This window comes from Nipponia nippon, unplaced genomic scaffold, assembly GCF_047370975.1.
Source record: "Nipponia nippon isolate SJK-2023a ecotype South Korea unplaced genomic scaffold, ASM4737097v1 scaffold_3, whole genome shotgun sequence".
NCBI lineage: Eukaryota > Metazoa > Chordata > Aves > Pelecaniformes > Threskiornithidae > Nipponia > Nipponia nippon.
In genome coordinates, this window is record NW_028262347.1 from 60,698,081 (window position 1) to 61,274,796 (window position 576,716).

Below are 576,716 nucleotides of genomic sequence, written 5' to 3' on the forward strand. Positions count from 1 at the left end.
CAGGAAGCGCCCTGCTGCGTATGTTGTTAACCCAATAAACCTGAATTTTAAACCGACACACAGAAGTGCCCCATGACTGGAAGTCACCCACCTGATGCTAAGAACAAGATAATTACCTCCTCCCCCATGAAAATTAATTTGTGCACCCACTCAAGTAGGTAACTGACCTAGTTATATGTAGAATGTTGTAATTCAGACTGCTTCTTCAGAGACCTTAATGGTCTGAGAAAACATTTAGATACAACTTCTCTAAACATTTGAGACAGTATTGACCGAGTAGTCAGCAAACCCGATGTATTTTTAGAAATCAACATCCTCGAAGAGCAGCAAATTAGCTACAGTGGAGGAAAGACTACTGGGCTATCAAGCAAATTGTAGTTATAGCAAAAAACCCCCCAAAAACCTAGTGTTTGAAGAAATGCTTAATAAATACGTTGGTGAAAAACATTTAATCGTAAGAATACATACATGCATGCAATTTCAACAAAAAGGCCTGAATAATTTGGATAGTGTCTTGCTTCAGTTATCAGGAAACTTGAAGTGAAAGGTAATATAGTTCACAGTTCGCGGCTTCCAGATTACGTCTAAAAATTACATTTCCCTTCTTTTTTCCCCGAAACAGTTTTGTTTAGAAATACGTACCAGAGCAACAGCGTACACAAAAGACAGACATACATACCTATACATACAATTTTATTTTATTAACAAGGTATGTCATTACTGAACAAGGCAACTGGGAAATACAAGGACTGGACATATATATGAAAATTTTACAACTTGACAAAAAATTGGCATATGACTTATATACAGATGTGATTAATAAAGGTTACAACTCTACTGTAATTGATTAAACACAGTCCTAAGCACTTACATTACGAAAATATGAAGTTGATCATACAGAGGTCAAGTTCTGGAATCTAAAAATAATAACAATTTAAAAACTTCAAAACCTTCTATGTCCATCCGTTTTACGTAACATCACTACAGCTTTTCCTACTACCATATACATGAAAGATTATCAAAAATATATTGATGGGTCTATCGCTAATCATGAATGTTTATATTTACATTAAGTTAGCAAATTCTTCACCAAATCCTTTATATACAAAACTTAATTTGCCCCTTTTGAAAGAGTCATTAAAAAGTTAAAAACCATAGAAATGCCAGTTAGAAATAATGCATTCCAAAAATTGGACTTGCTTACAACAACTGAGAACAATTGAAAATAATTTATGAAAAAGTATGCCATTTTAGTACAAGTACTCTCACAACACTTTAGTTCCAAATCAGAGTAGCAGGAATTGTCCTCTGTGTTCTTTGAGTAGTAACTTCTCTTCCAATAATGCTGCAAGAAAGAAGAAAAAAATTATTCTTAAGCAGTTTGTCACGAATCTTTGAAGGCCGCAGATATATTTCAAGGGACCAGTATTCTTTCCCCCCTTCTCAGTGCAGGAAGCCCTGTCCCCATTTGTACTGGCCCAAATACTCGGAATTCTTATTTCTTACTCCTTAGAGATCAAAAGGGAAAGGAGGGGAAGAAGAAAAAAGAAAAAAGAAACCCAACGTCCTCCGTACTTTGGTGCTATTCAGAAGGTGCGCATCCTTTTGCCAGCAGTGTTTTTGAGTATGATCTTGGCTGATTTTTGTATTTGGCTATAATGCTTTTGCAGCATGCTTTGAATATCCCTAACAAAATCAGTCTCCTCTGCCAAACTAGAAACCCCTCCAACCTGACTCTCAATTGAAAAAGAGTTTAGACAGGAACCAGACGTTCGCTCTGCAGGCACTTCTTCTACACAGACACGAGCACCTAAGGAATTCTGCAATACAAAATATGGATGCTGAATGAATCTACACATACTAAGGATTAGACAGCTACTGAACACGGACTCTCTTGGAATTATGTTTCACTCAGGCCCATCCGAGTACGAGAAATCAGTTTGAGAACACAGAAGCACAGTTTACAGTGCTTCCAGTATGTGAGAAAATAGCAGATGCATCAATCGCTAAGGTCTGGGCTCACTTCAGGGGACAGGCATTATGGAAACAATGCTGTGGTTCTTCACTGAATCAAATCAGTACAACACAATTGTTCATAATGCACCGCATTAACTTTGTCAAAGTGCTGACACCATATAACAAGCAAAATTAGATCTTGCTGTCAAATCCAAATGAAGCGGATTGAATTTCCCTTTTTATCTCTAGAGATGCTGAAAGCATCTTCTATACTTGCTGTATGGAATTCTTATCTTCCAGTTCCACCAGTCTCTCTATTATCTTGCCTATGTGCTATTCTTACTTATTCTTCAAACTCCATAATGATCAACGCTTAACTTGTTTTTTGTAAAAGGTAAGGATGGAATGGCATCTCAATCACCTTTAATCTATGCAGCCACTCCTAGTCTTGAAAACTTGTCCCCTCTTGTTTCAGACAGCCCTCCATTCTTTGGCTTTCCTCCTAAATAATTACTCTTTAACTTGTCTTTCAGGTCATCTTCCTTATTCCTCTCAAATCAAGCTCGCTGGGGGAAGGGGTATAACATCTTTGGCCTCCTCTTTTCTCTAGCCTGTTCCTAAGTAACTTTATCCAAAACACAAAATCCAGTTATCTACTCGATTTCACAAAAATCAAACTCCTCCTCCAATTTGCTGCTTCTCTCTACACATTTTCACACCTGTTCATTATATCTATCTAGCAATGCTGCCTCCTCCAAATTCAAGTACTTTTCACCACGGTTTTCTTTGACAAACTGGCAATCTGAGCATCCTGCTTCAGTTACAGACCAATGACAAATGCTCAACTCTTCACATCTTTCTTGTCCCTACATCTTTGCATGCAGTAACTACATCAGCATTTTGCAGGTTTTCTGCAGTCTCTCTCTAAAATGTGTTCTGCTTAGCCCACTTCTATGTCTAAAACTCTAATCCAGGCCCTGAGCCTTTCCTTTTAAGTTGTGTTCGTCTTCTGATTCAGGTCACCATACATTCACACAAACCGTGCTGCTGGCACAACGTAAGGTTAGATGCGGGAGCAGAGAGTAACTGAAGCTAAGTAAGCAGCTCTGCTAATGAAACCAGTTTATCCATCGCCCTTTCATTAACACCTTGATCTGTGTCTGATAACCTTCGGTCTGGTTCTATTTTTATAACTGCTTCCTATCTCATACTTTGTAAACTCTCTAGAGCCAGGATTTTGTATTGTTTGTACAGTACCTGGGACTGAAAAATTTACAGCAATAATTTAGGATCCTTTGCATTGCAGTGACATAAATGTTATCATAGACACAAAATCTGTACAGGAATTTACTCATTAACAGTGTAACTTTAAGGTGTCTCAGATCTTACCAGTTCAATTTGTGCTCTGTCGCTGGACTTTTGGTCCAACGCTCTGAGTTTCTTCTTCTGGATTTGGGCGTTTCCCTGCACTAATGCCAGTACCAAGGGCCGTTCTTCCTGATAATTTAAAACCAGTATTTACATTAAGACTCTATTGCACCTTTATATATTCAGGAAAAACGTTTCGGTTTTTTGTTGTTCTTTAAATTACCTGCTTGCAATAAGTGTGATTGCTGATTGTCTCCATGAGCATAGTGTAAGATACTACTTGCTTGACAGTAACCTGTTCAGATACAGTAGATATTTATTATGATAAATAAAATTTAGAACTGCAAGCAAGCGTACAATTACATTCTCTACGAGAACAAAAAGGAGCCAATTGATTTATTTTCCATCGTCAAGAAAAATCCTGCCAGATACCATCCTGAATGCAGAAGAGTTCTTATGCAAAAAAAGCCTCATGGCAGTCTACAGCAGTTAAATATATATGCACTTATATATGCAGAGTGAACAATATTAAGTGCGTACATATTTATGCACTATATTTGCAACAAGCAGAATGTTTATATATCAAAACACTTTAATCCTAAATTGTTATAAATTTTAACATTTGTTCTGCCAAGTCTCCTCATCCTTTTTATTATTCTTTTATAGCAATACTAGCAAATCCTTAGCATAACTAAGCTGGGGCGGGGGGGGGGGGAGCAATAACTTAAAGATGCAAACTATTTTCTGGTTCACGTAAACTATTGAATGGCAACATTGACACTGAGTGCTCTGCATAAATAGTGCAAATTAGCAAAAGCAGTTGCAAGGTTTCTTATTCTGAACAGTTGTGCTGTTCCGGTTATGTTCTGTATGCTTAAACAAAACAGAGATTACAGTCTTTCACGATCAGTAAACACACAACCTCTGTTAAGACTGCGAAGAAAGAAACAGTTGTGCTAAATTTGATTGCAACTTTGATCTATCACAAACCACAGCTTAAGTTTCTGTATAAAGTAAGTAAAAAAAGTCTGCCACCACAATATGAGAATATCCACACAAAACTGTGGAAATTTATTATATATGGAAAGAGTGGTAGTGAAATTAGGGAAAAAGATAACATGCAAATTTTGCTACCAAATACACAAAGTGAACTTCTTTCTTTCGTATCTTTCATTTGAAGTAACCTGGAATAATGTTTATTAATTTTTGTTTAGTCACACTTGTGGTCCCTCCCACTCAAAACATACAAATACTGTTCTAGATAAGCATTTTAGAGATAAAAGTGACAAGACAAGCAAGTTCACTCTAAGAAATAATTTTTATGTTTCAAGAACAGAAACAAGACCAGTTCAAGTTGTAGACAGCAGCTGCCACCAAAAATCTATCCACGTTATTTTGATGTTTTGTCTGTTTTTCCATAGTTGCAAGGATTTGGAGATCCTCTACAGACAGGGACTGCCATAATACCTTGCTGCTGAATTCCACTTGCTCCTGTATGAGAGTCTCCCAGGGCACACGGCTGAACAACTGTATGACCATCACCAGTTCCCAGCTGAGCTCCTGGAGAGGCAGGAAAAAGACTTAAACATACCTGAAGATACAATTCCAGTTCTGGAACTTTAAATGTTGGGGTTTTCCCCCCCCCCTTTTCAAGAGGTAGACTTTGATTGTGGTTGTTGTTTTTTGTTGTTTTTTTTTTTAAACCACCTCAGAACAGGTCCAAAGCTCTAACGCTTTTGTCTTTCCAAATTCACTTGCAAATTCAGATGAATACACAGTAACCTCCTACAAAATGGATACATTTCTGATCTGAAAAGTGTTAAGTACCTGTATACATTTAAGTATATATGTATAAACTTTAAGGAGAAAAGAGTGTACATAACATTAATTTTTTTAAACTAAGCCCTTCCTGTCTTCTAAATCTCTGAACTTAAAAGAAACAAAAGCTCAAGCACCCAGCTTTAAGGAGTCTAGACTTTAATTTTTCAAGAGGAACTGTACTGGCTGAGAACAATAAGGTCCATCTTCCTCTGCAATCTGCTTCTAACCTTGACTAAAGTCTAAGGAGAACACAAAGCCAGTACATTTCCAGTTCTGCTGTATCCTTTTACAATGAGGAGCCCGAGGTGTACATCGTATTCAGGATGTTGATGCACCATGGATTTATACAATGTTAATACTATTTTTTTTTCCCTTAGTAACTAATTAATGCTAGTCTTTGCATGTTACAATAAGGATGTTAATAGTCTGAAGTAATCTTCATCAAAACTGTATGATAAATTCTATATTAAGTTTTTTCAGACACTGTCCACCATATTGTTGTTGACATTATGGAAGAATTAAATTCCAGTAAGCAATCTAATGCTAGCCTTAAAAAACTTTACAAATTAGCAGTTCTGACTTGAAAATTCACAAATCAGTCCTTATTACAAATATCAGGATGCTTGTAGACTTCTAGAAGAAAGTCACATTCAAATGCTTTTGAAATCAAACTATTTGGTACATGTTAGTAAGTAATTTTCGGGGGGGGGGGGGGGGGGAACAGGTTAAAAATTCTTACATGTTTGAGATTAAAAAAAGAAATCTAAAGATGTCTTTATACCAATACTCCCAAACTTACTGAAAGTGTTTGTGATTTGCACTGAAAACTGTCTTGTGAAAACAGCTCTCTTATAATACATAACACCAAGGGCATTATAAAAGAAGTTTGTGCAGTTCATTTCCAATAATTCTACGTATTGAAAGAATTTGACTGACCTCCTGTACTACCACAACCAGAAATGCTTTCTCCTGGTGAATAGCCCATTAGGCCACCATTTCCATTTCCATTTGGATTAGAAGGCACTGTTGCAAGAAGACCTAAGCAATGAAATAAAATATATAGCCATAAAGAAAGACAGCAAAAAAAGGTTAAGTGTAATGTGGTTTTTTCCTCACGACAGCCAATTCTCCACCCTCACTCTGAGTGGTTTACCTTTATAAAAAGAGAACTCTCTGTCTTGCCTACTTCTCGGATCTTGCCAAGTAATTTTAGTTCACAATTACTTCACAGGCATTTTCTACATATTTTTCTGCATAACGTTTCCAAAATTCATTAGTTACACGTATTCGCTATGTTGCATTGAAGTGCAACGCATCCTGATACAATATCCAATATCTGACCACACTGACTGCTTACACATTCCTGAGCAATACAAGTGCATGCGGCTTACCTCTCGGAGCAAAGGGGACAGCCTTTCCTAACTAGGAAGAATGCTACCAGAGGTTGCACTGGTCTGTATTTGAGCAACAGCATTTGCAAATGCAAATACAGTATGGTTGAAGTTATGAACCACATTAATTTTCTAATCACTGGTATTAAAACCTATCTGTACGAGTATCAGAATGCACAGAAGACCCAGTTTAACCCAAAAAATTCCAAAAACCCACAGAAAAAAAAAATTTTGGGTAAGATTTGGAAAGAGGCACTCCACTCAAGCTCTTTCTTCCCTTTCTTGGTTACATCTAATATTTTCATTTATTTGGATACACAGCCTTGGTCACCAGACTGAGCTCACACCTGATTACCACTGCTATGGGACAAAATTATTAATTGCTAGAAGGTAAGAGAAGTTTTCAAATAAATAAAGCCAATAGCCTATAACCATACCCAGTCCTCTGTATCGTGAAAGCTGCTGGTAGATTTGTTTCATCCTCTCAATATTCAGACGGCTTGCCTCTGCATGATTTACCATTGGTTTTGGATAATTAACTCCTATAATACATTTTGCAGCCTTCTGGACGCTCTCTGGGGCATTCCAAGGATCATAGATGTATTTTGCAGGGAAACCTCTGAGTACTGGCAAGTAACGTCTAAAAAAAAAAAAAAGGTCATTTTAAGTATAAACCCACCTGACAGTTTAAGCAACATCCATGCATCACTGCAACTTCTGGATTGTGATTTACCTGATATAATCCCCATTTGGGTCAGTTCTTCTGCCAAAACCCACTGGACAGTAGCAGTGAAAAAACTGCTGAAAGAAGGAACTGCAAGATAGCCACATCCAGCTCCCAGCATTCACACTCCAATCTGCGTCAAGTAAGAGCTCTTCAAAGACCTTAAGAAATTACAGCAACAAGTTAGTCTGAACATGGCACACCTTCGAGACACCTACTTTTTCAGGAACTGTTCTGAGTTTCTTATTTCAGCAGAGGAAACCCAGCTCTTCAACGCAACAATACTCTTTCTTACCCGGCAACATTCACAGAACGCTCAGTACGCAATTGCAAGTACTTACCTAAATGCCGAACTCAAGAACAAAAGTGTGAGAGCCTGTTTGGCTTTCACCCTGTAAAAAACTAGTAGACATCTCAGAAAGCTACAACCCAAAAGTTACATATTCTTGCATAAACACATCCTTAAAAAATAAAACCTTAAAAGATGGCTGGAGCCTGACTGCTTGCAAGTGGCATTTGTTGATTTCAGAAGAATTGCTTCATCACATTACAACTGAGTAAGATTTGCAAACTTCCAGAAAACAGGGAACATACAAAGCACACTTCAAACTCAAATTGTCGGTCTGAATACCTCAACTTGTGCAGTGCCTTTCACTATGCAAGGAGTCCCAAGAGTAGAATTCAACAGTTTCAAGGTAGCACGAGCATTCAGAAATTGTATTCTTGAAGGCCAATTGTTAATCTAGTAAGTCACAGTTTTGAGGATGCACACTTAAATTCCTGGAGGTATATGAACCACCAAGCATGCTGAGGAATGATGGGACAGATAACGAACTCTGGTCTGAAGACAAAAAAAGTCTTCTCTGGTAATTGCTACCCCTATTACATTAAAAATAACCCGTGAAGAAGTTGAAGATTTATGAGGGTTTTACTTTAAATCTGGAGCTCAATAGTTATGAAACATTCAAGTTTCCAGCATTGATTGTTTTTTAATTAACACAGACAATACTAACTTGTATAAAAAGAAGTTTCTCTGCTCAGTCAGAGCAGATAAGATTTATCTTAAAACATTTTTAAAAACATTTTAAATAGAAAGTGACTAATAATGTAGCAAGATCTTTAGATGAACATTAAGTGTTATCACACAACTGTTCCACTAGATGCTGCCATGTAATAAGACTTTGGAAATAACATGGCCGTGGAAGGCCAGATTAACTTTTGCTAGCTACGGACGTACGAACTAAACATCCTTCCACTGCACAAGTCTGGGCCCTCCATATATCTGTATTATTTCAAAAGAGCAAGTTGGCATTTATCTGTAATATACAGCTTTGTCATTTGGCCGAGTTACCTATCTGTGTGCATCTTCGATGTCTTTATCTATGAACTGCAAAAGGAAAATTCCTAAAGCAGCTTATGTTGTTGTGTAACCAAGACAATTTTTTTTTTTTAAATGAAAGGTGTTTGCTTACAACTGATATGTTAAGAAAGGTGAAATTTCGTAAGATTATATACATATATAAAGATGAGCTCACAATCTTGATGGCAAGTAAATTCTTTTCTAGATTTCAGAAATAAACTATTTTTAATTGCTTGTCATTGCTCAGTAAAAGATGTGCTGCCCTTCTAAAAATGTAAAACTGATTTGAAGGCTGAGATTAAGTTATTCCATTCTTTTCTTCAAAAGACTGACACTTGTAATTTGAACTTCAGCATCTCTTGGACACTTGCATAGAAATTAATTGCACTGAAACTTCAGTGAAATCATGTTGCCCATACTCACACTTCTAACATTGAGCGAAGGGACAGAAATTGCAAAAAGGACATTCTCAGCTTTTAGTTTTCCCCCTTTAATTGACGCGGTGCTTTCCCTTTGCAGAGAAGCAGATGCGAGATGTGAACAAAAACTGTTCACACAGTATGACTGGAAGAAATTTGAATTACAAGAGTAATCCATGTTTATTTGCCAAGATTTAGGAAGAAATCTCAAATTTAAAAGAATTTCAGACCTATTCTGACTGCAAAAAACAGTAATATTCCAATAAAGGGGGGCATTCAACAGGCAAAACTTCAGCACCGCTGGTTTATCAGAACTGATTTAATTTTGGCCACAGTTTAAGGTTTAAAATTCAACTTACACCATACAGTAACAACAATTCTAGAATGACTATCTGAACCTTTAACAGGCACTTTAAGAAATTTAAGAATAAGAAACAATACCTTCATTCCTTCTTCCCAGCTAATCCAGAGGTCACCTCGAGTCAAAAAGCATGCTACAGCATGTCGGGCTAAATGGTGAATCCAACCTTCTTGACGAAGCTGCGTCATAATTGCATCGATCCAAGGAAAACCTGTCCTGCCTTCTGCCCACTTGGCCAAAGCCTCAGGATTCTTATCCCATGGAATTTGAACACAGATAGGATTCCCCTCCATTTTATCAAACCGTGGATTGTTAGTCGCCGCTGTGTAGAAAAACTCACGCCATAACAGCTGGCCATAGAGGGAGAGGGGAGGGGAGCTGTTCTTTTTTACCTGAAGATCATCATTAAAGGAAAAACATTTTATTAGGAGAAGAAGTAGGGAAAAGTCATGGCATCTAAGAATGTGTAGCTGACTACAAAGAAATCATACCTTTTTGTACAGATCCGTTAACTTGAAATAAAAGAGACGACAAGACAAACAGCCAAAGCGGAGGTAGGGACTAAGCCCTGTAGGGCTTGCCAGAAGGGAATTTGCATTCATTCGTGGTCTTTCAAAGTTCGCTACCCAAGCCTTACAAAAAACAAAACAAAAACGACACAGCAATATCAGGCTACAGACTAGGTAGCAACTTGTAAACATAAAGGGAGAAATCATGCACTGCCTACAACTGAATCCAAACACTGGACAGATGATCACGTTACCTATGATATCTAGGGGTTCCTCTTGAATCAGTGGAATCTCTAGAAGATAATTCATCTCAATGCAGAAGGCATGAACTGTCTTCCAGAACTACCTATCCTTTTCTTTTAAATACAGAGGAAACCTAGACAACTAGCAATACGTTAGCTTTTAGAGAAATTCCCCTTCAAAGTTATAAAAAGTATGTTTCAAGTAAAGTTACCTCCAAAGAAAAAACAAAACAAATTTTTTAGTAGAAAATACTATCACAGACTTTGTCTAAAATTCAAATTAGAAGACAACCTGCTATCATATCTTAAAACTAAGAAACAGCAACTTGATTTATATCATTATATCCAGGCCTCGAGTTCAAGTTTGTGGTTTTGGTTTTTTAAAAATGACTCGCCCAATTCCTTTTACATTCCATTGCAAAGAGCAACTATGTTTCCCAGATACGTCATACTTCCAATGATTTGAAACATACCTTTCGTTCTAAATGTCTTTCCAATCGTGTGAGAGCTTCTGTTTCTCCCCCTGGCCATACTGCAGAAGGCAGACCATCTGTGTCAAAACCTGAAAAACAAATTGAAACAAGCAAATTCCTTGTTTGCTTATACTGTAGGGCAACCAAATTCTAGCATATTGACGCTTGACTACATTTTATTGTATCTTGATAGTAACTCTAAATTGGACACATGGCAAAGTACAAGTTTTAAAACAGTGTGCAAACAAGTCTTATCAAAGCACATTCAATACCTCTAACTTGCAGCAAAATCCAATTTTTACTTTTACATTTACATTAATTTATGTTACAAGTTTTACATGCTGAATGGTCTTACTTCAATTCCACTTCTGTTTTTTTGCACAAAGTGACCTTTCTATCATTTTTCAAATTATTTTCAAGTTCTCAGCTCTGTAATATATGGGTTATCCCAAAACCACAATTTTTTTTTTTAAATTACTACTAGGAAGCAACAATTGCTATTGTAATTTACAGAATGTCTAAAAACTTCTTCCATCAAGTTAAAAGCATGAGTGCTATCTTCAGTATATTCCTAGGTTTCATTGACCTCGACTTAAATAACAGATGGGGATTATTGTCAAATTGATGATAAACACATACTTTAGCCGCAAAAGAAAGATGAAAAGAACGTAACAAGATTTCTTCCACACCCCCACACCTCCCCCAAGACTGTTCACCAGGTGCATGAGGTAACATTTCTGCCTATAGTTTAACCACTGTATAGTGAGATCTTCTCTTCTTAAAAAGGCTTTAAAAGCAAGATCTGTTGTACGAAGAGTTCAAACGGACTAGACAGAGCAGTCAGAGCTTAGCCAAGATCTGTCCAGGCCCTTTTGTCAGCAATTTGGAGGTCATACCACATTTGCTTTACTTCAGGGAGGGGAAGGGGAAACCGGAAATGGTGGGGGGGAATTCACAGGACAACAGCTTGATACTATTCCTTAAAATTAAATTTACAGAAACGTAAGACTTTTTTTTTTTTAAGAAGCTTCTAAAATAATTATTTGCTTTATTATCTTTTTTTTTGGCATTGCAAGACAAGAGGTTTTTTTAATTAACTTGTAAAATGACAGATTAATGACCTGAAGCACACAGATACCAAATGCATTTAATACCAAATGAAGTATCTAAAGACCATTAGTAGCTTAATGATTATTTGGTACCATGGGAAAGTGGCTATGCTGTATTACATGAAGCCAAACAGTGCTTAGTGTAGTTTGAGCTATCTGACTTCCCATTTAAAAGAAAACAACTAAAATTTACAGAGTTGATTATCCTTTTTTGTTCCTTTTGTATATCATAATTGGCATCAGTTTTAACAATGGTTATATTGTTAAAACTTATAACCATAAGTAGAACCTCTCTCATGGTTATTTTAAGTATTATGCTTTTAGTGGTAGATTACATCTTACTTGTTTCACAATGTCAAAGCAATCTTAGAACATACCTAGCTCTTCAAGTGATGGGACGCCGTATTTCTCATCGTGGTCATCAGAAACTGGAGTAGTACATTTTTCCATTACTTCTGGGGTTATAGTCTCCACTGGCATCTCCAGTGGTTCCATTCTACTAATTAGGGTCTGGAATCGCTTGTAAGTAAGAGGAGGCTGTCCTCCATTTAATTCTATTATTCTGGATTAAAAAAAAAAAAAAAAAAAAAAAAGAAGAAAGAGAAAAGTAGTATGTCAGAGAATAGTATATAATTTTTTAATAAAATATACACACCTATACACACAAAGAGAGAAATATCTTCTTACCTGCCTCTAGCATGTTATATAAAATCACAGATATACATGGTAATCCACACAGTTTGAACTTGTAATTTTACCATCCTTTTTCCCCACTAGGGAGACATATAAATTAACTGTTTATAACCAAGTCAATTATTCTTCATTCCTCAGTTGAGGAAAGTCCCTCATGAACAAGTAATGAATATGGACAGCTTAAGGCAAAGAAAAATACAGATCAGCAAAGCAGATGAGAGACTATAGCTACATAAAGACACATCCAAGTCACCTGCAAGACTATACTATTTGTATAAAAAAACCCCTATTTTTCTATTCTGGTATCGAGAACAGTAGTCAGTATTACAACTGTCTTAATATGGGGAAAAATTAAGATGTAGTTTATACACAGTGACTGTTGTAAAAACACAGTTTCCATATTTTGCATTGTCACCTTAAATATATCTAAAATCTCAGAAACAGGAAAACTTCAAAGAAATAATTTACAAAGTGGTAGATGGAATCAACTGTTCATTTGCAGGGGGTACTTGGGTGGGGACAGAAGAAAAGGAGTTTTCAATTCAGGATTAAAAAAAAACATGTATTGATTTCAAAGCAGTAAATAATTCCCTTTCCCTTTCCTCCCATGTGTCTAGCTGCCCCTCATACATTGGCTTGTAACAGAATAAAATGGGCAGCTACCACAATAAATTACTCAATGTTAAGAGAAGCCAAGTCATACTTTTGACTAGTTTGCAGATTATGTTTCTATAATAGGGAGCTAATACTAATCCATTTAAACAGATCTGTGGAAAAAATATAAACAAGACATTAAGTAAGGCAATGCAGATATAAAACAATCCCCAATTACTTATTGGATACATAACTGATAGGAAACGGTTCTTTAAAAAACAAAGGACTTTCTACTAACTTGTGTACAGCAAGTCAAATACGGACAGTCTAACAAAACAACTAAACAACAACAGATCTTATTTGGGAGAAGTTACAGGCATGTTTGAGTAACTTCATTATAAAAGACAGATAATTAACACGACCACTATTTTCAAAAGAACCCCAAATCAAAACCGTATTTCAGATACAGTTATGTACCATTTTTTGGAGTTGCAAGGTTCTACTCAGTATGTAATAAAATTTGGATAGATGGATAAAAAAAAGAGAAACACAAAACAAATTTGTAGTCTTCCTAACTATGAAGTGCTCTGTGCAGAAAGTAGCACACCATATCTAACCAAATACTACATAACAATGATACTTTTTTTTTTCTTTTTAAAATCAGAGGTAACGGTAACTTACTTGTCTAGGTCATATAATGTATGGGAAATTCGAACAATGACCTCCACTCCAGCTTCACTAGCCAGCTTCTTAATCGCTGCATCTCTTTCCTTCCCAAATGGTTCAGAATCATATTCAATAGAAAGTTTTGCAATATTCCATTCCTGCAACACAAAACAAAAATGTGCTCCTTCAGCAACTCAGTTGCTTGACGGAGGGTGAGGGAAAGAAGGGGAAGGACAGGGACAAGATGGAACACCAGCTATTACCTGCAGATAGTTGTCAGAGATACACAAAGGCCCAAAATACATTCAGGCACCCAGACTCACAAAAATAAAGTCCAATGTTTTGGCATCTAAGTAGGAATCAAACATAAAAAAAGCCTGTATCTGTCCCATTACTATGGGTGCACACAGTAATGGGAAAACTTCTGTGCAAATTTTGAAAACTCATCACTAACTTTAGGATCCATATACCTTAAGACACACAACAGAAGGGAAAGATGACAGAGGCTGTCTTCTGGACATTGATCAGCAGCAGTATCTTGCTCTGCAGAAAAAGTTCTTCACATATGCCTGTCAACTTTAACAGCAGAACTGAAGTTTTGGGGGGGGGGGGGGTGCAAAATACCACCCCACCCCCCACAAACAAAACATCACACATGCTCCTTCCCTTTTCCAGACCCCTACCGCTCACCAAGCAGAACAGACAATCTTCAAATTCTCAATTAGAACAAAAAATAATAATAAAAAAACCCTGCCTCCAAAAAGGAGGTAACCTTCAAGTCTAATATCCTTTATGTCACAGATGCTGTTACCACGGCCAATGGTAACAGGTGGGGGAAAAGAAGTGAAGAAAGGGATCAACTAATGGCTAAGGCTTCTTGCAACAGTAGGAAATTGGAAAGGTGAAGTATATACAGAATGATCCTAGAAAGCCATCCTGCCAGTCAAACTCATTAGAAATATCTTTCTAATCCCTCAGAATCTTAATCAGTTGATTTAAATACACCAGCCAGACTATTTCAGAGAACTGGATTTACACCAGAGAGACAAGGGGCACTCTACGCTGTTCACCTAGGGTGTTGTTTCACTTCTGAACTCTAGCTCTCTCCCAGATGAAGCCCAGACACAACCCTGAGGATAGGTGATTCCAAGGAGAGCTTGCTCTCCGAAAGAAGGCTTGGCTCCTTCCATCATTAAGTCTGCCAAGACTGACCCAGCAGGCCCTGAATCCTCAAGCAACCTCCTACACCCTTATACAACATTTATTTCCCATTTCGTAATGTAAAACCACTGTCTGACAAGTTGCAGCACATATTTCTCTAAATCTTTCTTTCCTCTGGCATATTGAAAAGAAAACCATAAAAAACGTGTCCAAGAGCCAGAGCCACGTCCCCAAGGGAGCCAAGGAACTCCGAGACAAGTGCTACGTGATGTGAATGCACCCAGATCACATCAGCATGAGCTAGGCACTTAGAAGAAGCATGGACACAAATCACTTTGCACATACTGGCGGATGCTTGTAGCAACACCGATGCATTTTAAGAATTACAGATTGTTCCATTTCTATTTTCTTTATCAAGCCAGTCCCAAAGAGCTAGAGATACAGAGCAGACCAGGACAAATTGAAGAGAATGAGGCAACAACCAACCAAAACTTGACTGGTTCAAGTTAACCAAGAGGCATCAAGTGGGTGCCTGCTACTAGTGGAAGTTGCATCTCTGCATTCAGATGGAACCACCATCCTCAAGTAACTTACAAAAAACCCCAACCAACCAACAACAACAACAAAAAACCCCACAACAACAAAAACCCCAAACAAACAAAAAACCTAAAAGAATTTTGCAAAGACCTCCAAAGTCCACTGGTAAAAATATTCTGTCTCTATGCACTACTCCAGAGGATGACAGCCTACTGCTGCTATCAGCAGCACTGCTAGCTAGTACCACTGAAAACATGTGACACTGAATTCAGTGTCTTAATGGAAGCAAAGCTGCTCTGAAGGACTGGAAAGAGGAAAGCAAACAGCCACACCTATGCACACGTACAAATGAAAGAGCCTAAAGGTCCTTGAGGCCTTTTGCAAGCATAAAGATAGATCAGTGCTCTGCCTTTTGAAGGAATTGTTCTTCAGCCTGTAAAAAGGAGAGCCCTACCAAGAAACAGCTGTGAAACATTCATCCCCAAGAAATCCAGAGATGCTGGCATCTGTGATAGGGCTTCTGACACAAGGCTCTACAGAAGTTCCACTATCTCCTATCATTATTTACTTAAAGTTATCTTCTCCCAGCCAAAAACCATCTACATGTGTTCTTCAGGGTCAGGATCATCGCTCACCTTTGAGACATTTAATGAGGATGATCTGAAAAACTTGGTTTAGTATTATATGCCCTTCACTGCGCTGCAAGTACCTGATGTACAGCTATTGCCCTGGCAAAAGAGGTACAGCTGTTGCTCTGGCAAAAGAGGCTGTGAGATTAAGGATATGAGATAGATGCATGTTCCAGGTAGTCTTCCACCAAAAGCTGAAGAAGTCCTCAAGAGCTTCAACAATAACTCTTATTTGTTTGAGGACAGAGGATGTCCTGAAAAGCGCCTCAGTGAACAAATACATGATAAAGACACTTTTTGGTAATTTGAGGAACCGGAAGATATAGGCAGATGTGAATGTTCTTTTTTGATTGCTGTGCACTATCTACATGACAAGTTATTTTCATTACCTTCTCAGCACTAAAATTAATATTCTGAAAATGTGGCACTCCAATGCTGTTAGGCATAGAAAGATCAGCCTAGAAGCAATACCTGAAACAGGAATTGTCAAAGTAGCCATTAAAGTATTTAAGAAAACTTGTCACAGGTCACTCAAATCCAGAAGGCAACACACACAACAGCAAGATCTTTGCCCCTATTTAAATGCAATCAAATCAAATTTGGCAGGCAGATATAACTAGCTTGAATATATAGGGGATCGCAAGCAGCAACTAATGTCACAGTACTCCTGCAGGAAATTCTTCACTGAGGGGAAATCAAGAAAAGACCAGTCAAGAGTATCATCCAGTTAGCATTTCACAACTAAAGCACAAGAATGAAGACGGAAATTTGAGTTTTGGTTGAGTTTTCAGCTTGATGTTGAAGACTTGGGAATAAAAATCTTGAACAGATGATCTCTTTGGAAAAACAGATTCCCCCCCCCCCCCCCAGTCTTGCTCGTCTCAGTCACCTCAATCTAGTCATTCCATAAAACCTTCTAAAAGTCAATCTGCAAAGTGTTCATTTTTGCTATCCTATTATAGTATTGTTACATTAAATACACTATTATCCATGGAAGACAAATTAGTATCAATAACAATCCCCCACAGCTTTAATTTGCTCAATAACAAGACCCTTTCCCACAAAAGCCTTAAACACCTTTGACTAGAAATTGCTTTTTACCTGCACTATGCTTTTACCAAGCCTGCTACCAGCAAAAAGCTTATTAAATCACTTTTAATGGCCAAAAAGCAACAGCAGCAGATATTTGGCGTAAACAAAACATTGCTTTTACAGGTCAGGCTCTGAACCTGGATTCATGTGCACAGAATTATATTTCAGTATTTCAAAGGGAACTTGGAAAGGAAAAATTAGCAATATACAGTACCTATACTTAGCAAACCATTATAAATCAGTTCAATTTCTGGCAAGAAAGAAACAAAAAACTGTGAAGTCTAAGAGCGACTCAGTTCCGTTGGCGATATACACATTAGAGGGGAAAAACCCAAATCTAACAAAAACAACCTTAAAGAGAAACTGCAAGGATAGTTAAGTATTTGCATGGATAACAACTTGCACTGAAGTATATCGTAGAAGAAATGATTCCTAGTTGAAATTAGTTTGTCAGTCATATTTGTGGATAGAAACAACAACTGCAAGGTGGCATTTACCTTAAAAAGCCTGGGGAAAACATCTGCTGGCTGTCCACGAATAACAAACAAACGTGAATTCAGTTTCCGTAGATTGGCATCAAGATCCTCAAGACATTGAAGGAGGAATCTGCAAGGAATTATAAAGAAAACATTTATTTTCTGAGGCAAACCAGACAATTTTACAATAGAAAAAGGGAAGTAAGAGGAACAATCCAACAAAAATTATCAGACCTTCAGTATTTGGTGCGTATTTTGGCGATGCATGCACATTCACATCCTAATTACACTTAGCTTACAGTAGTTCAATACCATATAACATATTCAACAATACATAATTCAGAAAACCAAATTGTACTGTCATTTAAGTTTTCACCTCAACACTATTCAACTCTGGAATGGACTAAAACATGCTCAAGTCTTAACTAACACTAGAAGTATCTTGTCACTCTAAAGAAAAAAGCACACCACAGAAAAAAAAAAAAAAAAACAAAAAACAAACAACAAACAGACAATCAGCTGTTGGCATACTGCTACTAAACTAATCCAAGTCCTTCTTACAACACAGCAGCCTGAACTGTTACTAAAAACAGTACACCAGAGGACTACATGGTCACAACTATCCCCTTGGCCTTCATTTATAAAAACAGCCCTCTATATAACAAACAATTTCATGCATCTTGGCTGTAACCTCACCTGAATTATTTAATGAGCAAATCGGGGAAAAAAAAAAGAGGGGGGTGGGGGGCAGAATGGGGTGCTGCAAATCTTCAAGGGAAACAGGTAGTTGCAAAAAGGATGTTGAGACAGGTTCACATGTGCAAAGATTTATTAGTGGGTACACTAACTATTAATAACTCCAATGGTGAAAGTGGTTTGAGGGAAGAAGTAAAAACAAAAGGAAGGAGACGAAAAATGAAAAGTCTCCCTTGTGGCCAGCCAGAGAGATGCTGGGGGTCCCCAGATGAGTGCCCTTCCCCTGGACTCCTCTCCAGTGTAACAAGTGGCTCCTCCACAGTATTCTTCCTCGAAGTAACAATACAGTTTTCACCAGGAGCTGCTCAAACCCCGTCAGCTGTTCTTATGTGCAACGCCGTTGGCACTCACCAAAGTGCGCGTTGATCAGGGCAGCCGCTGAGTCAGAGCCTGCCGGTCATTAACCTCTGTGCATGCACATTATTGGATCCCCTGCCATAAACCAAAAGCTACACCCAAAGGGGGGAAAAAAAAGAGGAGATTCCCACGCTGCAGGACATTATTCCTGAGAGAGCCTGCTGTTAAGACACTATGTGCAGGTGCAAGGCCACGGGGATAACGCCACAGGAGCAACCGCCCGGGACCAACACAGGGAAAGCAGCGCCACAGAGGCCTGGAGACCCTGCGCCCGCAGCCGGGGTGAAAGGGTGTGGAGCTACCAGGGAAGGGCAGGCTGCACAACTGCAAGCGCCCAGAGCGTTGCAAAGACGAAGGCACCGAGCAACCAGGTTTACTAAAATCAGGAGTTCATAAAACACCTAGGTTTTTAAGAATGAATCCTAAAAACTAACCAGTTACAATGAAAATGCTACACCTTCTAGGAGGGGTATAGCGTACATGACTGTTGTACACCTACCAACATTTTTTACATTTTTCTAGAGATTTAGCAGTATATAAGCGAAGCCTACCTAACACACATTGCCTCTAACTTTATATGGAAAAAATTATAAAAATTAATATATAGAAGGCTGGCATGAAAACTGCCTAGCTGCTATTAGATGCCAAAAATGCCTGGCTCACTTGACCTGAAAGGATAACAGAAAGCAAGCAAGTCTGAGAGGAAGCCAGTGTACAAGAATACAACTGCTTCTTGGCTGGCAACTGTGCTTATATGTTTAATTACTGGGACAAGCCAAAAATGTCCAATTCTTTCACTTTGCTAAATTTGACTTTGGAAAAAAAAAGCTCCAGAGTAGCAAGATCATGAAGGATATGCTGTGTCTAAAAAAACTTCTGTATGCTCATTTAGTTATAAACCACACAGGAGTAATTTTAAGAATCAGGTGAGAATCAGATATGCTTCTATCAGAGAGAACTTGGGCCCCATGTTCCCAGGCCAAAGTCACTTCCAGATGGACTCTGAAAAGTACAGCTTTGTTTTATCATTTTTTTGAAACCTGGAATGACAGACCTTACCACTAATCTCATCCACCTGAATCTTGCTTTCAGAGCATGTGCCTTCCCTTATACTTCACAAATTGCTATGAAGACAAACTGCAATAGTGTCCCAGATGCCTTTGGAACAGTCCAGGAAAGGCTGGGGGTTTTTTGTTTGGTGGGGTTTTGTTGTTATGGTGGTTTTTTGGTGTGGGTTTTTTTTCGTTTTATTTTTGTTTGGTTGTTTTTTTAACTTTGTATCACAGAATATAAGGAAAGGGTATGAAGAGAAATTGGTGACATAAAACACTCATAACTATTCAAAGTAAAAATCTGTCTTTCAGGAAATTGTTCGGGTTTTTTCTTATTTGCATCTCAGTTCCCTCTAATTGCTCAATCTCTTTTCTTCCTACCTTACTGACCATAACATACAACTTCCAGTCTGGACTTGGCACAAAATCCTATTCAAGAAGATTACATGCACTGACCCAGTCTCCAATTCACATCCAAGATCCCTAAACTTGTCCTTAATACTGTTTAATCTCTATTTTGTTGGTTCCCCAAATCCCTTCTATTATCTCTCTTAACTATCTCTTACCACTCTCCAGCATTTCAATCTCCGTAAAACTCACTCATATATTTAACAAAAATAATGGCGTAGACTCAAATTGTTAAATATACGTAGGAAGGAAGCCAGAGAGCGGCCAGGGGGGACACACAAACACTACCCCTACCTGAACAAAAACAGACCAAATGAAAAACAGCCAAACCACAGCTTGAGCTGCAAGACTCACTGAAAGCACATTGTTCAAAAATAATAGATCAAATGAAACCCTAGCGACCCTACGATATCTATAGTAACAGCAATGCAGAAGAATACTGCTTTTGACTTCCAGAACACAGATTCAGTTAACAAGTGGTTACTCAGAATAAGCATGCAGTTTATTAAGCATATTTGAATCTTTCAGTTGGACCAAATATGTTCTAAGACAATGTGCTGCAAATAATTAATCATCTATTTTGTTTTCACCAACTATATTTATGCTATACCACATCTAACGGCATTTTCTCATTAAAGTGTTAATAAAATTTGTCTAACAAAAGCCTTTACACGGATTTATAGAATCATAGAATAGTTTGGGTTGGAACGGACCTTTAATGGTCATCTAAGTCCAATCCCCCCTGCGACGAGGCTTGCTCAATTAAAAATGAACCTTCTTAAATCATTGCTTTTAGATACAACCCCTACCAAGAAACTTAATAGTTGAATCAACTACTTGTCATAACCAAAGTTTTCACCTCCTCGTTTTCTCATGAGTACCTTTAAAACTTGCAGAAGCAGCACAGCATCTTTACTGTGGTTAAATGCATGCTAATTAACATCTAGCTTTAGGTATATCCAGATACAAATTACTCTGAATTTAAGGAAGGAAAATTCTACCTTTCAGAACTTCGGCATTCATCCAATGTGTTAACAGATACCTGTGTGAATAGACTTAAGTGAAAGGAAGTGTTTTAATTATACCAGCTCCCTGGGACAACTTCTAATTCCTGCACTTTCTCCAATTTTGGCATGGCATTGTAACGCACTGCATTTATCTCCTGTCCTAGCAAATTAATGTTTCATCTATAACATACATATGTATGTCAGGGAGGAGTAATAACATCTACAACATGCACACCCCCACACATATTAGCATACTAATAGAAAAATAATAAAATAATAATTCTCAGCATTCAGCACACTGTCACAGTGAATTATTACGGGATCTGGAAGAGAAGAATTTTTAGTTTTCCAAGGTATCATTTTGACTGGTACCACTTGTTTGCAAGTGAAAATAGTTCTGAATTACTCTAACACCATGCAAGGGCACTTGCTGCAGCACAGGAACATGCAGGGGTTTTGCCCAGTGCAGATACTTACACAGAATTAAGAGCAGCACTCTAGGACAGGCAATACAAAATTATTTGAGCTTTCTCTCTGAAGAGATACACCAAAATGCTCACAAACATGTTCCTTTCACAGTATAAACACAAACGAAAATTAATGGCAAATTAGCCTGTGAACCGAAACAAAGTATGAAATCTCCATCTCATAAAAAGTAATTTCTTTTCAGTATATGAGCTCTTGAGGAAAAGTTTCTTCATAGCAACTATGAAGTAAGAGCTACTAGCCTTGAACTCTATTGTACTTTACACCAAAGTGTGGCAATTAGGAGCTATTTAAATCTCTCCCTACAGTAACAAGTCATGGTTCCAAGTCTGCAATCTAAAACAACTTTTTCCTCTCAACCTAACAGTCAATGGGAAAGCACTTTCTTTTGCACTTTTAATAAATATAAAAACTACATTACATGACTTAAAGAGACACAAAAAGCATGCACAGATATTTTTTATCAGATTAGAGTATCAGTCCAGGTTTCTGCAGCTGGTCTTCAACTTCCCTTGGACAAACCAGAGGAAGGAAAAGCTCACCATTAATTTCACAGTAGCAAACTGCGTGAGGTAAATGCATGACTGAGGTGATGGAGGGAGGCAGAAAATATTTATTTATTGTAGCACAGGGAAGATGCCACTGCAAAGCATACCTGTCTTCAAGCAACATTCTTAGAGGATGTGGGAAAATAATGGAAGATTGGCAAGGAGGATTGTAAACACACTCAAGTGACTTGCAGCTGGGGTGTAGAAAAACACATCTATCATACTGATTGTTGTTTAGTCTTGTCTGCTTGACAAGTAGAACATCTGTGTTGAGATAACATAGGCCTGTGATAGGCTCAGAGGCACCCTATTGAACATGCTTGAGATTCCTGCCCTGCTGTGGGAAAGATCAAACCACAGTGGTAAACTACGCCTGTGTGAATCCCTGATACACAGGTGAAAACCGCAGGTTCGGCGATCCTCTAGCAAGAGCCGAGCTCTGCGGTGCCTGCGTTCCTGCTTGTGTGCCTCTGCCCTGGTGCTGCTTCGGGGATCCTCCGTTTTGCGAGGTAACGAAAATTAAATTTACTCTTTGCATTTCGTCTGTGGTTCTGTGGTTGTTCTTCCATCCTGCCTGTGTCGGCTCACATAGAGGCCATTACACACATTTTGCTCACAGTCATCTCATAACGATTTCAGAATTTTCACGAAAGCTTCTGAAGATCACATGCACATAAAATCTTAGCTGTTTAGTCTAAGAAACTCCACGATCTTCCTTGCTTCCAGTCACGCAAAGTCTGCTTAGGGTCTGAAATCTAAACTAGACGTTCTGCCCCCATGCATCTTAAGAGTGACTGCGAGAAACTGGCTTGCATAATACAGATCATAATTCTAGCTATGATGCAACTGAAGTAAACCGGTACCATCAAGGCAGAAATTAAAGAAGTTAAATAACTTATTGTTAACACAGTTATCCATTAACAAAATTAACAAAACTAAGCACTGTATCATGCAGCCTTCCTGGCTCTGCACTAAAGACTTTCTCCAGGGAAGAAGAAGTCAGGAGCAGTCTGTTAAAAAGGTAGCATTTTTATTTAGGAGGAGACTTGCAAGAAGGATACTTATAGACACACCATTTAAGGCTACCATTAAGTCTTGTTTGGGGTTATTTTTAGGAGCAACAAGCACCCAGAAGCCGTAATCACGCAGCACCATCCTCACCAGTATGAAATTAGGACAATTGCTGGGAATTGAGGGGTTTTAAAATGCAATGACTTCTCTTTCAGGTGTCATTCACATCTGAAAATGGTGGTGCTAAGCCATTAAGGATCAAGAAACTTCAGTTCCAGATTTTTTTCTGAACTGATCCAGATTCTGAATTTAACTGTTAGGCAAGGCAGGAGTGTTAGAGTGCACAGCCAGTACCACACAAAAGAAAGGAATCTAGTCAGGCTTCTTCATTGTGAAAGAAGTTTAAAAAGTTGAGCGAAAAAGAACAGTGCTAAAGCTTGTTTCATTTCTAAGCTGAATTAACATTTTTACCTATGACGGGTCAACTTCCAGCAATCCATCCAGACTTCTGTCTAACCAATCTTTTTGCATACCTTCTATCTACGCACTAGGCCTCATGCCAAACTACTGATTACAATCTCTCCAGTGAAAGAAAAGCACTATCAAACAAGAGATTATGTCGTTATGAATATTTGATCACCACCCAGACTTTGTGTATCAGAATCATCTTAAGCAGCATAACGTCTGCTAGTTTTATTTTCCCATTCAATTTTTTTTTTCAATGTTGCTATGTGATATTCCTCTTTCAGAGTTTAGTAGAGCTGGATTTAATAAAAAGAGAGAACATTACATACCGTATAACACCAACCACATTTTTTTTATTTGAATGAGTATAGTTTACAGCATTAGACTCTGATCGTATTAATACATTATGCAACATTTCTTTCTCTTCATGGGAAGAGGGAGAGAGAGCACCTTTCTTTCATACGTATCTGCTATTTTGCCATATGTTCAGCTAGGTTATTATGGAAGTCCAGTATCATTGAGGTAAATATATTCCTCATACTAGCTTCTCCAGGAATCGTGAGGCAGTTTTCATCTAATACTGAAACAGATTAAGAGACACTGAGAAGTATCTCAAATTTGATATAGCTATATACAAATATTAAATATTTTATCAGTATATTTTCCTGTTCGATTGCCAACCAATGTGTCTTAGTGCGAGCAGTATATTCTTATGAAACTATAAGAAGATTAAGCTCAGACAGGATTTAAGTGTTATGTACACTCCACAGCATCCTTTGGCAGCAAGCCATAGTAATATTTTCCTATTACCAAATCAAGGTCATGGAGGCATGCCTTATTATATTACATTGTTTCAGGGAATACCGCATACAATTTCCACATCCTAAAAAGGTATACAATAATAAATTTCATAGAGGTATTATCCTTTAAGCTTATACACAAGAGCAGAAAAAAGTTCACATTATTCAACTCTACATACTTGAGTGAAGTGGCTGTGGGAGCTAACTAATCTCCTGCAGGGTTTCTCCATAGTCAGTGGAGAAAACACAGCTCCTTTAGAGTGCAATTCAGGACTTCAGCATCTTTCATAACTTAGTAAGAGCTGATCTGCGTGCAAAACCACAACCAAACACAGACCGTGAAGTGCGTCACTTGGCTTTTCTCCTCTAATATTTACTACTGTTATAATCTTCAAGCCAAAGCAGAGCTTTTGGAGGAAGAAGGCAAGATACACCCAAACCCACGTACAGCCAAAATACTCGTAATTGCTGTAAAAGACGTTCTTAAAAAACAAATTCAGCTCTTTGAAAAAGCAGGAAAGAAAGGGCTGTGAAGAATAATTGAGAGAAAGCAACATTTAAAATTTAATCTCTTCAAGTTGAGTCCTTTTGGGTGCATCTTTGAAACTAAGTAGTAAAGACCATCTCACATATGGAGTGGGGCTAGAATACCAAGCAGCAAGCACTATTAACAAAATCATTTCCATTTGCATCTAACCTAGCTTACACTGGACACAAAGCTAGCATTTCCTTACATATTGTTCCTCATTAATTTCTTTCCAACTGAATTACCTTTTCAAGGTTAGCGTTCCCCAAAGGAAGGAAACAAAATTTTTGTCCTATTCAAATGACAATCTGTAATTGGCTCCTATTTTGTCAACCATACGTCACAGCAAATACTGTATTTAGCTTCTGTAAAGATCTTGATCTTAACTTCACATTCAAAGGGCACCTATTATTCATCTAAACTATTCCCATATAACTCGCAACAAACATCTCAAATTACTTGCTTGTTACAAAGGTCAGCCTTATGGTGATATGAGACTAAAACAGGCTCACAGCTTCTTAAATCTCTCCCTCGGTGTCTTCCATTCTTTAATGTATATATTCTGTGCTTATTTTTCTCTAATCGTCTAATTCCAATCTGATAAATCAAAGTCCTTACTATCTGACTTTAATTCCTTATGCCTACTCTTTCCAGAGAGAAACTAGTTGGATCCATAAAGGAAAACCCAAGAGCAAACAAATGTATTTGCAGTGGGGACAGCTGGGGAAATAGGACCTAAAGGCAAATTACAAAACTAAGTTACTTGAGAGTACAGACATGCTCATATTTAAATACATTTAAAACTCCCTATTCTCATGCACCCAAGTTCTCTTATTTAAATGAGCTGCTCATAAGGCTTGATGTAATTAAACCAGAGCTGGCCTGCTTTTTCTTCCTGCCACTGAATAAAATAGTTCAGCCACATTATTTTCGGCAATCTAAGCTGTCCATGAGAAAGTAACAGCTATGGCTCATTTCAGCAGAGCAAGGGTGAGAAGAGCACTACAACAAGATAGAGTCTTGCAATCTGATTCTGAAGGATCAATTTTGTACTGCCCCTCATTTACTTTAATAAAACCCTTTTACTTTCCTCACATTAAAGTGACCTTTTCAAGGTTATAATTACTGCTAAGAAGATTTTGCACAGTTTTAAGTTTCCCAGAAATGAAACCCTGTGTAAAATGAATATATTTCTCAACTACACTGTATAAATTGCAAGTCCTTAAGGTATAATCCCATTGCCTCTGGCTTCCCATATTGAAAAATCTATTAAACTAATGGAAGAGAGTTAAGGAAAGAGCTGAAATCTACTAGCAAGCACAGAAATTGGCAGAAAGTTTGGAAAACTGGAAAAAAAAACCCCTGAAGCTATTCCTGAAAATCTTTAATTAAAACTGACTGGATTTCATCTCTGTGGTGCTTCCCTTATGGTGGTCAGACATTCAGCGTTATCCTAACTTCCCACTGCTACTCTTATGAAACAAGAAGGCCAAAATTTTCTGAACTGGTCTTTCAAAACTGAAATTAGTCCTTTATATCTGAATCCAAGGTAAACACAAAGAAAATGTGTTCAGGTTTTTGAGTAATAATCATATCAAAAGAATCAACATTCTCTAAAAAAACCCAAATAACTTAAACACAGCTTTGTTTATTAAGCTGCGCAAGTCCAGAAAAATTCCACTTTGTCCCAAACTTTCTTAGTGTACAAGTAGACCAATGGAGGTAATGGTTCACTTCATGCTGCAGAGACCTTCCATCTCAAAGTCTAGAGCTGACGAAAAAGATGCACGGAGCTCAGTAATGTAAGCCCTGGAATATGAAACTATATTAAATATAGTTCAAGACATAATAGATGAAAAAACTCATACAACCTCTGGATAAACCTGCTATCTTCATCTGCCACAACTGCAGCAGTTCACTGCAATACTGAAGGTCAGGAGCAACACAAAGTACCTCACTTGAAGTAACTAAATTAAAAAAGTTACGTAGTACAGTTAAGTGGAACATTCTGGTAACTAAAGTGATATTCAATCACCTCTGCAGAAGTGATAGTAGTTTAGATGAAGAATTACTTTATGAAGAATGAAACCTTTATTAGAACTGTATTTTTATATTTTCCTCATTTTCCCTGTCTACCCACTCCTTTCAGAAGAATGAGTTACCAAAATTCACCTCCTGAACACCAGTCACAGATTTTTTTATTACTTTGACTGTTGAAAGAATAAAGGTAGACAACTGGAAGACATCATCCTACACAGGATCACTTTATTTTTTCCAGTTTGCTTGTGCCAGGATCAAAATTAATAGCAACACAGAAGATGCAGACAGGAACACTGCCACTTTAAGGGGGGGGGGAGAAGGGGAAAAAAAGGGGGGCGAGCACAAAGCCCACCTTCCTGAAGATGGATAAACTTTGTTGGAGACAAAGCCCTTAAAATAAGAGCAGCTGAATATCAAAACAAACTGTTACCATTCCAGAAAAGAGATACTCCTAAGAAAGATGATGATTTTTTTTTTTTTTAAACTCCAAAGTTATTTCTATAGATAAAAATGATAGGGGAGCATTCGTAGGCTCTGAACTCTGGAAACTTAATCACCATTGGTAAGTATTATTGCTATGCTGAACCTTCAAGCAAGAAGAGATGTTCCCCACCAGAGGACAAACTGAAGAAAAACAAACCTTATTTGCTTTAATCCCCTTATGTCCAACACTAAGGGGCATGACCAAAGGGGAAAAAAAGAGGGGGGGAGGTCTACAAAGGCTGCAGCTTTCCTTACTACATGTCTCATAACCCGATCATTTCCTTATGCCACTTGTAAGAAGAACATTTCAATATGAATCAACAGAAATAGTTTCCTAAAGTAGGTCGTTGCTGCAGCAACCGGGCGCTGTTTGGACTACTCCCTGCCACAATGACCTACTTTTCCAGTTAATATGTAACCGCTGTGTCGTAGTAGGAGCCCAATTTCTCCTTCCCTCCCGAGCCGCTCCGAGAGGATTCCTGTGCCGCAGCCGATCCTTATTCCTAACCAGGACAGAGAAAGGCTTCGAGCAGGTACAAGCAGCGGGTCGGTTCCGCTCCCGCGTCGTATCTAGAAGCGTCGGCTGCTAAAGGTTAAATGAAACCCAATATGTTCTTGGAGTTCAAGAAGTACTGAGCCAACGTTCAAAACTGGAGGGGCTGATAAAAAAAAAAAAAATAGAAGGGGAAGGTGTCAAAGCGAACAGCAGCTCGCGCACAGCGCGTCCCCTGCCAGGGCCAACAGCTGGCAGCAAGCGTCAGCACAAACAGCCTGCTTCAGCGCTGCCTCCAAGCACCCGCTCACATCGTTCATTACGGGTCTAAATAACATTAAATCCACATAAAAGAAAAACCCTCGTGAATGACAGGTAAAGCTTGCGCGTTTTTAAACCCTGTTCAAGCCTGCGTGGAGAGCGGAGCGGGGACGTGCGAAGGTACCGCACAAACCCAGGAAGTAACGCTGACGATTACTTCATTTCCTGTTTACTGTTGCTGTTAATGACCATTACCCTTGCGAGAAAGGAAAAAAAGATTACCAGTGCAACTTTGCATTGAACTGTATCTTCACTTCATGAAGAAAGAGATTCTCTCTGTAGAAATAAGCCTACAAGGCTTCAAATGTCAATCACGCTGACTTGTGCGTAAGTATTTTTTTGACCAATTTATGCAACCCCTAAGTTCAAAAGCTTTCATTCAAGGTAAAATTCAAGAGGCAAGCGCAACAGACTAACACTTCCAAGGGAAAGACAACTCATTCCAACAAAAGGCAAGCTACGCGTTACACCACATAGTACATCCTAATGAAAACTTCAGTTAACAGAAAGATTCTGACAGGCATAGCTCATACTACGAAAGCAGAAAAACAAAGCACACGCAGCAAAACTATCCAAGGCTTACTTTACCTTAAGTCTTCTTAAAACTTCTAAGTTCGGCAGGAAAAATACTGGAATTGATGATAATACTGCAAGTGGAAAAGTTTTTGAAATTTCCCACACACTTTCACTTGGGAACAAATCATATGTAATGAAATAATTACTCCTGCAAATCTCACACTCTACAAACAGAAGAGCAAAAAAAAAGCAACTAAAAATTATTTTTACTTTACCATTGCACTTGACAAGCTGTACAGCAGCAGCTGCAAAGGTAGGATTCTGGAAAAAAGATGGACTAGTAGAGGGAAAAAAAAAAAATAAATTGCAGAATTATGAAAAAAATCAGAAAAGCTGCTGCTGCAAGAGCAACCTCTGATCACTAGTAACACTTTTCAGTTTGAAAGTGTGACCTCCAGTGCCAAAAATGCAAGCTCTGTTGTGCTGTCTCATATGGAAATCATAAAGAACCAGAGTAAAACTTTCAGTAAACGCAGCACTGCAGAACTTTTCTTTAGCAAACTAATACAATGCTTCAGAGTTGGCACTGAAAAAGAGAGGTTGGTGGAGTTATATTTGAAAGAAAGCAGAAAGCCAAAATCTAAAATATAAAAAGAGGAAGATCCACATTATCCCCACAAACCCATGATTTTCTTCATGGCTTGGAAGAAAAACACACTAGCTCTGAAATAAAGTACTTCTCACCAGTAAATCTATTGGCAACTAGCTTACAGAAAGGAAATTTCAATCAAATAAAAAAACTCTGCGCACTGAAAAACACCAGGACTATGTGATCAGTACTAATCTTTATACAGGTCTCCTCAGATTATGAAAGCCTTGAAACGAAAGGGGAAAATATACCACAATGAAAACTGAACTATCAATATCAGAGAAATTTAAAACTTTTTCCTCTGTCATAAACTGGTGAAACTACACATTAGTAGATGTTTCCAGGTGATACCAGTTAAAGAGTATGCTGGAGAAAAGAAAATGAAAAAGTCACTCATAAAAAGTAATTTAAAGAAGCATTTGCAGGATTTGGGATATACCACGTAATAGCAGTAAACAGCAAACAGCTATGTTGTCTAGAAAGAAACACACATAAAGCACAGTAAACTACATCTTAAGCCTGCCATCTACTGAAAAATAATGATGGAAAGTCACAGGAATTATCCCTAGGCAACCCAGATAAACAAATAATTCAGATGACACCATTGCTTGATCACCCTCATTAAGACTTGGATAGTTTCAACTTCTTGAGTTCACTACTAGCAAGACTTACGAAAACAAAGAACAAAACCAAAATGCAGCCTCCTCCCCAAAGAACCTTCTGAAACCTGGATGGCAAAAATTACTCTGTAGAATATTTTATTTTAAATGCATATCTCAGTTTTGCAGATGTAGAGTCATGCCTCTCCCATGAGAAGGGAATAAGGAAAACAATAGTAGGCAATCTCTGCTAAAAGCTGTATTGTTCTCTTTTTCTACTTTAAGACTCCTAGAAAAAAATGAGTTTGTTTATTCTCAAGAATGTGAAATATGAATAGGAGGAAAAAAAAAAAATCACTTGATGCCATAGAATTTACAGACAGAAAATTTCAACTCAGAGGAAACTCAGAAGAGAGCATAGGAAAGAAAAGTTTTACTTCATTCTTCAATTAATCCAATGTATTGGAAATCAAATTATTAACTATTTTTAATGCCAGTTGCTCTATAAAATGGAGTCTTACAATTCTCTGTACACTTCTCCAGTACTGCAGAACTGCACAGATTGTGAAACTGAGATAAAGCTTGCCATGGTATTCTACATCTTCAGTGCACAGCAAAATTGTAACCATGCAGACCATGATCATGTTTTACAAACTATAGAAGGCACAAAAACCAAGAAACCTACGTGAAGGAGTTACCTCTTTATTTACTTATCTTTCTGATGAAAGTTGCCCTCCTATTTCTGTTCTTTCGATCATTCTTTTGCCCCTCTCTCTAAACTGCACCACAGTTCACCCTTTACCTACAAGGTAAGTAGAACATTGGCACTGGCATTAAGGACAAAAAAAAAATCTGCAAGCGCTGAACTCCACAGGTTCCTTACTACAAAAAGTAAAGCATTTGCTAGGTCATGGATTCCACACTTTGGATAGATAACAGATAGAAAAATCCAAGTTTTCCTTACAGGAATTGTTCCTAAGTAGCCTGTGCTGTAGACACTTCATCTCCATCACTGAAGAATCAATAATAACATGTATTCATACTTCACAACTTCCTCATTTGAGCTTAAACAGATTTTTTTGCAGTGTTTCTGGCTTTCAGTTTGAAAGGATAGGAGTTTGTGTCCTGAAAGGAATCAAACTTATAGTGCAAAAATTTTGCAGCCTTTACTTTTCACAGCTGCGCAAGAGTCACAAACATACTAACAGACATCAAAAGGAACGCATGTGACTGAACAGGAAAGGAAATGCTTTCCTAGAAATCCAAGAAACACTGAGATAAAGTAAGTTTCAAAAGCAGGCCCAGAAAACTTCTCTGGTTTAGTTGCTGGGGGAAGCAATGCGTAACACAAAAGCTCGGGTGTACGTGACATCACATGCCTGTCACCACAGAAATTAGACTTGCAGGACACACCCTGACCCATGTTCAGCTGGAAGAAATCCCTTCTGCCTGTGGTACTCTGGGCAGGTTCCATCCTATTGCAAGGAACTTGTTGCACTAGCACTTTCCAAAGAGATTATGAGCAACAGTTTGACACCTGAATTTACTTCTGAAACCCTGACTATTATCAAATTCTTATTTCCTACCCAGGTTTACCAATACAGACTTTCAGACCTTTCAAATACCAACACAATTTAAAAAAAAAAATAAAAAATCGAAGTACAGAATTTAAGAAAAAAATGCATATTTTAGGAAGCTCTGTTCACTGCAGCTCAGCTACTGTCTAAACTAATGCTAACAAAGCTCATGTGTTAATTTTTATCATCTCTCCATTAGTAATTGGTATGCTCTCAGATTCAGAACTGTTCCAAAGTATATACGTGTGGACTTTTGCCACAGCTGTCTCCATTTACGTACTTGAAACAGAACATTGCAATATTGACCTCTTTTCCCCAGGCCTTTCCAGTCTATCCTTCACCTCCACTAAACCTTTATTCCTGCATAAAGAAACATTTGCACACACAAAACTCCAAAGCAGTGAAAGCAAATGCTTAACGGTGACCTGAAAAATATATGGAGGCTTCGGGGTTAGAAGAACATGGCAATTATAGTTCACCTGTTGACCTAGATTGCAAAGAACAGGAAAGCCAGAAGTATACAGAAGCACACAAACTAACCTTGGTCGACATTTAAACTGGAGTTCTGAGGCTTTAAGTAAAACATACTGCACCAAAATACCATAAAGTTCTTACCCCAGTAATCAAATCCGATCCTTTCCTAGAGGTAAGCAAAGGCACAGCTATTAAACCTGCTAACATGTGATATGCAAATTACTAAGCCTATAAAACACAAAGCCACATACTCCCACACTACGTACACAACCGATTCATGCTCAAGCTGACTTTTGCCCTTTTAGGTCACTATGGGAAAGTCACAAAATTTCCTAAAGTGAAGAGTTTCTTTCAATGTACAAATTAATATATCACAGACTTTAGTGTAACTTTTACACTGAAAAAATGGTTGACTTCACGGGCAGCTTGACCTTCCTCCTATCGCGGGTTATATAACTAACCTGAAAACCTGCCAGGCATTGAGAGGGTATGGAAAGGAATCATTTTCCTTGAAAATAAAGGCTGCTGTGCTGTAGATAAACACTCAGAAACCAGAAAAGTTCAGGTGGTACAATCATGAACAGCTTTTTCTGCAGTACTGGCATAACGAAGTGTGTTTCAAGAGTATCTGCCATTTGTAGGAAAAAAACGTATCTTCACACGCTGGGGGAAAAAAATACTTTATTACATGGAAATAGCCAAAAGAGGCTGACAATACATACAATAATTTGCTTTGAAGAACTGATGCAGAATTCATTAACACTGCCACATACTGATCAGTTAAAAAAAATCTGTATTCTTGATTGCCTAAAAAAAGCTGCTTTTGCATTCACCACAGATGGTGTTTCTTGGGGGTTATCACCCTCTCCTTTTATGACCAGAGGAGGTAACACCACAAGTTGCAGACAGATTACCTTCCCCTGTTCAAATAAAGAATGCAATCTATTGATACTGGGTAAAATAAAACAAAAATAGATTTCTGGTCCCAAGAGAAGGAAGGCTGAAATAATCCTACAGAGTTGTTTCAAGACCGCATTTGTCCCTTGATACTCAATCTCAAAGTCCACACGCTACTCTTACGTATCGAGAACATTCTACCCAGATCTTCTCTTGATATCCTCAAACCTGGAAATCAGTAACGTAAAACCAGGTCTCTCAAACCTCAAAACCCCTTAACCTGAGGAATTTGATTACTTCAAGATCAATTTTGCAATCAACAAGCAAATTGTATAAATGCTCACTGGAATTTTTCTGGCCTGTAACAACCGCTACTTGGAAAAAACAACTTATTCAACACTACATATAAAATTGGATTTGCAGTACCGTGCTCTCTCCGGGCCACACAGTGCAGACTTCTTGTCCAAATTAATAATAGTTACATTACAGAATCTGGTGATACAAGATCATTCACCAAAACAAGCAAACAAGCATAGTGTAATTTCTCAGCTGGCAGTGTTATTTCTCATATTCTGACAGTTTGACAAAAAATAAGTCAGGCCTTTCCCCTAACACAGTAAAAAGGCCAATACTTACTTTCGACAATATAAGTTCAAAAGCTGTCAACAAATGGCAAGCCACAGAAGAAACCGATAATCACCTTACAAAAAACAGCTAGTGGTTACTACCCACATGAACAATGCTGGCCACAGTTACATGGCCATTTTAATCTGGAACAAGTCCATACTGCCACTGAAAGAATGGTACCTGCCCTTCCCACTCTTGCCTCTTCACTACTACTGCTGTGACTTTTTGCTGGCACCATCTACCACAGAGCTAATCCCACCAAAACTGGTAACTAATCGCTTTCGGACAGAATGATGAGCTAACCTGGTCCACCACAGGGCTGCGTGCTATCATGAAAGGGTGGAACCACCCCTTTCATCAACACTACAGGATTAAAACCATGAGGACATACGTCAGTGTGGTTCAGTGACATACTTCGTAAATCATAGGACTAGATCACGTAACACCACGAACTATAGAGGGAATCGCTGAACTGTGGGCACTTTTGGGATAGACAGGGCTTTCTATGAGAGAGGACAGGTGGGCAACCCAAGTGTGCGGCGCTGGAGGGTTTCTCCAATCTAACCGCCAGTACCACAGAGCTCTCATCTGAACACGCGGCTTCTGAAAACAAGTTACCACTCTTCGATAACAGGTTTTGAAACGTACAGATTAATCACCCTCAATTTAGTGGGCTGGTTGAACAAAAGTGCTCAAAATTGCGCACTGAGCTAGAGTTGAAGCCACTCATTAAAAGGTTTGACGGGTACGTCTAGAACACAGCACGGGAATACTAAGGTTCCCTTGTGGACCTGTTACGCCCTTGGCTATAGCAGCGGAATTCAGCACAGGCTACCTACCCTGTAAAAGAAACCCCAAAGTATCTACAGAATACATACAAAACTAACGTTACTCCCAAGCCCAAGGTATGTCTAGCTTTGTATATGAAAAACCATGAGCCTTGTCTCTACTGATACTTTAGATGATTGGCTTGATGTTAAAAATTTCATAAATCAAAGAGATTTTCATCCTAAGTGCTACACCATGAAAACAAACTTAAAAGGGATGTTTTTGGCAGGGAAGTCGTAATTATTTTGGCACGCTCCTTTTTACATACCAAGCACGTCACCAAAATTAACAAAGTACAATACACAAATTTTGCCTGCCTGAATTACAGATATGATATCATTTAATACTGAAATCACTCATAGAATAATTCTATTGACAAACTTTCTTCACCAATCCCACATCCAACAAACAGGTCTCTACAGGACAAATCATTTCCAACATAACCTGAAACTGTAAGCACATTTTCAAAACCAGATGCACAGAATAGCAAAATTTAACAGATGCTACAGAAGGATGTCCAAGTGTTAATTTTTTAAAACAAGCTCCCATTTCTATGAATTGCAGTGATTGTCCTGGAAATGAAACTTTTTTTTTTTTGCTCAGGTTTTTAATTTTTAATATGCTTTGAGGTATGAGTGTTAAAAAAAAAAACATCTTTTCTTTCTCCTAAATCAACAGGACTATCTGCAGCTAACTATCTGGACAACAGCAGCTAACTTTGCAGGATGTTGAACACATCAATATTCTCACAAAATCTACTAGATATACAAAACAGATTTTATTACTCTTATTTTAAAAGTGAAAGTTGTTCTCTTCAGGAATTATTAAAAAAGAAATGCAAGGATTGGCAAGATTAGACTATCTGTCTTTTTAAATCAATTGCTGCAAGCAAGTCTTTCAAGTAGCATATCAGAAACATACATACGCACTCAAAAAGACAAACTAAAAAAGTAAATTATTAGCCAAAGTAAATTCTTAGGCAGCAACTAACGGAATGTTTGCATTTCTTTTTAGGTATTGTGATCAATTGCCACTCTGTACTAAAACCACTGCTAAATGAAACCCTGCCCTAAGCGATATTGCTAAAGATCCCATTCTCCTTAATATGGAAAAGTCTGTGAGCACGTACAAACACATTTTTTCATAACTAGGTAATGGTTACTTGTTGGAGTACGTAAGTTACATTCTTTGTCTACTCTGTTGACACAATTAGATGCACATTAGTTCTGATGCCAGAAGTTTAAGGGCAATTGACAAAACTTTATGAGAGCGTTAGAGTGATTTTCCATTTAGAATCTCCCTCCACCATTTCTCCATCATCTTTTACTGCACTGAATAACCTCTCTCTTGCAAGCCTTGATCTGTGAATGGCACTGGAAAACTCATTATATAGAAAAAGCATGTCTCAATGGAAGCACATCTTGATTTATTTGACAGCTTGAAAGAAGGAACAATAAGAAGAAACAGAACAGAACCAGAAAAAAAAAAAAAATTGGGTTGAGGAAGGCCCCGGCGTTTGTTACGTAGCATTCATGATTTTAGAACAGGTAGGCTGAATGCCAGGAGAAAGGAGGTCAGTAAGACCATGTGACTGCTTAGTAATTAGACTTGCTCAATAGTGGAATTACACAAAAATATTAGTTCATGAGTGTTACATGACTGTTTAAAGAGAAAAGTTAATCAGAAAGCATCTATGTATTAAAAGCTGCTATTGGCCAGATTTAAAACACATTTTTTAAAGTGAGCCGTAACCGGTGACTCTGCAGAGGGACAATATTACTTCTAGCAAGAAACTAAACCTCCTGGTTTCTCGTATTCTTGCACCATTTTTCCTCATATCCATTGTGTTAGTCATACTTTGAACTCTGACAGACAAGAGATTTTCCCTGGGCATCAGGACCATACACTCACCAGAACATAAAACTCTCAGTGTCAATCAATTCAAACTAAGAAGAAAGGACCACTGCAAATTCACGCCAGGAGATTAAATTCGACTCATGTTCCAAATGCTGAAGGGCTTCTGCTCTTAATCTCAAATAAAACATTTTTTACTAATTCAACACCCTACTCCACAGGCACGTAAGCAAGGATCTTGCTGACGGTCATCAAGTGACCAAGCAGATAAAATGCTTGATTATTAATTGCAAAATTAATAACAACAAACTGCATCGTAAGTCTTGTGTATGCATACTGTGAATGTGTGTGTTACCGTTGGTTAAAAATAACTCATTAAAACCGCTGGAACCTAAAATGGATTAATTACAAACTAGTAACTGTTCATTTAAATAAGAATTTATTGAGATCACTCTAATAAAAATACAGTCTAGTACCAGTTATTCTATAATGTTATTGTACTTTTAAACTTGAAAAAAATCCAGAGATCTCACAAAACTGGGCTATGAAGGCAGCGAGATTTCCTGCTCAAATCCATGTGCAGCATGTTCCTTGAGGGTATTTAAGTCCCAGGAGGCTGTTTGAAGTGCTTTGGATAGGGGAGTTGTAATTTGCCCTTCTTCTGGGAGATCTTCGGGCAGGGGGTGGTGGTGGAACACACAAAAATAAAGGACTAAAAGAAAAATGCTGCTCTTCATTAAATGAATAAATAAGCCCACATCACCAAAACCTCAGCCCCTCTAACCAGCAACTAAAAAAAGATGGTTTTCTTCAAATGCAAAATGCGGTGCAGGGACTAGATGTCTTTTAGGTCATTGAGAACACTGCTAAAGTAAGCCAGCTAGCAAGTACATCACACACAAGTGTACTCAAGGACTGTATTAGCTAATGATCATATTAAATAGTCATTGAAGAACCAGGGCAGTAGCACTGAAGACATGAACTTCCTTTTGCTAGAATCAAAGTTCATATTTCTCTATCGTTCACTGGCTCAGAGAATATAACCAAAAATGGTTTAGTATTTCAATTGCAAAACACATTAGAAACCTATGAAGTATTCTTAAGACGTGATTTCCTAACACTTAGACTTGCACCAAGTGCCCGCATTCTTTTAAAACTCAAACAGTCGTTCATGCTTCATCCACAAAACTAAGACCTCTGAGCTTTCTTTATAAAGTCAGAATTTGTCATTCAAAAAAACCCTATCCCCTTCAGAACAAACAAAAAATTTTAAAAGCCTCTATAAAAGAAACGTACATCATGAACCTCAGATAAGGGAAGTATCTAACAATTATTATTCTTAAGTAGAATGAACGTTATTTTTGTCAGTGAAAATGGAATAACCATCAAGTTAAAGTTCACAGAAAGCATTTTTAGTATTTCCGTCTTCTGAAAACCAGAAATAGCACCATAAGGAAAACTTCTCAAAATTTGAACAAAACACCTCCAAATGTAAGTCACCTTGCTGGTAAAATATTTAGTGACCTGGGATAGAAATTATTAAATCTGAAAGAAGCAATTCTTGAAGAGAAGTAAACTGGACTGAAACCCAGAGCATCTCAACTTTGTCATTCTTCTATGAAGTGGTGTTAAGCCAAGTTTCATTGCGCTTGTTCCATAATTAGGCAACTCTTCTCAGCATGGTAGCCTGGGCAGGCTAAACTCACAAGCATTTCAAGTTCCTGACATTAGATGGACAGACGATAGAAGAACTCCACTGCATTATCAGCCCTTTATAAAACAACTTCCAGATCCCTACTGATGTTTTAAGTAATCTCACAAGGTAGGTACACACAGAAGTCCCATTAACCTCTGCCTTATTATGGCACGCATTTAGCATGGAAGCGCCAGCCACAACTCCGCAATAAAGTTCATTTTTGTATTAGGTAGGACCACAGCTGGCTTGAAGGTGTAGGAATAGATCTGCACGCTCTGGAAAGAGACACTACCTACCCTTCCCCGCAGGAAAGATACCCTGAGAAATTACTTTTGAACCACTCAAGCAGGTCAACAGTTTTTCTCCCCAGCATGGAGCCACCCCGTGCCGGCGCGGGGTTTCTGGCTGCCCAGGGGCGCCGAGGTGAAGGGGACCCTCCGGGCTGCTCCTCCCCGCGGCCTGCAGCCCCGCCGAGCCCCAGCGCGGGCGGGCAGCGGGGGCGCGCTAGGGCGCTGAACCGCCGCCCTCGGGAGCGGGCAGAAGAACCCCCCCCCTTCCCCGGGAGGCCGCAGCCCCGCCGCCCCGCCCGGGCCCGCACTCCGCCACAGCTTCCACCGCTTCTTTTCCCCCTTCCTCCCCCGCCGCGGCAGCCGCAGCCCGGGCCGGCGCAGGGGCTGGATATGTAACACCGGGGCGGGCGAGGGAAACCGGCGCTGGTGGCGGCCCAATCGGGCGGCGAGGGGAGGGGATGGCGGGGAGGCAGCGTGACCGCATACATAACGCGGGGACTAGGGCCCCCCCGGCCGCCCCCGCCGCCCCGCACTCACCGCCACCTGTTGATGCCCACGTTGGAGGAACCGGCGAACCAGGGGTCCAGGATGTAGACGCAGCGGACCGTGTCGGCGCCCTGGATGCACTCCCGCAGCGCCGGGTTGTCGTGGAGCCGCAGCCCCTTGCGGAACCAGTGCACGGCGTTCACCCCCATGCCGCCGGGCCGGGGACGCGGGCGCTCAGCGGGAACCACCGCCGCCGCCCGCGGGACCGCTCATGGCGCGGCGCCGCCGCTCGGCGCCCGGGCGAGCAACGGCCGCCGCCGCCCCGCGCGGAGGGGGGGGGGGGGGGGGGGCGGCCCGAGCGGGGCGGGGGCCGCGGGGCCTCTCCTCGGGCGGCTCTAGGACCCGGCGGAGACGGCGGGGGCGGCCGCCCGGCGGGGTCGCATCACCCCGCGGAGCCCCCGCGCCGGGGAGAGCGGAGACGGAGGGAGGGAGAGCGGGATCCGGCGCTGGCTCCGGGCGGCGGTGGGGTCCCCCCTGCCCGCGGGAAGCGGCCGTCGGTGCCGGCCGCGCGCGCCTCGTGCCAGCCGGCGGCCGCCGCCTCGCCGCTCGCCCTGTGACTCTGCGCCGGGCGCCGGGGCTCCGCCGGGCGCCCTGCCCCGCCCCTCGCCGCCGATTGGCCGGGCCCTCCCCCACGTGACCACCGGCCCTCACGTTTCTGAAGTGTGTTTACTACCGGCGGAGGGGGGAGGCGGCGCGGCGCGGGGAGGCGCGGGGCGCCACCGGCCCCGCTCCCGCGGCGGGGCGGCCGGCGGCCGGGGGAGCCGGCGATCTCGGCAGGAATCCCGCCCGCCGGGGCGGTGCGAGGCGGCGGGCCGCGGCGGGGAGGGGCGCCGGGGGCGGAGACCGCGGGCTCCCCCCCCGCACCCCGGCTCGGGGCGCCGGGACCCGGATGAGCACGGGGCTCCGAGGCGGCTCTGGGAGGCGCCGATTCCGGTCAGGAGGCGCATGCGCGCGGGCCGGCGGCGCGCGCCCGCTGACCTGTTACGTATCGCGCCCTGCGCGCGCCCGCGGTGAGGGCTGCGCCTGCGCGGCTCTCCTCAGCCTCGGGCAGCGGCGGCGCCGCCCGCGCCTGTGGGCCGGGTCCGGGCCCGGCCCGGCCGATCGCACCCCACCGCACCCCGTCCCATCCCGCCGGGCAGAGGCCAGGCGCTTACGTAGGCCTGTGCCCCCGCCGCCCACCCGGCCCCTGCCCCTGCCCGAGGAGGGAGGGCGTCTCCCCGCCCGCGTTCCTTAGAGATGCGCGCTGTTGCTTACAAAACGGACCGTGGTGTTGTCGCTGCCCGCTGCAGTCCTGAGGTGGCATAAAAAAAGCCGTAACGGAACCGCTGAGCAAGAGGCAGAGGTGGCTCGGCCGCGCAGCGCGTTTTCAAGCGAGCACTGAGCAGCGGAATGAGTTAAAACGGTCTCTCTAGCACTGTTAGTACAGTCATTATTAGTAAATGGTGTATATCTAACGTCTTCGCTTTTAATTACAGAGCTCAAAGCGACGTCTGCGTGCTGCCGACGCAGCAGGTCCCCCTATACCTTCCCTCGTGTTAGCCACCAGGCATGGCTAACGACTGAATGAGGCGTCGCACTGATAGGACTCAGTAGAGCAATTTTGACTCCTAACAGGGCAGCTCTAGATGCAGATCTGAAAATAAACCTCCACCTGTGGATTGCAACTCAAATCTACGACTTCCAGAGTGTTCATAGACAAGTGGGTAGCAACAGCAAGAGGGGATTCATTAGAAATAACGGCTCTCAAGTAAAAGGCAGAGGGCTGACATCAGCAGTACTGACCTTTCTTGACTTCCAGAATTCCAGAGCAGGACAGTACTTTAAGAATTGTAGTTGCTCTTTCTACTAAAACATTTTTTCTGCTAAGATGCGCAGAAAATAAAAGTAAAGTCGACAAAAAGAGACGTGCATCACGTGTTTCCCTTCACGCTTTTCTTTCCTCACTTTGAATGACTTAATAAAATGTCATGAATGATCGAGGCATGCTCGCAGCAAAGGCCCCAGCCATGATTAGAATCCCTTTCTCTTTGGTTTCATACAAAATTTCTTTCTAAAGAAAGTGTGGAGGCAGAACTGTTCTTAAGCACTGACTTTAACAACGGCATAAATTATTATGAGTTTTTCAATTACTACTTTGTCATATGTGGAACATCGTATTCCACAGCTCATCATTCTGGTCCAAGAAGAACATACGGGATCCTGTCGTGTACCCTTGCTGCAACTTAAAGCTGGCGTAGTTGGGTCATTGTAAAGTTGAGCACTGTTCTCTCAATTAATACAAAGTACATTCTTCCTTGCTCGTTTTTTTTTGTTTTTATTCTTGAGAAATGCCAAATATTTGGTGAATAATTTTCAAAGAAATAAAATAGAAATCTCAGTAGTTAATGACCACTTTCCATCAAACTTTTAATTCTGTCATTTTTGAGCACATCAAAGAAGGTAGATTCCTTATTTTCAAGGAAAGTCACCTCACAATATAGTTTTTATTTCAAACTTTTAAACTGCTTTTTCATACTCCTTGCGTTCCCTGCTAGCTCCTTACAAGCCTGCGACACTGAAGATGGCCCTGAATGAAGTCCAGCATCGACTGATCTGCCTTCTTGGGACTACTGAGGTGGAAGCAACCCTCCCTCCCTAGACCGTAGCGTTCCATAACCAAATTGCAACCATGAAAACCATCAGTCTATGAGCCCTTTGTCGCCACAGACTAAATAACAACTGTCGTATATCAGTAGCATATCATTATGTCAAAACACCATTCAGCTCTAGCCATACCTTCCATGCCAGGCGGTTTGTTCTTGATTTAGAAGTGGAAGGAAGGTGAAGAATATATTAATTAAAATGTCAGATCTCAAGGGAAGAGTCTCTCCAAGTTAGTAGAAAAAGAAAATAGAATCACAGTTAATCAAGGAACTCATACAAGTAAACCTCACTACCGTGTTCTCTTGTGGATAACTTTTTTAAAGAACATTATTGCTAATTTAGCCCAGACTGTGATCGCAAAAATCAAGAGAGTGTGGGGGGGAGTTGGAAGGGAAAAAAGATAACATGAAGGCATGAAATGACAAAAACATAAAGGAACAAGTATACAATACATTGTGTATTACAAATTAGAAGCATTTTTTTTAGATACGTTTTTAACATCATTGTATGTCATTTATATTCGCAAACATTGTTAATTGTTCTTGAAACAGCAGTTATGTAGGAGACCAAGCCTGAACGGGGTTCATAGAGCACGGTTTCTTTCTATAGCAGTTCTCTTCGTCATTAGATCTTCTTCACAGATCTAATACAGCCTCTTGAAAACGTAGCTGACAAAAGAAGTGTTCCCAGGGAGAACAGTACTCCTTTTCACTCTCGGAAGGATGTCACTGTGCAGACCCAGAGTTAGTTTAAAAAATCCTAACATGCCTAGAAAAATCCTTCTAGTCTAGCAATCATTGATGCGTCTCTGCTGATTTGTAACTCTAAGTTTGGAAGAGAAATAAAGTAGGTACAGCTGGAAAATATAAGATAGAGGAAGATGATTCTCACCATCACAGCTCATTTAATTTCTGAAACACTACCAGACAGACACTGTAAATCCAGTGCCTATGTATATGAATTTCATTCTTTTATTCTGTAATAAGTGCAGCGATCCTATGGAAGAAAATACACTGATGTAAGCCAGGCCTCCCAGCATCACATCGGTGTTGCCTCTCACCCAGATTTGGTCCTGAAGAGGTTTTTCAGGTTACTGCTTTCAAAAAGCGTAGCAGCGTCGCTGCAGAGATCAGCGCCTTTGGTAGCAGGAGCCCGAGGGCTCCGATTCCCGGGCGGTGCGTGCGGCGAGCGCTGCGCTGGACAGGGCGCCAGGCCTCGCCAGCACCGCGGGGTCCACTTCAGTTCTGGATCAACGCAAGAAGCGGACCGCTGCCGTCTTAGCGAAGCAACGGGATCAGCTGCTTCCCACCAGCGCACAGGCGCTCAAGCAGCTTAATTTTCAAATGTTCGCTTCTTTGCTATCATAATACTTCAAGACGATCGATCTGCCAATTATTTTGATTTTTATGTACTACACTAGTTCTCTCTTGAAAGCTGTTCAGATCCAACCACCTTTAACTATTTCTAATCACAACAAGGTCTGCTTTAACAAGTGGGAGACCCTCAGGTGATTTGCCCTCAGGCAGACTCCGGCTCCCTGCCCGCCCTTCGCTGCCACCCGCCGCGGCCGCCACATGGTACATCCTGCCCGCCTCCCCCCCGGGCGCTGGTAGGGCCCAGCGCGGCGGCGCAGCGCTCCGCGGCGGCGAGCCAGGTCAGGCGGAGCGGCGGGGTGCGAGCCGGTCCCGGCCGGCTCCGGCCGCCTCGCACCGGCCGCGGTGCCGGGGTCCGGGGGCGTGGGGCGGCGGGTGCCTCAGCGGCGGCCCGGCCGAGCACCGGGCCGCTGAGGGAAGCCTCAGGCGGGGCGCCGCCCTCGGCGGGCCGGGTGACGTTAAGTTTGGCCTCCCGCGCTTTGAGGGCAGACGCGGCCGTGTCGTAACAATGACGACGGCCTGAAGAGCAGCGGGGCGAGATGCAGGGGGAGAAGCTGCGCGGGTTTGTTTTTTTTTAAATGATGCGTGGTTGGGAAGGAGACGCTGGGGCGCGAGTCCTCGTTGTAGGCCGCGAGCGACGTTCCTGGCGGGTGACCCCGGCAGTAACGGCAGAAACGGGCGGCGGTGGCGGCGGCGGCGGCGGCGGCGAGGGTCGGGGCTGGGGAGCCCGTGGCGGCTGCAGGAAACCGTCCTCCTCCTGCCCCTCCGCCCCGAGCGGAGCCCAAAGGGAGAGAAAGGGGGTGTGGGGGTAGGGATTGCTCGGCTGGCCGGGCTTAGGTGGCCGGGCTGCCGTCGCTTGCTAGCTTTCCATTTTCTCTGTACTAAAAACACGATGAGCTTTGGCTTAAATAGTGCTGTGCTTCCTTGAGCTTTTTTTTTTGAATGTGACTCCTTTCCTAGATATAAGGAAAAGCCTCTTCCCCCTGAGGATGGTCAAGCAGTAGAACAGGCAGCCCAGAGAGCCTGGGCAGGCTCCATCCCTGGAGGTCTGCAAGACCTGACTGGACAAAGCAGCCTGGTCTTTTCCCGTGGCTGACCCTGTTTTGAGCTCCCAAGGTCCCTTCCAACCTGGATTATCCCAGAATCCTCTCTATTTTTTTCTAGAAAGCTTTATGTTGGTCTAGTGTATTTGTGTAATCCTTCTTTACCTTATTTCCACTAGTGATGCAGAAGCAGGGATTCATTTTTTGTCTGTAAGTGCAAAAGTGTGAATGCTTACTCTACTACGCATTAATCTACAAAACTGCTATTACTGCTCCAGATTTCTGTTCAAATCCTATTGACACCGCTCTCTTCTAGGTAGACACCTGTTCTTCCTGGTTAATTCAAAGTTCAACCCAGGCATTTAGTAGTTTCAATTAATTCTCTACAGTCTACTAAGACCTGGCTACAGTTTGCTGTAATGAGAATGGTAGTGAGCAGCATACAGTAGTAGTCATACCGTTGCTCTCTTTAGTGAAAGATTTTGTGAAAAACACAACATGACCAAGAGATTGGTTTGCTAATTTTCAAAAACGTGAGATCTGAGTCTCAAAATACATATTCAGAAATTCAGAATTTCTGAATGAAATGAGGGATGAATCAGCTGGTTGATCCTAGTATCCATTTCCTATAGAAGATATACATAGGAGTCTCATTAAATAATGAAACTTATAACACCCCTTTACTCTGTAGATATAGGTCACTGCGAGTGTGCTAGCAAGCAGGATCATGGATAACTTCCAGGTAGATATTAGTTCACTTCCTTATTGCTGTTACGACACCTGGTGATAAGAGGGTGCTGCTGGCAGTGAAAGCAAACGTCTTGTCTAAGCTGGCTGGTTTTTTTTCTTAATCTCTCAATTGATTTACAATCCCCACAGCAATATGAGTAGGTAAGAAGTTACAGTGGGGTCCTGCGCATTAGAACAGTCATCCAGCATGAGCTTTAAGAGAACTGTGAATTCTTGGAATAGGTTACATACCCTACAAACATGATACTGTCATCCATGGACTGTGAAGTCCACCAAATCATAATCATAAATCATAACCAAATCATAACTCATAAATCATCTTCTCAGTTTCTATAGAACACTATGACATTAAAATCCATTCACCTTATTTTGCATGTTATATTTTGCTTGGTGCTTTACAAGGGCTCCTGAGTACCCCAGTCAAATGCAGTTTAGCCAATAAAGTTTTCCTTCCTTTTATAGTATTCTATGTTTCTGCATGGATAATCCTCACTAACAACAAGGAAAAGAAATGACTACGATGTCAAACATTTTCCGACAACATAAAGCTTCTTTTAAGGGAACATAACAATCATTTCCATGTCAGATCTTGGAAGAGCACAATTTACTGTATCAGAATTTTTTAAAAGCTCTAATAGATAAAATGACTGTATTTTAAGTGACTGCATTACTCACAAGGCAATTTTGCTTAACAGCAGGATTACACGTGGAAGTAAAAGTCATGGTTAGTTATTTTTCCAGTTTGTACTTTGGAAGTATCATCTGACATCCCAAACAATTTTAACAATACTTTATTTTGCTGGCAGTCTCCAGCTGAGCTGAAGCATTAATGAAGAAAGCCCTGATCCTTCAGAGATTTACTTACTCTGACTAGACCCACTAAATTCAATAGAACTACTCAGAGTACTCAGACACAGGCGGTTGTGCCGCTGCCTGTGGAGGAGAGGCTTTAGTTTGCAGTCCCTGTGAAACAGTCACTTCTTCAGGACATGGAAAGGTCAGCACATGAAAAGTCTGTGACGTACCTACACTTACCGTGCTTTTAGGGCTGTTGGGGAAGAATGGCTTGTTCTGCGGCGGAGCTTGCTGGGCAGCTCTTCGCAAGTCACAAAGTTTGTGAAGATAAAATCATTAGCCTTGGGCTTATGACACAAGCAAGCTTCATTAGGCAATCGGATTTTGCCTCAGAGAGTTGAAACAATACTGAAAAACAAGTTACTGATAAACACCTGTTAATAACATAAGCTTGCATAGAGGAAATTATTTTTATGTCTTATTCTGTCAGTTTATGATGTAGTAACATAACAAGAGTCCAGCTTTTAGAAGCTGAAAAATATCAACAGCAAAGGTACACTTTCTTGAGATAAAGTATTTTACCACTGGAAAATATTTAACCTTACCTGGTAATTAGATAGAGGCTCTATCACTTAAGTTCTCTAAACAAACCACGTATTTGCTTAAGAGATGAGCTATAAAGAAGATTTTAGGGGTCTCATATAGCTGTTCCTGCGATAGGCTTCTTGATCTGTTATGGAGGAGATTAGACTGCATGATAATAACAGTCTTTCCTAACAAAAAAAAAAACCAAAAAACAACAACCCACAAAAAATAATTTAACTTAATGCTTACGTAGGTACCTTTTGAAGCGTGCTATACTTTGGGAGAGGTGAAAGCAACTGTGTAAGAATTGTCAAATGCACAAACTGTATTTTTTTTTCTCATTTTCAATTTGAGCAATTTTAAGCATGTTACCAGCAGCAGCAATTTGTGCGAGTATTTCACAGACCAGCAGTTCTCCCTTTCACGCTCTGTGCTTCCAAAAGGTTGTTACGAAAACACCACCTAGGAAGTTAAAGATACACTTGATGATACCTTTCTTTGCTTGCTGCGGCTCCTTTGGCCATTGCAGAGCAGGTGGCAGCACACATGCTATTGGTGATACCTGGCAGTCAGTTTGAGCAAAGGTGGGTAGGGGGTTACCCACAGCTACCCTGTGGTTGCTGTGTGGACCCCAGCACCACCACGCACCCATTCCGCAGGATGCACAGGGACTCTGCCGACTGGGGGAGGCTGGCCGCGACAGGAGTGACCTGGAGACAGAAATAAGGTGTCCGTGCAAAGGGCAGCTGTAGCTGCAGGCAAGGGAAGGCCTGAAGATGTTACGGTGTACTTGCTTCCTCCCCTGAAATACCAGTGTGCTTATTCAGAACCCAATTAACAGACTCAGCTAGTGAAAAACACATACGTAAAGGTTTCAATGATTTTTTCCTTAATTGTAACAAGAATGATTTGAAAATGCAGTTAGGCTACAAACTGCTGCTGAAGGAGCACTGGGGGTGTGTGTGCGTGTGCGTCTCTGACACATGAAGGAACAAGTCATGCTCCAAACAATGCTTGAGAAGTTAAGCTAATACATTCAGAAGGGTTAAGAAAGATACTTAAGCTGCTTTTTTAAAAATTCATTTAGTAGAATTACTGTCAAATTAAATTGCACAAAACATTTTTCTTATATAGTATGAGCGAGCTGTAATGTAATTAACAATGTTAGCTGCAGGAAATGGCTGACAGTTTGGTTGTTGTATGACTGCAAGCGTTTATATGGACAGAGTGCTGCCCCCACATCAGATCTGTTTCATCTGCGTGTTACTGCTCCAGTGAGGCATCCGTCAGAACATTAACCTTTCAAAACTATTCCCCCCCCCCCCGCTTTTGCGTGAAAGCTGAATTTTGTGCTAATAATAACAAACAGTATTGACTGTAATTTCTTCTGCCAGCTCAGTCTAAATATCAATGTCTCCGAGCATTAACTTGTGCCTTAAATGTGTTTTCTTATAGATGTTCTCTCTCCATAGGGCTGAATCCCACAATGTTGAGAGGAGTCACTCACGGTGCAAAAGATACATTTACTCTTCTGTTGGCAAGAGCTCGGTACTGTAACCCGGGCGTGAATTTTTCATCAGTATGGACTGAAGTAGCAAACAGAAGCTTCCTCATACATTCCACTTACACAACTGATACAAAATCAAGAGAGGAAAATAAAAAAACCATTGAGAGTCTCTACAGATTGTCAGTTGACATTAAGAAAATACGCAGACTAAAAGAATGGGTCCTTCTCCAGGATGTGGCCTATGTTAAAGAAATTGCTGGTATCTTACAAGAAATGGGAGCAGATGAGACCGCTGTAGCCAACATTTTAGAACGCTGCCCAGAGGCAATTCTCCATACCCCTGCAGAGATAAACTCTCAAAGAGCTCTGTGGCAATTAGTATGCCAGAATGAAAAACAGTTGATTAAATTAATAGAGCAATTTCCAGAGTCTTTTTTCACTACTGAATATCATGAGAACCAGAAGGCAAATATACTGTTTTTTCAAGAGTTGGGAATTAAGAATAATATCATCACCAGGTTCTTGACAAGTGCACCGAATATTTTCTATAATCCTGTTGAGAAAAACAAAAATGTGATTGAGACATTACAAAGAAGTTATTTAAGTTTAGGAGGTTCTGATGCAAATATGAAGATCTGGATACTGAAGTTATTGAGCCAAAATCCATTTATTTTATTAAATACCTCCACCGCAATCCAGGAGAACTTGGAATTTCTCCAGAAGAATGATTTCACTGACCATGAAGTTCTGCAGCTGCTGTCCAAACTTAAAGGTTTCATTTTTCAACTTACTTCTACTACTATGCAGAAGAGTATGCTTTTTTCCAAAAATGTCTTTAAGTGCAGTGATCAAGAATTAAAACAGCTAGTGCTGAAGTGCCCAGCCCTTCTCTACTATTCCGTTCCAATTTTGGAAGAAAGACTTGAAGGACTACTGAAGGAAGGAATTTCTATAGCACAGATTAGAGAGACACCAATGGTGCTGGAGTTGACAACGCAAATTGTTCAGTACCGAATTAAAAAACTCTCTGCTTTGGGATATGATATAAAGAATGGAAGTCTAGAAAGCTTGAATGGCACTAAGAAAGATTTTGAAGTCAATTATGGTAAGATACAATCAAAGAAGGAGAGACCAATTTTTAACCCTGTTGCTCCTATACGCATTGAAGATTAATTTGAATGCTGTACTTTAAATTATACAAAAGAAAATTATCGAAGAGAAAAGAGATGATGGTTCTTTGAGAAGAGCTGAAACAGAAGTAATCTTAACCAGGTTATAGTTTGACACCGTACTTTGTCCTGGAGCAGGTCTTAGGCACAACTTCATTATACAATTGTAGCTTTCTAATGCTTTCAAGTAGTATCATAGAACCTGGTTAGGATAAAGATTGCCTTTTTTCCCAGGGAGCACCTCACATGTTTTTTTGGTTCTGTTACATTTCCTTATCTAACAGGGCATTATCTGCTTTGGATTTTCAGCTCTGTCACTGCACAGTCCAGCCTGTAGTAGCAATTAGTACAATCTTTATCTGAGAAAGAGAAAAGGAGGGTTATTTTTCCAGAACTGTTCATCAGCCCACTGGTTCACTGACTTTTGGAGTTCCCTTCCTTATTGCTGCAGTAAGTAGCTCTAGCTCCCACATCCTGACCTGCAGCAGACTTGACTTCTTGGATAGGAAAGCCTAGCTCGAGCGCAGTCTGAGAACAGGGGCAGGACATAATATTTTTTATTTAGTGACTGCTACAGTATGTTTGTGTACAAACCATAATGCAAAGAAACTACGACAACCTCCTCTACCTTTCTGAGACTTCGAAATTTACTCCTTTTGCAAAAGGTCTGGGGCAGGAGGAAATATATTTATTGATATTGTCTAGTTCTTAATTTCTTCTTTTCTAGCAAGGCTCAGGGAGAGAAAAGGTTAGGGAGAGACTCAAGTGAGTCTCAAATGATTGTAGGAGAAAGGAAAAAGTCATGCTTTTATAGTAGGTGTAACAAAACTCTAGTCTGTAAACCACTGGTGATTAAAAATGACTACCGGATTTGGAAACAGCTGCCAGAGTTTCTAAATATATGGGTGACACCGCTTCTCAGATAACACCGTACGGTAATTGTTGGCAAGTGCTGGTTTTCAAAATAGTAACTATCTGACAGTGTTTAAGTTCTCAGGATTTTATTTATTTTCATTTATGGGCTGTGAATAATATAAAATAGTAGCATCATTGACGATCATCTCAATGGAATTAGGATCATCAGTGATTTTTTTTTTCTCAGACAGACTTTCCTAAGCAACTATTCCATACACATTCCCTCTTGACAGCAGGAGAAAAAACACTTACACACCCCCCTCACTCCAGGCCATTCTTCAAGGTCATTTTTAACAGACATTTTGGCAGCAAATCCAGGGTTCACTTTTCTTAAAGAGAAGTTTTAAATTGCTGAGGAAAGCTGGTATTGAATTACTTCTTTAGAGGGTGGGCTGCAAGATGATGATTTTATATAGCCTGCCATGTTACCCGCTGCGAGCTTGGAAAGGGCTAGAAACATCTGGTTAGAGCAGTGCCAAGATCTCCAACAGCTGAAGGTCTTAAACTCACCGCCATGCAGGCGAGTGTGGACGTGACAGCAGCTCGTGGGAGTAAACGCCGCTCTTGCAGGAGCACGTGTGGCAGTGGCGAGAATTCAAGAACGGGCAGGTATCACCAGCACAATAAAAGTCAGGCTGTGTTACTAAGCCATATCTTTGCTGACTCTTCAAAACACATTATCGTTTTTTAAGAGGAAACTGGGAAGATAGCCGTATTAAAAATGCACAGGAACTTGCCTTTGTCACTTTCTGACTGTCCTTCAGTGCTCAGCTATTAAGCAGACCACAGTATTATTTGAATTCAAAAGCATCCTTCCCCTCCGACACAAGGGGGCATTTCAGCTCTCTGCAGCTATTCATAATACAATCTGTAATGCTGAACCACAGAACTGATCGCTGGTTTAGGATGAAAAGGAAACCGAGACGTAGAACAGTGTTTTCCCTGAAAATTTTGTTTCAGCATTTTTTACAGGTACCTGTTTTTAAAGTTCCTGAAACGGCTTATTCCCCATCACTTACAGTATTTCCAGTGGCAATGAACAAAACAGGAAAGGGACATTATTTCCTTAATTCCTTAACACAGCCTGAGTTACCACAAACTCATTTTCCATTCTGAATGTTTCAGTTTCTCCTCCTCCCCTCTCAGAACAGAAGCATAGGCAGAAAGTCATTTTCTCTACCAGCAGACTGAAAAGTCATTCAGTCCTTCATTCATAACTCTTATGCCTGGGACCTGTTTCTCTCTTCTTCACAGGATTCATTTATAATAAAACCTGAGGGAAGCTCCCAATTACCAAAACGTTGTATTGCTGAAATCCGCTTGCTCGTCTTTTGCCATTACTCACAGCAAACAGTAACCAGTTTATACCATTTAAGTCTGGCACGTAAAAGCCTGTAGACCAGCCTTTTGTTACATCGTGAGCAGTCAGGCATACAAGTAGTCTTCATAAACATTTCCCCTTTTGAAATGGGGGCTGGGAAAAGGAGAGTAAAATAAAACCACCACGAAAACAACCCCAAAACACAAGAACAACCCCGCTCCCCCTGAAAATTTCAGTTCCATATTCCATTCAGCTTACTATGATCTTAAAAGTGGGTATCCCCAAGCCTCGGTTCCCAGGAAAAAAAAATTAGTACCAGGGATTTTGTGTTGTGTCTGTGCACAGCCTACGCAGTGAAGTTACAGTTTTTGTTAAGAGCTGGTTGGCTCTATTTAGATGCAGATAAAAGACACTCTGGGGCATGATACTGTTGGAAGATTTATACCTAAGTATGCCTTTCTCCACAAATTAACTAAGGAAGCTTTCAAATGTCTGAAACAGCAACAATTTAATGTTTCACAAGTGTCAGGACAGAATCAGAACAAGTTTTTAAGACGAAGCAAGTTTCATAAGTGAATGGAAAATATGCAGGATATAGGACAAAGCTCTTTTCGAAAACTAAAACCATATGCCATGTTAAAGTGTTTCAGTTACAAGAATTCAGAACTACTACAGGATATGTTAAGAACAAAACATAACGAAGTGTTGGCAGCTCTAACATTGCTTATCTCAGACCACACTTGTTCTGCATCAAGTTTCATAGTATAAAAGTTAGAGAATGTCATAAAAAAAAGGGGGTATGGCCAGTTCGACATTTATGTTTTCAGAAAACGATTAGAAAGGGTTTGGTTGAGTGTCACAAATACCACTATGCTGCAAACAGGTGACTCTCTAAAAGAGTTCAGTGGTAGCGCTCTGGGGATGCGTCTACATTGGAAACTGCAGGGGAGCAGGACCATACTCAATTATTTGCTGCAGCTAGATTGCCTCCAATATCCAAGCTAGCTCGTTTCTAGAGCTAACTGCTATCCTTAAACTACACTATGTTCTATGTGATTAGCTTTTGACTATAAAAACCAGTTAAAGTCTTCCATTTGTTGCATAAACTTACCTCATCACACCCTTGCAGCAGATTGGAGCTAAGCAGCTGGTGCATCTAACAAACAGAGCAGACAATGCCATTTGTTGGGTTTTTGCTCTCCCCACCGCCCCAAATCCCCATGCTTATGAATACCATACTACCAACATATACAATTACTGATATCAAATAAAGTTGTTCCAGAGTGCAGTTGAGTACCAATGGCTCAGAGAGACTAGGTGACTACTGTACCATAATTCACACATGGTATACTTTCAACACCCATGAACGTAGGACTAAGTTCTAGACAAGCGATATGTTTTGATTTTTTTTAATTTCTAAAAAGTCTCCCTGTATATCCTTCTTGTACAACCATAGCCACTGAAAAAGTAAGCTTACGTGCTTAGAAGTTCTCTGTAGGAACACAAGTTTTTAGAAAATACTGCATACGCAACATTCACAGCTGCCTTCTATGGGCTTCCGAGGTTACTTATTTGCGAAGTCAGTACACACACAAAAAAAAAAAAAAAAATCACCAACAGCTTCTTTAAGGCAACCTCAAGCTGTGTTGTTACAAGTGCATTTTGCCTCACGCTGCAGAGGACCTACAGATGTTCCCATTTGAGGTGTGTCAACATTGGAATCTGTCGGTATACAGTTTACTTGGATAACGTTTTTTAAGGCCTCATCTTCCTTTTTTGGTTTGTTTTAAATAAAAGTATTGCATTTTACTCAAAAATCAAAACGCAAAGTATGAGAGAAAGATGTAGTGAAAAATTCCTTGCATTTCCTTAAACAGAGCAAGAAGCTAACCTGGCGCATCACGGGAGTTGAGACAACAGCTTTGCTAGTTCTTCACTGGTTTCCAACTACACAAAGGAATTTCTTTCAAGTCAGAGAGTTGTGCTAGATGACCACAAACATCAGCCCAGTTTTCATTAAGCCCTCATTTTTTCTAAAGTCTATAAGAAGTTTATTAGAAGCAAGTTTTCACTTGCAGGAGATAGATGCATACCATTAAATACACCTGAGATGGAGCAATCTTGTTTTCAGTAAAAGTTGACAAGGTTTCAGATATTGAGATTCGTAAAGAGAGTCTAAAGCTCATTCTGTGAACTGCACTGAAACAACAGGACAGTTCTTTACACAGCTTCACCTAGTAAAAAGACTTTTTTTTCTAATAAGGCATTAAGTTAGTTCACTCTTTATGATCCCTTCTACCATGTTGTCAAACCTTCTCACTTCTATCTCCCACTCTCCTTTCCAAATTCTGCACGCCTCCAGTTCTATTTGCTCCAGTCCGCACTGGCAGAATGCAGTCACTGACAGTTTACAGGCTGCCTGCAAATACAGTTCCCTAACCGGAACTATTCGGCTACGTCCAACAACGGCGTTAGGCAGCTGAAGGATGCCTGGCAGGAGGATGTGGAAACCACTGAGAACAGTAAATGGCATCTCATCATATTGATGGTATGGCAGAGATTACCAAGTTTCTATATTCACATTTTAGTCCAAAACTGCAAAAGACTTACAGTAAATGAATATTCCAATATGTATTATCCCTTCAGATACACTTACTCACTTCTATAATTATCAAGTGTAACATTTCACCAGATACAAAGCTTCAATCTAGGCTCTAATAAATCTTCATACTCTGTGCTAGCCAAGCTGCTTCTGTCCTTTTCAGATAAAACTGAGTTACTTGCACAGCTCTTTAGAAGATAAAGTGTCTAAGACACATGGCTTCTCATGGTCCAAATCTTAGCAGATTTCAATCCCACTGATGTAATATTCTGGAGAATCAAGTATGTCTCAGTTCTGGTTTTAGTCAGACTTATCCTTTTTCTTTCCTGGTAAAGGCACTTTACTTGCAACAGCAGATCCTACAGCTGTAACACCTCCAGCCACAGCAGAAACACTTCCTTTGACTAGCCCCACTCCCATTGAAGGCACAGATGTGACCGCTGTTTTGGTGATTTCCAAGCTCTTCCCTCCAATCCAAGCAACACCCCCGATTGTGGCTCCAACAGCTCCCTTCGTGACGCTGAAGAGGCCACCAGTCACACGAGAAAGCATGCCAGGCTGCTGCTGCGGGTGGTCTTTTAAGGAACCTAAGGAAGGAAACAAGCAGCAGATCAATCCCAGTGCTACGATCAAAGCATTTTCAAAAGAAAAGTTATTCCTAAGTATTTCCTTTTCCAGCCTAACAGCCATTGCACATACTTACCCTGCCGGTTACTTTTCTTGGATGCTCATACACCATCATAGTTCCAAACAAGAAAAAACACTTTGCTGCAGCGAGACATACCTCAATGCTGTTTTCTAAAACACAATACAATACTGAGCCTACAAATATCAGGTATATAGCTCCCAGATGGTTGTGGGTGATAAGCTTTTGTCCTCTGTCTGTGTGCACCGTCACCTTCCCAGACTCTGGAAAGTCTCATGGCCAAACTAGCCTCATTTCTGGGCTTTATTAAGGGGTGGGGGGAAGGGGACAACAATACACCCTCCCCCCTTCCTAATACTAAGATTTAGCACACAGAGGTGGGGACCTCCAAAAGCAGCAGCACTACCTTGCTGTTCAAATCTCTAAGGAAGGACTGGAAAAAGTTTCCTGGAGAAACAGAGCCAAAGGTTTATTAATAAAAGAGAGCTGTTCTTTGAAAAGAGCTCACCTTGAGACAAAGTGGTTTCTTTCCTTAAAAATTACTGTTTTGAAGATGGGTTTACAAGGGTTGTGTGCCAAGGTCAGGAAAGAGGGAAAGAAGGTTACAAACAGGAACAATCAGAGGAGTGAGAAGGACAAAACTGATGGCAGCTCTTCCCTGTATCACTTCCTTTCTTCATCACGTACACAAATTTAATTTTCTTCCCAAAAGGCCTTTTCTGTAATTTGGATAGGGAAGGGAGGAAAGAAAAGTCCAATGGCCAAATAAGCTCATTAAATACCAGAAGTGGTCCCGAAAGACATTAACAATAGCAAGAGTAACAAGCTCCCAACAGAAGTCCCAATATGATGCACCAAACCAAATCTCAAACCATAGGATTTCTGCAGGCTGACCATGTAAATGTTTTTTTCTTTTTAATGTTATGTTTAACCTGCACTTTGCACAGTTTCTTGCTATATGCTGTGTAAGTAAATTCCTAGTCCATATTTATGGTACAATTACATAGCCTCAAAATAATAGAAAGTATTAGAGTAATAGAAAGACTCCCAGAATTAGCCACTTAGCCTTCCAATAGTTTAGTATTACTTCATATTTCCAAATGTAGGCTTCAAAATCCTAGAGATACTTGCACCTTGCCTCTAAAGGGGAATTAAGACAATTCCATGCCCCACTACTGCATAAGCATCATCTAATCTTCAAAGAAATAGGAAGATGAAACAGTATGTTAATGTATTTAAGCACACAAGAAAATATCACCCACTGCACCTATAAACCAGTAGCCCTGACACGCATTTGTCTGCAAGGTATTTTCAATGTGAACCTTGAAAAGTCTCTGGTCTTCACAACAACATTGTATAGGTAAGCATTTTGTCAGCTCCTGTCTTGTCAATTCCTCACCAACCCCCAAACGCTTCTCAAAAAAGTTCCCGAGAGAACCAGTTCACAGAAGTAGGGTCAGAATTCCACAGTTCTTCGTATTTTCTAGCCACCTGTAGATAACATATGGGATTTAATACACGTTTCCCTTTCTTAGAAATAAACAGGGGGAACTAAGAAAAGAGCAAATGGAACCACAATGGACAGTGCTAGGGAAGAAACAAACGTGAAATAAAGAGGTGAGGGAATCAGCAACAGAACAAACATGCTTGGAAGAGGATGAGTCTAGAGAGGCAGGGGAAAAGAAAAATCAGATCTAGATCCACCAGAGACCTGTATCTAGCCCCCGTCAACGCATTCACTCTCCACTGCGACGTGCCTTAGGAGAACCAGCAAAACAGGTCTCTGCCTCCAGCGCCCTGACTGCCGACAACTTGCGTTCAGAGGACATTTTCCAAGAGTCACTTCCCAGCACTCATCTACCACAAGATGAAAACTAGGCCGAACAACTTCCCATGCACCTCCAATGAGTTTGTGATAGCGCCAGGACTGACCCAGCACTCGGAATTCATTAAAAAAGTGTGAAGTTTGGAGTTCCTATGTGTGTGCCCAGAATAATTCAAACAAAAGATGCCATCTAAATGAGAGAATTTCTTACAAGTTTGACAAAAATTTAAAAAAGCAGAAAGAGGAACACTGCAGCTGAAGGGAGCAAGAAATACTAAAAATGCTTCCAGCTTACACTAGTCTCTCTTGCTTAAGAAATTGATATAGATAACAGAAAGGGTCATGGAAACTGGAAATATAAGCGACAACCTTTTCCTTAAAGCAAAGTAATACCCTTGCTGGTTTATTCTAGGCCAGTAGCTTTCAACCTGGACATCTCCAGCAAAAATGCATTGCCAACACAAGCGCACAGAGATCAGAATTTCTATTTATATACAGAAAGCCTTTAGAGAATCACACTCAGAGAGAAGTCTATAGAGCCTGGCATAAAATCACTGTCTAGGTATTATTCATTAGAGGATTCTTGTGACCAGACTTGCACACCTTGTAAAAAATTTGGTCAGAAAGTGGCTCACTTCCACCTAAGTGGATCACTGTCATCAGGGTGAATGGGAGTAAAGTCTTATCACATTGAATTTTAAGAGCTGATTTCAGTAAATCAGACCTAATATTAGCAAGAAAGGACCCATCATAGCTAACTTAGAAAAAATAACGAGAGAAACAAACAAAAGTAATCTTGACATGTTTTTCCTCACATTACTTCAGGTAGCCAATCCTTTGACAACATCTACTCTATTTCACAAGTGTAAATACTGACTGTGACTTGGTGTATTAATAACTTCTGGTGAAGGCTGACGCATTTCCATTTCACTCCTGCTTGCATTGTCCATTAGATCTAGTAAACGCCCGCAGCTGCAAAGAGTTTTTATTGCTGGTTGATTTCTATTCTAGGATACGCATTCCTGGTCTCGTTTCTAACCAGCATGAGAAAGAAGGTAAACCAGATCATTCCTAAATCTAGGGAGAAAATGACACGAGTTCCCTGTTCAGGGGTTGGCTCCACCACGCCACCTTGCAGCCAGCTTCCTGCTGAAAAGAGTCCAACAGCGAACAGGAGTTTGAATGAACGTAGGTTGCAAAGGTTGGAGCCACTTGCAAAGCAGAAAATAAAGCATTAGAATAGCACTGCTCACAGAAGGCATGAGCACAAAAGCTTCTCCTACATACGTATTTCTTTAAAGCCTTTGGGCACCAAGCTTGTCAAGCGTGATTTGGACAAACTGGAACTATTTATATCTTTACGAAAAACTGCAAATTGGTTTTGGAATTGAGCCTTTCCTCTAAGGATTTTTTTTGGCAGCCTGCTCAGAGAGACGATCTTCTTGCCAACACTGAACTGGTAGCCTTCCATCCACATTTGGCCATCTTTCTACAATGGTGTAAGTGTATTGCATATGAAGGCCTTGTATGACATTTAAAACAGGGATATTCTTCAAGGGTATTCCAACATTTAAACTCATGAGGCTTGAAGAGTGCATGTGAAACAGGAAAAAGCCTCTTCAAGGATGGAGTTTCCATTAAGATGAGCTGTGTTTCATTCTGCTCCCTCTACCCACACCAACTCTCTCCATCTATTTAGGCTTCATATTCAAACTGGTTATTGTCACACTGAAAAAAAGATACTGTGCAGAAGAAAACAAGTCTCAATTGCTCACAAATTTCAAATAAAACCTTGCAATACCTAGTGATGATCAGACTCTGCTGTTATGCTCTCAATCTGGACAACCTACTGAATATTCCAGGAAGATAAAAAATGCCCACCTGTTTCACTGCTTTCCTCAAGAAAGAACTGGTTGTAGTTTTCCAGTCAGACCACTGTTCACTTTCTATAAGTGAGATTTAACATGTATAAAACAATTCAATCTTTAAGGTAAAATAAAAAAATTTTAAAAAGACAGAAAGAAAAAAGCACCTTAAAAATTAGACTTGAAGATAATACACATTAGGGCATAGTTTCCAACCTGGCATTTGCTTTCAGAAATGCTTCTGGGATTTTGACAACCCCATAAGAGCTTAAGAAGTAAGATTTTTGTCCTCACACCATGGTACTGTAACAAGTTCAAGTATAGTAGAGCTTAAGAACCACTGTGCCAGGAAAATCTATTTCTCCTTTTCCTCTCATCTCCTTGTACTTGTGTTTCCTATCTAATAGTTGTTAAGAATAGAGTGAGCTATTCCACCTTAACCCCTTCTGCTACAGTTAGTGGATAATACTGTTGTTCAAGTGAAGTAAATTGTTCAGTTATACACCATGTAAAAGCTGGGGAAAAAAAACAAACCAACCAACAAACAGAGCTTTAAAGGGCCTTTATAAATTGAAGAGCAATGAAACGAGAGGAATTGGGACTCACTGACCTACATCCACCACATTTGGTCTTAAAGCAAGAGAAGACAGAACACAGACAACCTATGTGCCAAGAATGGCTTTTGACTGAGTATGCTTCCAGTCACATTATGAACACAGGGCTCTTCACAGTCCGGCTGTTCCACAGCCCGGAAGGTAACTCTGCTCATTTGCAACTGCATTTCCTCCGCAGATCTAATAACCAATTTAAGATTCATTTGGTTCAGGAGACCAAGATGCCACTGCATTACGAAGTCAAGTGTGCGTTTGTTTGTTTCTATGAAACCATGAGATTAAGTAAACAGTTAGAACCACAGTTAATTGTATGATGGAAAAGGGTCTCCAAAAGTAGTAATAAAGTTCCATATATTTTTAAACACATCTTGTTTAAAAGTCACAAGCACTATGAACTCAGCAAGGTGTCCTAAAGTGAAGCTGGGCTCTTTCCATCTCACGTAATGAACAGCAGAAATAAATACCCATTGGACCAATTCACATCTCTGGAAACTGATCTGCAAATTATATCCTGCAGTATCTGCCTATCTTCTCTCTATTTATCAGTACAGTTGTTTACTGCATTATATTCAGTGGCCTTATTGTAATCAGGATAATACAGAAGTGAACAATAATCCAGGCCCATCCCACCCCAGGGTTAGCTTACTTACTGTTACTTAAATGAAAGTTAAAGCATTCAGCTTGCAGATCCATTTTTTTTTAAGAGAGAACTGAACTTCTGATGAATTTCTATGAATTTGCTTCATATTATGAAAACCAATACATACCTTCTGGTGGTTCATCATGAAGGTATGATGGGACTTCCTGTTGATTTTTGTCCGTTTGATTCATTATTGCCTAAAAAAAGAAATTCACATATGCTATACATCTTTTCCGGCAAAGCATAAACGTAATCCATGAATCCAAAATTCAGGTAATTTGAGTTCCACAGAAAAGGAACTTCTTTTTCGTTACTAGATAAGCTAGCAGCTCCTGCCAAACTACTGCTCTTTTTATTATTGGACTATGCTTTTGCATTCTTCAACCAGACTCAATACTTGAAAAAGGAGCCCTCCACCAGGTCAGCAGGCTTGGCGAGAGCTGCCACTCCACACCAAGTGCATCTCAAACCTAAAAAGCAATCAGGAAGAAAACCAGTATGAAAATAAAACAGCCACTGCCATACAACAGCTTATGTTTATGTACTAAAAAAGAAAAGCCTAGTGATCATAGAGGTGGCGGGCACTAGAAAAACGAGAGCAGCATGCCTATAAGATCTGTTAGTACCTGGAAAGCAGTAGTTTAAAGAAACAAGTCCTTGCAGCAGAATTTGAGTAAATGCCATGAAAACAAGATGGAAGAATTGTAATGAAAACACCCCATTTATCTTGTAGCAGTATTGCATACACAGGGTGGCAACAGCAGTAGAACTAGACTGTTTTAACTCTGCACAAGCTTTCCAATGAAAACATTTCAGAAAGAAAATTTCTTTACACCAAAAGCTGTTTCCTAGAGCAGTTCTAGAGCAGCAGTCCCTGACACTGAGGGGAAGCACAGGAAAAAGCTCAAATCAGCAGCTCTGCTTACTACATTTTCCCTTCGGAGGGGAAGAAAGCAGTATCTAGTCCAGGTTTCCCTCCTGCTTTCCTTCCCTGCCAAAGTGTGCCTTGGTGTTAAGTCCTGCCTCCTCCCCTGAGCCCTCCTGCCAATCCTGCCTTCACTCCTCAGCAGGCACAGAGGTGAAAGGAGAAAGAAAACCAAGTTGCATTATACCACTCCGCATCCTTCTACCTTCTTGCCAGCGACCTCTTAGTTCCCTTCTCCCTGCACATATACACAAGACTTAAAGTCATTTAATTTCTTCCAGGAGTCACCAACCACCACAAAAATAATTCCAGCCTCTCTTGCTGTGCCCAGATGTCTCCGTACTCCCCTGGGGAGAAAACAGTGGCTGGAATCTGAAGAAGGGATGAGGAAGCAGAAGCAGAACTTGAGGGTGGGAAGACTCACCTAGAATACAACAGCTAAAACCCTCACAGTATAATTATGAAGTCAAAATATCACCGTAAAAACCAGCACCCACACACTAAATGATAGATCTCTGGATGCGAAGCAAGCCTAAATTGAATATTAAAGAGTCCTCACAATCACCGCTAAGGGTATCAGATCACGACTCAGAAAACATGGGTACCTTCACACAAGAAGCTGAACAGAAAAGCAAGCAAAAAAAATCCTACTACCAGGATGGCTGATGTTCAGCATTGCCATCATAAGCACCTCTCAAAAGCCAGAAATGCAAACGCAGAAGCTAAGAAATAGGAAAGTGAGTAGCAACACATCACTAAATACATGAAGGCTAAGAAGCAATTTGAAAAAGTATCAGCTATGTAATTCCTTGTTCTTTTATTTAATCACAGGTCAGTAAGTCAAGAGGCAGCGGGGGAAGAGCCTGACCAATCACAGGGAGCAACTGAGGGCAATCAAGTTCTGAGAAAGGACTGGATTCAGATACTAGGCAATTTCTTTGCATTCATCTAACACAAGCTGGAAGAAATATAACGATTTCATCCTCCCTGTGTGAAGTTACATGTAGGCTGTTGCTTTTTTCCAACCTGAAACAAAAATATCAAGCACTATAAGAAAGAGAAGGCAGACACTGTAAGAAACGGACAGGCCTGACATAATTTTATCAAAACGTCTGTCCAAAGCCGAAGTAACTGTGTTTCTACTTAACGTAGCCATTTTGTTCATTAAGATGATTTCACTATCAGGAATTTGGAAGGAGCTTTTTGTTTGTTGCATTAGGGAAGGTCCTAAAAAAAATTAAAATCACAACCTAGGAAGCCTTACTTCAAACAAAGGAACGTGACCAAAATAGTTTTAAAGCAGACTCAAGGGAAACACAAATTAATTAAGCCAGACATAAATTAATTTTTATAAAGAACCACCTCCGCTAATATATTTGTATCCAGCCTGAATGTAACTCGCAAAAGAAACCCAGATGCAATTGCTTGTTTGAGCTTCCAAAAGTTTCTGTCAACAATTCCTCATAAGAGGAGTTCTGTTCCTCAGAAGAGTTATTTAATCTTATGAGGAAATACAAAATACTGCCAGAGATTATCAACAAGTTTAGAGAGGAGCTGGAGTAAGTTACCAGTTTTGAACATGGCAGAACACTAGAAAATGTCACAAGGCTCCACACAAGTTTTAATACTTTCCAGTATTAAGAAGGTATTGGACACTGCAGCACTGACAGCAGATACAGTCCCGATGAAGTACCGAGGCTCTATTGCACTGGGCATCATACAAGAATTTAATTAAGACAAGACCTGTCCAACGGAAAGAATCAGAGTAAGACTGGCAAACAGGTAGCGTGGGGAAAAGATGCCTTCATAACTCTCCATAATCTAGGTTGGGCCACTGTCAGATTTGCTTGCAGTTCCTGCAAGGCTGAATGAGCAAAGCAATGTATTGGCAGGGGAATTTCACAGCAGAGTTTCTAGTTTAGTGGTAAAGTATTAAAAAAAAAAAAAGCGTAAAAAAAATTGCAGACTACATAAAAAACAGTGACAAGATTAGATATTCCCTCCCCTGCCACCTTCCTCAGAACCTCACAGTTACGTAATTCTTGACCACAGCTACTTTTTAAAAAAGTTAGACGGGGATATTACACAATATATCACTCACATGCCATGATTTAACACACTTCCAACTCCTTCTAAACCACAGAAATACTTCACTCACAACTACACAGACCACAGTGGTCTTTTACAGCTCAAGCACCAGTAACCTGCTGCTGTCAGACCCCAGAAGCCAACCAAGTACTACCTGGGCCTGAGAAGAGCAGCTAAGGGAAAATAAGTCACTGTTGGTAGGACTGAATTTGTTCTACACGAAGGGAGCCTGCAGGGGTCTGCAGATCAGAAAGTTGAAGACTAATGTATGATGTGTGGGCCTTCATGTGCCTGGAAGCACTGCAGGGATGCTTCAAGAGATATGCCTAACCAGCTTGTGCTAGTTTTTACTCACTGTTCTCCTACTGCATCATTGTGAGTGAAAACAGAATCACACCACTGTCAGAAAAGGCTCACAGCTTGATTCAGAACAGTACTTGGTACACAAGAGAGCTCACAAAGTACAATTCAAGTCCTTCTGTTTTTCTGTAGAAGCTCTCCAGTGAATTACAGAATCAAGACCAAGATCTGACAAAGGACTTAAGCAGACAATTTTAAGATATCTAGGTTACAGCCTGCATCATGAACGCTTGTAGCCAATTTAACAGGTCGGGAGACTCAAGGGCCTCTGAAAAGTGATCCAAAATCCTGTGTGCTAAACAGGGTGTAGCACACCTAGTGAAGAGGAAATACTACGCACAGGAGCATGTCTTAAACCTGGCTCCCCTCCAGAGATTTAAGGTGAATATTTCTAATAACTGGAGGTCAAAGGCCTGGAATAACTGCTTGGTGGCAGATGACTTCATCCAGTCTTCAGATGAAGAAGGCAGGAATATAATTTTTTTCTTCAAAAACTGGAGTTCAAAAATCAGAAACCACTCACTATCTTTAATGTAATACCGTCAAGGTGAAAGCACTCACAGTTCAATGCCTCCTTCGTCTAACAAGATCCAAGCTTGTATGTCCCACGTGGCAGGAGTCCCCTGGTCACCAGACAGTAGCGTATCCTAAGGGAGGTTCCTCTTCACCCTCCCCACTGAAGGTGCGCCCCCACAAAGAAGAAAGCAAAATTCATGAGACCCAATAGAGATTACCACTCAGCTAACACCTAAGGCACCGATCTGGAGGTGCAAGGGTAAGACTTTTGTGCAGAGAATTAGATCATTCATATTATTGATTAAGGAACTTTGGAAACCTAAGTTGGAAGCTGCAGAGTCAAAGTCCCCTTTGCACTGAATCATTAGTCACAATTATTACTGGTATTGCAAGTGCATGCAACAAGGCAAAGGTTTATCAGAAGCCTGAACTTTGAAATTTATCTGATACATTTTTCAGAGTCTTCTTCAAAGTATGGTAAGACTGGCTAAAAAAAAAAAAAGGGAAAAAGAAAGCAAGCAAATAGATCTTTCTTTGGCATTTTTATCCTGTGATGCCAAATTCAGTGTCTTATGTCACTGGCGAAAAGCCTCCAACTTCATTTAACACCTGCATTAAACGACTGCATGGAATGAGGTGGGATCTTGATGAGTCCGGGCCGAACACATACGGACATTCAATGAAGCAGACACCTAGCGCATCAGTGGCACTCACCAGTCCCTTCTTCATCTGTGCAGATGAATACATAAGCTTTGTATTTTCTTATGTTAAGAAGTGGAAGCAAACCCAGATCTTAAAAGATATTTCAAACAGGGACACATGTAAACTACTTTCTGTGTGGTTTTTTTTTTCTGTGCACTTATGAAGGTGCTAGTCATTCAAGAGATAAGGGATAACGTCTCATCTTTTTTAACAATACATTAAAGTATGTATCAAACTTCATACTAAAAAAATAATAAAAAAAATGGAAGTCACTCTTTCAACTGGTTTTAAAGAAGAAAACACACTTTCATACTGTCAGAATATGAAATATATAGGAAGCTTCAAAGTTTTACACAGTTGTAAAGAAAGAAGTGGTTTAGAAGAAGATTTTTAATTCAAGAGCTACTTATAACATTAACACTGTTATAGGACCCTGAATGAAAGCGCTAGGAAGCTCTGGAGGTAACGGTACAGCCACACGTACATTCACATCAAAGCTGATTAAAATAAAACTTTCTCACCAAATATATTCTTTCTTGAAGACGTCCAGTTAGTCGTTTCCACAAAAGTATTCTGCATACACCTACAAGAAAAGTAGGAGGTTAATGACATCTTATGAACAGTGCTACTGCCACATACCTGCCATGGGAGTACGGCGGGAATCATAAATACAAAGCCCCACGGCAGGGGAGAAGCACACTCGGCACGGCCTTACGATGCCAAAATTTTACGAGATTTAACTCACCAAAACACCAATGCCTTCTGCGTTCTCAGGCAACGGAGATAAATTTACTTGCTCTATATGCTGTCACGATGATTACTACGAAGTGCGGTAATCAATGTTAAGACACAACCTCTCCTTAACGAGTCTGCAGTTCTTGGACAGCAATTTGTGTAAAATTTTAACCTTCCATTGAGAAGTGGGCTCTAACCATTACAGACGTGTGTGCAGCTTCCTGAGCTTCAGATGATGCTCTTGATGCCTTTCTGACTTTACAGACAAAAAGCCCTACTGTTTCAGCACAGCAAACCTGGCCCAAGCAGCAGCCAGTAAAAACTGGCTTGTTTCAATGCCACTACTCAGATATTTGCAGGCAGCAACGAAACTACCCAAGGATGGGGCCAATTTCAGCTGGCAGCATAACGCTGCTCCAGCAGGCTGCAGCAGCAGCAGACAGCGCTGGAACTATTCACCTGACAGAAGTGCAAACAAACCGATCGCCTCGTCTTAGTCCACCACAAAAAAATTATCTTCCTTCTGCCCACCAGCTATGCAGTTAGAAAGCTTGGCTACAGAGCTGATGGAGAACAAAACAACCCTTGCCACACGCACGGCTCTCCTTCCCCTCTTTCCACGGCTGCAGCAGATTTCAAAATGAACCTGATGTCTTTCATGTACGTGCAAAAAATTATTTTTAGGGATGATACTTTAAGAAATGCATTTTGGAAAGAGTAACAGTGCTCTATTCTCCAAAGTAAACAAGGAAATAAGCATGAAACCAAAAAGGTAATCCCACCCATGGCTGCTCTTCAGGGTACTGCTTGAAGCTGCACAAGCGACCCCCGACTATTAGCTTCCCTGCTTTACGCCTTGGATTAGGGCTTGTAAGACGTTAGGAGTAAGAGTGCTCAGGGCTATTAGTTCTCTCAGACAGAACCCTCAGAGCACAGCCGATATGGAAATGTGTTTTTCAGTTAGATAATGCAAGGGAGACAGTTGACTGAGCTTCTGCAAGAAGAAAGAGTCAATGCTAACAGTGCTGAAGTAAAAAAAAAAAAAACAAACAACAAACAAATCCAGGCACGTAGAAAGTGTGTAGCTAAAAACCAAGAGCATAGCTGACATTTCAACAAGCCTTCTGTTTAAAAACCAACTTTCAAAATTCAGATTTATATACAAAGCCGGACCGGCTTGGAAGCGAGCATGCCTGTTTCAGAGGAAAAAAAGACACAGTTTTCAGGGAAAGCCTACAGCAAGTTGATCAGAAGTTTCCAGGTGTGAACCACAGCTTACTTTTAAAACTGTAGCAGGACGGGCTACAACCCGCCCCCCCCAAAAGACAGCAAGTCTGCCATAAGAACTATAAACACCAGGCTCACAGCACGCAGGGTTCGGCACACAGCCAGGAAGGGAATGCAACATACCTGTATTAAAAAACAGACAATCACACACCACAATTAAAGGCAAAAAAGGGGGCATATCTCCTGGGAGAAAACAAACAAACCAACCAACCCACCCAACCTTAACTCTGCCCAGGACAATACAGCATCATATCTGCCTATAAGAGAATCCAGTATTTTTCCATCACCCTCAACTAAAGTATGGATCAGGCTGCAGAAGAGGCGCTAGGGAACACCCGATGTTGGCAATCAAATTTTCTCCAAAGCAAGGATTCGCAAGATACCAAATCAAAGGCGGCAGGAACCCGAATTCCCCTTTTCTAGTCCTCCAAAACTGGTTTCTAGAAATTAAACGGTAAATCCCAGTAAGGCACAGGACACAGCTTCGGAAGCGCCAAGGACACGCTCCATTTCACCAGTCCCGTCAGCCTCCACCTCCTGCTAGCTCAGCTTTCCCAAGCAGAGCCTTCCCCCTTTCTTCTAATGCTTTCCCAACGCCCGAGCTCCACGCCCGCCTCAGCTCTCCTTTGCCATGAGGCCCACGATGACAAATCCTGACAGTGCCTAACAGCCAGGGAGATAAAGCAGCTGCTGAGCTTCCTTGCCCCCCGCGCTAATGAAATAACGAGCCTTCTCCCTAGCGCCCACCACCTGTTTGTTGGCTCCCGTCTGACATTTAGACCTGTTCACTTGCCGGACAAGGACCGCCTTTCAGTTTTTGCTTTTGCAACACGGTCCATTTCTATACTGAGGAGGCAACACCAACTCTACTGAATGTTTAACCACACCTTAACAGAAAGCTTTAAAAAAAAACACAACAAAAAAGCCTGGATAGTATTTCCTGAGCTGTCTTAAAATCGATGTGCATACAAACCAGTATTTGTGTGCTAAATTAAGCTATCTTGTATGGACCCTTCTAATTATACAGAGATATGCTGCCCGAAGCAATGCTCTGGACGCGCTGAAGCAGGCTACGGGCGCTTGGTACGTATCCTCCTTACGGAGCGACATCCTGATTCAGAGTTCTCATTTTCAGCCCGGTCAAACGAGCAGAAGGAAGCGTTTAATTGCATCCGCAGAGGCTGTCTATGAGCTTCGCACAATGACCAGAACCAGCTGCACGGCTAAAATAACTTGGATTTATTTCCAGGCCACACCACACAAACGCCTCAGCTAGGTGAATGCTGAAAGCTAAGCTGCTCCCAAACGGTTTACAAAAAACTCTTCCAGACTCTGCTCCATCAAGCTGGACTTGAGAGAAACGGATGAAATACAGAGCAGGTTACTACAGGAGACATCCGAGCACAGCGAAGTTTAAAGAGAGAAACCCCGAAACAAAGCTCCCCTGGCCCGGAGAGGTTCACGGGGGAGAAGGCGCCCAGCCAGGAGCGTGGCCAAGGCGAGCGCCGCTTCCTCCGCTGCCCCGCGGGCAGGCGGGAGCCGCTCCGCCACGGAGGCGGGGAGCGCGGCAGCCGCCCCCGAGCCCGGTCCCGGTCCCGCACCCGAGGAGGCGCCGGCTCCGGCCCGTCGAGGCCCAGCACCCCCCTCGCTGGACGGCCCAAGCCCCCGCAGCCCCCGCCACGTCCTCCCCTCGCAGCTACCTGCCTCCTCGGCGGAGCTCGGGAGGCGGCCCGGCAGCGACCCCCGCCCGCCTCCCCCGCCGGGCCGGCCGCGGGCACCGCCGGGCACCTCGGCAAAGGGCGGCGACACTGACGTGGCAGCCAAGGCCGCGGCGGAGCCGCTACGGCCCGGCCCGGCCTCCCGCCCGCCCGCCGGTGCCGCGGCAGGAAGCACAAAGGCGGGCGGGCGAGCGAGCGCAGCCGGGGGCAGGTGGCGGCGGCGGCCCCGCTCCCCCGGGCCCGCCTCTCCCGCCGGCGGCTCCGGCGGGGCGCGCCGGGTCCCCTCCCGCCTCCTCCCCCAGAAGTTTCCCTTCCTCCGCGGGGAGGAAAGGAGGGGAGGCAGGAAGGGCGCTGGGGCGGCTGCCCGCCCGCCGGGCTCCCCCGGCCAACGGCGGAGCGGGGCGCCGCGGGGCCGGGCCGGCAGCGGCCGCTCAGCCCCCACTCACCGCTCGGCTCGGCGCGGCGCGGCGGGGCTCCGCCGCAGACTTCACTCCTGCGCCTTTCCGCGCTGCCGACGTGGCGCCCGCCGCCGCCCGCCCCGTCGGCGCCCGCAGACCCCGCCCCAGCGCCCGGCGCGGCGCGGCCCCCTCGGCGGCCGGGGGGCGCGCAGGCGCCGCCGCTCCCGCCCCCTCCCCGCCCCGGGGCTGCCGGGGGCCCCCGCGGCGTCCCCCCGCGGCGGCCGCCTCCTGCGGCGCCGCACGTCCCTGCCGGCCGCCCTCGGAGGGGCCGGGCCGCCCCGGGAGGCCTGCGCAGGCCCCGGCCCGACCCTCGTGGCCCCCACAGGCCCCCGGGCACCCTCCTCCCCCGGGCGGCGGGGCGGGCCCCGACACGCAGGGCGCGGTCCCCCCGAGGGGCCCGTGCGGATCCTGCGCTGAGCGGCGCCTCCGTGGCTGGGGCAGCGAGGTGGGGGAAGGAGCGGGGTAGCGGTGGGGCGGAGGAGAGGAGGAAAGGGACGACCGAGACGCTGCGGGGTGCGGGAGTCCGGCCTGCGGCACTCGGCTGGGCCGGGGGGCGCCGGGGCCGAGAGGTCGGGGTGCCCCGGCCGCGCCGTCGGCTGACGGGGGCGGCTGCGGGGGCTCCCTGCGGCAGGGAGCAGCCCCGTCCTGCGCGGAGCAGCGCCCGCTGCCCTGCCGGCGGCGTGGCGTGGGGCCGCCACGCTGATCCGAAGGATCGGGGTTTGCGTTAAGCGGGGTTTACGTTGAGCATCGTTTACATTGCACCCGTTACCCCAGCCATTATCTGAGTGAGCGGAGCTACTCGCACACAACCTACAGGGAGTAAAGTTGTAGTAATGACGGTTTAAGGGCATGGCGTTCTAGGTCACTACCCCAACATGGATAGCTGGGGAAAGACAGGTTTTCTGGCGCTCGCCCCCTTCTTCGGGAGCTCTCCATGTGCATCTCTAAGGATCTTCAGGGATGAACAGCGGCTTTCAGGTTTGTTGGACAAGGAAGCGTTGGGTGGCCAAGGGAGAGAGGGAAGTCCCAGGTACTTCGGATGTGAGTTTAGAAACAGATCAACTCTCACCAGCGCAGGGATATGAAATACCCCATGAAACGCCTCACAAGGTTAAAAAACTTGCGTCGGCAAAATGCTTCCTCCACCCGGCTTCATGCTTGACTGCTGCCCTTCTGTCCCACTCTCCTCTCTACGAAGAGGCACGTATGGAGGATAATCATCTTCCCTGGACTCCTCCAAAATCGTTAGTTCCTGTCTGAAGTGTGAACTCATCTCCTACATGGAAAATACAGAGGAGCACCCTGTTTCCACAGATACCTGTGTAAATAGGCCTTTTCCGGGCTCTTTATCAGTCCCAGCTTCAGCAGTTTACCTCTGGGTTATTGCAGGGGGATGTAACGCAGGTGCGAGGTGAGGGTGAAAGGGGTCTCTCCGCCTCAGCGCATGCAGATCTAGTCGGGCGTCGCTGGACAGTTGCAGGAGCATCAGCGTGACCTGTCAGAGCCGCGCTGTACGGGCCTTGGAGGGGTTTGCTGGTGACAGGGGCTCGGTGTTCCCAGCCCACTGAACGAATACCAGCCGTGTTCTTTACTTTGGCACTGAATGGGTGAAAGCACGAATGCAGGAGAATCCAAGTGAAAAAACGAGGGCGGTGTCTGGTCGGGAGCACGCCTTGGGATCTTTCAGGACATGGAAGGCACACAGGGTGCACGAATTAGTTGTGGTCTCTGGAAATGCTGCGCAGGCGCACAGGAGTCCTGCTCTGGGATCTTGGTTTCCACCTGGGAGGACAGGTCAGCGGCTCTCCGAACTCATACAGTGTTTACCTCCCAGGCATCGCCTGCCACTGTTGCCATCTTTTTGGTCTTTGCCATAAGGGGATTTTCCTATAGCTGCTACTCATCCCTTGCCCTAGGGCCGAGGTGCACACAGCGCTTTCTTTAGTGCGGTGCTCTGCTTCACATGCAAGGCCTGTCGCTTCACGTTTCTGGTGGTGGAAGAAAGAGTTGCTGCTTGAATGTTTTCTCCGTAACAGAGTTAATCAATCACCCATAAACTTCATAGTATGAGGCACCGAAGAATGTTTTGCCTCCTAGTAACTGAAAAGTAAAGGCATCGCAGAGATTAAAATCTCTTCTTTTTCAGACTCTGAAAGACTTAGGATGGCACAGAAGGACTTGGGTTGGTGAAGTGTTTTGCTGAGCAAGCGGAAAGAGCCAACTTCCTCGTAAAACCACAGCCATTGGCGGTGGAGTCTCACTGGCAGGTGTAATAACTGAAATAACTTCACGCTGACATCTCTGCAAGCAACAGAAAACAAATGAGTGGCGTCCCTGTTACTTCGCTAAACCAACGATGAAGCTGAGGAAAAGGTTTTGGTTGCAGAGATGCCATCACTGTGACTATTTTTGCTCTCATTTAATTTTTCATGCGTTGAATATTTCCTTCATAAGTAATCTCAAAGATGGTCCACTGCTGGTATATTCAGTAAAGACTTCCTCAGTATTTAGTCTTTATATAGTCTTTATGAGAAATAAATAACCTTCTTTCACTGGAAATAGCATATGAGCAGCTTCTTAACAATTTTAAAGTGGAAAAAATACAACATTCAGTCTTCCCCCGTGGAGGAGTGGTTCCTTCATTTAGATTATAGATTTTTAAATTTTGTTTGTGAATGCACTATGATTACAGATGCAGAAAATAATGGAAGTAAGGTCAAAATATATACATTTTGTATTCCATTATGATGATTGTGGGTACTTCTACTGCTGCAGTAGCTCTGGGGAGCTGCAGCCAGGGTTGGAGTTTCACTGTATTGGGTTCCATGTAGACCTAGGAAACAGCTCTGAAAGGAGTCCTTCTCTTTCGGTGCAGGACTTAATTTAAAATGTGACATGTGTCTCCTGAACTAGGCCTCACAGTTTCATTTTTCCTGTTGCAGGTAGCCGTTGTGACAAGTCAGAGCTGTGGAGAGAGCATCAGGCTCTTAAGTCTGGTGAAGTCTATAGGCGTGTGAGTGGACAGCAAAATCCAGCTGGACTGTTTGTTCAACAGGAGACCTGAATGAGGAGTGCAACAAGAAAGCACGTGAGATACTGCATGTGCAGTTCTTTTTGGTTCATTTCTGGAGATAATGAACTGTAGCAGCCAAAGGTGAAGGCCAGAGCTGGATATTATGGGGTGCCATCTCCTAATTTGTATGCCATGGACACGAATACATCCCTATCGCAGATCCACGCCTATGGTGTAGTGGAGAAGGATTAGCCAAGAACTGTGCTTTTGCAAATTAGAAATATAATTCTACCTTGGGGCTTAAAAATGGGTTCCCTGAGAAGATAACCTAGGTTAATAGTGTGCTGGAAGGAAGGAGGCAGGGAGGGAGGAGGGAGATTAATATCCAGCATTTGTTGGTAGTGAAGCCACTGGCTGACGTTATCTTACTAAGAAAACCAGACTGGAATGAAAGAGCAGTGTACTCCACTCAAATGTATATAATGTCTTCATTGCAGATGAAGAGACATGCTTAATTAAGTGTGATGTCTTACCTGCAGATGCATCTCGTCTCATAAAAAACGAAACTGTCTGTCTGCTAGGAGTACTGGGTGACTGTGGCATGCAAGGGAAGAAAATCAGAGACATACATTGGTTGTACAACATTTTCGGTTGATGTTTCAGAAAGTCACAGATCAAACATCCTGCTGAAGTAGCACGACAGTGCCGGGTACCAACTGAAAAGCCAGAGTATCCTCATTCCTTTTTGTAACAGAGCTGACTGCAGAGTTATACCAATACAAATTGGGAATAAGCAAGAACAGATTTTAAGTTTTAGGCTGTTGACTGTTTGGAGGTATCTTTTCTGTTACACGTGCACACACAAGTTCGAGCCATTATCACAATATAATTATACACTTAAAAAAATTATAAAGAACCGTGGTTTTGCAGATTGTACTGTCAGCTCACTACTAAGCCGTTAAAAAACTGGTTCCAGCAGCGGAACTATTAATGAGCATGTTTCAAGAAGCGTACGCTTTGTGATTACTTGGCGCACTGCCTCGGTTTAATTAAGATTTTAAATTTACATACTGCTATTCAACCATATGTTGCACTAATGTTTATAAAGGTGAATAGATTTTATTGTCCTCATTTTATAGGTCAGGACACGGTGTCATTTTGGGTTCAAGTGACAAGACTGAAGCCACCCAACCCCTGAAGCAGTCTGGATCTGTTGCTCAACCTGCAGGGTGGCATTTCCTCCATGCAACTGAGAGAACGATTGGGTGGACGTTGACAAACCTGGAACAAAATAATTTCAATAATACTATTTGGTGGAACTATAGCACTCGGTTTAATCTATTCATTAAGGCTTGTTGCAAAGATCACAGAAAAGCTTCAGATCTGTGGAAATGCAGTGGCCAATTTAAAAACGTACCTTTGACAGGAAAATGATCAAAGTAATTGAAGTGATTTCTCAGAGTCTTAAAGAAAAAAAAGATTATAACATAATAAGAAACAGTATTGTTCCTCCTGTCACACTTTCTTTATATTATCAGCAATTACTTGATGTTCCAATCTTGCAAGTCTTATGAATATGAGCAGTCATGAGTAGCATGAGCAAAGTTTGCTGAAACAAATGAGCCTGGAAAGGTCACATCCCTGCCTTGAATAAATAGGTATACATGGGAGTATTGCTGTTTAGTCTCCTAGGTGTGGCGTGCTGCATAGAAATGCAGCAACTCCTTCGTTACAATTTGGGGTTTTTATCCAGTTTTAAATAGGAAGTCCTTCTTGCTGTTTTCCAGCTGCGTGCTCTACTTATTAGTGTGTTTTCATAAGCTTTTTGCTCTTTTTTATGAAGGTGGAAGGTTGACTGAGTTAAGAGTTGGGTGTGTGTTCACCCACCTTCATAGCGTCTAACCTCTGAAGAACATTGTTGGCACGGCAACCTCCCCCAAGAGACTGACATTTAAAATAACAAGCTGTGCTAAGCATGAAGTCAGTCCTCAAGTCTCTCTCTACCGTGCCTCCATTTTGTTATGAAATAGAACATTAACGTTATCAGATTTACAGATCTACAGAGCAAGAAGTCCTTCCAAAAAAAAGCGAAGATAAAGCCCAGGCCTGTAAGGGCACCGAGCACCTCTTTCCTTGCTTTTGCCTCCCAAGGGGTCTCTGCAGAGCTGAGTACATACCTTCCGTCAGTTTAATCAGACGTTCAGCTCCCTGCTCTGCTTCCTTATGCTTCCCAGTGGACTGATGAGACACCCAAGCATTTGGAAAATCAGGCAGGTATCTCCATACTTTGTTACAGCTATTTAATTACCGGGTTATAGATAAGCAAGTGCTTTCATGTAGTCTTGGTACCTTCCAGAGGCGGCAGCGAAACAACAAAACTCTCCACGATCTCTCTTAAGGTCTAGTAAATGGTCTGATCATTGCTAGCTGTTAACCAGGAGAGCCAACAGATTGCTGCTGGTCCTCAGGGTGTGCAAATCACAGTAGTGACGTGCCAGAGACTCTTTTAGCTGTTATTGTGTTTCTTCCTACAAATGAAAATACAAACATGAAACAAAGAGTTGTAAAACAGGTGTGGGAATACTCAGAAAAAGTACCTTTGTTTCAATTCTGAACTATAAATCACCTATTTCAAATAAGAAGCAAGATAATATTGACACTGCTAAGAAGTGAATACTTTACAACCCTATGGCTTTCTAATGCTGTGCCCAATCTCTGCCTGATCGCTCCATACCTATAGCTGGCATATTGCGGGGATAAAAGGAACATTCAAAAGTAAAGGAAGCCACGTGGTTTCACGAACACTGGACCCAACCCTCTGAACACCGTCAACTACAATCCCGTCACAACTAGATGTAAATTCTGCACGAGGGTTTTGTACCCTCCTTCTCTATGTATAGTTTCCTTCCTTCTCCCCATTTTTCTAATCAAACCCTGTACTTCCTTTAATTCCTTTTTCTCTTCAAGAAAAGAATAAAAATAATAACAGTGATGATGGCGTAATTCATTACTTGCATTTTATAGCACTGACTCACTCCTGTAATGCAGTTAACAGCCTGTAGAAGACACAGAACTCCTGTGTTGGAACAAAGTGGTGGGATTGCTGTCCTTGCTTAGGGGACATGCCAGTACGACTCTTTGACATCCCGTGGAGCAGACAGGCTGGGTGTCGGAGGTGGTGCGTGCAGTCAGCCTGAACTCTCATGGTGGGAGCTGCAGCTTTGCAAGGTCCTGCCCTGGGTGATTTGGAAATTCTTGCTGTGCTACCAAGAAGGGGAGTGACAGTGCAGAAAGGTGGTTGTAGGCTTGGGGTTACAAGGACTTACGCGTTCTTATCTGCCACGCAGCGCACTCGGTGACTTTGCAGTTCTGCAATCCTTTTCCCTTCGTTAGTCATATCCCATCATTGACCCGCCATTAACCACTTCCCATCGTTAGCTACGCTGTTGGCTCTGACCCTGTTTTAGAGTTCAGGCACTAAATAATGATAGCCGCCTCCGCCGGCTTGGCTGTGGGTCATTTCTGAACAACATGAAGTACCTAGAATAAAAAATTAAAAAAAGAAGTTGTTTTTCTGAGTAGAACCATGGAACAGGTAAAGCCTCACAAGAATGGATCATCCTTAGAAAAATATAGCGCATCATATTCACTGTGCATTATGGGGAGTACGAGGGAGATGGTGCCATTTGTTAATACATAGACCCAAGAGAATTAATCAGACATGTAGAAAGGGAATGTTCTGACTGCTTATTGATTATAAAATGACAATATGATAATTTTGATTATAAACTGCAAACATACTCTCTAAAGAAACACCCTAATATTTCTAAGCAAAAACACCCAGGTCAGTCCCATCTCTATACATATAAAATCATACACCCTGGTCAGTGCTGTTCCATGTGTGCTGACGTCTTACGGTGTCTGGAGCAATGAGTAGAGAATGAATTGCCCATAAATCTTAAGAACTCAGGAGCCAGAGGGCAAGTAAGGGAAAGTTAAACCCGCTTGACATTTAGTATTTTTTAAGTCCTGTGAATTTGGAGGCCTGTGTCAAATTTGGAAAGGTTGCGGCTTGCACTGCTGCAATAAAGGGCACTGTCTCCAACTCTGGTCTGGTGTTTCCTCAAACAATTTGATGTGTGAGCTGGGAAGTCCCTAAGCAGCAGCTGCTTCTCTGGTTTAGTCTCACAAAAAAGAAATGAGAGGACAGGTTGGGTCTGTCTCCTGCCAGCTTTTCTGCCAGACGTGAGCAGCTCAGGAAAAGCAGGGCCCACACTCAGCTGGCTCTGCCAAAATCTAGGGGTGAGCCTAGCAAGGAACCATCCTCCTCCCCACCTGGACTTTGAGTTCAGCCCAGGAGAGAAGGACAAGCCATGGTGAGGAAAAATAAAAACTTAGTTTTTATTTCCTGATTCTTTGGCCCATCGCTATAAGGGCAGATGAGTTACGGGTCCCTGCCAGCACTTACACAAGGCATGGTCTTGACCATATTCAGGAAGAGATTGCCTTTTAGCATCGTACTCCAGGCTGAATTACCAGTTTCTGTAGGAGCGTGCTGAGAAGATAGACCCTAAAGTACTCACGAAATACTTCTAAAATTCATAATGGTCTAACCCCTGCAAATAATTGGACTCTAGTCTATGGTTTAATTTAAAAATACACGTTTTTTGCTGTTGTTTGCACTTGGAACCCTAAGGAGAAGTTCACAGAGGCTACAAGCTCCTGTAGAGGTGTAGGTTTCTCCATGCCTGGTTGCGTTGCTTTTTCACCCCCAGGCCCTCCCGGCCAGCTCAGTCTCTCCAGATTCCCTTCTGGAGCAAGCCGCGTTGTTGCCCTGAAAAGGAAGGCTGGTTATGAACCCAGAGAGGTGAAATCACCTGGGCTAAAGCTGGCTTTGCTGTGCAAAACCCTTTCCGTGCAGCATTGCATGTAAATCAATAAAAGAATAGCCTAATGGGTATAAACTTATGTAAGGATTAGTACATCTAAAGATGATATCCAGCAAAACTGCAAGCACAGATGCTTTTTATTCCTAATCTAACTAAGCCCTGATGACATAAGGCATTAAACAAACCTAATGCTCGAGCACAGACATACACATTAAGGCAGGTTTGTCTTACATACTCTCAGCTTGATTCTTCTTCTGTTGACATGAGTTTAGATATGGAATAATGTGACTGGCTCATGCCAATACATGGAATGAGATCTGGCCTGCCACAATCCATCTTCAAAGATAGCAGCAGCAGATGCTGGAGGGTCATATTTTTTAATCAAGCCAGCAGATGGCATTCGTACACTTCGGGCGTCCCTGCTCCACACCTCCCTTTGCAGCAGCACAACATGGTTTCCCTTTACTAGGGGAGACCGAGTCCCTCACCCGAGAATATCTCCCAAATCGGTAAAGAACTTTGCTTTTATAAGGGTAGGAGTATTTCCTGTACGTTGTCCAACCTGATAAATTACTGGACTGTGAGGATTAGATATTTTATCCCAGAGATTAAAATTTACATTAGATCTCACGGAAGTAAACTACTACATACAGTCTGTCTTTTCCAAAACACTTTGGTGAAAGTTGGGAGGTTTCCAAGCAGCTGCTGTCTCTTAACTTTTTAATATTACCTTTTCAAAGCCATTTCATTATGCTGAGTTCTTTGGATTGAGCAGTGCATGCACATTATCTAGAAACCTAAAGATTTTACGAACTGAATAATTGCTTCATTTATCAAGTGTCACCGTGGCCAGTTTGCTGAGAGGGAAACAGCACAGAGGTGCACTAGAAGTGGTTTTTCAAGAGTGAACGTAAGACCAGAAAAGATACTGCTATGGTCCCAGTTTTTCAAGGTTCACAGAGAACAGTAGGAAATAGCTGAGCTTTGACTGTCCAGCTCATTTCACCTTGCATAGCAATGAATCGCAACAGGAGGAATTAAGTATTAAAACAATTCTGACATGACAAGGAACGCTGGTACATACGAGAAAGCAAAATGATTGATGAGCCTCAGAGAAACCAACCAAACAGATACCAACAGCCAAACGGAGGATTTGAAATACTTGTAAATGAAATATGAGCATACATGTACTTCTGCCTTCTATACATCTTCTAAAGGACACGGTAATGGGGGAGACCTAAGTTTTATAGTAATATTGGACCTAAATTATTCCTGATGTCTTTGGGAGTGGAGATTTTATTAACTTTAGTGAGTTCGAGATTAGACTTTATGCGAGCACAGCTCAGAGAGTCAAATGCCAGACTGGAAGAAGGGAAAAGCTCTCTCAAACCTCCCGAAGATGTGTATTGGTAAACCCAGTATTATTGTAAAAGCTCTAAGTGGAAAACCTGTGATGGAAATGAAACTGAATAGTGCAATACTTGTGTATATAGCTAGATGGCTGCAATGACACACTAGGAATGTCCAGATTTGCTAATTCCTTGTGGATTCTACTTTTGTTTTATATTTTGCTTCGTATAAAACAAACTTTTCTGTCTTCATTTTCTTGACTTTTTTATTATGTACAAACTCCATCTACTTTTGTCATCTGATTCTTCTAAATAAAGTTAATGAGCTTTAAGATTTGCATCAAATGATTTTGGGCAATGACAATTTAAAGCTGAGACTGTATTTCATTTTTAAGTGAAATATTCAGTCTTTATTTCCTCTACGTAGCTGCTTCTTCAACTGCTGAAATACAGAGAGATGTTAAAAAAAAATTAAAGGAACTATACATATTTAGAAAAATATCTTTTAAAAATAATTTTCTGGCAGGCAACCTGTTTTTACCATCATTTTATAACCTCACAGAATATTATCTCTTAGGAACTCTCGTATTACCTTTCGGCAGTAAATTGGCACAAAAGAAAACTTAACAAAAAGATGAGAGAAGCGTTGGCGGGCTTGGGAGGGGGAACACATCTTAGTAGCTTACACAGGCATTTCTGAACTTTTTTGGGGGGGGGCTTCTGTGGGTGTGTTAGTTTAAAAGATTAAAGTTTGCAATCTGCACTGAGAGGAGAGTTCTTGCTAAAGTCTGTATACCAAAGCTGGCTGTGAATTGAAGAACTGTTGTAATTAGATTACTGTAAATACAATAAGAAACTCACTCCTGGTGGTCTGGGGAGGGGTGTCATAGGGCACTGGAGAATTGTGTTGGCAGGATTTGGGACAGTTTGACTGAAAGCAGAGAACACAATCTCAAAATCCTTTTAATCTTTTTTCCCCCCAGTTCTTTGGGGATTTGTTTGTCATTAAGCAACAGTCAAAAGATTAAGGAAGTATAAAATGACATTAAAGCTCACAAGTACTTCTATAAAATTATCAGTGCTAGTGTAGTCTTCAGCAAGGATTGCTTCTGCCAAGACTTTCTAGAGCCAGGCAAAATTAAAAGAAAAGAAGCAGGCAGGCACAAAAGCAAACCCCACGACCGTGGGCTGGAATACCGCTTTTCTGCTAGTCCTTCGAACGCGCCGTCTTCCCAAGTACGGCGGCGGCTGTTGCTATGTGTCTGGGCTCAACAAGCTTAAACTTTGCATGGCCCATGCTAAACTAATTTGAGTCAATTTGTCTACATCATTTCAACAATCGTTCTGTGCATTTTGAATCGTACATACAACACTGCATGATAAAGGCCCACCGAGCAGATGCCGACTGCTCATTCTGCCGTGGTCTAGCTGTTGCTAGTTCTTCACCATGGTTTCTCCATATCCTAGTGACAATGTTAGTTTTTCGATGGTGAGGTTAAGTCTGTGCCTGGCTAGTTGAGACTTTTCTTTACAGAGGACAGCTCCTATAACAACTGCCAGCTCTAAGCATGACCTTTAAAAATGAAATGAGGGAGTGTTAACTGGAGTATTTTTTTTTTTAATCTCCCAAGGGAGTTCAAAGGAATACAAGGAGATTTTGCAAGTAAAGTTTTAAGCCTGCACAAAAAAGAGACACCAATATCAGAAGCTCTTATCGCAAGAAAGCTGATCTAACCTGCTTACAATTAAATAGTTTCAGTGTAATGGGTTTTGACTCATTTGTAAACATGCACTTTGTAAGACAGTTTTATTTTTGAAACTGAAATCAAACAAGAATAAAGAATTCAAGCAGCTCCACTCTGTGCCTAGGTAGTATAACAGGCTGATCTGCAGCTCGTGCAAATCAGTATAGCTGCAGAGGGAATTAGCTGCATTATCCCATTTTCTACCAGCTAAGGATTTAGTCTTTGAGAGTGGAGCATCATGTTTGGAAAACTCCAGTATTTCATGAGTAAAAGAGCAAGAAGGAGCAGTAAAAAAATATACCACATTCTCATGTATGACAAATCCCTGCAAGAGGCATTAAAATCCATGTGTTCTGTAGGGAGAGAAAGCCTGTAATTAACGTTTTTATTATTCTTGGATTGGCTTGATAGTTCCTCTGCAAGCCTCTGCTGAAAAAGGATTACCTGGTGAGTCTTGCCAATTTGGAGCCCTGTATAACTCCAGGGACAGGCTGGCTGTTTTTCTCTCTCTCTAACAAACTATTGAGGATTTTTTGCTAGACCCACTAAATGTGGCAGCCATTTTCCTATAGCAAACTTTGAGATAACTTTCAGTTTTATCCGTGTTTCCAAAACAACATAACTCTGCCCAAATTGCCAAAATCTGAGTTGGGATTAAACTTCAGTGTTTTAGTTAATTTTTTTCCTTTTTTCTTTTTCTTTTTTTTTTTTTTTTTCCCTAAAAGACAGTTAGGGTAGCCCCTCTGTATTAACCAAAATTTTACTCTGATGAAAAAGAAACAAGGATATAGTGCCTAAGGAGCCACTTTTTCCCTCTCACAGAAAAACGTCAGTGAAAATCTTTCAGTGAGGTCCATGTTCCAGGAAATGTTTCAATGCAGAGGCTTTTTTTTCAGCGTTTGCTCTCCAGATCATAAAACCAGAGAGATGGGAAACATGGGCAGCTCTAAAAAAGAGCTCAGTGGCTCTTTTTAAAATTCACATCCTCCAGGCATGTGTTCATCGCACTCTGATTTGAATTTTAGGGCTCAAAATAAAGTTCAGTACTTTATTCAAATTCAAATGAACTGTGCTATGCTCTGGCAGCCTCTAAGGATGTGGCAGGCCTGCAGCCTCTCAGAAAGTGGAGACTGCAGCAGGAGCTTGCAGACTAAATCCTGGCTGCCCCAGGGCAAAGATATTCTAAAATCTCTCTTTTCAGGCAAGCTAAGCAGTGTAAAGGTGCACATGAAGACCTGAGATGGTCCTTACTGCAGTGCTACAGCTAATAAAAAGATGTGGCAGAGGGCTGCGCATTAGAAAAGGTGGGTCTGAGTTTGGCCTTCCTGCTGATGGCAGTGCTGCAGGAGCGCTACAGCATTACGGTAGTTCCTGAATTTTGGGGTGGGGATGGACACACTGGATGTAGATGCTGGGCCAGAAAGCTGAGCTCCCCTACGAGATCCAAGGGAACAAAGTATCTACCGCTGACGACAGAGTCAGTCACTCAAATAAAAGCAAGCTGATTGCAGAAAGGTTTATCAAGAGGCCTTGAAAAGCAGTATCAGGAAGAAATCTGAATCTAAATTACATGGGTTTATACGATAAATGTGGGAGATGGTGAGTGCCCGAAGCTAGAAAAGGTGGTGGATACTGCAATGACTGTTGGACACCTCAACCCAAAGTGCCACCTGCAGCTCTGGCCTGAGCCTTCACTCCTTTTGCAAAGCCTCTGGGAGTCACAAAACCGGGGAAATGCCTATATTTTTCAGCAAGATAACTGAAGTGAGAAGGCTGTGTTAAATCCCACCCTCTCCTGGGCATAGGTGCCATGACAAGTACAACTGGTCTCATGGTAGACCAGTATCCTCCTGAGGCCATTGTTGTCCCCATGTGAAGATGCAGTTCAGCACTGCCGGAACAAGTCTCCATCCAGTCAGGTATTCTCCTAAAACTGGTGCTTTTCTTTCAAAACGTTACCTAATAAACAAAACACTTCTCAGTAAGCACTCCCTTTCAGACAACTGATACTCCTGGAGCCACTAGAGATGTTCATGTCAATAATTAGAAAAGTCATCTGAGCAACGTTCCCTTCCAAGAACTACCTGAGCACAATTTTTACCTTATTTGTAATGCTCTTTCCCTGAGCTTGATTTCCCAGACAGTAGGCACACAGAGAGGAGAGCAAAAGTAGATTAACATGGCAGGAGTTAGTCACTGATTATCAACCCACAAATTATGCAACATCCATAAAACTTCTCGAGGGAAAGGTGTCTGGTCTTCAGCACTCTGCTGGGAGCCTGTGGGACCCGACTCGTTCAGTCCACGATTTACCCCTTCTCATGTGGGAACAGTCACAAACGTCAAGATGGAAAAAGCAAAAATTTGCCAGATTTTTCTCAGAAATGGAAGAGATCCCCGTAGGGAGTCATGGGCCGCCAGAGCCAGTCTCAAATGGTGTTTTGTTCAGGCGGCTCCGGCAGGAGTAGCCCTGTGAGAGTGCCAGGGCAGCGCTGGCCTTGCTGTCTGCTCTGGGGGTCAGCCTCTTTGGCAGGCTGGGAATACAAAATATGACAGGGCAAATCTATCCCTAGGAAAGAAGAGAAAAGTAAGGGGCTAAGACCAGACAAGGTTAAAGGCACAGGTTTTTGGCTCGTAGTTTCCAAATAGAGATGCAGCTGATGAAGACACTTAAAAGAGACATTTCAAGCATTTTATGTGCATGTGGTGACGGCAGCCAGGGTTGGGTCACACATGGACACGGGGCTTCTCAGCTTGGTAAGTGACCTGAGAGGAGACGCAAGATCCTGAGGCCAAAACGCTTTGGATCTGGGGGAGCCCACCATGGCTGCTGGAGCAGGGAGATCAGACCCTGTCCGAGGCACTGAGATTTTTGCTGTGAGCAAAGATTTCAGCAGTGAGCCCTCCCTGTAGCCCAGCAAGGCTTAGCTTTATGCCATAAGCAAGTTCTTGAAGTGCTTTTCTGCCAACATTGCAGCCAGCTTGCTGCCGGGCAGGCTGCCGCTCAGAGGGTACAGGGAGATCGGGAGCTGGGATGAGGGAGAGGGATGAGGGCAGCCCTAAGTCTCCAAACTGCAGCCACCTTACCTCAGGGCTGATGTGTGAGCGCTGTTGTTGAGATCCCCAGTGAGGAAGCTCTCTTGGCTGGGAGAAGGTCATCCATCCATTGGGCATCTTGGCTGCCCACTGCGTGAAGCAGGGGCAAGAGCCTCCTAGGAGCCCCTGGTGCAGGTCCTCATGGGAGAGGTGGTCCCGTGCCAAAAGGAAATGGGACATCGGCCCTTGGACCATGGTTCTTCGGAGGTGTTGTGGTCACAGGGGCAAGTGGAGATGGTTCCCCTTTCTGCCAAGAAATGAAAACATAATAAGCACCTACGAAAAGGGAATTTGTTTTCACAGGATATTGCTCTTCTAAATGAAAATGCCCACTGTGAAACTCTCACAGAAAATTGTTTTTTCATCAAAGTTGTTCACCTTACCCTACCTAGTACCTTCACTGTGACACCTCACGATGAGTAGCAACTTGTTACAGAAACAGTGCCACTGTCTCCACAGGCATATCCATGAGGAACAGATGGTGGTGTTTTGCATAAATCGAGTTACCAGAATCTGGTTTTATAAAGCAACAATTTAACCAGTTGGTGCCATGCACTGTTTGTCATACAATGAGCATAAAACCATGCAGTTCTTGCATAATAAGGCTAGAGTGCTAAGATTTTTAATATTGTTAAGATGCTTGGGCCTGGGCTAAATGTGATACTGCACCTTATCTGGGGAGCAAAGCATTCCTAACTCTTCCTGGGACTTGCAGAGCAAATCTCTTGCATTGAAAATCCCAGACTAATCAAAGAATCACTTTTGCAGTTAGTGACGACCAAAACCAAGAAACCAAACAAAGTGCAAGGCTCCAGCAAATGCTCCATGTTTAGTGCTGAGGGGAAGAGGGAAGATGGGGGAAGGATGACGGTGCTTCAAGGCTGCTGGAAGGGAAAGGAACAGTGGTTCGCCCCCAAATGGTCAAAGCCAGGGGCTTCTGGCCACTGCCACTGCACTGTCCTGGTCCAACAGTCTAAATCAGTTTTTAGAAAGAATATATTTGTGGAGTTTGAAATTCCCCTCGGCATTTCTTGCTCTCAGTGCTAAGTTTTGTCAGGGTGTGATGCTGTTCCCAAGTGCTGGCCAGACCATGTCCAGCACACTATGGCAAATGTGTTTTCTGTGCTACATGCTGAGCACCAACGCTGGTCTTATTAATGCACACAACATCTCGTATTTGAACTGTGTAAACTGCTTCTAACAGCTCCTTTCCCCTCTTTGTTCAAGCAAACAATGGCCTTTGGAAATTTATTTTAATGCTGCCGAGACCAAATTGTTATTTAATTTAACAAATGAATAATTCTCCCTTCCAAATCCCCTTTAGCTCTGCATGTATATTACTTAATAGCTTATCTATACACCTATCAAATTCTTGCTCCTCTGAAAGAATACAATGAGCGACCCTTTGCTTGTACAGCAGATTAGGAGAGGGAAAGGGGGATATGGCTCCTCTCTCCATTCCCATCTTGCCATACAGAGAAAGAGCATACTTTGGTTTTCTATGGACCTGTTTGCCAGCTTTTTTGGCCATGAGATACCAAATTTGGAGCTGCTTCTGGGAAGACATTTGTGATAAGGAATGCAACACAGGAAACATATTTGCATCAATAACCCCTGCCGATAGAATAAATTATAAAGATATTTTGAATCATTTGACTTAAAAGTTACCCCATTCCTTTTTTTGCTTGTTCTATGCATTTGGGATTCATGGTTGACTGTCTAAAGGCCCCCGCACTGCAGCCTTTGCATACCTGAGGAGCTACGTAGGTGAGCTGTAGAAGACAGTTTGCTCAGGACCCCCTATTTTAAGAGCTGGGAGCTGACCTTACCTCCTTTCGCTGCATTGCACTCCACTGCCCTCAGCCAGAGCTTTGGGTTTGCCCAGGAACCTGTGCTCCCTCCTGCAGGTAAAGAGCAGCCCTGGCAGCACAAGATGAATGTGAAAGCTGAGTGCTCAGCTCCAACAGAGAAAAGAAAAGCCACATGTGCCATCCCTGTAGCCCTATTAGGGCCTATATTAGGGCCCCTTCCTTGGGGAGCCATCGTGAAGAGCGTGCATAAGCAGACACTGAAGGAGCAGAGGAGAGCGGGGTGCAGAGCACCTTCATGGGCATTAGACCCCCTTGGCACAGATGGGAACATGTTGTCTCAGCCTCTTTACAAACTTGGGCATCACAGCACGTGTTACCACACGTCGCATTTCCAGAGCTTTTTCAAAGCCAGCGATGGCACCTTCCCTTCACATCACTATACTTTTTGAAGGCTCTTTACTTTCATGATTTCTGCAAGAAATTTCCTGACAGATTTCTTCAGGAGTGAGCAGGGATAGCTTGTGTGTGTATATATATATATGTATATTATACATGCTATTATAGCTACTAGGATTATCAAAAGCAATATTTTCACCACAAACCGGGAAGGTGCAGGCTCTCCATGGCAAGGAGCGCTGTGAACTGCCAGACCTCGCTGCGTGCTCTCTTTTGCCATGGCACCATGACCGCACATCACCAGCGCAGGAGCACTTCTCTTCCTGGAGGACCAATGCGCTTCTTCACCCTTCGCCACCATGGCCGAGGTGGGTGCCCAGGCTGCAGTGAGGTTAACCTGCCCTCACCTAGTGGGGCCTGATCAGGTGCCCACACTGGCCAGTGGGGCTCCACGGCCTTTGAGTTGGGCTCCTGTGAATGAAGGTAGGCAGAAGGGAGTGGCAGTGCTGGCCCAGCTGAATAATCTCTCTGCCTGCCTGGAGGGGGAAAAAAAAAAAAAAGAGGTTATTAGGAAATTAATAGGGTGAATGGAGGGGGTGGGCAACCCAGCTCAGCTTGGTGAGACCTGGTTGCCTTGAATATAGAGCCTGCGTGGCTGGGAGGCTTCTCTCAGTGATGGGTCAGGAATCCTGCATCTTCCCTGGCTTTACAAAAATTACCTGTGGGGCTGAGGGCAGTGGAAAGCAGCAGCTGGGCTGTTCTGCAGGTATTTCAGGTATTATTAGCCTTGAGAGCATGAAAAGGTGTCTACATGGGACCAGAGAGTGGGCAGCATTGGGAGAGCCTGCTGGGTACGGACAGCACTTCAGCCACTGAACTGCAGAGTTTTTCTTATCCTCTCTCTTTCGCCTCTCCGGCTTCTCTTCAGTCTCAGGCTGACTTCTGGATTCATTCAGCCTCATTCCCCAAATCCTCAGATCTACAGAAAACATTTTCCAAGGCTTCTGCCCTGTTACTTTCTAATTTTAGAAAGGGACTTTCAAATAAATAAAACCATGAAATAATACTGGAGGGTATACAGTAGGACTTACCATGTCAAATTACAAATAAACTGAAAACATTTAACTTTAAGAACAAACACCCCCATCACACACACACCCCCCTTCACCCTGCGAAAGGCAGCATTAGAAACATTCTTGTATTTAGGTAAAAATGTGAGGCCTAAGCAGTTAAAAGGCAATGTGCTCTAAAGCTTCCCTAATCTATTTTCCTCCAATTCTTTCCACCTCTAAGAAGCTTGTGGAGTTAGTTGCCGATTAACATTCAGGAAGATTGTACTCTGTCTCCAGTTCATTGCTCTCTTGTTGGCTTATTGTTATTCAGAGCCCATTTATTGTAGATGAGCCATTCATTTTCCTCTAATTGGATGGGATTGGATTTCACTTTCATTGTTGGATGCATTGAAAACCCGGGAGGGGCTGCAGGGATCAGCCCAGGGCTGGGGAGATTTAACTCAGCACAAAGTTTAGGTTGCAGCTGAAAGAAGCTGCAATTTTTTTTTATGTGCAAATGCCTCACGGCTAGAGTTGCAAGGTCTCCCTTGTGAGCCCAAACACCTTATTGCATAACTTATAGTTTTGGTATTTTTATGTAGTTCCTCACCAAAGCACTCATCACACGGGGATTGCTAGGAAGATTTCTGAGCGTCAGAAACTCCGCAAGGGCTTTGCACCAATGTCCCTCCTGTCAGGATCCAACTGGCTTTATGACTCTCTCAAATGTTTGGATGAAATCTTTTCACAGTGATCGGATCCTGCACTGTAACATCCTCCCCTGCAAATCTGCTCAGATTCGTTTGGGGTAATACAAGGGTCTGCAAGCAGAAGGTAATTGGGAGACTGCGCTCTGCAGTTATTCGCACCACAAATTACTCCAGCAGCTGCTGCATCCCCACCTAAGGGCAAGCCAAAGGCTGAAGAGCCTGCCTGGCGCTGAACCACAGCCCGGTTTTGTGGTAGAGCCACAAGCCTGGACCAAATCCATCTCTCCCAGCCATCTCATAACTCACTCTGAAGTGTTGGCAGCAGAGCTAAAAATACATATGGGTACCCGCACGTGGGTGTGCATGTCGCTCACCCGGCGAGTCGCTGTGCCATGTGGGAGCCCCCTTCCCAGTCGGAAATACAGGATGGCCATGGTCATGGCATGGGCAAGGACAGCACAGCCACTCTGGGCTCCTGGGCTGTAGCATCTGGCATCTCACCACACAGCTCAGGGGCTGCTGGGAGGGAAAACAGCCCTCCTCGTCCCCTCAGAAAACCACATCTGCCGAGAGCAGGTCTCAGGATTTAACTGCCTGAATTAAAGGCAGTATTAAAATTAAACTCAAGGATTTAACTGTCTAAAAAATAGGTGCCTGATCTACTGCAGGTTGCTTTGGAGTCAGTGGAGAGATGGGCACCCCTGGGAAGTGAGCGATGCCTCCTGAGATGGGTCTCACGGGTGGGACAAGCTGCTCTCTGGAGCAGAGAAGCAAGGAGATGCCTACCTTAGATGCAGCCTTGAGCTCTAGCACATCCCCTAAACGTCTCCTAAGCATCCCTAAACTCAACTCTAAACATCAGCTGGCAAGGTAAACCAGGGGTTGTCTTTCTGGGAGAGAAGGTGGAGGGAAATGAAAAGGAGCAGGGAGGCAGTACGAGGCAGTACGGCAAAACTACTGCGGTGTGTTGGAAGGGTTAACATCTGGCCTCCTGCAGATGTACATCTGATGGGGACCTGGGGGCTGGCTGAGCTGGGGTATTTACATGGGAAATTCTCCAGCAAACTGCAAGCATATACTTCAGCCTTTCCCTCAGCGGGGGCCCATTTTGCACCTCTCTTTTCTTCTGGGGCATGGATTTTCATTAAACATGTAGGAGTGTCATCCCTCTGACACCTTTACTCTGCTGACAGATAGGTTTTAAACTGGCCAGCAAGTTTAAAAGCTACCAGAGGGGGTACAGAGAAAGGAGGGAAACACGTGTACCTACACACAGTGACGGTGTGATTAGAAAGCAGGTAATTAGAAGGATGGAACAGTTATCAAATAAATTATTGAGAAAGACCCTCTGCTCATGCACACAAGAACCAGCAAGACCCATTTCCTGCAGATCCGTGCCCAGCTGCTGATACCACCTAAGAAGGTGCCAGCTTGGCCCAAAACCCTACGTGCAGTAAGGTATTTGTTAATTTCTTTTTCATGTGGATCCTCTCGTGTTTTATAAAGGCTAAGTGCACACTTGAACCCTTCCCTCTCATAGAATCATAGAATCGTTAAGGTTGGAAAAGACCCTTAAGATCATCGAGTCCAACTGTCAACCTATCACTGCCAAGTCCACCACTAAACCATGTCCTCGAGCACCAGGTCTACCTGTCTTTTAAATACGTCCAGGGGTGGAGACTCAACCACTTCCCTGGGCAGCCTGTTCCAATGCCTGACTACCCTTTTGGTGAAGAAGTTTTTCCTAATATCCAACCTAAACTTCCCCTGGCACAGCTTGAGGCCATTTCCTCTCGTCCTATCCCTTGTTACTTGGCAGAAGAGACCAACCCCCGCCTCGCTACAACCTCCTTTCAGGTAGTTGTAGAGAGCAATAAGGTCTCCCCTCAGCTTCCTCTTCTCCAGACTAAACAACCCCAGTTCCCCCAGCTGCTCCTCAGAAGACTTGTTCTCTATACCCTTCACCAACTTTGTTGCCCTTCTCTGGACACGCTCCAGCACCTCCATGTCCTTCTTGTAGTGAGGGGCCCAAAACTGAACACAGTATTCAAGGTGCGGCCTCACCAGTGCCGAGTACAGGGGCACTATCACCTCCCTGGTCCTGCTGGCCACACTATTCCTGATACAGGCCAGGATGCCATTGGCCCTCTTGGCCACCTGAGCACACTGCTGGCTCATGTTCAGGCAGCTGTCAACCAACACCCCCAGGTCCTTTTCAGCCAGGCAGCTCTCCAGCCACTCTTCCCCCAGCCTGTAGCATTGCATGGGGTTGTTGTGACCCAAGTGCAGGACCCGGCACTGAGCCTTGTTGAATCTCATACAGTTGGCCCCGGCCCAACGATCCAGCCTGCCCAGGTCCCTCTGTAGGGCCTTCCTACCCTCCAGCAGATCGACACTTCCACCCAACTTGGTGTCATCTGCAAACTTACTGAGGGTGCACTCGATCCCCTCATCCAGATCATCAATGAAGATATTGAACAGGACCAGCCCCAACACTGAGCCCTGGGGAACACCACTTGTGACCGGCCGCCAACTGGATTTGGCTCCATTCACCACCACTCTCTGGGCTGGGAGGTCCAGCCGGTTTTTAACCCAGCGCAGAGTGCACTTATCCAAGCTGCGTGCAGCCAGCTTCTCCAGGAGAATGCTGTGGGAGACTGTGTCAAAGGCCTTACTAAAGTCCAAGTAGACAACATCCACAGCCTTCCCCTCATCCACTAAGCGGGTCACCTTGTCATGGAAGGAGACCAGGTTAGTGAAGCAGGACCTCCCTTTCATAAATCCATGCTGGCTGAGCCTGATGCCCCGGTTGTCCCACACGTGCCGCGGAATGGCACTCAAGATGATCTGCTCCATGACCTTTCCCGGCACCGAGGTCAGGCTGACAGGCCTGTAGTTCCACGGATCCTCCTGACCCTTCTTGTAGAGGGGTGTCACGTTTGCTAACTTCCAGTCATCTGGGACCTCCCCGGTTGACCAGGACTGCTGATAAATGATGGAGAGTGGCCTGGCCAGCTCCTCTGCCAGCTCCCTCAGTATCCTCGGGTGGATCCCATCTGGGCCCATGGACTTGTGCGCATCCAGGGGGAGGAGCAGGTCGGTGACTGTCACCTCTTCGACAACTGGGACTTCACTCTGCATCCTATCTCCGTCTCCCAGCTCAGGGGCCTGAAAAACCCGAGGATGACCAGTCTGACTATTAAAGACTGAGGCAAAGAAGGCATTAAGTACCTCAGCCTTCTCCTCATCCTTTGTGGCAATGTTTCCCTCTGCATCCAACAAAGGATGGAGATTCTCCCTGGCCCTCCTTTTGGCACTGATATATTTGTAAAAACATTTTTTGTTATCTTTAACGGTGGTGGCCAGTTTAAGTTGTAGCTGGGCCTTTGCCTTTCTAATCTTCTCCCTGCATAACCTCACAACATCCTTGTAGTCCCCCTGAGTCTCCTGCCCCTTCTTCCAAAGGTGGTAGGCTCTCCTTTTTCTCCTGAGTTCCAGCCAAAGCTCTCTGTTCAGCCAGGCCGGTCTTCTCCCCCGCCTGCTTGACTTACAGCACATGGGGACGGGCTGCTCCTGTGCCTTTGAGACTTCCTTCTTGAATAACATCCAGCCTTCCTGGACTCCTTTGCCCTTCAGGACTGCCTCCCAAGGGACTCTGTTAACCAGACTCCTAAACAATCCAAAGTCTGCCCTTCTAAAGTTCAGGGTAGCAGGTTTGCTGACCCCCTTCCTTACTTCTCCAAGAATTGAAAATTCTATCATTTCATGGTCGCTGAGCCCAAGAGACCCTCCAACCACCACATCGCCCACCAGGCCTTCCCTGTTTGTAAGCAGCAGGTCCAACGGGGCACCTCCCCTGGTTGGCTCGCTTACCAGCTGCGTCAGGCAGGTGTCTTCCACGCACTCCAGGAACCTCCAAGACTGCTTTCTCTCTGCTGTGTTGTATTTCCAGCAGATTTCTGGTAAGTTGAAGTCTCCCACGAGAACAAGGGCTAGAGATTGTGAGACTTCAGCCAACCGCTTGTAGAAAACTTCGTCTGTTTCCTCATCCTGGTTGGGTGGTCCATAACAGACTCCCACCAGGTATCTGCCTTATTAGCCTTCCCTCTGATCTTTACCCATAAGCACTCAACCTTATCATTACTGTCATTGAGCTCTAGACAATCAAAACACTCTCTAACGTACAAGGCTACCCCACCACCTCTCCTTCCTTGCCTGTCCCTTCTAAAGAGCTTGTAGCCGTCCATTGCAGCACTCCAGTTGTGTGAGTCATCCCACCATGTTTCCGTGATGGCGACCACATCATAGTTTTCCTGCCGCGCAATGGCTTCCAGCTTCTCCTGTTTATTGCCCGTGCTGCGTGCATTGGTGTAAATGCACTTCAGTTGGGCTACTGATCTCTTCTCCAACACAGGCATGCCACCCCTAGGCTCATCCCTAGCAAGCCTGGTTTTATCCCCTTCCCCCTTCGAATCTAGTTTAAAGCTCTCTCAATCAGGCCTGCTAACTCCTGAGCCAGAATCCTTTTCCCTCCTCTCCCTGCATCCTTTAGTTAAATTTTAGGTAACTTGATACCTCTGAGAAATCCACCCATCACCCACACTCGGTGGAAGGAGACCAGCAGAGACCACAAGAGCCTGGGGGGGAGGCAGAGGGACCCACGTGCCAGGGGGGTTGAAAATTAGAGAATTAACACCAGTCCCAAAGACCAGGCTCTGGCTGAGACACAAGATATTTAAGACATTAACCATTAAAAGTGATAGACCAAGCAATGAGGACAATGTGCAAAGGTGCCTGAAGTTTAAAAAAATATTAAAAACAGGAGGTAAAATTTGACCTGTTGTTTGCTCAGAATTTTTTGTTTAAAAGGACAATGGGAGACACTATACCTAAAAGGCTTTGACGTGAAGACCTGCATTACAAGTAACTGGTACAAAGCACAGACGTTTTGAGAGCCTGCAGCCCCATGATAGCACAGGAAACACCAATGGCAGCAGCAAGCCTGGCTGTCCAGATTCGAAGGCGAGTTGACCAACCAAAGAGCTTCAGGTGACAGCAAGCCCACGAGACGTCACAGTCTGTCACTTCAATCTCCAATTATGCACATAAAATATTATTTTGGGTTTTTTTCAGCTTCATTAAATAAATCAGTTTTATATACCTTCTTCCTACAGAGATATTTGGTGGTTGTCAACTTCTGGCTCTTGGTGGTTCCTAGGGTCTTCGGGCCGCTATTAAACAGTCTGTGAATGATAATTAAACAAAGCAAGTCTATGAGCTCAACAGCCGCTATCCCGGGTTTGCACCTCCCCTGGAAAATTGTGGTGGTCTGCAAAGCAAAAATTACAAAAACCATCTGCTCTGGCTCCCACACAGCCTCCCCTTAGCCTTCCCCTGAGTGTGCTAAGCAGCACAATCGTAAATCATCTCACTGGGTTTTTCAGGCCTCTGCAGATATGTGGGTTACGGGCACTGAAGCTGGCCACAGTCATGGTCTCACCAGCACTGTACGGAGGGGATCAACTCCTTATGGCTAATGGTGCTTTCCTGTATTCCCTGTGCAGGGATTATGGAGCCTCTGCATATCTCATTGGTTTTAACCATTACACACCATCTCTGTGGTATCTCCAGCACTTTCAGATTGTTTTCCAAATCATGGATATAGACATTGAGTCCCCACAGGTCTTCCAGGAACCTGTTGGACATTTTCCTTGGGATGATGTTCTCGAACAGCAGTTACAGCTCAGATACTGCTGAGCTACTTATGGTCATGCTATATGCACTGCACCAACTTTAGCATGACTTTTTCTCATAATGTTACTTCTTACTTAAGCAGGGATCATGCATTTCCACCTTTAACCCAGCTTCAACCCAGCTTCAGGAGAACCTTTGTCTGTAAAATCGTATCAACCCACATCAGTGAACATCTCGGTTGTATCACACACTCAGAGTTCAGGTATTTTTGTCTTGTTTTTCTCCATTTTTTTTCCAACTATCAACTACAAAGAGGCAGCGGGACTCACGCAGTGAGTCACCATCGCAGGCAAGGATGCTTGCTTCCCAAAGTCAAAACAGGGCAGCATCAGAGAAACCAAAGTGCAGGTGGGGAATCTCTTACCTCTTCTGTCCTTGGGCAGAGCTGCCTTTCAGCTTTTCCTCTTGCACATCAGGCACACCAAACTCCACTCTTCTCTAAAGAAAAGCAAAGCCAAACCGCTCATCCCACAGCTACAGAAACTCTGGGAGGTATTGACCTCTACTGGTGCAAGGGCTTTACCAATCAAAGTCTAGCAGGAATGGTAAAAATTATGAGCTTTTTAAACTCTTCCAAACAATTATAGAAGGAAATGAGAACTTTCTGTGCCATTTTAATGTCCTCCTGTTTTAGTAAAAATTTGACATGCCTGTTTTATTCCATTTCAGGATTTTTTTCTGATTTCCTGATTTTGCCTTGTCTTTGTTTACTTATTTTTCCTTCCTCCCATTCTTAGAGAATTTACAGAGGTTAAAAAGAACACATGCAACCAGGCAAAAAAGGACTTGAATACTAAATTAAAAAAACCTCAGTGCGGGCGAGGAATGAGAGAAGTGAGAAGGTGAAAAAAGAAGAGCAGACGATTCCTAAGAGCAGGACATCCCACCCCAGACTGCACCTCCTCACCCTCCAACTGCAGAAGCAGAGGTTATTTGCAGACTGACTGCCTCTCCTGGCCTTACCTCCTACCAAATCTTTATTTCCCAGAAAGCATCTTTCCAGGCCCAAAACAGGTACCAGGAGTGTCTGGACCCTGGTTCTCACCGGGCAGATGCAGAAGCTACAGTGGCACTGAGGCAGCCTTACCCGTACTCTTGGTGCGCCTCTGGGAAACACAAGGTATACTTACAAAGGCATTTTGCCTTAGGCTGGGAAGAACCGTCCTCATCTTCCATAGTTGTCCAAGAAATTACAATGAACAAATGGCTCCCTGTCGCTCATTATTTTATTGTGGGTTTGCCTCCATGCGAACAAGCTGCATCATGACCTAGGGAATGAAAACTGCCTGATTTTCGCAGGTTTGCAGGCAACATTGCCATTTCCTCACTGCAGTAATTCAAGCTCCCCATTCCTATGCCTCTTACAGCCCTGTCGCTCCTCTCACCGTGCCTCAAGAAGGGCCCCAAGCCTTTCCATGGTGTGCCCAGGTCCCCCATGGCCAGCCGGGCAGGACCTTCCACAGCCCCTTGCGGGGACAGCCCGGGGGGGTTCCGCCTCCCAGCTGGCCATTTGAGGGGTCCTTTCTATCTGAAGCATAGGGCTAGGTCCTAACATACATTGCTATGAATAAAAGACAGGCCACTAGCTAACAAATAACAAAACCACCACAATCAAAACATCTGCTTATCCTTGGGGTGTATCTTCTCTGGAGAGGATGAGCCTCGCTGTCGACTCGGCTGCAGCGCTGCCAGGGTGGCGAGGACAGGCCAGCCATTACCCTTGGGGCTTCCCGAGGGCAATGGCCCTTCTGCCTCTGCCATCCCCGGCCTGCTGGGGCATGGCTCCCACCAGCTTTCCCCACCCCAGGGCTTGGGTAGAGCGGTCTCTGCCGGCCTCGTTTCTTGCTTGTACAGGTGGGCCCGTGAAGGGTCGTGTCTGCCACGTTGTGTCAGCCGCCTGGGCCTGGCTCACCGCAGTTAATGGTGGGAGGCCTTGCAGGGCTGCCAGGACACAAAATGATGTTTTTTCCTACAGCTGCTGTCCCCAGGAAGGGGAAAAGCATCATTTTTTTACCACGGTGCCTCCCAAAGCCATACCAGAGCGGCCCTGGGGAAAATCCCTGTTAAAGCGGGGCGTGCCGGGAGCGAGGCCGCAGGGCGCCACTGTGCCGGGCAGGAGCCACGGGGGCAGCCTGGCCCGGCTCCCCAAGGAGCAGCGTTCACCAGCACCCCGCCGGCCGTTTTGTCCCGGCCTTATTTATTTGTTATGAATAATTACAGCTCCCCTTTCCCCTCCCCTCCGGCCTGGGCACAAAGCAGCCCGCTCCCCAAAAGGCAGTGGCATGTAAAAGTTTGCTGTCGCATCTCCATTAAACTGTATGCTCTCCGCCCGCCAGCAATAATGCACTTCAGATAATTCGTTGACGCAATATATTTTCCAGGATAGGCTTTTGTTTTCTTTCTTGGCTGCTCACCCTCTTTCTGTGGTCAGTTTTGCTCATTTCTCTTGTAAGCTGTCTAGAGGCAGAGAAAAGGCTTTCAGTTTTAAGCAGTTTCCTTTTCAGTCCCCCTTTATTGAATTCCAACCTCCATTTTTTTTTTTTTTTTTTTTTAAGCATAGGGACATCATTTATCTTGGACTTTAAGTTGCGGGGGCCTTCAAGGGGCTTCTTTTTTTCTTTCCCAGCTGCATTTGTTGACACACAGTCAATCTGTTTTTTGCCTTCGTTCCCCCTCTTCCCCCCAGCAGGCCATAAAGTATCGACAGCTGTGCCCTTTATTAGCATAGCCATTTTAAGCACAACAAGGGGGAAGAGACTAAATATATTACAGCCATTACCTCTGTCAAAAAGTGACAATTTTAAAACATTTTAGCTTTTCACTGGGAAAGCCGGCAGCACAAAAGAAAGTGCTATAATTTTATTGTAAATGCTTTTTAAATATGGGTCACTTGGCCATAATCAATAGAAAGGATGGAAAAGTTCAAAGCTTGAGAACAGTTCAGGCAGATAGCAGAATTTTTTTTTTTTTTAAAAAGGCTTGTCTTTAAAATATGCTAATTGGGGCAAAAATACAACAGTGAGAAGCATGCAAAATAAGATCTTGTTCCTGACGGTTTTGTTTTTTGTACAGCTCTGTTCATGCTTTTCCCATCTACTTATAAGTGTGTTTTACAACTTGGATGGGAATTATTCCTCCCCAACAGGGTGTTATGAACATTTTGGGACTGAGAAAATGGGAGGGAATCCAGACAGTCACTACTCTCTTCTCAAAAAGGGAAAAAAACCCCAAACCCTACTGTTTTTTCAAACGCCTTTGGAAGCGTGACATGCCACAGCACTGATTTACCAGGAAAGATCACTTCGTGAGGATAAAATAATCCTGAAGCCTTAGAATCCTGGTAGTTTAGGTTCAGGTTTGGATTCTCACATTTTCTGGTTTTTATATGGCAGAAACTTGTATTTTAAGCTTCCAGAATGAGGAATTGGCCTTTTTGATTAGATGAGGACTAATGCCCACAGTCAGCATCTGTTATGAGCTCTAAAAGGTAAAAGAGGGCTTACAGATGCCCTGAAGCCTGTGGATCTTGGCTGCTTTTGTTTTAATTTGTAATGGGTTTATCAGGCAAAGAGGAAGGGGCAATCTCAGCAGGGTTTATTTTGAAAGGCTTCACCTTCCTCTCCATTTGTAACATCTGGGGAGAACTTATATGTCTTTTCTCTCTCTTATCTGTACCTCCCTAATTACAACTTTTGCTCGAGGTTTCACCCTGCTTTTTAAATTTCAGAGCATATGTAAAACTTGGCTTATACCGAGGCAAGTTGTTAAACAGGCTCCCAAAAGCAAAGCTGCTTTAGAGGACCTATTTAAGCAAAAGTCCTTGAATTCCACACAATACGCAGTACCTATCAGCTGTTGCGATGCAGCGTTTGTCTTGGGGTGGTTCCTGGGGGCCCATATCCCACTGCACTGAGCACTCTCTGAATTTGCAGGAGAGAGCGAGCGAGCGAGCGAGCATCCTGCTCTGGGAAGAGTGCGGTCCATGGCGAAGGGGAAACGGGAAGGAATTCTCACCACCCATCTTTTGGCAACCAATTTAGCAGTTAAATGTAACCAGCTGGTCTCCCCAGGCTCCCTCTGTAGTCGAGGGAGGGAAAGCAAAGCTCCTGCAGAGGGTCATTCAGTGCACCCAAATTAGCCTTACTCCGAATTGTGCTCTCTCTCATCCGTGACTGGAGGAGTTTGAAGAGACTACCCGGGTAATTTAGCCAGCTAAGATGGGTGGTCTGAATAATTCCTTCCCCACCAACCTCTAAAAGCCTGCCTAGGTACCCCACAGAGATTGGCATGCCGTCGGAAGGATCGATTCCCAAGCACGTCAGCAGTTCAGTAATCTGCGCTCATGCCTGCTCTAGAGAAAGCCAGGATGCTCGAGGAGCTTACTTGATCCTGTTGGACCCTGTAGCTCCCAGTCCAGACAGGGAGCTGACCTGAGCCACGCTGTCAGGTGATGGTGTTGGACTGGTTGTGGCGATGGTCAGGTTTTGGGGAATTTTTCTTTTTCCCCACCTGTCAGACTGCATCTGCTGTCCTCAAGCCTGGCCAGAGGCCACTGAGATGGGAGTAGCTGCGGGACAGCCTGGCCCTTAGAGGTGTCTAATGGTGGGATTGAAAGTGGCTCCGGTGCTGCATAGACAGGAGACATGGCTGCTCCTACCTCCTTCCCAACGAACGAGTTTGGTCCCTTCTTGTGGCACCCCCTCTTCCTCATCCTCACTTGTACAGAGTGAGGAATGGGGGCTCGCTCTCAAGAAGGAGAGCAAGTCACAGAGGTACGGGCGCACCTCCAAAACGAGGGACAGACATGCCACAGCCAAAGCGTTACCGATTCTTGCAACCAAAGGCAATACCCCAATGAACGCACAGCCTTCTATGGGGCCAAGTGACAGGTAAAAGCAGAGGATTAACCGGACTCACCTGCAGACAGTGATGCTGGTGGTGAGAGAAGGAGCCCTGACAAACACTCAGCTTTACTGCAAGTAGGCAATTACCACCATTTTCTGTGCCACGCAGCCACCTGCATCTCCCCCACCCCGCCTGCCCTGGTGACCCACAGGCAGTAGGAGATAGGGAGGGTGGCCTCCCAGGTCCCACCTCCGCCAGGCAGGGCCTCTGCTGCCCTCGGGTCACCCCCAGGCAGCTGGCTGGCAGCAGGGGTCGGGAAGGAGCGACAGCGTACCTTTCCAGGCTCCTCTGCCTACTCTTCAGCCAGCGCCGAGCTGCCGACGCCAGAGCCGCTTCCGCATTCCCAAGCACACCCGGCTGGAGGATACATGGCAAGGCTAACAGAACACGGATTTTGGAGAGAACCGACTTCAGGATGAGCAAAAGTTTTTGCACGAAGAAACGAGGAAAGGTTCCCTGTCACTTTTCATAAGAGCCAGAGCCATCCACGTAACCAATACGCTAACATAAAAAAGATTTTCCTTTGCCAGATTAAATTGTGCGTGCCTTTTTTTTTTTTTTTTTTTTTTTTTCCTGAAAGTGAGCTACATCTTTGTACTACTACTAAATCATCATTTTTCCATGCTTGGACAGAAAAGAATCTGACCTGGGCTGCTGTTTAACTTGCTGCTCATCAAAGACCGGCAAAGTCTGGCTCTCAACTGTTTGAACAGCGGAACAGTCTTTTTACAGCCAGCCTTATTTAAGCACAGGGTTTTATTAGCTGTTTTGTGGTAATAAGGCGAAGGACAATGTTGTGGAATGCTCCTTCAGGAGATTTGGGACCTTGTATACTTTGGGGTTTACTTTCCTCTCTTGGACTAGGACGCTTGGCAACCAACTAATACGACAGCTTCATTGTAATATTCTTTTCCTTAGTCACCTTTGACAACTAATTTTTCACCCAGATAGAGGAAAATTATTGCTTGAAGAACCATAACAGAAATATACTAGTGGCCAATTTTTCTCTTTTTTTTTTTTTTTTTTTTTTTTTTTTAAGCCATTGCAGATTTTCAGGTACTTGGAAAAAGTCCAGATAAAGGGTGAAAAATCTATTTTGGCCACACACAATATACAGCAATGTTGTATACTCAAAACATCGAAGTTAATGTGATTTTCCTCTTTGGCAAATTTCTTTAAAGTTCTGGCAATTTTCTCACAACAACATTTTTAACGGATTGTAAACGGCCCTTTTTCCTGAAAACCACTTTTGGGGCACATAAAGTTTCAATTAGCATTTGAGAATACCTGCCAGGAAGTTTTCATGAACGTTTAAACAAATACATCTGAGCTATTTTGCAAAAGAACAAAGTATGCTGACAAATTTCAGCAATTTCCCATCATCTTTTGTTTCATAACTCTAATGGGAAACAAAGAAAAGCAAAGCTTCCAAATCATCGACGAGCTTTAATGAGAACTGTGTTACTTCGGACTGCGGATGCCAAAATAAAGGTTGAAACACAAATTTTTGTATTTGGGATTGACAGTGAAAGGCTTTTTGGGAATGAAAGGTACATGTCTCCGAAAGCCACTGGCTAACACTTCTAGTCACCACCAGAAAATCTATTGACATTTTACTCAGAAGAGTTCCTTTTGCCAATTACAGTATTTTCTGCGTCAACTATGCTCAAATGTTTTGAAGGAAAACCGAAAGCATATATTTATATAATCAAATATCGTTATTTCATATAATACAGAATAACTCATGTAGGATGCATTAGTCAAATACATATATAACGACTCTATCAGAGCTACTGCTAGCAGAGGCAGCAAACCTTTCACGGCTCTCCAGGCTTCAGGCTACCGGGTATTAAAACGTTGCAGGTTGCAGCAGAGTCTCACGGTCACGTCTGAACAGGCGTTTCGGACACTCGTTCAAATGCAGACACGGGACCTCTGTGCGCTGTTGGGGAGGAAAGAGAGAGCGTTCCCCAAGCTGGTCAGGCTCGCCGAGCAGTTTGCCGGTTTAAATAAGGTTCAGTTGCCCAAGGCTCCAGTTTTGGAGGTTCAGCTTTGAAAATAAACTCGGGAGCAAATCCTAATTTCACAGTAAACAAACAGTTCCAAGGAGGTGTTTTGGTTTTCTTTTTTTAAACCACCAAATACTCACTTTACTTTTCTCCAGACTCCCAATCCAAGAGAAATCTTAACACACGCGTCGTGACTTGGAAGCGAAAACGCACGTCATGCAGCACCCAAGGAAGCAGACGCACTGTTGTGTCGGAGGAACTTTGTTCCAAGACTTTCCCAGATCTCCAGCCGCTGCAGCTAAGGATGGATCTATGTTACCTTTCAAAGATAAGCCAAAAAATCTTGCAGCACCCCTTATGCAAACTGTCACCTCGGAACAAGAGATGCTTTGGGATACTGCACCAGTGGAAGTTATTAATTTAATTAGATCAACCTGCACTCCCACTACAGGCAACCCAATTATGAAAATCACTCTTGAGCTGGAAGATTCAGGCAGAACCTTCTATGCTTGGTCTTCGTTTTTTTAACTGAAGCAGCATCTCATGTCTGTAAAACCTACTACGAGAATGCATTTTCCAAGGTAAACTAAAGAGAAGAGCTGTTCATTGCAACGATTGTTGCCCGGCTGCAACTGGCAGGAGCCAGACCACAAAAGCCTCGTGCTATACCATTTGTAGCGAGGTCCCTGGAGCCATTACTGTTTTGTTAATCTCTTTAGCCAGCTAACTGGAGGAGCACATTCTACAACTTGTAAAGCAACAAACTGAGGTTTTGCTCTTTTTCATGCTCTGTACTCATCCCTCTATAGCAACCCATATAGAAGCCTATTACTGAAATAACTGCTTCTCCAGCCCCAAGAAATAGCCTCAGCTGATACCAAGACAGGACTCAATTCCTCATTAGCAGAGCTAGTTAAGTTTTGCTCCTCAGGGAGGGTTCATAAATTCTTTGCGCTTGCAGTGCACTTAATACTTGCCTGTGCTGGGCTCAGAGTAGTCAGTGGATGATGCTAAGCCCAGAATTACATTTTTGAGATGCAGCTCAGCATACTTTTTGCTCCTGGACAACGCCTCCCTCCCCGCTTTGGATTCATACATAATAGGCGTGATTACAGCATTATCCATCCGTTGATGGGTTTTGCTTTGGCTATTGCTATGTGGCAACAGTAGCTGGCTTCCCTTTCCCCCTATGCAAATTGCGATGCTCCATGCGGATACAGCAGACAGCGTAGCCCAGGTAAAGTCATAACCCAAAACATCGATGATTTTAACATTCAGAAAGGTCCCTGCTTATAGAAATGTATAGAATTGATGTCCCCAAGTTCCCTTGCTTGTTTGTTTTTTAAAAAAAGGGGCATTGCTATGGCTGGGCAGTGTCCTTTGGGAAAAGATATTTACCGCTGAGAGGACAGCAGTGCATTATTTCTTTTTAGTCCTCTCAGAAGGCTAAGGAGACCTGTGGAAGCTCCTGACACGGGAAACCACAGCATGATTCCATACCAAGCCCTCCCTTTACAAGGCCTCTGAACACCAGCTTCCTTAGTTCAGGGAACCAGTGTCAAGTTGTAGGAAACAAACTGGAGAACCTTCACCAACCTCCGAAAGGTTCGCAAGGAGTGGCATGTGTATGCTTCTGAGCAAAAAAAAGGAATTACAAACTAGGACATGGATTATTCTTCAGGTAATTCATGCTGGGAGAAACACACAGGGAAAGAAACCAAGCAGGCAAAGAGGCAACGACAGCAGTGCAGCACGCCTAAAACTTTAATCTTTGTTTTTGAAGAGTACAGAGTTGAAAGTGACACTTTCTTCTCCTTCCCACTTTCCCATTCCCTATCCCATCGCTTCCTAAGTTCTCCCTAAAAGGAAATATTTCTTTGTTGATTAGTTTAACTTCCCTTCAAGTGAGGCATGCCCATTAATCTCCAAAAGTAGGCCCCAATTCAGTAAAACACTTGCACATGCACTTCACTTCGGTCCACTCCCATTCATGGCAACATTTAAGTGTACATACTTCAGCGCTGTTTCGAATAGGGATGTTTTTACTTAACCAAAGATGGGGCGGGGGGGTGGGTGGGGTGTATATTTGTGTGGTCTTAATGGGGGAGGGGAGGGAGGGAGGACATACAACATACATCACCTTGTTCCCAATTTAAAGGTAATTTTAGCAGCAGTCAGGGACTGACACATTGGTAAAATCTTAAGCAGCAGCTTAACCACAGAAGGGTGTAGCACTAAGAAATCCAATGACATTTTAAAAAGGGCAGCTCTGAAATCATTGCTGAATACCAGTTAAAGCAGCTTCACAAGGTCAGTCAGACTTCTAAGTTTAAATACCCTCTGCTCCTAATGCCATTAAGCAAACACGCTTCTTTAATTACAATTATATAAAGGAAGAGACTTGCAAGACAATACAAGAAAATAAAATACCAAGAATGGGAAAACCTACAGAGTTCAGAAAACAGGATTCTGGAAAATTAAAGTGTTTGTATTTTATTTCTACGTTGTGGGCTTTCATTTTTTTATCCCTTTGAAATACGTTTAGTTTTAAATTAATAAAGATCATAAACTAATGAATTGATATGTTCTTTAAACAGACATAATAAAAATTCAGACATTACACCGCAGGACCCATCATTTAAATAGCCCAAGAATAGAACAGTTAAAGTGATGCTGGCTAACGTGAGGATGAAATGCCTAGATAAAAGATGTCGTGGCTCTAAGGAAAAGTGTGGATTAGAGGAGAATTGAGAGTGAAGCAGGTGATGCTTTAGTCTGAATCTGAACTGTCTTGCTTGTTGGTATGGTACTGGCTGACTGCTTCTTCCAAAGGAGCCATTGTACCATCCGGCCGCACTCCCATTGGTTTTATAAGCTCATCTCTGTAAGAGATTTAAAAAAAGAATATATATTAGCATATGCACACATATCAATTCACATGTGTATAATACAGTCACATACAGTACATGCTTTAGTACATAATGAGCCTTTAAAAGGAAGTTATTTCTGCTAAAACCCTCTGTTTTGAAGAAAGAAGAACAAAAAACCTTCCAAAATAGGTGGGAGGGGAAGCGCAGGACAGATAAAGACTTCATTCATGTAGGCCAGACCTACTTAGCCAATTAAAGACACCATGAAAAGTCAGTGCCTAATAGGCTCAAGACAAGGAGCAGGTTCACTGTTTTAGATACACAAAGTAGCTTTTCTTCTAAGAGTTCTCTGACAGCCATTTCTTCCTAAAATTTCACCTGCCATTCTGGCCAATATATGCCCAGGCAATTAAAACAATCATTTGATACATATTCATCTTGTTGCAGGAAATAAATCGGTTACGAGAACAGACCCTGCCTACACTGCTGCTAGGGGTGTGTAAGTACTTGTTGATTCATTTAAAAAAAGCCAACTGATTCTAATACTATTGCTTTTGTTTGTGGTAGTTTAATTACAGGATTGACAGCCATTTTAATCTCTTCAAAGCTCCAAAGGCCTCTCGGCAGCTAATCCAATTATATCTACTCCACAAGCTACAGCCTCATCTAAGAGATGATTAATTATTGATTAAGCCAATCAAAAAGTATTAGCAAAGATTTATTTAATCCTTACTTTTTATCACCTCATTTATATGTGGATTATGGCAAAAGCTGTAAGGGCAAAGATAACATTTTGATTTTCTGCTGAAAAAAAAAAGGAGAATACCTCTAAATATTCAGGAGTCACCTTAAGTAAAGGAGCGGAGGCTTGATGTCAACTTAGCCCTCGCTTGAAAGGCAGCCCAGTAAAACTGCGGATTTAACACACATATACCACCCTCCCGAGCCACAGACAATAAAACTCCATCACTCAATGGGGAAGGCAAAGGCATTTCACCAGCTCTCTGCCTGGTCTGCACTACTACCCTGGCTGAAAAAAGAAGGGAAAAAATTGCTTATACACAGCTGGCAATCTAACCTTAACACAACCATTGGAACAGCAAGAAAGGCAACAGCTGAATTACATGGCATGCATATGCCAGATATTGTACAGTCAAGCAGCTGTTAAGTCTCCAAGAGTCATTTTTTGCTCAGGAGGAACAGAGACCAGCAAGAGAAATGCAGCTATTTGCACCAATGTGGCAACCAGATACGACGGTGATAAGCTCACAAATCCCACTGCCTGCGGCATTTCAAAACATGAGAAACTGGACCTGGAGAAACTGCTGTGGTTTGGCTAACCAGGCCTGGGTGGGAAGCTGGCGGCCAGGGAAGGACATCTGTAATGACCACACTCAAAGAGCACAGGCCGGACTCTGCCTCTGTGTGTGTGTAAGAGTAGGATCTAAACAGACTGGAGCGAGCTGGCCATACTTGAGGACCAGCAGCAAGTCCTCTTCCTTCAGGCAATGAGATCTCTAGTATGCAGATTCTGCCCAAATGAGAGCACTGTTAAGTTGACAAGTATCTGCTGGAGATGTGTGCGAGGAGAGATCAAAAGAATACTCAAAATCAGATTCGAAAGGCCTTAAAAATTGAAGACTTTAGATGTAGTGTCCAAACAGGACCAGAACCCTCCCTGCCTGCTGTAGGGGTCCCCCGAAGGCAAAGGCGGAGTGCTTTGGAGTTGCATCTAATAGCAAAGACTTTTTTCACAGGAAAAAACCCTATACATCTAAGGTCTTTTTGGCTTCTGAGCTTTAAACACCATAATACAAAACAAGTGTCCTTTGAAATCTGTAATCAGTCTTGTAACAATTCTTCAGTGCCACTTACTCAAGTTCAAGCCTCAGTAGTGATCTAATACACTTACTTTTGCAGAAGAATAACCTGAAGAGTAAGTCCTTGCTCATATTTTTTAAGTCCTAAAAGTAAAAACATAGCCACAAAGAACGAAATCACCTTTGCTTCCCCTCTAAGCTGAGAGGATCCTCGATTTTTGTTTTAAAACTCACAACGCATACTCTCAGGTTGCAACATTTTACATTGCAGCCAGAAGTCACAGAATCACATAATTTACTAGCCATTTACAATTTATTATTGGTAATAAATAAGTTATAATGGCTAGTAAAGGATAAAGAAACAGTTCAAGAAAAAGGAAAGAGAAACACAGGAAAACAAGGTCCCGAGGTCCCCTTATGTGGGGACCTCCCTCTCCTCACATAAGGATACTTATAAGATATCTGTAAATATTGCCAAGAAGTCCCATCTTATCATTTGTCAATTATAAAGAAATAGCTCCTTCTCTGCAACTTCTTCCCTTTCACATCCTGCTACACACACTCCAGAACTTGACAGAAACTTTTTCTCTCCCGGCGAGTCATCTGCGGAGACGCTGAACACCAGATGCAACAGACAAGACACATCCATATGCACAAGTCTTGGTCTGTGGTTTTTGTGGGGGTCTTTTGGGGATAAATGCACCAAGTTTTGCATGACAACGTAATGTAGAAGTCTGAGTCACTGAAGTGCGTTTGTATCTTCTTTCGGGATGCTCAAAAGCCCGTTTCTCAGCTCGCTGTACTCATGTCAAAGCGCACCATTATGATCTGTGCTGTCTTGCATTTGAGGTTCATTCCCGATGCATTTCCTCCTCTCTAGGCTTTAACCACGAGCTAGGCTGATCTCGCATTTCATAGAATAACAAGGATGTTTATCAATTACCTTTCTGTTCCTGCATGAGCTTCCTGCTTTGCAAGTCCTTGAACAGGATGAATGACGGTTGTTACAAGTTTGCTGTTCTTTCTCTGTATTAGGAGGCCGAACTCCATACGTCCTTCCTCAGACAAACGCTGCCCAGTGAAACTGAACTGTACGAAGACAGAAATATTCTAGGCCACCAAAAAAAGAGGTAGTAGGAGACGCAGGGATCAGCCTATTTTTTTCCTAACCATAATCTAGTCCTAAAATGGTGTAAAACATGGCATCCTTTCACCAGTGAAGACTTGACTGCAAGCTCTGAACACTACATGAGCTTACTCCTGTTTTTCAAAGAGGAAGAACACAGAGGGAGACAGATGAAAAGATCTGGGCTACCTACAAAGCTAGCTTCAGAAGTCTGGAACAACTATCTGCTAAATAACAGAATTTTGGGTAGGATTGCAAGAGGCATCACGCAGCTAACTTCAGTGCCACACAAGAGCCCACACAGCTGACCCTTACCTGGTATGAATGGTCTCAGCTCTGCCAGCCTCAGCAATGTGCCCACTTAGCACCGGCTGCTTAGAGATCTCAACTGAGCTTTGACAACTTGGGCTAGCTGAGGATGTGCTTACTGTTTAAGGTGAGATACAAGTGGCAAGGGAAGCACCAGAAACCGGCACGTATAGCCTCAGAAGACAGTTCACTATCCAGAGACTAGATGTTTATGGTACATCTATAGGGGAGAAGAGAGATGGCTTCAGCCCAGTAGGTGGCAGCGGGAATACTTCTGTATCCATGAAGATATATACAAGTACACAGGGTGCATATTTATACATATTTGAACATCCTTATGTGACCTCCCATATACTCAAATACACCTTCTTGCAACATTCATTTTTCTAATGCAAACAAAGCATTCTATTCAAGTGTACTTAGAAACACACCATAATTAAACAGCTGGTAAAATACATTCTCTTCTTCCACTTCCAGATCTCCCAAGAGTCCCTTCAAATATATCTATACAAGTTCTGGCTTCCTGCTTGCCATTTAGCTTGATAACGACTCAAAAATCATTCCCTTGTTTTGAAGGGTAACTCTTTCTTGTCTGCTCTATGTGCTACAGGGCAGTATTGACACATGGAATTAATGATGGTGTCTGTAATGAAACAGCCATCATGTAAACACCAGTCTGCTCCTTTGATAAAATGGCATGTTAGGGACCTATTCACCTCCTTATAATTGAGTACTACATAATAGTTCCGATCCTTTCATGTAACATTACTTTGTTCTATGATTAGAAAGGGGAGGGAAAAAAAAAACCCTACGTAACATTGCCTTCTTCATTCATCCTATGATTAATTTTGTGTTTTTAATGAGTATAGTTGCTTATTGAGACAGGTTCTCTTACATACTCGTTTTGTTGACTTCTGTGCAATGTACAACAAAACCCAAGCTGTGATAATTGGAGACCATTTCATCAGCAAAAGGATTCTTGCTATTAATGCAAGGTTGGCTTGGAAAAAGCATCCTGACATTTTAAATTAGTCAATTAATATACAATTCTACCTACCATTTATAATAGAAAAAATGTTAGCATTTTTTGCAGACATTTTAATTAACACAGAGTATTTCCAATAATCTATGATAGAAACAGACAGAATATCATACAACACTGATTTAAGGTGTCTAACTCGATATTTTGCAAAAATGAAAAGTTGAGTTAAATCTTTCTGCAGATTTGGGGAGTTTTTGAAAGCTCAAAGATGTGCATCACATACAGAGGACACTGATTTACAGTCACCAAACAATTCTCAGTGAATCAACAGGATAGTATTGACCCTTACTGCAGACAAAGCCCATACAGTTACTTCAGGGCCAAGTTCAGGCATCCAGCCAACTACCTAAGTAACATCCACATCTTCCAAGAGCTGCAGTAATCAAGATTTTTCATCTTCATTTACACTTATATATATAAAAATGATTTTAAAAAGTAATCTCATCCAGCCAAATTTGAGCAAAATATTAATTTCTAGGAAACCTTTTGTAGAACCCAAGTCTATGTTAAAATATCGGGGCAGGGGAAATGAGTTCACAAACAATATTCAGCTTTCCTCCATACATTTTGATAAAACAAAACTGAGTGATTAATTTTAATTTAGCCTTGTTGATGGTCAATTACCCCATGAACAGGCCTAAACACCAACAACCTAATAGAATGGGAAAACTTCGGAAGTAAGACCTGAAATGACCAAAAGCATGGATCAGTTTTACATCACCTCAAAGCAGTTTCAATTCTTCAGTGCCAATGCTGAAAATAAAGAGAAACCTGGAGAGCAAAAATCCACTGGCATCTTAGGGAACAAGGGAGAAAATGCTACTTTATTACTTATAGTTTCAACAAACCTGTACAAAGGGTACAATGTAAAGAGTTAACAGCCATTAACGAAGGCTATAACTTTTCAATGAAGGAGTACTGTTTGGCAAATTTGTTTTCTGAGTTCAATCTGTCATCAGGTAACTTTTCAAAAACGATACAGAGCCCGTCAAAGCCAAATCTAGAACACCCCAGGAGGGACAGACTGGCCCGATTATCCTCATCAGTCAGGAAGGGAAGCAAGTTTGTCAGTCCTTCAACTTTTTTTTTTTCCCCATACCTTTCTCCAATAAAAGCATGCTAGCTCTTCAAAGCTTAGCTTCCATTACTGGGACAACGTACTAAGCAAACCAGTTTTGCTGTACATCACTTAAGTTGACTCTAAGCTCTTGTCCAAGTTACACAGATAAAGTTACATAAACTCGTTCAAGATTAGAAGAAGGAGCTGTTGGTCCCTGTCCAACTTCCTCCTCTCTTACAAGCAAAGCACCGCACCAAGCCGAAACGGCTCAGTTCATGGTATACGTCCCTCCTACGGTGACAACAACAAAGACCAGCAGAAGTAGGAAACCTGCCACCAGCAGTCTGCCTCAAAGCAAGATTCAAAACCCAGAATCAACTGAAAACTCCCATCAAAGCAACCTCCAGTTCACATTTGTAGGTTGCAAACTAAGGGAAAAAAGTGCATTCCACTGGTAGGTTGAGTCTCTGAAAACTCCCAGCACCGAAGGGCTCAAGCTGGAGGAAGAAGGGTTCAATTTCAAAAACATGGAGGGACTCCCACTACTATCAGCATGTTACTAGCTCTTTCTTCTTGTATACAAGACTGGCAGCTTCCCATTTTATTTAACATCCGCAAACCCCACAATTACACTCAATTACATTCATTAAAAACATCCCACGGCCTCCCAAAACCAAGTCTTACTTTCTTTTTCCTTCCTGCCAGCATTCTGCTCCCCCCCCCCCCATTTTCAGTAAGACAAAAAGGGTGGGAAGAATGGTCAAGTGATTTTATTCATGCTATCACAGCACCTAAAGGGGTCACATCAACAACACTGTCCCACAGTAATCACTATACTAAAAAAACCACAAACAAACAAAAACCTCACAACAAAAAGAGTCCCCAGCCCTGAAGAGTTTGCAGTCTAAGTACTATAGAAGAAACTGCAGGTGGATGTAACCGACACAGAAAGCCCAAGGTAGCAGCAATGCTACTGGCCAAGAGGATAAGTAGCCACACAGGGCACCAGCTGCTTCCTTATTGTCAGTTTGTAGCAGGCAACACAGCAGGTGTCTCCAAGCCTCCAAACTGAAAAGGCTCTTATGCTACAGTAAGGCCATTTGGACTTTTTGTGTAACTGCTATAGTGATAGCAACTGACTTGTCTTCAGTCTTAGTTTATCTCCGGTCACAATCTTCCTTTTAAAAAAGTTTTAGACCATTTAGTCATTTTATTGTGGTACCCCTAACGCTCAGCATCTTAATTCTCTAGCTTACATAGCAATCATTGCCATTTTACATAGTAGTTCAATTAAGATTACATGTGCATTGCATTTTCTTCTCTTTATTAAAAAGACTGTGACATACTACACTTGCTTTCCATGCAAATAATGTGAAAAAGTATCCAATTACTTCACTGACAGTCTCAGATCAGTTGTTCCGAGATCCTTCCCTGCTTTCGCTTCTGCTTATAATTCAGTCGTTGTCAGCTAATATAAAATCCAGATTCTCCTGTATCTTTTGCCATATTCCTAATCTTTAATAGAGATGTAAAAAAACTGGTTTTCCGAATTTCTCTCAATAGATCTTGTTATTTGAATATCTACAGACTCTCACAAAACACAAACACACTTCTGGCTGCTGAGTTTTCCCATGTTTGAAGAATGATCCACTTATCTATTTACATAAATTCCTACAGCTCAGTTCAATGGTAAATTAGTATTACATTAAGTGTTCCTCAAGAATGTAAAACTTTGCTTACACAGAAAAGAAACTGCAAGCAAACACTCCAATATGGCTACAAGTATGGGGGAAGAAAAAACAGCAAATTCTAGGCATATTGAGTCAAAGAGAAAAAAGGCTATAGCTAACAGCACAGGTCTGTTCCCTTTTTGTATGTAGAAAGTTATAAAATAATAATCAACTTTCTTTATCAATAATGTACACCTTTATGTCACATTAAGTACCATTTTCTTTTATGGCATTATCTCAGTCATTTGAAACAAATTATAAAGGCTCACTTGTAATCCAGTTCACACTTATTCTAATAAATCCACAATAATTCTGAATTGCAAATTCCCTTTTAATTGATCTATTATATAATCTATTGCTTCTGGTGACAACGATTTTCACACTGTATTTGTTCTTCATATAAACAGCAGACATAAGCAGTTACCATGAGATGCTGCTCGTTGACTTGGGGAAAATGAGTGCACTTGCCTTGGGCTTGGGTTGTGTCCCATACTTTAAAAGGAGAAATTACTTTAAAAGGAGAAATTCTTTTCATTATTATCAGCCTATCCATTTAGGAGGCAGGTCTCCTCACCACCAGATCTTCCTGATTCTGTCCAGTCCTCTCCAAAAGGTTTCCTCTGAAGTCCTGTTACATACCGCTCTTTTCTTTGAAGGGCTAAACATTTTTCTCTGTAGTTAAAGTGACCCTAATCCTGCAAAGAAGTCGATTCTAGCACTATTTTGAAGCACTAGATCTTAGTAAAGAGTCAGGATATGAGCTGCCTCCCTCTAAAGCAGCTATCTAATAGAATACCTGGAAAGTTTATCAAACATGTTGACAAGCTTCATTGCTTCATATTCTTTTTGTTCTTCTGTCATTTCATCCATCGGATTGGGCATCGGTTCTTCTAAGTGACCAGTGATAAGGTTAATGCTGGAGGTGGAAAAACAATACAGTTTACTTTTCTATAGAAGTATGTATGTAAATTTTCTCTATCTATTTTCTATCTTCTTGGTAGGAGGAAAGAGGAACCCACTAACAGAAACCAAGACTAACACTGTCTGAACTGCACATGCAAGTTTTTACTGTAAATAGCCAACGTTCATATCTATACCTTTTTGTAGCCCTTTCCCATGAATCAGGATATTATCTTGTTGATTCACTGCATTAATTTCTTGTAAGCTACTCAGAAATGCACATTCCACTAGTACTTGTTATGCTATAACCCCTACACAAGCAGTTTGAAAGCAGGGGAATAATGATGGTAATAATGATTAGTAATAATGACATAGTAATTAGTAATAATGACATAGATGGGAAACAGAATGACAGAAACATGTTTGCAACTAACTCTGTACAGGCTTAATTTAAAAAATATAGACAGGTTCCAGTTACATATTCTTATTCATGAAGAACCGTTGAATTAGTTTACCGTTCACCTCCCATGATGATTTTTGCTCAAATCAAATTAAGGCTACTTTGAGAATTTACAACGCCAGTTATTTTCACTGTTAAAACAAGTGAATGGCGATACAGAAATGTTAAGTAACAAAAGCAGATAAGTAGTTTTAAAGAACACTTTCAGGGCAAATTACCTTTTCAAGCAGTTGAATCACAAACATTTAACGGCAGTACAGAAAATCAGATGCATAAAGCAATGGGCAATTGTCTTGAATGTTTCATTTAAGTGTCAGCTTTTATGACTGAACAGATGTCATACTTCTACTTATATGAATATAACTGAATGTTAGGCTTTTGAAAGAAGAGCAGAGACAAAAGAGCAAGAAAAAAAAATATCCTGAAGAGCAGAAATAAAAAAGAAACCTCCTGTTCCGAGTTCTTTTCTTAGCATAGAATCAATATAATTCCTGTAACTTCTCCTACATTTATTCCTGTCTTTCATTCACGTTTCTTAATAAGACTCTTTCAGTGAGCCACAACCCCCTGTCATATACCTAATCATCTCTGTGTAATTCAAGCAAAACAGAGTAAAGCGGAAAAATAACATGCTTCAGATGCCCCCTATCAACAACTTCAGAACCTACTTAAAATGGCATCAAATCATAGATGTAACATGACAAACTGAAACCTTTAACACCAAATCAATTACAATTAATAAAAATCAACAGACAGAGCTTCTATATGATCACTGAATCCTTCAGACAAATACATTGGATTTCTGAGGTGTGACTTCTACAAAATTTTTTTTGCTCCGTCCATATTTACCTATGCGACTTCCTCAATTCTTTAGGAAAATTTTAGTACCAGGCAATCTGACTGATTGAAACTAGGCCTACTGGTTTGTTCCTTTTTTAAAGTCTCGCTTAAAACCTTAAGCTACATCTGACACCTTCATTTTCTCTGTTACAGAGCTACACCTCACAAACAATAGTTAGTAGTTTGGCAGCTTCCTGTGAGGTCCTGGAAAATCTGGGGCAAAAGCCATCCTTGCTAAGTTCGTTACTGTATTTTTTTTCTCTAAAATTTGCTCAATTTGTTCAAAAATCTCTTTTCTCACTTGAATTTTAAGTAGTTTTTCAGACTCATAGTCTGTAAAGAAAGGGTCGTACCTGAGAACTCCCTCAAACTTCCTCATAGTTACAATGACGCAAAGAATTCCTTTAGCTTTTTTGCTATGGACTTGCCCCCTTTCTCTGCCTACTTACATCTCAACCATCTAATGACCATATACATACTGCAGGCTTCCAGCTCTTGATGAACCTGTGAAGAAGGTTCTCTTTATTCTTAAGGCCTCCAGTAAGCTGCTCTTCAAAACCTTTTTGGCCTGCTTTGTTACTCTTTTACAGTATCGTCTCTGATAGCCTTCTTTACTCTCATCTAACAAGTCCAGCTTTTTAAGGATCCATTTAAATGCAGAACACACATGTACTCTGAACCTCTAATACGCATCTTGAAACTGCTCCTAGACAAACATTTCTCATTTTTGTTCCTTATTTCTTTTTGACAAGTTTTCATTTTTACATAGTTCCCCTTACTGAAGTTAAACCATTCTCATAGTGAATTTTTTTTTTTTTTGCAGCCATCTCACTATATGACAGTCACTGTTAGAGGCTGGTTTCTCAATAATTAGACCATGAAGTCAACAGGAGACAGCAGTTAATATAAGCACATGTAATTCCAAAACAAAAAAATTATGTCAAAACATCTAAATTGCAACAGGACTGAAAGCAATACTATACTTTGGCTTTGCAGACTTGTATTCTTCTGTATCCGTATCTTCGTCATCTGAGTACCAATGATCTCCTCTTCCTCCTGCTAGCAGGCCCCTTGCTGCCAGCAATCCTGCCGCGTTACCATAGCCTGTATATTTTAACAGGCTATCAACTGCAAAGAGCGATACAGAAAATTATTCAGCTATATTCAGCTACAAAACAAAAACCAGCATAGTGTTAAAAGAATTGAGAGTTACAGCAAGAGGCAAATATACTAATTACAGCAAGACCTTATATAAAAGGGAGAAGAAGAAGTAATTTTTACCTCTCTCTTTACAAAGAACAAAAAGAAATTCTGCTGCAATTTGCTTTACTCCAAGGTCAACATGTGTCATAAGGCGCACAAGCTTGTTCCTCACTGTTGTGCCAACTTCTGGACGATTTGATACATCTCTTAATGGAGGCAATACCTAGCAGCACAAGAGAAGGAAAAACAGCATAGAACGCATGGCAATACCTATCCAGTCCTTGCAGAAAACACAGTCAACAGAACAAGAAAATACTGTAAGCTCTGCTCCTTCAAAAAAAAGGAATAAAATCAACCCAACTATGCTTACATGCATTATTAATGACTCTTGCTTCTTAACACTCAGGCCTTCTGGTCTGCCATCCTGGGCAGAAGAGTACTCAGTCCCAAACACAGACTTTAAAAAGAAGACAACTATTAGGAGTTTAAGAGCACAAATGAGTGTCCCAAAAGAGTTGGCTAACAGGCAGCAGTAATCTCACGCTCTTTGTTTCTTCTGTTTTCCTCAAATATCTGGCAAAAGCACTAGAAATACCAGCTTAAGGAAACTTACAATATTAACATGATTTGTAATTTATACAGAACAATGAATATACTTCTAGTGAAAAAACAGGAAAATAAGTCACATTGCAAGTTCTACTATCATGATTTTCAAAAACTGGCTCTACGTGTATAGAGGAAATGCGTACTTCTCCCAGAAAACACTCTTTTAAAGGCTGAAGCTAAGTTTCAAAAAGATTTTGGAGAAAACACTATATAACATTTCCTCAAACACATTATTTTCTCATTAAATGTCATTAATATTGTTAACTTCAACCCTCAAGAAGGGCAGGAGGTGCCTGAAACATGGCTGGTTTTGCAACCTAACTTCCACCTCCTTGTGCGTATGCATTCAGACTCAAAACCTACGTTAATTTTTTCACATTCGCATGATATGATATCATCTGCAAACAAATCTGGGTTGTAATATGAAATATTTAATGGTCTGAAGACTCCTGTAAGAATTATGGATCTTCAATGTTTTACTAGGGAATGAAACCAAAGATGTCACTAAGAAATTGCAGGTCCTTTGTCTTCTAGGTAGCTAACGTAAAAATGTCATGTTCTGTGCAAAATTACTGCACAATTACTACTGAAATCAGACTCACTGGGAACCGATACTGAAACAAACAAATGCTACAGTATTGACTACTTTGAAAAAAACAGATCCTGTCTTTTTCAAACTACATATTCAAACGATTAGCGAAAACATTTTACTTTGTCCCTGCTTACTTTCCCCAATGGGGATAGTACCATAACTGCCATTTCACAGTGTGTTGTAAGAATGAATTAATGTTTTAGAATACTCTAATACTAATACAGTGATGAGTGCCATAGGACAGTCCATGAAGAAATTAATCATTCTGTCTTCAGATCAGAATTTGAATAGTGCACAATAAATAAAGCCTAAGGCCACACTTAACAATGAGGATAATTCAAAATATCAAACATCCGGTCATGCAGTTAGCAGCATCCAGCCATTCTGTGCACTATATGAGGCAGTGGTCCTGTGGTAAGAGACAGCATGCAATTATATCCTGACATCTAGATGCCGAGATGTCGTAAAAACATGCAGACAACTTCATTTTCTAACTTCTGAACATTTGGCTCTGCAGCTTTTTTTTTTTTTTTTTTACTTAACTAGGAAAGAACTGCTGTGAACAAAACCAATAAAAACACCAAGACGAGTTTCTTAAATTCCTCAAAAACACTTTTCTGGTACAGATGAAAGACACAGAAAATATATGCAAAATACGCTCTTTTCCATCATAAACTCCATTTATGAATTCAGGCACAGCTTTGATCTGGGAGCAGCATCTGAGATGCAACCCGAAAATCACTGCAACTTAGGAAAAAGAACATTTCTCAGCTGGTTTCAGCTGTCTCTCCCTTGCTCATCTTTTAACATTTCTCCACTCGACTTCAGGAAAAGCAGCAGAACAAACAGAAAACACCACACCCAACCACCAAGCCATAGAGATTCTTTAGATCTTTAACCATGGCATGGAAATCCTTTTTCCTGTAAAAAGCCTACCCACAGCCTGTGCTGTATTAAACAGCTCTTTTAAGAGACCAAGTGATTAAGCGTGCCTCTCTTCGGGGACAGGGTTTTACTCTGACAGAACAGCTGATACACAAGTTTCAGTTCCAATGACTCCTGCCTGCTGAGGTCAAACTAAAACTCAAGCAGAACCCATCGAAACACCTGTAGCCTCACTGGCTACCACACAGCTTTGCAAAGTTTTATTAACTGCACTGAAATTTTTTTGATATGCTGGAGGTAAGGGGGCAGACCTCACTGAGTTCTTTGCCCCTGTGTCACACGATCCATGGTGACCCACATTAACACAGCTTTACAATACCCCTAATGTTACTATTTAACAGCTCTACAAAATGAATCGTGGAACTTAGGCAATAATATCTATTGATTTACATGACTGAAAAATTATTTCTATAGCTGACAGTTGTCAGAGACCTAACAGAAGAAAATACTGCAGAGAACTTTGTGGGTAATTTAACATGAAACCATTCATACTTTTAAAGTATCCGTGTCTTGCACTGATGTACAAACCTCAGAAAGTTTATCATTAGCTTCATATTCAAATTTTGACGAATATTTTACTTACCTGAGCTTTGATAAACTTCCTGATATTCCTATGAGTTCGGCAGCACTCAGTTAATAAACTGAGAACTGGAGTCAGACCTTCTCTATAGCTGCTTCCCTAAAATAAAACCAAAAACAAATAAAAAATTTTTAAGAGCAAATTTTTCTTTTCAAAACCTATGAACCCTTCAATAAAGTCCTATATGACAGCCAAAACATGAACTTCACATAGATATAAACAAAGACCCAAATATTTATCCTCACACACACACACAAGCAAGTATGCTTCAGATATTCACAGGAATTTGTCCTCAGTTTTGAGGTGTTTCACAATCTAGAAGCAAGAACATCTATATTTGTGCTAAATACTGTCTGAAAGGTTTGTAAGAAGCTTTACATATGTGCACTTTTTGCTTTAATGAAAGAGAACCCTTTTGTGAAGAATGTTTGCAGCCCATACCTTGTCTATTCTCTTCTCCATGAAATCCAGTAAAATTTGAATTGCTCCCATATTCATACCATTGTATTTTATATCTGTTTCCTCTTGGGATGATGGACTAATAAGAACATCCAAGCAAGAAACGGGAATATTGCTTAAGAGGTTGATTGCATTGCTGAAACAGATCATAAAAATTCATTATTCATTTGGAAGCAAGAATTAAGAACAGTACAACTCGCCATAAAACTGTTTGTACAACTGCAACCAAGAAGAGGCCCTGCAACTCAAACAATGCTTTATTTTCTACTCTCTGGGTTTTAAAGAAGGTGGTGTGCATTATCGCCCGAGTGCTGGCTCTTGGAACAAACAAGGAAAAAGAAAGACAAAAGCTCCAAAAGCTATACTGCAGCAGTGCATTATTACTTCCAGCCCCCACAGTATCCTATCCCATAGATAAGGCACAGCTTCCAGCAGCGTCTTGCAGCAGCTGATCTTGCAGGACAGCAGGGGGAACTCTCACATTGATTTGCAGCAGTCAGTTTTTTCCTCCTTGAAACTTAAAACATTTTACAACACTTCCATATTACCATCATTAATGTGACAAAGTGCACCATAGAAAACATTTCCTCCTCTAACAGTGGGGCATGGTGGCAATTTCTCAGGTCCCCTGAAATGTTTTCACTTTTACTTAGCTTGTAGTGTATAGAAAATACAGAAGGCTTTTAACACGCTAAAAAAAGATTCAGGTTCATTTACCAAGCACTACCTTCCAGTAACTAGCAGTCTTTGCCTTCTACAAAGCACAAAGAGAAGCGCTTCCCAAATATCCATTAAGTGATTTAAATCAGACCACAGGGTCCCTCCCTCCTCTTTAATGGAGTAAGATGGAACCTACTTTGCAAGAGTCTCTTGTATGGTACACATCCCTTGAGTTTGCCATCTATCCTGTTCTCATTATACAGACTTGCATTTGTACTCTTCCTGAATATGGGGCTAAATTACACAGATGCTGCAAAAATTAGAATTCTGTCATTATTTACTTGCTGATGCCCAACTGAACTTATAAATGGATATATTCCGAAATACTACAGAACTATTTAGGCTTACATATGCAGATCTCAAAGCTATCAAGGAAACTATGAGCACTGATGCTTCAAGGATTGGCGAAGTGTTCCAAGAATAGAGAAAACTTGTCAAACAACTTCATTTAACACTTTTAATAACATCTACTTACAAGCTGCCCTCAGTTTTTATGTTATTAATACAATTCTAACAAAGAATTAGTAAAAGGGAAAGCAAATCGTGGCAATCAAACATAACAGGACTTCTAACAAATGTGCTGGTTTTGGTCTGATCAGACTGGGTGGCTGTTCCACATTGTGCCATCTCCCTTTTGCTCTTTTAGCAATTGAAATTCAGACAACTTCTACTTTTTGGAAAGCTTGTTTCTTTTTGTTTTGTTTCTAATTCCTGTTTAAGATACATCTTTTATATCATGGAAGTTATTCCTCTCCAATAATTCAGGAATAGTCAGAAACAAAACAGACTGAAATTCAACAAATATTTGGTGGCTTCATGCCTTTCACCAAAAGTTCTCTTTTTACCAGTTTCTTATTAAACAACCAAGTTCCCAAACACCTACAAAATTAATTTTCTGGATCACTGTGTCTGAGCTATTCTTTTCAATAAATGAAGCCCGGCTTTCTGATCTTTGTCACTCCACTGACAGTTTTATTTGTGGTAGAGGAGTGTATGAAATTCTCCAGCTACCAGGAAGTCAGTGACTATGCACAGATCTGCACAATAGTGTTTGCATTCCTACTCCAGGGGGTAGAAATACTGTGTATATTACTCTCCCCTTTTCGGCTTCCTAGAGATCATTAATCACTGGGACATGACATCCACCCACTCATGCTCCCAGCCCCCTCCTGATATGCAAATTCAGAAGCAAAGGCCTATTTAGAGCTGCTGAATGCCTTGATTAAAACCTTGTTAGTGGGCAAAAATGGCACTCACTCTAATATGTGGTGCTTTAAGCTGTTCATATTCAAACGTTGAGTAATGACATGACAGAACCACAATAATGACAACAATACCAGGTACTAAATTAGATAAGATATTTTTATAGGTAACTTCTGCTTATTTATTAGAAATAGAGTCACACTGACAGTACATCACAGCTCAGGGCATGTATCCAACACCTGATGCTCACATAAAATAAATCCTCAACTTACACATTCAGAGCACAAGCGTTCATACAATGTGCTTTAACAGGCTGTCCGAACCCTTCATTTAAGCATCTTGCATTCTGCAGATACACAAACTTAGAGAAGTGCAAGCAATCAGCAGTTCTAAGAAATGTACTTATGCCTCCCTAATGCTTCATAAAGTTCATTCAACACTACTTATAGTTTATTCCATTTTTAACATTATTTTCCTAATTGCCTTACTGATAGGCTCCAGGTGGAAAGCAGAGCGAGAAGTTGCACTCTGCTCTCCCACTCACACCTCATCTCTAGCAATAAAGATTGCACGGTCAGAGTCCAGCATACTGAACAGCCCAAATGACAACACAGCCTCATTTTTTTAGCTATGCTATGTTAGCTATAGACTGCTAACACAAGTTTACTCATTCATTATTGTAGCTGCTATCAGGAATGAAAGTTTTGCTTGATCAAATACATCAGGGGACTGAAGTGGGGCCCTCTGATCCAGGCCCCTGGTCCCTCTGAGGATTTGCAGGGGCATTACTTCTGACTATACCTTTTCTATTCCAGAGCTGCCTTGTGATGAACAGTCTTGGTGGAAAAGTGTATTAAATTATTCAGCTTTTATTGCATCCTGTAGCATTCAAAGACAAAACTCAGGTTCTGCAAGCAGGCTGAAGTATTTGAATCACAAAATTTAAAACCTGTGCAGTGCTCTTCTAGCATGTTAAAAAAAAACCCTCGAGTATGACATAAATCAAGATTGAATACTACATGCAGCAATACTATACTTGCATTCTTTCTTCTATCAGCTTGAGCTAAACAAACCACAGTTAGCTAACAGAGGGAGAAAGTTGTTTTCCCAGCATAACAGAAAGACTGAGGGAGTGCTACACTGAGTCTGATGGAGAAGGGGAAACAACTGCAGTGAGACAAGGCAGTGATAACCATCCCCATTTCTTTTCTGCTTCCCCCTCTCAGAATTATGCAGAATCGTCGCCTTGACTTGGTGTCTCCATAAGGTCCACGTGGGCAGCATCTCTACACAAAATACCCCTTCTGACTGAAAAAAGCAAGGACAGAAATCACACCAATCCTACATGTTCTCCACAGCTGTCTACTTGTATATGTAAAGCCCTTTTTGGATCTCATCTGCAAGTGTTTACAAAAGCTAAAACCAAAAGGACCTGTGTAACATGCATCCTTTTGCAATAGCACAAGATAATTAAATTTTACAGCGTGATATATTTTACAGGGTGATTAGACTAGTCAGATTCCTGGACAAGGGAACAGAACATGTTTTCACGGGAAGAGCATCAGCTGTGTAATAATTCACCAGAATATCAGGCAGTCTTGCTATGTACAAGATCAAATGCTAAAGGCTGATCTCTGTCTTCTTGTAGTTGTTGAATTTATCCAAATCCATTCAATTTTCCCAACAGTGGGGAACTTATTCCCACCAGTCCCTCCCTTAAAGAAGGATGAGAGCGCAAAACACCCACCATAAGCAGCAGCAAAGAGAAAACACTGCCTGCCTTTCAGGACACACTCAGCACTAACTTCAGTCACGGCAACTACTGCAACAGGATCCTACATTATTCCAAACTAGCCTGCACCAACTGAGAAGGGCTCTGAAGTAGGATTTTAGTATTCACCTACTAAGACTGTTGATCTCTAAGGGCTTTCCAAGATTTTAATCAAGTTCATTTAACACTTTCAAGATTGCTGGGTGTGAAAAACTATATCCTTCTTCCCAGAGACTACTGGTTCAGTAGATCGTCAAAAGATCCTACACTTAAGACACACGGACATCTCTGAGGAAGAAAATGGCAACACTAACTTTCATTGCCGAGAGATAACACAGGATAGTGTTTGAAGCTACCGTACTGTCAGGCTCTGTGAACAGCTGACCTACTTGGATAAAAATAAGGCTGTCACGGAAAAAAACCCCAGTAACACTGAACAGAGAACCACCACCTCACTAAAAATACTCTGAATTTTGATCGGATTATTGGCTGCAAATACATAACAAACCGCTGGGTGCAGAACCGAGGAAAAAAAATAAACACACCTAAAACTGCAAGATGATTCACTCATCTTTGAAAAAAAAAAATATTATTACCAGGGAACTGATATTTTTACTTTCAATAAAGCAGCCTAGAACTATTGGAGATAAAATACCAACTTGTTACTTCCATCCCAAACCATCAGAATTGCAAAAGTTACATACAAAAATCTCAAAATGCAGTTCTTCCACCAGCTTCTGTGCAAAACAACAGAAGTTGCATTCCACTTCAATTTGCACTACCCCTAGAACTTCCATATGTATTTTCATCCTCAGTTACATACACACACACAAAAAGATTTCAAAAAGGTCAGCTTCATTATTATTGATCAAAAATAACAATCTTGCCAGCCACTTTCTCTCTGGAACAGCAGACATGCTTAAACAATATTTCAGGCAAACAGCTTTCATCAAAACGACTAATAATATTTTACTCAAAAGTATTAGTTTTCATTGTTTCTCAGCTTTCCACTTTAGATTTTAGGCAAAGCAATTTTTTTCCCTATTTTTTTAAAATAAATAACCTTTTAAAATAGATCGGTTCTGCAATTCTACTAACCTGTGCAACTCTTCAGTTTTGTCTTCAGTAGGGCCCGTGGTTAATAAGCAGTGTCGAAGGATGGCAGCCATGTAACGAAATTGATGAGATTCAGTCTATATAAATATAAATTATGAAGATATTTTTTCATTTTGAAGATTGCAAGTGGGGGTTTCAGGTCACTAGAATAATAAAAATTAAAGATGGAAAATACCTATTAGATCATAACATCCATCCCTATCAATAAAAGGACTGTACCTTAGAGTTCACTGAATGCTTAATGCAATGTAACTGTCATATGCTGGCCTTTTAACTAGGCCTTGTAAAAGTCGCTGGGGACTTTTTTCCAGTTAAATGAACCTTCACTACCAGAAAACCCTGTTACAAGCATTTGCTCAATTCCACACCACTGTTCCTAAGATACCACTACTATCTTCCTCCCTGTATTTACAGCCAGCCGCCTCTTCATCCATTTAGATTACATATGTTCTTCATTTAATTTGCCTCCTCCTCACTTAGACCTTTTGCTGCCAACAGTTTCATTCCCCCACCCAGTCTGTTTCTTTTTCTAATTCACTTGCTTCTGTTCCCTTGATACCTTTTCTCCACTTCGTTAATAACTTCTCTACTCTCAGCAACCTTATTTGCCCTACTTTTGCTCTCCCCAAGCAATTCCCCCTTCCAATCTCCCACCGGACAGCAGCCACACAAAAGTACACCGGTAACTGCAATCATTTAACCGTGTGTATCATCGTCCTCGTCCTTTTTCATTAGCTCTTCTTGGCATCCATCATATGTTCTGGTGTGTTTGACCTAGCACAAAGCGTCCCAACGCACCTTTTGGAAAATCAGCATCCAAATCTGCCAGCTGCACGACCTGTGGCTCTTGTCTGGCTTTGCTACTTTGAAACCATCTCCAGTCATTATATACTGGTGTTTCAAATGGTTCTCTCCCCCTTAGGATGGATCTCATTTAGTTTTCTACTCACATGCCTGACAACTCTACTCTCCTTTTATTTTCCATCCCGTCTACTGTTTGTAATCTCTTCAAGTCCTGCATCTTCAGCCCACTTAATTAACATGCTGTTTACTCTTCTTACAGCTCATTAATATTTCCACAGAGATACTTGCTAAGCAGAACGTCACCTAACACATCTGGCAAACAGTTTACAACTACTAAAGTGCTCTTTATATTAAAGGTTCCTTGCTTTTAGGAACTTCTAGTAAAGAGTTACTACATAAGCTTTATTTCAAAACACAAAATAAGCTGCTTCTGCCCCAGAATATCTTAAATTCTCATCCAAAAAAAAAAAAAAAAAAAAAAAAGGTTACTAACACCAGAATTTCCTCCACTCTGAAAGAAATTTTCCTGACAGTTGCATGCTTGGGCTCTTTGGGGAGGAAAAGTTTTGTGGGACAAAACCTCCCCCATTCCACAGACAGCAGCCACACGAAACCTCATCAGGTAACGCCACGACTGCGTGCCACCTCCCGCCCGCCTTTCTGCGGTAAACTGGGCTTTCCATCTCTCAATATTCCCAGTGTTTTATGAGAGCATACCAACTTCAAGATCCAGATTTCAAGAGCTTACTTCTCAAGAGGTGAACATGTAATATAGCTTCATTTTCCAGCTAAACACCTGACATTATTTCCTCCACACAGAAGAACTTAATCACAAAGATGATACTTCTCCAAACTCTGACCTAGCAAACATTCATATAGCTGTCTTACATGCTTGACTTCGGGTAATTTTTTTCCACTCAAGTTTCTACCTCCAAAACAATCGCTTGCCTATACAAAGAACTTTCTCTGACAACGCTAAAGACATTTTTAATAAAGGTCTAAGTCAGGAATATAAACAAACGGCCCTCACTTTCTTTATATTTCCTTGAAATTCAAAGTATTAGCCTCTCTGATTTTTTCCGCCCACTCACTCAATCTTAAACTTCAGGATTTCTTATTCAGTGTATCCTTGAGACATTAAAACAAAGAATAAGCTTCAGGCTCCTCTCAAGTTTTACATTCCTTAATGTTATGATTAATGTCGCATTTGCTGTTTAGTCCAATGCAGTAAAGAGAACAATTATTTGTCAGTTTTAACTACTGTAAACTTCTGCTTAGCTTTACATGCTGCATAGTTACAAAGCCCAGTGAAAAGTTAACAACACTGTTTTAGAGACAATATGATGTGGACTAAAAAGAAAGATTCCCTATATAATTCTACTACTGTAGCACAGACATATGTTATTCAACAAAAAAGTTACCCTTATCGTTTCTGTTTATAAATTTAGGGATGCAACACATCGGAAGCATATTTGTCTAAGAAAAAAAATAGATCTGAGGTTATAATGAAAAAAACAAATGTTATTCATAAGACGTAACAATGAGAGTGCATTTGGTTCTCGTACTTGACTTCATCTTAAAAGATCACATTTAAGTCCAAACCTGGTGTTTGGAGGATAAGAGATAAAGTTATTAAAAACAGTTGATCATCGTGCCCAGAAAAACAGAAGAAAACCAGGGAGACTTCTCAGCTCTAATTATGACCCTATTGCTATAGTCCACAATCTCCAGAGATGTGGCCATCTGATACACTTACATTAAAAACTTTTTCCTATCCACCTAATTATTAGTGAACAGCATTTATTTTCTTTTGGAAATCTAAGACTCTTATGATATAGTCTTCTTTGCATTTTTTATTTGAAAACGTACAGTTCTAACTTGCATTATATAATCCAAGCTATTCTCCCATGACACAGAAAATATATGGATTAGATTTTTTGCCTAAGTAGTAACAAGAACAAGAGAGTTATTTTGATATTCAAAGCAATGAGCATTAAAGACTCAACATCTCTTGAAAGCCCAAGATCATCAATACATGACACAATTAGAATTCAGACAGAAACATTTTCTCAGACTGATTTTGCATATAGAGAAATTATGATGCAACATTCCAAGAGTGCCTTAGCTGCTATTTTGAAAAATGCAGTCATATTCCATCAAAATTACAGTAGAAAAGGTTAAGTACTAAAATCGTTGCTCTGGGGCTTGGACAACAACTGCCTCTTGTGTATCTACCTGCTGGTTCTGGCTCTTGCAGGCTAAACAAAACAATTTAAAAAACACTTCAGCTGAGCCTTACCTCGCTGTGGACATTCCAGCTGTCAAGCGTTACATTAAAAAGAGCCTTTAGTGCCTCAATGGCACAATCTGTCTCTTGCAAAGACAGAGGAGGCCTGTCACGATCTTCTGCTGCTTTATATTCTTCCGTCCATCTTACACTCAGGGAACTTTCCAAAGCCTGAGTCAAAACTTGCACCCCTTGTAGTTCCTGACGCAACTGCGATCTAATATCTGTGTGTAGAAGCGACAAAAGGAAGAGGAGACGCAAATCAAAGCATTTAATGTCATCAACGAACTGTTGGTCCCTGCATTTTTCCAGAAGATTGCAGAGCATAGCTGCAAGATTCAGTTCCAAACTGAGCTTCTGTGCAACAGCACTATTAAAAATTATGTTACAGAGGCATTTTAAAGCTTCTACTATAACAGGAAATTCAGACACTCTCTCCAAAGGATCTTCCACAGTGTCCAGCTTTGCTAGCCTCATAAGGATCTGCATGTTCCTCTTCGTGGTTACAGGCACTAAAACCTTCTTGTCCCTGGAGAGAATCCGGAGGGCCTCCAGGCAGGCAACTTGACATGAAGTTTTTGTGTCTTTTTCAAGGATGTTTAGAATTCCCTCACACAGTTTCTATGCAAACACAAACAAACAAAAAAGGAACAGTTTAACCATCAAAATACTGGTGGCAATAGGAAACTACTTTTGCTAAGCTTCCATGTAACTTTTGAGTTTTCAGCTGACTTGAGAAACTAGGTATTCTGTATTAGCTCTTCAAAATATAAACTATTGCAAAAGACCCCCAAAGATCATCCAAAGCAGCTTTCCTCATGGATACAGTCCAAATACACCAACATTGGCAAAAGCATTAAGCCAAAATGGCAGATGCTATCCACCATTACCAGTTACGAAGTTTTCTCAGTATCAGGACTAAAAACTTGAGTAGCCAGAGTGACAAGGCTAGAGAGAAGTGAAAGGTTTTAAAAATACATCAAAGTAGAACAGTCACACTGACAGTACCTGCAAAATTATAAGTTGAGGTTGTTTCAGTCAGGAGGCTGGGAGAAAAGAAACCAAACCAAAATAACTGCCACTCAACATACAAGTATTAGTACTCCATGTTTGGTAACAGCTATAATTTGTGTTGCAACTTCTCCCACCTTAAGTAAGATCCTTAGAAATGTTACCTCTGACATAGAAATATAATGCAGTTTTATTGGAAGACTTAGGCTGTAGCAGTTTTACCAAACCAGTAAAACTGCTGCTTTGTCAACACGTTGCTCTTGAAGTTGAAATACTTCACTGATACTTTATACCAACATGACTGCAGGGGTAAACATTAATCATATAAATGCAGCACGAGAAAATACAACACTCCAAGAATCTGCAGCTCAGAACAGTAACCTCTGAATTACAGAAGTAACAGCATTACAGAAGATACAAATAAACTACCAAAGAAGCCAGAGTAGCAATTGAGTTGAATAGCCCTAGTGCATAAGTCTGCTTAGGACCTGAAATTCATATTGTGGTCTCAGGTAGTATATGTCAATAAGAAAGTGATTAAAAAGAAAGTATAGAAACACTAGTAAAGTAAAAAATAGTTCCTGGGGAACGGTCTCTGGAATTGCACGTTTCACCACCACCACAACAAAAAGGTGGGGAGCACAGCAGCCCATCATCCTGACCCAGAGTTCAAAACAGAAGTTCCACTTGGGACATCCAAGTGAGTTTTGTTACTGTGATCACTTACAATTAAAGCCAAAATAATGAAAAAAAAAAGTTAAGTCTAAAGCAAATCTAGAACAGACACTCCAGAAGAATAAGGGAGAAAACAACACAAGTTTTCAACAATGTTAAAAGACAATCTGTAAACAAAGCAGACAGTAGGAACTCACAATATGATTTCTAGTATGCTTGTCCTGGGGTGAAGCCCACCCAAAAGCACCACCCAGGCAACCAAGACCTTGCCTACATCTCCACAGCCCCGACTAGATTAATCCAGTAAGAGTCTGAAAACAAGGAGTGAGCTCCACCTCTTACTATCACACAGGCAACATGAGAAATCTTCATCAGAATATTATAGACACTGCAACAGTATAAAACCCACATTTGACCACCTGTACAGGCATATAGGTACTTACCATGGGAATTTCATAGACAAGTACCTGGAAAAAGATACTCAAGTACAGAGTTTTCAGAGTTCTTCAACATTAACCTAATGCTGCTCCCACAGATCTGTACAACCCCCTGACTTGAGCACAGTATGCTAGACCTGCACTAAATATTTCTGAAGGTGGCATCTTTGAAGTGTTTTTTAAAAAATGCCTAGGAAACAAAAAATGACCAGTCTAGATCCACAGTGAAATTAGCTGGTCACAGCTTACAAGAATTTTGTTTCTATTTTTAAGAGAGTTTTCCATACAATTAACTTTTCTTTGCAAGCTGAAGCAAGAGTCGTGAAGTCTGTTTGGTTTTGAGGAGTAACACAGAACTGAATGGACAGTTCAGAGAGCGCCAGGGAAAGGCCAGTTTATTCTGTTCCCTGTTTAATCACATTTCTATTAGACTTAGCAGTTATAGTCTTCCTCATTGACATCAGCTGCTACAAGGTGGTCTGTAATAATTTACCCAAATTCAACGGCTGGTTCACCAACTGGACCCTCCCTCTCTTCAGGAACTGTGTAGCAGTACCATATTAACAACACAAGAAGCCAAGTTACCAGCCTTCCCCAAACCACGATGCTGAATGAACACTTCAAAGTCATACTGGGCCAGACAGACTGCCTTATCAGTAGATAAATACAGCACAAAAACATATCTGATTTTTCATTAACAGTGCTGAAGGTTGCTTCTAGGACTTCAAATACCAAGAATCACTTCATAAATTATCTGATCCGATCAATATCCACTGAAATTAAGGGGAGTTTCCGCTCATTTTGTTAGCAGCAGAGCCTATACACCTCTTGCATCTGGCGCTCTGGTCTTTAATCTCAGTCAGATAAAAACCTGAACACTCATTTGACTACAAAGAGACCAATCCTCCCAAATTCAGACTGATTTTTTTTTTTTCCCATAAGTTGCGCCCACCTGCTGCTATGGAAGTGCCACTGCAAAATGTCAAAAGCACTGCAGGGGAGATCCCAAAGGGCACCAAACTCCCACTGACTTGCCATGCGAGGTAGAAGACTAACCCTCCCTCCATACGTTTAAAGACTATCCTTGCAATTTAATTAAAGATTATAAAAAACATTATCTCATGGCTTCAAATCTTAGTGAAACGCAGCAACAGAAGATTCTTAACTCTGAATGACTGTACTACAGATAGATACTAAATAGAACACAAGGGGGGGTTTTCTGAGATTTAGTAACCTACTTACAACTTAAAAAAAACAAACCATTGGTGTGCTTGTAAGGTGCTTCATTTCCTACATGTTCGTGACGCCTCGGCTGTGTAAAAGATTTCACAATATAAGTAAGGCTAGGATTTATTTTTAAAAGCACTAATTACACAGTCTTATGCATACTATATTAACAACTAAGCCATCACGCACTTAAGAACAGGTCACTAAGCTTCCTAGCCATTACAGCAAAATAAAATTTTTTTAAGATGTAAGACTCACATAAGTGAAAAAAAGGTAGGAACTGCTGACAAAGCTCTCTGAAGTTAGGCCTTGGTGAGCCATCAAGAGTGATTTTAAAGGAACCAGCATCCAGTTACGAAACTGCCACTTGCAATACTGCTGAAATCCGTGACAGTGAACCACTGCTGGATGATCTCAAATGCCAATAGTTGCTTAGGGAAAAACAGACCATCTAATTATAGTTGAAGAGTCATCCATGGGAAGTTTTGAAGCAAGGAAACAAAATTCCTCCTATTAGGAAACTGCCTTGGAGACAACTAAAACCAAATGCCATACAGCACATTTTCTGCTTTCTCCTTGACGGTGTGAGGGTAGTGATGCACAGAGAGAAGAGAAACAGGAAAGGATGTGACCACAAAAGCACTATTACCCTTTTCATTTTCTTTAGGTAGTGCTTTTTCTACTGCCCTGTAGGCCATTAACATGGCGTAAACTAAGGGGCACAGATATTATTTATTTGGTTGGAAATGAAAGCAAGTGAAAGAATTCAGACAGTAAGGTACCTCCCCTTTCACAAAATATATGATGATTGTCCTAGTTTCAGCATTTTATTGCTATCCCCTAAAATACTGTACGAATTTAACATTTATTTTTTTGAGTTCTACCCTTTCAACATTCAGAAGGGAGTTAGACTTTCATCATTTGTGCTACAGTAAGAAGTGTTTTTCATATACTTTTCCACAGAATCAAGGCAGTTTCTAGTCTTTTAAAACTTTTTTAAAATTGTAAAATACATTCACCACTTTAAAATTCAAGAATTCTCAGCTTTCGTGCTAACAGTAAGGTTAAGGCAGAGCAATACACACCATTCCTTTTGTCTATGCTGTAGTGTAACAGTAAAACATTTTAAAATTTTATTGTGTGTTAAACAGAAAGCCCAGAAACACCAATTTGTCATCTTGTGTTGACGAGTAAAATATTAATCCATTTTGGTCCTTTATCCTGATAGCATAAACACTTGATGCTGAGAAGCAACATGGTCCTGTAGAAAAAGCAATATCCTGAGATACAAGAGACCCGCATTTTCTTCCTTGCTCAGCCACAGACCTAGTGTGTGGCTTGGGGCAAAAAGGTATCATCTCTTTACTTCCATTTTTTTTTGCTGTCTTTGTTTACAGGCTAATTAAATTGGGGGGAGGGAAGGTGGGGGAGAGGAGAGGGGAGCACTGTAAGTGCTTATTAGCAGGTGCTTTTATTTTCCGGGCTCAACCTCAGCTGGGGATGCTAGGTACTTGTGAAAAATATGGTACTTCACGATCTTGCTCTTTGGTCCTGGGGTGCCTGCATGTGAGGTCCTTTTCCACCTCCTCTGTTTGTGTTTGAAGATGCTTAGAAAGCACACTTGACCTATATTCACTTTTTTCAATTCACAGACCACTAAACTTTGGCGACATTATGTCAGCTGCATTTACTGTAGCTTCTCAACACCAGAGTAATAAATGTCTTCGTGAGAAAAGGAGACAATTTCCCTTTATTTGCTTCTTCCTCTTTGGCAAATAATTCTCTTTACTTATACTGGCCTTTGGATTACAACAGGAACACGAGAATATAGTCTCCATTCTGCAAGTATTCAAATCCAAGCAAACACCACTGCTTCAGTGAATATAGCATTTAATTTAGACACAGATTATTCAATGCTAGAGAAGCTGCAATTCAAAGGCGAACAACAAAAGTTCTGCTAAACATTACAGAAAGAGTGCATACTTTATCTCTTCTTTCCTGCACCTTTATTTTTGAATTATGCCATAGATGCTGTAAGTACCAGGAGAGGCACGCTTCTCAGCAATCAAGTTTAAATTTAAACAACGGAAAAAGAAAAACAACCTGTTGTCAAATTGACTTGGAAATACACGTTGCTCCCATTTTGCACTTTCCTCAGTGACAGAGCATATTAGTAACAAAATTGCCAGAAAAGTCCATCAAGAACAGAAATTCTACAACAGCAGAACACAGGAGGTGTGCTTAGTTTTGTATCACCTTCACTCATTTCTCAAGATCAATGTTCTTAAGACTTCTTTGTATATTCCAAGGCATAAATACATCCACCTTGATGGAACAGCAATAAGCAATATGAATATGTCAGACTTATGAAATTCTTACTACACTGGTTAGGCTTAACTTAAACAAAAATCAAGCTTTTTAAAGAACAGCCCACAAAAATCAAATAACTCCTCCCCACTCTTCTTTAATAGCTGGGAAAGAAAAGTCACAGACCTAACAGTGAGTGCTTGCTCACTCTTGTAGCATGGGTGAACCAGAAACCGCCATGTCTTTGGCCTCCTCCAGTATTAGGTGCCAGAGCACATCATTTATTTAGGAGAATGGGAACATCATAAGTGGTACCAGGTCATGCTTTCCTTCTCCTGCACTGGCTTAAGTCCCTCTAGTTCACTTTGTCTTCTGACCCATGTTTTTCATCATTTTCAAATTTCAATTTTAATTAAATTATCTCTAGGGGTTCAAGAGAAGTACGTTCTTAATTTAATTCAACCTAGTTCTGCAGCTGTTCAGTGGTGAGAATGGTTAATGAAATCAACTGTAGTGCCAAACACAAAGTTCACAGGGAACTGTAGTTGCCCAACAGGTTCAGAGTCACAGAAATGTGAAATTCTGCATAGCTGCACTCTCAGCAGCCCTCCTTGCCCTCCCCACTGAACAGGGAGAGAGAGAACCCTTTATAACCTCTGTAACCCAGTGGTGAAAGCGTTTTAAAAGGAGAGGTGGGTTTCACTGGCTTGACATAAACCAGTTAAGTTGGGTTTTTTGTTGTTTTTTTTACATCTCTTAAGAGATGTAAAAACTGAAAAATGCTGGATGGAAGTGGGCAGGACCAGAGGGAATTAGAACAAACGCTTAGTATTAATGAAGGATACTTAGTAACTTTTCTTCTCTTACAGACTGGTAGTCCCTAAGGGGTTTCAGTAAGGTCAGAACAATAACAACAACAATTAATACTAAGATACCACACAGTGCGCCCACAGGAGTGCTTGAGCTTGATATTTTTATAGGACACTCACTAACAGACTTTAAAAGCTTGCAACGAAGTTACTGGGAGGAGAAAAGTTCCGTGCCTTTGTGGCTGCAGGAACCTTCAGACCTCCCAGAAGTGTCACAGTGTCACCAGCACTATCTAATAACGAGGTTCTTCTGAGATTTAGAGCATGACAGCATCTTGCTCCGTCAACATACTTCACTGCTTCCATCCTTCCAAAGTTCAAATATGGTACAGTCCACAGCCTTAAGGAATCTCCCCACATCATTAATTTAATTAGGAGAGAAAGTCCCACAATACATTTGATATGATTTACCACCATCTATTTCAACACCTTTAAAACATTCAGCAATGCAGGGGAAAAGATTGTGTTGGTGATTATCTTCCCACTAAAGGAGGCCTTGAATTTTAGATTGATTATGTTCAAATTGAACCTGAACAATAAATCAAGAAGACTGATCTCAAACTTTAAAGATTTATATTACAGGACTGACCTAACACAGTAAGCTAGAGCCAGTAGAGTAGAAATCAGATGTTGTAAGTACTGCAAAAGGTGAAACAGACAAAACATAAGGAGTTGAAGAGGAAATATGTCAATCATGAAGACCCTACCATTTCAGGTAAGAATATGGCTTATGAGTAATATTCTTACATTTGGCTGCTGCTTCCTGTTTTCTCCCTTCCTCCCCCAAACTCAGCATCTTCATCCAATTTAGAAAGTCAGTCTTACTTGCTGTCTTGGACAGATTTACTTTTTCTGTTATATCACCTAGGCAAACAGTGCTGTAGCTCCTTCCAGCTGTGGAATGCCATGGCTACCTAAGGAATCAGTACTGACAGAGGTTTCTAGGACACAAACAGTGCTGTGATTTTCTTACCATTTTAAGTCTGTAAACAGGACAAATGTGTTGCTACTTCAGAAGCAGGATTTGGACCCATCAAGGTATAAATAATGGAGAACAAAGCTATTTACTGAAGAGAATGTGGTTCTAAAAAAAAAAAAAAACAACTTTGTTTTGTATTAGGACATGCGAGGCTTGAGCTGAAGTGCCTGCTGTGCCACATGGAGAGGGAGACACTCCGCCTGACACCTCTCTCCAAGGTGACTGCCCAGTCAAGTTACCAGATACTTGTTTTCTGGAGTTGATTCCAGCACAGACCTAAAGAACCAACTGTTTGTGTCAACCATGCCATGCTGCTGTGAAGTGTTGCCGTTCTGAAGACTCAACCTTTTCCAGCAAAACACTGTCAAGAACTTCTTGGCTAGTTGAGACAAATAGTTTAGATTTTTACGAGCTGGTTAAGCTCCTCTGAAGCAACCACACCGCCTTAATTCCAGCTGCTATTCCAGAACCCATTTACCTCTAGTTCGCAATTTCTCTCCTGTTTACACACACAAACTGAAAAGCGGCTTTCATAAATTTGTATTTTTTATTAGTATGTAACAAGCAAAGAAGGAATGGCACCTTGATCTGCCTGGTATCTGAGTAGATCTTACAGTACAACATAGGTTGCCAACTGATTTATATCCATAGCACCCAACACATAGGCCAATGAAGACACATACATCATTAAACAGAACCACCAGGACAAGTAACAGCTCGCATTACAATCTTGTGTTTTTTATCATCCTGTGATGTATGAAAGTCCTGTGGCTATGTCCAGATAGACAAGCTTGATAGCATTACCTCTCCTCCTGCCTTCTAGAGGACACAACCTACTTTCCTCCTGGAGTTCAGTATTACAAACTCACTGCTGATTCAGCTAGTTTACAGCCTAAAGCATCATGATTTGATAGCCATATTACAGCAGAACAACTTTTGCTGTCCGATTTACCCAGCTTCTATAGTCAAGCCATAGTTTTGACCTTTGTCTTTCATATTTTACAGCATGTCACTGTTGTATACGCGTTGCCCTCTCCCTAACAGTATCCAGCCTAGAAAACTGTAAAGCCCAGTTACGCCTGCGTTACAATACAACTACACTATAGACACAACCTTGCTGTAATTCTAAGGTCATGGCTGAAGCAGTGTGGTGAAGCAGAGAAAAAAAACTTGTGTTGCTACTGTTGATCTTTTACTTGCATTCTTGCATAGACACGAATGACTGACAAGAAAGTCTGTGAGGCTTGCCGGAGTAAATAACTAAAAGAAAATTTACTCCTATGCATAAACAAACCCAATTTGTTTACTCCTATGCCTGAACAAACCCAAACTGCAGCAAGAGACTGGTAAGAAGCGTGTATTGCATTCATCAGGTTATGTGGCAAATTTCCAATAGCACCAGAAACCAAAGACAAAATCCTGAAGTCCCTCTGTATTTGCCCCCATATCTGAACTTCAAGTCTACTACGTGACTTCATTACGGATCGTGACCCTTTGTCTGAACTCTCTTTCATTGCAATCATTCTGAGCTAATAGCAGCAGAAGTGCACATCCTGTCAACTCAAGCGTATTTTGGTATTACTAAACAAAAAAGGGAACTTGTTTCTATATGAGGCTATATCATGAAGTCTTTGAGCAACCCCCATTAATTTTGGGGATAATTCCAGTAGTTTGCTCTTAGCAAGAGCATGGTACCATTCTACCTTTCAATTTAAAGCATTTTTATTTTTACCTTAACTGAAGGACAAAACGAGAACGTTGAATGTTTTACAGACACTAAGGATATTGAGCAAATATACAGATTAAAAAGGACACACATAGTCCTGTCACCACATTACTGAACGTCAGCTTCAAGTAAAGCCACAGATAAAGCCAAATATTTAATAATTGTATGTAGGTCTTTTGAAGCTTTAGGACCATAGAATTTTCAGTGGCATCTGTTCAGAGGTGTGTTTTTCTTATCTACTTCCCAAGAACCATGAGGGCAGATTCAGGAACAAAAACACCCCACAGCTTTTGATTATCAAGTATGTGCACACAAAAGCTGCCTTTATAAAAGTGACTCACATCACATATGATTAACATATTTTCCAGTAAGGAAGTAATGCTATGAAATGCAATTTTAAAAAATTTTAAGGTTTTTTTTTTTTTTTAGAATAAAAAATTGTTAAGCAGAATTGTTAAGTCTGCTTACTGTCCTAAACACTCCTTGATGAGCTTTGTTCAGCTTTAAGTTAATGTCACAGAAAGAACAATAATTTGCCCAGAAAATGTGTCAAGAACTTAACCAATTAAGTAATAATTCTATCAAGGATTTTCAGAATACTTCTTAGCAAGACAGAAGCCACAACCAACTACAGCAACAGGCTTAAAACATTGAATAAAACATTATTCAACTGTATGTACACCTCTAAACCGTTCAGCTCACAAAACTATAGAACATACTTAAGTGTTTGTCATACTGGCTATTGCTCAACTACAGCTTTAAACACTGATTCAAATTCCCATATCCTATAATAAATTAAATGTATTTTCCATAAAAACCCTGTTTTAACATATATCTGTTTTAAACATATATATGTTTTAACATATATCTAAATCCCAGTCACGAAAGCTACATGTATCAGCTGGGGAGGAGAGGGTGAAAGAATCTCATGAAGTCTGTAACAGCTGTTCTGTAAGATATAAAAAGGAAAGCAGGGAAAGATGTTTTCAGAGAGCTCCCAGGACTGTAAACCAAACCTATTCTAAAGGAAGACTGGGGAAGGCTTCTAGGCCACATTCCTGGTTTTATTTTGCTTTGATTTATGAGAGACAACAGCAATATATACCGCAAGTTTTATGTAACTCGCACTGTGACTTTTGTGCTGAACTGCATACTTGCACACAAGAGTGAAGTCAAGCTAAGAGGTCTTCAAGTCACCTGTGTAATAAACAACTGCCACTTATGTTTACCATACACATAACTGATCATTTTGTAAATGCAAAGAACAGAGTCTTATCCCACCTGTTTCTACCAGAAAGAGACTTAAGACCTGAAAATATTTAGGTTTTGCACAGAATCATGGAATGAACTGACATGTGTCTAATATGAGACAAGCTATCCTTGCAGGAATGTTGCAATTCTGATTTCAAGCTTTGCGTTTATTTCAGAAATAGAGGAAACATGCAGTCTCATTCACTAATGAATATTTTCTGAATAAATATGCAAATCAGCCCAAAAACTAATTAGAGAAAAGAAAGGAAGGGTCTTGTCATTCCATATTATGCCATAAAAATAACAGAAAAAAAATAAAAATCAAGGGCAGCCCAAGCTTTAAATGCGAGGCTGTGGATGGGTCTGAAGGGACCTGTTAAGCCCTGACACACCTGTACAGCTCCATGCTATAACACACAAACATTTCCCATCTTTTGAACCTGGCATGCACAGTACACATTCTGATTACAGCTACCTTTGGATTAACAGGCTTCTGTAGCTTTGTCTCCCTTACAGCTCCATAGCTTTCTTCTGTACTTATCCCTTCATCTTAATCTCTAATATTCTCTAAGTATCTAACACAGACAAGAAATTGCTATCTGCTGAGAGGAGGAGAAAAGCAAAAATGCACTGCAAAATGTTTATCCCAGATCCGGAAGAAGAGTATCTTTATTCCCCCATCCCAAATCTGTACCCAACAACATTATTTATAGGCTTTTCTGTTACTACTTTTATTCAAGACAGGGCTTTTTGTTAGGCAGATTTGTTTTTCAGAAAAAAGGGAGAATCGGTACTTGTCATGTCTATTGCACTAAAGAAACAAAATTGAAAACAGAAGTTTGTAATCACTAATTGCACCTGTTCACAATAACAGATAAGTTAAGAGACTGCTCTTCCTTTGTTATACTTTGAACCAGAGCAGGTATGCAGCTCGATAGTCTATTTTACCTACCTTTCTTTTGTCTTCATCTGCTGGATCAAATCTGAAAATGGCCCGATTCTGTAAGAAAAGAGAAGAGTTTGCATGTTACATGAACATCAGTTGCCAAGTACGTAATACCTGCAAAACTGTTATAAAACTTTAGGAGTCTGGTTGAAAGCAGCCTCAGATAATGAGGCCATAACCATGTCAATTCATGTCCTTTCCCATTCTACCCAACAGCAAGAGCTTCAGTAAGTGGCTCCAACTAATGATTTCACCATTACCTCACTACTGGTGCAGAGAAAGCCTTGACCCATGGGCTGTGTTTCTGACACGAGTTAGCAACTTCACACATGGCACTTTACAAGGTGAAAACCATTAGCTATCGTCTTGTGTCTAACAATGAGTACTTATTTCCTGTTAAACACTTCAAATAGTAATTGAGTCTAGTTCTATGTTAGTATCCTGAAGCATGTTACTAGTGAAATACTACTCATACGACACAAAGTTTATTCTGCCAGTCAAAGAAAACAGCAGTAATACCAAAGAGGTATTTTAATGACATTTTAAAACTTCCAAGCTAAATGATTAAGCATAATGAACAACTTCTAAAAAAATAATAATCTCCATTTCTATTATTTCTAATATACAACTTGCTACATGATGCAAGTGACTGAAAAACAAAAGCGACCCTCCATAGCATGTTAGTGGCCCCTTACCTTACATGACACAAGCTCACAATTACACAGGAAGGCCCTGGACATCTACCCTACCATCAAGGGTTACCAGTATCAGTTAGATCCTTGAGGATGGTAGGAAAAGAATTCCTTTCCTTTCTCTTACAGGGCTCCCAATAACACTATTGAACAACACAAGTTCAGCAAGATGCCAGCCAAAAGCAGGTGAACATTAACTGATGAGCAATTAACCAAGAGAAGGCAACCTTTGCATTTGCACATGAACATTTTCGGAATTTTACAAAAGAACTGTAGGGACAGTAAGCGGTATAAGCACTGGAGGAACAGAGATTTGGAATAATCATTGCAAACGGGACAGCATAGAGTAACAAGAACAGACCTATTAACTTCTCTCATTATAGTTATTCTACAACCACCTGCACCTTAGAACTACACTTAATCCATCCTTTCTCTTTAATTAAAGCATATTTAGCTTTTTCCAAATAATAAATCTGAAGAAACCTAAAGCCCAGAAGAGGCACGGGTAACGATCTGGAACCTGAAGTACTGTGCCCAGTCTTTGCTGGCCCACAGGCAACATATCTGAGCGAGTAACACTTTGCACAGAGAGAGAGATGTAAGGAAATATTAAGGCAAACGTCTTAACAAGAAACACAGTAAGAGAAATGTCATATTGAGACAGTACTAAAAGATTTCAATCCCACTTCAAAAGCATTATTTAGCTACACACGTAACTCCAAGACTTCACTCAAAGACTTGAAATGCCAGAAGAGAAACCACACCAGCTCTCACTCTGTCCTTGAGAATTCAACTTATGCCTAAATAATTCATCTGAGGAAGCTGCTGAGAAGGCATAAAATCCAGTATAGCAAAATTAAGAAACTATGTTTGTGTGCACTTTTTGACTGAACACATTTAACAAAGGGTCATTTTCAAGAGTAAAGACAGGAGATAAAAGGTTCCCACAGTCAGAATCCTTCCTCTGTACCTTAAAGGTCAGTAAGTTAAAAGTTAGATGTGTCTAATGAACTCTAGACCTACCAATCCTTCAGAAAAAGTGTCCTGCAACTGCATCAACCTCTACATTTGAATTTCACGTGCACAAAGGCAGCCTACGTCAAGACTGTTGCTCAAGCTTCTTCTAGAAGCTCAAGTTTGAGTGAAGATATCAGTTATTGCCATTGTTAGACTTAAAACATATTGCACATGAAGACAGCAAACTTCAAGCCATCCCTTGAAGGCTGAAGAATAACTGTACATCAATCCACATTCATTTGGCTTCTTCCCTAATCACAGAGGTAGGAATCTTTAACTAAAAACATGCATGTTTGTTCCTGTAACAGATTCCTAAATTTCCACAGACACATAGTTCAACACAACTCCATTTGAATTACATCCAAAGCCAAATGCCGAGTCAGTACCAGCTTCAGGGACTTGTGTGCCAGTCACAGAAGTGTCTACACAAAGGACAGACACCTGATGGGTTGAGATGTGATCTTTAGAAATGGACTATACTGCTTTACTGAAATCTAGGTGTCAAAATGTCCCTATCAGAGAAGGGGTGGGGAAACCCACTTAACATCTAGCTTCACGCCAGTTTCTACTTCCCAACATCACCAGAAAACCCCTCCACTTCTTGGCTTAGCATACACATATCACACTGTAATGGCAGTAGACACTAGGTACTGTTTAATACTCATCAGCATTAAAACTCAACCTGTTATAACCCTGCTTTTAGCTGTCTCCCCTTTTCCTTTTGCTTGGCCAGAAACGCAGAAAAATCAAGTGAGGTTTGGCCACCCATTTTACACGCGCCAGCTACTCCTCTGCACGCTGACAGGGTCCCCGCCGAAGCGGCGCGAAGGCCCCTCTCTTCCCCCAGGCCAGCTGGACCTGGCGACCAAGGACTGCCCGCAAAGGGCAGCGCCGCGGGCAGGCGGGCAGGTACGCGCTGCTGTTATCCAAGAGGCTTCAGCGTTATTCTGTCCAGCTTCCTCCAAGAGGCATAGACAGGTTAAGAGAGCTTTGAGGCAAACTTACGCTGCGGAATAGCTCTTTTTACAGCTTGATCACCAATAACCCGCTATGCTACACGTCAGGCTCGTAAAGCAGAGACAAAGCAGAGGGCACGGGGGGCCAAGCCTGGCAACGGGCTTGACCTGCCCGCCATACCGCCGGCTTCGTGCTCCCGGGAAAGCCTGCTTTCCCCCAGGCGCTGCCCGCCCTCACCACCCCGGCGCTGCCGCGGCGCCCCGCACAGCCTGCGGCCGCAGAGCACACGGGAAGCGCAGGGGACGCGGGCCGGCCACACGGGGCAGGCCGCCCCGGCGCCGCCAGCTGAGGGAAGGGCAGCAGAAGCGGTGGCGGCAGGGGACCGGCCGCGGAGCCGAGCCCGTGGGGCAGCGGCCGGAGCTCCGGCAGGCCGGGGGAGCGGGACCCCCGCGGCCCGGTGCCGGCGGTGCTGCCGAGAGCGGGGCGGGGCGGCGGCCCCGGCGGGGCGGGGGGGGCGGAGGCGGAGGGGCCGGCTCGCCCCGCGGGGGGAGAGGGAGGACGCCCGCCCTCCCCAACGGCCCGTTACCTCCTCGTTGTACCGCGCCAGGACCCGCTCCACGGCGTCGGCGCCCGCGCGCCCCTCCACGGCCTCCAGCACCGCGCCCAGCTCCATGCCCGCTGCCCGCGGACCGCCGCCTGCCCTGCCCTGCCCTGCCCTGCCCTGCCCCGCTCCGCTCCGCCGGCAGCGGCCGCCGCCCCGCCGCGCCCTGACCTCCTACCCCGCGCCCCCGTGACGCGACGTGACGCAACGCTCCCCTTGGAAACCGCCCGGATTGGCAGGCAGCGCTCGCGCGCTATTGGCTGGAGGCGGCTGCCGCGTGCACCTCCGAGCCCTCCTATTGGCTGCCCTCCCGCCCAGTCCCGCCGGCAGGAGAACGCGGCGAGGGGACTACAGCTCCCAGCATGCCAAGCGAGGCGGCACTGCCGTGTGCGGCGGGGCCTGCGGGCCGCTGTGCCGCGGGGCACGATGGGTGCTGTAGTCCGCGCCGGGCCGCCCTGACCGACGCCGGGCGAGAAGGGCGGTGGAGCGGGCTGAGGGCTGAGGGTTCGACTCCCGAGCGGCCACCGCCGGCCGGGAGAGTGCCCTCGGGTTGCCTAGCGGCACAAAACACACCCGACACAGGCCCTCCTCCTTGGGCTTTGCTGTAACGTCTGGCAGCAAAACAAAACCCTTTTTCTCAAGTCCAAGTGGGGAGGGTACGCGAAAATGCTCCATTTCCATTCGGAGACGAAACTGCCTCTCTGAGGGACGTCATGGCTGCCTTCCCCAAACCGCCCGTATATCCTTTCACAGAGGGGTCAATATACTTTTCGGAGGGTGTTGATGTGGGTGCGAGAGACCGGGGGGGGGTGGTGCAGAGCGGAGGTGCCGCTGCCGTGGTTTTTGCGGGAGGGGAGGGTGGGCCGCACTGGCCCGGCCGGCCGAGAGCCGGCGGTGACCGAGCAAAGGTGAGCTATGCCGCGGAAGACCTCCCCAAGGCCTTACATTTAAACTACAGCTGAGACGATACGTAGTACTTCCATACTCAGGGTGCCCTATAATCAAAATTCGCTGTCCAGCTAGCAGAAGACGATATATCAAAGTTACCAAAAAAAAAACACGCTAGTGAAACTTCAGAGGGAGCTGCAGTCCTTGAAGTATTTATAAATTCAGCAGCAATTCAAGGAGGTACTCCGTGGTCATGAAGAGAAACCTTTCATCTCACAAACGATCGGCTCCATGGCGGAAAATACCAGAGGGGCGGGGAGGTTTCATCTGCGGATGGACGGCGGCCCCAAAGCGCGCTGAAGGTGCTAAGACGGGTTGGTGTATGCCTGTGTGTGTTCGGCCCAACCTGGGCTCTGAATTTTCTGGTTAGGGGTTTCTTGCCACAATGGGTTGAACTGAGATACAAAACCAGAACGACGTGGTCGCTGGCCTGCAAGGAGCAACAAAATCCAGCCCACAGTACATAACCATTTTGTCTGAGTCAAGTCCATGTGTGTATTAATGCAGCTTTTGAGAGAAACCCAGTAAAAATAATCCTTTGCTTGTTTGATTTACAAGTCTATAACAAAGCGTAAGCCTGCTTATGTTTACTTCACAGCACAGCTAAACACTCATTTTACTTGTACATTGCCAATGAAATTTTTTGTTTAAATTAAAAAAAAACCTAAAAAATAAAGACTAGAAAACTGTTGCTGCCCTTTAAAGGCACATTGTTATTCATCATCAGTGCGTTTTAGTTTCCACTTTAGGTAGCATATGAAGGATTAGGATTTCAATGAAAGAGGGGGACAGAATAAATTGCATCCTCTACCAAAGAACTGCCAAACCTTTTCAGATGGGTGCATACCATGAGCCCTTCCCATGTTAGTCAGCTTTATCTAAACCTTCCAAAGCAATGTCTGCCCCTGAATTTCATGGGTTTCAGGGTCAGTCACAACAGAATTGTGGGGCTGGGGAGGTCAGAGGCCATTTTTGTCAAAGGGTAGTGACCTTAGCAGCAAGAGGTAGCCTGACAAAAACAGGATTCATGCTAGTGAATGGAGTTCTCACTGCTCTTCCCCCGCTGAGTCTTTTTTCTACCTGGTAATGAAAAATCTTGAAGAATTGTAATGGATTTTTATATGCATGCTTACATACGTGTTTGTGTGTGTGTATACGACTATTCAAAAATATTATATATGTTACATTAGTTATGCTATAATACATAATATTACAATATACTATATTGTTTGTTACATCTATCTTTTGTTATATGTTTTAGCCCATGAAAAAGATCACACTTTTAATAAAATGTTTATTTGTTGTGAGAAGAGAGGAGAAAGACAGAAAGTGAGCAAGAAAAAAGAAAAAGAAGAAAAAATAAACAAGAAAAAAAACAAGAAAAAAGAAAAAGAAAAAAGAAATAGAAAAAATAAAAGGAAAAAAGAAAAAAGAAAGGAAGAAAAAGTGAAAATGAGATTGAATATTTTGGCATGTGGTATAAAAGCTTCTTCAGAAAGATTTGTGTAGTCACATATTCACTTTATATACACATAAATACGTGGCTAGGCAAGAAACAGCAGTTTCAGTTACCACGGTCAAGGGAAGGGCTTAATTAATAGGCTGCAGGCTCTGACTCAGGAGGTTTGGCAATTTGTACTAGGATGATTTAAGAGATTCCTGCCCCTAACTAGCCATTCTACCAGAGGTTATCATCCTCTCATGAGCCGCTGCACTTCACAGCCTGGTGTATACCACTGTGACCTGAGAGCTGTGGCAGGTTATATTAATATGGTGGGTTCTGACCTGTGGTGGTCAAGGAGGGGGCCTGCTTTCCCTTGCAGCGCTTCTGGTGCAGATGGTGATGGTGACCTCTGTAGAGCTGTGTTCGGTAGTCTATATATTGCTCCCCATGAATGTCCGTCCAGTTTAAATTTCAAAGCCTTCATCAGGAAGCAGTTCAAAGGTAGTTGGAAGTGCACGTTCAGACTCCTGTGGCATCAACACAGCTTTCTAAATGAATTAAAGAAAAAAAAAAAAAAAAGGACAGACTGTGGAGGTTCTTTTGCAAAAGACTTTCAAAGCCCTATCTGACTGACGATGTTCTGTGGCTCTTTGTTATGAGCAGCTTTGTGGTGCTGCTGTTGGTCAAAATTCCCTCTACCAGGACTTCGCGCACGGTGTTACAGTTCTCCACTCCGCAACTCTTCATTATTTCTGGGGCTGGCACCGTGTCCAATATCCATCCTCCTTCCTGAACAGTCTCCCTCGGCTCTTCAAGTCAGGGTAACTGAGTTGTCCCCAGATGTGTTGCAGGATATGACACATTTCTCTACTAAAATAGTCTCATTTTCTCCTCTCTTTCAGTCAATGGGGATTAGACTTTATTTGGTTTAACAAGTTATCGTAAAAAATGTAGGAAGTGCTCCTGGTTTCCCTTGAGCGGTGCTGGGGTTCACCTCCTTCCTGATCTTTCCAAAGACCCAGCTTTGCGTTACTGGTCAGTTCTGCCCACAGACATCTCACCAATGCGTCTGGTCCTTGGAGGGACCGTGGCAGGTCATGGCCAATAGTCCATCAGGTAACTGGAGATTAATCGATGTTCTTGTAAATAAGCAAACAGGGTCACAGCGGGCTCTTGGCAGATGCGATGCGATGCAGAGATTTGGAATTTGTTGAGGAAGAGAAAGTGGATTTTTCTATTCTAGTGACACTACCTTTCCCATACTCATTTCTCACAGCCTTGATGAGGCAGATATTTCTATGCTTGTTAATAATTAATAGGCCAGAATCAATGCTTTGATTTAAACAGCTTCAATAACAAAATGCAAAGCAGGACTTTGGTCTCAAACACAGAGTGAGTACGCTGGCTTGGGTGAGCAACAGCATTAGGACTTAAACCAAAATATAAAGTCAGCAATCTATTCATAGCCTTGAGCACTTTCAGCTGAAAGCACAGCTGTAGGACTACTCATTTGCTGTGAGTTATAGATGTTCTCAAGTCTTTCGTTGGATAAAAACATGCATTGTCACATTTAGGGTTTTTTGAAGGTTTGCTTCAGTATTTAAGTAAATTTAAATGGTATCGATTTAATTTCAAGAACTTTATTTGAGTGTGAAAATCCCTCATATATCTTGCACAACTGTACAAATAACACTTTTGTCCATTTTAGGCATAAACATGGTTATCATCACACTGGGTGCTATCAAAGATTTTATTTACAAAACAATTACTAAAATGCCTGATGTCATATTTCCATTTATTTATTTCTTACCCATAGGGTAATAGGTCCACCATAATTGCTTGGTGCATTTTATAATACAGAAGAAAAAGCTATGTTAATAAAATCTAACAAAAACTCACAAACAGCTACAAATCTGACAGAAAATGTCTAAGAAAAATTCTCCCCAAAATACAATACATTTTTCCACACATACACAGTACAGAATAAGTTCAAAGGCACAGCTTTGAATTTTGCTTTTGTAGAAGTATATAGAATTATCACCACGTGAAGGAATTGAGAGAACAGTTTCATACCTGTCAATAGGTAATTAAATGAATAATCATGTCTGCATTGTCATTTTCTTTACATAATTGCTTCATATCATCATATTTAACATATGTGGCTCTGAATCCAAAATCTTCCCAGTCCCCAAGTCCCTTCTTAACCTTGTCATTACTGACCAGAGAAATTAGATTTTTCCAGATTGTGCAAACTTAACACAAATACATATATAATAAGAACAATAGTCAACTTAAGGCAGTGTATAATTCAATGCTACATGTCTTCTCTTTTGTAAAGATCAAACTTACTGGATCAACAGAAAGGTGCATCAATATACAAAGTTAGCTGGAAACTGAAACCTACAACAACACGTCTTTTAAGGAGCCAGATAGAGGAATTGATATGAACAAGTGATGACTTGGCAGAATGGTTTTTAAGGAATGCATTAAGAGCTTAAAAGAAGAACAGATGACAGAGTTTTGCTGAGGGTGAATTTTCTGTCTTTAATTCAAATTATAAATAGGTCCCGTTCCAGTACTTTTTTTGTAAGACTCATTAACATTTGTCAATAAGAGAGGGGGGCAAAAATGGCTCACTCAAACTGACATCACACAGGGTTGGCCCACATGCCAGAATTAAAAAAGGCACAGATTGGCCCAAAAAGTGGTCTAGAATAGCACAAAAATCTTTTCCGGCTACAGGAACATTCAGTCACACCTGTCTGCAATCTGCCCACATTATGAACTACGTTTATCTGCCCAGGATCTTTTCCATCTTCGCCTCCCTTGAAGAACGTCCATGAAAAGTCCCACATAACATAAAGTTTTTAGAATTCTTTTACGTATACGGGCTTAGCTGATACCAGTCATTTTCATTTAGCCCAACCTGTGGTGGCTTCCCCATTGATGTAGGCAAAGCCGGGAAAGTGTTGCATGTGCTCATATTCAGAATTTCTGCGCGTAGTCAAGGGGGTGTACATGTCACTAGAATTTCCATATCTTGTGGAGTGCATGGATGGGCTCGTGTAGCAGGAGTTTGCAGCTGGGACCTCCGGCCAGCGAGGAGTCACTGGTGTGGGATGCAGCCTTGGAGTACTGCTCATCAAACAGGGCTCCATTCTTGATGTTGGGCTGTTGAAAGGATACTACAATAAAACCAAAGAAAAACAAATTAAAGATTTATCCACCACGTACTTAATTTTAAAATAAGGGCTGGTGCTATCACGATTCCGTGTTTAACAAAACCAAAATCATATGAATTAGCAGCCCTCTACAACTACTCGGTAACATACCGAAGGTGGAACATCAGATAACTAGTGCCTGCAGCCAAACCAAAGTGTCAGGGAAAGTCTTGCAAAGCAGTCACTGCATTTAAATATTGAATTGATTTATCAAAGAGCTAGGTACTGGCAGGTATATCTGGGAGCAGAAAAATAAATTGAATTAATCTAATGTTTTTCTGACAGCTTTTACTTGGAAACTTGCTATTCAGTAAAAAACAGTATAAAAAGTCCCAACTCCTGCCCACTCAACTGAGTTTTGAGGGAGGAGAGTAAAAGGATCTTTATTACTGGAAAGGTGTCTTCCCTTTTAAATGTTCACAAGCCATCCTGCCAGTTTCTGCAGAAAAATAGTATGGTCTGGCCTCAGAGCGAGCAGCTAATTGGAGATCTTGTGAAAAGAGGCAGGCAGAAGAAGAATCTCCCTATTCCCCAGCTGTTCGCAGTGACAGTTGGAAACTAGAAATCAAAGAAGTTCGACCAATGCCTCCCAGTAAGGAGAAGATGTGCTGAGGATAGGATTGGCAGGAAAACAGAGAACAGCTTTTGCCCTCTATAGCCACAGGCTGCCCAGCAGCAGAAAGTAAACTGTGCTTATGAGTGCTTGCTTAACGCGTATTTGTCTTATTGCCTCTCTTTCGGGAGCAGATCATCTGTGTGCTGTGCCTAAGAAATGGCTGTCCTTGTTTTGCCCTCCTATTATCCATCTGCATCGCAGAGACGGTTAGGATCCCTGTTCCCCTTGACCAGCCATGTGTCTTCAGAGCTTCTCCGTTTTACACACAAATGCGTCCATACACACAGGGCTGTACCTTTTCTACAAAAAGTGTCATAATTTTAAATTTCATGATCTTGGATTGTTTGACACTGTGGTATTTCCTTAACTAGAAAGCTGTCACCAAAGTAGGGCTATCGCTTCTTCTCATGCTTACACACCTTACAAGCTGCACGCCGAAATTTTATATGGCCGAGGACTGTAAAACCCCTTCCCCATATTTTGGAGGGTCATGGAGAGAAGAGCTGCTGTAGTTGTTCCTAGGAGGGAGATGGCAGTGATTCCCAAAGGGTCTCATTACTCCACTGCCGGATGGGGCTGGGGTTAATCAGTTGCGTAAGCGGGTCCCCAAGGCAATTACAGCAATGCCTCCATGAGGAGTTTCTGCTGACTCCCTCCAGACCGCAGCCAGGAAGGCAGCCCTGCCTTGGCAAACGTATTCAAACACTTCACAAGCCTCAGGCAGCTCAAAAGCCACGCGCTGGCCATTTCTAATTAGAGAGGAGGGAGAAGGCTATTTTTGACCAAAATACTGTAGTTAGTGATTTAGCATATTCCATGGCGTCCTGGAGAAACAGGCCAGTTAGCAGATGAGAGAGAAGAGAGTAAAGCTGTACAACGCACTATTTAGCATATACTTCTCAACGCCACAGAGACTGTGGATTTACCTGTGCAATCAGCTGCTGAAACAGGCAGGTAAACGGCAGCACCATATTGGAGCATCAGCACTTCAACTGGTACTGCGAATACAGCTATCAGAATAAGCTGTATTGGCAACACTGGCAACAAGTCTACACAAGATCATCTAAATTTCCATCTTCACCCCAGCAAAAGGCTTTTCAGTAGGAAAATTCAGCAGAGCTTAGGCACTGACTGCAGAAAGCCTTATATTCCTCTGCAGAAGAATCACGTGTGCAGACTTGCTTGCTTTCCAGAAGCTTTTGCTGAAGAAAAGAGCTGCCTGTGCCCAGCAGCAATGAAACTCAAGCTTTGAAGTTTTATATGAGGTGATTTGAATTTAGGATCATGGTTCTCTCCTTTAACTCATTAATTAAGGACAGGGCACTCTGTTAAAAGACAAACAACTTGCAAGTGTTCTAAGTAAATAGAAGAGGTTCCAGAAAAAGTTGAACAATTTTCATATTTTTAATGTTTGGGAAGCTAGCTAGTAGATTTGGGATGCCGCTTTCCTGGTCTGCACCGGCAGTACACCGAAGTAATTTTCATGCTAGTGCCTGCTGACTGCCTTCACCAGAACATCTTGGTGAACAAAGCTCCTGCCATAATGAATACAGAGGAGACAAGTAGTTATGTTATTCACTACAGCTTCAGAGTTGAATTCATCTCACCTAACTTTAGTTGTCAAAAAGTCAGGCATCTAATAAAAGTGAGTCATTTGTGCCCTGTCTACAGCCACCAGAAGAATTTATCAAACCTCGACATAAATATTTAAGACAGAAGATGAGCGGTCCTCAGAAGATGGCTCTTTTCTTCCTCCTGCTACATGATATAATCCATTAGTTAGGTTGGCTCAAGTTAAATAATAGTCCCTTTTCCATAGTTGTCAAATCCATAAGCTGTTTTTTCCTGACTGATCTCAAATGTCCCACTAACGACTGTGTACAAAATGCTTTGAGATGGTAGGAGTCAGGACCAGGATGGATCATTGGGAAAGAACCACACCACACAAATAATACATTTTTAACTTTCTGTTTTCTGTATGCCACCTGTGGAGCTGCAAGATGTGGGCCAAGCTAGAAACATTCTTCTTTGTCTTCAGTAGTGTTTTACTTGATACCAATTATCATGGTCTTTGCCTTTATTACCCATTGATCTATACCTGAAGTCACTGTAGATTCTTGTATTAAAGAATATACTCACAACAAGATTAATCTAGACTTTTGCTATAACGCACCAATGATTATCTCTTGTCTTCTTCCCAATGTGATATCTGATCTGCTCTGTTGTTAACCATAACAGAATCCATTACCATCCTGACTCAGTGCAATTTTCCTTTGAGGTTGTGAAACTGAAGTTGTGACTTATAACAGGGGAATTACTTGCTTTCATACCCCTTACAAATGCCAAGAGAAAGCCCTGGCTTCAGCCAGGATAATCTGCTCCTTGATAATTTGTAGACTGCAAAACTTTCCTCTATAAGCAAGAAGAACAAAATGAACTCTGGGAATATCGTGGTGGGTCTCCTGGTTGTACATGGCATTATGTGGGGAAGCCACATAATGTCTTTTAGGTAGTTTGGACCTAAACCTGTGCCGTTGGGGGAACGAAACCTTGGCTCCCAGAATGAATTTCAGGATGCACTGAAGAGGAAAGATAATCCTTCTCCCATCTGCAGTCAAGAGGCCATGCTAAGGCTTACTAAGAAGGCAGGGCTAATGGCTGTGCATGAGGAGACAGGATACAGTGTGCTGCTTTTCTTTTTCATCAAGCACACCCCGATGCAGCTGTGTTTATGAATGTGTCATGAATGTAAAAAGAATAATTGCTTGAAAATGACATGGACCCTAAATATCTAGTATTTTACAATAAATTCTGTTATGACTGAATGCAAGATGGAAAGTTTTGTAATGGTAGGTCAGCTAATCGCAAATGAGTCAGTGACTTCTTTTTCCCTACAGTGAAGAGACTATTGAAAGACAATATTTTTAAAGTACTCATTGGCCCCTGCCTGACTATTAACTCACCCAATGAAGCATCTATTCAGCCTTGTTGGAGTGTCCAAAGCATAGCCATCTGGGCGGATGCCTGCCCATGCTGCCTGAATCACCTTTCACACTCTACATCCGGTTTAATGAAGAGTGCTTAAGCACGCTGAACTCAAAACACTGGGGCCTAGTGATCTTTGCCAGATATAAAAGCGACGTTTGTTGGAGGGCTCTTGACAGGAAATTACCATTTTCTGGGTTAACTCACACTTGCTGCTACTGCTGCTGTTAGACCTAGACAAGAAGCCCTTTAAGTCTGGGAGACTTTGAGCAGATTATTGTTCAGGCCTTGCCCAAAAATGTAAAATTAATTCAATTTCTTTTAGTATTATTTTAGAAAATACAATGTTAAATATGTCCTCCCATGCAGTCAAGACTGGGTTCCTGCAGTGCGAGGACGGAGAATAATCTCTTTATTCTTATCCTCAGTTCACTTACTGATTATGCATGGAGGTGAAAGGTGTCTCTGTCCGAGCAGCAAAATATTTTCCTTATGAATGTGGCTCTGACTTTACATTGCATTAGCTCACACGTTTGCAGAATGCTGTAAGTTAACGTTGTATGTTAGCCACTACTTTAGGACTTGCAAGTAACTCGTACCAGAAATTATAGCAATTGCAAAGAACTGGCTATAAATTAACGTCATAAAAATACGCTTAAAATCTCAAAAAATGACATAATCAAAACTATTGATGGATTGCATTTTTATAACTCTTAATTTGATCCTTTTCTCCACAGATTGAAGCTTATTGAATATTAGTCTGTCAAATAGGTTGGGTGAAACTTTCAAGTCAATCTAAGTGATTTTGGTACTTTTGGGAGTGGCATTTGGAGCCTTATGAAAATGCTATTTGTAATTATTTAAAAATAATGGAAGACATCTGTTTCCTGTTGCATTCAATACATAATTACTTCAATTACATTCTAACAATCTCAAGTCTGTTATGAAGCCCTACAGTTCGGAATGATGATTCTTGTTGCATGGGTGGGATTTGGACAGTATTTTTTAGTTTCTGTCATTACTAGCTGTTTGATGACAGAGTGGTTATTGGGAAGGGTATATTATTCTTACTGCACTGGTGTAGTCATGAGCTTATACTGTGTGTGTGCTGGAGGGCCAAGAACTTTCCCCCTTCTTTTTTTTGTGAAGTAGATGGGCCAGAACAACATGAATAGACAGTAAAGCATGGGCTCTGTCTGGGAGAGGATTTCTTTGTCTCCCCCACTGTAACAAAAACCAGTTACTAATTTCTTCCAGTACTGCCTGCCCCCTTGTAAATCCTGCTGTAGAGGCATATAAAGGGAAGTGAAGACGTGGTTGGGTAGAATTGTGGCATGCAGCATTGCACAGAGAAACCAAGTGGTGCTGAAACTCATAGGGCATTTCTGGGAAGTTATGTGAGACCACTGCAGTCCTCAGAGCAGTTTAGGAGAGTCAGAGTACAAACACGGCTTAAAGCTCCTTTAACTATGGCCCCAATACTGTGCTCTGTGCCTCTGAGAGGTGCAGATCCAATCTACCGCGTAACAGCAGATTGTACTACTGCAGCATTTTCCAGACTGGTGTGTTCTGTCCAGACCACGGAAGTAAACTATGCTCTTCATAAACCAAATCTGTCAACAACAAAACAGCAGCGCAAGCACTTGCTGATAAAAATGTGCTTCTCCCAGTCCCAGAAGTTGATTAGTGCCTCTTGAGGGCAGAGCCCCAGTTCAGGAACAGCTGACCCTGGCTATGCTCCTGAGCGCAACAGGAGATACCTTAAAAGCAGGGTGGAAAAAAAACCCAAACGCTTGTCTTTAAGGTGAGAACTGCATCTCAAAGAACAAAACTAAAGAACAAAACAAACACACGCTACTATGCCACTTCTGTGGCTCTCTGTTAAGTATTTCCACCTGAGATACACCATTTGCAGCTGGTTGCTCCATTTTGGAAGTGCAAGGGAAGAAAAGGTAAAATAAGGCTGTATGTAGCGCGGGGTCTAGGAGTGCTTCCCAGATCTAAGTGGCTGATCTGGCAGCTTCTTGACTGAGTCCTTCCTACCTACTCTGGGATCAGGTTTGCACAGACAGGCTGGAGGGGAGCTGCAGCTCCAGCAGGTTCCCTGCTCAGCACAATTGAGAGAACAGGGTGTTCGCATGCTCCCCAGACTAGACCTGCCCTGCAGTGCACATGCAGTCCTTAGATAACTCCTGTGTGTAGAGCATCCATCACAAGAGAAACTGAACAGATGATAACTCTTAAGTCTGGAAAAGAAATGACAGGAAGGAGGTGAGAGGAATGATGCAGATCTATAATGTCTTGAATGGCGAGAGTAGATAAATAGGGAATGAATATTCCCTATCCCTCATCACCCAAAAAACATAGGGCACCTAATGCAATTATGAGATAACAGACTTAAAATTAACAAGAGAACATATGTTTCATGCAACCCATCCCCAAGTCTTTAAGTACAAAAAAGCTAAAAGGACTAAAAAGCTCTAAGACAGCGTAATGGAGAGCGGTTTACTACAAAATACAACAGTCCAGCTGCTGCTTCCCACTCAGGATGTCCCTAGGTCAGCACTTGCCAAAGACAGTGTGGCTATGCTGGTGAAAGGACCATTCTCTACTTACCCTATTTCTAAGACTTTTCCTCCACACATTTGTTTCTGGCCATTGCTGGAGATAGGACTTGGATAAATGGACCTACAATATGATTCACTACAGCCATGAATTAGAATACTTACACATATATATCGTATGTTTGCCATTTTTCATACTGCATGTACAGTGATGCACATTCACATGATGTGCATCTTTATATGTTACCAGATATATTAAAATATAAAAATATACACTGCTGCAGATTTCCCCAATTATTCTTCCTACTAAAAGTGTTATCCTTGTGATTTACAAAGAAAAATTACTGCAGCGTGAATTGCTTTGTGTTTAAGGAAGAGGTGGAATGATATGAATTGAAATATTTATGGGTAGCCTGAAAAAGGATCAAGACCTATCCAGCCAGGGTGAAACTTGCAGACAAAAGCTGTGATCAAAAGCCAGTCAAGTGTACATTGTGGAGGTGGATTAGGTGGTGACATTGTGAAGGCGTTACCTTTGAAGGGGGTACCCCTCTGCTTAAACTCAACATAGGTTGATAAGAACACTCAGAGGCTTTTAGACAGAGTTGTTGTCTATTTTCTACCCTGACATCTGGTACATAAAACTGCAGAGGCAGAGAACTGACAAAACATAGTGTCACTATAGATGTGTTTATGTACACGCATTACACAGTCTTCTGTATGATGATGAAGTAGCATCATAGGATTGTATGCACTTCTGCACTATGGCATAGAGAATTAGGTAGTAACAAATCAATCTGTACATCGTTTTTCTTTATTTGTGTGCCAGGCTCCTGGCCAGTAAGCCAAGTCAAGAAATGAGCAATCAGGCCTGGAGTTACAAGGAAGCAACTGTTCTGAAAACTATTCACAGATGCTGATGAAAGAAAAAAAAAATTCGGATCAAGACCAAGGTTTGAACAGACTGTCCCTGTCAACAAAATGACTCTTAGCCATCAGTGGGAATTAGTCAGCCTATACTGCCAGAAGGAGCCAGTTTTAGGCTTATGCTGGGTTAGTAGCTGCAGATATTACTTCAGCAGTACATTTAGTCCCTTATAAAGTTTTTTACAAGCCCTCTCCTCCATTTTTTTGCCTTCTTGTGCATCTGAAAGCCACTGACCTTTATGAAACTATAGGATACTTATCAAAATTTCTATTTAGCCCAAAGTCACAAGACACTTATCGCATTCCTCTGTGAGCCAAGGTAAGCTCCAAGACTGTCTCAGAGGTGGGAGATAACAATAACCTCTCACCAGTCTGTTATGGGACGGGGCGTGAGTGAGCATGCAGCTGTGACACATGGTGCTTCAGCGGTATCAGCCTTAGCGACTACTACTGTCTCATTTCCTCTAACACTAAGGGATTCAAATTATCCAGAAGCCTCTCACTAACGTGGACTTGCCACTGATCAGGTGAGTGAGGCTTGGCTTGGGACCCCCATCCGCACTTTTCAAAAGCTGTACATAATACAAGATCTACAGCTGTGTGACTTCTTTCCTAACACAGCCCCACTGTAAAGATTCCAATGACAAAACCACAGTAGACATCTTAAAATCAATACAATACAACCATCATTATTTTGTCAGGTTGGGATCAACATGCTGCATGTTGGCAAATACAATTTAAAGGGTCACTCATTCCCTTCCCCTTTCCCAGCTGTTCAGTTCCCCACTTCCACTGTATAAAAGTTATTGCCTCCATCCCCTTTGCTCCAGTTCCGCTTTTTTTTTTTGTTGATGGTCTGTAAATTGTATCTGTGAAATGATCCATCTTAAAGTTCTACTAAACAAACGAACAAAAAATCAAGCACAGCTCTCTGTTTTTTTTCAGGAACATTTCTCTGGGATGGAAAATAGCCTCAAAATAACTGACTTGATAAAACCTGGAGTATGTTGCTTTCTTCCACAGAGACAGATTGGACATGGTGTTCTTTGAGACAAAAATAGTAATTTATAACTGCAGCCTAAAACCCACCTCGATTACATGTCACCTGTTTCGGCTCAGACCCCTGTCTGAGACAAGGTCTCTCACTGAATCCATGTTTGTAGAGAAGAACTTAGCCCACATACAGATTTTTTTTCTTGGGAGTTAATCCCTAGACACTGTCCTAAAGAGCATGATAGAATATTAGCTAAAGTTGAGCCAGAGTTCTATATTTGGACTGAATGTAGATTATAACAAAGAGTTCTTTTGAAGAGTTATGGTCAATGCCTCCTCTTCTCAACTGATTATATTACCACAGCCATACACATTGCATCTCCTCCAGTTTCAGTATAGTGGCAGCTGTTTATATATTCATTGCAAATTTGGCTTCCTGTATTTTGATTTTGCAACGTCATGAGTCCTACTGCAATTCCTTGTACCATGTTCCCCTCAGAAAGTCTGCTAGAAAAAGAGTGGAATTGTCGTAGTTCCCTAACGTTTTATTAGGTACATCTTATGAACGTTTTTGGTTAAAAGTAGCTAAGAAAGGACTTATCATCAGGACAGGCATTTCACAGAAGCTCACTTAGCTTTAAAAAGAATGTCAGCAAATTCCATATTAAACCATTCAAAACTTTTAGATTATTTTTGAAAGGAAGGTTTCAGTTTGTAGCTCCTTTCAATACAGAATGAGCGCATTGAGAGCTTACAAGCAGCATGAGAAAGAACATGCTAAACACAAGTTGAAATAATTTTGCTCGCAAGTGTGATCATTAAACCATAGCTGTTCTTGTATGTTCAGGACAGTTCAAAGGCTAGCAAGAGAGGAAGAAATGATCTGACATCTGCACTTGTAGAGACAGCCTACTACAGTATGAAAAATATTTGCATGATTTTAATGTATGTTACTATTTCCATATAATGTGTTAACCATGACATGAGTAAACTAAAAATGTGTTGATCTTGATTTGCTTTATTTATTTCTTGCTTAACTTGTGCTGTCTATGCCAGTGTGACAGACAGTTGTCAGAGGGCAGAAAGAAAATCCTTGTGTGGGTGATAACATTCCTAAACAGTAAAAGCCTAATTCTCTGTTTTACACAGATTCATGGCCTTACAGACCATTTCAGAACCAGCACTCGTATGGGTTTTCTGCAGTAAAGGATAAGAGAGAGTAAAGAAAATTGGTAAGCCAATTTTAAGTCAAAAAGTGATGCATTCTGGAAAACATCTTGAGATAACAGGGTAAGGCCTGTACTGAAAAAAACAATGAATACAAACCTATCACAGGACACTGTAATTAAACCTTCACTCACTGTTCCTATTGAAGATACAGCAGCTGCAACAACCCTCAAACAAATCCTGACACCTCATGTAGTGTGATGGAGCAGGTGTTACACAAATGGGTGAGAAGTTGTAGACTTGTTCTTTCCATAAGCTAGGGAGCCATTGTTGAGCTGGTCCAAATGAGCATATTGGGTTTGTATAGGACAATCTTCCCAGCAGATCTCAAAAAGCTTTAAGGGGATCGATACCGTTATTCTGATCTTACAGCTAGGGAAAATGAAGCATAAAAAAGAGAAATGACTACTCTGAGATCACCTAGCAGACTGATGCCAAAGACCAGAATGAGATGCAGGTTTTGTGTGTTCTAGTCCAAAGCACTATCAAATTCACATCTTTGCATCTGGTATGAAACTGTTCCAGTCGAGTGATGATAGTTAAGCATGATGTTCCCTAATATACTTTTATAAATTTCCAGTAGATAAAACATAAGAGGTGCCATATGGATGGAATACCCCAATGCCATCTCCTCCTGCCCGTACCTGCCTTTTGCAAATCTTCCAGCAGAGAGCCCAGAGAGCAGCTTCCTACACTGGAGAAGCACCAGTTGCATGATGTAATAAAGCATCGCAGTGGCACTACTTTTGAACTGTTGCTAAATATTATCTTCACACTTAATCTGTGCTGGTTCCTACTAGCACAGTTTTGTGAAGTGAAATAGTCCTGAAATAATTACTGACATAATTTCTCAGCATTACAGCAGGAGACTACAGCATACAGATTAAACAGAACCTCTTTGCAGTGGCATCCTGAAGTTATTCAAACTATATGCAGAACTCACAATTTTGGCAAATTCCTAACCATACATATTCTCAAAAGCAGAGGCCCCAGAAGAATTCACTATGGCCTCTGCATCTACTTTCAACTACATGAAAACACTTCTATTTCTTGTTGGGAATCTCTGCCTATTCCCAACACCTAAGAAACATGCAATTTAATCATTTTTGGTTTAGCTACTCCTTAACACAGAAACACTTTCTATGATCCAGGCTGCTGGATTTTAGAGTTAGTACTTTAAATTCACAATCTAAAGCTACTTCTGATAAAAGAATTTCCACCAAAATGAAAAGATATCTAGGTAATATTAGAAAAGAAAAAAATTAGGGACCATCAATGACTAGACTGATGACAGCTTATTGATCCAGACAGCTAATATGCTGATAAATTTACAAGCACAACTTTACTTAAAATGTTATAGCAAGCATTGTCAAGTAATAAATCCAACTTACCTGCGAAGAGCTTCTGTGGTAAGCTGAGTAGTGAAGTGGTCCAGAAATAGCAGTATCATGTGGTAAGGATGGATACTGACTCTGCATTGGATGGGGATGCTGGTTGCTATAGCTACCATAGTTGTAACTTCCTGTGTATCTAAAATCCATTTAAAAACACTATTTAGTACGCATAATAATTGTATTCCCACTAATAATTCTAGAACTTCTATGAAACATACAGTTGCACTTTTTTCAATAGGAGAATGATATTTTAAATGACCTTTTAAAAAAAGATATTTCCCAGCTCAGCTGGGAAGCAGATGCCACTTAGTGAAATTATGTGTTTAGCACAACAACAAATAGAGTGTCTCAGCATGTTTCTGTGACTAGTTTTAAATTGCCGACTCATTTGTGCACTCTCTAAGGAGAAAGTGTCTTTCCCTTTTATTATTATTTTATTGCCATGTTCCTAGTAAATTGCTATCCAGGCTGAGGAAGTATGGTAAGACTTGACTTAAAGAACTACACTCTGGAGTTCAGCTCCTTGCACTTGGGTCAGATGTTCTTTTTTTGGGAGGGAGATGTATTAATTTGCATCTGAAGCATACAATGTACAGCTTTAGAACAGCTGACTCAAGAATAGAGTGGGATTTGAGGTTGGAGAACCTGCCTACTTTCTTCTTTTATCCCAACCCTTTGTCTAGGGACAGCCAGGGGTAGAGGAGGGAGCAGTTTCCTTAGCTGTAAGAAACTGCAGGGTCAGTGTTTGTTTGCCACCATTATTTGGGCCATTCGCTAGGAGAAGATGCATGGACGTTTTCTGCAACCTCCCCATCTTTGCCTAGCCATGTGAACATTTGATGCTAATTCAGCACAGAAGTTTAAAGGTTCTTAAAATAATGCTATTGAAATCATAGAATCATAGAATAAAAGAATGGTTTGGGTTGGAAGGGACCTTAAAGATCATCTGGTTCCAACCCCCCTGCCATGGGCAGGGACAACTTCCGCTGGACCAGGTTGCTCAAAGCCCCATCCAGCCTGGCCTTGAACACTTCCAGGGAGGGGGCATCCACAACTTCTCTGGGCAACCTGTTCCAGTGCCTCACTGCCCTCACAGTAAAGAATTTCTTCCTTATATCTCATCTAAATCTGCCCTCTTTCAGTTTAAAATTGTTACTCCTCATCCTATCACTATGCTTCCTGATAAAGAGTCCCTCCCCATCTTTCCTGTAGGCCCCCTTTAAGTACTGGGAGGCTGCTATAAGGTCTCCCCGGAGCCTTCTCTCCTCTAGGCTAAACAACCCCAACTCTCTCAGCCTGTCCTCAGCCCTCCCCTGGACCTGCTCGATGAAACACAATGAAACACAAACCATGATAAACAAACAAACAAGGTAATCAATTCATTGTGTGAGAGAGAAGGCAATTATTTGTACAGACTTATTCTTTTTCTGGAAAGTTCAATGTAATTTTTACACTGGGTACAGTTTAAACTTCTGTTATTCTTTTGATCTTATAATGGTATTCTAGAGATACCATGTCATGTCTTGTACCAGACAATCCAACAGATTCCAAATGAAATCAGAGCACCCCTTCTAAAAACCTTTTCAGGACATAAGGCCCTATGTCCATCTTCATTGTTCAACACTGAGCTCTCATTCTGATATTCACTGGGAAATATGAGCGGTTTTCATAATCTACCTCAGACAAGCTGGTGTCCACATAATACGACTTTGATAGTCTCTCTGTGGAGAGTGGGGGAGAGAGGAATGGCTGTTATGGAGCTGTTGCACACTGTTTGAGGTAGGCAGACATTTTGTGTTTTAATTCCTTCAACACAACAGACTGGTAAATAAGATCTGCAACAGACATTTTTGGCAGTCTGCATAAGCCTGACATTCATGGTGCAGCCTTCTCTGCTTGAAGAAGATGCTCACCTATCTAGTCCCTCCTGTAGTCTGGGTTACCCTTGGAGTCCCAAACAAAGCCAAGTCCTGTAAGGCAGCGTTGGCACTTCATGCTTTCTCTAGTCATTAAGGATGCTATGTCCTAGTCTGGAAGCTATTGATCTTGTCTCCTTCTTTCAAACACTCATCACATTTTGCTAAAATATAGCACTTTAATTCACTTGAGCATGGCGTTATGAAGTTTCTTATCCTAATCTCTATTGTGTATTTTTGGTTCAGGAAGCTTCCTCTTTCTCTCTTCAACTTCAGGAGAGAGAGCACTGAGGACCTGAGAAGGAGATGACCATGCTCCTTCAAGGTTAGTATTCTTCTGCCTATCTGAAAGTGCTTGGCTGAGGAACACTACATCTCTCTAAGAAGAAAGTGCACCTGAAAAATCCAACAAAAACGTTTTCTGCCAAGTATCACGTCTTACAGTGCCTTCTGAACCACATCTATAGCTACTGAGTAGTGAGGATAATACACAGATGGCATGTCTTTGAGGAAGTCTAGCTGGGAACTAGCAGTTACTCTAGAGTCTAGCAGCTATGATTCAGAAAGAGTGGTCAGCTGATTGTACAAAGAATAATGCAAAAAGTCCTGCATCTGGGATGGCGTGACTCCTGCAGTGGTACAGGTTGGGGCCATTTGGAGAGAAAGCAGCTTTGCTGAAAATTGCCTAAAAGTTCTGGTGGACAAAAAGCTGAACATGAGTCACAGCATGCCCTTGCAACAAAGATGACCAGATACATACTGGGCTGTATTAGCAGGCGTGAAGACAGCAGGCCTAAAGAAGTCATTATTCCTCTCTATTTGGCACTTGGGAAACCACATCTGGAGTGTTGTGTCCTGTTTTCAACTCTCCACTATAAAAAGGACACTGACATACTGGAGTGAGTCTAGTGGAGGGCCATCAAGATAGACAGGAGACTGAAGCATGTGACTTACAGGAAGAGAACTGGGTTTGTCCAGCCTTAAGAAGAGAGGCAAAGGGATGATCTACAACTATCTAACAAGAGGATACGGAGCAGCTAGAGCCAAACTCTTCTCAAAGGTACAGTGATAGGGTGAGAGGCAACAGACACAAGTTGGAACAATTGGAATTCTAATTAGATATAATGATATTTTCCTCTATTAATACCACAGATCTTCCATTTACAGTGTGGAGAGTATCACTGTGGATTTAGAAGATTTACTGGAGTGAGCTAGAGTAGATTATGAACCTTGTGCTCTTCTCCAGTTTCACAAATCTGTGCTAGTATTGCTTGCTATAAGGCTTGTTTTAATAATGGGGAACAGATCATGTAGCCCTTTCTTCACTTCTGGTAACATGCATTTGGCTTTAATCAATTTTTATTTTACAGGGAACAGTTTTTATCATTGAACTTACATTTTATTTTCTATAACTGGCCAGAAGCACAAATAAAATATTTGCACAATCAATTCAGTCTGTATTTCAGTCTGTAACAGTCTATATCCAAGTCTCTCTTGGGAGCTACTAGGGCTTTACATTGTTCCAAGGCTTCAGTTCTTAAATATCTTTACATTGTGGAATATTGTGGTGTAAACCGCTCTGATCTTTTAGGTATTCTCTTTCTATCTCAAGGTGCTTTGGAGCCTCTATATTTCACAGAGGATCATCTTTAGTGTGCAAGATTGGTAGGAAGCCCAGGAGAACTGCTGTTAGGAAACTTTCGGGTATGCTGGGTGGCTAAGAGTCTGCATTTGGTGGGAAATGCACCTACAGCAGGGGAAAGGCTCGTGGCCTCCATACTGCTTATGCTCTCTACTGGGCCCTTTTGCATGGGAGTGAAGCTCAGTCTTTGGAGCTATGGCAGCTGCTTGCTCCATTTCGCTCTTCTCCAGAAACCTGCAAATCTTAGTGCAGACTTTGATCTCTCTTTCTTTTCAGGGCAACCATCTGTTTGAATCTAGCACACAAGGTCTCTTATTTTTCCTTTTCCTCTCTGAAGATAAGGTTCTTTAATGCTTTTAAACAAGCTCTGTCTTGAATCTGTGACTGTACCTTCCGTAAGAACTATATAATGAGTCTTATGCTTCAGAAGACCATGGGTGAGGTCACTGGATTTCCCTGCAGACATTTCTTCAGGAACATGTCTCTATAGCCTGTCACATTAGATTCAAATCATATAAAAACTGAAATACCAATATGCTGATTTTGCTATAGATACAAAGTAAGTACAAACTGTAATGATTCAAAAAAATTTAATAGTACTATATAGAGGGCAAATGAGATCAGGAAATCATTGTGATAGAAGCCACGTAAACATAGATTCATAGAGAGGCCCTATGCCTATGAGCTTACAAAGTCAATTCCAGAAAAGAAGGCAGATGTCACTGAAATGTTTAGAAGCATCACCAAAATGTTTCTATCCTTCTGTCACACATAAAACCAAATGGCAAAAGAAACCAGATTATAGAAGTCTTTGTTGCCTTTCAGAAAAAGTCCCTTCACCCAGATAAAAAAGTTTCCTCAAATCACCTACCAAAGGCAAGAAATTCCTTTAGTAACAATGAAGTCTCATACGTGCATACATATATGTTTATATGTATATGTATACACTACCTTACTGTGGTCTGTTCCAATTCTTGCATCCTGTTAGCTCCTGAACCTCCCTGCTGCCCTGTTTCTGCCTCCACCAAGTAGTCATATTGCTGGGTAGGAGAGATGTTCCATATCTCCATATCCAGGTTTCTGCAGGAAGGGCTTAGCAGTGACATTCCAACCCAAATCCAAACCTGCCCACATCCAAAAGGGAAGGGGATGCAGGGTTCAAATTAACCTACTGTCACCCTGCCAAACAGTATGCAATCATCTTCCACACTGGGAAAGCACTTCTGCAAGGGTAATGAGTATAGAATGAGACTGAGGAACTCAGTAAAGTCTTTTGAATGTCTTGCTTCATGTCAGCATCTGGGCGCTTGCTAATCTTGCTATGTGCCTGGCCCCTCTCCATCGATTATTTTGTGATTGCTTCTTTTTAGTTATGGATATCTATGAGTTATACACTTACTCAAATGAGGATGGCACAGAAGAAGTGTTGCTGGATGAAAAGAGCACTGAGAGACACAGCCTGTGTTTCTGAAGTTTTCTAAGATCAAATAATGTTATATAAATTTCTACTGTAATTATTTTAATTGAGAGCCTTGAGCAAATTTTGGTGAAGGAGATTATTGTGAAAATATGGCTGTTTTTCCAAACTTTGGACATTTTTGATTTGCAGGTTTAACAGTAGTCATGGCATCATTGAGGCTGGAAGAGACCTCTGGAGATTGTTTAATCTAACCCCCCTGCTCAAAGCAGGGTCTGCTAGAGCAGGTTGCCCAGAATCATATCTAGATGGGGTTTGAATATCAGCAAGGACAGAGACTCCATAGCCTCTCTGGGCAACATATTCCAGTGTTTGATCACACTTACAGTAAAACAAGTTGTTTGTTTGTTTGTTTATGTTTGAACAGAATTTCTTGTATTTCAATTTGTGCCCGTTGTCTCTTGCCCTGTAACTGGATACCACTGAGAAACATTTGTCTCCATCTTCTTTACATCCCCCACCAGGTATTTATACACATTGATAAGACCCTCCTTGAGCCTTCTCCTCCTGAGACTAAACAACCCCAGCTCTCTCAGCCTCTCTTGTATGACAGATGCTCCAGTCCTGTAATCATCTAAGTGTCCCTTTTCTGGACTCACTCCAGTATGCCCGTGCCTGTCTTATACTAGGAAGCACAGTATTGGATCCAGTGCTCCAGATGTGGTCTCAGCAGTGCTGCGCAGAGGAGAAGGATCACCTCTCCTGAGACATGGTATAGTAGGATAGTTCTTTGGACACATGTAGCCTTTAGGATAGAACATGGCACAGGAAAACAGGAATCACAGGAGAAATCTACTGAAGCTTTCTCTTTTATAAAATATTCTGCCGGCCTACTGTGTTTTTAAATAGAATTAAATGAGATTATAAAACTGAGACAATATAATCATCCAACAATAACAACAGCCAAAGCATAGTGATACCAGCAACTTTGCAATACAGACTTACTACATCAAAAAACAGATTTCATTGCATTTCCAAAAAAACCCTAAGCATACGTTCATCCAAAAACCACAAAAAAACCCAAGCACTGGGAAGTGACTTACCCGTGTTCTTCTCTGTGGGGATAAACAGGTATCCGGTGTGTGACAGATGATGATGGTACATGTGGACTTCTCATGCAGGGCAGCTGTTGGGAATTTTCAGCAGGTGACCCAGCAGCTGTTGTCACAGTGTAGGTGAGTGACCACGTATAGGATTGCATAGCTCCTGCAGACAAACAAGCATTAAAGGAATACAGCTAACACGGGCTGTCGTTCACAGAGGTGTTACGCTTTGAGATGGTTACAGGACAGCAACCTAATACTGATAGAAAATAGACACTGATACTGGAAACAGCATCAATCAAAGTGAACAAAGAGTTATGTCTGAGGCATAAATAAAAATACAAGTAGATCAGCTTGAGTGTGCAAAGATCCAAAGGTAAGAGACATATCTGGAATAGCTCAGACTGTGAACTTTTAGTGTGGTATTGTAATTTGAGGCTATCATTTTTCAGAAAAACTTGGATAGGACTTAGAAATGGAGTAACACCAGTGCTAATATTTCTCAGGCATGATGCACCAAACCCTGAGGTCTCTCTCACATGGAGGGGGCTGCTGGCCTGTTTAGCTCTGAGGCTGATCAGGCCTGGAGTGAGGCAGGAAGTATGATCAGAACAATGAAGGATTAGAAAAAGATGGGTGTTAGCCAAATAAATTTCTTGGATCCTTTTGCAGTTTGTATCTTCCACCCAACTAGGTACCAGCCTTTGTAGTGGCAATACAGTGGTAGCTCTTCAAATTATAACAAATATATAGACAGAAATAGCCTAGCTGTTTTCTTTCCGCAAATAATGTTTCTTTCTTCTTTTGAGGCGGCAGGGACTGGACTTAATTTATTTTTTCATGTAGAGCATTTGTGGGAAGAGCAAAGCAAAGAAGTGGGTTTTCCATTTTGCTTGGAAGGTGCTGAGTTTTTTAATCATCCTGATCCCTTCCAGGCAGGAACTCCAGATTCATGAGCCAGCTGCTGAGAAACCTTTGTCCTTTGCACACACCCCTTTCACTCAGGAGGCTGACAGATCCATTGTTCCAGTATAACACAGCTCTTGCTGGAGGTCATGACCATACTGGCTGAGATTACCCTGCAAATGAGGACCAGAACACTGAATTTAACCCAATGCGAACACTAGTTTGGGGGTCTCTGGGCACTCTTGACTCTTTTCAGTAGCTAAAAGGAATTGCAGGAGGTGACTCGTTTTTTTCAGTGTGGATTCTAGGACTTCCTGTAGTATGAAAGGGCCTAATTCAGGGGGGAAGTGATTGTATTACCAGGTCTGTGTCCACGCCATGGCTTTGGGGAATGAAAAGCCTACCTCAGACATGCATAATTTTCTTCAGGTGTGCGTGACTTTATTTGGCAAAATCAGACAAATAATTTTTTGAAATGGGAAATGCTTAATTCTGGGTGTGAACGAAGGCATTCTGAGCTTCACGAGGTAAGTACAGCTTGAAATACTCCAGCAGGGTGTGATTTAGTGCTCTTACAGTAGAGACAGCCTTGGATGTGTTACAACCAAGGATATTTGTGCTAGGACTGTTTTCACATGCCTGCATTTTCTGTCACCGACTCTTGAAGTTTCTGTTTTTCATGTTCTCCAGTTGAAGAGGACCATTGAGATCCCTGAGACCAAAGAGGAGGCATACACATTTGAGCTAGCACATCAGTGCTGCTGTGGCTATGAGCAGTCACAGTTCCTTGAGTTGAGGAGAAGTGTTTAAGGAAGCCTACCTTCACTAGAAAATACAGTTTATGTGGAAGGGGACAAAACTGCTTATACGGTCACCAAATAGCTTCATTTGAAAACAAGAGAAAAACTGTTTTGAAAATATCAACAACTTGTCTGCAGAATATTTTGGTGAAACATTTCAATTTCAAAAGGTCAACATATTTTCCTAGCATTATTTTCCAAAAGAAAATTTGAAACTTTGTTTCAAAACAGGCCTAAATTCAAAAGGCAAAAACAAAGAGAAAAGAAAGAAAAGAAGGACAACAGATGGTGAAAAAACCCAAATACTTACTTTTAGGTAACATTACTGGGTTTTTTTTTCACTTTTCCACTTTTTAAATTCACCATAAACCAGAAGTTTTACTTTGACCTGAATTTATTTTTTCCAAGAAAAAATTTGGCCATTGAGCCAAAAATCTCATGACCTTCCTAGGTCTAACAAGAAGCGGTAATAACAGGGCCAAAAGATCCTTTTCATTTACGAAATATGGTTAATTTGACTGGCCCTAGCCATTGTGACAGCCTCCTTTTCTTTTTTTGAAAAATAGTAGGGATCTTATCTCAGTCTGAAGAAAATGAGTCAGTCCAGGACAGCAAGTTGTTTCATGTGCTCCCTGTGGGAAGTCAGACTCCTTGGATGAGAGGACTCGGCCACTCCTGGCATTCAAGTCTAACTGGCAGCTACCTCAGTTCAATTTTAAAATAAATGTTTAGGGTATAACATGCTTTGTGCCTGTCCAGACAACACGGAAACAAATACAGAGAATACGTCTTGCACTGGAAGAGTTGTGAATATCTTTGTTTAATTTTCCTAACCAAGAATTGTCCCTTGTACTACAGGACAGTACTTCACACAGCTGCTCTAGGAAATACTCGCTTTCTTTTGGCAGTTATGGTTTAGAAACAAACGTATGTTCGGTTTTACTCTGGATTTACAGAGTGACAGAAAGCTGTTTAAATTTTTTTTTCAGGATGTTCTGGGGAATCTACAGTTGCCTCACTTCTCTTTGCCTTTGTGGAAGGGATGCCATTATTTTCAGTGACCTAGTCACAAAGACAGAGAGGAAGGACAGAGAAGACAACAGATTTGCAGACGTGTGTATGTATATATGGGGTCAACCAGGATACTGCCAACATTGTGTTGGGCAGAAAAGGAGGAATGAGATAGAGTCTGAAAGTTTTTCATAATTAGCTTTTTGATACCCGCCTATGTCCCGGCCCTATATGATTAATTTCCTCAGCTGGCTGCAGAATTGAACTCCAGGAGATGAAGTCTCTTTTAGATATGACTGAACCCAACTGAACTGCTTTCTGAAATAAGCAAAAACAATAGTGATTGAGCAACATTTTGCTCTGCTTTGTGTTCTGAACATGCAGGGTTTGATTAAAATAGGGAAGTTCATTTATTATCACTCTTTTTTCTTTTCTCTTTTAATGAAAAAATTGATTTTGAGGTTACTAACCAAGAGGCCATCTGACCTGTAGGAGAGCCAAATATAAATGGAACTGCTATCAGTCCAACAACGGCTCCATTGTCATTGGTGCCATCATGTACACCAGTGCAGAAAGAAATAAAAGTTGCTTCAGGATGCTGCATTTTATATTTCCTTTATGCTGGAGTACATGACCACCCAGGTACAAGCCAGACACTCACAGCACTGTGTATTATGTCTGATAGTAAGCAGTACTGTCAACCTCAAGCAATCAGAAATCTGGAGTCAGACCCCCATTCTGCCCCCACACAACAAAGAGATTATCTTAACTATCAGCTTTAGAAAAAACACAACGCTTCCATTTGGAAGGGGAGAATTGCCTTTTGAAATTGGAACCCTTGACTTTTACACTCTGTAGCTATGAGAATTAAACTCTGATTGTTGAACAAGAGCCAATGTTCTCATATATTCATATGAGTCCAGGAGCTAAAGCTTTAGGAAAAAAACAGAAATTTGTTGTACTCACACACACAAATATGAGAGGTGTTAGCTCTGTGCAAGTATCTCCTGTGCCAGATTCCCAGAACTTTAATACCTAGCCTAGACTTGGAAGAACAGTGACCTTAAATGACCATTGTTGACCCGAAGAATTATTTGACACATATGCTTATTGAAACTAAACAGTAAACTGCATAGATTAGTTTACTAACATATTAGGAACTACTTACAATTCAGAGTTCATTTCAGGTTGTCTAAAAGCCATTGCACTGGCAAATGAGTAATCACAGCTTTAAGAGGGGCTTTTAGAGAGAATAACATAGTCAGCCATATAGCTATCACTTTTATTACAATATTGTTGCAGTTTGAACAATCATTAATCTGGCCTTTGTGATTTAGAAAGGATGGAGACTAATTATCCTTTTAAATGTCTAGCTACTCAACAAAAAGTTTTAAACAAAATGTTAGCTGAGCCATGCCAGATGTTCTACCACAGAATGCTATATATAGGATTTACCTTTCTTTTGCCCAGCATCATGTAATTGCAACAGTTTAATTTGATGGTTTTGTGCTGACCACTGACTGAAGGCAAAAACGTTAAAATGCAAGTTTAATAGTTAACTTTTATTGCCAATGTCACAAGGAAGAAAGAGTTAATGATGCTTTAAATTGGGGAACTCAGAGCTAGTGGTAACCAGTGGAACTAGTTCTCAAGATCCGCAAAGCATTTGCAGCGGTTTACATTTACCTCATAAGAGACACATAAGAAAATCAATAGAGTGTAATTTAAATATATCTGCCCAGAACAGAGGTTCCTGTTCCAAAATATTCCATATATTAATGCCATGAACCTGTATATGGAATAGTTTGATTATACATAATACATCTTCAGCACTCCTATTTTAAAGTATAGCAATTTCCTATAGCTGAAACATGGTTGTTATTTTATACTACTTTATGTGAATGAACCCTGCATCCCATGGTGTAATGGTTAGCAAACTAAAAAGGTGATCAGTTTATCTACATGATGAACATGGGAAATGGAGGTATTACTAATTGCCCAAATTAAGACCAGGAAATAGCCACATACTTATATTTAATCTTAACCAGACCACTACTTGCATTGACAAATTTGGCTTGCACTATGCAAAAATGATTTTCACACTTGCAAAAGTGTGCACCAGACCGTAAGAATAAAATCCAATTCAACCAGACAAAAGTTTTTAAAACAACCTAAAAATGAAAAGCTGGAAAAAACAGAGAGGTAAAATCATCAGAAATAGGTTTCTTGCCTAAGAAGTTCTGCTATGGGAACAACTATGTCAAGTTGTCCTGCCTGTACTGTGGGAATACGTCCTTCAACCATTATTCCCAAATGATCCTGTTTCTGGCTTGAGACTTCAAACTAGCAGACCTTGGCCTTACCAGGACATAAAAAATTAGAGAGAGTAGGAGAATAAAACAGACTGTAATAAAATAATAAACAACATGAAAACAAAAAGAAATTGCATTTGTAATGTTTGTGTGAGTCCATTCCCTTGCATTACTGGTGGGATTCAGGAAGGATAGGTAAGATTCGTGCAGTTCCCAGGCCTGCCTAGATCTGCGCCTGAGTCAAGTACCTAAGTCAAGTAACCTGAAGGTGGAAGCCCAGATAGCTGACAAATAGGCTATTATATAAATATGGAATAAACTTTGGGTTAATAGTTATGATGTCACATAGAGTTACAGTCTCTGCAGCCTAAACCGAAGTCCCTCAAATCTCCATTCCTGTCAATGCCACTGGAGAGTACGCAGTTCCCTACTTTTCAGTCTTTTACTTCTGGGTACAGTTCTGCATCATACTAAGTTCTGGTTATAACATCACAACGATCCCATTGGGCCACAATGTCTACACAGCAAGTTACTCACAAAATCAAAACTTTTCCAGACTCAAACATATACACCACCTCCAGCGCTGCCTGATCCAAAGCAGTGTGCTCACCTGCCATGTCTCGGAATCATGTGTCTCTTGTCTAACTGTTCTGGAGGTAATACCATCCTATTTCCCATTAAAGATGGTATAGTCTCTGACAGTAAGAAAACTTTACATTTCGATGTAGGGACAAATGTTCTTAAATCTCTTTCCACCACAACTACGCATTGTACTTCCCTGTGGCCCCCTTGAAAACATGAAAAACGTTTGTCAGAAAGATTTATTAGTCCTTTAGCCACTGCCAAGTTCTCCAGTGTGGTAAATTATCACTTTCTGACATTCCTTCAAGAAGGTTTTGTAACTTGTCTAGTACATCACAAAAGTGATCGTTTCCACATTCTGATTATACACCCATTTCACTAAGAAGCAGCAAAGCTGGAATTGCACTGCCTGGAACGCCTTCTGAAAGTCATTCACATTTCTGCCTTTTTTTTCCCCATGAGTTAAGAAAACACTGTCTTTTGATCACACAGGCAGACTGTCCTGCCCACATCCAAAAGGCAGTGAGTGAGTTTTACATTAGAGTACAGAGGGTGGTTGCTCATTTATACAGAACAAAACAAGAAGGCAGTTTTGTGCTTATTGTTTTCTGACAATCCTGCCCACAAATTGAATACCTTTAAGCACAGATTTTTTTAATCTGTGGGCCCAACAGAATACAACTACCTCATGAGTTGCCATAATAGAGTATGCAACTGAAAATAGGCGTCAGACATGTAATTCCTAGTCTCTAACATCAAAAGATGAAGGTTATCAACAATGTGTACAACATTCCCAAGAGAAACTTGCACAGCTATTTAAACATATTTGGGTCTCAAATATCATAGAATCATAGAATCGTTTAGGTTGGAAAAGACCTTTAAGATCATCAAGTCCAACCGTTAATGTAGCACTGCCAAGTCCACCACTAAACCATGTCATCCACCATGTCATCCACCACATCTACCCATCTTTTAAATACCTCCAGGGATGGGGACTCAACCGCTTCCCTGGGCAGCCTGTTCCAGTGCCTGATTACCTTTTCAGTGAAGAGATTTTTCCTAATATCCAATCTAAACCTCCCCTGGTGCAACTTGAGGCCATTTCCTCTAGTCCTATCCCTCGTTACTTGGGAGAAGAGACCTCCTTTCAGGTAGTTGTAGAGACCGATAAGATCTCCCCTGAGCCTCCTCTTCTCCAGACTAAATAACCCCAGCTCCCTCAACTGCTCCTTGTAAGATTTGTTCTCTAGACCCTTCACCAGCCTCGTTGCCCTTCTTTGGACACACTACAGGATTTTAATGTCCTTCTTGTAGTGAGCGGCCCAAAACTTAACACAGTATTTGAGGTGTGGCCTCACCAGTGCCGAGTACAGGGGGAAGATCATTTACCCACTAGGAATGCCTGAACCACTAGTGGTTCAGGATTTTGAAAACCTCACTGAACCTTAAAATATGTGGCATATTTCCTTGAAGTATATAAAATATTTCAGAGAGACTGATTGCTCTTGAAGTCATTGAAGATGCTCAGAAGTGCTATAATCATAAATAATTCTTTTGGGGCATTGCTAGAAATATGAAAAATTGGACTGATTTTTAAAACTATTTAGAAATAAGTTGACAGGTCTGCTCTTCTGAAGGCCTCAGCTGCTGAACAGATTCTGATATGCTGAGGTCTGGGATCTCCTGTTAGGCCTTTGGACTCCAAATATCAGATCTTTTTCCTGTTAGATTGCACATCATGTTTGGATACGGTGAGAAGGCATAACTGATACTTTATACAGATTTCTGTTTGGGAAGGCTTCTCATCTCTTGAAAGCCAGCACATCATGTTCCCAGGCTCAGTTTCAGGTGACCATGTGCAAAAGCCATCTTCAAGCAGATCCAGCTGCCATACGCCTACCTACCTGTTGTAGCTGCTATGACACCGTACTCTGGGGACTGATTGCTGACAGGCGAGGGGGCAGAGGGCACTTCCACTGAGGTGGCAGATTTAGCTGGGGAGAATGGCACTGGGGAGGGAGTTGGAGGAGCTGGTTCACTGAGAATAATTTCTTCTCGTAGTTCTGCTGCAGGATGAGAGAAAAATAATCAAACATAGTTAAAGGTAGAGTCCAGGAACACTGAGAAGCTAAAAAAATTAATGCAATCAGTTATGTAGGCTGTATTTCAAGAAACGCATAGCAGGAATCACAAATCTTTGAAAGAGTACTTCTATAACATTCAGCATTACAACCTGCAGTGTACCTTCATAAGACCTCTTAAAGGAAAGTGCTGTTTTTCCTGTTGTATAGATAGGAAACTCATGCACAGACAGCTTAATGTTTACAGTCTTGTAATATGCTATTAGATACCTAAAATTAGGAGTCCAGTCTGACTCAGGCACTCCTACTACTTCTAGAGACATTGGAAAGAAACAGGAATCTCCAGGGGATTCCAGTGGCTTTTGGCCATGACCTTCTCTCTTCATTGACTAAAGAGGATGACACTCTGGATAGTTCCAGCTGCTAGGGCTATGTGGAAAGTACACAGGGATAAGCAACTTGTTTGTCAAAAAAAGAAGAGGCTATGGCAGGGCAATGAATTAAATCCAGGTCTTTCAACACATAGAAGATATTACCCTAATCACTGAAACGTTCTTCTTTCCATAAATCTACAGGGTGACAAACTAAGCCACAGCTAAAATGAAGAGTGGAACTTTCTAAAGATGACAGAGGGGTTAAACTTGCTAAAATTAACAGGAGATGCAAGGATGGTAGATCACTGAGGACGCCTCATTACAAGGGGCTGCCCGGAGCAGAGAGACTAAGGGCAATCTCTGTTCACTTCTGTTCTGGTGAGTCAGCGCAGAGTGAGTGGAGCAGGACTCGGAATCTGCTTCTGTACAGGCACTTAGAACATAAGCATACCAGAAATGATAGCTTTGTTTTTTCTCTTTGCTCACTTCTCCCACCTCTCCCTCTTATTTAGACTGGTAAAATCCATTAATATCAGTGAATTTTTTTGGTGTTAAACCAGGGTGAGAGAGAGAATCAAGACTGGGTTCACTGAAATACAATGGTGGCTCAGACAAACTGAGGTAAAAGGCTCAGTACCAAAATCTCATACTGAAACACCAACGGTGTGCTTAGGAATGGGGTTCAGACACCCAGAGTTGCATCATGAACCAGGCAGGCCTCTTTCAGAATGCATTAACCAGGGACGCCCCCCTCACAAATGACTTACTTATTTCAAATCACGATGGAACTGAGAAACACTTTGCTCCTAGATAAGCCTCACTGGGTTAGATGAGGATAAAGAAATGTTCTAACACAGAAAATAGTGAATCCAGTGGAACAAAACAACAAAAGATGACTAAAAGAACAAACTCACCTGTGCTTCCTTCTCCTTTCATTGCCCTCATTAGCTCATTAGCTCTCTCCTGACAATGGAGTGATTCTAGCAGGTACAATACGTAGTCATCAAACATCAAGTGAATAAGGTGAAAAGACCCTGGTAATAAAGTGAACAAACAAAAAAGCCATTGACTGTCTCAATACACTCATTAAACCAATGATTACGGTATTCAACACAAACAGTACTGAGTAGGACTGCCTCCATATACTGCTATCAATCACTGAAGTTTCTCTCTTACTCAAGGTAAGAGAGGTCAAAGCAAAACTGGGGACTAGCAAACTCTGTTCCCGCCTGGATTTATACAGGCTTATACAACCAATTATTGTCATTTAGGGTGCAAGGAGGCTGCCTAGCTGAGAGCTGGGACTTGGGAGTTTTCTTCTCCTACATTAGCATTGAACCATTTAGACAATTATACTACAGTGGAACTGTTTCCTTTTATCTAAAGGACCAGATAAAAGTTTCTGTCAGAAGTAGAATCCTGAACTGGCTGCCTTAGTGACACATCCTGGTGTGAATTTTCTGAACTACCTGTGTCGTTGGACAAAGAAATGAGAAACTCATCAATAGGAAGGCAGAAACAATCTTCCAAATCTCCTGATGGTATATCTCCAGTGCGTTGCTTGGACTGGATGAGACATCCATTAACTGCCAAACATAGAGGCATTAGCAGCAATTGTGGATGTCTTAAATGGAAAGACTTGTGCCAAAGCTTTGCTCTGTCATACTTCTACTGCATTATCTTTTCCCAATTATCAGTTTGAATCATATCAGCAGCGTAACATTTGGCCTGTTTCTGTGCTCACCTCTGAAGATGCCATGGATACTATCTCGTAACTGCCATGACAGGAATGTGAAAAACTTAAGGGCTGAAGGACTAAAGGACTTAAGGAAAGAGTATGGACAAAAGAAAATGCAGGGGATGAAGTCAAAAAACACTTTGAAAATTAAGAGTAAAAGGAGATTATATGGATAGCTATCTGCCACATCCTCGAGTAAGATTTGAGTACAGATGGAGACATTGCTAACGCTGTTAGGAGGAAGGACTGGGTGATGCTATGGACTAGAGTAATGGAAATGAAATTTAATAGCATGCTGTAAGAAGTTCTGCCCTTAGAGATTTATATCATCGTCTGATTTATATAGTTCCTCTGTAGAAACAGAAATTTTAATAGTATTGCACAAGGCACTGGTAAAACCTCACTTAGAATATTGCATATAACTCTAGCCACTCATGTTCAAGAAAAATTAGTACAAGATGAAACTGGTGTGGAGAAGATTACCAGGAGGATGCAGGGAATGGGTAGATTTTAAATGACTAAAAATGCATGGCTGGATTCATTTTGCAGAAAGGAAGTGAGTTGCTTCCCATAATTTATACAGAAGGATACATGTCAGGGATGGTGAAGAAATGTTTGCCCTAGAGCACACATAGCCACAAAAACAGATGTGTAAGGAGAGACCATAGATGCATTTCAGGGGAAAATTAGAGGAGCAAAGCATCAAAGCTGAGACATTGTGTAGTGTCCTTCTGAAAGGAATAACATTCATTTGCAGGGGAAGGCTGACAAATATCAAGATGGAGTTTGGTCAGTTTATGCAATAGACTCCATGACACAGAGTACCTGTAATAGCTCCAGACAGGATGTGATCATACAGTGTTTTGTTTTTTGTTTGTTTGTTTGTTTTTTAAAAAAGCTCCTATGTATATTTAGACTTGCATGGAATATTTAAAACATGTTCATATAAGTCATTAAATAACTCTGGCAACTGCAAATGCAGTCAGGTTAAAATAATTGCCAGTCCAGCAGCTAGCTTAAACCAGAGAAAGATCACCAGCTGAGAGGGAAACGGAGATCAACTACTGCCAGACAAAAAAAAAACGCCTCATCTAGATGTGTTCCTTTCGAAATTCCATTACTACATTTTGAGGAAAAACACTTCCATGGGAAAAAGATGCAACAAGTATCAAATTCAATCAAATTTCTTAATGATTGGTTTCTTCACAGGAAAGTTAGGTTTATCTTGGGATACTAGCTTTTACCACAACAAAGCATAACTACCCCTACTCCAACTTCTCTACCCAAACATACTGTTGAAGGGCAGAAGAAGTGGTTTGAAAGACCCTATATCCTTATACAATTCTAGCTGGCAATCCAGCTTTCAAAACGACTCTGAGCACATTCTTTTTCTTTGTGACCCGGATGGTCTCTGTGTTTCATTCTCTCACTCCACGCCTGCATGGCTTCTGTCGTCACTGATATGAGCTGAGCACACACACTGGGCGGTGAACATGTGCCTCTGTGTTCTTGGGCAAGGCAGCACAGAAGACGGACATATGTGATTGCAACACCTTTGCTATGGGGAGGAAATCTTTGCCTGTTGATGAACCTGAAGCATTCAGTTTTTCATTTGTTTCACATATCTGTGCAAATCAAAATGGTAACAAGTTTCCCCAGCCTTGCAAGGTTAAATAGTGGAGATCTTCACTTAACTACTGCAGAGAATTTGTCTTTAGAAATCTTTTGGGCTCGAAGTCTTGTTAAATAATATCCTATTCAATTTAGCAGTGCAATAAAGACAGCAGACTTGGCTGATCACCTTGTTACTGACCTAGGATTTCCACAGTGGAAACCTAGATTATCAAGAATCTCCACAAAATGCTCGCTCTTCTTCTGACTACAGTTTTTCAGTGGAAAGTTTCTATTGACTTTAGTGCAGTTACTACCGATAAGTATTTCCAAGGTAATAAAAACAGGCCTAAATGCTGGCAAACTTCATGTGGTGGTATAAAGCTCAGTGTATTTAGTGTTTCCCATCAAACTCCTTGCTCAGCTTTAATTTAAAAAAATTTTCAAGGAAAGTTGCTTGTAGTTTCATAAAAATGTTTGGAAGTGCGAACCCTAAACACTAAAATGCTAGCAAGCAAATGACAAAAGCCCAAGATTTGCTATTTTTAAAAATGTCTTTGTTTTTGGGGGGTCTAATGCTTTATTTTGAAGAGTTGGAGTTGGCAATACTGAATGCAGCATTTAAAAACACTCCAGTGCCTTTGTCACTCTTTTGAATTTCTCTCTTCCTCTCCTATTATTTCTCCCACTGTGTATTTTTAAACTCTGTATAGAGTTTTTGAGCCCAGAATTTGCGTGAAAGACACTAGACAAACAAGTTGTTGGTACTGAATGAATGCAATATTTTTACATTTTTAAATGAGTCAAACGAAATGTAAGCTATAGAGTGAAACCAGTACCAGGGCACACATTTCAGCTACACAGTGAATAGCTATTCAGCACAATGTACATTAATTTATTCTGTGTTTGCAAGCTACTGTTTTTCACATGAAACTATTTGGTTCTTTCAAGTATATCTTTAAGTACTGAAACAGATCCAACTGTGGCTGGCAAACCATACACTCTTTTAGGAAGAGGTAAGAAGTCATTCAAGAGACTGTAGTCACAAGAATAAATAGCATTTAGCTCTAATTTTCAGGCGTTAACAGAAATCATGCCAATGATTACCCAGTTAATGTACAGTAAGTATCACCAGCTATTAACAGATACAGCAATTATGTGTAAGTAGCAAAACAACAGTGAGATTTCCAGATCTGGAGAAAATCATGGAGCTTCTATTACTAATTAGTTACTTTATACACTGGATGCATTACCCAAACACTGCCACCAACTGTGCCTTTGATATGCATAGACAGGAAGGAGGGAGGGAGGGAGGGAGGCAGGCAGAGAGAAAAAGCGAGAGGGAGCAAGAGAGGAGCTTTTTTTCTGCCAAGGATTGTTTCAACCTGCCCATGCCACCATGCTTAAAAGCTTTGCAGAATCAAATCTCTGTGCTAGCCAGCCCAGTGCCAGGTTTTCCAATTTCCACCAATCAGATTTCTGTATCATGTACTTCAAAGGTAAAAATATACTGTCCTGTATGTAGTAAACATCCCATTGTTTAACACATTGGTTTACTTTTAAAAAAATAATTACACTGTGAGCATCTGAGTCTATATATTGCTTTACGTGGAAAAAATAATTAAAAATCAGTCCATTGAAACAGTTTCCAATGCAGTAAAAATGTAAAGCTTTTTATCTAAGTTAAGAACAAAGGTATATAGGTGTAAATATTTAGAATAGTAAATCAGTCTTTGTTTCTCTCCATAGAACTCACTTAAATGCACACATTATTCTGAAAAGCTGGAAGGAACTGTCTTAAATTAAGCGCAGAAGACCTGCCATCTAGGTGTGAGCGGTTAACATTCAGGGGTTATTCTTTTGGAACTTGCTCAACTTTAATTCATGAACAATGTGTCAAATGGCCTTGCAGCGAAAGAGTAGCGTCATTAATACAAATTATTACAAATTTGTGTCCGTGGCTAAATAATACTTGGGACATTTGGGGGGAAACAAGGTAGGGATAGCCCAGGCTTCTGCCTGATAGGATGAGGATATGGTTTTGGTATCATTCTCCCCTTTGAAAACCTGAAGACTCAGATCTCCTCCTGCATCCAGTGGAGTTGCACCTGAGCAGGGAAAACTCCACCCTGTATAAACAAGGGTTAGAACAGGGACTGAACCAACGCTCGTCACATCACCTCCCAGGAGAGAACCCGCCCAGCAGGCTGCAGACCTCTGCAGCTCAACAAATGGTTACGTAGTTTGTACAAAGTGAAACAGCTTCAACAGAAAAGATGAGAAAACCCTCCCACAGGACAAATCCTCTAGCCTTTTGGTTAGAAATCTTGCTGTGGCAGTGATTAACACTGATTCAAGACTGCTGAGGTCTAAGCACCAAAATATGGCAGATGCAAAAGACTTCTCTTTGATTTTGCTTTTTTTTTTTTAAATAAAGAAATATTTCTGAATTGATTAAAATCCCACACTATGTCAGCTTTGCACTGAGCATGATGATTTTTTTTTTTTAAACTCTTGCTTCGGTTACCAAATTGAAAAGCAGTTATTGATCCAGTTCTAATTATAACACCAGACACCCATGAAATACACATCAGCTATGACCAGTACATTCTTTCCCTGACTATGGTTACATATAAACATAACGAATTTATGTTAAAAGGCGTGTGTCCATGTAAGAAGGAGAATCACACATTTTGTATACACAAATATTCTCAGTGAACTAAAAAGACAAAGACAAAAACCTACAAATTTAGCTGAGCAGTTAAAGTTCTCAAAAATGAAAAATTCAAGACCCAAATTTATAACAGAGACAACAAGTAAGTTGTTTTAGTAGATCTGATATATTATATTACATTATAGTAGGTCCCAAACTCAAACCAATGAATAATTCTTGATCTTCACATTTTCTCACTACATGGCAGGTTCATAAATGTTTCTGTTAATAAGTAAAAAATCACAGCTGAGGATCACTCTACAGACCTTCCAGACAACTGGTGGTCTAATAACTATTTGGGGAATCCCTGTTTGATTAAAGATGTTTTGGTGACTGATGCTTTGAAACAGAGAATGCTTGATTAGGTTACAAACATATCCTGAACAGCAATAAAAATGATGTTGTAATGTGCAACTCGGCAGGAATAATGTATCCTTAGGGGTACTTTAATATCAGCATTTCATGACTTGTAACAGTGTAACCTCAACACTGCACTAATGCAGGATGTTTTTTCATTTGTTGGGTACCAGTGTGTTTCAGAGGTTGGGATTATGTCTGCAGAGAGAAGTGTAGCAACCCAAAGTGCTAGAAAACAAAATTCAGCATTTATTCAACACTCATGCAAAGAGATTTTTGAACACTGGGGGAAAGTATACTGTTAAGCAGTATCAGCTACTTTTATGCCCACAACAAAAGAAAAGCTGCAGTAACTCAAGGAGAAAATGAGTCCTAGAGGAGGTGGAAAATAGCTGTGACCAGGATACTGGTGCTGAAAACACAAGCTAGCAGATGGAAATTGTGATCATCTTGGGGATGTGCACTATCCTGCTGTCTAATGGTGACTCAGTAATACCTGTTTGGAAAACTCTTTACAATGGGAAGCCAATGAAAGTAGTTTCAGATTAAAATATAAATACAGATTCTATTGTGCCTATCTTTGATGGTATCTGAATTCATGCTATTAGATGGTTCTAAAAGCATAAAGGACATTAAAGCTCAACTGGCAGAAAACCTTGCAGTTGTTCAATGCAGTGCCTTCGTAAATTCATTATTTGTCTTCTACTGACACATTCTGACAAATGTGCATTTATAAAAAACATCCCTTATGCAAAATCTGGTCCCAAGTGATTGTGAATGTTCACACTCATGACACAGCAGTACATTTTCAATCATTCCTGCTTTTAACTGATTTTAATCTGAAATGTTTGCATCCCAGGATTCAAAACAAAGCCCCTTTTGAAACTGTAAAAAAGCAACATGCTTTTTCATTCAAAAAGTAAAAGTCTGTTTTTCCACCCTGACTGAATTCTAATAGAATGGAAGAGAATCTGTCCAGGGCATAGAAATACACGCGTTTTGCAAAGAGTAGTTTAAAATGCTATGTCCTTTAAAAGCAGAGCTAGCAAAGTGGTTTGCTGGAGAGCTTTTCATCCACTTCAGTGCAAAGTCATCTCTCTTAGCATAACACATGGTCAGCGTGGTTCGGGTAACCAGGCTCACTTTGCACTGCAGTGCATTAGGCAACGCTCCTGTAATCAACTCCTCCAGCTGACCTGCGACTGATAACTCCAGCTACTGGCTAACAACAAACAGAAGGAAGTTGTAATGTTTTCAGCTCCCCTGGCTAGATCTTGAAGACAGACATCTGTCTGAGCATTATTTCCAAATGTCAGTAGCCCCAACTCTTTTTTTAATAGGGCCCTGGGCATGTGAAAACTGGTTATGGTTTCACTTAAACTGTACATTACAAGCCAGGATACAGATATTTTTACTGTGGCATGCAATTATTATAACAAAATGAAAGTACCAAAGCTGGGTGCACTGTGCAAAGTCATGTCCCGAATCACTCGAGTGCCAAAACAGGACCACATCAAGAGGAACTGCTGAGCTACTTTCTTCAAAGAGCCTTGTCTCTTGGCAGCTACCTGCAAGAAAACAGATATATCTGACACGGAGAAACTTCTATTTCTACCACCCAATATAGCTGAATGATGCACATATCTGTCTTCTTTTTTTAATACTGAAAACCTACTTACCGTTATCTTCACATTAAAATATACACTAAAAATTTTAAAAAGACAAAAAACCTTACACAGAAAGTCACCTTGTAACTATATACAACCTCCAGGAAGAGGAAATCATAAAGTATTATTCAACACCAAGAGTGAACTTTCTTTATAAATGATGAAAGGGCTGCCAAAAAATTGCTCTGATCTTCATCTTAACCTAATTACTTACACATTCATTCTTGCTTCCTAGTCATGGAAGCAATTTATAATCAAGAATGCTTGATATATACTGAAAAATTATATTAATATTTCAAGTAACGTTTACTATTGAACAGAAATTTTTTTGTTCCTTCATGTTTTTATTTTTGTGAATTCACGTACTCATTTTACTGGCAAAAATACTTTCCAGAAAGCACACTTTAGGCATCAACTCTTCAAAAATTTATTTACTATAGCCATATATGAGTTAAAGAATTAGGTTCATCCAATTAGCTAATAAAATTCATGTCAAGTTCTTCATGAAAATTAACGGTTATGGTCTGAATTTCAAATTGCGTTCCATTGACTAAAAGAAAAGTTCCCCCAAACTATCAAACTATTCCAAGTAATCTGGGGAAGTATCTGTTGTTTTCTGTATGGATCTTTGCAGCAGAGAGAGATGCAGCATATTTTTTAATTTTTTTTCTACTTCTTAGCTCTAACAACTGGAATGAAGAGTTGAAATCCTAATAGAACATAATAATACAAAGTATAGTTAGTGACAGAAGTTAAAATAGTCAGTCATATAGTTTCATACTCTATGCAAAATTATGGTGATGCCTGATCACTTTTGAAAATATTTTTTAAAGATTTGTTAGTAGGTTTCTGCATGCACTTAAATTAAAATAAAATACAAGTCCTTGGTATCCCAAATGTATATAAATGAATTAGCTAGCCTAAATATCCCTTTCATTAAAATCTTAAAAGGCCAGACTAGATTATGCTTTTTCTTTGCACTATGTAGTTAGGATGACTCTGAACTCATCTCTCCATACCCCTGAAATATTTATTTGTTTGAAAAACTCAACCCTCTTCCATTCTTGAATATCATCTTTTAGGATAGACTAGACAAGAGCAGAAAAAAAGCAGAATCCTGAATGTGAGAAGTTCTCATACTGAGCATGAAAACTGGTGAGATTTTGCCCACTGCTGCTTTACTCCTACTTGTGACCATTGCCTGGCGCTTTTTTTTTTTTTAATTTTTGCTAAAAATCTATGACCTGAATAAAACTCATAATGCACATCACTGACTCCTTAGTCCTGCTTACCAACCTTTACAACGCATCTGTCCACCATGGAATCCAGCCACTCGATGTATGACTCAATGGGGGACTGCTCCTCCAGAAGGTGATCAAACTCCTGATATACTGGCAGACAAAGAAAAAGTATCCCACCTCAGTACTTGGATTCCATTTCAAACAAATGAGAAACAAATCACAAAAAGCTGCCAATAACATCGCAAGTTTGCTGTGGTTTTTATAATTGCTTAGCTATAGCAAGTATGTCTTTCTTGGTGCTGACCCAATAAGTTTGCTTGGTCTTTTATCTTGTTTCTACTGAAAGTGATGGAGTCATTGGAAGTGGTATTTTAACGTGAGCAAATCAGGAACTATTGTTTAAAATTAATCTTTTGATTTAAGCTTCAGCTGTCCGGTGTGCCCGGAAGTGAAAAGTTTATGGTGTTCTCTACGAAGAGTGCGAAGCTAGGCCTTGACCCTGGTGATGAAAAAAGGTCATGCATGAAATTGATTTAGAAATGCATAAAGAATCTTCTAAGCACTGAGTGGATGAGTATTGTTGATAGGGCTTTCATCTGTATAATGCTTTAGTTGCAAAAAAATGATTTAACTGCTGCAAATCATCTATTTGCAATGCCAGACACATACACAAAGAATTTCCATGAACTTCTGCTTCTTCAAAACAAATTGCTACCAATGCACAAATGCTATACTGAATTTATCAAGAAGAGTTTCCAAAAGCAACCTGAATACTTTTTAACCTCTCCCAAGTACACAAATTCATATTTTAATATAGAAAGTAAAAACAATCACGTCATTCAACTGCAGCTCTTAAAACTGCAAGTCTGTAGTTTGTTTATGAGAATCCATGACTGGAAGACAAAGAATGATGTCCTTTGGCACCTTAAGAAACTGTTCTTCAACTCAGGTAAAACAAAAAGGCCCAGTAAGCCAAGAAGAAAGATACTTTCTACCTGCTGTGTTACAGGATGATCTCAATGTGCTATGCATTTCCATTTTTGCTTAATTATAAATAACAGGAAGAAGGAATTTCCCACCATAGGAAAGATAGTGAGTGAGGTGGAGGAGGCAAAGCTTAGAGATGATAGCTAGAGAAGCGAGCCAGAGAGGCTACCTGAGAATAATGCAAAGAACTAGCTCCCTGGTCTCCAAGTTGGATCAGCAAGACAAGCAGGAATGCATTTGCTTCACACCTGACTTTAACTTTGTTTAACTTAGACTTGCAAAGGCTGGATGGTCAGAAACATCAGTTGGGGAAGAAGGGAAATAATGATGTTTGGGCCACCCTTATCTTGTTTCATTGAATGGGCAACCTCTCTTTATTCAGAACAGGATCACAGAGAAATCTAAATGTTGTTTCCTTACCTGAGTATTTGGCTGGACAAAAACTGCCTGTTACAACAGATGAAGTAATTCATACGCTGTGCAAAGAGGGGAGCAAGAGTGGAAAAACAAATCAGTTGCCTGCTTTGTTGCTGGAGCAATGCAACTGTGTACAACGACCTATTTGAGAAAAGTAAAAGTTTAGCCTTTAGTGACTGTTAAAAATACCTCAACAGGATCTGAGAAAGAGGGAATAAAGAAGAAACCATGTCAAAGACAGCTACCATAGCAGAGCAGGAAAGAGCTTCTCTTATACCCAGTGATTTTTTTCTGTTTTTCTCTAACCTTGCTTATAGGCTTATAAACATTTTTTTTTCCAGTTACGGTAGCTGGAAATTGTACTTTCTTGGTTATTAATACCAAGAATGTGAAAGCGAGCCTTAATTCCATGTCACATGAGTCATACAGAGTGTGATCTTTGAAAAGATCTTTGGCCAAGTAGAATAAACATCAAAGATGGGGGAAAAAAATTAAGTTATAGAATAATCTCTATACATATCTGCACATCTCAGCGGAATCCCATCTCATGATGAACATTCATATTAGGTTACCATTTCTGGGTAATTGTTTATTGGACTATATGGGCCTAAAATATGGAAAAACGTGTTCAAATCCATTAGCATTCAGGAAAACTCCATTTGATTTGATTACATGTACGTAGCACATAAACAAAAAGCTTTCCTAAACAGTAAGGTTTTTCTGAATGAGAGCCAAACCTGTTGCTGCTACTAGGGATTATAACTTTGAGAACTCTTTCTCTTTTGGACCGTAAGAGGATGTTGGGTAGATACTGAAAACAACAGATGACAGAAGGATGCACCCAGCTTCTGGACTCCAGTCCCACTATATGCTACCTCCATGTCAAGTTTCTATCTCCTCAAAAGGGAAGAGGGCCATGTCAGGAAATGAATCAAGGGTTAAGAAGGAGAGGAAAGAGTACGAAGCACCTCTCACTGGAAAACAGAGCTAACAGAGAATGCAAGACCCGTCCCTAAACTGGGGAGAAGACTTCTAGTGTCAACACGGTGGGACGAGTGCCAAAGTCAACCTTGCAGGGTCCAGTGTGAATGTGAAGGTGTCACCCCTCCTCTTCCCAGCCACTCACTGCAAGAGTTACCCCACCAGCAAACCTACCCTTGCAGGGCTCCCACAAGTGGCTGCTTGGGTTGCTCCCCATTAAGGTTGGTTCTGGATAAAAGATGACTGGTCCTCCTCAGGAGAGAGACGGCAATACAACAGGTGGGTTGACAGGGAACTGAGGTTATGAATGATGCTAAAGACAAAGCTGGTCACCTCTGATGCCTCCGAGGGACAAACCCGGTGCGCTTAGGGTTACACCTAAACTTACAACCACGCACACTTGTTGGACAATGCAAGTTAAATTTTACATTTGCAAAAGATCTTTGACTCTAAAACCAATTTGCCAGCATCTCCAAAGTCACTTTTCAGTTCATGCCTTTCACTATACCAGGCAGAATCTACATTAATCAATGAGCTTGCTTGATATGGGACTTCTATTTACTCATAAAGGTTCAGGGTAAAAGCTTACCCCATCAAATTATCTTGTTTATGAAAACACTGTGTAAAATGGAGATTTTTATAAATAAAAGTTTACAAGGGACTCAAATACACAGTCACTTTAGCATCAAAGCCATTAAAAAGACAACTCTCCTGCAATTCTACAGCAGGAGAGACTGGAGTTTATCAGATTAAATGATTAACTCATAGATTTAGTTTGCTCAAGTTCATAGAAAAAAATCCTCCTGAATTTGGGTGCAAGTTTTGTGCCGCTGGCCGTTCTGGATACTAGAAAGAAACTCATCAGTGGAAGAGTGCCTAGATCTATGCCTCAAAATATAAGACCTTGACAGGGCTTTGCCTTACATTTTGATAAATGTCTCTATATTTTCTTAAGCCTCCAAGCAAACCAATGGCTGCAAAAACAGTGTTACTTTCACTGAGCTTTGTTTCCAGCAGGAAACCAAGTTCACCTGGCTTTATTTGAGGGTTTTGCTCTTACATTGTATGATGAGCTTTCTGTGTTCCTCCCGTGAGTCCTCCATAGTATAGAGGGTTTGTTTGGTAATGCTATTCAGATCCACATTCCTCCAGTCCTCGAGCATTTGAAATGTGATGTCTGCACTGTGGATCACCGTTCTTGATGCCTGTAATCCAATCCAATCTATTCATTAGTTCATGGTTTATTAGGTTAAAAAATAGGCTTTATCCCCTTTTACGCTTCCTTAGCTAGGCTCACTAAGTTGATTTTCCTCATGGACCCCCACCCACCAGCTTGATGTCTTAGGGACATTACAGGGCCCTCTAACCACAGAGAACTCCCGAGTCATTTTGCCTAATCAACTGCAAGTATTTTGCTTGCATCCACCACAAACCCTGATGAGCAACCCTAATCTGGTGGTGCTGTTGCTAGACTCCTTAATCTCTAACAGCTCTGTTGGTTTTCTTGACCAGCTTCATTTCAAAACCAAAAAGCAATAAGAAAAATCAAGCCAAAACCACACAAACCCCACTCGGGTTTGCACCCTCCCCTGTCCCAAACTATGAAGACTCTTATTCTTCCCTCAGCCACATGAAAAGGCTAAAGCTCATTTGTCTCCACATCAGATCTGCTTCTTGGCTGGTTGAGACAGGGGTCTGCTGTTGATAATGGGGAGGATGGGCTGAGAGGAAAAGAAGTGACACAAGGTCATGGTCATATAACATACACCAGATCTCTGTAAGTTAAGCAGAGATGATAACCCGCACTAAGGTTATCAGCTTCCCCAAAGAAATTATGCATTTGAAGAGTCCTTCATGTAAGCAAACTGTTTGATCCCAGGTCTGATGCAGAAGTATCTGTATCTTGATTTCCTCTGAATCCCTATGCACCTCCAAAGTTCAGTGATGATCCAAAATGTTGGGGGAAAGATAGCACTGGCATCTCTGCCTCCACCACTAAAATAATGAAGGAAGAAATCTACAAAGAAGTCATTCCAGGAATGTTTTCTTTTCCTCAGAGCTTCTTCCTGTGGGCTTCACCACTAACAGGACTAACCTGGGGTGTTGGATACACCTTCCAAAAGTGGAGCTTTCAGTGTGACAGGGGAAACAAACAATCTGCTCCAATACATGGGTGAAACATCAATGAATTCAATGCGTCCTCCTCTTTTTTGTACACAGGATTTGGCCTCATGAATTTTTGATAGGTAATTGTGATCTAAACTAACTGGTGAAAAACAAACGCTTCAGAGTATTTTTTATATTAATTTGCTATGGTTGCAAGAATATTTCTATTTAAAACCCCAGTGGTTCAACCATTTTGTTTTTTACTAATTTGCATTTGATTTATAATATACAATTAGAATTTGAATTTTTTGTCAGGCATATAGAAATTTTTCTTGCTTTGCAATAGGCCTGATACAAACTGCTCTGAAACCAAAGGAATGCCTCTCATTTATTTCATGGAAATGAACCATCTCCTCAAATCAAATAATATTTTTTTTTAAAATAAAAGTTCCCTGCTGAATTTAATTATCAGGGGTTGCTAGTTGTCTAGAAAAGCATTTTTTGCTGATTACTTTTTGATTTTGTAAAGATGGTCATAACAAATATTGGAGACAAACTGCTAACATGATCTCTTCCTCTTTGGGGAAAGTCCAGCCTGCCAATTCATAAAATTATTTGAAAAATCAGTAAAAATGACATTCAGCAAACTTGGGTAACTGAAATATCATAGAATCATAGAATCATTAAGGTTGGAAAAGACCTCTAAGATCATCGAGTCCAACCGTTAACCTAACTGCCAGGTCCACGTCTAAACCATGTCCCTAAGCACCACATCCACACGTTGTTTGAAGACTTCCAGGGACTGTGACTGCACCACTTCCCTGGGCAGTCTGTTCCAATGCCTAACCACTCTCTCCGTGAAGAATTTTTTCCTAATATCTAATCTAAATCTCCCCTGGCACAACTTGAGGCCATTTCCTCTTGTCCTGTTGCTTGCTACCTGGGAAAAGAGACCGATCCCCACCTCGCTACAACCTCCTTTCAGGTAGTCGTAGAGAGCAATAAGGTCTCCCCTCAGCCTCCTCTTCTCCAGACTAAACAACCCGAGCTCCCTCAGCCACTCCTCATAAGACTTGTGCTCCAGACCCTTCACCAATTTCGTTGCCCTTCTTTGGGCACACTCCAGCACCTCCATGTCCTTCTTGTAGTGAGGGGCCCAAAACTGAACACAGTACTCAAGGTGCGGCCTCACCAGTGCCGAGTACAGGGGCACTATCACCTCCCTGGTCCTGCTGGCCACACTATTCCTGATACAAGCCAGGATGCCATTGGCCCTCTTGGCCACCTGAGCACACTGCTGGCTCACGTTCAGGCAGCTGTCAACCAGCACCCCCAGGTCCTTTTCCGCCAAGCAGCTCTCCAGCCACTCTTCCCCCAGCCTGTAGCATTGCATGGGGTTGTTGTGACCCAAGTGCAGGACCCGGCACTGAGCCTTGTTGAACCTCATACAGTTGGCCTCAGCCCATCGATCCAGCCTGTCCAAATATTTACTTGGCAGAGATGATTTAGTGATGTCTGTCGCCGGAGGATTTGTGAGAATCTTCTGGACACTGCAGGAAAGAAGAGATACATATTTACATACTGTGCCAAATAAAGAAAATTATTTCTGAAAAGACTAAATTAAAACAAGAACAAAAAAATATATCCAGTTTCCTATACACAACTGTGGCTACATAAAGTTCATTCAAATAGCCCAGTTTTAACTTAGTTTAAACTTTGACCTAAAAACCTTAAATCTGGATGCTCAATCAGTTTTACAGAGGCATATTCCAAGCAATGATTTATAGATGCTGTGAATAATGAGATGACAAGAGAAATGTAGAGGACAATGGAAAGGCTCCACTTGTTCAGCATAGCAGATTTTCTCTTGATATACAAAGGAACAGAAGACCAGAAAGAACTATTTAATAGAAAGAAAAATGTTGTTGCAAGAACAAGTGGAAACAAAATAATGTTTTTTTTTTTCTACATTATGTGCAGAAATTAGAAAAGGTTGCTAAGTCTTAATGCAAACAAGTTTTGGAGGAGTCTTGCGACTGGACTAGTAGGAGCTAAAATCAGTTTCAGGTAGAATTTGATCAAACTTTCTGAAAGAGATTACATGACGTACTAACACGCTAAGGGGTAAGATGGCCTTGGAGGTACTTGCCAGTCCTCTGCTCCTATTTTAGCTCTTTCAAAGCAATATGGACCTTGTATTAAGATATTTCCTATACTTGGATTTTAAAATGTTGTATTGTACATCTTTTTTCTGAACTCTGTGACTCTGGAACTGCAAACCTGACCAAGGCTTGCAGTCACTCCTGTCAGTACCTCCATTGGCTACGTACGCTATCACAAATTCTGATGAGGAGGAAACAACTGCAGAAGCAACAAAGGCTCATGTAAAAGCCAGGATGCTCTCAAGTTTTTCCTTATACTAAAATCACCAGACACTTGCAGATCTATCCAAACAGGCATTAGATGTGGCCACAGAGTAGGTTTACCCTCTGTACTGTACACAGAGGCAGTTAAAGAGTAGATTAAGAATGACGACAAAGTGTATTGTCTGTCTCTTTCTCTCTCCCTGTAAAATCAGAAAAGATTTTGCTGTTGCAGATTCTCAATATTTTTGAACTGACAAAGATGTGATAAAGCGCATTCTCAATTCTGACTTTGTGTAATTTTTAAAATAAATTAGTAAACAATGCAAAAATTTAGTTGTTCCAATTTACATCCTCACTGTTCTCAGTAAAATATACACCTAATTTTCCATGCTGATCAAAATAGCTAATCCTTCTCCTAAATTAGTTTTTTTTTTTTCTCCTTTAACTTTGTGGTGTGGAATTTAGTGCTCATGAAAGGCAAAGAATTGAGAGCCGTGAAATAAAGCAGGCTTTATCAATAGGTGATGTGCACTGCAGGCATCTACAAAGCATGTCTGAAAAGGACTAGTGCCCTTTCCTGTGGTGACAGGGTAATTTGATCTCCTTCATTTTTAACTCTGGCACTTTTTGAGTAAGGGCCTCAAGCTGTATTCAAATTGTGCTAGCCTAAAGGTTTGTTTAATAATTTCCTTTGCCTAATATCATCCCTAATGTTTGCTTACTATCAACAAAATTAATTTCTTATCAGAATCCACAAGAAAGGAAAAGCAATTCTTCTCGTTTTGAGCAGTGCCTCATTTCACTAAATGAAATTGGTTCTCATGAACAAGTGGAGATTGTAAGTGAATGCAAGATTTATAATGCTGACAGGTTTTAATTCCTAAAAGAACACTAGTCTCGCCTCCCATTAATTTGTAATTCAATAAACACTATATACATCCCAGGTTAACAGGAGAGAGATTGGGCAATACATACATTCAAATTTGATATTTCGTAGATTTTCTGGTAAATCGTGGAGAGCTACTTTCAGCCACTCATCCAGTTGCTTTGCAAACTTTCGGATCACCTGCGTCAAACTGAAAACAGAAATCACGACATCAGAACATGTTTACTCTGTGCTTTATACTAAAAATCTGTGAATGTGTGAAGACTACGGGTCAGTTATTTACAACTCACTATTATGTAGAGTTGCTGACATATTTTGGTTTGTAGGCGTGAAGAAAAACTTCTGAAAATATTTGCAGGAAAAGGAAAACATGTTACTTTGTTCAAAACCTCACAAAGAGTGAAAGTCTCTGTACTGCACTGCATTCATACTTACAAACAGTATTCTTAGCTTAAAATAAAATCATTCCCGCTCTGTACAAACATAAAACCATAAAATCACAACTCTTTAGAGAAGACAATAGATCAAGCTTTGGATTTCACCTCAGCTATGCCCACATTTATACAGATGTACACAGGGATGTGCACGTGAAGCAACAACCAACTTTGCTGCAGGCGGGAGCCAGTGAGTGGGTGATGATGGTGGGGAGGAATTTCCAGGCCAAGCCCACAAAGGTGGGGGAAGTGGGGGTGGCGCAGGACCTGCCTGCTTAGCTCTGCACAGGACAGGAACTTTCCCAGACAAGTGAGATTTCTCTCTTCTCCCTTACGACCCTTTCCTGATGGCTCCATCATTTCCTGCTAAACTTGGTAGCCAGCTCATTCTGCTCTTCTTCTTGGAGCTGCTCAATATAAAATAACAGTTTCCAGGAAAACTTGCAAGGTGTTGTGCAGGGGAGCCTAACAGTTGGTTCTGCCAGACCGAGCTGCACTGCATGTAGCAATACTTGAGAGACACAGATGAGAGAGAGAGGAAAGATGCAAGGAGCTTTCCCTCTTGCAGCTAGGCAGCTTCTGTTTGTACTCCTAATGCTCTGCACTGAGAACAGAGTTGGTAAAATAAACATGGCCATAGGCCTGCTCTGCTCCTCGCAGACACCTAACAGGACAGGGGATGGATGACAACTGCTGTACCCAGTAAAAAGTGGCTTTTCTGGACAGCCAACATTTGTTCCCAGGAAGTCCCTCAGAGGATTCCGGCTGAGTCAGCAAGATTTCCTTCAGGAGCTTCCATTGCAATGAGACCCTTCTTCACCCCCTCCAGTGCAGGCTATGGCTTAATAGCCACAATCTGGCCCTTTATATGCATTACAAAAGTCTATATTCACACTCAAGTCTCTCCTTATTTGCTATGAAAGAACTAAGCAGCTTGAGAAAAGGACTGCTGTTCTGTTTAATCCTTCCAATGAAATAGATTTGGGGGGGTGAGGGGCAAAGCCTGTAAAAATGTACATGTCTTATCAAGGAAAGCCCATGCTTATAACAGGTTTCTTGTGGAAAAAAATACTTTACCTATACTTTAGCAGTCATACAGTGCACATAGGAGAGCAGAACAACATCTTGAAAACATTTGCCATAATTAGAGCCACTTTAAAATCTTGAGGGCCAAATATACAGCACCAATAATAAACTCCTACAGCAATATTCATAACAAATTACTCAACCTCAGGAAAACATCAGTCAAACAGTACTAAAGGTGTACGGATATATTTAGAAAAAGAGTTTCCTGATGCTCATATTAGGAAAATCAAAGGGGGAAACAGGTTGACTGCACTCAGTGATTATACTTTTTGCTGGGAACTGCTGATCTCTGTCCTGCTTTACCTATATAAACAAGGCTTCTTGGACTCAGATGAGCTCCAGGTAGGAAGAGAACAGCTGAGATCCACCACATGGAATGGAAAAGTGAATTTAGCTTTGAAACAAAGCAGGCAAATATTTGTTAACATTAATAAAGTGATCCTAAAATAAGCATGCATCTGTTCTTCATGGGATAGTATTTAAATTAAAACAGCTTGTCCAAGACTTCACAAGTATGATCTTCATGTTTTACACTCCTGGCAAGCAGAATAGCAATTGGGTTCCAAGAGTGTAAACAGAGACAAATGCTTAGGTTGCAGTGTCTGAATATGCACGTGAGTATTTACAAATAGAGCAGCCAGGCCAGCTCCTTTTGTCACTATAATTCAGAATATTGTTATGCTGTTATCCCAGACTAGCAGAAAATTTTGAATTCTGAAATTTTCAGAAGATAGTGTGTCACTCTGCAGCCTGCAGATTTCTGATATTACCTGAAAGTTAGGGCATGACTATCAGCTTCATGTTAATAAGCCAAGAAGAAGGTGGTATCCTTTATCACACAAAAAATAACAAGTTTTTCCACAATACAAGTCTTGTTAAAATCTGAACATTTCTTCAGGAACATGTCAGCTCTTCAACTCCTTTGAATTGACACTGTGATTTAAACTCAGGAAACAGGTGGCAGGAAGCAGCTTTCTGAGAACTGGTGCCACTCTTGAAGAAAAGACGTATAACAAAGACAGCTGAGCTAAAAGTGGTCAGTGCTGCTAGCTATACTGACCTGTCAGGTAATGCTTGTAGTACCGTTGGCATCAAAACTCCAGAAATTGCTTTGTACAGAATTGAATCACAAACTCCCACTATATTCACTACAGTTGAAGAACCCAATACAGGCAGCATATGAGGAGGCATCCCTTGCCAAAAGTGCAAAAGAAAACTTTGAACCTGCAATCACAAGAAGAAGCAGGAATGTTTAAGTGAAAATAACTAAAGGCCACAAAATTCCATTTTCCTTAAATGACCCTGCTTACATAGCATTTGTTTCAACCCCAGAGCTTGACTGATGGTGTACAACACAGGCAAGGCATATTCCTTAACTACATAGGCTTATACTGTAACACAGTGCACAATGGGATAATCAACCAAAAGGTGAGGAGACACTCTGAGTTGGTGACAGGGTGTCTTTGTGTTACTACAGTATAGAGACCCATGGGAACCACCTTATTTTTACCTTCCATCAATGGCTGGTGAGTGTAACTCTTTGGCTTCCACATGTCAAGCCTTTTTCTCTCTCCTTGCTCTCTGTCTCTGTATACAAAGGAATGCAATCTAGGGCTTGGTGTAGGGAGGGAGAGGAGGATGGCACATAGCTTACAGGGGTCAATATACCATTTTCTGTCTTGATTTGGGAAAGAAACACTACATTTTTAGATTTCTTCTTTCCTCCACTATGAAGGAAAGAGGAGAAAGAATGGAGAAAGAGAAAAAAGAAAATGGGGAGGAGATTTCAGACACAGCAAAATATACCTCTGAAAATTTTCATTTAGGAAATAAAGGTGTTACTCAGTGAATGATATGATCAGTTCTACAGGGGTCAGAACACCAGCATTCATAAGTGATAACCTTTTGCACACAATCTGTACTGAAATAAGTAACCACACCAGGTGCAGTAAAGAATATTTGCCGTTTATATATTGTTGCTGCTGAGCCCCTTCCCCACCATTGATTCTGACAAACAGATTCCCTAACAAAAAGTAACATCCTGCTCTTAAGAAAGTATTCTGAGACTCATCCAGCAAAACTTCCTGAATATGTGTCACATATTTCTCTACATGGAAACATACAGACTGGGTACGATGACTTAGAGGAGCCTCAGCTTTAAACTAGAAGAGTGTGAGAATTAAACAGTTAGGAAGAAAAGCTGGGAATATCTTGCCATTGTTCAGAACGCAGAGTCAAAGACCCATTTCCTTTGATTTTTTCCAGGTCCTGGATGTCATTTTTGAATCAGGCCCTCAGCATCTCCATAGTCAGATTTGTTTTCCTGGACTAGAGGTGTTCTCCACATATAATATAAAAGTGCTTGCATTCCAGTAATATTTTATTTTTCAGTTCTAATTATAGAGCTGTCTGCACGCACTGCTGGAAAACCCTCAGATTCAGTCAGATATGCAGCAGGTACAAACCTTATCCATCTCTAATGGATTGTATCAACTGCTGAGCAGTGTGTGTGTTCCTAGCTGCACTGCAGTACAGCTGAGCAATCAGGGACTTCAGCTACAGCTTTCTGGGATGTCTGGGAGGCTGTAGGCCCCCCACTGCCCTGCACCATTGTTAATAGACCAGCAGAGCCCACCATTTGGGCTGTGGCACCTGCCCTGGGTTTGTGCTGAACACTCAGAGGAATTCCTTCAAACAGAGCTCAGGCCCAACTCGAAGCTTAGAGAAGTGGTGGTGGACACACTTCTTGAGTTGTAAGAACTGGATTGTCCAACATCTTGTAAGGGGATATTGCTACCTTAATCTTGCTGGAGAATGAAGAGACAAAACACATTCCCATTGCTTTTGTTCCTCTAACTCGCACAGTGTTATACGTGAGATTTAACGCTATCAGCCACATATTATGTACTCAGGTATAGCTATTGTTCATTATTCATGAAAAGGATTGGCCACCACAAAACCATAAGTTTGTAATATCGCATTCAAAATAAGCTCTTAGATCCATTAATACCTTATGTACCATTAAATTACAACTGTAGTTTCCAACCATACCTCATCAAAGTTTGCTCTTATTACAGTGTCTAGTATCCTCTGACAGTGAGTTCTATACATCATAATAAAGGTAGAAACCTGAAAAAGAATGAGGGAGACACACAAAAGATCGTTCTACTTTAAGAAATCCGCTTTTAAAACTATCAGAATATAGAGCACAATAAAGTAAGTTTTTTCTTATCTGACCTACGCACAATTGCAAAAATAATGAAATCGGTTAGAGTCTAGTTAGATTAGTTAGATTAGCTGTAAGATGAGTTTTCTTCTTAAAAGTAAATTCTCCCTTTGAATTCATGGATTTTTCTATGTCAATGGGGATTCTTCAAATGTAAGAGGAGCAAAAAGCCTCAGTGAGATCAAAGACGAGAATGTGGCCCTAATTAGGACATAAAGAACTATAAAACCCTATTCTTTTGTCCACTTCACATTGATACTACACATGTGAATAGCATCAGAAAACTAGCAAGCTCAGCCAAGAGCGGCCAGAGCACTTTTGTCATATATGCAGATAGGATTCTCTTGATTTCTAGTCTAGAAGGATAAGAAACGCACTAAGTCCCTCTCTGCTCAAGAAAGCATCAAAACTGTTTTTCAGTTTGCCCTCAAATGTGTTCGCAGATTAAAGAGCTACAACATATTTAAAAACAGTTACCCTCAAACCTCACCTGCTGTATGTAATGTAACTTTAAAAAAAAGTGTGCACAGGCTTTAGAAATATTGTATAGCTGATAGCGTCAGCTGCCTATTTTAAGGGAAGATATTTCTTCCTGTTATATGAAGTAATTAAGTCCCCCATAAATAAACTCAAAGCATTATTAAACTCACTCTAATTTAAAGTCTTTATATTTTAGATAAAGCTTTCATCCAGAGCAGGGAAAAAAAACCAAGACAAGCCGAGAAAAGATTTCCAAAGTGTTACCTTCTCCTCTGGCAGACTGGCTGGCAGATTTAGATCTTTGACATTTGGAAACTCTGGCAGTAATGTTCCCAGTTTGGATCGTGGTGAATACGCCACTGTCTGTTTGGTTACTTCTTTTTTTCCTGTTTCGTTGACCCAGGCTGCTCCTTTTTTAGAATACATCACATCATAATACTGGGAGTTTTCTTTCACTGCAATTCCATAATAATGGTACCTGATACATAGAGATGTATATTTTATAAAGCAGATTGTTTTAAAATTAAAAAAAAAAGATATGGGGATAAGAGAAACTGATAATGCTAATGATTTCTACAGCAAAACAGACTGTGCGATAGTTTATATATTATTAACAAGCATTGATTCAGTAGCAGAACATTGCGATAATATATTGGGCTTCCAATTTTCATTCCTTCTGCTAAAAGTAGCTGTCTTCAGATTTAAGAAAGCTGACTGTGTTGCAGGGCAGTAAAATAATGGACTTCCATTTTTCTTCTTCTTATTAAAAAAAAAAGCAACCTAAAGCTACTTGTTGGCAGAGCTCTGCTGTGCAGCTGCTCCTTTGGTTTAGCAATAAGCAGAGGTACTGACCCTCTGGACTGGCCCTTCTCTTGTTATTTCAGCTCCCTGATTCTCAGACTGTTGAGGGCTGGTTTGGTCCTTGAAAATCCTGAGTCTTTATTGCAAATGAGTTGATCAGAAATGTTTCAAAAATTGAAAACACTTCAATGAAAAGAGGGGAGGGGGGGGAAAGGCTTGTGCTGGAAAGCAATGAACGGTAGGAAATGTACAGTTCAAAATTATTTGCTTCATAACTTAGCATCAGCACTGGGCTTAGATCAGCGAGGGATACTACACAACACTGTAACTCCATCCGTGCAGACCACAGTGGGAGTTACATACTGTGGCTGTGGTATAAAAATGGATTGGTGGCCTTGCGGCACAAGTTTGTGCTACAACTTAGCTTTATTATAGGTGTCAATGGAAGCACTGATTATCCAGTCTCTCTCTTGCATCGAATCAAAGGTAATCTTATTCCTTCCATAATTTGCTAACTTTTATTTCAGTTTCTCAGCTGAAGGCATCACCAACCTATCAGGTAAATTTTTAATGATTACAAAAGGCATCACAAGACTGTATTGCTCATATACTTTTGATGCACCCTACTTTCCTAGAGGGAATTTTCAATGATCTTCCAGTTCTCTCCTTACAGCCTATCAGAAGCCTATCAGACCATGACGAGACTTCTGGATCCCACTATGGTGGCAGGAGAAGTTACCATCTCCAGATGTTTGTTGTACTCCCCAGACAGTTACTGATTTCAGAGTGCTGACAGCAGATCTGTTCACTTGAATGGACCCAAGTTTGCTTTAGGCAAAATAAGCTGGTTTTACAAAGGTCATCAACTAAATCAGTGAAAGACTAGCATCTAAGTCATGGCAGTTTAAATGAACTCAGGTGACATTTTTCCTTTTTTCACTCACAGTCATTCACCCACAGGTTAGTGCGTGTCATAATCTCCAGCACAAAGTGGTGGCAAAGAGCTGGAAGCCCTAATCTTGTCTGCCAGCACAGATAGTCTGGGAGGAGGCCTGGGGAGTTGTAGCAAACTTCTAGTACGTGGCTCCCTTGCCATGCCCGCTGAGGACGTTCCATGTTGTCCATTAAAAATAAAAGCTATCTTGAACTCAATATTGAATAACCCAAGTGAGATTTATTAAAACGTTAGCTAACATGGTACGAATGGGATTTCCGAGCTTCAATACCTTAGAAAGCCACACTATCTGCTCCAAAACTGTCCACCAGAGCTTAGGCCAAAATGCATATTCCACACCAGAAACCAGGCTCCAGATCAATCCTAACCTCTTACAGCTAATGGCAAGTTTGTACTAACACTGGGGTTATAACACCAGCTGTAGAAGTTTGGCTTTTTAGCTTGAGTGGTAACAACTCCAGCTTGCAGTTCAAGTCCCCAGTTTGGTCTCTAGCAGCCGTCATGCATGCATTGCGTCTAAGAGCCATAAAGGTCACATACACCCTGTGTGAGATGTCTGGGGCTGGGGAACCACAGAGGTTCCAAAAGGAAATGCTGCAGGGAGCTAGCACCACAAATGGCTGAGGGAAAGGAGGGGAAAAAGGGAAAAGGTTACAGCAGGCAGGACTGCAAAAGTTCTAGATGGACTGAGAGGTTTGTATAACTTAAACAGGGGTCAGTCTCTTATATTAAGCTTCCTCTTAAATCAATTCAAGAAAAAAATGAATGAAAGCCTGGAAAATGTAGTAGAATTTCATTGTGCATTATTTAATTTCTGGTATATTTCACTTGGCAGTAAACTACATAAAAGTTTTCCAGGTAGCTTCAAAATCATATAGACAGCAACAGCCAAATTAACTTTGAAATTTTTCCAGATAGCGTCCTCCTTCAGTAATTTTACTGTCCCAAATGGCAAAAACTCACTGGTGCAGTTTACTTTATCTCTTATTCTTTTTCAAGCACTTTTCTGTATTTCTATCAGAAAAAAACCCAACTTAATTCAATAAACAGGGCTTGAAAGTTTGATCTGTAAAGAATAACATGCAGACTACACAATTATTTTTGTGGTAAATAGTGGCATGCTTTTTCCTCTCATGGCTCTCGTATCTGCAACATTCCTTTAAAGAAAGAAGTAAAATTCCCTTCACACCATGTAGTTTCCATCAGTTTAACTAACCTCTTGTGTACATAAGTGAGGAGTTTCAAACTATAGTACAGAAAGAAATCGTCTTTTATGTTTAGCTGCCTTCTCATGGCTCACCTGTGGTGGAACTGTTTTTAAGCTCAGTGCGAGAGAACAGCTGCATGCTTACAGCAATAAACCCAGCTGCAAAAAGAAAGCCTCACAACTGATGACCAAGAGTATAGCACCATTGTAGCTCTGAACTTTGTAATGTTACAAGGCAGCCATGCTATAAAAAGACTGAAGGCAGAACAGTGTGAAGTCAGATAATCTTAACCACTTCTATGGCTGAATTTTCTTTGGCAGTATCAGGGAAGTAGAATGAAAATCATAATGGCAGCAATCGGTCAGCAGATCAAGAGCATCTTGCCCCTCTGAGAGACTCCTGGAGCTGTGGAAGGAGGTCCAGTTTGGAAACACAGCAGTGCTCGTGCCTTTCATTAAACAGGAAGACAAATAACAAAGTTGTAGCCAATGTCAGAGTGATTTGATGGCTTACAACGGGTACTCTCATACCTGTGCTTCTATAAAGCAACTTGTGCACACTTTCACTCCATCTTTATGAACTTCCAAAGAACTTATATTCAGTGCTAAATCCTGATTCTCTGAATCCGGACCTATTACGCTTTCCTAATATGCTGTTGGACTAGCCCAGAATTTGCACCTGAGAGATTTTTGGTAGCTCCGTTATGACTGATGTTATGGTAGCTCTGAATTTGCATTTGGGAAGAGAGTTCAAATCTTCAATTAGCTGCTTAAATATGACTGCTCTAGAAAAAGAAAACTGGGTTATAAAAATTAGGAGAATCTCAAGATGGGGGAAGGGACATCTGGTCCCATCAAAGACATACTGCTTAGCATGGACCACCTATTAGAAGAGCACAGTAAAATTAATTTTAATGGCATTTCCTTTAGCATCTTAATTTCTTTTTTCCTTTAAAGAGTGAGTCATTCTAGCTTTAGTATGTAAGTTCAATTCTCATAGCATATTTGTTTCTCAGCATTTAGCAATATTGTGTTTCTAGGCTTTGTTTTGAAAGACAAGCTTTACCAGCAACATTTTGCAAACATGCTGTCCCAGGTTTTCAGTTCTCCCTCCATAGTTTTCCACTTGTGATCTACAGAAACTACCCTTAGACTACCCTGTAGGATTCTGTGAAAGCTAATCAAGAAAAGAATATATATATATATATATATTTAGGGGGCTTATGTTTGCCATAAAGGGATCCAAAGCTCCATTGGGAAAATTTCATGAAGCCCACAAGCAGAAAGAAGTATAAAAACATCACTGTATCCTCTTTATAAATTGGTAGAATCACATCTTGTCAACAACTGGAAAAAGTCAAATACTCCAGGAAGTGCATTGTTCTTTCTGAACCAATTTCTCATTCTGGAATTAGGATGAACTGTGTCCAGGAAGTACCATCTTTTGGGTAAGGCGATAAACTAATTCCTTGATCACTTAAAGATAGGTTGGATTTCATTACACAGGAAAAATGTTGGTTAAATCCAGGTTTGTGGACAATTTCAGTTTAGGTCAGTGTATGTTCCTACCTAAATTCCACATAGCTTTCTGCCATTTGTCCTCTAAACTGAAACATGATGTTAACCAGCTGTCATTTCCCAGCCTCCAACAGGAGCTCCATTACTCCTAGGTGTGAATGTCCTTTACATTGTGTAAAGTGAGTTGAGATGAAAAACATTATAGGAACAATACGGAAAATATCGCTGATGATATCAGCAAAAAGCCTCCATTGGACTACCTTTGCAGGATCACTGCTGAATCCATAGGACAATGTAAAGACTACAATGGAACCTCATTCAAAGTTGGGTTTTAAGTCTCCAACTGGACAAATTATTTCCTGATCTTACGCTATCCTATTCAGTAAAGCCAGAGCAAAATGAGGCCCAGTGTGAGATGATAATAATACCATACACTGCTTACTTTGATTGGCCTCTGGTTCCAAGTCTTCTTGTTGTTAGCTGTGGAAACTGTTGCCTTATGATCTGCAAATAAATAGAACTGATATTAGAAAAAATTGAAAATCACATTTACTAATACTTAATTAGTAAGATTTTTCTGTCTTAAGACAGAAAAGCAGAAAAACTGTACTGCAACGTCAGCAAAATACATGGCAGGAGAAATAAGAAAGCAAGTTTTTTATTTTTTCCATTACTGAAAGAGGGGAAAGAGACTTCAAAATTCAGTATAATTCCATTAACTACCATTAACTTAAATAAAGACTTTCTGAAGTTACTGGAGTAGAATACATTTCCATAAAAATCTAAGATCAGTTCTGCCTCTGAACTAAGGAGAATTGTACTTGGAATTGTCCTACTATTTATATATGTCAGTGTGCAGGATCAACAGACTTACAAACTGTTTTGCTGCAAATAGAGGACACTCCCCTTTTGAGGATTTTGGAGGCGACAGTCCTTTAAAGACCTTCACAATCCTGCCATTAAACATTCCTTTTTCTAAAAGATAATTCCCTGAAAAGATTTTGGTATTTGACAGGAGCACCACTTCTACCAGGAAAGACTCACTGTTGCATTTGTAAAGATAGCTCATAATCAATTTATCCTCTCTGGAAAACAAGTGCATCTCAGAAACAGCAGGGTATCATCAAGAATCTGGGCTCTAGTCTGTCAGCAGAGATTAACAGAGCATTGCTACTGTAAAAAAAAATTTCTTTAGTGCCAGATGCACTTAAGGAAATGGATTAATGAATGTAGATTGTGCCTTCAGTAATCAGAGCCTCTGTCAGCCAGGCTAGTCCACATGAAAAAGCTCTGCTGTAGTTGCTGGAAAGGCGGCGCTCAGCACCTCACAGGATTGAACCTGATTCTCAGTGTGGTCTGGAGTAGGAGGAAAGTTCTTCTGGCAGAACAGCCATGCAAGAAAGACTGCAGTAAGCCTTGAAGATTCACTTGCAAAAGGAATTTCTTCCTTTTTTAATTTATAATCTATTTTAATTGTGTTTTCATTATATAAATTGCTAAATGTTTCCTCTTTGGGGAGACACACAAACTAATATTAAAGGAAAACAGGCATATAACATAGAATATAGCTGTTCAACCAGAAGAAAACATCAATTAAAACTGATTAAATAATATAGATTTTTTTCTCCATGAGCCATTTTGCCACTGTGATAAATATTTAATCCTGATTGATGACTGAAAGCTCTGGAACACTTATTTGGATCAAAATGTGCTATATAAATAAGGACTTTACAATGTCACATATTTGACCATTTCTTCAGTAAGATTTTTTTTCTTTTTAGCAAATGTACAATCAGCTTCCCTTTGTATCATGTAAAAATTGACCTGCGTTGGTTTCCAAGAGCTTTGCACAACGTGGCTGATGTCAAAAACACAGCGTAGACTCCAAGTCTCTAGGTTGTTCAGCTTTAATTTCTGGAGCAAAACTTCAGCAAACAGTAAAACACTTTTGTGGAGCTGTGAAAGTTCAGCCTAGCTGTTTGATAAATGAGCAGACAGGCAAGCAGCCCTTCTTTCTTTTTTTGTATGGATTCAATGAAGCCTGCCTAAAGAACACCACATGCTGTTCCAGCTACTGATCTAACATTCCGCAACATCTCAGCCTTCCAAATTCCCTTTAATTACACATTAATCCCACCCCTCTCTCTTTCATTTTCTGCAGACAGGGTTGGGGGCTCCACAAGGCTGTGGGAAAAAAGGCAGTGTTGAAGAACTACTTTCTGAGGATGGTTGTTTTGGGTTAGGGTATTTTTTAGTTTTTTTTTTTTTGTGGCAGTTGTCATTCAGAAAATACCATTCCTCTCCAAAAAATTGATTTTACAGCAGTAGACTCAAAAGTAAATATTAGAGATACTTTTTAATATTAGAGATACTTTTACCCTATTTTTTCTTTTGGAACAACATGAACCCATATTACTTTCAAAGTCTTTCTAGTAGTGATGAAGTGTTACAATGCACACTGTAAATGCTACTTTATGAACCATATGCCGTGGGAGTTCCTGGGATTTAAATAAATCAGCCAATTTCTACATACCAGGGCAGAGGTAATCAGGAAAAGAGAAGAAAAATGGAGGAGTTGATCAGATGATCCCTTTTTCTTTTCTTTGTTTCTTTTTTAAATCCAGCATATTTTAAACAACGAGATACACCTTTCAGAATACAGCTGAATATATTCTTTTCCAATAATTAAAAAAAAAAAAATCTAGGAAACCTGTGGAAAAAAACGTCAAGACTTTTTGATCTAATGCTGCATATATAAAATGTGTATAATATGGCATACTCATGCTTGGGTGCTGGTACACATGAGCATAGGTATTTATGTTTGTGTTTAGAATAAAACAAGTCAAGTACTAAATGAACTAGCTGTTCACATAAATGTTTATATTCAGCTACATTTATGCGAATCCCTATGTAATGATATTGCCAAAGGCAGTGAGAATTCCCTGAAAGGAGGGAGGAAGTCAGATAAGGCAGGACAAAATGGAGTTCACTGTGTGCTGAAATCAATGGAAAAAGCAGAGTGTCCAAAGTGTTGATTTTTAAATCACACTTTCAGCCTAAAAAGTCACCCTATAAAATACATCGTCATTGTGTTTTATGTTTATTAACTTTTAAAGACCTACAGAGAAAACGAGGTAATTTTACAGCTGAGTGGGGAGGGAAGGAGGTTCCTAATTGTTGGACATGAAAATTCAGGTTCGGATCTGAAAACCAAGTTGGATCATTTTCTTTTCATCACTGCAGTGGGGCTGCACAAGCAAGCGAATCAAGACCAGACCACGCAGTTTGAGCTGCTTTCTGAATGGAGCCCAGTCCCCGTTCTCACAGCAGCGCTGGCTTCTCAACAGAAGCAGTGGTGAAAAGATCTCATGGGTGGTATCCAAGGGAATTTTGGAGTGAACGGGCCTTTTACCATTGTCCTTCAATGGAACTGAAATTTCATCTCATACTTCTCCAAAGTGACCACAATCCAGCTGCCCAATGAGATCTGCTGAGTAACAGGGTACAGGTTTTACATTTTCCAAGTAAAATTCCACCTAAATTATGTGGCAGTTTTGACTGTTAGGCATTATTTTATGTTACTTTGCTTTTTGGTTTTGAGACAGATGTACACCAGGAGTTTCACATGCAAATAACTTCTATTCCTCCTGTATTAGCCTCAGAAACCACTGCTCCTTCAATTTCTTTCTCAGTTACTAAACTTCAGTTGTGTTCTCCATCTCTTTCTTCTGTGCCCTGCTCAAGACCTGATCTTGCCTTCTGCCTATAGAAGATCTTGTATGTTTTTCTTGATTAAAAAAAAAAAAACACATTAAGAACTGCCTTATCTTTGTGCAACTCCATGGTGATTGCCTACCGTATACGTAAGAGCCTGATAAAAGTAATTACATTATAAAACGACATATATATAGTTTACATCTTTTCAGGGGACTAGTATATCCAGGTCAGAATTTGTTTAACCATTTTGCAGACAACCCTGATGCATAGTTTTAGGAATGCCTGCGCAGGTAGAACATGAGGGGACCTTTTTCTTTCTGACAGGCAGTAACCTTTCCACTCTGAATGTATGGGGCAGCCAAAGAGAATGCAGGAAAGAGAAGTCTTCTCATATCATTCTCTCAGAGATTACAATGCTGGTAGTATAACATTCAACATATATTGCACAGATCTTGGAGCTAACAGGAATTTTATCCCATTTTGCCTTTTTAAACCTAGTAGAGGTGTCTGAATAAACTCAAATTAAATATCTAGTTACTTGTATTTTGGGTCGTTCTTAAAATAATGGAATAAAAATTAAATAAGTTACTTAAGCATCCATGCAAAACAGAGAAAGCTCTATGAGCAATAACTAGTAAAATGCACTTCCTCTGTAAAGGTCTGTATTGCAGTCTGCACAACCCATTAACCTTAGACATGACTAACTGCAGGAGTTGTTCTGTTACCCGCAAATGGCTGCAAAGGTGCATTCCTTCTCCTGATTACTGCCAGCTGTAATTTCTGCCACTGCATCTCTCCTCACATCTCCAGCATTGACACTGCAATACAAGCAGAGCCAGCCCCAGCTTTAAAACGAAGAATGTATTATCTATTCTGCCTTCATCCCTACACTGTGACCCATCACGCCTCATTGCATTCACTACCAAACTGTGAACTTTATGTTTCCCAATTATTCCATCTAAATTCTTCTATGATATGAGATGCCAAAACAAATCGGGGAAAAAAAAACCCAAACCATCTTATAAAGCATCTTATGCATCTGTCTTCATGCTAACAAATAAGGATGGAAGAAACCAGAGATGTCTGGAAACTTCTGAAGTAATTTTTTCCTCCCTTGCTGTGTCAAAATATTAAATTTTTCTCTGGGGGCAATAGGCAGAGGATGACTTTTAGAAGACTTTTCCCTGGAATAATTTAAATTGCTGCTTTTCAAAAGGCATGTTCATTTTGTTAGCGCATCTGATCTAGAGGGATGTTATTCTTCATGACCCTTGTTCCTTTCTATTTGAAATAATTCTGGCCATGCTTCTAGAACTTCCCAGAGTAATGAAATAAAATCAAATTAAGTTGCAACCCAGCATTTGTACTCTGCCAGAATGAGAAATGGATTTCAGGCTCCAGGCTCTGGAGCTCTGGGAGGTTCTAGAGAGATTCTAAATACGGTGGAATAAATTATCTTTCATCTGATAACAATTCTTCATAACAGGGCCTGGCTCTATTTATCTCAATTCAAGTTTCAAGTCCCATATCTAGAGGATATGCTTTGCTTTTATGAAGTCAGGTACAGAAGATCTGTGTTTATTTACTAAAATCTATTGTAGTGTTTCAGTCTTAAACTTCTTTGCCATGGCAGCAGGAAAGAAACCAGTGATGCCAACACAGCTATGCTTTCATTATTCTCACCACTGTGAAACACAAACAACACTGATATCCTCAATCTTATATGGTAAGTGTAGGATTTTTAGGCTCATTCGTCTTTGGCCTGGTACTGCTCCAGCTAGATCATTCTGGGGTTTCCCAATCTGCTTCACTGCTTTTGAAAATCCTGCCCTGAGACAATCTGTTATTATTAACACCTGTGCTAACAGGTACCTTTTGGCTCAAAGGTGGCTTGGAGCTGGCTTAACAACACATTACCTTGAGGAAAAGGTCAGGAAAGCTTTGCCCCAAGAAACATCCACTGATAGGAAAGAGCATAATCAAATTAGTCCATTATAAAATATCATTCCCATCCCCCAAATCCACCAAACTGTGCAAAGAAAAGGAGAAGAGGTGTGACTGTGTCTATACCCTCTCTACTCCTTGCTCGCTTACTTGCATGGCCCAGGAGAGAAGACTGTAGTGTACGGGTCCAGTATTCTTCACCCCAGATCTGTTGCCTGTTTAGATTCAATAACCTTCCCATTTCCCTCCACTCACTTTCATCATTTTGTGGAACAGGGCATGGTCTAGCTGTAGGATAAGATCTTGTTTCTAGCACTGATACATCTCAACTGATACTGCAAGTCAGAGAAGCCTGCTGGCACTTTCTGAAATGCCTGTGCCCAATTCTGCCTGCTGCAGGGATCAGACACCATGAGGAACTCCAACTGAACTGGACTCTTCAGTGAAGCTTGTGAGACCTCTCTTCAAATTCATCTATGTACAATAATATCCTCCTTCAGCAGCTCCACTGGCCAGATGGGATTCAGCCTAAGGCATGATCAAACAGATTACTGCATCCCAACAAAGCTGCAAACATCGAATGCTCTGACTCAGATGCTTAGCTGAGCTGCAGCCACTTTCAGTGCTGACTTGCTGAAGCCAAGCAGATCTAAAACCCTGCACAACTCCCCCTGCTCTGTACTGATGCCAGCACACTTACTGCCATCACCCAGCATATCTGTGGGAAAAGGCTGAGCGCCAGCATGCCTGCACTCTGGCAGACCCCGTGCTGTAAGAACAGCCTCTGGGACGTGTTGACAAGGCATGAGGTAAAGCAGCCCAGAGGCCGCTCTACTTCATGCTGAAGACCTAACTAGAAGCCAGATGCTTGAAGCGGCAAAGCCAGTAAAAATCCATTTGCTAAAGGGCAAGTCTTTGGGAAGGGGAAAGTCACTCCAAAGAAACTGAGGTGTCCTTGCTGGTTTTCTTACTCCCTAAGCTCAAGGAGAAAAAGGCAATAGTCAGCAAACTACAATAATACAAGGGATCTGGGAAGCAGAGTCAAGGGTGCAAAGAGCTTTCCAGCTACACAGTAGGATCCCCATTCCCCACACCTATATGACCGCTTACTTCTGCGGTACTTGTGTTATTATGGCCTCCTTAGAGGAGCTTGGCCTAGAAGATTCTGCATCTGGAAGAAAAGTCATACTGGTGTTAACTGTCCTTCAGTCAGGAACCTTAGCTGTTAAAAAGGGATGAAGGAGAAGCAGGGACTGCTCAGATAATGCAGACAGTCTGATATGGTCCTTCGATGCAATAACAGAAACCACATCCTCAGCTTTGGATTGATTTTTCCCCAGTTCTATTTTTCTTTCCTATATTGACTAGAAAAAGTCTAAAAAAACCATCCCACATGTAGTAATTGTTCATAATAAATCAAGTGCTGTTTTAGTCTATCAGAAGAGAGCACTAAAGAGTAACTTTGACTTTGCTATACCAGTTACTATTGAGACTGCTTAGGAGCAAATTGAGACTACAGGAAAAAAAAAATACATCTTCAGGAGAAGTATTTCCTTATGCGCTGCAGGCAATTCCAGATGTGTGCATTTCAATAAAAAAACAAAATAGAATGCAATCACATTGCAATGTCATTATCAAAGAGGTTTCAATAAGGCTGTTTGTCTGTCCTTTTTAAACGTCAAATATAGATAGTATGGTAGCACAAAACTTTAAATCCTATTTATGCTAATCATGCTTGGAGGAGCAGTCCTGCTGGCAAAACTTCTGGGCATAGAGACAGTGCACAGTGATAAAAGAGGACTCTGGCTGGTACAGCTTGTACCTCCCTGGAGCAAAGCAAACTGTTGGGAAAAAAGCACTTTTCTGCTAGTATAACTGTGCCTCAGCCCATTTTTTGGAAATGGGGTGGAAATATTGGTAAAAAACGTAAAAGATCTCTTTCCTAATATTACAACTCTATTGTGGACTTTACCCTTCTTTATTTAGTGAAATAAATTTATTGGAATCTAATTTTCCACTTACAGCAAAGCCAGTCAGGAAGCAATAGAGGCTGTAAAATTCATGTGAGCATGCATCCATGTTAAACCTCCTTAGGCTGCCAAAGTGACGTAAAGGGACGTCAGGCTGGGGGAGAGCCACCCTGCAGTGTCAGCATCCTTCGTTTTCTTTTTCAAATATTAATTTACTGTTGCTTGTGAAAAGACATGGCAGGAAAGCACCAAAGGGAAAAAAAGAAAAACAAAGGAGGAAAGTATTTAACCTCCAGAGGGCATATGGGAGTTGTGGGAAGAACACCTCATGAGGATGTAAAAGAGGTTGCACCACAAGAAACTAAGCATTCTGAGAGATACGGCAGGGTCCGGGAAGTGACCTAGCACTGAACAGTAAATTTCAAGCAGTGAACTGAGGACATGGAGGATAAGGGAAACCAGTGCGGAGGAGGAAGATAACATTTTCAAGAGGCTTGATTAAGAAAATAAGGTTCATACAGGATCTCAAAAGAAACAAAGAACAAAAATGAGTGTTGGCTGAGGAAATAAAAGTGAAAGAGAAGCTCAAAGACCTGCCAACCCAGCTGAACAGCTGGGTGACATGCTAGGAGAGAACCAATAAGCCTTATGGAACCCATCCATACGCAATATGAGGGGCTTGGAAATTCTCAAAACATTCCTGCTTTTTAAGTAACTTATTTGATTCAGTAAAGGCCCCAATTTGGAGTGATGTAGTGTTTGAAACTCAGTGAGAATAATGTGTCAGAGCCTTCAACCACCATAGTTCCTAGCTCAGTGTATTAATTATCTCTGGCATTTTATGTTAACATGTTGCTCAGAAAAAAAACCTACACCTGCTCAGCCCTCCCTGCTGCAGGCAGCGGCAGAACTTCCAGCTGGAAACACCTTAAACTGCTCTCCGAGTGCACAGGGTCCCAGAGCAGAGCCTGAGGCATTTGCAGCACAGGGCTGAGGGGCACAAGGTTGCAGTCTTTTTTAAGTGACCTCAGCAACAGGGCTTTCGGTCCTTCTGCCTGAAGACTAATTCACAGTCCAAACATGTTCACTGTGAGAAAGCTTTTTCTTATATACAACATTTTATTGTTAATAACTCAGTGACATACCCTGCCCTTCCTCACTGTACTTCCCTGTCTTCTCATGGGCTGCATGGAAGTTTTACATATTCTGCTTCACTTTTGGGTGAAGTCATGATCCCATTGAATATAATACGTTTTGCTGCCTACAGTAAGAGCTGAAATTTAACACTGGAGTCTCCACTTGCTGATGCCGAGCTGTACCCAGCAAATACAGGGCCCTCCCTAGTCACTAGTTAAAGTTCATGTGTAAAAGAGTGCTTGGTCCTGTCTTTTGCAAGCAAGAAGCAGCTTTGCAATGACAGCCTAGGTAGCATAGCTATTAGCAGATTGGCAAACACTAGTATAGAGAGAACTGCCTGTAATTTTCACATATTAATTGGGTGAGTAAAGCACTAAAATCTTGGCTAATATATTAAAGCTACAGCTCCTTTTGTCATTATAAGAATATATCACATTAACAACCATATTAGAGTCTTTCTTATTTTATATGTACTTTAAGTGGTTTAGGAGTATAGGTTGTTTTTTTAAAGGTGTTTATTTATACAGTAATTCTGTTCTCTCCTCTTCTTGTTACTTCCGTTGCTATTAGCCTGGTTTCCTCAGGAAGCAGTCTATGAGATATTACTATTTCTCTGTTAATCTCTCCACCCCCCCAGACCAATTTTTGTTTCACTAATGCAATATTACCAAATGCCTGAGGTCCAGCCCATGTCCTAGAAGTTTAATAGAAAACACTGGCTGGATAGTGGGAAGACTATATTGATGTTAATGCTGAGGACAAGACAGGGAGGAAATCTCAGCCTTCTGCCGGGCACGGCCTGACTGGACAACCATGAGTATGAGGCAACCAGTCAACACTTCTGTTGCTCTGAACCAGCCACCCCATGTGCTCCTTCCTGCCCAGCTGTGGGGGGAGGAGAGGAAAAAAAGACAGGCAAACAGAGAGACAGACAGACATGAAGAAATCTAAAAATAATGTAAAAAGAAGGTGCAGCAGATGTGTGAGAAAACTGAAAGAAGCAAGACCTTGATGTAATAACCGGGACCTGGAAAAAATTGAAAGTACTGCAGGGAAACATGGAGATATTACATAAGGTTTAGGTGAGGCTACAGATTTAGGGAACATAGGAGATGGTAGCAAACAAGGTCCATTAGTTCAGCTGTTCATGAACAACTTGTCTGTTCTCCCTTCCATGCTCTGCTGCGGATATATTTGACCTACATCAGGCTTAAGAAGTAGACATGGGCTGAAGCATTGTCTACAAAACCTTAATCTGGAGAGATCACTTTCAGGCAAGTTTCACATGTCTCCAGTGGCATCTTTAAAAGTGAAATCGACACTGTTCTGTTAATTGAGATGCAACTGAGTATGTAACAATACATTAGGGTGTTACTTATCGCAGATTGTTTTAATGTGCTGAACGCCACGTCTCTTTCTAAAAACTACCAGGCTGTTAAAGAAAAAGCCTAAATGTTTAACATTGCCCACAGAGCTAAAGTTCAAAGATGAATCATAAATTGTGTGGTCTATTGAAAGGCAATCTGCCTACAATTTCACAGAACAACTAACTCCTTTCTCTAGAGGAGATGACAGCTGCAGGGCTCTTGATGGTTCCCAATGAGGACAAACATGTCTGGGGTCTCCGTTTCAGCAGCTAAGTGCGGAAGCCCTCAAATAGCACCTATTTCACTGCACTGCCTCCAAGGCATTCATGCAACACACATTGCCAATATGGTATTTAAGTCACATGATAACAACTCTGTTGGCTAAAACTTCATCCGTGTACCTGCTCCTAAGGAGAAGCTGACTGCAAACTATCGATTGAATGAAGTGAGTGTCTGCCTCGCAGATCTTCATGACTGTGCAGTACATTTTCTTAGCAATAATAGGTTGGAAAGAATCCTTGGGGTCTGCTCCGGGTTCTGCAGATGCAGAAGCCTGTTTCACTTCGCTATTTGTGCCGGTGTTGTCTGAGGTTCCTGGACGCACCTGTGCAGAAGCACTAGTTTGAGATAGTGCTAGGATGATTCTGTATGGCTTCCTCTCCACAAAAAGGGAAAACAAATTTCATGCATCACTGCTTCAGAACTTCATTGCAACCAAGTGGAAAATGCTTGGAACACAGCACATGAAAAACACATTGGAATGACATGATTTTTGGATGGAAGACACTGTACCTGTCCTGCTAGGTCAAGTACTCCTACTGATGAACAGGTGTACACGTACGAAGGGCAGGCGAGGAGGAGGATGGAGTAATATACAGTGAAACAAGACTGCTGCATACTGAAAACCGGTGAAGTCCCTGCTAAATTTATGTTCTGATGAAATAACTTCAGAATATTTACACCTTACAATTTACAGAAGTTTTTAGCAGCAGCAAAAGTAGCATTGTGTAAATTTTACCCACATTCCAAATGTGCTAGCCTGCATGAAATCTTCTTGTTCTCAACTACTCCTAAATTACGTGTTGCCATCATACTCACCACTTAGTAACAATAATATGTACAACAGAATTTCATTCACACTTATGCAGTGTATTTAAACAGAAACCTAACACAGAATGAACTGAGCTATGCAGGTCTTTAAGACACAACAAACATAGCAATGTTACAACATGGTACATTTTACTTGCCTTGCCAAACTGCCTACATAAAGATGCACTATGGAAAATGACACCTCATTAAATACGTTCTTCTCCTTCACCTACTCTTTACACAGGCACTTACTCTTTCCTTCTTTGAATACCCAGCACTTCTATAGAACAAATGTTGCAAACACTAGAAGAGAATAGCTTGCAGGACAATTGGCTTCAGATTCATGCTTGCAAGCATTTCAAAAACAGTGGCAAACTCTACACTTCGTTTTTTTTCACAGCCTACGAGTTTTAAAGGCCTGTCATGCATTCTATAGTAAAATTTCAGTTTTAAATAAAAAATTAAAATATAAAAATATCATCCTATTTTTCACTGAGAGGAAAACATCACCTGACAAGCAAATCCAAAGTAAGAACTTTATGTAACATCCTAGCCAGCCATTAACATCTGCTAGTGCAAAGCTAGCACATAAGAGCTTTACTGCTCACATCTGGACAATGCACAGCTGCATCTGTGCTAAGAGTGTCTCCCCACTGTGAGTCTGGAGATCAACGCAGTGGCTTTTACTAGAGCTGGACTGGAAAGCAGAGGCACAAGGAATCATAGTGCAAAGATAACTTGGCAGCCTGTATCTGCAGGGCCACACAAATGCCATTAGATGCTTTCTGGACTTTCACATCTGGAGGCATTGTACTCCACTATGTGGGTTTGCCACTGTGGGCTGATAGTGTTAATTCAGGGATCTCCATATCATGCTTACAAGAATGGCATAGACAGGCCCCAGAATTAAATGATTGATATTTTACCCTTCTGTTTTTAAAAAAAATGTATATTTGTTAAAGCAGTGCAGGTCACAATGCAGATGTATTTACACTGGCTTGTATTCAACTTTGAAGCTGCCGATATTGTATACCATGTCACTGTCAGCTAGTCTGGGGCCTAAAGTCATAAAAAAATTCAGTGTATTCTGGAGCTGAGTCATGATTAGAAATTATTCCAACCTTCTAAATACTTAATATCTTAGCATTTGTCCAATAACTTGAATATATAAGAGGTTCCATTCATATACCTCTATCTCTAATGGTAAATGATGATTTAATTCTTTTCAATAATCCAAACTTACCTGAACCGGCCGAGAGCTCAAGGCATCATATGCTCTTTAGACTCACCTTCCCAAAGCTGGCAGCATTAACAGGTTGCGTGTCATTTTTCTCACAGAAGTCCAAGTAATGCATGTAGAGAGCGCTTCGAGGAATGCAAACACCTTCTGCAATCTCATAGTTCTCCTCCAGCCTTAAAAAGCAAATACCAAACAGAGAGAACTGCAAGTATGTTGGATGTCCTGTATGGTAAACAGTATGCAATGCTGCATCTTTAAGACCAAACATTCTGGCTTCTGCTTGTCTACTAAATTTTCTCTGCTTTGTTCCTAAGTGCTCCTTCCAATTCACTTCCATAACGCTTACTTGCTTCATTTGGTTCATGCTTGCTATCAAAAACATAGGCTGTGACTTCTCACGCAAGTAGAGATCAGCACAAAGGGCTATGGAGTTTTGACCATCCTCCAAAAGTGCTATTTTTAGAAAAAAAATATACTAGTAATCTGTTATACCCTAAAAGCACCCTGCAGTAAACAAATATATGTACAACTACAAAACAACAAACATTCACTGAGGGGAAGCAGTTCTTTACAGGACCCTTTTCGCTCCTGTCTAGCTGCAAAATTCCATACCTTGAGGAAGCAGATGTGCAAGTTATTTGCAAATACTCAAGAGTGTGCACAAAATCATATCTGTATAAAGTTTTCTTGCTATTGCTTATGGACAAAGTGAAAAAAGAGTTCTGAATACAATGCTGAATAAAATAGTGAAATAACATCCTCCTCTCCCTTGCAGAAACTATTATTATTCATTTACACATGCAAACACACAACTATAAAATTTTAAATTATGCATCAAATATATTAATAGGCATATGCTTCATCTTTAAAATCTGAAACTGGGCTCATTATAAATCTATAGATTAGAAGAAACATTCCTTTGAAATGACATTTTTATGACTGCTGATCCAAAGTTCAAGAGGTATTTATATGCACACTTAACTTTAAACCAGAATTAATCTTGTCATCCATGGTGTGACTCATATGCATATAGTTACATGTATGCTTGTCTGCCTTGCTGGTTAGGAGGACAAGGTAGGTGCAACTTTCTCTTAAACATGTTAGAAAATTAATACATATTCTCAAAAAAAAATCAAGTTTTACGGTAAATAACCCCCTGTCATTTGATAGCTGTAGAACATCTTCCAAATATCTAGTTTCTCTCTTTCATTGCCTTTTTCAGGACCTACCTACCTTCCATTTCAGTTACCGTGATCATTTGTGACTGCAAACTATTTTAATAAGATATCCGGCTAGATGAATGGAATCAGTTTGTATGGGCAACATCTATTCTTCCTTGGTTTCTACAGAAATATCATCACGGCATCTTTCCTCAAATTCATAGCGCTTTAACAAAACCTCCTTTCAAAACCTGGAGAGTTCGTTTGTATACTATAGCTACTAATTGGAATGTCAGCTTCCGTGACCAAGACAGGACAGAAAGAAAAGCAGTTAATTATTTCTGTTCATATCTGATGAATTTTTCTCTTTTTCTCCTCTCTTTCACAGAGAGTCATTAGTCTGACACTGAACAATGCTCCATTATACCTGAACTTTTTTTTTTAATGATCAAAAAACCCATCTTGCTCCACTTCTTTTATTTTCCTGTCTTTTATTTAACAACTTTATCATATTTTGAATTCAGCTTCATTCTACAGTACTATAGAAAGATAATGAACTCAATCTTCTATCTAACAAATCATTATCAGAAATAATATATATATAACATTTTAAATGTCCTAATAAAGCCATGTGAAATCCAGCAGTTCACAATGAGACCTTTTGTACCACTACAGTGTAGCAATAAAACCCCTAATCCTTCCACAAGAATGACAATTTTATCTGTCCCTATTACTGTTTCCCCCTATACTTATATACTTCTAGATTAAATGAAATTATTCTATAGCAGAGTCAGGTCTCTAGTGTTGTTACAGACTTGTGCTTAGATACGAAGGCAACAGAACAACTGCGATGTTACCATTACTAACCACATAGAGGATTCTAGAGCAGATTAATTTTGATGCAGTATAATAATTTCCATGAAACTACTAATCTGGGGAGAATCCATTACCTAGCAGTGCTTTACCTTCCTCTTTTTTACTTCTTTTTATGAATGTTGCAAAAAATAGAATAGTTTCGTTGACTTTAGCTTCACAATACTGTTGTTATCTGGAGCACCTACACTGTAAGCCACCAAACTGCATGGAATTGGGCTGTCCGTGCTTTGAATAATTCTGTGTTTGGAGAAGCAGACATACACATGCACACACACACCCCCCAAACTGAGGTAAAATAAAGTTTCACACTTACAATTTGGTCAACCAGTTCACTAATGAAATAATCATGAATGTTTCAGAGCCACATGTTTAGCAAGCTATAGCATTACAGATAATAATGAACACAGGAACATGAGATAAGCACGGGATACCAAGTATTGGTATATTCATGCTTTAATGGTTAAATTCAAGCTGGTGCAGTGTCACCAGTTATGATGTATTTGGCAGTAATGCTACATTTACCAGGCCTTTCTCTTCATTTTGTGTCATCTACAAAACAAAACAATAACATCATTCCTGTTTCCAGGAAAAGGATATTTAGCCAGGCTGACAGTCATCCAGGCATGCTTCTGGCATCTTCAGCTACTTCTTCCTCGTCATCATTTGTACTGTTCAGGGTATTTTGCCTTTGGAGAGGTGTAAGCATTAAGGATAGACGCCCGTGGGACTAATGTTGTTCACTCTTTTCAGCAAGATGCCAGACAAGAAATAACTAATAAAGGTGATGGCAATGAAACATGTGACAAAATGTACATATTTCCCTTATTTCTTGCTTCACTTTCCCTACTACTTTCCTCCTCCTCTTTTTCCTTGCTACTGACGTTTCCTCTGTTTCTGTTCTCCAACACACTCTTGCCTTCATCAGCTATAAATGATAGTAGCACTAACAGTAAAAACATGACCAAAAACTTTAACTTGGCCAACACCAGACACTTGCAGACAATTGTGGTGCTTCCATTTGCCAGAGCAAGGCAAGTTTGGTACCTTATCCTGAAATCTGGTCAATAATTTACCCCACCACTTCCATCACTTGAATCTGGCCCAGAGATTCCACTAGGAGGGTAGGACACATGCTTACCCAGGGCACATTCAGGTAAATTTAGTCTTCTGTGTTTCTTCACTGTGCAAAAACTTGGTCTGAGGCCTAAGCAGGCAAAACATGTCAAACATGTAAAGCTAAATCTTCAGGAAGCGCTCAGAGCAGCATTTGTACAGTGCCGACCATGATAGTTTACTGACCCATGGGTTCCTAGTACAAATAACCTGATGGTAATGTGTCAGTGTTTGCAGAACAGTGGAAACTCGACACCTTCACACAAAGCAAGCTTCCTACTTTAGCACTTTGACCACAACTTTTCAGCTTGTAATTTTATTTAGTGTATCAAATGCAGTAGCAGTTTCTCCAGGCAATACCAATTCAAAGCTGCAGTACCTAGGCTGAAAAGCATATGGAAACCATCAGAAAACTGTTCTATGGTATGGCTACTAAGCTGGGAAACTTTTACCTACAGGTCTATTAATAAATGAGCCAATCGTATAATTCAGTTTGACACCAGCTAAAGAAATTAAACTTGAAAACTTCCTTGTTTTCTGTTCCCTCATGTATTTTTGGGTGGAAAATTGCATGGAGGAAATTGCAGATACTCCAAAAAAAGACTCAAAGGGAAGAATATCTGACCTCCATAAATGTGTAAGAAACATAACACAACAGACAGGTAGTAAAGCCAGTACACTAGCAAGGGGGAAGGGAAGATGTTGTAAGCAGCCTTTTCAGAATCAAAATTCTAGGATCTATTGCAAACACTGCTGAATGAGCATTAGTGTGCACACTGCATTCCAGCAGGGCTCAATATCCCAGGAGTTTAGGGATTTACTAACCTTTATGACTGAGGAAGCTTGAAAGTATTTGGCAAAAGACTGTTTACAGTATTTGCATGTTTTCTGTTGGGAACAGTATCGTTGGCATGTTCTAATTAACTCTGACTTCTTGGCTACTACGTTATTTGCTCCTGTGGAAAAGACTCTTAACTGACTCTACTGCAAAATAAACATTATTCTGAATTTGGGACTGGTAAGCCTTGCCTGCTATTTTATTTTAGCCAAAGTGTTCTTTGTTATCCTGTTTGAACTGTGTTGAAGTTGTTTGAGTGAATAATAGAAAATAATAAAATACATCTATGACATTTCATTATTATTTTAACAATTTGCTCTCTGTCTGTAGTCACTCCCCTTCTTTATTCACTTTTCTTGAACTTCCGAAAAACAGCACTTTGGTGAAACAAATAGGTACAAAGAAGCAATAGTTCAGAATGAAATGCCTCTATTTATATTTGCACATCTCAGTATTTGCACTGGAAAGTGCAAGTTTCTGCAAGGCAGAACACTGAATACTTGCAGCAACCTATTATCAATCAACCCACAGGTTTGTTTTTGTTTTTTTTTAAATCTAAAATTTAACTGATCAACTTTAAAGAGCAAATATAGATGAAATAATCTATAAACCTCTATGCACATTTCTAAGAATCACAGAATTTCACAGGCAGAGAAAAAGAGTAAAATTCACTGAATGAATTATTCTTTGCTGTTTGTTCAGTTAGATCTCCCAAGAGACTGACAGAAGCAGAAAAAAAAATTTGCTAACATTTTGCTAAAACCCCACATTTTTTGCCAATAATCTATCTTTTCATCCAGAAAACTATGAGAATTACTTACAGGTGAAGTAAATGCCTTTCTTTAAAGACTTGAAACAAGCTAAAGAGCCAAAACCACTGCTGTAAATCACAGTGAACTGCACTTGTTCATTTTTCATAGCGCAGTAGACTGACTCACAAACTTTCTTCTCCCCATCCTCTCTTTCTCTTTTCCTAATTATCCTTCCTTTTTTCCCCTCACTGAATTTGCAAGGGGATTTTCGCAAATGAATCAAACCTCGAATTCTCTCTCTTCTTTTGTTGTCTTCTATGTTAAATTACAGGGATCTCATTTTCAGTAAAGCAGTCAGTAAAGGTGGGCTTCATCATACACTGAAGCAAACGTGAATCCTGAAAAAAATCTCAGTACTAGTCTTCTTTTTGTAATAAATATGACAAGGATGGCAAACTACAAATCACCAGCTGGCAAAGTGGCAAACAAATATGCCAAGTAGATTTTCTAAACTGTATCAGAGGTTTCCTATGTTCAAACAAGTCCCATAAGAGTAAGACATTTGTTGAGAAGTGCTGTACAGGATGCTAATGAGCAGATTAAACACATACAGTGAAAGTATCTTCAGAACTGTATAAGATGTTCAACACCTCTGTTCACTTCAGCTGGAAAAAGGACAAGAAAAAACACTAACAGGTTTCCTTGATTTTTTTTTAAAAAGGCATCTTACCATTGCAGTGTAGCTGGAGTTGAGTGTGGTTTTGATGCTCTGTTATTTTCTTTTTCCTCATCTGTTAAGAAACAACAAAATACTATGTAATTTCAATAGGAATTGCTCAGGCATTTGTAAACTGGTAAGGAATTAACTGATCAAAAATGTTCTCAAGTGTCAAAGTTTTCCCAAAATATTTGCTAAATTGTGGGGATGTAAATAATGATGCTCCCTAAGCTAGCATCTATAGATACTGCTTAAGGCAATAAAGCTTGCAAACATCACTGATAGCAGGAGCAGAGCGGTGCATAGGAATAACAACATTGGAAAGGATAAGTTTATATGAAAAAAAGCAACTTTTAGACCTCTAGCAAGACGTCAGAACATAAAACCATTTTCACCTGCATTAAGGGAACAGTTGCCTTATTTGAGTTTTATACTCCATGAGGCATTTAACCTAATGGGGTTCATCCACTGTTGTGATCCTAACATATATATATATACACTAGAAGTTTACAAATTTACAAAGATTAATTCTGAGCAAGAAAAACTGAAATTAAAAACATTCTATAATATACTTTATTCCTTTTCAAGATAATTTTTCTGATAGTATTCCTCATTAACTGTTTCCAAGGTAACTCTCCGATTTGCTGACTTTCCAAAAATTTGAATAAAAGACGGATAAAGAAAAAGAGAATGAAAACAAAACTGGTTTAAAATACTGGATTTTTTCCAGTTCACATTAGTTCTTTGAAAAAATTTAAAAGTATATCTAGAATAATTCCTATTAAATTGTGATTTCTGAAGCATATAAAACATTCCTAAGTGAAAGCTGAGAGTGAATCACAATCAGCATCTCCAGAAAGGTATTCTTTGGGAAACACTGTTGTATCAAACACAGTGTGGTATTTTAATATATTTGTCCCTGATGAAAGCATTAAGTGTAGAAGGCTTTGATACCTAAACAACGAGGTAAACCACTGTGCCTGTACACCATGCTGCAAGTTTCGTTTCTTCATACAATTAACTTCTAAAAGTTATTTAAATGAGCCTTTAGGATGCTGAATCTTAAGGGAGCTGGGCTATCTCCTCTGAACATCAGACCCCGTTGTGGAGGCCTTTTGTGCAGTCCCAAGAACTGGCACACACAAATAAAACCCCACTTTGGAAAATGCTGTCTTCAGCCCTCGTGCCACAATATTTCTTCCGTTACATATAGGGCAAGTTGTGTTAACCGAACATCCTTTAGCCTGTGAGGCCGGTCCCCTGAACGTCAGGAAAATCCAGATTTACAGTTACCCGCAGACACTGCGAGCAGCCCCTCTTCTGCATCTGCATGACAATAGGCCTCTAATTATTGGACCGCACACTCCTTCCCTGCCTTTCAGGGGCCCGCTTTTATTCAGCGCATAGGACCAACATACACATTTCAAATCACTTTTAAATTGTGTTTTTCATTTGTTTTTCCTAAACAAACGGTCGGCATGCAACAAACCTTCGGCACACAGGGCTTGAATGCTGAGCGGCCGTGGCTGCCGCCGGCTGCTGACGCTCAACAACAGCCCGGCAGTGGGACAAACGCCTTCTCCGTAGTGGGAGGCAGAGCTGTGCAGCATGGATTTAAACCACTGGGTGGATAAAATAGTCAGGGCCGTCCCCTCTCCCAACACCGACTGTTTTGCCCTTCTTACCCTTAACTGACAGCACAGACACTCTAAGAGCATGCCTGACTCCAGCCTTCCCTGGGGAGGATGGGGCGGCCATGTCTGCCCTGCTCTGAGGTGGGAAGAGTCTTCTGGCTTGGGATTCACAGTTTTCCAGGCGACAGGACGAGGGAGCCCAGCTCGGAGGTGGAAGAGCGCCTTCTGGGAGGGCGAGTGAGCCCCTGCAGGCAAGGCCCTGTGGTTGCCCTGGAGGGGCAAGAGGCAGGCAGCCTGACCAGAGCCCGGTCCAGTCCTGCGTCCTGCTGTGGCTTCCCCACCGTCCTGGCCAGGGTTGAGGGGGAGTCATGGCAGCTCCCCAGGCTCAGGGCACAGAGGCTGCTGCAGCTTCCTTCACCCACGAGCAGGCTGGCCTAGCCTGCCAAGGCCCTGTGGGTGCCCAGCAGCCGGTGGCCTCCCAACCATTCCTGAAGTAAAAGTGAAAGGGGACTAGTTATAAACGGTCTGTCTCAGCAAAGCGTTGCAGGGGGTACAGTGCTGGCTGGGGCGGGGAGCTTCCCCTGCTTTAGTTATGAAAATCACAGCTGGCAGCCATGGGGGTGCGCAGGCCTCGCCAAGGGGGACCCATAACACAGGGCGCTGCGGCGCCTTTCTACCGACGGCAGGGATTCAGGCCTTTGCTGTTGCGGGGAGGGAGACGCATGTGGGGGACCAGTCCTCCTCCTGTGCGCCACCGTCTTCTTGTTCAAATTAAGGTTATTGCTTCCCAGGCGAAAGTCATCCATTTTCTTAATCAGTATTTTCTATGTCAGTGTCAAAGCCTACCATCCACTGGTCTAAGTTCAGTATACAGTTGGTTTCTACCTTGCTGGAAATTGCGAGGGGGATGCAAATTGGAAAGGCTGAAAGTCACTGATCTAAATAACCGCTCCTCTAACTAAGGTGTAGAAATCCTAAACCTCTGCCTGTGAAACCAAGAGGTACTACTCCCTCCTCCCCGGAATAAAACTTTTGATTATCTTTCTTGATTTAAGAGGGCTAATAGTCAAAGGTCTGTTATTAGATGGCTTTCACCTGTGCTAACTAGACTTAATTTTCGCTGGATATGTGGCACTATCAGACATCCAGCCAATATCTAAATTATACAATATTGGAGTCTTTACATCCCTTCCATCCCTCTCCCAGCTGTTTTTCACTCGCATTAAGAGTGAGCACCTGTGAGCAGGTGCTTTACCTAACCTGCCCTCAAACACGCTACATGCCAGCCGTACTCAGCTCCTTCCATGTAAGGATTTGTTTTAACAACACAAACTAACAATGAGATCATAGACTGCAATTTAAATCTCCCTTCTCAGGTATGTCTGCTTCCTGGCGATCCTTCTTCAAGATTCTTCAGCATCACCCACTAACTGTCCCTTAAAACCAAGAAGGAGAATGATGGACTTTGAACTTATTAAAAAAATTCTTTAAGCACCATTTTCCATCAAAATATTACCCATTGAACAACTGGATTTTCAACAAAACTACTTTTTTCACAGAGTTAGTGCTTGTCTCCCCCAAAATCAAGTCTCTACAACAAAACAGAACTTTTGTTCGTTTGTTTTTGCCAACAGACCAGCTGTCAGCCAAAATGGTTCTTATTTTTACCAGGTGTTGGCCAAAATATTTATTTTCAGAAGACTTTCACTTTTTTATTAAATAGATAGAAAGAATTGGACATGGTATAGGAATGGAGGGGACCTAGAAATACAAACTTTCAGTATTACTTATACAAGCACTTTCTTTTACCTTGTATAGTTTAACAATATAGTCTCATCAGATAATTAACTAGCAGAAAATAATAAATATCCCTATTCCTTATATTTTAGTTGGTAGCAGGGCACTTAACAGCTTCCCTACTGAGCAGGGAATGTTTTGTGTACCTCTTGACGCAGGTTTGATCCCGGATCTCTTTGTACAGCATGAAAGAGGTAAGGAATGCTGTTTGCCCTTACTTTTTGGCCTGTCATTTTATCAGTCCCCATCAGAACAACACTGTAGATTAAAATGAACCCATACCTTTTAAAAGTCAATACTTTTAAAATCCAATCTATTTTGTAAAGAAAGGAAATAAAGACACTGAAAAGAAGCCTTGCTTCAAGGCACTGTCAAAAAACAGAGCTGGCAGTTCTTCTGTGACAAATGCAAAAGGACTTGAAGTCATGAGAAGAACCCCTGCTCCTGATGCACAGCTGCAGGTGTTCACACATATGGCAGCTAAACAGCACCTCAGGGAGAAACGTTTGCTAATGTGTTCACTCCACTGCCAGCAGGAGGACTACCAGCATTCCAAGGAAAGGTACCTTCAAGGTACCTGATTAGGTGGGAAACCTGGTACTCGTCCCAAGCTGAAAGCAGATAATAGCTTAGACAGTTGCAAGTAAAACTCTCAGCACGGAAGAGGCCTGCAAAGATATTCAAACCTGGGATCATCAACGTACTAGAAAAATAATATTTCTTGGCTCCCAGAGGTATCAGAGAATCTTTTTCTTCCCAAACTCTATGGAAGTTTCTTTGCTAACAGCTCCGTCTTTCTCCTTTCAAAATTCTGTTTCAAAGCCACCAAAGTAGAGTTCTGTTTGTACCTTGTGCATATGTTTGTGGCTTTCCCTGAACGCTCAGTAGTATCCTCTAACTCTGCCGTCTGGTTTCAGGTCCAGCTCAAGGGATTTCTTACTTCTTGGAGCAAGACACGGAGACAACAGGAGCTATGCTCAGCACCTCTTTAAGCATGCTGCCTTAAACACACTAAGTGGAACATGCACAAAGTGAAGACCCTCCATGAGTACACCTTTTTCTAAAATGTTGATGTTAGTCTGTTTGTCATAACTAAAGTGGAGTTAAAGCTCTGCTTTCCACTGTGGACATAATGCAAGAGTCCTTTACCTTCCAGTGCTGCCTCTGTGTGTCTCAGAGAACCTCTGAGGAGCTAATATGTTATGAGTAGCTTTATATGGATAAAATCCTTCCCTTAGTTCAGGTAGGTCCACACCTTTCAGAGAAATAGCCTCTTCCTCTGTAGCTCCTGCAGTCCAGGTTCTGACTCTTCTCAAAAGTGATTTGCCCTTAGCTAAAATTAAGTGACAGTAAGAAGCTACCTTGTCTCTTACTTACATGTAGCCATAAATAAGATTCAGGCTCATTAGCATGTATTCCATGCTTTTAAAATAGTGAGATTTTTTTAAAACCCTCTGAGAATCATGGGAGCATATTTCTAATTGAGTAAGTATGATTGAAAAAAGAAAGAATTTTCCCCAAGGAAAATGTCAATGAAATCAAGTAGCTCTTTTTTAAACATTTTTTTTTTCAATGGAAGAATAAGAGGTTTAGTTCAAACATAATAAGAAACTATTGGATAAATCTTCCATTTCAGCCAGTTTGAATATGGATTTTGAACACTGCTTTTGAAGTGCAAAAAGTAGTCTGAATCTTTTCTTTTATCTCATATGAACTGTCTACACATTCACATTTCTAAACATGCAAAAAAATTTGGACAAGCAACCCTTCCACTTCATCATGTAACGTCGTGACTCCTTCCCCAGGGAACTGAAATTGAAACTTTCATAATCCTTCAGTTGTATTCTTCCAGAGCCCAATTTCAATTTGGAGAATCTGGCTCAATATGAAGTACACAGAAAATGTTTGGGGCAGGGGCAGGGGGCAGGGCCGGTTTCAGTTATTGGATATGAAGTTGTACCATTCCCTTTTCCTGGGGATCTTTTGACTAACATGTAGAGTGTGGAAGCGGTGGAAGGAAAAATGTTTAAAAAACTGGAAACTGAAATAAAAATTACCTAGAATTTTCATATTAGAGTGTAAAAGCTGTATTTGGGGAGAGGTCATAAAAGGTTCCAAGAAGGTAAGAAGTGCCCCAAGAAGCAGCACGGCCATGGGAATCCACAGCTGTGAGTCACTGCTTCCCTTCACAACGTGACGCAGGTTCAAGAGGCCTGGAGGTGTCTGGATGAGAACAGAAGATTGCAAAGGACCCCTGCAGCCTGTGACCTGAAGTATGGTTCTGTAGCATACTTCAACTATAGAAAAGGAGACCAGCAAAACTATTACTCTTGTCCTAAACCCCTATGAACTCTAAAAACATCCAGGAAAAAATAGTCACAAGAGCAAGCATGATACTGAGTAAGAACATTCGCAGTTCACAGTGCAAATTCTCAAAGTCTTCACTGGATGCAAGGCCAAAAAAAAAAAAAACAACCCCACAACAAACCCACAACACCAAAGCCACATTTTCTCTGGTAGAGTCTAGTCAACAGCTACCTAATGCATTTAGAGACAAAAAACTAAGTAGTCAAGATAAAGATGGATGATGCCTTCTTTTGGCTGCAGATGAAAACTGGACCTCCATTGACAACAGCAATTTGACCATCGTTCTGAAGAATTCAAATAGGGTTACATAGGTTTTCTCAAAACATTTTGCCTCCTGCTTTTTGTAAATGTATGACATTCTTGGTTGGTGTGTGGGCACTGTTAGAAAAATGTTACAACGAACTCAAGGGCTGGAAAGGAGCACACAGTACAATGATTTCTAAGGCGAAGCTTCTAGTTTGTTCTGGATTTCACCGATTATTGGTCTTCTTGCTGCTGGGCAAGTGGCTTATTTTTCTTCCCTACTCCTTCCTCTTCACCCTCTCCCCCCCCCTCACCCCCCAAAACAAGGATGACTTTTCAGGTGGATTAGTTCTCTTATCTGCACTGCAGAAACGCTGGTATCTGTGCAAAGGAATCATCTGGAAGAACTGGCTATTAAGAAGGAAGCTAGATGAAATCAGCTCTCACTCTCATTTGGGTTTCCATTATATACTGTGACAATGTCTTCTGCACACAAATTGTGTGATAAATTCATTTATATATTTGTTTTATCAGTTCTAAGTTTGCCGCCTTTCATTATCATCGCTTGGCCTTTAATTCCAGTACCAGAAAACAGAATGAACAACGATTGTGTCTTCTCAATGCCATTGTCTGAAATATCTGCTCTTGCTAACCCACGCAGGTCCATTTCTTACTGTCCCTAGGTATGTGGAAGTTTTCTCATGCTCACATTCAAACTGAAAGAACGTGTAACAAACTACCACTAGTTTTGCTACAACCTGTTTAGGGTAACAGATCTAGAACAGAACACAGAAGGAGACTTATAATTATGATATTATAATTTTTTTAATATAGCTAGTGGTGCTAAATAATTACCTTGACAATACTGTCTTGAACTGTGAGTCTAAGGAAAAGCTCAATCAATAGGGTTGAATCCTGAATTCTGAACCTATTAAGAGTCTGAAGTCACATCTCATTCATTACAGATTCTTTCTATCACTTTCTCAGTAGCATCAGAGTGAAACGAATTTTGTCTCACAGTCTCTTAAAATGCAAATTAACAATCAGATGCTTTTTGGTTTTCACTACAATTCACTACAATTTTATTTTTAAAGAGAAACTCATTTCTAATTCCTTAATTTTTAAAACCCCCAAAACTGTCCAAATTTTATTGTCTGTCTTTAAGGATTCTTATCCACTGTCCCTAGCTTGGAAGTCATGAATAAATACCATGTTTCTAACACCTCCTTTCTGCTTCAGAAGAGATATCGCCTCAGAAGAGAACCCTGGACAAATAAGAATAGGGCCCCATTATAGCAAATTCTGCAATCCACTAAAACACTGTGTTGCAATGCATGTAGTTTTACTGACATCAAAATAAAGTAGTTCTCTTAAAATGCAAAAAAATGTAAAAGGGACATTCAGCAATTAAGAAGTGATTAAAAATATATTTCCTAAACTTATGTGCCTGAATATAATAAAAATGTGAGTCTTTCTGAATTAAGGAATTCAGTCTGCATTAATATCCTGTAACATGAACTAACATGAAATACAGACAGGAAAACTAACGTGAGGAGTATTTTGCTTTAGGCAAATTAAGTAGAACAGAAGTTGCATAAACAGGGAAAAATAAGAGGTAAACTAAAAATTGTCTTACAACTTTAAAAAGAAACAATTAGGTTATTTTAAGGTACTTTGGGGTCTTTTTAATTACCTGCTGTTGTTAAAAATCAAGATCTAAAGTCACCATAACTAGAAGAGATAAGAAAAAATAGCTATTTTAAAATCAGCTAGATTTATCATTGTTCCCTCTCCATGGCTAAAAAGGAAGCAATATCATGATTTAATATGTGATTTTTTTTAATCTGATGATTGTTGAATTCTTAAAATAAAGATTTTTACATGTGTGAATTGATATAGTAGTATTGTAAAACAGCACAATTTTTCCTGTATTTTAACCGCATGGTGTTCACCAGTGAAAAGCAAAACAGATGGTTTTACTCATGAACTAATACTAACAGCACATTTTAGAGGTCATCCAACCTTTACTCACTGACACACAAATTCTTCTGGTTGTTTTAACTAATAGATAGTATTACTTCCTTTTAAATAATGCAAAACAGCAAATATTCCAGAAAAAAAATTAATAAAACCATTGGATGTGTCCAGGGAGTTGACTCTTCAAACTACAGAGTACTAAAAATATCACCAAGATGTAGCAATATATAGCAGGAAATTAGCACTGGGGTACGTTCACACTCATTTTAAATAAACGACAAGTTACTTACTTTCATCGTTAGAAACATTCCCCAGAGAGGTGTGACTGGAATAACGTTTGTTTTCACTTTCATTGAGACATCGTTCAATCCAACTCTCTGCAAAAGAACAAAGATGCTCTTTTCTTGTGTTTGTCTTTGCATAAAAAATAAACTTCCAACATATAAAAACTAAATGACACACTGGTTTTCAACAGATGGTGTTCTGTAGCATGTCTGTTAAAACATGTTCAGTCTGAGATTTTTTAGCAAGAAAATCCTTTCTTGCTTTCAAACTTAGCTGCTGCTTTTTAGTTTCATTTTTTGTTTGTTTGTTTTTAAACAACAGAGGCTGAAACACTTCCATGCACCTAACAAAGCTCCTCAGGATATTCTCTCCCCTCCCCATCACATGATACATTAAAAATGTGGGCAACTGAAACACATAAATTGCATTAATTTCCAAGTCTTAGTCTGGCAAAGACTTATGTACTCGAGTATTTCCACTGGTTTTGAAAGAACGCTTCATGTGTGTAAAATCAATCATTCATGTGAATTTTTGTGACGGCAGGGCTCAGACTGTGCTCTCTGCAGCCCAGTCCTACAACCCTGTTCACCCTGGTGGAGTCCGAGGCCCTACCGAGATCTTTTCCCACGCCGGTACGAGTCCAACGTAGCGAGTCAGCGGCCGCTGAGCTACTCGAACCTTTGTCGCTCCACGATGGGTACTCAACCACTCCTGTCCTCCCTCTTTCTCACTTCCAATTTATTCCTGCCAGTCAGATGAGGTACAGCATTACGTTGATTTGACTCTGCTGTTCCTCTTTCCCAAAGCTATAACATGCATCCCCTGATGACTTCAGAGGATGCACCAAGCTCAGCAGAATTTACTGTTACAGGTCTTCCGGGCAAAAGTTGCACCTTCCTATGTGTTTCCTTGGACAAAGTATGAAATATGAGTCCTTGAGTTTGCCTGCAGTCCCTGGATATTGCTACAATAAAGTGACCTCCCTCATAAGATTATTTTTCAAGGGCGTGCCTGTGGGCAGAAATGAACTTACGCTCACAGAGCTCCCTGTGGTCAAAGCAAGAAAGAGAAGGGATAGGTGGGAAGGCTGCAAGGTAACCCCACAAGCTATGACAGGAAACAACCCCGCTGAGAGAAGAGATGCACAAGAAATAAGGGGAAACAGGCCTTGCTGTCAGCAAACTGCCAGAGCCAGAAACACCTTCAAAGACACGGAAATGGCTGCAGATTCCTTTCCATAAGCCGCCCCCCAGACACATCAGACTACCAGCACAGCGCAGGCAGCAGCCTGCCAGCCAGAGAAAGCCCATCGCAGCAGCAGGCTTGAAGGGGGAGCAGAAGCCCAGTGTCTTGGGAAAGCCGCCCATCTCGTTTATAAAAAAAGTTGGTATGACTTCATTTCAGCACTAGATGCCAATAAATAAATATATGCATATAAATAGTCATGGCCAAACATGTCCTGCAGAAAAAAATGCTTTTTAAACCCAGACAGTTGCACAAACTCGTGTATATTACTCTGTACACACGCTCCACACTGCCACACAAACAAAAGGGCAACGACATCAGTGTAGGGGTTCAGAAAGGTCTGCTGAGAGCCCTTCAGAGTTGATTTCCAGGCCCTGCCACGAGATCCCAGGCACCGTTGCTTTGCGCACTTCTGGTTTTCACACAGTGTAAGAGAGGTTATGGTAGCTCCAGGCCGTTCCCTTCCCTCTGCCTGTTTGACTGTGGTAAACAACAGGCTGCGGTGCTGCCTTCATCGGTACAAGCATGCCCCTGTGTGCGTCTTCCTCATTCACCAACAAACTGCCCTCTGCCTACGGAGCCTCACGACCACGCCGCCTCTTCCCTATAGCCCGCTCCTTTCAGGTACTTCTCTGAAAATCAGCAAAAATAACTCTTGTTGTCAACACATTTTTCAGGATATTTCTTCTCCCATCAAATTCAACGCAGCCTTGTATAAAAATCACTTTAAGGTTGCTGACCCCACAACTTCAAACTTGCCAGTGAGGCCTGTTCTGTGTAATCAGCTCCTGCTCAGTTACTAACCCACAAGCCTGCAGCGACTCTGACTTCGAGGCTTTCCCTTCTCATGCTGCTCAGCTGCATCGGGTGGGGGTGTATCACCTCCTTGTCTAGCGGCCAACACGACGAGATGGCTGCTTCGTGCCAGATTTCTTTTACTACCCTAAAACTGAGCTAATAGCATCTCTCCTCTCCCGTTGTAGTACTGTGAGCTGGGGGACAGGAGCTTGGATCCTCACAGATCACTACGAGGTGAAGAGAAACTTGCTGCTGAGGACAACATCAGAGAGAGGTGCAAGAAGCCTTGAGAAAGATTACCCTACTCCTCCTCCTCCTTTCAGCGCACAGCCATGGCTGTATATAATTCCCTTGGCTCCGAGCCCAGCTGCAGGGAGTAAAAGCAAAGGCGGCTGCCATTAGCGCCAAGGAGAGACCGATGCCCAGCTCTGCCCTTTCTTTTCCTCCCAGCACCGAGAGCTGGGAAGCTGGGATGCATCCTCTTCCCTCGGCAGCAGGGAACTGGCAGCAGCCATCTTTAGTCACGTTCCCTGCCTAAGTAGTAGGAAAAAACCCTTTTTAAGTATCATTCGATAACAATTTTCACCATCCTTGTTCATGTACTGTCCCCAATAACTGCGTATATCCCCCTTTTTCATCGCTAAAGCAAGCAGTTAACACTGCAAGAGATAAAGTCTCTGGAGCAGGGCGCAGTTACTGTTTAATTATGTGCTGCAACTCCTTTGGTCCTGAATCACCCCAGTTCAGCTTGCTGCAGCCTGAGTCTGGCTTTGTCTTTGTGGCCTTGCATTTAAATAGCTGATAGAAATTCTTCAAGCCTGAAAAGATACACGACCTGTCTGGCAGCAAAGAATGAAGAAAACTAACTCTTTTGAGCAAAAATGTCAGGGAGTTTATGGCAAATTTGTCAAATTATTTGGCAGATGACAAAATGTGACAAAACCAACTAGCTATTTAAAGGCTGTATTATCTCATAAACTGAGTGATGTAAGTATAAATAAATAAGTATTAATAAGTAGATTTTTTTACTGTTTGTATAAAGAAAAAAGTTTTTACAAAGCTTTTAACTCCCAGTATTAATAAGAATACCTTCAGGCATTAAAAGACAATACAACCACAGTTTTGCTGAAATTGAAAACATTCCCTTCAGAAGCCCACAGATCCCATATACGATAGCACCTGCCTAAAATAAAACAAAAACAAAAAAAAGAGAGAGAGGCAGAGCAAACAAAATAAAAAGTCAAAACTAATCTGATTTTTATCTCTTCTTTCTGAGTTAATACCGGGTAGAGCCCTGTACACATTGAATGCTCTCGTCCTCACGACACGCGGGTGTACAGCCCGGCTGCACTGTTGCCTGTCCCAGGCAGTCTGGTTGCAGAGCCGGAGAAGAGACCCATGGCTAACCCTTGGCATCCCTAGTCTGAGGTTTCATCACTTGCTCCCAAGGCTGACGCCAATCACACTACACTGCTGTTCGAGAAAAGGCATTGAGTCACACGGTATGGAAGGTTTTATATGATTAAAGCCTGAATTATTGCGCTTGGACCTTACAAACTTCTCATAGACAGGATTTCACATCGGGAACAGTCACAGAGTAATGGAGAGTTCAGGTGGTTCATATTAAGCAGAAGTTAATTATTATTAATTTCATATTAATTATATATTATTATTAATTTCATACTAATTATTATTAAGTTCATATTAAGCAGAAGCGCATATCAGACATGATAACAATGATGAATCGTTAACACAACATGAAGAAAACCCAATTTTCTAGTGGGAAGCGCTTGTGAGAGCAAAAGAAAATATATCCTGTCTCATACAGGGTGTATTTTTACTCAGTGTTTTCAGTGTATCAAGTCTTAAGGCGTTTCCCCTCCCTGCTCCCTAGGACTCCTTCCCACCCCGAGCCCCAGCATACTGTACCCTCAGGTGTACCAGCACAGTGGCAAAATAAATAAATTAATTAATATCTAGTAGTAAAATGTAGTGTAGTCACATGCTGATAACTGTACTGTGACATGATATGGAAGCTATTACAATCTTATAAGCAAAGAATGCAACTAAGGTGTATTTAATGGTACTTTGAAGATGCACCTTTAAATACTGTATCAAGTATTTAATTTTGCAAGGATCAGAAGTAAATTACAATGAAGCACACAACTATGTCCCTCAGCCTTATAATTTTTGTTATATAATTTTGTATACCACTAAATACAAACACATTGTATCTTCTGCAGGATTCCAACATGAGGGAAAAGAGATGATTATTGAAATTAGAATAATTTTTCCAGTGCCAATTTTCTGACAGAATAATTTATCATGACACAAACAAAAAAATATAAATTGTTCCCAATGAAATGCTGAAAAATGTATTAAAAAGAACTATAGAACTATTTCTGGCCCTCATTCAGCGTCTTCTCTTTTGCTAAGACTGACACATCCACTGAACCTCAAGCATGAGAGTATTCCTCTTCCATTAAATCTGTCTACCACACTTTTAACAACAGAAGTTTAAACTGAGATTGTTTTTAAAAGCTGCCAGAACAGAGGCCTGCATGGCTCTCCCTTGTCCCCATCACGGCTCTTCTCTTCACACCAACAAGCATATTTTTACTTGTATGGTGCTTCAAACACGGAGCTGGGAAGGCGGGCCTGGGACTCCCCAAAATACAGGCAAACATGAGAGCTGCTCAGGGGCAGGAGCATTCGTAAATGATCAGGAAAGAGGAGCATGACTTGGTTTTTTAAATATATCTTTGACAAATTATTTTAACACATTATCTCGTTCAGAAGGAAGGCTTTGCTCCTGGAAGACACCTCTGAAAGGCTTCTCCCTACAGAGCCTCATTCAAGGTGAGAGAGCACAGCAGAGGTGCCTGCATACTGCCAGTACATTTAATGAGATAATTACTCTGTCTTGTTTGTATAATGGTTATGGGCTTAGCATATTTGCAGACCAGAAAAGAAAGCATTCATTGCTCCCACATGTGCATAGCCATAGCAAGAGCAGTGCGAGAGCCACCTGGGCTCCGCTCTGCGGAGGGAAAGAGGAGGTGGGCCTGATCGCAGCCGGCACTGGCTCCTGCAGCTGTGGTCCTGCCGGGAGGGTTGAGAGTTGCTGCGGTATTAGCACAACCTGTAATCACATCCTCTTCTGGCCTTTGAGAGCCACCATGTCCTGCTCAGCACCCAAGCAGGATGGCAAAAGCAGCTGAAGGGGCTGTGCCGCATAGCTGGGAAGTGAGAGTACCCAGAGCTGCTGGCTACAGCCCTGCAGCCACACACACACACACACACGTGTGTGTGTGCGTCCTGAAGGGAGATTAAGGGATTTTATGAGCAGAATGAAACTCTGTGGTCACCTAATCTGAGCTGCATTTTGCCTTGCCTCTTTACCCTACAGTGGTACTAACTGCACTGGTTTTCCCCAATTCTGCCATATCCTCTGATCTGGATGTGGTCGCATCACTGGCATAATTGTGAATCGCTATTTTTTACTGAAATTGTACAAGATGAGAATCCTTATGTTCTAGAAACATAGCCTGTGGTAATCACAATATCAGTCTGCACAATCACCATATGCTTATTTCACCACAGCCCTATTAGTTGCACAGAAATCCCTCTCACACACATTTAGCTCTACGTTGGCTCCCATACTCCAAACTTTAAAGCAGTTTGCCAACAAGCCTGACAATTTACCTCATGCTCTGCACAAGGACCAGCATTTCTTCCACAGAAGTCTGCTTGCCACTGAAATAGAGCTACCTCTGGAAAAAGAATTAGAGATTTGCCAGGACCCAAACTACTACCTGAGCCATGTACCAACTTGGATTGAGCAGCTGCAACAGTCCAACTCCTTATTTCTATTCACAGCTGCTCTTGTAATTTTTCCCACAGTTTCTCAAGGCAAATGTAGAAAGAAAGTAGAAAGTAATTTTGAGCAAAGGCATATAAAGTGTAGATTATGCAAATATAAAGGGACCACCAAATTTTAGTGGATTTACAAGAGGACCTGTTGGAAAAATGAATACTCAGAAGTGATGACAGACTTAATTTCACAGTTCCTGCGACAGAGGAGGAACTCCTGTCATGCATATGGAGTCTTAGCACCCCTCTGAGTTATTTGTTCGTTGTTCTCAGAGGGAAGAGTTACTCATCTCTTCCTGCAGCATGTCTGCCAAGTGTCTCAGTACCAAGCTGGCCAGCAATACTGCCTAGCTGCTCATCTGATCTGTTAGGCCAAGAGAAAGTGGTTGTGAACAGCAGATTTAGCAGGTAAAAGCAGTACCTCGGAGGCTCAGGAGGCTGACCAAAGGTCATGGAACCTCCCATTTCTAGTTTACTAGCTCATGGTACTAACCACATATCACATCTATGACAAAAAATTTCAGTGGCGTTGATGGGATGATATTCTATATCTTTTCTTTTTTAGGAAAACCATCACTGCCCTGACAGCTTCTTCTGTTGTCTGTCTCAGCATAAATGCTGAGGTCTGCATGATCCATCGAGGCTTTTCTCTGCAGAGTTTGTCTCGCTAAACATGGTCTGAGACACGCCACCACCCAACAAACCTTCTGTTCATGCTGTCTGTGTGACACCATTGCTGTGGACAGAAAAATTCTAACCTCTACAGCTGTTAAATTCACAAAGTCTGAACAGTCTGTCTGCTTTGACTACCCATTAGTGTGGTGCAAACCTAATTTCTACCTGCCACATGAATGAAAGTAAAGCAAAAAATTAGCCAGTACATTCAATATTTTCTCTGGTGCAAGTGAAAACTACACCTTCTAACAGTTCAATGTCTTGGTTCAATTAGTTGTGTCAACTTAGAAGACAAATCACTAGTTTAAAACAGTCCCTTAAAGGCAAAAGAGACTATCCCTTTCTGTCAGGGGTAATGATTAGGAGATAAACCTGAAGTCTGACCCTCAAATTATTAAAAGCTTGCTCTAGTACCTGCTGCACATCACACCTGCTCTGACTAGAACCAGAGGATTCATGTTCTGCATCTCCCACACACCTTGCAGCACAGCACTGCTGGTTACAGGTACATCCGCCACCTGAGAAGCGTAATGCTGCTGGAGTGCTGCGGGGGCTGGTTACAGCAGCACATTCAAAGCTTTTTCAAGAACCACACTGTTTGAAAGCAAGCAAACAAAAATCACCTTTTCTCTGAAACCTCAATCTACTGTAAACCCAAGACCTGAGCAAGATCTCCTAGCCTGGCCTCTGCACAATGTTATGAACAACTGTGCGCCTGTAACACGACAGGGCTTGGCAGCCACTGCCTCCCACGGAGGGCATTAAACTTAGCAAAATCAACTAAAATCAAGCAGAACAAGCTATTAGGGACAGCTAATCACACACACGGGGATTTTCTAAGATTTAGGCTTTCATAGGTGATATAATCTCCCTCCTCTCCATTGTCAAGTGAAATGTTTGTGAGGCCATATCAGGGCCATCGTCCAACTGCTGTTCCCTCCGATTGCTCCATCACAGACACGCCTCGTTCACAAAACAGCTCCTCTTTGACCATCGAGGTGGACCTGCCACACAGAGCCTGGTTTTGCTCCTCGCTGCCTCATTCCGTGCCATCGGGTGGCAAGGCACATATCCTTCAGTCGGTGCGTGCGAGCTGTCAGGAACATCTTCAAGCTCCACAGGAAATCATGCCAGTGTCCTACTTGGTCCTGCATAGCCATCTTCTGTTCTTCCAAGAGACCTGCTCCTCGGGGATGACAGTGACACATGGCCTTGGTGCAGATGGCAGAGCCGCTACCCTGACAAGCTGCCAGATACCTTGGTGCTTTGTTTGCTAATCTAACTTTTTATTTCGTTTCCAACAGGGCAAAATGTAAGGCACTCTTGTTGCAGTTCTTTCTTTTGTTCTTGTTTCTTGGCATACAGTTCTCTTGGAACTATTTCAGGGTTAATGGACATTGGTCCAGGGCACTTACTAGATGTTCGCAGGAATGTTTTTGTCCTTTTTCTTTGACTCGTGATTCTGGTGAAGCATCGTGAAATTCACCATGATATCATAAGAGTGCAAAGAATGACTCTCTTGAAACTGTGAGAGCTCCTTTTTGTTTTGTTTAGCCAGGTCTTTGCTCCTAGTACTGATTTTCTGTTAACCCACGTGATAAGGTGTATTAAAAAATTTGCACGCTGTGTTCAAATGATATAACAAAAAGCACCATAGTTCATTGTCTTTTGACTCACCTAGAATACTTGGGTAGGAAAACTGGAATTTAGGAGATATTGCTTTCTTGTTGCTCTGTGTACTATGCAGAAGTTCATCTAAATGTGATACTTTCATTGAAGTATTCTGTCAACAATATTCCTCATTAAGAAGCTGCATCCCAAACATAGATCAAGGACACTCAGGAACCCTAGAATACAAGATTCCTCTCAAGGACACTCAGGAACCCTAGAATACAAGATTCCTCTCAAGGACACTCAGGAACCCTAGAATACAAGATTCCTCTGCATATTGATTCTGGGATTTAGGGCAGCCTCCAACCTGGATCAGACAGGACTTCAGAGTCCTATCCATTCCCTTCTCCAGAATCACAGATCATATTGGTATCGCATTTCCGATTCAGTATGCATGTTAATTGGGAGTAGCCATTTCCCTCTCCCAGTCACACACAGATGCTATCTATCATTTTATTTTGAAAAGTAAGTTTCACCAGACCAGTAAATACCCAGTTGTTTTTTGCTCCATCAAGGCCATTCCTCATTTAACAGGGAAGAGAACCTCACCTGGTCCAACTTCAGTGCAGTGACATTTTCTCAATTTCACCTAGGATCATTTAAGTTAGTGACACTGGTATCTGACCAATGCAGCTCTCCCAGGGCACTTAACTTACATGGGTGCGTGACATGCAGCCAGCCTTTTCATCAGTAGGATAATAACACCTATCACATGCTTTCCAAGCACCAACTTGGCATACAGCAAAGCGTACCCTCATGCCTCTACAACATGATGAGTTATAGATCCTCAGTCCTTCAAGGTCTGCTGCATGAACCAACGTCAATGCCATCATCACCGTCTCCGATTTATCAGCAATGTTTCCTTCCAAGACAATGCAAACACGCCCCTTGATTATTGCCACTCCTATTCTATCCCAGAATAAAGGACAGCTCTTGATGCCCTTTTTGCCCCAGATTTCATTAACTTCTTATGCTATAGAATTAATGTGAGGCGCACTAGGGAGCTCATAAGAGGAGGGCCTTCACTTCTGGGTACCTATCACAACATCTCTTATACTCCTACCCTACAGCACTCTCCACTCACTGCCTCTTGGGTTAAACATTTCCAGCTGCTATCACGGTCCTTCAGTTCCCCAATGTGCATGAGAAGACACGGGAGTCCTCAAATCCGTAATTCAGCTCCACTTCACCAGTGCACAAGGCCGGAGTCACTTGGACGAACAGGAAGTCTGCAACTCAACAAGAAACAGGATTTGCATCAAGTACCCATGAAATGCTTCCCTCTGCCTCAGGAGCCAATGAATCCAGCAGAGAAGCCAATTTGGCACAGAAACGGTCGTACGTCAGTAAGAGGGGCCCACAAAGATGACAAAAGAAAAAGATGTGCGATGGGTGGGAGATGCAAGAAACACTAGCTGTGGGGCTCAGGGAGGCAAGAGAAGAGGGAGAAGGCTGGTTGTTGGAAAGGAGGTGAAAAAGGAAAGGACAGGAAACAAAAGAATGAATGGCAAAGAAAAGACCATGCTCAAAAATAAAGTATAGGAGAAAAGAGTAACTATAGAGAGGGGATTTTTTTAAACTCAGAAGAAAAGAGGTCAGCTCCTGAAGGAATAGGACTACAGTAAATATTTCTCATCAGAAACAGCATCCAGTCGGCCAGATTGAAAGAACAAGAGAAAAAGACAGACAGACATATATGTGCAAAGAAAACTCAGGTGTCAGGATGTAATCATAGCAGTAAGAAAGAGACAATCACTTGACTGGAGAAGAGTGTGAATCAAAGGAAAGAGACACTGTATTTATTCAAATGGTGGCCACTAACTTTTCCTCACTTTATGCACATCTATTCCAAACCTAGCAGTTGCTCACTACTGTCAAAGGATGCAGCCATTACATTACTCACAACCATTTCTGTGAGCAAATATGGCACTAACTAGACAGAAACAAATTTCTTTCGGCTCTCAACATGCACCCAGAGAGTATCTGCATACCAAAACTAGCAGAGAGGACATTAATAAATCATCATAACATACTCCCACAGAGATTGGTACCTCTCAGAACTAATCTGTGTATACAGAGCAAGCATTTCATGCTATTAAGTTTACAGCCTAAATGTGCTTGTCAGAAAGCCTTCACTCAGTCCTGTTGTGCCTAGACTTACAGATTCATAAACCTTGTATGAATTTAGTCCCTTCCACACTGTCTTTTCCCTCCCCTTAGAAAGTACTATGAAACTGTACCAGTGCTTTTAAAACTAGGAGCCTGGCTTTTCTGAGAAGCCTCCAGTCTCCTCTGAACAATATGCAAAGCAAACTCAGGGAGGGAACATGAGAAAAAAGAGAAGTCTTCTTTCCTCCTCCTTTTTTTTGCCTAAGACTCACCAAAACAAGAGTCTAGTATTGAATATTCAGCACTGAATACTAACTGCTCAATAGACGGTCTGTTTGCAGAGCTCAAAGTGGAAATGACCCAGCAAGGAGGAGAGGTGAACACGCTGCTCCATCCATGTGATTAAACTGCTCTGTAAATGCAGTCCTCCCCACCTCATTACAATGGAGGCCATTTGCTGCCCCTACCACAACTCATTTAAAAAAAATTGTTTGCATTAGAGGGGCCCCCACACCAGTATTGTCCCCGTGACTCTGTGTTTAAGAGAGGAATGCGAGCTCCAACGTTGGGAAACCTGTGCTAGCCAGTCAATCTGACCAGCAGGATCCGTTATTGCCACCGCTTGAGAGGAAGGAAGAACAGGGCGCAGTTTACAGAGGAGCAGGGTGCCCTGCCGGGCGTCCCGGCTCGCAGCCTGCGCGAGGCACGGAGTAAATCTCACCCGGCAGCTGCCTTGTTCTACTGTGGACCTCGGAGGTCTCTTAAGCGCTGCTCCTCCTCTGAGTCAGTGTGTTACAGTGTCACACAGTGAGCACCCAAGAGGCCCAGCTGGGCCACAGGCTGTCATGCAAACACAACACGCCATTCAGCAAAAGTGCCATTGGCACGCAGCCTCTCATAAGGCCAAATTTTCCTTGATAACTAAAATATAGCTCATTCTACGCTTGACACCAAGAGGCCCAGAAGAAGCAGCCTTTTATGGACACGAGGTGTGTGTTGCAGACCTGTTGTGCTCAGTGCGAGAATTTTTGGTCTGGCTCCTGTGCCACGTCTGTCCCTGACGGGATCTCCGTCTCACACACAGAACCAGGCACGGCTCCTCTCCTGCCGGCCCTGGGGTGCCAAGCGTGTTAGCCAGCAAAGCTCTGACCCGCTGCTTGGCCAGGTCTGACATACAGAGACCTGGAGCTGAAGGGATCCGCAGAGAAGCCCATTCCCTCTATCCAACGCGCGAGTCGACGTACCTGGGGAAGACCCATCGCAGGAGCAGGCATGTCTCGTCACAGAACGGCACGCTACTGCTGCGCGCTGGCACGTAGCACTTGTGGAGCGGGACTCCACTTCCACATTCGCTTGCACCACATTTTTTACAGTGTCTATCAGGTCACTGTCACCTTGAGGACCAGGCAGGAATTTTTGTTTCCCTGTGTTGCTTAGGTTTTGTAGGGAGTAGAGGGACAGGAAGGATTTTACTTTTCTCTAAACATTGCAGATGGCAACAGCTAAGAGCAGGGTACCTACAAGCTATGCTGCAAAAGCTAACAGCATTAAATACTCATTTGCTTAATTAGGACATCCTGGCACATGTCCAGGGCTAAACTGAATGTCAGATGAGGTGGGAAACACACAAGTCAGGTTGTTGAGGATTTCCCCCCACACACCTTTGAAGGATAGGATTGGGTCTGCTTCCTATGACCATCCATTAATTTTATTCAACAAATGACTTGTTTCTGCAAGATCCTAGAATATTAGCAAAACACACAGCCTTTCCTACTTGTCCTCTGACACACAGTAATTTTTGGTCTTTTGCAGTAGGTTGCACCGTTGTTACAGGGTGCTGGAAAGTGCCATGGGTTGTGGAAAGGATGTTCTGTGGGGCCTGCCAAATCAGGTCTGCACTGCTGTCCCCGTGGGGGACCAGGCTCCAAGACACAGGTGGTTCCTCCCAGCATCGGAGGACCACTCATGAGATCCCACTGATGAACTGGGCTCCCCCTCCATACCGCCCTTCCTCAGCTGCAGCTGAGATAGTTTGAGCACTTCTGAAATAGTTTAGCAATTAATAGGATTCGGGGGGGGGGAAGTACGTTAACCCTTCTATCATTGCATTTAGTGGTACCTGTACCCCTACATTCGGCTTTTTTCACTACTTTTAATTCCCTTTGCCACTGCATTTCTTGTCATTTATTGCCTTACAAGTTTAGCACAAGCTAGATCTGAATTTACAGATCTATACAAGAACAGAAAGCTCATGCCTGTTGTGTTAAGGGTCTCGTTTGCAAACTTACATTTGCATACAAGACATGTTTCATATAATGAGTTCTACCCAACTTAATGGGAATGTCTGTAAGTCTTGCCCCAAGTAGCCAAACCAGTAAAAATGGCTACATTGAAGAAAGCAGGATAGTCTGATAATATTATTCTAAGGAGCAAAAGTTTAAAAAGAGAAGAAAGAGAAGGTGAGCAACAACAAGTAGTTCTATTTCTAGTGACAGTATTCTTAAAAAAAAAAAAGGGCAATAATTTCTAACACACAAAACTTGTAGTCCTTACTTCCAGGCAAATCTGCCTTTTTCTAGATACAATCTCAACAAGCAAATCAAAATGCCTAGAGAAGAGAATTTTGTGTTTCTAAGTCTTTGAGTCTATGCCATAGGGTTCATGAACACCCAGAGCTCCAGCAAGGAGTTTGTCAGAGCGATGACCACAGCACCAGACTATGGCAAGCCTAGAAAACCGATGAAATCCCAGCATATGTCCGCAGCCTGCTGCTCTGAAATTAATGCCTCTAATTCCCAGGGCTGTGAGTTTCAGGGCATTGCTCATTCAGAGAATGTTCCAGCTATCTAAAATGTATTGTTCCCCATTACCATAATATTTGGGATCCTGCGTAAAAATGCTCAGGATAAGCTGCTAATTAATTGCGAACCCATCATTCATAGCTGTGAAGCAACTCCTTGGTTCCTGTAACAAATTCCACCTTAGAGAAATTAAGTTCACTTACCAATAAAAGAAAACAAAGTGCTTAACTGTAGCTGAAGTGAAGGAAATGAGACAGCGCTGAGCCCTGCGTTTCAGTCTTGAGGCAATTTAAGCTGCAAATGAGCTTTTTCTTCCTTACTGGGTGCAGCGAGAGACAAGGCTCTATTTAACCCACTCCACTTTTCATGATTTCAAGTTTATCACAAAGGGAAGAACGGCCAAAAATATTTAACCCAACACTTATTTATAGACAGAGAATGAAACCACAGCTCTTGCAGCAAGCCAGAAAGACTCTGCCACCAACTTTAAGCACCATTTCTAACACTGGCTAGCATTTTATAGCTAATAAACTGCTCTTACTGCAAATCTCCTGGGAGAAAATAAATGGGAATGAAGACAGGCCGGGACTGCTAGTTATGCATGTAAAATAGCTGCAATTAAGTTATTACACATTCCCAACGTTGGGAGGGATCATTACGAGCTAACCCTGGGCACCTGCCCTCTCTGCAGCACAGACGTGGACTTCAACAGGTGTTTCCCTCATGGAGCCATCGCAGGATCAGGACCTATCTCTAACAGCAAATTGTATTATAGTTTTAAATACTCACAGAAACTTTCTGACACATATATACAATTCTACAGGACCTAAAAGATGTGTGTAAATGTGGTTTTAGTACAAACATATTAAGAAAACCTACACAGGCCTCCCCTGGCTTAATCATCACCACGTACTCTTCCTTCCTACGCTTGTTATCTATAGGATCGCTCAGCCATCAAATATCCTTTATGCTATCCATCTTCCTAACTAGAATGTTAGCAATCAAATCCCCTCGGCCGCCGGGGCGCTGGGCTCCAGCAGGGTCGGATCGTACGGGGTATTCATTTTCAGACACAATGAAACAAATAGAAAATCCAGCACAGATGCAGGGAAACAGACAAGTGGGTGAACTCAGAAAATTCACAAACCTCAGTGCTCATGGAATTGTGAGCTAATTATTTGGACTCGAATGTCACATCAAGTATCCCCAAAGGACTGACCTTATATTTGTATTAGTTACATGACAGCCCACTGCTGCTCTACAGGCATTGTCATGAACCATGAAGCCCCGGTTGTGTTTAAGGCCACCTCTTCAAAAGTCTTCCATCCGAAGAGGCACTAACGTTTCATCACGGCACGGATTTCAGTGATCCCACGATTTCACTTTTATTTTGCTATGGTGAAATCCTACGCGTGGAAATAGTCTCCCAGGGGAGCTTCCTCCTTATGGCTGTCCTAACTTGCAAACCACTTGCAAATTAAGCCAGAAAAACGCGAAGGTGTTTACGTTGGGAAACGCTGCGGATTTTACAGCTACGCTAACCTTCTTCCTTGCCGGCACACTCACTGCACCCGTGGCTGAAAACCAGCTTTCTTTTCTAAAAGCAACCAAGCCAAGGACCCTGATGGAAGCAGGGCGCTGTACCGGTGACTTTCTGCAGGACAGCTCTAACTCCCATCACACGTATCTCAGCACAAAACAGTCTCGTCTAATTTCGAGAAGATCTTTTGCTCGATAGATGTTTGCTGCAGTGAAGGTGCAGCTGCGATAGACCGACTGAGGCTACAGGTTTCTTTACAGTCTCACAGACAAAAGCTGAACCTGTCCGAATCCCGAGTCCCTTCTTTAATGAGGGTTTTACCCAAATAAAATCTTGAGGACTGAAAACCCTAAACTGTAACTTAAATGAATGAAATAGTTTCCTATAGATGTCTGGCTATTCTTATGCAAAAGCTTGGTTTAGTTCTTTTTTTCTTTCCATCCTTTTAAAGACCTTTTCTTTATTGCAGGTAAATAACAGATTGCCGAGCAGTGAAAAGCACTGCAATTCCCCCTCCCTAAGTATTTTAAAATTAATTCATTAGCAGACAAATAAATCATAAAATCATTCTTTTCTCTGAGGCAGACTGGGAAGATGAACTTGTTAAGGTAATTTTGACCAACTTACAAACCTCTAAAAAAATCCCCACGGATTTTACAAACTTCTAAAAAAAACCCCTCAGGAATGAAGACCTGATCCAGTGCTGGGACTGGCGTTTAGATCCCAGTTGTGCTGCTGCTGAAGGCAGAGGGAGCTGCCAAGGATCAGGCCCTACTGCGCAAACATTGTCCGCAGGGACCCCGCAGCCAGCAGGAAAGAAAACATTTTTTTGTGATTTTTTTTTTTTGTTCCTTTCTTTCATGTGTGAAATCGTATAAGATATGAAACGACATAAGACAAATAGTCAAGTCCAACTGTATAAAGCAACAGTGGTATTTCTTTTGCGTGTCCACATCACATCAAATTTAGGATTCACAAGAATCATTGGATCATCTTAACTGCTCAGCAGGTAAGAGCCTTTATAAACACAAATACTGGAACAGTAAAGAACTTTTTTTACTTATTGGAACAAAAATAAATCACATTTTTCTTGGGTATGAAAAGTACTCAAGCAAAGTAAGAAAAAAACCCACAATAGCAAGTTCCTCTTTATCTGTTAGCGAACTGTGTTGCTATAAGCAAAGCAAACAGTTTTCACCAGCAAAATCACCCATTCGTTTGGATCAAAAAAATCGAGACCTAGGGTCGCACGCTTCAGCGTTATACCTATGTTCTGAAATGTCACAACTGCTTTGCCAACGAGCATTCAAGTATTTATTATCAATATTGGCGATTTCGTTAATTGAACCAGGGTGTGAAAGCCATTAGTTCTCTTCAATCAGTGCTTATATGCTGGATCCTTTTTAAATGGCAAGCTCGTAGAAAAGGTCACCCACTGCTGCCGCAACACCATATATTGGTAAGAACGTAGACCGAAATCTGGCCACCACCACAACGCACGCGTTCCTCTCAGGCGCCGGAACCCGCTTTTCGTCGTTCACACAAACTGCTTTAAGGGCCTAATCCCAACGTCCTTGAGAGCACTGAAAGGCTTTCTGCTGATTTTAATGGGGTTTGGATCAGCTCCTAAGTCTCAGCTTCGCGTCCCAAGGATCTCATACCATCTAGCACTTTGAAACCAGCCGAGCTTTTGCCTGGCTCCAACACTGAAATAACGAGGGATATTTATTGAGCCATGCAGAAAAGTTGCACTCCAAGAAAGCGCCTCCTTTTCCTTCGGCTCCTGCTCCCTGAAGCCTTCCCGGGGGTGCCGCGGGGGGGGGGGGGGGGGGCCCCCCGGGAAACCCATCCCGCCCCGCGTCCCCGCACGCAGCTCCCTGGCCGGGCGGCACCCCCGAAGCCCGGGGCGCCCTGCGGGGGGAGAGCTCGGCCGGGGCGGCGGGGGGCCGGGCAGCGGGGCCGGGCAGCGGGGCGGGGGCGCTCCCCGGGCGCCGGGTGCCAGCCCGCCGGGCCGCCGCCGCCGCCGGACCCCCATCCCGCCCCCGGGCGCGCACCCCCCGCCGGCAGCGCCTCGCACTCACCGTGCCGGTGTCACTAGGGGGGGCTGCGGCCGTGGAAACCTGTTATTAATACTCGGGGATCTCCCGCGAAGTCTCCCTCCCCCGCCCCGGCCGCCCCGCGGGGCTCCCCGGCTGCTGGCCCGCCCGGCCCCGAGCACCCGCCCCGCCGCTGCCCGCCCTCGGGCCCCGGTGGGCTCTGCCGGGGGAGGAGGTGGGGTCCCGGTGCAGCGGCCCCCGGCGGGCGGCGGACACGGAGGTGTCGGGGGGCCGGCGGGGCGGCGGGGTGAGCGCCGGGCCGAGCGCAGGCCAGGCGGCGGCGGGCGCTTCCTTGCCCTGCAAGCCCCGAGCGCCGGGCACGGCCCCCCCGGGGCCACCCCTCTGTGCCCCACAGCGACGGGCGGGCGGGCGAGCCCCGGCGGGGACCGCAGACCTCCCCCGGCGGCTCGCCGGCTGCCGGCCCGGCGCGGGGAGTTACGGGCTGCAGGAGCTGCGCCGGGGGCGGGCGGACGCCTGGCGGAGTTAGCGGCGGCGGCGAAACGATGCGGGGAAAGGTGCGGCGAACCGCCCGGGAAGGGCTGTGGGACCCCCCGGCCCGGGCGGGTGCCCCGAGCTCCGAGGGCAGCTCCCCGCCGGGGCGGCCGCGCCGTGCCCGGGCCGGGCCGTCGGGGCCGGCCGCGCTGCCGCTGCCCTGCCCGCCCCGCCGCAGCCTGCCTTCGGCGGGGAGCGGCCGGGCGGGGGGTGCCCGGGGCCCCGGGCGGCCAGAAATGGGTTTAGGCTTGGTGACAGCCCCCGTGGGTCACTGCCCAGGTTAGGGGAACAGGAGCTGAACTCGAGGGAAGCGCAGGGCGCTGCTGGGGGAAGGAAGGGGCAGGAACCAAACCCTTGCCCTGCCTTAAAATTAGAGCCGTGGGCGATTTTTTTTTTTTTTTTTATCCCGCTGTTTTAGGGAAAACTGTTAAGGAGAAATTAAAACATGACTGATTTTTTTCAATGAAGCCATATTTCTCCACAATGCAAAAGGATCTTTACATAACAACTGAAACTCAGGAGAAAAGCTAATTGGATTAAGTCCTCTGAAAGGGAGGTTAAGGTGTCTGAATGAGACAACTGCAAAGCTCCACTTTTCTTGCCATCTGTTTAGCAAGACTAAAGTGTTTTCTGATTAATATTATCTTAATCAATCACGCTGCCATTTATTATAACCATGCTGAATTTAAGGAACGAATAGTACGGAGGCTCAGCCTGAGGACGGACAATTTTGAATGCAGGGATAGAAAACGCGGGGCTTTTTTTGGTTTGCTTTGATTTTTTTTTCTTTCCCGAAAGACCCGTTACTGCCGACAACGAGAAGTTGCCAGCAGAGCCCTCAGCTCCCTCCCGGCAGTGCCGCCGGACAGAAGGGCAACTTTCTCTTACACCCTGGCAACTCCTGCCCACGCTCGGACCTGAACGCAACGATTCCTTCCCCGCCGAGCACTCGCTCCCCGGAGCAACCCCCCCGGGTTTTGTCCCGGGGCCCCGGCAGGAGAAGTGGCCCAAGCCCGGCTGGTGTCGCCGGTGGCCGGCGAGGGGCCGAGCCCGCCCGGTGCGCCGAGCCCCCGCGCCCGGACGGCGGCCGGCGCAGCCGAGCAGGGCCGGGCAGCCTCCCCTCCCCTTCTCTATTCCTACTACTTTTCTTGTTTTTAATCAATATTTAAATTTTACGGAGTGCCCTTCGGGCCGCGTCGGGGGCGAGGGGTGGGAAAGCCCCTGGCGGGTTTGGGGCGGCGGGGAGCGGAGGGGCTCCCAGGCCGGGGCTGCCCTGCCCCGCCGCCCCTTGCCCCGTCCCCACCCGCACCAGCTGCACCGGCACGGCGCCGGGCGACCCCGGGGGAGCCGGGACGGAGCTGCGGGCGCCCCGGGGGAGCGCCGGGACGCGGCCGTCGGGGAGGCGCGGGGGGGACCCGATCCCGCTGCGGACGCCGGCGGGGCCGGGGCAGCCCGGGTCCCCGCTCCCCGGCCACCGCAGCCGGCAGAGCGGCTGCAGGAGGGGCCGGGGCGGGTGAGGAGCGGGCAGCGGGCAGCCGTCCGCGGGCTGTGCCCTACCCAACCTGCGAGCCGCCCGCCCGGGAAGCGCCTGGGCAGGGCGGGCGGGGAGGGGGGCTGTTTGCCGGTGCTCATAAAATAAATGAAAATCGCAAATGCCGTCGCGGCGGCCGCGCTGGGGCCGCGCTCAGGACGGAGCGGCGCGGTTCCGGCGGCTGGAAAGCGGCTTCGCAGCGCGGGGGGAGCGCGGGCACGGCCGGCGGGAGAGAGCGGGAGGGAAGGGGCCGAGGCGTCGGGAGGCTGACAGCCGCGGTGGGAAGCCCCAGGCCTGGGCCCTGCCCCCGGGGGGAGCCGGCGCCCCGCCGCTCGGGGCAGGGCCGGGCCGGGCCAGGCCGGGCCGGGCCGGGCGGCAGCGGCGGCCGTCGGGCGGCCGGGCGAGGGCTGCGGCCCTCGGGGCGAGCGGCCCCTCCGCGGCGCCCGTCCCTCGCCTCCCGCCGGGTCTTCTGCCTGGGGGGACTGCAGCCGCCCCTCTCCCGGCCGGCCACCGGGCCGGGCAAGTCATCCCCTGGGGGTGCGGCGGGGAGACCCACCCTGCCCTTCCCCAAACTCCCTCCCCTGCAAAGCAGCCCAGCCCCGGCTCTGCCTGCGGCACCAGGCGACCTCGGCGCTGGGCTGGCCCGAACCCGCCAGCCGCCTTCCCTAATACACCTCGCTTTCTCGCCCCTCTGAAGGGCTCCGCTCAAACCTCAGCGAGCGCCTAAAACTAGAAGCGGAGAGGAAATAAGTTTGCCGGCCGGCAGCCTATGGAGGAGAAAAGGGAAAAAAAAAAAAGAGGGGGAAAAAAACCCACCCTCTGCTCCATCGTCTCCGCAAGTGCAACCGCAGGGCTCCCCGCCCGCGGCCCCGCACCCGCTCCCGCAGCCGCCCGGGCCCATCTGCCCGCCAGGCCGGCGAGGCGGGCGCCCCCCCCGCTGCCGACCCCGCTGCCCCCGCCGCCACGGTCAAGTTGAAAAGCCCTCCCGGGCGGGCGAGGGGAGCCCGCCGCCTGCGGGGGGGACACCGCTTACCTGTGGAGTCCATATCGGGTTCCTCCAGCAACCCGCAATGCATGCTCTTCCCATGGACGGGACGGGAGCCCCAAGGTCCCGGGGTGTGGAGAGCCCCTGCCTCAGAGACGCGCGGGGGAGAGGGAGCAGGGTGGCGGCGAGGGGGTGGGGAGGGAGGGCAGAGGCAGATAGGTGGGGGGGGGGCAGCGAGGGAGAGAGGGACACTCCGTAATCCAGCAGGGCAAAGCCAGACCCGTCAAAATGTTTGCGGATGTTTCATGGGAAAAAGCATCATTTTATAGAAGCCCTGATGGGAGAAATGTCATTGATAGGCCAGCCAGCCTGATGAATGGCTGCTACTCAGATGGGGATGTGGCAAGGCTCAATGTGAAGCCCATTGTGATGCTGTTTTGAATAAGAAAAGCTTTCCTCCAAAAAGGGGGGCCTTAGATCTACGCAATCCCAACACTTCGACTTCCCTCTTCTATTAGAGCATTAGAAACGTTTTTCTTATTTAAAGTTCCAGCGGCCTTTCCACTCCTCCCTTCCCTCCCCCAGCCCCCACCCGAGGTCCTTGGCTCATTACAGCCCCAGATCAAAATTGGCTTAGATCTTCAAACGGGCAGGAGGTTTGGGGTTGTGCTCTTTGGGGCTGCCGGGTGTGCGCGCAGCGCCGCCGAGCTCCCCTCCGCCTCCTCCTCCTCCTCCTCCTCCTCCTCCTCCTCCTCCTCCTCCTCCTCCTCCTCCTCCTCCTCCTCCTCCCGGTGGGCTCTGGGTTGGGATCCTTCGCGGGGCACATGGCGCTGGAAGCTGCACAGCTTCCCAAATATCTTGTAAGCTTAGTTTATTGGGGGGAAAAAAAGAAAGAGGGCGATGTGTGTGGGTAGGGAAGGGAGGGGGCGAGGGGAGAGAGCCGTTGCCAGGGCCTGGGCCAGGCGCGGCCGGTCTGCGGCGGGGACCCCCGTCCCTCTCCCCGCCGCCCCGGGGAGCGGCTGGCCCGGGGAGCCTTCCGTGGGACTGGGCGGGGAGAGCGGGGAGAGGGGGATCCCCGTGGCCAAGAGAAATGAAGACCCAAACGGGTGCGTTTTCAAACTCCTCTTCCCTTTCCAGCTTTAGCCCGAGGATGCGAGGATCCCTTTTGGGGTTAGCACGTTGCGGGGGGAGAGGGGGGCAGGACGCAGGCTGGAAAAAGTTGCTTATTCTGCATGCGGTTGTATGTGCTGGAAGTGGAAGTAAAAGTGCAAAGCTAGGGCTCTGATAAAAGTGGCTGGTTTAGGGAAGGAAAAGCTGTGATTAGAATATGAATAGAGCTCCAGGAGAGGAAGAGAAAGGGGGATTATAGCTGAATTACTTTGACCATGGACAGAGCCAACGTTTTCCACTCTTCTCCCCCTCTCCCCTCCCTACACCCAGACTACCCCCCTTCCCTCTCCCCTGCGGAAAAAAAAAAAAAAAAAAAGAAAAAAAAGCCACCACCAACCCCACACAGCAAAACAAGCGGCGAGGTTGCTAAAGAGGAAACCCGGCCCTTGGCAGTGCCCTGGCATCCCCGGGCGGGCCGGCAGCGGCGGGGCCGGCAGCGGCGGGGCCGGTGACCCTCACCGTGCCCGCGGCGCGACGGGGCCGGGCGGGCAGCCGGGGGCGGCCGCTGCAGACCCCCCCCCGCCCCCGCCCCGGCCGGGTTTTGGCGCGGGGAGCCCCGGTGTGCCTGAAGAGGAGGCACCCCAAGCAAGGGCTGCGCTTTTTCCCGACCGCCATGGCTTTCCCACCGGGGAAGTCCCATCTCTTCCTTCCCTCCACCGCCCGGGTGCTGCCGGGCTGGCTCCGCTCCAGGCGGCACCGGACCGGGGCCCCGACGGGGCGGGCACGGCCGGCGCTGTGCCGCCGCGCATCCCTCTCGACGGCGCGGCCCGCGGCTGCTGCCGCCGGCGGCCTCCGCCCGAGCTCCGCTCGCCGCCGCCCCGCTCTTCTCCGCCCGAGCCTCCTCGGGCCTCCCCCGGCCACCCGCCCGCGGCGGGACGACCGGCCGCCGGCCCCCGCCGCCGTTAGCGGGGGCTCTGAGCGGAAACCGTTAGCGGGGACCGTTAGCGGCCGACTCGGGCACCCCCGTGCTGCCAGTGCGGGGGACAGGCTCTGCCCCGCCGCCAAACGCCCCGGGGGGCCTTGGGGGGGGTGTGAGGGTATTTTTGATTGCCGCCGCCAAACGGGGGTCATTTCCCCCCTTTCCTAACGTGTTTTTTTTCACTTTCCTTTTCCCCTAGGGTTTTCCCGTGGAGTGGTGCGAGCCCTGAGGGGAGCCCGTGGGGTGAGGGGCCCCTGGGGGGGTCTGCCCGCCCTTTTCGAGGTAGCACGGGCCCTGTGGGGAAGCAGAAGCCCTGCGAAGCCATGAGGGACATTTTTGGCCTTGAGCAGGGCTTGCCTCCGAGGGACTTTGAAATCAGCGTTAACTTAAAAGTAGGAGATGCTGGCCGTGCTGCAGGGAGCTGTCTGTAAGCAGGGGGGTTACCTGGCGCCCGAATAGCTTCCAGCTGTGGTCCTGGCCCGGCAGGTGGCTACTGCGGGGCTGAGGCACCCAGCACCGGGCAGTCATGAGCCCGCGGGCACTGGCCAACGCTCCCTTGCGAGGGGAGGTGTGCGTTCACACTACACCGCGGGCAGGAGAGCAGCAGCAGGCGGGGGACTGACTTCTGGAAGTGTCGAAGACCCAGAGTGGCCGCTGCCGGGTCTCCGTCGCAGGCACTCTGCGCTTGTGGAAATTCAGTCTTCTCCAGTTTAAAGCTTCAGGGAGCTGCTTCCGTGTTGTTGATGTCCCAGAGATAAGCAAAATAAAAATACAGGATAACCGTAGGGATATGTTTTTTCTAGGGGGGTGAGAAGGATGGGATTTAGCACAGCCTGGATGTCTGGAGGCTTGGGCTCTTCTTTGACATGACGCAAAGATGTCCGTTCTCTATAGGTGATGATGCACGGGCAGGATCATCATCAGCACTTCTGTTAGACCGGAGGTACTTGTTGCAACCTGCTTACTCCCTGCCTCTCCCGATTAGTTCCCGTCCCCACATTCTTATGGAATATGTCAATGCTGTTGTCTTCCTGCTCACCAAATCCCCCCTCAGCGTGTCAGATCGCCCTGGTGTACTTCCATAGCTCTGTCATTGTTACTTGTTACTTTGCTTACCTTTCTAAAAAAAACCATCTTGTGCTTCTGGATATCCCACGTGACACTTAATAAAGTACTTTATTCTTCTGAGAGCGTGGAGCATCTCCTCCTGTGCTGCAGGTTGGCAGTTTACAGATGGAAGCGCTGCGAGTCAGTAGCCTTTTTTTTTTTTTTTTTACACGTAGGCTGCAGGCTGTGATTTGATACAGTAAAGGGCAGGTCTCAGCAAGGACGCAAAAAGTGTACAGCTGGGAATTTTCCCTCCAGGTTCTTGCCTACACGGAACATCTACAAGCCATAAAATAAGGAGTATGACCCTGCACTGCATCAGAGGATGTATTTTTAGTGGAGAGGGACTCTATTGCAATTGTGAAAGGAACGACACCTTTATTCAGGAAGGAACACGAACTTGTGCTGGTGCACGGAGTGAAGAGCGGGGTCATCGAGGGAACAGAAGAGACGTTCCAGGCTGCGTCTAAGCTGCCGGACAACTGGATGTGAAGCTGTCACAGCCTGTTAGGTGACTGGCTGACAATGAGTTTCTTTTGGTGGTTTAGCAAAGGAGAGGCAGAGTGGAAGTATGGCAGTTCATATCGACTTACCACCCAGATAATTTGAGCTCTTTCAAAACCACGTTTCTGTGACTGTCTTCCACTCTGCAGTTGATTGTGCCATTAGGCTGCGACCACACGAACTTTTCTTGCCATACAAAACTCCTTATGCTGGTACTAGATTCTAAACATCAGTGCTAGACTCTAACATAAATATTTCAGGGGTAAAAACCAAGAAGAGCTTTTTCAACAAAAGAAAAGTGTTGGCACAGCAACAAAAAAGTATAAACTGTTGTCTATCAATTTAGCTAGAATGTCCGAGGCTGAAGTTCTAGAGAAGTTTTCCCGTAGACTATCAGGGACAAGAACCCGCATGAGTTTTAGGAAGGAGCGTGAACGGCTCGTGAAAGGAGTGGTGCAAAACAGTTGTCTGCAACAGCAGGGATCCGAGTTCAGTGACTCAGGGGATCCTTTTGGATCCGACGTACCTCTGCGCAGACTGTAAGGTTGCTGGCAGCAGCCAAACACACAGTGACGCTTCATGATTTTAGCAGTGGCTGCAGCCTGTGAGTGGTTCCGTGTTTTCTGACTTGCCTGAGCCAGCAGCCGCCTCCTCTCGGAATGAACCCAGGCTTCTGTCCACCCTCCTTCCCAGCTCCATCTTCACCTACTGGGCAAATCCCGTGGCAGAAATAGAGGAGGAGCTTGTTTCCCTGTTGGTTTCCCTTTCCCACTTACTCATCTTTATTATCAGAACAGAAATGTTAACTTTATGCTACATATATTAACACCCCCGAGGAAGCTATACGTATAGGTGAAGGACAGGATATGGAGTAAGCTGACAGATGACTTCTGCAATCGGCTCTGCGTATGTGCTTGGGGAGCGTGATGCCAACAGATGCAGGAACGGGGAGAAGAACGTCAAAAGGCTGCCTCCGTAAACACGTGCACCGATTCCTTCAAAAGGCTTTAATTGACACAAGGACGGAGAGAAAGTGGCTAGGGCAGGCACGTATGCAGGTAGCTGGGAGAAAATGAGCAGAAGAGCTGAGGCATGCGAATGACGGATTGCACACGCACCGGGCGGGGGGTACCTTCTTTCTCGTTTCAAAGAGAAGTAACGTGAATTGCAGCTGGCTTGCTGTAACTGCAGACGAGCCTGACGCCAAATTTTGTTGAAGATGAGCGTAGGTCAGCCTTAAATGATCTTCTCTTATTAGTGCTTGCAAAAGGAATTTTGCTCAGCTCCAGTTCTCAGGTTCATGGAGAAGTGCAGTGCCAGCGTTGCCAAAAGGGACCAGTGAAAACACCGTGTTCACACTGCTCAGCTTCAGTCTGCATGGAAGAAGGGAATTCACTCTTCTGGGTAGTATTGGCGCCCATAGGAGCCCAGAAAAACCCCTGCCCCAGGGCTGCTGCCCAGAGGGCTCGGCCTGGGTGACTCTTGCTGACTTGAGTGTGAGAAAAGGGCAAGCAGACGTGGATTTCTGAGCTTACACCAGATTCAGCTGGCTTTTGTTGTGTGTGGCTGGTACTAGTTACCAGAGGATTTGTACTGTGTGTTGGAAGAAGAGCCAGCCCTAAAAGCTATTATACGACAACAGACACAGGAAAGATCCATTCCAGACTGCATCTAAGCTGCCGAACAACTGGATGTGAGGCTGTCATATCCTTTTGGATGACCGACTGATAATGAGTTTCTTTTGATCCGCCTCGAGTACGGAGAATTACCTTCAGCGCCTGCCTCTGACTGGCAGGGTGCGGCCTGAATGCAGAGTTAAGTTTCCAATTCACTAGGCGTTCAAGGGAAAACCATTTCCATTATTAGAACATAATTTTAGCAAGAAATTAGTACTTTGCTGTTTAGCCCACTGATTTCTTTTCTTAGATTTCAAGTTATTTTTCTGTTTACAATGTGTCATTGTTTGCTAACTCTGAGTGGAAAATAACTACCATGCACCGCCTGGAATGGTAAAGCATACGCATAGGTCAAGTAGCTCCCCAAAACTCCTGCTAATGACAGACAAAGGCCCCGCTGCAGTTAGCAGCAGGGAATTGCTTTTGATTTGGAACTAAAACGCTGTTTATATACTGACTGGGAGGAGGGGGACACAGACGTGCACAATGAAGCTACTGGAAGAAATACGTGGTCATTGGAACCACCTCAGAGATACCTGTCTCAGGAAATACACAAATAAAGGAGTAACTGTAATTAGGATAAATACATAGTTGTTTTTCTTTTCCCCCAGCAGCAAGATACAAAGAGCAATGGCCCGCTCACAAGCCTGGAAGGATTCTTCTGAAGATGCAACAAAGACAGACCCAAGTCCGTTGGCAGGGTAGCCAACGGACATCTTTGCTGCTGACTTCGAGGCCGGAATGAAGCCATATAAACCACTTTTTAAAAATTCCAACTGCAAAAAATGTCTGTATTGGCTCTGACCTGGGTTCGGAGAGTTTAACTGCGAGTTCTGGTGTTCTGGGACATATGTTCGCACGTATGGAAGGCAGAGAGGGTGTATTTGCCTCCTGGGTCCATACAGTAAGTTCTTAAATGATTGCCGAGAGGCAAAACTGATCCACTGGCCAATTCGTGCAGTCTTTGCTACCTGGAAGAAGAGAATCTGGCTGGGGCCATGTACACGGGGCAGAGTAAGGCCGATGAAGTAGCCAGTTCTTACTCCGGCGCCTCTCTGCCCCTTCCCAAAGAAAGCACTTCCCCACTGAAACTGGTGGGTTCAGGCCGCGATGGAAACATTTCATGAGAAGGATGGACCAAAGTCAGAACTTGGATTTAAACATGTTCAAGTTCCTAGCAGCATTTAGGTCTAAAACATGGATCCATTTTCTGGGCTGCTGAGCCTTAGACACAGAAACTGGAATCCAGATCTTCCCCGTGCCTTACACACGTTAAGCCTCCCAGCACTGGTCCAGATAATAGCAAAGAGTCACCATCTGGCTGGATTTTATGGTTTGATGAAGTGCTCAGTTTTAAGGCAAGCACGTGTCTGGCACCTGGGGACTGCGGAGTCCTGATCCCGGTTCTGGCACGGTCCTTCTGTGGCCCTGGGCAAGTCACGTCCTCTTCGGAGCCGGGAATTCATCAAGTGCCCCGTGGCCCCGCTGAATCGGCAACGGGCTGTAAAACAATCCTCAGCTGCGACCGGAGGAGAGGCCGGCTGGAGGGGCCTCTCGGCAGTGCCGAGCCAGCTCTGTGCCACGGCCCAGAGACGCTTGTGCTGGGGCACGGCTGAGGAGGGCTTGCGCTCTCCACGCTGCTCCCGTGGGTCACTGCGGGAGGGCTGGCAGCCAGGCAGGGCGTCTCAGGGCTTGCGCTCCCTCGCGCTAGGGCCACCCTCGCCCTCAAGAGCCTCGAGACAGAGAAAGTACAGACACGTTTTCAGCCCCTCTGGTTTGGTTTTGCAGTTACACTTACCATCGGGCTTTGCAGGTGTGTTCTGAGCAGGGCTTACACACCCATTTTCAGATGCACAGCACTATTCATTAGTTTGCCATGTGCTATCACTAACAGATGAAATATTCTTCAGTCTTTTTAGGCTTTTAATTATGATGTACTCCCGTTTTGCTATAAACCACAGATATTTTTCTATTTACTATCAGAAAACCCAAGAAATGACATGCAGTAATTTTTCAGCATCACGGGTCTATGTTTTTAATTGGTTTTCCTCCCTGTTTAAGCAACAAGTAAGTAGGGAGTCCAAAGAATTAAAAGCTCTCTTTGCTGCACATTGAAGGTTCTTTATAAGCAAAACTTTTAACGAGATATGGGCATTACAAACCAACCCAGTTCTGCTTAGTGGGAGCCCTTTACTTTCCACATCTTAAAATTATTAAATCTCAGTATGCCTATATTTCATATTATATCTTCTTTGAATGCCAAAATCGGCCAGTCTGGTTTCATTTTTCTTTATAGTTTGTTTTTTTAGTTTCTGTGTTTGGAAACATTTACCTTAAAAAAAAAAAAGTCAGAAACTTGCAAGGGTTATGTAAATGACTGGAAGTGTGGCTGTTTTTCTGAACTCTGAACAAGTGACCTACCTTGCCCACAGTTCCAGAATTGGCTACAAGACCTGTGCTTTGCTCTGCCCCGTAGCATCCCGCAGCCCGTCCCCGGCTGGATTCTGTTTCTCACAACAGAAGAATAGAGCTGGACACGTATGGTGTTTGAAGGGGTAACTTTTGCTTAATGTCTTCGTTTTGCAGTGAAATGATTGATTACTGAATTCTAGGCCTGTAAACGCTTCTATCTTTTAATAGCATTTAATCCTTTATCTGCAAAGTAAATGGCAACTTGGACATACTATACGGAGTTAGATACCTCTTCCAACAGCAGCACACACGTCTAGCTTATCTCAGAAAGTGGACCGGGACTAACGCTAGCGACCTTCATGCTGAACAGCATTTCTAGAAAGCCTCTCCTGGACACTAAATACAAGAGAGAAAGAAGCTGCAATGGAATGAAAACTTTATGGCAGTTTTCTAGCCACAGCTCCTTGTGCTAAAGCCTTAAGATTTTGTCAAGTGTTGTTCAAAATATTGTATCTCTTTCAGCAATTAGACAAAGAGTCATGGCGGGGTTGATTTGGGCAAGTCTAGTGCCAGCAGCACAGCCGTTAGCTGACACGAGACCTCTTTGTGAAGGCATTCGCTGTATAAAAAGGGGGGAGGGGAGGTTGGCTAGGAAGATAATTCAAAGGGCTGCAAAGATGAGGCTCACCAGAGGAAAGCAGTGTGACAGCTCTGGAGTTCCGAGAAGGTATTTTACCTTCTCAGTCCATGCATCCTCATTTTTCTTGGCTGCAGTAGGATTCATTCCTTGAATTGCCACTTTGACCAACCGTATTCCAGGAATCCGTAGCTGCTTGTTCCGTTTCTGCTGCTGGTTTTGTAATGCTTATTCCATTGCCAAGAGATTACTTGCAGGCGTCTGTTACAGTGGAACAGAGGTAGCCTCTTAAAGAGAGGCAAAAAGTAAAAATCAGAGTTTCAACTCAAATCTGCACTTAAATAAGCCTCCAGTGTATGCACAGGCTTAGGTTAGACAGCAATGATGTGTAAATGGGACTGATGTCGGTATCACCAGAATAGCTGACAGTGGGTGACCCTCACTTACTGCCAGACGTGTCTGGTTTCTATGTTCTACTGGATCCATCATTGCCAAGGCTGCCCCTTTCTTCCTAAACTTCCACTATCGCAGAGGATTTCCTTCACGCTCACAAAACCTTTCATCCCCACGCTTTCATCAGCTTGAGGTAAACTAGCTGCAAGGTTACCCCTCAGGGCTGCATATAGCCCTGTCCTCTCAATAGCGTAACTTCATGAGCACGCTCCTTCGCTCCTCCTCCATCTCCGCTACGTCTGCTTAAATTCCTGCAGGTGTAACTGTACACAGTGCTTAGTCTTTAATGTCCTGTAGCTCTAACCATCTAGCCTAGGAGACCACTTAAGAGAGGACTAACTAGTAAGAGCACCTTATCCTCAGCGTAGGATCCAGGTCAAAACTTTCCCCCACCGGTAGGCTGTAGCCTTTGAGGCTCACTCCCTCTGCTGGCGCACCCGAGCCTCAGTTTGGCAATCTCAGGGAACAAAGGAAAGGTGGTTAATTTGGCTGGGGCTTTTGGTTAGCCTCTTCCTCCAGTTCGAAGCAGTATGTCACTCTCTTATAACTCTTTGTAAATAACCCCAAGCTGTTCAGATCCTGGTAGGGGTGCTTCAGGAGCTTTCCCAATCCGAATGTGCTGTGTTGACATCTGTGTTGTCGTTAGCCCAATTGCAAAAAAAAAAAAAAAAAAAGTCTATACCTTCAGACTTGATTTGTAAGCCCAGACACAAGACTACCAGTTTAAGCATTTTGGCGGAAGCTTAAAAAGCAAGCCTACTCAGGCCGGTACTCATCTCTACTTCTCAAGCAGCTAAGAGAACAGCAGCAACGTGACTGCAAGAACAGGGCCAGGATCGGCATGCACAATTCAGCCATACGAGGAGCCAAAGAGCGTCTCAGGACTTCCAGGTCATAGGCGGTGTTCTGTATCCTCACTGATCTGGCATGCTGCCTTTCTCTGAAGCACCTGAACACGCACATACTTCATCTTGACTTCAGTGGGACTACTCCTTTCCTTAAAAACTCAACCATATGCTTTGCTGAGTAAGGGTTCAAGTGAGTTTAGGTTACAAAGTGACTCTTAGTTCATCTACTGCTTTAGTTCTAGGCCTTAGATCTCATGAAAAAATTTAGCTGCTCCCTTTCAGGTCATTCAAACCTGCTTCGCTGTCAATGGAGGATTTGTTGTTCTTCATAGTTCATTTGTTTTGTTTTGTTCTTAAAAAAAGTTTTAGCTATGCCCAGATTTAAAATGAGTTCTGAAGTCCTAGGACAGCATACGTCAGTACCTGGTGTTTGCAGCCCGTCTCTTCAGCGCTTTGGGCCAGTGTATTATTAGATCTACTGCACTCAGTAGGAATTGAATGGGTATCTGTAAGCTGTATCATGCACTTGCTGCATACCCAGTCCCCTCCCTTGAACTTCATGGAAACTGCATACGTTTAGCTGAAAGCAGATTGACTGTACCACCACACCATTGCTTGCACACAAATGCACGTGCATATTGAAATCCCACTCAAAACGTCTGATTTCAAGTTCTCGAGAAAATAGTTTCATTTCTCTAAGCCTGACACTACTTAAGAAAATTTTAACGCTTTAACAAAATGCTTTACGAATAGAAAAATGGTTTAGACGTTATAAGAAGGCTTTATCGTCTTTACACAACCATCAACACACATTCAGGCAGTATTATTTAAAACATTTATTAGTCTTTCATATTACACTGGTCTGGAAAACATTTTTAACCTTTATGAATAAGATGTGCATTTAGCTCAGCTCAAGCCCTAGTCCAGCAAAGCACTTTTCAAAACCAAGCACGGGGTTGTTTGAAGTGATGCAAGTGCTCTGCTGGATCACGGCCTTATTCCACAATTCCCACGTCCTGTTCACTCAGACTAATCAAGGCTTTCGGAACTGCTCCTAGTGTATTCTACTGACAGAGTCTCTCCCCTGTCAACTTAAAAACAGGCAGGATATGCGAGAAAGATTTCTTGCACTGTCTTGCACCTCCCTTGGACCCACTCAGGATTTAGAGTTATTCCTGTTCACCAAAAAAATCTTCCAGTTATATCTGCTGGATTTCAATTTCTGTAAAGTACTTCTTTTTTCCATCTTTTTCATCTTGTTCATTCATTGTACTTAGCTAGTTTTAGCCTAGGTATGATGTTCATTGACTGCAGTTCTTGGAATAAGAGTTTACAGGCATAAGGGATGCGCAGAGAAGACACATGACATGATGATTTGCAGTAGTGGCACCTAGGGAAACAAACAGAAAGACAGTCAGATTTGGTGCATAAATGAAGCTCTGCAGAAAAAAAAACAGTTGCCGCTATCCACTGGTTTCTTTGTCCACCTGCATTTAAACACTGGGCTCAGTCCTAGAAAGAGCCAAATGCTTGAGACACATTTTAGCGCTTAAGTAAGTCATAACTTCAAGCCCATAAATAATCTGACTGAAGTCAATAGGAGCTTAATGTTAAACCTGCACTTTTCTTGGAGAAGAATCACAGTGCTCAGCAGCTAACAGGACTGACTTCTACTTTTTCACCACTCACATTATTGCCAGCACAAATTCAGCATTGCGTAATGAGAGAAAGGAGGTGAACAAAGCTAAGTATTCCTGAAAACACAGTTAATGGTCCAGTTTCTGTCTTATACATATATGTCACAAAAAAGAGGCAGGAAGAAAGAAGGTTCACACTTAGGTTTTTTCCTTATACTCAGTTTCACCCTATGATGTCTCAAATCAGTTCATATTCCAGAAAAGAGGCATCTCTAGTCTTACATCTCTCTGTGTGAACAGCCAAAGCTTTAGTCAAGACGGGAAACCAGTAAAACTGCTTTAACACATATTCGTTGCCCTCTTCATTCAAATAATAATCTTAAAATTCTGGGGGAAAGAGATTTTTTGTCATTTAGATATAATGTTGACCATATAAGGAATATATAGGCTGGTGACTCAGCCATCTTTCCAGTATCGGGACTCAAATTCAGTGGTGGTAGCAACTGTTTAAATTACTTCATTTCATAATCTGTGTACACACAAAGGAAATTAAAAATCTTTCTTATAAATATCAGTTTCCAACCTCCCTATTTCCTCATTCTCCTGTATATTCCATCTTCTGGTTTTGGAGAGTTGAGAAAGCCAGGCCTTTGGGAGCACAGAGTGACTCAGCACTTCCTAATGGTCTAAAAAAGCTCTTTTTTTGCTTCTGTGTTTCAAATTTATATTTCTGGCATAAAGTCATAACAGTCTGAAGATGCAATTAAGGAAGAATTAGCAAAATTCCTACATGCTTCTGTGGTACAGAATGAGGCTGAAAGTCAACATCTACAATAAAGCCAATGCTCAGTCGCTTGTTTCTGTTACCAGTAAACTGGACCTAGAGCACATGGAAGTCAATGGGGACAGGTCCAATAAAGCTGGTTTGTGTTAATAAGGTTCTTGGTTATGAGAGCTGGCATTAGTCTTCCAGTTACTTTTTCAGACTCTGCTACTTCTCTTTTACAGACATACTTAAAGAACATGTCGAACAGCTGGTTATTTTCCAAGAAAACTGTGGTTGCCTTGACCTCCACATGCTCCATACTTGGGGTATTTATTTATTTATTTATTTATTTTAAAACAAGAAAGCTTTCAACCAATGGTACAGAAGCCTTAATTACATTTCTGCAGTTCATGATGAGGAATGAAGCTTCACTTATTCCCAGTAATTGCTCTGGCTTTGTCTGCATCTGACTATAGGCAGTAAGAAGGTAATAGACTGAACTAGGTGTTCCCCTGGAACGGGCTTCTCCTGTAGACACTGTTACATAGGGGAAACGCTACAGCTAGCATGCCTTTGAAACAGAACAGACCTCAACTGCAGGTTTATAACTACTCCCTGAGTCCAAATTTATAGGGATAGGTACATTTTTATGGTGGGAGGAAGTGACCTAAACAGAAGCCATTTTCCGATGATAACATAGCAAGCAATTGGTCTCAACAGAAGAAGTCCTGCAAGCCCTGGGAGCCTGACGTGGCACAACTTTTCTGCCATGAGCAGATGTCTGGCATCTGATTACAGCTCCTAGGGACTGAGGAACAACGACTACTCACTACACCTAGGCTCAAAGCTACACTGTTCTGGGCCTGCTTTGTACCGGGGTGGGGATCACCCAGAAAGGTTAAAGTGCTGTGAGCACGAAGCTCTGTCAAACAGAGATCACAGAAACTGAAGTACTTGAAAGACCGTTTGGTACTAGAATTGATACTAAACTGGGCAGGCAACTGTGCCAAGGCTGAATCTGGACCAGAAACAAAATTTTTCTTCATGTGTATTTTAAAATGCTCGGACTCCAGGGATCAGAATACCTTCTCATCTTATCATCAAAAAAGGACCAAATTCTGCTTATTGCATTCAGTGAAGTCCTGCCCCTGAGCACCTGTACAACAGCAAAGTTGGAAAATTTGCATAAACCTGGAACGTCAGAGTAAGTTTCTACTGTATTTTTTACGGGGACAAACTCTGTCACTGCCACAGCAGTCCCCTTCCCCTGTGAAAATACCAGTTCAGGCCCCAACACTGATCTCCTGTTACTGTCTTGCAGAAAAACATACCCAGTGGCTAGTCCTTGTCTGGGAGGAAGGGCTCACCTTCCTTAAGACAAGTGCCCTTAATGCTAGCCACCGAACAATAAGTTTCTAATAGGTTTCTTGCAGCAATGTCTTATTAATGCCAGAATCACTGAAAAGGCCCGTTTGGAAGTTTCTCTTAACGACTTGGTCTCTACTGTGATGCTCATTATAGGGCCACTTGCTTCAGCTACTGGTAGAGACAGCGTATCATTTAGCAGAAACTACCTCTTACTGATTACTCTCACACATCAGACAGCTTTTCACAGAATCAGATTGCAAGAATGTCTGGCTCTGCCGGAGAGAGTAGTTTCTTTCACAGTTATTTAAAGAGAGTTACTGAACTTTGTTACAAGCTATAGTAACAACACCTTAAAAATAAAATGTAATACTATTTCTAAAGTTCAAATTCCTGCTTTTCTTCAAGGTGCCCTCACTTCCTGTGGTCTCTGAAAATCTTCAATGACCGCTCTGAAAGCCAAGGTCTTATAAAAAAATAATTGAGCTGCATCTGCAAGTGAGTTTTTTTAAGGCAGTGCTTTACACAGTTAGAAGCGGTTGGTTGTTTGACTTACGGCATGCCCTTCCTTTCAGACGACTTCCTTCAACTGTCATTTGCATTGCAGTAGTTTTAAGAGACCTGGATCAGAAAAAGGCCTCACTTGTTACATACAGTGTACACACACTCAAGAGAAAGAGGACTCTCAAAAATACTTACTGCACAAAAGCCAGTAGGACAATGCCCGACTAAAAATCACCAACCACAATAGGATGCGCAGAGTAGGCCTTGTCTCTCCTCTGGATTTCACCTGTGTTTACCTACCTCTGTCTGAACTTCTGCTCCACAAGGAGCAGAACTGCTGCTGCTGCTGTTGGCAGACAAGCGTGGTGCTTGGTTTCTGGCCAGAAGCCACACGCTTCAGAAGAAAGGTCTGACCAAGGGCAGAAACGGTAGCTGTCACTTTCACACATCTACAAACTGAGAACACACCTTACTTTCCTACTTCATTATATCATGGAAAAATCACTCTTGAAGCACTGAAGTGAATAAAGTCCAATTTCCTTCCTCTCCCAATAGATTGATATTGATATCCAAGATGTGGCAAGTTTCCAACGATGTTCTTTTGAGGTATTTAGAAATGAATCTTTCTCCTCCTCCTTCCACTCCCCATCTTCCCCCAACATAAATATTAAAGTAACTTGTAACTTGAACTCGCACCATTTATTTTTTCCTCCCTTAGTCATGGGATTGCAGGTCACCTGTTTTCATGAAGCTTGCAAGAACGCTGTATCTCATAAATTCCTATTGGTCTCACAAGTCTGTTTTTCTGCCTGGCTAAAACAAAACCAAGCTAAAGCAAAACATTTTCCTCATCTCTAAAGAACATAAAAAGAAGTTTCCCTATCTTCTAATGATAGTGGTGTATTTCCAACATGCTACAGGGCAACTTTAAATCTAGCATCTCAAAATTACTGTAGAGAAAAGATGGTTAGAGCAAAGCCCATAGTGTTACACGTGGTGAGCTCCACATAGTTTTGACATTCAGTTTTATGCTTCCCCTACATGGAAAACCAGTTTGTTTGCAGGAGATCAACTCAGTACTGGCTTAGGACCCTGAGTAAGATAGCAAGACCATCAGTTAGTCTAGAGATAAGTTTCTTAGGGATAAAGCAGACGGGCAGAAGCCAGCTGCAATTTCCAACCATAGAGCTGCTTGTCTCTCGGGCTCCAACACGGGATCGGTGCATTTGTCTGATGCTTCGAAGAGGAGCTCCTTGTTTCACAAGACTACAAAGCAAAAGGCATTTGGGAGGGGCACAGTCAAAGAAAGCGGTATGCATGTGATCCTGAACTCCATAGCTAGAGAACAAGGGAGCAGGAGATGTTGCTTGCTTTTCCTATTCTTCTGTGCCCACTCTCTCTCTTCAGCCTTGTGAGGTTCAACATGTGACATACCAGGAAGATCTGTGACTAGCCTAGCTACTAATCTCATTTCTGATGTCAGAAGAGTCAAATACATTGACACAGCTATTTTCCTGTTTTCAAAAAATAGATGATATACAGCACTGGGCGTTTGCTAATCCCCTGCAAAGGCGGGAAGGAAGGCAGCAGACAGAGCAAAAGTAACTCTTCCCACAAGCACAGCTGGCTGGAGAAGACAATACCTGTGCTCCCACAACAGGAGAGACCCCTGGCCCACTGACTACACACTCACTTTAGTCCTAACTTCAATCAGACTGGAACAAAGAACCATCCCCTGCCACCAATTTTCCAAGTACCAATTTTGAACATTGACACTGGTTTTGATTAAGGTGCACGGGACTGTTAATCAGTGTCTGTGAGCACTTTAAAACTGAGAAGCACTATAACTAAGGGCAAGGTTCTGTTACATAGAGACACGTTTACTCTGTACCACTTTGCTTTATGCATCTGAGGTCAAAGGGTTTTTTGAAAACATGAAACATGTCACATGCACAAAGTGAGGAGGAGACACCATGATTTACAAAAAGCATTACAGTTAAGACAACTTACCAGCCAGAGTACCCCAGCAAGCCACACTGTCCACAAACATCCACTTCAAAGGCATCACTTGAAATCATCAGTCTCTCCAATAGAAGCATGCTGGCTCCATAACCTATCAAACAATCCCGTTCCATCTCTCCAAGACGTAAACCACCATCACGGGATCGACCTTCAGTGGGTTGCCTTTGAAATAAATTTTGGAAAAAATGTAGTAAGTGTTCCAGAACATACATTCTACAACTCTAGGAACGCCTGTCTCCAAACTGTAGGAATGGTACAGGATCAATGGACAGCAGCGTTCCACAAACCAGAGCTGCTGATCTCGCAAATGTGTTATTCAAGTTGAAGCAATTCATCTTTGCTCCTGCACTAGCAATATGATGGAGTTCTGCGAGTGGCAACTGCAGCGTCAGGCCACAACTCTTTACCTCACAGAATGTGGCTGAATAAGTGACAACAAAAAGAGACCGAATGGTATCCAAGACAATCTGGACACAGATTTGGTACTCTTTTTTGATGAGACATTCATGATAGTTTGTAGCTAACTAAATTAAACAATATTCAGCAGCTAATGAATGAATCATCGAGTTAATGTTTCAGCTGAACTACAGTTCAGACTTAATTCTTAAAATAAAACCATTTTTGATCTGAGAGAGAATACCAAAACAAAGCAGCAAACAAGTAGTATGCATATTACTAACTCATTATTGAAATCCTACTTTTTTTCTTAAGTAACATTTATCTAGTTTATTTTTTTCATGTCTGACGGTTAATGGACTGATTTTCCTATTGTATAGGTTCCTGGTTTTCTAGTTCCTCAACACAAATCAAACTCTCATTTTTTGCCTGGAAAGACTTCCTGTCCTCATGGTGCTAGAGGGAAGTTTTAACAAAGCAATGTAAGTATACGCTAAAGATTTTGAGGTAAAAAGGCAGGGTATAATATATTATTTAACATTATGACTGTTCAAGCTTATTTTTTTTTGTTGGACACAGTCAAAATTTTTAACCTCTGGTTTGTCATACTGCAATTTCACACAGCATCAGTTCTACTCTCATGTACTATCACAGTGCTGTAGTACTTAGGCTGCAAATATTAGAGTGAACTATGAAGCAAAAACAATCTTAAACTCCTGAAGCACTAATATATCGCATGCATTTTATTAAATCTTTCCATCTTAGTATATTCCCTGAAACATGACAGCAAAGAGAAGGAATTAAAAAATTGTTATGGGCAATCATAAGAGGCTTTCCTGCTCAGTGAAACCGCATGTTTAGGTGCTGTTTCTGATACCTGCGGCAGTGTAACCCATCTAGAATATCCAATGACAGATCTGGCCCATAACTTTCGGAGTACATTTTGTTTATATTATTTCAAACAACCAAATTTGTTAAGCATACTAAATATATTAAAAATAAGTTTTTGCCGACTTACTGCAACTAAAGAAAGAAAAGGATTTATAAAAGCTTTCAACATCTAATAATCTTTTGTAACAAGTATAAAAAAAAAAAAAAAAACAAAAAACAAACCTAATTACCAGACCAAAATATCTTCTAAAGATGCAAGTTCTATTTGTTTTTAGGGGGAAGTAGTTTCCCTTACTCTGACCACACTGGAACCTTATAAGTAATCTGCTTGTAATTCAAATTGTCCTTTTCATTCATATAACCTCCTATTTTTCCCACTGTTGGGAGAATGGATAGAAGTTGTTTACATCCTGATTAAACTCCCTAGGGCCCCCTCCCCAGATGATGGCACCATCACTGTTCAGAGGCTGTTTTAAAGGACTAACCCTGTGGTGAATGCAGTTTCTCTTCTGAAGTCCCAAGAGGCAGATTTTAAAAGCAATTGGGACCTCCAAAGATACAGGCATTTGCTGCAGTGCTAGGAGTGCCCGAGTTCCTTTTACCAGCTGACTTAGGTAATATTAGTTAATGCACAAGCCTACTTTCAAAAGTTTCACCAGGTGCTGTTCCACAGGATAAAATGACAAAATAGCTTTATAAATGCGAGCCCCAATAAAGTCTCAATCCAATTAAGAGAGGATAAAACCTCTGGAAAAATGATGGGGTCTCAACTCCAGCCCTTTAAGAGTTGCTGTGCCATGGGTCTTCCAACAGATACAGGATGGAGATTTCTAAGGCAGCTGAAATCCCATTAAAAATCCCCACAAAAAGCCCCCCAAAACAAAAAAAACCAACTTGAGTTTTAAGCTCTTAGGTGTTTCACTCCCACTGTCAAAATGACCTCATTAACAAAACAAAACAAACAAAATCCTCCCTCCCTAAAAAGTAGTTTTCTAAAGTACCAAAAATTTGAATATTGAGATTGGGCCTTTGAAAGAAGTCTATCTTATGCTCCCTAAGTCTATCAGATTTTTCTTCCAGCTCACATGCGTGTGAAAATTCCTCGCACCAAAGGTTGTTTAAAATGTTAAAACAGTATTTGTAAAGCATTTGTGCTTCCCCTTTCCCGCTACACACACGTACACTGCAGCTGTTGCCCTGGGCAACTACTTCCATTCTTTATTCTAAATATAACATTCTGAAAACAAAGCAGACTCTTGAAAATAAGATTGGGAATATAAATAAAGAGAGATATTTTTCATATTTTTAAAAAAAGTAAGTTCTTAAAATTCTTAAATGCTAAATAAAACACAGTAATTCTTTAAATAAAAAACAAACAAGGCCAAGTGGTCTTCATACTATTTAACTGCTGCATTTAGAAAAAAACATAAAACAATTAACTTCAGTGTTTTTAAGCACATTAAGAATTTATAGGCACTAATTCTGCATTTTCTGGAAGAACACTGGGTTCAGTTTTATGGCCCTGTTCCTTGTTTCATTGGCCAGGGGGGGGAAATAAGTCTACCCCCATGAATAAGAGCAGGCCTTCTAGGTCTCAGCAGATCTCCCTTGTGCCTGGTACAGAAAACCAGGGGCTAACTCGAAATGGAGTCGTTGGCTGAAACACGGATCTCCAAGAAGTGAAGTATTACCTAGAAAAACACTGCCTGAAGGAGGAGGGCGTACTGTGCTCCCACAGCCCCCAAGTGCAGCGAGGAGCCCTGACCAGTGTCACCACATTACTCCCTTGCAGTATAATAGGACATCTGATAAGTTCAAAAGACACGCAGGTGGCAGCTCTGACAATGTCCATCAAAACAACTACGCATGCAGAAAGCTTATATTGATCTCTAGTAAGGAAAACTAAAAGCAGTTTATCTATTAAAAAGATTTAGCAGGACTGGGTATCTAGGCAACACCATATATAGAACTATGTTTTAAATTAATTGTCAACTACTCATGGCAAAATAAATTAAGTATTGTGTTTCATTTAAGAAATACCAATTCAGAGGGCAACATCCTGTTGGTTTTTGACTGTGTTGACAAAGAGTGCTGCTTTGCAATTCTACAAAGTCTTGTTTTAATCAGAACAATATCTAGAATCAGTGACGTTCCTCAAGTCTTCTGCCATATTCCAGATGGAAATATAGCTTTGCTCTGTCAGTTAAGGTACATTTGATATATAATAAAATGCATTTCAAGACAGTGACAGCCAAATTCCATGTTGGAAGCTGTTACCGGATTACTTTTAAAAGCAAAAAACAATGTTAGACACAATCTACTCTCCAGGAAGTGCAATGGATGATAAAACAATAGTGAGTACGAAAGCTGGCAAAGCAGACTCTCTCAGCTGAGGCGATGGCAATAATAGAAGTTTAATTAGTTGAGGAGAAAAAAGAAAATTCCTAAAAGACTAGTCAAGAGGCAGCATAAATTGAACATCCACTAGCTTTCCTGAAAGTCAAATAAAGAGCTCTAGCTACATAGTATGATGCTACTGACTGGAACAAAGAATTCAAAGAAAGTAAGGGGCGGGGGAAAATCACACCACCTTCATCTTTACATGTGAACATTACCTTGACTTGGGATTTAGGTTTCATTTAAATTCAATATCTCTCAACAGCTGAGAAGTTGGGGAGACAATACAAAAGCAGATCAAGGGATTTGGGTAAGCTAGGAGGTCCAGTAAACCAACTGTGTTCACCGTTAGCTAAGACGGCGAGTTTTCATTTTCACGTGAAGCACCAATACCATGACTAACAGATTGAAGAACAGAAAATGGGGCAGACAGCCCATTATTTGGATATATCACTTATGTTCATACAGGCAAGCAGCTGTGGTAGGAAATAATGGTTGTGGTACACTTGCTCTTCTTAATGTGGTTGGTGGAAAAGTTCAGCCAAGAATTACAAAAACTTTTCATGATTTCTCTCCCAGTTCAGCCACTGGTATTTACTTCCATGGAAAGTGAGAGACAACTTCAGTTTGTCCTAGAGACAGCATGAGGTTGGAAAGCCAAACAGCACAGGAAATATGCAATGAAAAGCAAAAGAGAAAGATACTTCTGTATCACGTACAGCAGAGACCTGCCCCTCCACCCTCTCATAGCACATCAACAGGTAGAAGTGGCACCTATTAAGAGGACAGACTTGCTAACTTGTTGTGCAGTCCGGCGAGGCAAGAGAAGCAGATCAGCACATGATAAGAGGCATAAAAATAAATTAAGCATTAAAGAATATGAATCATGCTTTTTATAGGGAAGAGTAAGGGCAGGATAGACATGACTGTGCTTACATCTCAAAAACAGTACAAAAGGGATTGGTCAAAAAGAAGAGTACCACCATGCAGCAGGTGAGGTATAAATGGTGTACATGGTAGTCCAGAAAGACTGGCAAAGGACATTTGGAATGATCTTTGCTAAAATATTGAAGACTAGCTGGTAATTAACTTTCTGGCAAGATTTAGCAAATAATCCTACTGTGATGGAGAGAGGTGAACTAAACGATCCACTAGAAGCCTCCTCAAAGCAAAGCCTGCGCCACTAAACTGTTTCTTGTGAGCCAGGAATATCAGCAATTTAGAACATGACTGCAAGCAGCCATAGAGCTTGGCTTTAAGGAGAAAAGGTAAGTAACATCAGTGAAAGCAGGATGCTTCCAGTTCCCCAAAGGTCCAGATAATACAAGCCCACCACCAGGAGCTTATATTGCCTATGACTCAGAGCACATCTGCTTGACTTCAAAATTTGACGCCAGAAGATATCAACATGGTAATCAAACTTTTTGTTGGAGAGAAACCACGTTCAGGCTTAGTGCAATGATCACGACTCCAAATGAACTGAGGACATATCTTTAACTGGGACAGTAAAAGCAGAGATTTACTGTTGACATCTCTGTAACTTTTGCAATTTATTAGTGCGAAAGTGCTATTCTCTTGCATGGTATCGAATGATAACTGTGGACCAGCACATACAACCCTAAATTCAGTTTTAGAGTTGAGTGGAGGAGTCTGCAAGCCGAAGTGCAGTATACCAGGGATGTCCATTATTCTAATGCTTGTTTGCACTAGGGCCAATGCGTTTGCTTTGCCTTGACAAGTGAAGACATGGGCTGCATCAATATTAACCTGCTGAATACCAAAGGATGCTGAAATATTAAAAGAAATTTCTTCCTTCTACTCATACCTGATTTTGTAAAAGTACAAATGTTAAAGAAAAAAAAAATCCTCCTAAAATACCTTCAATATGAGCAATCTGACAGGAAAGGGCCACAGTACACACTGTGAATCAGCAGATGGTATTTTTACCAACTGCTAACAGAAGTCTGAGAAGCAAACTTACTTTTGGACCACACAGAGCACACCTGGACATTCTGAACAACCTCCTGCCACAGTCTACTTGAGAGCATTTAGTCTGTAACAGTGTATTAAGAGGTAATAGCATTTTGTGTTAAGTATCAAAAGGTAAACAAACTTTGTTTTATACCCATCAGTCAGCTGGGCACACTTTTGAATGTACACAATAATTTTGTGCTTAGCCTGTAACGATACCTGGTGAGCACTGCTCTGGGTCCTCGAGCTCTTGCATGCATTTTATCCAACACCATGTGCTTTAGTTTCTGGTAATACACAGGGCCAAAATAGATATACGCTTCCAAAGGTTCCCTGAAGGAATAAAAAAACAAAACAAAACCAATATTCACAGTTAGCACATAGGTACCTTAAGAGAGACAAGAGTGTCGTGTACAGAAGGAATTGGAAACAATTTGGGAATCATGAGTCCTAGAAAAATGTGTTTGGGCTTTCAGGGCAATCGGTCTAAAAACCCCACAGGGAACCCTTCTGAACACAAGAACAGTACGCTTCCAGCACCACATACTGCTGTATCCACCCTAGCGAGGAACAAGCTCCTGACCTCTGGCCATACGCTGTGCAGACATGCTGCTATAGCTGCAAGTACCTGTTTCAGCTGTACCGTGTTAAGTCCTTCCTCTGTCTGTGCCGGAGTATTTCAATAGTGTCATCAGTAACCGATAAAGACTGTAAATGTGTCAGACTCTGAAGAGTGACTTAAGATATTTCTATTTACATTCCTTCGCTTTACATCATTCACACACAAAACAAAGGTAAGCATATAAGTAAACAAATACATGCAGCATAAATGCTCAAAACATCATTTTTATAGGTGCACTTTAAGGAATTTGCATTTGCAAGGATAGCTTAGCACTGGCACAACATAAGCTTGACAGTCTTCCCATCCACTAATTCTCTCTGTGCACCACTTTGAAGCACAACCCAAGACCCAGATGGGTGAAAGCCCTCCCTGAGCGGCTGTGCATCAGCACAGCTGCTCCTGCAGCCCTGCTCAGCAGCTGTATCCGTAGGACAAAAATCGCTGCCCTGGCTGGCACTGAGGGCTCAGACGCGCCCAGTAAAAGGGCTCTTGAGAATCATCATAGAATACCAGGTTGGAAGGGACCTCAAGGATCATCTGGTCCAACCTTTCTAGGCAAGAGCACAGTCTAGACGAGATGGCCCAGCACCCTGTCCAGCTGAGCCTTAAACGTGTCCATGTTTAGGCACTTGCATCAGCTTGGGAACATCTGTAAGCAGTACAGAGGGTGTTACTCCATTCCTCAAGCTGGAGTAACGGCTAAAGATTTCTGTGTTTAAGACACCCCCAACTGTTAAGAACAGCATAAGCGCCTACATATCAGAAAGCAACAGTTGAAAGCACTCAGTCATTTCCCAGCTACCACCTTCAGCACTAAGAACGACCAGACTTAACACAAACAAACTCAGCACCGCCGCTGATTTATTTTTAAAAAATGTATGTGCAATGTAAAAACAAGCAGGAGACAACAGTATTGCATCTCCCATTCAGAGTCATTACTGACATGATGCAGTGTTATTCCAAAAGTTGCCTATTAAAGAAAATAATAAAACTTAACTACTCATTTGGAATTCGCAAACTTCCGCATTGTTATGAAATCTGCCTTCAGATTTCATAACAAATAGATTAAGCATCTGAAATTTGCTTGGAAGAGTATCAGTATCCTAAAGCAAAGTCTCTAAATAGGGTACTACAAAGTTGAAGTTTGGGGATGGGGGATTTTTAGAGCTAGATGATTTTATTCTCCCTAGGAAACAAGATCAGTCAGATTTGTTAAAAGTTACCATGACGTATCAACAGAAAGTGTTTCAAACACCAGGATACCTGATGTACAATTTATGGAATATGGAGTGGGTAAGGAAAACAAAATCATCTCTCTGAAACAAAAAGAGAAACAACATATGGAATAAGTTGGTAGGAAAAGCAATTAAAATAAAAAGTATTTAAAAAAAAAACCCAACAAACCACAACTTACAAAAGATACCTAAACTTGTTCCTTGAGAAGAAGGGGACTGGGAGGATAATAAAAATAGCAGGAAGGTAGGATTAAGATACATTTTGGAAGGGCAGGCATGTGAAGCCATATGGCCTTTTCCTGTTCCTAAACTATCTCATGTTCTTTGAACTCTGTGTCTCAGAAGCCAGTCTGATCAACACAGCAGGAAGTTTGCAGATTAGAGTATTATGCCAGACTGAATCATTGTGTAATCGAAAGAAGAAAAAAAAAAAAAAAAAAAAAAAAAAAGAGCACACACACAATATTCCCAAGGAACAGACACCTGCCTCCAAATCCATATTTTACAGTACTATTAATGTCAACATGAAAATGCTTATCTGATTCCAAGCATATATAAGATTTGCTGCCTACAGAAACTTGAAATTTCTTACAATCTCTCAGAAAGAAAACCTTGATTTTACCTTTTTTGTCATGCAGTAGAAGTTAGGAAATTTTTGTATGTACTACAAGGTCCATTCACATTACAGCCATGCAAATACTAGCAATTTTTAAAATGTGGAACCACAAAATATTTCTAAGGAAAAAAAAAAAACCTGCACCATTCTTCAGCCCCTTCCCTCCATCTCACAGAGTGGTCTGCAAATAAAAGAAAGTTCCTGAGCTCTGAGACATGAGAAGATTTTTCAGATGTGTCTCAACAGGATTTCCCCACTTCCCTGAAACATCTAAATCTATACAGCAGATACTTACCCAGTGATACCAGATGTTACGTAGTCCTTCCCTAGGTAGTTATAACCATGGCGAATAAGATCCTCACACACATCCTTAACTTTACTGCCTCCAAAAGCTGTTCCATAGTGAAATCTGCCATCGAGGACTCCAGCCTTCCCAGCCAGGAGTTCAATTAACTTTCCTACCTGTGCAAAGAAAAGCAGAGTTAACAGCCTGCTCATTAGTATGGGCACATTGCTGGACCGGTCACAGTGTAAGTTAGGCAGGCAAAGTGTCCGAGATGGCAGCATGGGTTATTGCGTGCAATGGGAGGAGTGGAAGAACCCCAAGAACGGAGTACTCCTGTGTGAAGGGGGCAAACCGGACTCATCGCAGGGTCTGGGAACACCTTTAAGGTCCAGAAGTCAGGCAGCTCCATTTTTTCCAGCTGTCTGGAAAATAAGCAGGATCCAGTGTGGCCTTCTGCTGTAGGAAAGAGCCTCAGAGATTGGCAGGCTACAGTGCAGCAGGGGGAACAGAAGCGAAGAAGCTAACAAAGAAAAAAAGATCAGAGGCTGTACAAAGTAATCAGTGGAGGTCCCATATAAAGGCCAGGCTGTGAGGTATTTAGTGTGACCCTGCAGCACAGGTGCAAGATTTGCATCAGTTCCAGGGAGGTTCGTGTAATGTAAGAAGTTACATAGGTCTTAGATCTATTATTGAAACTTCTCTCCAACCTTTGCCTCACTGTCTGCCCCAGCCGGCTTAGTGGGCATAGGCAATAGGGAAGGAAGAGGGAGAGCACGACATTTTCAAACAGAAAGGGTGCAAGTTGCTTTCAGTTGCTTTCCTACTAGCTCAATACAGAACAAAATGAGAATGATGCACAAACAGCCTGCATCCCTACTCCTTTTACAGTAGGATGTTTTAAAATATGCAAAACAGAGGGCTGACTACTTACAGGAGAGCAAGCGTGTGGCATGATGACTGGAGAATATTCTCAGTGAAACCGTCTTTCAAACTTTTTTTTGTTTCTTCTGGCTAATCTACTTCACTTTCCCTATCGGGGGACACTGTCTCTTTAAATCATAACATAAGCACTAACCGTCATACGCGATGGGAAGCCATGAGGGTTCATTATGATATCTGGACAGATTCCTGTATCGCAAAATGGCATGTCTTCCTGAGGAACAATCAGTCCACACACCCCTGCAGAAGAGAAAACATTTCAATTCACAAACAGCAAACCACCAGCAGGGCTGACGCTCATCACCAGATTTTCTTTAGTGTTTTCCTCCTCCTCTCTTTCTCATGGATCACTTTTTACCCAGATTCATTACCATGACCAGTGCTCACAACCTGCAGGCTAGAAGAGAGCCCTTGTGACAGGACTGGCAAAATTAGCATACCCTTACATAATGCTCCCACTGATTTGTGAGTTAGCAAATTAGGGAAGAAAGCTTTAGATACAGTGTTCAGGGGCAACCAGAAACTTCTGACCAGTCAGACTGGAACATCTCACCTAGTTTATAAAGCTGATGCTATAATTTCCTGGAAAAAAAAAAATTAAGAAATCGTGCCTCTTTGGACATACGAAATTATTACTGATTTGAAATTTGTTTATCATATGTACCTTTGCTAAATACTGTGAATAAAAGCAAATCAAGTCAGGACTTTGACAGGAATTGAGAGGAGGTAAGGGGGGGGGACACACACCAAATATTTTTTTCAGGTAGCATTCATCTTTCGATGAATTACAAAGTACAATCCACTCCCCAGAATGCTTATATTTTGTCAGTCTGTGAACATAAACTGTACCTTTAAAAGTTTTGCAAGCTCTTTCAGTTTCCATCAGTATTGGATGTAAAACAAACAACCCCCCCCCACCCCACCCCAAACTCTAAAACTATTTAGGAAAGATTAAACAGAAACATGAAAACTCATTTAAAATAGTCTATCATACATTCCAAAATTTTTCTTCCAACCCTTACAACTGTTTCTACAGTGCATTCTGCAGATCAAAATACTGCAGCTATAAATGACCAAGAGATCTAACATTCAGATTCAGGTGCTAAAATGCAGCTGCTTAAGCCCATACTCCTTTGAACCAAAGCTACTGTTTCAGTTGGACAATTTCTTCCAGAAGCCCTTAGAACTGAAAAAGTCTGCAAGCTATTTGAGATCAGCCTGCTGCAACTGCCAGACCACGCTTTGGGAACAGTCCTGGAGAGGAGGGGGCTCCTGGAAGACTGAGGGTGCTGGTTACATCCTTAAAAAGGCATCGCCTGACCAGCCAGTTCACAGGGGGATATTGGCGTCTGCTCAGGAGGGAGCTCCTCTTCCACTGTCCAAGCAAGACAGGGATAGGTGTATGGGACAGTAGTTAATAGAATGAGAATGGTAAGTATGGGGGAAGGGAGCAGGAAAAAAAAAAAAAAAAAAAGGATTGGAGCATCTGGGGCAAGGAGGGGGGGTTGTTGTACTTAGTTTTTAAACCTATTGAAACTAATTTTCATTGTTCTATTATGATAAATCAATAACATCCTTCTACCCCTGCCCACCAAGCAGCAATCATTTACTGAAAAAAAACCAACCAAACCAAAACAACCAACCCACTATCTCTTTGTGCTTTTTTATCCTAAAATGTTATACATAAATACTTTATTATATATGTATTATGGCATGTACATTTTGCCGTATTCGCATTTACTTCTAAGAAGGCATTATGTTGCATCTGGACTTTGCGGCACCTGTAAGCCAAAAATTAAATCTTAGCTAACTTAAAATTACTTTAGGCTCTGAAAACCTTTTATATGCCAAGCTGGTTCCCATAGCAGACAGCCACTGTGTTGTTTGTTTTGTGTGAAAGTGAATGATAAAAGATCCATGAAATCGACACAGAAAGGCAGAACAGCAGAAAGAACTGAGGGCTCTCCATCATAGCGGCTTCTACCCTCCGCTGACTTGTATAACAATGGGACCTACACACCCAACTGCAGATCTAACACAGCTGTGCATTTCATTAGATGAAGAGCACTAGTGACACAAGTAAATAATTAACTTATTCTGGTCCGCTGACTGTGGTTATGAGACCAGTCATAGCTGACAGATTTTAATACAAGTTAACACAAAGACAGCATAATGAGCTTAGAAGTTAAAAACAAAATATTTAGACAGAATCCAGCAATGTGAAGCTCACTAGGCCATTTATAAAGTTTCTATTTTACAGGAGGAGGGGAGGGGGGGGGAGAAAAAAAAGAGAAAGCTATGAAACCTCAATTCTCAGCTTCTGTATTTTAAGAAGTCACTGAGTTTATAACAGATCTATAGCATGCCCATGTGTATTTAGAGAACAGGACAGAGAGAAGCTTCTTCCTCCCTTATGTTTTACAAAAGTTCGTTCTTTCTCATAAAAAGCTGTTTAAAAAGCTGAAAGACATCTTTCCTATATACAACGCTACTTCTAAAAGCAAGTAACTGCAATTCATTTAAAAATGTAAACTTCATTTCATTTTGCAGTCACTCGCCTTCAGAAGCTCTTCAGAGGCTAATGCTTGCGGGTCTGCACAGTAAGCTCCTGAATTTGCTACTCGCTTTCAGCCCCGATAACTGACCCAGGGTTTGCAGCAGGGCAGTAAAAGGCAAGCCTAGCAGCTCTCCATTGCCGAGCAGCTGCGAAAGAGTGTGATCAAGTGAATTAATCCATACAAGTGCAATTATCACTTGCAACTGGTTAATAAAACAGTAAAGGAGAAAAGAAGAGGCTGGATTTAAGACAGCCTCAAGTTCCAAATGTTGCCCTGTCCAAGTATAAACTGTATTTCACAACCGAGCTGCTCAACTACTCCCAATCCAATATTCATAAATAGGACACAGCGAAACTAGTAGGTAACTTTGCTTTGTGGCTCTTACTACAGGTTATTAAGATTTCCTAATTGTTACCGATTTAGATATCACATGAAAATTGTTCCTCGTCATTGACACAGGACATACAAAATAATTTGGTTTCATTCACTTCTCTTCCCCTCACTATTTTTATATGAGGCATCTAAAATTTAGCAATACGTTTTCAGACGAAACGCTATACTGCGATGGGCCTGAATCTGCTCTTACCTATACACTCTGCAGTTCTCATCTAGGACAAGAACCAAAGATTAACCACCAGAAAGGGCTGGAATTATTTTTCCAGACAAAACAAAAAACACTTTTTTTTTTAATGTGTGGACTAACAAGAGCCTTGCATGCTTGAGCAAGAAAGCATCTAGCAGCTTGCTACATCTAATTTCTTTTCAATTGAAAAACAATTTGAATTCTAGAAAAAAAAACTTTGTACATCAATTTCATAATGACAGCTTAGATGAAAAATTAGTGGAAATGCTAACAAATTCTTTTAAGATCTCCCTCTCAAAAAAAAGAAGTGGATTAATAAGCATGGCAGTTTACTGCAAGGATAATAGTTTAAATTAGAATAAACTTAAATCAGATATCTACAGTGGTTTAACATGCAAGTATAAAACAGCCATAGGCAGTGTTTTCCAATGCTATTGTATGACAGCCCTCTGACTATGCATGATGGCCCCCATCCTCACACACGCTATCTGCATCAGTCCCGACAGCATCTCAACACCCTTGTACCTCCACAAGGCCCTGACAGAGCGTAAAGGTCCCCTCACTCCTGTACTTTTAAGAGTTTCTTTTTCTAATCAGAAGAAATTCAGGTTTCCAGAATTGATATCTCTACGTGGTTGCTGTTACAGTTTGCTGACAAACACGAACATACGCAGACTTGTAAAACAGCAGTTCAGCGGAGAAGGGGAAGGGGGGCGGCGGGGAGGGGGCAGGGACAAAACACAACAGTATGGGAAAGTTTTTCACCGGCTACGATAAGATGCCTTCTATACACACACATGCCAAATGAAAAAAAATCATCAAATAAGTCAAAACAACCTAATATAGAAAACTAATTACTACCAGCAGGAGGGACATTAGAGAGCAAAGGAGACTAAGTGAATAGAAGCAGCGGTAATACCAGTTTCTATCAGCAAGATAAAAAGAAGCACATTACTAAATGTGCTTGTTTACTTATTCTAATGATACGGTGGTAAAAGAGCTAAAACTAACTTGAAAGGCGCCTGGTTTAGATTTACCAGATTTGCCAGAATTTGGACATACTCCTCAGAAATAAGACTACATCACATAATTAAGAGGAGCTGTAGTTAGAACACAGCACTGTATATTGTGGGCAAGTGACAAAGATTTGCAAAAATAGTAAGGTTAAACAAAAATGTACATCTGCTTTAAAACTCTTTAATTACATACTGTGTTGGCTAACTAAGCATAAAACAAGTCCAGAAGAAAAAAAGTGCTGCATCACATAAGCTTTGTTCAATATTGAATCATTCACTGATCTATCATATCACTTGCTACATCCCATTTGACATAAGAGGTAAAGAACAGAATTAAAATTAACAGATAAATAATGCATAAGTAAACTTGATTAGTTTTCTTATTAAAAACATCACTCTAAATGAGAGGAGGTGCTAGAAGACAATACAGTTTGTACACTGCTTTCCCATGAGCTGCTGAATGGTCTGATGTGATAAATTTGCATAGTCTGAAGCACACAAAGAGCTGATTAATTGAAACCCTTACAATGCTTCTGGAAGCAGCTATTGTAAAACAATAACCATAGGAACTTTACAAAATACACATGGCTGAATGAGTCAAGAGCTTAATAAAATGTGTGTTCAGGATGCACTATTTGGAAACAGAATTAGAGATTTTTATTCTGTGCCATAAAATGCTAAATCACCCTAATTTCAGAGGTTCAGTTGAGGATATACTGAAAAGGTCAGAAGGTTACCTGTTTGCTGCTCGAGATAAAAAATGCTGTAATTTTCTTCTTAAGACAGCAAGCTAAGCAGCAGTTTTGTTAAAAATAAATAGAAAAAACCGGTATGAGAAGTTTTAATGGTATTCTGACATCTCATTTTCTCACATTCAACTTCTGAAGATAAAAATAAAGTAAGGAATTCCTACTTTTCCTGATGCCTAATAACTACTAATCATCCCACATTCCTGCAGTCGATAACAGCAAATTCTTTTTAATGCCACTTCAACCGCTTAATTCCTGTAAACCCACTGATGTTTTATTAGAGATAAAGTACTAAGTCTGACATGTAACGTGGGGGAATATGACACAAGTAGCTATTTAAAACTAACATCTTACTTTACATGTTCTACTTATACGTACTGTACAAGTGCCCATTAAAAAGAGAAAGATAAGTTGCTCTCAACTATGAAGTTAGGCAAGCAGAAGGCAGACGCTCAAACTAGTAAAAATTTTAAAAAGTAAGCAAGGTCAGGCTTTGGTAGATAAGCGGTATTGTCATGAAGTTTATGTAGTTGACAATGCTGTGAATGGATTTTGTTTTGACACTAAAGAACATGGTTCATTTAGGAAAACAAAGACCATCTTTCATGAATTTAAACTCGCTTCCTTGTCTTTAGAGTTGTTTAAGTGCAGATACTTCAGAAAGGTTTAATCCTTTATCTTAGATCTTCAGCTATTAAAAAGCTTCTGTTTGCCAGTTCAAACAATCTCTTGCTTAAATACAGTTTTTCCACTCCTCAGGAATACTGTTCAGTATTGCTGCTTAGTTCTGTGATCTACAGGACCTTTGTTGGAGGTGTTAATCCTTTTTCACATGAGAGACTGAGAAATGTTCTTTCAGAGAAGTGATATATTGCTTTTTTCACATCAAAGGAGCCCAACTTTTTCCTCATTGTGACTTGTAGCAAAGCAAGAGGAAATCTGGAAATATAATAATTTAGTTTGTATGGAACTCAGATGAAGCTTCTTTAGCTTAACAATCCTTTAGCCTTCTGTGCTTTGAAAAGTGACTCTGCCTAGAGAATGCAAGATTAAAAAACAAAATAATTAACCAAAAAAGTTTCTTTATCCTTCTGGAAAAAAATATGATGCAATATAGTTAAAACAAAGTCCTACAGCTCAAGAGAAGTCCTCCCTGGTAGGTACATGCTTTTTTGTGAGATATGAGAAGCTTAAGGGCTTATAGACAAAAGCGACAGTCCCACTCTCAAAGATCTTACTGCAACGTCCAGTTTGAAGATGAATATTGAGATAGAGCAAAACATTTGCGGGTGTGCTTCCCAATACAACGTGATGGCCTCATTTGGGTTTTTTCTCGTCCTCATATGCTTCTTTGTTGACAGGTCTTGAAGGAAAGGCTAGCTTTTACAGGCCGTTTGGAAGAAGTGTACTGAAAACATGGACTTGAATGAAAAGAGGGTGTTGTGGACAGGCCAGAAGTGGTGACCCTTGCCAATACAGTGTTGACATGTGAGAGGACACAAAGAAGGTAGCAAATACAGAGGCAGCGGCATAGATCTGTATTATTAGAGAGACCTACAAAATCTACCTACATATTTAATGAAAGGCTCTTCTGTAACAAAAGGCTAAAGCTGGATTGTGAGATTTAATCTGTCATATTCCAGAAACTTTCCAGTTCTGTTACTTCACTTCTTTCTGCCCCAGCGACAAAGTATAGCTTTGGAATACAACAATTTGGAATACAGGAAAGAGCCCATGAAAAAAACATGAGAAATGTGGTTTGTGCAATCTCTTATTTTGCACATATTAAATTATTTTAAAACTACTACTACCATTCCGTGAAATCAAATCTCATCTTCATGCATTCCTTCTAGAAAATAAAAATATTTCACAGAAAAGACTGACAATACAAAAAAGAGAGAAACATGCTTTCTCTCCTTCTCACTGAATCAAGGTACTTGTTAGTTTAAGCTCATCATCGGTTTAAATGGCCCTATGATGGGCTTAAAGCTAACATTCACAAATTAAACTCGAAGTGGTAATCGCCTGCATTCAGCTGAAGATGAGAGAAAAAATTCAGGGCTAATTAAAATTTCTCTCAATGGAAAATGTTAAATTGTTAGTGTTACTATTTCTGTTTCACAATTGCCTATATTCCTCTGTTATGACTGATCCTTCCCTGATTTGATGTCAGAGAAGGATGATACTGCCGGTATTTTTAAACAGCTAGCAAAGGAGATTTTCCCTTTCCGTTCCATGCCTTTTCTCCAGTTCTATCATTGCCTGTAATTTAAGATTAATGTCAATATCTAGTTCTTCACTGTGTACTGAAGTTGGAAAACAGTAAACTCCACTGTTCTTGTCAGGATTTTTTTCTTGGTATCTAACACATGTATCTTCTCCAGTAAGCACATTTCTCCTTTCTCCCGTTTATTGTAACATCTTTTCCCATAATGTACTACAAGCCAGTGAACTGAGAGGTCTGCTACCAGGAAGGATATGTGTACTAGCAAAATGTAATAATTTAGAATACGATCACTCCCCCGAGCACAAGAGATTACTACAGACTGATGTACTGGACAGCTAAAAGCACATGCCTGCGAACTCTGTAACACAACTGTTGCAATGTTCCCACTCGTATCTCCAAAACCAAGCTGAAAGGGACATTTGCTATTCTGAATAATTGATGGTTTTGGCTTATTATTTTTATAGGTCCAAAGCACAGATACATGGGAGATCTGCCATTCTAACCTGATGCAATGCCAAGCAGAATTACGGGTGCCCTCAAAGTTCCCTACAGCATTTAGGATGCTGTTTTTCTTTACCATGGGATTTCCACAGGTATTTTACTTTGGGGGAAAAAAAATATTGCTAACTTTCTATGGCTTTTGGGATATTAAAGAAAATACCACCGAATTCCAATACAGTGTGTATTAGTTGTTTCCGCATTTGACCATGAATATCAGGGTTTGATGAGTAGCAAAAGTACTCGTGAGGTTATCTGTCCTTCAAGACTTCTAAAATGAGCTTGCTCTAGACTGTGAGATGCCTTATGTGCATTTAGTGGTATGGAAGGCCCTCTGCTCCCTAAAGCCATATTGCAGCCTGCCTGACACAGTTCTGTTTCCTTCTGACATTCTTCCGTTTCCATCTTTTCTCCTCTGATGGTTCTAGATTTGTGGAGCACCCTTTTTCTTGATTTTTGGAGAGGTAAGAAAATCAGTTCCATTTAAATCCTGTTCAACTATTTCAATAGGTGCACATCAACAGTCCAAGCTAGGAGAAAAATCTTACCTTCTTAAATTTTTCATGCAAATGCCTATAAATATTTATCATGACTAACCAAGCAGCTTCTTTAATACAATTTGTAGGCAATTTTTTTAAATTCTAGTAAGAAAAATTGCCCTGCACAGTACTGATTGTATTGTTATATAATAACTTGCAGCTAAAATGCCGCATGCCACTTATAAGGAGAAAGGACTAATTACACAAAGCTCAAAATATATGAAGAAATGGGCTTTGCTCTAAAAGCAGTCATAGGCTTAAAAGTATTGCACATCTTCATTGTGTATGAGATTTAAAAATTATTTGAAAGAGACTCTAAACAAAATCTTCCTGAAGGAGAATCTTCCTGGAGAGAAGGAAGGAATGGGGCAGTTGAACCATTCCAACTGCTCAGCTCTTTCTGTTTGCCTCTGAAGCTAATGCTCTTCCCTCTCACATACCGAAACTATGCTGTACGGCTGTAGTGCAAGAACTACACTGGATTTTAAAAGTCAAGTCAAGAATGTACTGCTGCTTCTTTACTTTTTTGAAGCCTTCAGTAGGTTTCCAAATCACTTGAGGACTCAGTGAGAATCACTTCCTATTTTTAGATCAAAAGCCATCTTGAAAATACAATCAGGAAAAATGTTTCAATGCTTATCAGAAGAGTTTCTATTTCTTAATGACAGCAGAAACAACGGAAGGATTTCTTTAGAACACAGAGTTTCAAGAACCAGTTTTATGGGTCTATGGAAAGATGCTGTGGAAGTAAAGGTGATCTTGGAGAGAGCTGGATGTACTCAGAAAGCCTGCGTTGACTGTACTCCGTAGAAAACACACACAAAGAAGCTGAGACAACATCTGGTAATGGCTGACATTATGATCAACTACTGCCTTTTGTACCCATTTCACCTCTTTTGATTGATAGGTTTGCTCTAGGTAGATGCCCTGATCACCGAACCTAGAGACTACAGAAATGAGGATTACTGTGGCTAGCCCTGCATCTCATGACATGGATGCAGTCTTTCACTTCAGTTACACCTGGCCACCTCATTGCCACTGATGCTTATGTACTTCCATAGCCCCAGTAAGTCATAAATGACCTCAAGTTTGACTTCAGGCTACACATGTGAGTAAAGAAGTAAATGGTGGCATGCAGCATTATAAAAATGGCTTCTTACTTGTGCCTGGGGTCCACCTGTAAGCAACCACTCTTCATACCTCTTCCAATCACACAGGCACTAAATACGCTAGAGATGATTCTGTTTAAGCTTCAAGAGAGCTCTAGAACTGGATACTGCCTGTGTACTGGTGATACCTGTTGCAGTTTCATCTCTTTTCACTGGCTCAGATCTACATATGGATGTTGTGCAAGTACCAGCTCTCTGCTGACTGACTCCAGGGCATATTTGCCCACAGAGTTCTCTGGTTCTGCTCCAAGAATACAGGATGTGAATCAGCACAACAAGGTCAGACCTAACATGATGCTGGGAGTAGAGTGGGACCGTGTCACAAACTGCTGAAATGGATGCTTTCAGGGTGCTCCTCCTAACAAAAAGCACTCTCTCTTCCATGTGTCTTCTGACAAAGAGAACACTGCTCATGAAAGGCCAGTTTGTTTGCAAGACAACATCCCTTAGGTAGTATCATAATTTGGTGTATGACTGCAAAGTTCACTGACCACAACTAGTTTTAAGTATAAATGTTTCAAATCTAAACAGCATCCTCCGTTATTTCCTCAGTTCCCTCCCTCTGCAGACCTAGTGGATACTTGTGTTACCAGATGGAAGAGGCTGGCATGCTTTATACTTGATGCTCTCGTTCCAGTTCCTCAGAAATCAAAGCAAGGATTTTTTTTGTTTCAGTAGTTATTAAGACAGTATCACATTTGTCCAGTAACAGGAAAGGAGTGTATGTGCTGCAATGGAAAGGATCTGGTAATGTCAACCTCTTTGCCTCCCCACCACATCTGACAAAAGACCGAGCAACGTTCTCAAACCAAAATAAGACCTAAAAATGTAACAAGATTACAACATTCGGGTAATAGGTTTAGCACAGCACATACAGTAAGGCAGAAGGTCATGCTGAAAGTACTAAAAATCTAGCTTTTCCAAGCGTACCGATAGATGAAAACATGTCAAAACCTGTCCCACATTGGGACCAATGGGATCAAAACATGCTTTTAAGTCAGTTACAGTCAGACTGTTTTCAGTCACTTCTTTCTTAACACCCCTCCCACAACTCCCAGCCCTTTGAGATCCAGAGAGGATGTTCTGAGTCACCGTTTTTGCCATTAAGGTCAAAGGGAGTCCACTGCTTCTTTCAACAGATATGGAAACAGGCTCCTGATTTTCATCTTACTTATAACATTAACATTAGAGACCTACAGGCCACCAAGCAGCTTCCTAGTAGGCACCCATTTTCAACTCTCTGTTTGAAGATCCAGAGGTGTCCCAGATCATGTCCCAGGTATATTTTCAAAGACATTTTCCCCTTCTTTCCGGTCTCTGCTGGTGCACTCCTAGTAGCATTCCTAATTTGCTTCCTTTTTACACCATGGCTCTGAGCTATCTATCTGCAGTCTTGTCTTCAGAGCAGTATGTCTGCACAGATGATCTGCAGACATCCCATTCCATCTCTGGTCTTTTCTGTCCGTTCAGAATAGGCCCTTTCACTCTTTCCTCCAATCTCTCTCTTGATAACCCACTGACAAACCTATCACCTAAAACCAAATTCACACTAGGGAAAAAAACCCAAACAAACAAAACTCAAAACCCTGTTCTTCTTTAAAATGGGCAATTACTGTATTTTCCAGATTCGTAAGTCAACACAGAGTTGTGTTTGCCAATTCCTCCCCTCAGGTCCAGAAACATCATTGCTAAATTAGGTGAGCTTAAGCAAAAAAAGGGATGTGGTCTTCTACGGCTGCATTCATAAAAGATCTGAACCAATCAATGGAAACATGCATGATATTATGTACGTATAGTACACATACTCAACATGCATTTATTTTTATTAAATGTGTAGCTTACCTTTCTGCCCATGACGACTGCTAAATTTATCTCCAATTTCTGGACGTCTAGTTTGCCTCAACAACATTTTGATCAAGAAAGCATCCTCTGCATTTGATGAAATCATTACTTTTTCAATATAAGAATCAGTTGCACCTTTGTAGCTAGTATGAGAAGACAAAGCATGAGTTTTACATCTATGAACCAAACACAAGTTACAAACAAGTATCTGTGTATTGGTAAGCTTCTGGCTAAACTGTAATCTTCGTGGAACTTATATATGAGAAGCCAAAGGAGCAAAGATTATATAAAGTTCCAGAGTATAGTATGTTTCTGGAAAAGAAAAGGCTTAAGAGATACAATAGAGACAAAGGGAGAATTAAGCTGAACTTGTAAAGAACAAGGTATATTTTTTTGTCACATAGGCTCTTTTTGACAGAAAAAAGCTTCCTAGTATATTGCAAATTTCTGGATCTTCAGTTAAACAAACAAAAGCCAAATAGAGGGTTATAACTGAAGAAGGGAGTTTAAGGAATATACCATGAGAATTTAAGAACAAAATTAAGGCATAGTATCCTGACTGAAACTATGCATCAGGCGCAGGTGTGGAAATGAAACAAAGGCAAAACATAGTATGAGGTACAGAAAGAGATGAACTCTAAAGTCCGAGATGCAGAGATTTTGGAAGGAGAGGGGAAAAAAAAAAAAAAAAAGGAAAAAAAGGTAGGCATGACAGAGCAGGAAGGAAAAGGAAATTATTCTGGTGTCAGCTTTTTTCTGTATATTGCAGAATGAGGGTAGAACAGATTTTAATACCTTATTTAGGAGAGTATTTTGTCTCTTTATTCAGGTAGCTGAGATGGTCAAAGTATGACACCTAAACTCAGATCCATGTCTTTACCTGGCAGGATTACTTCCTTCCTCTTGATAATTACACTGTTGCCTCACTTCTTTATTAATATCTCGTAAAAGTAAACCTAGAGCTTTCTATTGGTTATGAAACACACAGAAGTGCAATAAAGCTAATTCTGCCTTTCTGATCTGGGCACCAATTGCTTGCCTTGCTCTCTGCTAATTTACCAAACTGTCAAGGCTATTCCTGACAAAACACTGAAACCCCCTTCATTATTTATTTATTTATACATTTAATGCAAAGTTTTCATCTCGCACCTCAGAAGCCCCCTCCTGTTCTTTAAGGACAGGATGGGAAAAACTCTTATTGACTGTCCTTTCCCATTAACTGGTGCCTTGGTAAGGGATGTCTAATTGAATGAGCCAGAATGAGCTGAGCGTCAGCCTCTGAGCTAGGAAGGCCTGCATCTCCTGGCCTCCTGCCTGGCAAAGTGAAGGCTGAGCATCAGTCAGCATCGGCCATTTTCTGTGGGAGCCAGTATGGAGGAGATGTGTCCCCTCACTAAGTACACATGTGTTCTCTGCCCTCCCACTCATCCTGCTTTTCTCCTGTTTCTCCGTCACTTCATCCATGAGTGACTCCTCTCCCCTCTACCACTGTCTTAGCTCTCTCCTTCGTTTCTCCTGGGAACCTAATCAGTGATTCCTCTCTACACATACATCTTCAGGAGGGTTCCTCCCTCTCTTTGCAATTCCAGCCTTTCAGGTGTCAGAATCTAACTTATTAGTGATGAAGTGGCTAGGCACTTCTGAAAATAACCTAGGTTCTGAAAAATCCTGTGAGAAATCAAGACCTAGAGAACTAGGTCTAATTCGCAGAGGGAAGTTTATTCCTTTGACTTTTCTAGACTTGAATATTTTCCTCCTTGTACCTTCTAGACTTGAATACCTTTCCTCCATGTACCTTCCCCAAATATAAAGTTATGATGCAACATACGTTACTGGCACATCTTTGTACTGTGGCTGCTGAGGCACACTACTTCCTTCCAGAGGCGTTTGGGTCACAGTTGGCATAGATTTGTTCACAAGGACTTGCTTATTTTCTACTTTTTCACCTTCAAAGAACAAGAAAAAAAGCACCATGAAAACATATCTGGATACCTATGTTTGAAATACATTTTAAGCTTTAAAAAAAGGTAAGCTGGAAGAGAAACTGGGAGGAACATGTCCAGGAAGTAGGCCATGTTATTTTATTAAATATTGCATGGTAAGGGAATCATTAAACTACCTTTTTTTTTTATAAACCAAAACAGAATAGCTTGCATACTGGGTGTACTATGAGAACAGCTATTCAACATACCCTGGGTCTAAAGAATACACAAAAGCATCTGAAGTCACCTGCCGTAAGTAAGGAGAAAATTAACAAGCAACACTGTAACTGAGAAATTTTAGAAATTCACACTTTAATTCGGGACATCACATCATTTCCACAATGAGTTGTGCAAGACTACTTTCAGCCTCTCCTTGCAAGTACTTTTTCCTATTGCTTCTGGTCTCATGTGTCTGCTATTTTCCCCTCCATTCCCTTATTCTGCCCTTCACATAGAAAACCAGATTAGTAGCATGCCCAATGATACTAATGCAATCAGGTACCTGCCTCCCACCTCCTCCACAAAATTACACTTAATTTCAGCCTATGTCTCTTTTCTGTCCAAATGAACTATTTCAAAGAGGTTTTTACCTACACAGCGAGAACAGCCTCAGTCTGGAGTCCGCCCCAGTCCTATCTATCCTAATACTTCAGAAGATTCTTGCTTTTTTTTTTAACTAACTTTGAAAGCTCCGTTGTGATGTGCTAAAGAGCAGAAGTGACCCAGTTGTGCTGCTATAATGGAATTAAGTTTAGTGCCTTTTACAGCACCTTTCTTATTAGATCTCAGCAGATCTATTAAGCCATTTCCTAATTGAGGGATGACAGTATGGGAGGATTCTTTCTCAAATTTATTTTGATTGGAAAGTTATACACCCATCGTCATAACTAAATGTAGTTGTATTTATTTTCTTATCTCTCTCCAAAAGTATTTCTAAAGTGTTAAAAACACAAGGTTTTACTTCCTCAAACAATTGCATTAACTGACAGCATGCTAGGAGGTTTTGACGTACAAAATCAAAATAATAAAGAATCTACCCTTAAAAAACAACAACGATAGAACATATGAGAGACAAACAGCAAAAAACTACAGTATTAAGATTTGCCAGTTTGGAGATATAAGAAGAACAGAAATTCTAATGCTTCAATAGATTCATACTGTTAAAGACTCACTCCTCTACTTTATAAACATAAAGGTCCATTTTCTCATGCACAAAAAATCCCCCAGTGACTGGTACCACGCTGCTTTCAGAAACTAACATTTTTTAAATTTTCCATTACAATACTGACACCTTAAAGAAAAAAAGTTAATTACACTAAGTATAAAACAAGGTGCACAAGAAATATTAACAGAACATTAATTTCTACTTCAGATTATGAACATACCATGACTAAACATGTAGTTCGACATACCTGGAGAGCAGATACCATCAGCATCTAAAATTTCATGGCGCCAGATTGGTTTACGGGTAGCTGCATCCAACATTGGACCCATAACTTTATCAAATGTCTGGTTTGTGTAACGCTTCAGGGTACACTTGGCATTCTTATATACAAGACACCTTCCAAAACCTAAAATGCAACACAAACTCATCTGCCTAGGAGTCCAAGGATTCTTTACAACTCATTATCAGAATAAAACAAGAATGCTGAAACACCTGCTGAGCTACAGAATACAAAATATTTTTTTATTAGTTAGATTATTCATTGTCTTGAATATGCCTAACATTGTACATGGATACCTTGTAGCTCACAATTTAAAAATCAGATCATGCATGCTACTTTTTTTAGACATTGGACTACGGTCCAGTTCTGAAGTTGTGCTAATCCCCTTCTATACTTCTGCACACACACGCACGCATCATTTCTCTTACCTTTGGTGGTCCACAGGGAGACATAACATAGAAGAAGAGACTGTAACAGGACGAGAACAGCACCTCTTCCTTTCGGAAGTTCTAAGAAACCTGAAATTTTACTCGTGTTCGTGGTTGACACAAGCTAGCCTACCAGGAAAGTACCGATAGAGTGTTTCATATAATCACCCATTACTCACTTTTTCCCCAGCTGAAAGAATTCTGAATTACATATGTTGTTATAAAATAGGTTTGTTTTGGTTTTTAGATGAGAAAAGTAGCATCTCTGGAATCTCTCTCCAAGTACAGCAGCTAGCCACAATACTAAATACTTTCATCACATTTAGAATTACAGACAGCCAAGAGCAAGGCTTTCTAATAATCCTACGTTATTTTAGTTCATTTGAAAGATGGTTGCGGCCACATACAGTAGATCTATATCTTTAGATTATGTCAAGGAACTCCTGACAAGCACTGCAGCTCTCCCTGTAAATGTTACCAGTCTACCAGAAAAGAAAACATTCAGTTTTAAATCATGCCTGTTGTTGTTTTAGAAAAGGAGGCATAAATTAAACGCGGCAGACATTAATGCCAAAGATACATGTCTAGGAATACTATTATTGCTGCCTAGCAACTAGGAGGAAGGGAGTGTGTGGGGGAATAAAGTCATGGAAGAATCTGATTTTGGCCACCCGAAACTAAAACCAATTTGATCACACTGCACTATGTCTTCTCTCAAGGGAATTTATTTAGAAAAGAGAGAGAAGAGAGACTAAGTTTTCAGGCAACTCTCCTCCAACCCCCAGCAGCATTAACATAAAGCGCTGAAGAATTGCGGAGAGAGCGAGACAGGTCAGACCAGCACACACATAGGTTTCACTTTGTTACCTTCTATTTGGTGCTTATGTACTTTTACTTAAAATACACTGCACTGCATAGATTTTTTTTTTTTTAAGGAAGCGGGTCACTAGTTTATCTCTGAATAAACACTAAATTATTTTGCTTTAGACAATACTATTATTTTCTCTCAGAACGTAGGCAATACTGCTGTTGCTCCCTCAGAGCATCAAGTTCACAATGACACAAACTGTCACGCTTTCCATTCCTTTCCCAAATACATTCAGAAGTCTAATTTCATCTATTGCTTTTGTTATTGGTGAAAATAATGAGACCCCTCTGTTAGTAATGTTCAGGTAACCATCTAAAAAGCAAGCCCAACAGAACAGATTATCTAATACCTTACATTTTTTATAAACTAAATATTTTCAAAAAGGGACCATTTACACTTTTTGTTTGAGGACAAAAGTTCGCCATTTTTTGTTATAATATTCATAATATTTTGTTATAATATTCATACTCAGAAGTTTATTCACACGTTGCCAACTTCACTGCACTATTGCAAGCATGGAATCACAATCACCATTCACACAGAAAACAAACAAAATGATTCTATGATAAAAGCATTCAAAGCAGTTTGGGAATTCGATTTCTTAATTGGAGATGTACTGTTCATAACTGCAGTAAGAGTTATTATAGGATAACACTACGAGACAAGTTTATTACAACATGTATAGAACACAGACTAGAGAAGTGGGAAAGAACTGATGGTTCTTACCTCTGTCCAAAGAGGCCTTGTTTAAGACAAGAGCATCTTCGATATCGTAACCACTGTAGCTCATCACAGCAACTGTGGCATTCTGCCCAGCAGGAAGTTTCTCAAAATCTATCAGTTCAATTGTTTTTGTTTTTACCATTGGCTTTTGCGGATAGGCTAGAAGATACATAAGAGTATCTATCCTGTTTCTTTGATTGTATCCAATAGTACCTGTACGTAAAAGAAAAACAAAAGTGTGTCAATATTAGTGAGTTTCCTAGAAATGTTTTGACTAAAAAATTACCAAAATGCAAATTAACTAAAACCACAAACTGAAGAATTTAATCTAATAATAGAAATTCTTCAAGAAAATAAGGGGTAAAAAAACATAAGAGACCAAACCAAAACAACTTTGCTTTATTATATTTAAATAAAGATGTAAGTGGCATCTTAATTTAAGCTTCCAGAAAGAATTATTTATTTTTTCTTAAACAGGGAAAACCTAAGCATCAAGACAAAGAGAACAACAAAAGAAATCAAAGTCAGGTCCTATATGACTGAATGCAAATAGGATTTCTTTTTTAATCATGACACTGAAAAAAACCTGCAAATATGAAGTTTGCTTTTATTGTTCTAATAGTCATAGGGTTTTTTTTGAGAGCTGAACTTGTGTTCCACAGATCTGATCCAAAATTTCATGAAAATCAACAGAAAGACTCCCATTGAGTTCAAGAGGAACCATGGATCAAGCTCTGTGTCTTCCACATCGTATTTCCTTCCTTTTCTGGACAATAATTAGTTCAACAGCAGCCTGTGTTAGAATGTCACAAAGCATGAACAAAGCATATAGTTAGCAGCAGCCAAGACTGATTTACTTTCTGAAATTAGAAGCATCATTGCTAGAAAGACTACAGTAGAAGTTCACTCACAATATATTTGTCTTTTTACATGAAATTAATTTTAAATTTACGGTTCAGAATTCAATCCTTTGTATAGACCTCCCAGCTTGAGACTGAAATTTTTGGCCCTGTCCCATCAGACTGCCAAAGTGTCTTCTGAAATCTGAGGAAAAAATAATTAACACCCAGCAGGGAAACATAAACCGTTGTGTAGCAGAACAAAAGTTAAGGCAATCATATGTTTATTAGAGTTTGCTGTACCAGGACCATGCTATGTCTCTACGCAATTAAGAAATTATAGTCTGAAAAGTTAAAGTTTTAAAGTTTTAAGTACTAAATATTCTGCAGTACTTGTGCTTAGGAGGTAAGTCTTTCAAAACCTTTCTATTTTCTCCTGCAATTTCAGAGGCTGGCTGCTTTCAAGGAAAGGTCAAAGCAACCAGTATATAATGAAGACTTCACATAGCCGCAATATAGTACAGCTGAACACAAATCTGCTCTTAGGGGAAGCCAGCTTCAAGTTTTATATGCATCCACTTGCAATTTCCTTGGTTCTAGAAAGTGGATTTGAAGCCACGGGCACAGCATTTTCAAACAGCGAGGAGGATTTGGTAGAGTTGACACGCTTTACTTGTCTCTTGCTTTTGGGCAGTTGCTTTTCTGTCTCTTGAAGAAGGAAATTAATCATCCCTGAGCAGTATTTTCTGTCTCCAGTAAGAAGCAAGCTGGTAGGACCTGGATTCATCAGCACTGAAGACCTTCCCAGTCACCTCCCGCAAGACCCACCCTCTGAAGGTCCTATTACTTCTGATGTTCTCAGCCTAAGTATTAGACATTGCTTTCATTGTACTGTGATTTTAAAAATGGTTTTCCCACTATACAGCTAGGAAAATCTACTTCCAAATTAAAAACTTAGAGGTTTAGACCATTTTTTCCCTCTCCACCTAGAATGAATAATCTGTGTGCTTTCAGGATAGGTTGTCTGCTGTAGAGCTCATCGTAAAAGTTTCATGGATAGGTACATTTTCCTGTTGTTGAGAGAAATCTTCTCCTGAGTAAGCCATGCCAACTTTCAGTTTTGAAATGCTTGCCATTTTTTTCTCCTCTGAGATGCTTATATGCTGTACCTGCTATGGTTCACTGATGAGGGATGCTAAGATGGGATGAAGTCTGGAGCACCTGATCATAGCTAAACTTGTGCTTTATACTCCAGTAACGATCTGTGGAAGTCCTCTATATATCAAGGATTGCAGATGACACTTTTACATATTCCAGGTAATGCAAATTATTTCTCTCTCAGATGCTTCATGTATTTCAAAGCTGGCATTTTTATCAGAGGTTCAGATAAGCCTAATGGAACTGTTACTTTTTATATCAGAGCAAGAGCCATGAGCAACTGACTTTACTGAGATTTTGAGCCTCAGTAATAAACTGTACTCAGGCAATTCTTCAGGAGTTGAATGCTGTATCATATCAAATGGAAAACATATACATATATATCAATGATGGATATCCTAGCAGGAAAGAAACTGGTTAGAGAATGATTCAAGAGCACGAGTGAAATAAATTAGCCAAAAAGCATGCTGTACATGAGCAATATTTGTCCTAATTGCTATGATTTAATGGTTATACAAATAATGCCTTCTCTAGACCGGTCTAATAAACGACAGCCTTAAACCACAATCTGCTTATTTAAAATTAAGAAGCAGCTCTCTTCTTCTGAGGACTGGTGTGTTGGGACGAGACCTCGGTGTGGGCACTGAAATGAAGGAAGTCACTAGCGTTATTTCTGTTTTCTCTCTGAAAGAAGAGAGCCCTTGTTTGCTTCAGCCAAATAGCCAAGCAAAAGTAAAGTATAATTAAAGTTCACCATAACAAACTCTGCTCACAATGACCCACATTTATAATTATCCCAACAGCAAGAACTGATTTTTTTCATTGGTAATTAGCCCTGTTTAAAGCAAAACACACAAGGTTGACCTGGATGCAACAAAGATCGTTTTCTTGCTTTTCTCAGCGCTTGGTATATTGTGAATGCATGTGTGCATTCTTTCCTTTTTTCCATTTCCTGACAAGGTGGTTTTTTTTCTGTTAAAGTATCATTTGATCATTCCTCAGTGTGAAGTAATCACTATAAAAATGCTATCTATTGATATTTAGCATAAATGGGCTATTTTCATTCTGATGCAGAAAGTTTTGAGAACTCACCAGAACAAACAGCCAGCTAAAATAAGCGTTTATCCAATTCTCTAGTGTTTTACTTACAGCAACATTAAACTGTACAATCAAGATTAACTAGGATACAGAAATCAATCTACTTCAGACATGAGCCAAAAGGGCTATTAGTGCACATGCCAAGAAAAGAGTTGCCGTACTTCTGTAGTTCCCTTGATTTCACCATGGATTTTCTACTATTCTCTCCTTTTACATGAGCACAAACCAACAGAGAAAGGAGTACAGTTTTTAAACGCTGCACTGAATCTTGTGGAGGGGGCTTCAACTCAGCTCAGAGAGATTTTCACAGTACATGTATTAAGTGATCTGGATGTTCAGCATTTAAAATATGCTTTTCACCGTAGAAAGATTAAGAAGTCAGTTAAAAAGATTATGGGTAAATTGGGGGAAGTGGTCTGGCTCATTTCTGTCTCAGCACTTCTGTGCCTGCTACCAAGGAGAGAAAAGCTGGCAAAAAGAGACCATGTCGCAGAGCACACAGGCTGCTCCTCAAAGAGCAGAGGCAGAACTGAGCCCTGGCCGCAAATCACCCAGGTCCAGCTTGCGATGACCAGCAACAGTTGGTTTTGCTCTGACGTTTGTTTCGATCCTCTGCCAATAGGCTAGCCGTACGAAATTTGGGAGCACTTCAGCTCTCAGCCCACCAACAAGCCTTTCACAACTGTCAAAAACCAACAACCCCCAGCACTTGGTTCCTTGAAGTACATTTGTCTTCTCAGCACAATCTTAACACATTCAGCTGGTTATGGCACAAGGCAAAGCAGTATATAAAGGGCTTTGCTATTTCACAGAAGCAAAGCAGAATGTTCATGATACAGTAAGAGGGTTTTTTTGTAATATCAAAGAAGTTGCTTCAACATAAACCTCTGCAACAAAGCTCTGACCCACCTACCACCCTCCCCTCAAATACTTTATGCTCTTTCACAGGTTAAAGTAATAATTAACGCCCAAACCCTCCTTTCCTTACTCAAGACTTGTGTTATGACATTTGGGTTGAAACTGCAGTGCACAGTTGGGCTGTGAGAGCGTACAGCTTGCTTTGTGTACCCACACTGCCGCTTTCACAGATGCGCATGTGCATGTGCAATATGGTGGATTACTGGCAGGAAAATGTGTATGTTTTCATTTCTTACATTAGGCTTTTATACAACGTTTTGCAGTCACAGAGGCACAGTGTGTAAAACTGACTGATTTTCTATGTTTTAATGGAATCGAGAAGCTCCATTTACAATTATTTCTCTAATTATAGGAACCCTTGATCCTCTTAAACATTATTTTAGCAACACATGGAATGCAAACAGTATGGACTCTTGTATTTTAATCTTAAATACTTCTCAGATTTTAAGCTACAACTGTTAACTTTGCACTGAAATGTCAACGTTCAAGTGAGGTCCTCCCAGCTGCTGTTGTATTTGCCACCTAATCATAACTTCCCCTCAGTCTTACAGTTCAACCTGCAACATATGGTAAAATATCTATGCCAAAACAGAGGGATTTCATTTCAATTTCATTTCACTGAAATCCAGTTTGCTCACTAAGCACAGCCCTAGTCCTCCAACAAGATGACTCATTCTGCCCATGAAAGGGAGGTATTTTTCAGGACATTTAATGTTATCCTGCTCAAACATTAACATTTTAATACCTAACACTTGTCAGGGATACCGGATTACAGACCCCATTGCAAGCTCTGATGTCCACCTTCCATTTACTTATGCTTTCACACCTTTCCCTAGCTTGATGTTACTGAAAAAAGAGCAAAGACTGCCCAAAGCTGCTGGCACAGCCCTGTGACGTGGTCAGAGGGGGTCAGTGTTGAGCAGCACAAGGCTCTCCTTTCCCACTCCGAGTCCTGGGGCTGCCTCCATGCCCCCAGGTTTTGACAGCGGAGGGAGTGACACAGTGGACTTGGACATGAGACTTTCCACATGGCAATGCTGGACCAGAAGCTGCTCTGCAATTTCAGGTTGGGGAAAGACAGCAAGAAGGGTGGATGGTTACTCAAAGGTGGGGGTTTTGAAGCACTTCTTCACACCTCTTCATAAATACAAACAGAAAAAAGTATGTGTAATGTTTCAGGAATATCCTCTAGGTTTCATTTGATCAGTAAGTGTAGAGAAAAATCTTTTCTGCCCCTACATATTGTCACTTACGGTGGCTTTTTTGTAAGCAGTTATTACAAAAAGCTTCAGGTGTTTGCAGATACTTCAGGCAGAGCAAAATATAGCTCAGGTCATGTGCCAACTTTTAAAATGTACTTTTATCTAGCTGCTTATTCTTTGAGTCAGGTGTTTTGTCATAACAAACTGAAACAAAGGCTTTTTTTATTGCTCAAGATATTCAATGGCTTTTGTGTTCCTAGCGTCAGCAGGAACGTCAGAGGATTGTATCCAAGGAGCTAAATGTGCAAGACCTAGGGTCAAAGCAGCTGAATACACCAACCTCAGAAAACACAGACAATGAATTGCAAATGACACTCAAAACAAAACGGGAAAAAAACCTTCACACAGAAAACTACAAAAGAACTCCACAGATACTGAATTGGCTTTCTGTACACACTGATCCTGCTTAACTGTGTGTGGTAACTAACCAAACCCTCTGAGACTAACAGTCATAAAATAGAGACTCGGGGGTGGGGAAAAGATAATGGGATGGTGGAGAACTGTAAGGAAAAAGATTGCATTGCTCCTTTATTTTTTCCTTTTTTTTTTTTTTAAATTTAAAGGGAGGACATGCATCTGTTGCTATTTTCTGGTATTTTGATGTGCTGAATGTGACAGTTCAGCACAAGGCAGTTACTTCGCTATTAATTCTGCTGGAGAAGCCTCACAAAAGGTGCAGTGTTTCAGTTTCGAACACACAGCACAAAACAAATGGTTTAGTAAACCTAACAGAAGTGGTAGTTTTTTCATGACACAGAGTTGTTCTCCTGTAGCTCTCAACTTGCGAGCAAGCCATCAAGACAAGACATAAAACTGGCATGTACAGCACAAGTCTGAATACAGCTGTCTGAATTGATGTACTACTGGTCAGGTTCTTCTTGGGACTCACTCTGGCTTGATCACGGGCCATATGACTCGGATGCTTTAATGCTAGTTTAGCTGTGTATTAAAGGAAGGATTAGAACTTACCTAGTGTCAATTACCCACAACAGCAAATTTACAAAATGGTTGGTTTTTAATGACCAGCTATCACTTTTGTAAAAATAATTATTAAGTGATCAGGAAATTAATTTTGTTTCAGTCATTTTGCTGAGAGGCCATTACTTGCCCTCTTCATCCAAAACAGAAAAAGCCCAAAATCTAAACTATAGCTGCAGGAAGTGTTCAAGTAACTAAGCACTCTCTTTCGCATTTTGATTCCTCTTATTTTCTAATGTTGATTTAACTATTTATTTATTTATTTTTAGGGCACCTACTCAACTATTCAGGGAAATTCTCCTCTCTCCGTGCTCTGTCTCTCTTTGTGAGAACACTTTTCAACTCTTTTTGCCTGGAAACCCACAGCACATTGCAGCATAAAGAGAAAAAAAATGCACTCTGCCAATCCTGCAGCTATGCTGAAAAAAAGTCATGACGATTATAAAAAAAAACCACAACAAAAAAGCAACAGCACCCCAGTTTCTCCAATTTTTCTTTTAAGTATTAAGATCTGCAGGTATGGCCTCCATTAAGTAAAACTGATCGGTATTTTTTTCCTTTTAATTTTTCCAACTTTCAGAGGTAAATTCTTTCTTCCTCAAAGCTAAAGAAGTGTGCTTTTCCTCTTCTTGGCAAAGTTTTTATGTGAACTGGGAAAGAAAGAATTTCTCTCTTTTGTTGCTTTTGCTACATAACTTCAAAAACTACGTAACACTCCAAAAAGGCATAAAAAAAAAAGTCTTACCCATTGCTTGTTTCCCCATGGCACACTGGTAAGTATTTCTTGGGGACTGGTTGTGGTGGGGATATGGAATCAGGCCAGCACAGACACCAAGAAGCGTGAAAGGCTCAATCTCCAAATGCGTTGTATCTCTTAAAAGAAAGAATAAAATTATAGCAGCCTTGTGAACAAACATCTTAACTAGAATTGACTTAATTTAGTAGAATCTCATAATACTTCAATTCAGTTCTGTTCATGAAAATGTAAGTCAGTAGGACCTCAAAATATGGATTCACTATGGGATTCTTTTTTTTTTTTAGACCCTTTCTTTTGGCTTTAAGTGTTTCCACATGAAAAGAAATGAAGGAGAAAGAAATGAGGGTTTATGAATTTCCGTCATGGAGAAAAAGCCTCCGGATAACGACAACCTGAGGGAACACAGTAAAACAATAAAACATCAGGTTATACAGTAAGACCCAAAATGCCTTCAGGAATGTCTTCTCATGTAATGAGAGTCCCCTGCATCAAATTACCAATCTCAGAGATCTAGAAATCCACTGGGGAGGGGGAGGAAGGAAGAGCTAGACAGATTCAGGTATTGAAAAAAATAAAAGTGTAGTTTTAGTTTTCCAAGGTCAGTTATATAATACCAGTTAGAGGGAAAGCATCTGTGTCCAAACCAGATCCAGTGCCATGGGTGACATGGCATAATAAAACACTATTTGAAAAGCTCTGCAAATATTTTGGAAGTTATTATGTTGTTAAACGGCAGTACTGATGAGAAGTAAAAAGACAGGGACAAGGAGTAAAGACTGAGAGATAACAAAATTTGTTCTACCTGGTATGAGCTTCAGAGGAGAAAGTCCCTGCTCAATAACGGCAACTAAATCATAGCGTGCATTGAGATGCAAGTGGAGTGACTAATAACTAAGGATGGAGTGTACAATAAAGCTTGGCTGGAGCAGATCTGCTTTTTAAATCAAGGTAAGTAATTAGGAAATGGGGAATTTTGGAATAAAGATAATTATAACTAAATCTATCCAAAGCGTATCTTTCATCATGTTCTGGAGTTATTACACAGAGCTTGGGTTTAGGCATACATTCCTTCTCTCACACACCTAAACCCACTGCATTCTGAAAATCCCATCTGTAATGTTTGACTTCTCTTGGAAGTCTTTTGGAAGACTTTTTTTAGGCAGTTAAACAAATTAATTTGATTACTAAACTTTAAGACCTTGCAAAGGAAATGACTGGAAAAGTCTTTATTATGACAACACTCAAAAGATGGCAAAGCATCACAAGCTCAAAAAGGCTGAGGAATTACCCACAAGTACATACAGACTGAAGACAAGGACCAGCAGGAACTTCAGTAAACAATGTATGTACTACTGGAAAAAATGAAATCTGAAAACTGAAAAAAAATCTGGAAACCCTGAGGAGCAAGCCTAGTGAAATTATCTATCAGTCCCAGAAATCTTTATAAATCACGAATATGCTTTAGCAATCTAAAAAAATTACCTGCTGGCCAGAGGATAGACATTATTTTTCTTTGCTTGTTAAAAAGCAGCTATGTTAATTGAAGCCTGTCTAAAGAAAATATGAATGGTAGAATCCCAACTGCAGTCAAGTAATTGCAAAACGGTCTCAAAAGCCAGGATTGAACTCAAAACACAGACTGCTCCCCCATTCTGTAAAACTTCACAGAACTGGTGACACTTCTCAAAAAATAAAACAAGAGGCTTAAGACTTACTGATAGTGAAGTTAGTGTGTTTCTTCAGAAGGTACTAGTGCATGGAACGACATGTACATTTTCAGATAGGGTATTCAAAAAAAGTGTTTTTCCGTTGAGGTCAATTCTGTTTCAACCAAAGCAGATGCAACATATGTGGATCCTAGTATCTTATGAGGTGTTCCACAGTGCTAATGAGAGACCTTCAAACTTTACAGAGCAGTTCAATTTCTGCAAGTCAAAATGCCACTGCCAGAAATGGGCCCAAGAAAGGAAGGCAACCTTGTCAGTTTGAAAATCAGAGTTACAAATGGGTAAGGAAGATATTGAACGCATTAAATAGAGTCAAATCCTCTAAAGAAAAAACCCCTAATTGGATTGGAAAGGTAAAGAGAGGATACTGTAGCTAAAAGAAGCCTACATTACAAAAGCAGGAATGTTAATGGGATACTTCACAATAGTGAATTGTATCAGTTGTTATTACCAGCACAAGTTGTACCAACATGGTCGCACCATTTAAAATGCAAGATGATCAGCTGGGGGAAGCGGATACGCAAATCAGCTATTCAGGATGTAGGGAATATCATTACTAAACACAAGGAGCAATGTGCTCATACGGTGCAAGCTCAGATACTTATGGCACTATTAGATACAAGCATTGAAGCTAAACTCAAAACAAGTTGATGGACAACACAAGAAGCTCCCAAACTTTTTGACAGTTATTATGGAGTCATTTCCTCACACTAGTCCATTGGAAGTTCAGCTTCTCCTCCTGTTTTTGACTAAACAGTGATTTCATGTGATACGCTCCCATTATTCTTCCTAGCTGAGTCAGGTGTCCTGTAACTTAAACTTTTCAGCTCTGGTTCTTTGTGGAAGTTATTTAATTTTGGCACAAATGACAGCAATTGTGTGTGCTGTTCTTTGCTCATGTATACAGAAGCCAGCCAAGAGCATGCAAGAGTAATTTCTTAAAGTGATCAAGTCTTCAAAAGCCTGGGCAGGAGCAATACAATTTAATTAGCAGAGTTAATGCATTTCATCTGACAAAGATTAAAGATAACTGAAGGTCTCATCCAGCTCCACTGAAATCAATGATGTATTTCTGCTGGCTTCCATGAGTACTTGACCAGGACAGAACACTTAGAAAATGCATTTTCTGCATAAATCTAGTTATGAAACGTTTCATGGAGATAACTTTTAACACCTTATATGCAGCCTTCAGTTGACAGGACATTATCAGAGAAACATTCAAAAAAGTAAAAAGATAGGAGGACTTAAAAATTTAAAAGAATCCTTCCTTTAATGTGGGCTCTTTAGTCACAGTCACAAGACACAGGAAAAAAAACAAAGCAGCAGGTCCTTCATATATGTGGAAAACACAACAAATCTGGAAATCTTTCTAAATGAAAATCACATACCAGGAATGGGTTTAACATATGGGGTAAAGAATACGCAGAATGATACAGACATTTTTATCAGGGCCTATTACACATCCAAAAGTCAAAGGGAAGGTCTCATTCCAATACTTCAGACATTTAGCATAAGCTGGTTGTCTGGGATCCCTCTACAGCCGTAAGAGAGAGGGATTTTTCCAAATGACAATCATGACATGCTAAGATCATCATCTAACAAGTGGAACCATTTGCCTTCTGGATTCGTATTGTATAAAATTACTTACAATAAGCAGCCCAATGATTACAACAAAAAAAAGCCACATCCAGAGAAACAAAGGATACACCTTTAAGTATTTCATATTTTTGAGAGTTAGAAGCAGGAACAGATCTCCCAAAACTCAAAAGCTAAACCATTTTTTGTAACTATCCCATGGATAATTTAGGATGTGTGTAAACAGATTTCTTTCTTTAGCTTTCATCTGAAGTTGTTTCAACCATTGGCAAGGGAGCAGCGTGTATGTGTGAAAAGAGTAACATTATTAACATGGTTGCATTTCAGACAGTCACCCTATGAAAGTTTTTCCTACACCAGTGTTTAGTCTGAATGCACACTTACTTATTAATTGTATGTTCATACAGTGCAATGTTACAGTCATTTTCTTCATTCACATCCAAATATTCAACGAGGCCTTCATGCAAGAAGTCTTCAAAATTCCTACAGTTAAATTAAAAAATACAGTAGAAGTACTATCTTTTCTTATATTTCTGCAGAAATAAAACTACATAATACATATATTGAAGGAATATAACATGTAGAAGTTAAACTAGAGAAATACTTTTACATGAGAAGTTCTGTGCATTTTACGTATTTAAAGAAAACTGGATTTTTTAAAATGAATCCCCTTCCCCATGCACTGCTTCACACAGCCTGACTGACCAATGTTACTTGTTTGAACAACTAAATAAAATCCTCCTGTATGTAATCATCATCACTATAAATGTAGGCAAATATAAGGGTAATCTAGTAAGCTTTTGTAATGGTTTTGCAAAATTTAGTTAAAGCTAAATTTAAACACTTTTGTGTAAGTGTGTTTTTTTAAACACCCAAACTAAGAATTTGCAAGGAGTTTCAAAACTAATTCTGAATGTGCCTAGTTTAGGGTGGTCAAGTTGATATTCCTTTGAAGTGTTTGATTTTTTAATCAGGAGAAGGACAATACTGCCTCAGGCCTTCCACTCACAGAAAGATGAGGCTAAGAGATGTATTTATTCTGTATAATTACTGAATTTCATGGCAGTAACAAAATAAGATGACCAGACTTAATTGGACTTCAAACGAAAACCTCCAATACACCGATTATTAATTTATATAGGAGAGTAGACTTCTCCTTTACATAGCTAACCCCAAGATTGTGAAATACTGACTGACTGAAATATTTCCACACAGTATTTACTTAGTCAAGACAAATATGGTCTACTTGAATCGTGTACCTGTATCCCTGAGCCAGTTCTTCCATATGCTTGTTTGTAACCGCAGGTTTTTGCTTCTTGACAATTATGTAGGGTCTACAATTTAAAAAAAGGGGGATTATCATAGCAAATACCTAGGCAGGTAACTTAATTTATACTTACGGTAAGAACCCTGCCTATGCACAACCTATTTTATAAACCACTTTTAAAATTTATCCACCTTTACCTGGTATAGCCACATAAATACAATCAGTAATTATTGAGACCTTGGTTTGATACACAGATATCCTGAACTGACATATTGGCTATGAAGTACTCCAAAAGTGTACAAGAAAAATTAAGATTTCAATTTTGAGGAGGAAGCCTTATTCCACCCCCCCCCCCCATCTTTAAACTAACATTTGTAAGTTTTACCTACACATTTCATTGATGGCTTTAAAAGATTTAAGATTTCCCAATCTACAAAACTAAGAACAGCACTAAGTTCTGTGGATATTGCAGGGACTTCATACAACACTGAGTGAACAGATTGTGCTCAAGTGTCCACATGCAGGAATGTATTTTGCTGTTATTTAGATGATGTAAAGTACAGGCATTTACTATGGGTGACCTCAGATGAATCCATAAATTTCAACAGCACATGTATCTCTGAAGGCTTTCTTACTGCAAGGAAACACTGACACAAAGGATGGCATGCAAGAATGAAACATCAAGGGCTGTTGCTATTTGGACAAGTTGCTCTTATACAGAGCAGCAAATAGCTACAAGATACTTGTGGAGTCCACTCTGAAGTCTAAATAACTGTTTGAAGACTAATGAGCACTTTCAAATGGTTAATAGGGGTATCTGAACAATTGCAGGGTTGGGGGTGCCACAAAGCAAACTTGGTAAACTCCTGGAAATCCACATGATTTCACTTGTCTTTACAAATCGGAAGTTTTGTTGCATCTCCAAACCTGCAGAATGGCCGATGTTCACCCTGCCTGGAAAAGTGATTTCTCTGCCACTGAATATGCCCCTACTCTGGATCTCTGGACCCGGTACGATTAACTGATGGTTTGTACATGTACTGTTTTGGAGCCTCTAGCATGCCTCAAACTACATTCAACATGCTCTGAGATTCAATTAATGAATAAGGTGGAATGCCAACTGTAATTGTGGCTGCTGCTTCTTTAAAGTACGTGCAAAACATGCACACAGTTAGTCAATGCTAAAATATGCATATATTTATTAACCCATTCTGCCTCGCCCAGTCTCTGCTTTGTTCATCTTTTATGCCTTGCTCTTTAGGCTAATTACTTGGGCCTGGAGGTGTTTTACTTGTAAATAACCTAGCACAGTGCTGCCATAATCTGACTGGAACCTCTAGCCTCTACTATAAATCAACCTGATTTTCTGTCTCAAAATATTGTTATGTTCCACTCTCTCATCTTAGCCACCCAATTCCTTTTTCTTTCCTCTGTGACGTGACTGTTATTCAGGCACTCTTTCTGTCTCATAAAGACCATAAGCATCCCAAGGCGGAGACCTTCCTTATAGGTTTATTGAACTCCTTACCTATTTAAGGGTAAGCAATGAAATAAACCAAAATTGTGAGACACACTTCTTGGTATTATAGCAAACAGGTATACATGCCTGAGGAAGTTTTACACCAGAAATAAAGGCCCTTGAAGACAAAGAGTAGCTTCTCATTCTAAAATGTGATATCATACTCATGGGATATCAGGAGACTGGCTGCTTGTTTCTCACTTCACAGGAGGTAAAAAAACCCCTTCAAGGACATTGGACATCACGAGAGTTGCCAACCAGTTGATTTTAATCCCCCCTTCCTTTTTTTTTTTTTTTGTAAAGAAGATAGAAGAAACATTTTGTTTGGCTTTTGTTTACAGATAAAACTGATTTATTTGGGCTTTTTTTTTTTTTTAAGTTGCTTGACTATATAGTATGTTTCTCAGATCTGTCTGTTTTGAATGAGGGCTATTTAAGGAGAAAACAGATGCTCAAGTCCTACTGAATTTGCTTAAATCTGTACTCGTGAAAGTCTTAGCCCACTGTATTTACAGTGCATAAAACAGTGTTTATAGTAAGTTCACTAGTGAGATAATTCTGATGAGATGTTTACCTGCACAATCTCCCTCCATCAGAGGAAATGTAGACACATCTGTCAGAAAGATTTGTAGAGATGGAAACGAATTCATTGATATAACCCGCTCGACGCATTATCCGAAATGTGTTGACTAATTTCTGATGATCACGTATGACACCGAGGATGTTACCTATTCAGAAAGAGAATAAATTCATGGTGCATTCTTTGCATATCTAGAACTCACTCACAAATTCTGAACACATCTAGCATGCATAGAAGTACTTCCTACTTCTTGCAAATAATAAGAGTTGTCATAAAATTTCCCTTTTCTGACATGCATAAGAATTGGCTCTTTTTTTTCTTTCAGTAAACATAAAAAAAAGCATCAGAATATCACAGGTCATCTATCTGTTTGCCTCCAAATAGCTTCAGAACTAACTGGTGTGCTTCATCCAGCTTTCTTCAAATATGTTCCTGCTTAGGTGCCCATTCACCAATTAGTATACAAGCAAACACCACTTCCAAAGCCTGCAATTTCACCTGTACTTAAATGGATTCAAGCTTTCCAATAACAGACTGAGGAACTGTCCTGCTGTCTTGTCAGAAATTTTAGAAAGACCTGATATTTTTGATATATGTGATCACTCAAAACAGCACCAGAATTCCTCCTTCAGGAACTTAGCTCAACAAGCTATTGCTATCTTAGCAGGGCACTTTAACACATATTTAAGTATTCTGATGCATGATGAACAAACAAGAGTAAAATTCATTTAAAGAGTCACCTGACCAAAGTCATCTTAATATATAAAACAAAAATAAGTATGTTGTCATTTTAAACAAAACTTTAAAGGAGGAGACAAATCATTATAGTTTAGAGAGTTTATAAGACAATACAAAGGTCTTTATAGCTTAAAGGATATGTACATAACAGATTTTCTGCCCTCTCAGGTCACAAGTTTAAATCAATCAAGTCAGCCATCCACAAGCCTGAAATTTTTTATGGATTAAACTCACAAACTAGTAGATTGAGCAGTAAATTGTTTTGCCTCACTTAGTACTAGATCATCTGCGTTTGGGACCACAACTCTCTTGTTCCATACCACAGATTGAGCTTGTGAAAGAAGAGTCCAATATTTCTGCTCTGCACTCCCCTTTGGACCATAAAACCAGACAGAAAAGAGTGCACGTGGTTTCACTGAACCTTATCTTTAACATACTGCTACAGAAAAGCAGAGCAAAGGAATGCAGATTGGTCAAGTGTTGCTTTTATGTTACTGGGAAAAGGCAGGATTCAAGAACAACTGCTGTTTAATTCAAAGGTAAATGGAGAACTTATTCATGGTGACAGACATTAAATACTAGTCCCTGGAAGTGGATGCTGTTGACAAAAGGTTATGTTTAAATCACAGTTGTAGTTTTTAAAATGTCAGTATTTTGCAATCTGATATCATAGTACCTGTTGATTTAGAAACGCTAAAAGATCAGTTGTAAACGGAATGTAAGCATGCGGATGCAAAGCACATATGCCAAATCATCCCTTTAACAAAGAAAAGAGGCCTGTTTTCCAAGGTCTAATGTTTTCTAATAATTCACAAAGAAAGCTGCCCTTTAAAAGGTAGTTTTAAAGAGAACGGCATTGCTAAACTTTGCAAACAACTGATGTTTCCTTTGTGTTTTTAAAGGCACTTGCAGGAATATATATAAAAATACATAAAGATTCCAGTAAAATTAAATACTTTCTGTGAATGAAGCGCTGAATTTGCAAATTTAAGTTATTCCAAATTTAGCAGTGTTATTCTCTTTTAAAAGTACTTTATGAATGGTACCTCATTTGGTGAATGCCTGAAAAAACAATCAAACAAACAAATCTGTAATAGAATGTACATATTTTTCTGCCTGTTTATGCAAGTGTGCTTAAAAACAGTACTGAAATTTGAAAAAGCTTCAATTTCCCAGCTACACACATCTGCAGTCAAAGTTCTGAGGATACAACTTCAGATAACTAAGTGCCATCATCTGGCCTGTCTACTCTGCCTAACCCTATCAAAATATTTATAGATGACATTATCTACACATGGAAAACAGCATCTGTGGTTGACTTTGCTCCAAAAACTGTTGGAGGTTTTCCGAAGCCTAACTTTCCATCAGCAACAAATCAGAGTCAGACTGCTGAAAATTTACATACCATTAAGGAAAACTAGGAACACATTTGGATATGAAAGTTCTTCACCACAAAGCAAGTTGACATCTTCAACTCCAAGATTACTGGCTAATTTAATAATCGGGCCATCCTCCATATCCGTAGTAATATGAGTCATGAGGGCAAGGTTTTTAACCAAACCACAAGCCTAAAATAAAAAAATACATCTTTTATCCATTTTATTCCAAAGTATTAATACTATACATATCTTTTTCTTCCAAAACTGTATTTAGGAACAACAACAACAAAGTATAAAGTGAAAGAAATGAAACAAATTAACTACACTGAAAATTAGAAGAGAAGAAAGGAAGAATTTTCTATACCACACTGAAATGTAATGTTTTAGCATTTATAAACTAACAAAAAATATAGGTGATGAAGCTGTAGTTCTTAAGTTATCCAACTATGTATAACCCTGTATTTCTCTCTTCAAAGCAACAGCTACTTAGAAGCATAATGGAAATACAAAATCAGTTTATTTATCAATTTGCCAGATATCCTGTGTGTTCTAACACAAACTTTAACATTTTAAAATGAAAAATATCCAGGTATTTTATACAGTGCAATTTTATTTCAGCTGCTTAATGAGACTAGCTCATATTGACTACATATTTATGCCAGAAGGTTCAGAGTTCCCCCAGTACTTTATGTTCAGGGGAAAAAAAAGAAAAAAAAAGAAAAACAAAAAAAAAGACTGTCAGCATCAATTGTTTGGTTGAAATAGCTGGATGATGTCTTTAAAGTAAAACATACAAAGGTGTTTTTCTTCCTCAAGCTATAGGCTAAAGCTGTTTCTGTAATAATATTATAAGTTTCTAGAAAAAAACAGGGTTGACGCTGCAACTTCAGAACAGAACATTTATTACAGAACAAAGGGATACGGATTTAGGACTTCTCTCTTTCTGCTCTGATCAAAAGAGAGCAAGTAGCTCTGCTGCAAAAGTGGGAGGCCTCATGTCATTCTCATACAGCCAAATGATTTCTGAACAGTTTCCAGCCAATCCACTCAGGCAGGAGAAAAAAGGCAACAGAGTGGGGAGGACCAGGATGTAAATGTTGTGTTATCAGGCTGAGGATAATTTATCTCTCCAGAAACCTCCTCATCAGAATTCTTCCTCTGATGGAGGATCACCTGCTTCAAAATAAACAGTGTCTCCATTCCTCAGGACAAGAAATACTGAAAGCAAAACAGACGTTCCTCACCTCTCCTTCAGGAGTGTCAGATGGGCAGAGCATCCCCCACTGAGATGGCTGTAGTGACCGAGGACCACTCACTTTCCTTGTCTTTTCAAACTGAGAAGAGATTCTAGTCATCATTCCCAGAGCAGATATATAAGACAAGCGGGACAATACTTGCGTCACACCTTGGCGGTCCATTTTGAATCTCTTCAGAGACCAGTTTCCCTGTAGAATAAAACGAACATTTCAAAGAAGTTATTGCAGTTCATCCCTGTCTTGACACTACGTGTCTTTTCTCAGTACCTAGACAGAATGATATCCGAGGAGCTTTGCACAGCAAATGTTGCCCATTTATAGAAAACAACTTTCTAATTACCTGTCTGCATATAAACTACTAGTTATAACATACTTGTACTAAGTATTAAAAAAAGTTGAAACAAAAGAACTGCTCTTTCAGATGAGAGGATACCTTTGCTATTATATATTCAATCACACAAAGATTCTTCATCATCTGTCCCTCACAGGTAAATCACTACTCAAATTTAGCTAAATTAAATTATTTTCTGTTCTCCCTTTATAGCTTTTTTCGAGTATTTAAAAAAAGGTATTTTGAGTGAAATACACTTTTACGATAGATCCCACAAACTTTCAGTTCTGCCTTTTTTGTGATTTGTTATTTTTGTAGGAAATTGGCATTTATGCTGGAGAAGTCTGACATCAAAGCCGTCTGTACTTTCTGGAAGCTTTTTGTTTTTAGAATCCAGAGGGAAAAGACTCACTGATGTGTCTTCTCACAGAAGAAGAGGGTGGGGGGGTTAGGTCTATCCAACTTCTCTGGTACTATTACACCAAATATGAAATGCAAGATCCATGCATATGTCAGAGGTTTCATGTTTCAGGACTGTCACAGGCAGTATCACTTGTGGTTTTAATTAGGAGGAGAACAGAGGAGTTCAGAGAATGTTCTAGGACACGATTATGTTTCCATGCCAAGCAGGTTCAATAATCTCTACTGTAGGATCTTGAAATTTGGCACTACAATATTTGACTTCATGACAGCTACTCCATATACAGTTCCCAGCACCTGAGTCAGTGGATACAGCAAGTTTCTCTCCCAGTTAGTACTATTTACTCCAGCCACCATGTTACCGGTCAGTCCAAAGGCAATGAAGATCTCAAAGGTAATGCTTTCCCAAGGACTGCCTTCTGCTAATTCCTGTTTTGATAAACTCAGTTCACCAATGCTAACAAATAATTTGAAGCTCACTTGCTGTACTACACTGAAATCCTTTTAGAGGGTGATTTGCTTGGCTTCTTTATTTATACATTAACAGCACAATCCCATTTTGTGATGAACAGCAAGAAACCACCACCCATCCGAATGATTTTGCTATTTGCTTCCACTGGAGAGACTATCAAATAGTCTGCAGAACTTCCCTTTTTTCCGTGTTACAGAAAGTGGGAAGACATAATGCCCAACAGTAAGTCAGTCAAAAGAAACCTGTTCAGTTGCTCAGCCTTCTTGGGAAGGGTTCACTCACTGACCATTTCATTCTTTAAGGACTGGGAGTTATCCGAATATAAGTGGAAAAATACAATAAAATGATTGCATCTGCAGTCTAAACCAGCATGTGGTTTCTTCTTCGCTGCCCAGAAGACTGTGAAATCTCAAAGACTGGAGGAAAGGGGAGGTAAAAACACTGCCTGGAGAAATAATATGAAAAATTCTTTGTGCTTTGGAAGTGACAGACTGGCTCCTTCAAAAGTTGTCCAAAAAACCCCAAATGGGGCCAGGGCTGTTGTGAGACCATCCCCCGTGGAGAACTTCCTACTGAAAACTCCTGTGAACTGAAAGTTGCTCCCTCAGCGGCATCTGATGATTCTGCAGATGCTGAAATGTCTATTAGGCCTCTGGCATTACTGCCTGACCTACCCTCTCTTCTGGTATTTTCCAGGGTAAAAAGAAGACCTATAGCAAATATCACTGAACACCACTGTACAGTTGATGCAGTAGTGCTATGAATTCTTCTGCATGCTACTGGTGTAATTATGAATCCGCTGAGTTATTTCATGCTTTTTGAGACTATCATTGAAGCATTCTGGTGAAATTGGAGATTGTCGTTTCCAAGAATGATTTTTATGGTATTTGCTTAATCTCTTGAATAGTATGCACTGGGCATTGTTCCTGAGAAATTATTTTCAATGCTTAAGAGCAGATGGTGTTTAACTGCTTATGTTACAGTAAAAAAACAGTCCAAAGATAGTGGAAGAAGGAAGACTTTACAATATGTACTGAATAGTTTACAGATTTATCTGTCAGTCCAAATGGAAAAACTGGCACCGGCTAGAAGAAAGCACTAGCATTTAGAGAAACAAATCTGTCAATTGTTTTGGTTACGTGCACTGTAGAGATTTAACTACATTTGGGGCACTCGTAAAATTAAATAGTGATAAGCTTTAACACTGGGATTTGTAAGTAACAGACTGTCGGTGGTTTTGGATGCAATTTGTGGAGTTAATTTTGTTTACAAGAACTGAAGAAAAACCTCAGTTTCATGCTAGGCAGAAAAGCCCTCTCAAGAGTTCCAAAGATTAAAAATTAAGTTGCACAATTTTTACCAGCTACTAAAATACTTAGACTAATCTAATTTCTTAAAAAAATCATGGATTTCAAAGCCATTTACAAGCTAGTAGCTAGATTTCAGGAACCATCTCATAAATTACTCTTGCAGATGTGTGAGGTAAGAGACAAAGTTAGTAATTGTATTTTGTTCTTGTCCACTGGCACAAATGAAAATACCCATTCTAGTAGAAGGCAGACACAGGCTAAAATCTAAGCAAGACAAATATTTAAAGACTTAATTATGGGAGTTTTTTGCAATAATACAGCACGTAGCAGTTTTCCCTGTTAAATAGTTCAGTATCATTAGCAGAGAAGTACTAATTTCTATGCTGCAAATCTGCTCATACTAGCAACTTCACATGAACAAAAAGGCACTGCCCTTAAAGAGCTCAAAATTCAGCTTTTTTTTTTTTTTTCCCTACCCATCCTCCCCCCCTCCAGTTGTTTTCTGTTCATGATGTTTTCCTGCTGTTTTTCAGCCACCTTTTGGACGTATGATGTAACCTGATCCTAGCTAAATCCATATAATAAAAAATACCATGAACCACATAGTCAAGTAGAACCTAGAAGACAGCAAGTTGGATAAATACAAACATGATCACTATTTTAAATTTGCTTGTTTCTACCATTCCTTCACAAACACTAAAACATCACTTTGAAATAAACGGTGAAATAAAAAGTGGTTTGATGATTAATGATTCCTCAGTGAATTCCAAAAGCCCTGCCCATGACAGTTTTGCAATTTTAATCTATAAAGAATGTTAAATAGATTTGCTTTTATGACCAAAGATAGCAGATTCATCAGAACAAAATTTACACATTTCCATCATTCACTATGGTAGAAAAACTTTACGTAGTAGAATGAAAACAAAAATACTTACTGTGGAGATGGCATTGACCATGCCATTGGTGATTTGGTCTTGACGCATATGCTTCACTACATCAAACTGAGCTGCACGTTGCTTGGGGATTACCTGGTCAGCAATCTTTTTCAGTTCAGAGTTAAATTTTTTGAACAAATCTTCAAATAGAAGAGAAAGAAGCTGGAAATACAAAACAATTGGATTAAGGGAAAAAATTATACTTCTCCAGGTCTGGGAAATGGGGAGGGACGAGACAAGACACATGTTTAATATTTCTACCTTTCTACTTCTTGTCAGTTAAAAAATATCCTTTCTGTTTCTCAAATGATATTTTTCTCAAAAGTTTTTGCCTTGTAAAGCAGCTAACTAAATTATAAGCTACCCTTTTCACTGGCATCACAAATGCATTTAAGAATAAAAAAAATAACAAATAACACCTGGAAACTCAAGATAGACATCTGATTTGCAATAAAATGCTCCCGCTCGCCTTCATGGAGAGCAAGATCTTTGACAGTCTACTCTACAAGACATAAGGAACACTTAGTGTTCAGTCACTAAACTGTAAAACCAGCAATAACACACACTGTATGCTAACCTTTGACAAAAATGGAATCCTATTTCCACTCTGGACAGAGAGTTTTTGCTGAAAACCAGTTAAGTGGGTTTTTTTTAAACCTGGCCTTGGCATGAGAGGAAGGTGTTGTAGACCCTCTTTCCCTTCCTGATGGTTGCAATACCATTAACATTCACAAGGCGATAACCTCTCACCACTATCAAAAGAAATCCAGTCACCTGCAACTCACCTGCGATGTCACAGCTCATTTATATCAGATTTCCATCAGAAATAAAAGCATCTTTTATGAAGCATCATATTAGGAAGGAGAACCCACTGGAGTCTCCCAACAACTAGATTATGAGGGAAGTACTTCAAAAGTAGGGAAAAAGTACAAGGAAGGAATGTGCACAGTTTTAAGATGTCTGATAGTCTTGTCAAATAAGAACTAGACTCTTTTGAGATCAATCATGGTATACATTTGAACTCAACAGGTCTGAGCAGGACTTAAACATTTAACAAAACATTTAATGGAACATTTAAAAGAATTCGCTCAGAAAACGTTTTCATATTTGATTTCTTGATCATAAAATTGCAAAATTCTCCTCATTCCACATGCCATAGGGATTATAAATATAAAGCCATGCCATTCTTCCTCTACTCTGAACTAATAAAGTAAATTACACCCCAAGTACACGAACTTGCTGCTATTTGCCAGTCTGAAAAGTGTCATAGTTTGCTCATTTCACTCACAGACTCTCAGTCTGTAAGAGCTCTGACTATCTGGCAAAGCAGAATCTCAAAATAACCACATTATTTAGGTCAAGAGCAAGAGATTAAAGAAAAAGGATGGAATGCCAGTGATAATATTCAATGGATTTCATAGTTAGTCCAGGGCCTTTCAGCCTGCTTCAGACAGGAGCACTAAAGAGCAAATTATATTTAAGAAAAAAAAAAATACTGACAGCTCATCAATTGATTTTCATTGAAAATCCTAAGAAAAATTAATAAAGAAGTTAAGCTGCTGAAATACAGTTTCACCAATTAGCTTAATGTCAGAGAATTCTAATTAGGCGCCTTGAGATTGCTATTTAGCGTTTAAGCCTTTAGAGTGCCAAATTCTCCCTTTCACACAAACTGGTTGCAAAATTAAAGACATTAGGCAGCCTTAATTATATTATCAGAACAGCTGGGATTAGGCAATCTCTGAAGTCAAGGCGGTATTCTTTTGTCACAGGGTAGAAATCCCTTGCTTTCCAGGGTGCCGGATTTTGGTGCTGTTCCATATCTCACCCATACAAAGCAAGCTGCATTAGAAACAAAAAAAAAATATGAGGACAAAGAACAGAGTAATGCTTAGCAAATAATGAACACATTAAGGAAAGAGAAAAGGTAGGTGAAAAGATTAAGCCTGAAATCTGTAGGTTTTGCTAACACCTCAGCTGGCACCTGGCCTACCGAGCCTCTAGTGGCAGAAAGACTAAGAGAAAGCTCTGTAAACCAGCTTGGCTAGTGGATACAACTCTGTTATCTAAAGCTAAAGCACATTTCGTACTCTCTTGTCCCATGGGGTGTGAAATTAGCAGCTATTGTTTTCACACATTTTTATAAACACAATGCCTTTTATGTCTTTACATTGTTTAGACCGCTATGTTTTTCTTCTCACATGGGAAGCTTTTCTTTTTTTTTCTTTATTCAAATTTTAAATCAACAGGATTTTTATTCCAGGAACATGCTGGTATTAAATAAAACACCAACCATTTTATCAACGCAAACTTTAGCTAAACACAAACATTTAGAAACTGGCAAAAAATCCCTACACTTTTCAGTCTGTAATCCAATCAAATTAATATTACACTGATAACATGGCAGAGAGGAATTCAAGTGTTCAGCTTGAAATGAGCTTTTAAAATATCACAAGGGAGCCAGAACTACTCTTAATCAAGCGTTACACCCCCCCACCCCACCCCCCCGCATAGTTCTCCTTGATGTAGAAAAAATACGCATTGGCTTTGTTATGATGATCCTCTACATTCGAAACCTCTTCCCAGCTAATTTAAAACGACTTTGGTTGTTAACATCTGTGTAAGCAGAGGCCTTTTTCTTACAGCTTGTAGAAAACTTTTTACCTGCTCTACTTTCTGCCTCTAAAAATACTAGGAAAAAACAAACTACTCCTTCAACCCAGTTAAACAAGAACAATACGATGACAAAGCAACAATTAATTTTAGATTACAGTCATACTGAACTACAGCAACAACATTACAGCAGAAACCAAATAAATCCATTACAGCTTAAAATATTTGCTCCATCAGAATATTGCATTAATGTCCTCTTACTACTCCTTACACTTTAGAAATACGTTCTGCTTCACCACAGGAGTAAAAGTCTGATGAACAGTCAACATATTAATTTAAAGAAAGGACTTTTTTTTTCCTAACAGATTAAGAGGGTTTTTTTTTTCCTTGTATCTGTGCTTAGAGTGTGTTCAAGAGTATCATCTCAGTTTCTTCAGAAAACTAGGAAGCAAAGCACGTTTTTACTCCGAAATGATTGCGCGCTCTGTGTGTGTGTTCACATGCCCGCATGGAGGACAGGGCAGGGTGGGAAGGAGAACAGGAGTACGAGACAATACGCAAGCGCACAACTTCAGAAGTACAGTAAGATGACAATTCCCACTGGATACAAACAAAAAGGAACGGATATTGTTACTTGCGCTGGAACAGAAATCCCAATACAAATTATGTGGGGAGCAGAGACGCATAGTTTCTCCAACCTGGTGCATTACGTTTACTTGTCTGAATTTCTGATGCTTGATCAATAACCAGAGATGATACTGACTGCCAAAACTCCAACTTCAGTTAATATAGAGCACAGAAGTGCAATCCTAATCTAAATTTGTTAATCAAATAACCACACATGGCAAGGAAAAATCCATGCCATGGTAACTAAGCAGTTCCTTCACCTGATAGGCAAATTCCCACTGCATTAGGAGAACGTAGTTTGGCCAAGAGCTGTGAACTGCCACCCTCTCTGCAAAAGAACGGTGCCAGTCAGACACCTCAAAGCACTCCCTCCTTCGCAGCCCTTTGTTATTGCTTCTACATCCAGTGCCAAAATTCTGCAAGCAGAGAAGTCCATGCAATCCACTTTCATTAGTTGCTCAAGTTAACTTTAAACCACTTACTTTGCTAACTCATGCTAATCTAGAGGCTAGAAAGGCAGTTGACAACAAATAAACAATCTTATGGGCTTCTCCAAATTATAGGAGGTCTGAGTGGCTGTTCTGTGAGCTGCTACACAAGCTGGGTTCTCTATAGTGAGACAGCCTGGACCTGATATGCAGGCACGTACTTGGTCTCAGTTTATTCCCTTACCCAGCTGCTTAGAGGGCGACACTGGAAGATGGATCTTACTGCTGCCTTCTTGGCACTATCAGTGTTACAATGGTACTAGAACGGATGCCGTATTTGCACTGCTCTGTCCTTCTATCTGGTATAAAGAGGCAATACAGAAGTGAGGATATAAGTTATTAGTCTCAATCAGGGAAGCGTATCTATAAGCCAACACAGAAAAGCCAACAAAAATAAAATGAGAGGAAAAACACTTCAATCGAGAAGACAGGGATGCTCCTTATTCTGCATCTTCTGAAAGCAGGTAGTAACAAAACCCCAAAAGAGCACTTTGCTCTGAAGTAAAAACTTACCTGCCCTGCCAACTCCAAACGTTTATTTCCATAGTAGTCTCTGTCATCTACTTTATTTTCTCCTTGAGCCAAAATTACTCTGCGCACCATCACTGCCGTGTATATGCACTTGGCACGAAAATTGAATTCCTTCACCTGTAAACAAAACAAACCAACCAACCAAAAAAAAAAAAACCAAAACGTAATGACGTTTCAGGATCAGTTCCTTAGTTCTTATTCAGACAAACGTATCCATTTGAATCAATGGGTGATCTGGGCTGACTGAGGAGTTACAAAAGGGATTTGTGCACTTTACTTTCTTAAAAAATGTTAAAAGTAATATACACTAGTGACACTGAAACAGATAGTAAACGAAAACAAATCAGAATAAAGGTATAGGCGATGAGAATAATGTCCTGAACTAACAGCTGATACTGCCTGGCTATGCAGAAAAAAAATGCATAGTATCACAAGTAGTTCAATGGTACAGCATTTCATAAATATAAAGATTACTTTTGACTCAATCCAAATCTTCCCGTTTATTTTGAGGACGATTTAGTTTATCTCAGCTCCAAAGCAATCAAAGACATTCTTCCCTGCCAACAAAGCTCACACCATAAATAACCACACAAATTTACTCTAGTTTAAAAAAAAAACCATTACATACAAGAACGTGGGTCAGAATAGTTGATGCTAGCAGCTCTCGTGCTTCTTCCATCTTTGTTTTCTTTGGGCCTCCCCACATCCTTTGCCTTCGTACTTTGTTTCCAATGTACTTCAATGCCTGTCAAGGGGGATAATTGACTTGGGTTAATACCAGAATTGTAACCTATACAAATACACACACACACAGATCTGTATGTATTCCTCAGTGTAATCCCACTAGCCACAGATGGTACAAACTCCAAGCAAACCACAAAATACCAAACATGTAAGTGATGCTAATAAAAATATATTCTTGAAAATTGACACAATTGATTATAATTAAATATACAACATGTTGTTTATCATATGTTGATAACATTTAGAATGGGAAGTGGTGAAAGAGCATGATTACTACAATATTAAAAGAAAGGGGATTGCGGAGATATAGGAAAAAGGATTACATAAATTCCAAAGATATCTGGTTTATTTAATTTGATTTTTCAACTCCAGTTCTTTTGTGTACTTGCTAAGTTTCATTCAGATATTAAACCGTGAGGTGGCACTCACTGTTTAAACACTACTGCGTGGCATCCGCATCTGTCTCCAAGAGTACACTGCAATGATTAATGGATTCTTACTCTCTTAGCAGTTGTCCAAGAAATGGAATCAATCTGCAGAATTCAGGGTCAGATGAGTCAGAGAAACTATCCAGGTCCACACAAGAAGTCCTGCGTGGAAATGAAGCCATGCCCCCATGCCAAAGAATTACCCTCTCCACTAAATGACAAACTATTCTTTCCCTCTGTTACCTTCTTTCCCAAATAGCTAACTTTCTTTTCATTTCATTTGTCATTTCTTGCACAGAGTAACTTCTGTATTTCTGTTTTGCTACTTTCCTGGCTGCTTCACATTTCTCTATGTTCCTCCAGCATCACCATTTTACTCTTCTGACTCTGAATAAGGAAGGCCTTCATGCTACCTCTAACCCTGAAAAGCCCCAAAAGATGCAAACTAGAAAGACGTTCACTTTACAACACTCAACATCACACATGGAAAGATTCAATGAAGTTTACAATGAAATAGCAGAAATAAGACTAATCTTCAAAAGCTTCTTGTAGCACATTAATATGTACATGGTGGAAATGCTGCCAGCAAAATGGACTGTGTTCTGGCTAATTAAAAAAGGACACATGAGCTGAAGAGAATTCTGGTGAGTCTTTTGCAGGATGGAGGGTGGCTATTATTCTGGACTTTATACAAGAGATTAGAATTGGAGGAGAACATCTACTCATGATGAAACGGTCACGTTTACATGAACGGGGCTTCTGCGAAATAGGGCATGCAATTCTTTTGTAAAAAATGGGAATCGTCCTCAACAAAAAACCCTAATCTTATGGGCTTCACTACTTGTCACATACATTAAAACATAACCCTGGGCTTCTGAAAACAAAGCGTTTCTTGACTTTGGTTTTTTTTTTCAGTTAGGCAATGAGAGCAAAGCCTCACTTTGGACAAGTCCTGCCCCCTTAAAAACCCTCAGCTTAAAATAACCCCCCAAAACAAACCTCTAAACACAAAGTGTATGTCGATTGCTGATGCAGCAAAGTGGTCAATACCCACCGTCTTTAGATTTTTATGGCCTCTGGCCATGTGAAAAGACACACCTGCATCTGTGTAAAAATCTGAGCTTTTTGGCATTCTTCCAGACTAGGAGCAAATGCGGCCATCACATGTTCCTCTGTGCCAATCATTTGTACAATCTCTTGGTCACTCTCAACACCCATGGCCTAGGAAAAGAAGAAAAGACAGACATAGCACAGGCTTTATGTTAACTCACTGACATTTGCTTATGCTAATTTGGTATTGTTTGTCTGCATTACTACTAAGCAAGAGCTAGTTCTTCTCTAAGAAACTGTGCCATCTGGCACTGGCAGCACATATTCTAGCTATGGAAGAATGTTAAATGGAAATCTTGATAAGCAGCAGGAACACACAAACACTTTTTGGAGAGCCTTTTTTTTCTTCACTGACAGGAGTTAAATTCTGTAGTTTTTTTCTTAAGAAAAAAATAAATACCAGGTAATAACAACTCTACGTGTGTAACAATGAAAACCAAGTCAGAATCTACAATAAATAAAGAAAGGTCAAATTTCTTAAAAGATTACACATGGTCTCTTACCACAAGCAATTTTGCAAACTCAGCTGACTGTGATGCAGCACGTCCTATTTGAGAAACATTTACAATTTACCTCCTTTGCAGCTCTCCGCATTTAGAAGATGACTTCACTACACAATTCCACTTGAAAGCCATTCTATTATTTCACTGATCCTTGGACACCTTGTTAAACTTTATACTGCAGAAAAAGCTTAATAAACTAAGAAAGCGCTTAACAGGTTTAGAAAAATCTCTCTATCAATAAGTGTTTCAAGGTGGCAGCCAGCAGTGAAGGCCTTTGTGGATTCCAGATGGTGCTAAAGCTCCCCCCTTCACACATTTGCCTGGAGCTCTGCCATACCAAGAAATGGAATAATCTCACTAAACCTCTTCTGGCTGAGTTATAATATGTTTCTCAGAACTTTGTGAGGAAGTTACGTTTTGCATTCATATTATTCTTCAAACTGTCTGCTACAAAGACCATTGTAAATAATGGCCTAGGTAGACCCTAGTATTCTGGTTCTCATTAAAAACTGGCAGTGTCCCAAAAAGTCACATTTTCCTCAAAAATGCACGAATACCTTTCCTTCTTATTGCCTTCATTGGGTGTCACTTTGCTTAACACCTAGCTAACACTATCCCCTTGCAAAACTGTTGCTCTAATTGTTAAGTATCTAGATTTTTTCTCTTTTATTTCTTCCTTCTTTTTCAACAAAGAAGTGGTTGGTTGAAGTTCCTTTAACTTAAAACTGTTTCTTCACCTCGTGGTTTATTAGAAATTAAAAGCAGTGCAAAAGTAGCACACACCCATAACAGTGCGAGAACATTCCTGTTTTAGCATAAAGCACAGATCACAATTCCACCATCTCAGACAGACTTGACTGCCAAATTAAGACACAGTTACTTCACCAGGTAAGAGTGTTTCATCATAATTTGCTCCCACTAAGTAGTCACCTCTCTGATCTCAGGGCTCTTTTCAGAACCAGAATTTGCCCATGTGATATTACTGTAGTTCAGATCTCTGTTTTTCAAATATTATTACGCTTCCTCACCCTTTTAAATAAGGTCACACAGTAGTTAAAAAACCTCAGCAGAGAAGTTAACAAAATCCCTCATGACCTGAGAGCCAGACTCCTAAGAAAGTCCACAAAAGCATGAAAGCTTCACAGTAGTAATTTTCCATGTGTCTAGGACTTAATAGTTGACCAGCAAACCAGTTTAGGAACCACAACTAGATTGATACAATTATTGCACTTAGCCTACAGAAGAACAAAATTTTATTAAGGGAATCTTTATACCATTCTAGGCATGTATACCAGGAATACATTTATCTAACGCACACCAAATGCAAGCTGATAATATATCACCCTATTTCTGTCCACCAGGTTAATTTTAGGATGGCAACCAGATTGTAAGAGTCATGTAAAAAGTGAACAAAACAAGTCGGGGAAAAAAAAGTCAACCTGCAGTTTTACTATGTTCTTTCATCCATTAAAAAAACAGAAAGCCACAGTAAATTAAAGAGGGTTGATGATTTCTTCTAACTTGATGAATTCTCTGATCAAAAGTCTGACAAGAAGATGAGAATAGGACATATCATTATGCCCATGTAGATTTTCTAGTTGAAGTTTGTAGCAGCAAACTCACTTGAGAATTCTGAATTTCTGTGTGGGAAAGGCTGGGATCTGCCACCAAATAATACATGTTGTATTGTTAGATAAGTGCAAATTGGGGGAAATTAATTTATGAGTAATGACTAAGAACTTAGGCAAATCACTGAAAAAGATGTGCTGATACAACAGCCTAAAAGTAGACCCATTTATTCCCCTCTGTACTCTGAACAATCATGGGCAGAGCTGCAGACACAAATCCACCTACATGCAACACAACAGGGCAAGCAACAGGCACATGCTGGTATCAGATAATTTGTAATTTTAACACTTTCTTTTTTAGTAAATTTGGCCCTGATGTTGCACTCTACTAAAAAAAAAAAAAAAAAAAAAAAGTACTCCAGAGTTAGCCTGTAACATCACTAGGATAGCAACAAAATATTCCTGGGTTGTTGCTTGTGTTACAGAAACACTGAGGACATGCAAAGTAGGAATGGGTCCTATGCTTAAAGTGCTCGTGATCCCAGGACAAAGCTGAGGAAAAGGGAATTAACATAAAAGCAAAGCAGGAACCAAGATGTCTTGTTTATTTTTGATTGGAAGGCAATGTTACAACGGGATAATTTTACGGGGGGGTGGGGGAGTGGAGGGGAAAGAGACATTGCAAAGGGATAACTTAACAGTAGCAGTGAAAGGATGAGGAAGGAGACGGTGGCAGGCTGTCGAAGAATATGGTTGGAAGGCTAGTAGTCAATGGACACAAGACAGACAAGTCAAAGCAAACATTCAGAATATTCAGATCATCCTGAGTTCAAGTGGGAGAAAGTGGTCCAACTGGGGTCAACCGCTTCCTAGGACTGGGGAGGTTCCTGTTGCCCAAGACGTGTGTGTGTGCACACGCGTGTGCGCACACACACATGTGTACATATGAGAGAGTGTGCATGAGAGAGCACGAGCCCAGCTCTTCCTCCCCCAGCTTGTGTCTTAATGATGATGTCTAGGCGTTTCCATGGCACGTCCCTAGAATGTAGTTCTGCAGTCCATCAGGCTAAATTACAGAATGGAGACAGGCAGATGACTGGATTAAAAAGATGTCAGGGAAGTTCAGGGTTGACATCACAGACAGAATTGGTCTGGAGCTTTCATAATTCAAAAGATACGAGCTATGAAACTGCAGCCATGGGAACCTGTAATTCTGCAGATCCAGTAAGACCCTCATTCAGCTGTTCCTCTAGAGTTGCATCTTAACAGCTCCAAGACTAACACAGGTTTGTAAAAATGAAACTCGACCTGCTGTTCAAATCTTTTGCCACAGGTCCTAGAGTGGCTCCTTATAGTTCCCACATAAACTAAAGATACTTCACCTAGCAATTCAGGTCGTAAAATTCAACTTTTAAGTCCCCCTAGGTTACTTATAATTCTCTTCCTTCCCCAACCAGTTTTGGTGCAGCATGCAACCTTCGTTTACTTCAGCTCCCAGGACTCACTCAAGTCTACTGAATCAAGATCACAAACCCAAAATAAAAATAGCCCTTACCTTAAAACGGATCTAGCTCCCTGCAATGTAGGGAGCTCCCTGCAAAAGCAGCAGCACCACCTCACCTGTGACTCTGGTGTTTTTCAGGACAGAAACACCCTTGAGTACTACCCGAATATTCCACACCTCCTCTAATACTCATTGCTACCTAAAACTGTGCGAGCCCCCCAGGTAAAGTGTGCGTAGCTCATAGCCTGCATATTCAAAAAAGCCACTACGCACAGTTCACACAGCCCTATGATCTGTGCACAACTGACACACAGCTAAAACAAAGGTCTCCTGGGGTTGCAAGTCAACTCGGGACATCCTAAATACCATTTTGGTTGCATATGTATATTAAATAATGAACAGTGTTACACAGGAAGCAGGAAGCAAATTAGTTGTGTCTGTTTCCCATTACAAGGCAGTTAACAGCCTTTTAAAAACCTCAACAAATACATACTTTGGGCGCAAAATTGCCCCATTTATATCACTACTTCAAACAAAAAACTGCATTTACATATATAGAGGCTGCACAAATGCTCATCACTTTCAAGAAGAAAGGTTAGGGGAGAAGTGTTTAAGCTAGCACAGCAACAAAGCACTAACTTCCCCACATCTGAAGAGCAGACACTTCAAGTCTGTCCTAGAATAGTGCCAAGACCATGCCTTTTGTAGCCTATCAAACTTCAGTTAGCTGTGGTCAATGTGCTAAACTTCACAAAACCGCAACTTACATGTGTTCAGCACAACTAGCTGTTGAATCTCTGAATATGACAATCACAAAGATCCTCACAGGTCTGGATGGCAGAAAAGCAAAGCAGCAGAACAAGGTCATTCAGGCTTGCAGTTTAGAAGAGACTATGCATAAGGATGCACTAGCAAGGCAGATGCTCCCTTTAGGGTGACTCTGCGCAGCCCAGTCCCCCACCTATCCAGATCACGGGACCGTAGGATCCACACTCTTTCCACCCCTCCCCACAGCCCATGCACCTGGGTTTCCTTCCTCACCATGAAAGAAAAGAAAGGATGGGGAACACTCTATGTTCAGGTCTTGCCCTAGCATGCAGCTAAGATGTGTCCGTGACTCATGCCTGAAACACAGAAGTGCTCTTAGATTCTAGTTAAAGGGAGCTCTTTATGAATTTTAGGCCTCAGCTCTGTCAGTGGGTGGTGTTTGTAATGCTCTCTACTTCACAGCCCTTGCTTTTGACAAAGATGTCTCGGGGATATTAGTACACTTCCACTTTACAGTTGCAATAGCTTTAAATCCACATTAGATCACAGATCTCCAGTACTTGCTTTCTTTTCTATGAAGTTACAATGATTTTCTGTACCCGATCTACATCTTAAATCATTTGGAGGAACACTGGGCCATTTAAAGCTACCGCGACTAGAAAGACAATCCAAAATTACCCAACCTTCTCCCACTGACTTTCAGATAGTCCCTGACAAAACTGCCCCCTCTAGCTGGCCCATGCACTGGATAGCAGCCCTCTACCAATTGCTAGTCATTTTCTTAGTCAAAACACAGAGGTCTGTGAAACATGGTTGCAGCCTGGATGCTGGTCTGCGAGGAAATGCAGAGCAACAGATTTTTGTCATTGCTTTCTCAGTTTATTTTTTTAATTGAAAATTATACAAGCAGTTGCTACAGTAAAAGTTAAGGATGCAAAGGCAATCAAAACTTAAGCTGTACAGACAATCTGTGGTCTGAACTTTGCCCCTTGGAGGTACGTATCTCTGTATTACAAGAAGCAGAACACTTACTAGTAACGAGGAAGACCCATGCTCCATGCCCAAGGCTTGAGTCTCAGCAGAAAGGAATTATTTTCCCTACTTCCTTTTCAACAAATCTCTTGTGTATAACACTGCCATGTGAGAGAGCTGAGGCTACACAGGGATCCCTAAGTTAGGGATTTTCCAGTTTCAGGGCTGTAGCATTTCTAACCTTGCTTCTAGTAGTTAACTACAACAAAGTAATACCACATTACAGCAATGCCCAAGAAAGAAAGATCAGAGGCTGGTGTCTGCCTAAGAATCATTGAAAAGACTATCTGGAGTTTTTAGTTTCCAGCTGGAGACTCATCGGAAGTGGACAGAAGACCCCTGAAGTTCACATGTCATTAAAGGAAAGGTAAGGAAAATGACCCCTCATGACTACAGTTAAGTGCCGGTCAAGAATGGAACATTCAGAATAGTTAAAGTGGATGCAGCTAATTTGCTAGTGGATTAAATCAATATAAATCTTTGAAAAGCACTATGACCAAGAGCTTCTAACAACTGTAACCCCTTATTCAACAAATAAATGAAAAATTATGCAACCTTATCTAGAATATAAAAGATACATATAGGCAGGGGGATAATTATAGCAAGTATTGTCAGAAGGTGATCAAACAGTCAGCAAAATACTGCTTAAAAAATACCCCAACAACGACCTCCTCAGACTTAATAACCCAGAGCAGTTACTCTTCTGTGAGCAGGTATTTATCTATACCAGCAGGGGGTGACAAAATGTAATAACAGTCTGTAAGTGAAGTGAAGGCAGAATCCAGCTGTTTGGTACTCGAGCAAATGGATTAAGAGCCACATTAACATTTTCCTGCAACAGAAGAGTTGTGAACTTAATCCTGACACTTTTATGTGCATTTCTGTCCACAAATAATTTTTCAACCTCCTTTAACACTGGTCACTAAAACCACATGATCTCCAACTACTCAAAGAGATTAGCTTAATCAGAGATAACAGACATTTGTTTCTCAGGCCTAAATCCAATTATTAAACTATTTTCTCGTACCAAATCCAAAGCAATTCCTACAAGAAAACCGGTTCTTACAACTCTCAATCAGCCAAAGAGCTGTGGCAGTACAGAAAAGCCTGTAGTTGCCAACGCCAACAAATCAGCACTGCTGGCACAAACTGTTTGGATGATGTGAGCAAGTACTGCCCTCTCCTGGCAATTGATTTCCTCGAGCGATTATCACCTCCCCAAACCTTCTGTGCTGTAAACCATTACACTGAAGACGAAAAGGGAGCTACAGGATTTACTTCTCTTGGTGGCTAGATCCAGTCAGAGGCATTTTTGTGCCATAAGGCATCTTCCCTGTGAACAGTGCCTCCAAGACTGCTGCCCAGTTTCCTTCAGCACACGTGCTGCACCAGGCTGCAAGCCTATAGGCAGCAGTGAAGCCTCCAGGACAGGAAGGAGTGAGTTACCAGCTGCTGGAGGACAGGTCTTAGCCTAAGGCCTGCCCATGCCCTGCCGTCTTCTCCAGCGGCCGGACCGTGCGTGTCCACCCACCACCTTTACTGGCTGTAGCCCATGCATTCGATACCACAGACAGATGGCTACCAGCCTGCTTCCAGTCCTGTTGGGCAGCTAGGGAGTAATCGTTATGTCTTCAGTTGTGTGCACCCTTGAATTAATTAAATTAAACGAGAGAAGCAGAGGGCGAAAGAAAGTAGTTCTGGCATTTTCACAGGCAACGACGGCCAAGGCATGACACTGTTACCAGCTCAGCTGGCAGGGCAAATACTCCCTCATTCTTGCCCAGAATCAGTGGCGGATGCCTCTCACAGCCCTTTGTCAGTCCCACCAGAGATCACCTCAAAGCTACGATGTCTGTTCATGCATTCAGGGCACTGAAGATACTGGTGAGTGTTCCTGAATCAGGCAGAGCTCATTCACAGGGGAAGGTAGTAAACTGCCAAGAAATGCAAGCCATTCCAGTAATCTTAAAGGTTTTAGGAATAGGTCTAAGAACTGCAAGATGTCCCCAAAGGGTAAAAGTTTTGTTTACAGTTATGACTGGAAGTCATGCATAACGAGCTCATGGCTATGTCATGTCCCTGGATCTGACACAAAGGGTGCTGAGCTACTCAGCAGTCCACAAGTTGGAGGTGGGGGCAGGGGGGACCTAAACCAGAAACAAAGACCCTTAACACAAGTTTGCAACATAGCTCATAACAAAAGAAACCAAAACCCTTCCGACTTTCTGTAGCAACAGAAGCACAGGCAGCAGTGCAGAGGGACCTTACAGAGCAGTGAGGGGGTAGCAGGCATTTGTCTTGGCACAGCAATGCTCTCCTTGCAGAAAAACGCAGTGCTGTGTCTCCTTTTTGCTGTACAATAAGGATGACTTCCCAGGCGAAAAAAGTGTGCACTCTGTAAGCCCTGCCACGTCCTTCTGTACGTATTAACTTCTGAGAGCTGCTGCCCATCTTCATTCTTCAGCTATAGCACAGCTTTTTTTCCCCCCCTTTTTCTTTTTTTTCCAAACCAACAGTTGTATTACCTTAAATATGATAGCAATGGGAATATCTTCGGACAGAGTGTTGTGCCTCAGGTAAAATCTTCCTTGTTTCACAACCATATTTGTTCTGCTCTTCTTCTCATGAGTGGAACTGAAGTTAAAAAAAATATATTATGTCCAACAAAAAGTTTGCACTGACACTCCTAGAAATCTTCTGTATAAAACTTATCAAGCTTGAGCAATCTTTCAGCTGAATTAATCCCACTTTCTCCTCTTCTAAAAATTATATTAAAACAGCCAGACATCACCCTGCAACTCCAAGGTAATAGGGTATTATGAAATTTAGACTACCTTGCCATTTTCAATAATTTGTGTAGTACAAAAATATTTGATTTTTGTTTCCTTCTCAATCGCCTTTAAAAGCTTTTACACCAATTTGATTTAGAAAGTCAGACAAAAAGTTACATCCAATTTCCACTGCAGTAACTTCATGTTACTTGCTGCAAAATGAGACCAAATACCATCAATTAGGAAGTGCACTTTCATAGAATCATAGAATCGTTGGAAAAGACCCTTAAGATCATCGAGTCCAACCGTTAACCTATCACTGCCAAGTCCACTACTAAACCGTGTCCTTAAGCACCACGTCTACCCGTCTTTTAAATACCTCCAGGGATGGAGACTCAACCACTTCCCTGGGCAGCCTGTTCCAGTGCCTGACTACCTTTTCGGTGAAGAATTTTTTCCTAATATCCAACCTAAACCTCCCCTGGCGCAGCTTGAGGCCGTTTCCTCTCGTCCTATCACTCGTTACTAGGGAGAAGAGACCGACCCCCACCTCGCTACAACCTCCTTTCAGGTAGTTGTAGAGAGCAATAAGGTCTTCCCTCAGCCTCCTCTTCTCCAAACTAAACAACCCCACTTTGTTATGTCAAAAATCAGACTTGGTTTTCCTAGTCAGGGACGAATCCTGAAGTATATGAGCAACTCCCACCGATTTTTGTGGGAATCCTGTACTAACTGATTTCAGGATTGATGTTTTAGCATACAAAACGATAGTAGCAAGAGACGGGCACTGAATGTCTACAGCTTTTTCCTTTTAAACTATATTAGGAAGAAAACTACACAGCTACTTCAACTACAACAATGAACTTTTAAAGCCTTTGTTTTATCTCCTTTATGTAATTGCAGGCATTTACCATACCTGGTAACAGAAGCGCCAACTGTGCCTTTTCTATCAGCTTCCACAATGATTCTGTTTTTGGATAACTGCTCTTGAATAAGAATTACTTTCTCTACACCTTTAACAATGAAGTAGCCACCTGTTCAATAGAAAAGAAAGATTCTGCGTGTAAGTACCCTTGTGCCTTACTCGCCTCCTTCAACATGCCTTTGAATATAAATTACTAGAAAGTAAACAGTAAGTAGACAACAGACAAAACAGGAGAATAAATTCACCCTTAAAAGAGTAAAGAACAAACTCTGTGTGGAACCTATGATAACTATGAAAATATTCCACCAGACTAAGGCTCACACACAGTATTCTGGATCTAAGACTTTATTTGGGAAGTACTTGGATAGCAAGAATGCACAGGCACACCAAAAACTCCAAAGCTGTAGAAAAACCCAAACCTGTAAGGTAACCACACTTATTAAAAGATGTTATAGAATTGTTAGTTCTACAAATTAGGTAAAAATATTGCCTGTCAGAAGAGTATATCATAAGGACATCAAAAAAGAACTGGCCATTTCAGATGCTTGGTATCAAATAAAGAGAGTAAGTCTTCCATAATTACTGACTTGCTCTCTCCAGCACTCCAGGGAGAAATTTCTTTTGTATTACTTTTAAAAATGCATTTTAATTCCCTTGTTGTATCTAAGACAATATAAGGAATCTGCACATGAGCCATGTTAGATTCCTCTCTTAAACTGTAGCTATCTGTTAACACTCCTCCAGCACAGCACGTCATGTCACTCTATCTTGCCATCACAAGCAAGCACAGCACATGTCCAGTGCAGGCTTCAAAGGCAGCTGATAAAAACCAAAGTAGTTGCTTGCTATAACCCTTCATTCCTCTCTACATTTCAAATATTATCATGTAACACTTTATTCTTGCTTTACAAAAGGCAGCAAATGAGAGTTCGCGCTCTGGAGGACACCATTATACTCCAGTCTGCCTTGGTCCACTTCATTTTCATGAACGAACTCCATCTCTGTTCCCATATAACACATCATTGTACAATACTATACACACTTCTCAACTTCTTCAAAATTTTGGTGTACTGTTTTTGTGGTTGAAAACTCTGTCTGCAAATACAAATATTCCATGCTGTCAACCATTTCTTACTATTTTCAAAAGCCTGTCGATTTCTTTTAGTTACAAGCATACACTTGAGCTCAAAAGTTCCCACAGCGACGTCACAGTGGCAAGAAACATACCAATGGGGTATTTCTTTGCTGAAAAAGATTTAAAACTAAAAGCACAGATGGGAAAAAAGAACACGAGTGCAAACATACCTGGATCTAAAGGACATTCGTTAAGTTTGGCAAATTCTGCTGGAGTTTTCCCAGTAAGAACACAATTGGAGCTACGCAGCATTATAGGCATTCTGCAAGAAAACCAGTTACACTTTTATTTTAGATTCAGATAGAAAAATATGAATAGTCAAATTCAGAACAAAAACCGTGCTGAACAAACTGGAGGAAACATGTTTAAGGTAATTAGAACACATGCAAGCTGTGAACAACAGGTTTTTCCTTTAATCCCACCTTATTTCATTGAACATGTAGTTTGAAAAGAGAAACCCGAAATTGGACATCTACTGGCAGAATCTGTAGACTTCCTATTTAATTTTCATGCAGCTACTACAGGCCACCATAACAAGCACAGTCACCAAGGCCAATGATTACTAGTACAAAGACTCCTGGTCCCCAAAAACAGTACAGTCTGCACTGAAGAACATGCCATTGCAGATCCACTGTTACCAGTTTTAATTAGAAAAAGCTAGTTCAGATCTGATTTTCCCACACAGCAATCACACCCTATGGCTGCAGACAGATAGTGCCCCTAATACATAACCGAGGCATAAAGTTTCCCCAGTAGCAGCTCTGGTTTCTCTGGTGTCTTAGAACAGAAGCCTACAGCAAGCATTTTGTGAAGCAACACGAAGTGGTGGAAAAATATTCCAAGAAATTAAAACCAAATTCTACGCTTAGGGAAGGGAAAAAAAAAAAAAAAAAGAGAAACTAAAGACGCACAGACTGGATATAAGGCATAACTTCTTCACCATGAGGACAGTCAAGCAGTGGAACAAGCTGCATGGAGAAGCTGGACAGTCTCCACCCATGGAGATCTTCAAGACCTGGCAGGATAAGCACTGAGCGAGCTGGTCTGATCACAGAGCTGACCCCATTTTGAGCAGGAGGTTGTACTAGAGACCTCCTGAGGTCTCTTCCAATCTGAATTATTCTACCACCCTGTGATGAAGTCAGGGAATGTTCAGGTTCATTTGGTTTTGTGTGTTTACACTGCAGTCTTACTAGGAATTTGGCTTATTCAACAACTAACTAGCAATGATTTTGCAGTTATTATTAAAAAGGGTACTTTTATAGTCAGCTTCATAACATACCTTTCCGCTCTCAGATTTTTCATTAAAACTTTTGAAAGACAGCATATTTTACTTCCAAAGAAAAAGCTGCATTTTGCACAAGATAAAAACACCTTATCACTATGTCTACCAAAAGACCTCCATGCCCTTTAGTCTCTTCTACAAAAAAGTGGACATTTGATCCAGCTTAAAGAATTTGACTCCTTGGTGGACAGATTTTGTAAGACTTATGTTCCAGGTGTTTGCTAAGACATATTTTGACAAAATTTATCCATGAGTTCTACTATGCAACTATTTGCAACCTCAGAGATATTTCATTCAAAATTACTTCAACAAAAATTAAGATTAAGCAGCTTTTGCTAATGAAGTTATATTTCTTTTATTCAAATCTTATCAATTATTTCAATTTCTTGGCCATTTTTATATTCTTATATCTTAAAAGAAAACTGATGAACTCAAAATTCTATGTTTTTGAAGAGAATAAAAAGCTATCTTCTCACTGCAGTGCTCTATACAGATAACCTACTTGCTTCAGTCATTTCACTGAGAAAGTGTTTCCTAGAGATAAGAAGCTTCATATGACAATCAGAATCATGTATCACACACATGATATGCCTAATGCATTGGCTATTTGTATCAGAAACAGTAGCCAGCTGGCATAAGGAAACTCAAAATGGAGTACATAAATGCCATCACTGAAAACTCCAGTGAAACAGATGTCACCAAGTATCTAGTCTTTATTTCACTTGCAAACAATAAAATATTTTGCAGCTAACATGAGACACAATAGTAAGGTTTTTTTGAGGACAGAATCTAATTTTTTAAATATCTGAAGTTATCAGGAAGAATGGGAAGAAAAAAAAAAAAGAAAATGGGAAAATGAAGTTATTGAATTTCTGTGCATAAAGACACAGAAAATGGGTACACTAATTTGGAATGCTATTAAGTATTCAAAGGGAATTTTCCTTTTTAAAGACACAAAGATATTGTCCTGGGGTTTTTTTGTTTCTAATGCACAGGTTATCAGTGACTCTGCCAAACAACAGAAATAAGAGAGAAAAGAACACAGCTTTCCTGTCACAGTCTGAACCACATGTCAAACGAGCATTGTATACACTCATCTGGCAAAAGAAAACCAGCATAATACTAGGGATAGCTGAGAAAAATTATTTCCCATGGAAATAATAACTGGTTATTAACAGCTTTTAACAGCAAGAAGACTTTTTGCATGTATGTCCTTAAAACCCGTCAGATGACGTAACTTTATTTTTTAATGGAGAATATTTACTTTTTTTGCCGTGACTTCACTTTATAGCAGAAAGAGAACAATTTACAGGAACAGGCCTTAATGTAAGATGCAACATACTACCACTGTGCAGTAATTTAGTCTTTTCCAGTATGTTACGGATGCTTTACAAGTCTTCTTCACCCCATTTTTTTTTTTAGAGAGATGTAGACAAATGTCTAGACTAGTTCTTGTTGTGCTTCTTTTAGCTATAACTTATCCTTTAAAGTACTGCATTTTGCATACATACTGATAATGTATTTTTGTGAAAATACACATTTACTTGAACTTTTTAATTTGCCTATAGCACACACCATGAAATAATTCAAAGGACTCAAATTTAGATGGTCTTTTAAGAACTTTTCTTAAGAAATTACTTAGAACAATAAACTGTTACTACAGCTACAGAAGCTTGGTTTTGTAAATGCATTGCTGTGTATCATGTTCTATTGACAGAGTTAAAGTATTTTTTTAATATGAAAGCTTAAAATTTCACTACAAGAAGTGTAGCTCCTTAAGCATCTATCTTCTCTTTCCTGCCAGTATTCTACCTTTGGTAAGATGCACAGTCACACAGTAAACAATCTCTGTAAGGCACTGACCTTTAAAGCTAGCAGGGTGGGTCTTTAAGAAACTTTGTTTACAAAAGACAGGCACCTTTACTGCCTTTAAAATGGAATTTTGCTTTCAGTAAATGCTAGACCTGCTAGGTATTTTGCCTTTTTGGTATGGTTAAGAGCTTGTTTTTCTCCCTAAGGCACATTATTTTTTCTTCAAGAAATTATATGTTCTTCACAGTACTAATAACCTCAAGTCATTTGACAGCCTTTAGAAAAAACCAAAACACTAAAAAATCCTCAACATTTCTCCACAAAGCTCAGCCTTGGCTCTAAACCAAACCAATTTTAGAAGAGAGCTTAACCTCATACAGAAGAACTAATGCTTGCTTTACTGGTTTTACCATCCACCTTCCACAGATGTATCCCTACATATTATGTATGAAAGACTGAGTAATTTGCCTACAAAGCAAACATGATTATTTTCATTTTGCAATAATGCGACTTGCAGCTCCAATATTCTTTCATATATTTCCCTCTTTGGTTTTATATCAATGCAAACATAGACAACATCCATCCTTACATCCATCCTTCTTTGGAAGGAGACAGATTTCTAGAAGCTTTTGCAAAACAAAATCTTATGACAGAACCTAACAATCACATCTTGTACAGCTGTTCATCAAGATTTGCCTGCTCACTGTTTCTTTTAACAAGGAAGCAAGGTTAGCCTACATTTATTTTGCAGTAATAACTCTTCCCAACACAGCAGCAAATTAAAACTAATACCAGAAGCTCAACATACGGTATCTTACCTGCCAATGGGTAATGCATTGCGTATGATCCTCTGGCTACCTCGTGTATATTCAATGTCCACCGTAATCGGGGCAGAATAAGTCATGTCTCTCAGGCGGCACTAAAAGGAGAGAACAGTCATGTGGTTAGATGTTGGCTTACAAGCTGAAGAGTCTCTCTTAAAACATCCCATGTTTGCCCTGTCTCCTGTAAGTCCTCACACAGAAATCAAGCAAAGCGAAGCTTGACCAAGCTCTTCATAGTACCTGGACTATGTCTGACAAGAGTCCCCTGTTTAAAACAAAACAATTATTGTGATGCTTCAAAAGCAGCCAGTGGATCTGTGTCCTCAGAGGACAGCACTGCAGAGCATAACTTCTAAATTGTTTAATTAAACAAACAGGCCTAATCAGCAGAGCTGACACAAAGACCATACTATGCCACAGGCTCTGAGAGCAGTGCTCAGCTCAGGGACAGTTCTATATGAAGACTCTCAACAGCTGAAGAGTTGAGCTGTTGTATGAAGTTTGATAGAAGGGAAACACATGAGTAAGAGAGATACCGCACTACCTTATTAAGAGAATGAGCAAATCTCTCTGTATGGTACCGTTTCTAAAGATGACTTACAGAAGGCTCACTACAGTATCACTTTCTGTAAAGGTTCCCAGAATTTGTCTGCAAATTCCACAGATAGCAAGACAAGCAGGATATACATATCTAGGGCATTATATAGCTCAAGGCTCAATCATTTCTAATCCGATCTTTCTGGTCTGCTCTTCCCAACTTCACTCTACGACTCTGCTGCTAGCCCTTAAGGTATTGCGTATCTTCATGCAAGACAAGGTTTATTGCATTTGCTGAATGCAACAGAGCAACTCACAGCAGGTCATTCATAACCTCACTGAGCATTCTATATCTTTGAGCTCCAGGATTATAGGTTTATCAGAATTCAGATTTGAACATTTATGGTTCTGTAGTCTGTCAGTGTATTGATTATGCATTAATAAAAGGCAATTAAGATTGTGCTGTGCATTGAAGATGCAGCTGTATGGAAAAATATGCCTCAAGCATCCTTGCAAACTGAATGCTCCTCTCCACATTAAAAAGTAAACCACTTCTCTAGTAAAAAAATACGGATGTGCACCAGCAGTTTTCAGGCTGTGACTTGTAGGAAACTACGTGCCAATGTGCTCCCAGCAACTTCATCAGATTTAAAAGTAACTGAGAATATTTCCATTTTCTAATTACTTTAAATTCATCTCTATGAATAGTTCATGAAACTCCCATAAGAACTGCGTGAGAAGGAGAGTTAGACAGCTTCATTAGTATTACTTGGGGAAAAAAAGGCTTTGGGATTCTTTGTGTGTGCTTTGTCCACACAAGATACAGATATAAAATAAGAATTACACAGTGTAATATTCCAGCACTTGTATTTTTGTATCACCTTCCTTGTGGTAACTTCTCCTTACATTAGATACCTAGAGGTAAAAGACAGGTGTGGTTTGATCTTCAAGGAAACAAAGGACAAAAAACTTCCCAAATTTGGTTGAAAATAGGTAAAATACTCAGACCCTTATGAAAATCTGACCATTTTAGGTGTCTTCGGGAAGGCATTTTATAAGCCTCTAACAGGGAAATGTAATGACATACTCGTAAGTATCCAATCTTTTTGTTTTGTTTGTTTTTTTTTTTTTGAATTGCACCCCTGGTTTGACCTGATCAGCATCCTATTTAAGAAAATAACCATGGCCTTCACATGTGTATAACACACTGAAAAACAAGCGAAATGCACTAGCATTATGCATCAAGGAGGATATATCTGAGATGCAAGAGTAGGTTAGTCTAAATCCAAGGTCAATATGCTCTATGAAGCATTTATTTTGCCCTCCTCTGCATGTACAGCCACTTTAGTTATAAGGTAAGCAAGCATTTTGATACCTAGATTCTTGGATATGAGTTGTTGGCCACAAACAATTTTTCGTATGCAATTTCATTCATATATAAAAAATGTTTCCTGTTGCATTCAGACATTCATATCTACTGATTTAATGTTAGCTACACATTTGTGAGATGCATAAGCTGTCCTGTATTACATCTAATTGCACTGTTGATGGATGAGTTATTGGCTTTACTTAAAATCTTTCCATCGAACTGAATGAGATTTGAGTCAGGTCACTGGAGACAGAAACGTGGCTATGCACAAGAGGCAGCCACTAGATGGCTTTTTTTTAACAGAATTTCTCCAAAGCACAGAATGTATTTCATGATAGAGTCTAAAGTGTGCCACATACACTACATGAAAAAAAAAAACAATCTAACTTCAAGTATCAAGTGTATATAGAAAGGAAAAAAGAATCTGATATGTGAACTGATTTATTGGGTTGATAACAGGCTGTATACGGGTAAACGGGTGCAAGTTCCAAGCTCAGTTCCCATTCTGAGGCCAAAAAGATTTTGTCAGTACCTCTGTTGCAGTGGTATAAACCTCAAAGCACAGCAGCAGCAGAGAAATACTTTGTTCCTGAGCAATCTCCGAAGGGAACTGAATGGCTTTAGACACCTGGAAGCAATCCTAAAAGGTCCAAACCTTATCTTAGTTTATGGCTTTCTTATATGTACAGAAGCTACCTTACATCCTGCCAAAAGCAACATGGTCTGATTTCAGTCACAGCAGCATTTGTTCTCCAACATGCATCTTTATTCCAGAAGTACACAATCCATTTATTAACCTACATGCTTACAGCAGTGCAAAGAAGTTAAATATACTGCCCATAAGGCTATCGTTCTTCTGCAGTTTCTTATAATTTTATCTCAACTTCCATCTGTTTCTGCTCAAAGTTTCCATGTTTGCTCTCTGACTCAGACCTAAAAACTATGGGCAAAAAATCAGAGATACATTCCCAAAGCAGACTGGGAGGGAAAGGCAGACTGAAGTGACCTACGGTGCAGACAGTAGCAACACTAATATTAAAAAGAAGTTAATAAAAACACCAAAGAACACTATATTGTAGTGCGAGGACTTCAGTTCTGTCATAAGAAGAGCCGCAAGATTAAGCAAAAGAAGCACTTTTCACTACTTTCATGGAAACCCACTCAAATACAGTTACCATGAAACACTCGACATAGCTATTCGCACATCATAAAAAAAATCAAATTAAAAAATAAAATAAAAAAAATTATTACATGATGTTTAAATCTCTGAGACTTCTTTCTACAGTGATGGTGGCATGCACTGTATCACCTAATGTAGCATGCATGTACTCAAAATAAAGTTATATGTAGCTACTATCCAAGATATTCCCAAGATCAAACAAACAAACAAGACAGATGCAAACATTAATACCTCATGAGGTGATACAGGTCGTGTCACATTGAAGCTTTCTTCCACATCTGGAGTACCCACATAGATATTGAGGTACCTGTAATACAAACAGTTCCAAAATGAGCAATGAGCCAAATACTTTTCAGGCGACCTGAAGGAAGCAGAATTCTGCATATACTGAAAAATGAAGTTACTTTGATGAACGTAGGTTGATTAATAATGAGCAATGATTCTTCCCAAAGTAACTCATTGTATTTGAGCTGTGTTCTAGTTAGTTAAAATTTAAACTGCACATGCAACAAACCCCAAGTTACCTTTGCAAAGAGACAAAAAGAAACTCCCATCTGTCATCTGAGATTACTAAATTACAGAAAAATGGTGACATAAGGTATTGTTAACAGTTGGCTATTAAGTCTGCTTCACATGATTATTCTTTAAATCTTGCCATCTTTCAATGCTCCAAATAAGAGATAAGTCATGGAAAATACTCTCTTGAATCATACGTGCACAGGTGCCTAGAAACATTTTATAGCCAATAACAAACCCATGAGATAGTACGCTTGCTACTCCTGATACGGAAATCATTTCATGCTTACTTCAAGTACCACATTGGGTCAGCATCACTTGTAACTTTTTCATTGGCCTTCATGATTTTCTTTATCTGGAGGGGGAAAAATAAAACAAAACAGAATCATGTGCCTGTTCTGAGTACTAAGAGCCATTCTCTTCTCACCAAGAAAGCATACCTCTACGTTGATGAAATAGTTGAATGAGTCTATGTGCTGCTTCACAAGTCCTTTCACCTGGAAAATACACGCATGCAGCAAATAAAATTAGCTTCACTAACATTAATCATACAAGGCAGAAATTAAAATATAAGCATTTATAAGTGCTTTTGGATCCGTGCTAAATTCTTCCAGTTGACAAACTTCTGAGAAGTGCCTGAACAATCAGTCTGGTTCTACACTGTACATTTTCAGGCTTACACCAGAGCTGTCATTGTTCTTTGAGTCAGAAAAGTAATTCAGTAACTGTACAAAGTAAACACCCAACAGACTTCGAAATTCACGTAAAGAAACAAGAGCCACTGCAAGTCAAAATATTTTATCAGTTTGCCATTATTTTGAAATAATTTTAATCATTTATAGTATAACTAACCATGTGTGCTGCTTGAGAAGGAAGTTGTCTGCACTCTAACAAGAGCAGCTGGCATAAAGAGGAATGAGAGGGAGGGCCAATGAGACAGGGGAGATGGAACAGAAGTGGGGTGTGCAAGCGAGAAGTCAATACGCAAGGAAACAGTCACAGGAGGGCAGGACACTCATAAGAAATCAGAGTTTGATTTGTAGGCACAAAGAGCAAGAACATGCCCAGAGGTAATATCACACAGAATCAACAGTACCCCATTCCCTCAGGTAATGAGTTGATAGAGTACATTTCAAGGATTTCAGTTGAAGGCATTTAAGGCAATCAAAAGAAGGGAGATTATAGTATGTAAAATGATCTGGGAAAGAAAAAAAAAGAAAGATTTTGGCTTGAAGGAATACTAAGAGAAGCATTCATTTTGCTAACAGATTGGCATTTGGACAAATAAAAGGCGTAACTATCCTAACTACAGTGCAAAATCCAGCCTTGAAAAGGGAAGAGGGCTAGCTGATATTGAGGCACATGCTCACAGAGAGCTTTAAGCTTTGAAACATCCCATGACAACTAACACATTACAAGACTTAAAACTTCATGCAGAAAACAGACACATTTACATAGTTCGCACGATAGGCAACAGTTCGTTCTGAAATTATTAGAAAGAAATGGGAAGCTTAGACTGACAAGTCCAGCTGCTCAATGAAGCCTCCATGGGTTAAGACAAAGGAGGAATGACTCCAGAGCAAAATTCTTTAGATAAGAGTTTCCCTAATTTACAAAACCATTGCACATCATATGATATAGGCAAGAAAATATTATGGATTTTTTAGTGTCTAGAAATCAGGCTGGTAGTTCTTTCCATTTTTTATGAGGCGATATTAACAGCTTTATTGAAAGAAAACTCCACTATAGAAACTGTAATGCACAACATCAGCTTTGTATAACTGTCTCACCGCTGGCATAAATAAACCAACATGCAACAGAAAGGCCAGACCACCATCAGCAGCCCTAGAGTAAAGGGCTCACTGGCTGGAAATAATGTGGGATGGCTACACTTGGCATGAAGCACACAGTAAATTGCACCTCACAATCAGCAGCCCTCCCTTTTTCACAGTCTCAAGAATTCGGACAATATCACTAGCTCAAGCTCGTGATGGAAGTTCACGTGGTTGCTAGGAGAGACACAGAAACAGGATTCATTAGGGCCCTGAAGCATCTTCACAGCCCTGAACCAAACTGAAAACGTACACAATCCGCAACTGACTTTTGAACTTTGTTTTCCTGCCAGGATCAAACACTCGAGGGTGCAACAAAAAGAGAAGTGCTGGTATTGAAACTGGGAAGGAAAGAAATTAACAAAATGAGGCTGAAAAGAACCTTGCTGAAGCAGGCAACACTTCCAAAGACTGATGACGGGTGCAGAAGTGGCTGCAATTCCCTGAAGGTACCTATGCACATCAGAGACTTTACCTGCTGTCTTTATGACACAATTTTCATTACTGAGTTTCTCCTTCCTAACTTCCAACTGTTTGTTAGTCCTGTTATTGCATCCAGTGGCATCTTATATAGAACTGTGCCTTCAACTAATACCAGATTATATGAGTAGCACTGAAATTAAGACACTAGCAATCTTTGAGTTCAGTCAAGCTCTGACTTCATGAGGGAAGATACACATAGATTCAAGCCTTTGCCGAATTGACATCTGTGGCTATATGCTTCCTATGACAAACACAACTACAAACCTAACACCACAGTCTTACATAAAGACAATGAATAGGGTCTCAGAGTGCCAGTAAAGCAGTAAAATAATCTGGAAAAATTACACATACACATTGTCCATTGAGAATAGCCATACAAAAATACAAACCTCTAAAAGGATGCCTCCACAAATTAATCTCGAAATTAATCAAGAAACCAATCTATGTAACAAGTTTCACCATAACTGCACGGAACTAAAAAAAATAATTGCAAAATCCACACGGAAGGTGAGGACACGTATTCTGGGAAGCAGCAAAAGCTAGAAGATGGGAACGTAAAGTTAGAAAGGAGACGAGGTATTCATGCCATGAAATGAGTGCATAACACTAACCTTTAGAAATGCTGGAAGAAGTCTCCATTTTTCCTGAAAACAAAAAACAGTTTGAAATATCTTTCCAAAGAGTGAACAAACATCTAAGATGCTTGAGGTTTTTGTTTGTTTTTTTAATTATTATTTTTAAACAGTAACATTATTTAAAATCAGATCTATTCACAAAAAAAAAAAGGCTGTCCGAAGCCAACCTAGAGGAGTAAAAACAAAACAGGGAGATGACTTGGATCATCTTAGTAAGCCATATGTGCTATGCAATATTTACTCAGGACGGAACAGGACATTGCCTTTTCTAAAAGCAATTTATGTGAGAACATATATTTCTTAGAATATTCCTTAGTACCATGTCCTCATTTAAGAAAAACTAACTTTTTTTTTTTGTCCTGTTAACACTGTAAATTATATTCCTAGCACGGGAAGATGTCCTATAACTTTTACTTTACAAAATATGTGCAAGAATCTCAGCCCTGGGAGCAGCACTTGCAGACACGAGTCTCTGTAAAACCTACCAGTACCCTAACTCCTACAAAGATTTAGGAAACCTATCTAAACAAAATACTGACAAGTGTAAGTATATCAAGGTTCCTACAAGCTTTTCCCCATTTCTGTTCTTCAGTGATCACAGGGAACATCACCTTACATCAGCCCCACCTTCTCCCCCCACGGCATGGGGAGCCCACCCCGGATTTGGGATGAGAGATGCAGGTGGAATGCAAAGGTGAGTAGGACCAGACAGCACAGAATGGGGCTGCATCACTCAGCTCCAGAAGAGATTATACTCTAATATGCGAAGAGCATCAGCACCTCATCATTTTAGGCTGACGCTCAGCACTTAGAAGTACACTGCAACGCTGTAGCCGTGGTGTAACGCTGTCCATGACGATGCAGGAGCACGCAGAGGAAGGAATCCACGGCAAAACACAGGGCGAGGCTCTTGGGCTCCATTTCTGACGTGCTCTTTCTACGCAAAAAGCTCAGCCCAGCCAAAGAGACCTGAAACACGGCCTTCATCTCCTCCCGCCCCCCACGCGAAGCCATCAGAAAACTGTAAAGGAACCACCGCTGAGGGCAGAAACCTCCGGTCCCCGCTGCCGCCCGCCCCACGCCGCCGCTAACCTCCACCGTATTCACAGGAGCCGCCGCTTGCTCCGGAGTCAGGGCCCCCAGCTCCGTGGCCAGCGCCTCCATCACCCGCCCGGCAGAGAAGCCGCAGCGGAGGCTGACGGCGAGGGACCCGCGGTGTAGCAGCCAAACGCGTCCCCCCGCCGCACCGGCGCGGCGCCCGAAGGTTCCGGGCCCAGGGAGGCCCGGTGGGGGTGAGTACAGAGACAGGCACAGACACACAGGCGAACGCGGGGCCAAGGCTGGGGGCTTTGCGCAGGGCGGTCAGGACTCTCCAGAACACCCCCTCCCAATGCCCTGGCTCCTCGTAGGGGAGTTTAATGCTTTTCAGCGTTCGGGGGTTTCCCCCCTGGATCCTGGAGCCGGTAACCGGCGCTGCCGGCCTCCTCTCCACCCCTCAGTGGGCCGCTGCAGGCCCAGGCGCGGAGCAATTAGGGTACAAACTGATTCTTTTACGATTTTTAGCATGCAAAGCAGCGTGGAGCATAAGCTTTTAGCATTATTGTCTTTTTCCAATCTTAGTGTTGAATGCCGCAGCTGGATCCCTTACAAACTGACCTTTTATTATTTTTTTTTCTTTGCAAGTGTCAGTGCTATAGAGACGCCAAAATCCCAGTCAAATAGGGGACTACTTATCTTCCCCAGTTTAAGATTAAACAAGATACATTCGTGATCTTTGCAGTAAGTTTTTGACAGTTTGCATATAATAATTGCTAAGTACGTTTTAAAAGCAGCGTGTGAAAACAGTACTTAGGCCCACAACATCTGCTCTGGCTCAGATTCTGCATGAATAAAGTTCGCTGAGTTTGGTCTGGGCTCCGTGCGTCCTGGACATGGAGGCCCAGCTTAAAGAGGAGAGGAGCAACATTTCAGACCACTGCTATTCAGTTTCCCGCCTAAAGCGGACACTCAGCCTGGAGAGCTTGTTTAATACATGGCAATCCTACAACACCCTACACAGCCTTCCATCTAACTAGCTACATGCTCACCAAGCAACTATTTCAGCCCGATGACCCATTATCCTGCAACCTGGTCTGTTAGCCGTGGTTAGTATGTAATCGGAAATCATGATTACTTCCACAACAGAAGACTATAATACATGAAAAGTGGGAGTTAGAGGATTAAGAGTTCCTTCTTACCTTTCTAAACCAAGCACCTATTAGAGTTGGTTAAGTTCTTTGTCCATTTTTTTTAACATCACTTACAGGAAACCTAAGTTCTATCAGACAGCACAAACTTTCAGCCATAAGTTTACTCCAAAATGTTTGTTCCTACTGCATAACTGGCAAAAAAAAAAAAAAAAAAAAGAAAAAAGGAGTTTATTAGAAGCAAATTTTTCTGATTTTACAGATTTGAACATTCAGCACTGTGCTTTTCAGGTATTCTTTAGTGTAATTTTGCCTTGGGGCTATTGTAAAGTGTTCACAAAGGGGTTAAAAAAAATCAGGGATTATAAAAGATCAAAATCCAGGCATGACTGAGTGGCAGTCATTTTAGCAATGCTAGAAGGTCATGAAACATCATGTTTTGGGCACGTTTGATCCAGGCACATGCAGTACAGCTAGCACTTCAAGACTGGCTGAATTGTGCAGAGTTATTCTGGATAACGCTGCTAACAGGGGAGCAATATGGAGCCATTGGTCGCCTTTAATTAAAAAACATAGAAGGAAAAAAGAATATCCATCAGCTGCGTATTGTCCAATTCTCCTGCAACCAAAAAACTTTTAATAGTGCCAGATTCTGGGCAAGGTATTCCACAGCTTATCTCCACATTGTTGTGAATAAAACAGTTCAGTTGTTTTAAACTGACCACCTTTCTTTGATGCTCCTTGTTCTTGCAGCCAAAAAGACAGCAAACAACTACTTATTCTTCTGTCTTTATTGCCACTCATCGCTCTGGAGATCTGGCATAGCCTTCCTCCCCAACATCTTCCAGTCTGGAGACTCCTATCTGTTTAATCATTCCCAAGAGTGAAGCTATGATCAAGCATACAAATTACCTTTGTGGTGGGTTGACCCTGGCTTGACGCTCTATCGCTCCCCTCCTCAGCTGCACAGGGGAGAGAAGATGTAACGAAAGGCTCATGGGTTGACATAAGGACAGGGAGATCACTCAGCGATTACTGTCATGGGCAAAACAGACTCAACTCAGGGAAATAAATTTAATTTATTGCCAATCAAATCAGAGTAGGGGAATGGGAAATAAAACCGTATCTTAAAACACCCACCTCTCCCTTCTTCCTGGGCTCAACTTTACTCCTGATTTTCTCTACCTCCTCCCCACCAGTGGCACAGGGGGATGGGGATGGGGGTTGCGGTCAATTCGTCACATGTTGTCTCTGCTGCTCCTTCCTCCTCAGGGGGAGGACTCCTCACACTCGTCCCCTGCTCCAGCATGGGGTCCCTTCCACAGGAGACAGTCCTCCATGAACTTCTCCAATGTGAGTCCTTCCCACAGGCTGCAGTTCTTCACGAACTGCTCCAGCGTAGGTCCTTTCCACGGGGTGCAGTCCTTCAGGAACAGACTGCACAGGGTCACAAGCCCTGCCAGCAAACCTGCTCCAGCGTGGGCTCCTCTCTCCATGGGGCCCCAGGTCCTGCCAGGAGCCGGCTCCAGCGCAGGCTTCCCACAGGGTCACAGCCTCCTTTGGGCGCATCCACCTGCTCTGGCGCGGGGTCCTCCACAGGCTGCAGGGTGGATATCTGCTCCACCGTGGTCCTCCATGGACTGCAGGGGGACAGCCTGCCTCGCCACAGTCTTCACCACAGACTGCAGGGGAATCTCTGCTCCAGTGCTTGGAGCACCTCCTCCTCCTCCTTCACTGACCCTGGTGTCCGCAGGGTTGTTTCTCTCACGTATTCTCACTCCTCTCTCCCGGCTGCTGTCGCACAGCAATTTTTCCCCCCTTCTTAAATCTATTATCACAGAGGCGCTACCACCGTTGCTGATGGGCTCAGCTATGGCCAGTGGCAGGTTCATCATGGAGCCGGCTGGCAGTGGCTCAGTTGGACATGGGGGCAGCTTCTAGCAGCTTCCCACAGAAGCCACCCCTGTAGCCTCCCCGCTATCAAAACCTTGCCACGCAAACCCAATACAACCTTCATCCAAGGGGTCAGATTTAAGCAAGTGACTGTTTTGAGTGTTGTTTGTGCAGCTGGATTCAAGTCACTACTCTACACGCCAGCTGCAACTGAGAAGTTACAGAAAGAAAGAGTCACAACGTATTATTAGTGCAGTCGTTTTATCTTCGGCATTTAACAATTTGTTACATTTAAGAAAGTTTACACAAATGGCTTTTCATCACCAGTGGTATCAGAAACAAAATTTAATGCATACAAAACCCCCAAATATTTGTATTTCAATAAAGAAAGCTGCTACAGAATGGCATCGTTTCACAAGGACAACTTCAGAGTAGAGGCAAGTGCATTTCAGCCACCGTAGCATAAACAGCATGCAGCACATGACATTAAACAGACGCAATGTCCATGTTTGAAACATTAAATAAAAATTAAGATACGTTAAACAACCACTTGAAACATAGGCCATGCTATAAAATGCCCTTTGAAAGTCACCTTAATCACCAAAAAAATCCCAATGAATCATCATTTTTGAGTATTTACTGGTAAAAACTAGTGTAACAGCTCCCCCAGTACATTAAAGATCTATAGTTTGATATTTATTTTTACAATAGAATGCATATAAAGTATTATGATAAAAAGTTCATAATCATGTTCTAAATCATCTTCAAATGTCCATAAAATGCTCTTTTGGTTGAAGCTCAAAATAATTTATGTATTTCTAAAGATGTGGCAAATCACTAAGATTTAATTCCCCATAATTGCTTTTGAAATGCATTCCTCTTGATGATTTTGAATTGCATATCGAAATTTCATATTCATCTGAGCAAGCCTGTTTTACCTAGTGGCACAATTACTATATTCTAAGAGTTCCTTTCTCAGGTTTTTCAGGCTTCAGGAAACAGTTCCCTTTAAAATATGTATTCATCTTTATTTTGTGCAATGTTTTTACAAGGGATAGAGCAGAAGTGCACTAGAAAAATTTATTTTCTAAAAAGGTATTTTTGAAGAAAGTTTTTCTTATCATGTACATGTGGCCAAAGTCCTCGGACACTGAGGAACAACTGACTAGAAGTAAGTGTCCTGTACTAAAAAGAGTACACAATTCTGTAAAAATGGACTACAAAACCACAGTGCTAATAATGCCCAGTTTTTTAGACCTTTATGATAGACATCGTAATGTACATACATAATTTGTGTGACACATTAAGCTTTTACGGGTGATTATTTTGTCTCTTCATAAAAAATAGATTGTAATATAAAGTACTAAAAACAAGCTATATAACTTGTACCACATGGAGTTTTTATATATATATATATGACATTTTAAAAGGACTATTATATGATAATATATTAAAAGATCACTTTCAAGTAAATTATGATTCAATTTCATAGACAAGAACATGTCTATAATACATATTCCAGCACGATCTATTCCCAGTAATCTGAAATATGCAAAATAAAGCCTGTATAAACTTACAGAAGTTTACTTCCACATTTCTCAGTTTCAAGCGTATTCATTTCTGCATGCAAGATTCCTGATGCCTTAATGGGAACTAAGTATTGGGGCCTATTCCAAAGGAATTTGAAGAAAACTGCAGTGTTCCTCACAGGCTCAATGAAAGCAAATCTAATCACATTTTCAAGAATGACTAATCATTTGGGTTCTGCCTTTCAGACCCAAGAATATGTTTTGAAAAGCTTATGTCCTCATCCAACAGACTACAGAAGGGGAAGTTGCTCTGTGGTACTCTGTAAGGCCACTCTCAAGTGCTTTTGGGAATATAGGTCAGAAGACCTACCTTAAAAATACTTAATACCCATTAAGATTGAAAGATCAGTACATACACATATTAGATTTAAGATCCATATGACCTCCACTGGATAAACAAAATGCTTATAAACATTATATACAAAAACTTACTCCACCCTCCCAACATCATGTTTTAGGTGTTTATCATCAATCTCAATTACAGTTGAGAAGTTCTGAATGATTCCTACTTTAAGTGGTGAATGCTTCTTCTGTAACTGCTATACTCCGAACAGCTTATAATACTGGCATTCCTTAATGTAACAGAGGCTAAGTTCTGGTTCCAATAATTAGAGGAGTACCAGAACTTGGCCTAGTATGAACCTGGTTTTGGTTACAAAAGCAGTTATGCTATACTTTCTTGCTTCAAAGTCTTCTCAGAAACATAATTGTTTTATTAGATGTTGCTCTACAAAAATACAATGTAAGCACAGTACATTTTATCTACAATTGTTTTGTCATTTCATAATTGCATTGCTATATGTAAATATATTTAAGTTGAAAAATAACATTATGTTTTAATGGTGGCAAAACAATAAATACTTTTGCCAGCTCTTTCCCACTGCAAATCATAATAAATGCTTGCCTTGAAAACTAATAATTCAGTGGCTGTTACAAGTGACACAATCCATTAAACAAATTTAGTCTATTAAATATGAATGTCCTTGAAATTAATTTCTTTCCAGTGAATTTCAGAAACTATCCGCACACATTTTACAAGATCTCTCTCATTAATAGTCACTGGAGTGGGCTGTTCTTAGTAGGGAAGTCAGATCACTGTCTTGAAAGGTTAAAAAAGGGGGTACAGAAACAGGACATTTTTTAATTGGTAGGTGTTTCTGTTTCTGCTTTCCCCATTGGTGCCTCAGGAAAAAGTAGTTTTCTAAGTATGTTTGCATAGAATGGTCCGTACACTTGTTTATTAAAGTTTACAATGCTCGCATACTGAGATCCAAGGAACTCCATCTCTGTCTGAATCACAGAAAGGCCTCCTGGCATAGTAGGCATACACTTCTGAAAACTCGGAAGAGCAAGGAAGCTTCTCATGAAGAACTGGATTCGTTTGTCTGAAATGGAATATAAAGCATGCTCAGAACAAATGTAAACCTAAGATGAAGCCATACTCGCTTTGTAAGCGCCCTGCACATCAGCACAGCAACAAAAAAAAAAAAAAATCCAACAATGTAGGTAACAACTGTTTACCAAGCCAATGCTGCAGCGGGAAACAATACTGAAAGCTTCTTAAAAGTTGGCTCCTGCAAGGTGGACACAGCATAAACCTGCTGCAACAAGTTACATTACTTAATATGAAGCAGACTCAAAGAAAAAGACTACTAGGTTTAAACCCAAAACTGACAGAAGTGAGACTGAGTAGCACTCATTTTTCCAAATGCTTCTCCAAAATACTAGCATCTCTAGGCTTGTTTGTATAGACACTTTTAACATTATTTCTAGCTGCAACTAACCATGTTCTGCAGCATACCAAGAACACCATCTATAGGTGAACAACATTTCCTTGCTCTTAGTTCACCCAGTATTTTATTGCAGTAAGAAAGTGCTTTTAAAAAATAATTAGACAGCTGATTAAGCTTGCTGGAAGTAAGTTTATATACAGACACATACAGTAAGACAACTATGCATTATCTTACTAACCAATCAAGGAACTGACGGGATTATTCTCCTCAACAATATGAGCAATTTGACCCATTAAATTACTCTGCATTTCTTCATTAAGAGTAGGAAGACCTCTTTCAGTTAGAGACCTGTTCACTTTGCTGCAAATCTGGACCCCAATAGCATTCAGAGCCTCCTTCAAATCAAAAGTTCTGGAAGAAAGAAATAGAAAAGCATTAACTTTTGCAGTTTCTGTAGCACAGGTTATAAGATGACCTCCCTTGTCTCCTTTCCCTTTTATTTTCAACCTGCTCTCTGCAATGAGAGAATTTAGAAAAGTTCTTTTGCTTTTGTAGATTTATGTACATCTATACATACAGGACAAATCTCCATGTGGAAGATAAAATAAGGACCTAATTGTGATTGAAACAGGAAAAAGTATTTCAAGTGTGCAGCAGTTGCACCAGTTCATTTTGCCCTTACACTTCGGCGTTTTCCTGGGCCACATGCATAGCATTTAATGAGAAAAAAGCAGAGCGGAAAGCTGTTTTTATGAGACACACTTTTCAGATCACATCAGACTTCCTTGTAGTGCAAGTGGCAGCAGAAACAGGCAACCAAATAGCTTAAGCTACCTACAAGTTTGAAGCAACTGGCAAGATGATTTAATTAATGTATTGTCAGTCTCTCCTGTATTAGGAGCATATGAATGAACTTTAGTACTGCGCTCCAAATTCTGTAGACTAACCTCAAGATTAAGATTTCATTAAAATATAACTTTGAAAACATGTGCCTAACATACAGTGGACTTATATTGTAAAGGGACTGTAGATACAGATTATTAAGATTTGGTATCTTGCTAGTATTAACAAGCACCGGCTATGACATTTGAATTGTTTCCAAGAGTTTTCAGATCCACCTGGTTATTTCCTGTTAAAAAAAAATATGAAGAGTGATAAAAACAAGGCCTTACTTCTTGTTCATGCCTTCGAGAAGAGGAACAGAGATCCTTTTCAGTTGGTCAGCAAAATCAGGCACATCTACAATTGCTGCACCCACAGTATTGTTTGTTATGAGACAAACACAAGCTATGGTTTTTAATTGATTGAGCTTTTCTCTCAACTCCTGAAGACGAACTTCATCTGTTATTAGAGTCTAGAATTGAAACAATAATACTAATTTAGGAATATGGAGGAAGAGAGGCAGGGAAAAGGACACCTATAGGATGCAGTCATGAAGCATTATTATTTTTAATCACAAATATGCAAAGTCAGAAGAGACAGCAGCTGAAATACCCTGAATATGTAGTGTTGCGCAAAGTGGCATTATGTACAAGTACCAGAAGTAAGCCTGTGGCGGGAAGAAAGGTAACACCTTCAGTGCAGAGGAAGCTGAGGACATTGCATCTTATTCCTCATCACTGCTGACAGCAATCTGCGACCAACAGTTCAGCCCATGATGTGGAATGCTCAAGGGATCCAGAGGACATTGTAGTGATCAAGGTTACAGACAGAATAGTCTTCTGGATTCAGCCGTCCTTTGAAAAATGCCATAATTTGTAATGATGCACAGTGAACAACTGTGAGTGACAACCACCAGTTCAACCACCAGAGCAGGTTCTGCAAGTGACACATAACCCGCTACAGGCAAAAAGCCAGTTGATCATACCAAGAACGTAAGTAGTTCCCAGAGCAAGATGTAGCTGGAGTGGCTTATTTTAGGTTAGAAAGAGTTCATCCTAACCAAAGCCCTCCACTGAGAAGCACAGGGGCATTAACATTCAGTTTCATAGTATGACAAACTAGATCCACCAGAGGATACCTGTGTGTAGCTCTTATTCAAAACTGTTCGAAGGAAGGTAAGAATAAGGTGGTTTCCCTTCTGTCCACTGACGGAGAGCACTAAGAGCATCCCCATGTATTTAGCAAATTCTCTGCCAGGCCACCTTAAGTATAGCTAAGACGCTCACTGCAGATGCTAATTTTAGCCCTGACTGATGGCCAATTTCAAATTGGCTTTACGGAAAGTTGCAGAGGTCAGTAATCGGGAGTTGGAGGGAAAAACTGAACAGTGATTCTTGAAGCAATAGCTTATATGCACTGAGAAAGTGTGAATATCTACTTTAGAGGGCTTCAAGTTTTTACCGATTCTGTTCTAAAGCAAGAGTGATCCCACCAATTCCTGCTGCCGTTAGGAAAACGGGATACTATAGTCATTTCTCTCAAAGATACAGAAAGCCAAGCGCTGTCAGTACAAGGCCCAGCCTTTGACCATGGCCAAGACTGCTCTTAGGGTGGAGCTGGTGAGCTGTTTCAGCAGCTAGACTAGCATATACTCTTCAAATTCACTATTCAGAAATTTAAGAAGTGCAAGAGTATACTTCACCTATTGTCATCAATAGCAGGATTATTATACTACACCAATGTTTTCATATAGCTAGAAATCTGAAGACACTGAAATACATTTCTTACCTCTGGAATTGTTTTGTGATAATCCCATTGTAAGAGTTTCAAGTAGCCGTTGTTTAGCACCAGTGTAGGACTAATAATTGGCTTAGAACTACTATCAGCACCAGGGGATGATGAAGATTCATCAGAAACAGATGACAATTCATCTTCTATTGATTCCTTTATCCATTCTGTTGTGAGGTCCAGGGCACCTAAGCATTGGAAATAAGCACAGGTTTACTGCATGCTTTCATCAAAATAAGCACTAGCTTGAGGAAAAGAGTTGTACATATAAACAAGAGTGCTTGAACTTCTGAAGACTAAACAAACATAGTGGACAGCTGAGTCTTCACATACCTAAATTCTCTCCCTCACTTTTTTCCACTGATCATCTTCCATTGGTCACCTTAATATTCTAGCTAGCTTTGTACAAACCCAACAACAAATTGTTAGGCTTCAGCCAAGATTTTTGGGTAAAAAAAAAAAAAAAGGCTCCAAGTCCGAGTTCCCAAAGCATTTCTTCCCTCTTTCAGGGAGGCCACTTAATAGGTGGGGCACAGGTCTGGAAAGTAGAGGTGAAGGGGATAAGCTGTATTAACAGCAAATGAAATGCATTTAAAGATTTCTGTCACAGGCCCTGCTCCAGATGTTAGTAAGTTTACTTTTTCGTCTTGGAAAATATATTTTCCTGAAGACCATTTAGCCACATTACACAAAACCTGTAATAGTGGATCAGGTTGACTTTGCATCACTTAGGAAGTTTTCCTCAGAGCCTGCCTTTTGTTTATTAAAAAATTGATCCTGTCCCTTCCAACTTTCAGGCACACTTAACTGGTTTTACATGTTTACTTCAGACTAACAACAGACTTGCTGCATACAAAAGAGATAAAGTTTCATCTTTCGGTATGTAGGATTTCTGCCTCCAGACAGTAAGAGCCACTGTTTGTTTTTCAGATACCAACCAATTTAACAAATACAAATTTGTCTGAAAGCACCCCAGATTACAGATAAACATACTTTATAGCAAGTTAAGCAATTGCCCATTGGTAGCTTGCTTTACATTAGTTAGATCCACACAAGAAATTGAAGTTTTCCTCCAAATTAACTGCAATTGATAGATTTTTATGGCATGTCTTTAAACAGTCCGCTTTTTAAAGAGAGGCTTAAATTAAATATAGCATGATACCTACTTGGTGTTTCTTCAAGAATTTCCTGGAATTTTGTTCTTTCATAGTCCACCAAATGACGCTGAAGGTATGGCCTAAGGTTTTGAATCGTGTAATTAGCCATATCCACTTTCATCAGGTCCAAAACACGGAATATTTGTCTGAAAGGAGGAGTTTAAAATTGGACAATTACAATAGTCTATTGACTTTAACCAGCACATGTGAGGTACACCTATATTAGCACTTTAATTTCAATCTGTGAGAAGTAAACTCCTTCACTGGTATTTCAGCGTAACAGATATGTTGCCTATCTTCCAGGATACTTGAAGGAGTATTGTGTGTAAGGCTTGGTGTAAGTTACAGAGAACAGGACGAATATGTAGCATCACTAAATGCTACAACCCTGTAACAGCAAGAGAAGGTTTTTCAAGAACTATATCAATTGGTACATTTCAGCCACAATGATCAGATTTTAACTTTTTAGTCACTCTAAATTGCACCAAGAGAAACAATACTTCTGATCCAGTTGCTTTGGTCCCTGCATATGATCCAAGTTGCAATAAAACTGTAGAACAACAACTACCATTTACTCTTAATATTTCCATGTACCTAAGGCACAGTAATCTGGTTTCTGCCCTTTTATGCATGTGTTTTACTCAAGTACAAGTAAAAAGATCTTTACTAAAGAGATTTTTAAATCCAAAGTTTGGCCTCCTAAAGGAAGCATGCAATAAACAGTTCAGGAAGGAACAGTACAAATGTTCTGCTTAAATTTTGTGAGATGAACAAGACTGAAAAAGCAGTCTCCATAACACAGATTATTGCAAGAGTGCACTTTTTGTTGTTCAGTGGCTTAGATATTCAGAGCTGGTAGTGTTTGATCTAGGCATTCTACTCATTTCATTAAAAAGTAAGATACACATAATATTCTGGTCACAGGGTGTCATAGCTCCTCCCCTTTAATGCTTCTGTATAAAAATAAGTTTTCTTATGGTTTGAAAGCAGGTGTTATGTAAACTGACACAATTTAAGACTTCTTTCTGAGACTTTAGCTCCCTTCTTCCACTGCCCAGTACTCTTTCAGAGAAGAAGTTTTTCCTCTAAAAAAGCCACCCAAATACCAACCTCAGTAATTCTACGATATTGTCAGTTGCTTTTAACTGTTTTATATCGTTGTCTCTTATCGGAGCACATAACTTTCCCATAGTGTTGATGATATAGGTAGCTAGCCCATGAATATCAACAGCATTATGTTCTGCCTGCTGTCTTATAAGATCTGTATCTAGAACTTCACAAATTTGATTTTGAATCCTGTTTGCTCCAGGAGTCAGGAAAGAAAGAAGAATCTAAAGTGGAGGGAAAAAAAAAAGGAAAAGCTTATCAATAAAAACCAAACCACTTAGTAAACACACCGAAATAAGATTTTAATTTTAATGTGTCAAGAGTATTTAGCTGACCAACTATAATAAGACACACTAAGACTGAACACATCTAAGGTAGCAGGAAAAGGACTGTCAAAAGTATCACAGTACAGTTCTGCAAAAATGCTTAAAGCCAGTAAACCAGAAAGCATGTCAACAACGAGACTCATTCAAAAACTGGGAGGCTGCCCTGTAAAACAAACATTTACTAACTTAAAAATTTTGAAAGACTTAGTATTGTGCCAGGATTGAAGGTTTGTATGCTCCCTTGTATGACGATCATAAACAATAAAGTCTATTTGGGCAGGTGCAGTCATGTTTATACTCGTGTTCATGCCCTAAGCTCACAGTATGTTGCTGGAAAGAGGTTAGTAGAGATGTGAAGCTCTGAGAAAATAGCTGACTTGTATCTAACCATCATGCAATGAAAGCTGAGCGGACACGCCACTGCGCATATGTGGCTATATTCATGGTTAATATAAATATACTATAAATAGACACCTATTGCAGTTCTGAATAATCATCGTTTCATCTTAAAAGACAGAACTTGAAGGTGTTGGCTTGACTGAGTTAGCAGACCCTTCAGTGAAGTAAGAGACTCTCAGACCTAAGCTGACAAAACAATACTAGGAGCAGGGGAGGAGGAACATTACCTCCTTAATTTCCTCAAAGAGCTTGATAGCATGTTCATATTCTGGAGGATCTTCATTCAGTTCCGATTCCAAATGATCCCAAAACGCCTTGTGTACAATTTGTTTCACTGTGCCTGCAAGGCTGTGGAATAAGTCAATTAGATACAGAAATGACTCCCAACTAGCTTTCATCCTCAGTAAAAGTGTTTTAGATTGGCCTAATCACTTGTTGGGAAACACACAACACCTCACCAGCTATTGTGCCCTGCAACCATATCTTTCTTGGGCTGTGGATCATCGGCTCCCAAAACATGGTCTAGACTGACAAGTCTTTCCTAAAACACCTGTATTTATAAAGTGGTGCTGGCAAGTCACATGTAGGTAAAGAGATATTACCCTTCCTTATCAAACTTGTATTCATTGTCCTAACCTGGTATGTTATATACAAAGCTTCCTCAAAAACTATTCTCTGTCATATAACCAATTATCAGTTAAGGGACTTGTGCAATTAAAAACCTGTTTGTTTTTTTACATAGAAGTTTTCTCAAAGTAAAGACCAGGGTCATTTTTAAGTTAGATGTGTCTGTAAGCAAGAACATTTTAGCTACCTACATTAGGGAAGCTACTTCTCGCTTCCTCTGGACCTCCAGGTATTTTTGCATCTCTTCTTGGGCTAATGTTAGAGCTATGTTCATGATGAGCTCTATCTTCTTATCACTATGGCACCAATGAGCTACTACATACAACTGCACAGAAGGCCACCATTTCATCTTTTCCACAGGGCTTGGAACTGCACAGAACAGACTGATACTCACCTTCACTATGGGCATTCATATATTGCATTAGCCTTTTCTCTTCCACATGACATTTAAGACAGACAAATACGCTCCAAGACAGTACATCAACTCAGCTGGACTGCAACACTTGTTCCAAGCAAGATAGCTTTGGCAGTGACTCCTGGAGGATAAAAATCTGTAGCCTTCCAAGATGTTTTGGTTTGGCTTTTTTTTTGTTTTGGTTTTTGGTTTTTTTTAATTTGCTGCTCCTTTCATTTCTCTTCCTAACCCCAGTGCTGCTTTTTGCAAAATTCAGGCTCTTACCTGTTCCGTGGCAAATCTTCATCTTTTATGCAAAAGTTTGCATTTACAGCAATTTCATGAGCTAGAGTCAAGTCTGTCAAATTTCTTGCAGCTGCCATCAGTTCATCAAATGTAATAATCTTGGGAGGGCTTGCTGCTGGAACAAACAAGATCAATTCAAGCCAAGTATCTATAGTTGATAAGTGCAATTGAAAAAATATTAAAATTTAGAAATTTTACTGCTTGCTAATTGGACTCTAGTACTCTAGAAGAAACACCCTTAGGATTACCAGGTCTTTATATCTTCTTAAAACACTAACTCAGGGAACTCCCAGCTTATCAAGGGTGTGTGTGTGGGTAATATCGCACAAACCTCATAACATTTTGAAGAGCAATTTCATATTTCTGCATCTTAACTAAGATACCCTTTTTCCTTTAAAACAGGATCTTGCATTCCGCAGATTTCCTATTGACTGTTTTGTAAACTCCACCAGACCAAAAGCATGGGCAATAACGGATACCAGATGTCCATTATAATTCTGAGCACATCATGGCTATATTGTGGTTTTATTGCCTGTAGAGAAGGTTCTGAAGTTACTGACTTGAGAACCCCCCACTTATGCTCCATAGCAGGTACGTAGTAAGGTACACTCCCTTTTTACAAATCAGTGTTAACAACATAACAGAAACTCTACACTGGAAAGCAAGAGTAAATTCCCAAGTTTCTAAACCCCCAAATTCTGTCATTTAATTTAGTATTTGGAATTAAGCCTTCGAAGACTGGTAATAAAGAAAGACAAAGAGTCAGCTGCAAATTGCAGCTCCACTAACAAGCTTGTTTTAATGTATGACTTCACTTACATAGATGCTAAAAAGCATGCATGGTCTGAGAATGCTTACAAACATGAACATGAAGCACATCTTAACCAACGTTTTCTCACTACTCAAAATACTTGCCTTGTGCAAATGTGTGCTTTCTGTTTGATCTTAATATTTATGAAAAAATGTGAATTTGAGATTAATTTCATGTAACTTGATGTAATATTATAAATCTGTAAGTTACAGATTTAATTTTTAAGTGTATGGAGCAAACAGAAGAAACCCACCCTTTGCACAAAGCCGTATCTGGTTGAGTGGGAGACCACTACCAATGTCATGATTAGCTCAAGATTAGGATGTCCACAGTGGCACACTTTTCTTACACTTTCTGAAGGGAAGGAGTGCACAGGGAGACCCCCACGGATACAGCTGCTGGTGGTGTTCCACACACAAGGAGATGACCTGCTTCACAGCAGAGAGAAAGCCATGCCTTTCTCTTAATACTCAGAATACTCAGAACAGAGATTCAGAATCCCAGGTTCTACCCATGACAGCAAAGAGAAATGAGATAAGTTAGCCTTATCTGTCTATGCACAATGCAGGTAAGGTTGAAATAGGCTTACACGCTGGGGAACTGGGTTTGCTTGAAGAATCACTGTTAAAGCTCCGTCTTGAATATTCAGAGTCGCTAGAAGAAGCTGTGCTTTCAGAGAGGCGTGACGAATCTGAATCACTGTTCTGGTCATCACTGAGAGGCATTCTGATTCACTTTAGTTGCTACAGTAAACAAGACCTGGAAAGACAAATAACACATCTCATAAAACCAGCACTTACTATTTTTTTGTTTGTTTCTGAAAAGTCCGATACTGATCATTATATTGTCAATGAAGAAAAGTAGTTGCCTTTCTTAAAAAGCTGTTACAGAAAGGATCTGGCTCGATGCGCAGAATCATACCGTTATTAACAAACTACACCTGTTCTGCAAGAAAGTTTTATACCTTCTGCTGTTTCATACTTTAATAGTTATATTAGAGACAGTCTGTAAATTGGTTATATTTTAAAAATAAAAGACTACCCACGGTAACCCCTGAAGTTGCTTGTTTGTTGGAATTTTGGAAGTTCTCAACATCCATAAAGGCATCTCATGATGTTACCATCCCCCACCTGACTTCACCAACAAGTGCTGTTTAGCAATTAGCTTCCTTCCACAAACAGACTGCACGGAGTGTAACAACTCCGAAGCAAACACAGAAGTTGCTGGGGGAGAACAGGCAAATAATTCAGAATACTACATTTCTGACAGGGTGTAGCTAGAAGTCTGGCCTGCTGTTTTAGGTGGGTCTTTGCTCAGAATCAGATGGCAATGGCACAGACCCAAAAAAAATACTCCTCCTAGGGATGAGGGTTTTCTGTTTTAAGTCAAATGGTAACTCTGAGCCTCTAACATTACGTTCAGCATACATGACAAATAAGACTGAGAAGTGTCACGTCTGTCTACATAAAGAAGCTGCCTCCCAGGCAGATAATCTGCAACTGCAAAGAATTTGGACAGCTGCATACTGTGATAGAGATGATTAATAGCTGTACGACAGGAAGTGAAAAATACGTTCATAATCATATTAAAATGAGAACCTGGAAGTCAGCCATAATTACTACCAAAAGAATTTGGCCCAGATACCAAAAGTAGCTGTCCATCTTTGATTACGGCCAGGAAGCATTCTGTAGTAGACTTCATGAAGAGACATAGCCAACAATGCTTTCCATCAGCAAATTTAAGTAAGATGACTCCATTTATGATAAAATTGCATCAACTTCAGCAGGCGAAGAATACCACGCTTTGCAACTGTTGAACTTGGGAGAAGCCACTTTTGGCAGCAAAAGTATGATCTTTGTGTGTATTTATGTGAACCAAGGTATTGTTGGGTCAAGAGGTAGATAAAAGGGAGTAAAAAAAGATTTCTTTTTTTATGCTGGCACCTAGTTACAGCTTAGAGTGTTTGATTTTTCAGGTGCCAGCTCATCCTGAATAGGCCTTTATAACTTGACAAGGTATTAACTGATGAGTACTCCCCTGTTAATTGAGATGATTAACATTTGTTAAGTGTATGTTTATTCCTCCTCTCCCAAGAGGAAAGAGGATGCATTTGAGTGCCATATTTATGTAATGTTTTATGCTGGTTTTTGTGAAAAGAATGAATCACATCAACAAGAACACAGCTGACAGTTTATTACCTTACTGGAGAAGCCAGTAAGAGAGACTTTTGATCAGGACACGAGGTCATGGGTTCAAGACTTACAGCATTCATTGTGATCCTTGATATCATAACTTTTATTAGAACAGCAATTTTATAACTTCTAACAAGCAACTGAAAACAAGCAGATATTTAAAATAGTATTGACTAAAGACAGAGTTGAGAGAGAACCTAGAAAACCAAAAGGCTAAATATTTTTGACTTTGAAATTTTATTTGTCCAAGTTACAATTAGAAATGAGTCACTAGTTAACATTACACAAGAGACTAAGACTATTTCTTTGATTAATATCTGTGTTATAGATGTCACAACTAATTTCTAGTCAGTGCTAGCTTTGCCAAGTAACCTACCTGTAGAACGCACTCCAGGTTCTTGATGTGGAACCGCTCACTTAAAAACAGTAACCCTACAGAGCCTGCAAAGCTTACATTACTCTCCCACTATTGTTTCTAGATCAGCATCAGAACACTATTTTCAAGCTTTAATCATGTATAAACCCCCTTTTTTTATACATAAATAACTAACCTCAAAAAGGTTAATGTTGCATGTGGTCCATTGAAAGAATTGATTAAGGTTGTTAGCAGCGTACTGGCCCAAAAGGTCTCGTAAATCACTCGCCTAGTATGAGCACTTCAAGATGCGTCTACTGCTTCAGTCTAGGTGTTAAGAACATGGAAAAATTAAATGACCATTAAAAACCCAAAATTCTCACACAATTTATGCATCATAATTTCAAGTACTTCCTCTTAACTGTCAGTATGATAATTCTAATAAACATTCAAATTCATAAATATTCAAATATTCAGATTTGCAAGGTGGTCCAGACAGCAAGTACTAAACCAGCCATGGAAGCAAGTCAGCATTGCCATTTTTTACTCCAGTCTTGATTCCCAAGAAGGCCAAATAGTTCAGGTAGAAGTTAAAATTCTATATACATTAAGTCTTTACATACTAGTCCCAGCAAAGGATCTTTTGGCAACAAATACTTGCATTTCAAGGAGACCCATGACATACTTTGATGTACTAAGACCATACCTGTTCCTACAATACAAGCACACATACAGATAGAATTGCCAATAGAGTGCTTCAGAAGACTTAAAGAAGTTTCAGCAATGCAACAGGAGACAACGCACTAAAAAAACACTGCAATCTTTGCCACAGTAAATATATTTCCTAGTAGGATGCCTCAAATGGAACGGTAAGGAAGAATGGGTGTATTCTGCAGATTCAGAACATTATTGCTAAATTCTAAGTTTAAAAGATAAACAAGGCAGCAACTACATCAAAGTAAACATAAATGAACACACAAGCAGAATCCAGATATGCCATCTACGGTTTTTAAATACGCCACCCGACAGCTAAAAAGCTTAGAGAAAAGTATATTCATTGAGCATATCAAAGGGAAGTACAAACCAGAAAAAAGGCTTTGTAATTAGTTACAACAATAGACAACAGACTTACTTAGTCCTTTTCTTTATAGCATACACTGGAAGAGCTGCTTTTCCTTACGTGTTTGTAGACAGCATAGAGCTTCTCAAATTACTAAGGGCCAAGTTCACATGTAATTTTTAGTTTAGATTAATATAATTCTCAAGTAAAAATATTTCAGAGAACCCTTTAGCCTTCCAAGATCTCTTTGTAACTCACCACCTTGAATAGACAATACATCTTCTTATTGAGTTGGTCATTAGGTATTACATATTAGGCTGTTGTTTTAATACACAGCTTAATATCCTACCTATTCTATTAAAGGATGAGCCTGTGGTTACAACCTGCTTTACTCTTCTTGCATTAAAAACAACTGATGTTTACTTTTATATTAGCTTGGATACCTTCACAGTGGGCTTCATTACACTGTTTGCTTTCTGTCGATCAGCGCTATTTTGCAGGTTTTTTTAAGGATATACTCTAAATGGGAGACCAAGCTAAAAATAGCTTCTAAATGTACAAAACCCAAGATTCCAGTTAATTTAACAAGGAAGAACTAAGTTATCATGGTTTCTGCTGCTATTTAGACAGTTTTGGATTATTCTTTTTAGTAAAGATGCCATGAATACAACACCGTAGCAGCATAAAGGCATCTTGCTCTTATACAGTCACCGCATCACCCAACCCGATCATTCACTTAGAACTGATCAAGGCTGCAAGATCAGATTAGTTTTAGAGAACACAAACACACTTTTTATTCCTGAAGACTTCCCTTAGAAGTTATTTCATGAAGCACCGGTGGGGGGGGGGGAGACAGTTTGGAAGGGGATTTTTTTCCTTCAGATACCATCTTCAAGAAAAGTTTTTCCACAGCTCTGCTTTGTTCCAGTAAGTCCCTCCATCCATGCGCACTTTTTAAGTGCTCTGTCCAGTTTTACCACTACAAATGTCTTAACTTCGTTTATTCTACTGGGCTTAGATCCTTACTATCTTCAAGCTGGCACCGACTGAATCTCATTTGGGCTCGAGTTTCCCTTTCCCTGACTCCACCTTTGTCAGCACTCACGGCACAGGAGCAGAAAAGAGCCTTTGTTAAGGGTGACGGGATTTGCCTCATTTTTGACAGCTTAGAGGCGACATTTCCCTCCTTTAGCGTCCTAGCTCCGCAGCTCTTCCCTTTATACATAAGCTTCTCTCGCTGGAGGCTTAGAAACAGCTAAGAGCGCGACGAGCCGGCGTCCCCGCGGCCCGGACAGCCAGGGGAGCTGCCCTCGCCTCAGAGACCGGGGAACGCGCCCCGCCAGGGCCGCCCCGAGGCCGCAGGGCCCCCGAGGGGAGGCCGGGGCCGCCCCTCCCGCCCCGCCGCCGGCTCCCCTCAGCGACGCACGCTCCTCCTCTTCCTCCATCTGTTTCGCCGTCCGTCTCCTCCCCCGGCCCCATGTTTTTAACAGTTACCAGAGGCAGGAGTTTGGCACCCGCCGACCAAAACAAACAGCGTTACCAAGGACGGGCCTGGGGGGAGGGAGGGAGGAGGAGAAGAGAAGGGGGAACCCTCTCTCTGCCAGCCGCGGGGAAGGCGAGCCCGGCTGCCCGCCTCCAAGCGTCCCGGCCTCGCGGCCCCCGGGGAGGGAGCCAGGGTGCCCTTGCTCGGCTGGAGCGGGGCTGGAGGGGGGAGCCCCCGCGGCTGCGCCCGTCGGGACGGATCGTCCCGGCAGACAGCGGGCACTGAGGGACGGGGACAGCCCAGGAGACAGGGGGCACGGGGTGCGCTGCGGACCCAGCGCCGAGGCTGCGAAACCCCCCTGCTGCAGCGGTAGCACCGGAGCGCCAGCTCGCCACCCCCACCGCGCGGGAGGGCAGCAGCCCCCGGGCTAGCGCTGACCCGGACTCACCCCGCAGCTCATCGCCTGGACGCGCCCGGACACCCAGGCGTGTGCTGCACGGTACCGCCGTCGGACGGCTCGGCCACGGCCCCAGCCCCTGCTCGCCCCGGTCACTCACCGCAACGCGGCAGCGGCTCGCCCTCCTGCGCGGCGCTGGCCGGGGCTTGGAACCCCCCCGGATTTATGTGCCCAGCCCGGACTATTAGTGTCTTCCTTGGGCGCGTCCATCTGTGCCGGTGACGAGGGGGGGGAGCGTAACCTTTTCCTGCCTGCCGACGGCGAGTTAGCCCGAGGGACTTGGGTCAGCCCGCGCCTATCTCCGCAGAAACAGCCCGTCTCTCCTCATTCTTCCCGGGCCCGAGCACTGAGCGGGGGGATATGAGCTGACAGGGGGAAGGCGCTTGCGCGGACACCCCCGCGCTGAGTGGGCCCTGCCCGGGGGGGAAGGCCGGGGGAAGGGCTGGGTGGTGTTTACGGAAGAGCCGCGTCGATCCGGAGCGACCCCGCCCCTTCCCCAGCGCGCGGCGGGGCCTGCGCGTTAGCCCCGCCCCGGAGCCGTCTGAGGGGATGGGGTGAGGCGGCGGCCCCACAGAGGCGGGAACGGGGAGGGGGCAAAGCGCCCCTGCTCGCCGCCGGGACGTCCAGCACCTCAGGGCGCATTTGCCCGTCTCTGTTCACTGCGCTGGCAAGGAAGCTTTAAATATGCCCTCACGAGCTTTCCTGCCCTGGTTTCCTCAGTCTCTCGACGGGGGGGTGAGGTGCCCCCTTCTCCCCCCCCCGCCATCTTAGCCTCCGGGGAGCCACTCAGGACTGCGCCGAGTTTAGTCACCCGCCTTGCTCACGGCTGTGGTGTTAGGAGGCCTGCTGAGCGCCCACTGAGGAACGCGGCATGAAGCAGTACAGCACTATTATTATAAATGCTTTGCTTATTGCTGTATTGACCTCATCCACCGGGCAGCTTCACGCGCTCGCTGGGCCAGCAGTACCTGTCAGGGTCATCATCGCCGCCTGTCACAGGAGCTACGTGCCACCATTGCCTCACCTACCGGGAAGCATGGAGGGCAAAACACTGGCAGTCATCTCTCAGGCAGGAGCTAACTACATCAAGCCTTGCTTGTCATGAAGACACAGAGCTCCCCTTCCTGCAAATAATCTTTAGCACGCGTGATGAACTATACGGGATGGATGTATTCGCATAGACCAAAGCCTGCTGCACATCCTATTAACCTCTGCTATAAAAGCAAGGGCTCGAAGCAGGGAACGGAGTTTGGCTACGCAAGTGCCAAGCGCCCTGCTCGAGCGGGAGCGCTTGCTCCCAGCGATGCAGGGCACCTGTCAGCCCTGCCGCTCTGAGCCCAGCCTTCAGAGACATTAAATGGGATTAAGTCCAACAGCCTAATCCGATAGCTTCCATAAAGAAGACGATGTTTTAAATAACTGTGTTTGCACTGCTTTGCCCCAGTTTGTGCACGTCACATGGCAACGACAATCTGAGCGAGGCTCAGAAGAGCTTTGGAGAAGACTGCCTGTGATGGTGTACAGATGGACTGCCTTGTACAGGACTGTTTTCACGTGCAAGGACATTACTTGTTATTATTTTTTACATCCATTTTGGCTTAAATGCCATCTGAAAGATGGGGGAAACCTGAGTTCTGGTCTTTGCTGTGATGGCTGCCGATGCCTTTTATTAATTAACCAACTATATCATCTAAAACTGCACAAGGAGTACTTGCAGCAAACACCGGGGCCAGTGACTCAGGGTTCATTTTGTGTGTGCTGTCTGTGTGGACCGGCAGTTGTGGAAACCTGTGGTGCTCGGTGGCCTAGCTTGCACAGGGAGGGAAAGGGATGCCCCAGCCTCACCAAGTAAACTAGCTTCTAAATATTTATATGAAAAATCAACTTTAAAGGAAAAAGTATCTCAGGGGTATCACCCTAGACCATGGAGTAACAGATGGAATTCCAGAAAGGGATGGCTTTAAACCAACTTTATTTATCAGCTGTAGCAGTGCCCTTCTCCCACAGCACACCAGCTGTTTTGGAGCCCATTCTTAAGTACCTAGCTTGCTCTGTCTGTCTGTCTATCTATCTGTCAGAGATGTGCATCTGTATATATAGCTGAGGCGCCAAAGACATGCTTCAAGATTCCAGTCCAAAGGCCAAGAATAAGTTAGACACTGCAGTACTCAGCACTTAACCTCCTTTTTTGTTTCAATTCCTTCCTGATCCAGAGGCACTGAAGCTATAGGCCATTATATGGATCTTGAAGTAGATTACCTACTGTGGAGATTTTCTCCACGGAGAAATGTCACTCATTTCTTGTTGTCTGTGTCTTCCACAATGTCAGCCAGGAAAATAATTGTACAGCCTTTAAATTTGTTCTGCTCAATTAAGATCAATGTCCATGTGCTTTATATAGGACATGCAGGTATGTGCTGGTTTTGGCTGGGATAGAGTTAATTTTCTTCATAGTAGGTAGTATGGGGCTATGTTTTGGATTTGTACTGAAAACAGTGCTGATAACACAGGGATGTTTTCGTTACTGCTGAGCAGTGCTTACACAGAGCCAAGGCCTTTTCTGCTTCTCACACCACCCCACCAGCGAGTGGGCTGGGGGCGCACAAGAAGTCGGGAGGGGACACAGCTGGGACAGCTGACCCCACCTGACCAAAGGGATATTCCACACCATATGATGTCATGCTCAGCAATAAAAGTAGGGGGGAGGTTGGCGGGGGGCGCGACTCGGGGACTGGCTGGGCATCAATTGGTTGGTGGTGAGCAGTTGTTTTCATTTGCAACACTTTCTTGGGTTTTATTTATTCCTCTTTGTTATTTTCCTTTTCCTTACAATTTATTATTATTTTATTTTATTTCAATTATTAAACTGTTTTTATCTCAACCCATGAGTTTTCTCACTTTTACCCTTCCAATTCCCTCCCCCATCCCGCTCTGGGGAGTGAGTAAGCAGCTGTGTGGTGCTTAGTTGCTGCCTGGGGTTAAAACACGACAAGGTACAAATTTGGGATTTTGACTAGTGTCTCAAGTTGGCCTTAATTCTTGGCCTTTCACTACAGAAGCGCTGTTAATTGAAATGAAGGACTAGTTTGTGCTTACCCTTTGCAGCAAGTTAGTTCATAACCTTTCCTTACTGTTACCAGTAAAACTGGCAAAGACGAGAAGCCTACAACTAATGCACTGCTTTATCCAGCAAACAGCAACGCAGCTACTGAGCGGGTAAGACACGCAGCTGCATTTGGCCCTGCAGGTCAGAAATGTCCCAGTATGCGGCTAACTGATGGTTAGAGTGGAGGAGAGGGAAAGGGCAAGGCATGTTATTGTTTACACCAGGGCCCATGACAACTAAGTTGAGAACATAACTTGAAGTCACAAGATATTTTGCCCTAATCCTAATAACTGAGCCAGGCAGACTGGCTTTAGCGCTAACAGATGGATGTTAAGACTCTGGGTTGACTGAGACCTTCAGGCCCAGATTTGATAATAGGCTCACGGGTAAGACAAAAAGTCTACAAGGCAGGTGTAAGGATGCTTTCTCAGCTTGGTCTTCTGTGGAGTCTCCCGTATTCCAAGGAGAAATAAGTCTTGTGAGAGGCAAACAGGGGTGCTACTTCTCCCCACCGAAGTATTCGGCTTCAAATTCACACAGAGGCAAAAGAGAATATTGAAACTTCTGAGAGAAAATGGGACATCAGTAAACTCCCCAACCGCACCAGTCTGCAGTGCCTAGCTACTTTACCACCTCAGCAAATTCCTAATGCACGCTCCCCTCAGCACTAGCGGCCTGTCTTTCTGTACATAGGAAATACCGAGTTTGACCCACGGGGTCAAATGCAATGAGAAGCTGTTTGCAGAGTGGTACTCTTGGTCAGAAATAGTTCGTGTTGGTTCCTTGGTGAGAAAAAGCCTTAGCTAGTACATCGCTAACATCTTCCTTGTCACTGCCAAGCTGGAGAAGGAGAAATGGTATGACAGTTACCTACGCTGCCTAATAACTGAAACAGATTTACATCCCTTGATGCTTAACTTTGATGATCCTCTTTGTTATTGCCTCTGGTAACATCCATATGGCTCAGTTCTTATGGTAAACTCTCTGAAATAAATGGCTTCAGAGCTAAAATCCTGGGTCTTAGGGTACTGCTACAAATCCCGGCCTTTCTAGGCCCTTCCTAAATAGAAATCTGAGATCCCCCTTGTCATAAAGCGTGGACAGCTAAGGCTGTGGCTAGATGTTCACTGTGGAAACTCTGCTATTCTAGCCTTCCCAGGCTGCTTTCCTTCCTGCTGAAGATCTCTACTCCCGCGGTGCTGAGGAGGACAGAGCGCTGTGAGGGTTCCTCAGCCGTTTCCGTGCAAGCCCCCCCTCCCCGTATCAGCTCCAGCCACCTCTGGGAAGTATTTAAGACCACCTCCTGACCCTGCGCAAGCTCTCCGCTACTTGTTAGGGTCAGGGCAATCGGCTAACCGAGTTCTGTTGTGGTGTCCGTAACCTGCAGTCACTCCAGCATCCTCTCCAGCCTAGTGACTTGTGGCCTCAGGTCTGTGCATTTGACAGAACGGTGCGGGCAAAATGCCTGAGACAATCAACTATAAATTCTCCTTCTGTCACCCGCGCTAGTAGCTCCTGACTGGAACACCACGCACAGACCAAACAGTCCCGTTCATCCTAAACCTTGGCAGAAGTATTGAATGGAACTGGATTTGCCGGGCTGACATCGGGGCTGTGATCCTGCCTAGGTTTAAGATTCACTGTCTCTGAAGAACACTCAACCTGAAATTTAAAAAAAAAAAAAAAAAAAAAAAAAAAGAACGTACTGGGAATCAAAGAAAAGACCAGGAAAAGAAAGTGTCTTCCAAGACAAAATGTGATTGTATCTCTTGTTGTAATCAAATTGAGAAACAGATACATTAGCACCTCAAGCTTCTATCTTGCAAGGAGTTACGGCTTGCACGTTAATGTAATGAACTTCCACTCGTGGAACAACTCTTGGCAAGTGATGCATTTCCATGTAACATGAAAGCACGAGAAGGAAATGAATTTGCACCAGCAGTTCAGCAGCCTAGGTGTAGAAATGGAAAGAGCTTGTTGCTACTAACATTTTTTTACGTCTTAGAGACACTGAAGCTACATGTGTAAGATCTTTGCCCAGAAGCCCCAGTAGAGCTTTAAAGCATTGTTTTCACTCATTGACTCTGTGTCTTGAACGGAATTTTCTTTCATCCTACACAGATCTTTAATACGGGCAAATATTAACAAACATGAATACAGACTTTTAAAAAGTCAGCTTTAGGCAGAAAGATGCGCATTAAAATACAGAAGAGCAACATGTCTGAGGGAGAAACCAACTGCCAAGAACTTTTCATTGCACTGCTCTTAAAAAAACAAACAACAAATCCTTGTGAAACGAGCACCATTACTCCTGGCTGTCTAGCAGTTGTTTGCTTTTAGCCCAGGTCTAAATCCATTATTGCTTTGCGTGGTCCTAGTCATGAACCCCCTGAGAGAACACGAGACAGAGGAAGGAAGAGAAGCCCGCCGTGTAAGCCTCTTTGGTCTTAATAATTGTGAAAGAAAGGGGCAAGACGGGATCAGCTTACTTTGTTCATTGATCATCTTGCGATGAAACGAAAGGCAGTTTTCAGAAGTGCTTGAGAGTCCATCCTGATACCCTAGCTACTCAGCATGTCTGTCGGATAGGAGGAAGGAGGTGTTAGAAGCTGAGTGGCCGCATTGGTCAGGGAGCTGGACTAGATGAACGTTGTAGGTCCCTTCCAACTGGAACTATTCTATTCTATTCTAACTTCTGTCTGAAACGTGGGTGAGTGTGGGGACAAAGCAGTGGAGAAGATGTTTTAGCATGTTTTTCTTTTTAGGATTCTCCAGTGCAAACTCTGTCACAGGGGACACGTTGTTACAACACTGTCCTAGGTCCAGAATCCTGGGTCCAAGTGCCTCACGGAAGCTGCCGGCAACGTGCGGACTCCACCTGATGGCAAGCTCTCTTCTACTAACTCTGACAGAGCAACTCCCAATGGGCATCTTGCTCTGAATCTTCAGGCAACTCACGAAGCAGAGTTTCTGGACAGGAGAGAAAGTCTTGCTTCCAGTTTCAAAGGGAGCAGTGAACAGGACGTCAGCACAGGGGAGTCAAGAACTGAAGAAGGCCAAGACCCGAAGAAGGCCAAGCAAATACAAGTGCAGTGTACTCCATCAGCTAGTATACGAAAAAGTCTGTATTACTGTTGCCTGCAATGTACCTATTGAGGTTCACAGAAAATATGCCCCAGTCCTTTCTTGTAAAAATTAGGACTCCCTTCCAGAATTGTAACCCGTAGTTAGAAAAATCAGACGCAGTGACGCACCTTGGCCTCGCACTGCGCATGTGTGCACAACTTTACAGAAAAGGCTACAAAAGTCCTTCCCTGTAAGCCATCCGTGATTAAGGGTCTAGACCCAACACATCAAAAAATTCTTTGGCGACCTGGCAGAGCAGTTAGATGTCTATCAGACAATAGTCACTATGTTACCCTGCTCCGTTAGGGCTAAAGGACATAAAAAGAGGTACAATACTGATGCATTCCAGGTGTATTTTTGAAACAGACGGGTTTTTCTGCACGATCACCTGTCCTATGGTCTGGCCCAAAGCGGTAGGCAGACAGCAGAAGGGGACTTATGTTGTATTTTTTTGAGTTCCTACAATCAAGAAAGTACATGGTAACAATTTAAGACACAACTATTTGTTTTCTGAAAAGGGTTTAAACAGCTCTGTGATGCCGGAAATTTTGAGGGATTTTCAAAATTAGTTTTAAAGTTACTCCCATATGCTATCTCCCACCCAAACACCGGTCTCGAGCCCGTCCTCCCCCCCTTTCCACCATGCAGAGGGGTACCCACCCCCCGGCCCTCTACTACCCACGCCCTAAAATCGCAGCGTCAAGCCCACCCGGTTCCCTCACGTACGGATCCTCTCTTACACGACCAGATGCAATTTCTTCCCCCTGATACGACCGCAAATTAACTCAACGCACGGCAGACCCTTTCCTCCGCCAGCGCCTCATCCCTTCGCCTTGCTCGCTCCTGCCCCACTCTCCTTTTCGCGCCGGCATATCCGAATCGGTCAGCTCCCACCTCCCTCCAACCTCACCGGCAGGAGAAAACCAGAGCACGAAGAAGAGGGGGCGGCGGGTCTGCGCCGGGCGCCGGGGCAGGCCTGCCCAGCCCCTCCGCCCCTGCCCCGGGACGCGCTCCGGTGGGAGGATGAACGCAGCGGGCTCACGGCGAGGCGACCGGGGGTGCTCGGAGCGCCCGGGCTCCGCGGGGGCTGCGCTGCCCAGCCCCCAGGCTCTACCCAGGGCGCCCAGTCCTGGGCGGTCCCTGAAACCCACGGGAGTTTGTGTCGCGCCGCTCCTGCCATCAGGGCAGCTGTTGCGTGCCCGAGGGGCCAGCCTGATGCCAAGTCTCCGCTCCGGAGGCACTAGGAACGGGGGCGGGGGAGGCTGCGTACGGAGGAAACAACTTTTCCTCCACGCCTCGCTCCCGGAGCTTGCTGCAATCCATCGGCCGAAATCACAGTCAAGCACAACAGAAGTTGCGGGAGGCGGGAGCCCGCCGCGCTCTGCCACCAAAGCGACACGCGGGACTACAAACCGGCAGCGGGACGGGGCTGGGCTTGGGGACACCGGGGGGCCGGGGGCTGCCGGGGGCAAGGCCCGGCGCGCCCCGCTTCCAGAGCCCCGGGCGCCCCGCTCCCAGAGCCCCGGGCCGGCTCCCGCGGGCCGGCCTGGCTGAGGCGGCCCCGGCCGGCAGCGGGTCTGTCACCCCGCGGCTGGGCGGGGGCGGCCCCTCCGCCCTGCCCGCCGCTCCCCCGGCCCGGGGCCGGGGCCGGGGCCGAGCCCGTGTGCGTGGCGGCTCCCCCCGGCAGGGAGCGGGGCCGTCCCCGTGTGCGTGGCGGCTCCCCGGGGCGGGGGCCGGGGCGGGGCGGGGAGCGCGGCGCTGCCCGGGCCGCCGCCCCCGCCCTCCCTCCCTCTCTGCCTCCCTCGCTCCCGCTGCTCCCGCTCCGCGCACGACGGCGGCGGCGTCCCGCCATGTCGGCCGCCAAGCACCGGGGCCCTAAGGGCGGCAGCCCGCCCGCCGCCGCCGCCGCCAACGAGCGGGGCGCGCAGCCCGGCGGCGCCGAGGAGGCGGCGGCGGCGAAGAAGCCGGCGGCGGCGGCGGCGCACGGCCGGGGCGGCAGGGCCGCCGCGGGGGGCGGGGGGGGCCGCTCCGGCGCTGGCCCCCGCCGCGGCTGGGCGCTGCTGCTGGGCGCCGCGGTGGTGCTGGGCGCCGCGCTGCCCGCCGGCTGGTACGTGCGGCAGCTGCGGGAGGAGGTCGGGCGGAGCGCCCGGGAGAGGGAGGCCTCCGGCCGGCAGCGGCAGGAGCTGGCCGCCACCCTGGACGCCGTGGTGCAGAAGGTAGCGCCGTCGGGGGGCGGGCGGGGCGCCCCGCGGCGCCGCTCGGGCGGCAGGGCGGGCTGGGGCGCGGGGGCCGTCGGGGCGCTCGGCGTTGCTCGGCGGGGCGGGGGGCAGCAGCCGCCCCGGCGGGAGGGCGGGCGGGGGAGTTCACCCCTTAAATAAGCAGCCGCGCGGCGCTCGGGTAGCCCGGCGTGCGGGGAAGCAAACGTGTCCCGTTCGCGCCCCCCCTCCGCGCTCCCTCCGTAAAGATGCTTTCATGGCATCAGAGGGACAAATGGGGCCTGGGCCGCGGTTTTCCCAGCGCCTGCAAACGTGGCCTCGGCAAAGCGAGGCAGCCCCGGCAGGCGGCGCGGAGCGGGGCCGGGCGGGGCGGGGCGGCCCCCGGGACGGCCCGCGGCGGCGGCGGGCGGCTCTGTGCCCGGCTGGCTCTGCCCGGGCTCGGGCGTGAAGCCATTTTATGTAATGCAGTCCGCACGCTTACGCGTTGGCAGAAGCGCAGACCTGCAGTTTCGAGAGCCCGCCGGCGGTAGTGTTATACCGTCGGCTCTTGGAAATCACCGAAAGCCGAGCGTGGCAGATGGGCTGCTCTGTGTCGCCGCGTCGAGCGGGCAGGTGCGCGCGCCAAGGTTGGACGTGGCAGGATCCTGCCTCGACGTCCCCGCGCGCTTCGGGAAACAAAACCCCTGCCAGCCTCACCGAACAGCAGCGGCTGCGCAAGAGACGCCGCTCCTGCCCTGCCCTGCCCTCCACGTTCCCCCGGCTGCCTCCGGCCGTCCGGTGTCCGTGGCAGTCCAGGACTGCGGAAGGGCTGTGAAGCTGTTGGCCAAGGGTGTGGCTCAAACAAAGTGAATGAAATGCTCATTTCTCTTCTTTTTTCACTCAGACCTTGTTAGCCCCCGAGCTAGAGTCTTACGAACGGCACTGTCCATCTGGATATGTCTTAGGGTGCCTAAAACTTTTAAAAAAATGGCGTATGTGAAGGCATACCGTCAACATACAGTCGGGCCTCTGTCTAGGGAGTAGGTAGATTGGTTGGAAAGCAGTATGTACAGTTATGACTGAGTCAGATCAAAGAAAAGGAAATTCTTGTCTCGGCTTGACTGCTTTCTGCACAGTGAGCCGTGCAGATTCCCCGTGTTCCCTGCGAGCGCGGGCCCTGGCCGGTGGTGGGGGGACAGGGCGGTGGGACGGGCGCCGGCGGGGATCCTCCGGCCGTCCTGTGGCCCTGCCGGCAGCCCGGCGGCCTGCGTGCCTGGAGTTTGTAGGGTCGGTCTTGGTGCTTCCTCTCCCTTACGAGGAGGAGGAAAAGGAAAACTCGCATGAGGAGGGGAAAGGGTTGTAAAATGCAGGGCTATGGTGTCGTTTCTGAAGCTCATTTTAAATCCTGGGTTTTTTACTCGCTGATGACTGGGCTGGGATTTGAACTAGCAAGGGTTGTTGTTTTTTCCTAGTTTTTAAGGCATTTTTAGAGACTCTTTGTATGAAGGAAGACGTTGCAGTGGCAGGACATACAGGAGGTATGATTACAATACATGAGTATAGAACCCAGATGTACGTGCAGTATGTAAGCCCTTCCACGCATAGGAATGGGTCCAATTTGCTGCCTCTGTCTCTGTGTCGTTGCAGAAAATCCTAGGTATATGTTACGTGTTCTAGGAGAGAGGTGTATACCAGAAGTTTATAAATAGTTTGTTTCAAAGAGAACTGAAACTATTTGCCTGTATATAGCAGATGGCCGATGTTAGACGTACCTACAGTAATGCAAGAATAAAAGTCGGGGGAAGAGATCCTGCGGAGTTTCGATGTAACCCTTGAAAGCTTTGCTTGCTGTGGTTTGCTGTTCCCTTTACAGAAGAATGTACTTGAGGGAGAGGAGACCAGGCTGTATTTCATTGCTTTACGGAAGCGTAGGGTCCTGCCTTGTACTTTTGGAGTGCCGTCAGCGCAGGCTGCTGTGCAGAACTGGCTTTCCCCTTCGGTCTTTTACTGCAGAGAGCTCCTGTCAGGAGTAAGCATTATATAAACTCATCTGCTTTACACATCAGCAGTAGGAGGAGAAAGGAAATGATGTGGACGTTTAGTCTTTAATATAGCACAATTCTCAGGAAGGCCAAGGTCGTTTGGTGTTTGAACACCAGACAGCATGACCGGTTAGAGAAGACTGAGTTGTTAGCTATAGACATATTTTTATGTGCTATTTATGGTGTTAAACCTTTCAGGGGCTATGGTTTCAAACCTTACCAGCCATGAACACCAAACAGGCAAACTCAGACGTAGGTGCGCACACAAACCAACTGTGTAGTGAATGTGAACTGTTACTTTGAAGTTGTGAGTTTTACCCCTCTCGTGCAAGGGATTCGATTTGGGCCCTGGTGGCTCTTGGTTACGACAGATCAGATTAGAAGCTGGTCTAATCTGAAGATCTCGGTCCATTTTCTTATATCAGAGCTCTCTGATCTTCAAGTGGCTGGCCCAGCTGGAAGTATAGGAGAATAGCTTCAGGTTACACCATGAGCATTGCCCAAATGCAGTGGAGGAGCAGGTATGAAGTACTTCCACTGCAGAGGGGTGGGATCCCTCTCTGTCAAACCTACACCAGTGGAGACCTCCTGGGCCTCTGGAGGGTTCTCCTGGGCGTTTCTGATGTCTTTTCTTAGACTAACATTTGAAGATGGTTAATTGCAAATATGAATTTGGTGATTTAGTTGGAATGTGTCAAAGAAAAATAAATTTTATCATAAGAGGAGGAGGAGGAGAACTTTCTTATGCCTTCCTTCTAGATTTCTGCAGTCCATTTATAGTGATGCAGAAAAAGCTCTCTATGTGGAAAAAATTGGCGTGAATGACAACTAAGACATAATGAAAGTGAGGTTGGTAAAGCAGTGTAATGGCTGGTGTCCTGCTGCAATACATATGGCGGTACTACCTGCTCCCCCCTGCCCCAGCTCATTTCTAGTTTCATATGTGAGCAGTAGAGAATACAAGTACAGGGAATGGAAAGTCATTGCAAACCTTTCTAGATAAGAGGGAGGAAAAGGAAGTCACCTTTACGGGTATTCTTCAAACTGCGGGGATCTGTTGGAGCAAGGGCACATACTGTGGCCAAACTCTGAAATCCTTCCACAGTGTAGACTTCCATGAAAACCAAGGAGGATTTGGCCTGGGATTTAATCTTGCAGAAATACACGTGACTAACTTCATTTCTAATTAGTGAGTCTGTTAGGTCTTTTGAGATGCATTTCTAGGTTCAGAGGCTGACTGGGAACTGCTGGAGCCTCCTTCAGTGAAAAAGGAAAAAAAAAGGAAGCTCTGTGTATTTCTTTCTGAGAACATATAAAATACACTTCCTTCTATTTATAAAATAAAAACACCCCTCCAGCTGTGTATCTAATCAGTAAACATGGCAGCCCATGTGGCATGACTGATTAATATACCCCTCAGACATAGGGAGTAGCATGAGGCAAGGCAACATGTATTACTCAGCACTTGCCATCCTGCCAAAGCCTTGAGGTATTTTCTACATGATGGATTCCTGTTGCAGCCAGTGGGAGTTCTTGCATTGCTTTACAACGTTTAAAAAAATACAACCCACACACGCACAAAAAGATTTCTCCACAGTCTTGAGGCTGATATTCTGCTTGACCTCAAAATTCAGTAATGTGTGCTTCCCCATTGGTGTGCCTGGATCTTCCCTTTAAATGTGAGAGTAAATGAATGAGGTGGCCACTCTCCCCTTGACCTTTTCCCTCTTGCTGCTACTAAAACCAACTGTAGTTTTTGTAATTGGGAAGCTTAATAGCATGCCTGACCTGGTGGTAACAAGTTTCTGTACTAACCTGAGCTAGATGCAAGTCAGTCCATTTGGTGGCTGCTATGGCTTTGCTCTCTGCCTGTGTCCATACATGTGCCCCTGTTCACTGAAAGCATGTGGGTGTACGCATGTGTGTGAATAATGAGCTACTAAGTATTTAGAACATTAAAGCCTTTCTATGGGTTTTTATCTTAAAAAATAGTTAACAAGAAAAATCTGTGTCTCCATTGGTGTTGAGGAGCAGCAAAATGTCATGATTACTACACCCGTTCCTCAGCCATTCCCAGCTTCCCTTTCCCCCTAATTTTTCCTGTTACTCTTTCTTGTCTGCTTTGAAACTTCTTTGACGTTCTGGAATTGGCCTTGGGTCTGATTGCCTGCTAAAGTTTAATCCCAGCCTTTCTGTATTCAGAAGCTGATGCCAGATGTTCTTTAGGGTTTTTTTTTCCCCTCCCTTTTCTCCCTTACGGACTTGTGGCCCATAGAACCAGGAATCATATAGGGGAAGGATGGCTCAGGGGTCTGGATGCAAACTCTGGAGACTGGACTTTGATTTTCACTGCCACGGATTTACTGGATCATCTGTTGCAGGTCAGTGAGGCCAGGGATCCTCAGCAGCAGATGTATGTATCTATAGAGCTGTAAGGCTCTAGATGCTGGGCTTTTTGTGCCTCCCGTATCTGCATGCCATAGGGTCACCTCAGGTAGGGAACGTCAAGGATTGCAAGGTGATCATTTCATATGGTAACAAGGGCCATAAGGATCTTAGACACAATGGGTAAGGATGTAGGTAAGGATGCAATTGTAAATATTAACCGTGTGGATTTCTGTTTTAGGTGCGTTCCCTTCAAGCCACATTTGGAGAGTTTGAATCCATGATGAAAATTGCTCAGCAGAAGCAGGAGGTTACTGAGAAGGCTGTTAAACAAGGGGAGAGTGAAATAAACCGGATCAGTGAAGTGCTTCAGAAGCTGCAAAATGAAATTTTGAAAGACTTGTCTGACGGCATCCACATGGTGAAGGATGCAAGGGAACGAGACTTCACATCTCTGGAAAACACAGTGGAAGAGAGACTAACAGAGCTAACCAAGTCTATAAATGATAACATTGCTGTATTCACTGAAGTCCAGCAAAGGAGCCAAGATGAAATCAACAATATGAAAGCAAAGGTTGAGTCACTAGAAGAGGCAGATGCGTATAAACATGAAATTAAGGTGCTAAAAGATGCTTTTGATGAGATGCAAGCATCCATGAAAACCAAAGAGAAGGACATAGAGACCTTGAAGAGTACAATAGACTCCATGGAGTCTGATGTGTATACTGAAGTGAAAGAGCTAGTCAACCTCAAACAAGAACATGAGAAATTCAAAGAGGCTGCGGACACCGAACACCTTTCATTAAAAGCTTTACAAGAGAAAGTTCTGAGAGCTGAGGAGTCTATTACGCAGCTCCCTGGTGACATTAAAAGACTCGATGAAGATTTACTGCAAGTTAAAGCTGACCTCAACAAATGGGAAGAAAATGAACTCTTCAGAAAAGCATTAGAAACTTTTGGGAAGAACAGTGAAGGACTGGAGTCTCGATTGAGACACATAGAAGACAGCCTGGAGTCTCTAACTTCTGTTGCTGCTCAAAACAGTGAAAAGTTGCAGTCTTTCCTTTCTAAGGAGGCAGAATACGAGAACAAGCTCAGTAGCCTAGAACAAAGCATTACTGCTCTTCAGGGCATCTCAGATATGGACGTAACTTCAGTCACAGACGTTCTGAAAAATCTTGGTGAATCGCAGACCTCGCTGTACAATGACGTGGAAAACTTGAGGAGAAGCATCAGTGACCTGCCATCCTCTGGTGCTCTTCAGGATGTCCAGAAGCAAATTAGTACTTTGTTGGATCAAGGAAGTCTTCAGACAGATCAGGCACATTCTCAAGGCTATCTTGAAAAATTTTCTTCTGTGGAAGGCTCTGTAGATGAACTGAGATCTTCTGTCAGCCAGGTTGATTCCGATTTGAAAATGATAAGAACTGCAGTGGATAGTTTAGTCTCCTACTCGGTGAAAATTGAAAATAATGAGAACAACCTGGAGTCTGTGAAGAGCTCAATAGATGACCTGAGGAATGATCTGGAAAGGTTGTTTGTGAAAGTAGAAAAAATACATGAAAAAGTTTAGGCAGCAATGCTCCTTGTGCAGATAATGGATTAAGGAGAATAGCTTTTGTATGCCCAGTTTTTTACTCTTTTTAAACGCAATTTGATACCTCCAAAGAGAATAAGAATACTTTAATAATAGAGACAGTTCTGCTTATTTCTTTAATTTCTCTTTTGTGTAGTGTTTTTTTTTTTTAAATTTTGTTTTCAGAAAACATGAGTTTAGTTGGGGGTTGAGTTTCTAAGGGCTCATCTTCTCTATAAAGTTGTACCGCTGTAGCTGCAGTGGTGTAACTAAGGCACTACAGCCTCGTTAGCATGCGCACGTATTCAATGGCATGAAGGTGTTTCACACTATGACACTAGATATCCCACACAGAAGGGCTACAGCTGTTCTGATACAAACACACTGAGAATTTTACTGGTATGTTCTGGTTTAAGAAACAAATGAACAAAACTACACCTCTATCTTAAACTGTTTAGACCGGTAAACTTAAGTGTGGACCAGGTTTGAAGCAACTCATCCTTTTCTGCAGTTTGGGACTCGGCCGTGTGGTCAGTTTACCAGGTGTCAGTTGAGCTGTAGTATATTTCTGCGAGTCCTTAATCTGCACCAAGCAAGGGGTTAGCTGAACCCCCTGAAAGGAAGGTTTGAGGTAAGCGGCACTGCTTGGGGCTAAGACCTAAGAGAGGTGTTCCACCATGTGGCTGGAAAGATTCATTCTTTATGATCACAGGCTGCTTTGCCATCATCTTCAGCTGCTGGTGTAGAAGACCAGTGCTTTGAAGGGACATCTGAATGATGGGATTAGTTTCAAGAAAGTACAGTATTATTTTTGTCATAGCTGTGTCTTTCCTGGAAAGGCCTAATTTGTCTGTGATACAGGATTTTCTGTAAAAATGATTGCAAATTTGCATAAGGAAAAAGATGGACTAAAATTGCACCTCTTGTGTTCCATGTATAGCAAGCATGCTAACGACAGTAGTACACTCCAAAACACACAAGGGGGAAAATCACCATGAAATCAGCAGAATTGCTTCTAAGGTGTATACATTTCCAAGTTTTCACACAGCTGACAGTGACCTGAACTGTTGTTACATATTCAGGACTTGGTGCCTGATTCTTGTCACCGTTGTTGTCACCGGGTGTCTGCCTGGGGCACTGGTAGCAAAGGATCCTTCTAGGAACTGGCTGAGGAAACAGTGTCATAATTCTCAAGATGCTCATTTAAAAACCACTTTCTCATGGAGCTTTCTTGGTTTTCTGTCTTTTTGGAAAGGATTTCTAATATCCCTCTATTTCAAGTTTACTTTTGAACTTTATCCAAAGATTTGGTAACGGGGTCTGCACGCGGATACCTTGGAAATAGGTCGTGCGCACCATGCCCACCTCAGCCTGCACTAGCCAGATCCGTGGCTACGTTAGAAGAATAATTCCTAGAAACAGCACCTCCCAGAAGCGGTGTGCTTGTGGGAACAGCGCAGGTGAAAAGGAGTTCTCCTCAGTAAATAAGATACTGAACCATATCTAGTGTTGTTCCCACTGTAAACAGGAAAGAATTGCTGGCAGAGAAGGAGGGACCCACAGCATTAAGGTAACCGTTGTCACTGTTGGAACTGCACTGTTCTTTGTTGACTTATCAAGTTCTTGAACAATGTTGTTAGGTTACTGTGAAATGAACTGTATGGCTTATTCGCGGTATTTTTAATACATAATAAACATTGGGAATATTCTTTGCACCTTTTTTTTGATTGCTGCTTACTTAACGTTGTGTTTCCCGGGATGCTTCCAGTGGGATACAGGAAGGGGCTTGGGGGAAGAACCAGCCCTATACTTGTTCTCAGCTTTCATAGGGAACACGGAGGCAGTCGTACCTGTTGTGGTTACAGAGGAACTCTTGAAAACAGGATTTGAGTCAGATCAATGCCGTGGTGTTGACCACCAAGCTCAGAAGCCCACGATGATAGTTGTGAGGTGTGAAATACGTGATTTATGCAATGAATGTCAGACACCACCAGCAATGCCTTGGTAAGACTTTCACAATGTCCAAAGCATGTAGAACAGGAATAATGTACAGAAAGGATCATACAGTCCTTTCAAAGTGGCTGCTCCTTTTGCATAGCTTTGAATGCTGGATTGCAAGGCCCATAAACTCATACCATCTTCCTGATGGACGCCTGGCTTTCAGAAGTTTGGAAAAGGGTCATTTCAGGAGTATGGGCATCATCATGTCCTGGCAATTCCCAAGGCCAAATTCATAGAGGTAGGTAATCCCTGTTATTAGACTACCTATGTGTTCAACACAAGAGGTGAGTACCCAAGCCCTTCCATCTAAAAGAGATTTGACATAACCTGTTGACTGGAAGCTGGCCACAAGCATGGCTTTAAAGGGTAGTAGCTACGTGATGAAGGAACTTAAAGAGGCTGTAAAGCCAGCAGTGCAGCTGGGCCAAACTGGATGTCAAAGATTGAATGAAAAATTACTAGTTATGCTTCTAGTAACTTAAATTCTATGTCAAACTATTGAAACGACTTATTTCTCTAAATAAAAAGAATTCTCCATAAATAATAATGTGGCTGGAGGCAGGCACGGCAGCAAGGATCCCTTGGTGGGCTGGAGGTTCAGCTTTTCTATGTGGCTTGAGGGCCTCATCGAACACAAACACTTCCTAATTCCCTCACAAATGCTCACAGAGCACACCCCGTCCCGCTGCTGCTCTTGGCGGTTGTTTTTAGACTTTGCAATAAAAGCAGCGGAGAAGGACTCAAGCAAGACATAGTCTATGCTGCCAATGTTCTTTTACATTCTTAGTAGTTCATCAATAACGTGCTGTTGCAGTAACAAATTTCAATGGAAACTGTCCACCTGGTTGATGAGGTATTGATCGAGCCAGTTGGTTAACATTTGTCTTCATTTTCAGCTCTCATCTTATAGACGGGGAAGCTGTTACGCCAAGGCGCTGTGGACTTGATCGCACTGGAAAGGGCTTGCCCAAACGCCGGCGCTGGCAAACGTGGTGGGGATACATCTTGTGCTGCTGCAGGAACTTCTCCCAGGAGGGCTTCGACCACTGCCTCAAGTGAAATAACCTGTAACAGCAAGCAGAGTTTCTGGCGGCCTAAATGCGCGTGTTAGGGGTTTTATTAAAACACGGATCAGCGATTTTGTCTTTTCACCTTCTTATTTGACGTGACTCAGCTAGTAGTGTGAAGAGAGCTGCAAAGGAATGAAACGACTCCAGGAAAAAAGGCTTTCTGAGATGCACAAAGACGGCAACAGCCGAAACCCGCGCCTTTGCCGCTGCGGCAGGGCGGGGGCGGGCGGGGGCCCGGGCTGCGGGGCGCGCTGCGGGCGGGCGGGCGGGCGGCAGCGCTGCCGGCGGCGGCGGCGGGCGCCCTCCGGTGGCGGCGGCGCGGGGCGGCAGGCGGCGCGGCTCGGGGAGGGCTGTGCGCCTGCCTGCCCCTCCCTCCGTCCGTCTGTCCGTCCGCCCGTCCGTCCGACCCGCTGGAACTCCTTCCCCGGGCAGGGGGCGGGAAGGTGCCCAGCCTGGCGCCTCCTGCTTGCAAAGGCCGGCCGCCAGCTCCGCCCCCCCCAGCTCCCTCCCCCGGGTCCCACAGCGGCATCTGCTCGTGTGCCCTGCTTAATACCCTCCTTCTGTGGTAACACCCCCCTGAAAAAACCTTCTTCATCCAGTGCTGGGCTGGTTCTAGAAGCAACTGCTCCTTACTCGGCGCAGTTCAGCCATTTGGCTAAGAACTGGTCCCTGGCCCGTTCGTTGTGTCATCAGCTGCTCAGTGAGTAGATGTTTAGGGAGGGGGAAGCTGTGGCTGGTTTGGTTTTGGTTTTAATACCAGCTGTATATGATATTTAGCACCGTGAGATGCTAATCCTCGGTGGTCCTCTGCGTGCTCGTACATTGCTGCTACCCTGCCCTTCCTGCGAGCATTTCAGTCATCGTCGGCCTCCGCCAACCATGAGCAGGTATTCACGGATATCAGAGACGCAGAGTCAGAATATTTACACGCAGGGCTTTATCGACACGTATTTGTAAATCCTGGCATGAGATGGTCAAAAAGCATACAAAGCAAATCCCTTTCCCAAGAAGCCCTTTGGCCTAACACTGACCAAGGATGCTCAAAGAGCAATTCTACTTTGGAAACCAAAGCAAAAAGTATATTTTCTGCTTGCTCAAATAGCAAAACCTTTCCAGAATCTCTAATATACAATATTTTGCAAGCTCCCAATATAATATATCTTCTCAGGAGTCAATGCTTGCTCATGCACGGAGAAAGGGAACTCAGAAATCTCTTTATAAGAGCAGAGCCTGATGATTTGCATTTATAATGCAAATACTAAACCCCGGAGCTATTCGGAGTTAATGCAGCATCGCAGTTGTAGCCTGCTAGACCTCAGACAGAGAGATCCCTGAACTCTGCTTTTTTTTTTTTTTTTTTAATATTGGAGCTTATGTAGCAGGTGTTTCTTTGGCTGATACGGATATACAAATAATGCATCTCAAAATCTTTTCCAAGACGATGCTATCTAGATGCTCAGCTTAGCATTGGAGGACAAATGTTTTCTCAAGTGATTCCAATTTCACTGTGAGAGGAATAAAAGCCAAAGAAGCAATTGCTCATTTTGCTAAATATCCTGTTTAGAAAAAAATAGTTTAGACGAAATACTTACTACCCAGTTAACTCCTGTGCCCCACCCTGGTGTCCATCCATAATTCTAGAGGAAGAAGCTAGTTCAAATAAAGCCGGCTTTGTTCCACTCAGAAAGATTTTCCTTTGGCACTCTAGATGTAAATATGTCACATTCCTGTGGATAATCCTTTCCTGTCAATGCTGCTTATGTTGGGACTGGGATGGAGTCCTAGAGTTATGAGTAAGGATGGAAAACATAACAAACGGAGAAAGAATCAGGGTTACCTCGAAACTCTCTTTCAATTTTTTTTTAGTGCTCTGACTTTCAGACAAAACTCTGATAATGTTTTCTTTTCCCCTCCTTTCTCCCTTTTTGCCAAACTTCCCATCAATATATACATGCCAGGGGGGTGCAGAATGTGATGTTTAAATATTATTTGCTTTACAGTAATAATTTGAAGCCACAAGCAAAAACAGGGCTTGAGATGATAGCCATTGCAGAGCCACCTGTTTAGAGAGAGCACTGCAAGAGACACACTCTAAACAAATGATTTGACATCCCCACTAGTGGCAGGTTAAAAACAAAACATTGCCGTTCCCAGAGTGTGTTGGGACAGTTCACACTTTGGTGTCACTCAGGCCAAAAAAACTTTCCGTCAAGTACTTCCCTGCCCTGGAAACTCAAAACGCTCTGCACAAGGGAGCGGGATCCAACCTACAAGGTGGTCTGCCTGGGAGCCAGCGACCCGGGAAGGGCAGCAGGCTACCTCCGAGCTGCGCAGCCTGGGAAGCCTCCCTTGGACGACCTTTGTGGACTGCTCGAAGCCTGTAAATTGAAAACAGTGAGGACTTAAAGAAAATTTCCAATCAGATGGGAAACTTAGAAGTTATGGAGAGATAAGGGTCCTGACCCAGATCCCACTGAAGTCAGTAGCTGCACTCCCATTTCCTCTCCTGGTACAAAATCAAGGCCAAAGCACTTTGCCCAAAGCTACACTGAAAACACGTAATACAGCCAGCAATGATTTCCAGTACCTAAAGCTCCAAAAACCCTCTCCTTTCCTTCGAGTGCATCAGAGCTGTTTACCAGAACACCTAACAGCTAACAGATCTTCCCATGCTGAGCAAGCCTTTCCTTTTTGAAGTCCCCTTCTCAAGGTCTGGACACAGCAGCATAAGAACATTATCAAAGGAGGTAGTACAGGCTTGTATGGTTTATGGTTTAAACACACTTGGTTTATGGTGTTGGGGAAGCAGGCTGGGCCTCAGGGTGTATTTACTAGCTATTTCTGTTCACAAGATTGCAAACATTAACAGTATAGACAGGCCAATGCTCATCATTAAGCTCCAGAGTAAACACCTGAGTGAAGGACAGCTTCTGCCTGGAGTTTCAGGCAGAGCAGCTACGCTGGTACACATTCAGCTGATGCCTTCAGAGATCCCATCACAACCCTCAGAGCTAGGAAAAAAAGGGACATTGACTGATCTGAATGTAGCACCCTGAGTGAATGAAGCTGTTGTTATTCCTACGTCATGCGTATAACGCCATCGCCCAGAGGTTCAAACCCTATCCCAACAGGCGCTGGATGAGAAGGCTTATTTAGGCACCTGTCCACTGGAATGCTCTGGGCACCTAACCGCTCTCCCAATGGCATATTTTGTAGGATTAAATGTGGACTTCAAGCACCCCATTCTTACAATTTTTGCCTCATCCCCGTACCAGATTCCTAACATCGTACATTCAGGTCTGAAGACGGCATTGTTCTTAGCACTTTCATTAAGTATTACACATTCTTAGGATGGTTTCTAAGAGGGAAAAACCCTCAGTTCTGTCTAATGTGTTTAACACTTAAAAATAAGACACGCAAGAAAAAGAGCAGCTTTTCCATTCAGGAAGGAGATATTTGTATTGCTAAAACTAGCCCTACTAAGCTTTCGTGAACATGAGATTGATGGAAGGATAATTAACATTTGCTGGAGTCTGAATCCTTATAGATAATTAACTGAGGTGATAATAACCTCTTAGACCCATGAAAAATACCTCTGCACTTGAATGTGTTCCATGATCAAACTGCATTGCAGCATCCCAGAAGAATGTCACAGCCTTCCAGTGACTGCAGGTTGGTGGCACGACTGGAAAAAGCCCTATGCCTCCTCCTTAAGTCATTGGGGTTTTAAAGCTGCAGCAGCTGTAGAGACAGCAGGATGACTGCTCATGGCCTCCTTTGGGCTCAGGGGAACCTCCTTGGATTAAGTCAGGCCAGGACATCGCAGAGCCTTCAGAGTGTATTATCACACATGCACTTTTGGGTTATCCTGTAACAACACGGGGAAGAATTCAGCTGTGGAGCTGTAGGAAGTGAGGGTGCAGGCTACATTTGTCCTTTGTGTCATGGTTCCCTCCCTCCACTGTATGGTCATGTAAGAGCCTACCTGCTCAAAGGAGCTGATCAACCAAAGACAGCAGAGTGACAAAGACGAGGTGTGCTAAAGCAATGTGGCACACGGCAGAGAGATCAACCAGTCCAGGCGGCTGGTGGCACCCACTGCGCCTGTTACATTTTTATAATGTTAACTTTTAGGTGTTTCTGCACCTTCCCTTCTCTGTCTTCTGTGGGATTGCATCTTTCATGGGATATGATCCGAGGCCCACGGACACTGACAGATCCTTCTCTGTTGATTACCACAGTCATGGGATCAGTTGCGTGTGGGAAGGGGATAGGGGAAGGTGAAGAATTCCCTTACAAAGCAAAATTTGCAAGGACCAAAGAGAATAGATACCTACTGCTTTCCAGCCTCCAGCCCCCTCACATATTTTCCAGGGCTTGGGGAGCTTTGTTAGTTTATAACTTTTTCCAGGGCAAAGAATCTTCTGTTTCTTCTGTCCATACTTTCAGTATGGACAGGGAATACTTATAATGCAGTTGGCAATACGTAGTGGTATTATTTGTTAAATACAACCCTCAAAAATAGTTTTTGCTTCAGGGCACGGAAGAAGATCAAGGACTTTAAGCATTGCAACTAAGTGCTCCAGGAGTGCTGGCAGCTCCATAATGCAAGACAGAAATCACGTGTTTGAACTTTCTAGAATTAGTGCATTTTCACCGAAGTCCACAGGAATCACCAAGGGTTAGGTGAGGGGCTGTATTTAGATTTCAGTCATTTGTTCATCTGGTTTGGGGGATCACTACTCACATGTACTCTTGCTGTTGTAGTAGAAGCTCCGCAAATACTTTTGGCAGAGAAATATGTGTCTCATATTAATGTCTTAGGGTCATGCCCCTTGCAGCATGCATGCTGGCTCTCTGCTTAACACGGCTCAGTGATGCAGCTCTTGTACATGTGAAGGTCTGTCCCCAAACCTCAAACTGCTGGATAAAAGGCTTCATCTATCCAAGAGTCCTACTACATTGTCCCTTGTTCAGATCCTGATTTGCCTTCACTTGCCTTCACAAAGCTTTTCAGTTTCCTTACGTTTGCTATTTCGTATTCATTAGAACTGGTATAATTTACTACTTTACCTCTAAAATTAATTCAGTAACAAGAGCTGCTGTTTCAAATGGCTGCACAGAGCTAAATCCCTGTTTGTGAAAGTATTTGAACTATAAAAAGAAGCACATCTATTAAAAAGAGGTTTTGGAGTGCTCTTTATTGTTCCTTTCAGTTTCTCTCTTGTTACCGTAACAGCAAGTTATCCTCCTCTTGAAGAGCAATGAAATAAATCTAAGTGCTTACAATCTTCACTGCACAATCCAAGTTCAAGACGAGATGTGCTTTCTTGCATTGGCAAAAAAGAAGCGAACTAAGAAAAGATGCACTGTAGCAAGTGAAGTTCAGTGTTTGCATTTTTGTCTGAACTATTAGAAGCAGCCAGGTAGTTAATACAGCCCTGATTTCAGCGTTTCCTGGACGAAATTTGGAGATAAGTTTGTCTCAGGATGATGGCTGAGGCTATTGATCTGCACTGGATTCCTGCAAAAAGGAATCACGAATGCAACAAGCGAACGCGCGGCGCCACGTTCTTCAGTGAATCCAGCCGACCTCAATACCGTTGCCTGCAAAAGGGAAGGGAGTTTCGGAGGGTGCAGCTATACCGTATCTTGAGTGTGAGCCCAAACTTCATTCACGCCTTAACCATTTGGAAAAAAGCCTGTGCTGGGGAGTGGGGTTTACAATGTACTTGAGCAGAGGAGCTCCTTTCCTTCCCTCCCTTCTAGTCTGCAACCAAGAAGCAGAAGCAGAGATTTACTGTGGGTTCATGCAGGCAAAGGGGGCTTGGGGGCTCAGGCTAGCAGCTCTCTCTCCCACCAGCACAGCCAAAACTCCCAGCCCCAATTCAAAGTGCTTACGTCCCTCTGAAGTTTGTACTGAGTGAAGATAAACACATCCTGAAGTGCTTTGTTAATACCACAGGGATGGGCTTGACACAGGGACCTGGTTTGAGAGAGGAGTTCTCCACTCCAAATGAAAAAAATCTAGTCACTAGGTGATTTATTAGTCCCTCTTCAATGATACTTTTGTTTTAAGAGGGCTTCTGTTACCCTCTGCTGATTGGAATTTTTCATTTTTGTTGGAGAAGTATTGCTCCTTGACTTGAAAAATGACTTCCAGTGAGCAGTAAATGCTGCGGGCCTCATCCTGTGGCTTTGGGCATGACAGCTTACCACCGCTCACTTTGGCACAGGATCCTTGCCATTCTTTCCCTGTTTTCTTTTTCTTGCCTTATGCCTTACACGTGTTTGTAATTACCCTTTTTAAAAAAAAAAAAAAAAAAAGTTGCCTTGTTACATCTCCCTCTGTTCCAGGCTGTCAGCTATGGGTTTCCCCATATTTAAGTCCCAGGCATTCCTCATCAATGCGCTTGCTGAAATGCTTTTACACGGGAGAAATCCTTTTCCCACATTGCTTCCAGTACAGTAAGGCAGAGCGAGTCCTTGCAGTTAAGGAAAATTCCCTCTGGGGAAAAAGCCTAAGTAAAGTGAAAGACTCAAGACCACCAAATAACTTGCTTTCAAAAATAACGGCAACATTTAAGGTGTGGCTGAAATTCTTCTTGTACGTTCTGATCTCAGATGTTATATGCACATTTCTGACAATGAAACCTCTGGCTGGCTGTATTTTTGTCTCCTTTGCAGTTATCAAGGAAAGAGTTCGGGTGTTTTGGCAGATCTCTACTGCAGGTTCTTCCAGTAGGTTTATTCAAAATGACTGTTTTCTTTACTATGAGTCCTGATCTTGTGGAGAATCTTAGAGCTTCCTGTGCTTCCACCGCAATATTGCTCTATCTTTTATTAACCCTTGGCAGGGAACCGTGGGGTCTGTCTGTTCTTTCCCTGCCTTCTCCTGCTCTTTTCATTAGGAGTATTTGTTACAGACAAACACTATTTCAAGGCCGTTCAACTCAATTTACTCTTTTCAAGGTCAAAATGAAACCAGTTTAAAGTAGCTTTTTTACTTATCTAAGAAACTCCTGCATACTTACAAATGAGAGGAAAATTACACATTGTTATGATGCTTTAATGATGTTAAATGTCTAAATGTGAGTAAGCAGCTGTGTGGGAGGCCTCCCCACCGAAGCCCCTAATTCTGCAGCTTGCTTTCTTGAGTCCCTTCTCATCATTCTGGCAGGGTGAATGTACTTTAAAGTGAAAACAATTCCATTGTTTCCAAAGTGAAAACGATTCCAAATCAGTCAAGAACTTGCATTACTTAAGATGCTGTGTAGAACAGGTCTGGTAGCGCCCATCTTTGGGCTAAACATGTTAATTAACTGCCTTTTGCTGTCCCATATCCCATACTGTCCTCAAACTGGGGCTGAATTTCCCATTTGCTGCCCTAACGATGCGTAGGGAGGCTGGCTGCTGTTGACCAGGCTTTCTGTGGTGATTGAAGAGATCGCATGAGTAATTCACACACCATTTGCTAAAGTGCATGTGGATCTCTGAAGAAGAACATTTATCCTTTTTTATAAATATTGTATAATTATAAATATGTACAAGTCTTCCCAAATGCAAAGATATATTGCTGTTATCTTTCTAGCTGATTTGCCTGTACAGATTTGGACAGATCTGCAACACTGATAATATCTTCTGACAGTGCCTGAAATTCTCCTTATATTTCCTTATATCCTTACATAGGATAATGGGAGTTGTGCCTGGGGATTCTTCCACAGCCTCCAGCTCAGGTTCTCCAATAGCAATGAGCAAGTACTTGGTCCTGTGGGAGTAACAGTGCATCTTGCTTCATGCAAGATTTAGACTTCAGCTTTGTGCTGAGACTTCTTCAAAGGCGGCCAGGAAGAGCAAGGCTGCCAAACCCCACTGCAACCCTAATGGGATTCAGTCATCCAGTTCCCTGAGGCTGCTGTGCAAATCCCACTCTCAGCTCCATATCTTGCTAATTGCATAATGTTCACACCCCCACGCTGTAGCCTGGCTAGCGTCAGTCCCTAGGAGGCAACTTGTCTTTGGCTGTCTTTTAAAGAGCTGCAATTTAGTTGATGTGGCCAAAGAAAACACAGGAAACACATCAGAGTAAAGAAGGAAACCAAGAGAAAATCAGATAACAACACTCATCCTCAGCATCGCCTTGAAAGAAATGAGTTAGTTGTAGAGAACAGAAGGAGCAGCCACCAACTAAATAGGTCAGGTTACCAGCATGCGGCTATTTAGACAGCGATAGTAGGAATGGTGATCAGATATGCAAAGCTTTTGAGATGCAGATTTAAATTCCCCTGGTCAATGGCATTGCTCCAGATGTTCTCTAATGTAATGGGACAAAATTTTTCCACTGTAATCCTGCTTTCTCCTCCAGGTTTCACTGACCATAAACTTCTCATTAGTGCCCTTAACATGAGGCACAAATGTCTTCAAACTAACACCTGCTGCATCTATTTTTATAAGCCAAGGGACTGGCTGGTTCCACAGGGGATTCAAGAATAAAACGTATTTAGCAGCCACAAAGGCTTTCCATTAACTTTATGTTTCTTTTCCTTTCGAAACTTGGGACTATATAGCCTATATGTGCCACCTGCCGCTGTTCCTTTTTTGACGTAAACCTCTCTTTGTTTTGCTCCTTTAAACTCGGTGCCAGATTCTGCTCGCACTTGTGCCCATGTAGATCCAAAATAACTCCTTGGATGCTAATGATGCAATTCCAGGCTCTCCCTGGGGTAACTGAGAATAGGAGCTGGCCCTTGTCGGTTCAAATTTACCGTTGACGCAACTTCAGTGAGGGTGAAGGAGCTGCCATGAGGATATTTTGGCCTCACCACCTCATGACACTGTTTCCTGCAGGCTGCAAACAGTTGCAGGGTTGTCCAGCCAAACGTGGTGAGTGCAGCGGGTCACATAAAGCTCTGGAGCTAAACTGGGTCAGTGGAGGCATGACAGACCACATCAGCTACAGTGGCCCGCGTTATTTATGTGGAGGAAGAAAAATATGTGCGGGTGCATCTGCCCAAACCTGTAACTGGAAGTAACAGAGGCGAGGGGAATTGCCTGCTCCGCTCTCTCATCAGAGATCCTCGATAATAACCCCCGACGGAGAGAGCCTCTTCCTGGGCAGCTGCGGATTTAATTTCGGTCTTTGTCCAGCCCAAGCAGCTCAGATCTCTAAAGAAGTGGATTTTCTATACAACAGGGGTGGGATGCACCGAAGCGTGAGGAGGAGGCGGGACACCAGGTGTCTATGAATGAGCTAACGAGGAGCCCGAAATGCCTCCGTATCCCTCCCCTGCCCCCTTGTTCTGCCCTTGGACGGAGCAGCACAATGAATCAGTATTAGCCCCGGCGCAGCTGCAAGAGGTCAGGCCCTGCATTTTTGTACGGGCGTCTTTAATTTAGGCTCCTCAGGGACTCATTTTTCAATCGACAAGAGGGCTAATGCTCGGGCTATCAGGGGAAATGACATCAGTCGGTGAGAGGACAGGCGTTTAAGAAAGACAGCTTGTACTTTAACCTCTCCTACCACACCCTCAGTGTGATGCTTAGGTAGCCTTTTCTCCCTTGGACTCTTTTTAATAGCCTGTATAAAGTCAATAGCTCAAATCTGTTTACCTATTCTGCCATTGCTTTTCAGGAACACAAAACTTAAGGAATAGGGAATTGTTTTGGCGGCATTCAGTGCAAGGTTAAGCCCAGAGGCACAAAGTCTGACAGTAAGAGGCAGAGAGAGATGTGTGCTTTTTGCTAACTGCCTCTTAGTGAGAGTTAAGATTATCTTCATTCTGGTCTACTCTCCCGACCGCTAAATATTAAGCCCTTTTGATTGGCTCTGATGCTCTACGATGCTGCCTGCTACTTGCACACTATTATTTTCTACCAAATTTTGTTGACACGGCCTGTGTTATTAACCGCAAGCTATTTCTCCAGGGAAAATCAGGTTGTCCAGCCAACCCACAAGGAAGAAAAGGGATGCCTCATGCACATGGAGCATGACCCGTCTGTCTCCAGTCTCTGGACAATTAACAAGGAGCATTAATGAACTACTGGAGGGCGCAGCCCTTCCTGGCTGGAATGGTGGTGGCTGTGATGGCGGCAGGAGGGAAATGCCGGTGAAGGCAACAGGGCAATCCTCAGCACCAGGAATGGGATGTGCACTAGGGAAAAACATACACTCTAAGGAGCAGGTAATGGATGTGGGCACTGAAGAACTGACTGCCTTCTCACTGAGACTAAGGAAATCTGAAGTAAACATAGAAAAATCAGAGAAAATGCACCTGCAGAAAAAATAAAAGTAGGAAACGAAACAAGCTATGAAAGTTGTTATCTAGCATCTGTGCTGAAAAGCAAAATTAAAAATTTCCATAACTTAAACTGGTATAAATTAGTATTATTCCTACCAAAATAAGTGGAGTTACACTGGCATACACACAAAGGAAAATGAGGTCTCATAAAGAACAATGGTCTCTGGATTAAATCCATCACTGGTGCAAGCAAATACATTCCACAGACCTCAAAGGAGCCATGCCTGCTTGTACCCATGGTGAATTTGGTTCATTTTCCCCAGAGGCCTTTTTCCATTTTAAACATAGCGTGCACGCAGATGGCCAGAGCTACAATGGGGTGCCCAGCTTTGTATTAAAACAGGCAGCTTGACTTCAGCTTAGGCGTAGTGATATGCTCCACCGTGACTGTATTTTTAGAGCCATCAGTGAACAATATTTCAGCTCCTTGTCAACTTGGGTTCAGATCCTCAAGCATCAACATAAACATAAAAGGATGTTTAATATTGATGGCTAATATTGACAGGATTCCTAGTACAGGTATTTAAGCAATATGAGCTTGCATGTGTACATACATACATACATACATTATTGGTTTTATATATATTCATATATATATATGCTGCTGTTTGTTATACCACAGACACACGCACAAATGCACAGAGTTGTTATTGATTATAATAATCCCTTGGAAATCAGACACTGCCATGTGTTTTGACTCAATTTATCTACTTTCCCTCAGGGCCAATCCAGCTTTCTCTTCAGGAGTGCTGAATAGTCACTGCTCCCATTGAATGCGGTGGCAGCCATGCATAGTCACCTCCTCTGAAAGGGTCCTGGTCTGCTGGTGCTTTTCTTATTTTCAAATAAAAATATTCCCATTATACATCTGCAGTATCTTCCTGGAGGATGAGTCTGACAACCATATTGCTGCTGCTGTTCTTGAAATGGGACTCTGCAAAGCCTCAGCTCAGACTTCACCTCAGGCCCCTTTGAGCTTTGCCTGTCGTGCTAAGAAACGTATTTTTGAAAGCATATCTCTGCCATTAGGAATGCTGGGTCTTGTCCTGCTTTTCCAAACAGTGGCACCTCAGGCATCTCCGGCTGTGTTACAAGTTTGCAGGCAGGCAAACAGAATGGGCACCGAGCACCTGCTTTATTAATTACAGGAGTGTTTGTTAGCCGGTACAGAAGAAGGTGGCCTTTTATTCCTCCTGGAGCTCTTTTCACCTGAGCAGCCCCCATGAAGGGCAGAGACACCTTTGGTCCCCCCTGTTCCTGGAGGCAGCAGGGAGCTGATGTTGCTGTGGCACTGCAAAAGGTCAGTGATGAACAGAAGCCTCAGTGTCCTCCTTTTTGGCCAGGAAGCAAGTAGGGGTCATTGGCTGAGACATAATGATACCTACAATTGATGAATGCCGTGATTAAAGGGGGATGTGATAGCTGAGAGGCATATTACACAGCGTGCCTTTCTAAGGGCTAATTACTGCAGATGCAAGGGCTTTGCTCCTGCATTGATACCTGCTTAAATCAGTTCTACACAGATGTAGGCTGATGGTCTGGTCCCAGGAGCAGTCCTTTTAGTCCCATGAGTCAGATTTGTGGGTTCAAATAAGCCGTGACCAGGAGAATACCAGTGGCCTGGGCAATGTGGATGCCCTCTTAAGCTAGATGCTTGTGTGCTCCTGAGAACCATGTTGGGAGCTGGGTTTCACAAGGGACATCCCAGGCAATCCCTTTGCCTGAAAGTCTGTTTGTGGCAGGGGTGAGCTTGGGCAGCCAAGCTGTTACAGGCCCCTCTCCATCATAAGAAGACTCAAGGCAAAGGAATCCTCCTTGAGTAGCAACCCTCAACGTAGGGCAGCAACAGCTTATAACATGTCATCTGAAAAAGTTTCACTGATTGTTTTTCACTGGCACAGGGCAATTTTACACCAGGAGCCTTTCATGGAATGAGGAACCAGATCCTGCCTTCATTTCTGATCATACCCCCTTTCATAGCTGTTCAAATCTGGTTTAAAAATTCACACAGAATTTTTTTTTTCAGGAGACAAAAAGTAAATTCTGCTCAAAAAGCATTAAAAGATCTTGCCTACCACTGATTCCTGATACCACTTCCCAGTGAAAAATTTGTCAAACAAGGACCTGTCTATCACTCTGTGTCTGTAGCACTCCTAATGCAGTCAGGTCCTGGTTCACAGCTCAAGACATCTGCTCACCCACAACAACCGATAAGCATTAAGGTTTTGTCAGTCTTCTGACAGCTTTGAGGGCAACACATCTAATACTGTCTTCACCCGCATTCTGGCCGGCTTCAGTGATGTTAATCCCAATTTACATCCAGGTTTGCATGCCGAAAATCATATTTACCACTTAAAATACTGTAAAGTAGTTGAAAAATGCTGCTGTGCAGCACTGCTGCATGCTTGTTGTGCAGACAGATTTTTTTCTACAGATGCTCAACCACTTGGTGGTGCTAGAGAAAGAGGCTGCTTCGCTTTCTAGAGCACAGCAGGTTTCTTGTCTTTCGTGAACGGTATCCAGAGATCACATTAGATAAAGCTGTGGCAAGAAGCACCTTTCTTCCTCTCTCTTTTCTCATATGAGTATTGCCTTTGCAATGGTCAGGTTGAAATCTTAGAAATCTAGCTATCATATTTCCCCACTGAATGTGTGTGCAAAGTTACAACCTCGGCTAATTCATTTCCTTCTATCGGAGATTTGATCTGCACATTTCCAATGGAACTGAAAATTGCAGGAGAGGGGGCGTCCCAGGAGAATTCAGCCATTTAAAAATGAATGTGCCCCACGCCACCTTTTGCTTGCTTTGCCTGACGATCCAGCGCTAATTTTTCTTTTTCTCTGGCATTATCCCTCGCAGCCAGCAAACCTTCAGATGGCATATTCAAGAGTTCACGCCGCAGTGACACAGAGCAGAGGACGTGTGTCACTTGGTGCAAAGCCAGCGAAATCCGGGCACCGACACCCCTTCGGCTCCTTGGAAAGCCCCAGGCACGCTCTGTGGGTGCCAGCTGAAGGGAAGGTGAAAACCCTCCTTTTTATCAAGCCAGGGCAGAAAGGCGATGAAAGCCCTGACGGAGCAAAGTTTTTGAGCTTCATGGCTAGGTCCTAAGGGGGAAATCCCCACAACAAGCCTGCTGCATCTGCCCCGGAGAGTGAGAGTGGGGTTGGGGACCGAGGGAAGGGAACAGAAGCAGGGAGGGATGAGACAGAAGACTTCAGACAGTATCATGGCAAGGGGGGATGAATGGAGAGGGAGAACATTAGTAATTTCTAGCCGTTTTGCAGCAGCGTCTGGTTGATTGTAAGCAGCCTAACTGGTGTCGTCTTTGTAGGCTTCGGTGCCGGCAAAGGCTCCTGTGCATGGAGCCCTCGCAGAGATTAGCACAAGCTGAGGTAAAGTGAGAAGGATTTGGCCTTGCTAAAGCAATGGGAAGTATGCAGAGGTCACGTTGCTCCTCTTATTAAATTTTAATACTTTTTTCATCTTGGTAACAGACTTTCCAACATGTTCTTTAGAAATGAGTGTCCTGTTCCATTAAAAAGAAATCTGTTTCTTTCTTATAACACAATTAGTGTCGGCAAAGCATTCTGCAGATCCTAGAAGATTTATTTTTGTATAATTCTTGGGAGGCAGAAAAGAGTATTCTAGTTCTGGAGGAGAGATAAGGAGACACAAGTTTAAAAGTGGTTTTAGGCCCTGGGCCAGATTTTCTGATTCGCCATAGCTCACGGAGGAGAGGGCGGCATCTCTTCAAGCCTCTGTGGACTCGCTGGGGAAGGTAGCTCTTTCCTACAGTTAGCATTACCCAAAGCGTTGTGCGCTTTGCATTGATACGGGGAAGCTGGCAGCATCAATGTGTTGCTTTGCTTCTCCCTGTGGGGTTGTGGCTGCATCTTCTCTTAAGATCTGTGTTGTCTTTTTGGGGTTGTTGAACCCTGACTGCCTGTGGCCGCAGCGCAGGCTGGAGAAGCCTAGGGGTGGCTGTCGCGTGGACCAGCTAGCATCAGCTCTAAAGAAAATGACCTGTCATCTTAGCATAGCAAGAACATCTCTTCCCCACCCCTAAGCCCCCCCCCCCAGTCCTGGCACTCCCCCTGCTGTGGGCCCGGCCATGAGGATGGCGTCGGGGTCAGAGGGGCTGTCACTGTCCTCCTGGAGGCCAGTGCACGAGGGGTCCTCAGCTCCCCTACGCCTGCTATGGGGGTTTTGGAAATTTGCAATTCCCTTTATACTGCATGAGAAGCACAAAGGAAACACAGAGAGCCACAAAACCTTCCCCCTCGCAATTCCCTAGCCAGCGAAATGAAATTTTAATGCATAATGAGGCTTTGATCAAGTTGTCCCTTAGCCAATTTGCTATTGATTTAAAGAGTTCTCTCTGCTAGCAAACAGGCATAAAAGATGGGATTTTAAAAAGATCTAATGGAAAATTATGTTTGGTTCTTGGGCATCTATACGCGAACAGATTCATTTTCCATTTAACTTCTCTTTGTAGTTTGCTGCCCCAGATTTCTGGATATGTCCTTTTCCTGTGGAAGTCGTACAGCATTGTTGGTACACATCCTAAAGCTGTAATATTCTGTCTACATCTTTCTAATCACTTGCCATAAAATGATTATATTGCTATTAACAGTTTTTATTATTTGACCTAATTTTATTTACAAGTCACAGACAACACTATTTTCTAAAGCCAGGAAGTGGCTGCAGACAAATGAAAAGTAAACAAAATAAAGCTAAAGGAAGCTGGCAGCCTCTGTGCTGGATCTATTTTCTAATTTAGTATTGTTTTGACTTTGACAAACTAATGATCAGTGAAGGAAAAATGCAGCCAGTCTTACAGCTATGAAGGCACAATGCACACTATGCCGAATTCAGGTATTTCAGTGGAAATTTAGAGGGAGGTGGGAGCAGGAGACGATTTCTCAGGGCCAGATTGCATCCCTAGCGTGGAGCCCATGGCAAGGGGTGGAGCTCTCCACCGTTCCCCAAAACACCCCCAGGAGGTGAAAAGGCTGCATTTCGGGAAAGCGTGATTCAGCCCTTGCTCCCCTTTGTCTATGGAGGGAAGGAGGTTGCTGGCCAGTCTGCAGCACATGGAAAGAGGGAATAGAGAGCCACGTTGCCATCTATTCCGCACAGATTTGTCTCCTAACAGGAGTAAGGTGGCACGCAGCACCCTTTTCTCCTCCACACTTGTACTGCATACCCACGCTGCCAAGCCAGGGTCGTACCCAGGGAAGTGATGTGTGTTATCAGTCGAATACAACGAATGCTGTTCTTTCTGAAGAGGTACATTGTATATCTATCATAACATGGTAGATGTTATGTTCTAAGTGTCATGGGGTCCATTTTCAGTAACCAGGCAGGATTTGCTGTCATTATCCCAGATACCTGCTGCTCAGTGATAGTCTTGGGGAAACGCTTGATCAGAGCATCCAAAGGCATGAACATCCAGTAACTCATTCATGCCACATGCAACATGAGTTTTAGCATAACATCTTGTGCTTAACATTCTTCACTCTAAAAAACATATATATTTAAGAAAAATACTTATATGTCTTTTTTACTCCCTGTATTATTGGAGAAGCCTTAGTCTTGTATTTCCAAGAAAACTGGTTATGCATCCAATAGCTGCGTGAAAAGAGCGATACAATCTAGACACAGATCCACAGACCTCAACATGAAAATAAACATCTTGTGCAAAACATACTTTTGGTTTTCTTCATCACAGGCATCAGCGCAACGAACGCCACACAAAAGCCACAACGGAGGCTAAAACGCCGCTCCTTGTAGGATCTACCCAGTGGCTGCAATATCTCCATGCAGTCGGACTGGGCAGGAAATCCCAGAGTCCTGGAGGGATGTATCTGCCCCGTCTCATCCGTGAGTCATCCAGGATGAAGGGGTCAAAATGGCAAAAGTTCACGCTTCCCCATTATGTTCCCATACAAACGTCTCTGAGCGAGGGCCCTGGCAGCGCGCAGCTCCCTGGCGTGGGCCGGCAGCCCCCAGCAGGATGCTCCCGAGCCCGTCACCACCTCGGCTGCGTTTCGCTTCCCCGTTCTCCGCTCCGGCTGCCTCCCGGCCCCAACCCAACCGGTGGCCGCACAGCTCCACCCTTTCCGCCACAAACCACAGGCACTGCCGAAGCCTGCCCATGTTTATCAGCTAAGGGCTTGGGGTTGCAGCACCGAAAAACCAAGGTTAAGAGAGCTCGCTTGCCCCACCATGTGCACTGCTGTGCTGGGGGAGTCAGGGCCAGAGGCTTTGTGAAGGGGGTGACTACTTTCGGTGACGCTTTGGAGAAGCTGTATGTGTATAAGCTACTCCAAGAGCGGTTGTTCCATGTGTGGGAGCCGGTGGTGGGCAAAACGAGCCGGGCGGAGATCCAGCTGCCTACACGTGGCCTAACGTGTTGATGGTTGAAAGTGATGCGGCCATTCAGCCTCTCAAAATAAGGGCAAAAAACCAGAGGTGGCGGAAGGGAGGCAACCAAAGGCAAAGAAAGGAAGTGATGAGAGGAGGAGAGCCTGTTGTTGAGTGACTTAATTACTTTTTTTACTTCTCTTTTGCAGTTTGCATTGGTGAGACGCGCAATCCAGCGACTGTAGCCCGCCGCAACTCCCTGCTCACAATGATGAAAGCTGCAGTGTCGGTTTTCCTGATTACAGCCTGTTGATGTATGTGGACTTTAATCCCGAAAGGATTAATGTGCAGGGGGAGGGAGGGGGGCTGGGAGTTTGGATTGTACGGCTCATTTATTTAATAAAAGTAATACATAAACAACAAAATAAACACACCATCACAGAGTTTTACTGAAAGAATATCTAAGCTGAATGAGAAACAGGAAAGCAACAAAAGAAGAAGGAATTGTGTGCACTCAGTCCTTCTGGGAACCCTGCAACAGAAGAGACCCTGAGCCTCAGCCCCTACATTTCAGTTTTCTCTACTGTGCGGTTTGGGTTGTTTCTCCTCACTTCTCAGGTGGTGCTGAGTGCCCGAGTTTAGCAATAGTAGTGAGGAGCCCAGGTATCACGCAGAATTGTTGAGTGTAGAAAAGCAGATTTTACATGGATAAAATCACGTGACATAAGCATACAGGCACACACATGTATATGTAAATATGTAAATGAATTTTCAGATCTGGAGATGTAAATTCAGCAGGTGATTGGTATCCTCTGTGCTATGGATATTCCAATAAAACATACCAAGCAGGAGAAGAAATAACCAGTATTACAGGAAAAAATGATAACGTGTTCATTGTCTAAATTCTCAGTGAAAACCACTGAAGCAAAGGCTTGAGTCTTGGAAATGGAATTTTAAAAGATGTTTTATGGACATACAGCTCCTCTCCTATTTGAAGTCTTATAGAACCCCAGCCTAAATTCCAGAGTCCTCCCCTAACAGACATTACAAGTATTCCTCAGTTTCTTCATTGCCCATAAAGCTCCATAACGGGTCCAGGATCCAGATTCAGAAGGCTTAACTCCACCTAAGTCTCTGTATTTTCTATTGCATGGACACCTCAAGAGGCCTAGAGGCAATCAAATAACAAGATGGATACATTAATTTAGATGGAAGTTATAACCTGTGAATCTGGGCCCTGGATCCTGATCCAGGGTGTGGGTATTCATTACTTGACTGAAGTATTGTTTTAATAGTGAGCTGATATCTGTGGGATGCAAACAAGACACACCTCAAAAGACCACTACTTGTCAAGGTGAAGTTTTTTATACGGCTCACTACAGAGAAAATCAGCGTTACAGTCTTAATCCTGAACTTGCGTGACTCCTGTAATTTTCATAAAGCATGCAATTTCAAGGATTGGATGTGATCTGGCAGGGTAGATAATATGCAGATACCTGCTGCAGGGAACAGATGGATGCCAGCCGTCTCTGCCAGCCGCCTCTTTCTGAAGGATAATCCCTGTCATTGAGTGGAAGACATTAACATGCTTTCACTTCATCAGACCAAAAAGCTCTCTCTCAGCAGGTACTTATACAGAGGAGAAAGTTCAATTGAGAGAATGTCCTCCGGTTTCGCCTGCCAGCATCTTCCAAATATTTGCAGTTATATCATCTTTAGATTTGCAGACTGGGTAATAGCGAGCACTTCAGCTTGGTCCAGCAAATGCGTATGCCTACACTTCGCTTGATCATCAAGTGTAAGCAGTCAAAGCAACTCAATTGACTTTAAGACTATGGTTATGTGTTTCTCCACATACAGACTAGAGCTCAGCAGAGAGGACTGAAACCTCAGGCAGCAGCACATTAGTATCAGAGAATACAAGTTTGTTGCATCCAGGAATCCCTTCAGTACTCATTTCTCCTCTTTCCTCTATCTTATGCTGTAGGGAACAGTCCAAGAAGGTATTCCAGCTCTCCAACAGCCCCCTGGAAGCCCGCCTTTATACGGGTGGTAACAATGCTGTTTACAAACACTGAAGAGTGCTTATGGGCAAAAAGTCTGTTTGCGTACAAATGATACTGTCTCATCAAGGTAAGCTGCAGTATGCGTAAGTGTTGCGCAGAAGGTACCTGGCCTCAGTTTGTAAAATAAGTTATTTGTAGCAAATACCTTTGGAATCCAGTGTTTGTCTTTTTTATTTAGCTAAATACATGGAATGAATTAACATCAGCTCTATGAATCTTATGTTTCATTACAAGTGTTTTGTAGAGTTTCTGAAGAGACCTGAAGATTTGACTAAGAGCTATTAAGCCAGTGGTTTTTTATCCTGAGTGTCTCTCTGCCAGATAACAAATAAGTTGTGCCGTTTTGAAAGTTCATTGCAAAAATTAATCCTAAAAATATACTGAATTTTATGATAAATTTATATTCCTAATGTGTTGCAATCTTTTCAGGATTGTTTTCCAATTCACACTGACTTCAGGAAGGTAAGCCTACTGAAACCAGTGGCTTTCTGGCTGTTATATGATTGTATCTGCATAGTTTAGATTTGGTACAACATATCCTCCGATACTGTTTTGCAAATCAGAGCCTAATCCTATTTCAGAAGTCTGCTGGTTTCAATGGGAGGATAATTCCTTTTTGTGAACAAGGAAAAGCATTTACATAAAATAATACTGTCAGAAATGAAGAATTCCCTAGTGGTGTCTATAAACTCAGAGAGCTGAAATTCTCACGAAATGTTTATTTCAGAAACAATGAAACACTGCATGTTTTACACTGACATGAACAGCTAGAATGATGCAAATTACCTACAAAGTCATTATTTAAGATTTTCTATGTCCGTTCTAACATTGTCTCGCCTTCCCTCTGTGATTTTTACTTCTTGGTATTCTTATATGTGTGGTGAAGGACACTGGCTTACTATTTGCTCTAATGATTTTTATTCCTGTAGTGATAAGTGTAATACTGATTGCAAAGCTGACAATATGCTAAAAATTAAAAGGAAATATCTCCATTATGTTGGTGATACACTCAATCACGTGTACTTCTATATCATTATTTTCAATTCCCGTTGCTATTATATACAAGCACAGAAAGTTTCTTGTGTCCAGTTTTAATTCATGTATTTAATTTGCTTAATGCTCTCTGGCTTCACATTTAAGAGCATGGAAATTTAAAAGGAAAAGTGGTATTTCTAATGCTGCATAGTACCTGCGCTTTTTCCATTACAAAATTCATTTTTCATTTTGGAGCTTCTGGTATTTTATTATGCCTTATATCTCTCCAATCACAATATATACCAATGATTCATGACATATTTCCTTATGGAACTGGTGACGTATGCTTCCAAGCAGCTAGAAGAGAATACTCTTGGGAATATTAACAACGCTCATGAGTATAACATAATGAAACCTATTTTCATCATTGGCATTCATGCTTTTCGGCTGTTCAAGAGGTGTAAAGGACCTGGATATAGGCTATACTGAGTTCCAGCCTGAAGGGAGCCTCCAGACAACTGTAGCTGGACACTCTTCGCTGCTGCCTCTGGGGGGACCGAGCCATTTCTGAGCTGCTCGTGCAGTCCAGCGCGCAGTCAGCTGGCACAGATCTGAGCAGGACCCGGGCTGCTCTCATCTTTGGTGGGACTGGGGCTTGCAGCGGACATGCAAAACCACCAGGCAGTTGTTACTGTCATCTTGACAGACTGCCGCACCCTTGGCACTCAGTGAGATCGAGACTCCGATTTAATCTATTTAAGTGAAGTTGCACTGAGGTGAACACACGCCAGGACAATTTTTCACTGCTCCCGGCAGTCAAGGGCACCTCTCCTGTTCTCTGTGTTGCCAGCCCCTCTCTGAGCTCCCTCCTGCCTCTCTGTGCTGCTGCATCCCCATCCTATTCCCACACCAATCCCTACTTGCAGCAGGTCTCTGCTCCACGTGGATGTTTCTTGGAGTATCCCCCAAGTCTGAGAAGAGCTACGTAAGTGGGTTTCAAACTGGGGGCACAGAAGGCAGCCAATGCAGTAGCAGATCTCCGTCTCCTGTACGTTCAGGTAGCCCAGGCACCACTCTATGCTGTGCCAGCTGGCAGGAATGCAATAGCACTTCAGAGCATTAAAATAAAACAAAAACCCCATGAAAGCTACTGATGTAGTCTTATTTCTTACAAAGAGAAAGCCACAGCATTTTTGTCCTTTCAACAATTAAAATAAAGGATGGGGCTACAGGAGGACATGACACTTTTTTTTTTTATAGTAACAGAGTGAGGCTTCCCTTACCCTTTCTGCTTTGGAATAGCCAGTTTGTGGTGCACTCTGGAAAGAGATGTTAAATTTTATGTGCCAGGGCTTAAGCCAGTATCTGGCTCCCAAAGATCAAGCACCTAATGTGGGAGGCATTACCTCTCTCTGGCCACTGCAAGATTCTTTCTGTCTTCTTCAACGCGTGCGGCCTGGAGCTGGCTCCTTCCAGGAACAGGGTACTGCACTAGACAGATTTGCCTTGAGCCAGTCAGGCACTTCTGCTGATCCTAAAATGAAGGTGCAGAGGTGGTAATTACAGAGAAACTTTTTTTTTTTCAAGTTTCTCAAGTCAGAGGAGCTAAAGCTGCAACCTCACAGCAGTGTGTTCGCTATCTCAGGAAGAAACCTTGAGGAAGTCCAGCCTTACACACCGTCCCGGCGAGCTAGAAGAACCGAACGAGAGTCCTCACCGAAGCCGATGCCTGAATATCACCCCATCACCTTGACACTCCTGAGTTAGCTGTCTCTGACAAACCCGAGCTTTCGCAGGAGGCAGTCATTCAAATCGGCTGAGCACATGGACCAACCTCCGCGTTAACACTCCCCCAGCGAGCCGGAGGGATGGGGTTACTGACTCCCTAAACTCTGTGCCTTGACATCACTGTGACCACCAAGCTGAACCCTGGATTTCAATAATTCTGTGCGTTATCCTTGCAGAGCAGACAATCCCAGCTGTAACCCACACCTTAAGGACAGTCAGTGGAGCGAAGACACCGAGCCAGGACTCCCACATGAAGGCCTTTGGGTCGCTTCAGCAAATTGGCCATACTGGACCACGCCGAAGTGATTTCACCCCACACAAATTTCCCATTTCTGCTGCAACAGAGACCACCCGCTTCCTCTGGCTATGGGCTTGGGGATGGCTTCTTTTCCAAAAGAAACACCTGATTCATCTTAACCCTGGCAACAATTTATATGTCTGCATTGGTCTAAGTTTTCAAGACGTTTTTGTGAAAGAAATAACCACCTTACTTTAAAATGAAGAGTAAAACTGATGGATTAATTTGCATTTCAAAGTTCCGGAAAGCAGAGGTGAGGGCTCCGTCAGCTCTAGATCTTGGCGCCGATTTGCACGAACGTCAGCCACAGCAGGACTTGGGCCCAGACGGTTTCTTACAGGCAAAAACCTCCTGGAGCTGGCAAAGAGCGCCTGCCCATGCCAAGGACAGGCAGGGGCTGGGCGTGCCCATGTTTTTCTGCCAGTTCCAGTGAGATGGAAACCCTACAGGAAACCCTCGCCCGCTTGGCCAACGGGGAAAATTAAGCCTTTTCTGGAAAAACTTTCCAGACCTGGATTTGGTGCGGGCTCACTCGGGCCCCCCGCGCTTACACCCGGGCTCTGCAGGTGCACACGCCAGAGGCGCGGGGCCGGGGCCTGCCCTCGGCCTCGCCCCAGCCCGGCCCCGCAGAGGCCGGGGGGGCTCAGCCCCGGGCGGGGGCAGGGGACGGGCCGCCCTCCCCGCCGCGCCGGGGGCCAGCCCCGCTGAGGCCCCTTCTTCCAGCGGCCCGGGAGGGCGGCGGCGGAGCGCCGTCTCCTCCGCGCACAAAGGAGGGCCCGGCCCAGCACGGCCGCCCGCGGGGCACCGCTCCCGCCGCCAGTGCCGGCCACGGCGCGGCCGCCCCCGCCCGGCCCGGCCCGGCCCGGCCCGGCCCGGCCCCCGCCCGGCCGGGGAGGGGCGGGGCGGGGCGGAGCGGAGCGGCCGCAGGGGCCGCCTCACGGGCCGCCTCACGGGCCGCCTCACGCCTGTGCGGCCGCCGGGGAAGGGGAGGGGAGCGCGGGGCGCCACCGCCCCCCGCCCCGCTCCGCCCCGCCGCGCCCCATGGTGCCGGCGCGGGCGCGGGGCCGAGGCAGAGGCTGCGAGGCTGGCGGGGCGCTCGCACACCGCGCCCGCCGCCGCCGCCGGGCATGGAGGGCGCCGAGGCGGCCGCCCGCGGCAGCAGCAGCAGTAGCAGCAGCAGCAGCAGCAGCCCCCTGCAGCCCCGCTGCTCCTCCTGCGGCTCCGGGCCGGCCGGCGGCGGCGAGGCAGCGGCGGCAGCAGCAGCGGCCATGGAGGAGCCGCTCGGGGAGGCTCCGTCCCCGGAGGTAACGGCGGCGAGGAAGCAGCAGGGGGTGAAGCGGCATCACCACAAGCACAACCTGAAGCACCGCTACGAGCTGCAGGAGACCTTGGGCAAAGGCACCTATGGCAAAGTCAAGCGGGCCATCGAGAGGTTTTCTGGCAGAGTGGTAAGGCAGGCGGCGGGGCTTCCCTTTGCCTTTTTATTTTAGTTGTATGTATCGATCTTACTTTGTATCCAGCACCGCCTTCGGGACGGAGCCGGCTGGGTGCATCCCCTCGGGGGCCCGCTGGGAGACCCCTCCGTGTGCAGGGCGGGCGCGGCGGCAGCCCGCGGGGCCCGGGTCAGCATCCCACCCCTGCCGGCGGCCGCTTCGCTCCAGGGCTTTGTCTGGAGCGCAAATCCTAGAGAGAAACTTTTTTTTAGGGGGGGTGTGGTGGTGGTATTGTACATCGGTACATTTTAAAAGGATGTGCTATTATTGGAAAAATAGGGTGGCTTATTGTTTTTGGTTTGTTTTTACGTGCGGGTCCACTGTGAACAGTTTTTCTTTCCCCACTGGAAATTCACGGTTTAGCAAAACCTGTCACATCCCCCGGCTAACCAGAGCCGCTCAGAGAGTACTGTCAGAGTGGCAAACGCTGGTTCTCCGGTTAAAAATGCCGTGATTCAGTCATACTTTTGTGACCTGAACTTTGCTGACACCTAAAAAAATCGCAGGGACTGCAACCCAGCCCCATTGGTTTTTACAATCCGTTTCACCGCTCAGCGGTGCCGGCTGGCTGGAGACTTCAAGCAGCCCGGAGGTTGTCCAGCAATAACTCAGCTTCAGCATTTCCTCATTGGTACAGTGCTCCAGCAGGGCGCAGAAATGCAATTGAAGAAATGTACGCATTAGTCAGAGTTATTGTCGTTTTTCCTTCCCTGAAATATGTAAGTATTCAGAGAGGGCAAGCGAATGAGAGGCAGGCGTTGCATTAAAGGCTGCCCAGAGAAATAGATGCTTTCTAAAGAGGTCTTAACACTGCTTTTCATGTGAAGTAGACTAATTGAGTTTTCACTAGACTTCATCTAAAAGCAAAACATTTCCCTAGTGACGTTACAGGTTCTCTCTCATTTATCTTTCCCTTTGGGTTGCCTGGAAGCTCAACACGCACCCAGAGGCAGAAGCAACTGTAAAACAGAAAATGAAATTGCACATGCTATGGCTTTAATAAGGGATACTTACTTTGCAGCTAAATATCTTTGTGTCGACAGTGAAAATGAGAGTTTCAGCCAAGTTGTAGAGTCATATCATGTATGCTTTCAGTTTATTAGCTCATTTGGAGGCAGGCTGAAGAGAAACCAGAAATGGACATCTCTGCACATGCTCACTCCCAGTCCATGATTTTTAAAGTTTGCTGGCTTGGCTGTTTTACAATTTCAGGCTAACAAAAGCTCCAGGGCTATGTTATATACTATTATTTTGTAAGTAGATTATTTTTTAGTTGCATTACAAAATGTAGTAAATAAGCCAATACATTGAAAACACCTTTTTTAAAAGACTTGATAAATTAAAAAAAAAAGGTGACTGTGTTGTAAATGAGATGTGGTTTTGGGAAGGGCCCTCTCAAAGGAAAGGATGCAGCGTAGATGTGTATCTCCTCTAAGTTACTAACGCACCTGGTCTTTCCGTACTTTGCTAACTGTCAAGCACTTCAGCTACACAGATGAGGATACTTGGATGATATGGTCTGAACTGAATTTATACGGCTAATGCCATCTTGAAATGGAGAGGGTTGAAATCAGAATACCCATGCAATCTTAAATGCAGTAAAAATGTTACACTTGCTCTATCGGCTGGTATGCAGAAGCTAAACAAATCCTTACTGGGGTGTGATTTTTATACTGTAGTAATACAAGCCTTGGCGTGTGGCACTTCATAATTATTAACTAGTCTGCAGGCGAGTTCTGGTGTAAGGTGTCTGTTTGAACTTTAACATCTGTGAGCGTATGTAAAATATCCATATTTTGTCTGCTTACAGAATAAAAGCTAGTTGTTAGGAATCCAGCCAGACCTAAGTGAATGGAAAACGCTTCTTGTTTTCTGACAGTTCCCTTGGCTGGCTGTTGCAGTGAAGGCTGATTGCTTTCTGTGGGTGAGGTGAGAGCACTGACAGGATGACTGATCAGAGAGGGGCAGAGTTTTCCTTCATTTTTTTTCCACCCCCTTTCTTTTCCCTTTCCTCTCCTCAGTTCTTATTAGCGGGCAGCGTTTGCAGCGTTCATGTGCAGGTCGGACTGGATGCTGCCCTGTGTCCAGCAGGGGATGCACGGAGTGAGCGATGTGGCCGGCACCGTCCCTTGCACCACTTCCAATGCAAATCATCTCGCAAGCGGCAGCTAGGTAGCGAGAGTCCCAAGGTCGCTCTAGTCCAGTCTGTTTGCTTCCTATTCTGCTACTGGTTTAGGTGATCATCTTTTTCTTTACTCAGTGTTAAGCAGGTATTTGAAGCTGCATGGTAACAGATTGCGAAGCTGGACCTTGGCAGCTGCATTGTGTTCCCAGTCATCGGCCTTGTCCAAGCAATTCTCCTGTTTGGCCTTTCTGCTTCTCTTGTCCATTAACAGTCTCTTTAGCTGTACGGCCCTTCATGAAGATACTTGCATGATTAGCCACGCTTTTCATATGAAGCATGAACTCTGGATTTGTCATCGTCTGAATAAATAGAGAGCTCAGGAATGAAATAGAAATTGGCATATTTGAGTTAATGACGTAAAACCAAGGTGAGAAGACACTTTGATCCAAGCTACAGATGTGCTTTAGTCCTACGCTATTGGAAATCAATAGCAGGATTTCTGTTGACTTGAATGAAAGTAGTATTTGCCACTTATTAACAGGTTGCAGGTTTATTCACGTTGTTGTAGTTTCTTTGTCTTTCCTCTTAACTCAGTGGAACATGATTGTAAAGCTTCCTGCCATAAAGCTCCAGGGTAGATTGTATGATACATTTAGCTTGTTATTGGAAACAACTTACGTGAATTTGTGTATTAGTTACCACAGTGACTGCAGACAGTATTGCGTCCTTCACGAAGCAGTTAAAATATTGCCCACTACATGACATATGAGGTGCTTAACTTTGCCAGCAAGATTTCCTTCATTAGTACTGGCGCAGTATACACTGTGTAACTTATGATATTTTAAATTAAGGCACCTGTTAGTAAGTGTAAGGATGAAGAGATGATATCGCAAGCCTGTGAAGTGACACTCATGTTGACGTTTCTGTGGGTGTTTTCTCCACTTGTCATCTTGCACATGTTAAACCAAAGAACTGAGCTTTTGTTCCTGTTACGTATTCAGTGTTTGTTAGCCAAGAAATCCACAGTTACGCTTATGTCAGCCTTAGATAAGCTGTGTATTGACTACCTCTGGCTGATCCCATGCATGGTGCATGAAGACAGTAGATGCTGCTGGGTTCTTCTTTGAGTAAATGATTCCACTAGAGTAAATACTCCTTATAACGCAACTTTAAATTACAGATAGGTGTTTTCAGTCTCGTTATCTGTCTTTTCCTGACATTACACAGAAAGCAATGCCTGGATACAAAAATGCATTAATATTAGTTAAATTAATGTTAGTAAAGGAGCATGTAGCTCTCTAAAAGATGGAAGACACCAGGTAAACCCTGTTAGGCAGCCTGGAACACTCCCAGCAGAGTTTAACCCCGGGGTTTGATACCCCGGCCGGTTTACAGCTCCCTTCGGGTGCCCTCCTGCCAGGTGCTCTGCTGGGAGTCATTTGTTCTCCCTGCCACCGCTGGACCTGGAGCTTGCTAACGTTGCTGGTTGTTATAGCCTCTTGTGAAGCGTCCTGTGTTATCTGCGCTTCCTTTCAGTTACCATCTCCCCTCGGGAGAGCTTTTGCCCTTTGCAAAAGCCAGGAGCTTTCCTCCCTTTCTCTCCTTGGGCTGCACTTGGGAGGCGATGGGGAGTAGCCGCAGGGGCCTCCCCTTTGCCTTCACCTCCCTCTCTCTGCCTGAGAGCCAGGACATCTTTTCTTCTTCCTCACCAGCAGGTGGAGGAAGCACTATTCTCCTCCAGCCGTTCTTCCAGAAAGTTAATTATTTTGGGAATTGATGACAAGCTGCAGCCCAGCATGAAAAACAGGCATGTGGTGCATGTTTGTGCACACGTGTTATGTGTGGTGGTGTGTGTTATTTATCTCTTTTTGCATAGAAGTGCAGGTAAAAGGATGTTGCTGAATGAAACTGGTTTCAGAATTAAAATCTTGTGGAAAAAATCCCAAAGTTTAGAGCAAGAGAAATATTTTTAGTTGCAACTCCAGTGAAAATCTTTGCTTTGAAACAGCTCTGCTTCATGATGGAGACTCACACAGGGTTTTTGAAACCCTGAAACAGCAACAGATTACATGAAAGGAGGACCTTTGCTTTGCTGATTGTATTTCTCCCTATCATGACAAAACCAAAACATGCATACCAACAATGACAGCTCTGTCATGGCAGTAATTAAGGCCTCATTGGCCACACTTTTGTTTGTGGTGTGGTTTTTAAAGGTTCCAAACAACAAGATAAAAGCTTGCTTGTGGGTCACTGAGGACAGTGAAAGCCAGGTGGGACGTTCGTCCCAATTCTCTTGTCTGCTTTGTGGATATTGTAGAAAATGTCGGTATTCCTCTCTTCCCTCTTGTGCACGTGAATTCTCTTATAATCTTTAATGACATTTCCATATATATTTCTATTTTTTTCCTGAGAACTTCTGCTTCAGTTAGCACCTGGGTCATCACTTCATATTGATTTTTATCTTGATTGCTCAGTGTGCATCTTCTGCAGGATAATGTCCAAATCTGACGCAGAACTGTTTATTTTTTTTGAGGTTCTTTGTTGTTCTTATTAAGATATCTTCCTTTATTGCAGACACCAGTGGAAGTATCTACACAGCACTGCTGTGATGTGAAGTGCTCGTACAGTACTCCGCACAGCAGGATCCTGATTCGTGAATGTGGCTTCCACAGCTACGATAATACACTTGAATAATAGTAACAATGGCTTGCATCACTGCTCCATTTTACACATGAGAAAGAAAAACTTGCCGATTAAAGCCAAAATCATCAGAAGTATCAGCTAGTTTTGAGTGCACAACCTAATACCTGATTTTTCCAGACACGCAGAGTACATAACATCGGAGTCCTATGGATGAGAGCTGCCTCCTTGCAGAGCTCAGTCTCTCCTGCCTCCTGGGCTCTCTCTTTACCCTGGGCTTTTGTCCCTGTGTGACGTTCAGCTTTGGTCTCCATTCCTGGCCCTTTTGTACTCGACTTGCGCTGCTGCCTCTCGCTTTGTTCTGCGTGCCAGCGCTGTGACCCGCGCAGAGAGCGCTGCCTTGCTCCCTGCTTCTGAGCTGGTAGCTGCCAGCAGAATTTGTGCAGCCTACACCTCTCCTGCCATGCAACACTTACGTGGGGCCAGAGGTTCCTCAGTGGAAGAGGGATTCTTGCAAAATGTATTGCCAAAACCTTATTTATTTATTTATTTGTTTGTTTATTTGTGCAAACTGAGTTCTTTTAGGGGCTCATAATGTGACTAAATCTGGACAGTGTTTTTACGGTGCTGAAGGCATGTTAGTGAAACTCCGGTCCTCCTCTGTAAAAATTGGATGGAAATTCTAGATCTGGAATGAATAGAAGTTGGAAAGAGTATATGGGCTTGAAAATAGTTTTGCTGTTAATTTGTTACTTGTTCCACCCTTAATTATTAGATGTGTTCTGAGACTCTGGTTTAAAAAAGAAAGAGGAAAAAAAAAGGAAAAAGAAAAAACCACCAGATTTAATCTAATGTAATTCACATTTGTGAATATTGTGGGCTTATTACAACAGGAGTTACTACCTGATTGTATAAAATTGCTACAGTCTTCACATAAATGCTTGTATAAATGAAATGCCAAAGAAGACCTGAACGTCAAAGGCTGCAGACAGTAATAACTGATTACAGCATGCAGGTCACTAGGGGAAAGGCACTAGTACAAAATACTTGTTTTCTGCACTGAGAATTCTTGTTGGAGAAGCAGATTTGTTCAGGGCAGTATGGTTCAGTGGTATGAAAGTCTGAATTAATGACTAGCCAGTAAGGGGTCATCCGAATATGTTAGCTTGTCAAATCTTTTACCAAATTAAAGAACGGCATGTTCTTTCTGAGCTTTGAGTGGACATCAAGTGATGTTCCTCCAGTGATGTTGGACTCTTACAGGTGAAGAAATTAAAAGTTTCCAAGAGACTGTTGCTTCTTTCCCCTCCCCTCCTCCCCCGCCATTGGATTGAATAATTTTGGACAGGTCAATTAACTTCCCTGTGTCTCAGTGTATCCCTTTCTGAAGGGATACTACTTAATATAGGGAAGTTAGATTAATTAACAGGGCACATTTTGGCCTGATACATACCTAGTGGGAACCCTCTAAATGTGAAATTCACAACAGAATTTGAGCCAATGTTTATAATGCGGCCTTCAGCTAAAAACCCTATAAAATGCCTAAGCGTTATTACAAATGGTTTCACAGCACCATATGCTAGAGAACAAAACAGAATGGAGCTTGCTTGTACAAAGTCCTTCGTTAGATATGGCTAAAATATACTGCATTTTTTGGTGGCATGTGTTCTAAAAATTATTATTATTTTTTAAGAACCGCAATGTGGATTTGCCATGTGGAGACAATTATTGTATATATTGTAGTTTGGGGTCATACATGTTGAATAAAACCGTGTGGAATGTGCAGTTCTTGTGAGTAATTGTTTATTCTTTACAGAACTGTAATCGTAGTTAGTCTGTGTTTTGTCTGGTAAATAAATAACTAGAGAGTCGTTGCTGGAGTGAGGAATTGGGAGGAGGCACGTGGTGGTCACGACAGTGCCAAGGAAGAATGCCGAATGTGGGCTGAAAACCAGTTCCAGGTATATCAGCCTTGAACACCGGCAGCTCAATGCGTGTACAGCCATGGTAATCCAAATGTAGAGCATATGGGATGTGTTTCCAAAGCCCACATACCAGGGATTTGGAAATTGGCTGCTGACCTTTGCTTTGATGTGGGCATCTCCCTGGCTCGGGTCTCCTCCTCCTGTACCACGCTTACGTACCCTCTATCTACACAAACCAGGATGCTGACGCCAAAGCATCTCCTTTTACTGTACCACCATGCTCCTCTCAGCAGGGCTCTGTTGTTCTCCTCATTGCCATCTTGTACGCTCTTCCTGTGTAACGTTGGACCAAACCATATGTTTTCTGCCGCAGCCCTGGATGATGCTCCAAAGCCAGAAGCGCAGGTTTGCCTCCGGGCTTGGGGTGGGATAGGAGCTTGCAGCATGGATGGCAAGAAGCGGGGGCGGCAGCTGCCAACTCCTCTGCGCAGATTCGCCAGAGCCTCAGCAGCTCCTGACCTGGGCAGGGGTGGAGGCTGCTGCCAGTGCCCAGCTCTGGCGTACAATTTTGGTTGTTTGCATGCCACCAGTGGTAGGCGTGTTGGTGTGGGAATCTCTGACCTACAGAGAGCATCGATCTTGTCTCTTCTTGCCTCCTATGTAAGTCAGGATTTGTCCCTAAATTGCCCAGGTGTGCACCGGGCACTTTATAGAAAAATGCTCTTGTCATTAGCCCTGATGGGTCGATGTACTTTGGGTAGTTGGCATGTCAGAGGAGATGTCACAGATGAAAAGGTCTCTGACTAAATATGCAAATGATATTTGTCAGCATTTCCCTCAAATATCTTCCAGCAGATGTGGGTACCATGTGTGCCCATTTAATAAACCAAACTCAAAATAATTTCCACTTTGCCAGATATATGGGGAATAGCTGGGGGGGGGGGGCGGGGAGCGAACTACAAAGCAAGGTAAAAACTGCATATGTGTGTTGTTATATTTGATGACCAATTCATTAAAGCCATAAGTGTATCCAGGCTTTCAATAGTGTTCTCCTGCTGTTGCTTCCTGTACTCCCTGGCTACAAAATCAGTCTCTATGGCTCTCATTTGTCTTACCCACATGAAAGACTTTGAGCATCTGCAAGTTATGATTTGAGAAGTATCTGCTTTTAAACAGAATATATTTATCACCGTGTCTTCACAGGCAACATAGTGCGTTGTATAAATTAGGGGATCCTAGACCTTTGAACACTAGGGGGCTGGGTGAGATACTCTGTGCACGTATGGTGTCTGGCCATACCCATCAAACATCCTGGACCCACACCAAAAATGCCAGATGTTCAAGAGATGTGGAGGCCCTCCGGTAACCTTTGCTGCCTGTTGCAAAAGGGGGAGGGTGGAGGAGGTGAGATTGTAGCCGTCCCTTGCTCTTGCGCCGTTTTAGTACTCTCGTTTGAGCTCAGTATTTTTTATATTTTGAACTAAAGACCATGGACCAACCCGCAATTCAGTCTGTTAAACTACTGCATGGTATAAATGCTTAGTGTCCCCTAACTCTCCAAAGACGGATGGGATTTGCTTCTAGCTCTGGTGGTTTATGAGACATCAGTCCTTAAAGCTGCCACTGGCCGACGACGGGATGCAAGTCCTGCGTCTCGTTCAAGTGTGAACTTTCAGGCTCTGTTCTTACCAACGGAGGAAAATAATAAAATACTTTAATGGGTGGTTCCTTCCATTTAAAAAACCAACCAACCAACCAAAAAAACCAGCCACACAGCAGCTATGGGAAAAGGGGTTGGCATGGCTGGCACATTCGAAACCATCCCGGCCAGTTGGAGGTGAATGCAAAATCACAAAATAAATGCAGGTCTTGTGGTTTATAAGTATTAAGAAGATAGTTGAAGTCACTTAGGTTAATATGCGACCAACATAACTGTTAATTTCTGGGTGCCTCCTCAGGCTCCCCCTCTCCCTGCCGGTGTTTCTCACCTCAGCCACACCTCCGGCATGGCGCCCAAGGCCCTTTGCCGTTGGGTCCCCTGGGATACCAGCCTGGTGAAGGGGAGGGTCTCCTGTGCCTTGCGTGGGGCTGGCTGCCTCCGTGACAAAGCATCAGTGCTTGGCGGGCTGCTCTATTCCTGTTGCCTCACCTTCCCGGGGGACGTTGGCCTGTGGTAATCCCAGAGCCCCTTGGCTACCCTGGCCCGGCGGCCGGCATGTTGGACGACTTAAGCAGAGAGGCTGGAGAAGCCGAGTGTCTTTGTTGTGAGGTCTGGCGGCTTGAGGGACTTGCAATTATCCTAATGTCTCGCTGTGCTGAGGAGCTGAGTCAGCGTATTTGGGCTTAAGCACTACTGCCTTGGAATAAAGACACTAGTTAAGGGATATTAGGCTTTAAAAAAAAAAAAAAAAAAAAGAAATTCATTGTTCCTGTGAAAAGATACCATGCCAAGTTTGGAGACTAAATTTAGCCGTTCATGGGTAGATGAGAAAGATTCGGGTCCTCCTGTCGACGGAGATCTCAAAGCCTCCATATCATGTTTCCCATACACAAAAAGGCATTTCATCTCTGCTACAATTTCTAATCTCCATGAAACGCCTGATGGTGAATGATACCTCCCTTTATTTGAGGTACAAGTGTTATTTTAAAAGTGAGTGTGAATGTTTTTTTGATCACAAAAGGTAGCAATGAGGGTTGGATAAAAATACCTGTTTGAGCCATGTGGTAGCTAAACAAATGTTCCTTTTTGTTAAATGATGTTTTGTTGTGGCTTTTTGTCATTGATGCAAAAAGATTAAGTCTTTTGCCCACAAGTTTGACAGGGGAAGATGGCAAAGCATGTTAAAAAAACCAGCCCCTGAGGCACGTGTTTGGAGCTGTCATTTATTTGCATATTTTTGCCATCGCACTCTGCACAAATCAAATCTCGTAGCTTCCCCATCGGAGTTGGGCTCAGGAAGGAGGAGCGAAGGCCAGCCAGTCCCTCAGGTGGCCGGGGACACCGGGGGACGCCTGGCGCAGCGCCATGCTCGGCAGCAGTTTCGGCAGGGCTGTGCTGCGGGTCGTTGTTTTGGCATGGAGGAAATAAAAGCCATTGGGAGGAGAAGAGGGGAGAGCGCAACCTTCCCGGCTGGTGCATGCTCTAACGCCACGTGGCCTGGAGCATGAGATAGCTGCGCTCCAGGGCAGGATGAAAATGCCTGTAAAATACCTGCTGGAGGCAATACAGGCTTAGCTGACCTGTGTAGGGATACAACAGAGAGGCATCCACATTGCCCTCTCGGGAAGACACATTTTTAACCAGGTCCATACATGAGGCATAGCGTCCTTCACGCTCCTTTCCTTGTCGTGTTTTTTCTCTTTAGGGTGCTGAAATGAGGTGAAATAATGAAATGGTGATCTGTGGGTTTAAGCTCCATCTCCCATAGGAGCTGGCTGTCACAGCTGTGCTCCGGGAGCCCAGGGCGTGAGTGGTTTCCCTGAGGTTCATCGGGAAAGTCTGTGGCGGAGCCGCGGGGAGAGCTGAGGTCGACCACAGCTCCAGCGCTGCGCTGAGCCGAGACATTCCTTGTATGGCTGTAACCATCTCAGGAAGGTCGCTCATAAAGTGAATGTCTTCTTCATGGCTGTAGTCACACTTGGAAGGGATGGTGCCCATGTTTCAAAAGCCCGCCAGCTGTTGTGTCTCGGAGCCTGGTCACTACTGCGTACCACTGCTGATCACCAATTGGTACCACTTGGTCACCGTTGTGTCCTCACAGCCTGGGAGGAACGAGGGCCTTCAGCTAGACCGTGCAGTGCATTTACATCCAGGCCAGGGACTAGCTGTCTTTTTCAACAACAGGGTTTTTTTTCTGCGTACAGTTTCAGAGTTTTCTACCTGCCTCTCTGTTTTGGTAAAACAAATGTATTCTCCCGTCCTGTCTGGCATTTCATGATGAAAACGTGATCTAATGGGACCTGTGAAATGCCTCTTTGTGGGTTGCACATTGCTCGTGAGGAATTCATCGGGGAGAGGGATTTCATGCTGTACTTTAACCTTGTTCCAGCCTTTCTTGGATGAAAGGAAAACTCTGCAGCCGTGAATGTAACTGGTTATCGTTATTGGATGTCATTAGTCACTCACTCCGAGTGTAAAACAAAAAAATCGCATCCCCTGTGATGTCCGTGGGTAAAATGCTGCTCTCAGTTACATTAACACTGTTGTAAACCGAAGAGTAGAGTTCGGCCCTTTGTTTCAATTGAAATATTTGTTTAACACAGGCAAGGACTAAACAATACACTTGAAAGCCATTTGTGTTATTGTCTGTAGAGCAGAGCTTGTATTTTATGAACTGGCTGATCATAAAGACAGCATAAATCATGTACAGCATTCTCATTTACTTTTTCTTTCTTTTTTTCTGTTTGCAGATGGGGCTTGTAGAGTAGAGTTGCAGTCAAATGTCTGCTCCAGGATATTTTAGTTGAACTGTGTGAGTCCATTAAACAAATGTAATGGCTTTTTGGAAAGAAGCGCTGCGTGTCTCAAACCAAATGTTTTACATAGAGAACATCTGGGTAGTTCTGGGTGTTTGTATGTAGAGCACATCAGAGAGCAGCCGTAGTGAGCTCAGCTGGGAGGTTGCCTGGGATGTAGTTGTAGGATATGACAGTTCAGTTGTTATGGGGAATAATTCCTATGAAGTATTGCCATAAACTTAATGTTTGGCACAAACAGCTATATCTTTGTTTTACTGTACACCCAAGTTGTTATTCTTATCTGCCCAGCAAAACTCTAAACGATGTTTAAACAGCCCAGTAAATGTTGGGACCTCTGAGCTGCGGCATACACATTAAAGCAAACTTGAGGAAGCCGTTACCATTAAGGGGAAACGAAGGTTGCTCTATTTTCAACGAAGCGCTATTGATTCCTGCCATGGGCAATGCAGGGCGAGTGAGCGATGAATGCAATATGTGCAAATGGTTTGTGGGGTTGAGTTGGCAATGATCGATGTTCCAGCGGTGTTGCATGTTGTTGCTTTGAGGAATGTGAAAATGCAAAAGCGGTGAAATGCATGTAATTAGGCTGACATTAGAGTTTATTGGGGCTACTGGAAGAACTTTAACCTGGTTAAATTAATAAGCCTGCTTTTGCTTCACAGCATCGGAAGTAATATATTTCCAGGAAATGTAGGAAATGTAGAAAAATGTCTTATTTGGGAGTCGGTTCTTAAATTATTTCTGCAGTTTAGCTGAGGAATGCGTGGTTCAAATGAGATTAAAGTTGTAGTTTCCAGAGTAGCAACGCAGCTTCCCCTTTCAGGATTGTTTAAGTAAAAAGTTAAACAAAGTGGGTTAGGCAGTCTCTTGCTCCAGTCCCTTGTGGACAGCAATTCACGTTGCGCAGCACTGCTTTAATAGTCCTGCTCAGTCTGACATGATTTGTGGTATTTGCTGAGATGAATTTCTGGACCGAGCAGCATGAGAGGGAATTGCTCCTCACCCTGAGGAAGGTGGTATGTCCAAGTCTGCGTGAAGGTCACTGGCAGGGTGAAGTGGGAAGCCTGCGCTGCTGCTGTTGCACTACCTAACAGCTTAGCTTTTGGCAAGGGGATCCCAGAAATCTGAGTGCTAACTCTCCCTTGTTCAACTGACCCCGGACAAAACACGTGCCAAAAAAGGTGTCTGTGCGTGTTGAAAAAGGGGGCAACAGTCCTGGAGATCACAGGGTCTGGGGGAGTTCTTTGCCAAAAGCTTTCCATCTAGAAAAAAAACTGCTTTGCTATTTCTTCCCTCCAAAGTTAACCCTCCCCATAACTGCTCGGAACAACTGCCTGCAGTTGTGAACTCTTCTTCTAGCAAGGAAAGCTAGAATTATGCGTTTAAGGCTGCAAAATTGCCTGATCGCCAGCCACTTAATTGTAGGAAAGCGTAATTCATTCCTCACCCTCTCACGTCTATTCCAAGCCCAACTGGCCGCGGGGAGCAAGAGTGTTCCTGTGTTACTCTCTCCACTGAGCCATTAGGGTGGCCCTGGTAATTTACTTTCAATAAATAGAAGGGAACAACAGGAGGTTCCTCTACCTTCAGGGGTATGAATATTTTTCAGAAATCAGAGACGGATGGGGAAGAAATGTTAGCAAACTCCTTTCCTCCCTCTGTAGCAATTCCACCATGTTCTGTCATAAATTCTAGGACGGTCCCTTCCAAAAAGGGACCATTAAATAGGTAATGTCCAGGCAGAACAATGTAATACTGGAGCAGTGCTTTTACAAAACCAAATTTAATATTGCAAAGTGATCTGCAAGCCCTGGAGCAAAATAACCTGGGTGAGGCTTTGATACATATGATTGCCAATCTTTTTGTTTTCCAAGAGTATTTTTCCAGATAGGATGTGGGTTTATGGTTCACTAGATTCCCATCAGGAAGTGGTATTTCTATTTTGATCCACCTTAGATCAATTTAGAAAAATATACTAGATATAGGTGCTTCTGATAGTTCTGTGTCATTAACCCTTCCAACTGTGCTGTTCACACACATCTGTGTGCCTTCCGTGATGAAATCTCTGTGGCCTACCATCCTTGCGCAATGAATCCCTGCTCATCATTGTTAATCCAAAAGCCTAAACTTTATAAACTCAACTTTAAAATCTCTCCATGCTTCGAAATTCCACTGGGTTAATTAGGAATTTGAGGTGGTCAAGCAGTATGGTGTTGTGTTCTAATGAGCCTTGTGGTGCCTGAAGGTATGGACGTTTCTTCAAAAGAGGAAAGGCACTTCCCAGGTTTTTCTTGTACTATTGTAATTCTCATGGTGAAATAGCACTTCCTTTTTTCTTTGAAGGACTGCATAACCAGGAGAGCAAAATTAAAAGATCCACACGATACCAGGTTGCTTTTGTGGCAGAAGAGACATTGTAAAGATGTGCAAAGCTCTCAGCAGTTCTGAGGCTTCTCTGAACTCAGAGACTTGAGTGAAAGCGAGAGAATAAACCAAGTTACGTTTATTTACCCACAACTTCCTGAAGCAGAACGTGCCGATGAATGAAAATGCGCTGTCAGGTGGCTTCTTGGGAAAAAACTAGTTCTAAGAAAGAGTTTAAACAATGTCCAGCACCCTTCCTTGTTTAATGTGAATTACAGCCTTGCACTGATATAGCACCTTTCACCTAAACATGTGCAAAATCACTTTAGAGACTCTGGTAACTGCTGAGGTTACTGTTATTTAGCAATTATTTAGCAGCACATTGCAGTAGTTTGCAGCAGTTGCTTAGAGGGTGTGAATAACCCCATTTCCAATTTAAATTATTGGGAGGAATTACGGGAGACTGTGTAATTTTCAAACTGGAACTAGATCCAGCCACCAGGGCTTTATACCTCTCTTCTTAAGAAAGTCATAAAGGCCTTTTTCTAATGAAGTAGCCAGGATCTTGGTTTTGCGTTTCATCCCCAAATCAATGCCTTGAACAGTGTGCACTCCTACTTTGGAGGATTACTTCAGTGTGGTTCACTGCTTATTCACAATGAAAAACAACACTGAATTAAAGTCCCTCTGCTGTCCCAGGTTAGCGTTTTGCATTGCATCAGCAGCTGTGGTAGCTGTGAGATCAAGCCTCAAAACTGATGTGAAATCTATCTTCCAGTTTTTGGAGAAGGAATATGTAATACCCATGTAACGCTGAGAACAGCAAACTTGGGGCTTGTGAATTCTTTCACTCCTCTTTAACCTGACTTGCCAGTAATTTAATTAGTGCTAAACAGTCTGCACACAGACTTGCAGAAGTTAAAAGACTGACTGACACGGGATTCGCTTCCAGTGACTTTTCCTCTTTTGCACATGTGCTGGATGGAACTGTGCTGGATTTGGAAGTTGATCAATAAAGATTGCACAATTCTAACCTTACTTAAACTATAATATAAACAGACATGATAGAAACAGATGCTACCAGGTTTTTTCCTACTTAAAAGTGAAGTCAGCTTTTTTTCCTGCTTTTTTTCCCCTCTCCTTTTTTTTTTTTTTTTTCCCTTTTTGGTTCCCACAAAATTGTAACCTGGAAGAAAAGCAGTTAGGCTTTGTGAAATCCCAATTCAGTGTAGCATTTGGCTTCAGTAAATGTGGAAGCCAAAAATAAACATCTGCTTGGCAACTTCACCAGAAGTTAACTGTAAATGCAGTTTTCATCTTTTCAGTGAATATGGCATTCAGTGCTGGTTAACACCAGGAGGAACAATCCATAGTTGAGGCTGTAAAGCATTTTTTTTTTTCTTTGAATTACAGTTATGAACCTCCATTGCCCTGGGGAAATCCCCTACCCCAGTTCCTTTCCAGATATAATTTCTTATGTGCCAAAACGTGAACTTCCCTTGAAAGCTTGAAGGTAGTTGGATGGGATATTTGTGAGTTATTAGGCTCTGGAAGAGAGATGGTCTTCCATCGATCTGTGCATGACAGCCCCAAAACTTCAACTTGGACATTTTTTTTCTCTTTTCTTTAGTCCTTGAGAATTAGATCATAAGCCTCTTTTTTTGCAGGCTGAGTTATGAACATTTTAAAGTATTAGATATTGAATCTTTGGATATTCAGAAGGAGATGGAGTTACATTTAGAAGTGAATTAGGCAAAATGTAAGCGGTCCCACTCTTTTCTCCAGGAAGGTGAAGTCTGCACATGACAGGGACTCTCCCAGGATGCCAGCCTTGGGCTCCAGTCCTGGCAGGCCACGGCTGCAAAACATCTTCAATAACCTTGTCTTGTCAGATCTCTGCTTTTCAGCAAATCCTTTCCAACCTCTGCTGCTACCAGGGCAAATTTGTTTCACTGTGGATCAGGGAGGATTGAAGTGGATGCAGATTTGTGGTAGCGTGCTATTGGGACAGTTGGGGAGGGGTGAGAAGGGGCAACTTGAGGCAGCACTATGGGTTAACACTTCGTTATTGCTAGGGATGATGATTACGTGTAGGATCTTTCTTCTAAAACTGAACAGTCCTATGACTTGGGACTACAGTAATGCTGTATGAAAAACTTTTGTTTTGGGAAGGGAGAAGTTTCTTGCTAGATTTCTGACATATATCAGTGGACCGTCCATTTCTGAATTCTGCAGCCCTCCCTTCTCCCTGTTTTCAAAATTCACTGCCTTACAATGAAGAATCAATAACCAGGTTGCAAACTTGCGTTTTTAAATGCTATTGGAAATCAGATCTATGCTAAACCAGATTAATGCCTTTTTTTATTCCTAGCGGTAAATTAGTCCTGAAATGATTAATATAGAGCTAATCAGTCCTGAAATGATTAATATAGAGCTGTAAGATCCGTCTGGTAGTAAGGATGACTCGAGGCCAGGATTCTCAGCATTAAATGAAAGGTCTGCCAGGTAGATTTGTCAGAGGACCCATGGTGTAAATATGCCAGGCTTCATATACATAGCTGAGGATGCCGGGTACCAAACAATGAAGGGATGTAAATTTTCCAGTAAGGCAGTAGTTACTCAGGAAATGCGCTCACAAATCCTGTTAACAGGCACCGTATGCGGGGGTGAGGAAAGAGGTGGAGGAAGGGTGTTGTACGTGTTCCTCCTGGCACCCACTTTATATATGTACAGCATAAATGTGTTCATCTGATGCCTTCTACTGCTCATTAAAACTTGGTTCCACAGGCGTTTTCATCTGTGAATAAAGGGGGAACTCGAAAGAAGATATAGCCCCGTTGCCTAGTATTTGTGATTAGTTAATTCCTCTTCACTTGATGAATCATCATTTATGATATGATAACAGCAACTATATCCAGCAGAACCAGAAAAGGAAAATTAAACCCGAGGTAATTGTACCATGGTTCTCCCAGAGGCACTGACACGTTGTGCCTCAGCTTATGCAAATAGAGTTTAGATTTAACACGTATCACACTGACTTGGGACTTATAATGCCTTGGTGCAAGAGTGAGTTTCTCTACAACAGGTAGTGAGTGATAGAGTGGCAGTAAATCAGCTTTGTTTTTTAGAAATACAGTCTTTTTTATGTGATACGTTGGGAAGAGGGGAATGAAGCAGAGAGGTGCAGGTGTTTGCTGTATGCTTTTACCATACAGAGTGAGGCAGCTGTAAAAAATACCCTTGCCTCTTAAAAGCAAATGAACTGGAAAGGTGCATCTCGGCACGTGCATCCTCGTCCTTTATGTGTGCAGCTGCTGGCTTGCAACAACAACAACAGCGTTTTGTCTTTGGTAACATCCATGACATGAACAAACAGTGGAACAGAGTAATGGGCAGAAGCCCTGAGATTTAAATCAGCAGAGTCTCACTGGGTGCAGATGGCACCGGTTACGGCTTTGAGCAACTCCCCTGATTACTGCATAGTTTGCCAACATATCAAACAACAGAGTTGGGCCGTTGATAAATAATTGATAAGGATTTTGTTGCGTGCTTGTCTTCCAAGCAGTATCACCATGGAGATCATCTGGCTTTTAGGATCTTAAAAGTTGACAGTCTCCAAAACAATGGCATTGTGTCGACCTTACTCTTTCTCCGAAAGAGAGAACTCTTTTGGAAATGCATTAGCAAAATGCACAGCACCAGGCACTAATTTTCCTTCAAAAATGGCCTTTTGTCCAACTTTTCAGTGAGCACATGAAGTGTTTTCTATGACCATGCAGAAGCTTGTTCTTAGAATTGCACGTCCTGCATGATGCTGTTTATTACTGCATTTGGCCTGGAACTGGAGTCTCAAGATTGCTTTTTACCAGCAAATGGACACAGCAAAGAAATAATCATGTGGGGAGAGGCTTACAAGAAGAAATCTGCATGAGGATACTTTTGTAGAACCCTCTGGATGCCTGACTTCCCTGTAGGATTATCTGTCCATGGCTCCTTCTTCCCACCTGGAAGGTCCAGAGGCCAGACGGACAGTTACTCAGCCCATCCCCTGCCTTTCCTTTCTCTCCTTTGTGCAACCTCTGGAAGTGCCATTTCAATGCAACTGCATTATCGGCATCCCCCTCTCCTTATCATTTGATTGCAGCAACCTCAGGGACCACCCAATTTCATAGCTTTGTTTCTCTTCCTCTTGTGTTGGTGATGTCTGGGCCAAGAGCCATAGGCAGAGACTCCCCTGGAAAAAACATAATATGGTGCCAGACTTTATTCTTTCCTGCTCAGCTCCGTGGAGTTGGAGAAAGAACAATGTGCCCTTTCTCTCCCCACCCCCAAACATCCTCTGCTCTCCCTTTCTCTTCCTCCCTGGTTGATCCACCTATTCTTTACCTCCCCGCCCCTGTTGGCACTTGGCGCGTTGCGCTTCCCACCTCCGAGTCTCAAAGAAAGGAAGCAGAGCTGTGAAACCGGCTGGGCTCACCCACTTCCCATTGCTGGGTGGGGATGGCCTCAGTTCACAGCTTTTGGAAAGGAGAGGTGTATGTGTATTTAACCCTCCCCCTCCTTCTCCACCCAAAGAAAAGAATTTTTAATAATTTTCTTCAAGCTGCATTTCCGACCTATCTCCCGGTGGCAGCAAGCTGGTTTCCCTTCCTCGGGGGCCTGCACTCTCTGTCCTGATGTCATTTTCCCAACTGTCCACAATAGTATTGCAAGAGCCCATTGGAATTTGCTCGAGCACGGGTGGTATGCACAAGCGCTGGAACCAGCTTAAAAGTCACAGCCCCCGTGGTGGAAAAAAAAGCAGTTCGTTCATATCTCACCACGGTCCTAAAAATAGCCTCGACAGATAATAAAGAGTGGAAGATTGTTTTCAATGGGACTGAATGTACTGCATGCAGAAGTTGCTGGGGAAGGTTCATTGGTTTGTGTCATTCAGGTGGTCAGCCTCCGTTACGACACTAGCTGGCTTAAAAATGTGTGACTTTCTGCACTCTGGCTGATTCTGCCTTTGTTTATATTCACACATCTTGGCTGGAAATGAGGCAAATGTAGGTTCGTTAGATGAAAACAAACACACGAACCAACTTCCTGAAATCAAGACAAACAGCTTTACGCTTTGATGGAAATACAGCTTTGTTGCTCATCCCATAAATGATGGTGCCAGCAGTGACTCAGCAGACACAGAGATTTGATATGGAAATGGGCACCTACTGCCTGCCATGCTCTTTGCCAGACGTTTAGACCTTGAGATATTTTTTCTGTACGCGATGGTCTTGATCTGCCTCTGTAAAAAGAAAAATTCCATCCGTTTTGCTCTGCCCAGCAGCTGAGAAGCTCGTAAAGGAGGAGAGATACTTCTCTTACAGATAGGACTGAATGCACAGAAACCTTTGCAACAGTCATCTTTTTGAAGTATTTATAGTTCAATTCAAGTTATTTGTACCAAACAAAAGCAAAGAAGCATGCAGTGTGTTGGAAAATACCTAATAGTCTCTCTACACCAGTTCAGAGAGTGAGTATAAATCCTCTTTCCAGCAAGTGGAGACAGGTAATTTATTGCAGCCTTGAAGAGAGCAGCTTATTTCTCCACGCTTCCTGCCCAGCAAACTCTGCAAGCTGACTCATGGAGGGATGGGCAGCCAAAAGCTGTCCTCCCTCGTTCCTATCTGCTTCTGGAAGGCAGAGCAGCGGTGGAGCGGGGGCTGTGCTCGTGCAGAGCTGTTTGGAAATACCTGGCAATAGCACTGGTTCACAGCTCCCTGCTTTCTCTCCCCTGTGCCGTACGTTTTGGAGAGGGTAGTCTCTCTACCTGCTTTTGAGCAGAGGCTGGTAGCAGAACTGGCAGGGCAGGTGGATGTTGTTTCAGTCCGTCTCTGGTGCTCCTTTCTCCCCCTCTAGCCCCATGTGTGGGACCATGTTGCCATCACAGCTGCCGAAGAGAAACCGAGGATGTTACTGGTGTGTACAGCCAGTATCGATCCCCGGAGGGACCATCGCATGGCCTAGTTTTGAGCTGCGACCTTGGTGCTTATGCATATATTTAACTTTGCATGTGTGAGCTATCCCATGAAAGCCAATGGACTGCTCACATGTGTGAAGTTAGGCATGTGCTAAAGTGCTTTGCCAGATTGCATACTGTGTCTATAGGGGCTTTGGGTGAACTTGAACCTGTTTTGTTGGGGTGAGAGGCTTTAGATTTCATTATTAAGAATCTGATATGTTACTCTGTCCGAGTGCAAGGTCTTGGAGTTATCTGAAATTCTCATTAAGACAGGAAGCTAGGAAAAATACAAATTCCTCCACTAGTAAAGTTACTAAAAATACTATAATTAAATTTTCTAAGTCTTAAACCCAGTAAAATATATTGAGAAAGTGTGGTAGAGGTATAAGTACAGTGTTCTGAGAGTACCGAAGGGACTAACAGCTCTTTCTTTGCAGGTCTTGAGCTGGAGAATTTGGAGTAGTTAATATAGCTGATGTAAAAAAGCACGTTGCGTTTGCCCTGCTCTTGATTCATAGGCTGTGACCCTTAATAAATTTTGATGTTGCACACAGTGGAGCTGTTGCTTTCGGAGAAAGCAAGGAAAGTAAGCAGGCAAGCAAGAAAGAAAAGGACCTAAAGAATGAACAAACAAGTTCTTTCATACGGCATTTCTCAATTGAGATTGTTTCTTATTTAGCTTAAGTTGTTCAAGTTCATCATGTACCATATCTGGGCAGTCCTGTAAGTGGGGTTTTGAAAAACAGAGCCAGCTTTATCTGGTGTTAAAAACATAAGCACACATTGAAAATGTATTTTCTGGAATATATTTCTGAGTAAAATACACTTTGTGAAAGAAATTCCATTATTGGTATTTTAGAATACCTGGAAGAGAGACTTGGTTTACAGCCTGATACCATAACATACAGCTAGGGATCTTCTTTTGCTCAGAGAGATGAAAGCAATGAAATATATAATAAATACCTAAAATGTGATCATGACTCGTAATGTTTCCATGAAATAGTAAAAAAAAAAAAAAAAAAAGGACTGCTTTCTTGTTTGTGTTGGTTTTTTCACATCAGTAGACTTAAGCCTAAGTACACTTGCTGACACGGTCTGAACAGACTGATATAGATGAAAGACGCTTGGCTGGCAGAAATCCCTTACTTAGAAGCGAAGAGCTGGAGCGAACGCTGTCCTGCTGCTCCACTAATCCTGCTTTGGGATGCTGCCTCTGACAGTGACACCGCTGACAGCGATCGCTTGCTGTTTGGCCTTTTGGACCAGGTCACCAGCAAGGCTGTGCACTCTTGATAGCCTCTGAGATGTGGAGCCTGTCCACTTGGGGATCGTGCAGGCCACCAGGCAGATGGCATGGGGTAAAAAACATTTATTGAGCTGCGTTCGAACCTTTCATTTCACTGAGGCTCTTTTTGAGGGGAAGAATAGCAATTGAACATGGGGAAAGGTATCCGAAGTCAGCCTTTAGTAATGGGATGGTTTGTTGAGCAAGGCAGTCCTGTGATGTGTTGCAGTTTGGGAGGGAGAGGCAGAGGCAGACAGCGATTTCTGAGGTGCTACTGTCCTCGTTTCCTTTAGGAGTCACGTCGGCTTTCCGTTTCGATTTTCTCATTTCCTAAAACCAGATGAATAGTGCTGTTTCATTACTTGCCTCCCAAGGTTTAATTAATAAATGGCTGCACTGTGCTTTGAGCAGGCTCGCTTGCTGTGCAGACAGACAGTGATGTTATTCCATTAGCGCGTGCGAGTGTCTGCAGCCTTGCTCCAATATGGAGTGCTCGCACTGGTGACGTACCGTGCCCTGGCGAAGGGGCATTGCCTCCGCCACAGCGCTCGTGCTGTTTGTCAGGATTGCAGGCTGTGGGCTGAGCGTGGGCAGGTGGACGCTTAGCAGGATCCGTTGACACCGCTGGAGTTAAGATAGTTCACACCTGCCGAGTGTTTTTCCCTGTTTCTAAATGCCGGTCACTGTGATCTGAAGTAGCTGCGGGAGGGAAGAGAAAGTCTTGAATGTTAAAGGCTGAGAGATGTGTTTGGCATGCGTTCTCTCCTTATGTTGGGATGAGGTCTTGCAGCCTGGATATCACTGAAAAAATCCCAAGTACTTCGGCTGGGCTGATGAATTCTACCGCTGCAACTGGGAAGTGATGTTTTCAGGAGAGCTTAAGTACCATCTTAAAAATTCAGTTAAACTTTTAGGAATAGCCTTTATAAATTAAGGCTCCTAGGTGCCTTAACCACTTCTCAGCACGGGCTGTGAGACTGTAAACTCTCTGGTCCTGTTGAAAAATATGTTCCCAGGCAACACATCTGTTTGCATTTGAAGATTAATCCAATCATACGTTTACAGAGTGCCACCACGCTTTTCAATCACATTTGCATTTTTGTGTCTAAAAATATGAGTATTCACATGTGCAATTATTCCACAGAGGCCATTTGTAGTAATTATGTGTAGACTTACAAAAGTCCTGTCTGTGAAGCACAGGGTCAAGTTAGTAGGAGATTGGCATGCCCTCTGGGGTGCCGTTATTACTTTACCAGCCATGAATGGTGAAGAATTTGTTCCCCGTTGTATATTTGACAATGAAACCGTTCTTAAATTCTTCCTCAGAGCCAAGTACAAGGCTGTCTTTTAATAAAAAATGTGTTTTTACCCATGTCTATATTTATTTCTTGCAGGAATGCACATGCTGCTCCAAGAGCCACCCACATCCTTCTTGTATACAGGGTGTATTTGCATTTGCAGCCTGTCCCAGTGCAAACATGGGAAGAGGGAAAAATCCAACCTCATCTTTAGTGTTAGTTGCCTTCTCCATCTCTAGAATTACTTGGAGCTTATCTTGATCACTCATTCAATTAAAATCTTGTTGTGTTACCTTTTCTAGAAATATGTGTCATGTAGATAAGACCATAGTTATGTTGTTACTTTTAAAATCTCTATACCAAATGTTTGGGTCAAGAGCAAGAAAGTAATTGTTTGGTTTTTGACATGCAAATAGGTTTGTCCCTTGAGTTCTGGTTTTTCTTCTGCTGTCCCAAAGTAGGGTAGCACTTGAGTACGAGCTTAATTCTAAGCATGTGCCGAAATCTTTCGGAATTTGAGGGGATGAGGCATGTGCTTAATGCTTTTTTGAACAATGTTGCTTTTCAGAGTTGAAGGCTTTGTAGGAAACCTGACCCTTTAAACTAGCTCCTGTTTATGTACATTTCAATTTTATAATATTGTAAGTTTTTCCCTTCTTTCTTCAATATCCTTGATGCTACATCATATAATGAAAACAATACCAGTCATGCCACTTGCAATTACTGAAGTAGGCAGTGAAATTATTTTTTTCTGAAGGAGCTAGGGAAATCACATAAATCACAGTTACAAATGTTTTCCCAGGAGAGGTCTGCAGTAGTTGGCTGCATAGAATGACAAAAGTCTTGTTTACCCATGAAAGGGTGGTCATCTCAGCAGGTCAGTGATGTTTTTCAAAGACTTATTGTTGATTTTAAAGTAGCTGGTAATTTATTCCTTGAACTCTGGCTTACAAAAATAAAGCAGGGTAAATATTCAGTATAATAAGGGCCGCGCTGCCATTCAGTATGCACAATGCCCCCACCTCCCCTCTCCCACCAGCTTCTCTCCATTGTTGGCTTCTGCATTTCTCGCAAGGCATGAGCTGACCTCCGCGATTATTTATGGCGCTGTTCAGATAAGCCCTTTTTTCACAGGCAACACACATATGCACACTCACAAGGGCTGTTATAATTTGCAAGTTCAGCTATCACTTCCTCTGTTCCCACCCTGCCTTTTGGAAAGATACCCAGTCACACGATGTGCTTGAAAAAAGGTTGCTGATTGAGGAAGGATGCAGGAAGGATATGGTTTTGCAGCGATTGCGTAAGTGCTGTGTAGGACCTGAAAGCCTTGGGTTTATATGAGGACGAGTTTAGATGTGAATTTCAAAGATTTATTTTGTCTGATTTTTAAATAAGTCATAACTCCTGAGCAGTTTGCCTGCTTTAGAGAACCGTGGAGCAACCTGTGTTAATGTGATCTTCTATGTATTAACATGGACAAATATAAACTTGCAGCCGGCACCCTGGATTCCCTGCCTACGTTCCATCAGAGATCTCGACATTATTTCAGAGAAATTGTCTCCAAAGCTTCTGTTTGAAATTGTCAGATGCAATCATGTCTAAGCAAATGTACTTCCCATCGAAATCTTTTGGGAGTTTTGCCATTTGCCTCAGATGGAGAGTACACAGATTCTTCTAAAAGATGCTGTGTTCTCCCTCAGTGAAGTCCTAAGATGTGAAGACCCTAAAACTTTGTGTCACCTATTACTGTAATGAGAGTGTATATATTGCTATAAAATGAAGGAGCTGGGGCATGGAGGTTTGTATTTTAAAGTTTTGTTTTGGTCATTCCATGTTCTGCCAACATCTAACATCTGCATTTATTTTTTGAACTCTCCTTAATGGATTATATGCATCTGTTCAGTTCTAAGAATAATGCTTGATTTCCTGAATTTATAGGTTGCAATAAAATCCATTCGTAAGGACAAAATTAAGGATGAACAAGATATGGTTCACATCAGACGGGAGATTGAGATCATGTCATCCCTCAGCCACCCTCATATCATCACCATATATGAAGGTTAGTGAATGCGATTCTTCTCCCTGACTGCTCTGTTATGTTATTGCAGACCTGATATTCACATTTCTTGAGATCACGCACCGAACAAACCCCTACCCCTAGTGTAACCCAACCCTTACCAAAGAGGCTGTTTTGAGCACTGCCTTCCCTCTGAACCACCAGTGTTTCACCGATGCATAACCCTTTGCCTGGAGGAGCTTCTTCACGTGTGACTTGAGCGCTGTGTCCATGGCAAGTGGGAAATCGTTGCATGTATCACCTCATCTCCTTGCTCCTGTTGGACAGTTCCATTTAATTTCACCCTCACTTACCCACCAGCCTGATGTCTGCTTATGTCCCCAGCCTCTAAACCAGTCCTTGTATGCTTTATTTTCCCGGGACTGCACAAGACCAGTCTCATCTGCTCTAGGCCTTTGGTCCTTCCTTACCTGCCGGTTAGTCTTGCTGGTTCTGTCATCGCTGCTTTTTTTCCCCTGAATCCCAGTATCCGCTTCCTATCCACCTCTGCACAATTTCCTGTCAGTCTGGTTGCTGGCTGATCGTTCTTGTTTCCTCATCCTGTCTTCCCCCTCTAACTCCTTTCTTCCTGGGACACAGCTGGGAAGCCTGCTAATTCCTGCCTCCGGGAGCTGCTCCCTGGTCCTACAGGAAGGAGCGGGAAGCCAGGGGCATTCCTCCCTGATTTGCCTCTTTGTTTGTTTATATATTTATAGAGTGTCACTCTGTAGTAAACTCTCCTCCTCCTTCCTTCCTTTCTCAAGTAACGTTCTAGCTCTAGCTGGGATGTTTGGGCTGGGTATGTGCTGAAAGACACTGGCCGAGAGGTCTGCTGCCACGAGGAGGGTGGCTGCATGGTGGACCCCGGGTGTGGGTTCCAGAGGTTTGGAGGGACCTGGGTTGGGCAGCCTTGTCCCCGGGGATCACCTCTTTCCCTGTGTGCAGAACAGGCAGCCGAAATTCAGCCCTTCGCATTTACATACCCGTGAGGTAGACGCGCAAGGTGATGATATGTATATGGCAGCTCCACTCTGAGGGTTGATACGACTGATTAAAACGAGCTGGCTTGGAGTAGTGTTACAGTATCGCATATTGAGTTATTCAAAAGCATGTTCTTGTACTTGAAAAGAGATGAATATCTGTCTTTTTATTGAATAAACTCATAACAGGATCTGGGAACAGAAAAGGGGAGGGATGCTGTGTCAGCATGTGGGTTGCAAATGGAACAAAAGTTATTTCAAATGTGCACGGGAACTCGGAAAGAAAAAAGATTAAGCATGCTGCAGTCCTTTGACCAATTGCCCTTCTCGTCCTTACTTTAAATAGTTTTTACTGAGTTAAAACATTTGTAAAAGTTAAAAAGATTACAGCATTTTTAAGAAGCAGACAATAAAGTCCCGTGGGAGCGAAACTTGCCCCCCTGGCCCCGCGGAGGGAGGAGCAATGCTTCTGCAGCAGAGCCAGTCAAGCTCCGCAATGGAGGGTTCGTCCTGTCTGCAGGAGGGTGAGCGCCTATGGCAGGTGATGTTGTGGTCCTCTTGTGGTCCTCTTATGGTCCGTCAGCCAGCAGCAGCGCTTTACAGTGACTAACCTGGAGGCAGTTTTATCTCTCGTTTCTGGGAAGTCTTCCATTCTGTTACTGGTTGGTTTCCTTTTTGTTTTCTAGAAAGCAGAGCAGCCTTTCATGGCTTCTTATGTTTAATTCCTGGCCTGAAGGGATGGGCAGTGGAAGTCAGCTTCTTGGTTGGACTGTAGTCCATTGGAGGGAGTTACATAGAGCAGAGCCATAGCAGCTATACAGCTCATCCAGCCTTTCCAAGCAGACAGAGTCAGTATTTGGCCTTCAGCAGCCAATGCTGTAACTTAGATACTGTAGCACTGGGAAGATGTGCGGTTGCGCAGCTGAATCCAGAGGAGCAGTTACGTGCTGCCCACACATAAGGATGTGAGCTCAGGGATCCTTAAGCGTGCGCTTCATTTTAAGCTGAAGAGTACTTGTAGTGAAGTTAAGGGACTACATCTAGGACTGAAGTATTTGTATCCTCTTGAAGTCGGATTTTAAACACATGGCTATTCCTCTTGAGTGATGCATAAAGAGTGATAATATTGCTATCCTCTGACACAAAATGTTAAAGCTATTCAGTCTCCAGGGATGGGCTTAATCTTACCAAATTTAAGCCATCCAACATTTAGGCAGTTGGTGTACACTAGAAGTCTATTTTCCTTCCCTAGTCAAGAGAGATCAGCATCTACACAGGGTGGTTTGCTTCCTCCTGGGAGATATTTTTTCAGACAGGTGGGATAAATGACATACTGGAGGCTCCTGTTGGCTATAGATGGAGTCTAGCTGACTAACTTAGATCAGATGCTTAACTTTTAAACTGAAGCTACCCCACAGATATTTTTCTCCTCTCTTACTAATTTTTACTGTAGGTTTTCAGACTGCCAATGCATGTCTGACAGTGCTTTCTGTAAGTGCTAGGTTGCACAGATCTACCTAGCATGGACAATGCTGTATCTCCCTGTAATATCTTTGAAAGCTCTTTGTATTGCATTTACAAACATGTGTTTTCCTTAAGTAGGATCCTTGTTTAGGTATCCTTTTGACCTGCCTGCTTAAAAGCATTTAACCTCTGAATTTGTCAACTTGATGTAAACACAAGCTTATCTTTTTTTTTTGATACCGAGCAAATTCGGATGTGTGGAAACAAAGCTTTCCAGTTTAGAGATATTTTTTGTAACCTAATCAAAAGACACATACCTTGCCCGTTACTGCAAGGGCAAATGTACAGTTGTGACTCCAAAGAAATTCCATCCTCTCAGCAGGGCTGTAATTGGCAATCTGTCGAGCACGGCTGCGAGGGAAGTGCTCTTTCAAGTGACTTTAAACTCCTTGAAAGGGACTGGATAAATGAAGCTGGCTTTACTAGCAGTGTTCTGATTTCAGCACATAAATTTTAATTTGTAGAATAATGCCTCTGTCCATTCATCTGTCTGTCTCTGCCCCGCCCCCCGCCCTTCCCCTACCCTTTTTCTTTTTTGCCTTGAAAACTCCGGGATTTGATAATAAAGCCTTTGAGAGCTAGCATATTTTTCCAGGGGTAGCTTGAGTGCACAATCTATCTCATCTGGCAATACTTTATTTAAACCAGGAAAGAGCATCAGGCCTGATTCTGCAAACATTTAAACATGTGTTGGACCAGTCATGGGAGTGAAGTTACACTTGGTACATTCAGGAGTGAGCTCTTGAGTCTTTGTAGTGTGAAATACAGCGCCTACATGAGTGTTTCTGTGCTGGAAGAGTTGTCCTTGGTCAGCATAACCATCCAGAAAAGTCTGCCCATTTGCAAAATGCACTTAAAAATGAACAGATGATTAGCTAACATGTTTGTAGAAAAAGTTTAACAAACATATTCCCTGAAGAATGAATAAATATTAGGATCACAATTTGGTGCCCATGGAACACGATGGCATCAACGTGAACAAGTAACTGAAGGAAAGCATGTGCTTTGCTGGATTGGGGCCAGGATGCTTAGAACAGTGCTGGACCCTTCACAGCAACAAGGCACAAAAAATGGATTTCCCACGTAAGGCGGACTTCTTTTTTTTCAGGTTGCATTATTTGTACTCTTAAGAAAAAGCTCAGAGATTCTCCATCCTGTATCTACCAGTCCACAATGACTTGAGCTAGGTGGCATGCTTTGGTTAATCGGGCAACTGGGTCAGCTCTTCTCTACTTTCAAATCCCAAAGGCAACGGAAGAAGATCTGACAGTGTGTAACAGCGGTGGCAGAGTATTTCACGATACTCATCTTACTTGCCAAATACATGTTCAATCTCACACTTTGTGCCAGACTTCATACAACAAAAAGCAAATGCACGCTTGGTGTTTCAGACACACATAGGCCTGTCAACAAGGCAGGGCTCCTTGAGTTGTGTCAGTAAAGTCACCATGTCGTCAGTGAAAGCGCCTGCGTTGCCAAAAATCTGCCTGGGTGGCAGCCAGCAAGGTGTGCAGATGCGAGCCGTAGCTGACGAACTGTCCCCCCAAGGCGCACCAGCTCAGGCAAGTGTCCCCTGCCGTCAGCTGCGATGCGCACCCCTGGATGGGGCAGGCAGCTGGGGACCAAGGTGGCAGCTCACACCATCGGCGGGTTTGTGCGTAGGCAGAGCAGAGTTATGTGTCTCAGGCTGAGAGTGCTTGGGAGGCAATCCCAGCCTCTGTCGCAGCCTCTGCTATCTCCGGTTTTCAGATGTAATCAAAACAAACTTTAGTGCCTGGTGACTTCATCGCTTCTTTGTGCAAAACACCTGAAAAACTCCAAAGTCCCTTAAAACATCATGGAGATGACTGGGCTTTAAACAAGAATGATGAAAGTTGGAAAGCTGGAATGAGTCTTTTTTTTATTTAGCCGAGAGAAAGTACTTTAGCAGTGACACTATTTAACCACATTTCTAATTGATTTCCTCGAATTATGTAGGCTTTTAACCTTCAGGTGCTTTATTCCCATTGTTTTCAGTTGATAACATCCAATAACATAAAGTAATATTTCAAGAGTCTGGCGATAGTAATGAAACAAGTCTAAACAAACTTAACTCTTTAGTTACCATACCCCACCTTTATGAATTTCCTGTCATTCAGGATGATCGCCTAAACAACACTGTCGGACATGACAGGAACTCAAATGTGTGAGGTCACTGGCAGGTCCAATTCAGATATCAAAATCCAAGCAATGATGAAATTTATTTCTGTCTTTCCATTTACACAGTCCTCCCACTGCAATGTAAATGTTTGCTTATCTGAAGTTCCTCAGCAGTTTGTAATCATAATTAAAAAAAAAAAAAGGGTAATTAGTTCTTGTATTCTTTGCTGAAGCAAAAGACAATTAGTGTAACACGTTATTGTGGCCAAATTAGCAACTCTCATTTTTTCTTCCTTTTTAAAGAGTAGACCATCAAAATCTGCATATCCTCAGTCTCATTCTCTGAGAAACAACCTCAGCAAGGATAATGGTTCTCGTTCTGATTTAATCTCCTCACTGGGGAGTAAATTCTAGCATGCTGTCTGATTTAAAATGATTATTGCAAGATCTTAACTACATTCCTTTCATTTAAGAAGAGATGCAATTCAGCTGAATAAGGCTGTAATTCAGGAAAACAATTTAACACAAGCTGAGCTTTAAAACACATATCTATATCTCGCTACCTTCAATTATAATTAAGCATATGCATAAATTTATGCATATGCATGCAAGTGGTTTTCTGCATTGGACCTTGGATATTTTCATGTCTGCTCTATGGTTTTTTAAAAAAACAGCCATAAAATAACAACAACAACAACAACAACAACAACAATAATAATAATAATAATAAAAAATACGCCGAGGGGCTGTAAAGCTTTCAAAGCAGTCAAGAACACAGAAGATGCATTGGGCTGAATTTCTAAGGTAAAAAACACTTTTCAGTACTCACATGTCTTTTTGAAGAATAATTCAAGCCTTATTACACAAGTGAGGTAATTGGGTCATACATGACTTTTCTGAATGAAAAGGTTATTCTAGTCTGCATCTCCAAAATTAAAAACAAACTTGCTTGTTCTTTTGATTTGGCTGACCTTTAATAAAAGAGCATTTTGTAGCAGTGGAAAGGTACTTCTGTCTGCGGCTGTTAGGAGAGTAATAAAAATACCGCTGAATGGAAAGACACCAGATGGAAGGAATGTCAACATACTGGAACTAATTTAGGAGATTGCTCTGATAGAGAGCAAAGGCATGAGGAGAATTCAAATGGTTCCAGTGCGAAGAGATTGGCTGCCCCTCTTAAACTAACAAACTAAAATCCTTACCCCAGGGTTACATGTAAACCAAATGGAATCAGCCCACAAGGAGGTAGTCCATTAAGGGGGGAAAAAAATCCACCCCCCTCGGCACTCGCTCTGACTTCAGCATCCTGTAAGCTTGGAGGAAGGGCAAAAGCCTTCTGCTTTGTTTTGCTTTTTGAATTTAGTAGTAAATAAGTCCAAAGCAAACTGTCCTAATAGAGAGGTGTACAACGTACTATTAAATCTTTCTGACTCGTGTTTGCAAACATGCAAGTCATGCTTTCAACACTTTTAGGGTGAATCTTTCAATCTTAGCGTTTAAGAGGGGTAGCGACCATGTTCATCCAGTGTCAAACTTGTCCCATGGAGTTTCAGTGGAGGTGACTTCAGTGTAGCTGAAGGGAAGAATTTAGCAGTAGGTTTGAAAAGAAAAGAAGAGTATTGATCAGCAAGAGGTCCCTGCGCAACCAGTGCTATTTGGAAAATGGAAAGCTGTAGACAGAAGCCGAGTTCATCATTTCACGGCCTCTAAATATAAATAAGTGGAGAGATTATATCCAAGAATTATTGCTATAGTAGAACAGTCTGTGAAAGAGACAGATTGTTGATGTTACAAAATGTACTTTGTCTCAGATATGTTTTTGGTAGTAAGAAGTGAAGTTCTTCCCCAGTTTCACATTTATATTCTTCAATGAGCTCTGAAGCCAGCAGATTTGGTTTCAATTATCAGCCTAGAAGTAGAGAACTTTCCTTCTGTCATTTTTTAAAAAAAATAAACAAACAAACATGTTACAGTTGGGGGGGGGCAGTTAAAAAAAAAGCTGTAAGAAATCTTTCTTTGACCGCTGCATCTTAAGCACCCATTGCTGCTTGGATAGAGTGCTGCTCTTAGTCTCTGCTAAGGCTCTTGGGGTGAACAGGCCAAGCCCAAGCAAGCTTGTAGCCCACTGAAAAATGCTCTTTCTCCACGTTACGGCAACCCATGTCTTAGTACATTAACACAGTATTCGTGCTCATCTCCTGGGAATACAACCACATTGTTCCTCGCACCTTGTGGTACATCCCATTCCTGATGTGCTCTCACAGTGCTGTCCCTCCCTTTTTCCCTGTGGCCAGGTGGAAGGGTAGCCGTCTCAGAAGTCAATCCTTCATCCTGCAGGCTCTCTCTGCAAAGGAGTGCTATCATTTTGCAATCACTACCCTGCACTGCTTGACCGCTATGGCTGAGATAGTGCAGCAACCCTCCCACCACACCGAGGTCTTGCTGCCGCTCTCTCAGTGTAACTCAGCTTGCAGAGTGGTGGAAATAAACACAGTGGCTCAGAAATAAATGACACGCAGCTTGTAGCAAGCAATTCTCTTGCTGCTGTCTCCTCTAATATGTGGAGCTCATGCCTTGTATCTAAGCAACCCCCATCTCTTGATTTGTGATTGACAGGCCATCTCTCCTGCTACCATGTCTGGGTGTTGATACTGACAGTTCTCCACTTATCTTATTTGGCCAGCTGTTTGCAGAGTATTGATGGTTTGAAAGAAGCAAGAGCAGCCCCACCTTTCCTATACATAACCTCCCTCCTTCCCTTGACCTTGATCCAGGTGCAGGAACAGGCTTGTACGACAGGGCAGTCCCAGCAGTAGCAAGCCGCGGGGCGTTCCTGGGGCGCAGTATCCTGCCGAAGCCGTGCTTCTCCGTCGGCAGTAGCTACAACCAGGGTTCAGGCACACTTCTAGGCGGGGGTGAGTTTCGGAATGAATATGCAGTAGGATGGCAGGTAATAAATCATCCGCAACGAAAACAAAGGGTGAACCAAGCAGTCCCAGAAGCTATATGGAGGCAATCCGTCCATCATCAGCCCGCAGGTTACGGCCCAGGTGTTAACAGGGCAGTATATTTATTACCTCGTTATTATTTGCAGTAAGTCAATCCAACCTTTAATTAATGCCCTTCTTTCTTCCCCCAGCCATTGGCCACAATGCTTTCTTGGAGCATATGTTTATAAAACTACATACTGTGCTCAGAAGGGAAATTCAGAAGTGTCTGTGTGAAGCCTGCCTGGCATCCTAACTGCTGCTGTGAAAATTCGGGGTGTACATGGCTGATAGTCTGACACTTGCCAGAATACCACCTTGTCACATGCCTGATTGTTTTGACCACTAAATTCCTCTTTAAGATTGTGCGTGTGTATAGACATAAATCCTACTGCCTTTCCACTCCCTACTCCTTCAGTGGCAGCTCCCATTTAAGACGTTTTTGTCTGCTGTTCAGTTCCCTCTCGGCAGGAAAGTAGTTGCACACCCTCTCATGAGATTCAGCTGATATAAACTGAAATTACACAGTTGTAAAAAAATACCTCCCACTTTCCTGGAAAAAAAATATTCTCCATTCACCTCTGCTCCTTGGTGAAGAGATAAATTGCTGTTCAAGTCTGTAATCGTTCAGCTATGATGATGCTGAGGAGGCCTCTGTAATGTCATCTAAGTCCAAGAGCAGTGCCCTTCTCATAATGCTCCCTTGTGAAGAAAAAGATGTTCCAATTTGACCTGAGTGTGCTGGTAAACTGAAACCTGAATACAAGTTACTGGGGTGCTTCTGTTCTCATTGATACTAGTGTGGTTTTGTGGCAAAAATTCAAAATTTGGAACAGTGATTTATGCTTTCCTAAATTCAATTTTAAGGTATTGTCTCAGTTTCCTAGAGGGCATAAAGAGAAAATTTGAAATGCAAAGTACCTTTAAATGTATGTTCCTCCAAGCCAAGTGCTTTCCACTTCATTTCTGTAGAAATGCAGGAAAATATGTCTGGATCAGGACTTGTATTAATATGGCAAATTTTAGTCCAGAAAAATTAGATTTTGGAATTTAAAACTTCAGAACATCAAGGATGATTTGAGAAAGCTCTCATGACTGAGTGGTGAAGGCAAAACTTTAATAAAAACATCATCTGGAAGAGTGCTCCATCGTAGCAGGGCTGTTATTGCTGTTATTGTCATCATCAGCACTGAACACTTGGTGGGGCATCAGCGGTCGGCTGTGCGGGGCGGGAGGAGCCGAGGGCCCCTTCACCCCCGTCTGTGCCCCTCTGGGGAGGCAAACATCCCCCCGAGCTCAGGGTGGTCCTCGGCTGGTACGGCTTGGAGTGTGCGCTCCTGTGAGAGTCCACTGCGATCAGTGGTGCCATGTGGCGACTTCACCTATATGTGCATGATATAATAACCCCTAACTCATTGAATCAGCTGTTTTTTTGGGGGGAGGGCAGGGAATTGTTGGTTTGGGTTTTTTTTCTAAATCAAATCTCTTGAATAAGAGCATTTTAATGGTTTGTCTCAGCTTCCTGAAACTATTTCTTTTTGCCTTCCTAAACAACCCTGTGTCTAACAACTCTTTCCAAGCTTAGAGAAACACGTGTGCGCATTACTGCTTTATTGGTAACACATCACAGCACTTCCCTATATGACACAGGGCATGTTCAGTTTTTCCCAGACAATATCAGTCTGTCATTCTTGGAGAGGATACTGTAAGTATAATCCATCCAGAGACGGCTCTTCCAGTTTCTGAAGTTTATTGCTAATGAGGATGCACATAGGATGTAATCACTGGCAGGAGCCTCTGCTTCAGGGTACAGTGAGGCCAGCAGACAAGGAAGCAGCCAATTTTATCTGGCTGTTTGCTCTCTCTTTTATCAGAGCTGTTTGGCTGGAGTTCAGGGGTGTTAGGGGGAACTGTGGAGGCTTTGGCTTGTAGAGTTGAGTGACAAGGTGTGAGAGGACATGAGACAAAGCCTGAGAGCAGCAAATACCTGCATCTTGAGAGAGGCAGCTTTGCATTTCACTGCAAAAGCTGAAGCTGTTAGCTGTTCGGGTTTTTTTTAAAAACACTAAGGACTACTGGCTGAGCTTTGCTGAAGAGATACAGGAAGGCATCATTCCAGTAGGGCTGGTCAAAACTAGCATCCGTTTGTAATAACCCCTATAACCTCATTAATTTGCTGGCTTTGCTGCCAGTGTGACCTGGCCTCAGCAGACTGCTGCCACAGATAATAAGAGAAGGAAAATCACCATGTTTTAATCTGAGCAATGGTTATTTATGGCAGGTGCAGTCAGTTTCCAGCGGGTTGCAGCCAGTGCATTATGGCAATTCAAGACTACTCACAGCCTGCTTTACTAGATTAAGCGTTTAGTTATCTGCAGCTCCCAGTGAAGTCCTTGACAGCATGTGGCACAGAGGACCCTCAGCCCCAAAGAACAGTCAAGTTGTGACGTGCATTAGGTGAATGTTCCTTGCACTGCTTACGTGGGAGTTGTGCATTGCTGCCGGCTCTGTGCAAGCGGAAAAGGACATATCTACAGCATGCAATGGGACATGTCGCAGAGGCAGGAGATAAGTAAGGTCAAGGATGGGGTGGAGGCATGGGACAGGGTGCAGAGCCATACTGACAAGAGCTGTACAGCTCCGGAGGCATTGCAGCCACTGCTAGCTCAGGTGTCTGTGCCCACCGTGCTGTTGCACAGAGTTGGGCTGGAAGAGGATGCATGCATCAATTGACTTGTTGGATTTTGATGGTGGGTGAAAGCCAACCAACAGTCATTATAAGCCAAATGGCAATTCTGTATCAGCCAGTCATTGAAGACAAGGGTTATTATGCCTTCTATTAACCCTTTCCAAATGATGTCATAGCTCCTGTTTCCTTCTGTTCTCTGGCCTCAAAAGCACTACCGGCAACAGGCAGTCCCTGTTGGAGCCAGGGTTAGTATTCAGATGTCGCCGGCACAAGTGTAGACCTCACCTCATTAGCATCAAGTTGACTTTGCCACCCTGTGACCCCATATTATAGAGGCAAAGACCTTCTTTCATGTAGCTGTATGAAAGTGAAGATAGCCTCAACTTCCTTCCCTTGGTCTGAAATGTTGTAATCATCCTCTGGAAAAATTTAGCTTTGGAGCTTGCTTTTTGCAGTGGGGTTGGTAGTACATCTCTTCAGGCTGCAGTGATGACATAGGATGTGTTCAGTCATCCCAAGTCTTCTTCACCCTTTAAAGTGTCAGTTTTCAAATGTATTGACTCAACTGTTGTGGTTTTTTTTTTTTTCTTTTATCCTGTGCAGTGTTTGAAAATAAAGATAAGATTGTGATCATCATGGAGTATGCAAGTAAAGGAGAGTTGTATGATTACATTAGTGAGAGGCGGCGATTGAGTGAAAGAGAGACAAGACACTTCTTCCGACAAATAGTCTCTGCTGTACATTACTGCCACAAGGTGAGCAAAGGATTTGATATTAAAAAATGCTATTTGAAGGCTGAGTAGTGACTTATATATTTCAAAGCGAGTCTGAGGCAACAGTATTCATTATTAAGTATGACAGCACGTGATTATATTCGTACATCAGGAGATCTTCATTAAAAGTGCTACAGTAGTTCACTGCCTGTTTTTAAAGACTAAGGATGTTTTCCTGTGTTATGGCAGATACCAGCCACTCCCTTACATTAGCCCTACATTGCGTTTTTGCCTTGGAAATAATTCTCCTGACATTAAAAAAAAATAATTAACAACATAAACTAGAAAAGGCATCCCATAGAACTGCTACAACATTAATGTTAATACATTCAAACAAATTATAGTTTGCAATTTGAATATACAAGTGAACAACTTTAGAATAGGAGATGAAATATACAAAAGAAAAAAGCCAAGAGAAAGGTACGACTGTTCAAGTATGAGCTTTAGTATGTACTCATTCTGGAGAGGCAAAAGTAACTTTTCCAGATGGAGCAGGAGTACTAGAAAGATACCCTTTGCTAATGACTTCATCCATCATGGTACCCACTAGAATGACAATTTAAGCAATTAAACCCAAGGTAGCTGACTGGCTGTCATCATGGACCTTTTATCCCTGCTTATGAACCAACTGCATAGAGCCAAAACTTGCATGAGGCTAAAGGCGATGAGCAGCTAACACCATTTTTTATTTGAATTCTTAAATGCTTTCATCTCCACTTGAATTCTGATAAACAAGGGCAGTTTTCAAAGTCCTCACTGTGCAGTGCTGAAAAGTCCTTCCCTGTGCAGTTAATTTTTCCCCAATTTCTTTAAAGAAGGCTCTGACCTAAACCCAGCTTGTTCGCTTCCATCCCTAACATTTACAGTCCTTTAGGATTATAACTCCCCTGATCCACGTAGCTGCACATTGGAGGAACGAGGGCTTTTGTAAGGACTAACGTCATTGACAGATATTGTTTTCTGGTGCCTGGGAAGAATATATTGCTTTCACGCAGTGGGGGTAGGATCCGGGCTGGAACTAAGTTCCAAAAAGACACCCCCCAGCCCCCCACCCCTCCACCCCTGCTGTTTTAAAGGCTTTGTGGGAGGACAGATTCCAGTCATTCTTCCCTTAACCACACACCAAGTGACTAATACATTGCCTGTCACTAGTCACTGGGCCGGGAGTGTTATGACAGTGAAATCAGCCCTGAAATGTAGATGCAAAGACCACCCTGCCAGCTCACCTTTAATTTTCCCAATATTTTCTCATGTTCTTCCCCCTGTTTTTTTCTTCCTTGTTTCAGAACGGTGTTGTTCACAGGGACCTAAAACTGGAAAACATCCTTCTTGATGACAATTTTAATATTAAGGTAGGATTCTTTTTCTCGGCTTCTCAGAATGGATTTGCATGTTTTGTAACATTTTTATCCGAGGTATTAGAAGAGCCAGTGTTATGGCAACAGCTACTAAGCAACAGCATCTGCAAGAGGCTCAGGGGTTTGGAGGCTGGGGAAAGAGCACTACTGGTGAAGAGTCATACACAGTAAATGAAGCTTTGCATAATTTGGGGGAGAAGGTCCTGTCCTGCCACCCGTGGGCCATGATTCCCAAAACAGCATCTATTTACTGGTAGGAAACAGCAGAGCATTTCGTGCAGTCGGGTTTATTGTACAAATGATATTATTGCTGGCTGCTGCTGGGGCTAGGAAAAAACTCTCCTGGTCTACAGGGTTCAAGTGCGTCCTACAGAACACTCTGAATGTCCTTTTGATCATGGCTGGAAAATAAGCAAATAGAGTTTCAAAATAAACCTAGTAAAGCACATGTGCTTCATTAGGAAATGGCCTTGGAACTCCAGACACAAACGTATACTTTGGATAGTGATGTCAGTGATGTCATTTCCATGTCATTTCTCCCCAGTGAAAGCATGGGAATGACCTTTTTTCCCTTCTTCTCTTTTTTTTTTCCTAATAGCTGTAGCACAAAGATAAATAATGCAGAGATGGGTGTAGTTTCCAGGTGGCTGAACCTGTTTCACTTTCCATTTTGTTCCTCCCTGGGTAGCTGGATGTGAGGGTGGCTGGGTCTGCTCATCTATGGGCACACAGAGGGAGGGACGCCGTGGAGTTTCTACTGATGCTTGGGCATCCTTGCTTAATTAACAAAGCAATCGAGGGGCTCCCTGTGTAGCCAAGTATCTAAACAGCCCGGATCTTCATTTTGTCTCCACTGAAAGCCACAGGGCTGCACGCACTGCCTTCTGCGCTTCGCACTGGAGAGATTGTCTTCATTTTAAGCTGATGCGCAATGGAAATGGAAAGTAACATATGGTAGCTGCCATCTGTGTAACGCTGATGACAGAAGCTAACTTGGATCAACTAGTGGATTAAAGGCACATAAATTTGTGGTTTCTAAAAATAGGTTTTTGCAGAAGGCCCATCCAATGCAATACTTAGGCGTGTTGCTGTTAACATCCAGTGTTAGAGCGAACCTCCCCACTCCCGTTCCTACAGGGAGACTGGCCCCAGCAGCCCGAGCTGTTCTCAGCAGCACTGAAAACAAAAAGTAGCCTTTCTAGGACATTGTATACGAAACAGGCTTCCGCAGGCAGGGTGACCTTTCTTTCCGCATTGCACGACAAACTATCTTCCCAGCTAATCAGAGAATTCTTGAGAGAAAAGAGGAATTTGGGGAATTTGCTAGCTGCGGTGGCCTGGATCTCCGCGCTGTGGTCCTCATATGCAAAACCAATCAGTTCCCCAAGCCTCCGGGGAGCTGTGCTTTGTCAGAAGGCTCCGCTCCCTCCCCTCTCTTCTTTATGGGAGTCTAACCGTCCTGCGGGGAGAGCGGGAGGATGGGGCAGGGACGGGTCATGTTGTGTTCGCCTCCAGAGCATGGAGGTGACCCAGGGGCTTCAGAACCACAGGTGCATTTCAGCTGCCATAGCGAGTGGCACTGCTGTGGAGGAAAGTCGGGTAGCTGCTACTCCCCACATCCCTTCCAATCATTTTGTCATCTTTTTCTTGAAGGCTTCCCTTTCCTGAACTACGCTGTGTTTAAGCTGCCGTGTAGATATTTTGCATATTTCAAGCCTTTCCTCAGTTACTTCTCTGCAAAGCATAAGGCACGCCTCTGAACGGGCAAGGCTGCCTCGGCATGGGTGGGTGGCTGCAAGCTCCCTTCTTGTCCCCTGGGAACTATTTCTGCAAAGGGTGAAAATGAAGCTAAAAAATAGACCAAGGAATTGCATACATCTTACTATCAATAGTGGTTGAATTTGATTTACTTCAAGAGATGACTTTTTGTATTTCCTTTTTCTCCCTGCTCTCTTTTTTTACACCTCGTGACTAAGATCAGCTTTGAATACTTGATGTTAAGCACACTGCCACTATATCCCTGATGCTGAAGCTTTGAATATGTTACTGTGGTTTCTATGTTACGCACAGAATTTTACTTCCCACTTTTTCTTTTTTGTCTTCCCTTCTTTTTTTTCTGTTTCAGTAAACAGTAACCGTTGGCAAGGAAACACATATGGAGCTGTAAATTATTTATTAGGAGTAAATTTATCAGGTCCTCATTCTGAGAGTATTAGTATATGGTTTATTCAGACGGAAAAAGAGAAATATTCAGTTTGGGGTTTGGTATTGATTGATGGCTTCAAATACCGAGTGGAAGATATTTTCTAGAAATGGAGTGGTAGTCTTATCTGTACTTTCCCAGTATTTATATGTCATTCAGTGGATTACAAAGCACTTACAAAATTGGCAGTTTGATTTTAAGAATGAGAAAATGAAAGGAATCTCTTTGTTCTTGGGTGCAATGTGCAACTAAATACGTGTTTCTGAAGAAGCCAGTGATCTATACATTATGATATACACAAACATGTCATAGTAATGTGAGGAAAAAATAAGATATTGTAAAAATAGAGCCACGTGTAGCAAGTTAAGCGAGACTTTTAGAACAGGAAATGAAGAGGACAAGTAATCCATTAGAAATTATTATCTGACCTAAAAGGGGCCCAAGCCATTTTACACGATACTACACTAACTCAGAAACCATTCTGAAATTTTAGCGAATTTTAGGTCGTGAAGCAGTGGATGGAGACATAATCAGCTTTTTTTAAGAGTTACGATAGTGGGTAAAAGTCTCTGGAAATGGAGTCATGTGTTGGAGTACAGCAACTAGGAAACACCAGTGTCTGAAAGCTGACAAAAAATTATGTGTTTTGAAGAGTTCTGCAGGTCCACAGGCCAGAGGTGGAGGGTGATGAGGGGAAGAAAGTGATCTGATCTGTGGTATATAATTATGTTTTTCAGGGACTTGGTGTATGCAGTAATATTTCCTGCAAACTATTACTTAAAACCCCTAAATACAGTAAACACAAGTGAATAAAATGAGTTTTAAACTCTCGTGAGACTGAACATGCGCGCGGATCTGTGGGGTACAAGGAGTTCATCCAGCCAATTAATCAAACAGTACCTTGCCTTGCTCCCCAGATACGCACCCAACTATCCAGCAGAAACCCCGAGTGTGAATGTTTCTCCTGGGAGCTAGTCTGTCTGCAGAGGTCAACAGTGGGGCACAATCCTAGAGCTAAACCTCACCAAGGCACTGCAGCCTCCCAGGGTAGAAAAATGTTATTTGCTTTCTTACCTTGTTCATGGTGCCATATTCTTTAAGGAAATAATGCAGTGATTAAATTAGGGTTTCTGCAGCGTGTACAAGCCTCTCCTTACTCACATTCATGTGCCAGCTGCTAACAGCACAGTTTACCTTAAAATTTACTCCGTTCTCCTTCCAGCTGCCAGCACTCGCTGCCTTCCACCCTCCAGCTCTGGGTAACTCGGAGCTGCCCCCTCTGCTCGCCCCGGGTTCCTGGGGGTGGGTACAGCTGCTGCCCCTGCCGCACAGCAGCGGAGCAGCCTCTCGCTGGCATTTTCATCCCATCGAGAGGGTATCTTCGTTCATAATCCTAACACAGCCGGAGGTGGGTAGGGTCAGACAGAGGCAGCAGGGCTAAGGCAACCCCAAAGCACCGAAAGAGCTGCCCTGAGCTGCTGAGTTGGAAAGCTCTTTGTGGGAAGAGATTCGTGATGGCTTTAGGCATCTGCCTTCGGTGGTCTAGAAAAAAGCCTTCTGGTGGTGCCGCCTTGTCTTCGTTAATTTTAAAAGCACTGAGGATGCTAGATTTTGGTTCATTGTAGGTATGAATTTACTAGAAGAACTAGCAGCAGGGTGAGGGTGTCGCTGCTTCCATTCTCCCATAGCTCCTGCAGTTTGGCCTGATGAGGACCACAGCTCTCCCCAGTGCCTGAATCCCCAAAACTGTGTACAGGGAGGTGGAGAGAAACTGCTGCCCAGTGCAGCGGCCAGAGAATTAGTGCTTTCTGGTGGTCTATCCAAATACCATGTCCCCGCCCTGTGCCAAAACCTACCCCCAGGGACACCTCTCCCATGCAGCCTGGCACGATGGAGGGGCCTCCTTCTTCACGGTAGGGCTGTGGCGGCTCCTGGGCTGGGAATGGCACCTAAAAGAGATGTCTAGCAGAGGCTGACGTAAACTGTATGATCAACCACAAAATGATAGAAGGAGAGAAAATGCAAGTATAATAGTAACATAATCCTACTAACTGCGCTTTCTCTTGGGCCAGTAAGGGGACACCAATCAGACTAACCACTAAAAACCCATGAGGGTTTCATATATACAGAGTAAGTGTATGTAATTGGGATTTACCTTGCTGGAAGTCTCACCCACTGCACATATGTTTCATTTGCTTTAAGAGACCTAATTATTTCTCTGTCTACAGTACAAAGAGATAGATTTTTAAGTGGGATAAAACTGACACTTTCCATGAGTGCGAACTTCATGGAATTTATAGTTCACACTTAAACAATAAATTACATCTGGTTTATCATAGCTAACAGTAAATATGAAACATATACCTCCTGAAGTGAGGGGAATAAAAGTCCACTTCCCCGCTCCTCCCAATTTAGGAAGTTTTTTTGACTTGATGTCTTAGTTCCATTTAAGTGCCAAGAACATGAAGTAATGTTGGCTTCTATTAATCTTGTTTTGGGGGGGCATGACAGTTTTAATGGGAAAAGCTGATAAACATCAGTCTGTGAGTATGGGAGTGGACTGTAACATAAATACTCTTTTCCTGAATGGTCAAAATGAAAACATGAATGCCCAAGTCTGAGAGTTTCTTAGTGTGAACAATGGTATGTGTATCCCTATATATATATTCATGCACATCCACATGCATTTTATACATTCCATGGTGTTAAGGGAATGTATTTTCTTAAGGAATCACACTGTGCAGTGTTTGTCCTTGTCTTAGCTGCATCCTGAACTAAAATAAAACTCAATGACCAGCACGAAGTTTTAACACTGAAATGATCCCATTCGTACCCTGATTGACAGGGTACACTTCATAAGGCTTAAAACCAACTTCCTGCAAGCCAGGCAGGGTGACTCGATAAGAAAGTGGAATTTAGGGCAATTAAGTGCAATCTGAGCCATGAGAATATGTTTGCAGACTGCAATTGTACACCAGCTGTTTTCAATGACATTCCAGCCATACAATGAAGATTTTACAAACCACATTTATTTAAGAACTGAATTTTCTGCTGTGGGTTGATAATATGCTGTTTGGGGGACTGAGTGAATGCAAACTATGAATGGACATGGTGAGATGCATTAACATTAAAGAACAGGAATCAGGTGCTCTTTGAGCAGTATATTATGAGTCCAAATTGTCGGTCGAACACCTGCACAAGCAGAACATCAAAATAGGAGAGGGTGAAGTGTGAAATCTCATATTTGCTCTGTGACTTTAAAAATTTTGTGAAAATGGTATTTTTTTTAAAAAGTTTATATTTCTATCATAAAAGTATCTATATCTGTGTATCGATATCTATATATCTATTTATAGATAAAGTGTATATATACATATTTCTATTTTGGGCTAAAGAAAGAAAATTGGGAACTTCTGTCCATACTTCACCAACTTTGCTCATTTTGGTCTCAACTGTGACATTTTTAGGTGTAGTTGTAGGAGTTCAGATAGTAGAGACAAAGGCTTTCTCTCCCAAGAGTTCACTTGACATTGCAATTAAACAGGTGTTAGAGGCACTGCTGGTACACATATTAGAAAGCTAGGAGTGAATGATGCTGCTGGTAAATCCTTTTCTTTTCTGTTCGCTTTGTGTTTTCTTGAATTTTCTCCTGTGAAAATTCCTGGATTTAGCTTCTTTCTGGTAGAAAAGACACAAACAAGGTGAAGAAAACCCAGGGAAAACTCTCGTCTCTTATAGCTATAATACCTTTCTTATGCGTGTGCTTTATGTCTTTTATGTATGCCTTATGTCGATAGTGGGCAGTAATAAAAGTATCTCTGGGAAACAGAAGTGTTTGGGTCTTAAACAAGATAAAAAATGAGATGTGTTGCCTTGTGCTAGAGAAACAAAGGAAATGCAAAGGTTGTGGGAGCATTTAGTGTTGCTATCCTCAGCCTTTGTTCTGTAAGAACAAGAACAGAGAATTGAAGTAAACAAAATATTTGGACCTGATCCTGCAATTCCTACATGGGCAAAATTCCCAACAGTCTCAAGGGAAGTTTTGTTTGTGTTGGAAAAGCCGGATTTGGGCCCATTGTTTCCAGTTAGGAACCAGACTTGTGTTTATTATCTCATGATAGACACCTCGTGTGCTTAACAGCTCAGATTCCTCAGCCGGAGTCCCTGAATCTGGAAGAGTTAGCGAGTGCCTCGCTTTCCCCCTCCTTCAAGCATAGCTAAGTTCCAGATGATTTCAAAAATCGCTTTCTTCTGTAACGCTTAGTTTCCTGTGACACTCCTGCCTCACTCCTCCTGTTGGCTTTAAAAGTCTTGGCTTTCAGCTTGCATGTGCATGATAAGAACGGTAGTACTTTCTGCTTGCTTTCCTTTGGTATTAATGATTATACAAGATGAAGAGCAATCAATGGACAGCAGGCCCAGTGCCTCCCAGTATGAGATTGTCTTTGCAAGCATATGCAATTCATCCAGGATAAAATTACTGACTGAGGGTCATGCAGTCAGTCAGTGACCTGTCTGTGAATGGAACCGAAGCATCCTTGTTCCTAATCTGGAGGATTTAGCCTGGAGACCCTTCTCCTTCTCTGGAGGATCTTTAGAGAGAAGAGTCAAAAATCATAGAATAATGGGTTGGCCAGGGAACTTGAGAGATTATCCGCGTTGAGATCCCTGCCCTACAGCAGGGTCAAATATAGCTAAATCTTTCCTGAGAAAGGATTTTCTGTTGCATTAAGATATTGTTAATACTACAGGTGCCTTGTGCAAATCTATTTGCAGATTGCTGATTTTGGACTCTCCAACCTTTATCATAAAGACAAGTTTCTGCAGACCTTTTGTGGAAGCCCACTGTATGCTTCCCCTGAAATAGTTAATGGACGACCTTACAGAGGCCCAGAGGTAAGAAGCGTCAGCTTTTCCGTGGTGGTATGGGGATGTCTTTGATGATAATGTGCTTGAGGGTTAGTTTTAATGCTAGTGTTACTGCACACGTAGGTTCGCTTGGGTCTCTCCCATACTGAAAGTTCTCAAGCTGCCTTTGTTTGCTTTCGTTTGCTTTGCCTGTGGTTAGTCAGATGTTAGATACTGGTTTGCCCATCAGTAGGCACAGCTGGATGTGATGCTGCTCTTGCAGTGCTAATGGCAGGGAGAAGGGTGGGGATCAGCTTTCCTGGGCTTCACACGCATTGTCTCTCTATTTCAGGTTGACAGCTGGGCCCTTGGTGTATTGCTTTACACTCTGGTTTATGGAACGATGCCCTTTGATGGTTTCGATCACAAAAATCTCATCAGGCAGATCAGCAGTGGAGAATATCGTGAGCCAACACAGACCTCAGGTATAAAAAAGGAGAGAGGGCAATGTATTAAGCTGACAGGATTTCAGAATGGAGGGTTTGCCCGGCCCCTTCCAACATGTTTTGGTGTCATATTCCCCTACTGACTTCATCTGCTATCAATTCCCATCCGGGTACAGCATTTACCAAAAGCCCTTTTGAAATTAAAGTTCTATAGCAGACAGATTTTATTGCCTTGGGGAAGCTGTAACAGGCTTTTACCTAGATCTATGACAGTGGAAGGTCTGTTAGCTATTGCAAGTGGAATTGTTCAGACAAGCTGTAAACCAATACAACATACTGGTACAGATCAGTCCTCTAACTACAACTGTGGTATATCACAAGCAGAGAGAAGATGAACGGTCAGAGCGACGCAGCTTCTTATCCAAGAAGGCGGGCCAAAATCTGAATTAATGCCACTATGTTCGCATTTACTTCTACTTAGAGGATAACATTAGGCAGTCACCTGACAGAAAAGCATCAGCTAAGTCTGGGTCATTGATTATAATGACTCCTTCCAGCCTTAAACATCTGTGTATATAATGTATTTAAATTACTATTTATCTTGTATCGTTTGTTTGCGATCCCTTTCAATTTTCTGCCTTCTTGCTCTCTTTACGAAAATATAACTTTAAAATATACAGAAGACTACACTGTTTATGGAAAAAGTAAATACAAAAGCAATAATGCGTAGATCATTTAAAATATCCCAATTCCCCTCTGTTTTCCTCTAAGTTTTGTAATTATTAGAGTTGAAGGTTGGTGAATTCCTTCAGTAATATGGAACTATTCACTGACTAATACAGTACAAATATTAATTTCTTTGATAACCCAGTGTACATTTCCCAGAGTGAATCATATTCTTCTGGTGAGAAGTAGTACTCAAAGGCATTTTCCAACATTGACTGATGGTCAAAGCCTTGCCTCTTTTCACTTCTCCTGTTGTAAGAAGCATTATTTTTGCTCATTTGATTGGCTTCACACTTAATGCATTTTAAACTGACAGAACTAAGAGCGCCCATATTCTAAATATTTTATATTCCATTCTTTGTCCATAGATGCTCGCGGTCTTATCAGATGGATGCTGATGGTGAACCCTGAACGCCGAGCAACCATTGAAGACATCGCCAACCACTGGTGGGTTAACTGGGGCTACAAGAGTAGCGTTTGTGACTGTGATGCCATGAGGGACTCTGAGTCCCCATTACTGGCAAGGTTCATTGATTGGCATCACCGTTCTACTGGCCTCCAACCAGAGACTGAAACCAAAATGAAGTGCCTTTCTAAGCCCAAAGGTCCTGAAGTCACACTAGAGAGACAAAGGTCTCTGAAAAAATCAAAAAAGGAAAATGACATTGCACAGTCCATCCAGGAAGGAGGAGCTGAAAATGCTTCCAAACCCACCTCCAAGAGACCCAAAGGCATCCTGAAGAAAAGGAGCAACAGTGAACATCGATCTCACAGTGCAGGTTTCATTGAAGGAGTGGTCAGCCCAGTGTTACCCTCTGCTTTTAAGCTGGAGCAAGAGTTGTGTAGGACTGGCGTAGCCATTAAAAGTGTTGTGGAGGGAGAGGTAGCAGGAAAATATGGCACTAAGCAGTCTTCACTAATGCCAAAAAAAGGAATCTTAAAGAAGACTCAGCAGAGGGAGTCTGGGTATTACTCCTCTCCAGAACGAAGTGAATCTTCTGAACTCTTGGACAATAATGATGAGACGGTAAACAGTGACACTTCTCCGGGGGTCACAGAGCCATCCAGAAATGGGTCTTACAGCCATTCCTGCAGGCGTAAGGGCATCTTGAAACATAACAGCAAGTATTCTACCAGCAGCACTGAATCTGCTTTGATTAGCCCTGACACACCAACGCTGGAGGCCATGGAAGAAGTGGTCCTGCCTGGGGATGCATTACCTCGAAGTTACAGTCGCCCTTCCAGCGTGATTAGTGATGACAGTATTTTGTCCAGTGACTCCTTTGATTTGCTGGATTTGCAAGAGAACAGGCCAAACAGGCAGAGGATACGGAGCTGTGTCTCTGCTGAAAATTTCCTCCAGATCCAAGACTTCGAAGGACTTCAGAACCGCCCACGGCCACAGTATCTAAAACGTTATCGCAACCGTCTGGGGGACAGCAGTTTTTCCCTTCTCACAGACATGGATGATGTGACTCAGGTCTACAAGAAAGCCCTAGAGATCTGCAACAAGCTCAACTAGCAGAGGGAAGATGGAAAGGGAGGGAAGGGAGTTTTTCTGTGTACCTTTATGATGGAGTAAGCCAGGTCACTGATTTGCTGACCATGGTAGGTTTTGCTTCAAAGGACCTGACTGTACTTAGCTGAACTCCTAGTGAAGTAGCCCCAAAGCCATCTCACACTTCTCTAATTTTGTGTCCTCAAAGTATTACCTACCTGACCAGAGAAAAACCTTTGGTCTTTGTATATGTGATGAAAGCACATCAGGATCTAGCAGACAAAAGCATCAAGATTTGATGGCTTGAAGTCAAAGCTAGACAGAATTAAAACTGGAAGTGAGGGACACACCTTTTGAGAGGTTTGTCATTAATATTTGATTAGCTTTACCATGAGATGAGCTGAATTCTTCAAGTCAAATTTGGATGTCCTTTAGAAACTTCCCCCTGAAGTTTTTCATCTCAATACAGTCATTGCACATTCAAAATCTTTACCTGGCATTATGCCAGGCTAGGTGGTCACCATGGTCCCTTCCACCAGGGTGACCTGAGGGGTTCTGAACGCATTCTGGGATGTAATTTGAGAGACTCACCCCAGAATAACCTCACGAGGTGTATGTGGACAAGCAGTGGAGCAGGCATTCAGATCTGGCCCCTCCCGCAGCCATTGCTCTCCGGTGAGCAGGAGGCCCTAAAATGGTTTCCAACTACCACTCCTACCAGCAAAAAAAATCACAGAAATGATAATGGGAACTGGAAGGAATGGATGTTATCAGCAGCTAAATGACCTTTTAAGGCATTTTGGCCCGTACGTTCAATTTGTGACTGTTTCAAAACGTCCAGCCAGATGAATGCCCAGGCAAAGATGGATCTAACAAAGGGTCTCCAGGGTTAACTGACCCTCCAATCTAGAGTTCAGTCACTGTCAGCAAATGGTGCCACCTTGCTGTTAGCTTGTAGTATTTGAGGGTGACCGGTAGTTTGCGACCAGAATGTTAGGTAAGGAAAAGGTTGTAGCATGTAGGAAATGGATAGAGGTCAGAAAGTTAGCGAGAAGATGCCTTTCTCCAAATGAAAATGTTTCTAGGTAGGTAGTAATGGAGCAGAAAGAACTGAGCGATGAAATGATAATGGTAGATTTGTTAACAGAGTTAGCATAAAAATGCGGGCCTCTCTATATATAGTGTAGCTGGTACTGCGTGTGCAATGATACCAGTTTGAAAAAAACGAGGATATGTGTTTGTGTTCTAAGACATATCTAAATATCCAGACTGAAGGCTTCAACTCCCATAAAGGTACCACATGGGTCTACTGGATTACCTGAATGTAAGTCTATGTCAGAAAGGCACTGTGTGTTTGACAGGCCTGGGCAAACTGGAATCTTAAGGCCCATTTGAGTCTCATTTCCATGAGCACATAGCCCCTGGCTTTCTTGGAGGTGCACTGGTGCGAGTAAGTGGCAGGTTTCAGCTTATGATGTCAAATGATCCACAGCTGCAAAACTTGTGTCTGCACGCAACCTCTGTTGGGGGCATGGGGCAACCTCTGTTCTCACTCCAACCCTGTAACTGGAACTGAAAGCAGAATTTGGCCCACTGTGTCCAAAATCCTAGAGATCATGTGGGAACAGAATAGAGTTCCTCTGGGGATTCTTTGGGAATCAAGGATAACACCATAAATCATTGGCGTCTGGGGCAGGGAGCTATTTCACTTGCAGATTCCTTATTCTGTGTATCATGGTACTTAAGTCTGCCGGTTCCTCCTAAATATCAACTGGGCTGCCTAGCATAAAGGTGAAGGAACTTGAATTTCCTAAATCAGTTAATCTGCCTCTGTGGAAAACCTTTACTTATTGTGAAACACTGGACCAAATTTGGCCCTGGAGTAAACGGCATCAATACCATGAAATCTCCGAGAGATGTGCTCTCAGGTGGTCAAGTGAAATTTGGCTTACTGTCCATTTGCTCAGGAAGGGCAACTGCAGGTCATTTCTCTACAGATGTGTACCTCTTTATGATATTCAGGTGTCCCATCTTCTCACAGGCCCTGCATGTGCTCTTTTAGCCCATCTGAAATCAACACCCCATTTTGCAGTGTAGTTAGTTAAAAAGTTTGCTGTGGTGCATTTTAAAACAACTCGACGTAATCTCCACGGCCTTTCTGAAACGAGGATGTGCTTTGCAGCCACGGCTTTTAACTTGTGCTCCGGAGCAGAAGAGCCAGATCCTCAGCTGGTGTAAATCAGCACTGTCCCATTGACATGACGGAGCATCGTGTCGGTGGGGTTACGCTGATTGACACTTTCCCTGCAGATCTGGTGCTAAACCTTGAACGGATTTGTAGAGGTTTCAGGCCGAAGGGAAGGGAACTCAGCCAGCGGTGGCAGGGCAGTGAGGAGCACCCTGAAGGCTCGTATCTCCCGAGGCTTTTGCCCAGGCCTGCTTCCTTGTGTGCAAATGTGAATGAGTGAGTGACTGCTTGCTGCCAAACTGGAAATGTTACGTAGGGATTTACTGGCATGTTACTGGCATGTTACATGTTTACTGGCATGTTATCATTCCTAGAAGAGAAGAAAAAAAAACTTGACTGCACATTGTTATTATTAGTGTTGTGATTTTTATTTAATTTTTTTGTAATACAAAGTTGACTTTTTTATTTGAATTTGTCTTTTTTTTTATTTATTGGTCTGAAAGCCATTTCAAAGGTATAATAATATATTTGGTGTAATTTAATTGGTGCAACATTATTTTACAGCTCCGGCCAAAATTGTTTGGTGTTATTTTTTGGGTTTTTTTTTTGTTTTTTCTCCCAATCCTTGGTTGGTTTGAGCTCTATGAGGCACACAGGGGAAAACGCTGGATAATCACCCAAAGTGTTTGTATTTTTAATCTGATACTGTTTTTTATTAAATAAAATAAATTAATGTAACTGTGAAGAGTCTGTCTCTCTCCCTTTTCTTTTTCACTGTACATCAGTGTAAGCCGAGGCCAAATGGTAATGAACTTGTCATGCAGAAATACAGCAGCATCTCCGCACATTGTACCAAGTTGTTTATGCAAAGCTTCTTGGCTCGTTTGTGCATTTGAATATTATGTGGGTGGCCACAGAGACTCCCGTGCTCCGAAGCATTTGGCACCACAAAACACCCAGAGCTTTCAGCTATAGAAATGTTTGGTGGAGAAGAATAGCTGACTGGGATTTCTCTGCTGGAGATGAATGAGGTTTGTGGGCCGAGTGTGCTGCAGGTGAGATGGAGCAGGCTGGCTGACCAGGCACGGCACAACTCATTTGTAGCCCAGAGACAGATGGTCACAGTCCTTTCCCCTCTCTGTCGGGGAGAAGGACAGTTTATTAATAATTTTAATGTTCCTGTTGGTATAATTTAGGGGTTGTTTGGGCAAAAAAGACTGGTGGCCATCCGCTGCTATCAAATGTGGGATGGTTTCAGTCGGATGGCTTTGAGCAGTCAGCGTAATCAGCTGGTGAGAGGGAAAAAGGGAGTCAGTTTTCATTTTTTGGAGTCCCCTTGATGACCAGAAGGGTTTAGATTGTTTTTCTTGGAAAACGGGTGGGCATCATAAGGGAAACTGGGTGTTAGGTATGCTGTGTGTGCTGGGGACTTGTTAAAATAAAGGAAATGGTTGGCAATGTCCTAACGTTGGCTCTGAGCAAGACGCCATTAAGCTTCACCCCTGATGCAGTCAGCCAAGATACCTGTGGTGTATATTCTGCTTTTTAAATTACAACCGGTTTGGATTAGGATCCAAGGGTTGGGTATCATGCAAAAAAGGCTTTCATTTTTCTAATTCATTTGCTCTCTCTTGAGCTTTTTAAAGCAAGAAGGCATGGCTGTAGGTGATAGATTGATTCATCATCACCACTTAACAACCAGTGGGAATAAAGGGAAAAAGCCAACAATGCAGAAAGGCAAACAGCCGTTAATACATTACAAAGGGAATGATTAGCTGCTGTATGCTAATTGAGTCAGAAATTGTAAGGCATATATTCAAAGTCAGCACACGTGTTCTTGTATCTGAGGTGAATAAGGTTTAACTGTGTGGGTGCTGGGTGGTGGAAAATCTAATGCAAGTCTCTTCTGTAATAGCAATTACGAAATAATTTTTTTTTAACACACTAGGAAAAAAGTGAAGTTAAGGGCAAACCATTTGTTTTGTTTTAAAAATAATGACTTTTAGAAGGAAAGTTCTGGATGACTGGGTATGGTGCACATATGTGGCAAGCACTGAGAAGTAATTACGTACATGTTTGTACAGCTCTGAGAGCGCACACTTGTGGGGTGAGGTAGGGAGGTGGGCGTCTAATTTTCCTATTTATTAAAGGAGATAAGGGTACAGTGATATGCCTTAGCTGATGTTACATAGTAAGTCTGTAGCCAGACCTGGTCTTCTTTTATGCTTCCTCCATGAAGATTCCAGTGTTTCTCAGGAATCGTTGAATTTTTATAGATTGGCCAAGACAGGAGCAAGGAAGCAAGACAGGAGCCTTGGGAGCTACGCAGCTGAGTGACAAAAGCAGTAGTGTGGTTTTTTTTTTATATGGCCACAAATAGTCTTGTCCATTATAACCCTTTCTTTACCTCTAAAAGTCAATAATCTCAATTTCTGATCCTGCAAAGCCTGTGCACGTGTGTAACGTGATAATGTCAGGGATCCCTCTGGCTTCTGTGGTAGGCTTGCTGAAGTCCAGGGGCCAGCTCACACGAGCCGCACTGCCTCATGCTGAGCGACGCTTCCGTGTATCAGTAGAGCACGTGGAGGCCCGCACAAAAACTTGCAGAAGAGCCTGATGCCACTCCTCAAAGCTTGCCAGCCCCAAGTCGCTGGTGCAGAGGGAGAGGACTTGTGCCGACACAGCAGGAGGCAGCTCTCTTCCAGTGCTGACACAGCCTCTGAGGTGGTGCCCACAGCCAGCCGTAGTGCTGGCGAGAGAAGAAAAAGTCAGAGCAAAGTGATGGTACAGCACAATTTCTAGCCTTAGAAGTTTGCACTTGATTTGTAGTTGTGTCTCTTCTCACAGAAGAGACTGGTCTCCATCTAGAGACTTCAGGGACTGTAAGGCCAGAATGAGGTGAAGAGACAGTGCTTTTAGTATTGCAGACAAATGTATTTACAGATAAATTTGCTAGTGACTCCGTAGGCATGTGTAATAATAAACTTTGCAACGCCAGAGCCTCAGTTATAGCTACAGGGTAAGTCGTAACCTGTCCAATGAAGAGAGAAGTCCAATACTCATTTAAATTCAGTGTATATGAGAAGCTTATCAGTTTAGTTAAACGTTTATCTTGGTGATTCACATCTCATTTTAATGAGATGCTTCTGGAGACAAATCTGCAGGAATGCTTTTGTTGAGCCAATAGAAACTCCGGTGTTTGTAGCATCAACCCAGGCTCTCCGGTACCTGTCCCAGGGTTACTGGTTTCAGGGTTTCAACTGGAAGTTTTACCACAGAAGACAAGAAGTCATGTTTTGCCTGGATTAGTGGTATTTAGTATCTAACTAGGCCTTTTTTTTTTTATTATTGTCTGGTGGAGCTGTCTTTTCCTCCTTGCCAAACCAAGACATCTTTCTCATAAAAGACTGAGTAATTTGGCTGGAGAAGAAACTTTTTTGGATAGATGATCTGAGCATTTTGTTCTGGCTATCTCTGTCTAGCCCTTACCCCCCACCCCATATTTCCTGGAATTTCATCAATGCAGAAAACCCTTTGATTTGCGTATCATCTGGCCATACAGAACCCTGCACTTCTAAGGACATTATATGTATTTGCACTGATGATTAATTGTTCCTTAGAAAAGCATTTTACAAGACAATTTTGTGCGTCACCAGAAGGCTCCTCATCCCCACTCGTGGCGGGCTTAGAGCTCACGCTGAAAAGAAATGCACCAGGCCCAGGGCCGTGAAGGGATTAGATATGCAACTGCCATCAAAATAAGGAAATCAGCTGTGGGTGTTGGCCATAGGTGCACTTGCAGGTCAGGACATCACCCTACTTCTTTATTCAGCAAAGCAGCTCTACTGCCGGCATGAGCTCGGGTTTTTTTGACACCAAGCACTTCTGAAAACTCAGGCCTGAGCTTTCTCACAAAGCGCACCCAGCGCTGAAGCCTTTGCTGTCAGAGGCCGTGTGGAAATGTGGGCGTCAGCTCGCCTTGACATTTTCTTTTTGCCCTTTCCCCTTTCACTTTATCCCATTTATTTAACACAAATAATGTCCCTCACTCTCTCACGTAGTCCAAATCTCATTGGCTGTCCTGTTTAGTTTTGCTCTGTAGGTTGCGTAATACCCGGTCATGACGGTGGGCTGAACTTTGCTTGTGAGGTGCTTTTGCAGCACTAACCCTGGCCATGGCATCGCCTCTGCTTTGGAGGCTGTTTGCATCGCCAGCCGAAGGCACACTCTCGTTCTGCAGTGGCGGCTCCAGCTCTGGTGCTTTGCAGCAGGTCACTTTTCTTCCTGGATGCAGAAACCATGGATGGGACCTTGAGCTAATAGCAGGGCGCTCTCTGAAAGAGAAACCATGCCGAGGAACAATTAAAAAGCTGGGCTGCCCGGACAAACGAATTAGACTAACCGAATATAAATCCCTGGAAGTTGGTGGTGAGATTATACCCTACCCAGCAGGAATCCACTTAGAAAACTGTGCTCCTTTCATAGGCTGGGGAGATACTATTGCACTTAGAAATACAAGCAAGGAACAGCTGCAGCACTGGCTGAAAAGCCGGGGAGGAGGAAGAATTTGTCTTGTGGCTCTGCAGTACACAGAATTTATTAACAGACCCCTCCAAATTTCAGCCTCAGAGATAGTAGGACAAGACATACTTTAAATAGAACCAAAGGGAAAACAAATTCATAGCAGATGTTAGGAAATATGTAAATATATGTTTATATTTACATATAAAGCCCTAGCTGCCTGCCAGGCGAGTTTGCTAGGACCGGAGTGTGTGTCACATCCCAGCTGCACTGGGAATTATCAAAAATATTTCTTTAAGTGTTCCTTCAAATTCTGTTGTTCTCTTTAGCTGCACGTCCCAGAGCTTGACAGTTTAATCGGAAGATTTCTTGAGACGAGGGATCTGCTGCCTGAGAAGAGAGGTTTGCTAAATTCCCATACAACTCAGTGCCACAAGGAATGTTCAATCTGCTCCGGCCCTTAGAAACCCCAAGGTAGTTAATCCCCTTGCGCTCCCAGGAAAAATTTTTGTCAGAGTGGAAAGAGGCAATGGGTGATGGTTGAGTACTAGATCCCCAGACAGTGCAAACTGATGTTGACCCAACCTGGACAAGCATCCAGCCTTAAAAAATAAATTCATATCATTGTGAAATTCTGATTGGATTCAGTGGGGTTGGCTTCAGGTCCCACATGCTCACCATTTGATCTCCCATATGCGGAGTTCTGGATTTTCAAAAGTGGTTTTAGAAATATCTGTTTCTGAGAAGCTAGTTTGAGCACCCTGCCCCTGATTTTTGAAACCTATGGCCACCTTCTACTCCCTGTGACCTCAGCCTGAGCTGTGGTCACTTGGTGCTTACAAGGATAAGGATCACTGGACCTCAGGCTGGACATTTCAAGATGGAGACACTCCAAGCGAGCAACTTTGAAATCTTTAGCCTTGCCTTAGCTAGCAGGGGTCTTTCAAATCATTGAGGCATCGGGGCGTTGTATAAGTAAGTCCCTGCTTCCAAGATTTTGGGGAAATTGCACAATTCTTCAGCTGAAACGGGATTTATCGTTAGTGGTGTTTTTTTTAGGAAATCAGAATGTTTTTAATTTCTCACGATTGGGTGACTTGGAGCACTGCTTAGGGGACAGGGAGCCTCAACCCCTTACAAACAAGACACTTGCAAATCTCTCAGCAGCCTAGAGCTTGTGTTATAGTTCAATAAATCTGTCGTTTCCTAAGGGAAGTGAAGTGGTGCTGTTGGTCAAGTTTCTAACGTGGTCTTAACCCAGTGTATCCCACCAGATCAGTGGCAATAGCATGCAGATCAATCCGTGTCTGGATGGGCATGGAAATTGCCCTCCTTTGACATTAATAGAGAAGGCAGAAACAGCCCAGATGATAGATAGTACACGAACAAAGTCACCTGGTCTATGAAGAAGTAACTGCAGTGGCCACCATAGTTGTTTTTTACCAGAGCCAAAATGCTATTTTCTGAAAAGTTCCAAATTAAGGCCCTGATCTGGCAATGACTTAGGGAGGTAACTCTGGAAGAAACAAAACTATTGACGATTACAGAAAATGAGGCAGAGTAGGGGCTACATTTCATCTTGGTGAAATAACAGAGGGATAGTCTTTTCCTGCACTGGAGACAAGTGAATAAATTTATTTCCTCCTGATGTTCCATTCCAAAATTGGAGCAGATTTACTGGAGCCTCCCTCATTACTTTTCCCATGGCAAGTACAAGCGGTTAGGTTTGTTCACAAGAGTTGAAGTTTGCACCTTGTCACCATTTGCAGCAGAACTGCAATATTGCATGGAGGATAGGATCCTGCTTGACAACAGGCAGAGGGAGAGTTCTCAGAGCCCCTGCAGGCATCCCTGGTACAAAGACAACTGTGAGAGAGGGATCAGAGCCCATAATATGCTTGAATGGGGCTGTCAGGGACAGCTTTTGTTAAAGTTCTGCCATGCAAAGAAAGGAAGATTTGCATATTTTCCCCTCTGACATAAGCATGCCCCCCAACACCTGCAAAATCGCACTTGCCACAGAGGCCGCTTCTAAAAATACATCCAAAAATGCATGTGTTGTGAGAGAACCTGATTGCTTCAAACAGCAGAAAAGCCATTTTTGTCAACACACTCACTGAACCTTAATGAAAGCTATACCTGCTCCACCATAAAGTTACCTGGGATTTTTTTGGCAAAGCTGGTACTGCTGAAACAGGAATTCTCACATCTAGTTTATATGTCTTCCCCCCTTAAACCATTTCTTCTGAAGAAGCCTTGGTCAAAAACTGAAGCAAGGTCCTCCAGTTATAGAAACGATGCTCAAGTCAGCCCGAGAAATGAAACAAAAATTACATGCCTTATGACCAGTCACAGCTTGTCCACACAGCCTGCATTGAACATTGCATAGCTAGTGGCAAATTCCCAGAAATACCGTGAGGCCATACCAACTAACTGCTCGCTGGTAGGAAATGTGTTGGAAGCATCAGAAGACTCTAGATTAATTTAGTCCTCTGCCCTGGTATATATACTTCTCGCTCCTGGTAAACACTCCAAACAAACATTTAGTTGGCTGTCTTCTGAAAGGGCAGTGAAAGCCTCAGAGATGCTACAATTAGCCTATCCACTACGAGGTTCAAAAGAGAGATTTGATCTTTCACCACAAAAATATCCACACTCTCTTTCACATGCATGTGAATAGAAAGCCTTTGTTCAGATCAAGCCAAGAAGAAATAAACTATTGTTGGAAGGTCATTTCAGCTTGCTTCAAGGGGTGGGGAAGAATTACAAAAAATAACCAAATGTGGTCTTCTTACCAGTGATTACAGATATTGTCTTTCAGCGGAACAGGCAAGTTTTTGTTAGAGAGATCTATTCTTGTGTTGGACTAATTCATTGTAGGTTCAGGCTAGGGTTTTATAAAACATCTAGTAGTTTTTGGTACCACGGTTCCCGAGTGTCCCACTTGGGACACCCTTTCAAGGTTTGCTTTTTAGAGAATGAGTGGTTCCTATGAGGAAACAGCAAATGTAGGCACTCAATCTGCCTGGCAGATCTTGGTGGTTGCTTCTTTGACTGGTGCTTGTCAGCATTCAGGAAATTACGAGTCCAGCTTGCTATTAGAATAGGAAAGGCTTCCAGTAATCTGTTCCGCATTGATATTTGGAGGCTTTGCTTGGATTTTGTACTATCTAAACCTTAACAGAAGTCTACCACCAGGTTGGCAGCAAACAAATTAAGTCCATCTTCCAGCAAACCACCACCACTTTGACAAAGAAGAGTTTTGCTACAACTAATAAACTCTTTTTAAAGGGAGGGCGGGGAGGGGGCACATGTGACCTTTCAAATATAACTCTGCCAGGATTTCCTGTAGTTTAGTCTTTTTATTAAATCTTCCCCCTTATCTCTCTCATATGAGGCCTGATTCAGTAAATTACTCCTATAAATAACTTTCACATGTTTAAAGGTAGGCCTGCCTGTTCCTTGCTGACTCAGAGGTATGGCTTTCTATCTGACAGTGAAATGCTATCCAGGAAAATCCCCAAAGGTCAGTTTTCAGTATTGTTTTTTGACATGAACTCAAAGAGGCTGGCAGTAGTGGTTTTCTAGAAAAAAAATCTAAGGAATATTATATATCTGTCTTTCAGCAAATCTGAAGCTTTGGTACAAACCACAGCTTGCCTGGCTATGTCCTGTTTTCTTCTATTTTGAGTATTTATTTCTGTGGATAAATGGCTTGCACTAGTCCATCATACAAATGGTCATTAAGAAATCAAAGCTGAGATTTTAAAAAACATTCAGCGTAAGCCTAGCTCTGCTCTTGTTCAAGTTACTGGCAAAACCTCCAGTGATTCTTTTTTTTTCTTTTTCTGCAGATAGATAGCCCCTCAAAAGCCTATCCTATGCCTTTGCCCCAGAAGAAAACTTTCACATTTCTGGTAGGATCGTTATAGGAGTTATTGCATAAGGAATGAACACTTTGGCAAGAGTATAATGGCAGCCCTGGTCTTCTTTTATATAATTATGAATTCTGAAGGAATTCAGTCAGCAAGCTTAGTGATGGAGAGAAAAGCTGAAGAGGTTATTCCAGTACATCCAGGGTCCCTGTCATTTTTTAATTTTGTAGCCCATAAAATCTTCCCTGCTGTATTGGACAGATCACCTCACCTACGTCTAAAATGATTGGTTTTATATGCAGATTTTTCTTTCCCAAATGGCATAGGTAATCTCCTTAGGCTATGGTTTAAACTTCTTAAAAAACGCAACAAAAATAATGAAGCTGACCTTTAACCTGCTTGATTTCTTTTTAAGTGCCAAAGTAAAGTAAACAGTCTTTGAAGGAAAGAAAAGAGGCAAAGCCAGAGCTCAAAGCAAATGGATATTGCAGGGAGTCTCTCCTCAGCTCTTTCCATTCAGACTTTCCTTGTAACCCCATGGGCCACGTAGCACGTCCCGGCACAGGCGCACACCGGACATGTCAGCAGCTGCCTCCACCGCGAGCCCAGACCTTCTTGCTCCAAAAGTGCCATCACGCCCCGGAAACCTCCCGGATCCCTGCTGCATCATCCCTCCTGAATATCCTCTGCTATGCACACACCTTGAGCTGAATGACTGCAGGGATCCCCTTGGGGGGGGGGTTGTACCCCACTTCCACCATTGTTTTGTTTGTTTGGGTTTTTTTTCTTGGAGCTCGGCCCACTGCTATTCATTGCTAATTGAGGGCCAGGCCACCAGGACCACGTGTTTTCCTCCATTTTTTCCAAGCTAATTTTATTTGTGGGTTTGCAGAGGCAACAGCAGAGACCAGTTCTTAGCTGGACATCACATCCCATCATCCATTCTCACTGTCTCCCCTAAGACAGGGCTAACTTATACCTTCTGCTGGGGCAGGCGATCTACTTTAAAAGCAGATAGCCAAGTACAGGAGGGAAGGAGGGGCTGGGGGGCATGAAGCAGTTGGTTTCGGTGCTGGGAATCCCTGTTAGGCTGAACGAAGGCTATCTTTTTTGCTGAGCTCCAGAACAAGAATGGAGAGTCACACCGGGATGCCTCAGACCTGCAATAACCTGCCGAGCTAGCGGCCTCTGCTCCGCTGGCTAAAGCAGATGGGGAGGCCAGCTTGCCTGCATCCAGATGCATTTCTTTCAGTCAAGCATCTGCTCCTGGCTGCTCATCCAGCTTTCTTCCTATTCGTAAAAATGAGTAATGTTATATTATTTTTATTAAAAAAAATATGAACTCAGAAATAAAACTGTAGGCTGCATCTTCTGTGAACCCTCCCATATTTTTTGATCATTGCTGTCTATGTGGAGCACATTGCAGGTTGCAAACTCCTTGTGGGGGTACAATAACATGTACACAGCTATGCAGTTTTTATGCACATTTATACCACAGTCCTTAGCTGAGTACAGCGCTGACTGATGTCATGATTACTCACACCAGATGTCTCATGATAGCGTTCAGGTTTTTGTTCCACTTTCATGATGATTATGGGGAGTGGTACTGGGCAGATCTTGCAGAAGAAGTACCATTGTCAAGAAAAGAAATGAAAATCAGCTAGGATTTTGCTTCTGTCAGTGAGTGAAATCTGCTGTTCAGGACATTTTGAGCTATTGTAATAAAGAAACTGGAGACGTGCATAGCACGATTACTGCCTAAGTGATTTTGGGTACAGACACATTCTCACAGGAAAAGTTGTGAAAACAATATAAGCCACTGGAAAAATGAGACCTTTTTTTCAGCTTCCCTTCAAATTGTAATTAAAGCATTTTGTCTAAATTCCAAAATTTCAAAAACTTCAAGCAGCCACACTGATCACTCATTCTGCAACTGTATTTAGAGGAGACTTGGGAATTTGTAAATAAGAGGCCTGAAGAACGAAGACTTCTGTCCTCAGGGAGGACATTAATATTGAAGGAGGCCTATACTTGAGCCTGCTTCTACCCCTGCTTCAGGGGATTTTCTTGCAGCGGGGATTTTCCTGCTTCGTTTGCTACTTTCCCTGAAGGCATTTTGACTAGTCGGATTCCTCTTGACACTTTTTGTCATAGCTATGGTATTTGAGGCAGAGAAAGTGAAAATCTATGAATCTGTATGCATACAACGAAGGAAGGAGCTGTTAGTATGTGCTTAAGGGCAGAAAAAGTATTAGCTTCTAGTCTGCCCCTTTTGCTAAACAGAAGTTATAGACATTTACCAGACATGACTTGCATCTCTTTTTAAATTACAGCTTATCATTTAGGAAATAACCAACTTTGGTACAAACGTTCCAGTGGATGAAGAATCAATTGCATTCCTTAGGAAATTGTTTCAGTCATTTATTACTAATACATGAAACTGAGATTTTCAGAGTCACCTTGAGAACTGAGCAGCCCAAGTCCTGAAGGCAGTTCATCTTTAAAGTCTCCATATGGACGAATTTCTTTAGCATTTCGATAGTGTCCCTCTGGAACATGTCTGAAATGGAAAGTGTTATTAAGTCCCTGAAGTCTTTTGATCTCAAGGAGAAATTTAAAAATGGCTGGCGAATATGAATACTCAATGCATGTCCATCATGTGCACTTAACCCCCTGCTCCTTTCTCCCCAAAGATCTGGCTATATACTAAATAATGACTGAATGAGTAAATAGATATTGCCTGTGGCCAGAGTCAATAGGTGTGCAAAACATTTCTCTGGTTAAGCTTCCATCTACTCCTGTGGGATGCATATGCTGGGAAATGCTTCCGTCTCATTTACATAAATCTGAAAAATGGAGTTTTGGCATCCTGTAGCCAATGCTCAGAGAGTGAGAGCTGGAACATTGGAGTGCTTGCTTCACTCGTGCCAAAAAAGCCCCAGTCCTGGATAATTTTTTCTGAATTGTTTTTTAAAAAAAACATCATTTTCTCCCATCAGTTAACAAATTTTCATGACAGGCAAATTAATCTTCCAGTAATGTTCTACTGTTGCACAGTTGTTTACCCATAAAACACGCACAAAATTCCTAATTAATCTCTTACAGCAATTAGCTTTGAAAATACTGCACAGGGTTTGAATTCTGTAAATATTGATTGATATAAATATTCAAGAAAACCCTAAATTATTTGACAGTGAAGCTAAGTTTGTGTTACAAGGAGCAAACAATTAACCTAGGATAGAAACCATCCCCGATCTACTGTCTGATTTTCTGATGCTGCTTCCTACTGGTATCAGTGATGGCGTGTGAAAAACAACCACAAAATATGTAGCTTCATCATACCAAAAAGACACGTAAGTAGGAAAAGGGGACTGGATTTCAAGAAAGCAAGCTGGATTTATGGAGGAAGATTAAAAAAGCTAATTATGTTTAACTTGGCTGACAGACAGTTAAAAAGGGGATATGATAACTGCCTGCAAATATTTGAAAGATGCAAAATACACCAAGGAAAGAGGGAAATAGTTTGAGATGAAGTCTGGTAAAGCAAAATTTAGGCTGGGTAGAATGCTAACAACGAGACCTGTCAGACTGCAGAAAAGTTTCCCGAGGGAATTAGTCGACACCTCATTAAAAATACCTTGGACAACATGCACTAAGGGGGATTGTGGGGAATAATCCTTCAGTGAGAAAGTCAAGCACCAGGTTGCTTCAGAGGCCCCATTCTGCTCTAGTGTCAGTGCTGTTGTCAATAGGATATGATAGTAAAGGTTTTCCCAGCAATGTTTTTGAGGCAGGAGACATTTATTTCCACCCTGACAAACAGTAGTCGGAGGGAAGCTCTTTTTGAGGGAAATTACTCTTTTCATGGAAAATCTGAAATATCAAGGGGAAGTCACTGTATTTGGAACTGGAGCTGTGCGACAAACCAAAATGGTGTCACGTTGACCTTCCCTTTCCCCAGGAGCATTTCAGTGTGGGTGACAGGAGTGCTGTCGTTGAAGTGCCAGGGAATTGGAGACAATTTGGATCATGTATGTAGCTCCTGTTTGACATGAGCTTCATGGCAGACTTGCATTTGAGTAGCTATCCTGTGTCAAAAGCCAACCTGCCTTGCATCTGTGGGTTTTTTAACCTAAATCAACTAATCTGATTTTGTCAACCCAGCTGAAGAGCACATTATTTTTTTGCAGTCTAGACCCACCTTCACTATTAGGGGGTGCAATTTCTATGCCAGAAATACCAGCCTATATTTTTTCCTGGGACTGGCTCCCCTGCATGATCTACCACAACTGACACTGGAGTAGAGCAACTGTGAATCTACTTAGTGTCGGTCTTACGAAAGTCAGTGGAAACAGCTGATCCCTTAAAATGAGAAGGGAACGAGTGTTTCACTGCACATTTATGCCGACATAACTCCTGTGCCTCATACTAGGATAAACTGAAGCTAGGCAGCAGTGAATCAGACCTAATATGTTTAGTACTTGTATGCTAAATTTATGAGGCACCCAGTGACATTTGCCTTATGTATAATGGTAGCACTCCCAGCAGGATGATCTAATCATTCATGAGGAATTACGGTACAATGTTGGAGTTTATTTAATGCTTAATGTTCACAACAACCTCCAGCATTGATTTTAGTCTGGTTACTGCACACATTGTGAAACAGATCTCTGTGGAGCAGCAGTAGCAGCAGCAGAAGAGATCAACCACATCCCGTGCAGCGTGGCATATATCAGCAATACAAGGCTGCGCTGTTTTTCTGACAAGCAGGGGAAGCAGAGTTGATTCACGCACCCGAACGATTCCTCTCACCAAGACACTTACTTAGGAATGCATCAAAGGAAACCGGGCTTTCTCTGCAGGCTTCCTCTGAGCAACGGGCTTACTGTAAGTCTGAAACTAAAAGAATAGCACTTTTTAAAAATGGTGCCCTTGACAAAAAGAGCAGGAAAACCTGTAGGAATTTGGATCCAGCAGAATGGATATGCAAGAAGTGTACACCAAGGTGTTAAATTTGCAATACGTACTCTGAGTGGCACATTTTTCTTCTTCTAACATCATATTCCCCATGGAAGGGAGACTCGGGCCAAAAAAGTTCTCCGCCTCCAGGAGATACACTATCCTTTAAAAAGAACCAAGAATGGAAAAAAAAGGAGGAAAGAGGATGTTCTTCCAAGTTGGTTACTCAAATTCTAAGGAAAAGGTTTTGAATCAGTGAATGAGCTTTTCATAACCAAAATCCCCTTCTGGGGTCCCTGCAGTTTGGAGGTGGAACATGCTTGGTTCATGTTGCCTTCAAGTCATTTTAACAGCAAATATTTCCTGAGCAGGAAGGGCAAATTGTCCTGCTAGTGGAATTTAGTCACAAGGTTTTAGGGAAATAACATTAATACACCGCTGTGTCAGTGCCACAGAGAAGCAGCAGCTTCAGGAGGATGACTGGTTTGTATCCTGTCCAGTCTTCATCCAAGACTGGCGAGCTCATTTTGCTGATTTTCCCCTGGAGAGATCACTGCTTTATCCCCTCAATGATTTCTTGAGCTACTTGCTTAAAAGAAGTATTTACATGGCATCTGTTTGTGTGATTGATTGTTCTTATGACTTGTTGCCTGGCAGCCACTTAAATATTACATTAAAAAAAATAGCATAAAAAATTCCTTCATGGTAAGTTAAAGTTACATCAAGGAGGTTCTCACATTTAACAGTCCTCTTGCGACCACATGTGACAATGTGGTAAGCAACAAGACCCATCCAACTTGTTTGCCTTGGGCTGTCAGAGAAACAAACGATCATATACTTTTCCTAAAGAAGCTTATAACATCATTTCAAATGTCATGGGGCAACAGCCAAGGCTTATGTATTCTCCAAACAAAAACACACCACCTGTGTTTGAGCACTACTGTCACAGATCCTGGTTTCTGGCTAGGAGGAGAAGCAACCGCACTGTATCTCGCACAGCTGTGGAAACAGCTGGCAGAGCGTGACAGCCTCATGTGGCTCCTCTTCTCAGCTGCCCCATGTTTGCAGCATGGTCTCCCCGCTGCCCCTCGCACGCTGCTTTGCTCAGTGCAACGATCCTCAGTGTGCCACTTGTAGGCAGGTCTCTCTGTGTGCCCCGATCGAGGATGCTTTGGGGCAGGGACACACGCCTTTGGCTTGGCATGGGTGCTAAGTGCCTGCCACGAACTCCCCTGAGCCAGAATCCAAATTGCAGCTGTGTCCTGGGCTGCAGCATGGGGAAATAGGGTCACCCGAGAGTGAGACAGAGGCGGGAGTGAGATTAGTCATAGCAAGAAGCTCAAGAAATCAGAGGGGGTCAAGTTCTGTATCACTGAGTTTTGGGGTAACTCTGATGAAGTTCATGGTACAGGACATTATTGGGTACCCCTGGGCTTCTCCCCCAGGAAGGCTTGGAGGGCTTGATCTCGCCATCGGCAGTGGCCGTGGGGCTGGCGGCAGGGACGCCCCCGCAAGCCTGGCAGCTAGTGCTAATTACCAGTCACTCTGCAGACGCTTTGCACGGCTCCCGCGCCTGCGAGCCGGCGCTGGTGTGTGCAAGCTGCTGAGGAACACTGCTGTTATCGGGTAACATGTCTGGTTACTTTATAGACCCAGTTAACAAGGAAGGAGGGGGGGGAATTCCTACATTGTGCAAAGGACTCTTTTCTGCCCCCCCTGTTGTTTGGACCTTTGCCACTGTTTAAATTTAAGCAGATTTGCTATCCCAACATCTGCAGTTTGATTATTTGACTATTGCCTGGCTCTCAGTCAAACCACAGCAGAACACACTAGTCTGTGATTTACAGCCTGGGCTGTGATTATAATGGTTTTATTTTAGTTGGACTCCTATTTACAAGCTCATTTGTATTAGTGCACAGTGTTATAATAACAATGGTAGAATTATTAGGTCTCGCAGAAACAATCGCACATAGTAAATGGCTGCAGCTCACGGGGTGCTGCTTAAGTGCTCTAGCAGCCCGGCGATGTCTGTAACACAGGGGTTTCCATTTTAATAGCGAGGTGGCGGGGGGAGCGAGAAGAGGACCAGGGAGAGGGAAGGAGCCGAGGAGAAACGTGGTTATTATTTATTCTTGTCTAAGTAAATAGAAAGGACGTGTGTTTCCTGGATTAGCAACTGAAAACAAATGCTGAGAGGAGAAAGCAGTGGTATTTCCCTCACCAAGGTTAAATAAGGTACTCTGCTGCAGTGCTGATGGCCGCCGGCTGCTCGGAGCCGTACCTCACGCCATGTGAAATGCCACGGCCAGCGTGCTGAGGGGCACCCGCAGCCACGGGGAGGGTCGTGGATAGCCCCGGGCATCTTGGCTCGCCCCGAGGAGCCCACGGCCGCTGGTAGTGGAACTGCCTGGGGTGCAGAAGCGCAGCCCCACAGGCCTTTCCTGGCAGCGGGCCGGGGGAAGGACGAGGTGAGTCCCGGGAGTTTGGTGGTGCCTCCGATGGGTGTGCGCTGAGGGCCTCCCCACAAGCACTGGCATGAGCCATCGTCAAGGGTGTCCTGCCGCCATGCAGGGCGGAGTCGCTGTTCTGCAGGCATTTTTGGGGTTTGCCTTGGAACCCCTGTCTCACAAAACCCCTCCCTTTATCGACAGCAGAAAGAGTACTCAGGGCTTTACCTAGCACACCATGGATGCTGATCAGCTGGACCCCACAACAAGGCCTTGGCTGCATATGGCTGGAGTGGACCACTGCTGCAGACCTCACATGTTTGATCTGCTGGCATGAGGAGTGCCGTCACCTCCCACCCGAGACTTGGCGGGTGTCCGGCATTTCTGAAAATTAGGTCCTTTAAGTGACTCATGGATCCAGGGCGTCAGCGGCAGAGTTGGGACAGACGTGATGGAGGGGAAGCTGGGCTTCAGTCCCTGCGGCTCTCCCACTGTCCCTGAAGGGTGCAGGGAAAGGACAGCTTGTCTCCTCTGTGGAAACGCTGCCCAAGGACTTCTACCTCCTGCCCCACCGCCAGCCGAAATATGAGTAGTAAAAAATGCTGATTCTCTAGTCTCAGAGAGGAAAAAAACATCTAACAGATTTGAATTTACTGCCCAGAAATACAGAAATCACAGCCCAGGCTGCTCTCATACTCAAGCAGTTGATTTTAGGCTGCATTTTTGCTCCGGCTTTACAGGCCAAAGCGAACGGGGCTGGAGCTGCTACTCAGGTTACCAGGAGGAATTAAAACCACCTGTGGCAGGTGAGGCTACCGGTGGAAGTGGCCAAGGGGAAAATTTAGATTCTGTGAGTTTGAACACCAGGCATGGATGCTCTGCTTTGAGCCTAAGAAGAGCTTGTTGAGTTTGGTTTGGTTTTGTTTTTTTTTTTAAAAAGCTGACTGCTAGATAAGTAACATTTTCTGAGGGGGGGAAAAAAGGAAATATAACCCAAATCTATGCAAAATATGGTTTTCTAGAAATTCTCCTCACCTCCTCCTACCATTTTCATGAAAATAGTAGCTGGTGTTTTCCATACCTTCTGCATGAAGAAAACTCTGTATTTGTTTCCTCTCATCATTCAAAGTTTTAGGCCCTCTTTTTACTGCTATGTACCAAATATACAGGGGATATTCACACAAGTGAAGTCAGATTCTAGTGTAAATAAAAATATAAAAAACCCGTACACATGCCTAGAAAGGAATATGAACAAGGGAGTGAAGCTAAACATATTTCAGTTCCATATTGTCAAGATGCTCCTGAACAAATATGACTTATCTGAGACCCCTGGAACTGTGGCCACAATATTGCAGCGACATTTGCTAGTGAATGTAATAACTTGGCTAGTGAACATCATAACTTTCCAAGGGGCCCATTGGAAAGTTTTTTTCAAAATAAAAACAAGTCCCCATTTCTGGGGTCCTTGACTGCTTCCATCCAAGGCAAGAGCAATTCTCCTGTAGGACTTACTCTCTATATTAGTGTAATAGCTGGAGATCTCTACCTGTCTCAGAGACTCCATGGTCAAAGGGAGAGTGGGACCAAGAAGTATTATCATTCTTTGTGAAGAATGTAAGACAGGGAAACAGCCCTGACCCAGCTTGCAGGGCTTAAGTCCCTTCCCTGATGGGACTCCCTCAGCCGTCACCTGAGGCTGCACATGAGGAAGAGCTGAACTGAATCAACCTCTCTCCTTTAACTATGGAAGAAGCATAGGGCAACAAAACACTTTATATGGATGTTTCAGATAAATGACTCAAGAAGCCTGAGATTAAATCAGGTTTAAGATATTCTAGCTAAGATGACGGCTGTACAATTGGGGTGGTCTTGATGCCTGTCCTGTGCTTAGCTACTCTTCCTCTTACAGATGTTTGGTATTGCTGACCAGCTCTGTTCAAGGGTAAAACCCTTCAAAGCTCAGAGAAAAAGTAGTATTTCTCTTCCTCTGTCTGACCTCTGTCTGTGTACCTCTCTCTGTTTAAGAGCTGCTGGTTTCCTGGGTGTTTTGGTCTTTTCCAAAAGAACCTTCTGACAAGAATTCTGTTTAGTGAGAGTTTTTGAGGATTTCTGCAGTCCCTTTGTACTAATTGATTCCCCAGTGCATTAGCATCACCAAAGCTAGATTAATCTTCTTTTCGTTTTAGTGCTGAGATCAATGTCTCTGTCAACATAGTTTATTGAACCTGGTACATTTTTACCACTTGCCTTTACATCCTCTAGGATGGCTTTTCTCTTAAGTATGTCCTGAAAAAGGATCCCTCTTTAAAACTCTCTCTGGCCAAGCTGCAGGGTGGAATTGCTCTTCTGTGGGGCCAAAATCCCTTCTGCTTCATCACAGCCGCAAGATTTCCCAGCAGCTGGCATGTCATCCTGCAGCTCTAGGAATCAAGCTGTGTCTTTTTGTCAGGGAAAAATTAGGAGGGACTCCTCTACTAAAGGGAAGGACTAGTGGGAGATGATACTTTCATACATAGGCTGTGCAGCCTGGGCTCTTCTCACAGGCATAACACAACAGTTCTGCAGTACAAAACTTGTTTTCTGATGGAGACAAACTTCTTCCTTGTATTTTTCAGGTGCCATTGTATTAATTCCTTCAAAACTTGGCAATAACAGCCTTTCTCTGTTTCCATTTCTTTTATTATCTGTTTTACTCAGGCCAATTGAAATTTTACGACTTCTTTTTTTCCAGAAGAAGGCGCTGGGATAGGGTTGGCACTGAGAACAAAGCCCTGAGTCAGTCCCTATAGCCACCGGCCAGCACTGCAAGAACATGATATACGCTGAGACTCAGAGCAAGCCACCATGGCTCCACCGTCCTCTGCTGTCTCCATGTAACCTTTTCCCCATGGAGCCAGCCTGTAAGGACATTGCACACTAACAAGAGTCCCGAAACTCTTAATAACTGTTCATTCAAAGTCAGCTTTATTGTACTATATCTTGCCTGTCATCTTTGTCTTATATGAGAAAAATCAGGCTGAGGAGGAATTCTTATATAATTACCCAGCCTTATAAAAGAGACTGCAAAGAAGAGGATTTGTAGATGGTCTTGCCTAAGCTCAGTTATTTCATGCCATAACCATCTGGGAAAAGCAATCTTTCTGCTTGCTTATATGGATGGCACAGACAGCAGAGGGTCCAGACCTTCCTCTGGTGCCGAGTCTGCCTCTGCTGAGGGTGTTGGTAAATCGCTGCTGACTTCAGTGGCAGATGGGCATGACCTCTTTTGGATTGGGTTTGCCCTGTTTTCTCATCTCTTTGCTTATATAACGATCAGTCCCTGCAAACTTTTTGTGTGTTGGCTGCTTCCACCAACTTCAAGGATATATTTGAGTGGATGAAGATTATTTGCTCACACGTGGCTTGCAAGATTAAAGCCGAAGATAAATAACTAGGCACACAAATCTTGCCTAAGGAGGCTGAAATGGAGCTTAGTTTACTCATCTGCTTCTATCACATGCAGTGAACCTGACTTGTAGCCTTGCTCTGGCTTCAGCGTTGTGCTAAATCCTTTGCAGCACAGCGTTTCCCAAAAGAGCTGGGAACTGCCACATCTGCAGGGAAAATCAAACAAACAGAATGGAGAATTTAATTGTAGAGTTCCCACACACAGCTCTGAATTGAAAATGAGTATAAACAAATAGATCTGACAAGCTGGGCTACTTAGAAAAGAAGCTAGCAATGCAAACCAGAGAAAAATCAGTTTGCGTTTATGATATTCTAATCACTTATACTTTCATTAAACAAAATACTTAAGTAGATCTTATGCTTCAGTGAAGTTGAAGGGACTTAAGTATATGCTTAAAATTCTGTAAGTGCTTAAAAGTACTGCCAAAGAAGGATGCAAGTCCTCAAAGTGCTTGGGCTGAGTGTATATTTAAGTGTTTTGCTGAATCAGATCCATGGTGTCACAGAGCCTTGAAGTGAGCTCAGAAGCTTCAGCCGAGATGAGGGATAAAGCCAAAGAGCAAAACAGGAAACTCTCAGGATTTTCCAGAGTCTACTGCATAATTAGATTAAACGTGCAATCCTGTTTTGGGATTATGAACGGGTTTGGGGTTTTTTAGCTCATTAAAAAGAGAAAGAGCCTTCCTTTGCAGACATACACAATATCTATCAGGTAACTTTTCCTACGCTTGCACTTTCCTAGTATGTGGCATTTTAAAATTAAAGAAATGTCAGTGACACTGCAGTTTAGTCCTGAGTAATAAAAATGTCCAGCTTATGGGGGCAAATCCTTCTCCTGTGTTCATCCAGATAGCGTTAAATTCCTTCCCAAGTTAAAGTCCTTCCTTGGACAACTAAATGTGAAACAGCAGACAATTCTTCTTGATTATATACCTTATGGCACATGAGCACATTTATTTTAATATACATTTTACATATTCAAAATATGTTTCCCCTACCTCTGAACAGCGTTAGCCACATCCATTGCCTGCAGAAATGCATGAAGCAGAGCAGATTGAATAGCTTCTTCCCACTGCTTCATGTCTCCATTCCCCTTAAATTTCTATCCTATTACTTAGCCCCAGCCCAGTCATGCCCTCCAGCACTGCTGAATTTCAAGGAGGTGGTAACTGCTTTGAAACTGATGGAAAGAGCCATAAAGAAGACTAAAGATACAAAAAGCCTCTGTTACCTTCTCGCTGACTTTGTCTGTATCTGGTATGTGATTCCTTTCAACTGTTTGAATTTAAAGTTTGAATTTATTTAGTCATCCCGTTATAGGTCCTGAAACTGTACAGTCTCTTGAGCAAAATGTCATTGTTTTTAACAAAGATAGTGTATCTCTGAGGAGAACTAGACTATCTCTTGCTCTTATCTACACTAATCTTATGCTTGATGCATCGTGTTTGCTGCTGTTCTGCAACCTCCCCACTCCTGGGCCAGGGCCCTTGGGGCAGGAATGGCTGCCAGCCCTCATTATCTGGGCTCAGAGAGCCCCAAATGTGGGTGACCTGCCTGGAGCTGAGGTTGGGTGACCCAGGCTGACTCCTTGCAGAGACATTGGGGTGTCTCTGTGCCATGCTCCTTGGGGGGCTGTTTTTCCATTTTTCTGGGATATCTCAGCAGTCTTCCTCCCTCCCGTGAGTACAGAGACGAGAGCCAGCTGCGGAGCAGTGTCCACCCCAGGACCTCCAGATATGCCCTGATGCCTGGAGTTGGGATCACAGGCCACAGTTGGCTGGACAGTGCTCTAGCAAAAATGAAAGAAACCCTAAATTTGTGAAAGCAGTTTCATTTTGAAGATGTCGTTGGCCTCCTTTGCCTTTTATACGCCCTATATATCTGACTTCAAAGGGGGTTAGCAGCAAGGCTTAGAGTCCAGAAGTTCTGAAGATATATGAGGGCTTGATTCCCTGTGGGCCTCTGCTCCACTGCTGCAGCTCCACAAAGGTGTCAGAGCAGGTCCACATGACGTAGCCCAGACGCCGGGTGAGGGTCGGCCCTTCACCCAACACGGTGGCTAGGCAAGCCGTGCCGAGGGCCCTCCCTGGGGGTTACAAGCAGCCGCTCTGCCCCAGCTCTGGCATCCTCACCTCACTCTACACACAGTTCTATAGATGCCCCGCTTGTCCCTTTTCTCAAGGCTTCAGCTCCACAGTGCAGTAGCCAAATGGAGGGAAGGCCATAAGTTGCCATTTTCTGCTGGCAGCAAATTACTACACAGATGGGCCCAAAAGGAGGTGTGGAGGCACGCACAGCACAGCGCTTGCATGCTGCTCACTGCTGCTCTGAAGTGGACGAAACCTGGGCATTGACTTTTCCCACATACATCTTTAAAGGCAAGATCTGACTATAATTACTTCAAAAATAATACCTTCATATCTCAATGGATAGTATCCTGCCACATCAGCTTTAAAATCTACTGAATGCAGGAGTAGTTGAGATCTAGACCTCCTGTGAGTGATAGAGTCCTCAATACTAAGGAAAATAGCAGCTGGAAGATAAAGATGCCAAGGAAAAATGAAACAAACAGACCTTTCAAAAGCATTTGGGAAAGTATCATTGAGAACGCTCAATTAAATATGGATATTGTTTAAAACGTATGGGCGGAGGCAACAACAGGCAAGAAACATCTGTGCCTGTTGAATCCCATCCCTTTGTTTGAGCAACAGCACAAATCCACACAGATGTGGGATCTTTCTTTATTAGCTTGCCCCCCACCCCACATATACTTATCTTTATTTATAGTATATCTCACACCATTTCAGGTTGTAACGTTGATTTATAATATTGGAAATGCTGGCACACCATTTTGTTTGCATAGAAGTTAGCTAGGTGAATTGCATAGCTGAGCTGTGATGTTGCCGTGAAGAACAGCAGATGTTTAGCTGTTTTCATTTCCACTCCTCGGTGGACAATCAACAACGCCTGATAACTTCTCTCGCTTGCTATGAGGTGGCCCAGAAATCTAAGTGGGGGGTCTGGCCAGAGCATTGTACACTACTGAATCAGCAGAATACCTCCATCAGTCTCTACAGGGGCTTAATGACGGCGGATAGCTCAGTAATTTGGGCATTGTTTAGAGCTTTTTATGTGCTTCTGATTGCCCTAGGTCTGTTGCCAAACTTTTTTGGGTTGTTTTGCATATGCTATATAGTCCTCTTCTGGGACTTCCCACAGGACATCAGGCACCTTTCTTCTCTCTTCTTCAGGAACTGAAAGCACAGAGTACAGATGGCTGAGAAATATTTTTCCCCTAGTGAATATTTTCACTAAAATGGAAACATCGTTCTTATAACTGAATTTCCCATAAACTCTTAATGAGAAACCTTCTGCTTTTCAGAGGAAAACAAACAAGCAAGCAAAATCCTCAGCCCACCCTTGTGCTCAGCAAGTTTCCCCAGCTAGGGAACTAGCCAGGCTGCAAAAATTGTGTTGTGTGATGCCATGGAAATGTAAGAAACACAACAAATCACTCTCACTCATCCCTCAGTCAAGCTATCTTCCTACTCTTTACTGCCCAATTTAAACTGGTATCTGTTCAGTGACTGCAGGGGAGCTTCTCTCTGGGGGAGTCCTAGACTGCATGATGCAGAGTCTGTGTCACCCAAACCTTGGCACTATTTGTCACCAGTACCCTTCAGCTCCGTTGCACTCATTACTCTTAATTGATCTGGATGCACTGGAGCTGTGCCAAGTTGTAAGCCAGTTGATTCAATCCAATATCAAAGCTGAATCATGCCGAATCAGTGTAGGCTGATTTAAAATTGCTCAAGAAGCACGGCCACTTTAAAAGGTGTTAACTGTGCGAATTTCAAGGGAGTTACTCTTGTTTTGTGCCACTATAAACAGGAGCAGAGCTAAGCCGTGAGTCATCACCCGTCTCTCTTTTGCTGCTTCTATTTTCAGAGCAGATCTGCTGGTTTTGCTGTTGGCTGAGCTTGCAGTGATGCTTTTTGGAGCTTCTTGCTTGTTAAACAGGGGTAGACTTTGTTCTCTGTGGGAGAGCAGAGAGAATCGGGATGTTATGAGCAGGGAAAGGCTGAAACCCAAAGGCTCACATAGTATTTTTAGTAATACTATAAAATACAGGTGCCCCAAAGCCTAGGTTTTGCCTCAGCTGGTAACAAGTATTTGAGAGCAGTCATCCTGTGGCTGTACTGGGTTCCCAAAACAAGCACTTGTCCTGAGCGATCAAAAAACAGGTTCCAGGGAAAGCAGTTTATGGTATTACATGGACCTGAACAAAGATGCGTGAGGTGAATAGCTACTTTGAACCCCTTAAGTATCTTTGCATTGCCATATAATCAGGAGGTATTTTTAATGGAGACAGCTATTTTAAAACTCACTCCTCTGACACAGACATGCACAAGCAGGACATATCCATTTTCTAAGACAGGCGATGTAGCAAACCATCAGCTGAGAAACATCTGAAAAAAGGTGGTTTTCCTCAAAAGGAAAATGGCTAAAGAAAGCATGTGGCTTTCAGAGGAGGAATACTTTATTATTATTAAAGAATCCAGTCCACAAAACGTTTTTAGTCTGACATTTAGCATTTAAACTATCCCATGTGGTCCAGCGTTATAGCTATTAAAATCACTTGTTTGCACCCACCAGTCAGCAAGTAATTCTGTGGCTAAGGTGCTGTGTTCATATCTTCCTTTTCCACCCAAGCTGCCATTAGCTTCTGGTCTTTGCTTTCAGAAACCACTCATTGCTTTCACCAGGCCTGAAAACAAGATGTGGTAGGAGCCATTACAAATTGACAGATTCTGTTTGCAGACTTAGGGATGGATGCCATGCCCACGGGAACTAATGAGAGTCGTGTCTTCCATGCATGCATTGCTTTGGGGTACAGTTTGTCCTGAAGATTGCCATGTTGGCAAAGACCAGCAAAAGAATAGGATGAAATTCTCCCCTGTGTAGGCAGCCAGCATGGGGTGCGTGCTTTACCACAGTCTCCTATGAGCCTTATTTTGACAACGCAGTAATGTACAGCCATTCTGTTGGTCTTCTGAAAATGCGTGAATTCCAGTCTTATAACTTAACTGGTGTCACATTATTCTGAATCACCACCAAAATATTTTCAGTGCTCCTTGGAATAAATAGAAAAATCAAGCAAAAGCAGAAGAGCTAAGTAGGAATTTAGTACTTACTAATTAGGAGCCATAAAATTACTCTAGTTAGAGCCCTGTAAATCTTGATATAGAATATGCTGAACAAAGTTGCCTCTTTGTTTCTTTCAGGCCACCTTTTCTTTAATTTGCAATCATGCCAGGTCGGGCTGATTCGTGTTTCTGTGCTGCAGCCCAGCAATCAAACAAAATAACATAACATGCTGGCAAAGCTAAAGAGAGCTCATGGACTGCAAGCTTTACTCTGGTGTGTATACATGCATGTGTAGATCTGCCTGGGTCAGAAGAAATTGGAAGAGATCCTCCTACCGCTAGGATGGATTCTGCTGCTATTGTACCCAGGCATTTTCCATGCAACCCTTTTGACTTTGGTGGAGTTACTCCATCCGCATGGCAAGGATCCTTAAAACAGAACTTGGACTATTGAAATCAATGGGAACTTTGCCACATCCATTGGCTTCATGAGGAGCAGGGATATTGTTGGCTTAAAATTACAATCAGCTTTCAATTATTTTTTCTGGCTTGGGAGGGAAGGGGTTAGAGAGGAAAATGGATGGAGAGAAACACTGATCAAAGCCAAGAGAAGGAGTTTGAGAGCAGCGTCATTATGCTTTCTCAGAACAACAGGAACACAACACATCTCCAGAAGAATGTAGACTGAAGTCAAATTGCAAGACTTGTATATTTTCCCTTAGGAAAAATGCTGTGGTGAAAAATGTTAATGATTTTTAAATAATGCTCCATTTTGCAGGGAACAATTTTCCAAGCAGTCTTTGCCTCCAAAGCAATTGCTGACCATTTAATGACATACTAAGTATCAAATACTGGCAGAAAGTGTATGTGGTAAGGACCATATAATCACAAAGTAAATTCACCATTATTTTTGCCTTAAAAACCAGCACACGTGTTAAATGATATTTTTGGGTCTGCTGTGTATAATTACCAAGCATCGTACACTTCAGGAGGACATAATTAGTATGTATACTCCTTGCACTAGGAGTATACAATTACTCCCTCAGGTCCAAATTCTTCCCTTGGATGCTACAACTGCCCTGTCTGAAGGGCCAAGTGTGAGTCCAAATATAGGATCCTTAGTGACCAGGACATCGTGGGCTTTCACATAAATAGCCAAGTCAACATCTTACCCTGTTCTGGTTTCCATGAGAAAGCTTTGGGTGAGCCCAAGACCTAAAGCAAATGTCACAAAGGAACTACAGGCTGGCTTAGATGCTTTAGCTTTATCACAAAAATGCTTTATCTGTCTGTGTCTTCCTCTTGCCACCGCATTATTGCACTGGGCAGCAGTGTGTCCGTCTTCAAAAGGAGCTAGAAAATTTCAGAATGGTTGCAGGAAAAAATGACCCTCTGGCTGGAAAGCATGCCTGACAGGCAGACGCTAAAGGCGTTTGACTTCAGTCTGTCAACAGGAAGTTCAAAGAGGTGACTGGAGAAAATGCTAGGTACAAAAAGTCAACTAAAGGCACGACAAAATGGGTGCCTGGAAATTAGTGTCAGACAAGATCAACTGAAAAATTAAGGGTAGAAGTTTTAATAGTCAAAGAAATTAACCACTGAAACAAACTGCCCAGGAAATGATAAAGTCTATGCCTCTGAATGTCCCATAATGGAAGTCTGGACATCTTTCTGGAAGGAAAAGGCCTTTGACTTACGAAGATCACACTGGTACAAGCGTGAAATACCTTGAAACCCTGACCTGATAAGCGAATTCAGGAATCAGAATTCAAGCACACCTAAGAGACTCAATGCCAAACCCGACCCCGGAGGCTGCTCTGTTTGGAGAGTGACCCCACTGCCATCAACGATGCTGCGTGGGGCTGAGCGGGGTGCAGATGGGAGCAGAGTCAAGCACGTGACAGCCCTTTGGACCACTGTTTGGGGTGTGCTGACATGGGCATTGGGCAGGAGCAGCCTCTACAACTCTGAGGAGCAGAAGAACCGCTCCCACCCAGGGAGCACAGCATGGAGGGTTTGGAGAAGGGGCAAGGAAAGAAGAGAAAATGAGGAAACTTCTCAGAAAAGGCTCCGCACTGAAATATGGTGCATAAGGGCATTTCTCACCTTACTGCATATTGAGCAGATGAATGTAATGGTGTATCTGCCTGAGGCTTTATTTCCTAAACCCTCCCCCTGGGTAGAAAACTCCCTGTTCCCTGGAAGGAGAGTGGTAAAACCACCAGGACCATCCAGCTGCTGGGGTCCTAGAGAGAAGAGAGAGTGGGGTGATTTCTGGGCTGAACGGCTGAGTGAATCCCTGGGGGAAGCTTCCTAGTGCTGTGGATGTGATGGCCAGTGTCAGTGCTTAACACAACACAGGGCAGAGAGAAAACCAGAGCTATAGCCGGACGTGATATCTGTATTACACCGAATTTCCAGAGGATGCACAGAATGGTTAACTGGAATAAAATGTTTTGCCAGAAAACTGCCAGTTCTATGAAGTTATTTTCTATTGACTGTAAACCTCTGAAGGCCTGTTAAATCCTTTTGGTGAGGAAGAAGAATCCTTTTAGCTGTTAGAGACAGAATTAGTTGATTTCCATCTGACACCTTTGAGTCCTGGGAGTGGACGTAGTGGGCTTTTTTCAGCCAAGTTCCCAAAGCCTGTTTTCTCAAAGGATATGCAGCACGGAGCGAAAATATTCTCTTTTCCTTTTGGGTTCCCGCTTTGACATGTTTTTCTCCCTATGGTCAGTAGCTGGCAAGCGGTCACTTGTTGTGTCTGAGGAAAGGAAGAATATCACTTGAGCAGATGAACGTAACCACAGGACTATAAAACCAAGTCACTAACGCTCTGCTATCCCTTCCTGTGACTCAGCGATGCTGGTATATCTGAGGCATGTCCTGGCACCCTCTTTAACATTGTCTCACCAAGTACTCGATGCCTGAGTTGTTTTAGAAACCTTTCTTAGTCAGAGCTGTGCTGTATTGTTGGAGCTAGATAAGGGCTCCGGGTCACGGCAATTCAGTGTGTGCCCAGCTTGCTTAAGCTGAAGCCCATTATATGAGGGAACAATTGTCTTGATTTTCTCTGTCTTCACATTTGTACTCTAGCGATCACCAAGCAAATGCTAATTAGTAAAGATCTCAATTTAAATTTAAAACCATACTATAAGATTTTGGGAGAAAGGTCAAATTTTGTTAGTATACTCCCACCAGTGCTAACCAAATCCTGCCTGTTCATATTTTAAAAGTCTCCCATATAAATATCACAAGCATTAATTATTTTACCATCAATTGCCAGTGGAAATCAATGGAGACCTATTTCAGTGTGAAGCATTTTGCCATGCATCTAAGTAGGTGATTTAACAGACCTCAGGCTAATGTCAAAGGTCCAGATGGCTCTCACACTTACAGGCTACTGCCCTTTGCACTGCCTGATGTCTGCTGTGCCCCAGCTGTAGAGATTTTGCTCAGGATAATGCCAGCAAGTATTTCCTTTGATGTTAGATAGCATTAAGTGAGTAAGTGAAAAAAAGAAGAAAAAAAAAAAGCCAACCCTGAACCTAGAATCCAATCTTTCTGAAATATTCAAGATAATAGATGGTCTGTTTTCATGGTCAGTCTACAAGAGTCCATTAATGTTGGATTAGTTCCTGATGCTGTTTAGTACTTCAGCACCAACATATATTTCATAATAATTGTGAAATGGTGCAAAACCTGGGATGCAGTTTCTGCCCTGTGCCAGGGCAGGTCTGGTGTAATTCTACTTGTCAGAGGCTTGAGTCAAGCCTCATGTGAGCAGGAGCAAACTGAAGTCTACAGTTTTTATTTCTGAAGAAATAAAAATAGCGGTGGCACAGGAAATATCTGGAGGCACTGTGACTCAGGGGATTAATAAAGGTGACAAATGGCCCTTGTCAATTCACAGCTGCTTACATTTGGTCTCATATCACAGCCACTTTGTGTTTCCTTTGCCCAGATGTAAATGACCAAACGACACGCCAGGCACCAGCAAGTTAAGCCCTACACGAATATTTCAGATCTTGTAGGTAGTGACAGGCAGGCGGTGTTGCCTGAGGTACGTGGTGCAATGCCCCGCAGTGCACCTGGATGCTGAGGCATTAGGAGAGAAACGCTACAGGGAAAACTGCAGCTGGGGAAGAAGAGCTGCATGCAACCCTGCTGCGCAGAACAGCGCACGGGAGTGCCAGTAGCTGGAAGGGAACCAAGGCTCAAGGAGGTTGGAGAAGCAAAGGAGCAGAGTTAAGAAAGACTGTGGGTGTTCAGGAGTGCCTTAGAGACAGATAGGGAGGTTGTTCTGGCAGAGCAGAGGGAGCAGGAGCCTGGACAGCACAGCCAGGTTTGTAAGGCCCAGGGAGCAGAAGGGAGCATCTGTATGAAGTGCAGCCCTTGCAGCTCTTCTTGCCAACTTTTGTTCTTTTTTCTTCCTCTTCTCAAAATAGTTACTTGTTAGAACAAGCTTCTTGCCAGGATGTCGCAACTGAGACGTTTGCTCCAGATCCTGGCTGTGATTCCTGCAGTACAACTATGTTGGGTAAATCACCACCACCACCCCCCCCAACAAGTGGCAGAAAACACAGTCCTGCCTGCACTGAAAATAACAAACTTTGCCTCACTTCCTCTTCAGAAACTCTTCAGTATGCCCCTTTATGCAATTCTCCAGCCTGCTGGTACCAAGAGGGAATTAATATCCATTTAATCCCTCAACAGCAAGCTTCTAGGGGATACTTTTCCCAGCACAGCTCCTGCAGTCATGGTCATTTTAAAGTGGTGCAGCTATTCCTGGCCCTGTGCTGACCAGGGAATGCTCTGCTACTATCACCAACCAGTTTGTGTGTGTGATCCAGATCTCTCCCTGCTACTCAGTTTATGGAAGATATGAGTTGTTTGGCATTTTAGCTAGAACACCTCAAATCCGTAGCTCAGACTCCAGCAGATCAGTCTTTCAGCTTTTCAGGTGTGTTGCAGTCTCCAGGAATTATCCCAACTGTCTGTCATCAAACCAGCACCTGACATGAAAAAGATGTAGGTTCTACTTCAGTGGATAGCATACCTTTCTCTGGTGACTGCTGGGAGGTAAGCAGGGAAAAAGAGATGGACAATTGCTTGGATGGGAAATATGCATGAAGACCATTTTTATTAGCCCAGAACTGAATCAGGATCCCAGACTGCAGTCTTGCTGAGCTTTACATCTGTCATTAAGCTCTTCAGACTTCTGAGCTCCAGCAATAAATCTTTTTTCTGCTAATGACATCAAGGCAGCATGGCAACTATTTAGGCAAAACTGTCCTGCACGCACACATACCGACACATGCCCTTTTGGTGACTGCTTGTTGGAAGAAAAATACTCAATAGATCAAGGACAGATGTGCAAATGTAAAAATATCTTCTTAGTCATTGGTGTGAATGAAGCTTTGCTAAAGAACTGAAAAGGGTGAAAGGAATTTCCATGAATTCAGGTGCTGGCTCAGCAGCTCAGTCTGTAACAGGACCGCTCCTCTGCTGAAAACTCAGGCACATGCATATGAAGTCTTGTATCCATGGAAAACCAGGGGAGCCACAGAATATTTTTCAGCCAAATCACCCCCATTTTAGCTGCAATTTCCCACTGAGTACAGCAACATGGAGGACCTATCCCAAGCATGAGGAGATGCAGGAAGACATCAATAATGTATCATGAAGACGAACACTGAATGTTCACCTCTAAATTCAGTGCATTGTATTGTGACATTTTCTGGTGATATCTTGGTGGAGTTTTAGCAGAGCAGAAACAACTTCAATAGAGGCAGAGCACAGAGTCCTTTTGAAAAAAAAAATCTATTTTCCTTGCCACCCAGAAAGATGCCGCAGATCCTGCTGCTCACAGGGATCTACTGTTAACTCTTAATAAAACACCTAACTGCTTTTGAAAATCTGGGCTTCTGTGTTTTATTAGTGCCCCCATCACAGACAAAACCCTGTTGCCCCAAGGCCCGTTCACACATCACCTCTAATCCTCCAGGATTTATAATTTAAATAAGCATATCAGAGACCTGGATCATCCAAGAGTTTCTTTGGGGTTTTTATTCCAGATTGCAATCAAAGAGATAAAGGGCTGGGGTCTGGAGTCTTCTGTAGTCAGGTGTTTCTTCTAAAACAGGGACAGGTGTAGGAAGAACACCTCTGGCTGACCCTGGCCATCTGTATCCCCTCTCAGATCACATCAGCTCTGCTGCATGATGAATTCTTAGTTGGGGGTCATACTTAGACAGCACTGATGAGGCAACCGGCAGTGAGGTAGGCAGCCGCTCCTTCGTGACTCCTCCAAGGTGGCAGTGGTTTGGATGCAGCTGAACAAGCTGAGTGCCCGCAGGGAGATGTGTACGCGCACGCAGAAAATTAGCAAAACACCCGCCTTGCCAAAGGGGCCGGGTTGCTGGGGGCGCGTGCTCGGCGGGCAGCAGCCTGCACCTCCCAAATCTGGAGGCAGCCATGGCCCAGCTGACGCTGTGACAGGCAGCCAGTGCGCATGTGCACTTGGCCTCCGTGGAAGGGCCAAAAAGGCAGGTGAACATGCAACACAGACCACTTGCCTGGGCCCGCCTGACATTACGCACCCAACTCGTGTACAAAAACACTGCCTTCATTGTCCTGGAAAGGTAAAACTACCACAGTTGGTTGTTGTCTTTGGAGAAGCTGTTTATTGTGCCTGTTCCCCTGGGGAGAAGAACAGGTCTCAACCTTTTTGGAACTTCCCAGAGAACAGAGAAGGGCCCAACACAAGGTAGAGTTACTGTCTGAGGTACAATGCTGCCAATCCTTCTGCACTGCACTGTTTTGCAGACCCAGGTGAGCCTGGCAGGTGCCCATCAAGACGGTCTTCAAGGTCCAGCCAACACCCATAGCTAGGACCCTCCTTCAGGGCTGCCAAGGGTCTGCACCATTTCTGGTGCCACCTCATACTACCTGGGGAAACGAGGCTTTGAAGGGGCAGTTTGATGGCACAGTCATCTGTGGCTCATTGCCCAGCTGGAGGAATGTCCTGGAGGAGGGACAGCTGAGGCTGCTCTGGCTCTGACACAGCTCAGTGTCTTCACTAGTGATGTCGAGGGTAGGTGGAGATGGCGTTTGGTTGATTTGTGGAAGACACAAAGCTGGAAGACCTGCAGTGCATCATGGTGAGAAGCGGAGTTTAAAATTATCTCGTCAGCTTAGAAAAACAGACTGGAGAAAGTAGGATGAAATTCAGGAGAAAGTGCAGGATGCTATACTTAGGCTTCAACAAACAGCTCCTTAAATCTTTCAGCTTGAAGGTGTGAGAAGGAGTCCTGCTCTGCTAAGCCCTGGAAAAACCTCAGCTGGATTTCCATGCTCAGTTTCATGATCAGCTAGAAGACCAGCCCTCTACACAGTTTCTTTATGACTCAGTGTAAAACAGAGGCTTTGTAAAACAACAGACAGTGGCTGCTTAAAGGATCTGTCATCAGTCCCCTCTGGCACAAATACTTCTGTTGGTTTGGTTGACAGTGTAAGCTTCTGGGGTTGCAGTGTGAGAGCACCAGAATTAAACTTTGAATTTTTCTTGGAAGATGGTGGCCAGAAAGTGTGTTGAAGACACCCTTTGAGTGGGAGAAACCATGGTGATGTGGTTGTGCTGGGGAATATGCCTTGCTTCCCTCCTGTGATACTCCAAGTTGACAACGGTATTACTCCAATACCATCAAGGGAGTTAGGCTGGAAAGAAACTGGAAATAATGCAGTTTTTAATTAGATGATTTTGATAAGAAGAACCTGGGGTAACATGTGTAGCTAGAAAAGATTAATTGCAGCTTCATTTCCCAAGGTAATTCCATGTAGGATTGCCTCTGGTCACAACACAGTTTCACTGTAATGGTGCTGCACGTTGTTAAAAGTCAGCAGTCATTTATTTTGCGCTGAACAGACTACATTATGAAGGAGATAATCCAGTTTGCTGTCATTTTGGCAGCTTGTTAATGACACAGGGCAGCATAATATCACATGGGTTCAGAATTTAGCTGCTAAGCTTCAAGCTTTACGCTTTGCACGTACTGTCATTCTTCAGAAATAGTTTTTGCTTTATCCCAAAAGTCTGCATTAAATTTATTGTCACTTCTGGCTAGTGTCTAAAGGGCAACCAAATGACATTTTTCTTCATGCCTGTTAAATGATGTAGTAATGGGGGGCGGGGGGAAGCACTGGCAATTAACATGGCCAGACCCTTTGTAAGAAGCAGATGGAATGGAAAAGAGAACAGATCTGATCTGACTCATTCAGAAGAGCTTTTAACAAATCCTCCATTGCTCTAAATCTATGTATGGCCTTCGTCTAGAAAGAAAGAAAGTCCAGTGGTGTGGATATTAGCCTAGGACCTATGTCAGGCTAAGAGCTGGCCTGGACCAGGTTCCTCTCTCCCTCTCGTACTCCATCCCTATCTCCTAATTCCCAGGCAAAGGAAAGTCAGGCCTATGGCCCAGCCAGGAGCCACAGCACACACAGCTGGCAGCACCAGGGTCTCAGGTTTAAGCCCAGAGGGCAGGGGTAGATGAAGCTTTACGAAGGTGAGCTGCCATGGCATCCTATGGATATCCTGGCCCTCTGCTCTCCAGTGCTCTGGGGGATTGCCCAGGTCTGCTCTCTGATCACAGCCTGGTGTCCTTCCTGAGGCAGAGGGAAGCATGGGGAGTTTGTGCTGGGGGATCTGCAGCTTTTTCTGGTGTGGTTTTTGTGGCCGCAGGAAACCTTGTTTCCTGGTTTTGGTTTACATGAGCTCATATCTTCTGAGTTTGACTTTCAGGGAGAAAAGGGGAAAATCTGCTAAAAATTGATAGCTCACTGCCATTTCCACCACACATTATCAAAATTGCCCTCCACTGCATTGAACTCTCCTAGGGCAATTTTGCCACAGGTTTGTTTTTTGAGGGTGGTATTTCATGCTAGAAATTGTTTCAGGTTCACGGAACATAACAAACCCTTCTGGAAATCATGCAGTTTGTGTGGTGATCTGTTGGGTTTGCGATTTGGTTTGGTTGGTTAGTTTGACTTGGTTCATTGTTCATTTGGAGGTTCTCAATGAGTAGAGGGCACTCGGCTGTCCTGCTTACTCCTGTTCATACAAGGTGGGAACTCAGGCACCCTCTGACAGTGCAGGCTTTATAAGGGCAGATAGGCAGAAGGAGCAGGCTGTGGAGGGCATTCAAAGTGGATACAAAAAGCCTGAGCTTCATCTCCTGAAGCCGAGGGAGTCTGAAGATTGATTCAAAGAGGGCAGGAGGAGGGGACACTGGGGGATTGATGGGCAAAGAATATGATCTTAGCAACTGCATTTTGAAGGGTGACCTTCGGGGGTGGGGGGTGGGGAAAAGAAAATGAGAACAAGCATTAAAGTTAAAGCAAAAAGGGTTGACCTTTATTGATGTTAACTGCTATGAATTATATCAGTTTATACCAGCAGAGGAACTGAGCCTGAATTTATTTTTCTTACAGACTTTCCTACTAGATGAATTCACTGGTGAGTAAGATAAAAGTAGGAGGAAGCTGAGTGTTGATATTGCTAACAGCAAAGTCCACCTCTCAGGCCAGCCTTTCATACAAAATAGCTGTGATCTCATACTTTTGTGCCTTATGAAGAAGACTGAAATAAGGTCAAAACTGCACTGTGCTGCACTCAATGGAATTTATGGTGGTGGGAGGCATCCTCATCCTCTCACTCTCCTCCTCTCTCCCCACCCAGTAAAACACAGCCAATTGAAAAAGGTTAATATTTGCCGAGATCTGGGCTGGGTGTTCCTGGGCACGAGTGGGTTGCCATGCTGACTGCACTGGGGTTCAAGTGGCTGGAGAAAGGAGCAGAAGCTGGAGTGATGAGTGGGAGTAGAGTTAGCTTCTGGGCGTGCAGGGACCCTGGTCCCAGCAGGAACAGATCCATGTTTTGGCAGAGCAGTGACGCCAGGCTGACATTTCTTATTGCCAGACTTTCTGCTAGCACCATTACTTCTGGTGCATTTGGCGATAACTAAATCCCACCACCACCACTACCACTGCCAAGATGTCCCATCCTTGCATCGTGAAAGCCTGCTCAACCAGGGGACAAGCACGGGAGATGGTAACACTCTTTCTGGAAGCAAAAAGAGGAATGATACACCCGTTACCAGGATAAAAATTGAGTGGCAGCATAAAATGGAGCTCAGCAGAGCCAGGCTGCCAGCTCAGCCCAGGCTGTCCCCAAGCTAAATCCTGTCCTTTCAAATGTTGTAGCTAAAATGAAGAAAGACACAAACTAGTGGTCTTAGAATGAAGAGAGGGAGGAAGGAGAGGAAAAAGGAAGCCTGTTTTTAATAGTTGGAAGGCTCTTAGATACAAAGGGTCACCCTGGATAAGAGAATACAGAGTAGGCAGAAGCAGCAGCATTTCTGAATGGCTCGGGAACAAGGAAGGAAAGAAAGCTAAGAGCTGAAAATGACTCATTTTAAGGACCTGAATGAGAAGGAGGATGGGGTATTCAGCAGTTTCCCATGAAGAAGCACCTTTAAAAATAAACCCCATCTTTCAAAGAAAAAATGTAAGAGAAACAAAACCCAGAAGCCTTTCACGCGATTTTGAATAATTTATAAATGTCTTTTGCATTTTTCTCATCCTTAGAAAATTCCTTAAGAAATCAGTGGATCACTGTTGTAGGCGGGAGCTTTCATCATCGTATTGAGTGAGCAACAATGTTCATGTCAATCTCCCGCCTTTGGATCACGTTAAGGACTCTGTGTGTCATCACAACGGCGGCGTTTGCACAATGCCTTAAGACACTGTTGCTGATGTTTGCGGAAAGTACAAAGCAGTCCCCGGAAGGCACTGCGCCCCATTGTCCCATCCTTCTTGTTTCGACTCTTTATCAGCTGGTGATAACAAGAAATGTTTGTTTTTCTGCTAACATTTTTGGTTCCAGTTCTCCTATGATTTATATAGGGTGTGAGTGAGAAGTATCTCCATCAACACCCGTAGATTTACAAGGGCTTTGAATTAGTAGGCTGAGACAGTGTAAACCTTCTGGATTTAATTTGTATAATCCTTATTTTACAGAACTGATTTTTTTCAAATTGTTCTCTCTGGAGAGAGTAGATTAACAGGATGACACCACAGTTTGACATGCCTGTATCTTCTTGGAACGATATATGCAGTATAAGGGAAGATCATCTTAATCCTTCACCCATTAAGACAAAAATACCCTTGTTGTTTCATGCAATTTGGGACGTATGGGCATCTCTCTCTTGCTCCTTCTGTCTTAGTCTCCTCTGCCATCTCCAGCTGGAAAAACCTTAAAACCCTACATGCTCTGTAGGAAATAAGACTCGAAGGCATTTCCTGTGCTCCTTCACATTACCCTTTCCCCTGCCCCCGAACACCAGCGTGTGTTTAGTTCTCTACTACTGGGCTGCTGTAATTCAACTCAGAGATGGGTGTATTTCAGGTAAATATCTGTGTACAGGACAAGATCCCCCCCTTCATGTGGGAAAAAACCTGGAAGAGAGAATGAAAAGAGTCTCTGAGGTTTCCTGTGCAGTGTTTTTTCCTGGGTGGTCTTTCTGATGAGAGGTGATAGGTAGATTGGGGAATTTGGAGGGTGCAACCATTGCCCTCTTTTGCAACCCCTCTTCCTCACTAGGGTGTGGAAAAATTCTTCCTAATCGAGCCAAGCACCATCTTCCTGGGATAGCTGTTGTTTCTGGTGCCTGTTTTCACTGCACATAGCTCTACATACCACTTTGCAGCACTGCTCTGTATCACATTTACAGGGCTACACTATCATGCTCATCCTGTTGTTCCTAGATAAGTAATTCCACTCTCCACTGGGTGTTAATCCCTTGCAAATATTTATGTACACCTCTCCTCATACTATCACTTAGCCAGTGCCTTCAAACTTTCCTCTGAAGCCCCTCACATCTCTGGTAGCTGCTGTTACTCTTTTCCTCCATGGTCACTCAATACTCTTCTGATAACAGCCTGGCCACTATACACATTTCTCTTTAAACCACAGAGTCCTCCTTATAGACCGACCCCATCTCTGTCCTTCTTCCATAGGCAACAGCTGTTGTGACAGTGATGGTGACATACCTCCTCTGTGACCTGAACCCTTTGGTGTGGGTATTCCAAAACTGCACAGCTGGTCGTTGCAAGTCCTGTGGTATCCAATTGCTATCTGTAAACCCACAGGCTCCCCCAGTGCTCCCATGTGTGAAGTTATTTCCTCCTTGCCTCTCCACCATGCATTACTTGGTAATGAGGGAAAGTAAGTTGCTCACTGTTCTGCTTTATATAATTATGTATTTGGAGCTTTAATTAGAACACCACTAAAATCAGAGAAGACAAATGAATCCAGCTCTAAGACATTATTTAATCACCTAAATGCATTTTCAAATTAAGACAGAGCTTTTTGATAGCAGAGCCACTTAAAGCAATCCACATTGGTAACATTATTTACTAATGAACCGTGCCGCCACCTGCATCCATCAAAACTAAGGGTGTTCTAAATCATCCAGTGCCAAAATTAATGCAAACAACCAGTAAAAGGATAAAGAACAAATAAAATAACATACCAGCCCTGGGGCCTCTCTCTCTAATCTTTGGGAGAGCCTTAGGGTAGACACGTCAATTATTTTCTTTGTTCTTCCTTCTGTACGCTGTTTGCATTACAATTTGGCATAATGATTTAAGAAGCCCTGAGTTGTGTTGGATGTGGGTGGTGGATTCACGGCTTGGAGATTGTGTTGTTGTTGTTGTATATTACTGTCTAACTCTCAGGAGACTGAGCTTACTGTACTCCATCTGGAATTAATTTATCACTTTGCATGCGTGTGTTTCTATAGTGTACATATTATGCATAATGTATGCATACATACCCCCATAGCTATTAAGCAATATAGTTTTAGTTTTTCCTCTTTTTGCTGTAAACAGTGAACGTCTGCCTAGACTTCTCCATTTTTGATCACCTAACACATGATAGAGTGAGTTCTGCGGCATGTGGTTGAGCCAACAGCAATGATGTAAATTTTCTTCTCATGTTGACTGTTCTCAAGCTACAGTGATGTAACTCCAAACAGACAGCAAGACATTGTAGGTACACAGCAAGATCTGCAGCTCACAGATGCAGGCAGTCCATCCTAGTTTTCCTCTGCCAAGGATCTGGTTCAGAAAACAATCATCTAGAATCTGTGATATTTCTTCTTAATGAGGGTGATAGGAGAGACATTGAACACATTGAGTCAATAAAATTGTGCTGGAATAACTAAAAAAAGGATATGATCCATCTTAGCCTCAGGCTGTACCATTGGCACATCATCCAAGAAAGCTGAAATAGTTGCATTCTTCTAAGATTCAAATATGCTTTGAGGTGAAAATACCATTTAGCAAGCACATATATCAACAATTCGTCTTGTGGTCTTTTTCCTTAATACCACAGACTGTAGGCCAAATTCAAGACTGATGTCTGCTCCCTGGCTTCAATGGGCTTTCATCCGAGTTAACATTTGGTGTCTTCCACTTAAACCAGAACCAAACTCCTGCAGTGAAATAAGTGCATACATGTCAATGAAGTAGTAAGGACAGTATTGGAATATATGTAGGTAATGAAATTGCTATTGAGGAAACTTTATGCTCTACGTGTAACTGGGCACCAATCAGGAAGAGAAACTAATTCTTGGAAGCATTAGTAATTGTCTCCCAAACTGACATGACAATTGATTTGGTAAACCGATCCTTTGACAGCACAGCACACAAGCCCCGTCAATTTACAGATTAGGTATTGACTGGATTTAGTCACACCCTGTTAGGAAATACTCAGAGCAGTACAGCAAACAGAGCAAATGGTAGTTTTTCAGTACTGCCTCATTAATAAGGAAACATTGGGAAGAACAACTTGCCTATCCTTCCTAAGCTCTTGCACTGCAATGTCTAGCTCACCATCATACTCTACTGAGTAGGTGGGTGGAGGCTTACTGAGAGCAGAGCTGATCCCCCTCCGCTAAACACCTCAGAGCCAGAAAACATGAGGTGTATAGAAGCTGGGAGTCAAGCCCTGCCACTCTCTTGGGACCACCTTGCAGACACAGGGACTGATAACCTTGGCTGGGCTGAAGCAACTGCTGCAGAAATGGAACAAAGGATCACATATTGTCTAGCTGCAGGGAAACCTGCAGGTCACTTCCACTGTCTTGGGGCAGGTAGGCAATGAGTAGGCAGCAGATGCCTGGCAAGTTGTGTCATGGCACTAAAGAAATGTGAGAGAAAGCTCTGCTGCTTTAGCTTTATCTTCATCCTCACTGCAAAGCAGATGGTTCTGAATCCTACTTATTCCAACGCTACTTATTCCTTGGACAATGTAACAGGTCCTTGTAAAGTTTAATTTATGCACATGTAGGGTCTCAGAGCAGTATTTCTAAGCCAGGCTTGCAAGAGGTTTACCATCTAGTCAGAGCACTGATTTACAGTCAATCTCCTCTCCCCACGTGTAAGTTGGAGATGAAAAAGTGCTACCATGTAAAAGCCCTTCAAGAATAGTTGTGTTCTGTGGTCACACAAACTAGCCCCCCTGTGGCCTTTACACCATAAGGCCCTTTGTTACGTGGGGACGAAACTAATATTTTAATTGAAATTCTGCGTACCATAAAGCCCAGCTTGCTGTAAAGTAGAAGCGACAAGCGGGTTCCTCCTTCCACTCAAAGAAATTTCCTGTTGACTTAAAATCTGGTTAGGCTGGCCAAACTTTGCTTTTGAAGAGCCTTAGCTACATCTTTTGCTTAGAACCTGAGATAAAGCCACACAGGTTTTTGCATGTCATTACCAAATTTGGCAGTGCTCTGAGGTAGATGCCATGCTGCAGAGCAAGCAGTGTAACATAATAACAGTGGTAATAACATAGTTTTTAACTTCAGATTTAAGAGTGTGGGGTCAAGCCCTCAATGATGGGATAAAAGAGTCATGTGGCAGCATAGTACTTCTAATGGAAATTGTTTGGCCGTTTCTGCTGTTTTAGTGGAGTATACAATTCAGACATGAATAAAATTGTACCAAAGTGTGAAAAGCAAATCCTCTTATTTATGAATAACTGGATAAACCCAGCCCTCGCTGAAAATTTCTGTGTAATTTGGTCATTATGTCTATATGGCTATAATTGAAAGGCACAAAGGGATATCACAGAGGATAAATAGAGTTGTTACATGGCAGGGGTCTGATTTTGATTACGTTTGTAAGGCGTAGTTGGGTAGGTTTCTGCTTGCATTCTAATTTATGAGGATGTGGGTCAAAGCCATTTGCTACAGCTCACAATAAAGCCAGGAGATACATTCTTTACCTATTATGACTAATATGACATCTGTAGAGAGTTAAATAAAGAGTATCTCTCCTCCACAGGTTTTTTAAGTGTCCTTCTATTACTGAAATGGGAAATAAATTCCAGGTTAAAGTGCCATTGTAACACCAAAACCAACAAAGCGAGGACAACCTCAGACATGTGCCTGAAACGTGGTGATCTTCCAGAAGAGCTCTTTGTTTAAGGCAGAGTATGTGGAAGAAGTCAAGGAGAAGTGGAAGTTGTATACCTGATTCTTTACTTGATTATACTAGTTGGAAGAGGGAAGACGAAGTTTCATCAGTCTGATTCACTGATTAAAGAGTGGACAATGACAGCATGTGCTTTTAAATAAAAGTGTGGCTGACCAATTGGTCAGCAAGGCTACTATAAAACCCTGAAACCTCAATATGAAAGAAGATGCATTAAGTCAGAGAGGTATTGCATCATAAGGTGGCACATAGACTACGAAATCTGCTCACCTGGGTTCAGTTCCAACTTCTGTCACGAACCTCTCCTGTCATCTCAAGTCAATCAAGTATGCCAGGGTTTGAATAAGTGATCATTACTTTGCATCTGACTGTGAAAATCCTAAGCCTGACTTTTTGCAAGCCCCTGAAACTCCAGCTGAAAATGAAGAATTTTTCAGCTGGGCGGAACCTTTAAAAATCAGGACCAAAGTAGCTTGATCCTGCAAAATTAGAAGGTGCTTATTACTCACTTATGCACATCACAGACCTACTGCAAGACTTAACCAATGACATGCTTTAAACCTTGGGATGGAAAATAACTTATACAATGAATGGCAGGTTTATTCTTCTGCTGGTGCCCATTCTTTTTTCTCATACATAAAGAATTTTAGTTTAAATTGTGGAGTATTAGCCATTTTGATGTATTAAGGAGTAGTCCAAACAATTATAGGATTATACCAACACATGATGTCCTAGGAACATTTTAAGAAGTGCAATGAGATTTGAAGCAGAACTTGGCCCTGATGCAAAACAAATACCAAGGTGAAACGTCACCTCAAAACTTGAGACACTGACTGTGACTTTTGTTAACTTAGGGTATTTACTGTCTTGTGCTTCACGTGAAATGTAATCACCTGGTGCATATGTCCTAAAAAGAAGAGTTTTACAAAGGGTCTGCTTCTAGCATTGGTTTATAAATGATTCTCACCCACTCCTCATAAAGTATTAAGGAACAGGACTTTCCTGTGCAGCTTGTTCACAGGATCTCCCACATGTTGATGTTTAGGAGCCTCTCTGTACTGGGATGTTCATATTAATTAGGAGGAAAGTGGTATTCACAAAGTCAGGAGCAACCTTGTTATGTCTTATGACACCAGATGGAGAAACGCGAGTCACCATGGATGCAGCCGCTTGTCCTCTTAGGTACAGAAATATTTCCCAACAGAATGTACACAGTGGGGAGGCTAGTCTCCTGGAAGCAAATCTATCTATAAATGCATGGTCTCTGCAGGCAGCTGATAAAGGTGACCGGGAGACAACACTGAGCACGGTTCCTGGGTAGTGCAGGACTAAACTCCATGCTGCTGTGCAACTAACCTTGTAGTCAAAGTCTGCACTGTTTAAATTTTCCATTGCAGGTAAAAGATGCAGCAGATCTCTCTGATAACAGTCGTGGGTGCCTCTTTCAGGACGTAAGGTGGGTGCTTCTGAGAGCTACCCAAAGAATTTATCATCTGAATGGGCCTTTGCTTCCTGTTTTGTGGCATTTGCTCTCATAGATTAAGACTGTTAATCCCACGTCCCAGGGACTCCCATTTTGCTTACCCCTGACTGCTCAGATGAGACCCTGAGCGAGGTGGGTCGCTGTCGGGGAGGACATGTGGGTGCCCTGTTCTTGAGCATCTCTCCCAGTGCTGCAGCCATAGTTGTGCTTCCCTTTTGGATGAGATCGTCCACCCTTGCTTGTTCTACCTTTTCCTTTCTGACACAAATTAGCTGGCAAAAATACCTAGTCTGTAGATTATAGCAGAAGTTTCTCCTGTGTTCTCCAGGGCATTGCAGATGAAGACTTATATCCATGCAATTTCTCTTGGGTGATGGATTTCTTTTTTCAGAAGCATTACTTTCAAATCCTGTGCTGCCAAACATGCTCAGCACCTTTGTCATTCATAGCAGCACCGATGCTACACTGTGCTCATAGCATGTGTAGTAGTATTTGAGAAATCCGGTATCAAGTTCTAATGGATTTTTGCCTTTTTGTTCCTTCTCCAAACTTTCCTCTGACATTTCAAGCTCTCTTCTCTTCCCTGTTCCTCTGAGATTTTTCCTCAGGGGACAGTGTCTCTGAGCGATTTCATTAGCTAGGATGCTGTTAGCTCTGCTTGTGCTTCTGTATTTGCTCAGAAGTTTCTGATTTTAAAAGTTCTTAAAATTTTCCTTGTGGCTTGCAACATCCATTACAGGAATAAAACCCTTAATGACATGGGAAGCACAGACCTCTTCTGCCCTGTCTCCAGGAGTTACTGCATCAGTCAGAGATGGAGACAGGCTCGTAGCTTTGCTGCAGTACAGCTCCCGGAAGGGTGTCAGGATCCACATAATCAATATGTCTCATAATTTTGTAGACGGGCTGTGAAAACATCGGTATCCCCAAACTGGGTAGAAATGCAGAGTTAGCCATGGCTCTTGCAACCCAGATGAGGTTCATTTTTGAAAAGTCCTTATTAGCAACCTTTCTGATTTTATGATTGCAACCTGGAAGCCCACAGAAAAATGTTCAGTCCTGCAGAGGATCCTAAATCTCTTCATGCTGGCAGTGACAAATAGGTACAGATTATGCATAGCCTGAATGCTGAGTGATTTCACCCACCCAGTGGGAAAGATTCTTCTCTTAATTACACAGGAACAAGTAGGGAATTGCTCTAGTGACGTGAATGGAGTTATTTTGGATAGACACCAATACAGGAGAGAACACAATCTGGCGCCTTGAATGCTGCCAACAAAAGCCTGATTTGACTGTGGCAGCCAGTCTCACTGAACTGATGTCCGACCCAGCTCCCACAGAAGTCAACGTGAGCCTTTGCACTGATTAAAATGCTTTTCAGTAGACCCTCTTGGCAGCCAGATTGGATTTTGGATCAAGGCCTCCATTACCTACTTTGATTGAAGCTTACGTCCTCGATGGTGCTGACCTAACTGCCATCTTATCTCAAGACTGGCCCTGTTTTGACTGGGGGGTTGGATCAGGCGACCTTCTGAAGGCTGCTCAGACCTGAAATATTCTCTGTTTCTCTAATAAATAGGGCTGTGGGAGATACCGCAACACTCTCATCCATCAGCCCAACCTGTACTTTCAATGGAAGAAAGACTCCTGTGCAAGCATCCTTAGGAATTTTAGGCATTATATAACTACTGTATTAGCATACCTGTTCTTATTACCTTATGATGCTCTCATCATGTTACAACATAGATCAGGACAAGCTCCAAACCCCAGAGATTTATTTTCTCTGAAGGAATGTTTCCAAGACTCTAGCCCAGTAAACACTGGAGCTTAGCTGGGATTTAGGAGGAATGACTTTTGCTATTTGATTTGTGAGGTTTGTGTTTCCCTGCCTCACTACGAATTTCCAGAATTTGGGGTGACAGGGTTTCATTTAAATAGTTTAAACTCCCTAGAAAAAAATCAAACACATTTAATTTTTCATCTAGAAAATATCTCAAATGAAACAATTTTGGACCTATATGCCAGTGAGACCAGACTGCTGAAAAATATAGTTTCTGCAGCACCCGCCTAATCACTGAGGTTTGTGCCCAGCAAAGTTTGCTTTAAATATTCACTTCTAGGGCTTCTGGGCTTTGCAGTTTGTTTTCCTTTTCCATCTTAATCTGAGTTTTTGCACATTGAAAAAAGCTACATTTTTTCCTGTGGAACTTTGGAACAAGGGTGGGGATGTGGTAGCAAGATTAAATAAGTGTGTGGAAATGAATATCTATTAAAAATCAGAATGGAGACAAAGATAGAGACTCTCTAGATCTGGCCTTTCTGCCAGATTCCTCTGCACAGCGTGGATTATGGAAAGACTGATGATCTGCCTGACTGACCACTGAACCATATTGTTCTTCTTCCTTGTTGTTTTGACCTGATGAATAGCTTATGAATTACTGACAATGTTCCCTCCACTAAGCAGACTCTACACTTATAAAAGGCAGGCTCCTCTCTATCCACTCCCTCTCCCTCCTCCCAGGATTCAATGTCCCTGTCCTAGTTTGGACAGGCTTTCTGTAAAATCATGTTACAGTTTGGAGATCACAGTTCTCTGGTATCAGAGGTCACATTAGGGTAATTTATCTTCTCCCTTTCCTCTTGAAAATCCAAGCACATGAGTTGCACATTTAGGAAGAAAAAATTAGCCCAGAACCCTCCAGATTACCTATAGAGTTGGGAAATGACTAAATTAGAAAAATAAATGACCCATAGCTGTTGTTATATAAGTGGAGTATGAATTATCCATAATTAATGGAGAACTAGTCCAAATCTTACCATAATTGCCATATTCTTACTAAAGATGACATGTGGTCAAAAGCACAAGCATTTTGGCAGCCAGTTTGGTACCACAGTAAGACAAGCATATAGCATGCAGGTCCAATGATATTTGATATGATTATGCTATTAAACTGGCAGTGTTCTGCACCCTAGTTGTAATCAAAAGATCCAGGGCCTGAGATTACTATAATTTCATAGAGTAAAATCTTGGGCAAAATTGTATTTAATCCGATAGAGCCCACTACTGAAATCCTTACATGGTGAAATGACTCATTGACGTCACTGGAGTTTTGCCTGAATAAGAACTGAAGAACAAGGCCCTGAGGGATTAGCTGTGCTCTTCTCTACTTATTCATTAAGTAAATCCTATGCAGCTTCTAATGAATGTAAAATGTAGTAGATGGAAAGATCGGTCTTATATAAAGTGAAAAAGGATTTGCTGGATTTATTGCAGACACCTTCATTTAGGCTACTTTTTACACTTTTTTTTTTTCTTCAGAAGAGTGCTCTCTATAGAAGAACAGGAACAAGAACATCTGTAATCTGGATGGGATAACCAATATGACAGAAAATCTCTCAAGGACTGTGGTTTTCAACCTTTTTTGATGTGGAGACCCCTAGAAAACTCCCAAGGGAAGTGCAGACCTTCTTCTAAGGGATTCAGGCAGCCTGCCAGTAGAAAGAGTTTTCTTCATTATTGTTCATGGACCTCTTGAAAGTAGCCCACCCACAGACCCTTGGTTTAAAATCAGTGCTGTAAGAGGGGGGCTTTTACCAGAGGGGCAACAACCTATGCTACTTGGGTTGGTCCCCATAAGCATATAAATAAACATTTGAGGGTGGAACATTTGGATGCAGTGCAATCACTGGCCAACTCCAGGGCCTTCAGCACCTGCTGTGCACCCTTCTTGCTCCAAAATGATGGAGGAATTGTCTCACTGGATAAGAACCAGGATCCATCCCTGACACCTGTCCTTCCTGCCTGATTGCTGTCAAACCGAACAACATGGACAACAGGAGGAGAACGCCATGCTGCTGGGAAAGGGGTCTGTTCTGCTTTCCCCCTCCGCGCTACAAATAATGCAATTTGCTAGCAGCCAGAGGAGGGTAAGATTTCTAATTTCCCCAGGCATAATGCCTTTTATTCAGAGACAGTTTCTAGCTGTCCTGAAGGAGGCGGTGAAAGTGTAAAGCCAAAAGAGTCCCTTTTACTCTGGACCATGGCATGTGCCCACACTAGATCACGTCTAGAGGGCTTGACTTCACAAGGGACTCTGGCTCCACTGATCCTGGAAAATGGTCTTTTAGTTCCCTAGGTCAGCTTCCTAAAATCCCTCCGGGCTGGTAGATGCTTTAGTGTTGATCCTAACAGGTACCAGCACCATTGCCCCCTGCCTGTCCCTTGGCAGCAGGATGTCATTCTGCCTTGACATGACTTTTCTTTGCGTTATGGAAAACACCAAAAAGCCATTGATATACCAGAAGCACTCAATGGCAACTGCATTTCTTTCATACAGTATTAAATTCACTGCCTCTGTTCTCCAGTGCCACAGACTTTCCCATTCCACAGCAAGTCAATGTCAAGATGCTGCTGAATGCTCCCTGGTGCCTTCAAACTGCAGGACACTCTCTGATCCTGCTGACAGGCTGGTACTGCTGCAGCCTGGCTGCGCGAAGATGCTACCCACCCTCCCCTGTCGATGGCATGAAGGGGGACACACCAGCCTGGAGCTTGGCCAGACACAGGCAGGAGGGAGATGGGTAAGGCTCAAACCTCCCCCTTCCAGAATTAATGCTTTGATTAATCACATCGACATTCGACTAAGATGTGGATTAATGCCTACTAGGCCAGGCCTATAGAGTACTGGGCTTTACTGATGGATACTTTCTAGTATCTCTCGTCTTGTTTGGGACAGTCCCTTTCTCAGCCTCCCAAACAGAGCCATAAATGAGAGACTAATCCAAAATGTTATCCCGTTCAGTGGCAAAGTATTTTTTCATATTCTTCTTCAATATTAGGGCTCTTTTTCTTGAAGGCAGAAAACTTAGCCAACCTTGCCATGTCCCAGCAAGCACAGACACTCTGTTTGTTGTGTTGTGAAAATGAACAACACATTTTCAATGTTAAATAAACATTTATCCAAAGGTTCAGCATGACTGCTTAAAGCTTGAGTAAATAAATCACTGTAGGTTAACCTTTGCTTGCAACACCATTTTTCCTTTCCAAAAGCACTGTAACCATCAGATCTCAGAGTTACATGGTTTTTCAACATGCCACTGTCAGGAGAAATACTTAGTGGAGAAATCTGGCACAGCAAATGCTTTTCCACCCAATGCTCTGTGGAGCTCAAGAAGTTTATGGGTTGCTGTGCTGTATCTTAAGGACATTAAAGATACAATTTCAGCTACAATCCGTCTGGAAAAATACCATGAATGTGAAACTATGGAGAGTTTAGGAGAAGTTAATGTTCCCTGGCACATGCATATCAGTACAGTTCAATTACACAGTTACAAGCATGCTTTCCTTCTAAATTGGCCTGGTAGAACAGATCCTAACATGTCATACCAAGGTGTTTGCGTTACAAAGGGTTATTGTGCTGTGGTTTAGCCAAAGGAGATGAGAATAAGAAGATACAAGAAAACATTTGCAAGGAATTTAGGCCATGGTAAACAATGGCTGCTCTCTGCCCTGACAGAGCAAATATTTTTGTACCTGCAAAGCTCCAATTAAGTTGGGTAAGCAGAAAACTTAGCCAGCTTAACTGAATACTAAAATGGAAATCTGAGACGAGCAAGGTGTCTTGCCCACTGCAAGGCAACATTTTTTGTTTAAGAGTTTATTCCCTCTGCCGGTCAGTATGGATGGCTGTTTCACTCTGCGCATCTAAAACAGGTGACAGCACTGCACAAACTCAATACAGGAAAAACACATGGACTGAGAACAGAAGTGGAGTGCTTTCAGTGGTGGGAGGCTATTTTTAGAGCAGGACAGATGATACAGCGGAGGTGGACAAGGTGGGATCCTTTTCACCGCATGTGGCTGAGCAGCTAATGCTTGTTCCAGAGGGACTCTTAAAGGATCTTCTCACTTCCCTGGAAATTCCTTTTTCCCTTCCTGTAAAATCCTAAAGCACTTTTAGTTTGGATGGAAACCAGACTGTGACAGGAGCTGGGACTGTGGGGAATGCACCTTATGTGTCCTGGCTACCTTTCGGACAGCTGGAAATGCTCCTCAATTTTCCTTGACTAAATGTCTCAGTTCTTCTTCCTTCTGTGGAGATTTTCAGTGACAGCTAGAGGAAAAATCTCAGCAATGTTTAAGCCATGTACAGTCATGGGATCTTCTTTCTGCGTCTCAACTGAACTGGACTGTAAGCATTTCCCATCAGAGGTTGAGCATGCTGCAGAGATCAGCAGACAGGAGCTGTGCCACAGGTCATGGGGCAAGGGGTCCCACTTCTCCTCTGGTGTTCCCTGCGAGAGCTGCTGTGGCTTCAGCACAGTGTATCCCAGTCACCAGGGTGTCAAGCAGAGCGTGGGCTTTGCAGAAACCCGTGAATGTCGTCTATCCAGGAAAATGTTCCATCTCTTTCACTCTTTAAAGCTGAACAGGAACTGTTCTTGAAGGAGAGCTGCAGTCAGACACCCGTTTCGTGGCTTATTGCAGAGATACCTGGGAATCTGCAGCCAGTGATTGCAGAAGGTCATACTGGGTGGGCTTATAGTTTCCTCCTGCCTCAATCACTGAGGATCCCTGAAGCCCCAGTGAGCTACTGCTGTTCTCCCCATGTGGCAGCTGTCACCTTCCTTACTCTGTCAGATCCAAGAGTCTCTTTCAGCAGTGCTATTCTCTAACATACAAGGTGGACCTTGCTTCTACATCTAGCCAAAGCTAAAACCTCTGGAGATATACCTTCCTTTCTCTTGCCTGTGTCAGGAGTACTGCAATAGCTTGCATCCTCCTTACAGGTTTACTCTTGCAGGTCTCTAGGGATGATTCAGCTATTTCCTAGCAGTGTGTAACCAGGCTTAAATGTATGGCTTGAAGATGGAGAGGCAGCTAAGGAGTCTATAGCCTGATTAGGGTCTCTTACTCTGTGTTCCCACTTGCATGAGGTCCTTCTGTTCACCCTCTGTGTAGAGATCCCATTTACAGGGCCAGCCATGGATATGACAATTGTATGAACACCTAAAGGGACAGGCCACTCTGTCACAGCCTCTCTGAAGCACTATCATCAGGCATAAAAAGTGCAATAATCCACTTCCATATTACTTGCAAATTCTGTAAATGGTGGGTTTCCGTGTCGATGTGGGGCACACTCCATATCTCCTCACAGCTTTTTCTGGAAGTTTGTTTCCTTCATGTCTGTAGGGCCCTTTGAATTAGGCCACATGCAACTTTTATGACTAAATGAGACCACAGGGAGACTTTTCAAATCCCAAGACATTTCATCCTGCTCCCAGAGGACATGCAAGAGAATACATGAAGCATGTACAACCTGCAACTCAGGTGATACTGGGGATGTAAATGGAAGCCAGAAAACCCTGTGAGATTAATTTCCTCAGGTTCAATGAAGAAATAAGGCATCCTTTACAGGATGGTTCAGAGTGAGCACCTAACTTAGCTGCATTGCATCTCTGCATAGAGAAAGCTGTCTCTCTGCTGACTAGAGGAGAAGGCTAGGGTGATCAGACTCACTGAGATTATGTTATCTGTTGTGAATCTCATTTGTCCCTGACCTACAGCCTCTCATACCCTCAAAATCCGCAGTCTGGCGTAGGTCTACCAGGAGGGGTAGACATCTGCTTATTGCGCAAGTGATTCTCCCTCAGTGGGAAACAGTGCCATGTTTCACTTTCTACCTGCAGGATCTCGATGAGATGCAGCCCCTCCACCCTCTGTTGGGGTTTCTAGTCCAATCCCAAGAGCATCAAATCTGACTGATCTCATTCAAAGCACATCTCGGACGTTGAGAAGGAGGTGGTTCCCAGTCTGGACGTCAGACTCCTTCAGGCTATAAATACAGCTGCTGAAAAAGCATGTAGGTGGGTAAGATGCTGGCCTCTCCTGCAGTTGCTTCTGGGACACCCCGGATGTGGATGTTGGGATTCCCACAACCCAGCAGCCATCGGTGTCCACTCAAGGCCGTGCTGGAAAATTCCTGAGCTCTGCCACAGCACTTTCCCTTTTCTCCACCTCTAATATCCACCAACCCATGCTGCTCCAAAACCACTATGGCTGTAGTAGTCTTCTCCTTAAAGAGCTAAGTGACTTCCTCTATTTTTTGAGGTAAACCACTAACCCAAGTCGATTGTGTACAGTGTTACTGGTTTGAGCCTCACCCTAGAAAAGCTTCATCCAGCAATCAGAGAGGTGTTAATACACACTGTCCCTTCCACTAGTAACAGCAAAACAGGCTGTGGTGGGTGATGTGGGAGCTCCTGTCACTGTTTCCTGCTCGCTCGGTGGGCACATCACTGCCTGCAGGCAGGGGTACAGACACAGCCCCTCCAGTGAGTGCCCTGCATGGAGAAATCCCACAGAGATTGTCCTTTGAAAATAGCCACTGAGAGAAAGGGATTGGCCTTGAAGGTACTGCTTAGCTTCAGTCAAGCAAGCATGATTCAGACTCATCCCTTTGAAAGGAAAACTGCAAACAAACGGTTGTTTTCTCCAGCCACACAGCAAAGTCCTGTTTGAAGTAATTTGCCCCCAAGGCAGAACCTATAAAAGATACACCCCTGTTACAACCAGCTGCAGCTTGCTGGGAAAAAAACACTCCAGCAGCGCTGGATCCCTGCTTCAGAGTGACTCACTAACAATGTTTATCCTTCCTTATGATGCAGGTTTGCTTCATTAATTGCCCAACTATTATGTCGCTGATTAGAGAACCCTAAATGACTAGGACAGGAGACGTTCACAACAGCTTGGTGGGGTGGAAGGAGTGACAAACAGGTCAGAGACTAGATGTGACCTAGCTTTAGAAAGGTAGGAGGGTTGGAACAATCAGGAACAAAAACTTATTGTCTGGCGCTCTCTCCCCCAGCCGCCAGAAAAAGAAACACATTTTTCTTGCTAGGCTGTGGGCTGCAGAGGCAATGTTTTGCCATAGCTGGCTTATTGTGTGCTTTTTGGTAATATGGGGAGGGAAAAGAGGTGGACAAACAACTGCATCCTTTTAAAGCTATAGAATCAAGTCTCATACAGGGATCAGCAAATAGAACTAATGTCCTCCTTGGGCTGAGCGACAATGCTGGATGAGTAGGGCATGGCACATGTACCTCAGTAGATATGAGGTCTAATAGCATGCTCCCAGGCAAAGACAGCCAAGTGTCTAACACACTGTAGGTTGTTTGCTTCTTGCTCACTCGAAAACGAGCACAGACGTTAATTACTATAATAAAATGGCAACAAAGCACACCGTGGATGTCCATAGCATCTACAAGTAGCAAAGCTGTTAGTGGGCTAGTCTAAACTCCTCACACCAAAATACTTACGAAAAGAAGGCAGTTCAGCTTGGAAACAAACTGCTTGAAAGTAGGAACTTGAGGAAGTCGAAAGAGCGGGCATTAAAATGTCAGTTCTTCATGCCTGCAATTAGCAACCAAACATATGGGGGAGTGGGAGGACTTGCTGCTTGCTCAGAGTCAAGCATCTGTTACACAAGAGATGCAGCAGTGCCAAGCTTCCCAAGTCCAAGGCACACAAACCTCCTTGCACAGCAGATGCACAACTGTGTGTCTTGCCTGCGTGCCCCATCCTCACTATTGCACAGAGCCATGGCACTTACAAGTGGCTGGTTACACACTGCTAGCTGTAAGTGGGACTTGTCATGATTAGCATTTGATGAGAGAGTTGTCTCAGATGCCAACACATCTCCTGCCTGTCTCTTTCAATCAAGGCATTTGATATTGATATTCATCACCAAAGTATTGGAGCATCCCATATAAGCAGGAACTGGTTCATGTTTAACCTCCTGGTTTTGCTTTTTCCTCTTTCAGTGCATCACTGCTTCATATGTTTTGCAGTGGAACTAGCTGTGCCCTCCTTTCACTAAGCCCTTGGCTCTTGGTGTTCACTGGAAATATTTTTCAGCTGTGAGATGAAAGGTAAAAGATTTAAAATTATGCAGTGGACAGCAGACCTCTCAAACAGTTTATTCACAGTGAATCTGACATACTCCCTGCTAAATACCACAGGCAAGAAAACCTTTGAGTGTAGCAACCTGGCAACTTTTTTTGGAAAATGTAAAAATGGGCCACCTGGGGATCCAAAATCTTCTGGCTGTGTTCCCTGGCAATGGGCAAAGTCCACTTTTGACCAGAGGGTCCCAGAACTTTTCAACTCATCAAGCCCGGTTATACACAGCCCTGGGACCCAGCAAAGGAAGCACTGGGCAGCAGCCATTGCCCAGTCCTCTAGGTAACCTTCCTGGTAACTAGCAGTCTGGCACGATTGCTTACCAAGTCACGTGGCCGCTGTATAGGGTCACGCTGCTTAGGAGTCCATGCCCTTTCATCCATGTATTGTCGTTTCACAAGTGCTTCATTCTCAGAATCGTAAATTCCTTACACTTCCATCAAGAAAGCACTCCTTCTTCCCCCCCTCATTTGGTGGTTTTCCCTCTCTATGGTTTCTATTGCTTCAGCTGCTCAGATCAAGAACAGTAATATTTTCACCACAGCTAAATAAAATACACCCCACCTACTCATTGCCACAACTTGCCTTCAAACTAGTTGGAGCAAGAAAACATTCCAACAGGTAAAATATTAATTTACTGTGGGCTCAAATGAGCCTTGGAGCAGTGCAATGCTATATGAAATGGCGCAGGACAGAGCAGGTATTGTCTGCACTTGAATTCATTAGACTTTAATATAAAAGGTTGGAGGTGGGCCCATCGGAAATCACAGATCCAGGTTCTGCATCCTGTTGTGACTGCACGCTTCTCTCCTGGGCTCACCACAACACCTCCCAATAGTCTGGGGTGCTTCAGATCCTGAGGTGTTTAAAATCCAAATTCAAATTTCCCTGAAGGAAGGTATCTAAATTCAGTGGCCAAATGGAGAAAAAGCTCAGCAGTGCTATTTCTGTTGCTTGGTCCTGAGCCCAGCGTCTGTGTAACTTTGTGTGTCTGTGTAACTTTGATTTTGCTGTGAAAACCTCAGCTCCACTCAGTGGCAATTCTTCACTCCAGGAGGCATGCTAGTCCCTCTCTGTTGTGCTCAGTCTGGTTTAAGGCATCTTCACTCTTAGAAGGATGTAAAAAATCAACGAGAAGAGCTATGGAAAGAACAAGAGGAGGCACGACACCTGACCTGTTCAACACAGTCTCGCAGAAGCAAGCATTTGACAGCATAATCTGGCCGTTCGGCTCTATAATCTAAGTTGACAACACAGACTGCTGTTACAAAAGAGAAAACTGAAACCATGTTTTCCCAGATTGCGGAGATTAATCCGGTCGGAGGAGATGCCATTTCCACAGTGACAGCAGACGGCTCCCCACCTCCCCCGCTGTGGCACCTCTCACTTGCAGGTCACCGGCCGGGATTTGGGCAAGAGGAGGTTGCTCAGCGTAGCAAGGCCTCCTGAAACTTGAAAGAGCAGCGACCTACAGGTCAGTCCCCCTGCCTGCGGGCACAGAAGTGGATGTGGGGGCGGGAGGCCCTCAGCCTCACCCTGGCTTTTGCAGAGCATTGTGTTTCGAGGGGAGAGCTGCAGGGCACAAGCCTGTGTGAAGCTCAGGAGGTCCCACGTAACTCCATCCCAACCCACATGCCTCTCTGAGAAGGGCCTGCCATGACAGGTGGCAAATGGTGGTTTCCAAGGACTTTTTGTGGCTGCCATTAGCTGATTATACTATGGTAAAAAAGCTCCCTTCAGTTCAGTGCAATGAACTGAGCCAAAGCAGAGAGCCAATGCTCGGCTCAGGGAAGGAAGGATGGGGAGGTAACCCAAAACCCCACATTCAGCAGCGACTGATAGTGCTGCCCCCAGGTGTGCTTCCCTGCAGTGCTGGTGGCGAGGAGCACCCTTATTCTGGAAGCTGCCGGACCTCCATCCCTGGGGTCCAAGCTCCTCTGGGCTCGACAGCCTCTTCTTTCTGTTTCTCAGGCTCATGGCTCATGCTATTGCTTTTCTGAGATTCACAGTGAGACTCAGGCCAAGCAAGACCAGATATAATTTATTCCGAGGAATTTTATGACTGTTTGATTTAAAATTTGAGGAGCTTCTGAATTACTGATGTGGAAAATATCTTTCCAGGAATGCTTGCACCGGTCTCGTTAATCACATACTTACACTGGTATGTACAACATAATAGGTTCTCCAGTGTTTTCCTCAATAGAGCAAAGTGACTGTTTTGACACTGGACTATAACATTTTCTCACTTATGTTACATAGTCACAAATAAGATTTGGGTTCCCTGACACTTAGCAGTGTAGAAAAAATGAAAGAAATCACAATTCTGCCTCAGTTTCTCTTCAGAGTGGAATAAGAAACAAGCACAAAGAGATATGATGGCTTGCTCAAAGCTACCTAAGCAGTCAATAGAAGATGATGAAGCCTAGAATTCTTGGGTCTCATCCAACTGCCTTTCCACGGGACCTTATTCTCTTCACTGACAACATTACCTTTTGTTTGCGTAACTTTCAGTTTTAGAAGATATGTGAATTGGATCTTGGTTATGTACATTAAAAAAAAAAATAGAAGAGCCTAGATATGACTGTGAAATGGCAATGAAAATCCCTTACAAAAGTAACTGCAAGGTTCAAGCCATCATAGCAGGATGCAAAATATAAGTGATTTGCTCCAGAAAGAAAAAGGAAGGTTGACTGGCACATTAAAAATTATAAAAGGTTGAAAACAAGAAGCATGAATTCCTTTGCATTACTTTCTTCCATAAGACTGGAAAGGGCAACAGTTGATTTAATTAGATCAGTACAAATGAGCCCCAACAAAAATGGATTGCTTCTTCATGAAGTTTATTACTAAGCCATTCTGAGAAATTGAGTGGTAAATTCAATCAGTCATTGAATCAAATGTTGCATCTGAATTTAAAGAAGAAATGCATAGCTTCATTTAAATTATAATAACTTTTGCTGCTGAGATGATAACTAGAGCCAGTCAAATTTAATGATGCAGGATATAGGAGGATATAAGTTGATCAATCTCAGCACTGTGAAGGTGTGGCAACCCTTCATACCCTCTCTGTCAGTTTGATTGGGCAGAGGGAATATGTTTTCCATGATGACTTGTACTAAACTTATCCTAAATTTCATCAGTAGTGGTAGGGGGAATGTGGGTGATTTGATGGCTCTTGAGGAAGTGAGAGTCACCACCTTGTATTGGTCTGGTGAACGGAAAATGCTTGGCCAATGCACTATTGGTGGTGGACCAGACCGTCAACACATAAGCACAGGTAGGACGTGCTCAGAGAGCTCCTCATTTTCACACCAACTTGCAGGCAATGTTTTTCTTTGATGTCACATGCCCCTGACTCACATATATTTGGGCTAATGAAGCAATATTACTATTACTGCTTGAGGCCTCATCCAGGTCTGAGTCCAAGATAAATAAAAGTAAAGATAAATTTCTCTTTCCCCTCATGTATTAAGGCCTTAGGGAGGACCAAGGCACAAGCAAACAACTGGACCAAATCTGATCTGCTGGAAAAGGATTTTGTTCATGTAATAAAATTAATGTGTGTTTGAAGAATTTTACAAAGAGTTTTGCATAGCACTTAATATATGGTAAACCCCACACAGATCTTTCCTATCTGGATTATAGGACGGTGTTAACTCCTCCAGGGCAAAAGCAAGATCTCAACTGCAAACTAATGACAGCCTGCAGCTTTAAATATCAGCTCTGAGCAGCTATTTCAGCACTACAGATGCCTTTCTCCTGTGAAATTCCCACTCACAGGAGGTGCTTGGGTTCTTGTATGCTTAACTGCTCCATCCTTCAGCACTTCCTTTCCCTAGAGTAAGGGAAAGTTAAGGAGGGCTCCACTTCCAGCAAGGATACAAATGCTGTTTTGAATTACAAAGAGGAAAATGGAGGACTCTCCCTGGGCAGCCTGACAGGTGTTATAAATTCCTTTGTTGTAGGCATAGTCTTGGGTCTTCCTCCATCAAATAAGAAAACCAAAGGGTTCAAAAGGCTTTAGCAACACAAAGAGCCCAGTTTAACTCCCAAACCTTGAGCAGTCTTTCCTCTTACCCCCCCCCAAAAACCACAAAACAATAGCAGGCAACAGTCTCTCTCTGTTGTAGTAACACTTCTCAGTGTAGCAGAGCTCTGGCCGGCAGTGGCTTACTTTTTTTAAGCAGGCAAGAAGAAAGCATGGACGAGTTAGGACAAACTGTAACACACATGAGCTGAAAGCTGCTGGGGAAGGAGGAAGAATTAAACAAGGAAGGGTTTCTCTGTACTAGCCTTTCCAAGCCATTTCTTTCTGCTTTTGTCCCATTGCTGCATATAGAGATTAGGTTGGTTGTACGGCTTGTCTGATCCCAAACAGCTGTCTCCTTTGCTCATTCACGAACCAGACTTGAAAAGGTTAGAGAAACACCTGGGCTTTGACATAGTCTACTGCAAGAAGAAAGATATTATAAGGGTATTACTGAAGTACGGGAGGGCACATGGAGTGAGATTGTGCATCATAGTTTAATATAAGATGGCTAAGAAATAATAGTGAATGCAAAAAAGAAAGAAAAAATGACATGACCAAATAATCTTTCAAAACTGGTAGTTAAAGATCAAGAAATACAGAATCAAAGGGAATTTGAACTGCCCTGCCCAACAACCAGGGATATAAGCCTGACCAGTAATACAAAAATAGCATCTTCTTATAAAATGAAAAATCTGTGCTAAGCCACAAAGCTTCAAAATATCATCTGGTTCTTCTGTTAAAGTATCATCCTTCTCTGCCAGACACATTCCTGCTACTGTCCTTCCAAACAGAAAAAGAGAGGGAGAAAACTGCTTAAACATGATGAAATCAACTCATTACAAAAATTACAGAATCTATAGCAATTACAGATAAAGATGTGGAAAGGGATTCTTAGAGGGAGGTTTGTAGTGTTTCTTCCAAATGACTCACACCTGTCAGCGTCCTGAAAATTATCACCTCTGAAAGATGTCATCTTCTAGCACTCAAGGTGGAATCATTTTATAGTGTAAATAAAAAGAGAAATATGTGTGGGTATGTGTGAGCAAGGGACCAGTGTTCACCAGCTGTGCCCTGCTGGAGAGAAGAGGGCAGTTTGCCACTGCCCTTTGAGAGATTAGAAGGTCCATCAGCTTGCTAGTTACAATACACAGAAATCAAGGTTCCATAGAAAGGGTTTCAACCTTTGCAGTTGGCTTTCTGGAACCTCCATATCTACTCTGGTGATGGATGGATTAAATCTTGAGTGGTCTGGAGGTATGAGCTGGCTTAGGTATCCCATGAGGCCACTAAGTTTAGGTGCTTAATTGGGCTCCTGTGCCTTGCAGGAGGGGGACAGAAATACCATGGGACCAAATCCTTACAGCTGTTGTACACAGTGCAAACCAGTGTGGGGGCTGTGGTCAGAACTTCATGCTTATATTGGGTCACAACCAAGCTGAACTGCCAGTCAGTGATGACAAGGTGAATAATCCCAGCAAAGACCAACAGAGAGGCTAGCTGGGACCCACAAGCACTGAGGCATGATGATTGTGCTCTGAGTTGCTTGGAAGTCCCTCAAGTGGTCACAAAAGTGTCACTGGCTGATCCTTGCTGCTTCTGACAAAACTGCTCATTTGTCTTTCCTAACAGCTTGTCTTCCTGCTGGATATCAGGTGTGAATACCCTTCTGCCAGGTCTCGGCTCTCAGCCAAAGAGTTGGGTTCAACAGCTGAGAGTGCCCATGTAAGACCAACTTTAAATGTCCTATTTGGGAACCTGAATTCTCCTTTCAAGTAACAAGTTAAAAAAAATTGGCTAATTAAACCTTGCTTCATTGGGTGAAGACAGTAAAGAACAAAACAAATAGTCTTCTGGAGGCCAACACTGCCAGTGGTCCCTTTACTGCAAACACAGGGATGAGAATCAGAGCCTCCTTTTCCTGGGAAAGGCAGCTCACCATTACCGTCCCCTCAAGCCCTTCAGCTCCCACGCTTCTGGGCCACGGAGGGGATGAGTGCTGAGGCCATTTCACTCATCCCTGCATAAGCAGCCACGCAGAAGCTGGAGCTGCTGGTTGGCTTGGAAGAGCTGAGCTGCCCTTTCAACCCCTGCTCCTGCTAGCAGCCCTCTCTGACCGCTACCCCACTCACCTCTTCTTCTTCACTGGGTTTCAGCTCCTCAGTAGATGACAGCTGCATGGAGGCCCCAGGAAGACTCTTTCCCACATGGGGACATTTCCCAGACAGCCTCCTCTCCTTCACCCAGTGGCCAGACCTTCAGGGCCTCAAGGCTGCAAACTGCATCACTGGGTTAGGAACACTTGGGTTTGTTGGATACCTTTGGGTTGACTAAGAGCAAGTCGAGCAGGCGGGGGAGAAGACCGGCCTGGCTGGACAGAGAGCTTTGGCTAGAACTCAGGAGAAAAAGGAGAGCTTACCGCCTTTGGAAGAAGGGGCAGGAGACTCAGGGGGACTACAAGGATGTTGTGAGGATATGCAGGGAGAAGATCAGAAAGGCAAAGGCCCAGCTAGAACTTAAACTGGCCACCGCCGTTAAAGAAAACAAAAAAAGTTTTTATAAATATGTTAGTGCCAAAAGGAGGGCCAGGGAGAATCTCCCTCCTTTGTTGGATGCAGAGGGAAACATTGCCACAAAGGATGAGGAGAAGGCAGAGGTACTTAATGCCTTCTTTGCCTCAGTCTTTTAATAGTCAAGCTAGTCATCCTCGGGTTTTTCAGGCCCCTGAGCTGGGAGACGGAGATAGGATGCAGAGTGAAGTCCCAGTTGTCGAAGAGGTGACAGTCACCGACCTGCTCCTCCACCCGGATGCGCACAAGTCCATGGGCCCAGATGGGGTCCACCCGAGGATACTGAGGGAGCTGGCAGAGGAGCTGGCCAAGCCACTCTCCATTATTTATCAGCAGTCCTGGTCAACCGGGGAGGTCCCAGATGACTGGAAACTAGCAAACGTGACGCCCCTCTACAAGAAGGGTCGGAAGGAGGATCCCGGGAACTACAGGCCTGTCAGCCTGACCTTGGTGCCGGGGAAGGTCATGGAGCAGGTCATCTTGAGTGCCATTATGCAGCAAGTGCGGGACAACTGAGGGATCAGGCCCAGCCAGCATGGGTTTATGAAAGGGAGATCCTGTTTCACTAACTTGGTCTCCTTCCATGACAAGGTGACGCGCTTAGTGGATGAGGGGAAGGCTGTGGATGTTGTCTACCTGGACTTCAGTAAGGCCTTTGACGCTGTCTCCCACAGCATTCTCCTGGAGAAGCTGGCTGCACATGGCTTGGATGGGTGCACTCTACGCTGGGTTAAAAACTGGCTGGATGTCCAAGCCCAGAGAGTGGTGGTGAATGGAGTCAAATCCAGTTGGCGGCCGGTCACGAGTGGTGTTCCCCAGGGCTCAGTGTTGGGGCCAGTTCTGTTCAATATCTTCGCTGATGATCTGGATGAGGGGATCGAGTGCACCCTCAGTAAGTTTGCAGATGACACCAAGTTGGGTGGAAGTGTCGATCTGCTGGAGGGTAGGAAGGCCCTGCAGAGGGACCTGGACAGGCTGGATCACTGGGCCGCGGCCAACTGCATGAGATTCAACAAGGCTCAGTGCCGGGTCCTGCACTTCGGTCACAAAAACCCCATGCAACACTACAGGCTGGGGGAGGAGTGGCTGGAGAGCTGTCTGGCAGAAAAGGACCTGGGGGTGTTGGTTGACAGCTGCCTGAACATGAGCCAGCAGTGTGCCCAGGTGGCCAAGAGGGCCAATGGCATCCTGGCCTGTATCAAGAATAGTGTGGCCAGCAGGACCAGGGAGGTGATCGTGCCCCTGTACTTGGCACTGGTGAGGCCGCACCTCGAGTACTATGTTCAGTTTTGGGCCCCTCACTACAGGAAGGACATCGAGGTGCTGGAGCGTGTCCAGAGGAGGGCAACGAAGTTGGTGAAGGGTCTAGAGAACAAGTCTTCTGAGGAGCGGCTGAGGGAACTGGGGTTGTTTAGCCTGGAGAAGAGGAGGCTGAGGGGAGACCTTATTGCTCTCTACAACTGCCTGAAAGGAGGTTGTAGTGAGGTGGGGGTTGGTCTCTTCTCCCTAGTAACGAGTCATAGAACGAGAGGAAATGGCCTCAAGCTGCGCCAGGAGAGGTTTAGGTTGGATATTAGGAAAAACTTCTTCACCGAGAGGGTGGTCAAGCATTGGAACAGGCTGCCCAGGGAAGTGGTTGAGTCTCCATCCCTGGAGGTATTTAAAGAACGGATAGATGTGGTGCTTGAAGGCATGGTATAAATGAACTTGGCAGTGATAGGTTGACGGTTGGACTCGATGATCTTAAGGGTCTTTTCCAACCTTGACGATTCTATGATTCTATGATTCTAAGACTTTTCACATCCTTACTATATCTTTTCCATTTCCTTCAACTTTACAATGGGTCTGTTTGTGCGAGTTTCTCTCTGAAATGTAAACACCCCATGTATTGTACAAGGTGCAATGAAAACAAAATATTTTTAGGCATTCCTGCTGGCTCCGTCCACATCTCCTCACTACCCTCCTGGCTTCTGGTCCTGGGTCATTCTTCAAGGATATTGATTCTTTTTCCTCTTTAGACCTCAGCCACTAGCCTTATACATCAGACTAATAGAAGCTGCATATTCTTAAAGGCTATAAACATGGGTGGGTTTTCTGAAGACACCTTGGTTTACTGAAATTTTGCATTAAACCCACATTTTTACAGTTGTGAATTTTCTGTATGTTACTTATTTTCATAAAATATATAACAGGTGCTTAAGAATAAAGAAACAGTCAACAAAAACACTTTGCTTATATGACTCAGCATTTGGAAAGTCAAGAGAAAAACTGGGCCCAGCGCTGAGCCAGTGGCAACTCTGTGGCTGCCTTTTTCCCATCCATTGTCACATCCCTGCACTCTCTCCCTGCGCACTTCATTACCATGTCACTTCTAAATCCGTTGGAATGGGATTGCTGATGCTGTGTTTGCTCAGAGACCTCAAACTCTCTAAGCATCTCTAGTGTTCTGTGAAGGTCTGTGTTAAAAGCTTTTTTAAAAGTATGGCTAGATTAGATCTACCACTTTATTCCTGTTGGCTCACTGGCTGTGCAATATAAGCATTCAAGCTTTGAGTTAGGTGGAATTACAGCATTAAGAAAAACACAAGTAAAATTAATGACCAGACAATGGTCTGCCTAAAGGAATATATTTATTCCTTATGACCTTCATGTTTAACTGTAATATAAGCATTTATTTTTTCATTATAAGATCAGTTGATAGTTCAAACATACCAAAATTAGACCTCACAGAGAGGGGTATTCAAGCTCCTTACTCGGTGTGACCTGTGAATACATTCTTTCCTGAGTCCTAAAGCTACTGTAGTCCTTCTAACACACTTTTCTTTGAGGCTTTTTTCAAGCCGATTTGTGTGTGGAACAGGAAAGGAGGGAGCAAAAGGAAAAGTTAATGGTACACCAAGAGAGGGGGAGAGAGAGAGAAGATAATCATCCATGTTACCATGACTTATGCAATTCCCAGATGTTTGTTAATGAAAAAAACATAGAAGGGATAAAATTAAGAGGAAAACTTAAATAAAAATAATCCAAAACGAAGTTCATATTTGAGTAAAGTTTGCTGCAGGTCAGAAACCCTTTGTGTGAACCTGGACTGATTTATGATTTCACATCAAAACCACGCCAGCCAGGGGATTTTGCATGGTTAGGTTGTGAGACCAGATGATTCTCACTACTTCCAGGGTTTATTCAATTCCCAGAACACAAAAGAAAAGCCAGAGGGTGCAAGCCTGCATGAACTGACATAAAAGAGAAAACAGCAAATCTCTGAAAAGCACAAGGGCCAAGTTTTACATAGCTCCAGTTGTGAACTAGGAATTTCCACATATTCTTTCCACACTAGTGATTCCTTTGAAATTGCACCCTCTTCCCCTTCCAGTCCAGAGAGCCTGAAGTTACATGTCTCTTGGCTCTTCTGTAACTACATAGCTTGGCCTTCGATCCTCATCTGCAATGCTACATTAAAGTTCCCAGGAATCCTTAGCCAGGCACAGATTTGGGACAGAGGAAGAAACCAAGGGAGTCAGTGCATGCTCCAGGTCATGTAAGGCAGTAGCAATCATACAGCTGCACAGCTCCCACCACGCTCAGCATGGCTGCCTTGGCTTGTGCTAGGCTATTTTTAAATCACAGTATGCCATTTCCTCATGCTTTTCATTCTTTTATCTCGCCAATGCTTAGAAATGTTATTCTCATTTATTTAAATGGCTGGAATACCAAGCAGTCATGATTTCCTTTCTAATCTATGTTGACTACAGACTGTTATTTCTTGGTCATGCTTACCCATTTCAACATGCAGAATTTATACTTCCCATATTATATATATAGTGCCCTCCGACACTGGCTCATCTGCTTCTTGGTTGGTGACTGATGGTGAAAATAAGAAATGCACAAGTACCCCTCTGCAACTAAAAGTCCCTAAATATCTCTGAAATATGGTCTTCTCTGTGCAGCTACAAATTTTTTCTCCTTGGGATCTATATTTGAATAGCTCATCTTGCAGTGATCTCTGGGAAATAATACAACCAGCACTGTACTTAAAGGTTTGCAAACTGGCAGACACAATCTACCTCTAAGCGGGATGTCAAAGACCAGCAAAAAGAAGGATGTGTCCTGTAGTGCTTGCAAACAGCAAGGACCAGAGCTCTGAAACTCCTGCTACAGCTGCCATTGCCACTGCTGGTTTCCAAACCAGTGAGGGTTTGGGAAGCTCTCTCCTAGGCAATTCCTCCTACTCAGGAATTAGCAATTCTCTCTCAGAGAATGAAATGATTCTTGCCTGAATTAGGTCATATGGGTCTCTGTGTTTTCAACAGGACAATTTTCACATCAGCTTCTGGAAATGTGGCCAATTCTCTTTTTGCTTCTAGCAGCTGTTGGGCAGTCTGTATTGCCCAGTCATCAGCTGGTGCAAGGAAGCGTAACTCCTTCAAAGTAAATGGGGTTGAACCACATCATGGCATGGAGAATGCCACACCATGGGACAGTGCTTCTGCTGTAAAGTACCCTGCAGCCACATGGGCTCTCAGCTGCTCTACTTTCAACTTTTCTCACCACGGTACTCATCTTTTTAAGGCTTGTTTACATTTGTGTGCATTTGTTTACTGGCTGTGATATAATGGTATGTATCACGCCTGAGTTTTTCTTGTATTGCTGACTGACCGAAAATGCAATCTGTTGTGATTTGGATTTGTGACACCTACCAGTATTTTAGATTAACAAATGTGCTGTCATGGAACATGTCAGTCCATGCGCTGAAAGTGCAAAATTACTACTGCAACTCTGACCACCGTCAGGAGCTCCCAAGCCAAGTCTGAGGTCAGGCTTTTTTTTCTAAAAAAAAACTCTTGAAGAAAAAAAATGAAACCAATTACAGTTCATGGCTCTGGGTGATCAGTTCACCCATTCCTACTCCTTGGAAGACATTCACATTACACGAGGCCTGTGCCACTGGAAGAGCACATGCTGCAGGGAATCCTGGCATGGTAATCATAAATCACCTTCCATTCCTGGGTAACTCTGGAATGGTTCATATTAAGTAGTAGTCCAAAGTTACAAAAGTTTTATCATATTTTAATGAATTAGAGATCTGTTGAAAAGGGTGAGAAAACAAAAAACACTCTGTGCTTCATTTTTGCAATCAAACTGGTGAGCGGTTCCTGGGTTGGCCCTATTAATAATTTCCAAGCCAATTAAGCTTAAGATGCTATCTTAATCTCTCATTGCTCTGGGGTTTCTCTTAGATGGCTAAAGGAGGCAAAAAAGTAGCACATGATGGGACAAAACTGCCAAATTTTCACCTCCTTGGCAACTATATGTGAAACAAGTTGGCACTTACCTTAAGTCAAACCCATCTATGGGACTGTTGGAAGAATTTAACAATTTCAATACCTCAGTCTACTTTCTGACACACTCACTGCTGACCCCTGTGCTGCTGCCAAACCTACAGAGTTCCTGGCTTGGATCTAACTAAGGACATCTTTTTCCAACAGGGAAATTACTTTGGATTGTGCAATGTTGTCAGGAGATTTAGAAATTTAAAGCTAAACCTGAAATTAAGCTTATCTTACTAGATGCTTTCCCAGCTTGTGCCCTATCTTTGAAACAAGTTTGTTTAATTCAGGCTTATTTCACATTTTGTGGGGTTTGGGCTGGAAGAAAAAAGTAGATGATTTATGGAAGCTGGCAAGGTAACAGAGAACAGGAATCCTACCTGTCATTTAATCTTTTTGTGTGTGTGTATGAGTTTTGGTGCTTTCAGTACAAGTTCACCCTAATCCTCTAGTTGCCATTTGAGAATGGAGAAGAACGAATGCCTTAGTTAACATGCTGGTTAACTCACTCGATTTGATCTTTGAATTAGAAAGATGTGCTAACTTTTCCAGCTCAGTATTTCAAAGAGTCTGGGAGGCACTGAGAGAAGCGCCTGAACAGATTTTGGCTTGTGACATTGGGTTTGTGCTCCCAGTGCTGGGCTGGTGTTCCCTGCCGATGCTGTAACCAACGAAGCGCAACACAACCTCCTCTGTGGAAATGGCTTTTAGACCTAAAGAGTCTAAAATAATGAGGAGTCCTTCTGCAATGTTTTCCCTCATTTTAGATCTAAAAAACAAATATAATTATGTAAAGTCTTGTTCATTTTAGAGTAGATGTTTTCACAGCACTTGCACTTATCACTGAAAAAAACCCCAGAAGAGTAGAAATGACATGGCAAAGATTTTTTGTATGCATTTCTTTGATGAGAAGATCCCACAAGCAATCTTTATTTCTTGTAGAGGGCTGAATGAAGAATAATCCCAGCAGGACACTGCTCCAGACTAATATTCTCTGCTGTAGACTAATATTCTCTCTTTCCAGGAGATTAAGATACCTATGCCATCTCACCAATTTCTCACCTGGAATAACCTCTAGAATAAATTCTGAGTAATTATTATTGTAGTTATCCCCTGTAAAATTGCTGTTGATTCTCTCTCTGAGCTTGTGGAAAAGACCACTTTTAAATACATTGTGTAAATAATAAAATACATCTGGCATTGCAAGGTAAACTTTATTCCTTTAACACTAACATTTTTAAGTTAAAGATTGCGTGTGTGTTTGCAAAGCCCGGTGCTTGTTTTCAGTGATGTTGTAAGTTTATTAATGACTTGCTCATTAAGGGTGACCAGCATCAGTAGTTAAGAAAAAAAAAAAATAGTAGGAGAAGCACTCAGCTGGATGCACCATCATCACTTAAATTCTGTCATTCTCACCTTCCTTCACTTTTTCTAAATAAACAAATATGTCCTTGCACTAGTAACTCCTCCTTGAATGTGGTATCACCACTACTATCAACCAGGTCAAACCCAACTGATGACTTTAAGCTGTTGTGCAATATTGTTTAGAACTATTCTTTTTTCCCTTCTCAGTCCTTACAAAAAAGGTCTTAGTGATTTTTCAGAAGGATCTAATAGTTTTGGGTACTCCAAGTCAGAAACCTCGCAGATACTTGGCCGCTGTCAGGAAGCACCGAGTTCCCTGGGAAACAGGCTCCCTGCAGGATTCCCAGCTTGGGTACAAAACAAAATGAAAACTTTAGCAAGGGAAACTAGCTCCTGGGCAGCAAAAGCTGAAGTCCTGGTGGGCTGATTGTACCTTGCAAGAACAGCCCACATGACTTAGGATCACTTTCCTTCAGTATCCCCATTCAAGCCTACGTGTCTTTTGTGAGCTCTCACAATTCACTGAACTTTCCTAGGGGCCTCTTTGTTACTCTCATTCATCTCTCTTTTTTGTCTTCTTTGACAAATGCTTCTGCTGTACTTCACCAGCCTCCTTTGTGTACAACATTGGTTTCAGGGGAAACCCTGCCTCTGAAGATCAGGCTGGTTCACTGCTCCCTTCTCCATTCTTGTACTCTCCGACTCCGCGCTGCCAGCTTGCTTGACCACTGAACTTTCCCCTATGTTTTTGCCAAGTTAATGGTTTCCCTATAGACTCAATAGATGGGCATTTCTTCCTTGCCACGTTCCTTTTCCTTCTTGAGTTTCAGAAATGCACATAACTTTAAGCTACTCTCCAATTACAGCTAAATTATTCCCTAAGGCAATTAAGGTGAAACATTACTTTGAAAGACGTTGCTAGTGTTTCGAATTAACGGCAGTATTTGATACAGTTGTCAGTATTTTTCCATTAACAGTGCTAACCTCCCCACTCTCCCTGCAAACCCATAAAATTGGTCTGATTCCCATGGAGCTGATGGGAAGAGTCCAGGTGCAGTTTCTCCTAGTGAAGCTGAAATAAAACATTTGCAAGGACAAGCTGATTCTCAGAACTCCCTGCTTCATTTATTGATCTCTTTCATTCAGTGCATTACAACTCAAAAAGCTCTTCCTCCCCCCTTTTAATCCCCTTTAATCAGTGGTAGATCACATTTCAGCAGGGCTATAATGGATTCTTGAGGATAGTTATGGAGCGCTTTACCTTTACGACTTGGCGGCTGTGTAACCAGCCTACTGGCTTAAAATCCATCTGATTTCCTGGAATTCTTCTGAAGAGAACTGAAAGGAGCCCGACAGTGACAGAATTACACTGCAGCAGGGAAATCTGCTCATATGCATGGTATGCGCTACTGGTTACTCATTCTTCTCTCTACGTGCCAGTCAGTGACAGTCTGGTAGATGCGGCAAGAGAACAGCAATGCCCACCCACAGGATTTCAAAAAGGCCTAATTATCCATGTATGCACAGTGTATTTCCAAGGTTAAAAAAACTCAAGTTGCCCTGTCCAATGCAGCATTTCCTTTGGCATTATTTATACAGCCCTGAGCTATCATTCCCTGTTGATGGAAGATAAGGAGAAAGCTTTGGGCAACCTAATTCTCTAAGATACAATCAAGGCCCATATGATCTGTCGTTGCTTGAGTAATGCCAGCATCAAGCTAAGCCTTAGCTGAATGACAACACCATCTTTGCTCAACTAATGCATATTTTTTAGGATAACTTCATGCATGGTTCTTGCATGTTTATTGCTTGCCTTCTTTTTTTTTAGATTTGTAGGCAGATTTTTAAGCAAATGAACATTAACATATTACTCAATTGTAAATGTTTTTAGTTTAATCTTTTGAGATAAATGAACGTATAAGGATGTGTAAAACTGTTCTCCATTGATCTGCACTGAACACCTAAGTGCAGAAGGATACTTTAAAATGTCCAAACTGGCCATTCAAGTACAGTGGCAGCTACAGTGCCTGGAATAGTGGGCTCAAGAAAACATCTGAGGTTAGAAACAGCTCCGTCTCATAGCATTTCCCTGATAAAATCTGAAAAAAGCAACACTCTCTGGGCTTTATATTTATAGATAAAACCCTTCAAAGTATTGTAAGCATTCTGTATGCAGTGAGCAGGTATCCTAAATAAATAATTAGGCATAACAGCAGAGCTAGTGCAATGTCAGCTCTGGTTTGCCCTCGAAAGGGAACGTGGTGTTACCCTGAGCCTCCGGCCAGCACAGCGTAGATATGTTGGTAGCTGCTGCACCTGACATGTCTCACAGACCGGTTGCTGCTCCTGCCACAATCCTTCATTAACAGTAAGTGATGTGGCAGGCAAGCAGGATTGTTTGAAATGGAACCTAATAAAACATGTTGAGAGGATAAGGTTTTGAGCTAAGGCTGCACTTTTTGGTAATTGTGTGTCCAAGTTTGTATTCAATGGCCCTGAACAGCCCAAATCTTTCAAAAAACTTGATCTTTTTTCTCTAGGTCTATTCTTCATATTATAACAGATCTCTCTGTGGCTGACAGCATTCTGGCACACAGGTACCAAGCTCAGCTGTGAAGCACATCGCTACCACGTTCACAAGACAGAAACAACCCAACGTGCAGATCTTCCATGTAAAGCACCTTTTGTTCTCCCCAGAAGTCCATGATGTGACCTCATAGCTCAGTTCACAAGCTGTGGACAAAGGTCCATAAGAATTTAGATGAACAGACCAAGGCATGGAGCAAAGAACTCATAATAAACTGGGAAAATGAAAAGAGCATATTGCCTTTCTCAAGAAATATGGCAATAGTCATGTGCACTACAGCCAAGGCCACTCTGAGAGAAACCATTCTCTGCAGATGTCCTTGTGATTTATTCTGCAGGAATTAATCTCCACATCACAAATATTTTTGTTACCAGTAAACACTAAGGAAAATGGAAAACTAGCTATGGACAGCAAAATAACTGCTGTGCATGGCTGCAGAACCTGTCACTGCCTCAGCAACTTGTGGACCCCGCACTCCAGGACAAATGAGTCCTTACGCCTTTCTCCAGGCTTCCTAAGTGCAGGTAACAAGCACACAAAAGGTACAGGAACAGATGCCAGTTTGCTGTTCAATTTGGAGCCTGTTGTCTGTCCTGTCTGCAGAACAGCTCTTAGCCATGAAATGCTGGTGAAATGCACTGAGGGCCTGATGCCTACCTAATTCACCCCACGTTTCTACTGCAACTTGTTCTAAAAGCAACTGCTAGAGATGGAAGTACAGATAAAACCATGAGACTGAGTACTAGGCTTTCTTTTAAAGGCTGTAAGAGTCATGCATATGTTTAGAACTAAAATCTAATAGATTTCCAGTTATCTTCATTTTATTTTTTCCAAATATCCAGATAATAGCTGGCCCTGCTTTGAGCAGGATGTTCCTGCCCAGAGACCTCCTGAAGTCCCTTCAACAAGAAAGAGAAAACACCTCATCTCCATGAGATTGCCTGTATTTCTGAATCTCATGCCTAGCTTTTAGATTAGAGACTGACTCAAATTTCAAAGCTAGAAAACATCATGAGACGTAAGCTACTGATTCAAGAACAGCCTCCAGCTCCTCACCAGAGCTTTTACTGTCTCATTCAGACTCATTCTACTACCAACATCAAGAAATATATTTTCCCCAAAGCCCCAAGCTTCAACTATTAAAAGAAAAACATACCCCCTGAAAGATGACCTCCTTTCTGGTTACAAAGCAGCACATTTAATATGACTCTCTGTTCTAATTCAGAGCATGTGAAGGAGCCCAGCATGCTGACCTTCAGCTCTACATGGTTGCACTTGTGAGCTGGGGCTCACCACCTTCCTGGGCCCCCTGTCAGACTCTCCCAGACAGGGTACCCAGACCAACGGGGCTGCAGTTCACCAGCTGAGCGTCCGGCCCACATTGGTTTAACTCTATCAACTAGTTGGATCTGGTTAATATTAGAGACTAATAAAATTCATCTGTTTTAGAAATAAAGGTGAGCCAACAGTTAAATCTGCCATCAGTAAAATAATAAAAAAAAGGTTAGAGGAAGCCTGAGAATGATTAATGCCGGGTCCAAACGAATCAGAAAACAAATACTCCTCAAAGCTACTATCAAGAAGAAGAGATCGAAGCCAACATTTTGATGCATGATGTAGAAATAACTCTGACTGAGAAACGTAACGCTGGAATCAATTTTATCCAATAGCGCAAACAATAAAAATCACAAGCCAAAGTCTACCCTGGATGTACACATGGGACTCCCATTCATTTCATCCTAGCCACACACATGCATCTGAGGGTGGATTTTGGAACCCCAGGTCTTTAATCCACTACCTCTACTAAGCTCAGCTATTACATGCATTAAGCATGAGGGTTGAATAGCTGTAACTGAGAACAGAATTTGGCCCATTTATTGTAAGCGCTGTGTCTGAAGTGGTTTTTCTCCTACTAAAGAAACGTAACTTTTTAGGGTTATGAAAAGTCGTAAGTGGCATATTGTAAAAAACTTCCACTCTACAAGATAAAATACACCCTGGAAAACTACTTAAATGAACAGAATCCATCTTCCAGAGTCAGAAAATCATTCACTGTAGAAAGAGAATGAGGAAAGGCTCTTTCAGTTGCTTTGACTCTGTACTGGACTGTTGTTTCTGCTAGTTTTCTGACTTTCAAGTCCTTTAGTACCCTTCTAGCCAACTTGTATTGTCCCTGAAAACATCTGACTCTGTGCTCAAACATAATATTACTGCATCAGTTTCTCCCCAGTTTGCTTTGGCTAGCAACACTAGGAGGACAGATAAATAACCAACGATGTCAGAAACATACATCATAAATCATTGGGAAATTGAGGTAATTTGAATAGTCTCGCTGAGTTCTGATATGCATTAACTACACGCGCAGCTTTAGGAAAGGCTGCCTGCAATTGCAAGTCATTAACCTGAGGTGCATCCCACATCCCACAGTGTGCTCTGCAGAGCCTGACCCAGTGCTGCTGACCTCAGGGGAGTGTTCTCCAGAGTTCATGGCTCATGTACTGAATGCTTAAATCCACCTGGAAAATCAACCAGATTATGTTTTTCTTAAGAATTCTACGCCAGTGTTTGGAAAACATAAATTATCACAAAAATTGTTAGCAAAACAAGCAGAGGATTTCCAGGGGACCACAGAAATGTAGGTGTTTGCACAAGTTCTGTGTTTGCTTAGGGTCATTGGGGAATTCTAGCCTTTATGGGCTGAACTTTCCAAAGGCATAAAGAGCGGCTAGGACATTAATTGCAATTGAAAGCTAATGGGAATGAGGTGTCAACCCTCCAGTTCTGCTCTCAAGAACTTTCCTGAGGATTTAGCAATACTATTGCTATTAATTTCGAGGAGACCCAAATCTGGCTGTCAGGGCCCTGAGTGCCCTGAACTCCTCAGGGTTCAGCTGCCAGGGTCAGGGTCAGTGGGGGGCCATTCCAACCTGTGGTAGCCATGAAGGGCTCTCAGCAGTGCTGGGGGGAGACCACTTTCAGCCAAGCCAGGCACTTTGACCCTGCCAGAGCTACCACCATGCAACTCTGTGGGAGTGTCCCAGAGGGATATACCACCATAACCTTTAAAAGGTCTAAAGACAGGCCACATGGAGGCTCCCTGAGGCAAAGCACCCGACTTCTGAGAATATCTAGCCAGACTGCAGCTGAGTCCCATCTTCATGTCCTGCATCTTGGCCATGAGCCTGCTTGTGGACTTCAAGAAAATCCCACTGGGGCTGTTAGAAGCTTTGCATTTGTTTCAGCACAGTGGCATTTTAAAAAGGGGTCAATTTACTGTTCTGAGCACATTTGGATTTATGTTCAGAGAAAGAACAATTCCAGTGCAATAAGATACCATCCACCAAGCAACACAAGATCAATTCCCACCAGCAGCTTGGGAGAAGGCTTTTCCCAACAAACAACTTACCTGCCATGGGCATTTGCTCCACCTTTCTTCTAGATTCAGACACACAAATTGTACCACAAAAATCATGAGTATATACATATTTTTGATCAAAGGTAGGTGCTTGCTTCAAAGCATTGGGTGTCTAACTGAGAATGAGGTCTGGCTGTTGAAGCTGTAGCCAATAGTCTTGGGAAGCACTGATAGATGTGTTGAAGGAAATTGATGACAAATCCATCAGCACATCCTGGGGTTACCCATTACAGTATTTCTCTGTCTTCTTTAAAGAGTAAGAGAAAACTGATTTGCAAAGTAGACTGTAATGAGCATCTGTTTATGAAAGAAGAAAACACACATTGATATGTGACAGTTCAGTTCGTGGGCTGGAAATGCTGAAAGTTACAAATAGTATGGCCTGTGATCAAATGATCCATGCTTGTAAAAATAAGGATCTATACGTATTGTTCCTTCTGTCTCAATGCCCTGAACTGGGCTACAAGTGGAGTGTCAGCTTAGACGACCACATTAAACTTTTTGCGTTTAAACTCTAGGAAGACAAAAGACAAGAAATGTAAAAGTAAAACAAAGTCAAACATAATTGAGTCTTTCACTCATTTCATCCACACATCCACATCCATGCAGAGGCACTAGGTTCACAGTGGACTCACTTGGCACTGATGAAACTTGAAATGAACCTGAATGAGGAAACGGTCTCTGCTTGCAAACCGAATCTTTCCATCATTTTGTCCTGTTTGTGCTCCCAACCAATCCTGCAGAAAAGACACAGAGTGCACCACTTCCTTTGCTGAAGGCCTGTGCAAATGTTTCTGATAAATTTATCTCATGCTGCCCTGCGTAATGGGTGGTTCAAGTGCCTTGGTGAGGCTTCTGAAAGGACTGACTGTCATCGGTTGATACCCCAGGCCTGTGTGCAGACACAGTTGCCACAAAAGAGGCAAAAAGCTAAAATAAACACCACAATATCTGATGAAAGAAGGCGGTCTCTTATCGAAGCCATTAAAATTCCATTCTTGAAGGGAGAGTGGGCCGGATTGTCCCCTGGAATTTGCAGTCGTCATTCAGAGGAGTGTGGTATTCAATAAAATGGTTAGTAGGCCGGGAAGTGCCAAATACATTTTTTATTACAGTGCTGTATGGCTGCTTTTTCTCTGATTGATGCTGTATGACAACATTTTGCTGATAAGAGCACTTGTGAGTGCTGACTTGGCTTGCTTGGGTGGGTTTGCTTCTGCTTCCTGGGAGAATGGTTTTGGATGGAAAACCAGACTTGCCTTGTTTGAATTACCTGAGTAAACCTAGCCTTGTAAACAGACTTACGTGAGGCCTTCTGCAGAAGGTGAATATCACTCTTGTAAATCACAAAAAGCTGCAGGATATATATTCCTGGCTCTGATATAAGCCAACAGAAAAGAGGAAATTCACAGCTAGACCTTTAAACCTCTGCTGTTGCAATTTTGCTCTGTACAAATTCATTGCACAAATGAGAAATCGGCCTCTCTAATTATGTGAGTAGATTGCAGTGAGACAAATGAGAGGGGAAGCTGGGCATCCAGCTTTTTATTTCTTTGACATTGGAAAACTTTTGTCCAGAAATACTCAAGCTAAACTTGACTCAGTCATATCAGTTAAAGGAAAAACTTGGTCCTTACTTTGATTTTTACTTTGCAGACACTGGTTAACATAATTTTGTTTAGTAGGACCTTCAACATTACTATTACACATATGTGGAAAGGCTCTATTCTTTGGATACTTAGGGAGAGATACCCTAGTTTCAGTTCGCTCCTGGAAAGGTGTTAAAAATCTTTCAAATGAAGCAGGCTTTTAGGAAAGAGATTCAAGTGGCTCTGAGTGCTGGTGAGTGTTAAAAAACATACTTGTAAAGCCTTTAAAGATAACTTTTATCCCTCCAAATCCATCACCTGCATTGTGATATTAGTATCCGCTCTTTCCCTGTTTTCTTCCTGCCTACCCTGCTTATGACTGGACTCAGTTCACTCTGAGCTTCTCACCCATTACCATGGCTGGACTGTTAAAATCATCTTTCTAGCATGATCAGCCTTCATATCTTTTTAACATCTCTGCAAATGGTTAACACCATTCCTACAGTTGTTACAGGGAGCACTGAGACAGAAGGAGGGTTTAAGACATATACCGGTCCAGCCTTAACATTCTGAGAAGTGGTGAACACACTTGCTGACAGTACCCTAGTGACAGGACTTCCTTGCCGACTTCACATATGAAGAGTTAAGTAGTAACTGCAGTTCATGTTTTCTCAGTACAAAAATTTGGACCTACCGCTAATGGCAAATGCTATTGATACTGAAAATAGTACAAATGAAAACACAATCCAGAAGTTTTCCTTACTATGCTGACCTTCCAGAAGACAGCTTTTTGTTATGGGTAGCATTTCTGAAAAGTGTGAAACATTCTACAAATACATCCTTTTGCTGTACTGGAAAGAGGTGCCATCAGTTCGGCAACATTGACTTGCATTGCTGCATGATGAGAGAACACATATTTTGGAAAAGATCTTCTCCTGATCTTGCTGAGTTATTTGGCACCCACATTGTCAGAACACAGCCAACAAATTAAGAAACACAGTAATAATAAGAAAACTTACCCACCTATGTGCTAAGAAAGTTAAGTCAAAATCCTGTGAAGGTTTGCCAACACTTCTTGCAGATTTCTATTGCCCTACCAATATGGAGCATCTTACCAAAAAATCAGCCATGCCTGTCACTGTTTAAGTGAATTTAGAAATCTTCTATACGCAAGTTACATCAATAATTTATTTCATTCCGCTGTTCGTCGGTAGTTCTCCAACCTTAACATTAGGGCCAGCATTAGGTAGGTCTGAGGGAGCACCAACACTGAACCTTCATATGGTTTCTCTTTACTGGAGAGCCAGAAGAAACATTACATTATATGTCACAGATGTTAAGAAGGAGATGTCCACAGACATAACAGATACAACGAATGCTCTCTGTAAATGCACTGGGTTAAACAGAAAACCTATTTTGGTGTGTGTGCACAGGGTCACAGTTTTTAGAGTGGTAATTAGGGTCCCAAATAACACTAATTGCAATACACATCACTTGCAGTGGAAGAGGGAAAGGCTTTCCTGCATAAACTCTACACTTTGTAAGACACCAGAGGAAAACAGAAGACAGGTTTGGCCTAGGTTGAGGACAGTATGCCCCTACTGTACAGATACTACTCGTACATAGGTGATGTCACCACTTCCAAATCTAATTTGAATTTTTCTAGATTAATGATGACCATAATCACTATGAGCTAGCAGCTAATTCAAACCAGTGGAATATGCATTTAGAGAGGCAAGACAATTACATAGTACAAAGATTCTTGCAGGGCATAACAGAGTTTATGAGCAGCTGGTAGATAATAGCTTTTTTAAATAAACACTGTCTAAATGAACAATCCAGATTGCACACAGCTCTTTGAATCTCAGTGGCTGCTGTTTTATTTTCCCTGCCAGTTGCAGCTAGAGACTCAGAAAGATGGCAATGAATTGACTGCTGGTTACAATTAGAGAAGCACAGTAAGATGGCATCTCCATTAGTAGGCGACCTTTCTAGCTATTAGGTTTGCTTTAAACATCTCAGCAGAAAGTGTGTCACCTCCCAGACCATTATCAGGACTCAGAGAGGTGGGAGGGAGGAGTCCAGAGGGATTTGTCTATATAAATTACTTTTCAAGTCTAAGCATGCTTCATCTAAGGGGTTGTGGTTATAGGCTGCAGTGTGATCCTTGCTGTCAGAATTTGCTGTATTACTCCTTTGCTTTACCTACTATAGGCTAGTCCAGAATCACAAGAGACTTCTGGCCAACTTTTCCCAGGTTTATTTTGGCTGAATTTCAAAAGTATTGCTATTTTCTTGAACAGGTGTCATTTCACTGGTGAGATGGTTGCTCCTTTGCTGGACTGTGCCACTGTTGCACTAGGAGATGCCTCTGAACCCTTGGCTACTCATTGACTGTGGACAGCCACTCTCCTTCTGGGGTTCAGGACAGTCAGTTCTGTACAGAAAAGCTCCCCAGACACAGTATGGTGTTATCAACAACCACAGAAGCCTGTTCAGGTGTGAGGAGAAGTAAGGGGGGTTCAACAAATGCACTCATTGACTAAGAGGACCTTGTCCAGATCAATACCTGGCAGTAACATGCAAATAGTGCCTCATGTTCTCACTTGCTATGAGCACTCTAAGTTCAGCCTGATCAAACCAGCAGGACTTTGGGGATTTTTTCCAGCTGGAAAGTATCGCAGTTTTCTCATAAACCCTGTGAATAACCTTTGCTTTGATATCTCCCCTCTGGACATTGTTCATCTGAATCAAAGGAATCCATCAGAAGCACAGATGAATGGCTACCTGGACAGGTAGACTTCTTACGCTTATTTGAATGGATGAGTGTTAAGTACCTGAAACTCAGCCTCTTTTATAGGTGTCAACATCAGCTCTTAACACCAAAGAGCTGAGCCCATGACGGGACCAAGATCTTCCCTCTGACAGGACCTCGCTTTTTGTGCTACAGAGAAGAGGCTTCCCCAAGGCAATCGGGTGCCCACTCTGAGCCCTATTGCCTCTCCCAAGAAGTAGAGACAACAGAAACAACACGTAAGAACTGAGAGGGAAAAGGAGAAAACAAAAGCTTTATTAGAAAATATGCCACATTAAAATAAAGGCAATCCCACACCATTCCAGCTGTACAAAATTCAGGCCCTTAAGTTTTTTTCCAAGTAAAGATATTAATAGCAGAGACCAGCATTTTTGATGCAATTCTTTTTATGTAGAACAATATAGAGAGTCTGGTCTCACAAACACAGTAGGATGCAACCAACCAGAGGCAGCTTCTCTTCTCACAGCAGCAGATCTTTCCCAGCCAGCTCTCCAGCCTCTTGGGCTTCTCCCAGGACAGGCATCCACGCAGCTTGGCTGCTCTGCAGCTCCCCTTTGCTGCCTGTTTCCCACATGCTGTCTCCCTTTTCCCCCACCTGATCTATCTCTCATCCACCCACACATATTCCTTTCCTAAAATAATACCCAGACAAAGCCCGGCTTCCCACAATATTCAAATTCCTCAGCTGGCTTTGTTTTGGGTGGAAACATGTGCTTAGCAGTCCATTGCAGTATCTTAAATGAAGGACATTTTTTTGCAAGGCATAATCCAGCTTACAGTACTCCAGTGTGCTAAGATGCTATATTCAGGCCTTTGCCCTGAGCTCTCTTATTGAACATCAGCTATCATATGTTTACACAATCCTGGAGCTAAGTGTCCTTATTACAGTATTAATACCAATTAAGTCTACCAAAGTCTGCTGTCTTGTTTCTTTGAATTTGACATCCAACACAGACAACAGTTGTATTTGCAGAAATACTGTTAGGGTCTTGCACCTGTGATAAATAAAGAAAAAATGCAGAAGTGCTGCATGAGAAAGAGCAAATGGAAAATGCCCGTGAATCAGTGCTGCATACATCCTCTGCCACACGGCAAATGACTTCCTCTTCACCACCTCCTTCCAGCTAACAAAATGGCCCAGCATACAGCCAAGGCAAAATCTGCTGCACCTCAGGGCAGAAAATGAGTATAAAACTCCACACTCTCTTCGTTTTTAGGGTTTTATGTCTATTGGGTGCAAGACCATGAGGCAGGGATCCTGTGCACTACTGAAAGGTAAATATGTATCACATGAAATTACAGGAGTTCCCACCTATGCCTGAACACTGGTAAGAGAGTAAGGTTTTATAGCTTAAGCACTTGATGCTTTGGCTCCTCAGCTGATAAGATCCATGGTGGCAGTGGAACCGAGCCCTGTTATTCTTATGCATTTTCTCCTGCCCTGTGTAGGCCACCCACCACCCACAGATGTCCCATGAAGGCAAGACACATAGCTTTAAAAAAAGCAGGAGGAGATGAAAGAGGTAATACTAAAGCAGGCTGCAAAGTGCACTGGTAAAGTTCCTTATCATACAAGTAGGAGTGTGGTGGGTCATTTACTTGGCGCCTGCGACTGCAATGCCTCTGGGGAATACCGCTAAATGTATCCTGCAGCAGGGTTTCTCCTCAGAGCCCCATAAAAGAGGCCAGGAAGTTACTTGCATTCCAGGACCAGCAACTGTTAGAGCACAACAGAGCACTGATGCCCTGGCTAAAGGATATTGGGAATGGGACATTAGCAGAGATCCGGATCCTGCCTGTACAGATCTTCACAGATGGTGACTTTTATCCATTAGAAGACAGCAGAAGCAGTATAGGGATACAAGCTAGGCTGAAAGACTGAAGCCAAAAATATTCTTGTCACTTGATCAGTGTCAGTGCAAAAGGACACGGCTAGACAAGCTTACTTGGTCAATTTTTTGAGTGGTCTGCCATGAAGCCCAAAACCACCCCCTGTAGATGCGTGGATCTGAGGCATTCAGGTACAAGACACTTCTTCATGCTGGGTCAGCCAGTGTGGTCCTACTGCATAGCTCCTTTCCAGAAGCAGTAGCATCCACAGGCAACCTGTGAGAGCACCCTGAGATGCCATATTTTTTCTGTGAGATATTTGAAATACTCTATTTCTCTGAAAAGACATTGGAAAATGCAGCCAAGAAGCAGAGGGAAAGGATGAGGATCATTTTTTCTTTAAGACGTCTGTATCTGTCAAGCTTGGCTGAACATGAAGAGTTTGAAGAGGTAGGACTTTCGAAGTAACAATGAGAGCCATTATAGACTTTTAATACCAATACTTTTAACACTTCAGCTTGGGTATAAAGTGTAAGAGAAATGACAGGACAGCTAGAAGAGACTGGCTTGGTCTCAGCACACTTCAAAGAGAGCGCGAAAACAGCTTGGATCTACACATACGTCTCTCTAATTCACTTGAGTACTGGAGTTCAGCCCTGCTCTGCTAAAATATTACTTCAGTGCTCAGGAACAGAATCTGTATTGCATTTTGGAGCTATAAAAAGTAGTTAGGACTCAAGTTTTGAGAAAGTGCCTCCTTATAAGCACAAGCAAAGGGGCAGAAGTGATTTTATCAAGCTGAAGACTGGGGATGTAAATCTGCGGTGAAAGGGAAAATGGAGAAAATAAAAGTTTTGTCTGAAAACATGTCTCATTCCAACATAACCAATAACATCCTGACCCAGCATCAGAAAGAGGTTTAATGAACCACAGCTGAAGTGGGAAGCAGAATTGTTCAGGTTTAAAGACATGCTGTCTCCGCTCCGTGAGGTGCAGGGAATTCATGTCAGGGTTTCAAGGGAAACCCCTTCCCTCAGATCGCCTGTTCCAGCCCAGCACAATTCATGCTGACGAGACTAACAGTTACGAGCAGATAACAAAATGTTGGTTGATGTTGCACATGAAATAAATTACAGGGCTTTGCTCTTACTTTTACAGGATATATCTGCATATAGATCTATGCATCTTTCCAAAAGTATCTATAAATACATAGATGCGTCAGACTTCATTTCATTTAGCCCACTCTTTGCATTTTGGTAATCTCAGGGGAGGGTCAAAGGAATATATCCTGAAAGCTTATTTTCTGTTCTGACAAGTCACCCTTTTAAGTTAAAGAGAATGTGTTTTGTTCTGGGGAACTCTCTTCTTATTCTGCTATGACAAAGCAGCAGCCTCAGACTCCAGGTCTCTTTGCAGCGTGGTACCTCTCGGGAAGGTGTTGTGGATGTGAGAGACAGAAAGTTCTTGTTCACCCTGGACTCCTTTGGCCTCCCTGCCTCTCGCAGCTTGAGCAAAGGGAGGAAAACACAACCACTGCTGGAACAAAACGTCCTTGTAAAAACAACAGATCTTCCTAACTTCAAGCATTTGCTAATTAAGGCTATGCCTAGGAAACAAGACCTGTTCTTTCTAATCTCCATAGAAACGCTCAGTCATGCTTCCTTCCTAAGCCATGCAGAGATCACTGCAAGCGTGTCAGCATGGACCAGCAAGCCTTACTGGCTGCTGCAGCCTTTTTAGCCAGTTTGTCTGAAGTATGCAGAGAGGGTTTAAAAAAAAAGTGTTTGTTCTCTTATTTATAGGTACAACTAACAAGAAATTCAAGCGATCATTCTACCTTTCCTGTTTATCATGCATTACAATGGGAAACCTGGGATGTTGAGAGCTCTCTGCAAATTCCTGGAAATCCACAGACCTTTGCATGCATTCCCATAACATTTGACTAAAACTAGGACTAAAAGTTACAACCATGAAAATACTGTCTATAGCAGGTCTTGGTCTTTTTTTTTGTTAGAAAACTGGGTTATTCAATTATTTATCAGATTGAGATTTTGCCTCAGAGACTCCAGTTAGAAGCTAACTTGAAATCTTAAAAGATATTTGAGGTCTTGCTTGCAGTTTGATGGCTGGAAATCTGATGACAGCCTAACACAACTCTAAAGGCCACTCCAGCTTCTTCTTCTGGTGCAATTTAGAAGTACCTGGGAGCTCCCCACCTCTTGTCCTTGCAGCTGCTTGACAGTCTGTCGGCTGCTTGCAAGCAGACTTCTGGCAATCTGTTTGGATGCATGTGGCAGGATAGGGAGCTGATGGGTTTGCTCACTCCTGTGACTGAATGTCCTCTGGAGAATGCCTTCTTGCAATGCATGGGCCCCACGGGGAGGCCTGCTGTTGGGACGCACAGCTAACCTGGCCTTAGGGAGACCTTCAGGTGTCATGCACACTTACCAGTAGGTTCTGTCCTCACAGTCAAAGACATACCATGGTGTTCAGGACAGTCAATAATGCTGGCATTGTGCTTTGGAGCTCTCTGGCTTACCTGCACCATGAATGATGGGATCCTACATCTTTACCTACACCAGCAGTGACTCCTGCATGTAGCTCTAGAAGCCATGGTGTGATCACCAGTAGTGATAAAGATGTCTGCTGCCAGACAAGGCAGCTCGTTTGTCTTAAGCTCTATTGCAGAGGAGCTCTGCATACACCAGTGTTTGTCGTTCTGTAACCAGTGTGTACTGGATTTTTCTTCTTGTGGGTCCCTTGCAACTCAGGACATTCTATGATTCTATGTTCTTGGAAAAGACTTTGTGTGCCCTCGTTCTGAGTTCACTTCATTCGTTCCTTACCTCTTTTTCCCTTATTAGTGAGGGGAATGGCTTTTTGGTTGGCCTGTCTCACAGTAGCCATTTACTAGCATCTGGGAGAAATCCTAAAGAAAAAAGCAAAAAAATCCATTCCAGGAAGCAAGACTTGTTTAATAAGTATAGGTTCCATATCTGCTCCCTGACTAGCATTTCAAATCCATCTTAATAACAAAGCAACTGAAGTCTATTTGCATTTTATAAAAACAAAATGTGAAATCCTAGCCTAATGCTTTGAAATCGAATCTAACAGCTCACAAATTCCATGTGTCATGCTAATCTCAAAGCTCTGCCTACCATAAACATTTCTGAATCCACAATTGGATTTAATGCTGCCTCTGCCACACTTCAGTGGAAGAAGAGAGAGAGAGGAAAAGCTGTCTCTGCAGCCCTGAAAGTAATCAGCCTTAGAATAATCAGCCTTATATAATCAATCTTAATTGTAAAAATGTTTTTTTAAAAAAAAGGATAGAGTAGAAGTTTGTGACATCAACAACAGGATTATCTGGACATTCGATTTTTAAATTCTATTGTCTAGTTAAATTAGACAATTCCCTCCACCTTTCCAATGACAGGTTTAGCCAATTAACACGACCAATACATTTTATGATGTGTAGATTAGGATTTCAAAATCGATTAAACAATGTTTAGGAGGTAAGTGCAATTAGGCTATATCGCAATCTTGATGGTATTCATAATTAACTTGGACCTTCAACCTGAAAGACCGAAGGCCAGATGCTCAGCAAAGCACAGCTGACACTAAGATAATTAAGTTATATCACATGATGCTAGCTCCTGCTTGGGCTTAATCCAGAACCCTAGCCTTATGCTAGAAGAATTAATTATACACTGTGAAAGGAGAATGTCTCTCACTGGCTGTAAGTAAATCATGATATACACCCTTAAGCCCTGAATCAACAAAATTCATACACAGCAGAGAGTGAGAGCATCCGTGCTGAGTCTGACCAGAAGCCCGTGTCATCCTCTGTGGTGCCTCTGAGAGGGCTCTGTAGCAGACGCTCGGGGACATGCCTGCCAGCTGGTTTCAGTGGGACTTAAAATTAAGGACAGGCTTATTTATGTAGGGGCCTAGATGCCAAGGAATTGAAGGGCCAGGGTGCATGGCCAGAGACAAATGCAAACAATGAGACTTCTGCTGCTTTGCCCTTTGCCATTTCCTCCAGGGAATTAAGATTAATCTTAATTAATAAGATTATGATCTTATCTTAAAAGGCTATGAAGATGTAGGACTGGGTAGTTCCACATTCAGTGGCCCATGGAAGTCATTACCACAAGGTTCTTAAATGCCTTAAAACCTGTGAGCAGCTCTGAGGAGACTAGAAAACTTTGTGTACATGAATAAGGCCCCAAACAACATGAAAAGGTGGTCACCTGTTTCCACATATAACAGAGAAGTAGCGAACTGTCATTTTTTAATGGATACTTCACAAACTAGGTGCTTGGCTGTGAATGATAAAGATTGTTGTGTGGTTGCACTTGATTATTTTTTAGGAGGCAATCAGCATTTTTTCCTTTCTCCCACAGAAGGTGTTGAGATCTACAGCTTAAGCACGAAATAGATGAGAAGCTGAGAAAAGGGCAGGAAAGGACAGAAACATATGTATAGCACATCTGCAAAAAAAAATTGTATTTTTCACTTGATTCTATTAATATATCTGCTTACAGAGTTTGGGATTCATCTTGTCCAGCTTTGTATATCTAAGAATTATCTGAGTTTCCCTTATAAGCAGTAGAGAAAAATAAGCACCCCCAGAGGGCAATATATCCCAGCTATCTTCGGTGGCCGTGCTCGAATGGGGTGACTCACCCTCTAGAGATGGCTATTTCTTTCTATAGAGAGATTTTAAAGGATGAGCTTAGACTGGGATGACCAGATTTTAGTTAGTGGAACAAACTCCACCCAAAGAGACCAAAAATGTGAGGATTTTTCCTAAAGACCCAGTCAGTGATTAAAGTGAGTAGGAAACTGAGAAGAAGAACAGAGCCCTGTTGTGAGAGTTATAACTCATTTACATTTATCTTCCCATTCATTTGCTTGTTTGCAGCATTTAACTGCTATGTGCTAAGATGTGGCCTGGATCCTTGCTCTGTGTCAGCTAAGCAAACTTTTGAGGTGAATGGGAATTTTTCGGAATGAGGATAAAGATAATACTAAGAATGCACATCTGGATTTCTTCCCGTGAGCAAAATAGGAATGAACAATCTTACTTATCCTTTGCTACAACAGATGAATGTCATCACCCACTAAAACCAACCTACAACAGGACAAGTAAAAAGAATTCACAGTCTTTGAGCCAAGCTTGGACAACTCTGTTCCTGGAAGTAAAAGTGGGTTCTTTTAAGATTAATGGTGCATTCTGCACCCTTCAGCTTAGCACGGGAAATGGGAAAAAGGTTTCTGGAAAACAGCATCAGCCTTGGGCAATACATGTATTTGGAAGGCTCTGTAACATGTGCCTTTGCTGAGACCTTGCTTTCTTCTTATCCTGTTTACTCAGAGCAGCTTGAAACTTTATTCTTCTTTTTATCCCATCTCATTCTCACTTCTGCTTTTCCCACTGCATTCTTGCTGTGTGCTGTGTTGGAGGTCGGGCAAGAAGATCATGATTCTTCCAACCATGAAACTTGTTCGGCACCACGAGATCCCCACCTACCCTTAATCACACTCATTATCATGTTGATTTATTTTAAACACATCATGGTGATACAAGCTTCTCTTTAGCTCTTTTGTAGAAAATTCCCTTTGGATATCCATTCTTAAAAACTATTTGTTTCATGATAGCTGGAATCTGTCTGTGGCCTCTAAAGAAGATGAGCCTACTCCTATGCAATAAAACTGATATTTCAAAGCCCTAGTGTAACTTCACTGATTTCACAGAATCGCAGCAGGGAGGAATTTAGATCCATTGGGTTTATGCTACTCCAGAGCACAGCTTGGTGTAACTTGTTTATTGGTTTCAAACCTCTGATGTAATTTGTGAACCTGTACTTTATGTATTTTTTCTGAACGACTTTGGTCTACCCCACTCTGACTGTCTATAAAAGCTCTTTGTTTCAAAGGCAAAACTATTTAGTGCCATTTTCATGCGAAAAAGTCCTTCTAGAGTAATTCAATTTTATCATTCTGATTTGAACAAGTTATCCAGCTGAAGGCAACCAAATTTGTTTCTGGACAATCCTCTGTGTTAATAAGCTGCGTGGATATAGGTGACGGAAAGGTTGGTCTATTCTTTCTGAAGGTACTCGCTGTCAACTCCGCTCCCTTACTTGTACAGCTGATTTACAAAGTGGCTGCCTACAATAGCAGGGGCCTGACGGTGAGCTCAGAAGGAGCTTATTACCTGTGTTCTCAGGTATTTCTGTTGTGGAATACCCCTTTGTGTGACGACAGAAGTACTGTATTACACTGAACTCCCAATTAGAAGTAAATATGTACCTAAGGGACATTTCTTTCTCATACCCGTTTGTCTGAGTTATTATGCCTTCCAACCTTAAGACTTACGTACACATTCTTGCTGTTGCCACTTTAAGGTGGTGGTGAAAATAAAGTGTGTGAGATGTAGAATAGCAACTTTCAAGTTGTTATCTATTGACAAGGAGTAAGATGGGTGTTTAATCTTAGAGACTCAGATACACTCAGCAGATATGCATGGACTGACTCTGATAAGCAGGCAGTGACTAACCCAGGATTTCTCTGTGATATGACAGCATCCTCATTGTTGAGGGTGGAAGGATCCTACCTGCCCTGCTCTGCTCAGCCTGCTATGTGGTAAAGAGCTAATGCAATCAGACTAACGCAAGTCAGCCTTTGCAGCAAATCCAAGGCAGAACGTTTTGGTCAGAAAGCATAGAAAATATAGAAATTTAGCAGAGCAATGTTTATAGAACCGGCCGAGGGTACCATTTCTCAGAGATATTAAAGGAAAGGCCATTTTGCTGTGCTTTCTGAATCGGCATGAACTTAACCTGTCCTGTCAGTATTGCCTCCCATGGCTGGGAGAGGGGCTGCTGGGTGCAGAACCTCTACTCTGGTGGTCCCCACGCCAGAGCATCGCCACCAGCCAAGGACCCAAATCCCAAGGACCTTCATCGAGCAAAAAGCCTGATGTGCTGCAGTGGTCCACGAAAGCTGGCACTGACTCCTTATTGTTAAATGCTTTGGGACACCTCAAGTATGAATGGAGCTATATAAAATTCAATTCTATTGTAAAGAAAACAGCTGTCATGAATTAAGGCTACGCTCAGCTTTTGAGATGTGGACGACTGTCCAGTAGGGAATGAACAGAAAACTCAACCCATTTAACTTTAAAACAGAGATTTGTCTTCTCTTTCCCAGAAAACAAAACCCCAGGGATTTTAAATCTATAAACCACATATAGCGTATCACCCAAACAATTTCTTTTGAGGTTTGAAAAACCCCTTGCTGCTAATTATTGGTTATAGATGGTTTGAAGGAAAAATGTAGTTTTAATGCTGGGTTTAATTAAAATGCCTTTAATAACAGTCATGGATTTTGCAGCACAAGTGCTAAAAGGCCAAATCCTGCTTTTGCAGTGAAATGAGTTCAGAAGAGCTAGATGAGCAAGCAGCCCAAGCCAAATTTGAGCCAAACTTTGCAAAACAGTTTTGCTTTTAATGTGACTGAAGTCCGCTTTCCCAATAAGAACGTTTTCTGGAAAGGAGCATATTTACTGTTTGAACTTTATCATTTCCTCTTCTACAAAACAATAGGAGAGAAAAGGAACCTTTCCAATTTTTCACCCCTTTAATTAATAAGACATTCTTTGGCGTATGACAGGAAAAATATGTGATGAATGTACTTGATAGGTTATGATTAATAGTGGTCTAGGGAGGTTTTAGAGACATGAGACGCCCCATAAACATGGAATTAATACCAAAGTGAACATTTTTATAATGTCCATTTTGGCATTCTCCCTGACCTAAGATGTTAGTAGCTTTATATGTCATTTAATTAATGCTTTAAAAAAGTAAAATGCAAACAGCTCTTTTCAAACCATAACAATTCATTGTATGACTTATGTGGGTTTGAACTGGCACAGTTAGTCAAAACATTCCTCGTGCCACTTTATTTCCATAAACCATTTGTATTGTAAATTTTACCAGAAATTTCTGTGCCAGGTTTGAAGAGTTCAGGCAGAGGGCACTTTGAATATAGGGGCTGGATGTAGCCCGCTTATCAAAATGATTTAATAATGTAATTAGTAATAATTAGAGAGAGAGAGGGAAGCTACACCAACAGTATCTCTAACTTATAACTGCAGTCTGCAGCTAGATATATTATATTTTAGGAAAACTTCATATCTCTATTCAGGTCAGAAAATACTGGCCCTGACTTACCTCTCACACTGGTGGAAATTACAAATAACTAGTGGTGTTAATCCAAAATAATATAAAAATAAAGGGATCTTTTGGCCCATTGTCTGTCTCTTACATTAAAGGTGATGTAGGTGATGTCTTCCACTTGGTCCTCTCTGGAAAGGTCCTCAGTCCAGGGCTGTTTTGGGTACTCTGCTGAGCTGATGGTAGAGGCAGTCAACCATTGAAGAAAAGCCAGCTGGGACAAGGATATAAAAACAGAAGGATGGGATTATACATGCTCAGTGGCTGCCACTCTGGAGCAAAATAGAGAAGCAGCATAACAGTGCAGGATGAACAGCAAGTCCAGAGAGAGTGGCTTGGTTTGAAACCCTGAGCTGGCTGGGGAGTTGAGCTGAGGAGCGCTGAGAAGAGAGACAAAACACTGCATGTGCTACGTGCCCTTTGTTTCTGAGCACCCAGACCTAAAGACCACGGTTATAAAATAGTAATATACTCATCAACCTTCCCCAGCCTCCAAAAGAAAAAAATGGAAGGGAGGAAAAATGGAAAGTTAATACTGAAAGCAATCACAGAAGTGATGGCTCTGTTAGAGAAAGGACGGCTTCTAGTCTGGTTACTAAACCAGCAACCATTAAGGGGCATCTGAAATGTCTGGGTTGTCCCTTAAAAAAAAGGAAAATCAGAATGTGTAGCTGAGGATCTTAAATCATGTTTCACAAAAAATGTAAGGTTCTTTGTCAATGATGAGAGAACAGGGATATTGAGGGGTTTGTGATGAAAAGATGTATTTTTAGAGAAAAATGAGGTGGAGTAACATTATATGCTATGCCATAAGGGACCATAAAGGAGCAGGCAATCACGTAGCATGGATAAAACTATTTGGAGTACATAAGTACAGTATATTATGCTATGCAAAAATACAGGATGAAAAATAAATATTAATATTAAGGATAAGGTCCAGGTTTTCCTGAATATGATAGCAGACAATTTTCTTTATCAACTAAGATAAAGTTCATTGAACAAGAGGGCACCCTTAATTAGACTTTGTTTTTATAAGGGATAAGAAATAACTTGTTTCAAGTGGATCATGGGTCGATTCTGTTTAAACACAATTTAAGGATAAACAAAGGCAGTTTTGTAATTAAGGTTTTAGATTTCAAATGGATTAAGACTGAAAAATGAAGGTATCTAATTAGTGAGCTATCCAAAAGACATCAAGGACCTGAGTGCAAAGGAAACATAGAATTACTCAAAGTCAAAGGGATGAAGCCTATCTGGGATCTGTATCATAAGCAAAGGAAAAATCTTTGTAAACCTGTGAGGAAGCACTCTGGACAAAAAGAGGTAAATAACCACCTTAAAGAATATATTAAGATTTTAGAAAAAGCTTTCTCAGGAGGGAAAAATTGAATGATTGGCAAAATGAGCTACATTAGATGTCAGGAAACATACAGGTAAAGTGAGAATCAATGAAATTCCAGTTCAATTGCACCTTGAAAAAAAAATTGAGACAATAAGCAAAAAGCTGTTTAACCATATGTATGAGATCGAAGAAAAAGTAAATCCCCAGTGGAGTGAAGATGGTGTAGAAATCAATGGTAATTCAGGTACAGTTTCAAAACTCTGTCTTGTTTTTAATAAAAACAATGAAATAGAGTAGGGTGGGTAAAGAAAGCGAGACCCTCGAATTGAAAACACACAGAGCTGAAGTTGAAGCAGAAATCTCTGGACCAGACAATCTCCCTCCTGGAGCTGTGAAAGAGCTGGCACAAGAAACTGAGGATCGGATAATAATTTTTGTACTGATTACATTAATTTGACATGGTGCATTACAGTTGAACATAGCTAATGTAATGCTGCTGCTTGTGAAAAGATGGAAATAGCCCACTGACAACTAGGGACTAACCTGACTTTAATAGTGTACAAAATGTAAGGATGAATTTTGCAAGAAAGTATATGTAAAGAGCAATAAAAAAACCCGTAAAATGCAGTATGGCTTTAACAAAACTGAACCATGCAAGAATAAGCAGGTATATTACTTTGGTGATAAAAATGCTTTTCTAGACAAAGGATTTTATCTGGATTTCAGGTAAACATTTGATACAAAGCCATAGGGAAAAAGGTTACATTATGTGCAGAAGCTGAGAATTAGTATAATAACTATAAGGTCAACAGGGAGCTGCCTAAAGGGCAGATCACAACAGGTTCTGCTGAAAGGGAAATTATCAGCTGGGAGGAAATCTATTGTTTGACGGATTGACCTTAGGACCTATTTACTTAATAGTTTCATTAGTGACCTTGGCACGGAAAATAGTAGCAAATGAGAGATATTTACTGATGACATAAAACTGGAAAGCATGAAAAGAATTGGAAAGAAAGAAATGGATAACCTTGGGGGCTGGTGCACTGGAAGTGAGATCATGTGTAACAGAACCGAGACCAATGCCCTTGCACGGAGAGAGCAAAGACACAGGTCTGCCTCCACCTGTCTGCTACTGGCTAGTTTGAACCTTCAGAGATAGCTAACTAGTGTTAAGCACATGGATACAGGTCGAATGTAGGCCACCTGCCTCCAAACCATGAATTTCTACTGGAAAGAAGTATCTGCATATGAATGGAGTACAGGATGGGTCTGGGCTATCAACAGGATGCATCCATGGGCAAACCCAGAAGCTACTGTGGTGAGTATACAGTGGAGGTACTTTGAACAGCAAAAGGAAAATATAGTGCTGAGTGAGAAGCTGCGGGAAGTCCACGGGGGAATACTGTTTTCTTTCCTGCTCATCTATTATCAAGAAAGAAGCACTGAAACTGAAAATAATGCAGTGAGGGACTTCTCAAAAAAGTGGAGAGACTACTTCCTGAGAAAATAGAACAGGGCTCGTTTAGGTCAGCAAGGTGAAGTTTGACAAGAGGTAGGATTGTTTTCTCTAAGTACATTGGGAGTGGAGAAAGGAGATCAGAGAAAAAGAGCTACTTAAGCTGAAGGACAGCTCTGGCCCAAGAACTGTGTACACAGCTCCCTACTCAGAGCCATAAGTTTTTGGAACAGTTTCCCACTAGCAGTATTTGAAGGAAAAAAACCTCACTAGCTCGTTATTAATCAGTTTATGCAATGGACTCTACTTCCACCAATTACCTGATGTAGCCGAGCAGAGGGCTTACAGCCTGCAGGATCTCTTCCAGTCCTACACTCCGAAGCTGCAGCCACATGCATCTTGCCAGCTGAGGTTCACTTGCACGGTTTTTCTCTGACAATTTCAATATAACTGATTCCACTTACGACCCATCATCATAAATATTTGGACACTGTGACAAAGTTGGTTTTGAAAGAAAGGTGTGAGACCTGCGGAGTGGTATCTCCACACTTTTGGCAGTATTAGCCTCATCATAGGGGTTTTAAGAGTTAACCAATCTCAGAAACACTGAAGCTGAAAAAAGGAGCAGGGAGGGTGTGGGGCAGGAGGGAGGAATTGTCAGAAGAAGGCAAGTTAGGGTAAGACCTTACTGAGCCCTGTCCTTTCGAATTTCCTGTGCTTGACACATCATCAGGATGATGTCAAAGTGACTTAACCAGCTATGACACTTCATTCCAATGATGTGGCCAAGCAGAGGAAATTTGAAAGGATGTGGCTTATGGTACTGAAAACAATCGTTTAGAGAAATGCATGACTGCTGTTTTTCAATTTAAATGAATTTTAAGCCCTTTCTTCCCCTCTCCTAAACACATATTGCACCACTTGGAATATTTGCATTGCTGCTGAGCTTGCCAAAGGTTGTTAAAATGGCTTTACTGTGATTAAAAGGCAGCCCCTAGTTTTGATGTGGGGGCTTCATCATATTTTCTATTGTGTATTATAGTATCTATGGCTCTGCATGCGTAACTACTAAAAATAAAAAATTTAATTCCGTTGTTATTGTTATTATTAATTTTAATACTATTAACTTGTAATAGTAACACCAAGCAAGCAAGCTCTATGATCCCAGAAGTTCCAAAGCTTTCAGCACACTTGTCCCCTCACATGCCCACTCACTTTGTGGCCCTCCTCCACACCCCTGGCCAAGCAGCTGGTGCTGGGCATGATGGGCAATCCCCACCTATCCAGCCAAATACTGTGTCAGAGCCCAGGGCAGCAAGGACTGCCCCTAGGATACTCTAGCAGTCTTCTGCGTGTAGGCAACTCTAAGGTGACTGCATCCATCAGCAGGAGTTGGCCTGGCCCCAGCCAGTGCATGCAAGGGCAGCTCACCTTGTCTCACGGCCCCCACCCTGCAACAGTCCCCACTGCCACGAGGAGGATGGGGAGACACTGAACACGGTGGCTTTTTTGGAGTACCAGATGTTCTTTGTGGTGGACAGATACTGCTGTCTCCATCTCTCGCAGATCCTCCTTGAGAACTTTACATTAAAGCCTCTTCTCAACCTTGAGCGACAGTGTGCCTCATGGCAATATGGCATAACATTTTCCAGAGCACTGAAATGCCTTGGAAGCATCATTTTCAAAAGAAAGCTCATTTTCAAAAATGTCTTAGCCACGAATAGGCTTCAATAACATGAGTCACAGTTACAGCAGTGTCTCAGTTCCCAAGGCACGTCTGAAAACTCTAGCTGTTCTTTCATGGGTAATAGGAGAGAGCAGATTGTTCAAATGCCTAGTTAGAGGACGTGCAGTATATCTGTGTTTGGGGGTACTTAGCCCAAATCTGGGTGCAGTAAAATAATTTCTAGGAACAGAGGGACTGTTACACCCAAAAAATATATCAAAGGACACCTTATATATCACCAAAGGGAACTGATAAGGTTTCTTTTGGTCCTGAAAAAAAGGCCAGATAGATTTTTAAATGGTAAGGGATAAATTAAAATAAAACAAAGAAGAACATTTCTTTTTTGAAGATGGAGAAGAAGGGAGAATGAAATGCCCAGAAAATGGAATACTTATGTGACTCAGTCACTAAAATACACAGTAACTATAGCTGTTAGAGAGGACACACATAGCTTCAGTACTTACACTCTTCTTAGTTAAAAACAGATAGCTTTTATTTAAAGAATGTGAATCCTTTCTTTGCTTTTGCCAGTCTGTCTTTGTTAGATGCTGGTTTACAATTTCAGCTTCCACCGCTGTTTTAAGCTTTGCTTTATCTTAAACATGGTACATAATATTTTCTGGCAAGTCTTAAATCCTTGAATTCATCTTATCTCTATGGTGACAAGCCTACATTTGGAATAAAGTATCAAGGCTTTTCAGAGTAGAGGCGTTTTCAGATAAAAGCTGGTGCCTTTGATTTATGGCAGTTCTCAGCTTCTAGCATTTGAAAAAGAGAAATGCCCTATTATTGGTTAGCACCAGCTTTTTCAGGAATAACTATATTGGAGTAAAAAACCCCAACTCTATAATTATACAATCATCTGACTCAAAGCATTGCTAATTTACATAAAATGATATGTGACTGCTGAAACAAAATGGACACACACATGTGTCATCTGTGTTTGAAGTACCATAAATCTCCTTGTTGAGAGGAAGGAAGCAACACAGACCAGTCTAGGACTAAGAAGAAAAAACTTTTTCCCATGTAATAACTTTTACAAATGGTATTTGTAAATGTCGTCTTTACTCATGTATGCTCACTCCCACATGAACTGTAGCTATGACAGTAGCCAAGAGCTGTTGGCCCATTTATCTTTCTACCAAAAAGAGTGTGATGTTCAATTCCCATTAAATCTGTTAAAAGGTCACTGAAAAGCCAACTGCTTAAGAGAACAATGTTTTCTTTTGAGAACACAGCCCTGTTCTGGTGGCAAAGACCGTTCCATCTCTCACCAGCCATACACCAGCAGGTTTGCAATGCTTACCTGCTTATCAAAGCATCATGCTGAAAAACATGTTGAAATACAGATTTTTGTGTTCAGGTAACACTGAAAATGGCTGTAGGAGGTCTTTGAGTATGTCTGAGGTAAGGTCTGGTGCTTTGTAGGCACCATGAGGACAGTGAAAATAAAAAGGATCCTGCTAAGCATGTGCAGTAGAGAACGTAAACTTTCTAGTGGAACATACCGTTGTCTTTTTCTTAGAGAGTGTAGAGGTATTATTTTGCAGTAATATTTTTCCAGGTAGTTCTTTCCAAACCCCATCGACAACTCTTTCATAAAGATGTTATAGAAGATTGTGAGGCTGACACAACATCTTTTAAAAAGAATCTGTGAGGGCAGATATTAACAGTTTTCCAAGCTTTTTCACTTCCGAACTCAGCTATGATGCTAGTGCAGTCATAAAAACCCAGTGGAAACTATGTACAACACACGTTTGGTTTCAATTGTCTGTTGATTTCACCCGATTTATATATATCTCAGGTCTTTGCCAGTGAGAGCAAAGATTTTTTTTTTTTACTACCAATTGATGCCTTATACTAAGTCCTTAGAGTTTGTGTCAAATTTAACTTCTGTAAGTTTTAGCCTTGTAAATAAAGGGGAAGAAAAATGTTCCAAAATCAGCTTCCCCAGACCTCCTTGATCTTATCTGACGTTTTCATACAAATGCCCCTCTAGGTCTCATGATCGCATTATTCATGAACAAAGATTTACAGCATCCATTTTTTTTCCAAATATGTCAAAGTGGAAACTAGCATTTCAGGCCCCTTAAAACATTGCAAGAAATATGATGTTGGGAAAGAGGTGTAGGAGGAAAGGTAATAACAGCAGTCATATCATCCCCTGGGGAAAACCTGTTTCCTTCAAGAAGCAACATCTTTTGTCTTTCTATGGAGCTTAATGTTAGATGAGATATTTGAAAGGAATTCCAAACTGGTATCTCAAAGGGATCTGACCAGACAGAAACATGTGATTTTGAAATGCTGCTGAGCTGGAAGGAAAGACAAGACCAGCACATCTGTGGATACTATAGAGACCAAGGAGCTTTGGGTGCCTGCGTGCACAGCATCTGCTGTGTACTTTTGTTTTGTTACTTATTTCAGTCTGACACAGCCAAGATCCATGGACAGGATGCGTGTAGCTACTGGGTGACACGAGACAAAACTTCCAACATAAAACTGCTGTCCTCACTCATACATTTTTTTTAAAAATGGAAAACAATACTTTTTTAGTGAAAAAGGTTAAGAAACCTGAAAACAATTATTTTCATAGTTTGCAGAAAGTTATATGCCTGCAACCACAGTGCATAACAGTTGTAGTCACATCAGATAACCCCCCAGACCAAAAAGTGACATCCCGCTAAAATAAAGTTTCCTTTGCTGGATGCCTCCTCTAAACTCTCTCACTTTCTTTCTTTGTCTTATGTTTATTTCCTCCTTATCTCTAATCTGATCTTATTTCTAACCTGCTGCTATTCAAATGGCTATTTTGATTGCTGTTTTCGCCTTGTTCCCCATGCGCAGCCATTGGTGTCATAACCAGAGGGATTCTCATGTTTGCACTCAAAACCACTTCTTGGGCTGCCACAGCATTTTTAAGCCATGACAATCTTCTATAAACACTGTAAGAACTATTCTTCACACAAATGTTTTATCAAACCAGAGTTTCTAACATGGTCTTAGCTTTCCACAGCTGCCACATGATGCATAAATCACACAGAAAACAGGTTTGTAGCAAGATTCACAGTGACTCCCTTTTTTTTGTCAGCTTTTGGGCCTCTGGGCACACCATTACATACAAACCTATTTCAATCACTATATTTATATTTACAAACCACAGACCCTAAAGAAAGCAAAAGAAGCTGACATTAATAACTATAGTTTGTAGGCAGGGAAGGAAGCCATCACAGATATCTAATGGTTATATGCCTCATTAAAGGCCCAGTGAAGCCAGTAATAACCTTTCCTTTTGATCCATTGGGCATTGAACAAAAACAGGACCCAAGGAGGAATACTCAAATGGGAATTAAAAAGTCTATCCAAAAACCCCCACTCCTAAAACACGTTAATTCCCCATCTCTTTGTGGACTACAAGTTTGCCAGAGCTCTTCTGCCGCTGCTTCTTTAGCCCCACAAAATCTATTCCATTCCCTTTCAGTCAATGACGCTGAACTGAGCTGTGTGCCAAGGCTTTCTAAATTATCTTTCCTCTTTGCATGTACAGAGCAATTTCTGCAAGATACGGTTTTGCTTAGTGCCTTGCATGACTGGGGATGGAACAAATGAGGAATTCTGTGAGCTTTTTTAAATTAAGCTCTAATTCACAAAGGTATATCTATAATTTTATACCAACAGCCCTCTCCTTTTGACAGCAACTTAATGATGACAAGTATTCTTTTTCTGTAGGTCAAATGTACTAGGTAATGCTTCAAATGATCTATCTACTAAAAAAGAAAATGCTGGCAAAGATCATTGTTACAGGTGAATCATAGGAATAGCAAATTCAATCCAGTCATTGCTGCATGTAATTACTACAGCAAGGATTTTAGATGCCATACAGGAGTACTGTTGTCCTAGTTGGGCAACCTTTGTAATGAAGGTGGGAAATGAAATCAGACTAATCTGTTTTACATCAAAAAGGCATATTAGTTGATAGGAAGCATCAAGATAATCTCTGTACTGTATATAATGTCAGCCTTGACACTAGCCACTCAGCAAGGGATACTTCAGCCTTTTAAAATCAGATTGTTCCAATGCGGAGATGGGATAGACATCCTGCCCAGAAAAATGGGTTATGGCAGGCTTTGTTGTGTTCCTTCATCCCACTGCCACTCTTGGGTGAGCCAGCAGCAGAGTGTGTTACTCAGCAGGGTATGGTACCACTAGCACAACTAACAGTGCACAGTGGGTTCCCTGTCCACAGCACAAAGAAGAGTTAGGCACCAAAAGCATGTCCCTCCTGCAACTAGGGTGCATGCTTATGCTAGCTTAAACTTTCCTTTCTCAGGCAACTGCACCTAAGATACTTCAGTGTGAGCTTTACCCTCAGCCATGCAAACCTCCTAGGAACCCCTGGGATACCCTTGGGCATACCAACGTCTGTACTGCCCTGCTGACATTGCCACCGGCACCTGTGTGAGAAGGATTCACGGGGGAGTGTGTGTACCTGCCCTCGCTGTAATCCCAGATGGCTCAGCAGCGTGGCTGAAACAAAGCAAGCTCTCACCTTTTGGTCACTGGCAAGTCATTTGATCAATGTAACTGTGGTTGCTTCTCACAAATTGACATTTTCTCACCAGGGTAGATAGACACGCATACAGAGAAAAAGTAAACAGCTTTGCACTGAAGAAACCGTCATCACTGACTCCAACAGATGCCCCCATAGCTATACTCCTATAGTGGGATTTCTAGAAACTGCAGTAATATGGTGCTAGCCTCACTTGCCTGTTAGGAATGAAGACCTGACAAGCAAGCCCCACTGTTGTGTTTGCTCAGCTCCTAACTGAATCGCAGGGAAGTGCCCATCTTGCTAGCGATTCATAACCTTGACTCTTCCTCTGGAGCCAGAGTCGTAATTCTTTGATTTCACAAACCAAAGCTCATTTTATGTCTTTCAAAAGATAGGTGGAAGGCCTGCTTGCTTTTCAGCCGTGAGCCCAGCAGACAATTAATCTCTGTTTGTCTAGGAAACAGATACAGTTCCAGCATCTGCCTGGGGACATTTGTGTGCATGTTACCCACCTCCCTGGGTGAACACTCCCATCATGCAATCATTTTATGTGAGGCTCTGCGAACCCCTCCTCTTGAACCTGTCTTATTTTAACTAACTATTTCAACACTGGCTGGGCACAGGAGGAGAGAACAGCTCCATATACCCATGGTTTTATAGCTCAAATGGATAGGGAGAGGTGGGGTTTCGAGTCCCACACCCAAGCCAATGCCTGAAAAACATGAAAACCACATGACAGAGGAGGAGAGATTGCCCCTGCTCCATTAAAACCTGAATTACTGAAGTAGAACTTTTATGTTCCACACTGGAATGTATCCACAAAAGACGTTGTGATGGCTCCAGCTCAAAGGCAGGTTAGAGCCTCTATCCAGGAGATGAGAGGTGCAGGGCCAAACACCCTCCAGAGGGACTTGGATCTGCCTGGCTAAGCCTGGGTATCACCAGGCTGTTGATGAAAAAGGAGAGAAATCTGCTTCTCTAAAAAAGTAAGTGGATTTTAGGGTAAGGAGGGCATGACAGTTTCTATTTTACAACAGCCACAAATTGCACTTTGTAGGGTATTATAATGATTAATTCATTGTTACCTGGCATCTTCATGTTAAGATTGAATGCTTTCCTAAAAGATAAACCCCAGAAGCCACCGTACTAATGTATTTGGAAAAATAATTTCCTCTTTTGCAGAATTTTCTGGACTCACAGCTTATGCTACACCAGGCTTCTGAGCAGCTGATCACATTGATGCCTTGTGGCCTTAACAGCTATTAACTATCTTCTTAAAAGCTTCCTGGTTAAATATTAACCACATCATGTACCTTGTGTATCAAAAGAAAATTCAATTTGACAAGTCTACTTAAAAATAAGTAAAGCTTCCACTTTTACACAGTGTCCACGCAGACTAGAAAATCCTTCAGATTTTTGTGTAAGTACATATAAATTATTCAAGATGAGCAAAAGCTGATGTTCTCTGATCCTTCTCTCAAGAAGCTTTAAATATAAAAATTCCCTTGTTTTCTCAGGGTCACTTGCTTTTTGTCCTCTTTTTTTGAGATTTTTGAGAACCACAGTTCCTGCAAAGGAAAACCCTTGTAAAGTATAGGCAGTCTCCAAAATGAACAAGCAATATTATGAAATGTCTTTGTAGTTTAAAATACCACTATTAGGCAAAGGAGCCTTGTTCCATATGCCACTGCGAATAGCAATTAGTTCAAGTAGAAAAGATTATGACCAGGTGCAGATTTTGAAATGACTTTTGGTGGGAGGAAGGAAAGGTCTCTCTTTTGTTAATTGTCTGTGGTAATTCATCAGGCATCTGAGGAATTTAGGGATATTCAACCTTTTGTGCTTAGCCAACAAAATACAACTTCCATGGCATCCGTGAACTGGTTGGAGATACAGGGCTTATTGATGGTTGTCAGTCCACTGAAGTGAAAGATGACATGAGGAAGAAGCGTATGTTATATTTGTCTTGCACAGCACATCTATTTTGCAGGGACTTTGTCGGAGGGCTCATTAAGAAGAAAGGCAGAATGAGCCCCTCCAGTGTGGGAACGCATGGGCAAGCTCAGCCCGAGGACCCGAGGCAGGCAGCAGGCAGATGAGGTGGCTGCAGCATTCCCTCAAGCCTTGCAAAGCTACAGATGACTTTCAGAAAATGACAAAGAACGGGGGCTAACACAACAAAGTGTGCCGCTGAGAAGAAATATATTCTCAAAACTTCAAAAATGTCCTTAAAAGATTGGATTAACTTCTTCTAATCCTTTGAATCATGGGTAGATATGAGTTCAAAGGACTAATGTAATTTTATTATTACATTTAATCAAATGTTTAAGTTAAGAAATAGGAACTGAGCTAAGGGCAACCTTCCCTTATCAGCTTCCAACATCTGAAAGCAGGAATGAATTAATTAAGTAAATGTAACAAGCTTAGGGGTATAACATAGAGCAGCAGCTGAGTCAGCTTGACCATCGGCCATTTATTGGGGTGAGATGTGCAGCTCAAGTACTACCAAATGATTCAATTCACATATCTTGGCAGTAACAGATAAGCCAAAAGGGATGCCCAGAGGGAAATAGTGTCATAAATTGGCAAGGCAGAGAGTCATTCACCAGCTTAAACAAAATGTTGTCATCAAGGAAGTTGTACATTTAATCCATACAGCAGAGTAGGCTGCCCTACCAAATGAAATCAGATTTTGCAGGTTAGCTTCTCATTAAAGGAGTAATGAGTTTTGCCAGGTCCAGGCATATTTTATGCAACTGGCTTACATCAGGCTGTGTAGTCCAACCCCTCATTTTAAGGAGTTTCAGCCCAAACACCAGTGCCAAATAAAAGCCCATTGGTCATGATAAGAGAGTTAAAAGTACAGAGTGTGTATTCTTGCCCTTTTCCATAGCTTCCCACAAGCAAAGACTTCTTCACAAGTGTGATAGTAATGGAGAATTTTTTCAAAGACTGCACATTCACTTGTATTGTGAACCAGGAAATTGTAATATATAATCAGCTCCACCATCATAATGTATGTCCAAACAACATATGACTAAAGACTTGTGTTTGTTTGTTTGTTTGTTTCTTTCTTTCTTTCTTTCTTTCTATAAATTAACTATGGATAAGATGTGACTAAATTGCAATAGGTTTCATTTATGCACAGTCAATTAAGTCAGTGCAGTTTAACAGAGGAAAGTCCATTCTAACAGCACAGGTTTCAGCACAAGCATTTTTCCTTAGATGGCAGGTAGAGATCTTCAGAGGTGGACAACTCAGTAGAGGAAGGAAGAAATTATCTAAAAAATCAGAGTATATTATTGCGTATTTTCAATTCAGTGGGAACCTAAGTGTTGCTGAAAGAAAGGTAAAGTGCAATATCATTTGAATGAATCATTCCAGGGGCTAGGGATTTCTTCTGTTTGCTAGAAAATTAAAGCCGCAGAACGTCTATGGGGGAAAGAAACAGAATGGATAAGTCTGAGCCCTGCTCTGTTGCCTCTTCCAACTATCTAAATTTGGGAAAAGCATGGAAATGTCATGAACAACAACAACCTCAAACCAAACCAACCACCAACTTAATATCCATGAAGAGAAGGCACTGGCAGTATGCTGACTGGATGAAGTCATGCTACCCACGTCCAGCACGTGACCAAGACCAAGAGCTAGGAATTTAGGAAACACACAAGAAGAATTTCCCTCTGCTTCAGGCCCACAAAACCCAAATAACTTCTGGATTTCCAGCTTTTGCATTCTTCCCCAGTTCTTCTTCTGCATACATTTGTATGTGTGCCCATCATATGAGTGTTAGTGTTCCCTCTGATTTCATCCTTTCTCCTATATAGTTTCTACAGAAAAAGCAGGCCATTGACTGCATGGCTTTCAGACATTGCCATGGCAATGGACCATGATGTCAGAAACATGGGATTAGGAGTTCCTGGCACCACGGAGCTAAGAGAGAAGCCTGTCTGGGAAGGAGAAAACTCCCATCCAAACAGCTTTGACAACAGAAATGGGAATTTCAAAAGCAGCTAGCTAAGAACCCTCAGTAGTAAACTATCCAGAAACAACCAGAAATTCAGTGTCAAAAATCTGTTGACTGAAGAGAATCCTAAAACAATCGGCATGGGAGTAAATCATTAAAATCAGTGGAGCAAAGCCAGTGTTGTGTCAGCAGTAACTGTGACATTAGAATCAAGATCGTTTTACCAATGAAAGCAAAATACAATGGCAGAAAATATAGCATCTTTAAGTAAATTATACAATGAGTATTTATTTCAGCTCCACTGGTAAAAAGCTGAGTGCAATTTTACACGGATTATTCCCTCGGACCAAAAGTTCACAGTACAAAAGACAACGTAGGAACTACATGCGTGAGAGCACTTAAAATCATCAGATACCTCAGCTTATATGTGTGGGAATCCTGTGCAAAACTGCAAGCGGTAACAGGGGACTTGACAATCAAAGGCCACTCCCACAGTCATTACTTTGGAAAAGGAACAGATGTCAACAACTGAGCCAGCAACCCAGCCCTTGGGGGCTGAGACAGGACCCTCCCTGGCCCTGCAGCACAGCTTATCGCAGCACTGGGGATGAGCACTGCTGCTCTCAGCCAACTGCCAGACCTCCTTCTTGGGGTGGGCGTGCAGCCGGCGAGGGGAAATTGGGAAAAATAAAAATAAAAATGGGGAAACAAATACAGGGAAGGAAAGAGTGCGGAGGCCCAGAGCAAAAGTTGCAACTGGGTCATCTTTTATATGAGGGTGGTTTGTAACAAAATGAGCTGGTTCCTTCTCTAACCTTGAAAAGAGGGAACTGGGAGCAAAATGCCTTGTTCCTCTTCTCCTGCCTGGGTGGCCTTGCTCCTTCTTGGATTTGCTGTTGCAATGGCTAACGTACCTATGTGCCTACCTGCCACATCAGGATGACTTTAAATCAGAAGAGCTCCGTCTGCTTCCTAGACAGGAAGCCTTGATGACTCATGTGTTGGACAAGGACGACATGTGACGAGCTGAAGGACCTCAAGCAATATATTTCAATGGAAAACTAAATAAACCGAAGGATACACACACACCCCCCCATCATGATTTCAAAGGTAACTTTAAAAAACAACACAGGAGTCAGTGCCTCTTCAGCACCATGCTGTGATTTAAAGCATGTCTACACCCAGCAGGGGAGCATTGAGGTAAAGAGCCCTGAGCAACCTATTTCCAGAGCTGAGTGCTATATGATTACTAACTGGCCTTGCTTCAAAAAAGGGTGCAGCCCCACATAAAGCCATATATATTGCAGCCGGGATATGAGCCAGTACCTTCGTGTGTCCCCACGTTGTGCTGTGGAGATACATCTGGAGGTTGCCCAGGGCTCTGTGCCTTGCTTTCTGGGGTGGACCTGCCTGATGAAAGAGTTGTGAAACAACTGTTAAAAATCTGTGCTTTTGGAATTAAAACTCTATTTCACTTAACTAAATTCCAAGCAGACCAGCCCATATTATTTTTGGTACGGATGTTGTAATGACTTCTAAATGATTTGAATTGCTGGTAGGATTTTTGTGCCTGTTTTGCAACCCAGGAACCCTGGGCTGTAAAACAGAAGCTGTGATTCTAGCAGACAACGTTTTCCTCAGCATTTGTGCTGCTCCTTTCAGTGCCAGTGAACTGTGAAGAAGCCACAGTCCAGATTAACAGTGAGCCCTCTGCATTGTTTTCTGCATTGTCTCCTGTGGTATTTTAAGCATCTGATGTATAGACGACAATTACCCATGTTGCTGGCATGCACCTATGTGCTGTTGCTGATTCTTCCCATTTTACTGCTAGTACTTTGTATTTCCCTTAAAGCATGAAGGAATGGCAGGCATAGAAAATTATTTTAACATTAAGCCCCACTCTTCAACAGCCTGGTTCCTTCTCAAGTTTTGCTGGGTTTTTACTTCTGCCATTCTCAGCACAGCACTTTGCAGAAATGCAGTGGATGCAAAGAGCTGGCTGCACATTTAAATAAAAGCAACAGTGTGGGGTGGCAGTGCAAGGTGCTTGACCAGAATTAACCCACCAACTCAGTGGGGTTGGAAAGGGACTCTTCGGAAAGGACTGCTGGGTTTATCTTCAAGGATATTGTTCCCTGAAATAGGAGGATGCCTCTAGTACCTTCTGCCTGTAGTAAATGTTGCCACATGGCACCGGTTATGTCAAAATTGTTCTTGAAGTTGTGGTTGCAGAAAAGGCACCTACTCATATTCATGTATCTTTTAAAGTGGTTTTGACCTAGCCACTAACATTTTTACTGGAGTTCCCTGAATAACTTGATTTTGCTTTGTAATAAATATGCCCTCACTTACAAGTTACTGGAGAAATGCTGTGCACCTGCAACAGGCCACAGAAAACTGTACAGGACAATCACCTTGTGTCTTTGCAGCTGAAATGAGTGAATTGCAGAGGTTCCAGCACTATAAAATATCTACAAGGAAAAAAAATTAAATAGCTATTAAATTCTTTTAGCCAAAAGCAAGTGAGAAGGAATTTTCGTGGCATTGGAACACACAGTGGTCAGAGGAAAAACAGTCCATTTTATCAGAAAAGATTTTGCTACTGACAGCTGCCTCCTCTAACACCTTGCCATACTGAGTGCAAAACAAGCGATCAAGAAAAAGCAATTTTTAACTTAAGCTAAAATATTTGCTTGTTGTATTTTGCATCATGTTTTTACTGTACCTAGTTCACTAAGTATAATTATTCCACTTAAGAAATCGTATGAAAAATGACAGGCAAGCTACAAACACTCTGATATCAAGTGCAGATTCATGTCCACATGTTCACACTTGTGCTCTCCCACGCTTTTTCCTCCTTTAATTATGTTATTTTTCTAGTAAGTAGCAGATTACCTGACATGTATGTCAATTAGTCATCCTTTTCCCACTGCAAATCTTACCATCTGTTCAAGATTTCTTAGGATTCAATGGGAGTTTTCAACTGACTTTTCTATTCACTGGGTCAGACCCTCAAATGTTCAAAAAATGGTATCATTATACCAAAGTTTAAATTCATGTGGAACTTTATAGAGGAAAGACAGTCTGATCCAGCTGGATCTAAAAATTAGATCCAACTAAATCATATGTTTAAAGATGGAAACCTAAATTCTCGGTAATTCTGGATGTCTTCAATGTCTTTAATTCTCACTTGCATAGCCATTTTTGTCTTTCTGCCTTTATAGGGACAACAAAAATGTGTTTCTTGCAGAGTACTTACCATCTGTAAAGGACCATGTACTGCACAAAAAGGTGAGCAATCACCGGGCACTCTTGTGCAGGAAAGCTGATGCCATGTGCAGCTGCTTGTTTGCTCCTGGTCACCCACTGTTCCCAGAAAAGCATTCAGGTGTTTTGAGTCCCAGATTAATTCCTATAACACTCCTAGGATGTAGTCAAGTGCATTAAACCCGGAGGTTTCATGCAAGTGCAATTAACTTCAAGGAAAGTAAAGCAGAGAGATACAAGGTCTGATCCTCAGAAGTACTGATAGCTAACTCTAAACTTCATTAATTTCATTAATAGATGAGTGTGCTCAGTCCCTTTAGGGATGCCAACTGTTGTGCAACTTGCTCAACTCTGTTAAAAGAAAAAAAACCTAACTGTTTCTGTTTATCAGCCTGATTTCTGTAATATTCTACTATAACAAAAAAATCGAAGTTGCTGGTGGTCTTCTTGGCCTTGATAATCTAGCATGTAATAAAAGTTAAAAATCAAAGATCGACCTCACTAAATGTTTTGAATAGATTAAGTAAAATATTTGGGAATACTTCCTCTTGGGTAAGATTCTGAAAATGCATCACGAACACCAGAAATTACTGATGCTAATAACCCTGCCAGCTGACTAAAAATAGAGGTCTGTGACAGGCTAAGAATAAAAATATTCAGTTGGAAGTTTGTAACTGTTAGTCATAGTCTGATCTCTTAAATCTATCTTCAGTGCAAGAAATGATAATATAAAAGCAAACCCAAAAATAAAGTTTTGGAGAGCTATGAGGATATATTACAGACAGCTTCAGTAGGTGTATATTTCTAGTCTAGTAAAACCATTATACTAAATACCTAAGATCATCATTCATTATATTTAATCTACTTTTGATCTACACATGCTCTTCTAGAGGACTGACATACTGCACTTCAACCATCAGCCATCACAAGGCCAATCTAGCTCATCCGCAGTGAGACCCATCAGGTCCTTGGCACCAAGGGTCTCACCCTGCAGGTCTGTTGCTCCTGGGCTACACTACCTCCTAATGTAGACGTAGTCAACCTTTCCTCATCCTGTTCCCAGTATATTTGGACTTCTTGGCATGGTGTTTAAGAAGTCTCTACTGATCGTATGCTCAGTAAGAATGCCAGGGCAAACTCTGCTGTTCAATATCCCACCGCGATCCCTCTGGTCCTGCAGGAGGGAAAACTCGTTCCCCTGACCACCCAGGGCAGAGAGCAGGGAAGGCAGCCCTGGAGTGGATGGGGGGGGGAAGGATGTGCAGCTGCTACTGCAGGGGTGCAGGACACCATCGAAGGACCGGGAGCACAGAGGGTGCAGTGGGAGCTGCAAAGAGAAGGGAGATATAGTCCTTTTGGGCAGCCCCACTAAGCCTGTATCTCTAGGGAAGCTGCCAAGGGCCACGAGGCAGTCACAGCTGGCAGTAGTGCCGATTGCTTGGGACTGCTTGTCCCCTGCCAGGGTAGCTGGGGTCAGAGGAGATACTGTCCTTGCACATGTGACATACCTCACCTGGAAAACAGTCTCCATTTGTTTTCTCTTCTCTTCTGCTACCTACTATACAATCAACAGACCAACTGCAGCATTTTTGTTTGCTAGGCATGGACCAAAGCTTTGCTTTCCCCCATTCAGAATCATGTTCCTTCAGATTTTGTTCCCCACTCCTTTTGCCAATTGCAACAACTTATTTTCTAGGGGACATTTTTCATCCCACCATGCTTCACAGATCTCACAATCTGCTGAGGTTCAACCTCCCTAGGACACAGTTAAAAGTTAACTACCTTCTTCTTAGCTTTATTCTTCTCTACATTTTTTTAGGAAGAAAATGCTCTTTCCCCTAAATCAGTGAGACCTCTTTAAAAACCTGGGGTTAGAAATTCCAGCATGAAGTCTTGTGCAACAATCAGGGAAGGGTGGAGATACAAATATTGTAAAGTACAAATTCATCACCAAATCTGGAGCACATCCACAAATTTAAAAGCCGATGGGACACTCAAGAGTAGAGATAAACACAGATGGACAACAACATTGCCAGAGAGAAGGATTAGACAGGACCCACGAGTGACGTTAGGGGATGGTCAGATCAAGGCAGTGCATTTTACTCCCACAAATGTCCTTGCTTCCCACCTCTTCCAGTAAGACAAGGCAAGAAATTTCTTACCCCCCACTAAGAATTCTTGCAGCAGAGACCTTTTAAGGGTGCAGTCTGTATGTCCTGCCTGGGTTTGTGCTTCTGGCATGTCCCTCTTTAGAAAACTGACCACTCCGTGACCTTCCTGTGCGCTTCCCACTTGCTGTGTTGTCACTCAGCTATGGGCAATGCCAAAACTTCCCCTCTGAACTGTGTCCCAATTCCTGTGACTACCCTGGTCTGCTATGTGTCCTCTCCTAAAAAAATTCAGCTCCTTGGACCACATGTGCATGAGCTTGCTCTTTGGAATAAATCGTTTCACTGCATGCAAGCAGGTTGCATGCAAAAATTCGGTTCTTCCTCTAATGAAAAGGTTGCTGGCGGTGACTCTACCTGGATAGCACCCTTCAGAAGTTTAAAAAAAAAAAAAAAAGGAGCATAGTCTTGCTTCCTCTTCTTCCTTGCTTCTTCCTGAGGGCTTTGAACTCTCTGGGCGCTTCAAAATGTAAAAGGAAAGATCTAGTTTCTGAGACAGCCCATTCCCTCCACATTTCTCCTGCTTGCTCTCAATATCTCGCTAGTCAGACAACTACTACCAGCATACCTACCACAAGTGTACACAGCCCTATTAGTAGGGAGTGATGCCTCCCTCAGTCAACACCTAACACACCAGCAACGCGGTAGCTGATGTTCTGCAAAGTTTAAAACTTTTAATTCGTTTAAGTAATTCTCGCTCCCATTTCTGTATGTATTCATTTGCAACGAATGTAGTAACCTGAACAGCACCCTGTATGACTCACAGAAGAATTTTCAGCAGAAGGTTTTTGACATTGCAACACACTTCCCTATATTTAGACACAAGGGATGATGCCTCAAAAGTTAAAAGAACTCATGCAAGTTTGAAAATGAAACCTCTAGGATGATTTTTAAAATTCTGCCTGACTTATCTGACAAAAGTAGCCAGTGGTCCTCTTCCGAGAAGACCGTCCATCAGCAAGTGGTGAGCTTAACACAGTAGTCAGCTCATACACTTTGGATGTTCACACCTAGGAGGTATTTGTTACTCTGAGCCAAGTCAGGCTTGTTGCTGGAGTCCCCAACATTAACTATTATTTTTCTTTAGAGTTTTTCACTTTCTGGGGATTTTTTAATGCACTGTAGTTGCAGATGCAATCAAAAGTTGCAGCTGCTGGTTCCCTTCTGGGCATGGCTGATCCACACTGCCCTGTGTGCCGAGATTGTTCTGGTGGCTGCACCCCAAAGGCCTGATTCCCATTTAAACTGGGGCCTGATTCCCTTTTATGCTCCTATAAAGAAGCAATGGGAAAAGGCCTTAGCAGAAAGAAGAACTGGGCCCTAAATAAACTGAAAACACCTATTTGTCAGGTAGCTAATCCAAGATGTTATAGCCATTTATAAAAATTTGCTATTTTTCTACAGTCATCCAGGAATGTTGCTAATAGCTCTTCACCATGGTGCCAAAAGACACTTTTTGAAGGTATTTAATGCCCAGTTCATTGCAAATCTGATCTTTGTTTTTGCCTGTTCCCCAGCCAGCAGCTATGAACAAAACAGACTTTGAAGCTTGCAGCATTATTAATCTGAGACTTATTACAGTAAGAGAGAGAGAAGGAAATAAATCCCTTCTCCTAGCACTACTAACTCAGTGTAATGGCCCAAGAATGACAAGCTAAACATTACTCCAAAATTATCAGGCTTCATTTCTCATGACAGATAGCAAGCAGCAGATTGCACTTTATCTTTTTAAGCTGACCTGACTGCAAACAAGGAATGTGCAGAATGCCAAGGCCCTCCATTCCCTCTGTGCAACCTCCTCCAACAGAAACTGTGTATCATGATGCAATATTTAGCACTTTGTTCTTCTAGTGCTTAGGACAAAGATATATTCAGAGCAAGCTGGTTCCCTGGAAAAAAAAAAAAAAATCTGAAGCTGTTTCCCTTTGCAGACCTGTGGAGCATATGCCTGTGTTGATTCTGGAGGAGAATGCGGGGCTTGGTTAGGGGGAAGCACTTCAAAAAAATATATCATCAACATATCTCTTGAGCTGAGCTTTGATCAGCTTCTTTTACTGTCCGGCAAAACAGTTGGTAACCACTAAAACATTTGGAATGATGTCATGTGGTACAACGAGGATCAGCCCTGAGTATAAGACGGTCAAATGCCTTTACAGTGAAGACACTTCTCTCTCTGTCAAAGGCATATCAGGTTAATGACAAGCCCACACTTTATGGGTGCCTAAAGACTTTGCAATGGTCAAAATCACCAGGGATAAAAGGGTATTTTAATTTCTGTCAAACAACTTTCATTTATCATCATGCTTACAGTTGCGTGACGATAAATTGTCAAATTTTTTACTGCTTTTTTTTCCATTTATTTCCCTCCTAATAGAAAAGCTGCCTAAATAAAACACCTCTTCTATATTTTTTCATTACTCTTACCAGTCTGATACTTAATTGTTAATTGTAACAATTGCATTAATTGTTTGTAAAGAAGAGGATAAATGAGTTCATGTAGCATCCGAATACTGTAGTCCTGCATTACTGGTATTTCTCAGCAGGACTCAGGGTAAAGCTCCTATCACTTGCCAAGGCTGTCACCATGTCCATCAAAATATGCAAACATCCACGCGGCTGTTTGTCTCCTGTAATGCCCTGGAGTATTTTCTCCTCTTTCAAAGGGAGAGTACAGGGACAGGGTTGCAGCATGCAAGCTCTGGGTTGGAAAACTTGCCCATCATCCCACACTTCCAACTTTCTTCGATGCTTCTTAGGGGCTGAGTTCCTTTTCTACAAGCAAAGCACATGTATTTTCTTAATTCATGCATTTAAAAATATTATGCAGAATTTATTCACCTATTACATATAACACTGAATCTCTTTGTGCTGCAGAAAGAGTTTAATGAGACAGAGCAGAAATACAGGGTAGAAAAATGGCACTGCAGTCTCTCCTCTGTTTGTCAGTAATGTTTTGTTATTACAAGAATGCTTGGGGTTATATTTTTTCTGTGCTGGACTGATAGATTGTGTTTTAATCTTTTGTAAGACCGGTTGTTTAGATCCCATTTGGAAGGCTGTGGAGAAAATGCTCTTTTCATAAAAACAATCCAATTCTTCTGTAAATATCTGCTGTCATATTTATCCTTTTGGAATTAAATTAAATTTTTTTATTAAACTTGCTACCAGAGGAAGCAATATTGCAAAACCTGTTTAAATAGGTACCATTTGTGAATATAAACAGTTTCAGATTTTTTTTGTCTGAAGGCTTAAGTGGTTTCATAATTTCTGGTGAGTGTTTTTATACAGAAATAGACCAAAGCATGCTGAAACTACACGTAAGCAGTGGAGAAGGGGGAGGAGGACAGTTGATTTAAAAAGGTCTGGAGATCAGAACGGGAGGCTGTGAACACAAATGAATTACATGTATGTGAGTTGCAAAAGGAGGAGGGAGTCACTCTCCACATTTGGAAATGATAACAAATATCAGGCTGTCCTGTGATCTCACAGTCCGGAGCTGTAAATCCAGGGAGAAAAAAAGATCGGTAGACCACAGTCTGGGTCAGGATATGAGACCTCAATGAACATGACAAGGTAGATGTCTTTACTACAGGCTAGTGGTGGTTCATCAGGCACCACGTCATAGAGGCTTTCAGAATTTTACTGCTACTTATCGTCTACTTATAGGGGCACTTAAAGATAAATCACTTAAAGTTAAATCACTCACAAAAGAAAAAAAAAAGGCAAAGAAAGAAGCAGAAACATAAGGAAGACAGCAAAATGAGAGAAAACATGTTTGCTAAGTAATGGATTAGACTCTACCCTAATGCACACCCCTCCACTCCTTACCATCGCATTCAGCATGTTCCCCTGAGCTGCATCCCTCCCTGAACTGCAGCCACAACACTGCCACTCTCTTTCGTATCTCTCCTTGTCGCCGGGAGGCTTTGCATTAGTGACACGAAGCAAGGGAGAGAGAGGTAAAATAACCTGCCTTTCCAAATCCATACGGACACTGCGGCTGAGGGTGGCAGCTATGGGCACAGCCTGATCTCTGGTCTCCTCTCCGCCCGCGGCACTCTTGCTGGCACAGAGGGGTGGTCACCTGCACACCGAGCAGTGGGGTGTCACAGCCCTTCTGCGATGCACCCTGGCACCAAAGGCGATTTAGTCTTAAAGATTTTGGGGCTCACAGGCCCCAGTGTTAAAATGTCTAAATTATCCCTTCAGTCTACAGGAAAGAAAAAAAAAAGATGACCTCTCTGAGGTTCCAATAAGTTTGTGAAACTTTCCTCCAGCACCATTTTGGGGTATCTCTGCTCTCAGCAAGTGTCCTGGTAACCCGGTGCAAACACACACAGGTAAGCACCCCTGCTTCGCACGGCTTGTCTGAGCCACGTTGGCAAGAGGCACCCACTGCACCCACTGCTTCGAAAATGTGCCTGCAATGGTATAACCATGTCACAAGACCAGTCCCCAGGGAATTTCCAGCATTAACTCCTCTGTCTGAAAGACATTTCTTTGTATTAGCTTAGCTGTCCTGCCCAGCATCATCTCCCCCTCCACCAAGTCCTTAAAAGCCGGCTGCTGTTTGAAGAATGACTTCAGCCTCACGAGATCAGAAGCTGTGGGTAGTCACACACAGTGAGGCAAAGCCTGTGAGGTAAACGATGGCACAGTGAGCAGGGAAATGGTAAATCAGACCCATGTGCCTTTCCTAAGGGCTTTTTTTGTATTTGCTGCCTTGCGAAGAAGAAGTCCCTCCCAAAAGTCACCAGGGGAAGTAAAAATGGGATCCTACTACTCCTCATTCATAAGCCCTGTTTTCACATAACGTTGATTCACTCCACATTCCATTTTTTTTTGTGGCACACAGGGTAGCAACTACCAATAGAACCGGTGAGTTTACTGTTTCATCACTTAAGGAGCAGTGCTTGCGCTGGCCGGTTACTGCTTAGCTCTGTTGTTCCCAAGCTGTAGCTGATAACAGTTCACAGGCAGGAGCTCTGGATGTTCATTTGTCTCCAGGTTCCAACACTTGCGTATTTTATTGTAATTTGGTTATCTGAACAGGGCTGTTTCATCTCTCCCTGTGATACAGCCACAAATCTGCTTCCTCTAAGCTGCTAAGTTAGAGCAAACTCCTGATTCGGTCTGCAGTTCCTTTGAGCTCTGAGTACCAAATGCTGTGGTTTGAAAAGATTAAAACCAGAGATGAAACCTGATTGTTGTTCCATGCATCTGCTTTAAATTGGTTGTTCTGTTTATTTTAAAGACTTGAACTGGTGCAATGAAAAAGCAAGCAGATTCTGCAGAATTAATCTTGCTACATTGGGCTTTACGCTCGGCTTGTATTTACTCTTCTTTTTTAGAGCATCACTGAAATCTTGCCTTCATTGCAAAATCAACATTACTAACAATTAACACTTGCCATTAAATTAAGTGCTATCTCTACGTTAAATCCTGTAAGTTACAATATCAGTTGTGTTTTAGCTGTGGCTGACTGGTCCAGGGTCCCACTCATTTAAGGATCACTCATCAGCTTACAATATATCCTTGTCAGAGGGTGCATGCAGGCAAGTACCATTCCAATGTTAGCAGTCCTTTCATGTCTTCCCACAGCTTTCCCTGTGTGCCCTGCACTACTAGATACACTCTCCCATGCCCTACGGGGCAAGAATCAATAGTGTGATTCAGCTCCTCCAGGATTTAGACAGAGAGGGTGAGCCCCAGAGGTGTCAGGGGCCATGTAATGAAGGAGAGGGGACACCTCACTGCCTGGCCTAAGGTGGTACTCAAGATGGATGAGTTGGAGGGGAGAAACTCAAGTGTGGGCAACACAGTTAAAACTGACAGGGACCCAGGGACAGATCTTCCACTTATGTCAGCCTTATTTCCTTGTTCATACAACCCTTCCACAAATCAGGGAAATGAAGTAAGTTCTGCCAAGAACCAAAATAAAGCCTTAGTTTCGTTTAGTCTCACTTGAATGGTCTGCAAGTCTTGACCAGCCTTCAGCAGGAAGATGAATCCCTGTCACTTGTTTTTTAGGGAGCTGAAATATTAGCTTAACACCACAGCTTTTGTGCTGTGATCCATGGACGACACGAGCAGCTCATAACTGCTTCTAAAGAGTCTTTAGAAGACAGGTATGGAAAGCAAGGCTCACATTTTTGCTGTAGAGTAGCAACTTCACTGGCAGGATGTACAGGTACTCATAACTCAAAAGAACAGGGGCTTTGCCCCATGCAATCTGGGTAGCCAACATACAGCCTGAAACTGCCTTCCCCACAAGGCGCTGAGCTGCCTCTTACCACCAATCCACTGCAGAGGTCAATGCCTTGCATTCAGGTACCATGCCTGCATGACTTTTTAAGGGACTGTATAATGTCTCTCCCTCTAGGAGCAGAAAGACATTTGAATGGTTTTGGCTGCAGAAACAGGCAGTAAGGTCATAGTAAGTCATAATGTCAGGTCATAATGTCAGTAAGGTTTGCATAGCTAAATCACATATAAGGCAATTTGCAATTGCTTAAAGAAAAAGGCAGTGTAAATTGAGTTATTAAAAAGTCCTAGGACAGAGGTATCCGCCATTTCTATTATAAGTAAGTGGTGTGATAAGTTTCATAAAGCAAAATACTAGCTTTTATTTTTAAAGTGGGTGGACATTGCAAGTTTGTGGCAAACTGCAGTAGTCTGCCTGAGTCTGCGTAATGTACGGGGATTTGACATCCAATTACATCGCAGGGCATTCTGGGAACAGAGATAACGTTTCTGGTGCCAGGCCAGGTTAAATGCATCTGGCACAATAGACCCTGCAGATGCTCAGTTGGACAGATGCAGAAACTTGATGTTATCCTATTTTCAGATGCCAAACAGAGCTTATACTGTTCTTACAAAGCAAGGACATAAGAGACATGAAAAGGAAGTGGTTTACCGCAACAAAGGCATTCATGGCTTGTAACGCCCTTCCAATTACAAGGAGCAGACAATTGTTCATCATAAATGTTAGAGAGAGAAAGCTGAAAGAAGAGAAAAAGCAGCTTGCCATGAACAGGAATAAAAAGGTTGTACGTGAAATTGCACGCTCACATAGGCTGATGCACATCTGGCATGACTCCACTGTAATCAGCAGAGTTAGCCTGTACTTGCACCCACCTACACAACAGCTGAATCCAACCCCAAAAGTCTCCCCCTGTAATTGTGGCAAATACCACTTCACCAAAACCTCTCTTTTGTTCGCCCCAGAACATTGGGCTCCCTCCCTTTCCAAATAAATCTCTGCTTAAAAGTCATAACAAGTTTATACCCTTTCCTTTCTAGTCTGCCACACAGTTTCTTTGCCTAGGGACATCCTAGGAGGAAAAGATCAGCAAAGATGCAAACTCCAGCTATACTGAGGAGCCTCCTACTTATATTTGCATCTTGCTGAAGGCCGTATTTGTTCTGGGACTGGGTGACGGCTCTCCCTGATTTTGTCCTGCTATTACTTTCAGAGGAATTGCATTAGCATAAAACTGCAATAGCACAATTGTGAGTTGGGCTCTTTAACCTGGACTTTCTAGAAGGCAGGGTGGAGAGACTTGAGGATGGATTAAGCACAAAGAAGGCCCAAAACCACAGTGTTTTCAAGCTTCTTCAGCCAAATGGTATGTACCACTGGGGGAAATAAAACCACAAACCCCTGAGGTTTTAGTGAGCCTTTGTGGGCCTTTTTGTGAAAGTGGCTTTCTAGACATGTCCAAGTGGAGACCAATGAGACTGCTTTGTATGGTTGTACAGTCAGCTTTGGTACATAAAATTGATATTCCTCGTTTCTCATTTGGGTGTTTCTGGCTGAGACATGCAGAGTATGTTATGTTAGGGAGTGCACCACCTTCAAAACACAGAATAGAAAAACCTCAGAGAGCTTCCATCTGCCCCAGAGTCATGTGTGACCATAGCTGCATTATGAAATAGCAATAATAATATCTTCCTACTGCATCTTACCACGAAGCTTTGTGACTGCTGAAAAACACATGTGGGGAATGATGGAGATGCATCCAAAAGGGAGCAGAGACAAAGGGCAGTGAGCTGCCTGTCACCCAGAAACTGCAGCTGCTTTTTAGCAACCCTAATAAATAGACTTCTCCCATTCCAAGGAAAAAAAAAAACATATTAATCATCACCAACAATTAGATAAACAACAGTGATTTCGTTTGTTTAACGTTTTTATTTTACATGAAGATACACTGATGAAACCACTTCATTTTATCATATTCTTAGGTTTTTCTGATAAGGAAAATGTCCAAAGACACATGGGAGACTTATCTTTCCCATAGTGCAGCACCTGAGGACAACACCAAAGCAAAGGAACCCTTATATTTGCCCAGCATCCCAAATCCTCCCAGCAGCACCATATGGAAAAAGGCAGAGATGTGAGCGCTTGATCTCAACCAGGTACCCACTGGTACAAGACAGCAGCTGTAATGATGCACTAATCTGTGCAGGGCCTCGGAGAAATAAATCTCACTATTTAAACTCACACCAGTCAGAGGTGCTGCGTCCAGCGAGATGTGGTACAGTAATGTATCAGTAAGGCACTGGCTGCTACTAAGATATGTTCCTGATACATGAGTGGCCCTTCTCCGATTAGCACGAAAATACGGTCAAACCTTTCTGAAAAATCAATTTTTCTTAGCTGGTTGATAAGAAAGTTGGTATTTTCAGTCCAAGACAAAGCCTTGAATCAGAAGCCATGAATCAAATGACTAACCACAAGAGATAAATTGGGTATGATCTTCCCTAGCTCAGCCGTGCCAAAGAACTTAGCTTAATAACCCTGGTTGACACTGGCACCATCCCAGTGGTTCCCAGCGCTTCCTTATTAATGTGGATGTTTTCAACTCAGCGCTTCCACGGTTTCATAAACATCGAGGCTGACATCATTTTAACTGCAAAAAGCATTTATAAGCATTAAAGCTCAATAGCAAAGCTAACCTGAGGCTTGAGCTAAGCCTTGATTTATGCACTGAAGGGTTCTACTAAGCAGGCTGTGGGACGCCTTCAGCACAAAACTGAATTTTTCATTTACTTCTTCCTCTGTAATAGAACAAGTTAGATCCCTGGAACCAAATCTTCAAGCTCCAGGTTCAAGTTGTTTGGTTTGGGTTGATTTCCAGTCATTCTGCAATGGATGTAGCATAATTCACTGACTATACTGAAGGTGCATGGAGACATTTAGAATAAGGGAAGCTTTCACAAAGCAACTCTTCCAGGTCACTGCTAAAATAACTATGTCTCCAAGCAATGCCTGCTACCAGTCCTGAATGTTTTGGGATACAAGATAGAACCAGACAAGATGGATTTCACAGTAACATCACCTCTGTCACAAAGGATCATGCACACCACCTACTATGCCCAGAGCATTAAACCAGAATTTGTTTGAAAGCAATGCCAGATTTGTCCTTTTCCCTGCAATAACTGTGAAGGGAAAACAGTCCCTCAAGGTTAACTGTCTAGGTCATCTATGGCAACCTCCCTACTCCATGTCCCTGTGTTACAGCGAGCTCACTTTGGTGGCTGGAAATCTTTATCTAGTGCAAACTGAAAACTCCACTTAGTTGTTCTAATGAGTGAAAATGGCCCTGCAGCTTTTCCTTTTGAGTGCAACTTCTTCACAGAAGACTCAAAAGAAGTCCATTTAACTCAACTTGCCAAGCAATTTGGAGCAAGTTGCAACTCCATTGCAACTCAGCAATTTTATTACTATATGCCTTATCAACCAAAAAAGAAAAAATGTTTCTGTGAGAAAAATATCTTCTTGACACAGATTTAAAAAGAAGTGTTCAAAAGGTATGCGTGGTACTGACAATTCAGTATAAATAGACTGGTACAAGTTAATTTAGTAGAACAGGGATAAGCAAGAAGAATGCATTTGGGAATAGTACGGAGACCCTGGGGAAGGAATAAAGGGAAAAAAATAAGACAAAATCAAAATGAAAGAACTGATGCATCCCCTATTGCAGATATTTGCTGGTGAGCACCTCTGTATGATGATAAATTTTCCAGCACAGCACTTTCATTCTTTGCTATAGGCAGGGTAGTCCAGTGCTCTCAGCACTTTGAATACCTTTGAACACCTTTGGTGTTATTCTTCAAAATACAGAGTGAAAGGAATAGGCTTGCAGCCTTAACAGTTGCAGTGTGAAACCTGAAAGTGTGACGTACGGAGAAAAGTTCCAAAAGTCAGTGAAACCACTGCATGGGATGGTTTGGGTTGCTTTGAAAGACCCACGAAAGATGCCGTTTCAAGTTTCTGGCAATAGGTTCTCTTTTTCCACTGTGCTAATTCAACTTTACTGCAGTAAAGTTGATGTAAAAGCTGATGTAAAAAATGCTGTAATGTTGGTGCTCACTCACCAGCACAGTCAGTGCTGTGAGGCTGGTGCCTCACCTTTGGGCTGACCTGGCGTAAATCAATGGATCAAAGCTGTGAATATGCACCACAGGTCTGGCCTGGCACATGTGCCATCAGTGGAAAGGCTATGGTACCCTCAGGCTGTTTCTCTTCTACATTTTGTGTCTCCTTCTGCAGCATTGTCCCCCACAATGAATGTACAGATTCCTAAAACTAGCAACTTGAAATAGAAAGTGCAGGTTTCCTCACATCTGAACCAGATGGGTGGTGCACAAATGGAGATACAGAAGGACCAGATTTGCTTTGTGTTACGTGAAACAACTCTCCCTGGCATATTCTGATCTGTCCTTCAGCAAGCGAACTGGCACAACTGTGGGAAGATGGAAGTGGGAGAAGTGGACTGGGCTAAGCTAATAGGAGCTGTGCTTCCACAGCATGCCTGAAGGGGACGAATGAAAGAATATACCTCAACCTCAGAATGAGCAACTAATCCAAAAAGTCTTCATCTATTAAGGAGAGGAGCCTGCTGACGAACAGGAAAGGAATGCACAATCAGGTTTTGTCAGGTTCAACTTCATCAATCTTTCTGCTGCAGGTTCTGCCTCTCAGATGTGATACACAGGGCTGGCCACAAAACAAGAATTTTGTTTCACAATTCAGAAGAAAAAAAAAGAGGTTTTTTGAAGTTTTTCAAATCTGTTTTCATTATGCATCAGAACAAAACCACTGTATTTCCAAAACCTTCACATGTAAGGCCCAGAGAGGAAAGAGAAAGGGAGGCCAAGCAGCAAATAGGCTAGTGCCTCGGTGATTCCCCTCCGGAGAGGAAAGCCTGGCTCCCAGCTCCCAAGCGCTGTCAGACAGGAGAGGGACAGCAACTTGGACTCCCCCACCAGAAGGCCAGGGACAGCCAGGTTTTCTCCCCCCACACACTCCTTTAGTTAACTCTCTCTCACCCTCTGCCCCCATCTCCTTGGAGCCTCTCCACTCCGTGTAAATAATTACATACGAACTGAGCTAGAGAGAATGAGAGTATGCAATCCAGCGGTTAGGAAGTTCCCTGGAGATAAAACGGAGCTGCAGATTCAAGTTCTTGCTCCGTCTGATTTGAAGCTGATTTCAATTAAGTATTCATTGGAAGAAAGTGAAATGGCCGGTATAGCTTGGCAGTCAGGGAACCACTCCAAATCAAAGCAAGGACTCGAACCTGGGGACGCACTTCCCAGGGAAGCCTCCTGACCACTGGCAGATCGATCAGCTCTCACACGTGAAGCAGGAGTGGGAGGAAGGCTGAAGTACTCAGCCAGTTCTGGGGGAGCTGCCTCTTCTGGGGGCTTCGCTCCAAAAGGAAACCCGTTGGAGGGCACACATCCAGCCAGTATGCTAGGATCATCATGTGAACCGATGTACAAGCATCACCGTTCCCCTCAGCCCTATCATGCAGGCCCCCACACAGACTGTCTCCCACCAGGATTTGAGGAAGCTGGGAAGTTGACATCAGGCATCTCCAGAGTAGGACTCGTTTTCTCCTTTCCTGCAATTCCCCTACTGACCTTGGAAGGTTTTCTGCTGATACTACAGTTAAAACAGATACAGTGTCTCAACAAGTTCCAGAGAAGCATCATTTCCAGGTGGAAAAGTTGGTCTTGGATCATATGGGATGGATCCAATACTAGCAAAGAATAGCAAAATTATCAATCATAATATGGGAAATGGAGAAGTACTTGACAAATGTTTCTGTTTCAGATTCAGAAGGAAGCAGAATGATATATTCAGAGCCTAACTTGATACTTACTATTGCACTGGCAATTAGAGATGATGTTAAACAGCAGTCATTAATAACAACATTTGTAAACCTGCAGGACTTGATTACAGTCCTGGTGAGGATTGCCAGATTGGCTGACAGAAATAGCTGCAAAAAGGAAAAATATTTAGATCTTTTAAGGTGTTTAACTTGCTCCCACATAACATCCATTAGTGTTAAATGGCTTAAAAGCTGTCTAATGAATGTATTTCTAAAAGTAATTTTAGTAGAATCACTATCATTCAGGGAGGCATTCCATCTGGAGTTTAGGGGGGCTCTATTCTTGGTGCCAGCCACTCCTGTCAATGACATCTTTACCAACAGTGCAGACAAAAACAAAACCACTGTGGTAGAAGATTGAGACAATGCAAAAGGATTATAGGATGATAAAAGTGATGTGGGGAACAAGTTTGTTGTAAGAATTAATTCCTTGTCATTTGTATTACTTGCATTTTCAAAACCAAATGCGAGTTACACATCGTGCAACAAAGGCTTTCTGTCACCCTTTAAGCTGTGAACCAGCAATTCAGATATAATTAACTTTGAAAAAACTTCATGGTCACATTAGATAATCAGCTGAACATGACCCCCCCAGAGCAATTCTGATCCTTAGATAAATAAGCAGAGGCGTTTGAAAAGTGTACAGCTCTAGTGAGAATATTGCTGAAATACCACATGCAGTTCTGGCATCCAAACTTTACAAAATGTATTCAAAATTTGGAAAAGGTTCAGAAAAGAGCTACAAGAATGAGACTAAAGAAGTTTAGTCTGATTTATCCCAGGGAAGTTTAAGAGGTAATATGATCACAGCTCACAGATACTCGAATGGTAAAGTAACTATTATAACCATGAGAAAGAGATTTTTAACTGGAGGTGTCATATCTACTGTAAAAGGCATAATGAAATCCACTAGGTAGAAGCCAAAACCGGACAAACTTCAAGTCTGGGGTATGCATTTTCTTTAAACTGTGAAGGGCATAGCAATTGAATATGATGAACTGAATTCTCCATCCCATGCAGTCTTTAATGAAAGGCTAAAAAGGTATCCATTATTATGGGCAGAAAAAATCATGAGGTGCTGCAATGAAGTTTGTAGATATGTCATACAGGAGGTCAGACTAGAGAATGACCATAATCTATCCTGGGATTAAAAATCTCTGAATGTATGGCTATAATTGTCTTATTTTTTTTTCTCTTTCTAATGGAAGATGGTCACTGGCTTTACTACATAATTTCCTAAGTGCCAGCATCTGTCAGTATTGGACAGTTTGGGTATATAATTATGTAAGGAGAACCTTGTTAAATATCCACTGCTAAAAATAACTTCTAAGGAGCTTTAGCTCTATTGTAATCTAAACAAGAGTTCCTGCTGCATGCTGCAGAAAGATATCACTTATCTTCTTCTAATAACATGAAGACTTTGGGGCTCCAGAATATTCCCTTGAGTGAACTATACTGATTTTGACTTTCTCCTCCAACTAATGAGAAGTTTTATGTTTTTCTTTAAACCAAAAGGAGGTAACAAGAAGTACCACAGAAAAAAAGATGTATTTTTTAAAGATTAGTATTCCTCCTGAACATTTTATAAGGCCAACAGTCTCATCAATAAGTCAGCTGAGATTCAAGGGAACTCAAAGATACAACAGTATTCACTGTTCATTTCATAAATCATGCAGGTACCATCAAGTGTTACCCTTCTGTGACTGCTATCACTGCACAGTAGGAGGAGGTCCCATTTTCTGTAGGAGATGGCTACTTACTTAAAGGTTGAGCAGCAAGAACTTACTTGAAATGGATGTTGGTGCAAAATAACTTCCATAAAACAAGCACATGAAAAAACTTGGACATGGGTTTCCCTAGGAGTTCTGTTTTGGTTCAGTAGTGCTCAGTTCACAAACACTTCAGCAAATCTCGAATGATTAATGGCTTTTCTTGGCTTCCAGTATAGAGCAGATGAAAATTTTGCAGTTGTGGTCAAGTCTTCCTTTGAGTTTTGGGATTCATTGAAACCAAAACACACGAAAAGTATGTGATGAAGTAGAGGAGAAAAGAGACGGTCCACCGATATTTTGTGCAAGAAGTTTCCCCCACAGTTCCCCTCCCTGTGGGCTAACAGTCAAAGCAGAAGCAAAGGTGTCAAAGGTCTAATCCACATCTTACAATAACATAACCCCTTCATCTCATTAGTCAAAACCCTGACCTCACACCAGATGCCATGCTGCCCCATCAGTCCTCAAGTCTGGACTAGCAATTGGACAGGACACTCTAACAGGTTGTATTTAGTGCTATGGTGGCAACCAGCTGAGTCAGCGTCCGCCAGCGATCACTGTGCTCTAGTAGCCAAGAGTACCACTTATTCCTTCCTTAGGCCCTCCTAGCCCATATCTAGATTAGGGACAATCACAGTATCTCATATCACACTGTATGATAGCCACTACTAAATACTGACTATTAATAGCTTCACTTGTATCTAGACTTCTGCCTTTCTTGTATATATTATAAATAGCATATCCTTCTTCACGTGACACTGAAACAGAGGGGTACGTCTTCAGCTTGCCTTTCAGCTCACTTCCAAGTTTAACCGTACAGGTTTCCATTTGGTTTCACACATAGAAACACCTTCCAGTATATTTTGATAAGTTTAAGAACAGCATTTCCACTCAGCAGTGGTGAGGCCACACCTCAAATACTGTGTTCAGTTTTGGACCCCTCACTACAAGAAGAACGTTGAGGTGCTGGAGCGTGTCCAGAGAAGGGCAATGAAGCTGGTGAAGGGTCTAGAGCACAAGTCTTATGAGGAGCAGCTGAGGGAGCTGGGGTTGTTTCGCCTGGAGAAAAGGAGGCTGAGGGGAGACCTTACCGCTCCCTACAGCTACCTGACAGGAGGTTGTAGCAAGGTGGGGGTTCGTCTTTTCTCCCAAGTAACAGGTGTTAGGACAAGAAGAAATGGCCTCAAGTTGCACTAGGAGAGGATTAGTTTGAATATTAGGAAAAATTTCTTCACCGAAAGTGTTGTCAAGCATTGGAACAGGCTGCCCAGGGAGGTGGTTGAGTCCCCATCCCCAGAGGTATTTAAAAGACGTGTAGATGTGGTGCTTAGGGACATGGTTTAGTGGCGGACTTGGCATTGCTAGGTTAACGGTTGGGCTTAATGATCTTAAAGGTCTTTTCCAACCTAAACAACTCTATGACTCTATGATTCTATGATTTTGTTTAGAATTTGTGCCTGGCACTTGGGTGTTTCTGTTAACCCAAGGCTGTATTTGTCCACAAGCTCTGCCTAGGGGCAAGGTGGACCTCAGGCTGTAAAGCAGACCCTTAAGTCTAATGGACTAGAGCCCCACAACATCCAAGAAGCATGATAGTGCAAGACAAGAAGAGACTGCTATACCACTGGCTTAAAAACATTGCTCCTAAACTGACAGAAATCTGGTCTTGCCACTGTGTCTTTAGTATTGTTATTTATTGTATTGCACTGCTGAAGTCTCACACAGGGATTAGCACTTCAGCACACTTGGCATCGTATAGTTACATACTTGTCTTAATAATTAGACTATGTGATCCTCCTCTGCTCCCTACACTTCTCAGTAATGACCCAATTTAGCACCTGTGAAGGGCAAATTTTAGGCTGTTTTGTGAAACTTTAGAACACAAAACCATTTTCATGAGATGTGACAATGTGGAAGTTGAAGATTATGAAAAATTCAACATGCCATAGCAATGTTACATGGCCAGTGTTTTTGTTGCCCTCCCTTATCATTCTCTTCTGTTTCAGCATGCCACCAAGTCACGCTCCCCGAGTTGCACAAAAAAAAAAAAAAAAAAAAAGGAAAAATAGCTGTATCTGCAGGGCTAAGCAGTATGAAAGATTGTCTGGGCATGATAAACTTGGATTTGTAGAGCCAAAATAATAAAACTAGCACATGCTTAGACAGCAATGTCTGTATGCACGTAATGCGAAGGTAGGACTTCTTCCTCTCCCGCCCCTTGGTGCTACACTGACTTGCAGAGCACCCAGGCCACCTGAACACGGCCATGTGATCTCACCCTCCCCAGCAATGGGGACCAGCAGCTGGGGGAATGTTCCCGCCGCCTGGGAAACATGCCTTCCAGCAAAGCCTGTCTGGAGACACAGTGCCATATGCAGCACATCGCCGTGGCTTCCCTCCAGCTCGGGGCCGCCACGCAGCTGGCGTAGCCTGGAGCGGGAGGGGGGCCTGCACCGCAGACGGAAGTGGGAGACGGGGTCTGAGAGCATCAGTCTTGCCCTGACAGCCTTTGACTAGACAGGTCTGGTTACAGCAGCTGAAGATCTGATCTGCAAGACACAAATCCAGCAAGAACAATATAAAAATGGAAAGCATCCTGTGTTAGGGGAACATCTGTTTAGGCGGTGAAAACCCCTTGGAGTGCATCATTCTGGGTGAATCAGCACAGCTGAGATGGCTGCTCAGCTGCCCAAGTGGCTTATTTAAGTTTTTCCCAGCCTAGCCATGTGCCATCACCAAGATTTATTAGCTGTAGCGCTGCACAATTCCAGGAGGTGCGGTTATCAGGAAGTACTTGGCTCCCCAGCACCGTTACTGGGCTTCTCACTGCATAAATTACAAGGTGTGCACTGTCTAGTAGATAAGCAGACCCTCCATTATGCCTTGCTGTTCTGAATTGTCATTCCTCACTGTATTTCCACATTGGTACTGATAGCACTGAACAAGACCAAGACTCTTTACTGGTGTAAATTGGTGTTGCCCTGTCAAAGTCAGTGATGCAATGTGGATTTGCACTCGCTAAGCATCTGGCCCAGTTTCAAAACTCTCTGGATGAAAACTGTTGGGTGTCAGGAACCTGCAGGCCTGATAGTCTCCGTAATTAAGCTGACAGCATTAGTTGGGTCTGTCTTAGCCCTTGCTATGCTTCTGAAATCTCTGTAGATGGGAAGAACAAAACTTGTTCTTTGGATGCTTCCTTTGACAAAGCAGAATCGTGGCCACTTGACACAAGATGAGTATTAAGAGCTTTATCAAGCTTATGAAAGTGAGTCCAGGAGAAAGAGAAGACCCAGTCCCCATGGCCTTGAGATGAGTTGTGGAAGACTATTGCATCTGCAGCTCTCCTGAGGCTATGCCATCCCAGGGCTGCCTAGACAGAGTCAAAAATCACAGTCCTATTTTCTTCTCTGTCCAGGCAAGGCACTGGTTCCCAAATTGATTTCCTTTCTGATACAAGGCCAACATTGTGCCAGGCCCATGTATAGGTCAGCTGGCCAATATTGCTTTTTTTCTAATGCATATCAAAAATTTATGAAAACAGAAATGTGCTCCTAGCAAATACTTCAGAAAAAAAAATCTGTTTTGTGATACAACTCAGAGCACCTGAAGACTTCAGGGTATCCTCTTTGACTAAAAATGACAGTTTTCAGTTTATTTCTGAGCAAAAAAATATTAAAACACTTTCATGTATAGTAGACACTTCAGAGGTACTGAAATATTGCAGGATCTCCAATTCTCTGTCAAAGTTGAAAGTTATGAAGCAAAATGTTGATAGGTTCCACCTGGATAAACCTTGAAAAAGAAATCTTCTGTGCCATTGCTTTCTTGCACATGCCTAAGCAGCAGCCATTTTATGAGCATGGATATAGAACTTGGATGTAAGCCGGGATTCAAGGAAGGCATGACTCTAGTCTAGCTCTGAACTTTGGCATAAATCCCAACACCTTGAGAGAGACAAATGCCTACCAAATTTTGAAAAAAACATTTTTCTCCTTCTGGCCTAACCTCTAGTTACAACCACAGCTTTGCTTAGAACAGACTACAAGAAAAGATGCTCCTCATCCTCTTCAGAAAATATCAGTTTCCAATTCTTTAATCAATTAATTCCAATTAGCAGCCAGTTTATTGGTGACCTGAGACATAGAACACATGGAAACCTGCTGCTCTTGAAGAGACTGATCTTTGATTTAATGACACCACAAATGGTTGGTTGTACAACACCCTGTCTACCAGTATTTGAGTATTTGCACCAGTATAAAGAATAAACCAGTGCCCAAGTAAAATCTGGAAATTCAGGCAACTACAGCTTGAATAAATTTTGAAATCAGAACCATAAATTTGCTGAGAGTATTTTAGAAATGTCTTTTTGCTCCATAGAACCAGATTCTGATTCCTCATTATGCCCTATGAAACTGTGTTTACAGCACTCAGCTGAGAGCCCTGTTTTCCTATCTCCTACTTGTTCCTAACTACCCAGCTGAGCATCGAGTATTCTGTTACAAACACCCTACGAATCCAGGGTAAGCAGTTTGGTTGGAAAATACTGATATTTGAAAACATATGGTGCTTTTATAGCCTTGCTACTGGCATAGACAAAAACCCCCAGACTTAAACATCTCCAAATTCTCCAGAAGAGACAGAAAAGGGAACAAAGCATTTTTTAACAGCCAGAAGATGACCAAAGAACCAGTGAACGAAAGAGGACTTTTTCTCTCCATACCCCACAGAAGCATCACTTGGCACAAAGCAACATGATTCAGTTGCTGCAGTATGGAAGTACATCGTGGGGCAGACCCACCAGAGACAGTGTTTTCTTCTCCTGTCCCTTCTCTCCTAAGCTCAGAGGGAGCCATAACTTGAGTGACATCCTTTGGCACAAATATACATCATTCAGCTGACCCTAATCTTGATGTCCTCTTTCAAGCAGAACTCAGTTCTTGGCAGTTTTATCTGAGTTAGTGTTAAACAAATGCTAAGTAGAAATGGAATAAAAATATCAGGTTGTCAGCTCATAACAATAAGCTGCTGAGCCTTGGCATACAATAAAATTCAAATTAATGGAAAATGATAAAAATCCCACAGGACAGTCATCTATCAAACTGACACACAGCATTACAAAGTATAGTTTATGTTATCTATATTGCCTAACATGGTTTGAGTAATGCGACTTCTCAGCCTAAGGGACAGATCTCCAGCCCCTCACTCGTATCACCTCCCTCCTAGCACTTTGCTCTGCTATTCCTGAGAGCAACATGTTGAAGATGACTACTTGCATCACTACCTTACGGTCAGCACCTTAAGCCCAGAAATGGAATAAAGATTACCACAGTGTTTATTTTCATCTCACTGTAAGGATCTTATCTTCCCAAAGTTTTGCATTACTGCTCAGCATGGCAGGGCAGGATGTAACAAGTAACTCTTACAACAGTGTAAATGTGTTACTGTCATGCCATTAAATTGTCATGTTATTATGCCATATTTCCAAAATAAAAACTGATGGGTTACAAATCACAAAACCAATAGAAGATACTTGCTATTAAATCACTGTGGGGAGAAAGGAATTACTCTTAGAACTGTGTATTTTCAGAGAGAGTTCCTGCAAAGAAATAACTTTTAAACTAAACTTTATTAAATTTAGTGTTTGAATACTTTTCCCCTTGGTAAAGACCTTTTATCCATTAACGCTGGAAAACAGCCCTTTGTGGGATTCATTCCAAATCAAATTTAGGGGAGAAGCAGGGATAGTGTGTTCACAGACACATATGTGCAATTAAACGAATACATGCTCTCATAACAAAGAGCCAACTCAATTACCTCCCAAGTATAAAGCTTACAGAGAGGCAGATGTGATCTTTATTCCAGAAGGTTTACCAAGCAAACATGAGAGAAAGAATGTGGAAGAAATTTATGTGAAAGCAAATACTTCATACCTTATAAAATCCCCATTGGCTGATTGCAAAGATCTCTTGGAAATGCCAATTAGTCAGGTGTCTCTTTGTCCTTTTTAATTCTCCTACCCTTATTAAATCAATATCTCAGACAACTTAATGGCTCCCCAAAGTCTAGGTCAAACAGAGAGGCAAGAGGAGGTGGAATGAAAGGCTGTGCTTAATTTTGTGCCATGATCTAACTGTGGGTGAGGAGAGAAGGAATAATTTAGCTTGATTAAATAACTAAATATACAGTGCCTTGAAAGGAAAATTGGCCTTCACTCACAGAAGTATCAAGACAATCCCTGACCAAAAAACATTACTGCTGCTGGTTGCAAAGTGGTGACAAATTCTTTTCAGAGGTATTTTGGTTTTTTCTGCCCTGCACATAGGGACTTTTATCTCCTCTCCGACAGCACTCTGTGAAGAAGAACCTCAAGACTGAGTCACAGCCCTGACCATACCCAAAGCACCCCCCACCTTCATGGGCAAAACAGGACTCTGCTGCCTACAAGTTGCTGTTTGCCTCAGGCCTTTCCAGCAGGTGCATGAAATCCGGTTATGGCACATGAGGGAGAGCAGTCACCATAGACTTTTGTCAGGTTCAGGGATACTTCAGAATTTGGCTAGTGTGGAATACCATACATTATAGGGAAAATTGCATTGATAGATTAAAAATGTTCTGACTGAGAAGGGTAAAAATGAGGAGTACCAATCTTATCCATAGGAAAGTTTGGAAGGACAAAGCCTGAGTTGAAATAAGCTGATACAGTTCCACTGACCTTGAGAGAGATACTACCCGTTTGCATCAGCTGGAGACCTGGCTGAGGATGTGTATTACAAGCCACTTCTCCCTTTTAAAATGATTGTGTTGGGTCCAGCTAAGAACTGAACTATCTGTTGAATGTGCTGTGTTCATCCCACTTGATTAGATAGGACTTTAGAGAAACAAATCTTTTAAATTAAACACTTTGGTTTGGTATCTAAAGAGGGGATGAGATGAATTTCAACCTAATCATACTAAATCCTTGTTTCCCATCCCCTCAAGACTGCTTACATTCTTGCTAAGAAAGCAGATCTTCCCCAAGTCAAAGATCAGACTCTTAGGGAAGACTATTAAAAAAAAAAAAAAAAAGTGTAAATATGTAAAAATAAGCCCATGCATTTCTGGGAACCAAGATTAGATTTAACTACTTCTCAGTCATATCCATATGATATAAAAATGTTTAGAGGTCCCAGGGAGAACAAGAAGTGGGAGTATGCTAATTAATGAACTTTTATCTTAACGCTTGCTATTGACTAAAAGCAGACAAGGAAAGCAGAGGCCGTATGGTGGTAAAAGGGCAGAGAACAGGACAGAGAGAGGCAAAAAATACACAAAACCCTTCCCTTGATTTTGGAGATCAGCCAGTAGCTGAGCCAGAGCACAGACTGGGGCAAGGTACATGGGAAGTGACCAAGACAGGACAGGAGGAGGAATTATGACTGCACATGTCTTTGCCTGGACAACATGAGGAACAGCACAACTAGACACAAGAGTTAGATCAGGGCTGCAATCAAAGTGGGCAACCTTTCCCATTTTGAGAATGTTACTCTCATAACGTTCCTGTAGTGCAAATGAGTAGAGTCATCTTCAGTCTGAAAATGAATAAAATAAGATTCAAAGTGATCCAAGCAGGGTTTTGAAAGGCTAACTAAATCATTTAGAGTGCAATCCACACCAAACAGCATCAGATTTTCAAGAAAGCCTATGTGTAGAGCTATTGCTGTGTTGGTGTGTTTGCCTACTGGAAAGAAAAATCATAAGAAGTATTCTAAACTATCAAGAATAGTTTCATTTCCAATTGATCTGAAACAGGTCTTTCTTCTCCCTAGCTGCTTCCCTTTCACAATGAAATGGTTGAGGAGAGCAATGACTTCATTAGATTGACAACAATGGTTTGTTCAGGAATGGTTTGGATAGCTAATTTCTTAAATTATTGAAGTGAAAAATTAGCACTGAAAATTAAATTGAGAAATCCAGATATTTCACTTAGAGAATGGTAACATGAAAGTAACTGTTTGAAAGACTAGATATTGGTTTCGTGGATCTATGCACTTAGCAAAACCCATTTTTCACTAAGAACCTTAAAAAAAATGGGGATTTTCTACCATGTTTGTGCAAGCAATTATGTTTTGTAGAAAAGGGAGTGCCAAAAAATAACCCTTGCTGCCATTTTCATCTCCATGCCTTTAGTCTGACTTGCATGTTCTCTGTAAAGCAGTGTAGCAAATGAACTTGATCAACAGTTTTCAGTGTACATTGATGGACGTGGCCGGTTCATGTCTAATGCAATTCTATGACCTCTAGCACTAGATTTGATCTATACACCTCCTAATGTTTCACATGCTGACGACATGGACCAAGCGAGGTAACACAGACCTCTTCTCTCACTGAGAAACCATTAAAAGGGTTTGTATTCTTCATTTGGCCAGGTCAATTAATATTCAAGTTCTCATGAGAGAGCAACTGTTACTTCTTTTCTAGTATTTTTGGCTATCAGAACTTAAATGCATATGGCATAATGAAAATGACAGTAGGCTTAGGGAGTTTCAGCTGCCAAAATAAAACCCTACACCTGCACAATGCTAAGAAAGAGAGGCTGCACACCTTGGGGCGGGGGGGGGGGATCCATCTCTGTGGCAGAGTTTCCTGGATTAGGGCCATTGCTTATTTTATACCCATGGACTGAAAATTCCTGAATTCTTCTGCTTTGCTTTCTACGAGTTGCAGCAGTGGATGAGTCATTTTACCTCATACCTAACGTGTCATTTCCCATCATCTATTGAGTACGCAACCACAAGAAGATGAAGCAAAAACAGAGCTATTTCTTATCTCACAACTGTGTTTATTTTGAGCTAATCAGTCATACTGACATCTGTTTGGCTCTAATCCTGATTTTGTTAATAAGCCATTTGTGTAAATCTGTTTTATGCAAGACCATGCCTTACTGTACCCCTGAAGACTGATGAATGCATTTTGGAAGCCAGTAATGCTTTAGGATAAGCCCACCGTGGAACTCCAGTAATTTTCCATCAAATGTTGTCCATGAATGAGCTCATGAACCTCCAGTATGAAGACCAACTTTATCTCTGGGGTCGAAGTCATCCAGTGGGCAAGTTTCCAAATAGGAAAACAAAGCAACCTCCTTCCTCCCCAAGATCTTCCCCCCAGTCTCTGCTACTGCTTAAAAAAAAGGTCCACTCTTTGATGTGAGCTCTTGGAAATACTGCGGTTATTTAATTATTCTGTTTCTTGTCTCCTGGTAATTCTCCTAGATCCTTGCTACAGCATTGATTCATATTTCTGAAGGCCAGAGCAGACCAGACTGATCATCTGGTCTGGTCTCTTGCATAATACGCACCACCGCGTTTCACCCTCTGATCTCTGAATCAAGCCTTGTGCCTTGTGGGAGATCCAGGGTATCTTGATTTTGTCTCCAAGTGCTGGAGAATTTACCACATCCTTGGTTAGCCATTCCAGACGTATGTTGCCTTCATGGTTAAGACATTTGAGTTTCATTTCCAATTTGGATTTTTCTGATTTTTCACCTTCCAAGCCTTATGTCCTGCTGTGCTCAAGGCACAACGAGTGCTCTTTAGTATCCTGTCCTTCATCCCATGCAAAGACTTCAGGCTGAGACCCAGGGGGTCTCTCTGTCTCCTACTCAGATAAACCCATCACCTGGAGCTTCTCACATCTCCAGCTGTCAGAAGAGGATATAACACCGAACTCGCTCTGGTAATTCCTCTCTGACGTCTCTGCAGGTTCTCAGCATTTGGTCTGAGGGCAGAGACTGGCACGGTAGGCAGCAGAACTGGGCAGGGTGGGACACATCTGCTCCTGAGCAGTACTTCTTCCCGGACACAGCCTGGCCTTGGCTCCCTGCCCTAGCCCCACTGCTACCTCATGCCACTGCTGCTCGCTCACCCGCCTGACAGCATTTTGTCACCGCTTCCCAGGACACACTATTTCCTCACCCGGTCTGCAGTGTTTATTCCTCATCTGCCTAATCTCTCATTCCTTCTCTTAGAAAGCATGGTTTTTTGCACCATCGGGCTTCCTGAACAGTGCTGGTTATGTCACCCTGGGTATGCCTTCAGCTATTTATTTCCTCAGGAAATGCCACATCACCTGGAATATTTGTATATTTTCCCTGTTACAAAATAAAGCTTACGGGAATGAATTTCTTACTTCTGTCAACTGCCTTACATCCTTGAGAGGCTCCAGCTGCAAAATGGAATCCAAAGACAGACTTCTCAAAAAGCCCATATTAATTGGCTCAACAGGCTCCCACAGCCATTGGGATGCGACTATCACAGGCATGTTTCACAGGGGAGGCACAGGAATGGCTGTGCCAAAGCCATAGCACTTAAAGAGTTCAGCAGTGACTGTGTTCACATCTAGACATTTACTTTTCTTTTGTCCTGCAGTGTGGCATAACCTGAATTTGTAGCAGGCTACTGTGAATGCACAAATAAGCATGTCTGTGAAAAGTGGGAGCACTAAAGTCTGGTTTTCTACCATCCTGCCTGCCTGTGGACCCACGGTAATCCCACAAAAAGTCGTAGGGGTTGGGCTCTCTTCCAGCCAAGGCACTGGCGCAGTCTCTTGCTCCAAGCCAGATGCCTACTTTCCAGAAACTCCCAGGAACTTAGCAATGCTGAGGTCTTTATCCCTCAGCAAGTTTGGCTGAAATTAGCCGACCACTTCAAAAGTTTCTGAGGGGAGGAGGAATGACATGCAGGCAGACAGACACTCATGCAGATGGACAGTCACAGGCTAAAGAGGGTGGGGGAGATAAATCATTTGTGTTGTGGGAGTTTGGTCTCAATCACCTTACCGATCTTTTCTCCTCCACTTTACAATCTCTGCTGTGCAGTTGCTGGCTACTCACCCTTGATGCACACTGAGACAAATCTTACCAGCTCTTTTAGCCTTCTGGCAGTCATTCACCTAGGAAGATTTCTCTCCTACCCCTCTTCCTGGTAAATTTCTGGTAAATTCAGTAGCCACTGAGAAAAGCTGCAAAAGTGACTACTGAGTGTACTGAGGCTCCATCTGTTGCTCTCATCAAGTCCCAGGAAAGTACTGACGGGATTAATTTGCTCTTAAGGACCACTGAAATCTGTAAGATACATCTGAAGCAGCCCATGCCCTGTGAGTCTGCACACCCGGGAAGCATCCCAAGAGCCTTATTCAGGACCATGCTACACTAAGCACAGCCCTGGAGTCGCTGCAGCTTGCTGATGCCAAAATCAGTGCAGGAAGCCCCAGGGTGCCACTGAGGGGAACCCACTCAGCGGGAAGGGGACAGCTATGTCAGCTCAGGCAGAGCTTCACCTCGGCTTGCCTGCTCCCAGATGGCTACCTGGCCAATGCGATTTTCCAGGGTGTGGATCTGGCCAAGTGTCTCATGAGCACACCAGTTTGGGCTGGGATCACACCATCTCTCTTTCTCCCCAAGGCAGAGGTGCTCTGGCAGCACTGGGGTAGCAAAGACAGACCCTGCAGTGGGAGACAGAGAAACAACCCCCATTAGGTGCCAGGTTTGCTTCATAGGGATCGTTAATGCAGTTAAAACACCACAAGCACAAACCAGACTGTACACCCAGAGTATTGTACAAGGCCTCCTCTATCAACCCACAGTGAATTTGCTGCTCTCATGGGAAAAATCAAAGGGCCTAGGGCAGCAGACAGTCTGTTAGCAAGCTACAGAAATAGTGAGCGGCTGATGACTAGACTCAGGAAAGGAAATTCCTCTCCATGTTTAGAAGAGCTACATACGTACACATACAAATAAAAAACAGGAAGGCATGCGCTGCTGTAGTCTTTGATAGCAGCCCAAGGGAAACGGTGTAATTTGGTAGAAGAAGCAAACAAGGCATCCACTTAGACATAACCTGTCAGGCCTACTAAAGAGGGTGCTTTGACAGACAAGTCTTAGACAAACCAGATCCAGCACAGCAGCACAGAACTGCCTCTGCAACAAATGTAGGGGACAAGGCCCTGGGAGAGACCCCAGACATGTCAAACAGCTTGAGATCTCTTAATGGGAGTCTAGAAGGTTGCAGGTTGTCATATCGGCTGAGAGAGGTGCATATTTGGAGCCATTATAGCTCCTATCTTTTCGGCTGGGAGCCCATCTGTGTTCAGATACATTAATCTCTCTTTGAGAAGGGAACTGGGTAATATGTGCATACTCACAAGACCCTACAAAGTTTCTGGTCCAGGCATATTTATCACATTATAGAAGATCTGTAGAAGTGCCAGTTTTGGTGAGTACTATGTAATGTGGTTCCAACCACAGACTTTATTTTTCCACCATGATGAGGACCACAATCTCTCTTATCCTAAATAAATAAATAAATAAATGTGAAGGGTCAAGGGGCTGCAAATCATACTGACCTGTTTAATTAATAGCAATACAAGCTTTTTTGGGGCTTTTTTTTTTTTTTTCCCCTAAGGTATTTGCTACTAGACTGGAGGGCACCCCACTCCATTTAGCAAAGACCAGAACAGATTCACAAAGACTTGCCAGGCCTCAGACGTTATGTGATCTGAATGCAATTTCTCCACCCAGTCAACAAACACTCTATTTTTATTAATTTCAGAAGAGGCTAGTAGGGAGGAAAGGAAGGAGGGTGGAGGGAGGGGAGGAAATGCCCTTTGACCAAGCAGAATGCCAGAGCTTAGTGAATTGTTACTAGCACAATATGCTAAAACTAAAGCTGGGCCATGTCTTTTCATTTCACAGCAAACCTAGCCTTAGGACTGGAAAACAAGATTTCTGTTCTGCTGGGCTGGCACAACAGCATTAGACGACTTAAGGCAGGAAGCGAAGAAGAAATTACCAATGAGATGTCAGGGGAATATAAAGTAAAGCATCTTTCTTTTGCAAGAGAAAAGAGTTGGGACAATAACTCTGTCCCTGCACATCACTAGGCTGTTTGCTGGCACACTCAAGCCAGGGCCAGCCCTTCTGGCTGGCCGGACCACCATGGCAGCCCCCTCCCACAGACAAGCTCCTTCAACATGTAGGCGAGGGCAGCTGTGAGCACGAGAGCACAGGCTGGTGCCCACTGGGACACTGGATGCACAAAGTATGGCCAGCACTCTCAGAATGCCATCACAGCAGTGCCTACAGCTCTTGGGCAAAATAGGGAGGGTCTGAGTGGATCCTAAGGAAAAATAAAGGTCAGGAAAAAGAGACTGCCACCCTCATGACAATTCATACTCTCCACATCCTGTTTCTCCATTGGCCCCAAGTAAAAGAGTGCCTGTGAGCAGACCAGAGGCTGCTTAGCCTGGAACAGTGAGCTATGTGCATCCAAGCAGCCTTGCCGTAAGCATTTCTGTTGTGCCTGGTATCTCACCTTCTTCCCAGCTCCACAGCAGAGCCTCACTGCAAATTTTTGATGGAGGCCAGGAATCAACACTTGCTCCTTAAATCACGTTCCTTGGCCAAAGAACTGCATATCTCAGCTCTCCTTCCTTACTTTGCCCCCAGATAACTGCCGCCTTGGTCCATATTTGAAAATTTCCCAAGGACCCAGCAGTGTTCCCACCTTACCAGAAGAGACTGTGAAGAAGATGAGTGTGCACTTCAGCCAGCCATATCCATTGTAATGCAAGTTGTACTTATCTCAGTCTATCCCGCCATTTACCTCCTACATAAAAGAGGCTTTTTGCCTGAGCACAAAAATGCTTTTGTTCAAGGCAACCTTTTTGTTCAGAGTGTGGGTCACTGAGTGAAACGCCATAGCCTACACTATGCAGGAGATGAGGCTAATGGATCTAATTGTCCCTTTTCACCTTAAATTTTCTAGATCCTGCACCTCTGGTTACATCTATATGGGACAAAGGAGAGAGATTTCAGGTAGCTCAGCTACTGAAAACAACCTCATTAACATTTCTTCTGATAAAAACACCATAGCATTATATGTGCATGATACAGAAGGTAATCTACTTTCTGTAAATGATAGTTGATACAGGACAATGTGTTCCCCTTTTGCCTGCTCCCCCAAGATTTCTCTCCGGGAGATTCCTATCTGAGAGCTAATGCCATGGTTGCACTCTTCGCTGATGAAGAGTTACACAAAGGGGATTTCAAACACCATAAACCATAAACCATGAACCATAAACTATAAACCACCTCCTTGGAACCTATTCCTGGGAGCAGATGGCTTACACTGCTTGCCAAAACTTTTGTCCAGCACGGAGAGCTTTCAGCGGGCGCTAAAACTTAATAGGTGATATTTTTTCCTGCACCCAAGCAGTATGCTATGAAGTTCCACACTGAACAGCCTCCCTCTCTGTTGTAAGACAGATGAGGTCACCAGAATTACAGTAAATACTGACCCCAGAAAAACTGCATTTCATGTTGGTTCATTGTACTTTTTACTTGTTAATTCTGCTCATGTAGGTGATAGTGACTACTGAATAATTTCAAGACTCTGCAGACACAGAGTAATCAAAAGCTTATAGAAATCTGTCAGAAGCTTCTTACTGATGCCTTGGGCCTCTATCACACCCTATTTAATTACATGCTGTTTGGAAGATCCAAAGCCAGCTAGTAAGGAGAAAGGAAGAATGCACCTGGATAAAGAAACACACAATCTATTTATTTTCTTCCTTCTGTCCTTGCATCATATTCATTTGTTAATGGGTAAAATATTTTTTGCAGGCCCTTAAATTCCACATTCTGTGTTTCTTAACTTATTTTTAACTATATGGTGCAGCCAGGTGGTGAACCAATAACGTTTTTCACCTCAGTTGACACAATTAAACACTATGATTTTCAACCACCAAGAAAAGTTGGCTGGTTGAGTAAGGGCAGTTTGACAACTGAGATATTTATGTACAGCCAAAATGAGATAGTGCCCTATATTTTAAACAGTTCAAGTCAGAGGAGAAAAATGTAAAATTGGTTCCTAGATAATAATGCCTAATCTTTGTTTTTATGGCACATTGCTGTGCAATTAAGGTTGGCTCGTGAAAGCTGTGCGTGAGCACACTCAAATTGCTGAATGGCCTCATAGATGGCAGGAAAGAAAATAAATATTCTACTGTTTATACTTTCTGAAGTAAAATCTTTGAGATAAACAGTGTGTCAGGCTGACAGGTGTGACTTCTTTAACCTTTGCCTGATGAATTTTTCATTCACAGCTGAGGTTGATAGCCTGAAACTGTTGATGGAAAAACCCCACTGTTCAGATTTTGATGGGAATATGAATGTCTGGGTCTTAGAAGGGTCTGACTTCTGTGTAAAGAATTACAGATGCTCTGTTGTGCAGGTGTGGGGGAAGGACCGTGCTGCAGCTGCGCTGTATTGGGCTGGTGTTCCACTCAAGGTATGGCAATATAAGGGTATGGCATTTTCTAGGAAAGTGATCAGATACATCTCCCCCATGATACTTGGAAAGCAGAAAGGTTTTTCAGAGGCTTCGCCTGGTACTTAATTCTTCATAAAAAAACCAAAGCCATGCACTATCACACCATTCTTGATTTTGGCAAGCTCCTCACTTGCCAAAATGTCCAGTTCTTTGTGGAACTGCTGCTTGTAAACAAACAACAGGAGCATTAATAGCATCTTCCTCTGGCTGGTTGTGCTTGGTTTGTCCAGGGTTTCTGCTTAGGTCAGCCTGGGTCCAAGGAGGACTGAAATATGGATGGAGAGAAATGGATTTGTATCGAATACAATGAGGAGAAAATGATGAGCAGGGATCATCTGTGCAAGCAATTTCACGTTGTAGAAGAAAGGCTGCAATCTCCAGGCTAACCAAATGTGAAAAAAAGGCTCGCTGAGCCCCTGCCAGTACATGGAAATTCCAAGAACAACAAGTTAATCCAATAAGATCCAATAAGACATTGAGATTGAGAAGCAGAGAGACAAATTGTGTTCATACTCCATGAAAATACAGAGCAATTGTAAGTCCTATAAACTCCCCAAGATTATTTTTCCTGTCCAAGAAAATCACTTCTGTCTCATATGGCTTGAATTTAAACCAACTAGCTTAAATCTTCGCCCTTAACTCAATCACTGAGAAAATAAAGAGAAAGTAGGATCGAAGTTCAAAGCAAAGCGGTGGGGCAGCGCATGGAGCTGGGCAGAGGGATGGCATGCCAGGCAGACACAGACCCCTGCCCCACCACTCTCACATGGGGTTTGGGCCAGATGGGGGTTGGTTACTTTAAAAAGCTGTAACATCAGGAACCAAAGGGGAACCTCTCCTCTGCCTGGGGTTTCTGAAGGGCTGTCACACTCCAGAGGGCTTGCCAGTGGTCAGTGGCTGCGTGTGGATGCATGACAACTCCAAGATGTCATTTTTGTATTGACAAGCATCTGTGAGTGTTTGAGAAGGAGAGGAAAGATATATCTAAGCCTTCACTGCTTCTCTTACGTAAAACTTTCTACTACATATTAGCAGTCTTCCCAGCTGTTTCAGGCATAGATCATTTCAAGTTCAAGTTTTTCAGAGTAATTATCTGCACAGTCCCTTTTCCCCTCTGGAACAGCTGATTTATAAGGTGATGGCAAGACTGTACTCCATCAGGTTGCCTAGCAGTGAGGGAGAGATGAAAAGTGACTCTAAAACCTTTATCATTTTTAGGTGGTAAGCTATAAACATTGCTGAGGAAAGGCAAGAAGACTGGAAAGCTCTGAGCATGATTTAAATGTAAAACAATGGGAAAATCAGGGCTAGGCTATGACTAAATTGCACGGGAGTCTAGACCACACACACACAAAAATACATAAACCAGTTCAGAGCTGCAGATCGAGTATGGGTTTTTTCATCCCCACAGATGATAACTGAGAGGATCAATTCTCCTCCTAGAAGTTCATTTCTACTTAGAAGAGCAACTTCGTAAAAAATCTGCTTCCTGTGAGTATTCAGTACCATGCTTACTCCAGCACCCATATGTGCATTAATTATTGCTGCTGTTAGCACTGAAGAGCAAATGGAGTCATAAGAGTCAATTCCAAAATTCAAAGAAAAGGCGATTGCAACCAAGAACAGCCTGTGACCAGCAGACTCCTTACTGCCAGTGGCAATGCTCCACCAGCACGACTGGCAGTACCAGCAGTAAGTATAGGGAACGAAACAGAAATCTTCTAGCCTTCTCCATTTACCACATTTAATCTGGGCTTGGTAATGCCCAGTCAACACAAAAGTCCACATTGCTGTTTTTTTTCCAAAAGACCTGCTGCTCTGTCCACAACACAACAGACAGATACAGCACTTCTAGAAGGGCGTACATTTTCTCTTTTCTTTTTTTAAGACTAAGCTCTGTCTTCTTCGTCTTACCTGAACTTTTCCTAAAGATGAATCTGCATAATATCTCCTTTGATTTGTTTGCTCATTTCCTTAAAAAAACTTAATTAAAAGAAATAACAAGGAGGAAAGGGATGGTGTGTCTCTTCAAGGTTATTTATGTAAGATATATTGTGCTATAAATTTACATGCATGGAACAGTCAAATAAAAAGGCTGAAGTTCAATTTAAAGGCCCATGCCACAAGAAAAAGAAATCACAGTGTTAGTTACATTTCCCAAAATGAGAAAATATTAGGTACAAAGAGATGCAGAGAGAGGGGGAGAAGTAAAGACACTGTTTTGCTTTGCTGAGCCAGGGAGCACCCAGCTGAGCAGGATGGGGGGAGAAGAGCTCGCAGCCGGGCACGAGGCACAGCACGGCTGGCAGCCCTGCAGTTTTCCTGCTGCCATGAGGGCGTTCCCAGAACGTCTGAAAGCAAAACTTGGCAGGCAATATGGGAGCTGGATGGAAAGGGAGAAAGACTGAGGATTAAAAATGATTACTTTCCAGAAATAAAAACAAAAACCAGCCACCAATTTCTCCCTTGCATAACAGAAAACATGAGGATACCAGTATATATCAACAATACGATACTCCCACTCACTCCCCCATTCATGTTAGCTTGCACTGGTTTCTTCACTATTTATCAGAAAGAAAAGGCAGCAGTTTTATTTACAGAGTGATATAAATAACAAAGCCTGAAACGAGGAGCATGATACCCCAGCTCTGCAGTAATGACAGAAGCAGCACGGCTGGCTGTCAGGCACGCTCCCCTATCTACTGGCAGCACAGCGATCCAACACTGTGCCTCCCAAGGCTGCAGCCACCCACCACTGATGCAGGCACAGAACACGACCTTTTCCTCCATAAATAACAGTACTCCATCCAAGTGTCATTA

The 576,716-nt window shown here is 42.4% G+C and overlaps 10 protein-coding genes and 1 long non-coding RNA gene across 35 annotated transcripts; 4 read left to right on the forward strand and 7 right to left on the reverse strand.

The window, feature by feature from the left end:
* Positions 1 to 676: 676 nt before the first annotated feature.
* Positions 677 to 39,478, reverse strand: CRY1 (cryptochrome circadian regulator 1). Of its 3 annotated transcripts, XM_087764154.1 has the most exons (14): positions 38,879 to 39,475; positions 17,603 to 17,711; positions 13,702 to 13,844; positions 12,111 to 12,295; positions 10,625 to 10,713; positions 9,892 to 10,032; positions 9,481 to 9,792; positions 7,270 to 7,421; positions 6,974 to 7,176; positions 6,082 to 6,183; positions 4,792 to 4,884; positions 3,548 to 3,619; positions 3,346 to 3,453; positions 677 to 1,345 (listed from the first exon to the last, which is right to left on the reverse strand). In XM_087764154.1, the coding sequence occupies exons 1-13, from the start codon at positions 39,034 to 39,036 to the stop codon at positions 3,350 to 3,352; spliced, it is 1,863 nt and encodes a 620-aa protein (XP_087620280.1). In that variant the 5' UTR covers positions 39,037 to 39,475; the 3' UTR covers positions 677 to 1,345; positions 3,346 to 3,349. The 3 variants fall into 3 exon arrangements, with proteins under 3 accessions (XP_087620280.1, XP_087620282.1, XP_087620281.1); XM_087764156.1 differs by lacking the exon at positions 9,892 to 10,032 and having other exon boundaries at positions 38,879 to 39,478; XM_087764155.1 differs by lacking the exons at positions 3,346 to 3,453; positions 3,548 to 3,619 and having other exon boundaries at positions 38,879 to 39,477.
* A 3,624-nt stretch (positions 39,479 to 43,102) lies between these two features.
* Positions 43,103 to 51,263, forward strand: MTERF2 (mitochondrial transcription termination factor 2). 2 transcript variants are annotated; one of them, XM_087766579.1, is made up of 2 exons: positions 43,103 to 43,184; positions 47,549 to 51,263. In XM_087766579.1, exon 2 carries the CDS (start codon positions 47,563 to 47,565, stop codon positions 48,754 to 48,756), a length of 1,194 nt encoding a protein of 397 aa, XP_087622705.1. In that variant the 5' UTR covers positions 43,103 to 43,184; positions 47,549 to 47,562; the 3' UTR covers positions 48,757 to 51,263. The 2 variants fall into 2 exon arrangements, with proteins under 2 accessions (XP_087622705.1, XP_087622704.1); XM_087766578.1 differs by lacking the exon at positions 43,103 to 43,184 and adding an exon at positions 43,277 to 43,465.
* A 150-nt stretch (positions 51,264 to 51,413) lies between these two features.
* TMEM263 (transmembrane protein 263) lies at positions 51,414 to 68,094 on the reverse strand. 9 transcript variants are annotated; one of them, XM_087766581.1, is made up of 6 exons: positions 67,958 to 68,063; positions 65,786 to 65,916; positions 64,293 to 64,354; positions 63,115 to 63,229; positions 59,308 to 59,377; positions 51,478 to 54,177 (listed from the first exon to the last, which is right to left on the reverse strand). In XM_087766581.1, the coding sequence occupies exons 5-6, from the start codon at positions 59,369 to 59,371 to the stop codon at positions 53,891 to 53,893; spliced, it is 351 nt and encodes a 116-aa protein (XP_087622707.1). In that variant the 5' UTR covers positions 59,372 to 59,377; positions 63,115 to 63,229; positions 64,293 to 64,354; positions 65,786 to 65,916; positions 67,958 to 68,063; the 3' UTR covers positions 51,478 to 53,890. The 9 variants fall into 9 exon arrangements, 7 of the variants coding, with proteins under 7 accessions (XP_087622710.1, XP_087622711.1, XP_087622713.1 ...); XR_015706620.1 differs by lacking the exon at positions 65,786 to 65,916 and adding an exon at positions 57,943 to 58,007 and having other exon boundaries at positions 54,058 to 54,177; positions 67,958 to 68,094; XM_087766580.1 differs by lacking the exon at positions 65,786 to 65,916 and having other exon boundaries at positions 67,958 to 68,094.
* Positions 68,095 to 68,230: 136 nt separating this feature from the next.
* LOC148054665 (uncharacterized) lies at positions 68,231 to 73,974 on the forward strand. 3 transcript variants are annotated; one of them, XR_015706526.1, is made up of 3 exons: positions 68,231 to 68,414; positions 70,912 to 71,057; positions 72,122 to 73,974. It is a non-coding gene; the product is annotated as an uncharacterized LOC148054665 (long non-coding RNA). The 3 variants fall into 3 exon arrangements; XR_015706527.1 differs by lacking the exon at positions 68,231 to 68,414 and adding an exon at positions 68,472 to 68,947 and having other exon boundaries at positions 71,522 to 73,974; XR_015706525.1 differs by lacking the exon at positions 68,231 to 68,414 and adding an exon at positions 68,472 to 68,947.
* Positions 73,975 to 84,548: 10,574 nt separating this feature from the next.
* On the reverse strand, positions 84,549 to 93,040 carry LOC148054666 (uncharacterized). Its single transcript, XM_087764288.1, has 4 exons — positions 92,915 to 93,040; positions 92,149 to 92,222; positions 91,192 to 91,273; positions 84,549 to 84,804 (listed from the first exon to the last, which is right to left on the reverse strand). The coding sequence occupies exons 1-4, from the start codon at positions 92,951 to 92,953 to the stop codon at positions 84,676 to 84,678; spliced, it is 324 nt and encodes a 107-aa protein (XP_087620414.1). The 5' UTR covers positions 92,954 to 93,040; the 3' UTR covers positions 84,549 to 84,675.
* A 7,400-nt stretch (positions 93,041 to 100,440) lies between these two features.
* On the reverse strand, positions 100,441 to 137,981 carry RIC8B (RIC8 guanine nucleotide exchange factor B). The gene is made up of 10 exons (XM_087766647.1): positions 137,822 to 137,981; positions 134,576 to 134,623; positions 123,154 to 123,762; positions 120,033 to 120,127; positions 115,223 to 115,376; positions 114,785 to 114,880; positions 112,137 to 112,281; positions 111,839 to 111,983; positions 109,452 to 109,571; positions 100,441 to 101,580 (listed from the first exon to the last, which is right to left on the reverse strand). Exons 1-10 carry the CDS (start codon positions 137,906 to 137,908, stop codon positions 101,469 to 101,471), a joined length of 1,611 nt encoding a protein of 536 aa, XP_087622773.1. The 5' UTR covers positions 137,909 to 137,981; the 3' UTR covers positions 100,441 to 101,468.
* Positions 137,982 to 142,006: 4,025 nt separating this feature from the next.
* Positions 142,007 to 241,452, reverse strand: RFX4 (regulatory factor X4). Of its 3 annotated transcripts, none has more exons than XM_087765467.1 (18): positions 241,165 to 241,452; positions 221,306 to 221,392; positions 213,010 to 213,070; positions 207,590 to 207,713; positions 195,519 to 195,580; positions 190,860 to 191,073; positions 189,941 to 190,018; positions 187,950 to 188,113; positions 185,459 to 185,559; positions 183,609 to 183,667; positions 181,072 to 181,216; positions 177,682 to 177,776; positions 176,169 to 176,286; positions 169,214 to 169,333; positions 167,749 to 167,907; positions 160,234 to 160,396; positions 154,153 to 154,291; positions 142,007 to 143,413 (listed from the first exon to the last, which is right to left on the reverse strand). In XM_087765467.1, the coding sequence occupies exons 1-18, from the start codon at positions 241,205 to 241,207 to the stop codon at positions 143,141 to 143,143; spliced, it is 2,205 nt and encodes a 734-aa protein (XP_087621593.1). In that variant the 5' UTR covers positions 241,208 to 241,452; the 3' UTR covers positions 142,007 to 143,140. The 3 variants fall into 3 exon arrangements, with proteins under 3 accessions (XP_087621593.1, XP_087621592.1, XP_087621594.1); XM_087765466.1 differs by having other exon boundaries at positions 167,749 to 167,910; XM_087765468.1 differs by lacking the exons at positions 221,306 to 221,392; positions 241,165 to 241,452 and adding an exon at positions 214,683 to 214,797 and having other exon boundaries at positions 167,749 to 167,910.
* Positions 241,453 to 251,663: 10,211 nt separating this feature from the next.
* POLR3B (RNA polymerase III subunit B) lies at positions 251,664 to 332,093 on the reverse strand. Of its 3 annotated transcripts, XM_009474166.2 has the most exons (28): positions 331,969 to 332,093; positions 330,853 to 330,885; positions 328,367 to 328,423; positions 328,217 to 328,281; positions 327,642 to 327,717; positions 324,319 to 324,419; positions 320,574 to 320,665; positions 319,260 to 319,377; positions 318,098 to 318,206; positions 310,186 to 310,308; positions 308,544 to 308,660; positions 307,898 to 308,032; positions 303,657 to 303,818; positions 300,177 to 300,377; positions 298,959 to 299,121; positions 296,810 to 296,963; positions 294,709 to 294,783; positions 293,834 to 293,932; positions 290,115 to 290,242; positions 283,120 to 283,329; positions 281,065 to 281,223; positions 279,499 to 279,616; positions 277,671 to 277,813; positions 266,626 to 266,729; positions 265,560 to 265,726; positions 263,011 to 263,124; positions 257,125 to 257,298; positions 251,664 to 252,232 (listed from the first exon to the last, which is right to left on the reverse strand). In XM_009474166.2, the coding sequence occupies exons 1-28, from the start codon at positions 332,038 to 332,040 to the stop codon at positions 252,103 to 252,105; spliced, it is 3,399 nt and encodes a 1,132-aa protein (XP_009472441.2). In that variant the 5' UTR covers positions 332,041 to 332,093; the 3' UTR covers positions 251,664 to 252,102. The 3 variants fall into 3 exon arrangements, with proteins under 3 accessions (XP_009472441.2, XP_087622771.1, XP_087622772.1); XM_087766645.1 differs by lacking the exon at positions 328,367 to 328,423; XM_087766646.1 differs by lacking the exons at positions 251,664 to 252,232; positions 257,125 to 257,298; positions 263,011 to 263,124 and adding an exon at positions 264,618 to 264,729.
* Positions 332,094 to 335,285: 3,192 nt separating this feature from the next.
* TCP11L2 (t-complex 11 like 2) lies at positions 335,286 to 352,049 on the reverse strand. 8 transcript variants are annotated; one of them, XM_087765679.1, is made up of 12 exons: positions 351,722 to 352,049; positions 348,818 to 348,948; positions 346,664 to 346,833; positions 346,424 to 346,502; positions 345,243 to 345,378; positions 344,164 to 344,284; positions 343,215 to 343,435; positions 342,114 to 342,250; positions 340,948 to 341,135; positions 339,450 to 339,631; positions 338,516 to 338,688; positions 335,286 to 337,929 (listed from the first exon to the last, which is right to left on the reverse strand). In XM_087765679.1, the coding sequence occupies exons 3-12, from the start codon at positions 346,784 to 346,786 to the stop codon at positions 337,685 to 337,687; spliced, it is 1,605 nt and encodes a 534-aa protein (XP_087621805.1). In that variant the 5' UTR covers positions 346,787 to 346,833; positions 348,818 to 348,948; positions 351,722 to 352,049; the 3' UTR covers positions 335,286 to 337,684. The 8 variants fall into 8 exon arrangements, with proteins under 8 accessions (XP_087621805.1, XP_087621802.1, XP_087621803.1 ...); XM_087765676.1 differs by having other exon boundaries at positions 346,424 to 346,505; XM_087765677.1 differs by having other exon boundaries at positions 346,424 to 346,505; positions 351,613 to 352,049.
* A 7,603-nt stretch (positions 352,050 to 359,652) lies between these two features.
* On the forward strand, positions 359,653 to 367,771 carry CKAP4 (cytoskeleton associated protein 4). Its single transcript, XM_087767507.1, has 2 exons — positions 359,653 to 360,069; positions 364,717 to 367,771. The coding sequence occupies exons 1-2, from the start codon at positions 359,704 to 359,706 to the stop codon at positions 366,046 to 366,048; spliced, it is 1,698 nt and encodes a 565-aa protein (XP_087623633.1). The 5' UTR covers positions 359,653 to 359,703; the 3' UTR covers positions 366,049 to 367,771.
* A 24,210-nt stretch (positions 367,772 to 391,981) lies between these two features.
* Positions 391,982 to 441,690, forward strand: NUAK1 (NUAK family kinase 1). Its single transcript, XM_009474168.2, has 7 exons — positions 391,982 to 392,365; positions 416,469 to 416,589; positions 427,509 to 427,660; positions 428,965 to 429,030; positions 436,016 to 436,135; positions 436,440 to 436,572; positions 437,628 to 441,690. Exons 1-7 carry the CDS (start codon positions 392,045 to 392,047, stop codon positions 438,779 to 438,781), a joined length of 2,067 nt encoding a protein of 688 aa, XP_009472443.2. The 5' UTR covers positions 391,982 to 392,044; the 3' UTR covers positions 438,782 to 441,690.
* Positions 441,691 to 576,716: the final 135,026 nt, after the last annotated feature.

Excerpts from the sequence above, each read along its gene's own strand:
- CRY1 (XM_087764154.1), bottom strand. The coding sequence starts at position 39,036 with ATGGGGGTGAACGCCGTGCACTGGTTCCGCAAGGGGCTGCGGCTCCAC. Across the intron at positions 7,177-7,269 it reads CCAAATGGGGATTATATCAG|ACGTTACTTGCCAGTACTCA; the intron begins GTAAATCACAAT and ends TTTTTTTTTTAG. Across the intron at positions 3,454-3,547 it reads ATCACACTTATTGCAAGCAG|GAAGAACGGCCCTTGGTACT; the intron begins GTAATTTAAAGA and ends TTAAATTATCAG.
- MTERF2 (XM_087766579.1), top strand. The coding sequence starts at position 47,563 with ATGTTGAGAGGAGTCACTCACGGTGCAAAAGATACATTTACTCTTCTG.
- TMEM263 (XM_087766584.1), bottom strand. The coding sequence starts at position 59,371 with ATGAATCAAACGGACAAAAATCAACAGGAAGTCCCATCATACCTTCAT. Across the intron at positions 54,178-59,307 it reads TCATGATGAACCACCAGAAG|GTTCCTTAAAAGACCACCCG; the intron begins GTATGTATTGGT and ends TTCCTTCCTTAG.
- LOC148054666 (XM_087764288.1), bottom strand. The coding sequence starts at position 92,953 with ATGAGGACGGTTCTTCCCAGCCTAAGGCAAAATGCCTTT. Across the intron at positions 91,274-92,148 it reads TCTGCCCAAGGACAGAAGAG|ACTGTTTAATAGCGGCCCGA; the intron begins GTAAGAGATTCC and ends TATCATTCACAG. Across the intron at positions 84,805-91,191 it reads AATATCTCTGTAGGAAGAAG|GCAGGCAGAGAGATTATTCA; the intron begins GTATATAAAACT and ends TTCCCCCTCCAG.
- RIC8B (XM_087766647.1), bottom strand. The coding sequence starts at position 137,908 with ATGGAGCTGGGCGCGGTGCTGGAGGCCGTGGAGGGGCGCGCGGGCGCC. Across the intron at positions 115,377-120,032 it reads AAAACTGAAGAGTTGCACAG|CAATGCAATCAACCTCTTAA; the intron begins GTTAGTAGAATT and ends GATCTGTTTCAG. Across the intron at positions 101,581-109,451 it reads ATGTTTGATAAACTTTCCAG|AGATGAGCTTATAAAACCAA; the intron begins GTATTCTATTAG and ends AATCTCTTACAG.
- RFX4 (XM_087765466.1), bottom strand. The coding sequence starts at position 241,207 with ATGCATTGCGGGTTGCTGGAGGAACCCGATATGGACTCCACAG. Across the intron at positions 188,114-189,940 it reads TAAGAGCAAACTTTGATGAG|GTTCAAAGTTTTCTTTTGCA; the intron begins GTATGGTTGGAA and ends TTGTGATTGCAG. Across the intron at positions 169,334-176,168 it reads GCACAGTGCACCCAGCTTTG|GGTCTTTTCACCTTATTCAC; the intron begins GTACTTTCATTT and ends CTTTATTACCAG.
- POLR3B (XM_009474166.2), bottom strand. The coding sequence starts at position 332,040 with ATGGAGGCGCTGGCCACGGAGCTGGGGGCCCTGACTCCGGAGCAAGCG. Across the intron at positions 330,886-331,968 it reads CTCCTGTGAATACGGTGGAG|GAAAAATGGAGACTTCTTCC; the intron begins GTTAGCGGCGGC and ends TTTTGTTTTCAG. Across the intron at positions 263,125-265,559 it reads GTAACATCTGGTATCACTGG|GGAACCTTTGGAAGCGTATA; the intron begins GTAAGTATCTGC and ends TTATTCCTTCAG.
- TCP11L2 (XM_087765676.1), bottom strand. The coding sequence starts at position 346,786 with ATGACCAGAACAGTGATTCAGATTCGTCACGCCTCTCTGAAAGCACAG. Across the intron at positions 345,379-346,423 it reads ACTCCTTCCCTTCAGAAAGT|CAGCAAGCCCTCCCAAGATT; the intron begins GTAAGAAAAGTG and ends TGTTTGTTCCAG. Across the intron at positions 338,689-339,449 it reads CTCGAAGGCATGAACAAGAA|AACTTTTGATTTGAAGGAGG; the intron begins GTAAGGCCTTGT and ends TCTTTCTTCCAG.
- CKAP4 (XM_087767507.1), top strand. The coding sequence starts at position 359,704 with ATGTCGGCCGCCAAGCACCGGGGCCCTAAGGGCGGCAGCCCGCCCGCC. Across the intron at positions 360,070-364,716 it reads TGGACGCCGTGGTGCAGAAG|GTGCGTTCCCTTCAAGCCAC; the intron begins GTAGCGCCGTCG and ends TTTCTGTTTTAG.
- NUAK1 (XM_009474168.2), top strand. The coding sequence starts at position 392,045 with ATGGAGGGCGCCGAGGCGGCCGCCCGCGGCAGCAGCAGCAGTAGCAGC. Across the intron at positions 416,590-427,508 it reads TATCATCACCATATATGAAG|TGTTTGAAAATAAAGATAAG; the intron begins GTTAGTGAATGC and ends TATCCTGTGCAG. Across the intron at positions 436,573-437,627 it reads TGAGCCAACACAGACCTCAG|ATGCTCGCGGTCTTATCAGA; the intron begins GTATAAAAAAGG and ends CTTTGTCCATAG.